Source organism: Sciurus carolinensis, chromosome 8 (genome assembly GCF_902686445.1).
Source record: "Sciurus carolinensis chromosome 8, mSciCar1.2, whole genome shotgun sequence".
Lineage (NCBI taxonomy): Eukaryota > Metazoa > Chordata > Mammalia > Rodentia > Sciuridae > Sciurus > Sciurus carolinensis.
Genome location: NC_062220.1, coordinates 101,118,330 through 101,654,060, shown reverse-complemented (window position 1 = coordinate 101,654,060; position 535,731 = coordinate 101,118,330). Strand labels below are relative to the sequence as shown.

General features: G+C 38.2%; 2 protein-coding genes and 1 pseudogene across 5 annotated transcripts; 1 reads left to right on the top strand and 2 right to left on the bottom strand.

Annotated features, from left to right (window-relative positions):
* Window positions 1-4,959: 4,959 nt before the first annotated feature.
* On the bottom strand, window positions 4,960-38,468 carry Stk17a (serine/threonine kinase 17a). Its single transcript, XM_047562042.1, has 7 exons — window positions 38,108-38,468; window positions 24,004-24,216; window positions 19,583-19,727; window positions 9,395-9,521; window positions 8,668-8,716; window positions 8,397-8,576; window positions 4,960-7,525 (listed from the first exon to the last, which is right to left on the bottom strand). The coding sequence occupies exons 1-7, from the start codon at window positions 38,308-38,310 to the stop codon at window positions 7,204-7,206; spliced, it is 1,239 nt and encodes a 412-aa protein (XP_047417998.1). The 5' UTR covers window positions 38,311-38,468; the 3' UTR covers window positions 4,960-7,203.
* Window positions 38,469-62,511: 24,043 nt separating this feature from the next.
* Hecw1 (HECT, C2 and WW domain containing E3 ubiquitin protein ligase 1) lies at window positions 62,512-490,882 on the bottom strand. 4 transcript variants are annotated; one of them, XM_047562304.1, is made up of 29 exons: window positions 490,528-490,882; window positions 371,135-371,192; window positions 312,387-312,711; window positions 300,707-300,814; window positions 273,207-273,301; window positions 229,583-229,658; window positions 227,589-227,758; window positions 195,013-195,155; window positions 190,888-190,988; window positions 187,947-189,311; window positions 183,744-183,845; window positions 179,345-179,495; window positions 171,274-171,413; window positions 168,960-169,081; window positions 166,862-167,047; window positions 148,619-148,753; window positions 128,594-128,699; window positions 127,618-127,714; window positions 122,367-122,450; window positions 121,867-121,976; window positions 115,263-115,383; window positions 114,070-114,183; window positions 113,109-113,261; window positions 80,726-80,824; window positions 80,024-80,153; window positions 76,953-77,099; window positions 75,298-75,412; window positions 72,768-72,966; window positions 62,512-65,693 (listed from the first exon to the last, which is right to left on the bottom strand). In XM_047562304.1, exons 2-29 carry the CDS (start codon window positions 371,159-371,161, stop codon window positions 65,582-65,584), a joined length of 4,833 nt encoding a protein of 1,610 aa, XP_047418260.1. In that variant the 5' UTR covers window positions 371,162-371,192; window positions 490,528-490,882; the 3' UTR covers window positions 62,512-65,581. The 4 variants fall into 4 exon arrangements, with proteins under 4 accessions (XP_047418260.1, XP_047418259.1, XP_047418262.1 ...); XM_047562303.1 differs by lacking the exon at window positions 490,528-490,882 and adding an exon at window positions 489,108-489,303; XM_047562306.1 differs by lacking the exons at window positions 183,744-183,845; window positions 490,528-490,882 and adding an exon at window positions 489,108-489,303.
* On the top strand, window positions 118,974-119,539 carry LOC124991615 (prostaglandin E synthase 3-like; annotated as a pseudogene).
* Window positions 490,883-535,731: the final 44,849 nt, after the last annotated feature.

The following is a 535,731-nucleotide window of genomic DNA, read 5'->3' as shown; positions in this document are numbered from 1 at the left end:
CACCGAGTTTCCTGAGTTGTGTTTGTCTATTTCCCTGAATGAGTGCTAGCAACTCAGGAATGCCAAAAGGAACAGTCAATAAAAGCCAAGAAAAGCCATTTTTCTGTATCCAAAGGACCAGGAAAAGGGCAACCTAGAACTGAGAGTAACCAAACACTATGGAAAAAAATAAGGCCCTAGCCACACACATCAGCAAAGGCCAAGTGGGGCCCTAGCCTAATTCCTTACCTGGCTATAAAGGGGCCTTCTCAACCCCTGCTGGAACGGTGTCCTAGAAGGCCCAAAGGGCCTTCTACATGCTGTAGTGAGCAGCAGCAAGGAAACACACCTTGAGCTGAGAGATTGAGTAGTGAGTTCAAACTTTTCCTGTCAAGCAGTAGTGAGGTGGTACCACAGCCCGCTTTGTCCACTGATGTGGTATTAGAGGGCATCTGCTAAAACATGAGTTCAATAAGATTCAATCTTCAAAACAAATACCTCACTGTGCAGCAGTAGGAAGAAAGCCCCCCAGATCTGGGCAACTACAGCACCCTGTGCCTGCATCCACCATTGCTCTTATTATACCATATGAATTGCAGATGCCACTTGCTGGACGTCTATTCCACTAGTCCCTTTGCTCCTTAGGCCTCATGTCACCTGTGCTGCATATAGATGCTTCCTCTACAGATGTTAACTGAACATTCTGGGGTGATATGCCAACATCTGGCGCTCAGCAGAAGCAAAATTAACAAAATCCCAGAGTGCAAAAGGGTGGGTCTCATTTGCTTTTTAGTCCTCCAACATTAAGGAAATTAAAAGCAATTTTAGGCTGGGTGGGATGGTGCATGCCTGTAATCCCAGTGGCTCCAGAGGCTGAGGCAGGAGGATCATGAATTCAAAGCCAGCCGCAGCAATGGTGAGGTGCTAAGCAACTCGGTGAGACCCTGTCTCTAAATAAAATATGAAATAGGGCTGGGGATGTGGCTAAGTGGTTGAGGGCCCCTGAGTTCAACCACTGGTACCAAAAAACAAAAACAAAAACAAAAACAACCCCACACACAAAAAATAAAACAACTTTACTTGACTAGAGAAGAAAAGCAGGATCATTTCATTATTAACTGTGTAGTATTCACATTAAGAGGATAATGCCAACCTATAGCTATAATTTATAGTGAACAAAATAAGTCATACAGTGGCAAAAAAAAAAAATCCAAATGCTCAGTATAATAGAAAGTCATATTTTCATACCAAGAACAAGACAAATCTCAACTCGAGTAGGAAAAGACAATAAAGGCCAACCCCAAGATGACACATAGATGACAAGGTGTTTAGAGCAGTCTTTAAAAAAAAAAAAAGAGTCTCAGTGAGCAATTATGATCATTCTTGAAACAAATGAAAAATTAGGAAGTCTCAAACAAATGAAAAAAACAGAGTAAAATGAAATAATTCTGCTGTTTAGGAGAGGAGAGAATAAAAGAAACAGATGAAATAGAAATGACCCAATCTGGCTGGGGGTGTGGCCCAGTGGTAGAGCACATGCTTAACATGTGAGAGGTGTATTCAAGCCCTAGCATCAAACAACAAAAAAACAGCCCCCCAAAGGGGGTTGATAACTACGATAGACTTTCCTTCTCCAGTTTCCTAAACTTTGGTGGAAGCAAAATATATTAACGTTGCTTTATGCAGATCTCACTGCACATAGAGGATATATTTAATATAATTAGATTACAAATGGGGAACAGACAGGGGACATAAGTTCTACATTTAACTCAAAGTGGCAAAATGTTGACATTGACTGATCTTCAGAGCAATGACAGTTCTCTATCTTGGTTGTGCTGGTGGTTACAGAAAGCTATGTGTGATAAAATGCCATCCATCCACATTGCACTAATGTGTTTCCTGGTTGTGATATCGTATGGTAGTTGTGTGAGATGCATCTGTACTATCTTTCCAACTCTGTAATTATTTCAAAATTGAAATAGGACAAGTGTAGGGAAAGAATGTGGTTTTAAAAAGGGTAAGGATGAGGTGACAGTCTCCTCATCCTGAATAATTTCCAGTTCTCTGAAGATTAAACATGCCTCTTTCCAAATATCTTGGTTTATGACACTCCCCTCCAAATTGGGGATTGAATCCAGGGGCACATTACTACTGATCTTCATTCCCAGTCCTTTTTTATTTAGAAAATGTTTTTAAATTTTGAGATGGGATCTTGCTAAATTGCCCAGGCTGGTCATGGACTTGTGATTCTCTGCCTCAGCCTCCCAAATCACTTGGATTACAGGGGTGCACCACTGCGCCCAGATTGATTTGCTTCTCTCACAATATAGTAGGAAGAGTGTTTATGTGAAAAGCTGCAATACTACTGTTAACATATTTGGTAAAATTAGCTTTTAATACTTCTGCTAAGAATGTAATCAAAGTCATAAGAATATCCTGACATGTAAAATAAGCTGTGCCTCAAATAACTGTGTTTATATTAGTTTTATTTTTTATTTTTATTTTTCTTCAGTACTGGGGATTGAACCCAGGAGCACTTTACCACTAAATTACATCCTCAGTCCCTCTCCCCCTTTTTTTGAGACAGAGTCTTGCTACATTGCTCAGGCTGGTCTTGAATTTATAATCCCAAATTGCTAGGATTACAGGTGCACACCATTCTATCTAGCCCATGTTGATTTTAAATAGAAAATGTCTCCTAATGCAAATATGTTTAGATTATAAAAGGCTTAGTGTTGTCAGGGTTTTTTCTGTAAAGGGCCATATGGTAAAACATTTAGGCTTCATGGGGCATAAGATCTCTGTCAGCAACTACTCAATCCTACAGTTTTAGTGTGCAAGTAGCTAGAGACAAATGTAAATGAACAGGTGTGGCTGTGTTCCCATAAAATCTCATTTACCAACGAGGCAACAGGGGCCATAGTTGCACTAGCCTAATCTTAGGTTACGTATCCTCTACTTATTAAACAAAAAAGTTAAATTACATAAAAACAAATTTTAACAAATATTGTGTTTTGGACATTAAAATGGCACCAAAGGAAGACTTCAAAGAGGGTAACACCCTTGGTTAGCAGTCAAGGGTTTGAAACCTTCAAGGATTCTGTCTTTTGTTCTGCCAGTCACTAGCTGTAAAATCTTGGGCAGATCACACGTTCTCTGAGAGTCCATTATATCATATGGAATTTAAAAATTAGAGGGAGATAGTCTTTTCAGTTTTAAAATAAATTTCAATTCAGCTGACTTATTCCCACTGTTACCAACAAAAGTTTCAAAAGAAAACTCATTTCTCCCTAAACAATTATAATACAATTTATAATAGTCCTGGGTTAAGTTCAATGAACTAAACAGGCATTGGAAGATTTGGAATATTACAAGTAAACAAACCAAAAAAAAAAAAAAAAAAAAGGAAAAAAAGAGAGGAGGAAAATGAAGAGTATATGAAGCATCAGAAAACAAAGGATCTAAAATAAACAAAACAATCTTGAGAAAGGAATGGGAAAGCCTATTTTACCTGACACTAAGATTTTGTTTTGACAAAAAGATGAACAAACAAATTAATGGGACAGAAAAGTAAATCCACAGATATTTGGTCAAATGGTTTATTTAGGATACCAAAACAATTTAACAGGGAAGGAAAATTTGAAAAATGGTGCTGAAACTGAACATTCATATAGAAGGGTACTTGATCCCTACTTCCTCTGGGTCAAAAAAAAATCAATTCAAGGTGGATCATGAATCTAAACATAAAAGCTAAAATAATATAGCTCCTAAAAATATTATCTTCATGACTTTGGGGAAGGTGAGAAAATATTAAATTGAAAATTTTGTTACATTGAAATTTTATTTCAACAAAATTAAAACCTCCTTCACAACAAAAGTCACTACTAAGAAAATAAGTTAGAGTGGGGAAAAAATAATATTTGTAACAGGCTGGTGTGTAGCTTGGTGTAGAGTGCTTGCCTATATTGTAAGTCCCTGGGTTTGATCCCTAGCACTGAAAAAAAGGACTTATGCCCAGAATGTGTAAAGGATTCCTACTGACCAATTAAAAAGGAGGGGAAAAAAAGACAAAAGAATTATTTATAAGGACATGAAAAAAATGCTCATTAGTCATCAGGGAAATGCAAATTATACCACCATGAGATATACCAGGAGAGTGGGTGGGATGAAAAAGATGGATATCACCAAACATCAGCAATTCTTTGTGTCACTCATACATTGTGTTGGTGGGAACAGGAAATAGTACAACCCTTTTAGAAAACTGTTGGGCAGTCTCTTAAAAAAAATTAAATATGTATTCATCCTAAAACTAATTATTCAATTCCTATTTTTTAATCTAAAGGTAACAAAATCATGTTCATAAAAGTCTCATAAAAATATTTAGAGCAGCTTATTCATAATAGCTCAAAACTAAAACAGCTTAAGGATCCATGAACAGAAATACAGATGTATATATAGTGGTATATTCAAATAGTACTACACACCAATAAAAAGGAACAAACCATCAATGTAGATGAATCTCACAGAGAGGCTGAGAAAAAGCAGAAGCGAAAGTCAAATAATTAAAAATTTAACTTTATTAGTCTAAATTTCTTCAAATGTGAACTTAAAATGTATTTGTTGATACTCGGGCTCATCTTTCCCCACATAAAACTGTCTATATTGGTGATCATGTAAGGATATATATTACTTCTAACTAGCTGAGGCCTCTATGCCCTGAGCCACACAGCACCCCACACATTACTGAGGACTGTAATTCACTTCTTGTCTAACATTCGCTAAGTGATCTTTAGAAAGGCATTTTCTCCCACTTTCCATGGGAAAACAACAAAACACAAGAATAATTTAAATATATCCACTCTGAATGTATCACATAGTTTCGAGAACTCCAAATGATTCTGGCTTTACAACTTCACAGATCCATCAGGTACAAACAAATGTCACTCACCAGCAATTTTTTTTTTTTTTTTTTTTTTTTCAGGGGGGTCACATATTCCCTATTTCTATGAAAGACATTTAAACATATTTGCCTCCAACTATGTTTTACTTCTCCCAAGACTTACATGAGTCTTAACTTTGTAACCATGGGTTTTCACTAAGCTTGTTTGGAGATGTACATGGTCGTTCACACTTGTAATCCCATAGACCCAAGGAGGCTGAGGCAGGGGGTATTAAATTCAAAGTTAGCTTGGCGAACTTAGTGACACCCTTTCTCAAAATAAAAAATAAAAAAGGCTGGGGACGTAGCTCAGTGGTAGAGCATCCCTGGGTTCAATTATCAGTACTGGAAGGTAAAAAGCTACTTTCCAAGAAATTATAAATTTAAGTGAATTAAGTGAGAAAAACAGTGCAACTGTTTGAACTACCCAATCACTTTCATTCCAATGATGTGTACACAATACCAGGTGCTCTGGCAGGTTTGCCCAGCCGAGCTGGATGAGATTATTGACAGTGTATAACTGTCTAGCATAGTACACTGCACATTATTTTAAAATTGGAGCTTAGGTGCTGCCATTGTCATGACATTTGAGAAGGGCTAGGCAGAGAGCTTTGTGTGACACCCTAATCAGACTATAAAGGGATTCATCTGAGTTGTTCCTAGTGTGGCACACAGATGTGGGCTTGGTGTTCATGGTATACAGATGACAGACAAGTTGTATTAATGAGAATTAATATATTTAACACTCAGCCTAAGAAAACATAAAAAAGGACTCAGACTTTTTTGTGTGAGGATATTCAGTTACTTTATGTAATACAGCATATACTTCTACATTTCCATTTTTTATTCATTTTTATTACTTATTTTGAGATGAGGTCTTGCTCTGTTACCCAGACTGGTCTCAAACTTGTGGGCTTACATGATCTTTTTGTCTCAGTTTTTGAGAAGATGGAGTTATGGGCATGTGCCACCATGCCCGAGGTACATTTCCATTTTTTGAACAGGAAATTACTGTTCACGCTGGGGTTTAGATACCATTGAAATGTCTAATCGATTGTGTTTTGTGTATGTATTCATACATACATATATACATACCCATATGGATTTTTCCCCCTTTTTGGTCTTGAGGATTGAACCCAGAACCTCACATGTACTCTTACCACTGAGCTACATCCCCAAGCTAAGTTAAGTCCTTTGGGACAAGGTGTATCCAATGTCATTTTTTTTTTTTAAATGGACAAAAGCAAATGTTTATAGATATTTTGACATTTTATAATATTTCCTGGTATAGTTTGAGGGCTGATAAGCTCAACAGGTGTAGAGGCTCAGTGACCAGTCTGACCATGCTTTATATCTTTCCTTCCTCTATTCTAGGAAATTTCATTAACTTTGGGATCAAAATAATACAATATTATCTTTTTGCTGACCAAAGCAAGCAAAGTGCTGATCAAATCACATTGATACCTGTGAGTGCCCTAAATTAAGTGATGAGTACAAGAGAGGGGCAAGGAGGTGGCAGGGGCACAGCCTGCGAGAGAGGGAAGAAGAGAATGGTGTGAAAACAAAGGGAATGGCTGAAGAGATGACACTTAACATTCGTGGCTTACCGAGCCAGACCTTGGAAACCAGAATAATCTCAGAGGTAAAAAAAAAAAAAAAAATCTCTGCTCTTATTAGTGATGTTGAAGAGAGAGAGAAAGAAGAAAATAGCCCCTGATAGGTTACAAACATTAGGATAAAACAGAGAAGCCAAATCAGGTCAATATAAAGTAATAAAATATAAAAATAAGACAAAACACCATAATGATGGTATTCTATGTCTCAACAATTTAGAAGATGTCTATTTAAATTCAAATCTTGTCCCTCCATCCCAATTGAAAAAGTATTTTAGTAGAGTCATGAACATACATATATACAGATACAGAAACACATGAATAATGTAATTTTGGCACTTTTACTTGGATTTTTAAAGAAAAGTGAATACAAACATTTTTGTACACAAATTCTCATTGTAGAGCAACAGGATGTAGAATTAAAAGGTGCAAACATCTCCCTTCTTAAAAATAACATTGAAACAGAGAACTTTACCTGTTAACATCCACGTTGGCAACTTCTATAAATCTGGCTTGATTGATCTAACTTCACAAGTTTAACAAAATTATTTTTGTTTTTATCAGTGATATTTTGATATCCACTTCTAGTACATGTACCATTTGGCCAGAGGTCCATAAATAATATTAATGTTTTCAATGTGGAAATCTTAAAGTTTTAAAGGGAAATGCTGCTCAGTAAATAAATTCTCCTGGAATTTCTTGTAGCAAAGGTTCTTCAAATTTGAATCGTTTGGAAATGGCCTTTTGCTCCATTTTCTCTTTTTCAGACTGTCTGCATTGTCCTAAAGTATACGAAGCAACTACAATTAACTCCTCTGTCACAAGCGATTCCTCAGTTTCTGGTTTCTCAGTATCGGCATTAATTTCAGGCACAGAATCACCTTCTTGGAGGGCGTTTGCTTCTTCTAATGACCCTTTCATCCAAGAAGGATCCTGAATACTGCTCTGTGTCAACCATGGGTGTTTTAGACATTCTTCAGCAGTGGCTCGATCTCTGTATGAAGACACACATTTCATACTTAAAACAACATAAAAACTTCAACTGAAATTTAGAGCACACGGTTTATAAAACCAGATGTTTTGGAAATTTGCAATCCTACATGATGTTGAAAAATAGTATTTTAAGTAAAATAGTATTTTCTCTGAAAAGCTCTCGAGAGATCAGAACCAGACAGAAAGTATCTATAAGGATTAGCTGTCCTTTCATTGTCAATTTCTACTAATGAATTGTGACACATATAATATAATCTACAATAATATAATTTTGCTAATATTTAAATCCTATTATAATGAGGTGTGCAGGTCAATAGATAATTCACTTTTGCCAGTTTTCCTTTCAATATTAGGTCAAAGGTCCCATCTAGTTTCTTTTTTCCTGCTTGTTTTAGAGTACTAGGGATTAAACTTAGTGGCACTCTATCACTGAGCTAAATTCTCAGCCTTATTTATTTAGGTACTGGGGATTGAATCTAGGGGCATGTTACCACTGAGCTACATATACCCCTAGTCCTTTTTATTTTTCATTTTGGGACAGGGTTCGACTAAATTGCCAAGACAAATTTACAATCCTCTTGCTTCAACCTTCCAAATCCCTGGGATTACTGGTTTGTGCCACTGTGTCTGGCTAATCTAGCTTTAGTCTATATTTTTGTGTCTTCATTTTGGGATTTCAGTTGTTAGACTACTTTTGTTCAGAGAAGACCACTCAAAAATTGACAAAGATCAGGCTGGAGGTATAATTTGTTAGTAGAATTTGTTAGTTATAATTTGTTAGTATGCTTATTAACATGCACAGCCATGGGTTCATTCCTCAGCTTCCCCTCCCTCCTGCCAAAAAGAGGATAAAGATAAATATCAATACTTACTCAGGTTTCTTAACTAAAAGTCTCTTGATGAAATCAATAGCGGATTCAGACACAATATCAAATTCTTCCTCAGAATAACTTAAATTCATCTGTGAGATGTTCAAGAATGTTTCCTGTTTATTATCACCCAAGAAAGGTGATATTCCTGTAAGCATGACATATGTTAACACGCCAATGCTCCTAAATCAGAAAGAAAAGAAAACTTAGGTAAGTATCATATTCATTTCTTAAAACCAATTTTATCAATTTTTCTTCTGTAAATAACTCTTACCACATATCTGTTGCCATGCTGATAGGATCATAACTAAGGATTTCAGGAGCTAGCATCAAAAACAGAAGAAAATATTCAGTTTTGTGGAAAAAATGCCTAATTTGCTCCTACAAGTAAAAAATTAAAGTAAGCCTTAGAAACTATAAGGCACTATTATCAAGATTTGGGTTAAACGAAATAAATTAATACCATAAAGTCAAATCAACAAGAATTATTATGAAGTCTTAACTAGATGTTTACAATTAACTTTTCATATTTCTACTCTCATGGTTGAGTCCTAGTATTTAAAAATACTTGAATGCCTAAATACTGCAATTTATACTGACAATTTTTTTGACACCTTTCTCTTTTCACACCATCTAATTGAGCATCATATCTACCATACAAAAGCCTTTAAATCGAGCACCCACACATCTTCTGTCCCACTCCAGTCCATAACACTTTCACCTCTCATAGCTTGGTGGTAGAACATATGCTTAGCATGCATGAGACCACCAAAAAATAAAATTAAGAAAAGCAAACTTTTTTTAGCCTTGTAGGAAAAGCACCACCAATTTGGTATTTGACTCTTGAAAGTGTTCCACGTTAAAATTGAATCCAAAGGAATGAATCTTTGATGGAAGAATTTGAATACAGCAGATGGCTGGCCCCCTATGAATGTGAGTTCCCTAATGAAGGTGATGCCTGACGCCAAACACAAAACCATCTCAGTCTTACAAATACTTACCCACATATTCAGGAGTACCCATAATTTCTCGGAGTTCTTCACTGTTCTTCATTATTCTTGAAAGGCCAAAATCAACTATCTTAATGTCACCCAATGGAGATTCATTTGTCAGCAGAATATTCTGAGGCTGAAAAATACCCCCCCCAAATATTAATAAAACCATGATTACACAAAACACACAGCCCACAGAATACAAATTTTACCTGTGAAATTGAAGACAGGAATTTAACAGTAAGCAGTCAAATAAATACTTTTATAATATCTTCCTATATGTAAGGCAGCAGCTTGGTACTCCTATTTTTGGTCTCCTCCCCACTACTGGTTTTTACTCAGTATATAAATATGCTTGTTAAATATAAAACAAAACCACTTATAATCACTATCCCTGATGACCCTGAACTTCTTTCTGGTCAGCATACTCTCTCTGCTATTCCCTCAAAGCTCAGCTTCTTGAAAGAATGGTCAAGTGCACTTGGGGTCACTCTTTTTTTGTAGTGCTGGGGATTGAGCTGGTGCTAGGCAATCGCTCTACCACTGAGCTACACCCTTGGCCTTACCACTTTTCATTCCAGCTAAATGTGTTTTGTGCCTTCTACTAAATCTGTCCTCATAAGAGGTCACAACAACTTTAATAACCAAAGACCCACCAAATTCCATGGATGTCTTTCAGGCACTATTTGCATAAATTGACTGCTGCACTTGGCACTGTTGATCATTCTGGTATTCCTGAAACTCCCCCTTTGTTTTCTCCCTGTTGGATCACTTCTCCCTCTATAGATCTTTCATTATTTTCTCAAAATTTTTCATCTTGCCCTCCTTTTCAATGTTGGTATTTCACAAGATCTTTTAAAAAATGTTTTTTAGTTATAGATGGACACGATAGCTTTATTTTATTTATTTATCTTTACATGGTGCTGAGGATCGAATCCAGGGTCTCACACGTACTAGGCAAGTTCTCTACCACTAAGCCACAAACGCAGCGCTGCAAGATCTTTTGATGCCTGGCCCTCTTCTTGCAAAGCTCAGCATTCTACTTTTGAGCCATTTCATCTATTCCCAAAGCTTCAGCTGCCACTAACAAGCTCTTTCAAGACTCACAGATCCAATTAAAATCAGATCTCAGTATGTGGCTGAATGTACCACACCCTCAACTCCTTGCAAGCCTTCCATTGGGTAAACACTTTAGAAACAAAGCCCAAGCCCTAGCTCCACCAGATTTCTCTCTTCTGTACTGCCAATTTCAATGCCCAAGTAAAACACTGGGAAAATCACCCAGAAGTTCTCCCTCATTTTCCACATCTTGTGAGGCCACCCACCAGTTGTGCCAATTCTATTTCCTAAATCTCAATACTCCCATTGCTTAAAATTTTAGTGCTCATTATTTCCCATTTAGACCACTAAGATAGCCTCCTGTCTTGGTTTTCTCCACCTTCAACCCATCCCCCATTATGCAATATGTACAGTTGTCCCTCAGTCTGTGGGGAATTGGTTCCAGGACTGTGTGTGAATACTTAAATCACTGAAATCTGTGAATGCTCAAGTACCTTATGTAAAAGGCTCTAGGGTTTGCATATGACCAACACATATTCTACCATATACTTGACTTATAATACCTAATACGATGTGAATGCTACATAGATATACTTGTTACATTGTATTGTTTAGAGAATGATTAGAAAAAATCTGCGTATGTGTTATGGTTTGGATAGTAGGTGTCCTCTGTCAGGCACTGCAATAATGTTCAGAGGTGAAATCATTAGAATATGAGAGCTATAATCTCAGTGAATTAATCCATTAATAATTGGAATGGATATAACTAGGTTGGTGGGGTATCGCTAAAGGAATATGTCACTGGGGACATGCTCTTGGGGATTATATTTTATCCATGACTTCTCTCTGCTTCCTGGCTATCATGAGCTGAGTATATTTCCTCTGCTACGCCATTCTACCACCTCAGGTCCAGAGCAATGGAATAGGGTGACCATGGACTGAGACCTCAGAAACTGTATGTCTCAAATAAACTTTTCATCCTCCAAGTTGTTCTTGTTGGTTATTTGGTAATAGAGAAAGATGAAAACCCAGCTAACACAACATGTTCAGTGCAGATGTAAGTTTTTCCCCAAATATTTTCAATCTGTGGTTGGCTAAAGTCATGAATAAGAAACCCATAGATACAGAGAATAGACTGTACTCTTCCCATAAGTCTGGTTATGATGGCTGTAAGGTTGCTGCTATCACTAACAGAAACTCTCGAACGAGGTTCCGGTTAGGATGTATATAATGGCCAAGGTGGTTCATATCCTTGGACTCTTTTTTTTTTTTTTTTGGATGCTGGGGATCGAACCCAGGGCCTTGTGCTTACAAGGCAAGCACTCTACTGACTGAGCTATCTCCCCAGCCCCTCTTGGACTCATTTTTACCCAAGGGAAAACTAAAATAATTTCACATAAAATATAAGCAAATGTATTATGGACTGGAATGTAAAAATCATTTTAAAAGTTTTGAAAAACTTTTGTGTTCACTTCAGAAAGTCTGCACTTCCTGTCTTCTGACATTAAGGACAATTTCGTAGGTGAACTGAGAAGCATGGGTACTGACAAATTATAGAAAACTTGTTCAGCAATCACTGTTTATGATCTGGCTCCTGCATCACATCCAGGATTAATCTTGTCACTTCCCAAAGGGACTCTGTGTTCCAAGTCAAACAGGCTATAATCCTGAATAAAATACATGCTCTCACACCTCATGCCTTCTCTCCTCTTCTTTAGCAAATTCATTTTCATCACTTATCTGTGCACAGTGGGTCTCCATAAAGCACTGATTCCTCCATAAAGCCCTCCCACTTCTCTGCCCTCTTCTCCCTCCTTCCAGGAGTAGTCAAGGGATGCCCCCTCTCATGCATGGCAAACTCATTCCATTGTTTTCTTAAATGTTAATTTTTCTGTCTCCTCCATTGTAATGTGGTTCTCTAGATGTATAAAATGAATGTTCACAATCTCTCTCCTTCCACTCACATCTAACTGTTCCATTTGACTTCTGTCCTCTCATTCCAAGTCACAAAATCCACGGATATTTTTCAGTGTTTTTTCTGGACCACTCTGAGCAGTGTTTGACACTGTGGCCCATTCCTTCCATGTTTACAAGATTCTTTTCCTCTTTGATTCCATGGCAAAATTAAAAAAAAACCCAAAAAAACCAGCACCTGGTTTTCTTCCTCTCTCTCTGGCTGCTTTTTCTGTTATCTGCCATTATCTGGTTCACTGAAAGATAGGTTTCTCATGGCTTGATCTTGAGATTCCTTTCTCTTCTCATTTCAAACTCTCACCTTGCAAGGACTATCTCCAACCAAGGCTTAAATACCACCTATACTTTATGACTCACAAATTTTTATCTCTTTCAGACTTCTTAACTACCTGTTTACCTAATCTCTCCTCTCTGCTATCTCAAAGGCATCTCAAATTCAGCATGACCAAGACCAGACTCATCTACCAAACCTCCATCTTACTGTTTTATACTATGAAAACTCTTATGGATTTATCAAAGTCTGAATTCAGAAACCAAGAAAGGGAAGAATCTACAGCTTCATGGGGACAGAAGCTGTAATACTGATCACTGTATCAGCACCTATTACACACTGATATTTGCTGGGTGAATGAATAGGAGAAACATAAATATAAAAAAATGAAGCTAGCCTCTTTTGTCTTAAGAATATTGGTAGTAGAGATAATAGTAAAAAGAAATTCCCACTGTCAAAAAGTTCATAATCGGAAGAGAAAAAGAAGGACCTACCAGGCTCAACTCAATCTCCTATGTGGTGGGCTCTGATAGCAATATACCAAGTGCTCAGGCAACAAATACAGAAAAGGGATTAATTCCACCTTGGAAAATTACAGAGGAGGTATGTAAGCAGACTTCTTCATTTATTCAACAAATTTTTATTGACTGCTTTACTAAGCTAGGCCTTGGGGAAAAAACAAGACATGAGTCCCTACTTGGAGTCTTACTTTTTTTTTTTTTTGGTGGTACAGTAGGGGGTCCTGGGGATTGAACCTAGGGTCTCAAGCATGCTAAGCTTGTGCTTTACTACTGAGGTATATCCGCTGCCTGGAGTCTTCCATTCTAATGAGGTCAAATAAATAGAAATACATACTATAAATTCAAGTAGTTTGAAGTGCAATGGGGACCTCAAAAATAGGATGATTGGTGAAAGGGGGCATTAGGGGTGTGTACATTTCAGGATATCTTTTGGGGAGTCAGAAAAGGAGGCAGTCATGGCAGTTATCTTCAGGGTGGGGTCAGTAGGGGATATTCAAGGCAGAGGGAGGAGCAGGTACAAGACCCTGAGGCAAGGACAAGCTACTAGTGGAGGATCTCAACAAGTCCTGTATAATGGAGAACAGCACAAGGTGAAAGGAGCAGCAGTGGTGGTAGGCATGAGAATGGAAACGGGAACAGGAATCACAAGGTTTCATAGGCCATTCTGGGTTAAATGACACAAGGTATGCTACATGTGCTGATTTGGATATGGTTTGAATATGTCCCTTAAGGATTCATGTGCTGAAATTCTGTTCTTCACTATGGTAATGTGAAAGGGATGGGACCTTTAAAAAAGTAGTGGGGCCCAGTGGAAAATAATTAGTTCATTAGGGGCACTTGCCCTAAGAGGGATGAAAGCAGTCCTCTGTGAGACCCTTGATTTTCTTGTGAGAACCTGTTATGAAGAGCAAGCTTAATGCTTGAAACACTCTGGTTTCCTGTTTTACCATGCTGATCGCTCTTACATGTGCTCCTACTGTTGTGACACCATCCAACATGAAGTACTCATCAGTCACTCCAGTGCTGATGCCAAGCCTTTGAACCTCCAGAACTTTATGCTAAGTAAACCTCTTCTCTTTGTAAAGCACTCAGTCTCAGGTATTTTGTTATAGTAGTAGAAAACAGACTAATACACTATTTCTTCAGGGAAAAAAAAAATCTATGCAGCAACATGATTATGAGTCCCCAGAGTTTTCAAGGTAATTTTCGTTTTAGTATGTTAATAAGATATTATAGTACAATAAAATGTCAATTTTTCAGACAGCTGGTTGGGAGGAGTTTGACTTAAGAAAACAAAGTCATTGTTGGACATGTTTTGACCTTTCCAGTACAAACAGAATGTCAAGTGAAATACTGCTATGGGGAAATCTTGAGATTCACTTGTGATTTATAAACATGCACATTCTGTGAATATTCCTAAATACAGTTTTTCCTTAATAGTTGGATTTTTGTTGTTGGTTTTCTTTTTTGTTTTTATATTTTACAGTGCTGGGGCTGGAACTCAGGGTATCACATATGCTACGCTAGCATTCTACCTTTAAGCTATACATTCAGCCCCCTTAAATAGTTTAAGTGTTTTCCCCTTACATTTTGTTTATATTTTATATTCCTTGAGAAGTGCATTCTTTAATTATTGTGAAAAAGCTAACTGGTTTGATGGTAATGTCAGAAATCCTAAATTAGTAGGATCAATTATTAAAACTTTATTGTACTAGAAATTCAGAACCAGTCACATACATTTATAAAAAACCAAAGTGAGAGACTTTTTGAAAACAAAACAAAAAAGCTGAAAGGGAAGTTGTGAGGAAAATAATGCCATATTTCTTATAAAATCAAAGCTATTTCAAAGAATTTCACAGTTAATGTTTATGATAAATCCTCTACCAATTGTGCCCTGTTTTGATCACAAATATTTTTAAAAATACTTTACTCTTCTAAATAAAATGTAAGTATAATTACAAGACTATAATTTCTGTCAGTTCTTTGATGGTGAAATATAACTACTTAAAATAAGCTGAAGTATAAGTGCTGGAAACAAAGACAAGTACTTCTGAATTTACGATTTAGTTAAACCTCCTTTTTAAGGAAATTTAGTTTACGATGCTGTGGCACACAATACTTAATTCTATTTAAAAATGTATGACTTCTGAGTGGTAAGGGAGAGGAAGAAGCAAGGCAATCAATGGAGACAAAATGAAAATAGAATAAAGTGGAAATATACAGATAGTCCTCAGATAGACACTGACTGCAGGGAGGTCTTTCTAAAGTCTATTTCCCTGCTTCATGGGGAATCTTTTCTTTATCTTTGTATCTTTACCTCTGTACATAATCCATTTAACATTTACTGCACAATCACCACTGATTTGGTGGCTAAGATGATCATTGTATAAAGTTGAGATTAACATGCTCAATAAAGCTTCAAGTATCATGGACAAGGCGGTAGGAAATTTTTATCAGACAATGGAAGTTCTAGTAAATTAACTTTTTAACTATTAAAACCCAGGTTAGTAATCCTGTCTAAATTAATTTGGGGGACTGTATTGAAATATTTTTGTTACTCCTGCTTTCAACTAATATACTGATGCTTAAGCCATCAGCGATTCAACTTAAATCTGAAATGGGAAAGTCCCCGTATCTTAGTCCACTTTTAACTATGCACACAACAGGTGGACAAGTTAATAACCAACACTGCTAAAAGACCAGACCAATAGTAGACAAAGAACACCAGATTTTAAAACTGGATTTCTTGTTCTATTTTTGGCCAGTCCTCCCCTGCCCTGCGGATTTACTAAAAGCAGGCCACTATGCTGAATGACTAATTCACCAAATTACTGAGACTATTTTGGGATGGTAGTTAGCTTTGTTTTGACTTTGCTGGAGTTACTGCTTCTCAGATATGTCAGTCCTGCAACATGTTCTATGTTAAATAAATGGCTTTCCCTTAATCATAGTTTTTCTTTTCCATTTCCATGGACTTATGAATTTATATTTTCATGAACTCCTAAATCTGTACTCAAAGAATTCCCCAAGCTCATTTTAAGGTATTTGGTTAAGTCTTCAGTAAATCAGGGTTTTGAAAAATTGATCATTTTGAAGTCTGCACTGAAGCCAAATAGTGTCAATTCCCTCTTTTAAAGGGTTCTTTTAACTTTTGTCTCTGGAACAGAAATTTTCCATTTTAACTACAATGGAGACTAAACTGTAACTCAAAGTTACAGTATATATTGGGATTATCAATTTTCACAGTAAAAACATAATACATTTAGCTTTGAAACAGTGTGGGAAAATAATTAAAAAAAAAAAAAAAAAAACAGTAGTCTTTCAAGCTCTTCCAGAGATGGGCAGTCAACATTATAAGCACAAATTCTCATTAGACAGATAGATAGCTGAAAGGTACAGGACAACAGACTCTCTTTGTTCAGACTCAGAGAAGTTAATTGGAAATGACTTTTTCGCACAAAACACTCTTGCCTGCACCACTGCAACACCAACTCCATCTCAGACATTCTCTTAGAGATGTGTCTCCTTTAGCAGTTTACCTAGAGACATGTTTAACTCAACACATGAGAAGTGTGAGGGTGGAAGAAATGCTGAGAGCTTCAGACCACCTTGTCTTCTAGTTCCTCTGGGTGTAGGAGACAAAGACAGTCTAGTTCCCAACATCAAAGGGCCATCATAAAGGCCTCTATTAAATTTGGAAAAGATTTCTACACTGAACTGCATGGGAGAGAAAGGAATATGATTTATATTGAAGGTATTGGAGAGAAAGGGATATAATTTCCTTGTGTAAATACACAGTGGAACCTGGTATTCAAGAACTTAATATTCACCTTGACTGCTTTCAAGTGACATCAAAGATCCATGACACATGGTGTTGGTAGCCTGTCTGACTTGCTACTTAATTAGTTCCTGAATAATGATCACAGGTTGAACTATCTTAAGTTGAAAGCTCATTTCCTATAGGTGCAATGCTATTTAAATTGTGGTTCTGTTCCTAGACGACCTTTTTACATTATAAAGTTGGTAAAACACCATAAAAATAAAATATGATTTTACAACATTAAGAGTACAGGAGCAAAGGAGAAAAGCAAAACCCTAGCTCTACTCCTAATGCTAGGAAAGGTTTTAACTAGGGAATCTTTAGCACTGACATCCAGGGACTACATGTGAGTACACAAATATCCATACTAGCCTTCAAAATAAGGTCACTGTTAATATTATGTGGCTACTGTGTTGTGACTGTTCATGTCTGCTGCAGTACAAAAATGATTTAAGTTGACATCTTTCAGAAAAAGAATAAGAAAGTTTCCCAACTGTTTTGTTTACTTTGTGCTTTTCTGTAGGAAACCAGTATATACATGGATATCTAGGCCTGGGGATATAGCTCAGTTGGTAGAGTGCTTGCCTCACAAGTACAAGGCCCTGAGTTCAATCCCCAGCACTGCAAAAAAAAAAAAAAAAAAAAAAAAGGATATCTGGTACCCTTCCACTTGATTTCAAATGATGCATTATCAAGGCTGCTTTTGAAATCAACCTCCAGATTAGATACACTGTGCTCTTCCTTCAGAGTGTTCCTTTATGCACTGTTATTTACACACTATGAGGTATATATAATGTGTTGCCAAGTGTGTGCTACAGTAGTTCTCAGAGTGATCCCTGGACCTGAATTATCAGTATCACCTGGCCCGACCTGGTGAGTAATAGGTTCTTCCAGCCTTTCTGATGCACAACAGAGTTGGAGAACCACTGCCATAAATAAAGCATCTACCTTTTGCCAAAAGAGAGACCATAGCAGAGGTAAAGGTGGATCAACTGATGATGTGGAGAGAGATGAGGTTGCCATTCAGAGGTCTAGGGGTTTCAGCCTTATCAGACTGCTTTCCTTCCTAACCCAATTCCTCTGGCTGTCAGGTTATATTTTTAAGTGGAATAAACACTAAGAACCAGAGTCACTATGGCATGTTCTGCTTGAAAATGGCTTCATTTTTCCACAGTCACACCTGGAATTGATATGAAAGTAACCATAAAAGGATCAATAGGGATCTTAAATTTTTCTACCATGGTCACCTGAAGGAATATACTAGGAATACTCATATTAGCTACTTACTGTTTGCCTCATTAGCACCCATTTTCTATTCTTTCAGAAACAGGACCAGTCTGAGAGCAAAGTTGATGAGAAGGCCTTTATTTCCCTAGCATGCTTACTAGCTCCAGGTTGCTGGAATCTGGTCTAATTAGCATGAGTCTCAGGATTTCTGAAAGAGCTGTGAACAGAGACTAGCCCCTTCCTGCTGAATCTTTGGGGCAGTTATGAGGCTCAAAAGGCAGTATCTACATCATTCCATTTTATTGCCATTCTGAGAAAGGTGAGCTGAATGCAGGAGAAATTCAAGTACTTCTAACAGTTTGAGTCCTGAACTGAAGCTAGAATTATTGCCAATAAAATTCCCTTTTTTGCTTACCCAGTTTCAGATGACATTTTGATCACATGAAAGAGTCAGAACTGATATACAGTTCTTTGTTTTTCTTTCCTTTCTTCTCCATTTACTTCTTTCTTTGATTATTTATTTGTTTACTTATTGGTACTGTGGATTGAACCCAGAGGTGCTTAATCATTGAGCTACATCCCCAGTCCCTTAAATTTTTTTTTATTTTTTATTTTTATTTTAAGTTGCTCAGGGCCTCACTAAGCTGCTGAGGCTGGCTTTGAACTTGGAATCCTCCTGCCTCAGTCTCCAGAGCCACTGGTATTATAGACACCACCATACCCAGCTCTTTGACAATCTAAAATGAGACACCTACCTGCCTCCACTTTCTTGAATTTTCCCCACTTATTTACTCCTTCCTGCCTAACTTTATAAAACACTGCTTTTCAAACATTCCTGCTCAAAAGTCATCTCTCTCTTTTTAACATTAGAAACTCTTGGAATCTGGCCTTTTCTTAACTTTAATACCTTCTAGTTGACCTCTCAATTCCAGTGCAGCTATTCATTTTTTCCCTAAACGTAAGAATTCTGAACTTTTATGAGGTAAATTTCTCTTATTCTTCTCTAATGACCAAAATCCTAAATTAAAAAAAAAAAAAATGCTTAACTCAAGTTCTGTCTGCACAGGAAGTCTTTACCCACTCTGGCAATATTCTGAGTTCCATTTTTTGAGACCTGTATATATTTTTTTAAATATATACATGTGCATTATTGCTCTCACAAAACTATCCAGCTAGAGGATAAGAGTTAAGACTCAATTCGAATATCTTTGTAACTTAATAAAACCCACAGACTTGATACATATTTTAATAAATTCCTGCTAGATACCTTACACATGGAATGTCAGTCTTGATCAATCTCAAATTGTAAATAATTCAGACCTTACCTTCAAATCGAGATGAACTACATCATGAGTGTGTAAAAAGTGGACACCTTCTAAAATCTGTCTCATGAGTCTTTGAACATCTTTTTCTTTAAAAGCTTCTTCTCTGTCTGCAACACACTGGTCAAAGATTTCACCTCCAGCAGCACTACAGAAGGACAAAATTCAAGTAAAATATGAACTGTAAGAAAGGATATGGTAAACATGTACAACAAAACTAGAGTAAATTAATCAAAGCCTGGCAGTACTGTACACTATTAATATGGATTTGATGACCAAAAGCAAAATACAGCATGAACAGAGTCAACTCACTCTCAAATATCTAGAGATGCACCATAATGCAATATGTTATCCACACAGCCCTCTGCACATAAAGGCCACAATTTGCCAGTAACACACAGAACTACACTCTTCAGTTACATTTTGTCTGAAAAAAGTTTCCAAACACAGTTTATTCTCATGAGTCCCTCAGCTCATTACTACCACTCACAATAACATTCACTAGAGATCAATTTACATAAATATATATTTTAAATTACACATATATTTACATAAAATACACAAATTAACAAACGAATTTACAAAAATATAAACATAAATTTAAGATAAAATTTATTATTAGTTCTTCCCAGTATGGTGTTTATCTATCCTGTTTTTTTTTTTTGTTTTTGGTACTAGAGATTGAACTCCAGGGAGTGTTCTATCACTGAGCTATAACCGTAGACTTTTTGTTTTTTTATTTTGAGACAGGGTCACACTAAGTTGCAGAGGCTGGCCTCAAACTTGTGATCCTCCTGCCTAAGCTTCCCTAGTTGCTGGAATCACAGCTGTGTGCCATCATGCCTGGCTTCATTCTCTTTCAGCAAAGGATTTTCTCTCTGATTTCTCAACAACTTAAGTAGTTCACTTGAGTATAAAATTAATATTGCTAGCTACATTTTTCTGAAAAATTTCAACCATATACTTCAAATGTAGGCTACTATAAAAGCTTTAAAAGCTGGCCTTAGTTTTCAATGAAACTACACTCCTTCCAGTACAACGTGCAATCATGTAACTTCTGAACCTACTTAGAAGGGAAACAAGGTGAGCCCTCTTAGTTCCTTGGTTTCCTACCTGGAGGCAATTTATAGACCGTGGTACAGGGTGGGTGAGGAACCCAAGGAAAATATGGCAACCTTGCTAAATTGAGAAGACAGACTGGGAGTTTGACAAGGAAGTTGGAACTTGCAACTTGCAGATAGAGTACCAAACAGGAGGGAGCTACACAGAGAAAGAGCTCCAGAATCTGCTTTGTAGTATTTTGGAGTCTTAGGCAAACTACTTACATACATATGCAAAGAATGTAATGCTGCAAGGTTAGGCAAGAACTGGGAAATTATGAACTGAATGATTCCCAGTGTTCACAGAGGACAAGGTCAGGTATCTGAATTTTGTCCATCTGAAGTAGAAAAACCACTCTAAGTGCTTATTAGGACCATCAACAGGCCTTTGCAGGAGGGTCATCTGTAGTATTAAGGCTAAACTTATAAGGTATAAGTTATAAGGTATAAGGTATAAGGCTAGCCTTATACCTGCCCTAACCAAGCTGCCTCACAAGTAAATTAATTGCCTGTCAAAAACAAACTTTTCACCATTCTTTGATGGAATGAAATCTACTCCATACTGTTAATATTCTACATGAAAAATATCCTACCCCAAATTTCTAGACATCTGAAAATGCCACAAATACGACCCATAACCAATAGGAGAAACAATAAAAACAGACCCAGAAATGACAAAGATGATGGAAGTGGCAGATAAGAATAGGTATTACAAAGGTATTGTAAAGATGTTCAAGGATTAAAGTAAAATATAAACATACAAAGAAGTAATGGAGAACATGAAAAGAAACAAATGGAATTTCTAGAGATAAATACAGTAACTAAAATGAAAAATTCTCTCATCTTTATAGATTAGACACTGCAGAAGAACCAGCGAATTTTAAGAGAAAACAGTAGAAATACCCAATGTGAATTAAAGAATACAAATATTCAAGTAGCTCAATGAACTCCAAGCAGGATAAATACAAATGAACAAGGCATATGATGCTTAAATTCCTGAAAACCAGAGATGAAGAAAAAAAAATCTCTAAAAAGGCATTCATAGGTGAAACAAGGTAGGAATATCACAGACGTCATAAACAAAAGAAAAAGACAATGGAATTATACCTTTAAAGTCCTGGTTGGGGGTGATGGCCATGGATGTGGAATGTGCCTAGAATGCAGGGTATAAAGTTAGAGAAAGACTGAAAGAAGATGAGGGAAATAAGAGAAGAGCAAGGAATGAGGGCAAAATAATCGGAAAAATCCTGATAGGGCACTGATAGCTGATAGGTAACTGCTAAATGTCGCCTTCCCCAGGAAGCACCTCCTAACTGCCCAGAGAGTAAAGCAGCATGGCACACAGCTAAGAGCAGAGCAAAGACTTTGTAACACACAGTCCTGGACCAAATTTTGGTTTGCTATTTGTGTGACCACAGGTTGATGATTTCTCTGAGCTTTTTCTCATAAAAAATGTGTACAATACATTGTGGCTACTATATTTTGTCTGTATTCACATGACATCTAATCATTTCTGGTAAAACACTAATATTGCTGTGTCATTTATATCTATCATCTTTGCTAGACTTTTAGCACCTGATGGAAAGGAGGTTATGTTATTTTCACTGTTATATAATTAGCACATGTTAGTACCTAGTATATAGCAGTGGTTTTGGAATGAATAAACAATACAGTGATCATAATCTGCCTGTTTCCATGGTATCGATCCATAGATATGGCTGAGAATTTTGATATTTCAGTATTTAGACTTTATTTCTAAGACTTCCTCTTTAAACTAAAAGTAGAATACAATAATTTGGGGCCAAATTATACCAACTTTAGTTCTAAAAACCTAATCATTGAAACAACAGAAGCCACTAAAGCTTCTAAGTAAATGAATAAGCACTTCTCTTATCTAACAGTGGTAGGAGGATGACCCTAGAATGGAGGAAGCCAGAGTGATCAGCTCAGAGGCTGCTGGAGAGACTTGAGTGGGAGACTTGGTAATTCATTATACATGTTAAAGGAGATAAAGGATAGTTTCAAGGTTTCTAGCATGAGCAATGAAATAAATGGAGATACCAATAGAAATAGAGAACAAAAGAAAAACAGGAATAAAAGCAATGCAAGAGTACCTATACTGAATTAACAATGATCCATGGTTAGATACATACATATGCAGTAGGCAGCTGAAGCTTAGAAATGAGGCTGAGGTTGGAAAGATTTGGAAATAATCAGTGTATAAATAATAGCTGAAGCCATGTAAAATACTACCACCCAGAATAAATATACAGAACATAATTTTATAACAAAAGTTAACACTGATGGAATTCTGGGGAACTCTTACATTTATATAGAATAGGGTATAAAGCTCTGAGAGGAGAAAATTAAAAACAAAACAAAATGGAGCTACTGAAAACCAAGAAGAATGTAATTTCAAGAAAGAATGAATAACATCCATGTTTAAAGAGAGTAAGAAGTAGAATGAAGATGAAAATGAGGAAATTGATTTTATCAAACAGAAATGGTGACCTCATTAAAGTTTTAGAAGAGCAGACAGCATTAGAGTGAAAGTGGACAGAGTACTGGCACAAGAACAGAAGAATGGATTAATGAAGTAGAATGTAACTGATGGGAAGATGAGGAAAACTGTAAATTCAAACTATTCTTTTAAGAAGTGTGGCAGTAAAGAGAAAGGCAGCACAATAGTTTAAGCTGAAGAGGAAGAATTTTAGAAGAGACTGAAATAATGGAAGACAGAGGGAAAAGAACTACCAAAGGAGAAGGGACAGAAACTCTGAAAGAGGTTATATAACTAATTAAAAAACCAAAACACAGGTCCCAGAAGAGAAAGGATGAGAATTAAAGAACACAGACCGGGGGGAGGGGGGGGTTAGCTTTAGCATTAAGTAGCTGAATCTCCTTCTTCAAACAGATGGGAAAGGGTCGTCTGAGACAGTAAAAACAGTGATACTCTGGAGGCAAGGATGCTCAGGGGAATGTGTATCTAATGGCCTTATTTCCTACATCAAGAGGAGGAAAGGACAGGGATCTCATAAAGGTTGAGAAGCAGGTGCCACGGTAAGCATGGTAAAGGTATTTATTAAGAACATCAGGGCTGGGGATATAGCTCAGTTGGCAGAGTGCTGGCCTTGTAAGCATAAGGCCTTGGGTTCAATCTCCAGCACCGCAAAAAAAAAAAAAAAAAAAAAAAAAAGTATATCAATGAAGATGAACTGGAAAATCCTTTCCAGAGAACCAGACCCTGCATTTTATCACAGAGGAGCGGCATCCTGTAAACGAAGTGCAGACCATCAAATTCAACTGAAGGAAGACAATACTTACTATTCCAGAACCAAGATCATTTCTGATGGAGTTTCATAAACTTCGTGTAAGTTAATAACCCAAGGATTGTCTTGTGCTAGTTCAAGTACAGCAATCTCATGAATTATTTCCATCCGACAGTCTTGGCCTTTTCTTCTTTTTCTCATGAACTTGGCTGCAAATTCTTTTCCAGAATCTTTCTTTATACATTTCCTCACCACTGCAAACTTACCCCTGGAATTAAATACAAACATTCACTGTTAAAACCAATAACTTTCCAGAGGTGGCATATATTAATAAAAATTTCTAAATTCCCATTATTGGATATTCAAATTTAGCTCATTCAATCACAAAAGCAGCAAAATCACTTGGGAGTTTATATAGGTTACACATCTATTGATTTATAGATTTATCAAATAAAACAATCTATAAATCTGCAAAAATCAACTACTATCATTTGAATGTGTCCCTCTAGGTTCTGTGTTGGAAACTTACTCCCCCTGCAATACAATTCAGAGGTGGAGATCTTTGAGGTGATTAGTACATTGATGCCACTATCATGAGTGGGTTCCTGATAAAGGCATGAGTGTGGCACCCTTTCTATTCTCTTGAATTAGTGATCTTGCCTCTTCACCATGTAATAACAAAGCAAGAAGACCCTTGCTAGATGTAGCCCTTCAATCTTAGAATTCCCAGTTTCCAGAACTATGAGCCAGGAGTTATGGAGCACTCCTATGATTCTAACTACTCAAGAGGCTGAGACAGCAGTTTCACAAGTTTGAGGCCAGCCTGGGCAACTTGGCAAAACCCTTTCTCAAAATAAAAAACAAAGAAGGGCTGGGGATGTACCTGTGTGTGAGACCCTGGGTTCAATTCCAAGTACAATATTAAAACAAAACAAAACAAAACCATGAGCCAAATATATTTCTGTGGTATTCTGTTATAATAGCATACAATGGGCATAGATCATAATCAAATATTAAAGTCAAGAATTTTTGCACAGTTATACATAACTCAATTTTTGTATATTTATGCATAAAATGATTTAATGTAAAAATACATTATACATTTTAATAGAAATTGGTCACAAGATTCCCTAATATGAATGTCTTTGTCACCTAATTAAATGTGAATAACAGTATCACCTTCCAAATGAAATCATTCATGATATAATTCTAAATATAGTACCAGCAGGAAACATCTCATTGTAGACATTATGGCTCTACAGTTTATCCTTAAATTAATAAGCAAGCCAACTAGGGGAATCAGGATAGCATATTGATGAACGTCATAATATCTAGAATGAGACAGATGAGGGCTTGCATCCCACAAATGGCACTTGACACATAAACTTAGGCAATTTATTTACTCTCTTAAGCTCTCTTTTTTCTTATCTGTACAAGGGATACAAAATCTGCTTTAGAGTTACAAGAATTAAAGAAGTCAGACCTTGATAATTCATGCAAGACCAGGTCCAAGACCCCCTGCAGATACCAAAAGCCAAGGATGTGGGGCTGGGGAGATAGTTCAGTCGGTAGAGTGCTTGCCTTGCAAGCACAAGGCCCTGGGTTCGATCCCCAGCACCCAAAAAAAAAAAAAAAAACCAAGGATGCCTTATATAAAATGGTGTACTTTTTGCATACAACCTATGTACATCCTCTTGGATAACTGAATCATCTCTAGATTGCTTATAATACCTAATACATAGTGATTCTAGTTTTAGGGATAATAACAAGAAAAAGTCTATACATGTTCAGTACAGATTTTTTTTTTTTTTTTTTTTGGTACCAGGGATTGAACCCAGGGGTGCTTAACCACTGAGCCACTTTTTATTTTTTATTTTGAGATGGAGTCTTGCTAAGTTACTTAGGGCCTCGCTAAGTTGCTGAGGCTGGTTTTGAACTTGCAATCCTCCTTCCTCAGCCTCTCAAGCTGCTGGGATTACAGGCATGAGCCACTGTGCCCAGCAGATGCATTTTTTTCTTATTTTCAATCCATAGTTGGTTGAATCCGTGGATGTGGAATGTTTACATAAAATACATGTCAATTGTTTAGTGTAATACTTACCACAGGGTAAATTCTAATCACCTATAAATATCCATTGAATCCTTGGTAACTTGGAAATCATACAGTTTTTACCTAAGGCTACTGTCTTCTTCCAAACTATGAGGTAAGCTCTCTTGCCATTGGCACATATTATTTTAATAAGGTTTTCATAACAAGCGTTAACCATGACTTCAACCGAAGGGTTGGAGTCTGAGTCCTCCACAGAGCAGTAAGGAATAGACCACTCTTACCCATTTGACAATCTATCAGATATTATGTATCTAGGAGAAAGAGGACTGTGGGGTTGAAAAGTCTACATGTGTTCAAGTTTACCTGATTCTGCTAGTTTTATGCTGGCTGGTTCTGCCAGTAGTATGCTCACTAAACTTGATCTATTTATTCTTTTACCCATATAATATTGTCTGAATTAGTGTCTTGATATCTAGTAGTAAAAATAATCTTTATTATTACTCTTTGGAATTATATTTGCTATTTATTCTTCTGCATTTCCATAAAAATTTTTGAATCAACCTGCAATCTCCACAAAAATATTTGTTGGAATTTTAAATGAAACTGTATAGATTCTATAGATTATTTTGGGGAAGAATTTACATTTTATAACATACAGATTTCTAAATCCATGAACATGGAATATCTGAGTAATTTATGTAAATTTTTTAGTTTTCTTGAATATATTTCACTGGATTTACTTCTAAAAGTTTAGTATTTTTAAAGCAGCTGTAAATGATATCACTTAAGCATTAATTTTCTAATTGTTTCTCAATATTTGGAAGTACAGTTGATTTTCGCATACTATCTCATCCAATGACTTTGCATATTAATTTTAATAGTTAATATAGATTTTCTTTGGATTTTTCCATGCACACATTATGTAATCAGTAACAAATGACAGTTTTATTATTCCTCTCTGGTTCTTTTGTCTCTCTTTCTTGCTTTCCTCCTGAGGTGGAATCTCTAGCTCAGTGTTGGTAGGATGGTAGCAGCACATACTTGCATCCAATCTTGTGGAGAAAGGTTTCAAAATCTCACCATCAAATATGATATTTGGTACAAGTGACTTGTAGATCAGATTAATGTAAATTGCCTTACATGAATAGTTTGCTAAAAGTTTTTTTTCTTTTTCACATGAATGGATGTTTAATTTTATACACTAACTTTGCAGTATCCACCGAGATGATCATATGATTTTTATTTGCACAATCTGTTAATGTGGTAAATTACATACGTAGGTTTTTTTTTTTTTTTCAGTGCTGGGGATTGAACCCAGGGCCTTGTGCTTGCAAGGCAAGCACTCTACCAACTGAGCTACATTCCCAGCTCTATAAGTAGATTTTTGAATGCTAAATTAATCTTGCTTTTCTGGAATTAATCCACTTGATCATGAGAAACTGTTCTTCAGTATTGTTTTGTATTTTGATAATTTATTACATACACTGTTAAGTATAATTTCTAATATTTTTGTAGGAATTATAGACTTTTGTTCCTTTGTTGTCTTGGTAAAATTTTTGTGTCAAGGTTATACTTGCCTCATATACTGAGTTGGGAAGTATTCTCTATTTTCACTTTCTCTGGAAGAGTTTAGTGTATTGTTTTTCTATTTGATGCCTGGTAAAGCATCTAGCCTTGTGTGTCTTTGTTAAAAGGGCACCCAAGTGGGAGGGACTCAGAACCTGTAGTGGGACCAAGGACTGAAGATAAAGAGCTAAAGAGACATTGAAGGCCACAGGCAGATTGGTGGGCCTTGAAACTACTTGGTTCTTCTCTGCATGAGCAAGGCTCAAGGTCTGAAGCTGGAGAATTTCCTCACCCTGTACCCATGTGTGGCTTATTCACTTCCTGTAGGAACCAGCACCAACTGTCAAGACTGTATAAACCTCTTCACGTGTCTGTTCTATTTCCTTTATTGTTAACAGTCACATAAAGAGTTTAAATAAAGTCACTTTGAACTGAAAAAATTATTTTTCCATAGCTACATTTCAGAATTTTTCAAAAGAAGAGAAAACTGAATTTGTAATAAAAACCCAAATGAAGCCCACATATCATTAACAGCAATCATGTTCCTGGCAAATTAGAAATGATTTAGTCAATGGTCCTGAAAGTACTCCCAACATCAAATACACAAATGTTTGTTATTGCCATACCTAAAATTCAAAGCTGATTTTGTGCAGTAAATAAAATACTACTTATTAAGGCGCCTCTTCCCTCTAAGTGCTGCCATGCTCCTCACCCTTTCCCCCCTCCTTTGGGGATGGAACCCAGGGTCTCATGCATGCTAGGCTAGTGCTCTAACCCTGAGCTACATTCCCAGCTCTTTTAATTTTGAAACAAGGTCTTGCTAAGTGGACCAGATTGGACTCTAACTTGTGGTCCTCCCGCCTCAGCGCCCCTGTAACTGAGATTACATACTTGTGACACCTCATGTGTCTCTCCCCCTCCACTCCCCTCTCCTCTTCTCTTCTCTTCTCCTCTCTTTGTACCAGGGATTGAACCTAGGGGCACTCTACCACTGAGCCATATCCTCAGCCCTTTTTTTTTTTTTGGTAATTTTTATTTAGAAACAGGGTCTTGCTGAGTTGCTTAGGCCCTCGCTAAGTTGTTGAGGCTGGCTTTGAACCTACATTGCTCCTGCCTCAGCCTCCCAAACTGCTGGGATTATAGGCATGCACCACTGTGCCCAGTTGTTCTCACCCATTTCTTTAGATATCAGAATATAGTGCCACTGTTCTCCTTCCACACAAATGACTACTCTGACACCACCTTTGTTTCTGTGCTTCCTTTTAGGTTTATTCCTTTCTTTCCATTATATCATGTACTATGTATTAGGGATCAGCAAACTTTTCTATAAGTGAGGATAGCAAATATTTTTGGTTCTTTGGGTAAGATGGTCTTTCTGGCAACTACAAGTTCACTATTATAGAGCAAAAACAATCACTGATGAGAGGTAAATGAATAGGTGTGGCTGGGTACAATAAAATATTATGGGCAATGCAATTTGAATATCATACAATGCTCACGGCATTAAATATAGTTCTTTTTTTAATTATTAAAAATTGTAAAAATCTTGCAGGAAAGTGGATAGAACTAGAGACTATCATGTTAAGTGAAATAAGTCAAACTCAGAAGGTTAAGGGTTCTATGTTTTCTCTCATATGTGAAAGAAAGAGGAAAAAGGAAAACAATAGTGGGAGTGGATCTCCCAAAAATCTAGGGGAGAGCAGAAGAAAGGGAGCAAAGGATGGAAAATAGGGATGGAGGCGGGAAATGCTGGGGTGATTCTGGTCAAATTATATTGTTATATTGTGTACATGTATGAATATGAAACAACAAATCCCATCAATATGTACAACTATAATGCACCAATAAAAAAAGTAAAAAAGAAGAATATGAAGCAGTTATGAAGTCCAAAAATTTAGAAAAACTAAGAAATGTGAGAAAGAAATTTTGGAAACCTTGAACATCCTTTTCCTCTACACCCAACATTGTCCCTAGGTAATAAACAATTGATCACCTTTTTATTTTGGGAAAAAATGGCAAAAATCACTATTAGTCCATGAGCTGTACAAAGGCAAATGGCTGTTAGATGGTCAACCCCAACACAACCCCATGCTGAAGAAAACTCTTCTATTTTTCTGATACTGCATACCACTGAAATGGACAGTCAGACAGCTGATAACATGTGTTGCCTTCATCTCTAAATGACCGGTGTAATGGGAGAGGGAACCTTAAAACCATTCAAGGAATAGAAAGAAGGAGACAAAGAGATTTCTGGAAGTTGTTCTTTCCATAGAACTACACTGTACAAGGAAACATAGGATTCCACATTCAAGGTACAGAGTCCAAGTAAACATTCTCAGAACTACATCATCACAGAGTTCTCCTAAAATACCTGGCCCTAAAGGGTTCCAATAGGCATACCCTACCATGGCTCTACGGTAAAAATTGTGGCTGAATTTCGACCCTTAACTTTAGGTTATGGAGGCCTCTACAAACATTTTTTAAACATAATGTTTCTCAAACATTGTGGCCACAGTTACATACAGAGACTTGGGGTCGATAAGATCCAAAGAGTAAAATATGTTTACTGCATATGAATTTTCCTTGTTGACTTAAAAGTCAAATGTACTTCTGTAATACACAGTTGGTATAATTTCAGGAACTATTCACTCATTTCATAAACATCTATAGTTCACTATTATGCCCAAGACTGAGAATTCAGGTTTTCATTAAACATTTGGAGTAAATTAATCAATGATTTCATAATCCAGAGTGGAAGGAAAGGCAAGATATATCGACACCTATAACAAGAGTTGAATCCACCAGTCCAAAGTCTCTAAGAATAAGAATCAAGTCTTATTCATCTTGGCATGACCAGTGCCTAACACAGTGTAGAGGAAGGTATGGTGAAAATCTTCAGGTAAGTATGTCTTGCTAAGGAGTATGGGTCTTACCAGATTTAAAATGGGCATCTATTTGAATTCTTAAAATAACTGTTTAAAGTTCATTCTCATTGTGTTGTGAAAAATAGATTGCCAAGTGATAACTGCAAATGGGAAAGTCAAGAAAATAATTCAAGGTAGTGGGCCTGAACTTTAGAAGCAGCGGTGGAGACTGAGAAGACAGAATACATTTGAAAGACATTCATGATCAAGATTCATTAGCACTCCATGACAGATTAAGTTGCAGGTAGAGATGAGGATAGAAGGGAAAGGTGGAAGTTCAGAAAGACTTTTAGATTTTTAATATGGGTACTGTGTAAATGTGCACCATCAACAGAAATAAAGATTGTAAAAACAGTAACTGATTATTTTGGGGAAAGATAATGTGAAAGGTTTTGGACAGAAGTCTGAGGTGCCTTTCTTGGTAAAGACAATTCTACTTACTGGATGGGTTCCAAATGTAAGTTCAAGTGTGGGTTACAGACAAAGATATATAGATAACAGAATATACAAGGTTCAGGCAAAGACCAGAAAAATGTAAATGCTAATTTAAGTAGTATACAGAGGAAGCTAAATAAAGTGAAGTCCAAGATTCCGTTATACTCTAGATTACAATAAAGTGCTTTATTTTTATATCAATCTGAAATAATTTGTTGTACTATGACTGTCTCCCCAGATAGACCATGCATTACAGGGATCTCACTTTATATTCATCTTTACACGTCCATAGTACCCTGCACATGGCAGATACACAGATATATCAGCACACTAAAATAGACATACTCTTAATAGTTTGTTAAATAAATAAAAAGTTTTATGGCAATTTAACCTTATAACATTTAAACATGGGACTATTTGCCATTCTCTCTTCACTGCATTTTCCTACCACTGTGCCATGTTTGTATGACTGTCAATGCTAACATATCTTACATTACCACAACCAAAATCCCATCTATTTTTTTAATTATAGGTGGACACAATACCTTTATTTTCATGTGGTGCTGAGAATTGAACCCAGGGCCTCATGAATGCTAGGCAAGTATTCTATCACTGGGCCACAACCCCAGCCACCATCCATCCTTTATGGCTCCATGCAAATGTTATTTCCTCTATAAGGTCTTCCTATGGAGACATGCCATCTTGCCTATAAAGAGGACAGTGCTTGATTTGTTACATTAAGGAATAACTTTCAGAGCTCAGAGTAGTACATTATGTACTTAATATATAAGTATAATTCAATCATGCATCACTTAAGAGAATATATTTTAAGAAATGTGTTATCAGGCAATTTCATTATTGTTTGAACATTTTAGAGTATACAAAATTATATGGTTTTGAGCATAATACAGAGTAGGCTACATGGTAAAACCTACCATAACTCCTGAGTTACAAAACTGTATAGCATGTTACTATACTGAATATTGTAGGCAACTGTAACATAATGGTAAGCATTTACATATTTAGACATACCTATATACAGAAAAGATACAGTTAAAACATAGTATTTTTTTAAAAAGTACATTGTTCAGGGCATTTACCAAGAATGGACCTTGCAGGACTAGAAGTTTCCTTGGGAGAGTCATGAGTGAGTGGTAAGTAAATGTTAATGTCTGGATATCACTAGAGTTTATAAGTGATAAAATTCAGAGGCTATATGTACTGTATACTTAGATTATACTAAATTTATATAAAAAATCTTCAATAATAAATTAACTTTAGTTTTCTATAACTCTTTTACTTTATAAACTTTTAAATAATTTTAAATTTTTGGAATCTTCTAAAATTACACTTAGCTTAGAACACAAACACTGTAGGTGACAAGAATTTTTCAGCTCCATAATAACTTTATGGGACCACTGTTATGCATGCAATCCAATATTGTTATGTGGCACATAACTGCATTTGCTTAATTTCATTGAGATGATGTCTTAAATGTAAAGACGTTCCATTCAAGAAAGACTTAGAATAGATTCTTTTCCTTATTTCTGAAAGGATGGAGGAAAAACAACAAAATGCACAAAGTATCTTTTGACTCCAAGTGTAAAATCGGTGAATACATTCAACTTAATATCAATATGAATGTTGAAAAATGGTAAGGGCTTTAAAAGTCAAACTTGGGCCTCGTGTGGTGGTACATGCCTGCACTCACAGCTACTTGGGAGGCTGAGGCAAGAACATGTCTTAAGCACACAAGTTTAAGACAAGCCTGGGCAATGCAGAGAGACACACCATCTCAAAAAAGAATAATGAAAGTCAAACTTGGTTTTAAATTCTGGTTAGTAACTATATAATCTTGCTGAGCCTTGAAAGCCTCACTTATAAAATGATGGTGATGTCACCTACCTTACAGACCAGTAAAGGCTAAGGACAATGTCATTTCTAAACTACACAACATTCATCAAATTACTAGTAATTAGTAGCTATTTTTATTGTTCTGGGCTCTAATTTCTGATCTATGATATAACTGAAGAAAATAATTTATACCGAAAAAAAAAAAAAAAATCAGGGAACTGAGGACTTTTGGAGGTGATGTAACGTCTCCCAGTCCCAGTGCTGGGAATGTAACCCAGAGCCTCAACATACTAGGAAAGTACTTTACCAATGAGCTACATCCCACCCCCAGTCCTCAGAGGTGATTTAATTTGAACTCCACATGTGTAAATTCCCTGAATAAATTTATTTCCTTCATATGTACCTTTATTGAAAAAATTTTTTGGTACTGAGGATTTAATCCAGGGGCAATTTACCACTGAGTTACATCCCCAGCTCTTTTCACTTTTTATTTTGAGACTGGGTCTCACTAAATTGCTGAGGCTGGCTAAGAACTTGTGATTCTCTGGTCTCACTCTCTCAAGTGCTGGAATTACAGGTGTGCACCACCATGCCCTGCTCTTAGGTACCTTTAGAGGTATATCAACGACTACAGCTATTTAAGTTTTCTAATGCATTTGGTTCAAAATCAGAGTTCATACAATTCTGTTATTTACAGCTTTACAAAGAAACTGGAATTAAGTTTTAAATTCATGTATTTAAATTAAAATGTAATTCTTAAGGTAACTGATGTTGCACAAACATATCCAATTTTCTTTTATCTGTCTAGAAAATCAGATTACTCCAAATTACTTATAAATTGTTCAAATAAATGAGTAGCTGCCAAGAAACCCTATATAACTTTTGTCCTAAACAAGGAACTTTTTATGTGGATATTATTTAACAAGTGTCTTTACTTCTAAACAAATTATAACTTAATATTTATGGCACATACTTAAGTAATTGAAAGGTTTAAACCTGTAGCTGTTACTAACAGACATCAATCTAAGTAAAGGACACACAGTTCTGGAAATAAACTAACCCCAAATTGACTTTCAGCTTAAACATTCTCTTATTCTCTGATAACAATCCTATCTTGTCCTATTACTCCTAACTGCACTAAGGAGAATGACATACAACAGGACTATCTTATCTACTATAACGCCCCAGTGAGGAGGGAATGATACATTTTTTTTTGTTTTCTTTTTTAAAATTTGTTTTAATTAGTTATACATGACAGTAGAATGGATTTTGACACATTGTATACAAATGGAGCACAACTTCTCATTTCTCTGGCTGTACATGGTACAGAGTCACACCATCATGTAAATATACATGTATACAGGGCAATAAGGCCCATCTCATTCCACCAGCCTTCTCACCCTGACACCCCCCTCCCTTCCCTTCACTCCCTTCTGCCCTATCCAAAGTTCCTCCATTCTTCCCTGCCCACCCTCCTCCATTATGGATCAGCATCTGCTTATCAAAGAAAACATTCAGCCTTCAATTTTTGGGTTTGGTTTATTTCACTTGGCATATTATCATCCAGCCCCATCCATTTACCTGCTAATGCCATAATTTCATTCTTCCTTAAGGCTGAGTAATATTCCATTGTGCATATGTACCACATTTTCTTTATACATTCACTGTTGAAGGGCATCTAGGATGGTTCTATAGTTTAGCTATTATGAATTGAGCTGCTATAAACACGGATGTGGCTGCATTACTGTAGTATACTCATTTTAAGTCCTTTTGGTATAAAACAAGGAGTGGGATAGTTGGGTCATGGTGGTTCCATGAATGATTCTGACACTGAAACCTGTTAGGGTTTATTCCTATTTGGCTCTCATTAAATCTAAGGAAAACTGCTTTAGTTACAGGATGGAGTATATTTTTTCAAAAATTTTTTTTAGTTGTAGATGATCACAATACCTTTATTTTATTTATTTATTTTTATGTGGTGCTGAGGATCAAACCCAGTGTCTCACATGTGCTAGGCAAGTGCCTTACAACTGAGCTACGATCCCAGTCCTATAGATTATTCTTTGAAAAACATCTGTGTGCAATGGAAACGATTTCAAAGTAAGGAATCCACAGGGGCTCCAAGGTCTTTCAGAAGACCCCATCTCTGACTTGGTTTTCTCATCTGACAAACAGGGCTTTCCAAATAAGCCTGTGGTGAGAATCAATGAGAAAATGCATGTAAAAGCACTTGAAAAACTGTAAAACCTATCCATTTATGAAGGACCTGTTTAGCAGGGAACTTAAATTATGAATATATTAAAGAGTGTTAAATTGAGGACTATATAATAAAAATACGTACAAGGCAAATCATCCAATGTGAAATTAGTATATTAAATTTATAAAAACATCTTTCTGTTCTTGTATTATCAATAAACTCAAGGGAAGTCAATATGAAAAGAAGTCTCAGAACTCAAGGTCATAAGTACTGTGCCTCAGTAATGAAATCATTAATGTGGTTTACACTGGCACACATCCCAACTCAAAGAAAGAGGTATAGGAATAACAAGTCAAACTTGAAGCAATAAAAAAAAGTTTTACATCATATATTTACACATATTTATGTTGCTATGAATTCTGTTAGAGACATGAAAGAACGTGACATTTCTTAAAATGATCAATATAACATCCTCTGGAGTCAATATTGGCCATTTAAAAATTTTTCTTTGAAAGGTCATTCTACTGAAAGCTCTATATCTCTTATAAAATAATCGCAATACTTAAAAGGAATTTATTTCTCTCAAACACTGAACCCTTTCCATTTTACTAAATGAAAGTCCATAATATAAAGTGGATAAACTTCTGTTTTTCCTCTATGTCATTAAAATACAACCAGGTTGATTTTTAAAGTTATATTATCAGGATGAGATCAATTAGTTATATTAGAAATGCAACCAGAGTTAACAGCTGGAAAAATAGGCAAGTTTTCTATCCTATCAGAAAAAAAAAAAAGTCAAGCATAAACACATTCAACCATATTAAAACCACAATCTACTGACAAAATTTATGAACCTTAAAAAAGAACTGCTTATAACACAAAGCAGAACTTTTACCTCCAGAGACTTATAAACAATTCCTGTGCCCTTTGTAGCAAGACTTCATTACTTTTGCCAGAGACAGGGGCATATTTTGCAGTTGTGCAGGTTTTCTTATTTTTGCTTGTTGGTTACATTTAGAATAGTAACGTTTATTGAGTTACACAATGAATTACATTTATTGAGTGTTTCCACTAAGCCAAGCACAGCCTTAAGGCTATAGATGTGTTTTATTTAATTCTCAACGACTCTATGAGGCAATCAATGATTAGGTAATATACTCAAGTCCACCTAACTAATAAAAGCCAAGATGCAATCCCAGACTGACTGACTCCAAAGCCCATGTTCTTAACTGCTATATTAAACTCCATGATGAAAAAGGGAACCAAAAAGAAAAAAAATAGATTAATTGTATTTTTCAGTTTTAGGCTCTGTGTCAAATATGTAACTGCACAGTTCTGATGCTTCAGGATTTATTCCTTTTATAAAGAAATACATACATACATACATAAGCAAAAGTAAGCAGAAATCATGACAACCTAAAACAAACAAAAAACCCTTAGAGGCAATCTGATTTTATAACAGGGTTTAAAGAAAAGTTGAAAGAAACATTCTTGGAGGAATTAGTTCCATGACACCTGATATGGTGCAAATCAGTTTTTCAGATTAAATTGTTATTAAATGTACAAGACATTGCTTGACATCTGAAGACATTTTCAGTTTTGTTAAGCTAGACAACTCATCCAAATAGTGGAAAATTTAATTTTCTTTTTTCATGTTATTGAGGTTACTTCAGGCTGTATGGAATTTCAATGGATTAAAAATACCTCCTAGCTCAGCCAGGAGCTGTTCTCTTAAGTGTCATAATTATTATACTGAACCAGTCAATTAGTGTCTAGCCCAGTGAAAGAAAATTTGTTCCTGAAAGGTATTTTCCTTCTGTTAACACTGGGAATTTGTAAGATGTTAAGGCCCCCTCCCCAAGAAAAAAATATTTTGTAAAGTTACCTTAATATTTGTAAAGCTGTGTCTTTTTATCATTTGTGAACAATTCCTTTTCCAAGACTCCAGCTGAAGGCTGTCCTAACTGTAAAGCCCTTTCCCATTACAACATGGAGGTATTTTGCAACCATTCATAGGCTTGCCATAAAGGTGAACATGAATGCTATGTGCAAGGCCTAGTGGTGTGCACTTTTTTAAGGCACTGCATCTTCACAACATCTCCATGAGCTAAGTACTGCCGTCATCCTGGTTTATTGATGAGAAAAGTGAGGCTGAAGAGTCTTAAGTCATCCACCCAAAGGCGAACTCATCAGGAAGGGCAAGAATATGAACTCAGGTCTGACCCACCAACGACTTCTCTAAACTGTTCTAAAAAGAAGAGTCTCAAAAACCCCATAGAAATCGCTATATCACCTCTCTTCAACACACAAAATGCAAAGCAAACAGGCTTCGCTGTAACAATTAAAAAAAAAAAGAAAAGAAAAAAGGAAAAAGAGAAGTTGTAAGCTTTCACTAACTCTCACAGAGTGGGGCGGGCAAGAACCGGTTTACAGAAGAGTAGAAAGATTGAGAAAAGGGCCAAGAGCCTATAGATGAAATTTATGTGAATTATCGAAATATTTTAGAACTAAAAAAAAGGCACAAAACTAACCACGAAAAGGAAACGATGAAGGCAGCAGAAGGCGGCTGAAGTTAACACAGCAACCGGTGCAAAGGAGGCTGTTCACGACTGATGGTACATTTTATGAAAGCCACACAAGGCGGCGGAGAAACCCGGAAAAGTCTAAGGGCAAAACCAAAGCTGACTTCATAAGCCTCTAGTTTTATTTCAGACTCGCAGCGTGGTTCACACACTAATCTCGCTAAATTACCATTTGAAACATCACAGACGGTGAAAAGGCGTGAGCAGAGGAAGGCGTGAGCAGAGGAAGACGTCAAGGTTCGCCGTAACCGGATGCAATGAACCCTTGCTCTTCCCTACTCTACTCAGATGGCTAGCTAGTCAAAAAGACTCCCTCGTGGAGCCCACGCCGGCTCTGCGGAGGGCGACTCTGCCGCCCTAGTCGCTGCCAGCAGCTAAGTTTGTGCCAAGTCACCAAGCGCGTTATCGGCGCCTGCAACGCCACCTCCAGCCCCGGTCCTTATCGACCTGCCGCGGTATTTATCGGCGAGAGTCGGGAGGCTCTGCGCCTGGCCGAGGTCGTCCCGCTCCCCGCTCCCCGCTCCCCGCTCCCCGCCCCCGCCAGTCCTCACCTGCCCAGCTCCCGGCCAGGGCTCAAGGTGTAGCCGTCCTGGAAGGGCTCGGTACGCACCGCAGCGCGAATCTCAGTCAGCAGCCCGCGGGTCTGGGGCGGCGGCAGCCGGCGCGGCGCGCTCTGACTCCGACTCGCCGGGCCGGAGCCTGAGGCGGCAGCCAAGGAGGAGCCGCCGCTGCCCGGCTTCTCCAGAGGGATCATGGTGTTCGGGCGTTCTTCCTCTCCTGCCGCTCAGCTCGCTGCCCGTAGCCGGCGGGTAACGGGCCCGCCTCCGGCTGCCTCGTGGCGGTCGGCAGAGTCTCCAAACACCCGCTTCCCCCGGTGCGGAGCTCCGACTGCGGCCAGCCTGCTCTCAGCAGCTCCGCCCCGCACCCGACCCTGCCCCTCTCGCAGGCCTCGCCCACCGCACAGGCCCCGCCCCTCGACGATCTCCTGTGGGGGTTCTGAGCGCCCGGTGCCTCACGCGCGCCCTCTGCAGCCCAGAAAAAGAAGGTGTAGCCTGACGGGCTGTCTGGGCGGCATGAAGGCACAGCGCCGCCCTTTGGTCTGGAGGACCCACTGTGTCAGTTGTGTGGCGCGCCTGTTGAGCATCTCAGAGTTCCAAAGCTGACTCTGGGTTAGGGAAAAGAAAAGTGCAAGAAATGAAATCATAGAGATATCTAAAGGAATAAGGAAGAATACAAAAGGTCGATATGTGGCTAGACATAAATAAATATAAAACATATAAAATGACAATGTCATGTGGGGTTAAATATAGAGAGAACTAAAATATACACAATAATAGCACAAAATGTGGAAAAGAGTAATTGGAATTAAAATGTTCTAGCATTGTCTAGGAATTTATCAAAATACTTTTAATAATCAAGAATGAAAATTAGGGGATGGGAATGTAGCTCAGGGGTAGAGCACTTACCTAGCTTGTGCAAGGTCCTCAGTTCAATCACCGGCACTGTAAAAAGCAAAAGAACAAAATAAGATAAATCAGTCATCAGTCATTGAAAAAAGAAAAGAAAATTATAATCTCTAGAGTAAGAGTTAATAGAAAAGTTAATAACGAATAGGATGAGCAAATGGAATAATGAAATATTTAATCCGAAGCAGTAAGAAATAAACATAAAGAATTGACTAACAGAAGCAGATGGCAAATTTAAAGTTTTTAAAATTACAGTGACATTAAATATAAATGGAATCTTTGTACCTCCCGATTAAAAGTCAAAGTTTGTACATAGCATTAAAAAATAATCTCAACTATAATGTTGCTTCTGAGACACATTTAAAGATAACAGAAAGGTTGAAATAAAAAGGATGCAAAGAACTATATCACGTAAGTGGTACCTAATTGAAAGCGGGTATAACTATATAAATACTAGACAAAGTGAATTTTAAGGCAAGAAGTATTATTAAAGGTAAAAATTTTTTTAAAAGGTAAAAATTCTTAGTGATCAATCCAAAACGTTTTAACAATTATAAATTTGTGTAGTCTTAAAAATGTAGCACTGAAATACAAAAACCAAAATACAGGACTAAAAGAAAAAATATACAAATCCACACTCCAAACCTAGATTTGTTTTTTATTTTTGGTACTGGTAACTAACACACTCTGTAAATGATAGAACAAGAAGACAAAAATAGGAAGGATATACAAGTTCTGAAAGATGCAATCAACAAAACTGACATACTTGACATGCATACATATACATATGTACATGTATATGTATATACATAACATTACAGAATAAATTTTCTGTTGATGTGAAGAGAATATTTATTGATCATATACTGGTTCATAAAGCATATCTCAATAATTTTAAAGGATTGAAATTCTACAGAGTCTATCCTATAATTATAGTGGAATTAATCAAGACACCAAATGTTGCCTGTCATTTTGATATATAACCACAGTCAGAAACCCTATAAAATCACAAATGCTTCTCATCTGTGATGATAAAAATATTGGGAAAATATTGTATGTATGATTCCCATTCATGATTAAAAAAATTAACAACCTAGAAAGAGAAAAGTATTTCCCAAACTTAGTAAGATCTCTCTCTCAAAACCTACAGAAGCATTACTCTTGGAATCTGGGCATGGCAAAGACATCAGCTCTTACCTCCTCTCTTTAGTGTTCAGCAGAGAACATGAACAGTGCAATAAGACTAAAATGGCATTGATATTGGAAAAGAAGAGTTTAAATGGTCAGAAAGGAACAGAATGTTAAATGTCCGCAATTCAAGTACATGACTAGAAAATCCAAAAGGGTCAGCTGAAAAGTATGAAAATTAATAAATTTTACAAAGGCAATTAGATTTAAAATAAATCAACAACATTCTTATGCAAAACTACATAAGGTCTGAAAGATAATGGGGAGATTATTCCATTTGTAATTGAAAGGAAAAATTCAATTGAATGAAGTATGCAGTAACAACCCTGACAAAAATGCATGAAGCCTATATTTTATATTTTAGTATTAAATTTTATATTTTATTATATAAATATTCTAAGAGACATAAGAAAAGAGTTCAATAAATGGAGGTACCTGACATATTCTTGGATGAAAAAATTAGGTTCTGTAATTCTTTGGAAATCAATCAATAAATTTAGCAATTCTAATAAACCCCCAAAAGAATTTCTGGAGTTATTTTTTTCTAATTAATAATTTTAATTAATTAATTAGTTCTTTTTAGATATACATGACTGTAGAGTGCATTTTGGCATATTATATATACATAGAATAAGTGTAACTTGCTCCAGTTAGCATCCCATTATTGTGATTGTATGTGATGTTGAGTTACATTGTTTGGTATTCATATATAAAGAGAGGAAAGATACATCCAATTCATTCTACTGTCTTTCTATTCCTATTTCCTCTGCCTTCTCTTCATCCCCCTTTGTCTAGTCTAATAAACTTTTAATCTTCCCCTCCCTTGTTGTGGGTTAACATCCACATATCAGAGAGAACATTCTGACTTTGGGTTTTATTTGGGACTGCCATAATTTCATTCTGCTTTATGGCTGAGTAATATTCATTGTGTATATGTATATATCACATTTTCTTCATCTGTTGACAGTCACCTAGGCTGATTCTATAGCTTGGTTATTGTGAATTGAGATGCTATAAACATTGAAGTGACTGTGTCACTGTAGTATGCTGATTTTAAGTCCTTTGTATTGGAGTTCTTGTTAAAATTATACCAGAGTTTATCATGAAGAATATTCAAATGAGAATAGGTAGGAAAATTTTGGAAAAGAAAGTTTGAAAGGAGAGAATTAATAGATACTAAAATATATTTTGAAATAAGAAAGTTCAACATAGCAAAGTGGTTTCGAAATACAGTTGAAATATATAAGAAACCAAAAACAGATCTCAAAGCTTATAAATTATTAAATATAAAAATAGGGATATAAAATCTGGAAAGAAACACCATATAACAATTAGCTGATTTCTAAAATGTAAAAGTAGTAATTTCTAAAAAATAAAGCAGTGGAAAAAAACTCCAAGAGACATATTTGATTATCTAACAATATAAAATTGTTACACATCAAAAAATGTTGTGTGTTATGTGTCAAATTAAAAGTTACACAAACTGGAAAAATATTTGCAAAATGTAATTTTGCATTATAAACAAAAATCATATCCTAAATAAAGAACATAAAATCAGAGGTATACCAAAACTGTATTAGAAAGTGTTCAAAGAAATTACAAGACAATTTTAAAAGAGACCAATATAATAAATCCACATAAAATACTGAAATTGACCAACAATAAGGAAATATAAATTAATCAGAGGTATTTCATTTTTGCCAATAAAATCAGCAAAGATTTTTAGGGGAATTCAATGTCTAATGTGAGAGATAATGGAAGGAAATACTGGAAGAATTAGAATACAAGGGTTTTTTATTTCCTTCTTTTGTTTTGATCTATATTTTTTGACACTTTTCTGAAAACTTAGATACCACTTTCTGTCTTTTTTTTTTTTTTATTTGGAGGGGAATTGAACTCAGGGGCACTTGATCACTGAGCCACATCCCCAGCCCTATTTTGTATTTTATTTAGAGACAGGATCGCACTGAGTTGCCTAGCACCTGGATTTGGCTGAGGCTGGCTTTGAACTTGAGATCCTCCTGCCTCAGCGTCCCAAGTCACTGGGATTACATTTGTGCACCACCGTGCCCAGTGAGATATCACTTCTTAAGGACACTACCTGGTTCTGGCAGTTTGCCTGGCCTACCTGCTTCTTTATCAACCTCTGTTTATCAAATTGCATTTTAAGTGTATACTTTCTACTCTTCCTAATAAGATAGGACAGGAACCATTTATTTCTGTATTATCCATGTGTATAAGTGACACTTCATAAATATTGATTTATAAATGTGATTAAATATGCAACTCTTAACTGTCTCCCAGGTTAGATGAATTATGAATTTTTTTACCTGATAGAATATTATGCAACCATTTTACAGGCATTTAAGAACACTGGCCTATAGAATATTTGTTCTGCAATGATAACTATAAAAAAGAACTATTTGAAATTATTTCTACTCTGTATTATAATTTAAAAAGTGCACTTAGAAGAGATGACAAGAAGTTATATCATTCAGTGATTCTCTTTAAGTGACCTGACTTTTAAAAGATTTTAGTTGTAGATGGACGCAGTACCTTTCAACTTTATTTATTTATTTATTTATTTTTTGTGGTGCTGAGGATGGAACCCAGTGCCTCACATGTGCTAGGCAAGTGCTCTGCCACTGAGCTACAACCGCAGCCTGTGACCTGACTTTCGTTGGGCAATCTTTTATTTTTTTTTGTACTTTCCAAATGTCCTTAAATGATTATATTTTAGTTTTATAATTGAACCAAAAAATTTAAAAAGTTTTTTTCCATACAAACATTGTATTTATTTATATAGAAACACAGCCAGGCATGGAGTATGATTATTTTAAACACAACTCACACCCAATCTAACTACTCCCTGTTTCTCCATTTACTGATCAGGGCTTAAGTCATACCCTGTTTGCCCCACATCATTTCAAGTTGAAGCTTGCCTTATGTCTAAACCTCTGTTGTTTTAAAATATCAGAGCACTCTCCTGGGAAATTATGTGCAAGGTACAGATCTCAGCCCTTCAAGGATAGGCAAGACTTTGAGGTCAGCAGTTCAATTAAACAACATTATTTCTTTTAACATCTGCTGTCAGAGAAAAAAAAGTTGATTTTTACTTTACATTCCCATGCCAAATTTAGCATTTACGTCAAATATAGGACTGGACTCTTATCTTTCGGTGACTGTTTTTTAGTATTTAGCTTAGAAAGGAGCAGCTCACTGTGGTCATCTCTTCTCTATTTCCCCTGTCATTGCCTTTCTAAAGAAAGATGACATTTGAAAGAATGACAATTCTTTTATCAGAGCTATATGCAATAACTGATACTAAAATGAAATAAAAATTTCCAAACATTTGAGTGTCAGGATTTGAAGTCATAGTGATCTGAGAGAATAATAAGCCAAAGCAGCTATGCCACGTCAAACCACAGCTCTTTGGTCAGTGTCCTGGGATCCAAGGAAATTATAAGCCAACATGCTTTGAAAAGATTGATGGATGTGTGACTCAGTTCCTGGATTAAAACCTTCCACATAGTGAGATGCTTATTGATTAAAAAATCTTAATATATTGTATCAGTCCCTGTTCTCCAGAGAAGCAGAACCAATGGCATAAATATAATTATGAGAGGGATTTTTAATCTTGGTTCACATGATCAGGGACTGAATACTCCCACCATACCTGGCTGCAGTCTGGAGAGCTGGGGAAATTTGTTGATGTTTAGTTCAAGATGCCAGAAGCCTCAGAACAAGAAGGGCAAATCACGCACCCCAATCTTAGGTTAAAAGCCTGAAGGCCCCTTGGAAAGCCACTAGTGCAAGTTTTCATTCAATAGCTGAAGTACCTGGAGTCTCATGTCCATAGATGACAGCAGCAGCAAAACAAAACAAAACAAAACAAAAACCAATAAACAAAACAGAACAAAAACTAAAACAAACAAACAAAAACTCAAGAAGGACTGAGCATGCCTATGGACAAACTTCCCCCTTCTCTGATATTTCATTCCATCCAGGTCCCCAGCCTATTGAATATTGGAGAGGGTCTTCCACCCTTGGTTCACTGACCCACGTGCCAGTCTTTTCTGGAAACATCTTCACAGATACCTCCAGAAGTGTGCTTTACTAATTTTCCAGGTGTTCCTCAATCTAGTCAAGTTGACAACAAAAATTAACCATCACATACATGAAAGGTATAAGAAATATTTTCATGAATTGAATAAAAACTTCTGCAATTTTTGTTGTACAATGAAAATGCTTAAAGAAGAGCAATGGAAGAAAATGTGGATGACTTTGGATTGGTTGAAAATATAAAATTATTGCTATCTCACTGTCACTAATGTTTGAAGTATTGATTTATTGTCATGCCGAATCTTTGCATAAAAAGGCAACAGCATCATGAAAAGAGTCTAAACATCTAATGAAGTACCAGCAGCATAGAATTCCTCTCCTAACTTTTTTAAATAGTTGAGAAAAAGATGCTTTTGGAAATACCCATAAACTCTGCAAAATAAGAAGAAAAAAAAAAAAAAATCAACCATACAGTGGACTTCAGGGCTGGTTTCTACCATTTACAGTTCTGAAGTTTGTCCACTAGATTAGAAAACAAGATTCATGGGTATGCTTGGGAAATTGTTTCTGATTATCTCCCCTTGGGAAATGAGAGGAGACTGAAGGAGCAGTCTTTTTACATTGGACAAAGACTATGGAGACAGGATTAGTAATGGTCTTGCACTGGATTTTACTGGTTTAACACAAGAATGTTTTAATTCCTAAATTCTGTTCCCTATGTAAGAAATAACAGTCAGACACAACAAAGGGCACTTATTAAATCTCTAATGTGTTCTAGGCATTTTTAAAAATACTTATCTGTATTTTCTTGAGACTTCAAAATAACACTATGTCAATCTATAGATTCAAAACAATCCCATCAAAATTTCAGCGATTTATTTTGTAGATATCTAAAGTGTATGAGAAGAGGTAAAAGACCCAGAACTGCCAATACAATATTGAGGGAGAACAAATTTGAAGGATTGTCACTTCAAAACTTACTATAGAGCTATAGGGATCAAAATAGTGGTGGTATTGCTGACAAAATAGACATATAAAACTACGGAACAGAGAGTCCAGAAATAGAACACCATAAACATGGGTAAATGATCTTTGATAAAGAAGCAAAGGCAATACAATGAAGAAAAGACAGTGTTTTCAACAAATAGTGCTGGAACAACTGGACATCCACAGGATAAAACTGAACCTAGATACAGACCTACAACCTTCACAAAAATTAACTGAGAAGGGCCACTGAAAACGAGACACTCCTTGAAAATAACATAGGAGAAAAAAGGTGACTTTGGGTTTGGTGATGACTTTTTAGACATAACACCAAAGATATAATCCATGAAGGAAATAATTAATAAATTGGATATTTCAAAGAGATGGAAGGTTTATGGGAACTCATAGTAATTTCTGCTTAGTTTTGCTATGACCCTAAAACTGCTCTGAAAAATAAAGTCTAGTAAAAACAAACAAGCAAAAAACCCTTAGGTAAGTATTACCCTATATTGATCTCCCCTTTTTCAGATGGGAGAAATTGAGGCCCACTGTTGGGCAGTGGCTCTGTGGTGGAGCCAGGCAGAACATGAAGCTCACCCACCTGGGGCCACTCCCATGGTACCCATTACACTAAGCAGGTCTTAGGCTCAACATGTGAACAGACCCCATTCTAATGGCACAACCTCTTGGGGCAAGGCCAAGGGAGAGCAACCTCAGGTTTTTCAAGAAGCTAAATTCAAAAGTTGAAGAAAACCCCATTGAAACCGCTTAACTCAAAAACAGGTCAGAGGAATCATCTGAAAATATTATACATAATCTTCCTCTTTTGCCTGTGTTGGAAAGTAAACCAGGCTCATTTAAAATTATAAATAAGCCACAGAGATTATGATGAAAAAGAATTTCACTTTCTCTTAGATTATTTGAACAACACATATAAGAGGAGGGAATTTTATATAACCCCTTTTGAGATTTGCAAGAAGAAATTTTAAAAATGAGGATACAGAGATGAGGAGACATGGCATGAGACCCAAATCACACCTGCCAAGTGAACGTCTGCATTTGAGTCATGTTAGACCTAATAAAGAAAATTCAATCAGCAGTTTGGAAGGAGACAATGAAAAGCTCTTCTAAGCAAACCAAGGACTGAACTGGAGAGTGAGGCTGTAAATGAGAGGTCTTCCTGAAGAATGGAATATAGCTCATTAAATAGGAAAACAAACCTCATGTATAATCCAGACCATCATCCAGATTATAAAGAAAGACAAACAACCACAATAAAACTCCACATTTTACAATAACAGTGTGTATTATGTTCTGTGTAAGTAGACTTCAGTTTGAGAAATTTAAAGATCTTAGAAGTTTACAAGTTCAAATTTATTTTGACTAAAAAGATGGGATGGGAGTGAGAGTTTAAAAAGATAATTTATTACATGCTGATCAGCGAAGCAAGAAAGATGCAGGATGGAATGGTATGCTACCTTTTGTGTAAGACATGTAGGAATTAAGAAAATAAGAAGAGGGTTGGGGGTGTAGTTCAGTAGTGGAACATTTGCCTGTCACCTACAAGGCCCCGGGTTCAATCCTCAGCCCTAGATGCTATATCAATAGAAACCAACGACAGCATGGCAGAAGAAATGACAAAAAGTGAGTTCAGAATGTACATAATTAAAATGATCTGAGAAGCAAACGATGAGATAAGAGAGCAAATGCAAGCAATGAATGATCGCACCAATTAACAGTTAAAAGAGCAAAGGCAGGAGACAAAAGATCATTTCAATAAAGAAATAGAGATTATGAAAAAAAAACCCCAAAAATCCATGAAATGAAGAAAACAATAAACCAAATTAAAAACTCAATGGAAAGCATAACCAACAGGCTAGATCACTTGGAAGACAGAACCTCAGACAATGAAGACAAAATAGTTAATCTTTAAAACAAAGTTGACCAAACAGATAAGATGGTAAGAAATCACAAACAACCTACAAGAAATATGGTATATTTTGAAAAGACCAAATTTAAGAATTATTGAGCTTGAGGAAGGCACAGAGATACAAACCAAAGGAATGTATAATCTATTCAATAAAATTATATCAGAAATTTTCCAAAATCTGAAGAATGAAATGGAAAATTGAATACAAGAGGCTTACAGAACACCAAATGTATAAAATTACAACAGATCCACACCAAGACACATTATAATGAAAATACCTAACGTACAAAATAAAGATAGGATTTTAAAGGCTGTGAAAGAAAAGCATCAGATTACATACAAGGGGGAAACCAATATGGATATCAGCAGATTTCTCAGACACTAAAAGCTAGAAGGGCCTGGAACAACATATTTAAAGCTCTGAAAATAGATGCCAACCAAGAATCTTATACCCAGAAAAACTTACCTTCAGATGTGACAAAATAAAATCCTTCCATGATAAACAAAAACTAAAAGAATTTACAAATAGAAAACCTGAACTATAGAACAATCTCAGCAAAACATTCCATGAGGAAGAAATGAAAAATAGCAGTGTAAGTAAGCAAAAGGAAGAACTACCCTAAAGGAATAGCCAATTAAAGGAGAAACCAAGTCAAGTTAAAAACCAAAAAGAAGCCAATATGACCAGGAATACAAGTCATATCTCAATAATAACCCTGAATGTTAATGGCCTAAAATCATCAATCAAAATACATAGACTGGCAGATTGGATTAAAAAGAAAGACCCAACAATATGCTGCCTTCAAGAGACTCATCTCATCAAAAACTAAAGGTGAAAGGATGTTGAAAAACATATCATGCACATGAACTCAGTAAAAAAGCAGGGTTTCCATCCTTATATCAGATAAAGCAAACTTCAAGTCAAAGTTAGAAGGGATAAAGAAGGACATTTCATACTGCTTAAAGGAAGCATAAGTCAGCAAGACATAACAATCATAAATATTTGTGCCCCAAATAATGACACACTCATGTACATCAAACAAATCTTTCTCAATTCCAGGAATCAAATAGACTACAACACAATAATACTAGGTGACGTTAACACACCTCTCTCACCATTGGACAGATCTTCCAAACAAAAATTGAACAAAGAAACCATAGAACTCAATAACACAGTCAATAACTTAGACTTAACAGACATATATAGAATATTCCATCCATCTATGAGTGAATACACTTTCTTCTCAGCAGCACATGGTTCCTTCTCTAAAATAGACCATATGTTATGCCACAAAGCAGCCCTTAGTAAATGCAAAAAAATAGAGATACTGCCTTGTGTTCTATCAGATCATAATGGAATGAAATTAGAAATCAATGACAAAATAAAAAACAGAAACTACTCCAACATCCGGAGACTAAATAATATGCTATTGAATGAAGCATGAATAACAGAAAACCTCAGGGAGGAGATAAAAAAATTCTTAGAGGTCAATGAGAACAATGATACAACATATCAAAATCTCTGGGACACTGTGAAAGCAGTACTAAGAGGAAAATTCTTTTCATTGAGTGAATTCAATAAAAGAAGAAAAAGTCAACAAATAAACGACCTAATATTATAGCTCAAAGCCCTAGAAAAAGAAGAACAAATCAACACCAAAGATGATAAAAGATAGGAAAAAATTAAAATCAGAGCTGAAATCAATGAAATTGAAGAAAAGTAACAATTCCAAAAAATTGACAAAATAAAAAGTTGGTTCTTTGAAAAAATAAACAAAATTGATAAATCCTTAGCCACACTAATGAAGAGAAAGAGAGAGAGAACTCAAATTACTAGAATTTGTGATGAAAAAGGAAATATCATGACAGGCACTATTGAAATACAATACATAATTAGAAGCTATTTTGAAAATCTATACTCCAACAAAATAGAAAATCTTGAAGATATCAACAGGTTTCTAGAGACATATGATCCACCCAAACTGAATCTGGAGGACATACACAACTTAAAAGGATCAATTTCAAGCAATGAAATAGAAGAAGTTATCAAAAGCCTACCAACCAAGAAAAGTCTGGAACCAGATGGATTCTCAGCCGAGTTCTACAAGATCTTCAAAGAAGAACTCATTTCAATAATCCTCAAAGTATTCCATGAAAAAGAAGAGGAGGGAACTTCCAAACTCATTCTATGAAACTAATATCATCCTGATACCAAAACCGGACAAAGACAAATCGAGGAAAGAAAACTTCAGACCAATATCTCTAATGAACATAGATACAAAAAATTATTAACAAAATTTTAGCAAATCACATACAAAAACATTTTAAGAAGATAGTGCACCATGATCAGATCAAGTGGGTTTCATCCCAGGTATGCAAGGTTTGTTCAACATCTGGAAATCAATAAACATAATTCACTACATCAACAAACTTAAAGAATCATATGATTATTTCAATCAATGCAGAAAAAAATTTGATAAAATTGAGCACCACTTCATGCTCAAAACACTAGAAAAAATAGGGATAGTAGGAATATACCTCAACATTAAAAAGGCTATCTATGCTAGGCTCACAGTCAACATCATTCTAAATGGAGAAAAACTGAAAGCATTCCCCCTACAAATTGGAACAAGGCAGGGATGCCCTTTCACCACTTCTATTCAACATTGTCCTTGAAACTCCAGCCAGAGCAATTAGACAGACCAAAGAAATTAAAGGGATAGGAATAGGAAAAGAAGAACTCAAACTATCTCTATTTGCTGATGACAAGATTCTATATTTAGAGGAGCCAAAAAATTCCACCAGAAAATTTCTAGAACTCATAAATGAATTCAGTAAAGTAGCAGGATATAAAATCAATGCTCATAAATCTAATGCATTTTTATTCATAAGTGATGAATCCTCTGAAAGAGAAATTAGAAAAACTACCCCATTCGCAATAGCCTAAAAAAAAAAAAAAGTGGGAATCAATGTAACAAAAGAGGTGAAAGACCTCTACAAGGAGAACTACAGAAACTAAAGAAAGAAATTAGAGAAAACCTTAGAAGATGGAAAGATCTCCCATGTTCTTGGATAAGCAGAATTAACATTGTCAAAATGTCCATACTACCAAAAGTGCTATATAAATTCAATGCAATTTCAATTAAAATCCCAAAGATGTACCTCATAGAAAAAGAGCACGAAATCTTGAAATTCATTTGGAAGAATAAGAGACCCAGAATAGCTAAAGCAATCTTTAGCAGGAAGAGCAAAGCAGGTGATATCACAATACCAGAACTTCAACTATACTACAGAGCAGTAGTAACAAAAATGGCATGGTATTGGCACCAAAATAGACAGGTAGACCAATGGTACAGAATAGAGGACACAGAGACAAAACCACAGAAATACAGTCACCTCATACTAGACAAAGGTGCCAAAAACATACAATGGAGAAAAGATAGCCTGTTCAACAAATGGTGCTGGCAAAACTGGAAATCCATATACAGCAAAATGAAACTAAACTCTTATCTCTCACCCTGCACAAAACTCAACTCAAAATGGATCAAGAACCTAGGAATTATACCAGAGACCCTTCACCTAATAGAAGAACATGTAGATCTAAATCTTCAACATGTCGACTTAGAACCAGACTTCCTTGACATGACTCCCAAAGTGCAAGAAATAAAAGCAGGAATCAATAAATGGGATAGATTCAAGCTAAAAAAGCTTTTTCTCAGCAAAGGAAACAATCAACAATGTGAAGAGAAAGCCTACAGAGTGGGAGAAAATCTTTGCCACACACAGTTCAGATAGAGCACTAATCTCCAGAATCTATAAAGAACCCAAAAAAACTTTATACCAAGAATACAGATAACCCAATCAATAAATGGGCTAAGGAACTGAGAAGACACTTCACAGAAGAAGATATACAAGCAATCAACAGATATATGAAAAATGTTCAACATCTCTAGTAACAAGAGAAATGCAAATAAAAACTACTCTAAGGTTTCATCTCACTCCAATTAGAATGTCTGTTATCAAGAATACAAGCAACAATAGGTGTTGGTGAGAATGTGGGGAAAAAGGTACACTCATACATTGCTGGTGGGATTCCAAATTGGTGCAGCCACTCTGAAAGCAGTATGGAGATTCCTTAGAAAACCTGGAATGGACCCACCATTTGACCCAGCTATCCCACTCCTTAGCCTATACCTAAAGGACTTAAAATCAGCATACTACAGTAATGCAACTACATCAATGTTTATAGCAGCTCAATTCACAATAGCTAGATTGTGGAACCAACCTAGATGCCCTTCAATAGATGAATGGATATTTTTATCCATTTATATCCACTGGGGTATATATACACAATGGAATATTATTCAGCCATAAAGAAGAATAAAATCAAGGCATTTTCAGGTAAATGGACAGAGTTGGAGAATATCATGCTATGTGAGATAAACCAATTCCAAAAGACCAAAGGCCAAATGATTTCTCTAATAAGTGGATGATGATACATAATGGGGGGCTGGAGGGAGGCAAGAATGGAGGAAGGATGGATTGTATAGAGGAAAATGAGGAGTGGGAAGGTGGAGGAGGAAAGGAAAAATAATAGAATAAGACAAACATCATTACCTTATGTACATGTATGATTACACAAATGGTGGGACTCTACTTCATGTACAACCAGAGAAACAATAGTTGTACCCCATTTGTGTGCAATGAATCAAAAAAGAAAAGAAAAAAAAAAGAAAGAAAAAGAAAAATGAGCTTTCAAAAGCCAGAGAGAGAAATAGCATGGAAAGGATCTGTTTCGATTAAATACAAATGGAAACAAATGTCTTATCTGCATATGAAGAGGGCAATATAACCTTGTAACTATAACTATATAACTATGTAATTGTAACCTAACTGCATATGAAGAAGACAAAATACACAGAAAAAACAATTATAAAATTAAAAAATTTCAAGTAAAATTTTGAACACAGTTCATACCTAGAGGGTTTTGTTTTGTTTCATTTTATTTTATTGGTACTGGAGATTTAACTCAGTGGTGCTTTACTACTGAACTACATCCCAGTTGCCCCCCTTTTTTAAAATATATTTTTTAGATGTTGATAGACCTTTATTCATTTATTTATATGTGGTGCTGAGACTCAAACCCAGTGCCTCACACATGTGCTCTACCACTGAGCCATAATCCCAGTCCCCAAGTCCCCTTTTCAAAAAAAAAATATTTTGAAACAGGTTCTCACTAAGTTACTTAGCGCCTTGTTAAATTGCTTAGGCTGGTCTTGAACTTTCAAGCCTCCTCTCTCAGCCTCCCTAGACGCTGGGAATGCACCATGGAGCCTGCCCCAAGGTTTTTTTTTTTTTAAGGTAAAGTATAGAAAAGGAAATTTGGAATTTCCTTAGTAATTTTATTTTTAACAGTATTTAATTAGAATTGGTAGTCTGAAGGTATTTCATGTATAGTTTAAGAAAAACAAATAAATATATATATGGTGTGAATCAATATTTTTAGTGGAAGATAGAGATGAAAATTAATAAAGTATTAAAAAAAACTCTGGGTTTTTGGGCTGGGGTTGTGGCTCAGTGGTAGAGCACTTGTCTGGCATGTGTGAGGCACTGGGTTCGACTCTCAGTACCACATATAAATAAATAAAATAAAGGTCCAATGACAACTAAAAAATTAAAAAAAAAACCTCTGCGTTTTTATTGTATTGGCTAAGACCTTGAATAAAAAGTTGAATAGAAGTGATGATAGTAGGCATCCTTGTCTTGTTCCAAATTTCAGAGAGAAGTATTTAAATGTTTCACTGCTATGTATTACATTTGTGGTTCCTTTCTTGTATATACTTTTGTTTTTTAATCAGATGAAGGAAGTTCCTATCTTTGAAAAATTATAAATACATGTTAAATTTTACTAAATGATTATTTCTATTTATCCAAAATGATCACACAATTATTCTTGTTTATATATATTATTACCATGAATATTTTAGTCAGTGTTGCATCACTGTGTCAAAATACCTGCATAAACAACTCAAAAGAAGGAAAGAACTGGGCATGGTGGTGCACGCCTGTGATCCCAGATACTCAGGAGTCGAAGGCAGGAGGATCATAAGTTTGAGGTCAGCCTGGGTAACTTAGTGAGACCCTGTTTCAAAATGTAAAAAAAAAAAAAAAAAAAAAACCAAAAAAAAAAAAACATTAAAAACATTTATTGATTGGGTTCTTTGTATCTTTGGGTGCAAAGTTTTGTAAGTTCTTTATACATATTGGAGATAAGTGCTTTATCTGAAGTGCATGTGGAAAAGCTTTTCTCCCACTCTGTAGGTTTTCTCTTCATATTCTTGATTGTATCCTTTGCTGAGAAAAAGCTTTTTAGTTTGAATCCATCCCATTTATTGGTTCTTGCTTTGATTTCTTGTGCTTTGGGAGTCTTGTTGAGGAAGTCTGATCCTAAGCCGACATGATGAAGATTCGGACCTACTTTGTCTTCTATTAAGTGCAGGGTCTCTGGTCTAATTCCTATGTCTCTGATCCATTTTGAGTTGAGTTTTGTGCAGGGTGAGAGATAGAGGTTTAATTTCATTTTACTGCATATGGATTTCCAGTTTTGCCAGCACCATTTGATGAACAGGCTATCTTTTCTCCATTGTATGTTTTTGGCTCCTTTGTCTAGTATGAGGTGACTGTATTTCTGTGGTTTTGTCTCTGTGTTCTCTATTCTGTACCATTGGTCTGCCTGTCTATTTTGGTGCCAATACCATGCTGTTTTTGTTACTATTGCTCTGTAGTATAGTTTAATGTGTGGTATTGTGATACCTCCTGTTTCACTTTTTCTATTCAGAATTGTTTTGATTATTCGAGGTCTCTTGTTCTTCCAGATGAAGTTCATGATTGCTTTCTCTATTTCTATGAGGAATGTCATTGGAATTTTAATTGGAATTGCATTGAATCCAATCAATAAATGGGCAAAGTAACTGGACAGACACTTTACAGAAGAAGACACATGGGCAATTAATAAATATATAAAAAAGTGTTCAACATATCTAATAATTAGAGAAATGCAAATTAAAACAACTCTAAGATTTCATCTTACTCCAATTAGAATGGTTTTTATCAAGAACACAAACAATAATAGATGTTGGTGTGGATATGGGGAAAAAGGTACACAATTACATTGCTGGTGGAGTTGCAAATTGGTACAGCTACTCTGGAAAGCAGTATGGAGAATCCTAAGAAAACTTGGAATGGACCCACCTTTTGACCCAGCTATCCCACTCCTCAGTTTATACCCAAAGGACCTAAAATCAGCAAACTACAGTAACACAGACACATCAATGTTTATAGCAGCTCAGTTCACAATAGCTAGATTGTGGAACCAACCTAGATGCCCTTCAACAGATGAATGGATAAACAAACTCTGGTATATATACACAATGGAATACTATTCAGCCATAAAGAAGAATAATTATGGCATTTGCAAATAAATGGATGGAATTGGAGAATATCATGCTAAGTGAAATAAGCCAATCCCAAAAAACCAAAGGCCAAATATTTTCCCTGGTAAGTGGAAAATGATATATAATGGAGATGGGGGGAGGGAGGGAGAGAAGAATGGGGAAACTTTAGATTATGCAGAAGGAAATGAGAGGGAGGGGGGTATGAAAAATGGTGGAATGAGACAGACATCATCACCCTATGTACATGTATGATTACACACATGGTATGCATCTACATCTTGTATAGCCATAGAAACAAAATGATGTACCCCATTTGTGTACAAAGAACCAAAATGCAGTCTGTAAAAAATTAAAAGCTAAATAAAAAAAAATAATAAAAAAACATTAAAAACAAAGGCTGAGCAGGGGCTGGCTGTGTAGCTCAGTGATATGAGAAATTGCCTAGTATGCACAGGCCCTGGGTTCAATCACCACCACCAGCACCCAGGGGAAAAAAAAAAAAAAAAAAAAAAAAAAAAAGGAAAGGCACTTTGGCTCATGGTTTCATGGTTTCAGAGTTTCGTGATTGCCTGACTCTTGCTTTGAACCCATTGGGATGTAGTATGTCATGATTGGAGTGAGAGGTGGAGGAGGACTGTGCACTTCATGACAGTCTGGAAGCAAAAAGAGAGAAGAAGGGGCTGAGGTCCCAAGATCCCCTTCAAGTGAACACCCTTCAGTGACCTAATTTCCTTTCACTAAGCTCCATCTTTTAAAGGTTCCACCACCTCTCATTAGCACCATAGCTGGGGACCAATCCTTTGACACATGGACCTTTGGGAGAAATTTCAGACACAAACTATAGCAGTGAATTACATTGACTGATTTTAGTACATAGAACCAACATTCTGGGTATCAACCTATTCCTGATGCTGTGTTTATGTGCATGGAGGTGTGTGCATGTATGTGCATGTATCACTTTTGCTTGGTTTGCTAATATTTCATTTGGAAATTTTAAAACTGTGGTTATGAAAAAGGTTGGGATGTTTTCGTCTTGTTTTGTTTTGAGGCAGGGTCTCAGTAAGTTACCCTGGCTAAACTCCTGGGCTCAAGCCATCCTCTTGCCTCACCTCCCGAGTAGCTGGGACTATCGGTGGGCCCCACCACCCCTGGCTATCAGCCCATTTACTGTTTTTTCAGGTTTTGGTGTCGGGATTATGCTGTCCTCATAAAATTCACTGGACAGTGTTTCTTCTTTCTAACTCTCTGAAAGCACTTCCTAGTAAAGCTACCCAGAACTGACATTTTCTTTGTTGATATTTAATAATCGAATCAAATTGTTTTCATAAATATTAGACAATTGGATTTTCTATTTCATAGTATTTCAGTTTTGGAAATTGCATGAGTCTAGGAATTGTTCGTTTTACCTAAATTATCAAATTTATTGTTATGAAGTCTCTTTTATAGCCTTTTTATTGTATCTTTAGTTTCTTGATATTGGTCATTTTGTCTTTATCACTTATAAATTTTACTAATCTTTTCAAAAACTAATTTTTGGTTTAAGATATTTATTTTATATTTAACTTCTGCTTTTATTTTTATGATGAACTTCATCTAAACTTCTAAAACTTACTGTTTCTTTTCTTACTTTTTGAGACACATGCTTAAGTCATTAATTTTTAGTCTTTCATAATTTGCATGTCTGTCTATTTGAATGTCTTTATGAATGGCTTTTGCTATGTGCCACAAGTTTTTACATGTTCAATGTAGGATCTTGTACATGCTAGGTAAGTACTTTACCACTGAGCTCCATCTCTAGTTTCTCTTTTCATTATTTTGATAATTTTAGCCCCATATTGAGTCTTGAAGTCAAATACATTCAATCTTCCATCTTTGTTGTTCTTTTTCAAGATTTTTAAGACTTTTTTAGACTCTTTGAATTTCTATGTCAATTTTAGAATCAGCTTGTCAATTTCTACAAAAATCCTCCTTGAACTTAGACTGGGATTGCATTAAATCAATTTAATTTCACATTATTTTTTTAAAAATTAAATTTGACCCATATTTTTCTTAGGCCTACCTTCTCCAGTTTTGATATCATAGTTATGCTGCTTCATAAAATGTGTTAGTTAGATTCTCACTTATTTATTTTTTTATACTCTGTATAAAATTAATCCATTTATTTATTCAGGAAATATTCAGTGAATATCAACTCTTAGCCAGAAGTTATTTTAGACTTTGGCATTGTAATGATAAAAACAAATAATAGCTCTGCCATCCCGGAGTTTACATTCTTATGGAGGAGATATGTAACAAACAGTCATATATATGTGTGTGTGTGTGTGTGTGTGTGTGTGTGTGTGTGTATGATATATGATATATATATATATATCATATATATCATATATATATGATATCAACTAGAGATAGATAACATGAGAGAGCAGGAAACCAAGAAAAGAAAATAGGGAGGGACCAGAGGATATATTAAAGAGGAAAAGTTCCTCTAAAAGGTGAAACATAGGGAGAGTCCTAAATGAAGTGAGGAAGAAAACCAAATAGATATAGTGGAAAAGAGCACTCCAAGCAGAGAAAACATGATTGGATAGACTCTCATGTGAAAATGTGCTTGGTGTGTGGTTGGGAGAAAGAGATAAGGGATAAGAGAAGTAGTCATGTGCAGATCATGTAGGGATTTGTGAGCTGATGGGAAAACACTGGAGGGGTTGAATGGGAGAGTGACATGATTTAACACGTTTGTAAGGATTGCTTTGGTTGTAGCATGAAGGGTCATACTGAGGGAGGCAAAACTAGATGCAGGAAGACCATATAGGAGACCATGACATTAATATAAGTGAGAAATTATTGTGATTTGGATTAGGAAAGTAACAATGATGAAAAGCAATGGAAAATTTTTTTTTAAGGTCAGGCCAACAGAAATTGCTGGTAGATTAGATGAGTCTGAGAGAAGAATCTGGGTAGTTTCTCTGAGTCTGAGTAAGGTGTGTGTGTGTGTCGCTCCAAGAAAAGTCAACTTTTTCAGCAGGTCACCCACATTTTTGAGATTGGAGGCAGTGAGAAACAGTGGCTTCTAGATTGCTCTCAAGGGTTTCAATTTATCCCAGTGAGATTCATTTGTCCTAGTTTTTTTTCCTGCTTTATATTTCACTTCTATTCCTGAATCAGGCCAACCATCAGAGGCAAAAATTTCCATGTTTATTCACACAATGGTGTAAGGCTTATCCCTAGAATTAATTCTTATTCCATATCATTCAGAATGGTTCTACTTTTCTGATCAAAACCCTAGCTAATGGAAGTTTGATATATCTATTAGCCTACTGATTAGGCATGCATGTTGGATAGTTGAATATGTAATTCTTAGGGATGCTTTAGTTGTTTTCATGAATTATGAACACCTATTTTTTGCTATTGTTTTATGGTAAATAATTTTTATCTTCTTCTAGTTTCAGAGATTGTGGGATATTTTTTATTTGGCATTTATTGTATCTTGAGTGTAGTAATTAAAAAAAATTTCATGTGCTTAGGAAGAATGTATATTCTTTGTTTATGGGGTATAAAGTTTTATGGACATCTACATAATAGGTGGAGTGTGTACCCTTAATAACCCTCAATAACCAAGGAAATAGAATTTTAGATGTCATTGGGACTTGAGAAGGCCATTATAATAATCATGTCTGTAATCCCAGTGACTTGGGAGGCTGAGGCAGGATGATGGTGAGTTCAAAGCTAGCCTCAACAACTTAGTGGGGCCCTAAGCAACTTAGTGAAACTTTTTCTCAAAATAAGAAATAAAAAGGGCTGGGGATGTAGCTCAGTGGTTAAGTGACCCTGGATTTGATCCCTGGTACCAAACAAAGAAAGAAGGCCATTACATATTCGTAAAAGAAACAAGTCACTAAGAAGACCTAACCATCATTAACTTATATGCACATACCACAGACTCAAAATATACAGAACTTACTGAATTATAATTCAAAGATTTAAAATTCAAGGAGGGGCGAAGAATTAATCCAATTTATGTGATCTACCACAGTCATTTAATTTTTCCTACTGAAAGAATAAGGTTGAAAGAGAAGAAATTCTTTCTATAAACAAACATTAAAATCTGACCAAGATAGAAGGTCATGACCAATTTTTATTACTTTTAAAAGTATTAGGAGCAGGGCATCTTGTTGATTCCAGCTACTCAGGAGGTGGAGGCAGGAGGATTGCAAGAATTCAATAAATGTTTAATTGAATGAAGGTAGTTGTGTGGTAGTTAGTGATTGAATGCTGGGTCTTGGAACTGCTACTTGTACTCAAATCTTGACTATTGCATTTACTAGATATGTGACTCTGGGCAAGTTAATTAACTTCTTTATGATTTTTCTCCCAGTTTAAAGTGCGAATTATTTATTTATTTATCTATTTATTTATTTGCAGTACTGGGGATTGAACCCACTGGTGCTCTACCTCTGACCTTCATCCCCAGCACTTTTTATTTTATTTTGAGACAGGGTTTCACTAAATTGCCAAGGATGGCCTCGAACTTGCAATCCTCCTGCCCCAGAATGGTTCTACTGGGATTACAGATGTGTGCTACTGTGCCTGGCTAAAATGGAGATCTTAAAGTAAACATTTCGTGGAATGATACATGTAAAGTTTTTGTTATTATTAACTACTCATTTTGGAAGCTCTTAAGGTGGTAGGAGGATTGAATTGTGTCCCCCCAAAGAAGATAAATTGGAGTCCTAACTCTTAGTACCTCTGAATGTAACCTTATTTGGAGTCATAATCTTGGTTTTCTTTTCTTTCTTTCTTTCTTTCTTTCTTTCTTTCTTTCTTTCTTCCTTCCTTCCTTCCTTCCTTCCTTCCTTCCTTCCTTCCTTCCTTCCTTCCTTCCTTCCTTCCTTCCTTTCCTTTCCTTTTCTCTCTTTCTCTCTTTCTCTTTCTCTCTTTCCCTCCCTTCCTTCCTTCCTTCCTTCCTTCCTTCCTTCCTTCCTTCCTTCCTTCCTTCCTTCCTTCCTTTCTTCCTTCCTTCCTTCCTTCCTTCCTTCCTTCCTTCCTTCCTTCCTTCCTTCCTTCCTTCCTTCCTCCCTCTCAGGGATTGAACCCAGCAATGCTTAACTACTGAGCCACATCCCCAGCCCTTTTTATATTTCATTTTGAGACAAAGTCTCTCTAAGTTGTTCAGGGGATCCCTAAATTGCTGAGACTGGCTTTGAACTAGTGATTCTTCTGCCTCAGCATTCTAAGTCACTGGGATTAAAGGTGTGAACCACTGAACGTGGCTGGAGTTATAATCTTTACAGGGTTAATCAAGTTATAGGTCATTGGAATGGGTCCTAATCCTCCATGACTGGTGTTCTTATAAAAAGGGGAGATTTGGACACACACACACACACACACACACACACACACACACACAATCATATGAAAATGAAGGCTGAGATCTTCAAGTCAAAGAACACCAAAGATGGTCAGCAATCCATTACCAGAAGCTAGGACACAGGCATAAAGAGAGAACTCACCTTCTGATGACTTTGATCTGTAAGTGCTAGACTTGTTTAAACTACCCATTTTGAGTTACTTTGTGACCACAATCCTAGTATCCAGATGGGCTCTGGGAGCAAGCAGCCCACTTTCTTCTTTGGTGACTATACACCTGCTATGGATTCCTGGTATCCAGATGGCACTTTCTCGACTTCCATCTCTTCTTCACACCTCTCCTTTCTGGAAAATTTCCTAATGGTGATGTCAGGTCCAGGAACCCAGGACCCCACGTGGTATTTTGTGACAGAGCATCCTGTCACAGAAGGCCTTAGTGGCCTGGAGCAAGTTAGCTCTTGTCTCAAATTCCTCATTTCCAAGATAAGCCAGTTAGGCAAAAGTACCTCAGCTGATTTCCAGGTACAAAAGTGATAACTACTGAGCTGTAAATAAAGGTCTGCTCTTCCCTCACTCCATTTATCCTGTTAGAGAGTCATCCTCTGTAAACATATTTAAACTACATTTTGAAAATAATCTGTGTGTGTCACCTTTTTCCTTTACAGCATATAATTAGTGAGCATCAGTCATAGAGATCAGGAACTTAGAAGTCTAATCTTGATTTCAGAATAATGATCAGATTAAAACAAAATGATATAACCTACTCCTTTTGGTAAATTATGGTCTAGGCTAATTGTTCTCTTCTACCTGAAGAGAAAAATTCATTTCAGTTAGAGAAAAAAATCTAAAGTCAACTGAGCATGTGTGTAAAAAATGTAATATCAAGGTAATCAGTCCCTCAGGTTTTCCCTTCTCCATTCTAACTCACACTTTTTTCTAATAAAAAAATATTTTTCCCCCTCACAGAATAAATCAGCTTCTGACCACTCACTGAGAAACATATGGTTGGTCTTTTGAATGACCGGTGGTCGATGATACCAATTCCAGACTGGGAATTTGTGATAGGTATTGTAAGACCACATGTTTGCCCATGGAAACCCTTGTCCCAACACCACACTGAGTGTCAGACCTGAAGTCTACGTAGGTGCATCTCAAGTGGGTAGGATTTCACAGAAGTCAGTGCTCTCCTGGGTTAGCCTAAAGAACTGTCACAAATGAAGCCTGTGTGGTTTGTGTGTAGCTCTACTGGGCACACACAAGGAATCTGTTACAAAAGTCATTCCTTTATTCATGGATTTGTGAGCATATACTATGTTCATTTGATAAGTGATTTTTTTTTCCCCCTTGAAGATTGTTTACAAAACAGCTGTTAGCCTTCTGTTTTGTTTTATTACTTGCATCCAGTCAGTATCCAGTCAGGATACAAATTGTTATGCCTTTCCCTAGACTTCCCTTTACAATAAAGCGCATACACTGTGCCATACCAAAGTGAGTTTATTGACATTCCTTGAAGGTTGTATGATGGAAGAGAAAGCGCGGCCTGAGTATCACGTGACATTTCTCTTGTCGATGTAAGCAAAATCAGCCCAGTAAGGTGGACTGCTCCTGCTATTGACTAGAACAAAGACTTTTTAACAAAATTGTTAATAGACATTTCCTTAGATAAATTGGAAGCTGCAGGAAGTAGGCTAATGGAACAATATTTACTCTATATTCTACCTCTAGGCACCTTTTTTCTACTAGAACAAAGGGACTACATGTCACTAACAGGAAAATAACACTTTCTCTTTTGGACTTTGTGATGGCTGGAACATCCATCCCAGATTTTTATGATATAGTATTGCAGTAGTTTTAATAATGGACACTGAAATACATAATAATAATAATAATAATAATAATAATAATAAAGCACCACATTTGTTATGTAAAGTTCTAACTACTTTCATCTGAAAGTGTTTCATCTTGACTGGGAAAACATTTGTGGCAATTGAGAAATTTTCTGAATCCAAATTTCAGACATATGGTTTACCCAGGGACTGGTGATTTAATTGATACAGAGCTGGTCTGGAAAACTCAGCTCATTGTCTTGCCACACAAATATTCTTACCGTTAAAGGACATATGGTCATGCATTAAAAGGAAGAAGACTGAAATCTTTCATGTTTATAGTTTGCCAGAAAATCATCTCTCTCTTCCTTAATTTTCTCACTACCCTCCCAGCAATTTTAGTGCTACAATAGCTATGGTAGTAAAAACTTCACAACCTCACCAATTTACGTATATAGGAAGTCACAAAGAATTCAGTACATCTAGACTTCTTCAGATCCTGTAGAGTCAGCTTCTACTTTGGGTATAATCATCTTTATATTATAGAATAAAACATTCATGGGCTGGGGTTATAGCTCAGTGGTTAGCACTTGTCTAGCACGTGTGAGGCACTGGGTTCTATCCTCATAGCCACATAGAAATAAATAAATAAAATAAAGATATTGTGTTCATCTACAACTAAAAAAAAAAAGAAATTGTCATTTTAAAAATTTGTAGTATCCATGAAATTATTATTATAATCTCTTAAATAATTTAAAAGTATTTTTCAAAATTGTAACATAAATTTTCTCTGATTTATTGTTCTTGTTTCTCTCCCAATAAAATGTATTATACCCTTACTAAAACTAGATCTAAAATGTCTTGTTTTAGGAGGCTTCTGACTTGTAAGCAACCAATTCTGCAATTTGCTTCCATGGAGAAAACTCATGCTTTAAAGCTAGAAAAAACAATTACATGTGGTAAAAAACAGATCTGCCCTACCCATTGAATTATATAATTCAAGGTGGTTCACATCTCTACCTGGTGAAATTAATAGCAAAATTCAGTTCTGTAGGTATTTGTGGTGAAATTAGACATAATTGCTAAATCAGCATCGTGCATGAGCTAGAAAAAATCTTTCCATGACTGGTTTCTGAGTTCATCTTTACTCTGATGTCCTTCCTCTACACAAGGCTGTAATGGAATGCTAGGGCCCCATTAGGCAACTTTACATTTTCTCAGGTGACACTGACATCACTATCTCTTTATGGCATTTTGTACATTTATGAAATATTGTTTCTGTTAGGCTTGGTGGAATACATCTAGAGCCAAGGCATTGGCAGCAGAGGTGGCAGATAAGAATGTTAATTAAAGAACCATCTACACCAGGTTACCCATCTGTATATAATTTCTAAGATAACTTTTTCCTTCTACATATGGGTAGAATAAATATTAATGAATCTAATTAATAGATTAAGAAGATAATGTAGGTGAAATGTAGAACTCTCTAAGAGCAGGCTTCATCTTTTTCTTTCAACTTTCTTTCCAACAAATAATATAGTACTAAAAAACCAGAGTTGAATGCTTGAATTAATAAATATTTACATATGTATAACACCAAATTTTGAAGATGAAAGCTGCCCCTGTATTATAGTTGCTTTTCAAACTGTTAGACTAAAATATTTGTATAATGATTTGTATAATCATTATAGGTTTTTTTTTGGTACCAGTGATTGAACCCAGGGGCAATTAACCACTAAACCATATCCCCAGCCCTTTTTTATATTTTATTGGAGACAGGGTCTTGCTGAGTTGCTTAGGGCCTTGCTAAGTTGCTGAGGCTGGCTTTGAACTTGTGATCCTCCTGCCTCGACCTTCTGAGTTGCTGGGATTATAGACACGAGCATCTGGCAATTCTTATGTTTTGATTTCATAAATAAGTAACAGCTCCACTGGAATCCATTACTTTTCAGATACTGAAATACAAACTGAGTTTTACATATCTTTCAAATTCTATATCATATAACTTACACATTCCAACTCATCTTGGAAAATATTCTTTTTAGACCATAAGGAAGGATAAATTTATATAATATACTACTGATTGACAATAGATACACAGCAGGAAGGGGTGCTGGACATTGTAAATAATTTCTACTAAGAAAATGTTTTATTTTAGAATGCAGGGAACACAAATAATGAACTTCCCAGACACAGTATAATGAGCCATAAGGCAGAGCTTGATTTGAAATCACCTTTGTCTTACATTTCTCCCTTGTTTTAATACACTGAAAACAATGTGACATTTAAATAGTTGGGTCTCTTTAGCTCTTCTTTTCCCAGTGAAGAAAAACACTTTCATTTATGATATATTTCAGACAACATGGATAACAAGGTTACAAAAATAGCAAATGACCATTATGATTGGGTTTATCTCAAATGTAATCAAGAGGTTAGGCTGTCTTTGGAGCCTGCAACTGCTTTTCTGAAAACACAAAATTTTCTGAGATATCTTTTTATTGAAGGCTAAAAGAAACTGGATATTTATTTTGACACAAATCAACGTGCCTTCGGAGGATTGCTATGGATGAAGGAGAAGTACATATTGCCCTTGATCCCTAACAAGCACCATCACTCTCTGCAGCTTCTTATTTCTTGTTGTCCCTGGGGACAATCAGATGTGAAGGAACTTGATCACAATAATTTAAAAAAGAGAAGAAAAAAGTATGAAAAAAAATCAATACCAAAGTTAAAAAAAAAAAAAGTAAGTTAACCTGGCTTTAACAAAAGTCACAAGATTCTGTATACATTTTTTTCTTTTGTGAAGGAGAATGGTGGCTAGACTGAAAAAAACAGTGCAGAACTCATATTCAATTCCTTTCCTTTCTTCTGCTTGCTTTACCACATTCAAAGCAACACAATAGGGGTTGAGCCTCCTCCTTCAGGCTACATCAATCAAAATTTCCTTCTTAGACATGTGCACAGGTTTATGCTTCTTATGTGGCAAGTGTTCACCAAGGGTGCTCCCCCTCCTAGACTTCTCTGAACCCAAGTTGGGCCCACAATCCCCACAACCCTTGGGATGCACCGCATCTCATCAGCAGGAGACGCTTTCCTCACTGTGGTTAATTGTTGGAAGTGACGTATTTGCACCATATGGCTAGGCTAGTTCCAGCTGATGGGACTGATGCCACCTATAAATCATGAATGTATAAAAATTTCAATTTTGCCACTGCTGTCCTTTGAATAGATAGTATGCACAGAGGAAAGTAGAATGGGAGGAAAACAAAGAATCGATCAACTCCTAAGTCTGGAGTTGGTTGTTAGAAATGATAAAAAAAATGGTGGTTCTGCTTAGAAGACATGGGCGTATAAAAGCTTGGAATGCTTAATGCTCAAATTTTCTCTCAAATGATAGAAATGGAAGTAAACATTTATTACCATTTGGTCAAGTGTAGCGTAACTTGCATTTGTATTTCATTGTTAGTAATGGAGGTATGTGGAGATATACACAGACCTTGAGACAGCTGTTTTTAATATTGCATACAGGCTAGCAGTTCATTGAAAACAGAGGAGATAAGCCTGAAGGTTAGATCTTAGAAGAAGGCAGTTCTTCATGCACAGCTTTTGTCAATCCTGATTTGGTTTGAAAATAAAAATCATGGAATACCAAAATCAAAGGAGAGTTGATCAAGGGAAACGGAAAGGGGGTCATCCCAGAATGGGTGATGTCACTGGCCAGGAAAATGTCAGGCGAGGTTCCATTTCCTCACTCAAGTCCAAAGGTGCTGGTTTCTTCCACTGCTGTTAAAAGCTTTTCGTACAACATAGAGTATGAGGGATATGGTGGAAGATCCAATCGGTTGAAGCACGTGTGTGCCCTGAATGGAGGAGAACAGATTGGTGAGAGTGTCTCAATGATAGAAATGTTTCTGGACCACAAAATGGAATAAAAAATGAGCAGGACCATAAAACATTGCAAACTACAAACCATAGTCTTCTAGACATAAATAGAGCAGTAGAAGGAGTGGAACAACGAGAAATGAATGTTTGGCATTTGTAAATGAACTACACTACACTAGGACTACACAAGCAAACCATTTATCAGCTCTATGATATCACTCTGATTTTGCAATTGAGGTATGAACTGCAGTGAAGGAGCCTGAAATAAAATTTCCATTAAAGGATCATATTCTCAAGTATTCTTGACCAGTCCTGATTTCTGGGCCTCTATAAATCATGTGTATCAACATGAAGGAGTCCACTGTGCTCTGAATTCTGAGATCCAATTCTTCATTCAAGTCAGGTGAGCCCTGGAGACAAGTCTGATTCCTCTACCCCAGTAGAACCTAAAGCTGAAGTGCTGCATTTTTGAGAAAAGCTGAACTTGTGAGCCTGCCCTCTCTCAATGCCTGGGACATCCTCATACCGCTGCCCCAGGTTCTGCCATCGTCATCATATGCATCATCCTGCAGACTTGTGCTTGCCAGCATCTGCCCTAGACCAGGAATATCTTCCCTGCCACCTTGCTAACTCATGGACCAGGAAACATTCATATGGGTCTGCAGTCGTGAGTACAGAGGCGTGCACACAGATCCTCTGGAGGAGTCTCAGATCATCTGACTAGCTGCTTCCTGTCCAAGTTACTTATCTACAGAAGCATCTGTTGATCTTGAGTCTTGTACCAAAATAGGGAGAAAGGTGAATGGTGCAGCCGAAAATTAATTTGAAACCTTTTCCTCCCCAGATGGAGTGGTGTGTTGAATTGGTGTTTTGTGACGTCAACCAGCGAAGCAAAGAATACTCAAAATAAAACAAACAAAATAGAACCATAAAACAAACATACACACAAACAAGCAAAACTGAACTTCTTCCATTAGAACTTTGTTTGGCATGTTAAAAATGATAAGATCCCTTTGGGCAATTGCCTATTATTTATTCCTTCATTTTGAAATGTATAAATGAGAGTGTCAGATCATTGTGCAGGCTGATACAGCACTCAGGTTATGGGGAGATCATTTGAGGAGTGAGGAAGGAGGAAAGAGGGTAAGGTGAGTTTTCCTGCACAGGGAGAATCTGACGATGCTGGTATTTTTGTTGTTGTTGTTTTGTTGTTTATTTTTGCCCTCCCAGCATTCATTCCTCCTTCTGGTAATGGCTCCTTTGTTGCCCTTGGGGAATTGACCTTCACCTGCATCCTCCTTTCTACTCCCCGACATCCCCTCCTAACTCCAAGGATGGGCACGAGACAATAGAGTATCTGCCCTCAGGCCTTTAAGGAATTAACTGGAAACAAACCAAAACAAACAATGACCAGGGTTCATTGGTCATTACCTAAGATTCACACAGGCTTAGTTCCTTCATAATTGAAATATTTTCCTAAAAGAGAGTATTTGAGTATTTGAAAGTGAAAGGGAAGTCAGTAAACCAAGTAGGACGATGATTGCAGTGCTTCTTATTTACGTTCAGAAAGACTGAAACTAGAACATGCCCTGGGCTAACCAAGTCAAGTGGGGCAGAAAAATCCCAAGTGTGCTTTTGAAACTAGATGAATTAGCCAGGAGTGTGATTTGAACAGGCAGACAACTTCTTGGTTTTCTTCCTCTGGTCATTTTAATGGCATTTGGGGGTAGCAATGCCACAGGAAAAAGAATCTCATATTTACAAATTATTTGGAACCAAATTAATCATGCACAAGATAATTTGGGTGATGAAGCAGAATGCATTAGCAAACAGAATTTAGTCTGAATGTTTATATACTTTTTTAACTATTTGTTGGTAGCTTTGGTTAGCTCCCTTAAATAAATTCTAGTTTGTCATCTATAATGAATGAATGCAATCCAGTCAAAATTCAATTCAGCATTCCCACATGCTTGGGACTCTCCAGGTGTCGTTCAGACAACACAGAGAAACTCATGTACCTCATTCCCTGTGCACTGGACCAAGTGCTGCCAGGTAGGTGTGGGGAAGTGGACTAAAAAAATCTCTATTCTGATCCCAGTCTAGCCACTAACCAGCTTTATGACTTGGAATATTCAGTTAATTCTTCTGAGCTTTAGTTTTCTTACTTGTAAAAGGGGATAATAATATGTGCTGTGTCTACTTCAGAGGGTTATGTGGAGAATTGATGATAGAACACAGATAAATGCCTTTTGTAACCCGTGAATCATTATTTAAACTTAAGACTCTCTTAATAATGCAACCGTGTTTGTGATAATGGTTTTAGGAACTGTGTCACACCGGTGGTGATTTAAGATCCTGGCTTTTTACCCATGACCTACTGCAAATGAGGTTACCCTCATCTCATAATTGATGCTTTGAAACTTCACAAGAATTTTTTCAATCATGCCATATTAAATTCTACTATGTTGATGCCAACCTAGGGTCCCAAAACTTTGGGATTAATTTTGGATTTGGATGGTGCTGTGCTCAGTGCATTGTTTATACTCTTCTAATTTGTGTCATCTGTATAGTTGATCTCTTTGTCTCCTCTAATGTTTCCAGTGTTAACATGTTGATGGATAAATTTGGGCAGTGTCAAAGAAAGTCTTGTTCCCACCCAGTAGAGACCTTAAAGTTGGTCAAAAACAAACAAAACACTTGACTGTCAAGCCACTACTCTTTGCTGCTTGTTCCTTAGCCAATTGTGAGGCCAGTTGTGTAAGTGGTGTCTTTTCTTCATGCCAGTTCTCTTCCCTGCCTAACTACAGACTCATTCATTCAGATGGGCCTTGTCCTCATCCTGCTAAACCCTCTTTTTCAAGTTTGTCAATAACCTCTCAATCTCCATATCCAGAAAGTCCATACTCTGCTCCCACCTGCTCCTTAAAAGCATCTGGCAGCTCTTCCTCTTGATTACCTCTCTCCCTTAGCTTCTCTTTGGTTTCCTAAAGGCTGCCATTTTTTCTCCTGGATTCCTTGATGGCCTCCTCAGGACTCCTTTGTCAGTTCTCTTCTAGCCTTTGCAGAACCCAGAGGAGGATTTCTCACCTAGGCACTATTAGCATTTTATTTATTTATTTATTTATTTATTTTTGGGGTGCTGGGCATCGAACCCAGGGCCTTGTGCTTGCAAGGCAAGCACTCAACCAACTGAGCTATCTCCCCAGCCCCAGCATTTTAAACTTGATCATTCTTTGGCATGGAGGCTGTCCTGTGCATTTTAAGATGTTCTTATAACCGAAAGTCTTCAGACATTGTCAAATGTTCCATGGAGTATGCAAAATCACCTTCATCCCTACCTTTTGAACCAATTGTTGCAGTGTAAGCCAACTACAAACTTAAACAATTCTGGACCTGGGTTCAGTTTACATCCACAGTAAAGTATATGAGAATTTTCTTTTCAACTTTAAGGTCAGTTGGTCCACTCATGACTCATGGCTCTGTTATCCTTGGCCTCTGACCCAAATGTAAATTCCTGTGGTTGTCACCTCACCTCTGTGCCATTTCCACACTTCCCTGGGCTATGTCTGATCTAACCTATTTTCTGTTTCTTTTTCTTCCCAGACTTTTCTTCTGTCCCGCCTCGAGCCCTTGATCAAAGGAAGGAAATTCTCCAAGCTCCTTAAAGTCTTCCAGGGTCCCTTCTCCAGTCCTCATGAGGAGATACTGTCCAGTGTTCCATATTCTGTAATGTAGATGAGCATTCTCACTCCTCACTGTTAATTCCAGATTATTTCTTGCAATCCTTGATCAGAAATTTCTGTGTCTTTGAAACTCATGCCCTTTAGATTTTTTTTTTTAAACTGCAGATTCTGTCTTACACATTAATTTAGTAAAATAGGGCTGAGTAGAAAGTAGTATGTACTGCAGGTAATAAACGTAAAATCTTGCTTTAAGGAACTTTCAGACACATACACACATACATGCAAACCAGCACATATAAACATACTGGGTTGTGATATAGAGGGTAATTTTTTTTCTTGTAGGCTATGTCTAAAAAGCTTGACAGTCAGTGACCTAGATATACCTTCTACTCCTTCTGACCTTCTGAATTTCTAGGTATTGCATTTATTAAAATCTCTGGTGCTTATCTTAAATCTTTGTTTCCATGTCAAGTTCTTCCACCAGACTGTGTAGCAGGTAAGTCCATATGATGACCAGTTAGGCACCCCAGCCTCCTAGTTCCCTGACCTCAACGCCAGTGCCAATTCTACCTCTCCTAGACTTCAGCTGTGGTGATGTACAGTTTTTCCACTGGGAGGAATACCAAAATTTCTTCCTAGAAACCACTACCTTCAAAGTCATTTTTCCTCATCCCCATACACTTTTTAGAAGGCAAGGACTTGGACCCATATAAAGGTTTTATTTAGGCTGGGTTACCACTGGGGTTTTGCTTTGACAATATTTGGCACTTTCACCTGGGAAGCCAGCTGCCTTTTCTTTCTGTAGAGAAAAAAATATCTGAGGAAATAATAGCCCCAGGCCCCCTCTCCTGGGTGTGGGCCAACCCTGCTGAGGCTCACAGCCCGTGGGAAGCCTTACGGCACCTTGAGTCTGCTTTGCGGTTCTGTGGGCCTCAGGGCTTCCTACTGCTTGCCACGTGGCCTGGCTAGTACTTCCTGAACCAGTTCTGGGAAGCTAGAGGTTTTGTTTGTCTCTCTACACCCAGGTGACACTTTTAAAGTTCGTGGATATTCAGAAACTGTTCAGAACAGCCTGGTCAAAGGACCTTGTTCAGTGGGTTATTTTCACTGTCCTCACAGGCATTTGCTTCTTGGAGTCCTGTCCCAGAGTAAAGTTCCCATTTCCCCCCAGAAACCCTCTCCAGAGCTCACACAGCAGCAGCTTTTTCAGTGTGCCTTGGTCCAGATGTGAAGAATCTAGCCCAATGTCTTCCTTAAAGCCCTTTATGTGGGTTAACAGTATTTAATGCATATTTCAAAGCTTCCAAAGCTTTGAGTATAATGGTGACAAAGGTAATGACTCACTTTATGAAGAATGAGGCAGAGACTTCTCAGATGAGTCTCGTCCTGGTGGCCCATCAGACTATCTCAACCCCATACCTGTGATATCTCCTGGGACATCTCATCTACTGTGCTGGCCATTGCTCACCCCAGGCCTTGTTCATTCTACTCCCTCAGCCTGAAATTCCCTCTCTCCCTAATCCCTGCCTCCTAATGTCTACCTAAGTGCTAGTTTCTTTGGTGCCTCTTCTGCAGGCAACTCAATAGATTCAGTCTCTGTTTCACTTTCTCAAATTGCTTTAACCCCCTTGCATACCTCTGATTCTGTCATCAGGTTGTTTCCCCCAGACTGTAAGCTCCTATGGGCAGGTACCCTGTTGTGTCTCCTTCCTTCCACACTATAGGGGTAAGCAATCATCAGTGATGACTCAAACTGCATTTCTCTAAAATAAAGGCAGAATGTTTCCAAAATGGTTTTATTCTTAAAACCTATCATTAAACTAGATGAATAGGAATTCTGATTTTTTTTGGTCTTATTTTCTTGCTAGACTTAATTCAGGAGGTTCAGTTCTTGGTGGAAGCATGCTGATGAGATCCTCTGAGCTGAGGCTTTGCTACTGACCTGAGTGAATGAAGGCAGGACTATAATTGCAGCAGGAACTTCAACTGTTGTTAACTATCTGGGCATACCCACGGATGCTCACCAACATCAGGTGCATTGCCCTCAGGACACCAGGAAGTCTGGGAAAGTTGAGAACTACAGTCTAGTAAACCCTTCCACGATAGGTATTTAACAATGGTACTTGGGTGGTGCTATGGTTTGGAACTGGGATGTCCCCCAAAGGCCCGTGTGTTAAAGGCTTGGTCCTCAGAGTGGTGTGACTGGAAGGTGATAGAACCTTTAAGGTGTAGAGTCTGCTGGAGGAAGTTAGGTCATTGGGGACACGTCCTTGAAGGAAATATGGGAACTCTACACTGTTTTCTTTCTATATATCTTATTTTTTATTTTTTTGCATCTGGTCATGAGATGAATGGGTCTCCTCTTGCCATGTGCTCCTTTCAGGATGTACTGTTGCCACCATGGGCCCAAAGCAACATGGTTAATTGGTCATGAACTGAAAGCTCCAAAACTGTGAGTCAAAACCAATCTTTTTTCTTTTCAAGTTGATTTATCCCAGGTATTTGTTACAGTAATGGAAAATTGACTAACTTAGTTACCATGTAGAAATATATCTTAATTAAATGCAAATCTCCTTCTATAATTAGAAAATATCAGAAGAATAAAATAGCGCTCAATGTTTTCTTCTGTTTGTTGAAGCAGTTTATGACTGTGATACCTATAGAGAAGTATCTCTTAGTGTTCTTTATTTCACTGATAAGGACTATACTGCTTGAAGAGACATAGAAAGGATCCAGGAAGTACTGAGATTGAAACTCATGGCATAGGGAATTTATTCCATAAAATTGCCTGGAACCCCAGTTCCTACTTTTCTGCATTTATCTTACAAAACTTTTTCAATAGTGTAGTATATGGAAGTTACTGTAAAGACACAGGATGCCCATGGCCTCATCCTCACATATATTAAAATTCAGGAGGAAAAATATGAAACATATGTGAATATGTAACTATTCTACATAGTGTCAAGTAACATACTTGATGTAGAAGTATGATACGGTGCTGGTGGGGTTCCTCCAAGCATCATTTGCTATCTTCACGCTAATTCCCTTGCTTTACTTTCCTCCTCCCACATGTTATACATTACTCTTCCAATTAAGTTGGGCTATGCATTGATTGGAAAGTTTCCCACGATTTACACACGGGCCAAGGCAGTGAACTCAAAACACCATTGATCATCAAAACCTTGCTAAGAGTATAGTCTCAATTCAAGTCTCACAGATACCTCACCTACACCTTTCACTAGTAACTCAAACCATACTCTGGGTGATAAGCAAGAATCCCATCTTTAAGGGTGATTACCCAGACCCAAATAACAAAGTACACTATGCCCTCTACAGCAAGTGTCCTGAAGGCTGACTGGAGCTATGTACCTGGGAAGAGAAGTAATTTTCCCCCATTTCTCTATGCAGAAACGCCGAAGCCCATTGCTTCCTCGAAGGGCCGCGAAGCCTTCGTAGGGCACGCTTGATGTTCCCGTGACAAACTGAAGTAATCTTAATCTCTGCTCATTATTGAAGCGCTCCACTGCGGCCCAGAACCAGCGGATCACAAGATGCCCATCATGGTAACCTGATTGGAGCAAAGGGAAGGAGATAGAGGTTGAGGAAAAAGGAGGAAGGGGGCAGAGGGGAGAGAATGAAACACGCATCAGGTGTGCTAACTGAACAGTGGTTTTGGATCTGCGGAGTTTTCTAACAATGACCTTTTGAAAGATAGGTCTAAAGTAATTTGTGTAACTAGGTCGAGTTTTAAAACAAAAGCAGGTTTAGAAAATAGCTATTTTATGAAATGACCTTATGTTCTGAGAGATGTCCTTAGAGGCATTTACTTTCTATTTAAACAATTGGGACATCATTTGAAATGTTCCTGTGTTATATAACGGTAGACAAGGAATGGAAAAGTGGGTAAACACAGAACCTTCATAATACAGTATTTCATCGTACTTTCTTTGTCCTGAAGTTTTAGATCTTGGCAATATATACCACAGGAGGGTTGAGGAATTGAGAAAGACTGAATGTAAATAGCAAACTTGGTGAAAGGAATATTCCAGGCTCCTAGCTGCCATTTTTGCCCCCAAAAGAAGGCCTGTACCCATAAAGCAGTTCTCCAGCTTCAAATCAGCTGGGTGTTTTGGCACATGGTTCTAATCCCAGCTACTCTGGAGGCTGAGATAGAAGGGTTGTACATTCAAAGGCAGTCTGGGAAACTTAGTGAGATCCTGTCTCAAAAAAAAAAAAAAAAAAAAAAATGACCGGGCTGGGGTGTAGCTCAGTAGTAAGGTGCCTTGGGTTCAATCCCCAGTACCACCAAAACACAAACAACAACAAAACAGAGTTTCATAAAGCAAGAGGGGTGGGAGTTAACCATACAAAGAGTTTGTGTAAGGAGAGTAAAAGGGGAAGTCATTTCTAGCAGGGGAAGTAAACAGTAGAGAGAATGAGGAAGGCATGCAGGAAACAGTAAGCCACCCTGCGTGGGGTAATCAGAGGAGGACAGGAAGGGAAGTTGCTGGGGGCATTAGAGGCCCTAACAGGTGGGTAGAGACTCTGACTTGACACCTTGGGCATGTAGTTTTCATGCCAGGCCAACCTAGAGGTCTCAGAGGGCTCTCATGACCAAGCGTACTGTGGGGAAACGGAGGCTGACCTGATGCCCCTAGTTTTCTCCCTGTTATATTGATTGGGGTTTCTCTGAATACGTTACATAAAGGAAGGGTTTTGGGCCTTAAAAAAAATCTTCGAAAAACTTCTGTAAGTAATAAGAAGCTTGTTTTGTGGGTAGGGAAGTGGCCTGATGAGAACGATGTTTTAGGAAGGCTTTCTTGGTAGAGTGTAAGATGAATAGTTAGGAAGGGTTAGACATTAGATTTGGGGAGACCACAGAACTGTGTTGCAGCAAAGCAGGACTGAGGCAAAGAGGGATCCAATTCCAAAGGACGTGAGAGATGCTTCACTGATAGCACACAAACCACTCAGGAGCTGCCCGTGGCTGGAGTGTTTTCCTTTATACAGGGTTAGGCCAGGGGTTACTGTCACCTGAAGGAAGGTTCAGGTGGGAAGCTGGACAAGCACCTGCTCTGTACTGAAGTCAGGTCAAGTTTGTAGTCTTCAGACGGTGATGAATCGGCTGGGGCTGTAGCTCAGTGGAAGATGGTTTGCCTAACAAGTGCAAGGTCCTGGATTCCATCCCCAGCACCGCAAGCAAAAACAAGAATGAAGGATTACATATATATGTGATGGACTATTAACTCAGCCATAGAAAGGAATGAGGTACTGGGACATGCCATGACATGATAAATCTCAAAACAGTATGCTAGTCAAAGAAACCAGACACAAAAGACTCTGTTTTCTATGATTCTATTTTCATGACATGTCCAGAATAGGTAAGTCCATAGGAACAAAATGCAGACAGATGGTTGCTGGGGGTGGGGAAGAGAAGAGATTTGGGGAGGAGAACTGATTAATGGGTATAGGATTTCTTTTTGGGGTGATGAAAATATTTTAAAACTAGCTATGGATCATGTTTTACAACATTGCAAATGCACTAAATGACACTGGATTGTTCATTTTATTTATTTATTTGGTACCAGGGATTGAACTCAGGGGCACTTAACCACTGAGCAACATCCACAGCCCTTTTTATTTTTTATTTTGAGTCAGGGTCTAGTTAATTTGCTTAGGGCCTTGCTAAATTGCTGAGGCTGGCTTTGAACTCACAATCCTCCTGCCTCAGCCTCCCGAGCTTCTGGGATGATGGGCATGTGCCACTGCACCTGGCTGGATTGTTCATTTTAAAATGGTCAGTTTTATGTCATGTCACTTTTACCCCAACAACTTTTCTCTAAGAAGTGAAGAATTCTATTTGTGACAGTCAGTATAGTCACAAGTACTGCTAGCTCACCTCCCCGATACTCAGTGTTATTGCGCCAATCATTCAGGTCGATCTCTGCAGTACCAGCTATCACCAGCTCCAGCTCCCTGGCATCAAACACGGAGACGAGCCTTGAGTCTACAACCTGAAATACAGACTAGCTTCAGCACCCAGGCCCAGACACATAGAAAGGTCATACTCATGATTATTATTGCCAGGGGTTAAACTGCGAAAGCAATCATGACTGCAGCAACAGGCAATCATTTTTTAAATTCAAAATCATTGCTTTGGTCTGAATGGTGGTGCCCTACCTCTCCATTCATTTTGTGAAATCTTCCCTTCCAAGTTGAAGGTATTAGGAATAGGGGTCTTTGGGAGGCAATTAGGTCATGGGGTAGAACCCTCAGTAATGGGGCTAGTACCCTTCTTAAAGAGAGATCCTTCCTTCCTTCCATAAAGTGAGGACAGTTGTGAGAAGCTGCCATCTGTGAACAAGGAAGTGGGCCTTTGTCAGACACTGAATTGGCTAGTGCCTCAATCATGGACTTTCCAGCCTGCCAAACTGCAAGAAATAGATTTCTGTAGCTTATAAGCTACCCAGTGTATTGTGTTTTGTTATAGTATCTTGGATGGACTAAGATAGTCATTGAGTTAGATATTTAGAATACAATCCTTCATGGACTAGGGACAGGGGAAAAAAAAATGAGTCCACGGTTCTCAGTATTTCAGACACTCCCTGAGAGTGATGTCACAAATAAACCTGACTCAACTTTCTGGAGTCACATTTAAGTTTCCAAGTAGCATTTCATTTTAAAGGCAAAAAATACAAAACACTTAAATTATTACCATATCACTTAAAACATACTTATCCTTTCACATAAAATTAGGATCATTTCCTAGTATTGGGTCTTATATATTAAAATGACTGTATTTCAATACAGTCCACACTTCCTTGGTCCCTTTTATAAAGATCTGGAAGGACCTGTTTGTTAGCTCTCCCTGCTCTGGCTTTACATCTCATGCCAAATGTGCCAGGCTCAACTGGACGCCTGTGTTGGTATCCCCTTTAATCAAACTAGTGGTGGTTGGAAAAGTGGCTGATACTTTTATTTACTCTGGCAGGGAAAGACAACCTTTCAAGACTTCAGCAAACCTTCATAGCCTCTTATTTCTAAACTGGAAAAATGTAAGGATCATTTTTTGTGCCCAGGAAGTCTAGCAACTGTCACTGCTATTTACCACTCAGCATGGATTATGTGGCACAAAGCGATTGTAACAAAATTAAAATTGAACAGGAGTGGACAACATCCCCCAATGCCTTCACTTCCATTTTTTTTTTTTTTGTTTGTTTCATTGAACCTAAAAAAATTCTCCCTACACATATTTTGATAGGAGAGGCTGGATGTTTTCACATCTGGCACACTGGGGCCACACCAACACCAGTTTTTAAAGAGCACTTTTCACTTCTGACAAGAGTTGGGATTCCCAGAGAATTGTGACCCCTCAGCCTTGCACCCTTGTGAGGTCCTCTTGGCACACTGGTGAGGAGAGCTGGGTCTTTGCCCACCTTGCTTCTTCCTCTCCATTGTCCTCGCTGACTGAGGTACTGGTCCCACAAGGAGCCTCAAGGGGCAGAGGCTCTATGACAAAGCAGCCTGCCTTCCTCAGGCCCGCTGGGCCCTTACCTCATAGAAGCCCCGCACCAGCGCCTCAGTCTGCTGCACCACGCCGCGCTCCACCCTCCACTTCACCATCCTCTCGATGTACTCCTTCTTGTTCTTCTCAGTCACCTGGGTGTTGGCTCCTCCAGACTTCAACTCTCTTTCTGTTACCTTGTAGGAAATAGGAAATTCAGATGCTTGTCAATTCAACTGATCTCCCAGGGAGACATTGGGATTTTAGAATGACTACACATAAAATCTTCTGTACACTTCAGCATTAGTGTCTCTTTAGTTCTTTTTCCTTTTGTGGAAGTCATGCAGAAGACTTTGGTTGTTCAAAGCAGATGCTTAAGCACTTCAGAAGAGCTACAATGTTTGTGTCATAAAAGGAAAGACGTTTCTTTAACTCATGAGGCATAACAGAAACAAAAGGAAAATGCCCCAGGTTGTCTGTCATGATGGAGCTGAATGTCCCAACACTAAAGTCAGATCCTTAGTGCTCCCAATTAGAGCAAATTAACAGATGCTGTCTTTTCCTTTTACAGTTGACAAGAACCAAATACAAATAGCAGAGGATGGGAAGATTTTTTTTTTTTTTTTTTTTTTTTTTTTTTTTTTAGGGTACACATGACAGTACAGTAGAATGAATTGGGAAGATGGTTTTTACAGCTGGGAAAAATGGTGGCTGAAGAACCACAGCCTGACCTTGAGAAGAGAAACAGCAATACACAGAAGCACAGAGAATGGCACTGCCACTTAGTACAGTAAGTCACCCAGCAAAGTTAGGATCCGTGTGCTGTCTTTCCAAAGGTAAGAAGGCAGGCAACGTGTCAGGTATTTTTATCAAAACTTGTTGGTGTTGGAAGGGGATGATCTTTAGTCATCTTAAATTCACCTAAGAGTTCACCTCCCTGCTCAATGCTGCAAGACAAACCAAGTGTCACTGATTGTTGACTGACCATTTCTTTTTGATCTATGGGATCTCTTCCAATATTGGAGGAAATAGCTTTTGGGTTGTGTGTTAACTAATGTGCCACTTTCACGTTATTTATGGTACATTTTGCCATGCAGAATTATAAAAATAATTTTATTTGACTATGGCAATTTATATGACTTTGAGAGTTTCTGCTATATCTAGAGCAGTATTCCTTGCTGTAATATTAAAAATAAAAATTCTCTCATTTCTTCTTTCAGGTTTCTGATTTAGTTGGAATTCATTTCTATGTTAGGAGATAGGTTAGGGAATATAACTCAAAAAATTTAAGATGGCTATCTGGTTGACTGAATACAATTTGTATATTTTATTATTCTGTCTTCTGCTATCGGGAATGTGTGAAGGATGGGCTAAAAGTGGTCAGGTACAGGGGGACAGCATATTTTACCTCTTCGTTTACTACAGGACAATTTAGTGGCAGGACAAATCAATGAATAGTATATTCTCAAACTTATTTACATGTACATCTGTTATAGGAAGAAATGCTTTTTCTCAATTATGTGTGAGGACATTCTTCAGAGGCATGTTTATACAAAAGAAATACAACAGAATTTTAACATTTTCCAGGACCTATCCAAGATCCTTGACTGAGATATGGGTGCTGGGTGGTCTGCAGTAATCAGTATGCAATCCTCACCCCTAGATCCAGCACACTATCCACATCCATGTAAGGTGCTTATAAAGCATTCTAACTTAAATTTCACAACAACCCTATTACAAATTAGCACATCATGGGCTTTGGGAGTCTCTTGCAAATGATGTTCTCAAAACTTTGATTATTAAATCTTCTTAAGCTATGGTTATTTTCTGATAAGACTGTAATCCATTTGATCAAAAGATTTAATGTTATATAAATAAACACTAGTAGAAAACACATGAGAGTTTTATCTTGTTAAATAATATTGTGATATATGCATTTTGGAGGACTAAGTGGATGGAAATTAAAGGAATTATTTTTTGTAGTTGTACAGATAACAAAAAAAATCTTACATGTGTATGGTATACTTTACAAAAATGCTTTTTGACCCATTATCACATTTGATTTTCAAAAACTGCCTTAAGTAGATCCATGTCATAACGAAAAAAAGAGGACATGGGCAGATTTATTAAAGGAAGTAGTCACCAAAGAATTATAACTTGAAAGAATGATATTCCTTGTTCTCAAGTTTAAAAACAAATTTCCATCATAATATTATCTAGTAATCCCATTTCTGGGTATATATATCCATCCATATGAATTGAAAGCAGAAATTCAAACATACAGTCATTTTAATTGCCAAGAGGTGGAAGAAACCCAGGTGTTTTATCAATAGATGAATAGATAGACAAAATCGGGTAAATGGAATATTATTCATCCTTAAAAAGGAATTACCAAATGGATGAAACCTGACGATATTATACTAAATGAACTAAGTCACAAAAAGATCAGTGTGTATGTTTCCACTTATATGAAGTATCTCGAGTGGTCAAATTTATAGAAACAAAAATGGAATGGTAGTTATCAGGAGCTGGGGGAAGGGAGAAATGAAGAGTTGTTTAATGGGTAGTGTTTCAGTTTTGCAAGATGAAAAAAATTCTTAAGATTAGATGCCTAACAATTTGAATGCTCTTAAGATTACTCAAGGCGCCGGGTGGGATGGTGCACACCTGTAATCCCAGCGGCTCAGGAGAATGAGATAGGAGGATCTCAAGTTCAAAGCCAGCCTTAGCAAAAGTGAGGCACTAAACAACTCAGTGAGACCTTGTCTCTAAATAAAATATAAAATAGAACTGGGGATGTGGCTCAGTGGTCCAACGCCCTGAATTCAATCCTCAGTACCCAAAAAAGAAAAAAAAAAAATCATTCAAGTACGTACTTAAAAATCATTAAGAGGATAAATTTTAGGGCTGGAGTTGTGGCTTACTGGTAGAGCGCTGGCCTAGCATGTGTGAGGCACTGGGTTCAATCTTAAGCACCATATAAAAATAAATAAATAAATAAATAAAGGTATGTGTCCATACAACTAAATTTTTTTTTTAAAAAAGAGGGTAAATTTTATGTTTCGTACGTTTTCTACAATAAAATACAAAAATCCCTTGTCCAAGCCCACATCCCACAAACCTGTCCAAAAACCTCTTCGTTAACAGTGAAAGTGAGGTCGAGGATATCTGTGATGTTGTTGTCCTTCATCCACTGCAAACTCTGGTGGAATTCCTCATCCAAATATTCCAGGTCACTCAAATCACAGGGTCTGCGTGAATCCAGAGAACAAGGCAAACAGAATTACTGAACAAACAGTGGCACAGACTTTATTCCAAACTGTGGTTATGTCAGTTCTGGATAAAACATCCCCAGGCCAGTCTAACAATTTGACACTTTTGAACCAGCATATTCAATAATTTTATTCATTCAATAATTCTGAAAAGGAATTAATAAAATATTCACAATAGACATGAAATAAGTACTGATTCATGGACTTCCATTTCAAACAACTAAGCTATAAACAAATCAATTCCATTTAATAGTTTAATGCAATGTTCGTAATATTATAGTTTTTATATAAGCTGATTCATATCTGTTCTGCAATATGATATTTGACTAACAAAGTCTTCCCTTATGCCTAGGTAAAATCTCCAAATGCATTTTTGCTGCATTAAAAGGTATGTATGTGTGCAATGCGTAAACATCCAAAACAGGAAACTGCCAGATACCTAACAGGAATGGTTGGGGCAAAGCAGTGAAAAAAGGCCAGAGGCACCAGAAGACCGGTGCTACTGTCCTGCAGACAGGAATGGGTGGAACCCTGGTCTACAATACACTTACAGCCTCAGGAGTGCCTTATAGAATGGCCTCGTGAAGAAAGCATCCAGAAGGTACTGATGGATCAGAGCCAGGCCTAGGATTCGACCACTAAACCTGAACCTGGAACACAGACAAGGTGGAGAAGTTGAAGGGTCAGTGAGAATTTATACTGTTAAATATTTTTATTTGTATTTTTAAAATGTATCTCTGAGTGATAGTTATATTAAGCTGCTTAAGGAATTTGCATGTTGATGTTACAAGGAGGCACATTTTCCTTCTGTACCATAAATAGTGCTTGTGTGCTTGGTATATACTAAAGGAAAGCTCCTTTCCCTTACCTACCAGGTTAATTTCCCCCAGAATCTCTTTGAAGACCTGGGAGTATGAGGACTCAGGAAGAGAAGAGCACCCAGGAAGGGGAATGGAGGAATCAGAAAAACAGCTCACACGGAACACAAGGAGGACCAGAACCCAAGGACACAGAATGCTTTTTAAAATAGTGTGTCCTTACCTATTCAAGTTTTTTATAGTTTCACCTGAAGGTTCATGCTGAAAGGCTGAGGACTTGGATATGAATCACAAATGGCAGTCATACTGGCAGACAGTGGGAAAGAGTTCCGTGCATTCACAATGAGATTAGCTAGTGAGCAATACTAATTAGCATTGCCAGCCACACACACAGAAAAAACAAGGTCTCTGCTGGGAAGAACTGTTCATGAAGACCTGGCCACCTCCAGACATAAGGGCCCTTACTGATGTAAATCCTTGTTGGGGCAATTAGCTATCTGGAATTTTTGCTGGTGGCCTGTTTTACAAAATGCTGAGGCTTCCTGGAGCTTGTTCACATCCTTGCCTTGCTTCCAAACCAGCTTCCCTTCTGCTTGGTCTATACCCTGTGCTTCCCCACCATATGGGCCATGCCCACCTCTGCACCTACCTCCATAACTAAGGGGTTCTCTGTTCTATCTAACTAGGTATTCATGTAATGGTTGACTTACTGGTGCCATTTCTCAGAACTTCCCAGCTGGAATTTCTAACTAACTCATCTCCACTGCCTTTGATGAGGCTCTTTTTAGACTCAAAATATTCTCTGTAACTGCTGTAAAAAAGTTAAAATGAACAGATTATCTGATTCCATAAAATAAGCATAATTATAAACAACAACATTTCAAATTGGCATGTTTGAAGTAGTCTATTCTTTTTGCATGAAATAACATGTCAATATTATTGGTTCTGAAGAGATTAGAGCCAAACAGAACCTCAGTGAAAGTACTTGGGGGCACTGTGCAACACACACACACACACACACACACACACACACACACACACAGCTTTTGAGTGCCTACCAGAGCTTCATCCCTCAGTTTTCTTTCCTGACACCCAATAACTGACTTGTCCTCAACATGGCAAACTCAGTTTTGTGTATTAAAACACCATTCACTTTTAGGCCAATAATGGCTAACCTATATTTTCCAGTCTCTAAAGCATTGAAAATGGATCTTCTAACATGATGGTGGGGGTGTGGTTATTCAGGTGAAGATGACTGAGGTGATCCAAATCAGGAACAGAACGAACACCAATCAATGCAGCCTGGTTAAGTGCCCTCCTTACTTCGAGGTGGACCCCAATGGCCCAGGGAAGAGAAATGGCAATCATAGTAGGTAGTAAGTATATGCAGATATGGAATCCATGAAAACACTAAGAGAATACCATTTTCATCTTAATGTTAAAAAATTGAATATCTCAGTGAATTATTTTCTTTCTTCCTTCCTTTCTTTTTTGTACCAAGGACTGAATCCAGAGCCTTGCACATCCTAGACAAATGCTCTACCACTGAGTTACACCTCCAGTCCTTCTTATTTTTAAGGCATGATTTTGCTAAGTTGCCCAGGCTGACCTTGAACTTGTGATTCTCCTGCCTCAGGCTCCAGAATAGGTGGGATTACAGGTATGCACCACTATACCCAGGACATTTTCTAGCAAAATAAAAATTATTCAAACTTATTCAAGAAGAAATAAAAAAAACCTAAATAGACCAATAATCATAGTGTAAACCAGTAAACTTTGAGGAAAAATGACTATCTCCAAAACTGATGTGGGAACTGAAAAAAAAAAAAATATATATACATATATATATATATATATATATATATATATATATACACACAAATATATAAAAGACTGGAGATATGTATATTTTTAATATATATACATAAATTAATATATATGTTTATATTTAAAAGACACATAATATATATGTTTTATATTTAAAAGCACATTCTTCTGAACCCTTAAGGAATGGAAAAATCCTTCTGTTATTAAAATAGTTCCAGAAATCAGGAAAGGGTGGAAAACTTAATTCATCACTATGAGGTACCATAACTGTAACTCATAATCTGAAAAAGATAACAACAAGAAAGAAATCTAAAGACATTATACTCTTACATACAAAAATTCTAAATAAAACACAATAGACTTGAACCTACCAATTCATTCCTAGAACAATGCAAAATGATTAAAGATGTTTAATTTTAGGAAACAAAGGATATTTAATATTAGGAATTCTATTATTAAAATTAATCAGAAGTTCAGAAGACAAAAATCACATGACTTTTTTTTGTTATTGTTAGAAGATGAAAAGTTACTTGATAATATCCACCACCAATTTCTGGAGGGAAAAATCCTTGTGGTAAATTAGAAATAGAAGAATACTTCCCTTAATTTAATAAATAACATCTATCTCAGCACTACACAATTCTCAGTGTCCTTTGTATCCAGGGATTCTATCAACTGTATACCAAAAATATTTAGGAAAATTTCAACTGTAGTGAACATGTACCTTTTTTTTCTAATCATTTCTCCCTAAACAATACAGTAGGATAAATATTTGTATCACAGGTATTTTAAGTAATCTAGAAATGATTTAAAATATACAGGAGGATGTATGTAGGTTATATGAAAATTCTGTGTCATTTCATACAAGACCCTTGGACATCTGTGGATTTTGGTATTCATGGGGACTTCCTGGAACAATCTCCTGTGGATACCAAGGGACAACTTATTTAGCAATAAAATCAAAGAAGGATTCTAGTTATCACCACTCTTCATAATGTTCTATCAGTTCTACCCTTAACAGTTAATTATACATGAAAACATAGAGATAGATTAAAAATAATTTTTATAGAATATTTATTCATTGACCCTTGCCATGACTCTATTTTATGGTTCTGGCTATCTCCATTTCACAGATTAAGATACCAAGGATCAATAATTAGCTCCAGGCAAGTGGTGCAGGAAGGAAACTGACCCATATCAGCTTGTCACCAGATCAGGCCTTTTCCATTGTGTCCATTTTGAGAAACAAAAAGTGGGGAGGTTAGTACTCTGCTTTCTGGGGCCAGGCTGCCTGGTACAAAGGCTTAACCTCCTGGATCTCAGTTTCCTCTTTTGGAAAACTTCACTCTTTAAACATTGCCCATTAATGCTGTTGTATTTTATGTTGCTACCAACACCTCCTGTGCCCATTAGAAATATCTTGGTTTAAGTCACCTCAACTAGTTTAAGCCCAAAGGGGATTTCATTATAAGGTTATGGTGTGGTCCCAAAGAATACATGTCAAGAATGTAGCTGGACCTCAGGAGGGACACGAGGGACTTTATCCTCCTCATTCAGTTTCTCCCCTTTGCTCCTCTCTGCTCCTTCTCTCTCACTGCTAAGGCCTTCCCTTATTTACATTCTGGTTTCAGGCACCCACAGAAACCAACTTGACTCTTTCAGACCTAGGTCCAAATTTATAGCACAGTTCACAGATTGTTTTGGCTCAATTTGGATGCCTACCTGGGTCAATCTTGAGTGACAAGAGAGGAAATCATTCTGGTGTCTTGCCCTGAACTTTGAAGCTAGGGCCACTGATGCTTTTGCTCTCAACCAGGGGGTGGCAGCAAATTGAGTACAGGAGATGGGATCTTTCCTTGCACAGGGAACTACAGTGTAGACCACCAGTAGAAAATTGTTTATTTTCTTTGAATGGGATAGACCATAGGTGGAATTTCTAGGGACAAAATTACACTGGGTTCAGAGGCTGATGTGGGCAATAAGTAGGTTCTAGTTTTTCATAACCTTGCCATCAAACTATGTTAATGTGGTCTGGCTTCAAATAAACATGGACTGGGCTCTTAGCCAGTCCAGGATATATAGTAACATACTCCAGGAGAATGAACTATGATCTGGGATGTGTTTGTTTGAAGCACAACACATGACTGTATAATTCAAATCCTAAACAATAGCTTTACAAGCATAGATTGGAATGTAAGGCCTTTACCGGTTGATAAATTGCTATGGTGTACTTCCACGAAAGAGAAACACCTTCTAGAAATTGTGCACTTTCAGTATTTATCTCCTTTATTTATCTCACCTAGACTGAACAAGTGCTTGTCAGAAAATTGATTATATTTGTTGTCAACAGAGATTGCAATTACATAGGATGCATGAGATGAAAAGAAATGCTGTTCTTCAGTTTCTGGATCTATGATAATATGTCCACATACATGGTACAAAAAGCTGAAAAAATGATCTGGATAATTTAATCAAAAGCATTTATGTTTTGATCTGGGTTGCTTGGCACACACACAAAAATAGAGTTCTAAAGGATTAAATAAAATGAGACCCTAGGCAAGTAGCAGAGCCCTCTACCACCCCTGGAGTGTGTATATGTTACTTTAATATCCAGTCCCAGGCCCCACTTCCAGGGTCCCTGTGTGTGATTTGCAGGTCTCAGTCTCTCCTTCCTCTCTGGGTCCCAGGGTCTCTTCTGATATCACAGGCCAGTTCTACTCCCGAGGTGTGCAGCTATTCCTCTTTTCTTTCTGAGCTGCCATTCTTGAGGCTATGCTTGAACATGGCTCCTTATTGTCTCAGTCCTTGAGACCCTGCACATCGCTTGGGTGGTCCCTGTGCCACATGTTCAAACTCCATGGTGGCCCACTCCATGCTACCTGTGTGGCCTGTGCTCATTTTTAATTTGCCCCTCTATGGCAATGTTGCCTTTGTGACAACCTACTCTGTTACAAGGGTCTGAGGGTGAGTTGCCTGGGCCTCAGAGTTTACTGGGTCTGCTTTTGGTATTTGCACTGTCCTTCAATCCCTAGAGTGGTGAGGTCATGGTAGGTTTAGGAAACAGCGACCGCCACTCTCTCATTTACACCTAGCCCTCAGGTTCTTTTAGTCACTCAGCCTTACCATGCTATTTTTTGCTTCTCTTGGGCTGGAGTGTATTGAAGGGTCCCCAGATTCCCTTCTCATAATTCATTTTCTTTTTTTCTCCCAGGGTTGAGGATCAAACCCTTGTGAGTGCTAGGCAAGTGCTCTATCACTGAGCTAAGTTCCCAGTCCCATAATTTGCTTTCTGTTGACTTGTCATCACAAGTACATCCATCAGACATGCCTGCATGTGTCTGGATTCCAATGTTGGGATCCATTTCACTTCTTTACATAAGAGGGGCCTCAGTCCCCAGATACAAATGCATATAACATGCAGGTGGCTGAGGATGAGAGGAGATAAGGCACATCACCCCACTGGGACAACAGATGGTGGGTGTCCACCTTTTCCCCATTCCAGCCATTTGGTGGATATGACACCAAAATAGGACATAAATGTGACCTTTCCAGGCAGTGTATGTGTTGGGGTGGGGGACTTTTCTTCTGGCTCTGTCTTGGGTGTAATTTGAAATGTCCCAGGATATTCTGACATGCCATCACCATTAGACATATTCCTGATTGATAAAATATTTTCACATTTATTTACCATTCAGAGATATGTTTCCATAGAAACCCATTTGTAGCTAAGACATGGCAGAAAGATGAGCAATAAAACAAAATACCAAGAACACACAATAAATAGTAAAAAATTCATTCTATTGAGAGTCTGTCAAGTACAGGTCTAGTTGGCAAGATGGCACAGACTGTTCTCCTTTAGAGGAAGAACACGGAGAGTTCACGGATTTCTTAACCCTAACCCACTGACCATGTGATCAGTGGGAACATCCCTTGGACAATATGTTATTTTCATATCTTTGGTTTCAGTATGTTGTAAGTTCTTGTTTTTGATACCATGAACCCCTTCCTTCCTGCCAAAGAAAAATAACAGAATTGAGTATTTTTTAGCAAAAAGGAAAATAAAAGTAATATAGAAATTATCAAATAAAAAGTAAGTTGACTCTGTCACCTGAGGCAACATACAGAACCCTGAGCAAATTCTCATCTTGAGCCTCAGTTGGAGAGAGTATGGGATATTCATGTAGATGGTACTGCCAGCATGTTCTCATCCCAGCATGGCACAGACACCCACACATATCTGCAAATACAGGTTTCCATCATTCCTCTGATGAACTGCACAGTATTTCATTTTATGAATGCTTTACATTTGGTTTAGCCCTTCCTGCTCTGAGAGGGACCTAAGTGTCTTTATCTTTATCCACCCGCTCATGTGTACCGATGGAAGGCCTGGATCAAGCCTACTCGGTCCATATGTAACCAGTTAACTCTGGGACCATTGGATAACTTTGAGAACAGGCAGATGCCACTCTTTAAGTATCCACATCAACATCTCACCAGAAGCCTGGGAGATAAACTTGATTTACCTCTGAAGGAAACAGCTACAGCCACTCTGACCTTTCATAAAGATGTGGAGGGTGATTATGGCAGGAGATCTGAAAGGAATCAGTGTTATTAGCAAGGATTTATCACCCAGTTCTATCTGGGTTTTGTACATATTAGTGAGAGTTCAAAAGGTAATGGGATTTCACACATTTCCAGCCAACTTTCCAAGTAATTTAAAGGCCCAACAAAGACTTGAACAGGCCCTTGAGTGCATTAATGTTTGTTGTCTCAATTACCCCTTGGGTTGTTTTCCAATAATTCAAGAAAGGCAGTGAGAAATGGAGGATGACATTGCAAGGTCTGATGTTGGTCTGCCTTGGTTTGAATCTGACCTGTGTGACTTTGGAAAATGATTTAGCAACCATGGGTTTCAGTTTACTTGCAAAACAGGGATCACAATGGTACCCAGTATATAGGGCAATTGCCAAGATGCCAAAAGACTCTCAGTAGAGACTAGTGGAGGTCAGTCTACCTGGGGGTTTAATAAATACTATCCGCAGGCTGGCACACTTGGTCTCTTATGCCAGGCTCAGTACCTTAGGGATAAACACGCAGATTGAAGGGTGAAAAATTGCACTGAACCTGCAGTGGCTAGTCTAGAGTTCCCTGCTATTGCAAACTGTAAAAATCTGCTCTGTTAATAAATAGCATTTCTATATCAACAGTGCTTGATCAAGATTTGTTGAATTTAATTAAACTGAAAATTATCATCTGATCTCATTCCATTAGAGAACAATCATATACACCTGAAAATATCTGAAATATCATGTACCATTTGAACTCTGTGTTAGTTTTTCTGCTGTGATCAAAATATCTGATAAGAGCAACTTAGAGAAGGAAAGATTTATTTGGGCTCATGGTTTCAGTCCATTGTTGATTGACTCTATTGCTTTGGACCTGAGGTGAGACAGAATATCATGGTGGAAGGGTGTGGTGGAGGAAAGCTACTCAATTCATGGCAGCTGGGGGTGAAGGACAGAGAAAGAGAGAGAGGGAAGAAGAGGCCAGAGACCAGAAATACCCTTCCAGGGCATATCCCCAGTAATCTACTTCCTACCACCATATTCTACCTGCACAGTTTCCACCACCTCCCAGCAGTCCATTCAGCAATCAGTGGACTAATCCACTGATGAGGTCAGAGCCCTCGTGATCCAATCATTTCCCCAAAGTCCTACCTCTGAACATTGCTGCCTGGGGTCCAAACTTTCAACATATAAGCCTTTGGAGGACATTGAAAATCTGAACCATAACAGATCTTATTTGGCTAGGTTAATTGCTCAAATTTCCAATATTTACAGTAGATCTCTGATCAGAAAGATGGATAGAAATATCAAGTTGCGTGAGTCAAAGTATGGAAAGATGTGATTAATGTTTCATACTTGCAATGGCTAAAAATAACAGGTCTCTCCTTCCTTTCCTTTCTCCCTCTTCAATCTCCACAATGGAACTTTGCATGGGAACGTGCTTTAGCAGGAATTACATTGTTATTAATCTCAGTATATTTTTCAACTGATTGTTTGAATGAGAGCAGTTGTCATAATGGGGAAAAAAGTATGCAGTTGGAAAATTTGGAAGAGGCATCTCTCATTCACAGGACAGGATTTATGGAAGGGGAGACAGGATGGTTTGCCAAACAAAAAACAGACATAATATGATACCTTGGAATGACATTTCAAACAGTGAAACAAAAGACTTTTACAGGCTTCTAGTTAATCCTTTTATATGAAAGTGATAAAAAATGGAATAAAACCCTCACTGCAGTGCCCAGGCATTATTCCAAGTCTGGAAGAACTCCTCTGGTGGTGTTTCTGGCAGTTTGATTTTCTGGCATTAAACTCAGGAGCCTAAGAAATGTCTCAAGGCATTTCCTAGTTTTGATGACCTTCATAGTCTCTTCATCTTGACCTATTACATTAGCAAGTCAAACTGTCAGTTTCTCTCTGTTTGATTTTTGGCTTCTGCATCTTTTGATGCATCACAGATCAGCATGAGAGAACTGCCTGCACCAGAGTCAGACATGGGAGCCCCAAAGTTGGCTCCATCTGCTGCCTTTCCTGCCTGGAAAGGGGATCAGATGATATACTGGAGTGCTATAAAGAGACTGGATATTTGGTGATATGTGCTTGACTCTTGCTGCCTGTGGTAAGGGACTGAGGGGCTGAGGCAGATGCAGGAACACCTAGAAAGACACCAGGTCTCCTCAAAACCATGCACACAGTGTTCAGACTTAGAAAGCCTCTTCCAAACACTATGGCATCTTCTGGAGCACAAACATCTGTCAAGACCAGTTCTGTGGTGACAAATACTAGGTGCTCAAAAACATTTGCTGGGTCAATGGCTGGAGGGCTGCTATAACTACACTTACGCCTGGATGCTCCCCAACCATAGTGATTACAACCACCTATGTACGCATTGCCTATCTCCTGCAAACTGACAGTCTGGTAGTGACAGCTACATTCTAGAAGATTCTTTTTGCAGCAGTCATGTTTTTCCAACCCTGATACTTTCTGGATCTTGCCAAGCCTCCATTTGCCTACTGAAGGACCAGGACTGGGAGGGGCTAAAGTCCTTTATGGGATCCTTTGAGGTTCTCAAAAGAATAGAGCACATTCCTCAACCTTGGCACTATTGTTATTTGCTGCCCCATGCATTGTAGGTTGTTTAACAGTATCCCTTGCCTCCACTCATGAGATGATGGTAGCACGGACTCCCCAGTTGTGACGACCCAAGAGCATAGAGCGTGGGGAAAGAGACCCACGGGCATGATTTACCTAGCTTAAAAACTCAAGGAAGTATATTTGGGCACTCTAAGCACTGTTTCACTGTGCTCTCTGAGCAGTTTTGCATCATTCCCTAACCTCTAAGGATAGCAGCCTATTCCAACAAATGTCATTTTAAACTTGCACCAAGAATTTGGAATCTTGGAGAAAAGATGTGAGGGGAGAATGATTTCTCCTGAATGCACCAATATTTCTGAGGGGATCATATCTGATCTGAATCTAAGGGGTTTGACTTTCAAGTAGAAGTTCATATCTACTAAAGAAAACCGTCCTGGTTCACTGGATTTGTCAGTTAGATGGTCTTATCTGCTCTTTGCTGAAATAGATTTTAGCAGGTGAAGATGTGAAAGGAGCCAGAAGTGGGGAAGAATGTGAAGTGTAAGACGGGTGAGGAAGGGATACCTGCTGGGGCAGGCCAGGGGGAGATATAACAGGTGGATCCAGAGCCTGAGCAGGTGACTCTAGGTTGAATAGGGGGAGAGGGCTGCAGGAAAGTTGCTGAGGTTGGGTAAGTATTTGTATTGGGGTTCAGAAACTGGGGTGGTCACTTCAGTGTTTCTATTCCAGTAGTATCTGAAGTCATCTCAAAATGGAAGAGACTGCTTGGTGGGGGCTTTCAGGACAGTGAAATGGAAGACATACCAGTAAGAGAACTGGTAAGCATTGCTGTAGAACCTGCTGAGGTCAAACAGCAGGACTTAGAATTGTGCCATCTCTCAGGATTACTTCCTCTTTAGTGCTAGAGATATAGGAAATAGCTCTGAATAAGGAAGAGAGAATTATGGTATTGATCCACAGTAACATTTTGCTCATCAGATTGCAGGCAGCATGGGGTAGGGAGAGAACTGCTGTGTGCAGGGAAAGGAGTTAGGAAGTGAAAGCTGCCATGCCAGGCGGGTATGAGGTGTGAATGAACTTGGTGAGCAGCTGCAGCTGTGGTGGGGGTGGAGGTGGGAACAGCAGCTGTAGAATGATTGACGGTGGGGTTTTCGAGTTTTTAGCTCCTGATGTGGCACAGTTCTGGGTGATAATGAGGTCAGGAGGGACACAGCAGGAGCAGGTGGCAAGAGTGACATATAGATCAAGGCCACTGAGGTTAGGTAGCTTCAGCCTCTTCTCTTTCATCCATCTTTATTTAGATAATGTTTTGGGGGTTGTTTAAAAAATCCCCTCCTCCATGTCCTGCAAATGTTTAAATGTTGCACATGCAAAACAAGATTTATATTTGGTTTTCATGGCTTTCCTGCCTGTGGAAATAGTTTTGCAAATTAGCTGAGAAAACTTGAAGTTTTCTTCATTTGCCGTAAAAGAGACTGCCAACACAAGATAATGACAGGATATTATCTTCTGATTGCTAATTAGCAAATGAAATGAATGTGTAGCTCTGCTACTGCCAGTTCCCCTCTATTAAGATCTACCTTGCAGGGGTAGTGAGAACAGGGCTGATTTTCTCAACATAAGGGGTCAGGATGGGTTTTCTCTTTTTTAGAGAAAGCTTCCTCTGGAAGTTTGATGCTGCCTCTGACACACTCTGACTGTACATTGCAAATTGATGAAATGTTGATTTCATTCTAAAAATTTAAATGGCAAGATAGTTATGGTAAAGTTGATCATTTCAAGGTGTGGATAGGGGATGTTGTTTTGACCTATTATTCTGGTTAGCTTGGGTTAACAGCAAATATGTCAATCATAATTTGACAGATTATTATTAGCTCAGGCTAATGTGGAAAACAGAGAATAGAGGTCTAAGGAAATAAACATTCTCACAAACAGAATCCTACTTCCATTTTTAAAAAATTTCTGCTGTGTTTTGATGGTGTTCAGGCATGTTATCACTTTGACCCAGGTCAGAAAATAATTTCTAAAAAGACTTGGAGAGAATATAATAACAAATCTCCCTATTATGTACAATAATAATGCACTGATAGAAATATATAAATAAACTGGGCATGGTTATGCATGCCTGTAGTCCCAGTGATTTTGGGATGCTGAGGCAGGAGGATCACAAGGCCAGCCTGGGTAAATTAAACCCTGACTCAAAAAAAATAAATTAATTAAAAAGGGTTGGGGATGAGGCTCATTGATAAAGCAACCCTGGGTTCTATACCCAGTATTGCCAAAAAAAAAAAAAAAAAAAAAAAAAAAAAGAAGAAGAAGAAGAAGAAGGAAGAGGAGGAGGAGCAGAAGGAGGCAGTGGTGAATAGAAGGAAGAGGGAGAAAATATATAAATTAAAGGAAAATCCAAACACTCAGAGGCCACGGTTATGGCTCAGTGGTAGAACACTTGCCTAGCATGTGTGAGGCACTGGGTTCAATCCTCAGCACCACATAAAAATAAGTAAATAAAATAAAATAAAAGGTATTATGTTCCTCTACAACAACAACAACAAAAAAATTAAAATGCTCAGAGATGTTTTCATTGACTTTTCTGATGACTGTTACATTAGCCTTAACCTCCAACTATTCTTTATTGGGAGAGTCTAAATATTTCCTTCTGCAATATCATGAATGCTCATGACAGATTATGTCTATAAAGCACTAAAATGATGTGCCTATTAATTAATTAAGTCAAACAACTGGACAACTTAGTGGTCAAGATCAATCAAAGCAGTTAATTGGTGGACAAAATAGCCCAGATTTCATTTCAACTTTTTAGCTGTTTAACTTTCTAGCTATTTTACTATTGTTTAAGCCTCAATCATTAGTTCTCACATTGGCTCCTTTGTGGGTTTTCCCTGTGAACTCTGGTTTGAAACTTTGAAATTTTCTTCACCTCAGTTTCCCTGTTTACCTCAGGGGATGCTACTGATTTCTTATTCACTTCTGGGAGTCTTGGGGGAGACTTGTGACTTCTTTGTCAAAATGGGATGGATTCTTCAGATAGACACTCCAGAGGGTCAGAGGGAAATGTAAAACCTCATTATTAAGAGTGGAGGTTTTTAGGATGGAGGGTGTGTGAATGGGTATCTGTAGAGGGGTCAATGTTTGCCCCCCCAAAAGCTTCTAAACCCTGGAAACTGGGAATGTGACCCTGTTTTGGAGAAGGGATCTTTGAAGATATAATTATGTAAAGCATTCCAAGATGAAATGATCTTGGATAATCCAGGGGGGCCCTAAATCCAATGACAATTGTTATAAGAGGGAGGAAACATGGAAACATATGAGAGTCATGTGAAGGCAGAGGCAGGGATTGGAGTGATGCTTTCACAATCCAAGGAGAACCATGAACCACCAGAAACTGACAGAGGTGAGGAAGGATTCTCACTTAGAACCCTCAGAAGGAGCATGGCCTTGCTGACACCTCGAGTTTGGACTTGGCCTCCAGAACTGAGAATACCCAGTAGGTGCTGATTTGCTACAGCAGCCCTAGTCACATAGCTCCCAGTTAAAGGATATCTCTTCTCTCTGCTTGCCTGAAACACTTCTCATTAAGCATACTACTGTGTAGTTGTAAATTGTTCCACTAAATTCAGATATTTAATTTTATGCAATAGAATTTATCTAGTTTTGGAATAAGACACGACAACTGGTTCCATTTCCTGAATTACATAAACAATGTGACCAAATAAGGCCACTTACCTGAATAACTAAAATGCTCTGAAATCTGCTCTATCCTTATCCAACTGGGTAACTGAGGCAGGTGAAGGTTTAGGAAGTCTTAATTATCTGAGCCTCACAGACCATGGTATTATCAATATGCTCCTGGCAGAACCCACAATGCCTTCCTCTAAATGTTGTGTCCCTCTCTTGCGTGTGACTCATTAACCAAATCATTAGATTTATAAATCTAAGTCAATTAAAAAATCAAGTTGCTGTAACCCCAGCAACTTTTAGGATTTCCATTTGTTCGTTCATTCCTTCATCCTTTCCATCTGTAAATTATATTAAGGTACCTACCATATGAGAGACACTTTGATAGTTGCTGAGGTATTTAGAGAAATCAACAGATAAGGCCCCAAGCTCCCATGGAACACACAATCTAGTGACATTACCTGTCAGGAAAATATTAGAATTATTTAAATACTACCTAAGTCTAAGATGAAATGGCATCCTGTAATTCTTACATGACTGGCACAATAATAATGGTTCTGACAACATCAAGTTCCCATGCTACACAAAGGTATATGTACTGATAAAATCAGGATACCAGAAATACTTGAAGCTATTTAAGTAATTGGTTCTGAATTAATTGCACTAATAGAGGGGAAATATGACATGCATAAGCCAAACAGAATAACAAACCAACATGATGTTGAAGTTTGTGACTATGATCTGCACAGCTTTATTATCTGTAGAGATTTATCTATATTATGGATTTTGTCACATACTTCCTTAGAAATCTAGAGAATTTCTATTTATTTTTCACAATGATATTCCTGATCATTAAATTTGTGTATCTCCGTCAATCATCCCCTTTCTCAGATTCTGAGATCATTTGGATACCTTGATTCTATTCTCAACTTCATTAGGGTTGGACTTCTGGGTTCACCTCTGCCAATGACATTTTCAACTTTTGTTTTTTTTTTTTTTTTTTTTTTTGGAACCCATCCTACACTGTGTATATTGGCTGCATCTCTCCAGTCATTCCAGTTTCCGTTGCTGTCAGACTCTTCACCTTTCCTACTTCCTTGAATACCCACTTACTCTCATGAAATTGGTTGGGTGTTCTCTGAATAGTCATTTCCTCTCATTGAAATTACTTCCATGAAACTTTTATATTTCCATGTAATTCACTCAATAGACAAAAAGTCTTTTGAAGGCGAGATGTTGATGCTATTAATTCTATTTGTCAATCAGAAAATGAACAGTTTCATGGAAAGTGTGTATCTCAATAACTTAAACAATAATTCCACCTTTGTCAATATTTGGGATGGAACTTTGTCAGTATTTGGAATGGAACCCAGGGCCTCATTCATGCTAGGCAAGTGCTCATACCACTGAGCTACATTCCTATCTATTTTGAGACAGGGTCTCATTAAGTTGCCAAGCTGGTCTCCAACTTGCAATCCTCCTGCCTCAGCCTCCCAAGTAGCTTGGATTAGAGCTGTGAACCTCTATGCCCTGCTATTAATTTTTATACTTAAAAAGAGGCAAGCCTAAGGATATCCCATCCATGATATTAACCACATATTCTGATTTATTCTTTGAGTCTGATATTGCTACTAGAGAGCTTTCCTTTGTCCTCAAAGCAAATTTTTAAGATAGGCAACATCAATTTTCATTAATATAATCAAGTCATACTGTATTCAAAAAAAGAATTTGAGTCAACTAATCAAAGCATAATTTTAGCCCCTATTTATTTTTTTTAATAACCTATAGTATTTTTTTTTTTGGTTCATTATATGAATCCCTATCTTATGTGTTAGGAAGTTGCAGTAAGGTAAATTTTCTGCCCATTAATTGACTCAAATTCTTTGGAAGTCCTTCCTCACTTCCCAATGCACCAGGGAAATCTGGAGACTTAAAGATGGCATCCTCCATGTCTGCAGGACACAAACTCCTTCCATCCTCCACTAATGGCTGCTTACACACATTTGGTGGTAAATTCTTTTCCAACATAGCAGGTAGATAGGAGAGCTGCAAGTGAAACTGTAGCCTAAAAATGGGATCTCCACAGAGTTCACAGTAAGAATTTAAAAAAAATTATCCTTTCAATTCTAGGTCTGCATGGGCATGTCACAGCCTCTCCAATCCTCTCTTCCCATCTACAAATAAGGGATAATAATGTTAATATTTGCTTACCTACCTCTCAGGAGAATTAAAAAGAAGAGTAATTTAATGTTAATAGGTTCTTTGAAGATGAAAAGCACTTCATAATTGCTAACTTCTATTATATTTTTAAAAAACCCATCTCAAAGATACTCTTCTTTCCTTATCCTAATAACTTTGATTAATTAAAAATAATTATCCATCCTCAAACTCATTATTTACGTACATAAAACCTTCGTGATATTCCCACACAGAGTATGTTTCCACACTTTACCAATGTTATTGTCTTCCTTTTTTGCACTTTTCGTGTTTTCTAATTTCTCATGTATTGGAAAATCTAGTTTCTGCCTGGGGTGGATTTGCTTTTTGGGTGTGAAAATTGCATGGACCGCTAGCTTTCTTCTCACACTCTTTGAAGAACTCTTGAAGCTGTCAGTGTCTAAGGCAATATTTCTCAAAGTATTTTTCCATTGGCTTCTGAATCCCTGGGGTGCTTGTTAGATGCAAGTGCTGTAAAACAGACTCTAGAGGGTGGCTTAAGAGAATCCATGTTTAAATAAATTCTGTAGTTCTTCACTAACATTTGAGAACCACTGACTCCAAGTCCTTCATTCCTTTTTTCAAGATAGGAACAATAGTCCGAAAGGCAGAAGTGAAGTTTTTTGCCTTAGACATTGCCTATTGCATTTTCTCATTGATACTGGGAGAAGGAGTGGAGCAGAAAGATTTCTTCTCCTGTAAAAGTAGGGAGTTTTTGGTGCTTTATTTGGCATCTTTTCATCCCATTCACCTGCACCACAGGCATCCTTATCTCCTTGCATCCAATAAGAGAGGAGAAGGCTTCTTTTTGTCTAATTCCCTTTAGGTACTACCAACCTACTCCTCCCTCTGCTTCTTTGCTTTCTGCACCTCATTCATTAATAAGTTCAGTCTATTTGTTATCTACATTTATTTCTCTCTGTATCAAGGAGGGAAACTTTTTCCAAGTTAATCTTATGACTTGGGCTACAGATCCTCTTCCCCTGGGCTCTCGTTGCATCAACTTTTGCCCCTCATTATTATTCCAGACTTCCCCTCTCTTCTGACATTGTCTTCTCAAAAGCCTTGCATCCTTTGAACTGCCCTCTACAGCTGTTTTCAGGGCTATTTTATTGCTAATATTAAAGATTACAAGCAGATTTACCTTTGAAAAGTAAACACAGTTCAGACAGTAAGGGGCAAAGACCAACAATGATAATGTCCCTGCAATGGAACTGGTTTTTTTGAATAAACAGAGAAGTGGAGTTCCCATTCTTGGCAGCTCCTTGGCTTTGTGGAATCACATTCCCTACCCCTTGCTTCAGCACCATGCTCAGGATTGTTTTCATTCCCTCTGCTCAATGCACATTCTTGTGGGCTGAGGTCAGGATTTGGCCCTCGGCTAGTCTCCTATCTTACAGCTAATAGTGGGTTTAGCGTGGTCCCTGGCATCCCTACCAGTGGTTTGCTCTGTAATTGTTCCCTCTTGGTCTGTGGGAGGACTGAGGCGTGGTGTCCAATGTCCCTGAACAGCTGCAGACGTGCTCAGATGGCCAGGTGACTTGCTTCTGGACAGATCTGAGCATACCAGGGCCACAGCTAACCCCCACCCTCATGGAAACATCACAGAAATTCTGTGGAAATTTTTCTAACATCCCGATTTTCTGAAGAGCGTGGCCTCTGTATGAGCTTTGCATTCTGACTCCAGGAGTTGTCAAGGAAAAAAAAATCAAAAGGGAGTAGTATTAATTGGGGGCAGCTAAAATGGAGTTGAGAGGCCACTGTTAATCCAATCCAGTCCTATCTTTGAACTGGGTTGCCTGTTGATGCGTATTGACCTTTGACCTATACCAAACTACAGTTCACTAGCTTTTGTTAAACATTTGTGAAGCCTCTCTGCTTCCCCTAAATTACTCATAGTCTGAAAAGACACCAAATCCCTTTCTTACAACAAGAACTCTTAGTTCCAATCACAATTTCTGACAAGTAAATGATGTAACCACTCCCCACCTGCAGTTTTAGACTTTAAATACTGTCACCATTTTCTAAAACCTTGCAGCACATTTTGAGGATTGCTTGAATCTGTGTTTTTCTGGATTTCAATTTCAATTAGCCCCAAATAAATATAATTTTCTTCGTTCTCAATCAATAATCTTGATTTTATTCTCAGTTGACAGAGGCAACTGCCATGGGAAGCAAATGATTAAAGCAAGTGAGAGATTCTCTACTGAACAGTCTAGAAGGAAATCAGAACATGAACTGACTGCACTCAGGATCTTGCCTGGTCATTCAGAAGCTTGGTTATGCTTTTCCAGTAACCAGAGATGTCTAATATATGACTGCATTAGTCTATTTATGCTACTATAATATTTCAAACTGGGTAATTTATAGATAATAGACATTCCTTTCTCACAGTTCTGGAGGTTAATGAATGGAAGATCAAGGCACTAGCAGATTCAGTGTCTGAGATAAGGGTTTCTTCTCTGCTTCCAAAGTGGTATGTTCTTCTTGTGTCCTCATATAGCAGAAGGAGTAGAGCAAAAGGGAATAGAAGCTTCCTTTAACCTTTTATAAGGACACTAATCCTATTAATAAGGGTGGAGTGCTCCCAAGATAATTACTTCCCAAAAGGCCTCACTGCTTTATACCAATACTCTAAGGGTTAAGTTCTAATGTAAGAATTTTGGAAGGACACACATATTCAAACCTTAGCAATGACTTAGTCAAAAATCATATTAAAAAATTCAAACTATAGGTCCACAGAAATATTCTTTATCTTGCAAAACTTTGCTGGGCCTTTTTCTGACTTCTTACCATATGGGTATGTGAAAACAATGGCTCCCAACAGATGTTTGCCTCCTAGGAGATATTTGGCAATGTCTGGAAACATATTTGGTTGTCACAACTGTGGTGGTGCCACTACAGGTGGGCAGGGGCCTTGGATGCTGCTAGACATCTTTCCATTTATGGGACAATTCCCTGTAGCAAAGACTTACCTGGCTCTGATGGACAATAATGCCGAGGTTGAGAAATCCTTGGTTGGAAGAACCAATCTAGCTTTTTCTAACACCTTCAGATGTCCCTAAAAAGTGTATGTATACACTGAAGGGAATAATGGTAACATCTACCACTTGTTAAATGCCTACTGAGTGCCATTCTTTTCTTTCCTGAATCCTTATACGTACCATGCAGAATAGATGCTGTAATGGCCTGAACTGAATCCCCTCCAAATTCATAAGTTAATCCTTAGTACCTAAAAATGTGACTTTTTGGAGATAGGATCTTTAAAGAGGTAACTAAGTAAACAGGGGTCATATGAGTGGGCTGTAATCCAAACTAACTAGTGTCCTTATAAGAAGAGAAAATTAAGACACATACTTATATGTATATGCATACAGAGGGAAGGCCACATGAAGACACAGGAGAAACAAAGCCCTCTGCAAGACAAGGAGAGGACCAGAAGAAGAAGAAACTAACTCTGACAATACCTAGATCTCCAACTTTCAGCTTTTGAAATAGAACACTTCTTTTGTTTAAGCTACCCAGTCTGAGGTACTTTGCTATGGTGACACTGGGAAACCTGTACACACAACCACACACTGGATAAATCACATACAATAGAATATTATTTCTCACAGTTCTGGAAGCTGGGAAGTCCAAGCTCCAAGACCTCAGCAGGTTGTGTGTCTATTGAGGGCCTTCTTACTGTGCCCTCACATGGTGAAAGGGACAGAGGACAAAGAAAAGGAAGAAGAGCAGAAGAGAGTGAACCAAATTCCTCAGTTCTTTTGTAAGGGCCCTGATACCATCCATGAGTCTCTGTCCTATCTCCTAATACTAGCACTTGTTAAGTTTCAATATGTGCATTTTGGGGGACATATCATTCAAACTAGCAGGCACTGTTATCTACTTCTGATGGATGAAGAGACTGACACACAGGTTAAGAAACTTGTCCAGGGTCACACAGCAATTGAGAATTGGAATAGGAATTTAAACCTGTTTTGCTGTGTGTCACCTTGCCTCAGGATCTGAAAGGTGACACCTTTATGCCAGAAACCACACTGGCTGTAGAGGGCAAAGACAATAAATTGCTGCCCTGATCCAGTTTCAAAGTCAACATGAACTCTTACAATGCAAAGTAGCCAGGAGAGATGGAATGAGAGATACAGACAGCAGACCACAGCAGAGTTTTTCAAACTGTTTTGCACAGAAGCATAGAAATGGCAAGGAGGAAGAAGAATTTGAATGATCTGACCCCTCTTCCTTGGAGGTGACCAGCTCCACTTTCATCTGTTCTAGGTATTGGCATTAAATACAAATTTCACTGAGCACAAGGTTCCAGCTGAATGTGTGTGTTAACCTCTGTTGCCTAGAAGAACTTGAGAGAGATGAAAATATCTTGAGAAGACTCAGGGAAGAAGTCTTGAAGGAACTGCACCGTATATAGAGTGGGCTTTAAGGGTGGGTGAAATTTGGGTCCTTGCAAATGAGAGAAGAGGAACAGAAGAAACAAATGGGCACATATGAGAAGTAGAGGCAAACGCTAAAGAAAGGGAAGGGACAAAGGAGGATCCAGCATGGGAGAGGCAGGTGGTGTTTGAGGGTAGGCGATCTCTATGCTTGGACTGTCCTGAGCATCTGGGGAATTGGGAGCGAACTGGGGAATATTGAAGACTTTTTAGGAGAGTGAAGGGAGGAACGGCAAAATGGGATGAAGAAGGAAGAGACTGGAGGTAGGATGAGCACAGTAGTGCCATGTACATGTGGCATTCATTAACAGGCTTGAGACTTGTGTGCAGAACAGTTGGTAGAACCCAGTTTCAGGTCCTTAGGAATATAATAGTGCATGGATGAATTTATATCTAAGACTTTTGCTTCCCTCTAATAATTTGGCTAGGACATTTGTACTAAATGGCATTTTAGTGGTTATGGATTTACTTCTTTTTAACATACACATATAATTTTTATATGAATTCATAAATATTATTGGGCAGACATTTTTATTATCATTGGTTTTGGCTTCTCCTGGCTTGGCTGACTCCTCTCACCTCACCCCATCCCCTGTGGCCCATATTGAGAAACTAACGTGTACCCTCCCATGTCATCTGACTCATATAATCACATACTAATATACTCTGCATCAGCATCTATACACATGTGGGTTTGGAGCCATTATTTTTCATGCTTTTCTGTTTTTTCTTGTCTTAACAATATCTTGAGGAAATTCCTCTCCTTTATCTGGTAAGATTCTTTTTATGCCTCATGCAGTGTGGGTTTGCACTACAGAATTTTATCATCATCATAAATATATTTATGATGATGATAAATATATTTTTTCTAGGTTTATTTCTTTACAAATGATACTGAAGTGAACACCCTTGTCTGTTTTGTTAGGCAATCTAGCACAGATTTTATGTGTCCTGCAATCAGACTATGGATTTGATCCTTTGTGCTGCTACTTACTAGATGTTAAAACTTGGACATGTTTTAAATCTCTATGAAAATTAGTTTTCTCATTTAAAAAATGGGGGGGGTCATAATAAGATGTGTAATTCACTTAGGGTCTTTGAAAATATACCTAGCTCATAATAAGGGCTCAATAAATATTGTCTAGTATTATGAAAGTCCTCAATAGTAGTACTTTTGTTTCTATAAAATAGATTCATGGGCCAAAGCACCCATGGACTTTAAAAATCTTAGTATATATTATTGATTGTGTTGAACATAAAAAGGCTATGAATAGTCAAGTGTCTGCTGGAAATGCATGAGAGTATCCTTTCACCTATGTCTTTTCTAAAAATAGGTAATATAATAATTTTTTGCCAGTTTGATGAATATAAAATGATAGATCATTTAATCTGCATTTCTCTGATCATGGATAAAGTTGAAATTTTCTTTATGTTCTTTTGTTGATTGTTTATTCTTTGAACAGCCTTGCCTTTTTTTTCTCTGGTTGTATTATGGTTTGAACTATTTTTTAAGTATTAGGGATTGAACCCAGGGTCTCATGCATGTGTAGGCATCCACTTTACTACTGAGCTATATCCCTAGCCCTATGGTTTGGATTTTAAATGTTTCCCAAAGGCCCATATGCTAAAGGCTTGGTTGCCAGCCGGTGGTGCTATTGGGAGCTGGTGAAGACTTTAGGAAGGAAGTTAGGTGACTGGGGATGAGCCCTTGAAGGATATTAGAACTCTGACCTCTTCCTCTCTTTCTTTTGCTTCCTAGCTGCCATGAACTGAACAATCTGCCAGGCACTCACAACATACTGTGCCATTACACGTCCAAAAGGAAGGGGTCAAATGACCATGGACTGAAACTGAGCCAAAATAAAATTTTCCTCCTTATATGTTGATTAACTAGGTATTTTGTCACAGTGATGGAAAGCTGGCTCATGTAGATCATTTCCTTTCTTTTTTTTTTCAGGTTGTAAGATCTCTCTGAAGTCTGTATTATATACTTTAAATTTCTGATTTTCCTGAGTTGTAAAGATTATTTTTCAAAACCAAAACTTGTCTTGTTACTTGTTCATGGTGCTTTTGCCATGAAAGTTATTTTAATTTTTATATATCCAAATGTATCTTTCTTTTCTTATAGAGTCTAGGATACCAATCTTGATTAAAAAATTCTCCACCACTCAAGGTTTCTTGAGTGTTTTATATTCTCAATTATATTTATGTTTTAGAATATGCGTAAAATCACTTAGATTTTTCTTGAATAAATTTTATTGTTACTTTTTTGCATGTGTTTTTACATTAAAGAGGAATAAAATATGATTTTCTTTTGGTGGCATAGCCGGTTGCACTGACATCATTAACTAAATTAGTTCATTCTTTGCCAACTGGAAGTCTCCCACACACTGAAGAAAACTGGGTTAGGAAAGGGGCAGTGGGGACCCAGTCACCACTGATCACGCACATTGTATGATGGCTTCTCACCTAACTTTTGTCCCACAGATTTATCAGAGAATTTCTAGGAAAGTTATTCTGATTCAGTCAGATGGGACCAGAAAAGCCGTAATAGGTATGTAGGAAAGAACCCAGAACTGTTGTTGGGGTCAGATGGGGCTGGGGGGAGCTCATCTGAGCTCAAAACAAAAGTGCACAATGAGCTCTTCTGTCAGGAGGGCCCTTGCGAGTTGAACGGCTAAGAGACATCCAACAGCTCTCATAATATTGTGGTTTCTTTCTGCTAATTCAAGACTCTGCAGATATAGCAAGGCATATTTAAAGTGTGTTATCCAGGACTTTTTAAGTTCCATAAAACTCTACAATTACACTTAATACCCACTTGACCAAACTCTAAACATGCTCAAAGGAGCTTCTTTCCTCTGCCCAGCTCTTCTTGCTAAAGACCTGAAAACAGAAGATTTTTACCACCCAAGTAGTATCTGCTTAGAAAGGAGGAGAGGTCAGGGCTGGGGCAGAAGGGGGTCATGTACTGATTTTTCAGTTGTTAAAGGGCCCTGGACCCCTTTGAGACAGTTCATTTGAGATGTCTGAAAATGTCTGATTGTGACACTGATAGGGTTTGCTTTGTCACCACCACGACCACAAAATGAGCACAGAAAACTTCTGGTGGCTGCTCAGAAACTGAGGGAAAAGTCAGCATCAGATTTGAAACCTGGCTTCTGAAAATAATTCTCACACTGACAATTATGTCAAGAGTGAGTCATATCATAGTAACTTCTTAAAATGATACATGTTAATACCTAAAACAAACAGAGCATGTATGACACTCTGGCACAGTTCCTAGAAATAGAGAAGAAACTCAACTATTTCAATTGTTTAGGCTTCTGGGCATCTTAGATTTTTTTCTAGAAAAAGAAGAATTTGGAATGACTGAGACAAGCAGAATTTTCGGCGGTGATTTCAGAGTTGAAAATTGGTAGGAACCTAAATGACACTTAACAATAAGTTCTGCTTTTCTGAATTTCAAACATTCTGAACTAAAATTGAAATGAGATGGAAACCCTCATAACCAAAAAGTTGTAATTGAGTATCTTGTCTGTCTGTCCATCCATCCATCCGTCTATCCATCCTCCCTTCCTTCTTTCTTTCCTTCCTTCTGCATGTATTTCCTAGTGACAAGTTTGTGGTTAAGAAAGGTGCAAGCAAGACTGGTTCCATACGACTTTCCTTACAGGGGGAGAAAAAACAAAAATGAATTATAAGTATATAATAGAAATATATAAATATATTTTATTTAGATAGTGATAAATACTGTTAATATAATAAAGTAGGAGGTAAAGTTGGAAAGTTATAAATAGATGGGTTAATTTAAATTGAGTGTTCAGGGAAGGTTGTTAGAGAAGGGGATGTTTGAACTGAAATATGAAACTTTCCTAAGCATAATAATTTGAAAATATAAGGACTTTGCACCATTCATGAATTGTATTAGATATAAAATAAATCTGGAGAATTTCATATTTCATGTATAGGTTTTTAATTGTTTATGGCTTCATTTGAAACATATGAGATATATGAATATATATATATATATATATATATATATATATAAATTTTTTTTGCCAGATGTTTTCTTACATGTAATTTTGTAGCAAGTGGAAAATTTCAATGGCACAAAGTTTTAGTAAATATTAATGTCAATGTAGTAAATCTCATAGCATCTGGGCCTGTGGCCACTGTAATATGACTCATTTAGGTTATACAGAAATGTCACTTAAAATAGAGGGTACTATGCTGAGCTTGGTGGCACTTGGGAGGCTGAGGCAGGAGAATCATATGTTTGAGACCAGACTCAGCAACTTAGTGAGACCCTGTCTCAAAAAATAAAAAAATAAAAAAATAAAAAAGGGCTGAGGATATAACCCCCCTGGGTTTAATCAATCCCCATTACTGCCAAAAAAAAAAAAAAAAAAAAAGGAAGAAAGAAAGAATATTATAAAAAGAAGGAATGGTAGATTGATTTTTTAAAAATTTTTTTTATTTTTTAAAAGTCTAAATTTATTTTATTGATTTTTTTTTCTTTTTTTTATTATTGTATACAAATGGGATACATGTTGTTTCTCTATTTGTACATGGAGTCAAGGGGTAGATTGATTTTTTTTAAAAAAAGTTTTCTTTGCACTGATAAGTATGTTGGCAGAATTTCAGGTGATTACCACTATCATTTAAATCTTTTAATTTTTTCATATACTCAATCTCCCACCGTTTATAATCTATAATCATTTATAATTCATTCTCCTTTCAAAGTATCTTTCTGTTCCCACTGCTTCTGTACTATTTGGATTCTTTATTATCTCTTCCAAAAATTATTTCATTAGTCTCTTAAATGATACCCCCATTGTCCATTCCAATTAATTTTCTGCCTTTAAACAGACTTTCTGATTTTAAATACAGATTCAGACCTTCCTCTACTTTAAAAACACGTTTTGCTCCCTACCACTGTCATCTTCATGATAAAACTGAAACTCCATCTTATTGGTAATGTTGGTCCTCTATCTGGAAATCACTTCTGTTCTCAGACAACTGTTCTCACTCATTTTCCAAAGGTCCTTGTATCAAAAAAAGGTAGTACAATACACTACAATAATTGCTATAAGAGATGTCTGTATAGCATTTGCCACATTGTATTGTAATTTGTCCAATTACGTCCTTGACTTTGCCTTTGTAGAGGGGTTAGAGCTTGCTGCTGGAGCCCAGGTGCCTGGGCTCATGGTTATCTCTGTGCCTTTGATTTTGCTTGCGCCTCACTTTTCTTATCTGTAAAGTAGGGTAATTCAGTATTTGGATTTTAGTTTTATTAGATAAAACTGTATAGAACAGTGCCTGGTATATTTAGTAAACTCTTAATGAATGGTTTATTATTTAGTTTTATCACTAACTTCTGTTTCCCCAGAGCAATGGGCTGAATGTGTCCCTCAAAAGTTTATGCTTAGGGGCTGGGGTTGTGGCTCAGTGATAGAGCGCTTGGCTAGCGTGTGAGGTATTGGGTTTGATCCTCAGCACCACATAAAAATAAATAAATAAAATAAAGAAACTGTGTCCATCTACAACTAAAAAACAAAACAAAACAAAAAATTGAAAAAAAAGGGAAAAGTTCATGTTTAGCCCGGTGCGGTAGTGCACGCCTGTAGTCCCAGTAGCTTGGGAGGCTGAGGCAGGAGGATCATAAATTCAAAGCTAGCATCAGCAACAGCAAGGTGCTAAGAAACAGAGTAAGACCCTGTCTCTAAATAAATTATAACAAAAGGGCTGGGGATGTGACTCAGTGGTTGAGTGCCCCTGAGTTCAATTCCCAGTATTCACCCCCTGCCAAACAAAACAAAACAAAACAAAACAAAACAAAACAAAACAAAACAAAACAAAACAAAATGAAAAAACTTCATGCTTGTGGAGGTGGGACCTTTGGAAGATGATTGGGCCATGAAGGCTGTGCCCTTATGAATTAACACATGCATGAATTAATGGATTATCCTGGAAATGGCTTTGTTTTAAAAGTGAGCTCTCTCTGGCTTGATCTGTCTCATCACATGACGCCCTTGCCATGCTATGATGCAGCGAGAAGGTCCTCACCAGAGGTCAAGCAGATACTGGTGCCATGCTCTTGGACTCCGTAGCCTTCAGAATCATAAGCTGAATCAACCTCTATACATTACCCACTCTGTAGTATTCAGTTATAGAAATGGAAATGGAATGACGTGCAGGGATATAAAATCAACATACAGTAGGATTCAAAGAATAAAAAGAGTGGCACTTAGGTGCCTCATCAATATGCAAATGACATCATCATAATCAAAGAATGGATAATATTTCAAGATGCCTGTCCTCAAAGACACATACAATAGACACATATAGCTTAGCACTTGGTGAGGCTTCTAGTAGTTGGACTGAATGTCCTGAATTGTCTGGGCTGTGGTGGTTAATTTCAATTCTCCTCTCCTCTGCCCACCACTAGTTTCCCACTTTTTCTGTCCTGCTCTGTGACCTTGTGGACTGGGCCCTTTGGAACACAGTATCTGGAGATTCTTTGCTCTCTGATTTGTGGCTGGATTGGCTGACAGGACTGGAGGAGGGGAGAAGAGTGCTAAGGGCGTTGTTTTCTGGCGTCTCCCTGCATTGGTCAGGTCTGGCTGGGGCAGTGTCTACTGGGACCCTACCTCGTGTGGGAAGACCCTGTCAGGGTCTAGCTCCTGCTGAGCTTTCCTTATTCTGTCTCCTCTCTCTTAGTTGACCTGTGTGTTTCCACTGCTGACTTTGACAGGATCCCTATCAGCTTGGAACATCAGTGATATAAGTAGGTAATGAAACAGCAATCGCAGGAAGTCCCTTTAGGATAAAGGGGAAAATGGATTTTTTTCAGTTTACTTAAGGTGTATAACCCAGAATTTTCACTGTATTTATGCATATTGGTGTTTCTCAACCCTTGACTGGAAGAAAGGAAAATAGGTGGAACTGCTGTATCCCATTGTTGGGGGCTTTTGATTCAGCTAGCTCTATTCCAATGAATATGAAGCCCACACACAGTAATTTAAGTCCCTGCAGTCACTGGGAAACTTTCAGGGGAAGGACGCAGGGACTGAGCCTTCTCCATTGATTTCTTTGGGTGGTGCCCAGTCTGGAGCCAGCTATTATAGAAACTTATGCCGTGGGAGGTGGAGGAGAAGGTTTCCCCTCAGTAACAGCACAAGCCATCCTGCAGAGTGGGTCCCAAGAGTGAAAAGCCCCTAAGGGACATACACACTTGTCTCTGATGTTTCAAGGAACTTAGAACCACAGATGATAACAAAAAAGTGTGAATTTTGAGCAGTTAACTGCACAAGGGAGGGAGGAACATTGTTTATTTTAATATACCTGGTACTAAAGAGACTGCTGTAATTTGTGGAAAAACACTCATTCATGTACCCAATAGTCAACGAAATGTTATTTGGAACACCAGGCATTGTGTTTGAGTAAACTAAGACTAAACTGTCTTTGGTCCCATAGACCTTCTTTCTCAGAGGGGAGTCAGACAAAACCAACAAGAGCATGGGACACAGAAGGTCAGTGAAGGATATTGAACCAGAATAACAAAAACAGATAAAATAGACAAGTGCAGGGTGCTTCTTCCTGCCACACCTGTGAGTAATACTTCAATCCTGAGTGATGTTTAATCCTCTGAAGTTTACCCATCTTTGCTATGTTTATTTCTGGTCTGTGGTTATCTTTCTTTTTCCAGAATGACAAGGAGGTGGGCAGGTTATGGGCACCCATTTCCCTCCTCTGCCCAGGGTGCATCCTGCCCTGACTTGTCCTGCCTCAAAGACAATCTTCAGCTTTGCAAAGTGAGGACAGTGCCCTGATAAGCCCTGTAATCTTTGGTGTCTCTGTTTTTATAAGGAGCGATATGCAGGTTATGATGATTGTCATCTTCCTGAGTCCCGTGTGAATCTCGTGAGGGAGGATGGAGGGCAGACACACCTACTTTGCTGGAGGTTAAGAGGCATCTAATGGCAGCAAGTCACAGGTGATCAGATTTGGGAACTCAGGATTCTGGTTTCCTCAGCGTCATGGATGTTCTGGTTGCTAAAGTGACAGCAATGTGTCTTTAGGCAGGGACTGCTGCACCCACTTGCTGCTAACAGCTTGTGCAAGATCCAGAACAACTTCATCTAGATCTCAGCTATCCTAGTCACCTGCCCTTTGCTTAAACCCTGGACAAAGAGTTTGCCAGTGCTTAGGGAACAGGAAGTGCAAAACCCATGAGTTTTCTCTTAATCCATTTGGCACAAGTCACAAGAATGACTTTCAGTAGGCAAGTAAAGGGAGTAATTTCAATCATGGTTTTGTTAAGATTCCCTAAAGCTCAACATGGACTTCTTATTCAAAGCCAAAGAAAACTCTACACAAATGGCTCAATTCGTTCAGCTGTGGCTGTGATTGTGAAAGGAAAACCCATTTCCTCCCAGCCATTCTGAGGTTCCCATAAGAGAACAGCCCAGTTCCATGTGGAAGTTCATGATGTACTCGGATGCCTTCCCCATGGAGGTACATGACCTTGCTCTGCATTCCAATCTCCTTCACCAGCTGAGGACTCCAGGGACTGATGTGTTCCAATTTGGAGCCTTGAATGAGAATGGAGGTCCCCTTAGCACTTTGTAACAATTCACCATCCAATGTGCAGGGTTGAAAAGAAACTCCCAACTTACCGGAGCTTGATTTAGATTGCTAGTTGGTTCAGAAAGCCACATGCAATTTTTTTTTCAGGACACCCAGCAAATATTCTCAACATAAGTGAGAATGTCAGTGGATTCAAGTGAGTATGCTGATGTGTGAGGCTATGTCCTCCAGCAAAGGAGACAGAGGTTAGCTGGCCCTTGAGGGCAGGCGCTTCTGGGCCTTCCCTCCAGAGAACTTGGCTAGTTCTTACAACATCACTGGATCACACAATTTCTTTCCTCAAGTCAATAAAGCATCATTGACATATCTACAGAACCTGTTTGGTCTCTTAATGCATAGATGAGTGAAAGGTTTCAAAGTCAGGTTGACAGTGGGGGAATGGATAGCCTGGCAAGACACCTTCTCAATGGAAAGTACTGAGGCCTCTCTCAAATAGGTGACACATCAAATGTGCACGTCAAGACCAGTGTGTCTTCTGTGCTTTCCCATTAGGCTTTTGCATTTGGCCTTATTTTGGGGCCACACTGAAACATTCCTGACTCCACAGTTCGTTCAGAATGTTGAGTCCCATTCATCTCACCTTGGTGCTCGTCCCACTACCCTCTGCCACCAACAAAAATGCAACATTCTTGATCACCTGCCCTCTTAAACACTCTTATTCCCTGGCTGTCCTAAGTGACATCCTCCCAATCCTCTCCATGGATCCTCGAAGCCCCTGTTCTGTTGCTCACACCCCCACTTCTGCCTCCATCTTTTCAGACTGCCTTCTCTCCTCACCACAACTGGCTGCCTCCTGTCCCCCTCTTGCCCCTCCAGGACCCCATTCATCCTCTATCACAGCCTTTCAGGCTCCAAGCTCTCTGGCCACCTCCTCATAGTATACCTCATGGATTCCTTCACTCTGCTCACCCCAACACATCAGTGCTGCTCACACTCATTGTGGGCCTCAGCTCTGCATGCTGTCTGCCAAGGTCTGGATGGTCCCATTTCCCACAGCTGAGCCAAATTTCAGCTGGTGTCTCCCAAATTTCGATTCCCAGCCCAGCTGCTCTCCCAATAACTGGGACCATCCTAATTATGACCGATATATCATATTTATCAGAGAAACTTTAAACTCTGCATGTCGAAGAGTGAATTCATCTTTCCTTCAAATATTTTCTACTTCATAGAATTCTTATCATAGTTAGTACTATCAATCAACCCAGTGGTGTAACCAAAAACCTTCGACTTAGTTCATATTCCTCTTTCTCTCTCATCTCAATAGTCAGTGAACCGGCTAGCTCAATCTCTTCTCCATCTGAGATGCCCCTAAAGTCAGTCTCCTGCTCTCTTTGACACCTTTTCTGCTTCAGTTTCGAGCCTTTATATCACCCCATGGCTTATTCACAGTTTCAGTGTTACTCTACTAGAAGTTTCCAGTCTTATCTCCTCAAAAATTTCCTCTACACTATGGCAAGGTTTACTGTTTAAAAGCAAAAATCTGATTTTAACATTCTTGTAGGGGATTAGACCATCTGATTCCCATCTCTGTCTCCATCTTCACTTGTGATTGAATACAATTCAATGCATAGGGATGTTCTCCAACTTATGATGGTTTGACTTAATGATTTTTTTTCTACTTTATGATGGTACAAAACCAAAATGCATTCAGTGGAAATTGTACTCTGAATTTTGAATTTGGATCTTTTCTTTGGCTTCTGATATGTGATAGGAACCTTTCTCTCATGCTGGGCAGAAGCAGCGAGTGCAGTTCCCAGTCAGCCACCCATGCTCACAAGGGTAAACACGCAATCCCCTACAGCATGTTGTGTAGCTAAGCAGAGATGCTCCACAAGTTAGATGTAGTAAATTAATTTTTGACCTACAACATGATCAATTTATGATAGAAATTTATTGGGATTTAACCCCATTCTAAGTTGAGGAGCATCTGTATATGTATCATATATGTATCTCAAGCTAATACATGAATGTATACATGCGTGTATAACTTAGCATTTAAGATTATTATACTATAATTGTTGGTTTACTCGTGTTCCTCCCACTGTTGGGTTTTGAGGGAAGAAACCTTATTTCAACTTTATATCCTCCCAACACATTGCATTTGCTTTATTTATAATTGTTAAATTAGTAAAGACATTCCCCACAACACCTGGTGTGGTCCCCTGTGGCATGATATTTGGTGAAAATATTTCTTTCTTGATTGCTGATTTGAACTTATGACCTCTAAGACACTATCTTAAATTTCCATGCTCACAAACTGGTAAGAGAGAATTGAGGGGTTATGTCACATGTAATACATGTAGATACATGTAATATGTATTTTCTTGCATGTCATGGGTTATGATGCTCTCTACTGTTGGAATGGAACCTCCTGAATGGGACCTAAGTGAGCGCTGGCATTCCATTTTCAGGGCCATGCATCCCTTCCTGTGGCTTGCCTGCTCTGTCTGCCCTCTGCCTGTGTGTTTCTGCCTCACAGCCTACAACCTTCAACGTCCAATTACTGACAAAGAAAAGGAGAGAGAGGAAAAGAAGAGGCAAATGGCAAGTTTTGTTTTATCTCATGCCAAACTTGTTCTCTGAACACACTCCACCGCAGTTCAAGAACTTCAGAGTGGAGTGTGTGTTGCAAAAGAGGTAGGCATGTCCCAATATCTGGAAGCCCTATGTGGGTTATACTGATGCTATGTAACAACACTATAGAGACTTGGATTCTAAAGCCAGCCATAAAGAAGAATGACTTTATGACATTTACTGGAATGGATGGATCTGGAGACTATCATGCCAAGTGAAATAAGCCAGTCCCCCACAACCAAAGTTCAAATGTTTTCTCTTATATGTAGAAACTAAACCACAATAAGGGGTGGGGGGAATATGAGAAGTTCAGTGGAGTAGACAAAGGAGAATGAGGGAAAAGGAGCGGGGATGGGAATAGAAAAGACAGTGGAATGAATCTGGTATAAATTTCCTATGTACATATGTGAATTACCACAGCGAATATCACCATCATGTGCATCCATAAGAAATTAATTAAAAAATGACTGGGTAGGGGCTGGGGAGATAGCTCAGTTGGTAGAGTGCTTGCCTTGCAAGCACAAGGCCCTGGGTTCGATCCCCAGCACCCACCCAAAAAAAAAAAATGACTGAGTAAATGGCAGCAAGATCGATAGAGGGAAGGGAGCAGGGGGTGAGGAGAGGGAAAGGGAAGGTACTGGGGTCTGAATTAGACAAGATATATTCCATACTTGTATAATTATGTCAAGATGGATTCTGCTGTCATATATAACTAAAAAGAGTCAATTAAAAAAAATACAAGGTCAGCAGGCCAGATAACACCCTAATAACTCCCTTAAATATCAGCATAAATAAGCTGTCAGAGTCCATGTTAGCTATCTCCAGTCCACATTAGCTGTCTTTCACTTTTCTCTTGATAAAATCATCCCTGCATGAGATCTGGGATGATTTTCAGTTAGGTATGGTGGCGATATAGCAGGAGAGTGCACAAATCCCAGATGTCCCATGAAGTTTTCTGGAGTCTTCTAATACCTGCATCTGAGGTCTCTATCCCACAAAGCTGTACAGAATTGACTGATACTTATTTTCTTACACATATCAGTAATTGGTAATAAGATGAATCAACAGAAAATGATCAGAGATACTGGGTGTTTAATTCAGAAGTATGCTCAGAGACCACTTGACCCATCAGACTTATTTTACAGTAAGATGCAGAAGTCAATGCTAAAGTCATTGGTCCAAGGTCAAAGAATTTCAAACCCATGAAACCTTCAAGAAGCTTCCACAGGGGACTCTTAGGATTTTAGTAAAATTTTCAACATTCGTGACCTATATCCTCTTGTTTAGTGTATTCTCAAGCGATTATTCTATCTTGCATCAGTTTGCAGTTGTTATATTATCAATGTCTTCAGGGATTTATCATATCATCTGGATAAAAACTAATAGATTCTTGCACCCAGGGCTCGGTATCCACCTACTCTCCTTACCCCTCCTAAAATCTGGCCCACTGCTCTAAATGCAGTGACCTCAGAGAAATGCTGCTGACTTCTGACTAAGAAAGATAAGAATGTTCAAACACAATGAAGTGAAAATTATAGACCTTACCATTCAAGGTGGTTTTCTACAAACGCAGACATGGGGCTGATCTGCACCGTGTAAGTATCATTTGCAGAGTACTCAAAGAGTCCGTAGTAAGGGTTGAAGAGCTCCTGAGACAAAAGGAAGAAGAACTCTCGAGAAGGACCACTGTAGTCCAGCCTGCAAAGGAAGCACAGGTCCAGGAAGCTCATTTTGTGTCTGGAAGTGGAGGGACAGTCTCTTATCCCAGATTCTAGTAGGTTCTTTTGGAGCAAGGCTGGGGAAAGCAGAGACCAGTCTCTGCTCTTTACAGTGGAAGTATTAATTAATGGTAGTTAAGGAGGATGCACTAATTGGTTTGGGGGTACTTCCGAACCAGATATTCATGAGTTAACTCTTATGGCAATGGTCCTTAACTGTATTTCTAATCGTGTAATACCTAAAGGATAAAACACACAGCTGACCCATTATAAAAAAGGCTTTTGTGGTGGGAGGTCTGAAAGAATTTTGTGTAACAGTGTGTGTGTGTGTGTGTGCATAGATGAATGAATGAGAAAAACTTCAAAGTGAATTCTGATGTGCCCTCTGAGGTGGGCTTACCCTCCACTCTTCAGTGATTTCCACAAAAATACATGAAAAGTCTGCTGTGTAGTTACGTATGCACACTCCAGAAGGGTTTTTTGATTAGATACTCAGAAGAGTACACCACTTACAAAGTAAAGACCCAGTGGTTTGGGAATATATTTATGGATTATACCTTGCCCATGTGAGCTCAGACTCTAGGCCATGTCAATAATCTTAGTTTTTGAGGCACATGAAGCCTGAAGCTTGGCAACATCTGAAGAAAGTCCTCCTGGGGGTGCATGACCTGAATCACCTCAGAGGATAGGCTTAGAGCCATCCTGCTCTTTCTTGAGGGAAATCACCCTGATCCTGGGGCTCTGGCTGCCCATATCGAGGTGTCTGCATGAAACTCCTGGTTCCTCACCCCTCCTCTCCAACAAAGGTGACATAGAGCTTGTTTCTCTGGAGCTCCTTCCGGGAATAGGCCATCACTTGATTGAAGGTTCCCTCCAACAAGTGGTCCCGACGAATAATGAGCCTGAGAAGGAGAAGTGGTTGTGTGAGGGATGGCTCTGAAGTTGGGATGCCAGATGTGTTGTCTGTGAGTTGTAAGATCAGGTTTACGGTCTCACCCCTGTGCCTCTCCAATGAGAAGGGAAAGGGCAGGAACTGTTCATTAATGAACCTGAGGCTTCTCAAAACAGGCAGACAAAGAAAACATGTACACTTACTATTGGGTGTGGAAAATGGAACCACTTTATCTTTCTGGACTAGGGATATGGCTTAGTGGTAGGGCACTTACCTAGCATGTGTGAGGTCCTGGGCTCAATCCCCAGCCCAGGGGATAAGAGATTCTTTTTTAAAACATAATTCATAATTCCTAGGATGTCTTTTTTTTTTTTTTTTTTGGTACAGGGATTGAACTCAGGGGCACTTGGCCACTGAGCCACAGCCTCAACCCTAGTTTGTATTTTATATAGAGATAGATCTTATTGAGTTGCTTAGGGTCTCACTTTTGCTGAGGCTGGCTTTGACCTTGTGATCCTCCTGCCTCAGCCTCCATGCCTGGCTAGTACTAGGATGTCTCTTAAACTAAGAGATCTCTTAAATTGGGTTCTTAAGTGTGGGCTTAGTTTTTCAAGATGAAAATAGTAAACCCAAAAGGAAGGAAAAAAAATCATTTTACTTAGACTTCAATTGCAAAGTTATGAAGAGTCCATGAATTTGACTAATGAGTTAAATTTTGCTCCAAGACTAAGTAAGAGGGAAATAATTTTTTTTTTTTTAAATTTAGCTCAAGATTCTTTGCTTTCTGATAAGGTCTATTATTGATGTCACATATGCCTTTGTCTGAAAACTACTGTTCTTTTTCTTTCTCCTACTCTTTTTCTTCTCCTTCTCTTTCCTCTTCCCCTTCCTATCTCCCTTCTGATTTCTTAAATTTCTTTCTTCTTTCCTTCCAACTTTTTAACTTCCTTCCTCCTCCCTTCAGACCATAATTGCTATGGCACCAGGGTATCCTATCTTAAAAAAAAAAAAAAAATTGCCAAGATCTAAGGGATAAAGGGTTAGAAAAGCCTGCCATTGGAATTCAGTGCCAAGCACTGGAGTACTCACTTAATCTTCCCTGGACCCTGACCAAATCCTTTGGCTTCTAGTTTCCGGTAGAAATTGCGGAGCTTGGCCTCAAAGTCTCTCCGGTACGGTGAAGGGGCTCTTGCACTGGCTCTCTGTAAACCTGCAGAGAGATGCACACAGGCCGTGGGTCAGACTGTCTATCTAACAACAAGCATGCAGAGCGATGGCAGAGAAGAACCCATCAGAGACACAGCCCTGTGACCTCACGGCCTCCTCTCTAAGGAGTTCCCTTCATTTCCAACAGTCTCTCAGCTACTTTCATAATAAACAAAAATGGTAAAGAGAAAAATGACTTCTGCAGAATACATACTTGTGTCTTTCACTTCAATTATTTCAAGTTGTACCCTGATGAACATTATCCTGGCTGAACTGTACATAGATAATCTGAAACGATTAACATAAATCGAATTAAAGTAAAATTTAAGTTGCTATCTTCAAGAAATGATTGAAACTAGAACTTGGCGATAGGACTTTAATGTGTGTGTTTGTCATGCTTCTACACTGATATTGATATTAAAAGAAACATACCTATACCTTAGGGCCCAGAGCATTTAGGAATTTATATTAGTTACTCTGCATCACAAGAACAAAAAAACAATAACAACAAGGATGATTCACTGATTCTATATAGATGAGTTTTTAAAATATTTTTTTGCAGTGCTGGGGATTGAACCCAGGGCTCTGTACTTGTGAGGCAAGCACTCTACCGACTGAGCTATATCCCCAGCCCTAGATGTGTTTTTGCATCATTAAAAAGCTTTCTTACCATTATGCACCTTTTAATGACAAGGGAAATGGCAAAAGTAACATTCTTATTCCAAGTTTTACAGATGACCAAAATCATGGTTCACCCATTTAACAACTATTTATTAGTTATTTTCTATATTCCGGGTACTAAGCTTATAATCTAGAGAAGGCTTATATCAGTAAACTCACAGGAATGAGTATGTAATTACAGTTTAAGATGATTACTATCCATGAAGGAAAGGAACACTGTTCTTTGAGAACACAGAACATACTGGCCAAGTCCAGAAAGAGTTCCCTGGGAAAGAACTTAAGAATAAGTAGGCCTGAATTAGATTGAATGAGTCAGAAAAGTCTCCCTTTGACTAAGAAAATAAATGAGTTGGGAGAACAGTGCAGGAAGAGGATTAGCATATGCAAAGCTCCTGTGGCCGAATGGAAAGTGGGGCTCTGGCTTATTGCAAAGGGTTTGAGAACCAATCTGATGCAGAAACAAGGCTTGAGAGGTGGGAGGGAGCCACATCATACTAGATAGGTACACTTTTTAAACAGTTTTGTTTTATGCTAAATGTAACACAAAGGCATTACAGGGGAGCTGGTATGATGTGATTTGAGTTATGAAAACATCAATCTTCCTGCTGTAGAGAGAAAAAACTGGAGAGAACCAGGTGGACTTACAGAGCGCACATTGAATTGGGTCAGTGCAGTGGAGATGTTGAGATGTTGAGAGGTGGACTGGTTGGAGATGTATTTATGAGACAAAGAATTGGATGTGAGTAGTGAGGTGGATCTCATGAGCTGTAATGGAATGAACTTTGGTGACATTCACTAAGATGGCAAACAGTGGAGAAAGAACAAATTTGTGGGGAAAGATCATGAGTTCGGTCTCTGAAGCTACCTGAGGAGGCAACTTAGGGGAAGAGTGGTTAATAATAGTAATAACTGCTCAAAGATCAGGGAGGAGGCTGAGACTTACACATTGGCTTGGGTGACCAGAGGTCCTGGTGACCTCAGCAAAGACACCTCCTCTCATGTATAGGCATGAAGAAGGATAAGATGTGTGTAGGTTTAGGAGACATGTAAGTTTGCTAGCAGGCATTTGTGGACATTTCTGTTGGACGGCTTTTATTTTTCAGTGGAGTAAACTGGAAGGATAAAGGGGTTGGTGGGTTGAAGATTTGAGGGGAGTAGAAATGTCTGAAATAGTAACAGAGAAGCCCAAAGAAAGAAGCTAGGGTTTTCAAGGTCCATGTGAGGTGAGAGGTGATTAGCTATTTGCTCTGTCAGGTTAACTGTTCAAGAGTGCCTGACGCAGGCGTGCATAGGGAGACAGGAAGGCTTATCTAGAGGTGGAGCTCTGCCAGAGGATGCAGATAAAATGGAGAGGGCCAGTGGAGTTCAGAGCATTGGCAAGGATGTTACTAAAACAAGAAACCACAGAATCTATGCTGGATGGAAAGGAGAGAATCCCATGAACTGGTGATCCTGGTGAAGCCAATGTATGGCAACAGGAGAGAAGCTGAATAGACATGTTGGAAGGAAGAGGGTGCTTGGATTGGCAACTTCAGGGATAACAAGGTCAGGAGCATGGCTGTGGGAACAAATGGCTGAGGTGGAGGAAGAGTAGGTCACTGCAGTCAAGGAAGGTCAGACTGCAAAACACCTTGGGTGTGAGGAAACCAACAACCACCATTTAACCAGAAAAGGTAGGCTTGGTGAAATGTCAGTCTTCATGATAGAGAGCACCAGATCACAAGTCTACAAGTGCAAGTATAATTTTTGTCCAGCAGATTATAGTATATTTTATAGCATGACTTTTTACTATTCTCGGTACTGCCACTGTCCGTGATCACTTCTACTCATTGTTCTAAAGATGTATGCTTCGCAAAGTACTTTGACATAAACTTCTATAGTTCTCTATTTCTTCAACAACTCAGGTAAATTTCAAAAAGGGTTAGATAATGGAAATTTCAAAATTTAATACAAAAATATTTGGGTTGCATAATCTAGGACCATGTGGTCAAGGCTGGAGAACAAAAAAATTAAGTAGTTTGAGAAAAAGAATTGAACGATTACTTGAATTCATGGCATCAGTAATGTCTTTATCAGCAAAGTTGATACCTTTTTAAAACCTCAAAGTAATTCTCATTTAGCAAATAACTCTTTATTCTCTTATTTTTCTTTTTGCAATATGGTCTCTCCTGTAATAATGTTAAAATCCTGCTATGTGGCCAAAGGTTTTTAGACCAAAGTGTAGATATGTCAGATCATCATGCAGATTAACAGCTCCCCCAAATGGAAGACTGTTCCCCTCAAATAGGTCACCCTGGCACACTGGAAATGTTTGTCCTGATGTTGACTCTAACAAAGCTCCTGGACCTCTTTTTCCCCAGGCAAAGGGATCTCAGTTATGTGGTATGTCAGAGGGAGCAAGCCTGGGCATTTCATAAGGCAGTCAATGGTGCACTTGTTTGGTGGCAGTGACAACAAGGAGCTACTGTCTTCAAAATAGATTTTAGCAACAGGCAAAACTACTTTGAGAGATAGTTCTGAATGGCACAACTTGGAAAAGCCATTCCGGCTTTGGAGACTTCCTTCCAAATGAGAGAACACACTGCTAAATTTTATTTGCTTTTGCATTTTCCCACTGTCTTCAAAAAACGAATTTGGACCCTGACTCCTGGGGTGGTGCGATAGACAGTTCCTATGGTTTTAAAGTTAGTAAAGCAGAGTCTCGGTCTTCCAGCGGCACCTTTTCCTATGCTTCCCTCTCCTTCCCAGGTGGAGGAGTTGCTCACTCCGAGGGTGCATTTTGGGGATCTAGCCGCTGCCGCCTTCGCCTAAGGGGAGCGACAGGAGGCCAGGATTGGGGAGGAACCGACTCCCCAGCAGTAGCCACCTTGGAGGCCCGCCCACCTCTTCGCCGGTCCCCCTGCCCCGTTCACAATGCAGCCTGCTTCTACAAAGTGGTACCGTCCAAGGGACTATGTCTTCATTGAATTTTGTATTGAAGACAGTAAAGATGTTAATGCCAATTTTGAAAAAATCCGAACTTACTTTCAGATGTCTTGGAGGAAGGGATAATTTTAAACATTTAAATGAAATCGATCTTTTTCACTGTATTGATCCAAATGATTCCAAGCATGAAAGAACAGACAGATCAATTTTATGTTGTTGACAAAAAGAAGAGTCTGGCCAATCATGGCCTAGGTTAACAGAAGAAAGGGCAAAGTTTCATTGGCTTAGTGTGGGCTTTGATAATTGGAAAGACTGGGAAGATGATTCAGATGAAGACATGTCTAATTTTGGTCATTTCTCTGACATGATGAACAACATGGGTGGTGATGAGGATGTAGATTTACCAGAAGTAGATGGTGCAGATGATGATTCACAAGACAGTGATGATGAAAAAATGCCAGATCTGGAGTAAGGAATATTGTCGTCGCCTGGATTTTGAGAAAGACAATTACTTCTCCACAAGATTTCATAGCTGAGAAAATTCCTGAACTGATAGTTCTAAAGGAAGATGCTGTATTTGCCTCCTTTAACCCATTTTTCAATCTTTTTTTTTTTTTTTTTTTTTTTAAGGTTTCACTAAGGGTTGACAATGTACCATTGTATAGGGCAAATTTAAGTCACTTAAGACATTATCCTTATGCATGGACATTTCCCCGACTTCTATGAAGCTGCTGAGGCCCTAGGCAATTGATGCAGTGGTTGTGATAAGTAAAAAACATTTCACCTAAGTCTCTTTTACTTCATACTATAATCACTGACATGATAGGAAGCTCTTAGCTTAGGGAAAGAAAACTTAGGTTTACATGGACTCGAAGTGACTGAAACAAATTGGTTGACATCTTAAACAAATTGGTTACCTTTCCTCTGGTGTTCCCTGCAGGATTTTGTTTAAAGTTTATTTTTCAAAATATTTACTGCATAGTATTGTATGTAAGTGATTGTTAGTGTTCCAGATGTACCTTAGTTAAAACTAGTGAATGCCCTTAACTTAGATGGTTTTTGAAGTCAATACATTTGGTATTGTTTGGCCCTTAAGCTTTTACATCTCTCGGCATGGAGGACAAAGAAAGCTGTACATTGTTGCTTGAGTCTGTACATTTAGACCAGATTCGTATTTGCACTGTCAGCATGGCAAATGAATGAAAAAAATGTTAATACAATATTGGATTTATTTATTTATTTAGATTCAGCTTATATCTGGCTGAAAAACCTCAATTTATATTCACAACAGTGGGGATTTTAAAAAATGTCTACATTCTTTTTAATAAACTGTTGGAAGACTTAAAAAAAAAAGTTACAAAAGGAAATTTGGGGTTACCATAGAAACCTACAACAATGTGATAATGCAAATCAAATTCAAAGGGGGTGTTCCAGTTTGGATATGAGGTGTCCCCCCAAAACTCCTGTGTTAATGTAGGAATGTTCAGAGGTAAAGCTGTAACTTAATCAGTTCATTCTCGTTTGAATGACTGGGTGGTAATTAGAGCAGGTGAGTTATGACTGGAGGAGGTGGGTCACTGAGTTGTGCCCTGGAAGGATTTTCCCTTCTCTGCCTCCCTGCTTTCTTGCTGCCAGGAGCTGAGCAGCTTCCCTCTGCTGTGGCCTTTCCCCACTATGTGCTGCCTCACCTTGGGTCCAGAGCAATGGTGCTAACTGTCTGTGAACTGAAACCCTGATACTGTAAGCCAAAAAAACCTTTTCCATCTCCAAGTTGTTTTTGTCAGGTATTTGGGTCACAGCAATGCAAAAACTGACTAAAACGGGGAAATGTCCAATAGTGGATCTGATCTGGAGGTATGGATTTGACCTCTGCCTATTGTCTTGATGGCTCCAGGTAATGTCTTTTTAAATTTTCCCCCCACTAAACAGTTCAACATTTATTCCCCCATTTGGGATAGAAAACATCTACAAATATTTTTTGTGTTATGAGTAGGTTCATTCTTATACACAAAGAATACACAGGGGGGAACTATTATAAACATGGTGTAAGAAAATCCTTTGGAATCTTTGTAGAGACATAACAATGGTCCCCAGAAAATATGTTACCATAATTGGTATCAAATAGAATTCTAAATCATAAGGGGACTGTTTCAGAAAGGGCCTTCCCTTTGAAATTTTTGGAGACTGCCTTTGGAATGCAACAGCAATTTAGAGGAGGAAAACAAAGTTGTTCTGTAAGTGGCCAGATAGTAAATATTTTAGGCTCTGCAGACCGCAGGACTTCTGTTACTATTACTCATCTCTGCGGCTGTAGTGTGAAAGCTGCCATAGAAAATACATAAATTACAAGCATGGCTGGGTTCCAATAAAACTTTATTTATAGGTACTGAAATTTGAATTTCTTATTGTCCTCATATACTGTCCTCATGTCCTGAAATACTGTGTTTAATTTTTTTTCAACCATTTAAAAATATAAACCACAATCTTGGTTGGGGGCATTATAAAAACAGGTAGCAGTTTGCCAATACCTAATTTAGAGAATGTATTGTTTTTGGTGGTACTGGGGATTGAACCCAGGGGCATTTAATCACTGAGCCACATCCCCAGCCCTTTTCAATATTTTATTTAGAGACAGAGTCTCATTAAATTGCTTGGGGGCTTGCTAAGTTGCTGAGGCTGGCTTTGAACTCAGGATCCTCCTGCCTCAGCCTCCCAAGCTGCTGGGATTATGCACCTGACCCAGAGAGTGCATTTTTTGATCTGGAAATTAAGAAAGCCCAAAAGAGGAAAGACATGCATACAGTTGCCCATCAATTCTTTTCAGCTTGTGGAAACACACAGGAACGCTCATAGTTGATACTGGGCCTGATACCCAAGTTACCTGGAGAGTTCTGAGGTGAGGAACAGGGTGAACAGCGGGGAGAAAAGCTATACCCGGGGTGGAAGGCAGCCTGCAGGGGGACATAGGACATAATCTCTTCTTCAAAGAGGCTGCAAAGTTAAAAAAAAAAGTTAGTTCTTCGTTCCCTGAGAAAATGAATTAATTGGGTAACAATAGTTAAAGTTCTCAAAAAGCAACAAAAGCAATTAGATTTAGATGTAATGTAAAAAAGATAGGCACACTTTACTGGCAAATTCTCTTGTGTTTTTTTTAAAGCCCTAACTAATCTCATAATGAAGTCTCCATCAAGAACTTTTTGTAGTTCTTGGTGCCCCAGTTGTAAACTGGACAGCAATTACAAGTGTGAAAACCCTACTTCGGTCCCAGGCACTAGACGCTTCTAGAACAAAGGGCAGATGTTTCATTCTGGCCCTTTTCTGCTGTGGTGCAGAACTGCTCAGTGCTACTTTTCTAGAATTCTTGCAGATACAGACTCTTACCTCAGCAAAATAACTAGATCTGCATCACAGGACAACTTCTCAAGCCCATGATTACCCTCGGTCCGAATATAATGGATTTTCTCCCTAGAGTAATGAGGACAATAGAATGAGAATTACATACCAACACCTAAGCTAAGTTTTTTTCCCTTTCTTTTTTTGTACCATGCAATGTGGCTGAATAGCCAGGGCCTAATATTCAGTGCATTTTGTGGTACTAGGAGCTCATCTTGCAGGTTCATGGGATGCTCTATAAGGGGTAGCTTTTCCTCAGACTCACACTGGCAGAGTCTGAGGAATACAGCAAAGTCAGGACCCCAGAGAGCAAAGATGGGTGGGAACTGGACCAGGAAGCACCACTGAAGTACTACTCTGGGCTTATGGCAAATTTGAAGCCATGGGAAGATAAGGAATGGGAATTGCTTGGGAAATCTTGTAGATGATGGAAAATTTGTAACACCACACTGGGCACAGAGGGTTCAGGCCTCTAGAACAGATGAGAGTCTCCCTGGTCAGTCAATGTCCAGGAATCAATTCATCTGTTTAGTTATAACTCATCTATTGTGACCTTTTTCACAATCTCCAACTTCAACCTGGCAAATAATTTCAAATAAATGTATGGATAAGTAACACTTATTTTGATCAAATTAACTTTGTAATTTGCTTCCCTGATATTACTCAGATCCAGGCCTAAGACTCATTTCATTGTATGTGTGCTTCAAAAGAGTGGAACATTTTGCTTTTCTTGAAGGGATACAGCAGAAACCTGGGGAAACTTAAGGACTGATTTTTAAAAAAATTATTTAGTCTTATTTCTTTTTGTTTTAATTTTTATTTTGAGGTAATTTGAAGTTCATGTACAATTGTAAGAAATAATCAAAGGCATCTCATATATCCTTCACTCAGTTTTTTCCAATGGTAACACAGAAATGATTTTTACAAAAATCTATTTTCAAAAATACTAGAGATAGAATTTATACCTCTGTCAGATTGTGTCATTGTGAATCCAAATCTTTACCATAACTTGTATATTTTCAGGTGAAAATATAATCAACTTGACACTTTGTGTGGGGATTTTTTAAAAAGGGAAGCGTAACTTGTTGACCTCTACAAAGACACTGTGCTCATGAGTTCCTATTATTGTTGCTTCCACAATATGGCCCAAGCTGCTCCTTCCTCTCTGTCTATGTTTTCCATTGTCCACATGACCATCATATCTTACATATGTTGTCTCTGACATAACTTCCTGCTCTATCTTATGCCTCTTGTCCAGTCTAGCTATTCTCCATAGAGCAGTCCAAGTGGTCATTAAAAATACAATCATATTTCTGTCCTGCTGAAAACTTTGCTTCTCAAATAAAATTGCACTTCAAATCAAAATCCCACCTCCTTCCAGTTACTGCCAAGATCTCCCTGTCCAAAAGTCACCGTGGTCTTTTTACCCTACCCAATCTACCCCTGAGCCCAAAATCCTTTCTTTCATTTCTCACTGACATCAAGCTTTTCCTGCAGTAGGGCCTTTGTGCACTGTGTCCCAACCTTGCATCTCAGGAACAACTCCTTCTCATCATTTAGGTTTCAGCTTAAGAATCACCTATTTGGAAAAGTCTTCCCTGTTCTATGTAGGTTGTAAGTCCTCTTCTTCTGCACCCTTTCACTGAATTTTGATCATAACCTTCATGGCATTTAAAACATTATTTGTAATACTTGGCTTTAAAAAAAAAAAAAAAAACATCCAAATCTTGTCCATCATCTGCCTGTCTGAATAATTTGTAGATTCTATGAGAATATGTCTGGTTTGCTTGTTATTGCTTATATAAACCCTAGCACAATACCAATTCAGGATAGTTGCACAATAAAAGCACTGGTTGCAGGAAAGAATGAATAAATTAGGACTGCTATGCATTTCTCAAACATAAAAGATGTCATCAACCTCTGTGTTTTCTGGTTCCATCTCCCCCCTCCACGTGTAGCTTTTTAAATTCACTTATGTCTGCTGAACACAGTTTTCTGAGAACACATCCTTCACCCCCGCTAACCTAGCAACTGGTTTTGTGGACCTAAGACATAGACTCATGGCTCTCTCAGAAATGGCGGAACAGGGGTCATGATCCCCATTTGAGAACCGGAGGAAGTTTCTTCAATATCCTGGGGAGAGGAGGTTTTCTTTTCAATTTTTGGAACTTTGTGCCTGGCTTCCTGGGTCCTGTGAACTCAACTTCCTGAAGAGCAAGTTCTTGTGACCTTTGGAATCCCATGGCCTCATGGTCTGTTTCTCAAAGTCACTGTGGGCCTGCTGTTTCTGTTGAGATACTAGGGTTCTCAAACTAGGGTCTACAGTTTCTGTAGGTCCATTAATTGCTTGAAATTATATGCACAGATTTACATGGGAAAATGGCTTTCATCAGATTCTCAAAGGATTTTATGAACTTAAAAATGTTATTAGTTTCCATACTAGGTAATTTCCAAAGTTCTTCCAATTCCAACAAGCCCTGATTTTAAGTCCACTCAGCTATGAAGAATCATAATTGTATAACTCCACACTGCTTCAAAACCTTTAAAGGTTCTTGAAATTTGTTAAAATGTGATATTATAGAAAGGCTATTTTTTTTGCCTTCAGTGGTATTTTAATTTTAATTTTTAATAGGCCTCACATTTTTATTGACAAACATTAATATATTTTTGTTACTGTTATGTATGAAATCTTTTCTTCTATTAAATATTCCAAAAGTTTGTTTGAATATATGTAAACTACTGATTTTTGTATGTTGAATTTGTACTTGGTAATCTAATGGAGTTATTTTACTGTTTGCAGTAGCTGCTAATAAAATATCTTGAATCTTCAAAAAAAAAAAGTGACATTATACAGGAATGTTAATAACAGTTCCCTTTCCTTTGGAAATATATTCCACTCTTTTACACGGGGGACTAATATATTTAAAAACTTTCCTGAAGATTAAAATGGTACTCTAATGCCTTTGGTGAATTCAAATTCCTCTGAAAAGTACCTTGTAAACTCATTGTTTGGTGGTAGAATCAGTAATAACAACAACAAAATGTTCAAGAGCATCACAGCAAAGTATTAGAACCTCTTCAGGTAGTACAAACCCCTTGGAATCCCTTGAGGATTCCCTTAAATTGTTATGAGTCAAAGAACGGTCCCTGAAAAAAAGGCCCAAATGACCAAGTAAAGCAGGTTATTATTAAGAGTTGAACAGGGACTGGGGACATAGCTCAGTGGTTGCTCCCTACCTGAGTGTGTGTGAGGACCTAGGTTTGATTCCCAGCACAGACAAACAGAAAAAAAAAAGAGTAGTGTTTCCTATCTTCAAGTAGAAAATCAGGTTCTGAGGGGACAGAACAGATAAAAAGATAAGGAAGACGAAGCCCTGCTCCAAAGGACTGACAGTATGTAGGGAGACAAATAAAAGACAGAATCCAAGAGATCTAAAAATATCTGAGAGGTGCAAAAAGGATGCTATTAAAACTAGACAAGAAAAATATTAAAGTCTGCCAGGATCACTGAAATTTTGCATTTGATCTGAGTCTTTGAAAGGGGATGAGATGGCCAGGCATGGTTTTGTACACCTGTAACCCCAGAAGCTCAGGAAGCTGAGGCAGGAGGGTTGTAAGTTCAAAGCCAGCCTCAGCAACTTAGCAAGACCCTAAGCAACTTGTGAGACCCTGTCTCAAAATAAAAAATAAAAAGGACTGGGGATGTGACTCAGTGGTTAAGTGCCCCTGAGTCCAATCCCTGGTACCAAAAAAAAAAAAAAAAAAAAAGGGTAGGGGGATGTATGATGAGATGCCCTTAATGGAACAGTTATTCCAGGAAAGACAAAGGCAGTGGCCTGTTTGGTGCAGGTGGAGACCCTTGGAAGATAAAACAGTGTGAATGGAGAGTAAGGTGAGGGCCAGACTTTGAGAACTATGGACACTGTGCTTAGAAATTGTGACTTCATTTCATCCACAGGGGGAGCTCTCTAAGCTGTTTTGGAGGGCAGAAGGAACATGATTTGATCTGTGCTATCAGAAGGTAACTCTGGTTGTCTTGGGGTGATAGGGGACATCTTATAAGAAACCCTTGTGTAGTCTAGGGGAGAAATGATGAGGACCCAAACTTGGGTCCTAGCAGGGAGAAGAGAAAAGGACTGGAAGAGAGAATGCATGGAGGTTAATATTCACATGTGGAGGTGGAAGGAGGGGGAGGAGTTGAGGTGAGGGGCAGCAGAGAGGATTGGGGTTCTGATTTATAGAGCAAACTGCAGGGAAAAGAGGTGTTAATGAGGGGGCAGTGGAGGGGAAAGAATAGTCAGCAAGCCATCTGGAGGAGTTGGCAAGAATTTGAATGGTTATTCCGAGGTGTTAGTGATTCACTGAGGAACTCAAAGTAGAATATTATAGGTACCAGCCAGATTCAAAAGGCCACCAAATGGGAAGGGAAGAATTAGAGGCAGTCATGAACTGAGTTCCCACGTCCCTTGTCTAATTCTTTTCGCATATCCTCACTGAGGCATCTGCACAGGGCCCACGTTGTGACTTCATGGCAGTGATGAGACTGGGAGCAGAGGATTGAATAACATGCCTCTATTAGGGACCCTGAGTTGGAGTAAGGATTCAAACTCCAAATGACCATATCCTTAACCCCCATGCATCTCTGGTTTTTGAAATGTTAAACAGTGAACTGAAGAAGAGAGATTTTGAATTTTTTGGTGAGAAAGCAGGATTATGTTCAGGGAATATTTTCTCTTTTTATCACTCGAGGTGGCTATTCTTTCCAAATGAAGTAATTCAGTTTCAGAGACACCTGCTCAGAAATGTCTGTAATGGATGCTAGGATTGAAGGTGTTAGGACACATATGTTTGTTTGTTTGTTTTTATATATAGTGACTCAAAATTTTGTTCACTACTAAACAAATTATTTTAAAACTAAAAATAATTCATATGGTGCTTCACATAAGTAGTCTTTAATGAAAACTATTTGGTTCCCTTTCTGTGTTTGTCTCCAAGTCAATGGAAATCACTTTGGCATCATCTAAATAGGTAACTTGACAATATGACTATCTGCTTCTGCTACTTCCCAGAACACTAGACCTTTCATTTTGAGAATTCAGGTTATAATTTAAATGCAAGAATAAAATGCATCACAAGCTTCTGCTCTCTTCCTCTCTCTCCATGGAGGTGTTTTCCCATCTTAAAAAAAAAAAAAAAGTCTAGAAAGACCTGGAGTTCTAGGGATAGGGATGAGCCCTACCTGAGTGAGTGATTTCTTGCCAAGCTTGGCTGACGCTCTTGTAGCATTTCAAAAATGTTTGGCTGGCGAAGAAATGCCACAATCTTGTCATTATATGCTGAAACAGACAAAAAAGCAAAGTTGTGGTTGAGTCTGAAGCCCAGGGATAATTTCTCTGATGACAGGAAAATGCATGCTTGATACCAGGATTAAGGTAGGAATTTGAAGCACTCATAAAAAAAAAGTAAGCTCTTGCATTTAAAAAATATGACATAATAGCATTATTATTATTTTTAAAAGATCAAACTAAAAGTGAACCAGATCTAAGTAAGCATTCATAATATGTCAGGTGCTTTCTGGGTGTTAACTCATCTCTGCTTAAACAGGTGAAGAGAATAAAACTGCTCTCCCATGAGAGGAGTTCTCTCTTCCTTCTAACTTTTCTTGGTCCTTTTGCCACAGTTATTATGGCAAAAGTTTCTTTAGGAGTTCAAAGAAATGCTTTTCTGAGTACATGATACTTAAGCCCCTGGTCACGTGTTGATTTCCCAGTAGTGATGATGGAAATACTCAGTATCTAGACTCTCATCTCATCTCCCTTGATACAAGTGGCACATGTTTTGGAAAGAGGTAGTGAGGTTGCTAATGAAGACTGCAAACTTTCCCCCTTACATACATGGAAAGAGAGCTATAAATTAAAAGCTGCATCTAGCAACAATAAACTCTACCACCTCAATTAAACTATGTTTTTCTGTACAGAGTTGACAAATAATTGAATGGAATAAAGAAAAGGGGAGTGAGGGTCTGGAAGAGAGTAGAGAGAGGCAGGGGATGAGAGGACAAGTGAAAAGGGGCAAGGGGGATGGGAGTGAAAGTTGAGTGAGTGTCATAAAAGAGCAGAAAGAAAAGATAGAATCTTGGATAGTGAAAGATTCATAATGACAAAAACAAGGCTAAGTATTGGATAGCCAGGGGTTCAAAGAAGCGTTATACATACCCAGTGGCAATGACTCATGTTGGTGTTGGCTTCGAATAGCAGCAACTAGACTGTGTCCTGGCCTGGCCAGTAAGGAGGCGCCTCTGTTTCTGGAGACTTCTGAGGCCTAGTTTTAAAATAAAAGCACAAGATTGAATATCTGTCATCATTTTCAGATGGTCTTTTGAAATCAATTTTTCAACATGAGGGGTAAAAGATACTGACACCACCTAAGTTAAAAAAATAATAAGGTTCCAATCTTCCAAGTGATGGAAAAATAAGCAAGTTTCTAAAAATGACTAAGTAGAGTAGTTAATACACTGTATTATGTTTTTAAGAAAGTGGTTGTGTCAAGTGTCATGGATATTAATCGAACTAATGTACTGAATAGACTAAGAAACATTCTCATCAAAAATAAGCTAAAGAGATAAATTCTAGATAAATATTATCAGTAATATATGTTTACAACCCTTCTTTCTCAAGGTGAGCACTGGATTTTAATATAGGATGTGGAAAGGACTTGCTCTTTAAACAGTGTTGACTATACTCAAAGCACCTTCTTTCTTGAGTGCCTACTATGCATTTAGTGTACTGGCTTCTCTTGGTATAGTATCTTGTATCCTCACAAATTCTGATCTATTCTCTTCAGAGCAGACACCACCAAACGAAACCCCTGAGGCCTGATTAGTCCTAAGTCCTACTTGCTGAAACTCCCTTCATAGAACTCTGCTGCAGCCCCACCCCGGCCACAACAGTACTCCCCATTCCATCCTACTTTATATAGGTGAGAAGGGAAGCTGAGAGTTATTTTAACCAGCTTCAGTCTTAGGTCACTATTTGGCACCTTGGTGAGCAACCCTGAAAGAGGAAGGAGTTAACAACTCCCAGTCCTTGTTCTTTCTCTCTTTCTCAGTACCTTAGACCAAAAAGAAATGAAAAGAAGGACAGTTGGGCATAGGCAGTGACCATCCATTCTTGTCAACTCTTTTGACCACCTCAGTGTTAACAATTTCTTCATTTTTCATTAGGAATCTATTTTTCCATTGTGTGTTTGTGGGTATGTGTTCTTGCTATGCTAATTGGTTCATGGATATATATATATATAGGTCTACATATTTGTTTCTTTTTTTTCTTCTCATTTTTAGTATTTTAAAAATGTGGTTATTTTTCCTTGCCTTGTCTTTTGAGGGTAAAGGTTTTTGGTTTGTTTAGTGTTTGTTTCTCTCTCTCTCTCTCTCTCTTTTTTTTTTTTTTTTGCGGTGCTGGGGATTGAACCCAGGGTCTTGCGCTTGCAAGGCAAGCACTCTACCGACTGAGCTATCTCCCCAGCCCCATCTCTTTCTTTTCTTTTCCCCCTAACGAGCAAATTTCCTTTTTTTCCTCTTTCTCTCTCCCTTTAATTGTTTTTTCTATATTTGCTCCGCTTTCCTCAAAATATCACTTGCTATATCTATTATGGTTTAGATATGAGGTGTTTCCCAAAAGCTCATGTGTGAGACAATGCAAGAAAGTTTAGAGGTGAAATGATTGGTTTATGAGAGCCTTAACTTAATCAATGCATTAATCCCCTAATAGGGATTAACTGGGGGCGGGTAAATGCAGGCAGGTAGGGTGTGTCTGGAGGAAGAGGGTCATTAGGGGTATGTATTTTGCTCTTGTTGATCAGTCTCTGCTTCTGGGTGCAATGTCCCCATCTGCTTTTCATTGCTACACTTTTCTTCCATAATGTTCTGCTTCATCTTGGGCTCCCAAGAATGAATTCAGTCACTTATGAACTAAGACCTCTAAAACCATGAGCTCCAAAAGCAATGTTTCCTCCTCTAATTGTTCTTGTCAGGTCTTTTTGTCACAGCAATGAAAAGCTGACTAAAACATAAATTGATACCAAGAAGTGGGGTTGTGGCTATAACTAACATGACCTTGTGGTTGGAAACTTTTGGAGTTTTTTGGAGTTTGTGGGAGGGATTTTGGAAAGTTTAACAATGCAAACTAGAAAAGCTTTAGAATATTGTAGGTGGACCTTGATGGCAGTTTCAGTTGGAGTTGAGAAGACTAGAATTTTGATAGGACTGTGGACAGTAAAAACTGGACTCATGAGGTTTCAGAGGAAAAGGAGGACTCTATAGGAAATTGGACTGGAGGTCATCTATGTCATGTTCAGGCTAAGAAGTTGTCTGCATTTTCTCCATGTCCTGAGACTTTCTGTGAGGCTGAATTAAGTTTTTCGTTTTCCTTATTTTTTAATTGATTATAGTTGTATATAATGATGGGATTTAGTGTTACATATTTGTACATGCACACAATATCACAATATAATTTGACCAATATCACTCCCCCGCATGTCCCCCCTCCCTTTCCACCTCCCACCCCTTGGTCCCTTTTCTCTACTGATCTCCCTTTGAGTTTTAGGAGATCCCCCCGCCCCCATCTTTGTTTTCCTTTTTCCTCTCTAGCTTCCACATGTAAGGGAAAACATGCAACCCTTGACCTTCTGAGTTTGACTTATTTCGCTTAACATGATGGTCTCTAATTCCATCCATTTTCCTTAAAATAACATAATTTCATTTTTATAATGGCTGAATAAAACTCCATTGTGTATATACACTGCTTTCTTTATCCATTCATCCATTGGTAGTTTGGCTATTGTGAATTGTGCTGCTATAAACCTGGGTATCATTCATTATAGTTGGATGTCTTTCATTCTTCAGGGTAAGTACTGAGAAGTGGTATAGCTGGGTCATATGGTGGTTCCATGCCTAGTCTTTCGAGGAGCTTGTAAGGCTGAATTTAAAGGTGATTGAACTTCTTAATCTGGCAGAAGAAATTTCTAGGCAGCATAGTGTTCAGGCAGTGTCATGAATATTGCTGGCAGTTTTTAGTTAAGTTTAGTGTGATAATCAGGAGCAGAAAGCAAAGCAGAAAGATTTGCAAAGTTTGCTGTTTGACCAGAAAACTGAGCAAAACTGAGGTTAAGAAAGGTGTGGTTGTTAAAGATATTACAGCCACTAAAGGAACTAACTACTTTACCCAGAAACAATAGGAAAGATGTCTTGAGGGCATCTCAGGAATTGGTAAGACCACACCCATCTCAGCCTCAAGGGTGTAAAAGTAAAAATTCTTTTGAGAAGAGACCAGGGGGGCACCCTGCTTGCACAGAGGGTCATATGAAGTTGTTTTACTATACTCAGTCACACAAGCACTCAGAGACTACTGCAACCATTGTCCCTAGAGACTTGGCTACTGCTCAAGATGGTGGAAGACCTTGGTGACAACCATGTGCTGGATAAGGGGTCATGCTTGGGGCTTCCACCAAGATTTCAAGGGAAGGCCTGGGTGGCTGGCAAAGTGCAGCAGGTTCAGAGTCCCTGTGGGCAGTCTCTGAAAGGATGATATATGGAGATGTGAGGAGGAAGCTGAAGCTGCAGTGGAGACCCCCAGGATTAAGAAATGCCAGTGCTGTGGATCGTCTAATGAGAAAAGTTGCAGGAACTGATCACAGAGAAGCCAAGAAAGAGGTTACGTGGCCACCAACAAAAACCAATGCCACAGGGGTGGAGGTACTCAAGTCCTTTGGAGAGAACATCACAATCTATAGAATATCTCATCCAGCAATAGCTGAATGTACTTTCTTCTCAGTGACTCATGGAACATTCTCCAAAATAGACCATATTTTAAACCAACTCTTAAAGAACACAAAAAATTGATATATTTTTTATATCTTTATAGCATTTTATAACAACGGAATGAAATTAGAAATCAAAATGACAAACCCTACAAAGCTATGTAAACACGTGGAGATTATGATGAATAAATGATAGAAGAAATCAAGGAAGAAATTTAAAAAATTCTTAGACTCAAATGAGAATAGTGATACAACATACCAGAACCTCTGTGACACTGTGAAGGAAGTTTTAAGAGGAATGTTTATAGTTATGAGTACCTACATAACAAAATCAGAAAGTTCCCAGTAACTTAATGATGCATCTCAAAGCCCTTGAAAAGGAACAGACCAATTACAAAGCCAGCAGAAAGAAGAAAATACTTAAGGTCAGAGCTGAAATCAGTGAACTTGAGAATAAAAACAATATGGAGGAGCAATGAAACTAAGAATTGGTTCTTTGAAAAGATAAACAAAATGATAAGCCTTTAGTCAAACTAACAAAAAGAAAGAGAAAGAAAACCCAAATTTATAAAATTAGAGGGGGAAAAGTCAAAATCATCACAGACATCTCAGAAATCCAGCAGGTCATTAGGGACTATTTTGAAAACTTATACTCCAACAAATTGGAAAACCTAGAAGAAACAGATACATTTCTAGACAAATAGAATCTGCCAAATCTGAATCAACAGGGCATAGAGATCTTAAACAAGCCAATAACTTGTAATGAGATAGAAGCAGTAAAAAAAAGACTTCCAACAAAGAAAATTCCAGAATAAGATGGATTCTGAGCTGAATGCTAACAGAGCATTATAGAAGGGATAATGTCAATACTCCTAAAATTATTACATGAAATAGAAAGGGATGGGACACTTCCAAATTCATTCTATGAAACCAGTATCACACTCATACCAAAACCAGATAAGGACACATCAAGGAAAGAAAACTATAAACCAATATCTCTGGTGAACATAGATACAAAAATACTTAATAAAATATTAGCAAGTCATGTTTAACAACATATTAAGAAGACTATACCCCACTACCAAGTTGGTTTTATCCCAGAGATGCAAGGATGGCTTAACATACACAAATAATAAATATAATTAAGAACAAAAATCTCACAGTCATCTCAATAGATGCAGAGAAGGTGTTTGAAAACACCGAAGATACTCGGAGTAGAAGGAGCCTACCTCAACATGATAAAGGCTATATATGAAAAGCCCAAAGTCAATCTCATGGTAAATGGGGAAAAACTGAAAGCATTTCCTTTAAATTCCAGGACAAGACAAGGATGTCTACTCTCATCACTCCTATTTAATCTAGTGCTAGAAATTATAGCCAGAGCAATTAGACAAGAGAAGGAAATAGAAGGGATAAAATTAGGAAAGGAAGAAGTCAAATTATCAATGCTGATAAGATCTTTTACTTAGAAGTTCCAAAAAAGCTTCACCAAAAGACTGCTAGAGCTAATAAACCAATTCAGTTAAATAGCAGGTTATAAAATTAATACAAAAATTAATAGTTTTCCCATATACCAACAATGAATCTGCTGAGAAAGAAATCAGGAAGACAATTCCATTCACAATAGCCTCAACAAACAAACAAACAGATAGATCTAGGAATAAATTTAGCCAAGGAGGTAAAAGACCTCTATCATGAAAACTAGAGAACACTGAAGAAGATACAAGTAGATGGAAAGACCTCCCATGTCCATGGATAGACTGAATTAGTATTGTTAAAATGGTGATGCTACCAAAAGTAATATACCGATTCAATACAATCCCCATCAAAATACCAATGACATTCTTCACAGAACTAGAAAAAAAGGTCCTAAAATTCATTTGGAAGAATAAAAGACCCAGAATAGCCAACAAAATTCTAAGCCAAAAAAGCAATGGTGGAGGCATCACAATTCCTGATTTCAGATTTTACTATAGAATTACAGTAACAAAACCCACATGGTACTGGCATAAAACAGATAATCCAAAGGTACAGAATGGAAAACAAAGACAACCCACACATCTATAGTCATCTGACCCTTCACAAAGGTACCAAAATCCTAAATTGGAGAAAAAATAGCCATTTTAACAAATGGTGCTGGGAAAGCTGATTATCCACATGTAGAAGAATGAAATTAGACCCTAATCTCTCACCTTGCACAAAAATCAACTCAAAGTGGATCAAAGACCTAGGAATTAGACCAGAAACTATGCAACTCCTAGAAGAAAATGTAGGGTCAACACTCCAGCTTATAGGCACAGGTAACAACTTTCTCAACAGGATCCCTAAAGCTCAGAAAATAATGCCAAGTGTTAATAAATGAGATAGCCTCAAATTAAAAAGCTTCTGCACAGCAAGGAAAACAATTAGGAATGTGAAGAGAGAAATCATAGAATGGGTGAAAAAAATCTTTGCTCTCTACTCTTCTGACAAAGGATTAATATCTAGAATATATAAAGAGATAAAAAACTTTATATCAAAAAGTAAATAAGCCAATCAAAGAATGGGCAAATGAATTAAACAGACACTTCTCAAAAGAAGAAATATAAATGGCCAACAAGTAGATGAAAAATATTCAAAATCATTAGTGATTAGGGATATACCAATCAAAACTACACTGAAAAAAATAAACTACACTGAGATTTTATCTCACACTAGTCAAAATGGCAGTCATCAAGCATACAAATCATAAAAAATGCTGGAAAGGATGTGGAGAGAAAGGAACACTTTTTATTATTGGTGGGATTGTAAATTCGTACAACCACTATGGAAATCAGTATGGAGGTTTCTCAAAAGACTAGGCATAGAACCACCATATGGCTCAGCTATACCTCTCCTCAGTATTCATCCTGAAGAATTAATTATACATACATACCCATGTTTATAGCAGTACAATTTACAATAGCCAAATTATGGAACCAGCCTAGGTATACGTCAATAAAGGAGGGTAAAGAAAATGTGGTATATATAAACAAGTGGATTTTTATTCAGTCTTAAAAACAAAATTATATCATTTGCAGGAAAATGAATGGAACTAGAGATCATTAAGTTAAGCAAAATAAGACAAACTCAGAAGGTCAAGGGTTGTATTTTTTTTTCCTCTCATGTGTGTAAGCTAGAAAGAAAAAAGTAAAAGAAGTTGGGGGTGGGGTGGGGGGGAATCTCATGGAGACAGAGGGAGATCAGTAGAAGAAAGGAACCAGCGGGTGGGAAATGTGGAGGGAGGGGGTGAGTGCTGGGGAGTGATAGTGGACAAATTATATTGGCCAATATATTGTGTGCATGTACAAATATGAAACAGCAATCCCATCATTATGTACAAATATAATGCACCAATTAAAAATGTGGAAAGGAAAACAAAATCACTCACGGTTAATTTAGGAGAGATGATGAGATCCTAGTCTACCAAGGTCAGGTCAATTCCAAATGGTCACTCAGGACTGACCAATTTTAATGCAGGACAAATTACTTAGCAATTCCAAATTAAAGACATGGTAATTGCTATTTTTTTTTTTTTTTTTTTTTTTAGGTTCTACTTCCACAATCCACACTGACAAAAAGGAAACATCCTTTGTTAGCAGATCTGAACTATCAGCCTTTTCTTCTCTTCTTAAAGTAGTAGGAATGCAGATTTATCCTTTTCTCTGATTGCCTTGTGGCTTGAGGAACAAGGAAATAGATTCCAGCCACTTTGGTGAACTTCTCACCTTCATGCCATTAGCACTCAGCTCGGTTCAGCTAGTGTAGCTAGAAACCAAGATCTGGAAGCTGATACTTCTGAAGCAGCACTTTATAGTTTCGATTAAATGGTTACAACACAAAGTGGTAAAAGAAAATTTTGCTGATTAATAAAGTATCCTTTTTTTTCTGTAAATGTTTCCTGGAACTGAAATGATATGTTTCTTTTGCTTGGAGGGAATTATAACAGTTCATCTTAATGTGTTTAAAATATTTCTGATGTTGTAAAGACAGAATTTTCAAAGACCACTGAACTGCAGATGATCTAAGTAATGATCTATAGAGACAAATTGGGGAAACAGATAAATCTATCAAGCCTTGAGAACTCAGAATCTCCCTGCTGTTCCACTCCAAGTGAAGATGCATAATTGTCAGTGAGTCACCCTAGAAAGAATTGGGATTGTGTGTATGTGTGTGCCTGTGTGTATGTCTGTGTTTTTGGGAACTGAAACTAAGGCTTTGTGCATTCCAGGCAAACACTCCATCACTGAGCCACATCCCCAGCCCATGAAATGGGTTTTGAAACAGGAAGGGCTCCTTCTATTCCTGGCTTTCACAGGAGATTTGTGTGTTGTTGGGTTTCATTATGTTGGTGCTGAGGATTTAACCCAGGGGTGTTCTATCACTGAGCTATGCCCCAGATCATTTCAATTTTTATTTTGAGACATGGTCGCACTAAGTTGCTTAGGCTGACCTCAAACTCAAACTCGGCAATCCTCCTGCCTCAGCCTCCCGATTTGCTCAGATTTTATGAGAAAAATGGCACCTACTTCTGAGGTTACCTGTTAACTGGAAAAACTAAACCAGATTGGAAAATTCAGAATCCAGATAAAATCCAGCTACCCTAAAGGCAGATGGCTAACTGGCAAATATGCATCAAGTCAACTATGAGAGAGCTAGAGGAAACAACACAGGGGTCAGATAGAACTTGTGGGCTCCCTGAGCCATAGAATCATCTGCCAAGGGTTGGTATTGGATAACTCAGACTAGAGTCAGAAGATGAGATGATTAGACAGAAACATTCTTCTCCAACCAGAGGCCGAGGAACTGACAGGGTGGAAGACAGTTTCAGGCAGGGATGGAGGAAATTCTGAGGTTCTAAGATTGAGGTAGAAATTAGAATTAGGATCCTTACAGTCCTGAAGTGCTAATAAACGATCCATCCTGAATGACTGATTTGGATCTCACTGTAAACTTGATGCCAATATTGCTTTTTTTTTTTTTTTTTAAACTCCTGCAGACAGAACCAGCTCCAAGTCTTGGAGCCAGCACGGCGAGCTCCGGCCTGCAGGCAGCTTCAGGGACCAGGACAGGGCAGCTAGGGGCTTCCCCAAGCAGCCCGGCTCCCTCCAGCGGGAGGCACCTTTCAAGGACAGCTTCTCAGAGCAGACCGCCCAGTGAGAGCCTTTCTACACAGAGACAGCCACAGGTCCCCGAGCCAACAGAGAACTCTGACCCGCAGGCAGCCTCTGGGACCAGGGAAGGGCAGCCAGAGACTTCTCCAGGTGGTCCTGCCCCCTCCGGCTGCAGGCTTTTTCCACGGGACGATCCAAGATGGCGGACTAGAGGGTGACTGCATCTCCAGTCATTCCAGAACCCAGGATTCAAGAAGGGGAGGCATTGACAGACTCGGACTAAAATAGAGCCACAGGGTGAGTCTCCCCCACTGGGTGAAGCTCGACCTGGGCGGCAGGCACGGATAGGGGCGGCTTATCAGAGCAGGGCAGGGCAGCTAGAGTCCTCCCCAGGTAGCCCTGCTCACTCCAGTGGTGGGCTTCTCCCACAGGGCCAGCTTCTTGGAGCAGGCCCCCCCATTGAGAGCCTTTCTGCACAGAGCCAGCTCCAAGCCCTGGAACCAGTAGCGGGCTAGGGGCAGCTTTGTTCGGAAGCACTGCATTTTCAAGTTCCTCCAAGACTTCTGGCTACTGAAGGCTGGGAGGTGATACACTGGAAATCTACAGGGACACTATAAGCCAATAGAGGAAATCTGCAATATCTCAGAGTTCCATTGACATCTGACCAATATGAGAAAACAAGGGAAGAAAATGTCCCAAACAAACCTAGATACTATATCAATAAAACCCAATGACAGCACATCAGAAGAATTGTCAGAAAGGGAGTTCAGAATGTACATAATTAAAACAATCAGGGAAGCAAATGAGGAGATGAAAGAGCAAATGCAGGCATTGAAGGAGGAGATGAAAGAGCAAATGCAGGCATTAAATGATTGCATCAATCAACAGTTAAAAGAGCAAATACGGGAAGCAAGAGATCATTTCAATAAAGAGTTAGAGATACTGAAAAAACAAACAAACAGAAATCCTTTAAATGAAGGAAACAATAAACCAAGTTAAAAACTCCATAGAAAGCATAACCAATAGGATAGAACACCTGGAAGACAGAACCTCAGACATTGAAGACAAATATTTAATCTTGAAAACAAAGTTGACCAAACAGAGGAGATGGTAAAAAATCATGAACAGACTCTACAAGAATTATGGGATATCATGAAAAGGCCAAATTTAAGAATTATTGGGATTGAGGAAGGCTTAGAGAAACAAACCAAAGGAATGAACAATCTATTCAATGAAATAATATCAGAAAATTTCCCAAATCTGAAGAATGAAATGGAAAACCAAGTACAAGAGGCTTATAGGACTCCAAATATACAAAATTACAACAGACCCACACCAAGGCACATTATTATGAAAATACCTAACATACAAAATAAAGACAGAATTTTAAAGGCCACGAGAGAAAAGAATCAAATTACATTCAGGGGGAAACCAATAAGAATATCAGCAGATTTTTCAATCCAGACCCTAAAAGCTAGAAGGGCCTGGAACAACATTTACCAATCCCTGAAAGAAAACGTATGCCAACCAAGATCTTATACCCAGCAAAACTTACTTTCAGATTTGACGACAAAATAAGATCCTTCCATGATAAACAAAAGCTAAAGGAATTTACAAAAAGAAAGCCGGCATTACAGAACATTCTCAGCAAAATATTCCATGAAGAAGAGATGAAAAACAACGATGCAAATCAGCAATGGGAGGAACTAGCCTAAAGGAATAGCCAAATAAAGGAGAAACCAAATCATGTCAAAAAACAAAAATGAGTCAAATGACTGGGAATACAAATCATATCACAATAATAACCCTGAATGTTAATGGCCTGAACTCATCAATCAAAAGACATAGACTGGCAGATTGGATTAAAAAGAAAAATCCAACAATATGCTGCCTGCAAGAGACTCATCTCATAGAAAGAGATACCCATAGACTAAAGGTGAAAGGATGGGAAAAAACATACCATGCACACGGACACAGCAAAAAAGCTGGAGTATCCATCCTCATTTCAGAAAATGTGGACACAAGCCAAAATTAGTCAGAAGGGATAAAGAAGGACATTACATACTGCTTAAGGGAAGCATAAATCAAATCAACAAGACATAACAATCATAAATATCTATGCCCTGAACAGTGGCTCATCCACGTACGTCAAACAAATCCTTCTCAATTCCAGAAATCAAATAGACCACAACACAATAATACTAGGTGATTTTAACACAACTCTCTCACCACTGGATAGATCTTCCAAACAAAAATTGAATAAAGAAACCATAGATCTCAATAACACAATCAACAATTTAGACTTAACGGACATATATAGAATATACCATCCAACAAAGAACAAATACACTTTCTTCTCAGCAGCACATGGATCCTTCTCTAAAATAGACCATATTTTATGCCACAAAGCTACTGTTAGCAAATACAAGAAGATAGAGATACTACCTTGTATTCTATCAGATCATAATGGATTAAAATCAGAAATAAATTACAGAATAAAAAACAGAAACTTCTCCAATACCTGGAGATTAAATAATACACTATTATATAATGAATGGATAACAGAAGACATCAGGAGGGAAATTAAAAAATTCTTAGAAGTAAACGAAAACAAAGACACATCATATCAAAATCTCTGGGACACTATGAAAGCAGTACTTAGAGGAAGATTTATTTCATGGGGCGCATTCAACAAAAGAAGTAGAAATCAACAAATAAACTATTTAACACTACAGCTCAAAGCCCTAGAAAAAGAAGAGCAGACCAACACCAAAAGTAGTAGAAAACAGGAAATAGTTAAAATCAGAGTGGAAATCAACAAAATTGAAACAAAAGAAACAATTGGAAAAATTAACAAAATAAATAGTTGGTTCTTTGAAAAAATAAACAAAATTGATAAGCCCTTAGCCACACTAACAAAGAGAAAGAGGGAGAAAACTCAAATTACTAAAATTCGGAATGAACAAGGAAATATCACAACAGACACGAGTGAAATACAAAGCATAATTAGAAGCTATTTTGAAAATCTATACTCCAACAAAACAGAAAACCTTGAAGACATCAACAAATTTCTAGAGACTTATGAGTTAGCTAAACTGAACCAGGAGGACATACACAACTTAAATAAATCAATTTCAAGCAATGAAATAGAAGAGGACATCAAAAGCCTACCAACAAAGAAAAGTCCAGGACCAGATGGGTTCTCAGCCGAGTTCTACAAAACCTTTAAAGAAGAGCTCATTTCAATACTCCTCAAAGTATTCCATGAAATAGAAGAGGAGGGAACCCTCCCAAACTCATTCTATGAAGCCAATATCACCCTGATACCTAAACCAGACAGAGACACATCGAGGAAAGAATATTTCAGACCAATAACCTTAATGAACATTGACGCAAAAATTCTCAACAAAATTTTAGCAAATCACATCCAAAAATATATTAAAAAGATAGTGCACCACGATCAAGTGGGTTTTATCCCAGAGATGCAAGGTTGGTTCAACATCTGGAAATCAATAAATGTCATTCACCATATCAACAGACTTAAAGTTAAGAATCACATGATTATTTCGATAGATGCAGAAAAAGCATTCGATAAAATACAGCATCCCTTCATGCTCAAAACACTAGAAAAAATAGGGATAGTGGGAACATTCCTTAACATTGTAAAGACCATCTATGCTAAGCCCATGATCAATATCATTCTAAATGGTGAAAAACTGAAAGCATTCCCCCTAAAAACTGGAACAAGGCAGGGATGCCCTCTTTCACCACTTCTATTCAACATCGTCCTTGAGACTCTAGCCAGAGCAATTAGACAAACCAAAGAAATTAAAGGAATACGAATTGGAAAAGAAGAACTCAAACTATCCCTGTTCACTGATGACATGATTATATATTTAGAGGAACCTGGAAATTCCACCAGAAAACTTTTAGAACTCATAAGTGAATTCAGTAAAGTAGCAGGTTACAAGATCAATACTCATAAATCCAATGCAATTTTATACATAAGTGATGAATCTTCAGAAAGAGAAATTAGGAAAACTACCCCATTCACAATAGCATCGAAAAAAATAAAATACTTGGGAATCAATCTCACAAAAGAGGTGAAAGACCTCTACAATGAGAACTACAGAACACTAAAGAAAGAAATTAAAGAAAACCTTAGAAGATGGAAAGATCTCCCATGTTCTTGGATAGGCAGAATTAATATTGTCAAAATGGCCATACTACCTAAAGTGCTATACAGATTCAATGCAATTCCAATTAAAATCCCAATGATGTACCTTACAGAAATAGAGCAAGCAATTATGAAATTCATCTGGAAGAATAAAAAATCCAGAATAGCTAAAGCAATCCTCAGTAGAAAGAGCAAAGCAGGGGGTATCGCAATACCAGATCTTCAACTCTGTTACAAAGCAATAGTAACCAAAACGGCATGGAGCTGGGGAGATAGCTCAGTCGGTAGAGTGCTTGCCTTGTAAGCACAAGGCCCTGGGTTCGATCCTCAGCACCAAAAAACAAACAAACAAACAAACAAAAAATGGCATGGTATTGGTACCAAAATAGACAGGTAGATCAATGGTACAGAATAGAGGACATGAACACGAATGATCTGGCTGAGAAGCGGATGCCAACATATAATGGGGGGTGGGAGGGGTTAGCGTTAGGATTAGGGTTAGGTTTAGGGTTAGGGTTAAGGAGGGTGGTAAGAATGGAGGAAGGAAAGACTGTATAGAGGGAAAAGAGGGGTGGGAGGGGTGGGAGGGGTGGGAGGGGTGGGGGGGAAGGGAAAAAATAGCAGTATGAATCAAACAGCATTACCCTGTGTAAATTTATGATTACACAAATGGTATGCCTTTATGCCATGTACAGAGAAACAACATGTATCCCATTTGTTTACAATAATAAGAAAAAAAAAAAAAGAAAAAAAGAAAATAGAAGACCTCACACCAGCAACAACATTCTTGCTATTGTCACATCCTAGACAGTCATTGTATGGAAGTTATGATAACGGTGCTCGGAACTGGTTTCTGCAGGGAAGCTGACCTTACTTCATCGCCCCCAGCCCATGGATAAGCTGAGAGCCTTCACAGATCATCCTTTGAGAACCGCCAGTCTGATGGCATCAAGGCTGACCTTGATGTCAAGGGACTCACATTCTTGTTATTGCTCTGTCTATGGCTAACCATATGTCCCAGGGAAAGTCATTTAGTGTCTGCTTTGGTTTCCTGTCTCAATACCTGACCCTTCCTGCTTTATGGGGATGTTGCAAAATGAACTAAGCGAAGGTATGAGAGAATGCTTTGTATTCTCATAAGAAAGGTGCTCCGTAATTCAACAGGATTATTATTAATTCATCCAGAATAAAGACCATAAACTAAGATGAACAAAACAAAAACAAAAACAAAACAACAACAACAAAAAACTCCTGCAAATGATGGAAGACTGGACTTTCCATTTTAAACCAAAATTTCATGATTCGAATTTCCTGGCATTTCAACCTTTTGGTCTGGGATTCTAAGGGATGTGAATGTGTGTGTGTGGGGGGGAGGGAGAGAGAGGGAAAAGGAGAGAGAGAGAGAGAGAGAGAGAGAGAGAGAGAGAGGGAGGGAGAGAAAGGGAGAGAGGGGAGAGAGCGAGAGGGAGGAAAGAGGAAGAAGAAGAAGAAGAAGAAGAAGAAGAAGAAGAAGAAGAAGAAGAAGAAGAAGAAGAAGAGGAGGAGGAGGAGGAGGAGGAGAAAGAAGGGAGAAGGCAGAAGAAGGGGGAATGGGGAAGGGAAAAAGAGAAAGGGGAACAAGAGGAAGAAGAACAGAAAGGAGGAGGAAGAGGGGGAGGGGGAGGAGGAGGAGGAGGAGGAGGAGGAGGGGGAGGAGGAGGAGGGGGAGGAGGAGGAGGGGGAGGAGGAGAAGGAGGAGGAGGAGGAGGAGGAGGAGGAGGAGGAGGAGGAGGAGGAGGAAGTAGTACAGGAGAGAACGGCCCCTGGTGCCCTGGTAATCTGCCTTTCCTCAGACATGTTATGATTGATTATTCTATGACTAATGAAAACTTAGTGCAATAGGTACTACTTTAAGAATTTCTTTTTCTTTTGATATTGATAGCTTTATTCATGGTTGTAAATGTGAAAACTTCAAACCTTTAACTCCCCTGACAAAACAGAATATATATCCTTAGAAAATAGTTTTCAGTGGCTGGTAAAGAGCATTTTCAGCATTGCAATTTGCAAGTGTATATTGGTGTTTTTTAAAAGCTATGATTGAAAATTGCAGGATTTAGACTAATTTAGTTAATAATCAGTTAATGTTCCTCTGAGAATCCTGGAGACCTAATGCTAAAAAAAAAAAAACAAACAAACAAACAAAAAAAAAAATCAGCAAGTTCAGAAGAAAGGTCAAAATAACAAATAAGCATCATCTGCAGTTGTTGTTGTTGTTTGTGTTTTAACAAAGTTTTCAGAATTAAGGAAACTAAAAAGAGATTTATGTTTGAGTTGTTCAGTATTTTTATAGTCAAAATGCCAAGAAACAATGTACAAAGTCTTGAGTTAAATGATAGTAGAACCACATGATAAAATAATAGAAGAATTTTAATGACATGGAAATCATCCACAAGGTATTCTGTAAAGGTTAAGTAGGATACAGAACCATAGACAACATGATCCAAGTTTTTACTTCTATGTGTACCAAGGAGTGTTTCCAGATAGGGAGTAATGCTCTCACTTTTTAAGTTCTTCCACATCTGTCTGTTTTCTGCACCCCTTACATACTGTTTATAATTAAAAAGTTTATATTCAAGGGAGTCTGAATTTTATAAATTTCCAACAAAACCTCTAATAAGTTTAGGTTATATAGGATTATGAGGACATTTACTAATTTTAGGAAGTAATATAGAACTTATTTTCCCTACAGGCAGTCTCCTTGAATGACAGCCCCTCTGTATCAGCAGAGCCAATGAAATGACTTTTACTGTCAAAGAAGCTCATAGCAAAGAATGACTAAAGATGACTTCTGCTTCACAGTGAAAGGTTCTTCTTCCCGCTAGATCCTCTAATTTCCCTTAAGCAGTCTTTGTTGAGTATTTCTGTGTATTCTTCCAGAAATTTTCTGACTAGTGATTTTATAATTTGACCAAGATAAGGCAGTAAAAAGTGAAAATGGTGTGTTCTGCTTATCCTTCTTTATTGTTAACTGATGTTGCTAATTGTTGTAAAAACAAGTCAAATTTGTTAACCATCAGTGATTTTGTTACCAATAGGTTGATGAGACCTGATATTCATAGCTCTTTATACTCTTTCCATTAATCTATGTCCAATTCCATTTGGATGTTATTAGGAGAGATAAAGCCTGCTTTATTGGTCCACCGTCCAATACTCCCTGCCAGGAGCACTTAACCACTGAGCCACATCCCTAGCCCCCCCCTTTTTTATTTTGGAACAGGATCTCCTTAAGTTGCTTAGGGCCTTGCTAAGTTGTGGAGTCTGGCCTCAAACTTGTAAACCTTTTGCCTCAGCCTCCTGAGCTGTTCAGATTATAGGCGAGCACCACTGAGACCAGCTGTTGATTCTTTAATATAATTGCAGGAAGGTATGTCACTGCATTAAAACGCAAGTCAGAGTACTTAATAATGACCGTTTTATGCACAGTTCCTATATTCCTGATAAGTCTGTTCAGGAATATGACTGAAAAATTTCCAGGTGAGGTAAAGAATAATCCAAAAGATGTTTAGCCTTCAGATTTATACTGAGCTATATTTTTATTTTCTTGTTTTTTTTTTCCTGTTTAGATAGCATTTCATGGGAATTCTCAGTTCATAATTGCATTAACCAATTAACATAATAAATCACCTCTCATCCATCTGTCAGTACGTCTATCTATCTATTCATTCATCACCCATCCATCTCTTTTATCATTTCTGTTTCTTTGAGGAACCCTGACTAATATAGGGTTTTTTGTTTTGCTTTCATTTTTGTCTTGTTTTCACTGTCATAATGATTGGTGAGGAGGGGGCCCTCCTGACATTTAATGGATGGGAGTTGAGCTTCAAGGTCTGGCAAGGTTATGGGACAATTCTACACATCAAAGAACTGTCCTGCCTCACAATGTCAATATTTCTCTCTCTGTCTGTTGAGAAACAATAGTGAAATGATCTCTAAAGTTCATTTTTATACAAAAATCATAACGTTACTTTCCTTGAATTGATTCAATGTACTCTTTAAAAAATCCCAACTCTTCAATAGGACATTCAAAACTTTCCAAAAACCAAGACCTAGCTATTTGGAACTTGCTATTCTGGTCACACTGAACTTTTCTCAGTCTTATCTCTGCATCTTTACTTAGGCTGTGCTCTGTGAGGTTGCTCTTTTTCCTCCTTTGTACCTAGCTAGATTTTACCAATTTCCAAGTTTTAGGTCAGTATTTATTTTAAAAGATACCTATCCTTGGCCTCTTTTGAACTTCTGTGACATTTGTTCCAACATCTCTTGGCACTCAATCATATTCTGATTTCTCCCATTACTTAACTCTCTATGTATTTTTGGCCTGACTTCAAAAATAGAATACAAACTTTTCCAGGGGAGGGACTATCTCATACTTCTTTGTATTCCACAGTGATCATAGCAAACCATACACTAAATCAATATTTGTTGAGCAAAACCACATTGCAGCAAACACAGTCAACATCTCCCATTATACCCCTCCTCTGTATTTATACCAGAGTCCTTCTTGTCTCCTCATCCTCTAGGCTTTTACAGTAAGAGGAAACAGATATTTGCTTCCCTGGAGACTAGATCTTTGTTTTTGGGTTCAGATATCCTCTGTCTCCCATCTTGTTATGTTTGGATCTGAAGTGTCCCCAAAAGCCCACGTGGGAGACAATGCAAGAAGGTACAGAGGAGAAATGATTGGGTTGTGAGAGTCTTAGCCCAATCAGTGAATTAATTCCCTGATAAGGATTAACTGAGTGGGTAGGGTGTGGTTGGAGGTCGTGGGCATTGGGGGAGTGGCTTTGAGTGTATATTTTGTATCTGGTGAGTGGAGTCTCTCTGCTTCCTGATCATCATGTGAGCTGCTACCCTCCACCATACTCTTCCGTTATGATGTTCTGTCTCACTTCAAGCCCCAAGGAATGGAGCCAGCTGTTTATGAACTGAGACCTCTGAAACTGATCCCTCAAACAAACTTTTCCTCTCTTGAAATTGTTCTGGTCAGATCTTTTAGTTATAGCAGTGAAAAAGTTGACTAAAACACAACTTCTCTGTTTTTTTTTTTTTTTTTTTTTTTTTTTTTTTAAGTTTCCTGTGTGTCAATCTAAGAAAGAAAGGGAATGGGCAGAGGGGAGGGTGAGGTTTGAAAGTTGGAGGTAGAGTCAGTACATCCAATTTTGGGAGTGGGTGCATTAGGAAGTAGAAAGATGGCTGATGCAAATTAATTCTCTTTCCTTGTCATATGTTAGTCTTTCAGCTAGTTTTCAGCTGATGCAGATAGCACTTTGCTATGAATTTTGACATTAGATAAACTGTATTTGGGTTATTAAATCATGTGAGATAAATGTTTCAGAACAGGTAATGCAAGCTGTACCCATGCTCTCAATCTTGTTATTTTCAAGAGAAAAATTTTTAATGTTTATATTTTCAGGTGAATTTCTTATAATTGGAAGAGATCAGGGATTCATCTTGTATTGGGTAATTGAAGTTTTTGTTTTATTAGCAATAAATATGTCTCCAGTGCTCAGCTTCCTTATCACATACAGTTATCCTATATTAATATTGAAATTTACTCAATAGTACTAAAGAGCTTGGACATTTTAAATAAAGTAAAATAGCATATTTCAAGTTGATGCAGAATTCTGAACTTATCCTCTATAATTTCAAAACAATAAACTACTACTTTTTGAAGTGTTATAAAAGTGCCAGCAGGGTGGGGGACTCTGCATGATGCGTTGGGACACTGGGGCATTGGTTTCGATAATCTAGGAACACATCTGCACCTAGAAGGGCCTGGTACTCATGTAATGCTCAGGGATGCATAATACTCCTCTCTGCGTGGCCATACACACACACTTTATGTATATATAGAAAGAAAGATTTAACATGCTTCCACAGTATTTTAAAACAATAACACTTAAGATGATCCCATGAAAGAAAAATTCATTTTGTCACCCATTTTGGCATTAAGTCATAAGGGCCTTCACATGGACACTGTTATGTCTTTTAGACTATATAGAGCACTACTCCTGAGAAAGTAGTATATAATCAGTTCCAATACATCAGAAACAGGCTTCTTCCTTGAGACTTATGCTTGCTGGAGGGGATGGCTATCAGGCAGACTGCAATCTTCTCAGTTTTTCCCAAGACAGTCACTGTGACTTTCTCTGGAATTACTGTCTGTTGGGGATAAATATATATTCCTTTCCACCCTACACCACTTTTTCCCACTTCATTGTAATCCAATTCTACATGCTATTTTATGGGAAATGGCTCTCAGTGCCCCCATCTCCTGAGATCCTGGTGGTTTCTGTGAAAAGAGGGCCCAGATTTTTGGGAAATGTCAGTCAGGACATAAAATGTGATTCGCTCATAATACTGTCAGGAACTGATTAGAAGTAGAAAAGAGCTGTGTTTTGAGTTTTTGGCTTAAAAAGGGAGAAAAGGAAAAGATATGGGATATATAGAGACTAATTCAGAAAGGCAATGAAAGTGACAGAGAGATGACAGTCCTTCATGGTTCATCAGAAGGTAACCATAGCTAGTGACAGAAGATATGAAACCAGGGAACAGCCACCGTAGGATGGGAAGAGAATTCATGGGGGCTGGTAAATTTTCCACAATTTTAGTCAATGGATACATTACTGAAGTCTTCTCCAGGATCTTAAAGGGAGGTAGAAGTCTAAAGTCAGTCATATACTGCATAGCAATTCCATAGTCTCCTCAGTAGTCACAGGTGACCCGTGGGCCTCAAGTTGTGGGGGTCGGGCACCTCCAGGCAGAAGTGTGGGGATCTCCTGACTCTGCATTTTTAGTTTCCTTTAAACTACATCAATTTTTAGTAGTGGTGATTTGGACAAATAGGAAGGCAGAAGGAAGGCAATCTGAAGATACACGTAGGGCAATAAATGGGTACACCACAGTGGTCATTCTTCCGGAGCACAGTATACACATGACTTCATCTCTATGGAGCCAGCAACCATAGCTCCTGGCCACTAAGAAATAGTTCTGAGACCCTCCCTCCCCAGAAGGGTGGAGACTGTGCACTGGTGTGCAGTAGGGCTGGGTGGTGGTGGTGGTATGGGGATCATTACCTCTCCAGCGCTGTAACTTCGGAGCCTCTGGAGGTGCTGTCGATGAGTCAGATGATTGGGAAGACGACCGTTCTGAAGAGGGATTCGGGGGTCAATGAAAGTGGTAGCTCGACTGTTGTGGTCCACAAAAAAAGACTGCAGGCAGACAGGTGAAGCAAAGCATACCGTGAGAACGGGCCAGGATGGAGTTGGGAAGATAAGGGAAGGTTACGGGGCTCATGAGTCGAATGAAGAAGATAACCTAAATATCCCAAATGTCACAACCTAAATATAATCACCAAATTATTTTAGTGATTTCCCCCCAGTCTTTTCCCATGCACATATACAAATCTCTATATATTTTCTCCACAATTGAGCCTACAATTTTGCTATAAGAATTTTCCAATTATTATTTCATGATCATTTCCCTAAGTTATTAAATATTCTTCTAACACAGTTTTAGCGAGTTTATGGTAGTATGATGGATGTATAATAATTAGTAATTAATTTCAGTACCTTTCATTGGTGGATGTTTGATGTTTTAGAAAAACTGTTTTAAAATCATGCTTCAGTGAACACTCTTGTATATTAATCCTTGTGGTATATATGATTACTACATATGCTCTTATTTATGGTAAAAGTTGGTCTTTAAAAAATATCTGTCATAAAAGAGAAAGTTATTACTTTTTTTTTTTAAAAGGCATCTTTTTTTTTTGCAGTGCTGGGGATTGAACCCAGGACCTTGTGCTTACAAAGCAAGCACCCTACCAACTGAACTATATCTCCAGCCCTTAAAAGGCATCTTTTGAGGAAGTCTGATCCTAAGTCAACATGATGAAGATTTGGGCCTACTTTGTCTTCTTTTAGGTGCAGGGTCTCTGGTCTAATTTAATTTTGAGTTGAGTTTTGTGCAGGGTGAGAGGTAGAGGTTTAATTTTATCTTACTGCATATGGATTTCCAGTTTTGCCAACACCATTTGTTGAACAGGCTATCTTTTCTCCATTGTATGTTTTTGGCTCCTTTGTCTACTATGAGGTGACTGTATTTATGTTGTTTTGTCTCTGTGTCTTCTATTCTGTACCATTGGTATGCCTGTCTATTTTGGTGCCAATACCATGCTGTTTTTGTTACGATTGCTCAGTAGTATAGTTTAATGTCTGGTATTGTGATACCTCCTGTTTTACTTTTTCTACTCAGGAGTTTTCTGGCCATTTTAGGTCTCTTGTTCTTCCAGATGTTCACGATTGCTTTCTCTATTTCTATGAGGAATGTCATTGGGATTTTAATTGGAATTGCATTGAATCTGTACAGTGCTTTTGGTAGAATGGCCATTTTGACAATGTTAATTCTGCCTATCCAAGAACATGGGAGATCTTTCCATCTTCTAAGGTTTTCTTCAATTTCTTTCTTTAATGTTCTGTAGTTAGATTAATTCCCAAGTATTTTATTTTTTTTTGATGCTACTGTGAATGGAGTGGTTTTCCTAATTTCTCTTTCAGAGGATTCATCACTTATAAATAGAAATGCATTAGACTTATGCATATTGATTTTATATCCTACTACTTTGCTGAATTCATTTATTAGTTCTAGAAGTTTTCTAGTGGAGTTTTTGGATCTTCTAAAAATAGGATCATGTCATCAGCAAATAGTGACAACTTGAGTTCTTCTTTTCCTATTTGTATCCCTTTAATTTCTTTGGTCTGTCTAATTGCTCTGGCAAGTGTTTCAAGGATGATGTTGAATAGAAGTGGTGAAAGAGGGCATCCCTGTTTTGTTCCAGTTTTTAGAGGAAATGCTTTCAGTTTTTCTCCATCAAGAATGATGTTGGCTGTGGGCTTAGCATAGATAGCCTTTACAATGTTGAGGTATGTTCCTAGTATTCCTATTTTTTCTAGTGTTTTAAGCATGAAGGGGTTAAAAGGGTTTAAGGGGTGCTGTATTTTATCAAATGCTTTCTCAGCATCAATTGAAATAATCATGAGATTCTTTAAGTCTATTGATGTGGTGAATTACATTTATTGATTTCTGGATGTTGAACCAACCTTGCATCCCTAGGATAAACCTCACTTGATCATGGTGCACTATGTTTTTAATATATTTTTATATGCAACTTGCCAGTATTTTGTTAAGGATTTTTGCATCTATGTTCATCAGGGATATTGGTCTAAAGTTTTCTTTCTTTGATGAGAGGGAGGGGGTATGAAAAATGGTGGAATGAGACAGACATCATTGCCCTATGTACATGTATGATTACACGAATGGTATGAATCTGCATTGTGTACAACCATAGAAATGAAATTATGTACCCCATTTGTGTACAATTAATCAAAATGCAGTCTGTAAAAAATTAAAAGCTAAATAAAAATTAAAAAAGGCATCTTTTGTACTATAGGTCAATCTCTCAATTACTCTCTTTTAAACAAAATATAATGTTTGGTGAAGACATGTGAGCATTAACTGACCTCAATCAGTGTTAATTTTAGATATTTTTGGATGTCACCTAACAAAAGTAGGCAAACAAAATTCTATACAGCTTTAGAAAATACTCACGGCAAGTATGAACTTGTCATATCAAGTATCAGATGTCATTGTAAACAAGTCTTTAAAAGAGTTCCATAAAAAGTTATCCAGGAAATTGTTTTGTTATGAAGATAAAAAATATTCTCCACCCCTAGGACAAAGGTAAATAACAACTCTTCTTATATAGAAATCAATATTTGTAATTTGCAATAAAATTTGCCAAGATAACATCTCATGCAGATTTGGAGACGGCTACATGTCCAAATGGGATGGAAGGTGATATGCTTCAAAAAATGTTAGACTAAAAAAGACTGGGAATAATATTGGCCAAATTGTACTGTTATATTATGCATATGTATGAATATGTAACAACAAATCTCACCATTATGTACAACTATAATGTACAAATGAAAATATGGGAAAAAATTAATGCTAAATAAAAGATGCCCAGCAAACTGCACCAGTTAACCGGTTTGATAAACTGTCATATTAACAATTATGATGCCTGCAACATTTTATAAAGTAACTAATTTCATAAAATTACTATGTGGGAATTAAAAAAAAAAAGTGATGGTAGCGATGTCAAAAATACAAGTAAAAAATCTGAAAAAGACAAAAATGTGACTTGAAAAAACCCCAAATATCAACGTGTTTAGATAACATGAAATTTTAAACATACAAGTATAAGCTAAATTAATAAATATTAAAAGTAGACTTTTATTATTCAAATAAAGACCTAAAAGTATATAAATTAGATAGGTTCTTCGTATTTGTGCATATATGGTAATTTTTTAGTATAAATTACTAAATATTAAATTAATTATTGAGCTAAAAGTTAGAAAAAAAATTTAAGGTTCTTGATCCATATTAAGAAACTACCTTTGTGAAAGTTGTGCAGATATACCATCTTACCATAAGTACATTTATAATGCTTTTATAATGTTCTCACAAATGCTGAGTAATTTTGAAAAAATCTTAGGAAAGTTAAATGTAAATAATCATGCATTAGAATTTATCATGAAATTGACAAAAGAAAATATTTCACACATATATTTTGGTCATCTTCATTATAGAGAATTGTCTGCTATGTCTGTTCCTTTTTTGCTCTTGGTAGTGGGATGTTAAAGTTTTCTTATTTATTTAAATGTGTTCTTAGTTACACTTAGCTTTCACATTTGCTTTTGCTTTGTTTTCTAATACACAAAACAAAAATTTCTATGAAATTAAAATTAAAAATTAAAAACTAGCATCTCAATTCACAATAGCTAGATTGTGGGACCAACCTAGATGCCCTTCAATAGATGAACAGATAAAGAAACTGTGGTATAGATACACAATGGAATATTATTCAGCCATAAGGAAGAATGAAATTATGGCATTTGTAGGTAAATGGATACAGTTGGAGAATATCATGCTAAGTGAAATAAGCCATTTCCAAAATTCCAAAGGTCGAATGTTTTCTCTGATAAGTAGATGATGATACATAATGGAGGTGGAGTGGGTAGGAGAAGAATGGAGAAACTTTGGATTGTGTAGAGGGAAGTGGGGAATGGGAAGGGGGAAGGGGTCGGAAAGATAGTGGAATGAGACAGACATCATTACTGTATGTACATGTATGATTACACAAATGATGTAATCATGTACAACCATAGAAACAAAAAGTTGTACCCCATTTGTGTACAATGAATCAAAATGCAGTCTGTAAAAATAAAAAAAATCCTATGAATTAAAATATGTCAATCATTGCTCTCTGGAGGAAAGTTCAATGTTTAAATGTATTCTAGCTTTTTAAAAATTTGGGTTAATTTTTAATATAAAACCTTCCATCTTTCTTAAACTTATTTGGTATTATGTGAGATTTTAATTTAATATTTTTCTCAAAGACCCCATTTTTCCAAATCATCCATTCCCCATTATTTTACTACATATAGGTTTTTTTTTTTTTTAATAAATATTACAGTCTGTTTCAGGAGTATTTTTTTCTTTACCAATGGTTTATGAATTTTTCACGGGTGTCACATTATTCCAACTGATGTCTGTAGGGCAAGCTTCTCTTCCTCTTTTCCAAGACTTTTTAGGTATTCCTATCTAATTATTTAAAATTTTCCAGATGAACTGATATTAATTTTATTAAGTTCCAAAATAGTTCAATTGAGATTTTGTTTAGAATCACCTTAAGATTACAAATATTTTGGGAGAAAATTCATCCTTTATATAGCAAATGTGAGTGTAACAATTTTGCATTTCTGAACATGTCTGTGAAAGATATTTTTCCCTTAGTAAAGTTTTATACTGTCTTCCTGAAAGCACATATTTCTGATTAGGATAATTTATAGGTATTTAATATTGTCTTTTGCTATTCTGAGTGCTTCTTTTCCTATAATCTTTAATAACTCATAATTGCTGATCTCTAAGAAAGCTATAATTTGTATATTTATCTTTGTTCATAATATTAAATGCTTCTATCAAATAAGCTACTCTTTTAAGTATATTGCCTTTGATTTTTACTTATAAATAATGATTTTAACTTTTTTACAAGGGTTTTTAAATTTTTATCTTCTTTCTTGTAATACTGGTGAGAACTTCTAAAACAATGTTAAGTAAGAGGTGGGAAAACAAATAAGGTCCAAATGCAAAATATGATGATGCTCATTGTTTTAAGAAAGTCTTTACTGGACTCTGAAATCATATAGCATATAGCATAGCATTCTGTTATACTTTGAATCTTTAAATGTTCCCTAGAGGCCCATGTGTTGAAGGCTTGGTTCCCTGTTGATGGTGCTGTTGGTGTGGTGGAGCCTTTAGGAGGTAGAAATTAATGGAAGGAAGTTAGGTCATTGGGGAGATGACCTTGAAGGGAATATTGGGACCTCAGCCTCTTCCGGTCTCTCTTGTTTTTTGGCCACCATGAGGTCACCAGGCCTCCTCCATGCACTCCTGTTATGATGTGCTGCCACTGGCCCAAAGCAACAGGGTCAAGGGACCATGGGTGATACTTCTGAAACTGTGAGTCAAAATAAGTCTTTTCCACTTATAAATTGATCATTTCAGGCATTTCATCACAGTAATACAAAGCTAACTAACATACATTTGTAGTGGAATCACTTTATTACTAAGCCTCATAAATTGCCACATCCCATATTTTAAGTCTGATCTCTTTTATTTTCACTTGAAAATGATAATTTTGTCTCCTTCATGAGAACTTTTAAATTTTTACCTTTTTTCTTGCAATATTGGTGAGAACATCTCATATTTTGGAATTGCCTTTTTATTAGAACACTTTTTTGTTTTTAAAATATAAATGTGGGGCTGGGGAGATAGCTTAGTTGGTAGAGTGCTTGCCTTGCAAGCATGAGGCCCTGGGTTTGATCCCCAGTACCGCGAAAAAAAAAAATGTGTATTTGATTTTTATTCAGTACTGTTTGAACATTTCTTAAAACAATCAACTAAAATTCCTCAACAGTTTATAAATTATTGGTTAAGATACTAATGATCACAGGTTTACTAATAGTAAATTACCCTTTCATCTTTGGGAGAAAATCTATTTAATTGTGGTGGGTCATTTTTTAATTACATGTCTAATTTAACATTTCTTTTTTTAATGCTAGAGATCAAATCCAGGGCCTCACACATGCTAAACATACATTCTACCACTGAGCACCTCCCCAATTCCAAACATTTAATTTTTAAGTAAGTGTTTTTTGGAACTCAATGAGTTTTGCCTATAGTTTTTTATTTTTAAATTCCCAAATTCCCTACTTTTATGTGCAATTGTGTGTATTTAGTTCTATTCAATTTTATCACCTGTGCAGATTCATGTATGCACTTTCACATTTGAGATACAGAAAAGTTTTTTTAATACAAGGATCCTTCATATTTTCCTTTTGTAATTATATTCACCTCCTTCTTACTCCTGACCCAACCAACCACTAATCTGTTCTCCATTTCTATGATTTTGTCATCTCAAGAATATTATATAAATGGAATAATATAATATGTAATCCTCTGAGATTGGCTTTTTTCACTCCAGCACAATTCCTTAAGATTCCTTAAGATTTATCCAAGTTGTTGCATTCAGTCTCTCTCTCTCTCTTTTAAATTGGTAAGATCCATGGGAGGGATGTATCTGAGGTTGTGCCAACAGCTGTTGCTTTTTGTTTGGTTTTATTAGCAAAATTATGATTGCTTCATAAGATGAACTGTATAGCTTACATTTTTTCCTGTCTGGAGTAGATCATGAAGATATCTGAACTGGGTAAGTAATTTGTTGAGTTTTGTTACTTATTTCATCACTACAGGTTTATTCAATTTTTGACATTTCCCAAGGTAGTTTTTTAAAACATTTGCATATTATATCTTTGCAAAGTTATCCATTTCTTCCAGGTTTTCTAACATTGATCTCAAACATTTATATAACTATATGTACATTTCTTTTCTTTTAAAAAAATTATCCTGAATCTGTTACATTTTACTTCTCATTTCTTGGTTTTATTTAACTTTTTCCTTAGACTGATTTTTCTTTTACGAACATTATTTCTTATATTATTTTCTAATTCATACTGGATTTTAATTCATTATTTTCAAATAACTTTTGAAATAATTTTCTACCTTAATTACTTTTCTTGTCACTTCTTTAAGTTCTTGTTTTAGAAGCTTATATTTATTTTCTTATCTGATACTAAAACCAAAAACTTTGAATAGAGCCATTCTGAATCTTATGTTTTATTAAGTATTATTCACATTTATCTTCAGTAATTTCTCAAAAATTTTTTTCTTTGCACTACTGGGGATTGAACTTGGGCCCTTGTGTATGCTAGGCAGGTGCTTTACCACTGAGCCAAATTCTGGTCCTCTCAATAGCTTTTAAGTCTTAATTTTATCTTAAACCCAATAGTTAACTAGAGCATTGTTTTGAATAGTCAGTAGACAAGGTTATGTGTTTGTGGTGATGTTTAAATTTGTAATTTAAAATTTAGCTTTATTGCTTTGGTGCTATGGAATGACCCCTTTTATTTTCTTTTTGGTATACAATGTTATTTCTTAAAAATAAATGTTCCATAGCATCTTGAAAAGAAATTGCCAGCTCAACTTATTTTTTACTGTTTTTATTGTGGAGATCATATATCTATGAATTTTATACATATATAATGTGTACATATGTACATATATACAGTTCAGTGGTGTTATGTAAATTATCTAGTTATGCAACCATCACCAACATCCATTTCTAGAACTTTTTTATCTTCCCAAACTGAAACATGTACTAAACAATAATTTCTCATTCTCTCCTCTAACCCTCTGGTAACCTCTGTTTTTTACTTTCTATCTTGTTGAATTTGACTATTCTAGGTACCTGAAATGAGTGGAATTGTATAATAGTTATTCTTGTGTGTCTGGCTTATTTCACTTAGCATAGTGTTTTCAAGCCTCATCCATGTTGTAGCACATGTCGGAATTTCATTTCTTCTGAAGGCTGACACTATTCCAATGTAAGTACATAATGTTTTGTTTAGACATTCATGTAAGATCTATTTTTAACAAAAGATGTATGTTTCATTAAAACAGAAATGTAAAACACATTTTCCTATGTGTTTCTTTCATTTCTTTTTATATTTCTCTTTATTTAATAATAATATGGTAGTGGAAACCAATTCAGATCTCAACCCAGACCCTCAAAGCTAGGAGATCCTGGAAAAACTTGTACCAAACTCTGGAAGAAAATGGATGCTAACCAAGAATCCTATATTCAGCAAAATTAAGCTTCAGATTTGAAGTTGAAATAAAAACCTTCCACAATAAACAAAATTTAAATGAATTTACAACTAGAAAACCTGCACTACAGGATATTCTCAACAAAATATTCCATAAAGATGGAAAAAAAAAGTGAAAACCAGAGAAGAGAAGAACTACACTAAAGGAATAATCAATTAAAGGAGAAACTATTTCAAATTAAAAACTAGAAATAAACCAAAATGACTGGGAATACAAATAATATCTCAAAAATAACCTTGAGCTCGGCATGGTGGCACTCACTACTGAATAGATCTTCCAAATAAAAACTAAATGAAGAAACTGTAGAACTAAATAATACAATCAATAATTTAGACTTAACAGACATATAGAATATTTCATGCATCAATGAGAGAATACACTTTCTTCTCAGCATCACATGAATCCTTCTCTAAAGTAGACCATATCTTATACCACGAAGTAATTCTTAGCAAATACAAAAAATAAAGATAATACCCTGCATTCTACCAGATCATAATGGAATAAAATTAGAAGTCAAAGACAGAATATAGCAGAAGCTACTGCAGCACATGGAGACAACAATATGCTATTGAATGACGAATGGACAGCAGAAGAAATCAGGGATGAAATAAAAAGTGGGAGATAAATAAGAATCATGATACAACATATCAAATCTCTGGGACACTACACTAAGAGGAAAATTCATTGCATTGAGCTCATTCATTAGAAGAGTAGAAAGTCAAAAGTCAATGAATAAATGATCTATCATTACATCTCAAAGAAAAAGAACAAATCAACACCAAAAGCAGGAGAAGAGAGGAAATAATTAAAATCAGAGCTGAAATCAATGAAATTGAAACAAAAGATTCAAAACAAATCTTTGAAAACAAAGATTGAAACAAATAATTCAAAAAATTGACAAACAGAAAAGTTGGTTCTTTGAAAAAATATAATTAATAAACACCTGGTCACACTAACGAAGAGAGAAACAATCAAATTTCTAAAATTGGTGATGAAAAAGGAAATATCACAATAGACATTACTGAAATCCAATATTCAGAAACTAATTTGAAAATTTATACTCCAATAAAATAGAAAATCTTGAAGACATCGACAAATGTCTAGAATTTCTATGACCTACCCAAACTGAGTGAGGAGGACATACAATGTTTAAACAGATCAATTTCAGGAAATGAAATAGAAGATGCCATCAAAAGCCTACCAACTAAGAAAAGCCCAGGACCAGGCAGATTCACAACTGAGTTCTAAAAGACCTTCAAAGAAGAATTAACACCAATACTTGTCAAATGATTCCATGATATAGAAAAGGAAGAAACCCTTCCAAACTCATTCTATAAAGCTAGTATCATCCTGATACCAAAACCAAACAAAGACACATCACGGAAGGAAAACTTCAGACCAATACCCCTGATAAACACAGTTGCAAAGCTTCTCAATAAGATTCTGGCAAATCACATACAAAAACATATTAAAAAGATAGTGCACCACAATCAAGGGTTGCGAGGGATGCGAGGTTGATTCCATATCAATGAACATAATTCATCACATCAATAGACTTAAACACAATAATCATATTATCATCTCAACAGATGCAGAGAAAGCAAAATACAGCATCCCTTCATGTTCGAAACACTAGAAAAACTAGGGATAAAAGGAACATACCTCAACATTGTAAAAGCTATTTATGCTGAACCCAAGGCCAACATCATTCTTAATGAAGAAAAATTGAAAGCATTGCCTCTAAAAACTGGAAAAGACAAAAATGCCCTCTTTCACCACTTTTATTCATATCGTCCTTGAAAATCTAGCCAGAGCAATTAGAAGAAAGAAATTAAAGGAATACCAATAGGAAAAGAAAAACTCAAACTATCACTATTTGCTGATGACACGATTCTATTTTTAGGAGATCCAAAAAATTCCACCAGAAAACTTCTAGAACTAATGAATGAATTCAGTAAAGTAGCAGGATATAAAATTAACAATCAAATAATAAACAAATATATAATAAATCAAATGCATCCCTATACATCTGTAATGAATTCACCAAAAGAGAAATTAGGAAAACTACCCCATTTGCAATAGCCTCAAAAAAAAAAGGGGGGGGGATCAATCTAACAAAAGAGGTGAAAGACCTATACAAAGAAAAATACAGAACACTAAAGAAATAAATTGAAGAAGACCTTTGAAGATGGAAAGATCTCCCATACTTCCATCCATAATTCTGGATAGGCAGAATTAATATTGTAAAAATGGCCATGCTACCAAAAGCATTATACAGATTTAAGGAAATTCCTATTTAAATCCCAATGACATTCTTCATAGAAATTGAAAAAGCAATCATGAAATTCATTTGGAAAAATAAAAGGCCCAGAATAACCAAAGCAATCCTTAGCAAGAAAAGTGAAGCAAGAGGCATCACACAGACCTTAAATTATATGATAGAACCATAGTAATGAAAACAGCATGGTTTGGCACCAAAACAGATACATAGACCAATGGTACAGAATAGAAGACACAGAGACAAACCCACATACATACAGTTATCTCATACTAGACAAAGGTGCTAAAAACATACATTGGAGAAAAGATAGCCTCTTCAACAAATGGTGCTGGGAAAACTGGATATCCATAAGTAGCAAACTGAAATTAAACCCCTATATCTCACTCTGCACAAAAATCAGCTCAAAGTGGATCAAGGACTTAGGCACTAGAACAGAGACCCTGTGCCTACTGAAAAAAAGTAAGCCCAAATCTCCAGCAGGTCAGTTTAGGACCTGATTTCCTTAACAAGACTACTAAAGCACAAGAAATCAAATCAAGAATCAATAAATGGGATTCAATCAAACTAAAACTTCTTCACAGTAAAGGAAACAATAATGTGAAGAGAGAGCCTACAGAATGAGAGAAAATTCCACATGCACCTCAGATAGAGCATTAATCTCTAGGATATATAAAGAACTCAAAAAACAACAACACACACATGCAAAATATCTCAATCAGTAAATGGGCTAAGGAACTGAACAGAAATATCACAGAAGAAGAAATACAATTGATCAACAAATATGTGAAAAAATGCTCAACATCTGTAGCAATTGGAGAAGTGCAAATAAACTACACTGAGATTCCATCTCACTCCAGTCAGAATGGCTATTGTCAAGAATACAAGCAAAAATGAATGTTGGCGAGGATGTGGGGGAAAAGGTACACTTATACGTTGCTGGTGGGACTGCAGATTGATGCAATCACTGTGGAAAGCAATATGGAGACTCCTCAGAAAACTTGAAATGGAACCACATTTGACCCAGCTATCCCACTCCTTGGTTTATAGCAAAGCAATCCTTAGCAGGAAGAATGAAGAAGGAGGTATTACAATATCAGACCTTAAACTATACTAAAGAGCAACAGTAACAAAAACGGCATGGTATTGGCACCAAAATAGACAGATTCACCAATGGTACAGAATAGAGAACACAGAGACAAACCCACATAAATAGTTATCTCATACTAGACAAAGGTGCCAAAAACATACAATGGAGAAAAAATAGCCTCCTTAACAAATGGTTCTGGCAAAACTGGAAATCCATATGCAGCAAAATGAAATTAAACCCTTATTTATCTCTCACCCTGCACAAAACTCAACTCAAAATGGATCAAGGATCTGGGAATTAGACCAAAGACCCTGCACTAACAGAAGAAAAAGTAGGCCCAAATCTTCATCCTGTCGGCTTAGAACTATACTTCCTTGACATGATTCCCAAAGTATAAGAAATAAAAGCAGGAATCAATAAATGGGATGGATTCAAACTAAAAAGCTTTCTCTCAGCAAAGGAAACAAGCAACAATGTGAGGAGAGAGCCTACAGAATGGGAGAAAATATTTACCACACGCATTTCAGATAGAGTACTAATCTCCAGAATTTATAAGGAACTCAAAAATCTTTACACCAAAAATACAAATAACCCAATCAATAAATGGGCTAAGGAACTGAGCAGATACTTCACAGAAGAAGATATACAAACGATCAACAGATATATGACAAAATGTTCAACACCTCTAATAACAAGAGAAATGCAAATCAAAACTACCCTAAGATTTCATCTCACCCTAATTAGAATGGCTATTATCAAGAATACAAGCAACAATATGTGTTGATGAGGATGTTTTGAGAAAGGTACACTCATACATTGCTGGTGGGATTGCAAATTGGTGCAGCCACTCTGGAAAGCAGTATGGAGATTCCTCAGAAAACTTGGGATGAATCCACCATTTAACCCAGCTATCCCACTCCTTGGTCTATACCCAAAGGACTTAAAATCAGCATACTGCAGTGATGCAGCCACATTAGTGTTTATAGCAGCTCAATTCACAACAGCTAGATTGTGGAACCAACCTAGATGCCCTTCAATAGATAAATGGATAAAGAAACAGTGGTATATTTATACAACGGAATATTAACCTTAAAGAAGAATGAAATTATGGCATTTGCAGGTAAATGGATGGAGTTGGAGAATATTATGCTAAGTGAAATAAGTCAATCCCAAAAAGCCAATGGCTGAATGTTTTTTCTGATAAGTGGATGATGATACATAACAGGAGGTGTGGAGGGGGTAAGGGAATGGAGGAACATTGGATTGTGTAGAGGGAAATGGGAAATGGGGAGGGATCAGGGGGAAGGAAAGATAATGGAATGAGAGAAACATCATTACCCTATGTACATGTATGATTACACAAATGATGTGACTTTACATCATGTACAGAGAAATGAAAAGTTGCACCCTGTTTGTGTACAATGAATCAAAAATAATTAAAAAACAAAAAACACTAAAAGATTCAAAATCAGCACACTACAGTGATGCAGCCACGTCAATGTTTATAGCAGTTCAATTCATAGTAGCTAAACTATGGTTTGTTACCCATCTAGATGCCCTTCGATGGATGAATGGATAAAAAAACTGTGGTATGTATATATATACACAAAGGAATGTTACTCAGCCATAAAGGAGAATGAAATTATGACATTTGCCAGTAAATGGACTGAACTGAAGAATATTATGTTAAGCAAAATGAGCCAATCCCAAAGAACCAAAGGTCGAAAATTTTCTCTGATATGCAGATGCTAATTCATAATGCAGTGGGGGGAGAAGAGAGGTACTTTGGATTAGACAGAGGGGAATAAAGGAGGGGAGGGGTCTGGAGTAGGAAGGATAGTAGAATGAGTTAGACATTATTACCCTATGTGCATATATGACTACATGACTAGTGTAATTCTACATCAAGTACAACCAGAAGAAAGAGAAGTTATAACCCATTTATGTATGATGTGTCCAGGCGCATTCTACTGTCATGTGTAACTAATCAGAACAAATAAAAATAATAATGATATGGTGGTGTTTGACTTATAAAGTATATGATCATCGTCTCTTTATTTTAACAATGTCATTGATTAATATAAAATCTTTTGCTGATTGCATTTAATGATTATAGATTTGAACTCTCCTTAATATAGTAAGATACCACCAATGATTCTTCTGTTATTGTTTTCATTCCATATTAATATTTATTCTTTTATTTTTAAACTTCCTGAATCATTACTTAGGTGTGTTTTTTATAAACTAAATCTGTTAGTTACCAAATCTGAAAGCATTTTCCTGTTCCTACCTATTGGCATAACTGCTATGTTTGACTTTTGTTATTTTATTTTTATCATTTCCATCCTCTTTGTGGACTCTTCTTTGTGTTTTGCTACACAGACTATATTTTGTTTGATTTTATCTCTTGTAGGAATTTGGAAGAGAAAGAGCTTATTTTACATGCTACCAATAGTTGACTGTTAAGTTTGTCACATAACTGGATTTAGCCTTTGTTTTGTAAATCACCCAATTTGACCTTGCTCCAGCTTGGAGTTTAGCACAGCTTTCTCTCCTTACGATCACCCTCTTGTCACTTCCTCATCGTTTTTATTACAGTCTAGGAATATCAATCCAGGTAGTTATTATACTCTCTTCCACTTTGATTATGCATCTTTTTCCATATTTCACTCAGGTTTTCTGGTATATTTTAAAGCTTTGTAACAGCACTTATTTATGTTTCTGTACTCCATTAATTTGAATGCTCACCACTAGTTCTTTTTCTATTAAGATTTTCCCATTTTTGATTTCTTGTTTTGCTTCATAGGTGATCTATCTGGAGAATGGCTTTGGCATTTGATCAGGATAGGTGAGAGAATAGGTAGCTCTGATACTGCACATGAGATTGGTTTTCTGTTGTCTTCATACATAAAAGACCAAATAATAGGACTACTGGGCTACAACCTTTCTTTATGAATGCCTTGCAGTTGCTGCTCTGTGGATTTCTACACTAGTTTTTGGATGGGAAACTTGAAATTGAGTTTTACTCTTTTCTAGGTAACTTTTATATTATGATGATTATGTATTGATAAGATTTTTAGGAAACCTCTTTTAAAGACATTCCAGAACATATACAGATATTTAATTTATTTTATTTGTTTTGTTTGAAAAATTTTTTATTGACTGATAGTAATTGTACACATATGTGCAGTATATTTAATTATTTTTACTGTAAATTCATGAATTAATCTGCCCACTTGAATAATTTATTTTAGACCAGGAAAGTTTCATTTAAGATATTTAATTAATATTTACATATTTAATTTAATTAATGTTAATATTTGCTATTTAGTTATTGCTGCTGTACTTATATTCTGGTCTCTTCTTCAGGAACCTCTGTAAGTCATTCATTAACTGAGTGCCAAATAAGTGGCTCTTGGGGTTTCATCAATGAGCAAAACTGATTCCTGCCTTTGAGGAGCTTAAAATTCAGTCAGGAGAAATAGACACTGAAACAGAGAGTGTAAATTCTATAGTGGAATGCATGGGTTAAGGACGACAGGAAGGTGGGGTTCCCTCTGCTTTGGGTGCTGCTTCCATGTTCACAGGCTCTGTCAAGTGACTTGATTTCCTGTAGCATCAGTTCTGCTCTATTTTACCCCTAAGTTGTTAGCTTTTGTGTTTATTTTTTAGCCCACCTTTTTGTTCTGCTGCTTCTCAGCTTGTTTTCTGCTTTTCGTTTCCTTCATGTGGTAGCACCTCTTCACAGGCTTCTTCTCGTCCCATTATTTATTCCTTAGTGGAGGCCACCTCAGGACCATGCCTGCCACAAGGCAGTCCCCATGGGGTCTGAAGTCCCACAACCTCCCTCAAGGGTAACTGTCCCCCTCTGCTTAGACCTGGGACCAGCTGTGAGGTCCACAGGCAGTCTCCATTGAACTTTGGTGGGAGGCTGTGTCCTCCTTTCTCAGACCTTCCCAATGACAAATGAGATGCCATTTTGTTCAATCCTTCTGAAGTGTCACAGCTCTGAGCTCTTTCTCTCTCCCTTTGGGGGATGCCTGTGCATTCAAACACACCCAACAGCTCTCCCCAGTCCTTTTGTTTCTTGCCAGGGTGCATAATAAAAGTGAAGGTTGTCATCTTCGAATATGTAGATAAGGCAAAAAGCAGACTGGTCAGGGTAGGGGCAGGAAGATGATTTTGGTCCTGTGGACCCTGGTTTGGCCAGCGGTGAAGATGGTTCTTTTTACAATGAGCTGTATCACTCCATTTTTCATTGAATTGTGTTCCTAACTCCTAGCTTCCTATGCAACACATTCATTCCGAATCAGCAGGTTGATCTTGCAGAATGTGGTCCAAAAAAGATTTTTCCTCAATTAATTTCTGTAATTAATGGACTTTGGAAATGAGGGGGGGTCTCTTTCTTCTGTGATTTTTTTTTTTTTTTTTTTTTTTTTTTGGTGGACATTTGCTATAGCATTGAGAGGAAGAATGGCAGATGCTGCTAACCTGCCATGGTATTGTTATGAATTCCCACATTAACTTATTCTTTACCTTTGTTTATATAATCACGGAGGCCAGAGAGGCATTATCATTGCTATTTATGATAAGCAAAATGAGACTTGGGAAAGTGGAGTGACTTGCCTAGGGAGATTTGTTTGGGATGAGTTGGGCCAGTCCTCTTTCACAGGCCCTTCTACGCCCATTTCCCCCACTATCCTCCACTGTTCTCTGACCACCATAAATGAACTGTGACAGTACATTTCATATATAAGACTAAAAGTCCAGCAATTCAGTACATGGTATGCCTTGGAAATTCTTTCTGCCACTTATGAGTGTGTTTTCAATTAATAAGCAATGGGTGAGAACGTGTGTGTGTGTGTGTGTGTGTGTGTGTGTGTGTGTGTAATCATACAGTGTTTGTATTGAAGTGAAAGTAAAACTCAAGTCTTCTCATTTCAAATTCAGATTTTTTTTCTTTTTTACACATGATATCATTGCACTAAAATGAATTTTAGGAGGAATCTCTTTTGCTAGAGGCTCCTTAATATGCATTCCAAAATGAACTAAAACTTTTGGTGTGTATCTCAGCCATTGTGCTCTCTGTTGGTATGATGATCCGAAGGTGACCGAATCATCTGCTGTAAGATGGAGAAACAGAGACTTATTGCATTTGGAGCCCTCCCTGTCCCTGTGCAAAAACTGCAGCCATTGAAATCCAAGGATGAGCAAGTTGTTTAGGTTACTGTGTGCTTTTGCATAATACACACTGCCTTTTGGTCCACCTGTTTACAGTGGTGTCTTCTTGGCATTTTGGTCAAGCAATACGTGTAAACATGGCTACTGAAGACTACTGAGCACTAGTGGACCTGGCACTGATAAGATGCTCCTTTACTTTCTGTTCTGGCTCAGGCTTTATTTCCCACCCTAATGCATATCTGCAAGCCCTTATAGTACAAATTCTTGTCATGTTCCCAATGGAGGCCACAGTCACTAAATTAAAAGGTGCCAGGCAGTGCATTCTGGTCATAGAGGCTTTTCTACTATATAAGGCATATCCCTACCCACTTCTGCAACTCAGCCCCAGCTTCAGAGGGGCCCAGAGATGCTGCTAAACATCCCATAATGCACAGGATGTGACTTGCATTAGTGGCATATTCTTTGCCCACATGCTCTACAGAGTCCTGGTTTTCAGGCATGCTTAGGGGTTTGTAGGAGAGATCTGTGGCTCTTAGGGGACAGAGATGCCCTATGAGTTCCCTTTGGGGAACTATGGCTTTGCAGGTACACAAGGAGATAAGGAACTGTCCAGTGTAGCTTCCCACTCAGAGACCATTTAAAAAAGGGAAGGATTTTATTTAGCAAAGTTCATAAAAGGTTATGCAGGGACAGGTCTTTAGTAAGTTGTTTGCCCTGTCCTATAAATACGTTGAGATGATTCGTGATGATTAAGAGAGAACGTTCTTACTCTCGAGACTTAACTAGACTTCCAAAGCAGTGCCAGGAAAGACTATTTGGGTTAAGACCACATAGAAACAAAATGCAGGCCAGAAATCTGGTACAGACCCAGTTCACTCCATTCCTGTTTGGTAGGTGGTTTTAAGGAGAATTGAACACAATTCAGTTTTAATAGGGATATCACAAGTAATGTAATGTCACCCCCCATTTAAACAATAATGTTATCTGTTGAGAGTTAACTGTCTAAGAAGGCAACCCAATAATCTGCCACTGGACAGAATCTGGTTTCCCATTCCCCAAATGCAAATTTATAAAGATGTAGATAGTAGTTCTTAACCAAGCATGATCCCCACTGCCCAGGGGGCACACAGCAACGTCATAACTTGGGGGTGTTCCATTGGCATCTAGTGGGCAGAGGCTAGAGATGATGCTAAACATCTCATTATGCACAGGACATTGCCTCTGCCCAGCTACCCTCCAAAATTATGTTGAACTTGACAAACCCTGATGAGGATAGTTGTCACCCCCTTTCCTCCTGAAGGCCAGTGTATCTGAGACACTCACACCTTCTTCCCCATAATCCTCCTCCTCATTTTCTCACCAGTCCTTTCCTTGTGAATCAGAGCATTTGATGAAAGCCTCACACATTCATCACACACTCACCTTCCCCTGCTGGTCTGTTTTGATCTCCCAGCCCCGGGGCAGTTCCAGCCGAGTGTCTGCGAACATGTTGATGAAATTCACCAAGTCCCGGTTGTGCTGGTAGCGTTCAAAATTGCGAGCGTCTCGTCGGACTTTCAGAATCATGTGCTTTAAGCAGGTGCTACTGGTGAAGACTCGGTAGGCACTCTGAGAGAGGTTCAGGATGGATTAGGGTCAAGAGTGGGAAAAACAGACTAAGTATACTTTGAGCACTTAAACATGATGTAATGTGATTGCTACACAGCAATTTATTGTGAGCCTGAGACAGAGGCCTCAGGAGCAGAGATCTTGCCCAAGAAGTAATTGTGCAGGGATGGTTAACACTTATATATCATTCCAATTTTACCTGATGTTTGGCAGCCTCAGACTCTCATGCTTAGCTCCCTCACACCTCCTTCTACCTCTCTGAGCATCACTCCTCTTCTCTTAGATTCCTTCTCTGACTGTAGAGTTCTGCCTTTGGTCTTCTTATCTGCCTAACACAGGGTAGTAATTTAGGATCTGTGGGGATTTCAGGCTGGACTACAGAAGTATCTCAATCCTTTGAATCCTGTGTAAAACCTTGTGTGTGTAGAGATCAGGAGATGAGAGGAAACAAACGTTTTAAGAGGTTTCTAAATATACCAAATGACAATTTTATGGTACATAGGGTTGGTGTGTGTGTGTGAAACCAGAGAGGTTGACCCAGTGGATTCCAGGGTCCACCTTGTGCTCAGTGCTGAGTGTTGGCACATCAGTATCTGCCATATTTGTTTCCCATTTGTGACTCCTCACTGCAGCACTGAGAATCTGCTCTGTATACTAACCAGTGGTCCCTCTTTTCCCCAGCCAGAGCCTCCATGGCCTCATCAAATTACTGCCCTTGCCATATGGAATCACCATCACCTAATTCAGGTGCCCAAAGTAGAAACACTCTTTCTGTAACTGTTCAGTCTTTCTTGATTCCTCATCTTCTACACATCCATAACCACAGGGGACCCAAACTCAAATGATTCTCTGAGAAATCTCTCTGAAGGCAGCCATTCCTTGCCATGGTCCCAGCCCCTTCCTTAGCTTGGGCCTCCGTCATCTCTCACTTGAGCAGTCAAATTGGCCTCAAGTCTTGGCCCCTCAGTTTTTCCCCACACTCTGCTGCCAGAGAGAATGTTTCGTTAAACCATGTGGCTATGCAAGCCCATTGCCTAAGACAACTGTGGGTTCTTGTTGCTCATTGAACTAGATCCAGGATCCTTTGCATGGCCTACCAGGAGTCTGCTGATGAATCTCCACCTGAGCCACTCTGAAACCATAGCTGTTTCTAACATACTAACACCAAACACATTTGTCCCTCTGCCGGGACTTCTTCCTACCCACTTCCCACTTCTCATACTCAATGTGGCTGACCTCTTCTGCTCCTTGGAGTTCCAAGGGAACTTTGGTTTCTTTCAGTTTGGGCCCTGCTCTGCCTGATCTTTTTGCACAACATCATCCCACAGAATAGACACCTACTTCTTAGGTGTCACCTTAATCTGTCTTTGTGATTCCAGCACCTAAATTGTGCCTGAGCTGCAGAAAATGTTTATTAAATGGGAAATTAACAAATATAGTGATATTGCTTTCTTGAAAATGCCTCTTAAAAGTGCAATGAAAAAGTACATAGTAAAATCAAATCCAGTTCAATAGTAGCATGATATTTGAAAACTGCATCAAAAAGATGTCAAGGAAAAATCTATTTTAAAATGTGTTTAGTGAAAATGATTGTATTAAATGGCTCATAATGAAGGAAATCTGTCCACTTCATGCTCTTTTAAAATTTTAACAATAATAAAAATGAGTATTTGTTTCCAAAGCACTTTCAATGACATGAACCTAACAAAAGACTAAAGAAGCAACAACATTTCCAAATTCAGTCTTTTTACTTACTGGGAGACTTACAGACAGTGAAAAGATTAGACTGGATTTTTTTTTCCCTTGTGTGGGGCAAAATTCTAGCCTTTTTAATCTGTCAAATGACTTTACAAAGCTTGTTTTGGGTCTTGATGGAGCCAGGCCAGGCCTCCTCTGCTCTTGGAACACTCACATAATTGGCATGCAGCACGGTGAAGAATTCTGGGTTGGTGATGAACTTGACCGCTGGGGACTGCAGCAGCAAGGTGATTTTTTGTGAGTTAACTGGAGAAAGTGACCCGTCTCTCCTCAGATCTGTGAGTCAAAGCAACAGAATACATTGAGAAAAAAGTGGTTTCAAACCTGGTTCTTATTTTCCCACAGCGGCAGCACACAGATCTCCACCTTCACAGCAGACTTTTGTTTTTAATAGCAACATGACCAGGTATCATACCTGTAAGGTATGAGCTGTGAGGGTACAGCATCCTTAGGGAAATGCTTGGGATCAGAAAGAAGTGTTTCAGAAATTTTTTTTTCAGATTCTGAATATTTGCATATCCTTAATGAGCTACCTTGGGGATGGGACCCAAGTCTATACATGAAATTCCTTTATGTTTCACATACACTATACATGGAGACTGAAGGTAATTTTATACAATATTTTTAATAATTTTGTGCATGAATATATGTTTCATGGTATGGAATTTTCCATTTGTGGCATCATGTTGGTGCTCAAATAGCTTTAGTTTTTGGAGCATATAAGATTTTGGATTTGGGGATTAGGGATGCTCAACCTGTATCACTTTCTGGAAGCCAGTTAAGAATCATTATTTGCTAGTAGCATTCCTGCATCATTTCAGGTAAGCACAAGTCCTCTAACATCTCCTCCCATTTATCCTGATGACTTTTTTTTCTTATTTTTATTACAAGTTGATAACCATAGTTATGATAGATTGTTTGCAAAAAGGGTCACAATTTTTCCCCTCCTTGTATCCATACCACTCTGCAATGGGACTTTGCAGCAATTTCCCTTATAGAATTGGGGTTGGCCTTGTGCCTTGCTTCAATTAGTAGAATGTGGCAGAAGAGACATGTCAGTTCTGAGTCAGAGATTCAGAAAGCCTGTGTCTTTCTTATACCTGCTACCACTAAGAGAACAACTTGGGCTAGCCTGCTGAGAGATAAGTGATGGGGAGTAGAGAAAAGTCACCCATCTGAGGCCATCTTACATCAGCCAGCCCACAGTCCAGTCAATAAAACATCTGACCCAAGACATTTGCATGAGCTCAGCAGCATACTGAGGAACCACCCAGCTGAGCTTGGCTCACATTACTAACCCATGGAACTGCCAGATGAATGTGTGGTTGTAAGAGTAAGCCACTAAGTCCTGGGATGGTTGGGTACACAGTAAATGCCAAGTGATCCAAGGTCAAACCCAGAAATCAATGTCCTCTTTCTTTCTTCTTTATGTTTCTAATTACTGGACCAATGTACCATGTCCCTCTCACAAAGTCAAACAATGAAATTCATAACAGAAAAACTCAAACTAGTCAGTTTGGTAAGTATGTCTAGAGAAATGAATAGAATGAAAGCAATTAAAATCGTTAGTGAAACTGTATGTGCATTTAAGAGATCACATGAAAATGTTCAACATCCACATTGCTGTAGATGGTGGAGAGCTGGCAGGATGGGAATCACAATGTCTGTTTGGTGTGACTCTCTCTGAGTCTTCTTTTGGTAAAGAAATCTGCCATCATTTAATCCATTTCAAAGAGAAAGTGGATTACCAAGATGCCATTGTGGTAATCTTATATTGTTATGGGTATAAAAAGTGGAAGTCAGTCTCATGCTTTTTGAATATCTTGTCTGAGTTCTACTCAGACCCATTCAAAGAAATAAAAATCAGGAAAACTGAGTGAATGTGTGCTGTAGTAGATAAAAATTCCTCTTGGACATTGTACATAACCAGAAGCCTGCTGGGAAACCTCTTTCTGCCCAAGTCCCTCCCTGGGGAGAACTGAATTTTATTCTAAATGCAAAGTAATTGTTCCTAGTGTTGTCACATGGCTCCTTTGAAATTGATTGTGAATTTTTATTGCATGTTTTATTTATAGAGGAAAACCCTTTGGACACCAACAAATATATTTATTTAGCAACGAAGGATTAAGCCACCATAAAAGCTGCCTTGATGCACAAGTACTGTGGCAAACTCAGCTCCATTCCCAGAATCCACCTTTACTGTTTCCAGATCCCCAGCCATGGTGGTGGCATTCTCTTCATTGTGGATCCACATCTCCTAAGTTTCCTGGTGGGAAGCTCTGTTGTCTGCTTTACCCTGTTTGCGCCATGCCTCTTTCTCCTCTACTTTGGTCTTTTGCCCACTCTGTTGCTCTCTTTACCCCAGGATGCATGTCTAACCTATGAGGTAGAGTGAAGGACTTGCACAGATCCATCACACAGCTGTTGGATGTCACCACTGGTATCTAGGGACCCCTCCTTTCCAATACCTAAGCTTGACTGGGAAGATTCAGCCTCTGAGTCGCTCCCTCCACCTCCACCTCCTCCAGTTGGGACTTGCTCACAGCTTTGGCTGCCAGAATCTTCTTCAGGTCTTTCTGTTGCAATGGTTCGCTGAATGTTTTGATACCTTTGCATTAGAAAATGGAAAAGATGGAGTTAACTTTTGTTTTTTTGCTTGTTGGGCTCTGAATCAGATAATTGCAAGAATCTCTAAAGAATTATCTTGAAAGTCAGGAAAAAAAAGGCTTAAAACTCCCAAAAGATAGCCAAAACAATTAGCAAGAAAAGTATCTCTAGATTATTTAACTTCTTTTTTGTTTTGAAAGCTGGGATGAATTTCAAATATGGTGACTTTTAATAATCAACAGAAATAATAACTAATCATGCAAAATAGCCTGTGAACTGCATTAAACAAAATCAGGATCAGACTAAAATGAGGGTGTGGGAAGCAAATTAAAATGCTACAACTAAGGTCTGAAATTACCACTACATTATTTAGTAGGCCTACAAAAAGGAATAATTGTTCTACTCACTTATTTTTTGTTTGACAACTACTTGATATGATTGGGTAGAGGTCATCGAAATATTATGCTTTTTAAAAGCATGCCGGCAGACAAATAATTATTTGCTGCTTATTTGAAAGCTCATTTTTTTCTTCCTAAATTGGGGATTGAGTCAGTTGACTGACTAGTCAGTCACTTTCTCAGGTACTAAATATTTACTAGCCCTTCCACCATGCACAGGTTATGTGCTGAGCTTTCAGATCAAAGAGAGGATTAGAATATGACATTGTCCTTGGAACATACAGTTGAGATGGAGGAAAGTGGGGGAATGGCATGTAAACCACAACTCTAGCAATGTGACAGGTGGTCCAGGTCATGTAAGAGACATATGGGAACACACAAGGAGATCCTAAGGTATATAAAACCTGGAGTATGAACTTATAAGCAAAAACATTTTCAGAAGGGAAAGCAAAATATGTGAAAGTAGGGTGCCCTGGGAGAGCTCTGGGAAGTTTAGGGGTGGCATCAGGATGCATGGGTACCAGGTGGTGAGAGAAGACCAGCAGAGAGGAAGGCAGGGAACATCTGAAGGATGTCCCGGCAGCAGTTTGGCTCATAGGCCTCCCAACCTGGAGTAACACCAGAGTACCTTGTAGGACTTTGTTAAAACACAGATTTCCAGGCCTCATCTCCAGAGTCTCCTATTTGGTAGATCTGGGGTAGGGCCTAAGAATTTGCATTTTGTCTAGAGTCCAGGGGTTAGCTTTGAGAACTATTGTTTTTGATGATAAGTGGTGACTGAAAAAGAGAGACGGCCAGATGTATACTTAGGAAGATCGGCCAACGTTGGTGTAGAGAATGGGTGCAGAGGGAAGCCTGGAGTCAGGCAGAGTACTCTGAGAGCTACTGCAACAGTCTTAGATACAGATGCCAAAGGCCACCTCAGGCAGGGATGGTGGGTCATGCTGCTGGGGTGAGGGGGACACACCCACATACTTCAGGGATCCTAAGATCAGTTGTATCTGCCAGCAGAACACTCAGAAATTTTCTATGCATCCCTGCCCTTGATAACCTGCTCTGTCTGCTTCATGTTATCTCCTAGGCAGATGCCCAGTTATTTATTTCCTGTCTGTTCCACTCTAAGTGCCTTATCCTAAGTAGCCTCCTTCCTCTCTCCATACTACTTCTGTTTTGCTTAATGCCTCTCAGTCAGTTAAAGTAATATGATCAGGACCCATATTTACTTCTCCTCAAGGGAGGGATGTAAGAAGAGGGCATTTCAAGGCATATTTAGCAGTAGAATTTGTAAAAGTTTTGCAGGCAGTCTCAACAGGATTTGGGGCCTCACTGGATATAGGGGTTGAAGAGGAGGAAGGAGTCAGTTGTGACCAGGTAGTTGGAGGCGGCAATGCTAAAAGACAATGTTGGAAGGATGGACAGATGTTAGAAGGATGGAGATATTTGTTGGATTTGAACATGCTGCTTTGGAAGTCCTTAAGGTCATGCAAGTCACAATATCCAAAGGAATGTTGTTTATATGGGTCTTATGCTTAGGAAAATGAGGAGTAGGTAGAGAGAGAGGGGGGCAAAGAGGAGGAAGAAGGGGAGAGTATGGAACAGGGAATAACCAGGTCTCCAAGTGCAATCCAAGAGCAAGCACGGAAGGTACCCAGCATTGCATGGATGTGGTCCTATTGTGACAAGCTCTGAAGCCCACTGCTTCATTCTTTCCTTGAGCTTATAGAGGAAGCTTTCGTCAGCATGGTCTCTAGACTACTTGTAAGAGAATCATCTGGGTGATTGTCAAAATTATAGAAGCTGAAACAAAATTGAAATCTGAGCTTCTAAGGTGTTCTTCAATTACTATTATGTTCACCTAGATTTGGAACCACTGATCTAAGGGATTTCTTTACATTTTATTTTATCTAGAGAGATTCTACCACTCACTCTGACACCTGGCAGGAAATATATTTGCCTGTTGCAGTTACTGAGAGACATTTTCTGAGAAGACCTTTTATGATAAAGTGGAAGGGGGAGGAATGAGCAGAATGATCATGGAATTATAGAGAGAAATATTTGGGTTTGTATACCACCTCAACATGTCTGTGGCAGGGAGGTTGTGGAGAAGAAGGATGGCCTTCTATAATCTCCCTTCTGGAACTCAGGAAATGCACCCATGCAGGAGGGCAGAGTGGGCCAATGAGAAGCTGCTGGAGCCTAAAGCCTTCATTCTGGGGGGCAGGGCCTCTCAAAGATTAAGACAGCTTCTAATGGAATAATGCCCCAAAAGCATTATGGCAGATTGCATTCTCCCAAAATGGCTTAACATTTTTTTTTTTTTTAGTCCTATATGCTATCACAGAACCTCTCTAAGAGATATATTTGATATTGCCACCCCCTGGGTCTGGGAAGGTCTTGTGACTACTTTGTCTAACATATAAGGTGACAGTTTGTGATGGAACCCATGTTGTGAGGAAGCTCAGGCTACCTGGGAAATCTCTCTGTAGGTGTCCCAGTGAACATTCCCAGCCAACAGCCAGCATCAATCAAAAATGCGAGTCTCCAGCTGTAGCCACCCTAACCACAGAGCCAAGAGATACTCCAGTGACAACTGCCTTGCTGGGCCCACTCAGACCAAAACATGAGAAACAATGACCACAATAGTAATGAATGATTGTAGGCTATCACTTAGCAATGTAGGCAATTACATCTGGCATGGGGCTTAGACAAATATCAAGTTGTAGTCTCTCTTTTCCTTCTCAAAATGCAATGACCACAGTAGAGAATTTTTAAGAGGATATGATCTTATTTGATGATGAAAATGTCAGCAATGTCACAACCTACTTTCACATATCCTCAGTTGGATCTTGTGAAGGACACACACACACACACATACACACACAACCAAATAAGAAAAAAAGAAAACTTTCCCAAAACCAACCAACCAACCAACCAACCAACCAAACAGAAACTTCCTAAATCCCAAGAACAGACAGTTCACGTGGGAGTGACTATGATTTTTAAAGAAAAGATTATGGAAAAAAGCTGATCCTCCAAGACATAAAATATAAGTGGTTCTGAAATAAAAGGAGCACCAAAAGATCAAATGGAAGTGAAGGTATTACTGGCACGGTGAACTCATAAAGCCACATTAGAAGGCAGTTAGGCACTGATATCAAATACTAAAACCATGTTCATCTCCCTGGACCTGCTCTTTTGTGAATAGAACCTCAAGGGAATACTTTATTTAGAGATGATCTTAACATTTAACAGGACTTTGGTGGTAAATCAAAAATTGTGATAAAAGCAACAAACAAAGCATTCAGCAATGTAATAAATTAAATTAACTAAAGTATAGTCACTTGATGGAATAGTATATGAGCATTTAAATGTTAATCTGAAGATTATGCAGCAATAGGAAATGCTTATAGTGTGGAAAGTGGGAAAAATGAATATAAAACTAATTCCGTATTACCTTATAATTATTTGAGAATTATATGTAATTGAAGATGGATACTTTTTTTTTTAAAGCCTAATTCTTGAAGTAATAGGATTGTAGATGTATTTTTTTTCTACTTAAAATTTCTATCTCCCATACCATGCTAAGTGACATAAGTCAAATCCAAAAAAATCAAAGGCCCAATGTTTTCTCTGATAAGCGGATGCTGATCCATAATGGGGGGTGGGGGATGAAGGGACTTTGGATTGTGCAGAGGGGAGTGAGAGGAGGGGAAGAGGTGTGGGGATGAGAAGGATGGTGGAATGAGATGGACATTATTACCCTATATACATGTATGATTATACTACTGGTATGACTCTTCACCACATTCAGTCAGAAGAAGAAGTTGTGCTCCATTTGTGTACAATGTGTGAAAATGCATTCCACTGTCATGTATAACTAATTAGAGCAAATTTTAAAAAATAAACTCATAAGAATTTCTCTCTCCCTTTATAATATTATACAAATAATTAAAAATCAGACTTTAGTTGCTTATTTAAAATGAGAATTAATTCTTATATTTCCTGCTTGCTCAATACCTATAGGTGAAAGTAGAGTTAAATAAGTCTGGATATTCCAAAGGTATAGGAATTAACTCTGGAAATAATCTTGTATTGAGTTGTGTTAAATTTTTTGGCACCTCACTAGGTGGGGGAAGAGTTGCAAAGAAAACCAAGACAAGAAGATAAGAACAGCAATAGGGGCACACGTATTCGAGAGACTATAGAGGAAGAAGTCACTGGCTCTGTTCTGGGTGGAGGACTCTTGGAAGATGTCACAGGGCACATGATTTTTGAGCGAGGTCCGTAGGATGAGGAGATGTAGTCCAGGTTGGAGGTAGGTGTGGTCCCTGTAGTGGGAGCATGTGTCACACCATAAAGGCCTAGAAGAGTGTGCTGTCCTTATGGAATGACTGAGGTTGAACACAGTCACATTGCCATTGGGTATTCTGTACTCGATGTACATTTCCTTGCACAAACACATCTGTTCTTCACAATCATTGGGTGTGGAGTTAGGAGAAACTCCTTGTACAACTTGGAAATGTTCCTATTTTGTGGTGAGACGGTGAATCCTGTAAATTTCTCCCAATAACTTCAGGTTATCAGAAAATGACCCCTCAGTGTGATCACATGTGAGATAGATAAAGACTGGTAGTATACTTTGCACGGCTACCCTTATCACACCAAATCACAGAAAACTTTAAGTACTTGAAAGCAATAAGCTAAGATAAGTATTTAAAAGCCTGGATACTTATCTGAAGGTTATCTGACCTTCCCTAAGTAGGATTTTTCACAAGAAATAAGCACTTTCTCAAATCTCTGAATTCCTTTTCTCTATCTGCCCAGATGAACTGCAAATGCAACTTCCTATTCAGCAAAGTCTGGCTGCCTCTTCCAGTGTGATCCTCTCCACAGAGGGCATGGGAATTGACACATGAAAGGTGCAGACCTTCTCTAAAGGCTGGGTTCCAGATGGATTTGGCCTTATTTTGATATCCTACAATCTGAACTTTCAAGGATTTTTGTGCCATAGGTCAAGGTATTTCTTTTTGCTTCGAATACACTGTATTATTTAATTATTTGATGCATTGTTGATTTGATTATTGCCTTGTGTTCAAATAGCACCTCTTATAGATAATAGCCTGATGATACCTTTTCAGTCTGTTGAACATTCTCAGTCCCTCCATTCTGGTAAGACAGGTCTAAAGGTTAGTTTCTGCCTACAGAATGGCAATAGGGTCCCTGCATAAAATGAGCTCTCTGTGTCCCCTGCATTTTGTCACAGCAGTTCTGTTGGAATCACCATGACAGGACCATCTCATGAATTTTTGGTGCATTCATGTCTAATAAAACTAGCTTATCACAAGTTCTTCCTTGTAATATGCTTTGTTTCTGTGGGAATGACTGTGGAGAAATGTGCTGCCAATGAAAATCCTTCATGGTTCTCATTAACAATTTAAGCAGTCAGCTACTGAAGAGGAAAAATGGAAAGCAAATGTCTTCCATAATGCTCAAGCAATAGCAGAACGTTCTGGTGTTGACTCTCACCTCAAGCATGTTACTCTGTGTACAATAGGAAAAAGAAGTTTAATATTCTTTGCCTCTTTTTTTTTTTTTTTTTTTAAACTTGGGATTGAACCCAGGGATGCTTAACCACTGAGCCACATCCCTAGCCCTTTTTTGTATTCTATTTAGAGACAGAGTCTCGCTGAGTTGCTTAGTGCCTTGCGAAATTGCTGAGGCTGACATCAATGTTCACTGCTGCTCAATTCACCATAGCCAGATTGTGGAACCAACCTAGATGCCCTTCAGTGGATGAATGGATAAAGAAACTGTGGCATATATATACAATGGAATATTACTCCACCATAAAGAATGATAAAATTATGGCATTTGCAGGCAAATGGATGAAATTGGAGACTATCATGCCAAGTGAGCTAAGCCAATCTCAAAAAACCAAAGGACGAATGATCTCGCTGATAAGCGGATGATGACATATAATGGGGGGTGGGAGGGGTTAGTGTTAGGGTTAGGTTTAGGGTTAGGGTTAAGGAGGGTGACAAGAATGGAGGAAGGAAGGACTGTATAGAGGGAAAAGAGGGGTGGGAGGGGTGGGAGGGAAGGAAAAAATAACAGAAAGAATCAAACAACATTACCCTATGTAAATTTATGATTACACAAATGGTATGCCTTGACTCCATGTACAAACAGAGAAACGACATGTATCCCATTTGTTTACAAAAAAAAAGAAAAAAAAAAAAAAAGAAATTGCTGAGGCTGACTTTGAACTCAGGATCCTCCTGAACCTGGGATTACAGGTGTGTGCCACCATGCCCAGCACTAAACAGTCCACTTTCTCCTCTGGCTGATACAGTTGAGTGTTAAACTCATTTGATATCAATAGGCGCTACCCTCCAACCTTTTTAAAATTTTTTTTTTCCAATCCCCCTCAATCTGTTCTTTACCTTCATACTTAACATGTAAACACAATGGCATATGGATGTCATTTACAACTGAAGTTAGCCTGCAGCTTACATCCCTGGCAACTAACGGAATCCTGAAGCTACCAGCCTGGCCTCAAAGAGCAAGAGGCTAGAGATGGTGCTCTATACTCATTTAGGCATGGTAATACATGGTCTAGGGTTTCATTTGTACATCAAAACCAGAATGACATCAATAGTGAGGGTCTAGTTTTAAAACAAACAATTCAAAATTCTTTTTTTTTTAAGACAGTTTCTCACTATGTTGCTCAGACTGACCTCAAACTCACGTTCCTCCTGCCTCAGTCTCTGGAGTAGCTGGGATTATAGGATTATAGGAGCACACCATCATGTCTGACTTCAAAACATGTTTTTAAATATTTCTTTGTCTAAGATGAAGGCTTTTGAAGAATTATTGTTTATGGTTGGGCAATTATAACAGCAGGGTAGAAACACAGACAGTGATTTATGGGACAGTTTTTCTTGCAGGCAGCTTTTAGTATTTTTATGGAACCTATCCTTGGAATGTTCTAGACCATTTTGAGTTCTGCCAAATATATTGGAAGAGTATTATGATAGATATGGATCAGTATGCCAGAAAAATGTGCATTCATGTATAATTTTGCATACAATTTCTGGAGGGTTCATGAAATACTAATATCCTTGGTGAATACACTGAAGAGAGAGTACCCTTGGTTAAGTACTTCTGTTTTAGGGGCTGGGGGTGTAACTCAGCCGTAGAGCACTTGCCTAGCATGCATGAGAAACTAAAGTTCAATCCCAGTACTACAAAAACAGAAAAACACAAAACAAATAATAATGACAAAACCTGTTTTCCAGTCTGGGTCAGTAAGCAGTTTAAGGAATTCCCATTTTTAAAGGACACTGGAGTTTAACTTGTCTCTGCCACCAAATTCTAAATCTAGCCTGCCAAGTATCTGTTATGAATGGGTTCTTTAAGATACTTAATTACTTTCCAGTCTCCTCATACTGAGCAAAGTGTTAGAGGAGTTTGTTTGGCTGCTATTCTGCTTTCACTGAGGTTTATAGGAGCTCATTTCATACTGATCACCAACCGCCTGTTGAGCTGCTCCATCTGCTGGATGGACCCCGATCTCCGCATCCCGTCTGGGGTGGCTGCTGCCGTTGGACGCTGCCAGGTGGTTGTGCGGTTCACATGGTCCACATAAAAGACCCGCCCATGGCTGTCAATTCGAGCTTCCCAGTCTAGTGTTTAATAAAAAGGCAAAAAGAAAAATCAAGGACAGACTACTGATCCATGTGAAGAGATAACTACTTCCAGGTCTTCTGAGGTAGAACTCACCGTTGCTTAGTTGCTGAAGGCCAGACACTGCCCACAGCATCTGCTATGACTCATGGGGCAGTGGCATAGAATCAGGCATTCCAGAAAAGAACTTAACACACTCAGTTTATCTGCTGGACCAGTTTAAACAGTAATTGTGTTTCCTTGAATATGACCTATGCTAAAATTCTAATAATTTCTAAAGAAGAAAGCCTGTTTAATTAATTTATTTCTTAAAAAAAATCTTGTGGTTACTACCCAAGTGACAACTGAGGAAGATTGGACATGTCCTGCACTGAGAGCTGATACTATAACACTGGAGAATCCTTTCCTTGCTAAAGCTAACATAGAAGGACTAGGTCCAGTGACAAGTGACAGTGACCCTGGTTTTAACTTTAGTTCTTAATTTACTGTACTGCAACTTCAAATAACCTCTTCTAATACTTAACAAGTCTAACTGCTATCTCTCTTGAGAGGGTGAATGGGAGGATTTGATACTAGGATCTCAAAACATCCTTTTGATAAGTTGTTAATTCACAGTGTATGTTCAACCTACCTGTGGCTACCAAATGTGTTTTACCAAAACTAAACCAGTAACTACTACTAACATGGAACCTCAAAAGCCTTTCTGACCAGTAGAGGGAGCCCAAGAGAAAGATAAATTATTTTGCTTCCCAAATAAAACATAGGAAACCCTAAAATTGGAAGGCAGAAGCATCATGGTACCCTACATAATACATGTAGGGGCTGGGGTTGGGTGAGGTGCATGAAAATCCCCTAAAAGGGAAAGGGATGGAAATAGCGTATTTATGTCTGAGCTCGACGTACAGGAGCAATGCACAGAAATGGGCGAAGTTTTTTGAGTTCACACATAAAGATGTGGTGGAAATAGCAGCAACATGATACATTATGCTGAAAATGTATTAGCTAAAGAAAGAAAAAGCAAAAGGTGACTGCAAAGGGAGGGAAACCATTTAGCCTCTTAAGTGAGAAAATCACAGCTTTTGGGAGTAGGTCAGATATTATCAATATTCTTTAAAACTTATTCAGGCAATGACATAGCAACTCTTAATATTTTAAAATGTAAAAATAGGTTTGGCATATTTGTGGTTTTATGTGTACATATCATATGTGTTAGGAAATATTATTGCATATGTCTGACCTGAGGCATTGCCAAATAATGCCTAATGAAAACTGAAATATGAGAAAACACCCAATTTAACTTATAAGGCAAATTGAAGAGAAAAATATAGATTGTATAAAAATGTTCTAGGAGGCTTTGACTAAAATTGGTGATTAGTTAATCTAGTTTTCAACTGATGTAAATGATCATTAGCTCTTTAACTTGATGGAATTGTGTATGTGTGTAATTGTGTTACTTGATAAGTAATCTCCATCCAAACATTTTGAAAGTTTAATGGTTCCCAACCTAATATTAAAAAAGCTACCGGACAGTTCTTTTTCTTAACCCCAACTTGTCATCTAACAAAGGATAAACATTAATTTAAAAACACATGGCACTATTTAATTCACCCGATCTAACTCCTTTTAGCACTGACTAGGAATCAGGAACTATGCCAGATCCTAGGACACAGAGCAGAATAACACAGGTCCCTGCCCTCCAGGAGCCCACAGTAAAGAAAGGACCACCACAGACAAAGCTTCAGTCTTACAAATTCTCTAAGGAAAAAAATCTAGGGAACGAATGGCACTTTCTCACTGCTCGTCTCAGTATTTCCAAATCACTGGTGAAAAAGGATGGAAAGTCATGCTCTTTTGTCAATAGACTGAATACCTGAAATGCATAGTACCAGTTATATATTCTTACAAATATTCAGAAAACAATTAAGTGTAACCAGAAGTTATGAGTGTGTTTTCTGTGTTGCTTTGTGAAGAATTTACTTTCACACATTTTATGACGACAACAAAAAATCCAATGCCACATTAGGCTTCAGCACTGAAGAACCCAGTGCTGTGATGTCATGAGTTTGCTTAAACAGACATCTGAAAACTATTTCATTGTACAGGTATTCCTTTGCAATACTGGGGCAAGTTATACTAATGCAGGTCAGGTCAATTCATTTGTGACTGAAGGACCGGCTGAATACTAAACTATGTTTTCCATGAAGTCAAAGAACAAGGTAGAGCTTGATCATGAATTACTTTTAGTCATGCTAACAAAACATGTTGAATTCTGCATTTAAAAGTTTTTTTAACAATTGAAATACTATGTGTATTGTCCAGACCTTTCTCTTGAACCTCAGCGTTACATATTCAATTGCCTTCTTGACAACACTACCTGAATCACACCTCAAATATGATCAAAAGCAAGCTTTGAAACTTTTCTACCCAAATCTGCTTTGCCTGTGGCCTTCCTTTATCATCTCAGTTATAGAAAACTCCATCCTTCCAGTTAAGGATGACTTTCTTAAGTCATTCTTGATTCTCATCTTTCTGTCATTTTCATATTTAATTTGTCATCCAGTTTCCTTACCTAAAATGGTAGCTAGCACAGAGTAAGTATTCAACAAATATTTATTCTATGAATGTAATAGTAATGAAGTAATTCTAAGAAAATTTAGTTGGTAGGATTCACTAACAAATTTTCTATTACTTTTCAATGTTACATGCATAAAAAATTGAAACTCATCTGGAAAAATTTGTTTTAATTATTTAAAGTGACTTATATTAAGAACTTCTAAAATTAATTTGTAGCTAATTCTTTATAATATCTGCACATAACTACTTATTAATTGCTCTATCATTGCAAAGGAATACCTTTATGATGGAATTGTTTTCAGATGTGCATTTCCACTATTCATTGGTAGATTATTTGATGGGGAAAGTTTCTCTTTCTTGGAGAGAGAGCAGGTTATAGATATTTTTCAGATAATTTCTAAGGAGGAGGTATTTGTAGTAATGCTGAATTTTTACTATTCATTTAGGGAATAGTCATATATCAGTTCATAAGTAAAGGAAGATATCAGGCATCAAAAGTTAAAGGAGATAGCATTTGATTTGACCTTGGGAAACAAATAAGGTACTCCTTTAAGTTAGTGCACATATCAAAGATGTTCATTGTTTTCTCACTGATAAAATACAATTGTCTGGGGTAAAAGTAGTGTTTGTGAAAAATACATCACATTATCAAGAACAGATGAATGAAGAAATAGGTATTTCTTCTTTTGAAATGGTAATTGCTTCATGTAAGCACAGGCAAGAGAACACAAAGAAACAAAGGTTCCTTGCATCTGCATCCTGGAGAGATTTTGCAGTTGTAAAATATATCAAATCTTAAAGATTATCTTTGCATGAGAAAAAAATTCTAAACCAAAATAGATATGTTCTAGAATTCATGAATGTATGTAATAAGTGAATTTATAATGTCTGGGGTGTCAGTTCCTTCTCATAAATTTATTAAATGGAATGTGATAAGGTTAAAACTGGAATGATATCTAGAGACGACCTCATCCAAACTTAGCATGTAGCAGAGGAGGACATTAAAGCTTTATTTTACAAATGAAAACCTGAGTATTAGAGAAATTAAATGAATTTCCTAAATTTAGATGATTAGTTTGATATTTATCAGTTACACACTAGGGTTACTAGGATGAAATGATATTCAAATCTATCCTAAAGATGATATTTTGACTGGCAACCCCTAAAAGCTACAGAAGAAGTTGGGAGCTATTATCTATTGATGAAAGTTATAGAAAGGAAAATTCAAGTTTATGGCCCCTACAGTTTTTGTTTTTAATTGTATGGAGATACTTGTGGATAACAGATCCTATGGATAACAGTAGAACTATTCTATTTGGAATTGCAAATATAAAATAGTAAATTTGGGATTTAAGGTTTATGAATAATTTGCAAAGTCTAGTTGGGTCTTATAAAGAAATGCTCTTCATTTCAGAAACTGAGGGACACGGAAAACATTTGATTATGTCTTCAAGATCATGTGCTGAAACAACTAGTAAAAAACAACAACAACAACAACAACAAAAATCCCCCCAAATTCAACCAGTTTTTATAGTAGGTGCCATATTGTTTTTTGATGACAGTGTAAGGTATGGAGTTGGGAAAGAGTTCGAATGTTTACATACAAATTCATACTGACCTGTTCAAACTTGATAGGAAGAGTTAAGGCATAGATTTTAAAAACTAGAGCTTACTTGGCGGAAGAGGCTCATCGATTGTTGGGTAGTGATGATGTTCAGGCCTCAAGGAAGGAAGCTGGTTTACTGGCTGAGAATTATGTAGTATAGGACATTCACCTATGGACAAGATAGTCAAGACATTCAGATTCATTCGTTGCTATGGCAATGTCATAAAAAATGACTGTAAAACAAATTACGAGAAACAACAAATAGAGTGGGCAATCTATTTTTTGTCAGTTTGATACATTCACAGTCATTTATGATAAAGGGAATTATTAAAAGAAGAAGAAGAAGAAGAAGAAAAAGAAGAAGAAGAAGAAGAAGAAGAAGAAGAAGAAGAAGAAGAAGAAGAAGAAATCCAAATACCTCATGATAATGATCTATAGACCAATATGTAGGATTGGAATCTGATTTGTAACTACTTGAATTTCCTTGATGGGAAGGTGGCATTAGAAAAGAACACAAGAGAAAATTATCAGAGCCTGATTTTAACCCAGTATAGGAAACAGGCTTGTTTGAGGGAAGCAGAGCATTTATAAAGTTCCATAAAAACTTGGTGGACTTGTGCAAAATTATACCTTATCGTATGGATAAATTTCATCAGAGGGCTGCTGAGAGGCCATTTTTAAGATTTTGGGAGTCAGGGTGAAACTCTGAGATGGTGTCTTTCCAAGATGGGTCAAGTAACTGATGTGTCAAGAAAGTCAGTAATAGGGAAAATAGGGGATAAAGTGGAGAGCCCAAGTAACCATGGGAACTCTTGACTATTCCAGATGATTTGGAGGAGGACTCATAAGCTATGGTGCTCTGGAAAGAGGAAAAGATAAGAGACAAAGGAAATAGATAAAAAACGGGAAGACTGAAACAGGAAAGTCTGAAACACAGAAGTGGGATAGAAAGAAGAGGAAAGAGAAATTTTAGAAATAAACACATCCACAGAATGCATGCCACAGATTTTTATAGACATAGCTTATACTTTTGTCAGTTCACACTTAATGAACTGAACAATGTATAAGAACAGTGGTGTTCCTGTTTTATGATGTCCTCAGGTGTGTGGAGTGGCCATGTGGATGGAGGTCCATGGTACCAGCTGAATGCTCTTGATCACTGGAGAGCCAGAAGAACCCAGGACACTAGCCAACCTCCATCAAACTTCACTGGTTTCCTCCTGCCTCACACCACGCTCACACTGTATTGGCTAGAGGACAAAGTTCAGACCTTTTCCTTCCTTTGCCCTCCATATTCGATGCAAATAGCAAGTGTTCTAATATCACTTGGATCCAAAGGGAGAGAAACTGAAAAATGATTGTCGAGAGAGATCTTTGTGAGATCTCAAATGCTGAATGTTTCTCAGAATGTCCATACATGGAAAGATGATTATTTCTTCTCGCTCTAATTCTATAGACCCGATTAAAAATAAAAATAAAAATAAATTAATTAAGTTAGTGTTATTCCTAGGGTAACTGGAAAACAAAAATAAAGGTGTATTCAGGAACAAAAGACCCTTCTAAATGTTAAAAACTATAATATTATTCCTAGTGCAAACTCTAGTATATTATTCAAATCCTCTGGTTCCTTGAAAATTCTAAAGGAAGTCAAAGAAGGTGCCCCTTGTACCAGCACACAGCTCATTATTTCAAGCAGGGGTTCTGCGTTTAAGTGGATACTACACTCATGTTTGTTTTTGTATGTTTTTAGTGTCAGAAATTAAGAAAAAAACAACAATGGTACAGTTGTTATGTCATCAGCTGCTGTATTTTTCATTTAGTTTCTCTTAAAAAAAAAACAACAAACTTACCTCATTGTAATCAATTCAACCAAACAGGTTAATTACTCCTCCAAGCTAGTGGAAATACAATATTGTCACTTGCCTGAGGTTAATGGAGCTGACCCCACCTGCTTGTGAACCCCAAGCAAATGCAATGATGTGACTGACATAAGTCAGCAGGTTGAATAGATGGAGTGCACAGAAGCAGCAAGCAAATCTGTTCTGTACCAGGACCCAGTACCACATAATCACCCTTGCCTCAAATACAAAGCAAGTGTTCAGACTAGGTAAAAAAGCAGAAGAGGAAACCTATTTCTCAGCTGAAAATAAGTGAGGTCTTTTAAAATAACCTTCTCTTGGTAAATAATGACTAAATATTTGGGGGGCTTCCCCACCGAATATTATTTGAAACAAAGTGATTTCCACCAAATAATGTGAAGATTTTCATTGAAACACAAGGTTGCAAGAAATATAAATGCAAAGGATTGTTTTGGATGCCTTATTATATGAGTTTAAAAGTTAGCCTCGCTGCTTATCTGCCCAGAAGAACTCTTGCTTAATGAGAGGCAGAGCCTTTTATAGTATTGCCTCATTTTATTCTTCAAATAAACTTTGAGGTTGATTCTACAAGTATCCCTGTTTGACGCACCAGGAAACTGAGAGAGAGAGAGAGAGAGAGAGAGAGAGAGAGAGAGAGAGAAAGGGGGAGGGGGAAGGGGAGGAGAGAGTGCAGTTGGGTCACTTGGTCAGGAAGTGAGTGGTGAGACTGAATATAAATCCAAGAGGCCCACCTCCAGGGCTTGAGCTCACAACCACAATGTTATCTTGCTTCTTATATTCACCTGCTGATGGCTTTTCAAAATTATTTAAAATTGAGCCTTAAGAAAAGGTATTTATAGAGGAAAAAGAGCCAAAAATAGATAAATAATACTATTTTGTATAGGTATCACTTTGGACTCATATTGAACTGAGCTGCGTTCTAAATTGGTGTCCCTCTTTGATTTGCCACCAACTCACTGATGTGGGTGTGTATTCTCTAAGTTTACCTTGCTAGCCTAACGTACATTCTATAGTGTCTCAGCAGTCTTAGAAGTCATGGGGACAATAATGTTTCTTATGGAAGCCCTTTTTTTGAGCTCTGTGAAACCCGGGGGTGAGTGAGGATGAACCCCCCAAAGAAAGGAAATTTCCATCCCATTTTCACTCCTCATGGGGACCTTTCCATATTGTGAGTTCCTAGGGCTTCTTCTGCCTCCCTATATTTTTTTCCCCTCTAATGTTTTTCTTGTGTTTCTGCTTACCAATATGTGCCACTTTCCCTCACTCCCTTCTCTAAAATGTAGAGTTGGGCACTAATGAATACTTAAGATTATTTTTACATTCATTTTAGTTCCCTTTCAAAAAATTTGTAGGCACCAGGCATTGTTTAGATAATGAGATTTAAACATAAAGAAGACATAATTCTGGCCCTTGAAGAGCTTACAATCTAGAGTGAATACCACCATCTTGTTTGGAGGCTAATTTAAACAACATAACAACAAAATAGTAAAATCTATATTTGACTTGTAAAATAACTGAATTATTTCATATTATTATGTGACTTCTCAATCTTCCCCGCCCCATGCCACTGTCACTTGACTGGAAGATGGTTCACAATCCTGGATAAGGAAATGCAAATTAATATCTGATGCCACAGGCATGGAACATCTTTGGTTAAAACATAGAATACATTTTTAAAACTAAAAGTGGCAACTCCTGTGTTAGAATCTTATTTGAAACAAAGAGATTTACACATTCACATTATTTTCTCCTTTGATTAACCAAAATAGCCAACAATGACAACGACAAAACAAAACCAACAATTATGACAAGAATTGAGCAGACAGAAATAATGACAAACATATATAGGCTGTCCATATACATGGGACTAGTTAAATTCTAAAACAGAGGTAAAATCTGTATTCTTCAACTAAAAGTAACATTTATTGCTAATCTTCAGTGTGTTTTGGGAAGCCATCAGATACTTAAGACAATATCCACCTAATGCTGATGATAGACTGTCTTTCACTTACGTCATCTGTTACAAGTCTTGGCACTTTGGGTTGATGTCAAGACTAGAAGATAACTTACACCAATCAGTTCTGGTAATTAGTTAAAACAGAAGCACACATACAAGTGCACGCTCACATTCACCTAGTTGTATTTCTTGGTGTATATCTGAGACATGGTGGACGGTCAGCTATTCGTAGTTACCTATGCTCACAAACCAGGACACATGCACACATACAAATACAAGACAGGCATACATTGCCCCAGCAACCCCAATTGGGACTGGTGCCTCCTTTTTTTTTTTTTTTTTTTTTTTTCTCTTTTTTCTTTTTTTAAACCATGTTGCTGAGACCTGTGCCCTGATGGTCCTATTCTTACTCTGATCAGGTTTGAGGTCTAACCTTCTCTCCGATTGCTTGGACCTGCCATGGGGGACTCCAGACCTTCAGCGGTTCTTGTCACGTTCCCACCAGGGGCGGCCAGTTCGTCCTGCCAAGGCCCAGCACCATTCGTCGACTCCGGATCCAGCTCTGGGCTCTGTACAGAGTCAGGCACTGACTCGAACGCGCTGTTCTCCTCTTCCTCGTCGTCTTGAGACGAGAAGACTGTGCTCTCGGAGATCTTGGCGCTGTCCACCGAGGAGAAGCGCGTGTGGCTGGCGAACCGGTTGTTGCCGTTGTAGCAGGAGGGGCTGTAGCAGGAGGCGCTGTAGCAGGAGCTGCTGTAGCAGGAGGTGCTGTAGCACGAGGAGCTGTAGCAGGAGGGGCTGCAGCACGACGCGTCACAGCCCTCGCAACTGTGGTCCCCACCTTGCCTGGGGCTAGAGTCGCTCTCACTCCCAGTGCTGGGGTGCGTGTCGCCATCTGGACCCGCGCCGTTGGTCAAACTGCGGAAGTGGCCCCCGAGGTGGCCAGGGGGCGCCATGCCTGGAGTGGCACCCTCGAACTCTTCACCATCCTCTTCCAGAGCCGGTGGATCGGCCGCTACCGTGTCCACCTCGCTGAACCCATCCTTCTCCGAGGAATCCTTGAGGGTTGACTCCTCCTCGGCGCCATCCTCCTCCTCTGCTGCGTTCCCGCTCTGGGCCGACGGCATGCTGTGTAGCAGGGTATGGATGCGAATGTAGTGTGTCCGCGGGGTCTCGGGGTCCCCGCAGGCCGACGCGATCACCGTCTCCAGCTCTGAAACAGGCAGGGAGCATGGCCTGCTTTTTCTCTTCACTGAGGCTCGCAGCTGCAGTCTGCTCTCTCCCTGCTCCAGGGTAGGCACACCCCCCTCCTCATCCTCTTCACCCTGGCCTTTCTCTTCCTCCTCCCCTCTGACCCTGCTCTCTGTCGTTGCCTCCTCCTCCACGGATTCATTCTTGCTGGCTGAAGCTTCACCATCTTCCAGAAGCAGCGATGATGGTGCCACTTCATCCAGGTCGAGTCTCTCTGCCAGTTCTTCTGCACTCAGGGCAGGCTGGGTGCCCTGTTGTCCCGGGGTCAGAAGATCCCCAACTCCTTCAGGTCCCTCGGAGATCCTGCCATCAACTCCTGCCTCAGTGGCGCCTGCCCCTTCCTCAAGCGGCCTGTCATGCTCCAGACTCTGGTGTCCTGAACTATCTACTGCAGTGCCCTCGTTGGTTGACTCTGGTCTCAAGTTCTCGCAGGGTTCTGGAGCATCATTTGGAGGCTCTGCGCAGCCGCTTTCGACCAGGTTGTTCATGAGGCTGTCTTGAATTTCTGCTGACTCAGGCTCAGTACTCATGGAAATCTCCTCATCATCTGCAGCAAGAAGAAAAATGTCATTCTTTCCAGAAGAGAGCATTGTGGTGTTAGTATATTGTGCAGCATATGTAAGTCATCTCTAAGGAATTTCTACATTAGGATATTGAATGTAGGGGTTGGTGAGGGTTTCTTAATGGCCAAAGCTCTGCTGAAAAATTCTGTTAAGAAGGTGTTCTAATTATGTTAAGACATTTTGCAGTTGTGGATATATTTTAGAATTCTATTTCAGGGAATTTAATTAACAAATTAATTGATTTTTGATTAAAATGCCTAACACTATCCCAGTTCTGGGCACATAGTAGGTGCTCAAAAATGTTTGCTACTTGGAGTGATTTCTAGAAGTGGGGATAGTGGTGTTTGTAGTTCCTTGATGATCCCCGGCAAACTTAATTGTACTAGCTCATTAAAGTTTCCTATGGATGGATCCTATAGGGTGCCAGAATGATAAGCTAAGTTCTTAGGCAACTAGAGAGAACAGGGCTGGATGACAGATGGGAGCAATCACAGTCATTTGGGTTTTACTGCAATAGACAAATAAACAAGATCTCCATACCAAGCAACCATTCCAAGAGTAGCAACTACTGTTTAACTACCTTTCCCAGTTGCTCCATTGGGTCCCTAAAAGATGTGAATATTTCTACTTCAAATGCACTAATGCAATTCACTAGTTGAAAGAAAACACTCTTTCTGTTGAGCTATAAAACTATCCTTACAGCTTCACTAAAGGAAGAGTCAGTTTTATTCTCAAAGTAGCAAAAGGATGAATTTGACAGGATTAAACAGTCAAGGTGTTTTATTACAATCTGAGTTATATATTGGGCATAGAAAAGTACAACTCAAAAAATTATAGAGCAACTTGAGTTTAGTGAATGGATAGTGACAAACTCCAGATTCAAGCTTTATTAGCTTCCATAGCAACTCATAAATGTGGCCTAAGAGAACCTAACAATTCTCAGTGTGATCTTTGTACTGGGGGAAAGAGCAAAAATGAAATTCTGAGGCATCTCATTATTCTTATTTAGAAATATGTTTTTGGAATTAAAATAATTGAACACTTGATTCTAAATTCTTCTGTTTAATTTATATTTTTTAAATTTCCACTGTGATATTATAAAAGTCAGTTATCTCATATAGTTATTCAACAATATTGCATTCTTCAGCTACTGGTCAGTCAATATGTAGTTAGTAGGTGGAAAGAGATGTTTCACCTTCATTCATCCATTCACTCGTGTATGCAATTTCTAAACATCTCTTGAGCACCTCCTATATGGGTGCTGGCAGTCAAATAACAAATAAGACATGGCTCCATATTCATGTTGGCCACATTCAACCCCCATTCCATTGTGTAACCCTCTACCTTTGGGTCACCAGAATGAAGAGGAGCCTCTCAATCAAAGGGACAGCAACCTGGCTTCCAGAAGAGATCACTGGGTTCTAGGCCTCAAGTGGAGAGGATAGAGAACCACAAAATCTAGGACATGTCTGGAAAGAACCATGGTTATTATGTTTTAGAGAAAGGAACCACTCTAGGACACGAGCCTAGGACAAGACATGAAGTTCATGCTGAAAATACCTGGGTGGATGGAGGAAGTGATCTCAAATCGGAATTGCAGCTGTCCACTCACATGATCTGTTGGAAGCCTGCGGCCAAGTGTGTAGCTGACCACTCTATCCCTAGAAGGAAATAAGCACCATCACAGAGCTGGTCAATACTCTCTTCTGAAAGACCATATAGTGTGCTTTCTCTGCCAGTGAGACGACAAGCCTACAGAAGCCCTGATAAGAGGTGATGATCTGTCTAGGTACATAGGAGATGATCCTAAAGTAAAACATGTGCTCAACTGTAAGGAAATTCTGCTCAAATATTCTAAAGCGAAAGTTAGCAAATTATAGTCTATGATTTGGTCCACCTACTGTTTTTGTATGTTTTGTACTGAGCTTTTAATATTAATATTGGGGGAAAAAACTAAAGAAAAGTATTTTGTGGCATGTGAAAATGATATGAAATGCAAATTTCAGTGTCTATAAATAAAGTTAGTGTTTTTATTTCTTTTTTTTTTTTTTTCTTTTGTACCAGGGATTGAACCCAGGGATGCTTAACTATTGGCCACATCCCCAGTCCTTTTACGTTTTATTTTAAGACAAGATGTGGTTAAATTGCTTAGGCCTCCCTGAGTTGCTGAGACTGGCTTGAACTTGCAACCCTCCTGCCTCGGCCTCCGGAATCACTGGGATTACAGGAATGTGCTGCCTGTAAAACCATAAATAAACTTTTATTGGAACAGAGCCATGCTTATTAGCTTACATATTGTCTGTGACTACTTTCATGTTAAAGAGTAAGAGTTAAGCAGTTTAAACAGACCAGGTGGCTTTCAAACTTAAAAAATATTTACTAACGGGCTCTTTACAGAAAAAGTTTTCCAACTTGTGTTCTAGAGTAGAAAAGAGAGGGAAAAAAACAAAAAGACATGCGTGTCCTTTGCTTGCTTTTCCTGTGCAGATTGGCGTTTTTCAAATAAACTTTTAATAATGGTCAGTACCAGAACATGTGTGTCTTGGAGTTATATGTATTAAATAAGAAAGGATGTCATCATGGTTATGGAATAGCCTGTGGTAAGTCACTTGCTACCAGATGGAGCAGAACAAGACTTGTGAGCTGGGTTCACTATCTTATGACTTCCAGTTACACTAATTGTAGGGCCCTTACATATAAAGACTTGAGGCTCCAGCCTGGACTCAGTTCCTTTCCCATCTACTCACTCAAAGCAATTTCTTAATTGCTAAAATGAAGGCTATCCAGGGGGACGAAACTGAAGTTTTGTGGTTATGTTTTCATCAACAGTATTTCTTTAGCAGAGTAAATTGCCCCCTATCTTGAGGAAATAGGAAGAATGACTAGTTTTCATTATTCCAGGAATTAATAAATACAGTTTACCCAATGATAACAAAGGCATATTCCAAAACCAATTGTTGTTCTATATTCATTCTGTTTATTATTTGTGATATTCAAATAAAAAAAATAAGTCAAGAACTGGTAGTGTTTTAATGTTTCCTTCTAAAAAACACTGACATTATGTAACAAACAACACACGGTTCAATGATCCACTGACTTAATATTTTTCTTTCATAAGCTATGGTTTAATGTTTCGTGTCAGAAATCCATTTAAATAAAGCATCATATGTAAGAAAAATAGGATGAGCCACAAAATTTTGTCTATTTAGAGAGAGCCTTGGTCAATATTATGAAGTAGGCTATGACCATGAGAAATTTTAAACCCAAAACTTAATTAAAATCAGAGGAGACCTAAAGATAATTACAGAAATTATTTTCTAAGTTTTTTCCCCTTTACGTTCTAACACTTAATCAACAAATATTTTTTGAGTCCCTGTTGTGTAAAAAGTGCTGCAGTTGACACAAAGAATGTACTAGATAGTCTGTTTTAAAATAGCATATATCCAGTGTCGGGGGAGGCATAAAGTAGGACCATTAAATAATGGCTCAAGGTGATGCTTCCAAAATGAAGAGGAGATGGTCAAGACTAGAGTTCAAGAGCCAGCTGAAGGCTAGCATGTTGCAGATAAAGGAAAAAGGAGGATGGGGAATGAGTGTGTGTGTGTGTGTGTGTGTGTGTGTGTGTGTGTTTGTGTTGCATGCTCATGCCTGAAAAGGAAAGGCTCAAATAGAGCTGTGAATGTGGAGACAAAGTTTTCCAAAGCAATGGACTCAGGAGGCTTTTTGAGCTGAGGGCAGAGGGTAGCTGTGGTGGGAGGCTTTTGTTCTGAGTGTGCTCTGGGGTTTTGCCATGGTCCAGGCCAAATGACTACTGCTTTCATGGCCATCACTCCAATGCCCAGTTCCTGCCCACATTGGGACATCTCCAGCATGGGCTACACTGCAGAGGTGACCTCAAAGAAAAGTGGGAAGTGGCAGGTCTTGAAGGAAGAGCAACTTCCCCTGGCCACAAGTGGGGTGGTGTGTTATCCCATCAGAGTTGTGGGAAGAGGGCACCTCCATGGCTTGCTTCCTCTTAGAGAGAGGAATTAAGCTCAGTTACACTCATTTGTGCTTCTCTTTTTCCCTAGATGACAAGGAGACTAGGAATATGGAACTAACCTTGCTCAGGTCTGGGGAGACCCTTTTCTTGTTTTCACCACCTAGGACCTTTCCATAGTAGAAGGCTGGGAGGGGGACAACAACAGGAAGAAACAAGCCATGCCTTTGGCTTATGAAAAGTACTCAACATGGAAGAGCAGATGGGTTCTCTCTGTGTCTGTAGTGATGGATTCAATTCAATAGGCACTAACAGAATGTCTAATACATGGTAGGCATCTGTGTGCGCAGTGCCCAGGTTTAAAGACTCTTTACCAGCTCCTTTTTTTGTACTTCAGCCTACCCCTGGCAGAGTGTTAGCAGGGTGAGAGCAGATAGTAGGACAGAGAAGGAAATAAATAAAAAGTGTGACCAATGATAAACTAGAGAATCAGTCCCGGGAACCCTGCGAGGAGCCTCTTGTGAGTGGGGAACACACTTGGTCTTTGGAGAGAGGCAGGTGTGTGTTTGACCTTGCCTGCATCTCTCCACTCACAAGCCATATGCTTAGGTAATTAGTTATCTATTCTAAGCCTCATTTCTTCCTGTTGGAGGAAGAGTGATAAGGTCATGAAAGTGTTCTAAGGATTAAATGAAATAGTGAAGAGCACAAGGAATACCATTCCCTTTTGAGTTCCTACTATGTGCCAGTGACTGTGTTAGGTTCTTTACATAGATTTTTTGTTTGCTTAATCCTCACAACCATGAAGTGCAAACACTGTTGGGCAGATGGCTATGGCTCTGTGAAGTCAAATCCCTTTGGTTTGAGAGGCAGTGGCATGTCTATGTGCACACAGCTGCACATGTGCTATAAGGTTTCAATTAAATATCCTTATGGTAATTATCAGTGATGCCAAAGTCTTTCTGAAAATCAAAAGAACTGTAAATTAAGACATGTGAACATTTGCATAATTTTTCCCATTCCTTTGATACTTTGATAAACATATGTTTATAGCCAGAGTTATACTTAGTTGCTGTTACCTAAGGAAATACATTTTACACATACAGTTTATTTGGCCATAGTTCACTTCAATAAGAACCATGAGTGGACATGAGTGCAAAAAGTCAGAAACTCAGAAACATTCTTATATACAATTTGATTTTGCAAACGACATAATTGCTGGTATTCCATGAGAATGCATGCTTTCAAAATTTCAACTATTTTATACAGCATTTTCTGTAAACACTAGTTATCACTTGAGAAACTCTACCCAAGTATAGCATTTCACCTTGCTATGGAAAAGTCACATATGATTAAATCCTACATACAAGATAGTGAATAAGTGAAATAATATTCTTAATAGTAAAGCAAACTTCAATTTCTACCTTTGCAGAAAAGTGCTTCATTGATGGTTTCTTTTAATTATTATCTTAGACTTTTGTACTGTCTTGTACATATAACCAGTCATACACTAATAAAGGAAAGGGAAGGATTTGTTTAATTGAATGTTGTGGCCCAGGCAGTAAAATTAATGGGAGAGGCCAAGGAAACATAATACCATTATAATTTGACTTTCCATAAGACTCTATTATTGCAGCTTATAGGCATCTTGGGGCATGGCCTACTGGCTAAAGCCTAGTGATATGAGATCCCAGTCACAGGTTTACCCTATGGCGTGTCTCTCCAGGAGTCTCTGGACAGGCATCGACAACTTTCCTAAGAAGCGCTTGATGATGGGGCGGCTCTTGGCGAACTTATCTTTCACCTCGATTTCCAGCACGTCAGTGGGCAAGGACACAAAACTGAATTGCTGCAATGAAAGAATATGTCACATCAATTAACTGCGAGGTTGAAGGGCTGGCCAGTTCCCAGTCCATCTGCCTCGAGGACGTCATTGTAAAAATCCCCAGCTGCAATATTTATATCAAGGTCTTAGAAATGCTGTGAGCTCTGCTTATTCAGTAAATGAGGGGTGACAATGAGATGCTCCCTCAAGGCTTAAAAATGGGGTTATTCTTTGAGATCCAAATAATACAATCAGCACAAATTAAAGAGAAAGAATTCTACCCAGGTCTCACCCTACTTGACCAAAGGCATTATTATACTTGAAGAAAGAACCAGCACAAACCCACCTGTAATTAAGGACATGGGCTTTAAATCAACAAAGTCATATTGTATTTCATGATTATAATGTCAGAGAATTTTTTCAACAAATTTCATGACACCACGTTTTCTTGAGAGAGGGAAAAGACAAGAACTTTCATTCTATGTTGGCAGAAATGTAAATTGATTTGACCTTTGGAAAGGGAATTACAGATATTTATTGGCTTTCTTAAACTACAAATCCCCTCAACCCATAATTCAAATTCTGGGAATTTCTTTCTGGATTAACTCACACAACTATGCAAAAAAGATGTATTTTATAAGGATATTCATTGGAACATTACTAACAATAGCAAAAGACTAGAAAAGCAAAACCAAAATGAAATAACAACAAAATTCCAAAACTGTGTATCATTAGGAAGCTGGGTAAATGAAGGATGGTAAATATTTGAAACAGAACTCTACTGTCATTAAAAAGAAATGGGTAGATCCACATGCACAGACTAAATGAAAAAGCAAAGCACAGAGGAATATGAAGAGTGGAATTCCATTTGTATTTAGAACCACAGAGGAAATGCTTGGAGGTTACCCTCCAAACTGTGAACTCTTGGGAGGACACTGGTAGGGAGGAGAGGAAACTGGTCTTCTACATTTTATTTCATTCAATTCTAAATTGTTCATTTGTTAAGTAGCATATGGTGTGACTTAAAATGAAAGCATCAAAGAAAGACCGTGACCATCAGAAATTGGTTTGGTCATCAATAAAGGTGCAGAAAGGAGACTCAGGAAGGTGAACATTGACATTACCCAGCCTGGACTATCTAGGAGGAGGAAGTCATAATTCACCTTAAACCATACTGTACCCTTAATCAAGGTCTGTGAAACAGTTGAAAAATTGAATTATTTTCTTTTATCCTGATTAATTCCTTATAGCAAATATTTTAACTTTAGTTAATTTCTCTTTACAGAGATAAAATATGTTGGGCATACTAGTGTTAATATCTCCTCTGTTGCAGTCAGGATGAGCTGGCATGGTATAGTAACAACCAAATTCCAAATCTTAGTGACTTAAGATGATAACATTGGATTCCTTGTTCTCATGCTCATTGTGGGTTGTTGGAGCAGCCACCCTCTCAAGCATTACCAGTCACTGAGAGGTGAAGAGAACTCAAGAGGATTTTCTCTTGCAAATAAATATTCACTTCCAAACACAATTCCTCATCAGAACTGGATACATGCCCCATTCAACCTCAGGAAGCAGGAAGAAAGATTCTACAGTGTATCTGGAAGGCTTAAAAAGGGCAGAAATACTTGACAAATAGTACTAATAACTTCCACACTCTCCATGTGGTACTTCTAATTTCATTATAGCTATATCTTTATATACATATATGCATATAAAGATATATATATATAATTATACATATTTACAGGGTACAAAATTATGTTTCACTAAATGTATACATTTCACAATGTTCAAATAAGGGCTAAGTATATAGTCTAAATATTAGAATATTTATCATTTCTTTGTTGTGAAAACACACAGTACCTTTTCTCCTAGTTTTTTTGAAATATACGTTATCATCATCTATAGTTACCCGACTGTGCAACACCAGAGTTTATTTCTCCTATTTTACTGCAATTTAATACCCATTTATCAACATTTCTCCATCTTTCCCTCCCCTATTCTTCTCAGTGTCTGGTAACCCTCTTCTCTCAAACCTTTAAAAACTTTTTAAAGATTTCATAAGATCATAAGGTATTTGTCTTTTTTGCCTGATTATGGTCTTCTAATTTGCATTATAAGTTAGTTTCAGTTAATTAATACATAATTTCTAAGAATTGATCATTCCTTGTGCTGAAAAAACTGAATTTGGGGATACCAAGTATGAGGTTCAAGTTTAGAAACAGGTACTATTCTAAGAAGGTCTGTGTGAGATTTCAGTTGTCCTGACTGTCTCAAGTCCTTAAAAATTCTGTAGTTCAGTTATTCCATTCTGGAGTGCATTATAATAGATCATCTGAACTAAATGCCCAACAAAAAGGTTAGATACACTATAGTGTATGCATATGCTAGAACTGTTTATCATTTTCTAGTTAGTATAATTTAAATTATAATTTCTATATAATTATGTATAATTACAATATAATTAAGACATATTAAATGCTAATAAGATAGGAAATGCTTGTTTTACAATATTATGTGACAAAAGCAGGACAAATAATTACATATAATTCATGATCATAATATCATAATGTTTATAATGTAAATAGAAAAATGACTGGAAATAGTTACAATAAATTTTAACAGTAGTTGTTTATATCAAATAAGAACGTGTTTCCCCCATTTCCTTTTTATATTTTCTGTACATTCTGTAGTGAGTATCTATTAATGAAAAACTTAATGACCTTTATTGAAATGAGATTATTTCCACCTATGGTATCCCGCATGGGACACTGAAGTGAGCTTATCACAATGTACTCTGGAACTCTGTGGCAACTCCTGGGTTCTTTCCTCCTACCACAAAACTTCTTTTCTAACCCCTGTTCCCTTGTCCATTCTTCATCCCAGACATCAACCTCTCCTCACCAGGCCCTTATCTCCATGCCTTGGTCATTGGAATTCACATACTCTCAATCCCTAGGTTAGGCTCTGCTAAGAACTAGGGAGGAGTGCTGAAAATGTTAAAGTCTGTCTATTCGTGGACAAGGTACTTGAGTCTAGGGCCAGAGAATAAATTTTGCCTGGATGCATCAGCTGACCCAGCTTTTATTTAAAGTTTTTGAAGAACCTTCAGAGTGAGGTAAATGTGACTTTTACTCCTAGATCTGCACATAAAAGTTCTTGACTCTATCAATCATAACCTCTCCAAACCTCAGCATCCTCACCTATAGAATGGGAAAATAAGGCCCATGCCATGTTAAATAAAAGGGTATTTCCCTTTCCATTCCTTTCTATTCAGACTCTACCTGTCCCATTCTCTGCCATTTCCTCCTTTTGAGTCTCCAATTATTGGACTTCCTTCAAATTTGCTAACTCATTTCAGTTGTCTCTTATTGACCAATGATTCTATACAGGTGTCTGTAGTAATCCATAGGCCTGTTTCAAATGTTTAATGTTCAGACAAAAGCTAGTTTTCCAACTTCTAAACCCACTCTTATCTTTGTATCCAGGGAATAGCCTGCTTATTGGTCAAAAGAGAAATTTGTGAACTATATCTGCAAAATATTTTTTTTTAAATTTTGCTAGTGAATTTTTTTTTTCTTTTTTTTTTTTTGGTATTGGGGATTGAACCCAGGAGCACTCAACCATGAGCCATATCCCCAGCCTGGGGCTTGCACCTCCAAGTCCTTTGCTGTTTTGGGAATTTTAACTCCTTGTATCTTAATGAACTCCTTGTACCTGTAAAAGAAACCAGTATGAAAATGAAAGAGCAAATCTTGGACAAATTTAAGGGTCTGAGACCTGACCATTTTCCATCTTCATTCTCTCTTGCTCATGAGATTTCAGAGCAACTCTAACACACGCTTGGGCCAACCAAATGAATAAATGTCCTATCTCCTCCTAAGTCCTAAAATTGCCCTAAATAAAGGACTTTTGGCACTTAGGGATGAGAGCACATAGTTTCATAGACCACCTCTCCATCAGAACGTTGGATTCTGAACTCTCTGAGTTTCACTTTAGTAACTGCCAGACCTTTTAAAACTGGGCAGCAATGACAGAAAGAAGGCTAACATGAGAGCCATCGTTGGGGCCATATGAGTTGGAATGGCGGCTACAATGTTCCTAAGATGCAAAGCATCCTTCCGGTTAAAAGTGAACTTTCTTTTGTTTAGGCACAAGTTGTTTGGATTTTTACATTTGCTTTGGCCCACCAGTTCTTAGCCTTGGCTCTCATTAGAATCATCTGGGGAACTTTCACAAAAGTAGACCTTCCTGGACCCCATTCCTGACTAATTAAGTTAGACTACCTTGAAGATGAAGTTGGCACTCACTGGTAGTGTGTCAAGCCTCCCAGGTGAATTTGCTGTGTAACCAGGGTAGAAAGCACAGTTTTCCCATTTTAATATCAAATATCATGATCAGGAAACTTCCTTACAATGAATCTAAATTTTCTTCTGTGGCCTAAATATCCAATATCTGATGATCTGTAACATTTTTTTCAGATCCCTGTTTAATAGTTTATTTCTAAAAACATATAATAAGTTGTAAATTCATAAATATGTGTATATTAAACCCCAAAATTAGACAATCCAGATCACTTTAGTAATCCATAAGCATGAAGAATGAGAATCTATTTGCACAGATGTAAATAGCATAGTCATTGCATATATATACACACATATATGTACAAACACACATATATATATATATACACAATGTATATCATTTGTAATCATATGACCAATTCTCCTCAGAAAGAACAGATTCTACTTAGTTCTAGTCAGAATACTATAAATTCCAAATTAAGGAAGGCTAACTGTATTTGAGGCCTGCCAAAGCTTAAGGATTAATCTCTTCAGCCATTTGTTTCCTACTTAGATTTGTATGCATGGATAAATTGTGTGTTGTGTGGCTTTTGCTAGTGAAATTTTTTTTTTTTTTTTTGGTACTGGGGATTGAACCCAGGGGCACTCAACCACTAGGCACATCCCTAGCCCTTTTTATATTTTACTTAGAGACAGGGTCTTGCTAAGTTACTTAGAGCCTCACTAAATTGCTCAGGCTGACTTTGAACTCACCATCCTCCTACCTTAGCCTCCTGAGCCACTAGGATTACAAGTATGCTCCACTATGCCCAACTTTGCTTGTGAAATTTAAACCAACAATATACTGCTAGTAACTGGCTCACAGAGTTGTTGTACAAAATCATTCTTTGGTTCTATTCTAAACTTACAGTCCAGAAGATTTAACTATCCTCACCTAAGTATGTACAACTGTTATATCCAGGAGAAAAATACTAGGACCTTAAATCAAGGTGGCTCTATTTTCATTATTCTGCTGGAAATTCACATTTAAATACAAGAATTTAATCTACGCAGTGGGAGAAAATATTTTGGAATCCCATATTCAGACCCAGTCATTCTTGAAGAAAAGAGGTACATAATTTCTGGATAATTTAGTAGGAAGTTACAATCTTCCCAGCAAATTTTCCAAAATTTCAAGCAGTTCATCAAATTTTTGAATTAATCATTCTGAATTCACTGTTTTCAAAAACTGGTCTTAAGCAAAGGTCTGAAATCTAGGTAACTACCGTGGGTTCCTACCATGCAACCCAGCCCAAGAAGGTACTTCAAAATGTCTTAGAGTTGTTTTCAACTTAGGGGAAAAAGAAGATTCCACTAAATTCTAAAATCGTATGTTGACAAGGGTCTGGTTTACCAGGTTGGACTCCCAAAGAAATTCCACATTTTACTAGGATAGGAGAGTTCAAGATGATTTCCCTGTGGGTAAATGTTAGCTATTCTCTACTGACATTATCATTACCACCTTTCCTAAATACATGAAAAGTTTGGAGAATAAGTATATTTTTACTTAGCACCAAATATAACTGCTGACTTATTTTTTAATTTTGAAAGAGTATTTTAAGAGACTCTGTAAAAGCATGGAAACTAAGAATTGGAGTTTTTCTTTGGTATTGGGGATTTAACTCAGAGGTACTCAACCACTGAGCCACATCCCCAGCCCTATTTTTGTATTTGATTTAGAGACAGGGTCTCACTGAATTGTTTAGCACCTTGCTGTTGCTGAGGCTGGTGTTGAACTCACAATCCTCCTGCCTCAGCCTCCTGAGCTGCTGGGATTTCAGGCATGTGCCACCACGCCTGGCAAGAATTGGAGATTTTAAGAGAATCTAAATTTTAAAAATGAAATCTTTCACACATACTTTTTCTTCTTACACAAAACTTCCTAAACAAGTTATATTTAAATATCCTGCTTAAATTTTTTTAAAATCAAACACTTTTCATTTAAAAGAAGTGGGAAATTATCTAAGATATGATGGGGGTAAATGATGAGTTATATATATCCAATTCAAATTACTTTAAAACCCAAATATCTAATATAAAGCAAAATCTTTCTTAAAAAAGAAGATAGTCACTTTCCCCTTCCCAAAGTTAGTCACATTAAACAGAAGAAATACACATGAACTGAGACATTATCTTCCTTTGATATATGCATAAATTCCATGTTTTCCAAGTTTTTAGAGTTATATAATGAAAAAATATATATTTCTATTTTTGTAGACAGGTCAACTAGTTGAATTAAATGAACACAATCATTTATATTGGTTGTTACATACTGGGCAGGGCTTATGCTTTTTTTTTTTTTTTTTTTTTTTTTTTTTTTAGTATCTTTGCACATGAAGTATAAATATCTTGTTTTGCCATAGACAAGTGCAAACTATTTTTTTAGGTCAACTTTTCCAAATCACAAAAGGTTCAAAGCTATAAAGGGGAAAACTGGATTCTATACTTTCTTCTTTGTCTTGTGCTTTTTCCCTCTCAAACTCTGACATTTTCTTGGCTGCAATAAATAATGCTGTTAGAAGTTGATGACTGAGGGAAGATTCAAGGTAGATTAGAGGAAGGTGGATTAGAGGAAGGCTGCATTCCTAGTTGCTCTGTGACTCAAAATTCAAGCAGTGGGAGTAGTGCTTCTCAGTGAGATGGATGTGTGAAAAAGGGATTTCACACACAAGAGTGGAAAAGAAATACCTTCCAACAGATGCATAAAACCCAACAAAAGAATACAAGAAATATGAAAAAACTAGCTGCCATAAGACCTCCTAAAGCCCATAATTCACAAGTAACTGACCCCCAAAATATTGAAGTGGTGAAATATCAGATAAAGAATTCAAAAGAATAATTATAAAAATGATCAATGAATTCTAAAAAACACAGAAAATGAACTGAATGAATTAAGAATATCAGTACAGGATATGAATGAGAAATTAAATAAGGAGACAGAGATATTGAAAAAGAACCAAACATAAATCTTGGAAATGAAAGATACAATCAATCAAATAAAATTGAGAGGCTCTCTAATAGAGTATACCATGTTGAAGACAGAATCTCAGAGCTAGAAGACAAAGTGACTAGCATTGAACATTCAGACAGTTTTAAAGAAATAAGTAACCATAATCAGAACATACAAGAACTCTGAGACAACATTAAGAGACCAAATTTAAGAATCATTGGGATTGAGGAATGTTGTGAGATACAGGCTAATGGAATGGATAAACTCTTCAGGGAAACAGTAACAGGCAGTGTTTCACATCTTGAGAATGAGATAGACATCCAAATATAGGAGGTGTTCAGAATTCCAAATAGACAAGATCAAAAAAGAACCTCTCCATGACATATTATAATTAAAATGCCTAACATACAGAACAAGACAAGAATTTTAAAAGCCTCAAGAGAAAAATGTCATGTACAACTAATTAGAAAAAAATAAAATAAATTTTTTTAAAAGAAAAATGTCAAGTCACATTTAGAGGCAAGCCTATCAGAATCTGATTTCTTAGCATAAATTCTAAAAGCCAAAAGGGCTTGGAATGATGTGCCCCAAGTCCTGAAAGAAAATGACCGCCAGTCAGCATTGCTATATCCAGCAAAACTATCCTTCAAAACCTAATCAGAAATTAAAACCTTCCAACATAAGCAGAAACTAAAAGATGACACTAAGATTCTATAGTGTCAAACTGGCACTACAGAATTTATTTGAAGAAATATTCCACACAGAAGAAATAAAACAAAACAAATACCAGAGCTCACAAATGAGCAAATCTCATTTGAAGAGTATCTAAACAAATGAGAAACAGGACCACATTAAACATGATAAATAAATAAAAATGTCAGACTACTTCTCTATAATAACTTTAAATGTAAATAGTTTCAACTCTACAATTAAAAGAAATGGGCTGGCAGAATGGATTAACAAATAAGGTCTTTGCTTAAAAGCAAAGAAAGCCACAGGTTGAAACTGAAAGGATAGAAATTGACATATCATGCAAATGGAGCCTGAAAACAAGCAGAAGTAGCTAATCACATATCTGACAAAGCAGATTTCAAACCAAAATTAATCAGAAGAGACAAAGAAACTTACTTCATACTAGTAGAGGGAACAGTCAAACAAGAAGATAGAACAATAATATTTATGTCCCAAATGTGGTTGCAACTAATTACATATAAAAGGACACTACTCAAAGTGACACCTCAGATAAACCCCGGTACAATAATACTGGGTGATTTCAACAGATCTTCCTTACCATTACATAGGTGATTAAGACAAACTTGATAAAGACTCTGTGGACTTGAAAAATATTACAAATCAAATGGACTTAACAGAGATTTATAGAATATTTAATTCAACAACAGGATACCAGAGTTAGGGGGTCATGGAGGCTTCCACCATAATTTCTAAGGAAGGTCTGGGAGGCCAGGAAAAGTCTAGCAGTTTCGGAATTCCTGCAGACTGCTCCCAAAAGGATGATACATGGAGATGTGAGAAAGAAGCTGAAGCTCCAGTGGAGACCCCCAGGATTAAGAAAAGCCAGTACTATGAAACATCTACTAAGGAAAGTTGCAGGAACTGAGCACAGAAAAGCCAAAAGAGAGACCATGTGGTCACCAAGAAAGAACAATACCACAGGGGAGGAGCTACACAAGCCCTTTGGAGAGAACATCACAATCTATAGAATATTTCATTCACCAATAGCTGAATATACTTTCTTTTTTGTGACTTATGTAAACTTCTACAAAATAGACTATATTTTAGTCCATAAAGCAACTCTTCAAGAACACAAAAAATTGATATATTTCCTTGCATCTTATCATATTATGATGGAATAAAATTAGAAACAAAAAGGCAAAACCCTACAAACTACACAAACACATGGAGATTGAACAATATACTTTTGAATGATGAATGAGTGATAGAAGGAATCAGGGGAGAAATTTAAAACATTCTTTGACTCAGGCGAGAACAGTGATACAATATACCAGAACCTCTGGGACACTATGAAGACAGTTCTAAGAGGAAAGTTTATAGCTATGAGTAGCTACATAACAAAATCAAAATGATCTCAACTAAATCACCTAATGATACATCTCAAAGTCCTTGAAAAAGAAGAACAAACCAATTCCAGAACCAGGAGAAGGAAGGAAATAATTAAGGTTAGAACTGAAATCGATGAACTTGAGAATAAAAAGAAAAAAAAAATACAAAGGACCCATGAAACTGAGTTGGTTCTTTGAAACAATAAATAAGAATGATAAGCCCTTAGCCAAGCTAACCAAAAGAAAAAGAGAGAAAACCCAAATTAGCAAAATAGAAATGAAAAGGTTGAAATCACCAGAGACATTTCAGAAATCCAGCAGATCATTAGGGACTATTTTGAAAGCTTATTCTTCAATAAATCAGAAAACCTAGAAGAAATGGATACATTTCTAGACAAATAAAACTGCCCAAACTGAATCAGGAGGATGTAGAAATTCTAAACAGACCAATAACTTGTATTGAAATAAAAGCAGTAAAAAAAGCCTTCCAAGAAAGAAAAACGAAGGACCAGATGGATTCTCAGCAGAATTCTACCAAATCTTTAAAGAAGAACTAATGCCATTACTCTTCAAATTATTACTTGAAATAGAAAGGGATGGAACAACTTAAAATTTATTCTATGAAGTCAGTATTACACTCATACCAAAACAAGATAAGGACACATCAAGGAAAGAAGTCTACAGACCAATATCCCTGATGAACTTAGATGCAAAAATCCTTACTGAAATATTAGCAAGTTGTATTCAACAATATAGTAAGAAGACTGCACCCCATGACTAAGTAGGTTTTGTTCAACAGATGCAAGAATAGTTTAACATTCACAAATCAATAAATGTAATTGATCATATAAATAGAATTAAGGACAAAAGTCACTTAGTCATCTTGATAGATGCAGAGAAGGCCTTTCCAAAATTCAGCATCCATTCATGATAAAAACACTGCAGACCCTAGGGATAGAAGGAACCTCCATTGACAACATAAAGGCTATATGTAAAAAACCCAAAGCCAACCTCATAGTAAGTGGGGAAAATTGAAAGCATTTCCTTTAAAATCTAGGACAAGACAAGTATGTCCATTCTCACAATTCTTATTTAATATAGTGCTAGATATTCTAGCCAGAGCAATTAGGAAAGATAAGGAAATAAAAGGGATTAAAAAGTAGAAAGGAAAAAGTCAAATAATCATTGTTTGCTGATGATAAGATCTTTTACCTAGAAGTTCCAAAAAATTTCACCAAAAGACTGCTAGAGCTAATAGACCAATTTGGCAAAGTAGCAGGTTGTAAAATCAACATACAAAAATCAATAGCTTTCCTATATACCAATAATGAATCTGCTGAGAAAGAAATTGGGAAAACAATTCCATTCATAATAGCCTCAAAGAAAAATAAAATACCTGGGGATAAATATAATCAAGGAGGGGAAAGAATTCTATAATGAAAACTATAGAACATAAAAGAAAGAAATTGAAGAACTCAGAGGATGGAAAGATCTTCCATGTTGATAGATAGGTTGAATTAATATTGTTAAAATGGCCATATTACCAAAAGCAATATAGAGATTCAATGCAATCCCCATCAAAATACCAATGACGTTCTTCACAGAACTAGAAAAAACAGTCCTAAAATTATTTAGAGTAATAAAAGATGCAGAATAGCCAAAGCAAAAAAAAAAGCCAAAAAAAAAAAAAAAAAAAAAAGAAATTTTGGAGGCATCACAATACCTGACTTCAAATTATACTACAGAGCTACAGTGACAAGAATTGCATGGGAATGGCATAAAAAGGGATACAGAGAACAATGGCACTGAATAAAGGACACAGAAACAAACGTGCACAGATATAGTTATTTGACACAAAGGTGTCAAAAACATACATTGGTGAAAAGATGCTTTTATAACAAATGGTGCTAGAAAAACTGGTTATCCATATGCAGAAGAATAAAACTAGATCCATATCTCTTACCTTGCACAATAATCAACTCAAAATGGATGAAGAACCTAGGAATACGACCCAAAACTATGCAACTCCTAGAGAAAAATGTATGGTTAACATTTCAGCTTATAGGCACAGGCAGCAACTTTCTTAATAGGACCCCTAAAGCTTAGAAAATAATGCCAAGAATTAATAAATGGGATTGCATCAAATTAAAAACCTTCTGCATAAAAAAGGAAGCAATTAAGAATGTGAAGAGAGAACCTACAGATTGGGAGAAAATATTTGCTCTATACTCTTCTGACAGAATTAATATCTAGAATACATAAAAATCTCAAAACATTTTACACCAAAAAATCAAATAACCCAAAAATAAATCAGCAAATGAATTAGACATTTCTTAAAAGAAGAAATGCAAATGACCAACAAATATATGAAAAATGTTCAACATCATTAGCAATTCAGGCAATGAAAATCAAAACTACACTGACAGTTCATCTCATACCAGTTAGAATGGCAGTTGTCAGAAAAGAAATAATAACAAATGCTGGAGAGGATGTTGGGAAAAAGGAACACTTTGATACTCTTTGTGGGATTGTAAATTAGTACAACTACTATGCAAATCAATATGGAGGTTTCTTAACAGACTAGGCATGAAACCACCATATGATCCAGCTATACCACTCCTTAGTATTTATCCTAAAGAATTAATGATACATACATACCCATATTTATATGACAGCACAATTCACAATACTAATCTATGCATCAGCCTACACACCCATCAATGAATGGATAGATAAAGAAAATGTGAATGGAGATTAAAAAAACACAATGGAGTTTTATTCAGCCATAAAGAAAAATAAAAGTGTCATTTGTAGGAAAATGGATGGAACCAAAGAATATCATGTTAAGTAAAAAAAGTCAAATTCCAAAGGTCGAGGGTTGTATGTTTTCTCTCATATGTGGAAGCTGGAGAGGAAAAACGAAAAGAACAGTGGGGGCAGATTAAATGAAAATCAATGGACTAAGGGATTGGAGGCAGGGAGGGAGTAGGGACAGGCTGGGGAGTGATATTGATCAAATTATATTGTTACATTGTGTGCATGTATGAATGTATAACAACAAATTCCATCATTATGTACAACTATAATGCACCAATAAAAACAATGGGGGAACAAAGAAAGAAGTGATGGCTGAGAATAGCCCTCACTTTTTTGTTGGAAATTTTGTTGACATACTGCTACTACTTCTTTCACAGTATCCTTCACTCAGAACCAGGCCTTCATCAAAAGAAAGGGAAATACTATCAGGTTTGTAGTGTTTCCTTTGTCCTCCAGTTAATTCATCTAATTCTTTTTCTAATTGTTCTCATGGTAGATGAGGTAGATGGTCTAGAAATCAAATTTAAAGATTTTTTTTTTTCTGATAGCTCTTGCATGGGTATTTTTTGATCACTCCCACCTTCAAGGTAATACTTGAAGGTAATTCCTGCCTGAATCTGATGGCTCTTACTGATTGACTGTTATCAAGTTGATGCAGATCACCTTAAATTCCTCTTTACTCTCACAGATAAGGTTGGCTTTCCAAAGGAGTCTTTTATAAGATCATTTGAACAATACACAATATATTGTTGTTTCTCCTCATGGAATTGTATAGTCATAATATACTGACCAAGATATTATATAACCTCTTTCAGAGTGTATCCTTTTGTGTACCAACTTGTTGCACAGGGCTGTAACTCTGGAGGCTAACCTGAACCTCAGCCACCTTCCAGGGAAAAGGTCTCAGACCACACATGGAGATCTGAGAAGAGCTTTATTCTGGAGAGATGGAGCATTTGTCACAGAGGAAGCTGCTTCTGTCTTTCCCGCATATAACACTGTATTTTGTATTCTTGCTGTTAAGCTAGCCATACATCTTAAAGGTCAAGTCTTGCATAAGCAGTTACTAGCCTATTCGGCAGATCACAGCTTGATAACAGAAAGTAAAAAGCAACTGTGTGAACACAGAAGGTGACAGTTTCTTAGGCAGCAGAAGAACTGTCTTACAGACCACAGGAGAACATCCTGTTCACAGAGCACAGGAAAGGGGGATGGAGCCCCAGTCCCCTAGTGGCCTGAAAGACACATGCCTTGTTGGCCTCCTCCAGGGGAAAGGACAGAGCCTTAGTCCCTCAGTGACTTGTTTGACACATCTGTTTCCTGAAAGAATGCCACACAGGCCTCCCTCCAGGATGAGGGGTCCACATCAACTGACTTTAATAGCTTCAAAGGCAATGGCTTTGGTCTAACCAATGTCTTTTGTTCTGAAGTTAGAATCTGTGAGGTAACTACAGATCATCAGGAGACAAACCCATTGGTAATGTACATTTCCCTGTTCCTTATCAAGTGGGAATTTTTGCTGTTGGAAAATGTCCCTCAATGGTTTCCAGTTCCCTTCATGAGGCGTATGAAAGCTGATGATGATTCCACTCACTGGGATCAGGCCCCTGGGAACTCCAACACACCAAGTCTGTGGAAGAAGGAGGCTCCTGAAGCAGAAAGAGCAGGACCTCAGTCACAGGGGACAGGATGGCGCTTCAGGATTGGTTTCTTGCTCTATCTTCCTCCCGATCACATACAGACACGACAGAGTCGAACGCTGAAGTCTAGAAGGGAGCACTACCTTCTGGAAGTAGCCTGAGCATTAGGGGCATTTGGTGCATGCAGGCCATGGTTTGTTGCTTTGCCTTCTTTCTTTCTTCTCTCTCTCTCTCTCTTTTTATTTTTGTGGTACTGGGGTTGAACCTGGGGTCTGTCACATGCTAGGTAAGCAGTCATCTACCACTGAAGTACATCCCAGCCCCATTTGTTGCATTGTTCTTAATGGCAGTGGATGGAAGTGGGTCTCTACTCATTAGAGTTCTTAACACCTCTCTAGATGTGACAACCAAGAACGTTTCCAGACATTGCTTAATGTCTTCCTGGGGACAAAACACCTTACTGAGAAATACTAATGTGCATGGACTATCTTTAGTTTTCCCAGAGAGGTATTAGGACTGGTGTTCCAAGATATGGGGTATTAATTTTGTTTATGCTATTAATAAGCCATTTGTAGGACTAAGATGCTTTATTTTATTCCATCTTGCTTTAAAAAGGATCTAAGGAAGATCTTACAGAACTTCCAGAAATTGAATTTAGTGAAATAAACATCATTACCCTATGTATGGGTATGATTACACAAATGGTGTGATGTGACTTCTTGTACAACCAGGGATATGAAAGTTGTACCTCATTTGTGTACAATGAATCAAAAAATAATAACAAAAAAACAGGGTAACTAACTGAAGGACCTAGTTAGAGAGAAGAGAGATGGTACTGGTGGAGGGGAGGAGTCTGATGAACAGGTGGACAACTTTCAAGAAGATGGGATTCCTTAACTAAACCTTAACAGACGAGTAAGCACCTGTGGGGTGAAAAAGGGGTGTGGGAAGCATTCCAGGTAGAGAAGTGCCATTAATAAAGGGCAGAAGTTTATAGTGCATGGGGCCCTTTGGGGACTATGTGAGGTTTAATTTTGAGATGAAACTGAATAGATATGTAGAATCCAAATCATGAAGAGCCTCCTGGTCACAGCTCTGACTTACACCAAAGGCATCTGGGAGCAATTCAAGAATCTTAATCATGCAAGCAACACACTCAGGTTTGCATTTTGGAGACGTCACTCTGTGTGTGTGCTGAGGAGGTGGCTCATAGATGGGTCCAGGTCTGGAGGAGGTGGATCAGGTAAGACAAGTGAGAAATGAGGAGTAAGCCTGGTAGGCAAGGAGAAAAGGGTGACAGATTAGTAGACTAAGGTTAAACATCAGTGAGAGTTGTGTGGGAGAGGGAGAGACCATGGATTTATAAGACTGAATTCCTAAGGGTGAGGTATGTTGGAAGACTTGATAGCAAAGGATGAAGATAAGATTGAATGGTGAATGCCCTAAAGCAAGCAAGGAACAGAGTGATGGAAATCAGGGCTTAGGTGTGGCAGAATAGATTATAGGGAAAGAACTGGGAAGCTGGTGATATTTTGGAAAGATCTAGGGTATAAATACTGAAATGGACAGATGTTGGTGAATGGAAGTGAAGGTCAGCGAGATTGAGGAGGTAAAGGAAACTATCAGTCATAAAAGTGGACCTTGATAATCTGAGAGAACTGTAGGTTCTGACTTTTGGTAAAGAAAAAAAGAGACCACAGTTTAGATATGCCCAAAGGTCAATGGCTCATAACCATAAAACTAGGACTTAGATCATTCTGAGTTCTCTGAAATGCTGTCTCTGATAATAAACACAAAATAAAAGCTTTATATCCTTGTCAGCATGATTCAGAGAAATAAACCAATTGGCTCTAGACAAATCATCTTAAAAATCTGTTTGCCCTGGAAATTGAAAATATATATCTGTAATCATGAAAAAAAGTCAAAGTATTTTCTCCTTTATTGCTTTATAAAAGGTGCTTTTACCGCAGTAAGTGTGCTTCTTAACTTGGTTTGAAGCTCCTGCATTGCAATCTGTACTTTTTGTATGACGGTATACTTTAAAAAATTTTCTAATTTGATCTGATTCTGTTTGATGGGATATAATGAAGATAGTGCCATAGGTAGAAAGGTCTTTACTGGATGTTGCAGAGTTAAAAGTGGGATCCAACGTTGTCTCAATGTAGCTATGACAATAGGGACATTATTGTGAAGATGATACCATAATCAAAAAGAAGACAGTTGTGGGGAATGTCAAAGACATGTTAAACATGATTTGGAAAATATTCTCTTAGGCACTCAGGTAGGGGTATAAGAAAAGATGACTTCAGTCTCACAGTGTAGAAGCATAGCAATACATTTATGTTCACTAATAAGTTATGGAAGTCAGGAAAGGGAAAGATGAAAAAAATGATAGGAATAGTTGATTTAGTTTGGGTCACGTTGAGATTGAAGAAGTAGAGTGTATTCAGGCTGAAGACACTAATACTAATTAGAACCTGAGATTAAATGCCTCATAATGTGGAGTAAAAGTGGTTCCAATGGTTAAATAAAAATTACAAGAGGCCACTATTTTAGACTAAGCTCCTTCACTGAACCCCAACAAACCAGACTAAAATTAGAAATGGAGTCACCTCATACTTGAAGTCAAACTGAAACTAAGTTATTTGACCTTTCAAAAAAATCAGGAGAGAAAGAGATAACAGTCAAAATTCCCAAACAGGCCAGTTTCAATTTACATGATAAATTCCTTCTGCTTTAAATCTTTACAAAAAAAGTAACCTGAAATAACTGGATGCTAATCAGCCATTTTTTTTAGTTTTCTGTCTCCCTGTCCCCATTTTACATGGAATGCAACTTCTAAGTGACCAATTTACTTTTTGTTCTTTGTTTCTGTCCTTTTCAGCCTTTCTCTGTCTATAAAGTCAACTTCTTTTGCTCAACTCATTGGAACACTTATTCAGTTTGATGGAATGAAGTGTTACTCAATTCTAGAATTGAAAATAAAGTCAATTAAGATCTTTAAATTCTTGTAATTTGTGTATCTTGACATTGTTATGTGACACAGGTCCTGAAATGTAGTTTGAGTGGCATCTAATTTTGCCTCTCTCAAAGCCAGATATAAGAGGGGAAAATAAAACATCATCTCTGCTCACAAGAGGCTGCCTGGTACCATTCAGCCAACACCATTATTTGCTACTAATGAAAGTTAAATTAACTGACCTTGGAGCTTCCTGTGTAAGTGTTCTCTAAGGAGCAGAAAGAGCAGGAAAGAAGCAAATGGAGCATGCAAACTGCAACTACCCTTCCTTAGAAACTTACAATCTGTATGACTTCAATTCAGGTGGCACTATTCATTGAACTTAAAAATGATTCTCAAAAAATAGTGCTGCTGAAAGTCAAGGATAACAATAAACAGACAACTCCATTAGTAGAGTAGTAATTGAATCAGGAGAATTTTTTTTTTCTCTCAATGGCAACATAACAGGGTTTTACAGTAAGAAGCTGTTGGACTGTAGGAGAAGACCTGTCCCTCTAAGTAGTGTGTAGTTTCACTCCGTCCTGGGAAGAAAGTGCCAGAAACCATTGTTCTGAGAGGAGGGCCTTGTAACTTCAGGGAATCTTACTGCTTTCCACAGTAGACTGCTCTTCCAAATTTGTAATACATGGAAAGTTTGTTTCCGTTTCTTCTTGTGCATAAAAGCAAATGAAATGCTGTGATTAGGTCACCACTGTCTCAGAATCCTCCTAACTTGTCCTGTCTTCAGCCTTTTTCTTACAGTTGCCAATAAAATTCTGTGAAATACAAATTTGATCATTGTGTTCTCTGATATTATAACTTCCTCTGATTTCTTCTTACTTATAGAATAAAATCTGAATTTCCTAATGACATGTCTGGTTCCTGCCTGCCTTTAGGTTTTATTTATTTCAGTGATTTTCTGAAGACCTCATTTTCTCCACACTTTTATTTCTTTGTTGGGGGCTATGTGGTGTGGAAGGCGCCGGGATGGCGCTTGGCAGCCAGCCAGAGGTTGCTTTGATCACAGCAGCGGTGAGGAGGTTGATTGGCATAAGCACACCCAGGTGATTTGTCATTGGCCGTATCCAATTAAGTCCACCCACACAACGTGTGCACAAGTGCTCCTGCTCGTGCCTGCTGTTTTGACCTTTGCCATAATTGGGCAGCTAGCTCTCGCCTAATCTTTGCATGATTGGCGTCAGCCCTACCCTTCGCCTCCTGGAGGGGATATAAGCCGGCTCTCCTTGAGCCCCAAGAGGGAAGGAGAAGAGAGAAGGTTTTTTTCTAGAGGTTCGAGGTTCCAGTTCCCGGTTTCCCGATTCATCAATAAACTGTTCCGAATTCAGGAGCCTCGGTACTCTTTCCTCCCCCGCGCCAAATTGACTCCGCTGGACGGCGTCACTTCTTATTTAAATACTTCCCATTTACCTAGATGTTGTTCTCCACTTCTTTGCCTTTCTGAACTCCCAACTCATTCTTCAAAAAACCACTCAAATAAAACTTTCTCTGTGGAGCCCTTTCTGACAGAAACAGCAGTTCTTTCTGCTGTTTCAGGATCCCCTGCATAGTTCTCATTATAATGATTTTCCTGGGATCATGAAGATGCACATGTGGTATTTGTATTTAGTAAGCTCTTTGTGTACAGAAAATTGCATGTATATTTTGCATGCTGATAAATGAAGGAATAAAGGAATGGCTCCTTGCTGAGGTAGCTCCATATCAGTACTGCTGCTGTAGGAGTGGCACACAGTCCAAGGTTGTGGTGAGCTAAAATCTACTCCTCTGTGCTTTCTAGACTGTACACTCAGTGCCCAGGTCACACCAGGTATTATTCGGGCAGAAATAGCTAAGGATTATAGTAGAGATGGACTGCTCTAAAATAAAGCAAAGAAAAGCTCTTCATTTGGGTGTGGGTGTGGCCACCTACACAGGTTGGCACCGAAGGATAATAAATGCAATAGAATTTGGAGAAAGCCCTCAAGATTCCTGCCCCTTGTGTACATACTTTGTATAATCCCCTCTTGTTGAGTGTAGGCAGGGCCTGTGAATGTGTTGAATGCTACACCATAATTAGGTTACTGAGCAATCTGAAGGAAGATTATCTGGGTGGGCCTGACTTAATTAGATAAGCCCTTTTATAAAAAGACTGGGCCCTTCTGAAGTTAGAGAGAGTGTGAAAGGAAGTCAGTGCAAGGGAGATTTTTCCATGGTTGTGCTGGCTTTGATGTTATAGAGGGCCAAGTGGTAAAGATCAGAGAAGAGCCTCAGGCCAAAAACCAGAAAGACTCTCAAATCTGCCAGCAACCTGAATGATCTTGGAAACAATCTCTTCATTGGACAAGGCCCTGGAGGAAAACGCTGGTTGGCTGATCCCTTGATTTCAGCCCTGAGATACTCTGTAGAGAACTCAGACTCTGATCTACAGCACTGTGAGACAATAAATGACTGCCAATGCTAAATTTGCAGTAATTTGTTATGTAGTGATAGAAACCTAACACAGTAGTCCAAATTAGGGTAAATAGCAAAATGAAGATACCTTTAGAACAAACATGCAGTTATTTGTTGACAGTATTTAAATCAGCGTATTGTAGCATCTCCAAAGCTGGTGGCTATGTAATGTTGAAAATTTTAAGAGAAGAGTTTTGATAAGTGCTAAGTAAAATAAAGTGAAACAGATTTCTTTACTGTTAGGTGACTAAAGGTTTAATTATGCAAATGTGCATAATGAATTTGAAAGATATTATGCAGTGTTTCCGTATTTGACAGATGACACTTGCCTTTGTGTGTGTGTGTGTGTGTGTATCATGGTTGACTAATGTTATATAGATCACAGTTTGGGAAACTGATATTTTACTACCGTTAGTTATAAACTTCAGCATGTCCACTCAGTTTATGCCCACTACACTCTCATTCAAGAGTAAATTAAAATTATAGATATTTTCAAGTATACAAAAGTGTGGAGAGTTTGCTGTCCACAAACTTTCAAGGCCTTTTTTCAGAATTATGATTTATATATTGTAATCATAAACCAAAGCCCCAGATTAAACAAAAGAGATATATCATAAATATCAACAACAAGGTTGTTGGTATATATTTGGAAATATAGTTCCCATATTTTGCATATATTTTGGGTATATTATTATAAAAAATTGAAAATATATAGAAAACATATTTTCTGGAAAATAATTTTAAATTGATTCAAGATGAGATAGAAAACCTGAATAAATAGATAATCATTAAATAATTGAATTGATAATCAAATATCTCATCCTCAGATCACCTTACAAGTAAATTTTACCAAAACTTTTTGGGACAGATCAATTGTCCAATAAAAATTTAGAGAAGAGACAGCTACCCCAATAATTTTCTGATGGTAAGATATTTTTAATACCAACTAGACAAAGATATCAGAAGAAAAGAAATTATCATTAAAACAGATAATGGAAAAACTACTAAATAAAATTAGCTACAAATCAAAAACAGTGTTCATATGAAAAATACCAAAGTATATCTTGCTGGATGGGTACTATCTCTATGAATTCTCCTCTGAAGTCAGGAGACTCTCCTTGATCTTTCCTAAGTTCTTCTATTGGGTATGCAAGACCTTTCACATTCATTTTAGGTAAAAACTTTACTTCATCTTACTTTTTTACTAAAATATTTTTGCCAGATTTCATGCTTTTCACCTATATTTAAACACATTTTATCTCACTGTAATGTATGTATTTCATGTTTTCAAGTTCAAGAAGGGATGTAAATACTTGAAAGTGTATCTGTACATGAATATGGATGTAACAGGATGCTCTGAGGCCTCAGATTTGACACTTGTATGCCCATAGGAAACCTCAGGTCATGAAAGTGCCCCATATCTAAAGAGAGGTCAGTAATTAGGGCACCTACTGTTTTCTGCATCATAAAGCGTATTAAGTGAGAAAATCTCAGACTCACTTTTTCTCTGTCCCAGATCCAACAACAGTTAATTATCAACTGTTGTTAATAACAACAGTTATTATTTTTCCAGAGAAAAAGTGAAGGGGATTCTCCCTGTCCCCTAATGACCCCACCTCTCTCAAAGGTATTAAAGTAGGGGAAAGGAGAAAAACAAGACCCTTAAATCAAGATCCTGGTCTGGATGAGGGGTGTTATGGTTTGAATCTGGAATGTTCCCCAAAGTCTCATGTGTCCCCAGTACAACAATGTTCACTAATGAGGTTTTTGGAAAGTGATTGGACCAGGAGGGCTCTGACTTCATCAGCGAATTAATTCATTTATGACTGAATGGACTACTGGAAGGAAGTACCTAGCTGGAAAAGTGGGTCACTTGGGACAGAGAATTTATCTTCTCCTCCGCCTCTTTCTCTCTGTTTCCTGGCTGCCATGACCTGAGCTGCTTTCCTCTGTCATGCCCTTCTACCATGATGTTTCTGTCTCAGACCCAGTTGACCATGAATGAACTTCTGAAACACAAAGACAAAATTAACTTTTCTTTCTCTAAATTACTTTTGTCAGGCACTTTGGTGAGGAAAGCTAATTTCAGAGGGAAAAGAGATTTACATTGAATATAAAATTAGAGTTGATTGGATTATTTATAACTAAAAACTGACCAGAAGGTGATAGTGTGTGCCTAAGACATCATTTAGAAACATTTGAGCATGGCTAAATGTAGTGATTGGAAAAAGTTAAAACGGATTATGGTATTATCCTATAGAATTGAGGCTGCACAATTAAGCAGATTATCTATCTATCTATCTATCTATCTATCTATCTATCTATCACCTGTGTTAGTCAACTTTTTTTGTTGCTGTGATCAAAAGACCTGGCAAGAAGGAAAAGTTTATTTTAGCTCAGAGTTTCAGAAGTTGACTCCATGATTAGCTTTAGATGAGGCAGAACTTCATGGCGGAAGTGCATGGTGGAAGAAAGCAACTCAAGATGTGACAACCAGGAAGCAGAGAGAGCTCCACTCACAAGGGACAAAGCTTAAACCCCAAACAACCAAAGTAACACCCCAACAACCTACTTCCTCCAGCCACACCTATAGCTGCCTATAGTTACCACTCAATTCATTCATATCAATGGATTAATCCACAAATTAGGTTACAAGTCTCATAATCTAATCATCCATCTCTGAACATTATTACTTCATCACAGACATGAGTTTTTGAGGATACTTCATGTCTAATCCATAACTCACTCACTCACTCTATCTATCTTTCTATCTATTTTCTGCCTATCTGCCTACCTCTCTGCACATGCACATGCCTCTGTGTGTGTGTGTGTGTGTGTGTGTGTGTGTTGGAAAATAAATAAATAAATAAAACATTCCTTTCTCACATATTCTCTTGGTTATATTAGTTAGATTTGAAAGCTTACTGTTAACTCCATCACTATGAATTTGCCATCTGTTCTTCCATGTTATCTGTGGGTCACATAATATTTCCTTTTAATCATTGTACTACTTATACTGTATTACTTCTGTTATTTCTCACTTACAAATACACTGGTATACCTATTAATGCATCCTTTAAAAATAATATTCTTTTAGTCAAGGATGGATGCAGTTAATGGCCTAAATGTTTGCCAAAACTTTTACAGGATAAATAATAACTCCTTATGCCCTCACTCTGTGTATTAAATTTTTTAAAATTCTAAATTCTCTAAAATGTGAGAGATTAGCTAATTAATCATGGTATTACTATAGTGATAATTTTGTAATACATGAACTCAATAACCTAAACATACTAATTCAGTTTTTACAAAATTGCAATTTAAAATAATTTATAGTATGACAAGAACTCTATTGATTTTTCATAATATTTTTTAATTTTGAAGGGACTGCTATTTCCATTTACTTTTATTAATATTTTATTAAATTTTTTCCAGGCTTATAACACATAGCAATGAAAAATAGGAGAAAGTGAAATAGAGTAAAGTCTGACATGACTTGAGATATGCCACTGTGACGTAGTCATTTACCTCTTGGAAAACAAGTCTGATGGAGACAGAGATAGGGACTTGTTACTAGGGCCCCCAAAAGATGGAATAGCAGTCGGAGATGAACCCAATTGAAATGGAATTTCTACTGAATGAGTAAGGAATGAGAATCCACAGGATTTGACTGCTTCTGTGATTTAGTCCCCATTTGCTCTTTCTATTTCAATTTCTAAAATAAATGTGGACATTTTGTGTAGATACATTAAAAACAATGACATACTATTTCTGAAAACTGTTGGTTTCTCTCCCTCTCCACTGCACCACCATTCCTGATTCTTTCTTTCTTTCCTGGTTCCTAAGTACTCCTTTGGCTCTATTTGTATCTGGTTCTCTTTGTCTTCATGCTTGGAAATCTGCATAGTTCTGCTCTCCCCTGATCCTGGTCCCACCTTTGATTTTTGGTATCATCCCCACAGGACATCACCTCTAGTACTGGTCTTTAATTTAACTCACTTCAATTAATAAACAAGACACTCAGTTCCAGCTCTGATGTGTAGTTTTGGCAATTTTCTTGGTGTAAATACTCCCACCATACTGATTTCAGTAAATATGGTGTTGGGAAGAGGTGTGCAGGTCTGGCTCTGCTCAGCCCACATAAGCTGGCTGCTGCCCATCACTGACCTTATGGATGGATGAGTCAAGACAGCACCTCATCCAGTTCACTCTATTCCTCCACCCAAAATTGGGAATGGTCCTCAAAGGTTCTTTGACTAGACACTGGGTTTTACTGCTGCTCTCAAAATCTCTACTTCTATCTTCCTTGGATATTGAAACATGATGCTAACAGGCAAGTAAAAGGAATCCTTTAGCCAGTGAACATCATGTTCACTGGGTTCAGTGCATGAACCTCAGGACAAGAGGCATATAATTTGAGTCTCCCACTCCATGTAAAATGGATTTATGTCCTTAGTTATATTGGTATTCCATTCATGAGTGCTTTTTATGGAAGAGGTCAACAGCTGGTTTTATCAATAAAAGAACTGATTTTGTACTTAGGTGATGGTTGCTTATTGTTATGGTTTAGATGTTAGTTGTCTTCCAAATGCTCACATGTGAGAGGGTGCAAGAAAGCTTAGAGGTGAAATGATTGGGTTATGAGAGTCTTAACCTAATTAGTGCATTAATTCCCTGATGGGGATTAACTGGGTGGTAACTGTAGTTGAGTAGGGTATAGCTGGAGGAGGTGAGTCATTAGGGGCATGCTTTCGGGATATATAGTTTGTATCTGAAGAGTGGAGCTCTTTCTCTTTACTTCTAGTGCTGTGTACTACCTTCTTTCCTCCACCACATTCTTCCACCATAATGTTCTGCCTCACCTCAAGTGTCAAGGAATGGAGCCAAATGTCTATGGACTGAGACTTCTGAGACTGTGAGTCCCCCAGAAAAACTTTTCCTCCTTAAAATTATTCATGTCAGATATTTTGGTTGCAACAGTGAAAAAGCTGACTAAAACATCTGTGTTGGGGAACTTAAATCTATTTTTTAAAAACTACTGTTTTAGAAAAATAGTAGTGCTTTTGGTTAGGGCTTCTTACACACTCACTGCCAATACTAGTTGTGCACTTCGGAGAATATTTTTCTTCCATAAACATTATTTTTGTGTTTATTAGTGTCATAAATATAAACTATGTTTATTTTGTCAAGGGTCAAAAGTGCAATCTAATTTCTGATCAAATTATGTTCTAATGTCTATCCATCAGGACTGACGTTAACAATCGACTTTAAATAAATCATTGTTTGGTTAAAAGTCTTTAGGGCTGGTTGATTATAACAATCATTTAGCAATTGTCCTAACATCCTGGGGATCAAGACCCTTGACCAGGAAATTTTATTTGTCTCTGGGGGATGGGACATTTAGCCTAAACTGACCTGCTTGTTTTTGCCTTGTAAATAAAAATTTGGCAATGTCCCTGATTTACTCATGATGTTGTTGGGGTGATTAAATGTGATAACTCTGGCAAGGAATCTACTGGTATATAAGTCTGGTAGACAGCTTGGCCTCTAGAAGTATGCTCTAAAGATTCTGGGTCAAGTCTGATCCTTATGAGGTTATGCCCATATTTGACCTTTCAGGTTGTCAGGGCAGTGGTTTGGTAACTGCAGGTAAATGTTTTGGTTTTTGGTGTCTAATATCATCTCACAGCAAGCAACAGCATCAGAGTCAGCCCTGAGCTACGTACTCAGCGTGAAGTTCCTCTTACACGCTAGAGCCTTATTTTAAGTGCACTGTAGGGAGATAAGTTGGGAGTCAAAAGTGAGGTACCAGGACTAATAATATGTGCATCTACAAGTTTCCATATTTTCTGGTCCAAGATTCATGGTCTCCCACCTAATGTCCTCTCTTTTTCCTTCCTTCTGGTTCGCTGAAGCTTATGTGCTTCACACTTCACATTTCAGCCATTTTGGTGGGTGTGCTTTGGGTAACTCCAGGCACTTTTAATGATCACTGAGCCCTTTTCATATGTTCATTGGCATTTGGACATGCTCCTTTGTGAGGGCCTGTTCAAGACTTGGGACTGTTTTTCTGTTGGTTTCTGTCCTTTTCTTTTTGATCATTTGGGGTGATATGTGTGTTCTAGATATCAGTTCTTTGCCCCCTATTTTTATCTCAATATCTTCATCTACTTTGGAGTCTGCTCTTAATTTAGATGAACAAAAGTTCATAATTTTATTGTCATCTAATTAATCATATTTTATGTTTAATGCTTTCTATGTTCTACTTAAGAATTTTTTGGTTTCCTTAGGATCATGAAGGCATTCCCATAGGTTGTCTTATTAATTATACTTTCATATCTGGATTTACAATTGATTTGAAATAGATTTTTTTTCTTTTGCATCTTGTGAGACAGCATTCAAGGTTTGTTTTCTATATAGGCAGTAAATTGGCCCATAAAGTATGGGCCAATTAGTATTGAACATAATTGTTCATAATTGAATATCATTGTTATAAAACAATGATGAGATGTGTGTGCATTTATTTCTGAATTCTACTTCACTTAATCAGCAATTTATTCTGTGCCAATGACACACTATCTTAATTCCTGTAAATTTATGATTATTTGTTGTAAATTGTTCTGCTTTTCCTCTTTTTAAAGACTTTCCTACCTATTCTTTGCCTTTAGTATATCTATATAAATTTTAATGTAGTTTTTTAAGTTACAGTAAAGATACCTCCTAAGGGCTGGGAAAATGTAGATCAGTGGTAGAATACTTGCCTGGCATGATGAGACCCTGGGTTCAATACCCAGAACTATAAAATTTGATTTGAATTTTGCTGAATCTGCAGATCAGTTTGGGGAAGAAATAACGATTAAATAACATTGAGTTTTCTAAGACTTGAGCATGTATCTTTTTGTTTATGCTGTTTTAAATTTCTCTTAGCAAATGTGCTAGTGCTCAGTAGATCTTCCCCATTTTTTGTTAGATTCATTACTCCACAATTCACATGTTGGAACGTAAACTCCGAGGTAATGGTACCAAGAAGTGGGACTTTTTAGGCAGTGATTAAGTCATGATGGCAACGGATTAATGTCCTTTTAAAAGAGACTTTGGACTGCATTCAACGTTGTTTGCCCTTCAACCTTCTACCATCTGAGAACATGGCAACAAGTCACCCTCTTGGAAACAGAGAGAACAGCTCTCACTGGACACCAAATGGCCAGTGCCTTGATCTGGAACTTTCCAGCCTCCATGATCCTGAGCAATACATTTTTGTTGTTTATCAAGTACCCAGTGACAGGTACACTGGTGCCAGAGGGAGATTGCTACGTGGGTTGACATTTTTAATGTTAATCTTCCATTCCTAGGATAAATACAATTTGGTGAAATATTAGCTATTTTTATGTTGCTGAATTCAATTAGTTAATATCTTATTTAGAATATCTGCATAGATTTTCATGAAAGATTTTGGGCCCCAATTTGCTATTCTTGATGTTTTCAGATTTTGTTATCAAAGTTTTGTTGGTCTCAAAAACAAGTTTCTTTTCCCTGAAGACATTTACATAAGATTATTTTTATTTCCTCATTAAATGTTTGAGAAATTCAACAGTGATAATAATTGGGCTTAGGAATTTCTTTGTGGAAAGATTTTAAATTACATATTCAATTTCCTTTATGACACAGAACTATTCAACATTTCTATTTTTATGTCACCTTAGCAAGATGTGTTTTTCTGGGGTCTTTCCATTTCATTTGAATTTTCAAATTTATTAGCATAAATGTGTTCATAATATTATCTTATTATTTTTTGCTATATGTAAGATCTTTATTTTTTTAGCTTTGTCAATACTATTATGAATTTGTTTTTAATTCACTGATTTTTCTGTATTTATCTTTACTATGGCAATAGTCTTCCCTCTGCTTTCTTCATGTTTGATTTTCTGTTAATTTTGTAACTTATTCATCTGCAAACTCAGGTCACTGATTTTAAGACTTTCTTCTTTTTTAATTTAGCTGCATCCCACAAATTTAGATATGTCATGTGTCATTTTGTTCAAAATATTTTCTAGTTTTGTCATGATTTCTTTTTTGACCCATAGATTTTTAAGAGTTTTCTTTTCCTTAGTTTTTAAGGGAGTTGGGAATTTTAAAATTATCTTTAAATTTTTTATGTTTAACTTCTTATGATTAAAAATATATAAAAACCATATTTAAAATCTAACTCTGATCACTCCAGTAATAAGCTGTGCACAGGTCTATCTCTGTTGTCACTGGGATCAGATCATTTTAATCAGTCAGGTCCTGACTTTGGTGTCTATGTTGTCTAGAAGTTTTTTATGATGGGTTTGCTCTGATCTTACACTGTAGTCAGCCAAGGGGTCTGTAGGGGTCCAGTTGAGAACCTGGAACTTTGCTGGGTACGTCTCCCTTGGAGAATCCAGAACTTCCAGTTTTGTCTCTGCAGTATTGTGAGACTACAGAAAACTTCTCTTCAATTGTCAGCATCTTTCTGCCAACCTTCTGCCAACCTTCTTAACCTCTCAAAAGGAACAGTGGCAGAGGACTCACTTGAAATTCCTTTCCTTCCAGGACTCTGATGTCATTAGAAATTTAGAAATGCTTTCGCTTTTTTTTTTTTTTTTGGTCATTCTAGCCAGCTTTTCCGGTTGATTTTGAGTTTGTGTACCATGTGCTGCTTCCTCAGAGGCACAAGCACAAATCAACTGCTTTCCAATGTTTTTTTTTTTTTTTTTTTTTAATAATGCATCTCACACAGAGCAGTGGGAGGAATTTTATAAAATTTTAATTAGACTATGATGTTTCCCTACTAAAAACACTGCAATGGCTTCTCAATGGCTTCTTAGAATGAAATCCCAAGCCCTTTCCATGGCGTACAGTGTGTCGACTCCTGCCTTTCTCCAACTTCATTTTGTTCCCCACTGCCAGTCCCTATTTTCTAGCCACAACGAAATTTCTGCTTGTTTAAACATGCCAAGCTCATAACCCTCAGACCTTCACACCAGCTGTGTCCTCTGTTCAAAATGCAGAACTAACCAGGTCTTTCTGAGTCTGGCTTCTCAGTTCGTGTGACAGCAACTCAGAAATGCCTCACGGGACCACTGCTATCTAAGGAAGCCTCTCTCATTCATGTAAATCTCATTTAACAGTGTGATATTTCCTTCATAGTCCTTATCTACCACTGAAGTTCTCTTGTTCAGGTTTTTTTGGTCTGTTTTCTTTCTTTTTTCATATTATGATTAAAAATATGTAAAACCATATTTAAAATCTATCTCCAATCACTCCAGTAATAACCTGTGCAAAGGTCTGTCTGTGTTGTCACCGTCACCATGAGCAAGGCCTTATCCATCTCATCTTATTTTGTGGACAGATTGGCACAGGCTGACAGTGCATGCATGAGGCTTAATGTACCTGGTTTTGGAAGACAGAGGTCAAGGGAGGTTCACAAGCACCGTGACCCCAGGCTACAGTTTAATATTGACTCAGTTCACTAGATATTTCTCAAAATCCATGTTTAGGAGGTCCTTGTTTTATTTAGATGTCTAAATACATTCTCTATAGGAATATTCCTAATATAGAAGCCAAGTCTCTTTAGTTGCTGCTGTTTCTGTTTAACTTCTCTGTGTAACTATAATCTTATAAGTGCTCATTATATCCATCCAGGAAAGTAAACAGACCTGAAAAATCAAGAAGAGTGTTCTCTGGGTGAAAATAGTTTCTAATTACAGTAATAATAAAGAAGAGGAGATGGATCAATCAATGTGGAAGTCTCTTATTTATTTATTTATTTTAGTTTGCATTACATTTAACATGTATTTCTCTTCATTTTTCTCTTCTTATTTAAAAATTCTGATAGTAACTTGAAATTTTGTCAGACTGAACACGTTTTAATCCGCAAAAAAGTGTTTCAAACTTGAACTTACAGACATTTGAAAAAGTCATGTGTAAGACTTTGATGCAACATTAACTGGTGAAATAAATTTAGCACTCAAACAACACATTAAGGGATATTTTTACAACTTCAGTGATTTCTCACTGAATATCCTTTGTAGATTAGTCAGTAAACACAGAAAGTGGGACAGTTTGGTTCTCACTTACCTTCTTGCATAGAAATCTATAGACTTGTGGAGTTCTGTAAGAACAAGGAATCATTTCATTCACTAAGTTGTAGTGTAAAAGCCAGGAGCCAACATTAGCTTCTATGTGTAAGGAGTGGCGGATCCACGCTGGCTGTGTGTGACTGTTGTAAGCCCAGTCTAGCTGCTATCACCTGTTCATGCACACCATGAGCTCAAGTCACACAGTTTTAAATAGTACCCTAAGTGTTTGTGGGATGCCTCAGTACCCTTGTGTATGCTGTTCCTTCTGCCTGGAACTCCCTTTTCTACCCTGAAAAGCATCTCATCCTCTGTCAAGACCAAGTCTATCAGTACATCCTCTGTGACATCTTCTCTCAGTCTCTTGGCAATCTTCCCTTTGTATTCTGTAGCATTTTGTTCATTCCTTGATTAAAACATTTATTTCATTATAACATCTTCTTCCACTAATCTGAAAGGTTGTATCAATCCTATTTGTGTCCTTATAGTGGCTTCTATTTCTACTACACAGTATTCAACAAACTTTTTTTAAATGAAAGTATGTGTGTGTGGTGACTGCTTTGAGTATTCTGATTAAAGTGATGGACATTTTTCCAGAATTTATTCACAATCACCTGCAAACAAAACTGGTCAACATCAGGCTCTGAAGGCAAACCACCTGGTTTGATTTCAGAACACCTCTTGGCGTGTAAGTCCTATATAACCTATTATGAGTAGGTTCCAGGAACTAGAAATACCAAGAGGAATTAGATATGATCTTCTTTCCTGAGGAGTTTAAAATCTTGTGAAGAAGATGCAAGACAATCTGGCAATGTGATGGGAAAATCTGGACAAGGAAGCCTTGTCCTCCTGAGACCTGGGATGGGAAAGTCAAGGAATGCCCCATATAGGAAGTGGGCTGAGACTTGCTGACTGCATGAAAGTTGGTAGGTGAGTTAATTAAGGATATAAGATTAGAAAAACATAATAGAAGTAAAAGAACATCCAAAGACTGTGTGAAAGCATGAGGGACATTTGGGGACAGCAGCCACAGAGAGTGGCCTTGATATAGTGTCTGAAGTGAAAGGCAGTGTGTGTGTGTGGTGAAGCTGAAGAATATCACAGACACTCTGGACTGGTTTATTCAACACCTGTGTCTAACCACTTTTCTCCTGCCTTCTCTATCAGAGTCAGGAGAGTGGAACGTAAGGTTTTCCATCCTGCTGAGGTCATGAGGTCATGTGGCAATTGGGTGTCTGCTGGAAAGAGATTTTCTTCTAGAATAAAAATGCAGAACTGAGGATAAGGGAGTGATTGTCAGTATACTTCCAGAGCAAAACCAAAGATTCAGACATAATTCCAGAAATTCAAATGGATTCTAGTTAACATTTTTTTTTTCAGCCAAAAACTATTCTGATGGTGTGGATTTCACAAATATTGTCTGAGACTTATAACACCTTTATGATCAAGTGGCTTAAATAAACTGCTCAAGGTTCTTTTTTTATATACTTTAAATTCCTGTAACATCTTGTATTATCCCTAGGAATGCGGTGAAGAGTCCAGAAATAATTGGTGAGAATAACCAGGACTAAAGAAAAAAATGATTTAAGATTCATTATTCCATGCTGGGGATACTGTCAGTGTTTAGAATCTGTTGATAAGTAAAGCTAGTAGGAAGTTTAAGTACAGCTCTATTTCCCTTATGCCCACTTCAGAGCTCTAATAGAGCTCTTCTGTGAAGCCCAGGAGAGGGGTCATTAAGCTGAGGAAGGAGGTGGTATAATTTAAGAGACAATGAAACAGGTCTGCTCCCAAATATCTAATTACATTTTCTCGTCAAGGATGCTTGAAAGTTCTACCTCAGAGGTGGTCTGTTCTGTATAATAAAGGAAGTAATCTTGTCTGAAACAAGTGCCATGGGTAGGAGTACATATCCATCAGTCACAGGCAGATGAGAAGAATCCAAGGCTCCAATTGGGGATAACAGGTCTCTGACATCTATAAAACTTAACTGGCTAAGTTGGGATTTGAACCTAGATCTGTGTGATTGGAAAGCTGTACTTTTTGTTTGTTTTTTTCTATGGGGATTGAACCCAGGGGCACTTGACCACTGAGCCACATTCCCAGTCCTTTTTATTTTTTATTTTGATAAAGGGCCTTGCCAAGTTGCTTAGGTCCTTGCGAAGTTGCTGAGGCTGGCTTTGAACTTGTGATTCTCCTGAGCCACTAGGATTATAGGCATGCACCACTGCACTTGGCAAAAAGCTGTATTTTGACCCCTGCCTTATACTGCATTCACTATCTTGCCTGGAGCCTCCCTGCTTTTTCACCTACATAGTTTGCCGGTTGTATCTGCAAGCTAAAGACTGAGAGCTAGGTAGCCAAATGGGTTATGACAACTTTCTGCATGTTCTTTAGGAGAAGACTTAGTCACTATACAGTCAAGTCTCTCTGTGTGACTTTGCTGAGGAATCCCCTAATTCCTGGCAGGAAGAGGAGACACATTCAGAAGTAAGGTGCCTTTACAGACAAATCAGACTGTTCACTACTCTAACAAGCTGCCGGAAACTATAGACCACCAAGATGGATAGTGATGAGGCTTCATATCTGTTTAAATCAAGCAATATGATATGTAAAACAATCAGGAATACTCTAAGACTTATTGCTTTACCCATCTCAGGAACCGGATAATTTTAGGATCTGTGGAACTGGTTTAGAGAGCTACATTTGCAGTTGGACATTCTTGCTTGAAGACTACGTACACAGGAAGAGTTGTGAGAAACTGCAAGTCTCAGTCGAACACAGTTTTTTCCTTCTCCCACATAAAGGCAGAGAGAAAGGCTGTCTGCATGCAGGCACAGGTTCTGAATCAGAAAAGAAGCTACTGAGAGTAGCTGCAATGAGCAGCCTTGATTAGATCCTCAAGAGCAACAATCTACAGAGAACACAACTCCCTCCCGGGACCAAGTCTCAGAGCCAGGGGGCTAGCACCGGAGTCTGGGGCCTCATAAAAAGGAGAGAAACTCACATAAGTTTTAAGATTAGGGTCATGCACCTGGTTTTGTTCCTTAGACCTCCTTCAGGGGCTCGGCACTCACCTCGGCCTGCCAGATAGGGTTCACTGTATTGCCTATGATCTTGGATCTCCTCTCCTGTCCATGGTGAGGGAGGGCAGGGAAGATGCTGTGCTTCCCAGGCTGAATAGAAATCTTCAGATAAGGATCTGGGTTGAAAAACATCCCTTTCTTCAACCCCATAGCCTGGAAATCTATAAAATAAAGCAATATTTTAATTTAAGTATGTTTTAATGAGATTAAATAGCACATGAGGCATTATAAAAAAAGTCTATTAAAAACAGAAAAATCTTTTCAGATTTTAGAATATTTTCTACCTTATTACAAATGTGGATGAATGTGTCTATCTGGAAACACATCTATCTATTTTTGGAAAATTTACTAGCATATGTTATGGGATATTTGATTCCATATATATGGAACATTAACTAATATATACTAAATTGCTTTTTGGTGAGAAATCCTTGTAATAAATGAATCCAACTACTCAGAGATGACCAGCATCTAGTCATTTTTGAAGCTTCACAGACTGCTTAGTTATAGATTAGCTGATCTTTCTACCTTGTCTTTGAATCATGGAATTTACTTTGATACTTCCAGCAGCATTTATTTATTTTTTCCTACACAAACAGCGAATTAAACACACAGATACATATCCACCTACTGAGTGTTAGAACTTCATTACCATTCCAGGCTTGCTCTTTTAGCTATCAACTTTATAACACTAGTTACATTTCATTGCTGGGAACTGTTTTGGATTAAGTATAAGAAAAATAGTATATGGGGCACTGTTGGAGATGAGCCACATTGATATCTTATCAAGTCTGAATCATGTTGAGGTGGAAGGGTTTTCTTTCCTCTGGTAGGTCTGTGAGCCCAGGTCTGCAAGTCAGAAGCAAAATAGGGACAAAGGAATAGAGACTTTGTCCCTTCCCTATTCCTGCTCTGCTGCCCTGCATGGCATCCCTCTTGGGCTATAGAACCTCACTGGAGCTTTAAAGGTTAGTGAAAATTCCTCTTGGTTTCTTGCACACAATTGTGTATTATTCCTCTTTCCTACTATTTTGGAGATTGATATTAATAAATGTTGTTTCTCAAGCATTTCAACAACAACATGAGACTGAAAAGTCAGAAGTTGTTTGACTTGACCTAGTGATACAAAATTTTTGAGTTCTCTTCTTCTCTCACTTTTTTCAACCTAGACAGACACATGCTAATATTGTCAATGGATCTTTAGACACTTATTTGCTCTCCTGGACTCACTTTGACTTGAAAAGTCCCAGATAACTGTCCATCTCCCAAGGAGGCTCATGCACTGTATGTCTGTGACCTCTGATCTCTGACATTCATGACCTGGAACGTTTTTTGGTTTGACATGTTAAGGTTATAGTTTTCAAATTGTGCTCAATGGAGTCCTTGGGCTTCATGGCATTTAGTCCTCTTAAAGATCGCTTGGGTGGAATGGAGTGTGTGAAGTCCTCGGTTTCATATATCATTTTAACCAAAGTTTCTCAGTACTTCTTTTAAACTTTTAATTATTAACTAAAATACTATTAACTAAATTAGCAGAATTTATTTGGATTCCACTTCTTTTTCCATGAATTTGCTTTTTGAAATGGTTTTTATCTGTTTTACCAATTGGGCTCCGCTGGAAGTTTTATTTAGACAAAGGAAGGGTTAGTTGCTTCTTCTCCCCTGGTTCTCTCCAACTTTCCCTTTGTAAACTCTCAATTATTGCTACTTGGTCTTTGAGGAAAACTAGAAGAGCATCTTCCATTCCCATCACCTCAAAGTACTTTTACATTTATTACTTACTGAATTTTCCATTATCTTTATTAGGTCAAGGGGAATTGAGTAGAATACTTTTTTTGTTTGCTTTACAGATGGGGAAGTCGAGAAACAGAGAGGCTGAGTAACTTGTAATTTGTAGGTTAGAGTGGAATCGAAAGGGCCTCCTCTTGATTGACATTCTCATTCTCTTATTCTCTTCGCAAGGCCTCTAGGTGAACAACACATACCCGAGAGAGAAAAGCTGATCAGCCTCCGACTTCCTTGCCCTTGGACGGTCTCATCAGAGCCAATGCTTTTAAAAATCTGTAAGAAGAAGGAAAATGGGAGACAAGCAAAACAAGCATTGAAATGGATACTCACACTCCAGCACAAACAGGCTAACTCACTGTTATTTCTCCAACTACAGACCAGGAAGAGAGCAGTGTTGTGATTTCACTGGACGACTATTGATTAAAATAAGCTGGCAACCTAATCTTCCCCGGTAATGGAGGATCTGCGAATGGGAGTGAGGGTTACTTTTCAGAGAAATCAACAAACATAATTACTGTAATATTATAGGTCCTTTGTAACTATTTATGCAAACAATGTCTTTTCGGATTCAAATTTGGTAAAAGTATTTATTAAGGCAGTGCCTAAGGCAGTAGAATGATAGGTCAATGAATGTTCACTATTGTAATTATAATGTGTTTTCATTTAGCAAAGTGCAGCATTAAACTGCTGTATCTCCACTTATTATTTAGGGATTTCTAGGAAACTGTTCATTAGGGAGGAACTCGAACATGGCATTAAGAAGCTACTCTGAAGTCTGTTATTTAATTAATTGCCTTCTTGGGAAATTTCAGAACATAATTGTTACATGGATTAGCTACAGTCTAGCAGGTATTTGGAAACCAGGTTGCTAAAATGTTTTATTTTCTGTCATTGCTCAATATATGTTGATTGGTTAACCAAAACTGCTGGAATCCTTGTTTCCATTCTCTTCTAGGAAAAATTTTTTTTTCAGAAAGGATTTTGAGTATTTATTCCAAAGCAGAATGAACTCTTCCTAGTTACCTTTGAATATGTTATGTTTATAGAAAACAAGTTTTAAAAATCTGAGTATCAAGTCAATCTGCACAGTATCCATCTTTAAGAAGATAATCTGTATTGAAGAAGGGGAAAAATGGAAAATTCAATAATCTCTTGTTCAAAGTTCCTTTGTTGGATTCCTAGATCCAGCCAAAGAGACCACATAAACATTAAGGGGGTTTATTCTCTATCTTTTTTCTCTCAGTATTCTTGATGGTGTAAGAATTGTGATTGAGTGTTCCCATCAACCTCCTGGGATTAATGACTGTATATTGCTAGGGCTCACAGCTTTAGCTCAAGAGAATAAGAAGGGGTTTTTAGAATACTTCCTTCTGTTGAAGTAGGCATCCCTGGTGAATCTGTGAGCTTGGCCACAGCTTGCAGGCAAATCTTGCTAGGCTCAGGTGTGAGGTGCATCTCAGTGATGCTGGGCTGCTCGGCAGAGGGAACCAATGGGGCTTGGCATTAAGAGAGGTAGGAGCTTGTCAAACTCTTTAACAGATTTCTGTCTCTTAGATTCTCATTTGATAATAAAGAACCAGAGTAAGACAGGGCTGGGATTGGTGAGTTTGGAAACTATCCCCCTCCCCAGCTGTGCTTCCAGGCTGCATGAACTGAGCAACTTTCCTCTGCCATGACCTTCTGCCATGATGTTTCTGCCTTAAAGCTGACGGACCATAGACTCCTCTGAAACCACGAGCCAAAATAAGTTCTTTTCTCCTTTAAGTTGTTCTTGTCAGGTATTCTGGTCACAGAGACGCAGAGCTGACTAACCATTCCTTTCTAATTTGTGTTTCTTCTTCCTATTGATTGCCTGACACAGAGAAATGACCAACAAATAAAGGAGATTACATCCTCAGACTAGACCAATCTTTTAACTTGTATATGACCAGTGCTCCAGGGCTTCAAAATCCCATACTATTATGGAATTTTCTTCTTTTTCAACTCTGCCTGAGCAAAGGCAGTGGGTGGCCTGGGCAGGATGAACTCCCTTACAGTACTATACGTGCCTAACCAAGACAGTCAGGATGAATTGTTAAAGTCTTTCTTCCTCATTCTAGCTTAAAAACTTGTATACTTACCTTGCCTCCTTAGAATACAAGTTCTTTGAGGAAAGAACAAAAACCATCATTTTAGCAGAGCCTTATAGAAATACAAGTTTAGAGTGAATGGATTCCAATTTTTATATTTTTTAAAAGGTGTGGATATCTTGCCAGGCTAAAATTAACTTAAACACACATGATAACAAAGGACAATGTGTTTATTCCTTCCTTTTAAAAGCATGCATATTTTTGTTCTTTGTATTTAAATATTCCTTTGCTGGCTATTCAGGGTATGCACAAAGAAGGCTTTTTTTTTTTTTTTTTTTTTATCTTTATTGCATCAAAATGGAGAGAGGGAGTTTTGGGGAAAGTTTGCTCAATAGGCACTAAGTTACAGTTAGAAATAAGTTCTGGTGTGCTATTGTTCAGTAGATTGAGTACAGATAATGGTAATGTACTGTATATTTCAAAAAACTAGAAAAAATGATTTTATGTGTTCTCACTATAAATGATTCATGTTTGAGGAGATATATATGTTCACCCTGATTTAAGCATTAGACAGCACATACATGCATTGAAACATCACAGGGTACTCCATAAATATGCTCTGTTTTTATTTATCAGTTAAAAGTTAACTTAAAGAATTAAAAAAACCATCAGGTCTATCAACAGAAAAATAAGTACTGAAGTCTTTAGATGCTCGGAGGGGAAGCCCATATTATTTAAGACTCCATAAAATTCTACCCAAAGTTGGCTTTTCATTAACATTATTTACAAAGTCATCTGAGGCCCAGCCTGATGATATAAAATGGAAGCAATAGTAGTCGTGACAAATATTTTCCAGGAAGTAAAAATGTCTGCCCCGTCTTGGGAAGGCTGGACGCCCTGACTTCTTGTTGGAGATGAGCTGCAGAGGCGCGTTGGAGGTTGAGAAATCTGCTGCACTCAGACAGACTCTACTCCACTTCGTTGACTGTGAGAATGACACAAAGACTCACTCAAAATAGCTTCACCCTGAAATGACCTGAGGCAGAGAGGTGGGGACATCAGGGATGTGGGCATTTACTTGTCTGCTCAGGTCTGACACATTCCCTTTGGTCTGTGTCCAAGGTCTGATTGTTATTCCAATCACTTGGAGCTGGGTCGGGCTGCCCCTGCATCTCTGATGCAGCTCTGGCAGCTCCTCATAAATGTTTCCACAACAAAGCCTACTTGGCAAATGGCTTAGCAGATTCCTAACCAAGCCTGTTGGTGGTGTGCAGATGATTCCGTAGGGTATTGGCAAGGCTCTTGGAGTTGAATTAAGGGCTTTGGGGTTAATTCGGATGCATCTCTCCTGCTTCCATTCTTATGCTGTCTTTTAAAAGTTTTAAGTATGAATTTGCATGGCTTTGGGACACGCCTCAAAATGCAGTTCAGCAAAGCAGAGTTGCTAGCAGCTCTTTTCACTCTAGTAGGGGGATTCTGTTTCAACAGTAGGAAGACTTGTAGCTGTTGACAAGAGGCCTTTGCTTTCTAACCACATTATTCAGATTCTACCTTGCCTTTACACAGTATCACTGCATGAAAGATGAGACTGTTTCTAAAAATACTCAACTGTGTCTAATCACTCAGTCATATATGCACCATGGCCTACTTCTTCCACCTTCCAGCCTCCCAGGACTTCTCAGATGGGCACTGTCATTTCTTAGAGGTAGGCAGATGTGCCCAGGGGAAGGGTGTCTTCCTTTAAGCATTAATTTTACTAAAAATTTTAAGTACAGTTTTTTATTAAAAAAAATAGACATAACAACATAAAGTCAAATGTAAAATGTGTATGCATTTTGTAGCTAAAGAAGGAGATTTGAAAGAACTCTCTGAACTGTGTCCCAGAATCATTCAGCTCTGGGTTTACCTCCTTTGGGTTAAAGCTGGAGACTCTCCTTGTGGTATACATGGCACCTCCTATAGGACCCTTGCCTGGTTATCCTCCATTTTGATGTGGCAACTTCATTTACATACCCATGATTATTCTCAAATAATTACAGAATTCTTTCTCCTAAAAGGGTCTAGTTACAGAAAACCAAATTGAAAATGATGCCAGAAATTGAAGTTCCTGGCTTCACTAAGCCTTTATCTATTCATCTGGTCTGGATAACTCAGATCTAAAAATGAAAAGTACAAGTATTCATGACTTGCAATGGAATCTAAAAGTCAGGTGCAAGGTAGTATTACATTAGGAATAAAAAAAAATATCCAAGTTGTTTCATATCAGCAGTCCAAAGCAGGGAATTAGGAGTTCCATTTTGATTAAAGATTCCCTTAAAATTCAATATATTTTGCCTTCAAGGTAAAGTCTATAAGATAATCTGATATACCTCTAAACCACCTTAAAAAACAAAATCTGACTGATGAATGAGTGAATAAAGAAAATGTGGTATATACACCCTGTAGGTATAAGAGAGATTACCTCTATACCCCTTAATGTTTATGTGGTCTCTTTGACTGGATCTAGGACTTCAATTAATAGAAAAGCTGATTAACAAGAGAAGAGCAAAAAAGTTTTATTAAATTTACATGTACCTGGGGATCTTCACAAAAGAGTGAAGTCTGAAGAAATGACCAAAGTAGGATGCTTTTATACTTTTTAGACAAAGAACAATAAATTTGTGAAGGAATGACAGGGCAAATGGATCTCTGGCTAGGGCAATAAATGCTAAGGTTATCACTTAAAGATAAAAGGGGGTTGGGGGAATGCAGAAGCTGGTGGAAGATAAGGGTAACTTCAGAGTTTGTTTATTCAGGTTCATTGCAGCCCCACTACCAGTCTCTGGTGATAAAGGCTATTTTCCAGCCTCTGCATGGGAAGGACAGCCCTCCCAAAAGAATACTTTTCTTGTTGCAGGAAGGGAAAGACAGGTCAAATGGACCTTTCCAAAGTTACTGTCGCTCAAGTGATTTCAGCGTGAAAAAAATCAACATACCAATTTGGTAAATTTTAAGATAGTACATCCTTAGCTCCTTCAATGCAATATTAGTCATAAAAAAAGAATGAAATCCTGTCATTTGTAGTAACATGGATGAAAATGAAAGACAATGTAAAATATGTGAAGTAAGTCAGGCACATAAAGAGAAACACCATGTTCTCACTTAGCTGTGGAAGTTACAATTTGATCTCATAGAAGAGAAGAGCGGAATAGTGATTGTCTGAGCCTAGGAAGGGTGCGGGGAGGGAGGTATGGAGACAGGATGGCATTAGGGACAGAGGTGCAGTTGGATAGGAGTCATAACTTCTGTGTTCTGTAGCATAGCAGAATAATTAGGGTTGTCAACAATTAATATTTCAAAATAGCTAGTAGAGAGAATTTTGAATGTTCCCATCACTAAGAAATGATGAACACCTAAGGTCATAGATGTGGTAACTTCATTTACATACCCATGATTATTCTCAAATAATTACAGAAGTCTTTCTCCTAAAAAAGTCTAGGTACAGAAAACCAAATTGAAAATGATGCCAGAAATTGAAGTTTCTGGCCAATTACCCCCATCTGGTGATTACACATTATATACATGTAAGGAAATGTCACACTTTACCTCACACATATGTACAATTAGTCCACGTCAATTTAAAATATGTTTAACACAAAATCACACCAATCATCCAGGGTCTCCAAGCACATTAGGCAAATGCTTTACTATTGAGCTACACTCCCAGCCCCCTCATCAGTTTTTATAAGTTTATAAATTAAAATTCTATTTGCCTGTAATATTTTCTGTTTAAGATTTAAAATGTTTGGATATCGATGTTGACTTTGTTTGCACAAATTGTTACTAAATGTTAACTTGATGGAATACTTCATTTTCCACTCCAGATATATAAGATTACAATTAGAGCTCACTGACCCCCAAACCAAGGTCGGATGCCATTGTGCGGAACTAGCCAGGTTGCCAACCCCCCCGCTGAGGTAGGACGCCATTGCTGAGCCTGCCTGCCTGCCCCGCTACTGCTGAGTGACACTGCACTTGCCTCTGTGTTGACTCAGTGCACCCTCGTTGAGAGGGTTCCCCAGCTTCTTTGGAGGCTGGTGCAGGCACTTTGAATTATTCCTGAGGGCGTGGCCATCATCATCTGAAGGGCGGCTCCCTTCCTGAGACACCTACAAGAGACTGGAGGCCCGTTGACAGGACTCAGAATTCAAGAAGAGGAGGTACTGAGAGACTCGGGACCAACTCAGAGCCGCCAGGTGAGTCTCTCCCACTGGGGAGGCTCCCTGGATGGGTTAGTAGTCCCGGAATGCAGGGAACTTAGTGGAGTAGAGTTGCCCAGTGAGACTCCCCTGCTGGAGCCGTGAACCCAGACAACCGGGAGCATTGTAGAGGAGGACCACCCAGCAAGAGGCTTCAGCACAGAGTGAGGGTACTAGGCCTGGACGGTAGGTCCAGTCCCCAGGGAACATGGTAGAGGAGGGCTGCTCAGAGAGGTAGTCCCTCGCAGGGCCAGGCCCCCCAGCCCAGGTGGTAGTTTCGGGCCCCAGGGAACGTCGCAGAGGAGGGCTGCCCAGCCCAGGTGGTAGTTCTGGACCGAAGGGAACTTCTCAGAGGAGAGCTGCCCGGCGAGACATCCCCACGGGGTGAGTTTTCCCCATCGGGCAAGGCTTTCCCTCCAGCGTGGTAGAACTAGAGACACAGGCCCAGACCAACCATGCCCCAGCTGCTATCTAGTCCCCCTTTTGACTGACCATTGGTCAACAAGTGGAGGCACCTCTGCCCACCAGCAGGAAATATACCACACCTGAAGGCCACCACCCCTAGAGGGGCAGCTTCGTTGTGTATCACTGCATTATCAAGTTCCTCCAAGACTTCAGGCTACTGAAGGCTAGGAGATGAGTTATTGGAAATCTACAGGGACACTATAAGTCAATAGAGGAAATCTGCAATATCTCAGAGTTTCACTACTAGAGGGGTAGATACCTGAGCAATATGAGAAAACAAGGGAAGAAAATGTCCCAAACAAACCTAGATGGTACAGCAATAAAATCCAATGACAGCATGGCAGAAGAAATGTCAGAAAGGGAGTTCAGAATGTACATATTTAAAATGATCAGAGAAGCAAACGATGAGATAAAAGAGCAAATGCAGGTTTTGAATGATCGCACCACTCAAAAGTTAAAAGAGCAAATGCGGGAAGCAAAAGATCATTTCAATAAAGAGTCAGAGATAACAAACAAAAGTCAGACAGAAATCCTTGAAATGAAGGAAACAATAAACCAAAATAAAAACTCCATAGAAAGCATAAGCAATAGGATAGAACACCTGGAAGACAAAACCTCAGACATTGAAGACAAAATGTTTAATCTTGAAAACAAAGTTGACCAAACAGAGAAGATTGTAAGAAATCATGAACAGACTCTACAAGAATTATGGGATATCATGAAAAGGTCAAATTTAAGAATTATTGGGATTGAGGAAGGCTTAGAGAAACAAACCAAAGGAATGAACAATCTATTCAATGAAATAATATCAGAAAATTTCCCAAATCTGAAGAATGAAATGGAAAATCAAGTACAAGAGGCTTATAGGACTCCAAATATACAAAATTACAACAGACCCACACCAAGGCACATTATAATGAAAATACCTAACATACAAAATAAAGACAGAATTTTAAAGACTGTGAGAGAAAAGAATCAAATTACATTCAGGGGGAAACCAATATGGATATCAACAGATTTTTTCAACCCAGACCCTAAAAGTTAGAAGGGCCTGGAACAACATTTTCAAGCTCTGAAAGAAAACGTATGCCAACCAAGAATCTTATACCCAGCAAAACTTACCTTCAGATTTGATGATGAAATAAAATCCTTCCATGATAAACAAAAACTAAAAGAATTTACAAAAAGAAAGCTGGCACTACAGAACATTCTGAACAAACTATTCCATGAGGAAGAGATGAAATACAACAATGTAAATCAGCAAAGGGAGAAACTACTCTAAAAGAATAGCCAAATAAAGGAGAAATCAAGTCGTGTCAAAAAACAACAACAACAACAACAAAACAACCAAAAAAACAAAAAAACAAATATGAGCCAAATGATCGGGAATACAAATCATATCTCAATAATAACCCTGAATGTTAATGGCCTGAACTCATCTATCAAAAGACGTAGACTGGCAGATTGGATAAAAAAGAAAGATCCAACAATATGCTGCCTGCAAGAGACTCGTCTCCTAGAAAGAGATACCCACAGACTAAAGGTGAAAGGGTGGGAAAAAACATACCATGCACATGGACTCAGCAAAAAAGCTGGAGTATCCATCCTCATATCAGATAATGTGGACTTCAAGCCAAAGTCAGTCAGAAGGGATAAAGAAGAACATTTCATACTGCTTAAGGGAAGCATAAATCAGCAAGACATAACAGTCATAAATATCTATGTCCCAAACAGTAGCTCATCCATGTACGTCAAACAAATCCTTCTCAATTCCAGAAATCAAATAGATCACAACACAATAATACTAGGTGATTTTAACACACCTCTCTCACCACTGGACAGATCTTCCAAACAAAAATTTAACAAAGAAACCATAGATCTCAATAACAGAATCAATAATTTAGACTTAACGGACATATATAGAATATACCATTCAACAAACAGTGAATATATTTTCTTCTCAGCAGCGCATGGATCCTTCTCTAAAATAGACCATATATTATGCCATAAAGCTACTGTTAGCAAATACAAGAAGATAGAGATATTACCTTATATTCTATCAGATCATAATGGATTGAAATTAGAAATAAATGACAGAATAAAAAACAGAAAATACTCCAACACCTGGATATTAAATAATAGGCTATTGTATGATGAACGGATAACAGAAGACATCAGGAGGGAAATAAAAAAATTCTTAGAAGTAAACGAGAACAAAGATACATCATATCAAAATCTCTGGGACACTATGAAAGCAGTTCTTAGAGGAAAATTTATTTCATGGATTGCATTCAATAAAAGAAGAAAAAATCAACAAATAAACGACCTACCACTACAGCTCAAAGCCCTAGAAAAAGAAGAACAGAGCAAGGCCAAAAGTAGTAGAAGATAGGAAATAGTTAAAATCAGAGCTGAAATCAACGAAATTGAAACAAAAGAAACAATTGGAAAAATTAACAAAATAAACAGTTGGTTCTTCGAAAAAATAAACAAAATCGATAAACCCTTAGCCACGCTAACAAAGAGAAGGAGAGAGAAAACTCAAATTACTAAAATTCAGAATGAACAAGGAAATATCACAACAGACACGAGTGAAATACAAAACATAATTAGAAGCTATTTTGAAAATCTATACTCCAACAAAATAGAAAACCTCGAAGACATCAACAGGTTTCTAGAGACATATAAATTACCTAAACTGAACCAGGAGGACATACACAATTTAAATAGATCAATTTCAAGTAATAAAATAGAAGGAGTCATCAAATGCCTACTAACAAAGAGAAATCTGGGACCAGATGGGTTCTCAGCCAAGTTCTACAAAACCTTTAAAGAAGAGCTCATTCCAATACTCCTCAAAGTATTCCATGAAATAGAAGAGGAGGGAACCCTCCCAAACTCATTCTATGAAGCCAATATCACCCTGATACCTAAACCAGACAGAGGCACATGGAGGAAAGAAAATTTCAGACCAATATCCTTAATGAACATTGATGCAAAAATTCTCAACAAAATCTTAGCAAATCACATACAAAAATCTATTAAAAAGATAGTGCACCACAATCAAGTGGGTTTTATCCCAGGGATGCAAGGTTGGTTCAACATCCAGAAATCAATAAATGTTATTCACCATATCAACAGACTTAAAGTCAAGAATCACATGATTATTTCTATAGATGCAGAAAAAGCATTTGATAAAATACAGTATCCCTTCATGCTCAAAACACTAGAAAAAATAGGGATAGTGGGAATATTCCTTAACATTGTAAAAGCCATCTATGTAAGCCCATGGCCAATATCATTCTAAGTGGTTAAAAACTGAAAGCATTCCCCTAAAAACTGGAATAAGGCAAGGATGCTCTCTTTTACCACTTCTATTCAACATTGTCCTTGAAACTCTAGCAAGAGAAATTAAAGGGATACGAATAGGAAAAGAAGAACTCAAACTATCCCTATTTGCTGATGACATTATTATATATTTAGAGGAGCCAAAAAATTCCACCAGAAGACTTTTAGAACTCATAAGTGAATTCAGTAAAGTAGCAGGATATAAGATCTATGCTCATAAATCTACTGCATTTTTATACATAAGTGATGGATCTTCAGAAAGAGAAATTAGGAAAACTACCCCATTCACAATAGCCTCAAAAAAAATACTTGGGAATCAATCTAACAAAAGAGGTGAAAGACCTGTACAATGAGAACTACAGAACACTAAAGAAAGAAATTCAAGAAAACCTTAGAAGATGGAAAGATCTCCCATGTTCCTGGATAGGTGGAATTAATATTGTCAAAATGGCCATACTACCTAAAGTGCTATACAGATTCAATGCAATTCCAATTAAAATCCCAATGACGCACCTCACAGAAATAGAGCAAGCAATCATGAAATTCATCTGGAAGAATAAGAAACCCAGAATAGCTAAAGCAATCCTTAGCAGGAAGAATGAAACAGGGGGTATCGCAATACCAGAACTTCAACTATACTACAAAGCAATAGTAACAAAAACGGCATGGTATTGGCACCAAAATAGACAGGTAGATCAATGGTACAGAATAGAGGACATGGACACAAACCCAAATAAATACAATTTTCTCATACTAGACAAAGGTTCCAAAAATATGCAATGGAGAAAAGATAGCCTCTTCAACAAATGGTGCTGGGAAAAGTGGAAATCCATATGCAACAGAATGAAACTAAACCCCTATCTCTCACCCTGCACAAAAATCAACTCAAAATGGATCAAGGACCTTGAAATCAGACCAGAGACCCTGCATCTTATAGAAGAAAAATTAGGTCTAAATCTTCAACTTGTTGGCTTAGATCAGACTTCCTTAACAGGACTCCCATAGCACAAGAAATAAAAGCAAGAATCAATAACTGGGATAGATTCAAACTAAATAGCTTTCTCTCAGCAAAGGAAACTATCAGCAACGTGAAGAGAGAGCCTACAGAGTGGGAGAATATCTTTGTCACTCATACTTCAGATAGAGCACTAATTTCCAGAATAGAAAAAGAACTCACAAAACTCTACACGAAGAATACAAGTAACCCAATCAACAAATGGGCTAAGGATATGAACAGACACTTCACAGAAGAGGATCTACAAGCAATCAACAAACATATGAAAAAATGTTCACCATCTTTAGTAATAAGAGAAATGCAAATCAAAACTACACTAAGATTCCATCTCACCCCATTTAGAATGGTGATTATCAAGAATACAAGCAACAATAGGTGTTGGAGAGGATGTGGGGAGAAAGGTACACTTATACATTGCTGGTGGGTTTGCAAATTAGTGCAGCCACTCTGGAAGGCAGTATGGAGATTCCTCAGAAAGCTTGGAATGGAACCACCATTTGACCCAGCTATCCCACTCCTTGGCCTATACCCAAAGGACTTAAAATCAGCATACTATAGAGATACAGTCACATCAATGTTCATAGCTGCTCAATTCACAATAGCCACTGTGGAACCAGCCTAGATGTCCTTCAATTGATGAATGGATAAAGAAACTGTGGAATATATATACAATGGAATATTACTCAGCTATGAAGAATAATAAAATTATGGCATTTGCAGACAAATGGATGAAATTGGAGAATATCATGCTAAGTGAGATAAGCCAATCTCAAAAATCCAAAAGATGAATGATCTCACTGATAAGTGGATGATGACACATAATGGGGGGTAGGAGGGGGGCAAGAATGGAGGAAGGAGGGACTGTATAGAGGGAAAAGAGGGGTGGGAGGGGTGGGGTGGAAGAAAAAAATAACAGAATGAATCAAACCTCATTACCCTATGTGAATGTATGATTACGCAAATGGTATGCTGTTACTCCATGTACAAACAGAAATAGCATGTATCCCATTTGTTTACAATAAAAATAAGTTAAAAAACAAAATCCTAGTATAGGTGAAAAAAAATCACATTGGAGCTCATAGATATGTACAATTATTATATTCAAAAAATAAAATTGATTAAGGTTTAAAAAAAGTTTCAATTATTATCTTCTTAAGATTATGATAAATAGTTTAAGTAAATAGAACTCTGTGATAAAAAAAATCAAACCAATCCAGTGCTCAGGTTCTGCTTATAATTCCAAATATTTCTGAAATGTTCAAATGAGCAAATTATAAACATATACATTACAAATATTTATAGAGCACATTTGAGTACATTTCCCTTGTTAGAGCCTCATAATATGACTGTTATGCAGTAAAGCCTCTTGTTTCAAGTTATACAACAGAAAGGTCAGTAAATGAAAGGACCAAGTTACCTTTAGGGACTAAAAAAAATGAATCATAAAACTCTCTAAGTCAGCTGCATCCAAGGCATCTACTCCCCTGAGTAGAAAGACTTGAATAGTCCATCAAAGGGGCAAGAATAAAGGTAAACAGGGATGAGTACTAATTATGTGCCAAGTACAGAGCCAATTCTTCTCTGCACACTACTTTAATTGTAGAGACTTAGGTATTCTTTACCCTCTGTCCTCACTTCCCCATTTACAAATGTGAAGGTAGAGCTCAGAACAATTCAGTGACTTCCCAAAATCCACTGGGGATGACTCAATGTCTGGTTTAAATATTACAATTGTCGTAGGACTCTCTTCCACTCCATAGGCCCCAAGGTCACTTCTTCACACCCAGGCTGACAGCTCTTCTCTCCTTTGCTCATATTTTGCTTATGTCTTGTTCATATTCTCTCTGCTTCCTTTTGCTTTCTGAAGATGCTATTCCTAAGCCAAATCCCAGAGTCTTCCCAGCTCCTGCTTTCTTTATTGCTTTGCGGGCAAGGTGCAGACTTCCCAACTACAGGGCTCCTTGGGGAGAAGAGAGGAACTGGGAAAAAATGAGATATTTCTCCTACAGTTTTCATGGTGAGTTGGAAATAATGTGTTAATTTATTAGGAATGATTTTCTTTACTCTGACTGGTTTTGACCACATAGGATTGCAAGATTTTAGCACCAAGAGTAAATCTGCTTTGGGCAAAGTGGTCTTGTGTTTGAAATGCTTATCATTTGACTGACTGAAAAGAAGGTATGAGAATGTGTGCGAAGCAGCCTGCTAATGAGAATGTTATCTAAATTAATCAACTGGATGTTCCCCAATGATTCTTAGTATCCTCCCTCCCCATACTGAAGATTGAAACTCAGGGCCTCATGCATGCTACGCAAGTACTCTATACAAAGCTACATCCCCAGCCCACTAAAAAATGGTTTAATAACTATATTTACCTTAGTGCAGAGGGTCTCCAAATTAAACATGTATCAGAATCACCTGCAGGACTTCATAAACCACAGATCACAAGACCTACCCCAGAATGACTGATTTTTTAAGTCTGGGAAGGAAACCTGAGTCAGCATTTTTAAGAAGTTCCCAGCTGATGCTGGTGTCTTGAGAAGCACTTAAGGGTAATGGAAAGACAGATATTTTAGAGATGTCTCTAACCAACCTTCAAAACTGTTTCCACCCTGCTGGCAATCCTTTCATCATGGAGCTTGGGACTGCATCATCCTTCAGGGACAAATGATCTTCTTTGCATCCCCATCACTGCATCTTAGTCTAGCTCATCTTACTTTATTGTCTGGATGACTATTACCCAGTTGTCCCCCATTCTCTGTGGGTCAATCATTCTCACCAGGCTTAATGCATTAAGAGGGACCCACTGGGTACAGGTAAGGTTGCAGGCTGTCTGCTCCACTGACACTTTTGCTTTGGCCCATGGAGTATTTGAAGTTTTTGAAAAAAATCAGTTCCAAGAATAGTTTTTTTTAAAACAGGAAATTTTAACTAAAATGTGGATTTTTCAGACTTCTTTAAAAAAACCAGAATTTCCAGCACCAAGCAGCTGAAGCTGAGAAATAGCAGTCCTCATTAGAAGCACTACACCTTACCAGGCCCCTGTGACTGTGTTTTATCAATTCTAAAACATCCATTATTTTTCATTTGAAGACCTCTGAAGTCAGGGTTTGACTGACCACCGGTGCATCTTGATATTTTAATTTCAGAGGTTTTTCTAGCTTAGTGGTAAGAAAATCAATGATTGGTCTTACAATTCATGATACCTCAGATTTGATGAAGTCTGACCTGACTCCCTCGAAGCTCTTGAATCTGCAATCCTTACAATAGCAGTTCACTGATATATTTTATATTGGTCATTGGCTTTAAGTAGATTGCATACAGCATACTAACCAAGTAATGTTTTATATTATTTCTTTACAAAGAAATTGAAAATTTAGGCATGAATGTTGAATTTCCCAGATCAGGAGTAGACAAATGTTTTGGGGGTTATTAATGGAAGTGGTCATAGGCAGGTGTACAATATGGTATTGAGAGGCAGGTGAGCTGGAGCCGTGCTGCCATTTCTCTGCCAGCTACTCAGACTGTGTGGCTTAGGGCAGGGCAATCCATTTCTCTAATGCTCAGTTTATTTTTGTTGCTGTTTTGCTTTTCTGTCAAATGGAAGTCATAATAGAATCTATCTCACTGAGTTCTCCAGAGAATTGAATGAGATAATGTGCATAAAACTCTAAGCACAAAGCCTGGCTCCTAATAAATGCCCTAAATTAGATCAAGGTCGATTGTTGTGTATTTATATTGTTATCTAACCTCTGATCTTTTAAATTAACAGTAATCATATCCATCCAGTATTAATAAGGGCCTTGTGAAATAAAAAATTTTAAAAAATTTAAAAAATTACCCAAGCAGATTGCCTCATAGTCGATTTTTTTCTTTGTAGATGAGAAACAGGAAGCATAAACAGGCCAATAAAAGAACTGCCTGAGGTCACCTCGCTGGTTGTACCAGACAAACAGGGGCCAAAGCCCAGAACTTGAACCCTCAATTCACTGTGGAGGGGAAATTCATTTCCTTTTATTGGATAATTTGGTACACCTCAGAAGAGTTCTAAATCTGCCATACACTTAAAACCAACAAAAAGCATTGATCTGTGTCTAAACCTTTGAGTTATTAACATAATGTATTTGTATCCTTTAAAAAAACTTTCCTACTTAAGTATCTTTCTACTTTAACATTTTATCCATGTCTAAACATCTTTAAAAGATCTAAAGAGGACCCTGTGAGTTCATCAGCTTTCTGTTACTGTAATAAATACTAGACATACCAGCTTACAAAGAGAAAAGGTTATATTGGTTCACAGTTTGGAGATTTCAGCCCATAATCAGTTGACCCTGTTGCTTTTATATCTGTAGTGAGGTGGTACATCAGGGTGGGGAGCATGTGATGGAGCAAAGTTGATTACCTCATGGTAGGAAAGTGAGAGAGAGGAAGAGGGAGGAGATGAGGTCCCATTATCTCCATCAAGGACATATCCCCAATAACCAGAAAATCTCCCATTAGGCCCTTAAAGATTTAAAGATTTATCACCTCCTAAAATGGGCAAACTGGGGACCAAGCAGTTAACCTATGTTTCTCAGAGGAGAAACATTTAAGATAAAAACTATAGTAACCTGTTATTCTAGTTGATTGTGGAATGAATATATAAGCAGAAACAATAGGGAAAGTTTCCTTTGTGAAAGTACTTAAAATCTTTCTTGCATGCCTGTGTTGGTGCACACCTGTAATTCTAGCAGCTCAGGAGGCTGAGGTAGGAGGATCTTGTGTTCAAAGCCAGCCTCAGCAAAAGTGAGGTGCTAAGCAACTCAGTGCGACCCTGTCTCTAAATAAAATACAAAATAGGGCTGGGGATGTGGCTCAGTGTTCTAGTGTCCCTGAGTTCAATTCCTGGTACCCCACCCCACCAAAAAAACAAAAAACAAAAAACTACTTTCTCTTTAAAATTGAGGAACCTCAGACTAAACAGATAATCACTAACACTGTGGATGTTTTGATGAGTAAAGACCATAAAGAAAGACTTCTGGAACTGCCTCTGCCTTTCATATAACCAAATTCTTTTCCCGCTCTATTATATACACACACTTCAGGAAGACAAATGTCCTGTCTGGCATGCCACTTTTATCTGGATTAATTTAATATGCTGGTAGACTTGTTCACGTTTTTCTATCCCTAGCTTTTCAAGGAATCCATGTCAAGCTGCTATTTTATTTATAAACAAAACCTGTCTTCAGAGAAATTAAAAAAAATAAAAAAGCAGCTATGCAGTAAGCTTATGCTAGCCTCTGTACCCACCTGTCCACACAGATAAGAGTGGACAAGTCACTTCCTCAATAGGGGTTGATCATTGACCTCATAGACTTGGGATGAAGGATCACAGTTTGAGATTAGGGTTAGTGGGACTGAAAAGTGTGGGGAAGTGAGGGTAGGCATAACTTCTGGAAGGGTTTCATTAGATGATAGGAGAGCTAGGTGCAGTGGCACATGCCTGTATTTCCAGTGACTCAGGAGGCTGAGGCAGGAGGATGGCAAGTTGAGGACGGTCTCAGCATCTTAGCAAAGTTCTTAGCAACTGGGTGAGACCCAGTCTCAAAACAGGGCTGGGGATGTTGTTCAGTGGTAAAGAGTCCCTGGGTTAAATTCCCAGTAACTGTCCACCACCTCCACGAAAGAGGAGAAACATGAGGGAGTTAGGGACATTTACCTGATTACTTTGGAAGCTGGATGGACTTGGCAGCTCATAGGAGAAGTGGGTTAGACTTGAGGTGGAGACAGGGTGGAGTTATACAACTCTTGGCCAGTTTTTCCTGGGCTTGTGCATTGCCCACATGTTACTTTTGCTAACAAGGGTATAGGTCAAGGGCATGAGCTGAGTCACTTAAAGTTGCAACTATTCATGGGCACTTTCTGCATTTCAGTGGTTCTTGAGTGCTTCCTTTGAGACTTAGTATCTCTCCCTTTATTTCCAAATTCCTAACCTAGGAGACTGGGGGAAACTTTTGAGCCATCTAAGATGAAATCCTCATCTAAGATGAGCCTCAAGATTTCCTACCTCTGTGGTGTGCATGTCCTGTATAGACCTAGGCTCTGCCAGTTCCCCTGGGATTAGGTTGCCTTGTATGTCACAACTGACTTTAAAAAAAGGAGACAGCTCAGCACTGTGGCGCATGTCTGTAATCCCGTGATTCGAGAAGCTGAGACAGGAGGATCTCAAGTTCGAAATCAGCTTCAGCACCTTAGTGAGACTCTAAGCAACTTAGACCCTATTTCAAAATTAAAAATCTAAAAAGGGCTGGAGTTGTGGCTCAGCGGAATGCCCTGGTTTCAATCCGTGGTATCCCAAAAAAAAAAAAAAAAGGAACAAAAGTGGATCTAACCTGTACCCTTTCCATCTAGGGCCCAAAGGTGGGAGGCTAGGTGGTTCTAGAGAGAGCAAATCAGAGATTCAAAGTGAGAAGGACTGACTGCTGAATGTACTATTGCTGCCTTGAAGATGGAGGGGGCCATGTGGCAGGAATTGCAGGCAACCCCTTATTGCTGGGAGTGGACCCTGGCTAAGCCAGCAAGGAATCAGGCCCCCTCAGTCCTACAACTTTGGAGCTGAATTCTGCCAACAAAAATGAGTTTGAAACAATCTTTTCCCTTGAATTTTCAGATGAGATCTCAGTCTGGTTGATGTGTTATTTCAGGTATCTACCATGCATTAGACTAAGCGAGTAGAAAATGTAGCCATACTATGCTGGGTTGTTGATTGGAAGAACTGTGATAAATTGTTATGCAACAATAGGCAACTAACACAGCGTTCTTCAGTCTATTTCTTTGCCATCCAGAGAGATTTTTCAACATATTCTTTTACCTTGGGATAAATATCTTCCTGGTTGGAGGACCAATGATGGTTGCATTTTTCCTGAGTAACTCTGGCCAGTTTTCATCCCCTGGAAACTGTGCACTGTGTAACTGGTCTCACTTCTCTTTTGGCAAAAACTACTTGAACACCTGGAGCTCAATCCTCCCCTGCAGCCCCAGTGCTACTGTGCCCACCATGGTCATGGGACATGGCATCGGATCCTAGAGCCACACTATTTTTTTTTAAATTTTAATAATGCATTTATTTAACCTAATATAGCTGAAATATTATCAATTTCAATCATCAATATAAAAATATTGTGATGTTTTATACCTCTTTTTCATAGTAAATGCTATGGTTGACTGTGTCACCCCCACATTAGAAACTTAATCCCAAAGCAACAGTGTTAAAGGTGGGACCTTTGAGAGTGGACTAAGCAGTGAGGGCTCTGTCTTCATGAGTGAATAACAACAGTTATTACAGGATTTGAGGCTTCAAGTTCCACCTCTTGCACTGTCCCTTGGGGACTCCCTCTTGCCCTTCTACCTTCTTGGAGCCGCACTATTGGCTGTTAAGTATGCACTCATCTATTCTGTAAGAATTCTGACATCCTTTTTGGAGCAAGCAGGGATCACACGTACACAAACACACAATTTCTACTGTGTTTCTAGACTTTTCAGATACTTTGTAGAACAAGAAATTAGAAGTTCATGATTAAACATTGGATTCACTGCTTTAATTTTAAAACATCTGTAAAGGTGCTTTGATGGTAAAGAAAAATATGTTGACTATGTTTTCTGACAAAGTAGCTGTCTTAAATTTGTCCTGTGTTTCCCAAGGTTATAAAATGTGTGTGTGAAATAACTTATGTTAATATATATGTATAAAACTTATCCCTCCAGTCTCCTTGAAGGTTAATCGCCTTCTCAGGAGACAATCTTTTTATGTCCCCACGTTCTTTTCATAACGGCAACCATTTGGTGGCTTATGCATTGGCACCTTTACTAATGTCAGACCACGCTTGAATGTACTTTAAAAGCCAAGGGGGGAGAGAAGCTGGGGGACAGTGTGACAAAAGTGCATGAGGGGAAGGAGAGCAGGTGGACGGGGCCATGGGGAGGTTTTGAACATCTCAGAAGGTGCTTGTCACTGTCATCTCTCCTGAGGCCCAGGGAATGCAGCATCTTCCCTGAAGGAACTGATGGTTAACGGGCAGGGCAACCAATGCCTCACGTGGTATAGGTGAGGTCTAACCAGGGTTTGCCTGGGAGGCTGCAGAAGTCTGTTGGCAGTGTGTGTGGGGGGATTCAGTTCAGTATAAGGGGGAGAAGGACTGGAAGGATGAGGGGCATATTAATAAAGGTTTTCCAGAGAAAGAGGATTAGTATGCTCTATATAGGCAAACAGAAATTTATTAAGAAGAAATTTCTCATGTGATTATGGAGGCAGATAAGTCCCACAATCTGCTGTCTTAAATCTGGGGGCCCACAAAGGTCATTGTGTGGTTCTAGTCCAAGCCCAAAGACACAAGAACTAGGAAAGCCAATGGCATAAGTCCTTGTCTGAAGGCCAGTCTCCAAAGGCAGGAGAAGATGGATGTCCCTGCTCAAATAGACAGAGCATGTTCACCCTTCCTTTTAGTTCCATTCAACCCCTCAGCAGATTGGCAGATGCTCACCTGCATCAGTGAGGTAGTCTTCACTGTCTACAGCTTCCAATGGTAATCTTTTCCAGAAACACCCTCACAGACACATCCAGAAATAAATGTTTTAGCAGCTCTCAGGACGTTCCTTAGCCCTGCCATGTTAACACATAAAGTTAACCATCATACAGGGGAGGGTGGGACTGGCAGAAGTTGGCAGTGAGCATATGAGGCTACTAGAGGGATGAGATTCCTGAACTGGATATCTCTGGGTGACAAGTAGTGAGCCAGGTGAGGAAGTGGAAGAAGGATGCTCAGGCCAGGGGCATCTCTGCAGAAAGGGCAGAGAAATGCAACCCAGTTTGGTGTTCAGGAACCACAGGTGCTGCTAAATCCTGGGTTGGCATATATGGTGAGAATGTGTGGGCAGGTTGTGCGGAAGACAGGAAATGGGACTTGTTTTGCCATGATCAGGACATGTCAATTAATTTGTGTTTTGTTTTTTATTTATTTATTTTTATTGTCATGTATGTTGAGAAATTTGAACTTTACCTCATAGGCAAAAGAGAATCATTAAAGGTTTGCTTTGTTTTTTGCTTCTTGGTAAATATTGCTTTTATTTAAATTTTAAAATTTACTTTAAGAAGTAAACTCATTGTGGACAATTGAGATGCTTTGGGCAGGGGAGTGAAATGCTTAGATTTATGTTCAAGGACTGTTCTGCTGCAGTGTGAGGGCTGCTACAGGCCTCACCCAGACTCTGTGAGTCAGATCCTCCCTGGGAGGATCTGGGCATCTGTCCCTTCTAAAGTTCCAAGATGAATACAGTTATTATGGTTTAGATATAAGGTGTCCCCCAAAAGCTCATGTGTGAGACAAGGAAAGAAAGTTTAGAGGTGAAATGATTGGGTTCTGAGAGCCTTAACCTAATAAGTGCATTAATCCAATGATAGGGATTAATTGGGTGGTAACTGTAGGTAGGAGGGTGTGGCTGGAGGAGCTGGGTCATTCGGGCTGTGCCTTTGGGGCATATATTTTGTTCCTGGTGAGGGAAGTTCTCACTCTGCTTCTGGATTGCCATTTCCTAAGCTGCTTTCCTCCATCATGCCCTTCTGTCCTGATGTGCTGCCTCACCTCGGGTCCAGCCAGGATTATGAAGTTGGCCTTCTATGGACTGACATGACATGACAAATTTCCTGCTTCTCTTGTTGGGTTTTTGGTCACAGTGGCAAAAAAGCTGACTAAAACAACAATGTACATCAAACATGTAGAAAGGAATAGACAGGCACAGAGACTCATCTGGAGATAGCTGCTGTGAATGATGAGGCTCTGGCAGATGGTAGGAGAGGGAAGGAGATCTCAGTACTGTTCAGTGGTAACAGGGGTAACTTGTGACTAATTGGAAGAGGGTTTGAGGGACAGAGAGCAGTCACTTTGACTGAATTCTTTTCTTTGCATTCTTTTTGGATTCAGAATCTTTCTTACCTATGATGAAATTCCTCAAAATTATTGTCCTTCTAGAACTGGTTCTATGCATTTCCACCAAGCCTGGTTGAGGATGCAGGAGCGACAAAAGTTAGCTCTTTGCATCTAAGCACATGAGATTGGAGAGAAAAAAAAAACTGCCTTAATTCTACTTTTAAAAGCAGTTATTAATTTATTGCAACACCTTTGGGTAAATAAAATCATGCAAAGTATACCAGTGGTGGTTCCATCTGGGTCAAACAATGGTTAAAAAAAAAAAAAAAAGGACTGCTTTGTGCTCAGAACTCTTTTTGGCCACCCACTCCTTTTCTATGAACAGATGAGCGATTTCCAGGGATAATCCAAAGAAGGATGTTCCGGGTTCATCCATTTGAGTGTAATGGTGAAACTGTGATGATGTTTATTCCTCACTAAATGAAAAGATGTTTCTAAAAACATGCCTATGAAATGATTTTGTTGCACACTAACCTTTTCCCCCTTACTGACTTGCTTTAAAATTTCCAAGTTGTATTCCCATGTAAATATGTAAAAATGTATTTAAATTTTAAGCAGACATATTGGTTTTCTTGCTAATGCAATGTCTTTTGTCTTGTGACATGCACAGGATACACCACTGTGACATGTAATACAGGGATACTCATCTCCTGAGAGAAGCTAGGAAAAACTGACAAAGATTCAAAAACAGGCTTGGGGTTGCCACCTCATGCAGTGGCTGGTACAGTCCCTCTATATGTTGTCAGTGTTGTGCCCACAGCATGAGTGAATGGGCACTCCCCCTCCTTTCACTTATGGCAGGAAAGTTCTTAATTTTTCATTAAATACTAATCAGAATCCAAGAACCTCATTCTCACCCCTTGCATATTTCCAGAGGCTAGAGGAGAGTTGATTCCCACTCTCTGGTTATCTAAGTTCAAACAGCGTTTCTAAATAATAAGACTCACTTATACTCTAGAAGTAATTGATAGTAATTGTATCAAGTTATATTCCTAGAAATATTCATAATATAAAATTACAGTTCACTTGTTATTTTGAACTATTCCTCATCCATCTATTTCCCTATCTATCCATCTGTCCATCCATCCATTTATCCCTACATCACACAGATACTATTCTAGGGTCAGTGAATTCCTTTAAAGAAAACATCTTGAACATAGGGATTAAGCTCTTATTTAGAGACAGGAATTCATCATTTTTGGAGCTTTCTGGAGATTGCCCAATTATGCATTTGGCTTCTCTATAATATACTGATGTTGAAATCTATTTTGCAACCAGAAATCTTGAGTAGTTCCACAGAGAAACAGCTATGAAATCAGCTCCCATAACCCCTAATACTAAATAACTTTTATTGCATGGTTACTACATGGTGACAAAGAGTTGAAAGCATTGCAGGCATTATTTCATCTCATTGGATAACCTTGCAAGAGTCCTGTGAAGTAGGTCCTATATTTTAAATAGCCTATTTATGTTATCATAGATTTAGAAATTGAGGTAAAAAAATTAAATGACTTGTCTAAGGCTTCCAGGATCTGAAGTGACTGATCCAGGGCTTGAGCCCTTGCTCAATGAATACAAACATTTTATGGAACACTTGCCATATGCCAGGTACTGCTCTAGTAGATGCTGGGAAACAGCCTTGAATAGGACAGATAGGTACATTCCTGAACCTAGAGACTGTGATTATCAGGGGTAGCAAACATAAATTACAGCACAAGTATCAGGTTTGAAAATAAAGAGAGCCTGGAAATATGCAGAGAATGCTTTAGATTCAGTGGTCATGAAACACTTTTCTGAGGAGGTGACATTTGAAAGAAAGATCTCCATGGAGGAAGAAAGTGAATAATTTAAATTTCTTGGAGAAAGTTTCCAAGCAGAGAAATAGGAAGTGCAAAGGTCCTGCAGGAAGAACCAGCTCGTTGTATTAAAGGATTAGAAAGAGGACAAGAAAGGTTAGAAATAAGTAGAAAAGAAGGAGGAAATAGTAGGTGGGGGTAGACTCTCACAAATATGAAGCCTGTGGAAGATTGATGAATGAAGAAAAGACAATAGAAAGTTTCCTGTCGGGTCATTATGTGGTGGAATGAAATGGTCAAATGGAGACTAGAACTGACAATGAAAAAGAGAGAGGAGCTTATTTCAGGATTGAACTTTCTTAGATGGGATACGATCCTGTGCACAAAAAGAGATGCTGGTCTCTCACAGGAGGAGAGGTACATTATGTGAGTCCATAGGCAGCAGGCCAGTGGTGGTGGAGCACAAGTTGGTTATGTTTGGATTGCCCCAATTTGTTCAGTAAGAAAGGTAGGTCATCAACTGAGGCAGAGAGGGAGTGGGTGCTGTAAGTTTGAGGAATAAAGAAGAAAGTATGAAACAGTCTAGTCTAAGTGTGGGAAAGGTACGGACTTTTAGGAGTGAGTTCTTAAGGGCCCTTGAGATGTGTGGTCCTAAGATCCAAGTACAACTTTCCTGCTGCCTGGGAGCAAGTAAAGAGTAGACAAAGAATTGGGTTTAACCAGTACTGCATTTTGCCTGGTGTTATAGTTTGGATTTGGATTGTTTCTCAAATGCTCCTGTATTGAAAGCTTGGTCTCCAGCTGGTGGCATTACAGGAAGGTGGTGGGAACTTCAGGAGGTGGGCCTCCTTGGAAGAGGTAGGTCACTGGGGTCATGCCTGGAAGAGTATATTTTATCTTGGATCCCTTCTTCTTTCTACTGTCTGGTTGTCATGAGGTGGGCAGCTCTATTCTACCAGGTATTCCCTGCCATGATATTTTGTCTCACCGCAAACCTACAGCAATGAAGCCAAGGGACTATGAGGTAGTGGGGTGTATTCTTTAATATCTGTCAGTAAATACTAAATAAATGAGGAAAGCATTATCCAACTTTAAACAACCTAAGTAAGAAAAGCTGACAAATGGTTTATCACTTTCTTTATTCCAGTTTCCCCTTTATTATTCCAGAAAGAACAAAGTGTATGAAAGGATAAGGCAAAATTTTTTTATATAACTGTTGTTATCATGGATCCAGTTAACTTGAAAGCTTGCCCTTTACTATCTTCAAATACACATAGCCAGAAAGGAGGACAGCAGGGATTTGAGTCCAGTTGTGTATGACTTCATTCTGCTCTTACCTGCTATTAGTCCAGTAGAGTGCTTGTGCATGTGAAGGTGCTTGTGTGCATACAAACACACACACACACACACACACACACACACACACACACTCCATAAGCAACAGCTATCCTCATGTTCTACATCAGAATGTAGGCTGTCCATATTCTCTTTTTTGTTCAAAGTATAAAGAGTTTCAACTACTCTGATTTGGGGTTGTAAGGAACAATGTGTAAACATCCTAAGGCAGGTTATCTGAGAAAGTCCCTCCACAAACCCTGTGATTTTCCAGGTTATAAGCAGCTCTTCAAAAAGTTAGATTCTCTTGCTTTTGAATGAACCCACTCCTGACAAGACTCCTTTTCTTCTCACCCAGTAGTCACTATGTACATCATGAAGTAAAATACCTCCATCCTGGCTCTTTGAAGTCCTTAATGCAAAGCAAATCTAAGAAACTTAGAAATTTTTAGAAATCAAGGGTTTAGGGAAAAAAAAAAAGAATAGTGATGCCGAATCTTTGGTCAATGTTGACAATTTTAAACAGGCAATATTTTTAAAAATGAAAATGTAACACATATATACATATTGTATATGTGACTAATAAAATTAAATAGACTCCAGTTAAACTCAAATAATACATTATAACAGTGACTACTGGTGACTATGTGTAAAGGTATAACATTGGATATATAAATACATTGTATCTGTAAACTGAACATCGATGCTAAGATTCTACTAAATTCCTCTGAAATGTACTAATCTTTAACTTCTGACAGAGCAGCTGTCATAAAAGATAGTTGCAGTCAGGAATGTGGGCTGGGAAATTATCTCTAGCCCTGGGGGAGATATAAGAAAATCCCCAGGATCAGACTTCCCTTTGATCCTAGGGCTGATTGATAATTCTGACTTCCCTTTGGCTGAGCACAGAAAGAGGCCTTTACACTTCTGGCCACATACTGGAGGACTTCATTAATTTAAGGGCTTCTACCATCTTAGTTAAAAGTAATGTTGAAAAAAAAAAAAACCCAAAGGAAGAAAAAATAATGTTATCTTCATGCATTAAAATGCAAGGATTTGATTCTAATTTTTTTGGACTCTTTCATGAAATAATACCAGAGAAGACTCTTGATCTAAAAGTGCCAGTCCTGTCTCCCTGGTCAGCTGTACCTCCTTTAAATCCTGGGATAGCTTCATGATCCAGTTCAGGAAGAAAGTGGAATCTAATGATATACCAGAACCTGAGATTAATTATTATGAGGGGCTGGGTTTGGTTCTAGATGAACAACAAACTTTTGAGTAAGTACATTTCTAGGGCTTTGCTCTTTGGGTCAGTCTTGTTGTGTGTTTTAAGGCAAAGATATAATTAACAGGTCAGAGATTAATCCACTTGCTCATCAACCTGAATTTCACTTTCCTCACTGCATGAAGGTAAAAAGCCCCAGCTGCAGTCTGCAATATTTTCAGAACTGTTAATTAGGTTTGAAAGTGCAGTTGGAATGGGGAAGGGGTCCTCTTGGGTGTGGGAAGTCAAGCTGTCTTCCTTTCTGGCCCATGTGTGGGCTAGAGTTTGTTGTTATTGTTATTATTATTACCTCAGGTTGGAGGAATCAAGTTCCAGGTATCTTTGACCTACCAGAATGAGCTGCTGGTTTCTTTTATTTTCTTTTTCCCACCCTGCTTAATTTGCTTATGTTATAGCTCTGCAAGGCCCTTGGGAAGTAAGAATTTATGTTCTTTCCAGACATTTCCTCTAAAGCATTTTTTTTTCCCAGAGAGGGACCACTGTGTTGAACACTGGTGCTGAAACTTGCAAGTCTAGAATTGGTAACTTTTTATTTGAATTTTTTTATCCTTTAGTAAGATGCTTATTAAAAGAGTTTTTATGGAGGGTCTATTTAGAACTTAAAACCCAGAATGTTTTCAGCTGGGTTTTTGCCAACTTGATGACTGTATTTTAGGCACTGTGCCAGATGCATGATGAAGATGGCTTGGTGGCTCCTCTTTTGGGGGACTTGTTAAACTTATTCCAATGCTGACTCTAGGGCCAGAGATAATAAAGGCCCTTTATTTTTGCAAGTACCTGGAGCCTCTTTCAGGTAGTGGGATTATGAATATTTTTATTTTTGTCCATATGTATTCCCAAGGAGCACATAATTACTTACGTAATTTTAAATGTTAAAGTGACATCTGTATACATATTTTGGTCCTAATTTCAAAAACTTCTAGTGTTCCATGGTTGAGTACTATAATGGATGAGTATATATTTGGTTTATTGGATTGTGTGAAAATGATTAAGCTCATATAAATAAAACTCAACTAAAAAAATATGTGTGTGTGTGTGTGTGTGTAAGAGAGAGAGAGAGAGAGAGAGAGAGAGAGAGAGAGACAGAGAGAAAGAGAGAGAGAGAGAGAGAGAGAGAGAGAGAGAGAGAGAGAGAGAGAGAGAGAGAGAGAGAGAGAGATACTGAGACTTCCTGGGACACAGAGACTGTGCAGAAGACAGCTGTAATAGACTTTGTGATGTCAGCCCAAGGAGACAGGAGGTTTCTGTTATAGACTGAACTGTATCCCTCCAAAATTCATATGTTGAAGTTATAATCCCCAATGTGACTGTGTTTGGAGATCTGGCCTTTAAGGATTCATTCAGGTTAAATGAGATCATATGGGTAGGGTCCTCATCCAATGTGACTAGTAGCCATATTATAAGAAGAGGAAGGGACACCAAAGGATGCACATACACAGAAGTAAGGTCAGATGAGGACACAGCAAGAAGGCAGCCATCTGCAAGCCAAGGAGAGAGGCCTCAGGAGAAAACAATTTGTAGACACCTTGATTTTGGACTTCTAGTCTCCAGAATTGTGAGAAAATAAAAGCTTGTTGTTGAAGCTATGCAGTTTGTGGTATTTTATTGTGGTAGCTCAAGCCCACTAAACAGTCAGCATGGAGTTCATCCTCTTAGACATAAAATACAAGTGAAGCTTATACATAATAGGATACATTAAAATTTTTTAATGAATTTTTAAGAATGCCTCTTTGATTACTAAAACTATTTTGTTTGACTGGTGTAATGAGCTATACAATACAGATTTAGATGGTACAAACTAATGCACCCTTGCAATTATTTCACCTTATCTCTTTATAACTAACTAGTTTCCTTATTCTCTCTTCGTCTCTTTCATTCACAATTTCCTCAAACTTGAAATTGTATCTTTGATGTGTGGATAATTTCTGTATTTTTACATGCTTGAGAATATATTATCTTGCCTTCACTCATCGCTGACAACTAGTACAGTAGAGAACAAATTTTTGTCTTTTAAATAGTCATCTAACTTACACATCTTAGTGCTGTGGAGAGGATGTTTACTTCCTTGGCTTCTTCTATTGTTCAGGCATCCTGATAGTTTATCCTGCTTATTTATAGGAGTCTTTGTTTGAAAATTCTTCCAGAAATACCTAACTGTGTAGTTCCAAAGACTTGCTGTAGGTTGGATTACTGTTATTTCTTCTTATCCATCTACCTACTAAAATCCATGTCATGAATGTATAGCTGTGTTTTCTCATATAAATTCCAGATCTCTGAAATATAAGGATTTTCAATTTTAAATCTGAACTGTATTTATTTGTTTGTGTGTGTGTGTGTGTGTGTGTATATATATATATATATATTTATATATGGTTTATATGTATATATATATTTTCATCTTTTATTTCAGTGGTTATCATTTTTCTCTATATATTTTCTTATTTATTTATTTTTATTTTAACAGACTGCATTTTGATTCATTGTACACAAATAGGGTACAACTTTTTGTTTCTATGGTTGTGCACAATGTAGATTCACACCATTCATGAAATCATACATGTACATAGGGTAATGATGTCTGTCTCATTCCACCATCTTTCATACCCTCCCCCTCCCCCTCATTTCTCTCTACATAATCTAAAGTTCCTCCATTCTTCTGTCACCCTCACCCCCATTATGTGTCATCATCTATTCATCAGGGAGAACACTGGGTCTTTGGTTTTTTGGGATTGGCTTATTTCATTTAGCATGATATTCTCTTAATTCCATCCATTTATTGGCAAATGCCATAATATTATTCTTTATGGCTGAATAATATTCCATTGTGTATATATACCACAATTTCTTTATCCAGTCATCCATTGAAGGGCAGCTGGGTTGGTTCCACAATCTAGCTATTGTGAATTGAGCTGCTATAAACATTGATGTGGCTGTGTCGCTGTAGTATGCTAACTTTAAGTCCTTTGGGTATAAACAAAGGAGTGGGATAACTGGGTCAAAGTGTGGGTCCATTCCAAGTTTTCTGAGGAATCTCCATACTACTTTCCAGAGTGGCTGCACCAATTTGCAAATCCACCAGCAATGTAAAAATGTGTCTTTTCCCCCACATCCATGTCAGCATCTATTATATTTTCTATTTTGGAAACATCCATTGCCCATAGATTGAATCTCTGTGTTTTAAAAAAGAATGCTCTGCATTTTCTACTCCTATTTTAGTTAAGTCTGGGGTAAATTTTTAGAGTTTATCTTCTAAGTCACTAATTCCTTTTCCTATGGTCTTTAAGTCATCCAGCTATGACTGTTGGTTAAAAGGGACCCCATTGACTCCTCCCTGTCTTTCTTACCATTCCTCACTGTGATGAGGTTAAAAATACAGGTGTTTTCTTGAATCATGTTGAGAACATGTGGAATTTTTAGAATTTCCTTTTGTTTGCTGCAATAAATTTATTTCAGAAGGAGTCAACTTCTATGAAATTTCAAAATTTCTCTCCACTTGAATCACAGAATATTCTTTATAGATAATGAGTGATGATAATTACCTTGAATGCAAAGAATGCAACAACATATCATTTTCAGCCCAAATTACCAATGGAGTCTCCCCCTAAGAAATGCTTATACCAAGCAACCCATGTGTCCATCATTGGATGAATGGATAAACAATATGTAGTACATTTATTACAACTGATGACCTACATATTATCATCACCTAAGTTCATAGTTTATATTAGGGTTCACTCTTGGTGTTTCACAAACATATAATGACATGTATTCACCATTATAGTATCATTCAGAAGAGTTTCACCATCCTAAATATCTCCTGTGCCTATTCTATATATCTACTTCACCCCTAACCTTGGAAACCACTTTTTATTATGTCCATGGTTGTACATTTTCCAGAATGACATATGATGGGAATTTAACAGTATGTGGCCATTTGTGGTTTGCTTCTCTTACTTACAGTGCATTTAAGATTCCTCTTTGTCTTTTCATAGCTTGACAGTTCATCTGTTCTTAGTGCTGAATAATATTCCATTATCTGGATGAACCATGGATTATTCATTCACTTCCCTGCTAAAGGACATTTTGTTGCTTCCAAATTTTGGTAATTTTAAATAAAGCTGCTATCAACATCCTAGTGCAGAATAAAACATTTTTGAGTGGACATAGATTTTTGATTCCTTTGTGCAAATACCAAGGGATGTGATAACTGGATCCTTGGGCAGAATATGTTTAGTTGTTTTTTTTTTTTACTTTTTTCCCAAGGTAGGTGTACCATTCTGTCCTTCCACCAGCAGTGTGAGAGAGCTCTGGTTGCTTTACTTCCTCACCAGAATTTTGTCAGCATTTTGGATTTTGATCATTCTAATAGGTGTATAGTGGTATCTCATTGTTTAAATGTTCAATTTCCTAAAAACATATAACATTGAGCATCTTTTCATATGTTTACTTGATATCTGCATATCTTCTTTAGTGAAGAATCTGTTCAGATTGTTGTATACTTTTTTCCTGTTTGGTTTATGTTTATTTATTTATTTTAAATTTAAAAAAAATTAATTTTGTTCTTAGTTGTACATGACAGTAGAAAACATTTATGTACTTTGATGATCATACATAAAGGGAGTGTAATCTCATTTTTCTGATTGTACATATTGTAGGATCACATTGGTTATGCAGTCATACATGTACATGAGGTCATAATGTCTGTTTCACTCTACTATCCTTCTTGCCCCCATGCCCCTTCCCCTCCCTTCACTCCCTCTACCTAATACAAAGTAACTATTCTTCCCTATCCACACCCGCTTCTTGTGAATTAGCATCCGCATATTAGAGAAAACATTCTGCCTTTGGTGTTTTGGGTTTGGCTTATTTCACTTAGCATGATATTCTCTAACTCCATCCATTTACCAGCAAATGCCAGAATTTCATTCTTCTTTAAAGTTGAGTAAAATTCCAACGTGTGTGTGTGTGTGTGTGTGTGTGTGTGTCTGTGTGTGTGTGTGTATGCCATATTTTCTTTATTCATTCATCTGTTGAAGGGCACCTATGTTGGTTCCATAGTTTAGCTATTGTGATTGGAGGAGCAATAAACGTTGATGTGACTGGGTCACTGTAGTATGCTACTTTTAAGTCCTTTGGGTATAAACTGAAAAGTGGGATAACTGGGTCAAATGGTGGTTCCATTCCAAGTTTTCTGAGGAATCTCCACATTGCTTTCCATAATGGTTGCACCATTTTGCATTCCCACCAGCAATGTATGAGTGTACCTTTTTCCCTGCATCCTGGTCAACATTTATTTTTGCTTGTATTCTTGATAATTGCCATTCTGACTGGAGTGAGATGAAATTTTAGAGTAGTTTTGATTTGCATTTCTCTAATTGCTAGAGATGTTGAACGTTTTTTCATATATTTGTTGATTGATTGTATTTCTTCTCCTGTGAAGTGTCTGTTCAGTTCCTTAGCCCATTTAGTGATTCGGTTATTTGTTTTTTTTGGTGTTAAGTTTTTTGAGTTCTTTATATATCCTAGAGATTAATGCTTTATCTGAGGTGCATGTGGTAAAGATTTCCTCCTAATCTGTAGGCTCTCTCTTCACATTATTGATTGTTTCTTTTTAATTGGGTTTGTTATTTATTTTCTTGTTTTTTAATTGTTTGTTATTTACTCTTGTTATTATTGTTGAGTTTTTACAAATTATTCGTATACTTAAGATAACAGTCCTTTATTAGAAATGTCATTTGCAAGTATTTTTTTCCTAGTCTGTAATTCCTCTTCTTATTTTTTTGATAGAGTATGTTGTTATGTGTTTACTGGACATTGCATTTTTTCCCTCAAATGGATTGTAGATTCTTTGCCCACTTCTCAAATGGCTTATCTTTATTGGTATAAGTGAGTTCCAGTTAAATTAAGTAAGTTTGCCTTTGCCTGAGTGTTTTTCATCATTAGTTTTCTGTCTTTTTTTAAATTTCAATTTTTTAATTTTCAGGATTTTTTCCCCTTTACAAGTTCTTATGTAATGGAATTTATTGGTTCTTTCCCTTTTTGTCTTTGTATTCTGCTTAGAAAGGACTATTCACCTCCATATTTCAACTGCAGTGTCTTGAATTTGATTAATTTAGGGGAGAGTTTATATAATTTAAATCCTGAGCTTCTGAGACAGGGTCATGGTTCATTTTTACAATACTTTTAAGTACTTCATTATATTGATCCTGTATATTTCTTTCTTTTTTAAATTTCTAATAAGGGCATTTTATTATTTTTTTAATTATTTATTTATTTTTTAAATTTTTTACAGACTGCATTTTGATTCACTGTACTCAAATGGGGTAAATCATTTCATTTCTATGGTTGTGCACGATGTAGATTCATAACATTCATGTAATCATACATGTACATAGGATAATGATGTCTGTCTCATCCCACTATTTTTCTTTTTTTTTTTTTCCAACTTCATATTTTTTTATTTATTATTTTTACATTTACATAGGGTAATGATGTTTATTTTATTTTTCCCCTCCCCCCACCCCTCCCACCCCTCTTTTCCCTCTACACAGTCCTTCTTTCCTTCATTCTTGCCGCTGTCCTTAGCCTAACTCTAAACCTAACCCTAAACCTAATGCTAGCCCCTCCCACCCCCCATTATATGTCCTCATCCGCTTATCAGCGAGATCATTCGACCTTTAGTTTTTTGAGATTGGCTTATCTCACTTAGCATGATATTCTCCAATTTCGACCATTTGCCTACAAATGCCATAATTTTATCATTCTTCATTGTGGAGTAATATTCCATTGTATAAATATGCCACAGTTTCTTTATCCATTCATCAACTGAAGGGCATCTAGGTTGGTTCCACAATCTGGCTATGGTGAATTGAGCAGTAATGAACATTGATGTGGCTATATCTCTGTAGTATGCTGATTTTAAGTCCTTTGGGTATAGGCCAAGGAGTGGGGTAGCTGGGTCAAATGGTGTTTCCATTCCAAGCTTTCTGAGGAATCTCCACACTGCTTTCCAGAGTGGCTGCACTAATTTGCAACCCCACCAGCAATGTATGAGTGTTCCTTTTTCACCACATCCTCTCCAACACCTATTGTTGCTTGTATTCTTGATAATCGCCATTCTAATTGGGGTGAGATGAAATCTTAGGGTAGTTTTGATTTGCATTTCCCTTATTACTAGGGATGTTGAACATTTTTTCATATATCTGTTGATTACTTGTACATCTTCTTCTGTGAAGTGTCTGTTCATTTCCTTAGCCCATTTGTTGATTGGATTATTTGTATTCTTCGTGTAGAGTTTTTTGAGTTCTTTATAGATTCTGGAAATTAGTGCTCTATCTGAGGTATGGTTGGCAAAGATATTCTCCCACTCTGTAGGCTCTCTCTTCACATTTCTGATAGTTTCCTTTGCTGAGAGAAAGCTTTTAAGTTTGAATCTATCCCAGTTGTTGATTCTTGCTTTTATTTCTTGTGCTATGGGAGTCCTGTTAAGGAAATCTGATCCTGAGCCAACAAGTTGAAGATTTGGACCTACTTTTTCTTCTATAAGATGCAGGGTCTCTGGTCTGATTCCGAGGTCCTTGATCCATTTTGAGTTGAGTTTTGTGTAGGGTGAGAGATAGGGGTTTAATTTCATTCTATTGCATATGGTTTTCCAGTTTTCCCAGCACCATTTGTTGAAGAGGCTATCTTTTCTCCATTGCATATTGTTGGAAACTTTGTCTAGTATGAGAAAATTGTATTTATTTGGGTTTGTGTCCATGTCCTCTATTCTGTACCATTGATCTACCTGTCTATTTTGGTACCAATACCATGCCGTTTTTGTTACTATTGCTTTGTAGTAGAGTTGAAGATCTGGTATTGCAATACCCCCTGCTTCGCTCTTGCTACTGAGGATTGCTTTAGCTATTCTAGGTTTTTTATTCTTCCAGATGAATTTCATAATTGCTTGCTCTATTTCTGCGAGGTACATCATTGGGATTTTAATTGGAATTGCATTGAATCTGTATAGAACTTTAGGTAGTATAGCCATTTTGACGATATTAATTCTGCCTATCCAGGAACATGGGAGATCTTTCCATCTTCTAAGGTTTTCCTGAATTTCTTTCTTTAGTGTTCTGTAGTTCTCATTGTAGAGGTCTTTCACCTCTTTTGTGAGATTGATTCCCAAGTATTTTATTTTTTTCGATGCTATTGTGAATGGGGTAGTTTTCCTAATTTCTCTTTCTGAAGATTCATCACTTATGTATAAAAATGCATTGGATTTATGAGCATTGATCTTGTAACCTGCTACTTTACTGAATTCACTTATGAGTTCTAAAAGTTTTCTGGTGGAATTTCCAGGTTCCTCTAAATATATAATCATGTCCTCAGCGAACAGGGATAGTTTGAGTTCTTCTTTTCCTATTCGTATCCCTTTAATTTCTTTGGTTTGTCTGATTGCTCTGGCTAGAGACTCAAGGACGATGTTGAATAGAAGTGGTGAAAGAGAGCATCCCTGCCTTGTTCCAGTTTTTAGGGGGAACGCTTTCAGTTTTTCACCATTTAGAATGATATTAGCCATGGGCTTAGCGTAGATTGCCTTTATAATGTTTAGGAATGTTCCCACTACCCCAATTTTTTCTAGTGTTTTGAGCATGAAGGGATGCTGTATTTTATCAAATGCTTTCTCTGCATCTATTGAAATAATCATGTGATTCTTAACTTTAAGTCTGTTGATATGGTGAATAAAGAAACTATAGATCTCAACAACACAATCAGCAATTTAGACTTAACGGACATATATAGAATATACCATCCAACAAAGAACGAATACACTTTCTTCTCAGCAGCACATGGATCCTTCTCTAAAATAGACCATATTTTATGCCACAAAGCTACTGTTAGCAAATACAAGAAGATAGAGATACTACCTTGTACTCTATCAGATCATAATGGATTGAAATTAGAAATAAATGACAGAATAAAAAACAGAAACTTCTCCAATACCTGGAGACTAAATAATACACTATTATATGATGAATGGATAACAGAAGACTTCAGGAGGGAAATAAAAAAATTCTTAGAAGTAAACGAGAACAAAGACACATCATATCAAAATCTCTGGGACACTATGAAAGCAGTACTTAGAGGAAGATTTATTTCATGGGGCGCATTCAACAAAAGAAGTAGAAATCAACAAATAAACTATTTAACACTACAGCTCAAAGCCCTAGAAAAAGAAGAGCAGACCAATACCAAAAGTAGTAGAAGACAGGAAATAGTTAAAATCAGAGCCGAAATCAACGAAATCGAAACAAAAGAAACAATTGGAAAAATTAACAAAATAAATAGTTGGTTCTTTGAAAAAATAAATAAAATTGATAAACCCTTAGCCACACTAACAAAGAGAAAGAGGGAGAAAACTCAAATTACTAAAATTCGGAATGAACAAGGAAACATCACAACAGACACGAGTGAAATACAAAACATAATTAGAAGCTATTTCGAAAATCTATACTCCAACAAAACAGAAAGCCTCGAAGACATCAACAAATTTCTAGAGACATATGAACTACCTAAACTGAACGAGGAGGACATACACAACTTAAATAAACCAATTTCAAGCAATGAAATAGAAGAGGTCATCAAAAGCCTACCAACAAAGAAAAGTCCAGGACCAGATGGGTTTTCAGCCGAGTTCTACAAAACCTTTAAAGAAGAGCTCATTTCAATACTTCTCAAACTATTCCATGAAATAGAAGAGGAGGGAACCCTCCCAAACTCGTTCTATGAAGCCAATATCACCCTGATACCTAAACCAGACAGAGACACATCGAGGAAAGAAAATTTCAGACCAATATCCTTAATGAATATCGATGCAAAAATTCTCAACAAAATTTTAGCAAATCGCATACAAATATATATTAAAAAGATAGTGCACCACGATCAAGTGGGTTTTATCCCAGGGATGCAAGGTTGGTTCAACATTCGGAAATCAATAAATGTCATTCACCACTATTTTTCTTAAGATCTTTTATATTTCTTGATTAATAATAAAGTTGAGAGCTTTTTTCCATTATAATTTCTAATTGTTTTTTATTTGTTTATAGTAGAGTTATTTATTCTTACATATCAGAGATAATTTACTGTTTCTAATAGTTTAAATCAATGATTCTGGGCTTAATGAATATATAATCCGGTTATTTATTAGTGATGATAATTTCATCATCTTCTTTCCAATACTGAATTTTCATTTCTATCTCTTACTTAATGCTTGGCTTATACTTGGAAAACAATGTTAACTAATAGCGGTGTAGTGAATTCTTTGTCTTGTCCCTAACTTTAATGAAACTGTTTCTAGTGCCTCAATAGAAAATGATACTAGTAGTTGGCTTGAGGTATACATCAATATATAAATCAGGTGAGGAGAGTTACTCACATTTAAGTGTAGCATGAACTTGTACTTGTCAGATGCCTTTTTTTGTGTTTATAGAGGATCATATTGTTTTCTCTTAATATAGTTTAATTATATTAACAGCTTTATGAATATTGAATCAACCTTACAATCTGGGTAAAAACTAATATAATAAAATGATTTTAATGCACTTTTGCAATCTATCTGCTGGTATTTAACTTATGATTTTATTTTTTCATTTATCAATAAGATGGCCTATAATTTCTATTTTAATGTTATTTTTTGCAGTTCTGGTTTCAGTGTTAGGGGTCTCAGGAAATTATTTTGGAAATTTTTCTTCTTAATTTTTCTTTAGAAAGTTTAAATTGCATCAGATTATCTATACTTCAATTATTTGAAAAACCTCCCTTACCAGTTTATCCATTTTGCTTTGTTTTAGGGAAAAATATATATTTGTCTACTTTGTGCCAGCTCCTTGCCTCTAATCCACAAGAAGTCAACATGAATTCCACTGCAGAAAAACAAGTGACTTTTGTTTAAGAGAACTTTAGTTTGGCATGGTGGTGCATGCTTGTAATCTCAGCTACTCAGGAGACTGAAGCAGGAGGATTGAAGGTGCAAAGCCAGTCTGGGCAATGCAGCAAGACCGTATCTCAAAAAAGATTGGGGAATGTAGCTCAGTGGTAGAGCACCCCTGGGTTCAATCCCTAGTACCACAGATAAAATGAAAATAAATTAAAATAAAATAACTCCATTTAATTTTCATATCCTTCTGTATCTTGCTCATTGTCTATATTCATGTCAAAAATCATGGTGATTCATCAGGTGAATATATTCATCTTTGGATAGTCACGATTTCTAGTCTTGGGTCTCTTACCTAGGTATTTATTACCTATCTCCTTTCATTAATAACACTCATGGCTTTCATAGTGTTGCCAAAGCCTAGGGTGTTTCCTGCAATAAAGCCAAAGATGTCTACCATTTAACAAGGTCTTCTGACAGGTGCAAAGTCTATCAAATTGACTATGTCAGCAAAGAGTGACATTTGATGTTTCCTATGACAGTGTTCCATAACCTTTTTGGTACTATGAATTTTGCTCAGCATTTGATAAATGCCTTGGATACCTTCCCTAGGAATATGCATATACATATCCACATAACATCAGGGCTTCACAGGGCTTTGAGAACTTGACTCTTTAAAATTTCTACTTTCCAAGAGTGATTTATGTCTAATTTTTTTTCTAGTGTGGTTTCACTAGAAAAATGCAACCTGAAGAGAAGATTTGGAACTATTGATGATCACCAAATATTAAGTGGCATTTGTTTTCTAGATCTCAGAAAGGAAGAATGTGAACCACTCTTAACGCTATGGCAGCTGAACCAGGGCTGATGGGGAAAGCATTTCAGAAAATAACATCTCTAGACTCAAGGCCCCAAATGCCTCTTCAAAGTTAACTCTGAAAGTCTTCCTCAAATGCCTCTTCAAAGTTAACTCTGAACCTCTTCCTCTGAAACTAAACAAATTCCTTAATGTTGAACCAGGATGAAATTCACACTTCCAAGTGCCTCTTAGGGAGGTTAGAGACTATGGATAGGTCTGGGGATGTTCTCTTCAGAGAGGATGCCTGACGTGACTCTGACTTTCCTCCCCTTTTTCTTCTAGTACAAGTCCATCAGATGCATTTACCAAATGTCTGCCTGCTTTAATCTGGTCAAAATCTAGAGACTTGTGCTGAAGATACACACATAAATAACATGTCCCCATGTTTTTGGTTCAATTACTGTGTAATCAAGAAAGATCCTGGTCAGGGTTGTGGTGTGCACATATTTCAACTTACTCCATCTGGAAAACCTTCCATCAGGCTCTGGACCTGCCTACCCCTGGTCCTCCCAAAGTGCCTATTTCATCCCTACCAGATGCTTAGGGTAGTGAGTTGTTATTGCCTCTTTTCTTGTCTGTCTCCCTTTACCACTTACCCCATCCCAGAGAGTAGCTTCATGAGGATGAAGATTTGTCTTTTTCAGTTTATATGCCTTGTGGCTAGCCCAGTGGAGCTTACTGATAAATGCATAAATGAACTATTAAAACTATGTGCTGTAGAAAGATGCACAGAATAACTCAGTTCTAAGAAGTCTTCCAAAGTTGAGGGATAAGGGATCAGAGTAATCCATGTATTGGTGGGTGAGAGTGGGAGATCTTAGGAGGTGGGAGTTGGTTCTGGGAAAAAAGCATTAGAGGCAAGAGGCAGTGAGCATCATAAAATAATTTACCAGATTCGGAGGAGACAAAATGTGACTGTGGAGTCTCAGCTAGCAGAAAGTGTATGTTATGTCAATATCTAACCATCAACTTCTCCCTATCACCCTTAGAAACTGTTTCCCATTCCACCCTTGACTTTGTGCAATGGAGATGGAATTTAAAATTAAAATAGTAGAAGATCTTGTAGAGGTTCCCTTAGAAAATCATTCTGAAATCCTCCAGTGAATGTCTGGGCAACACTGATCCTTTGCATGTAAATAAACTATCTGTACCATTTTGGCTCAAGCACTCAAGTTTACCTTTATTAGGTTTTATCTCTGGTATTTGATTTACATCTGCAAATCAAAATGCTTTCTAAAATTTTCCTTTAAGGAAAGACTAGCAGAAATATGTATGATGGAAAGAAATGAAAAATTAGAATATTATATTGTGAAATTACTTCAGGCTTCTTGCTTTGCTATCAAAATTAAGATTACTTCATTTAGAAACTGATTTTCAGAATATTAAGGACTAACTCTTAAAATTTTGCCCCATCATAGTCTTGTTGATGACACTTCTTTTTAGGACCTGGTAGATAAGTACTAGTGATATGCTGCAAAAATAAATTATGGATGTGTTAGGGAGGCAACAGGAAAATGATTAATTCATAAAAGGCTCCTATGGTGCTACAGTTCAGATCTTGAATGTTCCCCAGAGGTCCTTGTGTTAAAGGCTTGGTTCCTACTTGTGGTGCTATTGGGAAGTGGTGGAACCTTTAGAAGGATGGATCTACTAGAGAGAAGATTGAAGCTGATTTTAGGACCTCGATTCCTTTATGCTTTTCTCTTTTTTGTTTCCCAGCTGCCATGAGATGAACAACTTCCTCCACCATATGCTTTAGCTATGGTCACAAACCCAAAAGTAATGGGGCCCTACTGATGACAGATTGAAACCTCCAAAACAAACCTTTCTTCTTTATAAGTTGTTTATTTTGATATTTAGTCACAGTAATGGAAAACTGACTAACACACATGACTACTGTTAAAAATTCAAGTAGAAAAATAAAATTCTTGTTACCTTCCCCTCCCAGAATTCATGAAACCAAGTTTCCAGAATCAAGACTGAACCTGAGGGCAAGACTAAAAACATGGTTGTAGTGGCAAAACTGTTAAGAGAATGAGAGCTGGAATTCCAACTAAATTGATTTGAGAAATGTAACTCTGAACGTTTTCCAAGTCCTTTTACTGAGCCAATTCTTTATATAGCCAACTAGTGAAAAACTACCATTAACAAAAAATAGTGTCTTGGGAAACAAGACACTGTTCTGACATCTGGCTAAACCTCTTGCTGGTGGGATTATGGAAAGATATTTCGAAAGGATTCTGATATGTTCTCTTCCAATTTCTCATTGAAAAATCCATGAGATACAGGCTGAAAAAATAGACAATAGTCATCTAAAATAAGGATAAGAATAAGCCAGCATAAAAAAATCAGAATGGAATTTCTGCAAAATTTAATATCGAAGACAATATAAGAAATACATTCTTGGAGTATACATAGTCCAGCCTCTGAATCTGGAGGTCCCCTCTACTGCAGGGTAGATGATCCCAAAGAAGGTAGGAACAGAAAGTCTTCTGCCTGCCCCTCTTTCTTGTGGTCTTTTCACCCCTGTTTGGCACTGCCTCCTGAGTCTGCCAGAGTTATGTCTCAAACAGCTACCTGTTTTCTGTATCCAGAAGCTGTGGTCCCTAAGCCATACTGTGGGGATGCAGCCACACTATCAGGCGTATGCTCCTCAGGGAGAGTCTGGTAAACAGGCATGGGGAGCAAGGTGCTCAGGACGTTAAAAGGTCTTATCTATATAGCATTACATCGAGGACAGCTATAGGTTGTACCTGAATCTCCAGTACTGCAGGGAATCAGCAGAAGAAGGGCTCTCATTCCAGTTCAGCAAACCTTGCAGATGATACTCACTAGGTTCCAGAGAATGGGAAGGAGTGACTGTGAAAATGTATTATCAGAACATAGACCCAATGATGGACCCTGGGTGGTCTGAAGACAGTTTAATCAACTCTATCTTTAGCAAATTGTAGGTATGGATAGATTTCCTTCTTTTGATGCATAACAAAGGAGGGAAAATATATTATAGGATTCTCAAGAGAGGCTGTAAGGAGCATGGAAAAGGTAGCAAAGGTAATTATATTGAGAGGAGAAGCTTACCTATAAAATGATTTTTCTACAGGAAATAAAAGAAAATATAAAACATGTGATAGATACTCTCAATAAGATACAAAACATGAAAAAGGAAGTGCAGAGGGATAGGTGGAGAAAATGAGTCACCTGTTCTTTAGACTTAGCACGACATAGATCTCCTTCCCCAGCAGGCCTGTGCTATTTCATGTCCCTGTGCCTTCACACATGTAGTTCCTTCACCAACCTTGTCTTGCTTCCCTTTCAGGTTTGGCAAAGTCCCATTCATGCTGCCTGCCTCAGCCCACATACCCTCTCCTTCCAAAGCCAGTACAGCTGCCACAGGCACCTGGACAAAGATCCACATGCCAGCACGGGGGATTTCACACACCAGTACAGCAGACTTCATGTAGCATTAAAATTTATGACAGAGTAACTACAGGTTCTCAAAGACAGGGCTTACATTTCATTTATCTCTGTAACTGTCACCCATCATAGTTTCTGATCTACAATTAAGACTACCAGGTAAACAAGAGCTCCTGAACCATAAGAGTAAATGACAACCTCTTTTTATAACAAGGACCTCAACAGTTGCCATTAGGATGAAGACAAAGATAAGAAAGAAAGAGAAAATGAGAAAAGAACTAATGCATATCAAGAACCTACTATGCTCAGAAAATTAAAGTACTGATTATACCAGAGGACCATTTGACATCTTTTTCTGCCTTTTCAAAAAAGTACAGGTTTAGTGTATTATCACAAATGAACTCAAGGACCTTTGGGACATGATATGATGACACTAAACAGCCTCTCTTAATAAGAGATTCATGTAGGAGAAACAATACTCAACTTGAAAGTGAACACTCAACATTTTTAACCAACTGATTTTGGAAAACTTAATAGCATTTCTCTTTAGAAACAGCGTGCTTAAGTTTCCAGACAGGATTGCAAAGGTTATTTAACCCAGAAGGTTGCTAGATTTTTCTAATAAGTGAACCGGGGTGCAAAGTATAAGCTAGGTTTGGTTCCATCCCCTCACTGTATAGCCAAGTGATCACTTAACCAAATATTCTTCCAATCTGCCTTAGATGTGCTGAGGGTCAACAAGAGTGATGTAAATAATAAAGGCAATGATAGCTTGACTATTAAAAACCTTTGCACATCAAAATACAGTTTTTCAGTAAAGTGCATGCTCCCTTCTGCCATAAAACTCCATGTGCTCAGTTTCAGTGTAGCAGCTGGAACTCAGGATTACTCTCACATGGGCTTTAGGACAGGACTCTCGCATGCTTGGGGATTAAAATGAGAAACAAAATTGCCAGTGGAATGAACATTAGAGTGTCAATAAACATCAAAGTGTCTATGTATTTATATGAGAAAATCATTACAGAAATGATAATGACAGCAGCAGTATGACAAAATATTTCGAAGTCTCAGTGTTAAGTACAAACAAGAGTAGCATACATCGAGTGACAAGGATGAAGTCAGGATGAAACAGAATCAATGCAGTCTCCTGAACTTTTATGTCAAATGATATGATCAAAGCACCTCATTTTCACTTCTCAGAGGGAAATCCCTGTTTCTGGTGAAGGCAGCTCCTAGAAAGCATGTGCTTTTGATATTTTAATCCCACTTTGGAAGTCTCTTTTATATTTCAAGGCTATTTTATGGGTAGTTAGGTCTTGCTTCATTTTAGGCATATGTCGCATGTTCCTGTGATGATGTGTGTCACACTTTGCATTGGTCTGAGAGACAGCTAAACATCTGGAGTGTTCAGTCTGCTGAGTTCAGAGAAGTCAAGTACTCTAGGGAGCTGCCTTTAAATTAAAGGTCAATTCTGGGGCTGCCCAACACTATCCCAGAATATGACTCCTGAGCAGGCAAGGGTGGAGAACTGTCCTCTCCTGTTTTAGTCTAGAGTCAATGGGCAAGTCCCATCAATGGGCAAGGCCCACACTGCTGAGGGACCAAAGTGTCTGGCAAGAAACTGCTTCCCAAGTGACTTGGTATGTAATGGCAAAGGCCAGACATGTATGAGGAAGACTTTTTCTAAATTAGCTTTATTTTACTTCCTACCCTCTTTCTTCTCTAATTATTCAATACCTTCCTCTTCCATCCACCCAGGCTCTGATTTGATTGATTTTGCTTCCTTTTATTATTTATTTTTTGCCTTTATGTATTTGGCCTTCTAACTCAAAGGTTGGCTAAAATGTATCAGGACCTGCTTGGCCTTTCCAGGTACTCCTTTTGAGAGTTGCTTGTACATAGGGGAGAGAAGAAGAGGCCTGGAACTTTGAGGATACGTCTCCAGATTCCACACTAAAATTCCTGTGCCACTCAGTAAAGTAACGGACATCATGTTCTAATTTGCAAAGTTAGTAGGGAAGAGTGGTAACCATTAAGTATGCATGGCCTTTCCTTCTCCCTGTCTCTCCTGCCTCTCTCATGGTCAACCCAGCCCAGGGTATAGTCCTGCTGGACTCCTCAGGATAGCGTTAGACAAGAGTCAGGTCTGAAGTCCTCTTATCTTTCTGCCTATTACCAAGTCCTCAATTAGGACACTCAGGACACTGCCAGACTGATTTGTGAAATGGCAAAGTGGCAGTTTTTAGAATCAATGTCCTTTCTGAATCATTCTATTTCACTTCAAATTCTCTATTTTTTAAAATAGGAATAAAAGTCTCTTTTGCTTCCACTTGCATGACAAAGTTCTCACTGTTTTCTGTTCAGCCTCCCCAGTTAGTCATTTTAAATTTATGTTGAAAGGAAAAGGAATGCCATTTCCAGGTAGATTTCAGTCTAATCAGATTTATTGAGATCTAAGTAAGAAGAATCACAAAGATGTAGACTGTATTTTAGGAAAAAAAATGGCATATTACCACAGATTTGAGCAGAGTCACAAAGTAGGGAACAGAAGATGTGATTTAATTACTGGACCTGCAACTGATTAACTATGTGACTTGGGGTCACTGGGCACTGTGTCCTCATTTCTATAAAGAAAAGGATGAGATTTTAGTCTTGTTGAGGTCTATCATTTCATACTTCTGTGACAAAGATGAATCAGAGCCAATATACTCTATTCCATTAATTTATTTACAAGCCTAAAAAGAAATTAAGCCATGGGAAAATATAAATATTTAAAGCCAAGAAATTTAAAAAATGTGTTCCAAAAAAAAAAAAAAAGACTTACCACTCACTGCCATTAAGTATATTTTAAGTGGAAACATTGACTCTCTAGGGAAAATACCAAAATTTGACTTTTATCTAACAAACAAGTGGCACGCACTTTAACAAATTTGGTTTTGGCCTCATTCTCCTATTTTGAGATGTGTCTGTCTATTCTCAGTCTCTCTATCAATATATCACTGTGTGTGTGTATGCATACACACATGAACACACATAAATGGGTGCACACATACAAAAACAGCAAGAAAGTGAAGAAGCCCCAGAGTTAGGTCTGAACAAAGAGGTAGAGCCAAGACTTACAGGAGCTGCTGAGTTTTTGACCGTGACACTGGGGGTGGTGGCTCTCAGGGCTCCACTCACTCCGTGGTAGTATTTGAAACAGATCTTGGTTTCAGCTGAAAGACAAAAATAAAATGGTACTCAGAAGTAGGAAATAACCCAGGAAGAGATAGCTATGGCCAGAGAGGACATCTCTAGGAACTGCAACCTAATTCCCCCACCAGACAGCCAGGCCACACCTGACAATGAAGGCCTACATATGGCCTCATGGACAAGTCTGACTTCTTTGTAGACATGTATCATGAAAAATTGTTTTGCCCTTAACACCTTTGGATTTAACTCAAGTTAAATCCATTATTTAGACTTCTCAGCATTCATCCTATCCCATTAAAAATTATTGCTTTTAAACCCTTAGTTCAAAGGTTTTAGGTAGTTTAATGACTACAACCAGTCTGTTTCTTCTGTAATTTCCTATTATCTAATTCATCGAAATGAATATCTGGGTCATTTTCAGGAAGATTTTGAGAAGTTATTCAACTACAACATGGATGGGAGGTCTGTTTTCTATCTTGTGCATATCAACAATAACTTCTTCACATCACAATTTGTTTTTCTTCAAAGTTCTACAGAAGGTAAACAAAAAATATGGCTTTGGGGGAATCACGTTGTCTTGACTTAGAATTTCAGTGGCACTATCGACAATCTGTGAGACAATGAACGTCACTTAGCTTCTCTGAACCCCATGATCCTTATGTGGAAAACAAAACGAACAACAATGTGTATCTCCTAAGATGATGATTAGGCAAATAAAAATGCTTAGAGTTCCAGTAAGTGCTCAGTAAATGTTAGTGATGAAGATGATGTGATGAATTAACAATGATGCGGCTCCACTGCCTTCTGGCATTTAGTTATGCAGAGGAAAACATTTGCAGGCAACCTGAATATAGTTCATTTGAGGGTGACCTGCTTTTCCCAATTGACTGTTTGTAGGATGATTTTCTTAAAATTTGAAAAATTTACCAGGCTATGTCCTGGTCCTTTATATTAATTTTGTTTGAAACAATATGAGAAATCTCCAATTCGAGGATCTATTTCTCTAATCTGGGAATTCATCTTTAATTATGTTTTAAAATAATATCTACAATTTTATTGGCATGGATTTAAGATATACTCATTATAGAAAATACGGTTAATGAATAAAAGCCTAAATAAAATTTAAAAATTCTATGAAATTTGCATACTTGAAAGCATAAACTTTAAACAATGATGCATTTTGTTCTTAAATAATCATACTCAACTATTATTTAAAACTTTGTGGATAACATTTCTTGTTCTGTGGAACAATGGAATAGATTTGTAATTTTTAAGTATTCTCCTATTTTTGGAAATTTAGACTTTTCCCTAAAAAGGAATGACTTTCTGCAAATTATTTTTTAAATTCAAATTTGTTCCCTTAGATAATGGGACAAAAATTGCTATCTACCTACCCAACATCCACTCTCCTTTTCCTTCTTAATAATAGAATCTCAATTTTATTTTGGATGATAATCTCCAACTAAGCACTATGTTTTGTAGCCTCTCTTGTGGATCACATCTGTGTTGTTTCCCACAATTATTTTGGGATTTCTCTCATATGTAGCTAAACCTAAACATAATTGACACAGAAAGGTTCCTTGATGTAGAAAACATGAACATCGTAATATTCTTCCTTGGGTTAGAAAATATATTTTAAGGATTCTCCAAATTGCTTCTTGTGTCCAAATTGCTTTCCAAACAGCACTTTAGACTTTCACCAGAAAATGTGATATCAGATTCTGACCATCTTGTGACAACTATTGGTAAGGTAGCATTGAATATTATCAATTAAAAATAAGCTTAAAATAGAATCTCATTATCATTTTCATTTCCTTTATTTGATTACTAGTGAGATTAAATATTTTTTCATCAAATTTTAATTAGCTATTTGAGTTTTTTTAATCCACTGAATTATAGTTACTAAAACTTTCCATTGCCTGAATGATGCCTGGGAACTTACAGTCTTGCTTTAGGTGGATGTGTTCTTCAGAAAAGTCAATACTTTGTTTCCTTCAAACATCATTCTTTCCCTGTAGTTATTTTGCATATCTGTTGATTGCTTCTTCAAGCTGTTGGCTGAATAATCTAACAACCTGGTTCCGTATGTATTTTCCAAGATATTTCCCATTGTCTTCATATTAGGTCTACACACCCAACTCTAATACACTCTCAGCACAAGATGCAGGGTTCCTATAGGTTGGGGATCATGGAGGGCCTGTGACTAAAACTGTGAGCATATAGCTAGCTAATCACAATGAATCAGTGCTGTTTAGTGTATGAGCTACTCTGCCTGTAGATCCCTGGGAGACCAGCATGGAGGGGCCAAATAGCTTTACTGCGAGTTCTGCTGGGTGGAAGGAATTTTGAGATAACGGGCATCCTGAACAGGCACTACTAGTTTCTCATTCAAAGCAGAAAATTGTTTCAATGCCTTTGAGCAAAAAAAGTTCAGGGAAATTATATACAATCATGTATTAAATCCTATTGCTAGGTAAACAGATTACTTCCCATTTTGAGTCAAGATTTCATGGCAACCTTCAGAGTGTAGTACTCTCCTTTTGAGCATTAATTGGCAAAGCTTTTTTTTTCTTTTTCTTTTAAACTTGTATTTGATAGCATGTTCCAGTACTTAGCAACTGGATTATTAATGAATGTTCCTTTTATTTAATGTAAATGTCCCCTGTAGTTTAAAATGATTTTCCATTGCAATTTGAAAGAGATTAAATTAATTAAGATTTCTTCTTTTTTGGGTGTGTGATTTGAAAGGAAGCCACCCATCAATATTAAAACAATATAAAATGCAAATCATTTATTTTATGATTTTTAAAAAGTCACTTCATCCCACAGAATTTCATGCTACTTCATGCTTATGCTGGTGACAGTTACATTAAATTGTTCAACTTGACATTGAGTTTTTCCAGGAAGAGACTGGGTGCTATTTATTCTATATCTCCAGTGTTATGTAATATAGGAATCTTTCATTTTACAGGAAAATTTCAGGAATTTTTCAATACCTGTTGAAAAATTATTCAAGAGCTACAGTCATGCATGCACAGTGATGTTTAGGTCAAGGATGGTGGAATATATCATGGTGATCCTGAAAGACCATATGGCCTTGTTATGTTATAGCCATCTTTGTTTACATTAAGTATAATCTATGAAATTTTTCATGACAAAATCACCTAATGACGCATTTCTCAGAACAGATCCCAGTCATTAAGTGATACCTAACTCTATTGGTTTAATTTTATTGACTCCACTGCCTTATTAATCCAAGAGAATGTAGAGTGTCTTGGTGGGTCCTAGTTCTTAAAAGAGAACACACACTTTCTTTTTTTGTGTGTGTGGGAGTACCGGGCATTGAACTTTAGGGGCCCTCAACCACTGAGCCACATCCCCAGCCCTATTTTGTATTTTATTTAGAGACAGGTTCTCACTGAGTTACTGAGTTGCTTAGCGCCTCGCTTTTGCTGAGACTGGCTTTGAACTCACGATCCTCCTGTCTCAACTTCCTAAGCTGCTGGGATTACAGCATATGCCACCATGCCCAGCGAGAACGCACACTTTCTAAAGTTCAGTATTATATGACTTTGCAAATTGTTTAAGAGATTAAAAAATTTCCCATGGGTAATAATACTGCTCTCTGAGAAAAGTATCAAGGTCCAAAGGCCAATAAATATTAAAGGGTCATTGGTTACTATTTCAGATACTTTGTTTAAGGTGACTTACGGTGGCTGTGCCTTTCTCTACTTTTCTGGGTAAAAGAATAATAATTAAAAAAACTTTTCAAATCACAAGACATCTGAGCACAAGGAATCTCTGCTACAATAGTCTCATTGTTTATTTGTAGTATTTACATTATAGTTACAGAGGTTTAGGAAGGCAAAGTGATCTAGGAAAGAGGAGTGATGGGAGATGGAATAGGTGTGAGTTCAATTCTTGACTTAGCTGTCATTGTTGGTGTGATTTTCATGGCTCTCTGAGCCTTAGTCTTAATATAGAATGGCAAGATTATGTGCACTTCAAAGATATTGTTTCATGTACCACTGTCATGCAGAACAAGTGGAATTATTTGAAAAGCAGTACTCATAAAGCCATCAACACTTTTGTTGCCTTCTGGATGATCAACAGGGCTGACTTGGAGAGTTGTTCAGGGTTGTCCTGCATGAAGGTATCCAGCCCATGATCCATGCTTAAAGGGTGTAGTTTTAGATCTTCCAGAACAAAAGATGCCATATTAACCCTATAGAGGTTCATGGTAGCTTTGAAATAGATTTCCTAATAATATTTTGGGTTTTTCTTTTTTCTTTTTTTTTTTTTTTTTTGGCTTAACTCGAGTTATTTCAAATTTGAGCAAGGGGTGATGAGCTTCTTCATAAAGTAGAGCAAAACCAAAGTTTCTACCTCTATAAACATATTTTGGGGCATGTATTCTGAAAGTAAAGGTTGATTCACTTTTGTTATAATGTCACTTAAACAAGAATATTGCTTTTCCCCCCTTGCTATGCTCTTGAGAAATTAGCAGACCTGCTGTAGCATTTAAAATCATAGTATGCAATGATGGTGGTAGACCTGGAGTAAGCAAAATATTCAATTAAGTTTACAAGTTATGATTAAATTGGTCTTAATTAGCACTTAACATGTAGCAGACCATTCATACTATTTTCTAATTTGATCCTCACTAGAATCCTAGAAAGTATAGGCTATTATTGTTAACCTTTCTTTTTTGCGTTTAGCACAGTGCTTGGCAAATAATCAGACTTTGAGAAATGTATGTCACCTATTAATCCTGTTTTACATCTAAGGAAAATGAAACCAAAATGTAAGGGGCACTTATTCAAGGTCACACATATGGTTCAAGGCAGAGTAAGGATTTCAGCAAGTATGTTAACTCGTCATATGATGATTTGTATCTCAAAAATATTTTAGTAAGTCAAGATGCACCAGGTAATTCAGAGAACATTTAGTAAAGTTGTAAAATGCAAAAAAAATCTGCCTGAAGGAGGCTTGCCAGATAAAATATAGAACACTGTTAAAACTGAGTTTCAGATAAACAGACAATAAACTTTTAGTGTAAGCATGTCACAAGTATTACATGCGATATACTTACATTAAAAAATTATTCATTGTTTATCTTAAATTCAAATTTAAGTAAGTATGCTGTATTTCCTCCCCTAAGTCTGAAAACTCTAGCCTGAAGGCATCCGGGATATAGCAAGTCGGTGGAAAATAAAATAATGAGGTCAAGATCCAGAAGATAAAACTCAGAGATGAGCCCAGGGTTTGCAGTTGCTGTTTCCCTAAGGGGTGCCTGTGTTGATTCTAAAAAAAAGCCTCTGGGAGACTGGGAAGCTGAAAAGAAATTTTGACAGAGTTGCAGGGTAAATGGCGTAAAACTTGACTCCAGGGCCTTCCAAAGGAGGACTCTAGAAAATTCCTTATGATTCAAGTTGGGACCATAAATAATTGAATAGATTAACAAATACACTAGTCCAAGCCCTTCAAATCATTTCAAGTGTTGAGATTCAATTCAGGTTATTTTGGAAAGCTAGACATAGGTGAGAAAGAAATTTAAATCATCTCAGGAGGAAAATGACATCATTCTAAACTTCAAATTATTTATGCAAGTTTTCATTTATGATGTGTAGTTCTCAATTAAAATTGACCAAGTACATGCAAAGACAGAAGCAATATAAAAACAAAGAAAGAAACAACCTCTAAACTAAAAGCAAAAATAGGCAATATAAGCAGATTCATAGGGTTTCTAGATATTTGAATTATAGATGTAGGCTTTACAAGCATACATGCACAACATTTAAGAAAATAAAAGATGGAACGCATTAGCACAGAATGAAGTTTATAAAAAGAATTGACACATTCAGAACCTGAAAAACTCTGAAAACACTATATTCTTGAAATTGTGAACTTAATGGATTGGTTTAACATAAGACTAAACAAAACAGAGAAGAAAATTTAGAGAAGTGGAAAAAAAAAAGTCAGAAAAAAAAATCCAGAATAGAGTATGTTGAGAAAAAAAAAAAAAAAAAAAGGAAAATATAGAAGAGAGAATAAGAAACACATAGAACATGGGCAGGTGATCTAAAATGTATAAATGGAACCTAAAAGGAGCAGAGAGGGCCATGGTGCCAAATCTAAAAATCCTCTGAAAGTAATGAAAGACATCAAGCTATAGATTAAAAAATCTCTGTGCATCTCAAAGAACAAAGTAACCAAACATCACAATAAAAATATGAAAAAGAAGAAAAAGAATCATCAGTTAATGAAGAAAAAAGCTAGATCACCTTCAAAGGAACAAATAAACTGACAGATGACTTTATAACGTGAGCAGAAACCATGGAAGACAAAGGACTGAGAGCTTCAAAGGGTTGAAAGAAGATAGCTGTCAGCTTGGAATTCTATAACCAGCAAAAATAATCTTTAAGAATAAAACCATTGTCTCCTATTGCTGCCTGAACACAGCAGGTTGCCAGCCCCAAGAATATCTGAACTTCCTGGTAAGTTTTTAGCTGCACATATTATAATATCTGCAATGCATAGGTACCCAGATCTTATGGACCACAGTGTGCTGAGAATTGATGAATCAGACAGACCACGGATGAGCACAGTGGAGAGATGTCTTCCATTGTGAAGTCACCTATTTATGCAGAAAAAACCAAATTATCAGCACAATAACATTCTACTTAATTCTATTAATATTTCATTTGGAAAACAGATGTGAGACAAATATAAAACATGTTCTCAACATCCAAGAAAAGCAATCTTAACTCAAGAAGCTATAATCCCTGCAAAAGAGGCATTCTCAATAGTTATCTAGAAGGAGTAATGGAAAGGATAATAACTTCAAATGCTCAAAAAGATCAAGAAGCAACGAAAGAATAAGATATAAATTAAATTGAACCCGAAGGATATTTGGTTTCAGTAAGAGGAAGTAATAAGAACAGCACTTTTGAGGAAATATTAATGATATGAAACCTTAAGTCTTTCCAGTCTATTCCTATGTGCACTATGTTCATTTGTATTTTTAACAAAATAAATATAAGTTAAATGGATTTTAAGAAATAAGCAGCTTAGAGAACAGCTGCGACTTTTGATCCAAATAAAAGGAAGAGTGAAGGACTTCCAAATAAATGCAGATAAATGGAATTAGTGTCCACTGACAAGGCATGTGTTATAGTTTGGAACTAAAATGTTGCCAAAGGCCCATGAGTTAAAGGCCTGGTCCCCAGCTTGGTGCGGTGGAAACTTTAAGAGATTGGGCCTTGTGGGAGAAAATTAGGCCATTGGATGTGTGACCTCCATGGGGATATTGTGACTCTGGTTTCTTCCTCTTCCTTTCCCTTGGGCCATTATGAGATGATCAGGCAGCAGAACAACCTGGCCCCACTATGATGTGCTGGCTCACCATAGGTCTCAAAGTAATGGGGCCAAGTATTCATGGACTCAAACTTCTGGTATCATGAGCCAAAATGAATCTTTCCTTCTTATAAGATGATTATCCTAGGTTATTTGCTACAGTAATAGAACATTGACTCACACAGCATCTAACAGTGAAGATTTCACTATGAACATAAAGATTTAACATTGAAAAATTTATTTTAATTGAAAACTGAAATGGCCTGTTGGGTCATCATAAGGTAGAATTCTAAAGTTTCTCATGCCTCAGGCTCTGGTTTGGGGCACAACAGAAATAAGCAGAGTTATCTTTTATACCATATTTAATTTTTTGCAGGTTGTATTGAATAACTCATTTAAAAGAAAAAAATGTAATTTTTAAAAGCCATCTTAATTTGTACCAAAATAACAACAAAACCAAAACGAAACAAAAAAATCTTATTCTACTATCATCATCCCTGAAAAATCATGGCAGTTCTGTTACTGAAATGACATTTTTTGTAGTAAAATGATTTTAAAATCAATATCTGGGTCTTACTGTATTGTAAGATATGTTGATTTGTCAAAATTTAAAAATTGTTAAAAATTCATCTTACTTGAATTTGCACTTCTAAAACTTTTGTGATTTAGAATGTTAAGGGCTGGCTATCTTAATTTCAATTTAAATTACAATGGGAAATAACTGAAAAAAATAAGTCATAAATTTTGAATCAACAGAGATTTTGCATCTTTTTGTATTTCACATTTGCCTAACTCACAAATATATGCATATGATAGTTGTGTTTCTCTAATAGCTACATTATGAGCTATCTGATAATTTGAATGAATATGCTTAATTACAATTTATTTTTGAGGCAATTGTGATAATTGACTTTTTTTTAGCATGAAGAACTGTGGATTATTTGACTAATTTCCTATTTAGAATAGAAGAATAAATCCCACGCTAATGATTTTAATATGGCAAAAGTGTTCAAAATAAACCATTGTGTGAAATGACACTGGAACTTTAATTTATAGTAAATACTTGTTTCAGGTGCCATGGGGCCAATTCCAAACTTAAAAACAATCTAATGAATGTATTGTGTTTACAAGTTAAGTGTTGATTACTGTCACCCCTCTACACCCCTCAGACAGAATTTCTGATCTGGGGTCATTGCATGTGGAGTTAAAAGGTAATTAGAGACTTTCTCTTCCTGCTAGGATAGAGTAGTTGTAGCATATTAATGTTTCAACTGCTAAGTAGATAAGCTAATTTTAATACGAGATGTTTAAAAGCACTCTAAAGCAATGGGAGTGACCACTTCTAAAAATTCTGGAGCGGGGATCACAGGTGAGATGGGCCGATAACCTGAAACCTCTTTTCCCTGGTAGCTGTCACGTGAGGCCAGAGTTTTCCTAGTTTTTCTCAGCTAGCTTTCCATAAGACATTTGCCAAATCCTGATGCCTTGAGGGCAAAATATTAATGATCTAATCATGAAAAAAATCTGTGGAAAAAAGAAGTGGAGGCAAAATTTCCCATCTGCTGATACTGAGATCTGCCAGGGAAGGGCCCCTGGTGACACCCTCAGCTCTCTATGAAAACCCTGGAGAGGAGTCCCTAGGGTCAGGGTGGGCCAGGGGGAGACTAAAGCTTACTAAAAACTGGACAGCTCTCCATTTGGCTCACTTTCTACTTTTTTTTAAATTAATTTTATTTGTTCTAATTAGTTGTATATGACAGTAGAATGCATTTATACATTTTGATAATATTGAGCTAAGGCAATTAGTACCTGACTGCTTAGCTGGAGAAATGGTAAATCTTCTGCTCTGGTTTGGATGTGCTTTGAGCGTGTTCCCCAAAGTCTCATGTGTTGGAGGCTTGATCCCAGGATGGTGATATTGGGAGACATTGTGAAACCTTGAAGAGGTGGAGCCTAGTGGGGGTTCTCTAGTCAATTAAAGACCCACACTGGGAACAGATTGTCAGATTCCAGTTTCTCTCTGTCTTCCTGTTTTGAGATGTGTCTCTCACTCCCACATGCATTCCCACCATGGTGCTGTCAGGCACTAATGGGATTTTATGATCTTGGATTTTCAGTCTCTAAAACTATGAGCTAAATAGAACTCTTTTCTTTATAAAGTTAGCCTGCCTCAAGTATCTTGCTATGAAAAACTGACTAATATGCCCTCTCTGGAGGAAGATGTCATCACATAAAGTAATTATAATATTTCACAACCAATGTATGGCAACTGAAAGAAAATAACCAAATATAGCAATAAACAGAAGCAAAAACCAAAAACAAGGGGAAAATATGGAAACAGGATCTTGATAAGGTCATCAGGCAAAGACTGAAGAAGCTGTGATTTATATATGCATAGAATGGATAAATAAATATAAACTTTGCCAGAAAATTAAAACCAATAGAAAAGAAACAAACTAAAAATGGAGTAGCTGAAATTCAGAACTCAATATACATGTTTAGCAGCAGATCAAATAGAGCAGAAAGTTAGTCAATGGAGGATGAGTCAACAGAAAATATCCAGACCGAAAGAAGTGAGGGGGGAAAAGGGTGGAAAGTATAGAGGAGAGAAAAGGGGACACAGGGAACATGGTGGAATGACCTCTGTGACTGGAATTCCAGAAAACAGGGTAAAGGAAATAACAGATTATCAATCAGGTTAAAGACCAAAACCACTTCTAAGCACATCATGGTTAAACTTCTGAAATTCAAAGACAGAAAAGTCCTAAAAGCAGCAGAGGAGAAAAACACATTATCTTCAAAAGAATGACAAAGAGACTCCTACTGACTTTTCAGAAGACAGAGAAATGACATTCCTAACGGCTTGAAGAATAAACAGCTGACCTAGAATTAATTCTACATAGCTCATGAAATCATTCTTCAAAAATAAAAGTGAAGTAGTGATCTTTCCAGGCAAATAGAAACCAAGGGGATTTGTCACTGGTAGGCTTGCACGGAAAAATATTAAAACAACACTAAAGGGAGCCCTTTCTTCTTAAAAGGAAAATGATCCCAGATAGAACGCAGATGTGTGAGAAGGCTGAAGAGAAACAGAATGGGTTAAAATTGGAGTAAAGCTCTGCTTCTTGATTTGGGTGCTATTTACATGGAAGAATTCCCTTTCTGAAAATTCATAAGCTCTGCATTTAAATTTGTGTATTTTTCTGTGTGTGTTGTGCTTCTATGACTCCCACCAAAATAAAGCAAAATAAAAACTGCTTAGAGGAAAATTTATAGTCTTATTGCATACATAGAGAAGAAGAATGGTGAAAAACCAATGAGCTAAGCAGCAATCTGAAGAAATTAGAAAAAGAACAACAAATTAAAAGAACAACCAAGGAATGCAGAAAGAAGAAAATAATCAAAAATAAAAATAAGAGCAGAAAGGAATTACACAGAAACAAACATATTAAAGATCAAGAAAACTAAGAGTTGGGTTTGAAAAGACAAATAAAATTAAAAAAAAAATTCCTGGAGAGGAATATAAAGGACGTAAGTAGTGAGTATGAGAAACGAAAAATGAACATCACGTAACTGCGACACTGCCATCCCCTATCCTGGACCTGGCCAGCTGAGTCACCTTTAAGCCTCCCCTTGGCTTTCAGTCTGGAGGTAAGGATTCCAAAGTTTCCCCAAGGCCAAGGACAGGAGTGGCAGTAATACCATCATGAAGTCTAATGCCACAAAAATCACTAATCCTGGAATACTGGAGTAGATCACTGCATGTCAATCCAAGTAGATGGAAGGGTCTTGGATGGACAGATGGTAGAGGACTGAGTTTACTGGAATTGAGACCAGAAACATAAACTAGAATGCTTTAGGGCTGACCAACTATCATATTAAAGGGCTCCAGAAAGTAAAAAGAACCACTATTGGCATGAAGGGAGAAGGGCCATATGAAAATCCTTCCCTACATCCTAAACTGAATACAAATGTTTTCAGTTAGCTCTTGACCTGCTGGAGGGTGGTCCAGAGGTCTTTCTGGGAAAGCATAGACATTGCTTAGATGTTAACCAACATTTTTTTCTGGATTAGTGCTCCCTAGAGGTTCAAGAAATCATTGGGACAAAGGTATACATACATTATGGGCAGTGTTTTTTATTTTTTATTTGTGTGTTTGTGTGTGTGTGTGTGTGTGTGTGTGTGTGAGAGAGAGAGAGAGAGAGAGAGAGAGAGAGAGAGAGAGAGAGAGTGTAGGAGAGAAGAAATCTCAATGTGACCTTTCAAATGAAGGGCTTATTGCTTATTATCAAGGAGAGGGCTTTGAGTATTGCTTTCTAAAACTATATCGGAGGGAGAACTGTGAATGAAAGTGAGGTTGCTGCTTCAGAAGATACATTGATAAAGAGGGGCCATGAAGAAAGGCAGAGCTCAAGTCCATGACCATTCAGGAGCTCAAGGGGGTTACAACAATCTGTCAGGTGATCTGATTATGTCACCCGGTGGTCTTCCAGGTGATAGTTCAAGGTAGGGAGTCATTTCTGAATTGTGATCACCAGTATTCTTGTGACCTTATTTAACAGGGCTGATGTGTTAACAGTTTTAGGGTTCCTGTTCATACAGAAGTGTGTGGGAATGGCTTTCCTGAAGGTGTGTATGGAGAACTATGCTTTAATGCTGTGAATAGGCTACTTGAACTGCCCACCAGGATGCAGGACAGGTGCAATATGCAGGGGTGGCCTTCTCTGGTGAGGAGCAACAGGAATAAAGAGGCTTCTCCATTCCCCAGTTCATCTCAGGGTGCCTCTCCTCTGCCCCTGATCATTTTTTCCTTGAACTCTAAGAGACACCATTAAACTTTACTATTTGATGCTCAGTCAAGACTAATTTGGTCAGCTGCAGGTGAGGCTGAATAGTTACTTAGGAAAACAATCTTGCTGGTAAGAAACATTTATCCCTGCTGTTACAGCCTCAGGAAAGCCCGCCCACCAGTTTTGGCTCCCTTGTACTTAGGGATTGGTAAGTTGAAACATGTATAAAAATGCCAAGCAATGTGGCATGCTGCTTATTGAATTGGCAGCTGCATCCCCCAGTTGCAGTTGATTCAGAGCTAGGATACAGTAACTGGATGCTGGAGGTGGGGGAACTCTGACATGGAACAGGCAGCCATTGCAACAAGTGTTTTCCAAAAAGGATCATTGGGTTCTGTTATGGCTTGAATATGAGATGGTCCCTCAATAAGCTCATGTGAGAGAGTGAAGGAATGTTCAGAGGTGAAATGATTAGGTATGAGAGCTGTAACCTAATTATTGGATTAATCCATTTGAAGGATTAATAATTTGAATGGATTAACTGGGTTGTAATGGTAGGCACGTGGGGATAGAGAAAGTAGGTCACTGGGGTATATCTTGTCCTCCTGGCTCCTCTCTCTCTCTCTCTGCTTTTTGGCTACCATTCGGTGAGCAGCTTTCCTCCACCATGCCCTACCATGTTGCTCAGCCTTATCTTGGACTGACCATGGACTGAAACTGTAAGGCCAAATAAACTTTTCCACCTCTGTTGTTCTTTTCAGGTGTTTTGGTCACCACAATGAAAAGTTGACTAACACAGGTTCCATTGGTGTGGGATTTCATAAAAAATTATTTGTAGGTTTGGAATTTGCTGGGATTGTTGCCCCTTAGGAAAAGCATTTCTGAATTCAAGGTATCAGTCTTCACTATTAGGCTGTATTGAAGAGGTCATCCAGGAAAAGTCTGTTGACACAGATGCTATGAAGCACAGATTAGTGACAGGCTTTGAGAATAAGAAGTGAGTAATGAGGTACACAAACCATCTGTACAACCTGGGAAATAGCATGTGCCTTTCCCTGGCATACTGTCCATCATGTGCAGGCCCCTTGACTTACTTGGAGATTTCACCTTGGTTTTCTCAAACACATATTTTTTTTCTGGCTTGATGATGAGTGTATCGGATGACCCAGAACTGTCCGGGTGGAAGTGCAGAGGTGGGAGAGGTGACAAGTACTTGCTTGTGTGGGAGGTTTTTTAGTTCCAGGAAGGAGAGATCATTAGAGAACAGTTTTAAGCAGACACAAATATCCCCAAATTATCTATTTTCCTACTCCTATACTTCCTGTAGGTAGCAGGAATCATAGGCTTTGTGAGATCCTTCTATCACTGATGTGACTTAGTTTGTTGCCCAGTTATCAGTTTGGAACTACCTGTAAGATTTGCATTATCCTCCCACCTGTCTATTTAGATCAGCAGACAAGTGTTTCTCAGAGCACCTTTCCTGGTCCTTTAGACATGTTTTGGATTCCTTGGCTTCTTCTTCCACCCTTAGTGACAGCAGCACAGGTAATCACTTTCTTCTTTTTATTCTTCCAGCAGATCTTAGCGCACTGCCCACAAATATCATCCAGTGCAGATACAGGAAGCTATAGGGACTGAACTGATGGAAATCCTACCAGATGGTTAAAGAAAAGCTGAGCTGGGATTGGAGGAAGCTTGGGGAAGAGTGCTGGATCTTTTCTCAAGAGTGCAAATTTTCTAAGAATTTGCTTTTTGGGTGCCTAAATCAGTTTGGTCTGCTATAAAAAATTGCCAGATTGAATGGCTTAAGCAGCAAACATTTATTTACCAGTTCTGGAGGCTGGGAAATGTAAGATCAAGATGCTGATATATGTAGTTTCAGTGAGGGCTCTGTTTCTGGTTTGGTCTGTTTCTGGTGTCCTCACGTGGCACATCATGTGTTATTTCCTCTTTTCATAAAGGCATTAATACCATTATGAGGGCCCACCCTCCTGATCTTAACCCAGCCCTGATTATCTCCCAATCACGTCCAAATTCCATTACTTTGGGGGCGAGGGCTTTGTTTTGGTTTAGACCTGGAATATCCCCCAAAAGCTCATGTGTTGAAAGCATGGTCCACAATGCAGCAAAGCTCAGAGGTGGGGCTTTTAGGCAATGATTGGATTATGAGGATTTTGGCCTCATCAGTGGATGAATCCTTCTGATGGATTAATGCATTGATAGGTGGAGAGACTACTGGGAGAGAGAATACCTAGCTGGAGAAAACCTAGCTGGAGAAAGTAGGTCACTGGGAGTATACCCTGGAAGAGTTGATCTTCTCCTGGGCCCCTTCCTCTCTCTCTATTTCTGCTTCATGGATGCCATGAGATGAGCAGCATTTTTCCGCAACACCCTTCTGCCATGATGGTCTGTCTCACCTCAGGCACAGAGCAATGGAGTTGGATGACCATGGATTGTGATCTTTGAAACTGTGACCCAAAATAAACCTTTTCTCTTTTCAATTGTTCTTGTCAGGTATTTTGTTCACAGTGACACAAAGTTGACTAACATAGGTTTCAACATTTGAATTGGTGGGGGGAGGGGCACAAGCATTCAGTGAGGTCGTAAGGTCATTGTGGTCACTTCATCAGTGTCACATACCTAAGCCTTCCATTTAGCTGGTTCTGATATGTCTGTTTATTTTAAACATTGAATTTCTAAATAAAATGTTTTTCTTTTTTTCTTTCCAATTTGGGAGCTATCTGTGGTTAGACTAGTAGAAAAGTTCAATCACAGATTATTTTGACTACTATTTTTACCACTTTTTCATACTTCTTGGCTTTTTCCTTCTATTATTGATTGCTTATAAAGGATTGATGTAATCTACTTGTCTCTGAACAATATTTCATATTCTTTTAATATTTATCTTTTCTACAGGCAAAATATTAGCCAGGACTTAAGGGTTTAATTTTCAGTAGAAATTCCTGTTCTTTGTAGTAGAAACTTACAATGTGGAATAAGTCCCTTTTCTTGGGGTTATAAACTAATGGAGAGTGAAATTGGGGATTAGAGATATATAAGAGGGGAATACTCAGAAAAGACTGAGTCTATAGGTTTGAGTTTCTAAACTTTGTATAAAAATAGGAATGTTTCATATGCCCTTCTCTGGTAGAGGGTGCAGCATCCATGACTGTATTTCCACCCAGGGGTTTAGGTGGTATAATGACACAATTCTCCACTTACAAGGTGAGTTCCCTGATTTGAATGTTAAGCTTGTAGGCCTTGAGTAACCTGAAAGGGACCAGTGCTCGTGCTGGAAAGATACTTTCCTCCCTTTTAACTTCTGCTTTTTGTCTGACTTTTTCCCTCAGGTAACATAGCTGGTAATAGCAATGCAGGTCTACAAGGCTCTGCAAACTGGTTTTGCTGGAAAAGAGGAAAACAATGAATGAGGTATTTGTGTCCAGATTTCGGAAAGTGGTAGTTAGTGGATTTTGCACTGTTCTTTGTACCATACTGCTGTATTTCAGATCTTAAATGTCCCCCAAAGGTCTAGGTATTGGAGGGTTGGTCCCCGAGAGGCACTGTTGGGAGATGGTGGAACTCTAAAGAGATGGGGCCTTGGGAGGGCTTTGGGTCATTGGGATGTGCCCTCAAGGTGAATAGTGGGACCCCAGCCTTTTCCTGTTCCTCTCTCTTTGCTTCCTAGTCATGAGGTGAGAGGTTTTGCTCTGTAGTGTACTTCCCCTGTGATACGCTGCTTTTGTCCAAAGCAGTAGGAGCTGACTGATTCTGGACTGGAACCTCTAAACCTGTGAGCTAAAGTAGACCTTCCCTTTTTAAATGGTGATTTTCTTAGGCATTTATTATAATAATGGAAAGTAGACTAATGTACATATCAACTCTGGAATTCTGGGAAAATGAGATATATCAGGCTGTAAAGTAGGGATTAATAAGATTTTAGGAGGACTTTTTGAATTTTTACATTATTCAGACTCTGAACTCTTACTTAATTTTCCAAAGCTGGTGTGGACAATGCAGCTGTATCATTTGACAATGGTCTTGCAGCTGACTAGATACCTGTCTAGGCTGATATCAAAAAGTTCTAGGAATAACCTCTGAGTTGTCCCACAGTAGATAAGATGCACAGGAGCAGTGACAAGTGCCTGGGAAGGCAGCTGTGGTGTGTGAGCAGGACTTTCTGATGTTCTGTGTAGTATCTCTGTCCTCACCAAGAACAGCTGCAATGTACTTAAGCATTGACCCGGCTGAGAGGTATAGTAGGTCAAAAGAAACAAGCGTAAGTAGGGAATGGTGTGGAATACTCTGCTCTTTAAGCATCTATTTCCTGGCTCAAGTAGAAGAAGGAGGAGTTAGTAAACTGGTTGGTTGCTAAACTGAATGGATTGGGCCATGAGAGTAGAAACCTCTGCTTTCAAAGATGGTATCTCTGCCACCTCCTTATACAAGAAATTAGGACATTCAACTGACTCCATTCTTTCTCATGATATTCTTTTGTCATGGGTCTGACCCAGAGACCACCTGGTCCCCTCCCTCCACCGTATTTATTCTTCTAGCATGGACATTCAACATTTTAGTTTCAATAACCATCTGTGGGAAAGATTAGACTTAATGGCTGTTGTTTTTAAGTCTCAGTATCATGCTTCCTACACTGGAATATTGAGCACTAGCTTAATTAATTCTTTAATTGAATAAATATTTATTAATTCCCATTAAGGAAAGATGCTAGCAATAAAAAAGTCTTTGAAAATGGTATCTCAGTGTTGGAATCTTGGATGAGTTTTTACTTTGATCCTCTCCTCAAAATTTCCATAGGGAATAGTAATAATTTTATAAATGTATATGCAAACAGAATTCATACATAACAACTACACCAAAGTGAAGGAGATTCTGGATTTAGGTGTGAGAAAGTGATGGAAATCCCAGGTAGTCTGTCTTTTAATGTGACTTGCTCTATAGCTTTTTATGGTGGGCACTCTGATCTCCCCACCCAGAATAATCTGATTGGGAAGAAGGCTGTGCTTTAAATATCTCAACTCTTCCAGATCTCCTTTCTGGTAGAGTTGGGTATTAAATATATCTTTACCATTGCTATGGTTTGGATAAATGTCTCCCAAAGGCCCATATTAAAGGCTTCAACCTAAGCCTGAGGCAGTATCAGGAGATGGTGGAAGCTTTAAGAGCTGGGGGTCTAAGGTTGAGTTTGTAGCTCAGTGGAGAGTGCTTTCCTAGCATCGCATAAAAATAAATAAATAAAATAAAGGTATTGTGTCTCTCTACAAAAAACAAATAAACAAACAAACAAAAAACTGGGGTCTAGTGGGAAATCTTCTGGTTACCGGGGTGTGCCCCTTCAAGGAGACTGTCTCTTTCACACCTGGCCATGAGGTGACAAGCCTTCCTCCCAACACACTCCCACCAAGCTCTGCCACCACAGACCCAAAGCAATGGGGCTAATCCTTCATGGACAGAAACCTCCAAAATTATGAGCCAAAATACATCTTTCCTACTTATAAGTTGATTAACTCAGGGATTTGTTCCAGTAATGGAAAGCTGACTAACACAATGACCATATTCTCTGGTCATGGATTTGACAGCACAGTGAGGTCTGAGTTCCCAGTCTGATGTCCAAATAATATCCTTGCCAACCATACTAAGGAGGGAAAGTCCCAAGGAATAACTCCTACTTCAAAGTTCTCTGCAGTATATAAGACAGCACCCCAACTCTCCATGCAACTGGAGTTTTGCACCAAATCTCCATCCTAGCAGTGGGTACCCTTACTGGCCTGCTTTGGTCTTATTGGGTCATGATGGGGGTAATGATCAGGCTCTGAAGGCAAACTGCCTAGGTTCAAATCCTAGTCATACCAATTATGTGTTACTTGTGAATACTGGACCAGCTGTACTAACTTCCTGTGGTTCAGGTTCCTCATCCACAAATGTCAGCTATTTGGGATTTTCATAAAGATTAAATAAGGCAATATGTTTAAGGTTCTCAGAATGATGCCTAGGAAATCAGGAAAACGGAGATGTTTAGGTGCTGGTATTACTATTATCATTTTACTCAGGACAATAGTCTTAACCCGCACCATAGCTCTGGGTCAGATCTTGTGGCTTATGTACAGATTCCCAGGGATAAACACAGGTGACTCTACTGGAAGGACTGAGGACACCTTTGTTCCCATCTGCTACGTCTGTCTGTCTAATTGGACACTGTGGTGATCAGCTTGCCATGCCCTTCAGACACTGCCTTATCCACCTGGCTGCAGGTCCAGACACAGCATCTTAGGTAGGTCAGTGTCCTCTGTCTGCCCCACATACACACCTATCAAATTTGGCCTCTTGCTGCCCTCCCCTGCCACAGGCCTTCAGAGGAAGCTATCATGGGCACCTATCTTACAGAGATAAAAACGGGCATAATTATCCCTCTTAAATTGTAGAAACCTTCTATGAGTCAGATATAAGGAAGGCCTCAGCAACCCTGGCTAAATTTTGTACATAGGAGATTCATTTTGTGTATAGAGTACTTTGAGAGAGATGGAGAGAATTCCATTTTTTTATAGAGTTCTAAGTTTATTGTGTTTGATTAAAATCACTCATGTTTTTCCAATTTCTTATTATTTCCCTTCATGTTAAGAAAAGGGCATTGTAGAGTGGTCAGCAGAAACATTTCTTCCCATCTCTTCATCTGTATCCTACACCTATCACCTGCTTCACCCAAACTTCCAGGCACCCTGTCCATAGTTGCTCAAGTGCTTCCAGAAAAGGCCTGACTCCCAACTATTTTCTAGATCATGATCCTTTCTGACTCTTCATGGACCTCAACTCATCATGCTGTGCTTCTACATCTCTCATGGGTTCTTCCATTAACAAATAGTTAAACCCAAGCTAAGTTCCACTCTACCATCTTCCAGCTCTGTACCTCAGGCAAGCTACCATGCCTCTTTCAGAGACTCAGTCTTCTCACTAGATATGATAGTGATGTCGCCCACCTCATGGTGTTCTTGGCAGCTTAAACTAAAAAGATATAACATCCTTGCCAAGAAATCAAACACCTGTAAGTGCTAAATAAGTGAGTTTTTATTTCTGTGGCTCATTTCACTTTGTCTATAAACATTTTCAAGCCACCTAATCTTTAGAAGACCTCCCTGGGGTCCTATTTCTCAGGTTGCTATCTCCTCAGAGTCATTCTTAGCCAACCTTCCTTGAAAAGGTTATTCACTCTGTCTCTTCTATATCAGAGGTTCATCAGTCACTCCAATGTGCTCAGACCTGAGTGGTTGCCTGAGGTCCAGGACTTTTGGTGACCAAAGTTGGAGAATTCCAACCAACCAGAATGCACTGGTCATCCTAACCTTCAGCCTGCAGCCCTTCTTATCAACTCACTGGATTACTTTGTCAAAGACCACAGTATCCACATGGCTTCCATCCACAGATACTTGACTATATCTAGACACTATCTTCCATGATTCCTTTGTGGCTTTCAATTTGTTGTGTCAATGACGCATTCTTGATGGTTTTTCTTCCCTTCACTTCCAGGGCCCAGCTTTTTTGATTTCCCTGATATTCCCATTACTATGGCTATATAACCACCAAATGGTTTAAAACAGCTAAGTTCTGTGAGGTGTGGGCTCAGCTGGGAGACTCTCTTAGGATCTTGCACACTGTCGTGATTGACAGCAGCTGAGGCTGGACCTCTGATGTGGCCTTTTGCCTCAGCAGGGGTGTTTGGAACAGCTGGGCTAGGCAAGCTGCTCACCTATTCATCCTCTCACCAGGCGAGCATGGACTTTTCATACCATAGCTTCCTCAGGGGGGCCAGCAGTGAGTTTTTCAAGAGGTAGGAAGTGGAAACTTCCACTCCAGAAGCCTGGACTTGAAAGTTGGTGCAGCACTACTTCACCACTGACAAGGGGTCACAGAGCCTACCCTGGGCTCCTGGGGAGGGGATGTGGACCCTATTTCACAATGGGAGGAATTTTCATGAAAAAACTTTATTAAACTTTATTAAAAATAAAGTTTCTTGCCTATAGTATCTGCACTTCCAATATCCACCTGGGTGAATCTCCTCAATTTTCAGTAGGCCACATTTGAGAAACACTACTTTATGATCTCCCTAAACAAAGTCCTTCACTTCAAACATCACTTACTTGTTCCTTTCCCATCTCTTTCTAAGCCAGGTCCTTCTCATGAGCACCTACTGTCCATTTACCGGACTACTGCACTCTTCCCCAGAGACACTTTAACCTCAACTTGGCATCTTAATTTTCCAAATTAGCCCCGTTTCTGTCTTTTTAGGCTGGGATCATGAGATACGTAAGCAGACCAATGTTTGTAGTACTACTCTCCTCTTCTCTCACATACATATCCAGCTTCTCAACAAACCATTTTAATATTGAGCCTCTGTCTAATTCATCTTCTTCCATTTTTCTCATTTAATGGGCTACTTATTTCTCATATAACTTTGTGCCAGTGTTTTGTGTTGGTCTCAGGCCTCCAGTGTTAGAATACTATAGTCCACTTTCCACATGGCTGCCAAGATAAAATGTCTAGAATGCAAGTCTAATCAGGATGTTTATTCACAGAGAGCATTTCAGGAACTTTCTGTGCTTTGTAGGCCCACATCTACACTACTTAGAACCTCTGGACCACAGGATCCTTCCCCCAGAATTCTTTTTTAATTTTGTCTCACCTACCTCAGATTCACTGCCCAGCTACTCTCCACCTTAGTACCTTTCCAGTGCTTTCCCTTGCCACCCAGCCCCTGCAAGCTAGTCCTTCCTTTCCACTGAGCAAATTCACCCAGCAGTTTCTCTAATTCATGGATGGCGACCAAATCCTGGCACCAACGCCAGGTTATGTCTCCTCTTCATAGAATTTCACTTGAGGTACAGGAAGAAGTTGTGCTTGTCTTTCCTTTGACTTTTGAGTGTCCTCACAGGAGGATATGTTAAAGGCTTGCTCCCCAAGGTGGCATTATTGGGAGTCTCTATAGCTTTTTAAGAGGAGGTGCCTGTGGGAGGTCCTGGGGTCACTGAGAGTAGGTACTTGAAGAGGGACTTGGCCCCTTCCTTTCTTCCCTTTTGCTTCCTAGCTCATGACACAAGCAGTTTTGCTCCACCACATGCTCCCCACCATTGCCATCCTGCCATGATGTGCTGCCTTACCACAGGCCCAAAACAATGGGGCCATTTGATCATGGACTGGAACCTCCAAAACTGTTAGTCAACTTTTCTCTTATCTCTACCTTACTTATTTCAGATATTTCTTTGTAGTAATGGAAAGCTGGTTAGCACATCCCTAGTGTGATTCAAGAGCCTTGGTTAGCAGGGATGAAACTCTCATTTCTGAAACCCTATAAGATTAAGAGACATGGCAACTCAAGGTTAATCTAGAAAAGTCTGGGTTAATAGGATCTTGACCACTTATTTGTGTTAAGAGTTTTCATCTTGGGAGAATCAGACATATTTTGATAAGAAGCCAGAATTATCTTTTGTATTGTTGTGAATCTTAATTGAATGATTTGGTTTTATCTTTCTGTTTTTTTTTTTTTTCTGTAATAATGCTCAGTTACTCTTTGTTATTTAATCTAAGAGACTGAGACTCACATGGACAGAAGGTTGATTTTGATGCTCCTGGATATAATGAAATACTTGACATGATAATAAAGGATTATCTACAACATCTTGGCTTCTCACATTGAGTGGTCTTGGGATGAATTTGCCATGTCCCCTTACTCCTATGTTCTGTCTTCCCACCTGGATCTCTGCCCTCCATTGCCACAGTCCTACTGTCTCACTGACCTTGTTCAGTTAGAAACACTGTGCCCTTAGTTTTGCCTCTAGCAGTTCAGTGCAGCCAAAGGGTGACTAGCCAGTAACCAGAGCCCCTCTCAGTCCTCTTCCTGCCCTTCTCTCACAAGCTGCAAGCTATAGCTGTGATTACTGTGGTTAGTTAAGGCAGATAAGTTTTCTTTACGTTATGTGGAACAAATATTCCCCAAACCCATTTTTATCACATTATTCTAAAGCTAAAAAACAAAACAAAAACAAAGTAATGAATGGTTTCCTATGCTACATTAAATCTAAGCACCTTGAACTTTCACATAATTCTCAACTGAATGCCAGCTAGTCATAGCTCCCTGCATCCTTCACACAGTTTGGAAGTGTCCTCCCTGACCAGCTCTGCTTTTGTCTCTGCCCATCAGTGCCATGCCCTTCAATCTTACTCTTTTATTAAGACCTAGTCCAAAGAGCCATCTGGAAACAGCTCTATCTAATTTTAATCACTTTTATATTCTTTGTACATTCCATTAGCACACAATATGTATAATATAAAATATGATATCACATGATATGTAATAACGTTAAAGGGACAAAATTATTAGTACATGAATATTTCTAGGCCTTTCACTCTGGTCTGCTAACGAGTGAATGATTATAGATTTGATGGCTTGGATTCCTTCCTCTATCACCCCAGGAGGCTTTTCCCTAGCAAGATTATTTCTTTTATGTCTTCTAAAGCAAAATTTGAAGGAAATAAGAAGAAAGGCCAACATTAAGTGTAGCTATGATCACAAGTAGGCTTATGGAGAAGATTAGGTGGGAAGGACACCAGGGAAATCATGTGGTGAAAGGGCACAGATCAAAGATGAAAAAGAACTTTAAGAGTATTAGTGTGAACCATGAATTCTTTTCTTAAAATTTAAGAAACACGAGCAAGAACATTAGCAATGCTGGAATTCCTTTATAATTGTATTGCAATGCAACTTTAACCATGATTTCACTTTAGCATTGTTTTCATGGAGTCATAGAATCAAAAGTAAGATATATACATGCCTGTTGTCTTGCAAATATTTATATGGAGTCATGCTTGTTCCTAATAGAAAACTTGTGAAGCAGTATAACTGTCACAGTTTTACCTTGCACAGGTCAATGTTCAGTAGACTTAACCTTCTGAATGGTATAGAGTCTTGGACCAAATGATTATTGTACCACAAATGGACACATCTCACTGAAAATAGTAAAATACAATTGAAAATAGAAGCCCATAGTGCAATCCTTGGTCATATTGACTCAAAAGGTAGAATAGTCCTGGTGAAAACCTACCTAAATTCAAATAAAAGGTTCTAGGAACATGTCCATCTGGATTGTGGTCTGACAAAGTCCCTGTATCTCATGCAGAGCTGGCTGCCTCTGGCTCCCGCAGTGTTGGTCTTTCTGCCTTTCCATGCAGGAGAAAGTATGTGTCAGAAATGTTAATGAAAAGAAGTCAGCGAGTTCTTCTGGAGCCTTGGTTTTCCTTCAGGGTCCTTCAGTCTCCGAATTTGGCTGCAAAGGATTTCCCCACAGAAAACTCTCAGCATACAGTCATATAAGTCACAGTTGTCACTGAGACATTAAGATGTCCATTTCTAGAGCAGAAATCAAAGCTGAATGTACATTCCTGCCCTGAACGCTATTGGAACAACACCCACAATCCCCAGTACAAAGCCTTCTAGTGACAGCAGTCCACTTGGTGTTTACTGAGTGTTGACTGTCCCAGATGCATGTCTAGACAATCACCCATGCTTTTTCAGGTAGTTCTCATGGAATCACCTTGTGGGGGATGTATGTTATATTCACTTTATAGAAGAAGACACTAGAAGCTTAGAGTCTCAGTGGCCATGAGCCACTGTGGTGATCATACCACCTCTCGCTCCAAAGCCATCTGCTGAAGCTCAGGGTGATGAGGCAAATTCTGACAGGCGCACATATGTAACTCTTGCCTTCCTATGTTCAGAGAAGTGTCATTAAAATCTTATAGTAGGATCAATGGTTTAGAGTTTCTGTTATGTATAATTAGGGACCACTGTTTTTTTTTTTTTTTTTTTTTTAATTTGAAATGATCCTACGGTCTGGATGTATTCCCCCGAATTCCCAAAACTAAACTTAATTGCCAGTATGAAAGTATTAAGAGGTCAGGCCTTTGGGAGATGATGACAAATGAGATTAATCCCCTTATAAAAGGGATTGAAGGAAGTTCCCTAGCCCCCTTGGCCTCTTCTTTGACACAGCAAGAAGGTGTCATCTTTGAAGCCAAGAATTAGTCCTCACCAGACACTAAATCTGCTGGTATCTTGATCCAGAACTTCCCAGTCTACACAAATAAATTTCCATTACTGATAACTTAGCCAGTCTAAGGTATTTTGTGACAGTAGCCTGAATGGACTAAGACAACAACGTGATGAAAAAGGATTTGGAAATGATGTGCTGAAAAGGTGTTTGAGGGATGTTTTTCCGATAAATGCAGAGAATCTGGGTGTGAATCTAGAGCACACGTCCACACTGGAAAGCAAGGGTAGAGATGGGGAAGCAGCTGAATCTGAAAACCTCTTGGCTTCATCTCAGCTGACTTGGGAATTGAGACAGGGGAAAGTTGGTACCGACCAGGGGCAGCACAGGAAGACAAGGCAAAGCAGTCACACGATTCCAGTTTCTTGTTTACACCTGGACAGAGGTGAGAAGATGGGATCGGAATAGTGATGAGAACACAAGAGTGTGTGGAGAAAGGGCATCTCTGACTGTGGTCTCTTTTGGTTGTAGTGAGCAGTTGTTCTAGTCACACTACTTGGTTCTTCCCACTACAATTTGATGAGCAACAGATTTGGGCCAGAGATACAGACTCCTGGTAGGAGTATGTATTTGACAAGGCCTATTATAACTCCTTCTGAAAGTTCAAGAGTGGTCAGTTGAACCCAACTGCACATAGTAAAAAATGAACACTGAATTACTACAACACCATTATAAGATTTTATCAGGATGGGTAGAGTTAAAATTTCACCAGTTCCTTCTTTTGTCATGTTAAACATCGCATCTCTACAGTCCTCCTATTATGCCATTATTACTGTAGACAAATCCCAGGGGCCAACTAAGGAAAAATCATGCCAGAGAATAGGAAATGATTCTTTTGTATTTTATCATGTCCCTAACTCCTTGGAGAGCACAGAAAATATTATTTTTAGAATACTTCTAATTTGGTGGTACTTTCAAAATCTGATTTAGTCAGACCATTTAAAAAACTGTATAAATCAATAGCAATTACGTGCTTCTAAATTGAATTATAACCCCAAAAGAAATATGCTATTAAAACATTATAGACTCTAGATCATTTGCAATATACTTCCACTCTCATTAAAACAAATAACAAAAGGAAAAAATAAAGAGAAAAATGAAGAATAAAAATAAAAGGAAAATATCATTTTGTTTTATTATTTTAATTTAATCTCCATGTAGAAACAGTGACCTTTTGTTATACTTCAGTATATAAAATCTGGCCAATGTTCAATGTGAGCAAAATTATTCTTCATTTTAAGAGCATATAATTTATCAATTAGGTTAATGTGTTTATTGCCATCAGGAGGCTGCAAAGAATCTTATTTTTGGATCATAACAAACACTTCTGTAACCTTCTAGAAAATGGTCTGGATTTTACTATAGCAAGAGAACCTTTAATGCCTTGATGTGTTAATGAAGAATAGCCATATCAGAACATTTTGAAATTCAATCTCTCCCTACTTGTTAATTTAGCCCATTTTCAATCATACGTTTTTGAAAATTAAAATTATTTTACACCAAAACATAAATATATGTAGCTTATGATATATGTTTTTAATCCATTCAGACTCCTTAAACCATAATTCATTGTAACTGTTCTTTTTTTTTGGTGCTGGTAATTGAACCCAGGGGCATTTAACCACTGAGCCACATCCCAGCTCTTTTTCATATTTTAGTTAGAGGCAGTGTCTTGCTGAGTTACTAAGGGCCTCACTAAGTTGCTGAGGCTGGCTTTGAACTCGAGATCCTCCTGCCTCAGCCTCCTGAGCCCCTGGGATGACAGGCATGTGCCACCATGCCCGCCTCATTGTAACTTTTTAATTTACTTGATTTGTATGTATTCCCCTGAGTTAATGTTGTAATCATTTTCAAACTCAGTTAAACTTTGTCTTGATAAATTTTTGCTTTTGACAAACTATATTTGTCAATTTTTGTAATTTGACAAATTTTATTAGTATAGAACCATAGCTTCTTAATATATTGATCACTCATTTGATACAAAATGTAAGTATCTACCTTTCATTTCACTTTCATTCATTTTCTCAAAACAATGAGATGCTGCTAATGTGACAGGTGTACTGAGGACTAGAATCTTCTCAAGTGTGCATAAGAACATTTAAAAATGTCATTTTTCTAAAGTGTTCAGTTATTTTGAACATGCTCTTTCTAAGTCATTTGCTTTTTTAAAAAATAGAATGCTGTTCCTTAACCTAGTTTGAATATGCTTTCACTCAATTATTTTATTTTGAAGAGATAATTTTATTATAACTTCTTAGCACAGATTATAGACCCTTTTTATATTCCTATCATTATTTTTTGTTCTTTTTAGTTATTCATAACAGTAGAGTATATTAACTTAACATGGAGTACATCTAATTCTAATTAGGATCCCATTCTGTGGTTGTACATGATGTGGTGTATACATATATATACATAGGGAAGTTGTGTCAGATTCATTCCACTGTCTTTCCTATTGCTGTCCCCCTCCCTTCCCTTCATTCCCCTTTGTCTAATCCACTGGATTTCTTCTATTCTTCCTGCCCCCTTCCTTTGTTTTGTGTTAGCATCCAGACAGAACATGTGACCTTTGCTTTTTGGGGATTGGCTTATTTCACTTAGCACAATATCTTGATAATATAAATAATACCAGTGCATACACCCAGAAATGTCAGTATACCGGGAGTCAAAGAAATTGGCTGGCATTATTAACATGTCATCCCCATTCTGTGGAGTAGCAAGAGCCAAAGGTATGACAAAGTGTGGAATATTATCAACATATTGGAGTCATGAGCAAGGAGCCTTATAGCACTGGATCAAGAAAAGGCAAAACTGAAACAGGGTACATATTGAGAAGATGTGGTCTTAATCATAGCAAAGTTGGAGAAGTCTGAAGTGAAAGTCAAGGGATATGAGTCAAAGGGTCCTGAGTCCAGAGGCTGATGAACATTAACCATAGTTTTCTTTGGTATTAGAGTGGCCCTCTGGCCTGGTTTAGATGGCTGTAACTCAGTTGTTCTAGAACTCACTACTCACCACTGAAAAAATTTTTAAGGATCTCATTTAATCTACCTCTCTGTTTTACATGGCACATTTCTATGGGGAAGTGAAATCACAGGACAAAGAACAAAGCAATTGAATTCTTCTTCAGCCATGTGTGCTGAGCAACAAGAATGGTAAAAGTACTCACGTTCCACAAAGTAAGAGCTGGCATCAATCTTCCAGATGATCTGGCCACGATGAGAGCCATTGACTCCACGGTTCTTATAGTCCAGAAAATTTTCAGACAAGACTTCATCTATATTCACAGAAAAAAAAAGGAGAGCAGATAAACATACCATCAATGGCATATCTTGGGGGTGGGAAATCAAAAGAAAAAAGAGCAAAGGGTGTGAATGTCATTCACAGCTTATAGAAGAAAAAGCACCTGGAATCATAGAATCAGACAGCTTGAAGCATCCTAAGACATCATCAGGACCAACCCCCTGTTAGTGCAGGAATCTTCTCCCCACCCAATGTTCCTGGAAGTGATTACATAGATGGTTCTTGAATTTCTCTGGGAACAGAAATAATCACAGCAGTGGTAGTTCATTGCACTTTCAATGGCTCTTATAACTGTGAAATCTCATATGAAAGTCTTCCTCCAAAAGATTCTACGAGCTGAGACTTATTTGAGATTGAGGATAAGACATAAAGAAAATGTCTAATCATGCTTTCCATCTAGAGGCCAGTTCTCATTGACCACATCATCTCTTCTCTGATCTGGGCATCATAATCATCTGGTACATGAGTCTCATCCGTGAACTTATTCACCTATGCCTTCTTGACCTCATGCATTCATTTTATCATTCAACAGTTAAGATTCAGCCATCCACTAGATGCTGAAGAAGGTGCAGGGACCACAGAATAGACAAAACCAATATGATTATGAATAGAAGCATACAAACATTAAGAAAACACTTTTAAACAAAAAACAAAGAAATAAATGTATTCTTGTAACCTGCAATAAGAGATGGAGGAAGAGAACAGGGTGCTTAGACACAGTGACAAGGAAGAAGTCCAACAGGGTGGTCAAAGAATGCTGAAGGATGAGAAGAGCTGCATGGGTGGGAATGAAGCTGGGTGTGTGGAGGGACAAGGTAGGGGAGAACTTACTGTTTGGAGGTACTGGGAGCAGCTATTAAGTGACTGTGTTTTCATTTACTGCTGTTTCTTTTCTCATTACATTGCAACACACTGATATCTTAAAAGCCCATTGCCCAGAGAGGAATGCCAGATTCTTGGAGCAGACAGATCCTAGAAGACCACGTTGAGGTCACCTCCTTGGTTTCAGACTCCACATTCCCAGTGCACATGAAGCTAGGGATATGAATTTTACCTCTACTCTCTGGGGCCCATGTAGTTTTCACTTCACCAGAAAGTAATCATCTGAGCTAGCTGGATCTGAGGATCTGGGAAAAAACATGTTTTGAGAGTCCAAATCTGGGACTGAAGGCAGTCCCAGAATCAAGGCTCTGCAAAGAAGGAAATAGGGAACCCAGGATACTCTGAGGTTCTCATCCTGCATCTGGCTGGACTGAGAAAACAGGCAATGATAAAGTTCGAAAAGGGCTGAGCTTGAAGCCAAAAGAACAACTCTTTAGGCTTTTTGTGCCATTTACCAATATTGTCTTATCTATAGCCTCAGGTTTCTTACTGGCAAAGTGAGAGGTAGGTAGTAAAAATTTCTGCCTTTCAGGAAGGAGTAAATGAGATAACTGGTAGATGGTACCTATAACCTGCTATGTTGTTTGCACATTTTTAGCTGCCCCTTCTTTGCAAAGATGACTGGTCAAGGAGCACCATCTCTGCTTTGTTAACAGCAAGAACTGTTTGTATCCTTTGGAAAATCACTTGTTTGCAAAATTTGCCTGTCTTTAAATTCACAGTGTGTGCTTACAGCCCTGTTTGGGTTACTAAGATGATTGCATAATATGTCTTTTACAGTAATTGCCTCATTTCTGCAAAAAAGCATAATATTTTCCTAGCTCCCTGGGTCTTCAGTACAGATATAATGAGTTTCACACCCAGGTAGAAATTTGCCTCATTATGGCAATTCTCCAAGAGGTGGTATATACCTAAATTTATCCACTCTGATTATCTGAATATTCAGTTTAGTAGATATGGTCAGGTATTCATAAACAGCAACATCTAGAAGAATGATGTTCATTCATGTATTAGACAATATGTACTGCATACTTTTCTCCATTCTAAGCATTGTGCTAAAAACCCTGGTGATGTACAGGTGAACGAGACATGATCTTTGTACTCAGGAGTTTCTAATATATTTGACGATTTGTTCAGGAAAACAGGTAATTTCACTAGAATTTAGAAAGTTTTGGGTTAAGTATCAAGGAATCCACAGGAGCACAAATGAGAAAAGGGAGGGGAATTGGGAAGAATCACAAAAAACTGATAAAATAACACATTTTAAAGAGAAGAAGATATATTTTTCTATACACATTTATGCACAACACATTTTAAGGGATTGACACTTTGTCCTGATGAATATCTGTTTTCCTAACACAAATAACAACACTTAGTAACAAGTATCACAAGAAAACAAAATGGTCCTCTTACTACCTTAGAAAAGTTCCTAGTCTTTGCTTAGGAATCCAAATGTGTTGGCAAGGACCATATTCTGTGCTAGAGAAATGCATTGGAGGAGAGAAGAGTACTGGAATAGTTGCTAAGGGCCAAATCATGCTCGCCACCACAGTGAGGAATGTGGCTCCTAGGCTGTCTGCCTGGAGGCTCTTTGTTCTGTATTCTTCATTGGGGCAAAAATCTGTCTGTGGGAGCAATATTTACAGCCACCCTTGAGGCAGGAAGGTTACAGCTACCATTTCTATGTGATCTTACTTAGCTTCTGTGTCTCAGCTCCTTCACTACAAAATGGGTATAACATTAGCACCTACCTTAATATTTTTGCTGTGAGTATTAAATGAACTATTATAGGCAGAAGTCTCAGAATAGTGTAGGCCATCTAATAAGCAGCTATTTCTGTCTAGAGACTAAGCTAAAAATAGGGCATCCTATTTTAAAGCCCCATGATACTTAATGAGCAAAGCCATTAATAATAGCTTATGCCAATACTATTTAAAATTTAGTCATTATGCGCTTTGAACAGGACACAAAAAGATATATTAAGTTCCTCAAAATAAGAATATGTTTGGGGACGATGTTTATTTCTTCTGGTATGTAACATCCTACCTCCTGCTCCCAGTATATAACAGAGAAAATATTTTTGCAGGTTATTAAAATTTTAACCAGAAAGTTCTAGTGAAGTTTACCTTAGAAATGAGAACTGTATTTTCTCTTGATGTGTCTTAATAGTGAAAACTGTAGCTATGCTTTCCACATCCTAATCTATAATAGAAGAGTGGACAACAAAATACTACTGCTGTTAAAAGCAGAATGGGCAAGTGAGCCCATAATCAATTATGAAGGAGACTCAATTCACCACCCAGGTCTCTTAAGCCCATCAGAAGAAGCACAAAAAGGCTTTGGTTACTCAGAGTAACTCATGCCTCTGTTAACAAAATCTTGGAAAAATCTCTAAGGATTCTCCCACTATGACTTTACTAAAATAGTAAGGTCTGATGGGGAGAATCTATTACCCTTTTACATTTCTAAATCCATGATGTAGAAGTGCTATTCTCATGTACTAGGAAGGAACTCTAAAGGTAAAGTGGCAGGGCAGGTCCTATGGACCATCGTCCAATTCTCTTTTTATGTGTCTTTTCCTTTATATTGTTTCTTTAGGCACAAGTATTCACTTTCTTTCTTGACTAAGAAATACTTCAGATCAATGGTACAGAATAGAGGACACGGACAAACCCAAATAAATATAATTTTCTCATACTAGACAAAGGTGCCAAAAATATGCAATGGAGAAAAGATAGCCTCTTCAACAAATGGTGCTGGGAAAATTGAAATCCATATGCAACAGAATGAAACTAAACCCATATCTCTCACCGTGCATGAAACTAAACTCAAAATGGATTAAGGACCTCAGAATCAGACCAGAGACCCTGCATCTTATAGAAGAAAAAGTAGGTCCAGATCTTCAACATGTCGGCTTAGGACCAGACTTCCTCAACAGGACTCCCATAGCACAAGAAATAAAAGCAAGAATCAACAACTGGGATAGATTCAAACTAAAAAGCTTTCTCTCAGCAAAGGAAACTATCAGCAATGCAAAGAAAGAGCCTACAGAGTGGGAGAAAAATCTTTGCCAATCATACTTCAGATAGAGCACTAATCTCCAGAATCTATAAAGAACTCAAAAAACTCAACACCAAGACTACAAATAACCCAATTGACAAATGGTCTAAGGAAATGAACAGACACTTCACAGAAGAAGACCTACAAAAAATCAACAAACATATGGAAAAATGTTCAACATCTCTAGTAATAAGAGAAATACAAATCAAAACCACCCTAAGATTCCATCTCACCCCAATTAGAATGGCGATTATCAAGAATACAAGCAACAACAGGTGTTGGCGAGGATGTGGGGAGAAAGGTACACTCATACATTGCTGGTGGGGTTGCAAATTAGTGCAGCCACTCTGGAAAGCAGTGTGGAGATTCCTTAGAAAACTTGGAATGGAACTACCATTTGACCCAGCTATCCCACTCCTTGGCCTATACCCAAAGGACTTACAATCAGCATACTACAGAGATACAGCCACATCAATGTTCATTGCTGCTCAATTAACCATAGCCAGATTGTGGAACCAACCTAGATGCCCTTCAGTTGATGAATGGATAAAGAAACTGTGGCATATATATATACAATGGAATATTACTCGGCCATAAAGAATGATAAAATTATGGCATTTGCAGGCAAATGGATGAAATTGGAGAATATCATGCTAAGTGAGATAAGCCAATCTCAAAAAACCAAAGAAAGAATGATCTCGCTGATAAGTGGATGATGATACGTAATGGGGCGTGGGAGGGGTTAGTTTTAGGGTTAGAGTTAGGGTTGGGGGGGCAAGAATGGGGGAAGGAAGAACTGTATAGAGGGAAAAGAGGGGTGGGAGTGGTGGGGGGAAGGGCAAAAATAACAGAATGAATCAACCAACATTACCCTATGTAAATTTATGATTACACAAATGGTATGCCTTTACTCTATGTACAAACAGAGAAACAACATGTATCCCATTTGTTTACAATAAAAAAAAAAAGAAATACATCTTCACCCCTCCTATATCCTAAATTTTAAGACCCTGAACATTAAATGTTTCTTATGGACTGAATTTCTGTGTTTATAATTTCTCATAAATCCTAGTGTATGGTTTCCCAAACTGGAACAAATTGAGAAATAAAAGTGGTTTTTGCTCAAGAAAGTTCAGATAATACTGTATTGAACAAAATACAATGAGTTGCTCCTCTCCGTGCTTCTCAAACCTTTAATATACATTATGAATCTCTAAAAGTGAGGTAAGGAGGGCAGAGACGTCCATCTTTATTTAACCATGGAACTGTTCCCCATGGAGTGCTGACCCAAACAGTCCATGAGTACTACTCATGTGTCCATTGCTGCTCCTGTTCCATTCTACTGGTATGAATTCTAGTGAAAATAGATTAGCAAGTTAAATCTAATCTAGAAAACTTTTCAGCAGATCACAAGACCAAAAGACAAAATGTACAGCAAAAGATAAGGAATATAGAGAATAAAGGAAAGTGTCCATATCTGAAAAAATGAAAGTCCTGAAGACCAAGGGACTATGGAACCATGCTGGCAGAACAACTAGTCTGTTGGAAGAAGAGATATTGCTAAGAAATCAATAGAGGCAAACAAATATGAGCCTAGCCTAGGGTTTCTCAACCTGGGCACTCTTGCTATCTTTGGGTGGATAACTATTTGCTATTATGAGGCTATTCTGTGCTATGTACCATGTTTAGTGGCATCCCTGGGCTCCACTCAGTTAATGCCAGTAGCACCTCCAACAGTAACCCAAAATATCTTCGGACATTACCTAGTGTTTCCTGAGGGGCAAAATCACCTCAACTGAAAACCATTGTTGATAATTAAATATGGTCACTGTAAGAAGAGTAAAAGAGGCATAACTTATAAATCAACAGACCATTCCAGTTAAAGGTAGGAAACATACACACACACACACACACACACACACACGAAACCAAAAGGAAAATACATTAAAGAATATGAAGAAAGGTGGCAACAAGAAGTTCTAATATAATAGCAAGTACAATAAATATAAATATACTACCATAGCCAATTAAAAGAGACTCAGATCAGAATAAAAATACATACACAAAGAGTCACGCTTAAAAAAGACAGAAAGATTATAAATATAGAAAGAAAAATAACAAGCAGGTATGAAGTAGAAGAAAACTGAGATACTAGCAATTGTAGCAGTTAAAAAAATAAAGTTCAAGGCAAAGTATAGTATAAGGGACCCCAGTGAATCTGAAATAACAAGCCGTAATAAATCATTAGAGTAAAAGGGTATGAATATCATGAACATTCATAGCCCTAAAAATCAGCATCAACATCTACAAAATACACAGTTTGTAGATGTGAAGGTAGAGGCTATGGTTTAAATATGGTTAGTCTCCTTCAGAACTTATGTTGGAGTTCAATCTGCATTGTGAAATATCGAGAACTGGACGTTTAATCTGACTGTGGTGTTGTCTAGAGGTGGGATCTTTTGGAGGTGATTAGAACTAGTAAAGGTCATGAGGGTGGAACCCCCATGAGAAATACTGGTGGCTTTACAAGAAGAGAGAGAGAGAGACTGGAGAATACACATTGCAAAAGTTTGGATCTTAAATATCCCCCAACGAACCATGTGATAAAGGCTTAGTCCCCAGTTTGGCACTGCTGGAAGATTGTGGAAACTGTAAGAGGTGGAGCCTAGCTGGAGATCGTCCACTCACTGGAGGGGTGCCCTTGAAGGGGAAAGTGGGACCATAGTCCCTTCCTCTTCTCTCTTTTTCACTCTCTGGCTCTGAAGAAGCTTTGTTCTACTAAAGGCTCCCCACCATGATGCTCTGTCTCGCCAAAGGCCCAAAGCAATAGAGTCAACCAACAAAGAACTGAAACCATGAGCCCAAATAAATTTCTCTTTATAAGTTGGTTATCTCAGGTGTTTTGTTACAGCAATGGAAAGTTGACTCGCATACACAAGCATGCACCTGTCTGTGTGCAAACAAGTATACCCTGTCTCTTGCCATGTGATGCCCTATGCTGCCTCAGGACTCCACTAGATTGGGTCCTTTGATCTTGGATCAAAACTGTGAGCCAAAAGAAATCTTCTTTTCTTTATAACTCACCCAGTCTCTGTTACTGTGTTACTAGCAACAGAAAAGAGTCTAATATAGTAGACAAAGGTTTAAAATTTTTGCTATATTCTAACACACTTCATTAAAAAGTGAAAGAATAAGGAGACAAAAATGTATAAGACCCTGGGTTCCATCCCCAGCCCCAAAAACTAATAAAAGAAGATTGAATTTTACATATATATATATCCATAAATTATACACAGACAACATAGACACACATAAATGTTGTTATAAATGTATATATGCATTTATATAATACATATATGTGTGTGTGTGTATATATATGTATATATATATGTATGTATAGAGAGAGAGAGAGAGAGAGAGAGAGAGAGAGAGACAGAACTTGAGAAGGAGAGAGGCGATCCTTACTTTGCACAGTGCCCTGTTAACTGAAACCTGTGTACATCACTCAGAGTTATGTCTTCCCTTTGCTGGTTCTTTGGTAACTCTTACCCCTGTTACCTCAGTTCATGGAACTGTGCCAACTAGGGGCACAGTTTCAGTATGCATAAGGTTAACACAAAGTTATAAACATACACAAGTGTACACACACACACACAGACACACATCAAGCAGGTACGGGTCACAAGCAGTCTCAAAAAATTCTGAAGAATCAATTTGAAACTGACTATAGTCTCTAATCTCACACAGGTGGAGAAATCCAGAAGATATGAAAGGCAATATACATTTCCAGGCACCAGTCTATCAGCATACTCAATGATGCAATTTTGGAAAAATTTTAATTTTAATTTTTACTATCTCTTAATAGGTGGAATTTTGAATGCATAAATGTATTCTACTTTCATTGTGTTTTAAATTACTAGGAAAATTCTAGCATGGCATTAGGATAGTCTGGTATAATAATGAATGCGATTTGTCAAAAGTGTGATTAATAAAAGAGATGTTTTTGCAGATTATGAGCATATTATGCCTACTTTCCCTATTCAATTACATTTTTGTTGCATACTTATTTCATATTTAAGTAGTCTTATAGGGACTACTTCCAGTGGAGTAAAAGGAATGGATCTTTTTAAAAATTTATATTCTTAAGAAGTTTTATGATGCTAGATTTTTAAAATAAAGAGGTAAAAATATTTGTGTAGATACTTTCTCATTAATATAGCATTCTAATGATTAGAAATATATATTGTATCCATCAAATTATGTCCCCTAAACCAATTATACTACCTTATTCCCTTAGGGTGAGTTAGTCATGTGTATTGCTGAATCTTTAGCCCTAAATATAGGACTAATGAATAATTAGGTTTTATTTGTGAGAGTCAAGTAGGCACTACTGAATGAATAATTTCACTATTTACTGGAGATGATGATTTCTAACATATCTGCCACGTGTTTTTGACCAAATGATAAGCTTTTACAATTACTAATCCCTAAAACATCATTCTCCAGGACCCTAATGATTTGGTCAGAAGCTTTTGTTTATAACGAACAACTAAAACAATGCTCATCTAGGGGCCAAGTCTAGGCTGAATGAAGCCTGGAAATTAGGGGTCTTTTATATAGTGCATTCAGAGAAAAAAGCTACTTGACAAGACAAACCAAGAATGATATACTGATTGCCAAAAAATAAATGCTCATTATCTCATTGATCGTGAGAAGAAAATTCCATCTTTTTTTTCTCTATTTTGGAGATAAGAAACCTATTATAATTTGGATTTGAAATGTCCCCCCCCCTAAAAATTCATGTTTGAAAGCATGATCCCTAATGCAGCAAGGTTCAGAAGTAGGGTTTTAGGGCAATGATTCGATCATAAGGACTTTGACCTCATCAGTGGATTAATGCATTTGAGTAATTAATGCATGGAGAGCTGAGTGAACTACTGGGAGGTGGGACCTAATCAGAGAAAGTAGGTCACTGGGGGCATGCCCTAGAATGGTTATCTTTTCCCTGGTCCACCTCCCCACCCCCACCCCACTCCTGGCTGCCATAAGCTGGGCAGTTTTCCTCTGCCACACCCTTCTGCCATGATGTTTCTGCCTTAGAGCCAGATGACCATGGACTGAACCTCTGAAATCATGTGCCAAAATAACCATGAGTCTTTCCTCCTCTAAGTTGTTCTTGTCAGGTGTTTGGTTACAGCAATGAAAAACTGACAAACAGAATCTGTGACTTAGATTACAGTATCCGACTGAGGTCATATTTCAGGCCAGAGGCAGAATTTGATCCTAAATCAGATTGATCTGTGACTGATATCACAAGACCTTTCTCCATTCTATGCCACTAAGAGAGAATCACGTATTGTTCCCATTTAACTCATCATGGACCACTCTGCAAATGAATTCTATTTCACTTTATAATCATGGTAATGCTAATATTACCATACAATTTCTGGGTTCCTATGGTCTTGGTTAAGGACAGCACTGGTGATTTTGTGACAGTGTGATTGAATAGGACCACCCATTATCCTCTACATCCAGATATCTTTGTCTTCTTATGACAGAAGAAAATCATGTTTGCCTGGAGAGTGCTAGAGGTCACCCAATGTTGAAGGCATTACTTGGCCTTACTTGGACATTCTGATGACCCACTGATGTGGAATGGCCCATATCTGATGTTGCACCAGAATGTCAACATGTTCCCATTGTTAGCATAAGTTCTGCTGCTAGGGGAGGCAGCTGGGTGATGATGGGAGCCATTCAATTGGCATCTCCTCATTTGAAAATGAGAGATTAAATTAAATTACCATCCCTAAATTTCTGGGTCTCTACCCATGACTTGAGCTTTGGCAAGGCACTGCAAATCTGGAAGAAAAGTTGCTAAAGACTCACAAATTATAAACTTTTAAGATTCACAGATAATTTGGATGGGAAAATCATTTTTGAAGTGTTATGCTACTGAAAGTGTTGGCATTCTGCATTAAATAACTTCACAGTTATGTATGTGTAGCTACTATGAGAATAACAAACTGTCAGAGTAAGATTCCAAGACGATGAGTTGTGGTTACTTTTGGCTCAGTCAAAATGTCATGTTAACACCAGATCCTATTCATTCACAGAGTTTCGTGATACTTGATGTGGCTGACAGCCCCTTCCTTCTTCCAACATCCTCATAGGACAAGAGCCTGTGTGGTGTGAGTTTCTAGTTGTCCTTCCTTTTCACCACCTCTCCCATATTCTTTTTGAGTTTCTCCTCTGCCTCTCCCTACCCCCATCTCTATGACAGGGGCTTTCTGATGCTTTTTCCACACACCATCGACAGAGAACCTTATCGACTACCAGGGCTCCAGTCATCCCTAATATATAGCCATAGCCTGAATCTATGGTTGAGCCGTAGACCCATTCTTTTGTTTACTGTGGATGACTGTATCTCTTTTGTCCCACAATCAGTAAATTCCACACTGAGCTCATTAACCTTCTCCTCAGTTGTTCCCTAATTTGAGGAATGGCATCCACACTCACCAGTTGTAGGAAGGTAGCTCTATAAAGAGACAGACATCATTACCCTATTTACATGTATGATTACATGAATGGTATGAATCTACAACATGCGGAACCATAGAAATGAAAAGTTGTACCCCATTTGTGTACAGCGAATCAAAATGCATAAATGCATAAATGGTACACTGTGCCAACTGAGGGCAGAGGGCCTGACCTCTATTGACCTGGTGATAGATCAGTTGACTCTTATGTCCCCCACCTCAAAAATTTACACACTGACTGTGTATAATCATATCCATTTTTCATGTAATTTATTTTCATAATTTCAAATTTGTAAGATTTTATTTCAAAACTAATGAGAATGGTGAAATTTATAAAGTAGTTGCTTCAACGTCCAATTTATTTGTATAATGTGGTTTGTTTGTACAGACTTGAGAAAATTCACATAAAAAAACTTTTCTAATGAACTTGCAATTTTGGAACTTTGGCAATTTTGAGTATAAAACTTTATGTAAGGTAAATCAAGTCAACTTTCTCCAGCACCATGACTGTACGTACAGTTCCCCAATATCTTCTGAATACAAAGCAGTTGGAATTTTGAAGGACATGATGAAATGATTGTGTTGGAAAGAAAAGTGAAATCGCCTGCACTTCGACACGTGCACATTGGTTGGGTAATGGTATTACTGTGGTCTTATAAACACATGATTTTAAAACAGGCTTTTGATATTCATTTATTCACAACTTGAGGAGTTTCTGTAGTTTCAAGCGCAAGGATGTTTGTTTTTAACCATGACACATCCTGCTATGTCATGATTTTCTTTCATTAAATAGAGACAGCAATAGCGCCTTATCATGTGGTCTGCAGAAAAACAAGGTAATACACTGGTGGTCTCCAGTGCGTTGTAGTACACACTCTGGTGTATAATGGTTGTGTGTCTAAATTATATTGTACAGTTTTAAAAATATTGAAGTTTGTGTAAAAGTGAATTATGAATAATACTTGTTGAACACTTCAGTAGACCATTATTTCCGTAGCACATTGTTAGTAGGCCTGGTTAAGTCAATATTTCCCTCAAGCGAGGGGCTGAAGGTGATAATCTACTCACCGATGAGGTACATGCCAATCCAGTCTCCAGCATCTACTTCCTCCTTAATGTCCCAGTGGATTACCAGGTCCTGTGAGTGCCCAATGGAGTAGTAGGAGCTGCTGACCATGAGTGTGGAACGGCTGTCTGAGGTGACCAGGTCAGTGTCACTGGTGGAGCGGGGGATGGTCACACCATCGTGGGGGCCATTCCTGATATCCATGTTGTGGAACTGGTCAGGGTTGTAGCTGTAGCGGAGTGGTTCCTTGCACCGGCGTCGGCTCTGGGAGTTTCGAGATGGAGACGCCATGGCAGCCAGGCCTAAAAACCTGTTCTGGTACAGATTCTGTGGAGACAAAGGGACAGTGAGCAGGGTCAGAATGTGTCAGCAACTAGGTCACTGTCTTCACAGGAAATGAAGATGCATTGAGGGAAATGAACTGTGAGGGAGCTGCCCTCCTGGAGATTTGAAACACGACATATAGCATTTTCCTTGTGACAAAGCCTGCAGCTTTGGGTTCACACAGGGACAAGAACAGAGATACAAAAGAACCAACGTGCTGTTTCCAGGCTGTGCTGGAGTCTGTGCTTCACCCAGCTCTCTTTAGTTCACCTGATACTAGAAAAACTGGAATGCGTGTAGAATAGCCTTGAGGATGTGACTGCCCCCAGAAGTAGTGTCACTACTCGAGTTCTCTAACACCTATTCAATTGGATCCAATTTTATCCTTGTCCAGGGTAAATGATGATTATCATTATTGATTGTGTCAGTGATCCCTGCAGCATTCAAGACTCTACACACAGCTCAGAATTAGAGGTGGTCCCTGCTGGGCCAGGTGGCCATCCTCCTCCATTTACTACCCTCTCACTCTACAGAATGTTTCTAGGCTGTCTGACATTTCTATTAAGGATTTCAGACATCCTAGTACTCTTTGAACACCACAATTTTCAATAAAATTCAACCTCCGAGGACTGTTTCCCTTGGAGGCAAAGGTATTGTAGAACACATTGCAGTTGATGAAGAGTGCATTTTTGTTTCTTTTTACATGTTTGTAACATTGAGTACTTAAAATGAGCTGAGCTGATAAAGCATAATAACCTAGAAAACAGGTAAGGAAGGGCATCACACAGAACTTAAGGGATTCGTTTTTGAAACGAGCAAGGATGATTCTGACTTCATCAAACAATACTAAAATTGAGTTTAAAATGTACATTTTGGGAATTTCTGGCTATAAGAATGCATGTGAAAAGTTGCACCCCATTTGTGTGCAATGAATGAACATGCAGTCTGTAAAAATGAAATTAAAAAAATGAATACATGCTATTGTACAAATAACAACATTTTTGTTGTCAAGAAGAGAAAATTAAGGCCTAGAAGTATTGAATCATGCTACTTAGATTACAGGGATTATAACTTACTATGCACATCAATCAAATGGAAATTATTGACTTTTTGTTTATCAGCCATGAGGACAAGACCCCAGTACCAGATTATACTTCAAATTATTTAAAGATATTAAATAATAATTCAGGCCTGTACTCTATCTTCCAGGTCCATGAACCTAATTAAGCACAGGGTTGGCATTCTGAATATTGGTCCTTGATGACCAGGTAGAGAGCCTTTTTTAAAATTATTTATGTCTCTTGTTAGGAATACCTCTGGCCGTACTGGTGATAACCAGAGATTTACAATAGGCAGAAAAACCAGACCTCAGAAAATATCTCATCATGCTATCAGGGTCATATCCTCTATTTTTTAAAAAAATGCTTGTCTCGTCTCTATAACTAGCTCTTCTGTCAGTAAGACAGGCAAAGCCCAGGGAAGCATGAGCCAGTTACCCACCCACTCATCTCAAACCTATTCTGGGTAGTTCAGGAAGGAATTCAGTAAATTGACAATCCTCCAGGGGCCTTGATAAAATCTCCTAAACAGAAAGGCTGCTGCTATAATGTAAAATTTCTCCAGTTTACACATAATTTAAGTGGACTAATAATATCTTACAATATTTTGGAGATTGAATACTGCTTGAAATTAAATAAAATTGTCAAGTATATAATTAAGAGTTAGACCAAACCATGATCACAACTGGTGTGGCACCTACCAGCTCCGGCTCTGTATCCGTGGACAATTAAATCTTTCTGAACCTCAGCCTTTTACCCATAAAATGGTCATTGTCAGAATTTAAAAGTCCATGCAAGTCAAGTTCCTATCACAGTAAGAGTTCAATAAATAAAAATCTTCTAGTATCACTGGTATTATAACAAGGACTTAAGAGACTGGTTTTGCTAAAAGTATTGACTTTGGGGCCTGCAAAGGTAACTTTGGGCCCAGTGGGTAACTAAAAGCAGGAAAAAATCTTGGCATTGCTGCCTTCATTTTGTATTTGTCTCCTTTACTACCTTAAACTTCGGCTCAGATTCCTACACAACTTTGCATGCAGACATGTTAATTATTTAATGAGTATCTGTCTAAAAACTGGTGACACAAGGGTGATTAGCCCTAAATTTACCTAGCCCCTTTCATCCCCTTTCAAGGCTGAAGGCACTCTGGTATTTTCAAGATTTGCAGGGACATCATAATCAACAGATTCTCAACTTCCCATTTTTATGACATCCTATTCCAGATTCCCAGAGCTACACCTAGATGTCTCTAGTCATTGTCCTAAACCTGACCAGAATAATAAGTCTTACAGGCAGATCACCCCATGACAATATTGTCCTCACTTAATGGAAAGAATTACCCCACGGTGGGATCCAAGGCTGGCCCCTGGTACCATATCCTTAGCTGCTTTCTTACCATCATGGCAGAAGAGTGTGGTGGAAGAAAGCAGCTCAAGACATGGTACCAGGAAGCAGAGAGACACTTTTCCTTTCACTAAGGACAAAATGTATGCGCCAAAGGCCAACTCCAATGACCCACTTCCTCCAGCCACACCCAACCTGCCTACAGATACCCAGTTAATCCTTATCAGCATATTAATACACTGACCAGATTAAAACTCTCATAATTCAATCGTTTTACCTCTAAACTTTCTTGCATTATCTCACACATGAGATTTTGGGGGGCACATAATATCTAAACCATAACAACCTGATATATTGGCACTCCCTGAAGTCAACTCCTTCTGGCCTAGGACTCTGGCAATGGGATTACTTTAGGAAGGAAGTCCAACTGAAACACAGGGTATGGAAAGTCAGCCAGGCTAAGCCCCTGGCCAAATGTCCCTTCACATGGCCACAGAGTCCTCACACTTACATTCATTCTGTACAGACCCTGAAGGTCACTCCTGTTCATGGCACTCCAGGTTTCCTTGCAAAATTGAAATTATAGGTGTGTATGGTAAATGAGCTCTATCTACCAACTTCCAGAGGAAGGCTCCCTTTATCTGTAATGTTTGTAATTGAGTAGGATATTTTTTGCATTAGAGGAGGCTGAAATCATTTTTAACAACATGATTTCAATCAGAGCTTCAAAAAGATGATAAGAGTGTTTCTCTTTTGTTAAAGACATGATCACTGTCCACATGGTGAGAACAAAAGTATAGAAGGAAACATGAGTGAATGAGGGTGTTCATCTGTGATTACTGGGTTGGAATAACTGTGTTTTCCTGGAATAAGAAGGGCAGCCTCAAGGTTGCTCCTGGAAGGTCATGCTCTTCTCCTGACCCTGGCAGAATACATCTGGCTACTTTAGTTTTATAAACACATGGATATAAAAAACTGACTTTAATATGCATTTATGCATACTTGCAGGCAGAATGTGTACATCAGCTTCAAGACTATGCCCCAGAACCAACTCTGTTATAGCTTCTCCTTGTATCCTCTCTTATTCCCAAGGGAACAGGACTTCTGCTCCATGACCCACAGCATTCCCATTTCCCTGAAAGGACACTTACTGTCTTACTGCTAGTTGGTCTCTCCATATTCATTCCTATACCATGAAGTTTTGTCCTGTTTATATCCTTTGTGCCTGGCATAACTTCTGGTTTTAAAAAAGTCCTTCAAATTTCAATTAAGATATTTTATTTTATTCAGTTATATCATATTTTTTGTACTTAAAGTGACTTATAAAAATACTTAAAATACAGAAAAACATGGTAATTTAGTAGTAAGTGGTAGAGAGAGAGAGAAGAAGATAGGGACAAAAAGTTATGTAGGAAGAAGTCTAACATAAAACTACATTCAATCATGTCCCAGACAGATGTTTTTGTTAAAGTCTCACAACAGGTGCTTCCTTTTATTTTTAATTTTCTATCTTTATTGATGTATAGTTGACAAATAAAATACTATGATTATAAGGTAAACAACATGATGATTTGATAAACATCTCTTTCATGAAATGATTTCTACAATCAAGTTAGTTAGCACATCCTGTATCTTAGTCTTTTAAATTTTATTTTATTTTGTTTTGTGATGAGAATATTTAAGCAAATTTCAGTAGTTCTTTTTGAATGCAGCAGGTGGATAGCGTTGATGACCAAAAATGAATTTCTTTGTGGTCACAGTTTTCCCAGACATTCACAAATGTTCCCAGCACATACTGTAGACTCATGGAACTGGAAAAAGCAATTTAACCATTTTCCCTTTACATCTGAACCAATGGGAGATAGATGAAGTTCTGTTTCTGATTTTAAATAGCCTTGGATAAAGACCACTGTCTTTCTAGACAGTGATCCCAGTGTTTTACACCCTGCAATTCTTCCTAATCTTGAAGGCGGCTCTACCCTGATAGAAGACCTCCTTCCTCTTTCCTGAGAAAGGAGGGGTGGATCTCCTTGTTCTCTGTGGGAAGAGGAATCGATGGGTATCGCTAATCATTAAGGCTCCCAGGTTTTTCTCCTTCCCATCAAATAATTCAAGTGTCTTTTATCATCTCTTACTTTTGGTGATAGGCAATGTGATGCTGATAAAAGGACTACAAGAGGTCATCAATTGTTTCTATAACATTATAATTTTCCAATGATTGGTTGTAATTAAGGGTCCCCGGTTATGGGCTATGTTAAGGACAGATTTTAATTGACCCTGAAAAGATGGATACAATGAAAACAATCTAAAAAAATTGTACAAAGAGCCCTACTTTATAAGGAGTAAAATTCCATCTATTTTTTTTTTTTTTCAATTTATAGCAGGGGATCCAACTATTATTGGAGGAGGGTTCTTGGCCTCTGGAACAAAAACTGAGCGAGACACACAGGAGAAGCAAACAGGGTAGCTTTATTGAAAGTGGAAGTACATTCATAAAGCAGAACAGGCTGAAAGGGAGAGAAAGGCCTAAGGCCCCCAAACCAGGAACCTACTGGCTTATATCTACCTTCACTAGGGGATTTCCAGAAGGGGTGCTACTTAGCCTCACCCCACTTCACTTGGTCCTATGGATGATCAAGCGGGGAGGTCCCATGACAATGTGGGTGGTTCTATGCTGGCAACATGGGGGCTGGCAAGTAGATATGTGGTCCTATGACCCACAAGCATCTTGGTATATTCAGCCATTTTGCCATTCCTAACCTCATGTCTCATAACGTTTTGTTTACTTGTTTTGCTCTCAAACTTAAATAACATTATAATCATTGAAATGCTTTGAATTAAGTGGTATGTTCTTGGTTTATTGTTGGTTTTAATCTTGGAACAGGCCTCGAGTGTTTAATGTGGTTTAGGATACTTGTCTGCAGTAGAGCACATTAGCAAAAACAAAACCTTCTATAAGAAGATAGGATTTTGAAAGCAGAAAATCATCACTTGGAGGTCAAGAGCATGTCATTATTTTTGGAATTTTTTTTTAAAGAATGCAGGGAGACAAAAGGTTCCATACTGTCAGTTTCTGTCTGACAAAGTCATTACCAGTTTTCCTGTTTAGGAATATCTCACACAAAAAGAAAGCACACCAATGCATAACTAAAACAGAGAAAATAATTCTTAAAAATTGCTCTACACTAGGAAATAAAAAAAAAAATCAAAAGAGAAAAACAGGCCCTGAAGGAAACTTTACTGAAGAATATACAAGATGCAGTTATAGAAGCTGGAGTTATTTACTTGGAAGAAAGAGCATAATAGTTTTGAATCCAAGAGCAGATTTTATTTTGATCAAGTAGATGCCTGGAGCGTTTTATTTTATCCTGTTCTCAGCTCTATGCCGTCATAGGGGTAATGGAACTGAAAAAAAAAATTGTCTCTCTTCACAAAGAACTTGAGAAAATTTACAACAAAAGAAATGTACAATAAAAGGGGGAAATATAAAATGTACAGAAGTAAAGAAGTAACAATAAGAAAGAGGATAATAATGATCATGAGCATTTACTCTATGCAGGGGACTTTGCAGATTGTCTCATTAAAATCCTATCAAGTGTCACTAGTGCCAGGTACTGGTAGGGAAACCAGCTCAGAAGAGTTAATTAAAATTCCCAAGGTCCTATATTCTGTAGCAGGAAAAGGAGTTATGCACCTATGTACGTGGGCACATTTATCATTCTTAAACTCTTTCTCGAAATTATAACATGGACAGATATACTTCTTTGAGCCTCTTGGTAGCCAAAAAGATAAAAAGAGAGTTTATACTCAGTCTTAAACATGAATGAAATTATGGTATTTGTAGGTAGATGAATGGAGTTGGAGAATATCATGCTAAGTGAAATAAACCAAACCCAAAAATCAAAGGCCAAATGTTTTCTCTGTTGTGTGGATGCTAATTTACAATAAGGAGGGGAGGGAGGCTAAGGAAAAATAGAGGTACTTTGGATTAGGCATAGGGGCATGAAGGGAGGGGAGTTAAGGGAGAGGAGTGGGTATGGGGGTAGGAAGGATAGTAAAATGAATCAGACATTATTACCCTATGTACCTATATGATTACACAACCTGTGTGATTCTACAAAATGTACAACCAGAAGAAGGAGAAGTTATACTCCATTTATGTATGATGTGTCAAAATGCATTCTACTGTCATGTATAATTAATTAGAACAAATAAAACCTCAGTAAGAAAATTATAGGTATTCAATAAAAAAAAGAGAGAGTTTATTTAGTTCCTACGATCAGCATGCTGGAATATTTTTTTTCTCTTTCCAAGTCCTTCATAAAATACTTCATCTTGGATTTTCTGTAGGGAACAACACACATGTGCTGAATAATATCTCAAGAGAACTTTATTTAAAAAATCACAAACATAGTGGCAGATTCTTGCACAAGTCTTTGACAAAAACTGAGGTCATAGAATGAGTTTATTCTGGGTGGATGAGTGTGTTTGGCTGTGCTGTCTTTTGACCATATCCAAATGTCTAGTTGTCTTATTCCATATCTTAAGCCCCCAAACTCCTGCTCTCAACTCAGGGCCTGTCTTTAATCCCACATTTTCCTCCTTTCTGTCTTTGATGAACAAGGAGAACCTGAATAACATTTTCTGTCTAAAATTATCTTCCTTGTTGACTTTTTTTTCTGTCAGTGTCATAGAAGGGAGACACCAAGAGAGCGGGGTCCTTGCCTAAATCCTTTATGTCTGCATTTCCAGTTGCTGGCAAGAATGTGAACATTTCGTTGAATGAATGAATGAGTATATGTGTGGGTGATGTGTGGGCTGGGGTGCATGTGTCTCCCAAGTCTCAGAGCCATGACATATAGCTAAGAGTTTATTTGATGTTAAGAACAAGGCTTGGTGCCCAGAATCCCTGAGTCCCTGTTTCCTAAATTACGTTGGTAGGAATCAGGTGTCCAGATGGCAGGACCAGCAGAAGTCCCAGCAGAAACCAAAGAGGCAGTACAGGGGAAGAGGAGATGGCTCACTCTGCATGGTACAGACACAGGCCAAGACAGTTTATCCAAATCTCCACTCACTGTCAGGCCTGCTGGTCTTGACAGGCTAAAATGAGAAACCTCCCACCCAACCTGATGGCCTGTCCTTCCAGCCAGAATTGCAAGAGAATACAAAAATCATGTTGCCCACACATTTCCTCTTAGTCACCACTGTGAAGAAAACAATTTGTTAAAGCTAAAAAGAAAGAAGTTCACCTTTTTGGGAGTTGTCCTTTACCTGTCAATTAAGAATGGAATTTTAGGGATGGAACATTGCCCCGAGTCCCCTCTCTGTCTCATTTCCTAAGATTTGAGTTGTCCATTTTGTGTTGCTATAATAAAATATCTGAGAATGGGTACTTTAAAAGGAAAGAGATTTGTTTGGCTCACAATTTTGGTGGCTGGTCAAAACAGCATGGTTTGTGCATCTCAGTGATGGGCCCCCTTGGCTGATTCATAAGATGGCAGAGACGTGGAAAGGTGAGTGACTGGGTATATGGAAGAGAGCAAGCATGTGTAATGGCTTCACGTTATAACAAACATCTATCTTGAGATTCCCACACTGCAAAACTGGCATTAATCTGACATGAGAGTTGAGCCACCATGACCTAATTACTTTCCATAAAGCTCCACCTCTTAAAGTTTCCACCACCTCTGCACTTCTGAGGACCTAGCTTCTAGCACATGAACCTTTGGGGACAAACCACATTCAAATCATAGCATGAGTCCTGCCTATACATTTGTTCCTCTGCTTGGAAATTGCTATATAAGTGAGGTAGTAGACAGAGGTAGGTATAGTGGGCTGTGAGGGCATCCTGAGTCCTGTCAGATGCTGGAACTCTTCTGAGGAAGAAAGTGGTAGATCACTGCCGTACCGTCACCATCTTTATCTAACTCTTCAGCTCCCAGATACCTGTTCCTGAAACTTGGGCCTCTAGCCTCTAAGCCATGTGCTGAAAAAGCTTTCTTTTGTGCTGGTCATTGTAGAACCATATCACAGAATTACATAAACTAAATTGTGTGGGCTCCTTTTCTTTGAAAAAGAAATAAAATCCCACACATTACTGGCTACATGGGAACATTAGGTGGAGAAAATTTTAATAAGCAAATCAGAGAATATCTAAGTCACAGAATATTCACATAGGAAGTCATGACTTAAAAGCAAGGGACTTGTTGAAATGATAGTCAGATATATTATTTTAGGAAAACATTAAGCCTTATCATCCATCAAAAAAAAAAAAAGAAAAAAAAACAAAAAAACAAAAAACAAAAACAACAACAGCAATAGGTTTAAGAGAATTGAACAACCCCTGTCTGTCCTGTTGATGGTGGCAGAAAGGAAGTCTTTGCTCCTTCTATCTCATGAGCTCTTCTCACTCATGTGTGAAAGAAGCAAGCAGGAGTCTCAACTGGGTCTCACTGGGCATGTTGTATGTATTTTTTGCTGCTTTGGTCAAGTCTGGTAATATTTTGGTGCAACTCTGGGCCATTCAGATGCTTGAAAGTGTTTAACTGTGAAGTTTTTGAAATCTAGGCAGTTTGCATGTCCAGAGCAATGAGCAGGGGGCAGTGGATACATGAAAGGGAGGAAAGACAGAGGCAGGGGCCTCCCCATGTTATTTGGGGGAGATTTTCTGTTACCTTGCACCTCCACTTATCTACACAGAAAGGAAAGATGATGAAAAGCGGTATTCCTTTGCATGTGTGTGTGTGTAAGAGACAGAGACAGAGAATGACCAGGTGTGTACAGATGTGAAGAGGGAACTGCTTTTCCCTTCTCAGTATCTGGACCATTTCTTCCTCAGGAGGGCATGGATCTGATGGAAGTTAGAAAAGCTCTTTACCTATTGACACATGCAGGAGAAAAGGGTACACTCTCATCTCCCAGAACCATTGTGATACTCTAGCAGCTCCAGGTGCTGAGTTCCAGGGACCCTGCTGACAGCACAAGAGCCTCCTGGCAAGAGACAAGCAGGGAACTGGCTTCCAGTAGGTCACATCATCCTACCAGAACATCCAATACAGGGCAGTTGTAAGGTGCCCCATGACTCTTGAGCCTCACTGGTGTGGGTTACATCAGAGGGGGTGACTTGTGTCTCTTCCCATACTCAGGGGACCACTACCTGCTTGCCCATAGTTCCATCTCCAAAAACCAACTGTGAATCACAGAATCCTAGAGTGAGAGTTGTGGGAGGATCCTGGTCCAGCCCTGTTCTTCTTATTCATTAGGAATTAAGGCCCTGAGAAGGGGCAATTGTCTGCCCTGATCACACAGCAGATGAGTGACAGGACCACAACTGGACCTTGAGCCTCCTTGGGGCTTGTTAATTGTATCACCCATTGTCAGAGCTTCTGCTCATGGGATGTAGCATCATTTTTTTTGAGAATGTGAGCCAAAGTGTTTCTCTCTGCCATTCATGATTGTGTTCAGATGAGACTGCTAATGAGCAATGTGGCCAGGCAATGGATAGATCTAAGAATTGCACTTTAATAAGATTGCCAATGAGGTTCTGTGTTTGCATATATATGAAGTTAATACTGGAAAATGTGTTATTATTTATTGTGGAGGCTCAAGCTGCTGTATAAATTCTCTCTTAAATTTTTATATCTCCTGGGAGATTGGACACAGTATAGTCAGGTAGATTTTTAAGTAAATCCTGTTTTTAGTTTTCTTTTCCTTCCGTTGGCTTATTCATTTAGCAAATGTTTATGAATTTTTTAGTATGTACTGGATGCAGTGCTAAGTATTGAGCATGGATACAGAAATGATTTAAACAAAGCTCTTGCCCTCAAATAGTTTAGTGCAGGGAGTAGGCACTAAAGGAATCAGTAATGACACAGTAACAAGGGCAGTGATAAGAGTGATCAGCATGATGTCTTGTGGGAGGGAAATAAATGCTGGGAACACCTTCCGGGGTTCGGGAACATTAAAGCTGTACTTGGAGGAAGGAAGAGGAAGGTCACTGCTGGGCAAGGGCAGAGGGTAATGCAAGCTAAGCAGAAGGAACTCCAGGCCCAGTGTTATAAAAATTATGGTTTTGAATGTGAGGTGTCCCCCAAAATTTCACATGTGAGACAATGGAAGAAGGTTCAGAGGAGAAATGATTGAGTTGTAAGAGTCTTAACACAATCAGTGAATTAATCCCCTGATAGTGATTAACTGAGTAGTAACTGAGGTGGTAGGGTGTGGGTGGAGGAGGTGGGAATTGGGGTGTGGCTTTGGGGTACATATTTATATCCAGCAAGTGGAGTCTCTCTCTCTCTGTTTCCTGATCCCCAGGATGTGAGCTGCTTCCCTCTGCCACACTCTTCTGCCATGATGTTCAGCCTCACCTTGAGCCCCAAGGAATGGAGCCGACCTTCTATGGACTGAGACTTCTGAAACTGTGAAGGAAAGGAATAAACCTTTCCTTCCCTAAAATTGTTCTTGTCAGATCCTTTAGTCACAATAATGAAATAGCTGATTAAAACACATGACAAAAGCATGTGGGCTCCCACTTTTAGCAGAGCTTCTCTAAGTCACCTGCCAGAGAGTGTCAGGTGCAGCTGGAAGTATGGGAAGAGGGTGTCCCATGCCACACCAAGAAATAGAACCTCATCCATTGGAGATGAGGGATATTTTTAATCTGGGAAGTGATGTAATATGTCCATTCTAGAAACATCACACTGTGGTAATGAGGAGGACAGCAAGAAGCATGGAGCCTGTTATGTTGGAGATTACCTTCTCCTGAAGGACCACACGCACAGGGGAGCTTCATGAAGCAGGTGGTCCCTAAGTCTAGACCCACAGTGTCATCTTCAACCCTGTTGTGAAGTATTACTGTGAAAGAAGGAGAGTGAGCAATGAGGTCTGACCTGAGTCCTTGAAAGACTGTGTGAACAAAGGGACAATCCAAAAGCACAATCACAGAGCATCACAGATGGCACCACACACAGCCTGTTTTTCTGGATTCTCATGGTTGTTGCATTTACTCATAACATGCCAGTGAGTTGTGTACCATGCAGTGCTTCCAAGTCAGGTGGGACTGTGTCTGATTTTATTATTAGGGGACTTTGAATCACTTAAGAGTGGAACCACAGAATACTTTGCTCATCAGAACTAATCAGGAAAAGTAAAATTCAGAATTTTTACAACCTTCCTTTACAAAGCTTGACTCACAACAGTATGGACTGAAATGGACTAACTTTCCAGGAAATACTATATCAGTAATCTTTTCTTGCCATGGAATGTGGTACAAAGTCCATTCTTCATGGTTATATAGGAAAGTAATTTTGCCAACAGTGTACTAGAGTAAATTAATATAGATTAAACACACATGAGCACATGCCACATGATCTGTATCATGCTAAGTGATGATATGATGGGTTGGATACTATCTACTAGGTGAAAATAATATATAAGTGAATCATTTTAATACAGAATAACAAATGAGTTGAGAGGGACCTAGAAGTTGGAGAGATATTCACTGACTTTGTCTGATGGAGAAAGAAAGAAGACTTGGAGAAAGAAATAAGACTTGGAGAAAAGTCAAGAAGGTTTATTTTAGGCAGAAAGAACATACAAAGGCAGAGAGTTATAAAGACTGCTCTGTCATATTGAGAGAACAGGAAGACCAGTGTGTCCACAAAAGAGGGCGAGTGGGTCAGGAGCAGTGGGGAAGGATGAGGTTGGAGCAGAAACAGGACCAAGTCTGAAGGTCACCTGTGCCACCATAAAGAGAGGGGCACTTCTTTTGAAGATAGGGGAAGATCTAGCAGGGGCTTCACCTTTATTGTGCTTTCACAATTGATTGTGGATGTACATCTTCCTTTAGGAGCATCTTGGTGGAAGTTTCTACTGAAGCACCACAGGAAGCTACTGGGCAGGCAGGTGGTTATTGCTAGCTCTCACTTCAGCAGTATGGGAGGGCATCTACACTTGCATTGTCAGATCATCTATCAGGCCAGAGAAAGGCCTCATCTTGGACCACAGTAGTAATAGGTGTGGCAGGTCTTAGGCACATGAGCTATCACTCCTGAAGCAGCAGCAGCAGCAGCAGCAGCATTGTCCTTTGTGATTAAAATGCCCCACATAAATACAGACATTTCTGATATAAATTCAGTGTTAATATGTGAGACCATTTTTGGAAAGTCACTTAGAGCAATGATGAAGAGAAAAATATGAATGGCCATATAAGGGCTTCTGGTTCCCCTCTCCTTCTGTTTCATACTCATCCCTTCTCCCTTCTCTGAGGAGTGACAGAGCAGTTCCTTTCCTAGAAGGGGTCACAGGTAACACGTTCCCTCCCAAGTTCCTTCCTTCTCTCCACTGTGCCCACTCCTGTGATATTTCTAGCCACCACTCCTCTGAGCCATGCAGTACCAACTCAGCACTGAAGCTATAATAGGAGAGCCAGCAGAGATGGTTTAAATTGAGAGATTTCTGTTGGAAGAAGAAAGAAATAAAAAGAACTGGTGATTTTTTTTTAAATAGACCTATCTTTAGTGATTTGGGATAAAATGGGAGAGTTGAAAGGATAAAAATCAATGCACTAGCATCTCCATCAAGCTCTTAACATCAACAGAAGAGAGAAATGACAAAAAGCAAAGACAAAGAATTGCTTAAGTGAGTCAAAGCTAAATGGACAGTGTCTATAACAATGTGAGAGTTCTTTGTGGAAAATTTCAACAGCCTCAAGATATCCCCATGGTCAAAACAAGAAAATCAGCTGACCTAGATGGGTGTCATGTTACTTGATTATCAATTATTCATGGAAATGGTAAAAGGAAGGAACAATTCTATTTTGAAAACGAAAAATGGGATTTGTTATTCAGCTCTGACAGCATTGGAGAAATTCACTACAATTATGATGAATGTGGGTGGGAGTATCCCAATCACTCAGTCCAAAGTTTTGCCTGGTTCTAGAGAACATTGAAGGAAAAGAAACACCCAGTTGTTACCTCTTATGCATACCTTATGCATTGATGAAATTCTTTAGCATATTTAATAGAAAGTCCCTTCTGATATTTTTCATACACACTAACCTTTTTTTGACTTTTTTCAAAGTTAACAAAAGGGAATAATCAATTGAGCCATTTGGAAACTTTGAACTTGGGGTCAAAGCTTGGGGTCTGATATGGGATTTTAGACAATATTTTTAGTTTAATGAACTAGAGAAAAGGAGCAGATTCATGTAATTCATCTTTATTGTTTGAATACCTGGGACCACCACCTGAGCTTGTCTATTATACACAAAAGATGGAGCTGCCACAGGGAATGTGTAAGTCCCAGTACTTCTTAGATTAATTCTCAGCTAAGGGGATCCTTGCTCAATAGTATGGTATAGGTTTTCATTAAATTCAATGAGCATGTGGTGTAATTGGTGCTATCTTCCTGACTTTCCGTGGCAATCACCAGAAGGCAAATGATGATTATTATCTCACGAAGACATTTTTCACTTGTCAGCTGATGCCTAGATATGGCAAGTCTCAATGATATGATAATGTATTCAAGAACACTCACTGCCATTTCAGTTAGTTACAAGACAGGTTGCCTACATCCAGACAAATAGAAACTCAAAGTCTCAATGATCTGGATATTTGAAAAAAAATTTTTTTTCATTTGAGACTTAATTATTCAGATAACATCTCTAATTTTCTACTTTACCATTTATGCAGAAAACAGCAGGCATTAAAGTCTCTGTACTTCCAGAGACTAATTGCAGGAGGAGTCAAGAGATGTATGAGACAGGGTTTTCACCTCTTGGGGAGTGGTAGCAACAGAGACTTTCTCATTACTTTGAGGGACTTGGGTTGCCATTCAAAGTGCTCATTAGGCTTTTTTGCAAAGCCCCAAGAGATAGAGAAAAATGAGAAAACGAAAGTAATTTGGGTTTTTAAAGGTTGTTGAAAAGGAAACATTAGTTCTAAGGAAACTAGAGCCACAGGTAAATGCTAATGAGTCTTAAGTGCCCGCATATTCCAAGACATCAGCTTGGCTTTGTTCTTTGCAAAGGAGGAGCCTCATCCCCATTAGTCATTCAGAAGACAAAGTGCATGTCAGCGCCTCACTTATAATCCACGTTTGGAGGCTGGCATCTTATTACTGCTTTATTAAAATTGCTCAAAGGTAGTTAGAACCACATGTCAGCATGGCTTTAAACTGCTAGGGGTATGTTTCCCAGCCAGTGTGCATGTATTTATTCACTCAGTCAACAAATGCACATGCCAGACATTGGAAATTGAGCCGGAATATAAACTATGGCATCTGCTAGAGTGTCAGGACATGCTCCAGTGAAAAATTAATAACAGCCCACGACTTTCTATGGAGTTTTATATACCCAGTTGCCAAGGTAAGCTTATTAGAAGAAAACAAATGCAGAGAGAGAGAAAGAACTGGGTGGATTTTCCTGATGGAGATTGGTACACTACCAGTCAAAACATGTATGTCCCAGGACCCACAGTCTAAATCCTGGTGCCAATCATGATCCCAAAAGACAATTCCAAATGCCATGCCCCCAATGATCAAAATGCTTAGTCTAAAATCCTTAAAATTACAATTCCTAATGATTAAAATCCTAAATATTAAAATCATGAAAGCCAAAATCTCTGAAATCATAATTTTCATTTAAAAAAAAAACATAAGAGGGATAGAAAGAGGAATTATGGGGATTGGATTAGCATATTTTTTGGTTGTATGATGGATAATTGTATTATATTAGGTGGAACTAAGAATGAGAAATCTGTTGAAGCATACTTTTTTGGTGTCTGTGAGGGTGTTTTTAGAGATTAGCATGTGAGTCTGAGTGGACCAGGTGGAGAAGATCCACCCCACTGCAAGCAGATACCTTCCAATTGGTTGGGACCTTGAAACCTGGGAAAAGACTTGTAAGAGTCCAATTGGCCTATCTCTTAGAGCTGGGACAGTTTTCTTTTGCTGCCTTAAACATCAGAACTTTAGGCTTGCATGCATTTGGACTCCAGGATTTACACCAACGATGTTTCCACCTTCCTTCATCCCAAGTTCTCAGACTTTCAGTCTCAGAACAGTTTAATCAGGAGGTATAAATTGTGTAAAGATTTTTAGGGAGTTCTAATTTTTTTTTGTATATTTTTAACTTCATGTGTGTTACCACAATGGTAACTTTTTGTGTAAGCAGGATGTATACATAAAAACATGTTGAAACTTCCTCAATAAATGAAATGTGTCCTTTTTGTATATCTGCATTTCATGAAAGGTGAAATTTCTGCCAATCTTAGCTCTTTGAGTGAATGTATATGCAGTGGTGACCCATCTCAGTTTTTGACCAATCTTGTCAAAAGACTTAAGTTTTCTGTCATGATATTTTACAAGACTGCAGTTATAAAGCTGGGTGTGCATAATTACTACCCGTAGTGATATGCATTTGTACATTCTGCTTTTGGACTTGTTTCTTTATAAATATAGTTCATCTGCTTATAACTGGTTACATTAGTGCAACTGTTGCTGGTATACCTGAGAATATATACTTGCAAAAGTATGTATGTTATTATTGACTATTTTATTGTGAGAAGTGGCATATCAGGTGTTTTGTCAATTTTTGTATGCCTCTCAAGTAAATACCCTTTAAAATTGTAAACAAATGGCTTTTAAAGAATTTTTGAAATTATTTTCCAGAATGATACTTTCTTGATTTTGATTTTCCAAGATTTTAGACTTTAGGGATTTTAGTATTTAGGAATTTTGATCTTTAAGGATTTTAACATTTGGGTTTATGGAATTTATGATAGTATTTTTCAGAATTATGGATCAAACCCTTAGATCATACCCAATTTAGGTTTTTTTAGAAAATTACTACATTGTTTTCTAATGATTTAATTGTATGTGTATTTATAAGGAGGTAGTAAAATATGCTGAGGAAGGATTCTTAGATATAAACCTGACTCAGCTATCTCATATAACAGGAAAAAATTCTCAGTCTTAGAATGTTCATCAATATCTGGGTAGCAATTTTCATTCCAACCATAAGGGAAGAGAAGGCATGATGGATCCTTGGATGATGGATCCTTGGTGTGGCTAGTGACTGGAAATCCTGGCAAGCCATCTTGGAGAATGGCTTCTTCTGAGGGTGTCTAAACTATCTCTCTTCTTGGGTATTACACTGAGCACAATCCCTAGAGAATAATGGCCACACCACATCCAAGGGAGACATGTTTTGCATAGTCCTTGCATTACAGGATGCAAAAGAAAAATCCAAAAGATGATAAAAAGCAATGTCCATGATAAACAATTTTCCATCTACTCATTAGGTAGGTCACAGGGGGCATGGCTTTGGGGTTTACATTTTGTCCCTGGTGAGCAGAGCTCTCTCTGTTTCCTGATTGCCATGTCCTGAACTACTTTCCTGTGCTATGCCCTTCTGCCATGATGTTCTGCTTCACCCCTGGCCCAGAGTAACAGAGTCAGCCGTCTATGGACTGAGACCTCAGAAACGATGAGCACCAAATAAACTTTTCCTCCTCTAAAAAAAAAAAAAAAAAAAAAAAAAAGTGTTAGAAATAAACAGACAAAATAAAGGTGGCATCTCCCAAGGACTCCAACTGAAGGACTGAAATGTGCCCTTGCTCTAATGATAGATAATTCAATTCAATTGAACAAATATCTATTGAAAATATCCTTTTTGCAAAGTTCTGGTCTAGCCATTCAGGATACATTTTCTCTTCTCAAATCAATACAACAGAGGAAGAAGACTATCCTTCTGGGAAATTCTAATTCATAAGACTGGAATAGGGGCTGGACAGCTGTCTTTTAACAAACATCAGCTAAGTCTTATGCTGACCAGCAAGTGAGATGCAGAGATGAGCTATCACTGTCTCTAATTGGTGGTTATCATAAAATGCTGCCAAGAGGAGGTATGGTCACCTTGAAATATTTCAACAACAATTGCATGTTAAGTGCATTGAAAGCATGGGTCAGAATTGGGCAAGTGTAAGACAGAGAAAGGGGTGCTCCCAGCAAAAAACAGAAACTGCAAGGAAGACCATGAGTGACTAGTTCTCTTGAGAGATGCCAGAAAGAACTGTGGAACAGTTCATTTCTAAATGGATTCATCAGCTTTATTTTTTTCCCCATCAGTTCACATTTACCTCATTTTCCAATCTGAAATGGTGCACAGGGGCCATAAACCTGAACTGAAACAAACAAAAGTAACATGTAGGGAAGTTCAAACTTTCTCTCTACAGGTTTAGTAATTGAGTCTGGTGAAATAAACCAGAGACAGATTAACAGGAAAAAAGTTTACATATTTCTTAATCAGCATATGTCACACAAAAGAAGTCACACAAAAGAAGAAAAATCAAAGTGCCAGATAGTTGAAGCATAAATACTCTGTTCATAAGGGAGAAGGCACTGGGAGAGCTTTAGGTGATTTTAGAGGGGTAGCAAATAATTTTTAGGGGAAATGAATGAACTCAAAGAATAGATAATGTGTGGGATAGAGTTCCTCTGGGCCCGAGGTATGGGTTTGATTATTTTCAGTCTCTTCTTTGGTAGTTAATCTTTCCTGGTCAATGAGATTTTATAACATTTGCATTCCTTTTGGGAAGGGAATTTCCCTTAGCCAGAGAAAGAACTTCATAGAAAGCCCTTCCTTGTGCTTTGAGAGAGAAAGAAGATCAAAGATGACAGAGAGACAGAGGGTAGGGAAGGTCAGAGAAGCCTTAGTTCTAAGATAGTTTCTCCAGCTCAGTATGTCAAAGCACCACACTTTGGGATATCTGTTTCTGAGCCCCAACACATGAATAAATCTGCATTAGCCATTGCCATTGGAGCACCAAGGATGAGAGAAGAAAGACAAGGATGTGGCTCTCAGCTCTGACAGTCCCAGAAGTATCTGCCCTACTAACTTCAGAGTTGGAAATGCAAAAATGTGGGCTTTGATGTGAACCAGGGCCCTCACTGCTCTCACTATTGAGAGGATGTGCCATGGCCTTTCTGGGCATTAAGAAAAGGTGAACCAAACTGTGCTAAGACCCAACACCTGGAAGAAGTCTGGAATTAAGACTTTTGAGTAAAAATAATAGATTCTGAAAAATTGAAAAATATGCACACAAATAAACAAAAATACAAATACCCACCTACCCCTGAAACAAGTCTCCAAAACTATGCCACTTGGAGACTACCAGGATAGTTATTTGAAAATACTTCCTTCCCTTATTTTCATGTATTTTGTTAGACAGTTGAGAACATACATTTTTGTGTACTGCTTTTTATGCTCAATTGCTATACAATAAGAATGTTCATCATATTATTAAAATATATCAAAAATAACCAAAATATTTTAATACATGGATATTTATAACAATTATCACAGTAATTCTAATTTTGAAAACTTAACTGTTCTAAGATTTCTCCATTACAAGCAATACTAATCAAGCTGGCATGAACACATGACAGTAAAAACATCAAAGTCAAAAGGAGTATTTATTTATAGATTTGAGTACTCAAAAATAATTAAGAGCATAATGCAGATGCCACAGATGCCAGTGAAATTGTAAAAACATTTATTGCATCTCTTTCTGTTTGTCTGGTATGAATACAATTACTGTTTTCTCTTTAACCAAAGTGACATAGAAATTATTGGGTATAGCTATGAGACTGAGAAATAATTTGATAGACAAAAATTTCTTTGAAAGTCTTTAAAGGGGCCAAAAAATACGTATGTAAAGTAGATGTCTTCTTTAGCTGCTGTCAGCCTCCTCCTGTACCAATATTGCCCCTCTGTTTTAGCTAGCTTTTTCACTGCTATGACTAAAAGACCCAATCAGAACAATTATAGAAGAGGAAAAGTTTATTTGGGGGTTCATGGCTTCAGAGGTCTCAATCTATAGATAGCAGGCTCCATTCCTTGGGGTTTAAGGTGAGATAGGACATCATGGCAGAAGAGTGTGGCAGAGGGAAGCAGCTCACATGATGATCAGAAAGCAGAGAGAGAGAAACTCCACTCTCCAGATACAAACTATATGCCCCATAGCCACTCCCTCAATGAACCACTTCCTCCAGTCACACCCACCTGCCTGCAGTCACTCACTGATTAGGATTAACCCACTGATTAGGTTAAGGCTATAACCCAATAATTTCTCCTCCAAACACTCTTGCATTGTCTCGCATGTGAGTTTTTGGGGGACACCTCACATCCAAACTATAACACTTTCCCTGCAGAGGTCTTGGCCTCATTTTAGGGAAAGCATCTCTCTGTGAATAAAGCATTCAGGTCCCAGGACTGTTTTCAGTCTTCAAACCTGCCACCAGCATTGAGAATGGCAGAACAACAAAACATCTTTTCCTGGAACACAAGGCTAGGGTAAGGAGAAAAACGCCTTTGAAAACAGACTGACTTGAACTTAGCACTCTTCCACCTGCTGTGTGATCCTGACCAATGACTGACCTCTGCAAACTTCAGCTGATTCAATAAGACCTGACCTCCTCTGAGAATGGTTGCTATCACCATGGAGTTGGAACTGGAATAGGGATTGAGGAGCCAAATTACCAGCAAGGTGAATAATTGCCTTTTCTTGGACTTACATAAGTTTTTTTTTGGGGGGGGGAATCTGGTTTTCCTCAAGGCTTCTGTGAGGGTGTCAGAGTCTGAGTTGATTCACTTCTTTCTGCCAAGAAACTACTACTTAGAAGCAGCCTCTTTTCAACCTTCTCTCCACTCCCCATGGGAACAGCTGGTTGTAGGAGTTGTCATTGTCTTGAAGGTGTTTTCTGTGGTGGGCACCTGTGAGGTGCACATGTGACCCTTAAAGAGAGTTAAATGGACACATTGAAGGTACCAGACCAGCTGAGGTCTGGAGAGATGCAGCATCATTTTTCCATTAGGAAGTGAGCAGCAGCTTGCAGTGAGCTTCTGCCAGTGGCACTGAGAGATTTCCACTTTAATGTACATTAGACTTTCCCCCTATGGGCTTAAAGGTTATATAATGCACTAAAATAAAGTTGCTTCTAATGTACAGAAACAAAACCCCACCATCATACCAGAGGACTCTCTTAAGATCTGGAGCACACACTAAAGCTTGAGAATTGGATTTAGGGAGAATGCATAAAGGAGAAATGAAGCATTATTTGATATGAACATCCAGATTTTTCCTTGCACTATTATAGGAGCCATGCTGAGCACAAAGCCCTCACAACCCCCTAGGAAACTTTACCTCATGCACCTAATAATGTTAGAGAAGAGCCCAGGGTGTCTTCTCTGAGTGCAGGATGGACGAAGAACATCATCAAGAGCCACCCACCTAGCTGTACCCCCGCGCCCCTCCATTTTCATCATACCTTGCCACTTAGCTGTACCCTGAGCTCCCTGTCAGGTTCTGGGTTACACCTATACTGAGTCCTTAGTGGGGAATTTCTGGTGCTGTTAGCATGTAATTGGCTTTTACCCTGTTCTGACTTGGTGATCCTGGTTGTTAACTGGCCTTCAGTTGTTCTTATAACTATACCTCCACTTTGGCCACGTGCTTTGTGGTTAGTTCTTTGAGACCTCAACCTACAGAGGAGGTAGTGCTTGCTCTGGACCTGGCACTCCTGTACACAAGGACTGGTTGGAGACTTTACTCACAATGTGTTCTTATGAAAACTTTTCCAAGCCTCAATTTCTCCAGGTAAATAACCATCCTGAATCGTTGTGATGGGGCTCAGGACATGTCAACCCAAGATAGTACTATAGAAGGTCAGAATGTGCCAGGTATGTCTCTTTAGCAGAAAGATTATTTTGAGCTGTTTAATTGAGAATCTTTAAATACAGGACAAGTTCCAAAACACTACTCTTTTATAAGATAAATTTACATCTTCAACAGAAATCTCCACTTGTAAGAGTACCTCCCTCTCTGTACCTGGAAGATAGGGAGGACTAAATCACTGGAGACTCAATTAATGGAAAAGGCATGGACTTAAATCTGGATTAGAGACCTTACCTCTTTTTTTGGTACTCTTCCTAGTTATCTTATCTTACCCAGGTCTTCCTTTGTTTCAGAGAAGATGGTTTTTAAACCTGTCATACAGTCAACTCTTTGAAGTTTACTCTAAACATTTGCTCATTTCTCTGAATTTCTCCCATATATAATATTATTAATAATATTATTAAACTCTTTGGTTTTTTTCTTGTTAATCTGTCTTTTGTTAGAGGAAGTTTCAGCTAAGGACTCATGAAGTGTGGAGAAGAAAATTATTTAAAAGTGTAGCAGAGAAAAAGTAATTAAGACTGTTGAGGAGAGGCACCTGATCCATGGAGGCTCTTGGCAGTGGTTCATGCTGTTGTTATGAATATGGTCTTGATGGAAACATCATCCCTGCTCCTCTGAGATGGGCACTCTGTCTTTTCTCCCCATTCTTTCCAGACTAAAAACAGTCCCTGAAACTTAGTCCCACCATCAGCTATCAGATCTCCACTGCTATAGTTTGGATCTTGAATATTTCCCAAAGACCCATGTGTTACATAGTTTTGGTTTGCAGATCTTGGTGCTACTGGGAGATGATGGAAACTTTAGGAGGTGGAGCCTAGTGGAAGGAAAGTGAGAAATCAGGAGCATGCCCTTAAAGGGAACCCAACCTCCAACCCCTTCCAGACATCACGAGGTGAGTAGCTTTCCTCCAACATGTATTCCCTGCCATGTAAAACTGTGCTGCCACAGACCCAAAAGCAATGGGCCAAGCAACCGTGGACTGAAACCTCTGAAACTGTCAGCCTCCTTATAAGCTATCTACGGTATTTTTTCATAATGACAGAATCTAACACATTCATCACAACAATGGTCAGCCTGGATCTTAAAGCTGTGTTTCCCTGAGTTCCTCTGTTGGGATGCACACTGCGTATTCATTGTTGGGTTTCATGCATATTCTCTGACTGCGTGGACTATTACCTGCTACTTGTCATTTGAGCTCCGGATATTTTGACCTTCCTGCCAGCCTTTTAGGGGCTAATTTTGGGCCAGGTTGACTCTGCTCATACTAGATCCCCCAACAATGGTTTAATAACTGCCCCCAGATCCTTGTTTCTCCACTTTTACTCTAGCCCATGATCTCCTTAACTCTAAGTTGTCATTCTGACAAGTGAGAATATCATGGAAGTGGCAATTCTGAAAAGGGTACCTAAGCTGCCATTGCCCATAGGAACAGCATTAGAAAGGACTGAAAGAGTGCTCTCCCTTCACCGAACAGACATCTGTTGAATGCCTGCCACCAACTAGCACTGGTATAGACAATGGAACTAATCAGTGAATTAAAGAGACAAAAGGCCCTCTCATTTTGAAGCTCACATTTGACTGTATATAATATACCTGGGTATTGACCTCACTAGAATGCAATGATAAGGCTGTGTAGGGAAACTCAGTCATGTTTGGAGAGTGCCGAATGTCAGGCAGAGAAATTTGTCTTTGAGATTAATTATCTCCCACAGGTAAGAACAAACCATCATGCACTAGTCAGGAGGGCTGGCAAGCAACAGGATGAAACTGGGCTTTTAGAACAAGATTGAATAAAGAGTTACAGTTACCACCAAGTTAATCCATATCTGTGGGTTAATGAACTCCCCTACCCAGCTCCCAGATTCTGATAGCACCATCTTAATGCATCTTCTTTGGAAGAGCTCACATAACTCTGCTACCATCAGCTTTCACCATGGTGGTCCAGCGAATCTGCATCCCTTCCTCAGTGAAACAGCTCAGCCCTGGTGGTTTAGACTGTATGTTCAACTGCAGAAGACTGAAATCTCTCTCTCTCTCTCTCTCTCTCTCTCTCTCTATCTATCTATCTATCTTATGGTTTAGATATAAGGTGTCCCCCAAAAGCTCATGTGTAAGATAATGCAAGACACTTCAGAGGTGAAATGATTGGGCTAGGAGAGCTTTAACCTAATCAGCTCATTAATCCACAGATATGGATTAACTTGGTGGTAACTGTAGGCAGGTGGGAGTGGTTGAAGGAGGTGGGTTCCTGGGGGTATGCCTTTGGGGTTTACATTTTGTCCCTGGTGTGGGGAACTGCTTCCCAACTGCCATGTTCTGCGATTCTTTCCTCCTCCACATCCTTCTGCCGTAATGTTCTGCTTCACATGGGATCCAGAGCAATGAAACTGGTCATCTATGAACTGACACCTCTGAAGCCACGAGTGCCAAATAAGATTTTCCTCATGTAAAATTGTTCTTGTTAAGTCTTTTGGACACAGTAGTGAAAAAGCTGACTAAAACAGAAATTGATACCAAGAAGTGAGGTCATTGCTGTGACTAACCTGACCAGGTGGTTCAAAATCTTTGGAGTTTGTGGAAGGATTTTTGAGATATTTAGAAATGCAACCTGAAAAATCTTGAGAATGTTGTAAGCAGAGCTTAATGGGCAATTCTGGTGGGAGTTCAGAAGATCATAATGCTGATAGGACTGTGGTCAGTAAAGACTGGGTTCATGAGGTTTGAGAGGACTCATCTTGGAAGTTGGACTGAAGTCTTTCACGTAATATGTTGGCAAAGAAGTTGTCCACATTTTCCCCATGACCTGAGACTTTCTGTGAGGTTAAATTTAAAGGTATTGGATTAATTAATCTGGTAGAGGCAGCACAGCATTAAGGCAGTAGAATGGATATTTCTGGCATCTTTTAGTCAAGTTTACTGTGATAAGCAGGAGCAGAAAGCAGAGCACAAAGATTTGAAAAACTTGCAGTTTGGCCAGAAAAGTGTGAGCAAAACTGGGGCTAAGGAAGGTGTGGTTGACAAATGAGATTACAGTCACTGCTGGTTTTGCAGATGCAGGATGCTGGAATGAGGAGGTCATGGGGGCTTCCCTGAGCTTTCAAAGGAAGGCCTAGGAGGCCAGGAAAAATTCATCAGGTCAGAGTCCCTGTGGGCTGCCTGTGAAAGGGTGATAAATGAAGAAATGAGAAAAAAAGAGCCTAAGTTGTAGTGAAGTTCCCCAAGATTGAGAGATGCTACTACTGTGGAATGTCTGCCAAGGAAAATTGCAAGAATCAAGAAGAAAGAGGCCAAGAAAAGGTCATGTGGGCTGCAATCAGCAAGGTTATAGGGGCAGAGGTACACAAGCTCTTTGGAGAGAACATCATGATGCCATGTGTCCCAGATGCTGGACATGGAGCTACAGAAATTATTTGTCCAGCTGGATTTGGGTCTTGCTTTGGCCATATCGCTTCTTAATATATCCCTATTCCTCTCTTGTGGAATGGGAACATTTACTCTGTGCCATGATATATTGGATATATGTAACTTCCTTTTGATTTTTATAGGGGCTCATGCTGAGAGTTTGCCTTGAGTCTCAGAGATGACTTTGGATTTGGACTTGAACTTTTGAGCAATGTTAGAACTGTTAACACTATGGGAACTGTTGAAAATGGATGAAATATTTTGCATTATGAGATGGGCATGAGCTTGGGGACCAAGTGTGAAAATTATGATTTAGATATGATGTGACCCCAAAAGACAATGCAAGAAAATTTAGAGGTGAAAAGTTTGGGTTATGAGAACTTTAACCTAATCAGTGCATTAATCTACTGATATGGATTATCTAATTAGATAATATCCCCTTCTGCTAAATTCTCCATAACTTGCTGCTCAGGCAATATAAATCCAAGGCCTTTCCATCAGCTGCCACATCCCTGGGGTCTATCTTCTGTCTCCCATGTCCCTAGTCTAAGCTCCCACCATTTGCATCCTTCTCCCTTGGCCCCAGCAACCCTGACTCCCTACTTATTCCTCCATCCCAACAATCATAATCATACCCCGGGCCTTTGTACTCACAGTTCCCTCTGTCAGAAAGTCTCTTCCTCTAGGTGTCTACAGACCTGGTTCCTTCCCTTTCTTCAGGCCATGACTTTGAAAGTCTATGTAGCTTGGGGACTATGACTTTTCAGGAGTTACAAGGAGTGATTCTGAGGAATGCCTCAGTTGGTGATGTCTCTTCTCCTAAGCACTCTTAAGAGGTGGCAGTTTTGACTTTTATTGAATATGCACACATATGCACACATACACACTCACAAAACAATTTTAAAAGTGATAAATAGAAATAAAAAAATTTAAAGTGGTAAACAGAAACTTTGTGCATTTGCCAATAGAAATAGCAAAGAAAAAATTCTAGCTACCATTTTTGAGAGACTACTATTTACTGGCACTTTTGCTGAATATTCCTTTAAATACTTCTACAACAAAATTGATGTGGTTTACTATTTTTAGGGTATAAACTGAGCACTGATAAATTGAACAATAATAAAAAAGAAAGAGGGAGCAAAAATGCAGTAGCCAGCCTTCCTCCTTGTGTGGTGGCTCTGAAATCTGGAGGACACAACATAGTCTCAAAAGAAAGGAAAGGTGTCACAGAATTCCCTCAAGCCTTCAGTATTGGTTAGTTTTTGTGGAAAGCTCTATGCCTTGTGCTCCCAAAAGTTGGATCTTTGAGGCCTGATGCTGTCTTTCTTCTTCATAGGAAACTTGCCTGTTGGGACTGTGATGATTTCTCAACCCCTCTCTCCTCCTATCTCTGTCTGCCCTCCCAGTCACTCTACTCCTCAGGGTACCGACTTCTTCTGATGCAACCAAGGACGATGATGTGCTTGTCTTTGAGCCTGTCTTCTCCCTCTTGGACATGATTCCAATGTCTCTGCTGTCTAGCTCTGTGGTCTCTCATTTACTTGGAGGGCTTAAGTACAGATTTACAGATCACAGACCAAGAGATCATGGCTGGTTCCTGTGTTTAGATCACTGGCCTTTGCCCAGATTTGGTTTCTTGGTGCTTTCAGTATAACTTGTTCCTGCATGACTAAGCGTTTTTATGGGATTAAAAATATTAAAGATTGCTCTCTGGTTATTTTTTTTCTTTCCCTTCCTTCTTTTTCTTTCCTTCATTTTCCTCTTCCTTTCTTCCTGCCTGCCTTTCTGCCTTCCTTTTTTGACTACTCTGGTTCTACATTTTTTACAACTCTGGGCAAGTTTACTCTTGATTGTATTCCTAATAAGTAATTAGAGTCCAAGTGGCTTATGCCTCATGAACTTCAGATATACTCATTGACCTTTGCAAGCTTCTTTTCTGATTTCCCAATCCAGTGGTTATTAACTTGTGGTACACATCAGAATAGCTTTAGTTGTTTTAACAAATGCAGATGCCTGGTCTTACCTCCCAGGAATTCTGACTTAATTAGCCAGTGGTGTGATTTGGCTTCAGTACTGGGGTTTTTAAAGCTCCACAGGTAAGACCCTGATTCAGATTGTCTATCTGGTTAGTCACAGGAAACTCCCACAGCAACCTGTTCCATTTCCCCACACTCTGCTTTGTCTTGAGCTGTTTTTCATACTGAAAGCTTGAAGGATTACACTAGGTCTATAAATATTCTCCCAGCAAATCCTAGTTATTTGTAAAACCTGCTCGTTAAAAATGTTGACCTGGTTGGGCATGGTAGCACACACCTGCAATCCCATCAACTTGGGAAGCTGAGGCAGGAGGATTGCAAGTTGAGGCCAGCCTCAACAACTTAGTAGGACCCTGTCTCAAAATTAAAAAATAAAAAGGGCTAGAGATGTGGCTGGTGGTAAAGTGTCCCTAGGTCCATCCCCAGTCCAAAAAAAAAAAAAAAAAAACAAAAGCCAGCTGATTTGATTTACAGTTTTACAAAGGTATACTCAGTTATTAATTTAATAAATTTAAGTATAAATTAGAATCTTAAAATAAGAATAAAGTCCATACATAAAGAACACAAATGTAAATGAAGCACAAAGCAAGTAGAATTGGAATGCTTTAAGATTTTAAATGATAAGATCTGAGGAAGTCCTGGTTCTGACTCTTGCCAGATCTATAATTGTGGGCATCTGTGGAACTTTTCTCCCTGAATTTCCTCATTAGTAATATCAAAATACAAACACTACGACTTCCCAGGTTTGTTGTAGAAAGAAAATGAAATAGAGTTTATGAATATACTTCACAATGTTATTATTTTATTAAGAATAGAATGAAAAATTTTTAGAGGAGGGGCTGGAAGAGATGTCGCTTGGAGAATTCCAAATTTCCATTAGATAGGAAGAATAAGCTCAAGAGATCTATTGTACAACACAGTGACTATAGTTAATAACAATATATTATATTTTTGAAAATTGTTAACAGTAGATATTAGAAGTTCTCACCACAAATATATGATCTGTGAAGTAGTGGCTAGGCTAATAAGTTCTATTTAACCACTTCATAATGGATACACCTTTCAAAACATTCATACACAATAAATGTATTCAATTTATATTTGTCAACTAAAAAAAAATGTTGAAAAATATTATTTCAGATCTGGGAAAGATAGTCCTCTCATTTCTTATACGATGACCTGTTACTATGAAAATTCAGACAGGTGTGAAGGGTTGTGGGTCTGGGGCTGGTTTTACAGTTACCTGTCTCTCATTAACCCCACCCAGGTTCCTAGACGCACTTCCTCCTCTCTACTCCCCATGTCCTGAGATAAGAGCAGCAGTGTCCCCGTGCCTAGAAGGAGTGTGAATGTCCTACTGCTGATCCTCAAGGCAGCCTTGGCTTTGGAGAAGACATAAGCAGCCAAGCACTCAGCTAAGGTGTGTGTTCTGTTTCTCTATCTTTTTCTCTGCTTCCTGGCTGTCATGAACTGAGCAACTTTCCTCTGCCTTGCCCTTCTAACATCGATGCCATCATGTTGTGCCTCACCTCAGGCCCAAAGAAATGGAACTGGCTGACCATGGACTCCAACCTCTGAAACTGTGAGCCAAAATGAATCTTTTTCCTTTCTGATTGTTTAGGTCAGATATTTTAGTCATAGTGACACAACGCTGAGTAACAGAGACTGGGAGCAGAGAGGAACAAATAAAGCTCAGAGAGGGGGTGTTATATATATTGGGTCTTGAAGAATGGACAGAGGTTGTGGGGGAGACAGCAGGACTTTGAGTCACTGACCATGCAGGATGTGACAAGAATCTAATTCTGGAGGCAGAGCCAGAAGAGGCTCAGCCATCAGTCTGGTTAGCTGGGATGCATTTGAACGAGAGTGGACAGAGAGAATGAAGAGGTGAGGTGGGAAAGGGGACAGTGAACTTGAAAGAGCTTATATTTGGAGTCCGATCTGGGTTTAAATCCAAGCTCTCCACTTACTATTCCTATGATATTGCACCATCTCTGAATAGCAGGTTGTCATCTGAAAATGGAGGATAATCATATTTCCCTGGTAAGGCTGTTTGGAAATTGGGGCTGATGTATGGGTAGATCTTGGCACACACAGCAGGAGCCCAGTCAATGTTAGCTATTGTTGGACACAGGCTATGGAGAGTCTTGAGTAACAAGCTAAGGAGAGGGCTCTGTCTACAGGAAGGAACCATGGGAGGTGGAAAGCAGATGACACCATTGGAGCTGAGCCTGAGATGGTGATGCCATGACACAAGTTATTCAGGTTGAAGCTTGATGCAGCAGAAGGGTCAAAGGCTTGTAAAGAGGATCTTAGTCTCACTCCTTGCTACATGTCTTGGCAGGTAGGTGTCAAGTTTGGGCTGGGGGATGAAGAACTGCTGCACCAAAAAAGCAGTCAAATATCTTCCAGGTGAATGAAGAGAGTTAGAAAACAACTTTCCTCCATTCCCTCAGTCTAGGATCCCAGAATACTAAACCATCAATAATTTTAAGTGCCAATTTTCAGGAGACAAACAGCCTCAAATAAAATGGGGAAAGGGAACCCTGCATTGGCAATGGGTGAAAGCCTCAGCAGTTGGCTTGAATTTCTAGTCTTCCCATAATGGACTTCTCTTAACTGCCTTTTTCCTGTTTTTCAAGCCCATTGACTCCTAGTGACCAAGAATATTATTTTCCTCACTGGAAAAGCAGGTGGCTGAGGTTATTTCTTCAAGATTTTAGCAAGGTCTTGAGGCCTTTGTGTGTTCATTGTTTTTCTGACAATAAAGTTGCAAAAGGAATGAAATGAGACCTCACCTGATGGAATGAAATGATGACCCATGTCAGATGCTGGTGGGATGGGGTGGGGGACATGGTGCTGGCTTTCTCATTCCACTGGATTTATTGTGATAATTCATCCTCTCTTAAGTGTGCCATTGTACTACTTGTTTAAATTTGTGAAACTTGTCCCCTTGTATTTCTGCTCACCAGAGACCATAATTCTTCAAATAAAATTTTGATGGCAATCAAAAAGCTAAGTCTTGAGGTGACTTAGCTTCTATTTTTTATTCTGCAGTTAACTATTTGACATGGGAATCATCCTCTTGGATTTCTCTTTTCCTAAATTGAGTTTGGACTAAACTCACAGGGTTCTGTTCATCCCTGTCACTGGATCTATAAGTTTACACATGTTTGGTGGTGGAGCTGGGACTGTGCCTCTGGACTCTGTAATTTTTTGTGATGTCATTTCCACAGGGACCCTGGATTGGCCCCAAAGTAAAGAAGGACTCTGACACCTAGAGAAGGCATCTTATACTTTGAGTATCTGTCATCTCTGATAAGAGGTGAGAATTTGTACTCCTGACCCAGCGTGTGGAACAGAGTCAGCATAGGATCCAGAGTGCTTACATCACCACCCACTACCTGTGTTCTGTCTATCCCAATCCCACTCTGATCTTCCCTTCTGCATTCTATATGAGCTGTTCAGACCCCAGTGAAAGGAACTCTTGGTGATCTTTGTGACCTTTGGTCCAAGGAAATCAGTTGATGAGCATCTACTGTGAAAGTCAAGGAGCTTCTGGGTTTGCATGCTACACAAAACAAACATGGTCTCTGTGGTCAGAGAGTCAAGAAAACTGGAACACACACCCCCACAGACAGACAGACAGGACACACACACACACACACACACTTATAGACTACAATCAGTTCTGAAGGAAAAAAATCAGGAACTACAAGAGAATCAAGACAGGATGTACTCTGAAGAAGGCGGCAGAGGAGGCTTCCTTTGGGGCAACATATCTGCTGAGACCTTAGAGCAAATGAACTGGAAGAATGAGGGATGCACTTTTCTAGCACCGCGTATACAGAAATGTGGAGATGGGAATTTTGACTGTTCAAGGAACTATTGAGGCTGCAGTGTAGGGAAGAAAGAAGAGGCAGATGGTGGGGACAGAGGTGGAGCCTTACAGATCATTAGAGGCAGTGTAGTTTGGCCTAAATGCAGTAGGAAATCTTTGAGGGTGTCTGACATGATCTGATGGGCTTTAGTTGTTGAAAACATAACATCCTACTTAAAATGCTTCTTTTCACTTAACCGAAGCTATGAGATAATCCCTCCCACATCCTAAAAAAGGATATAGAGAGAGCATTTTGTTTTAAGGTCATCCTTTGTTTGCTCTTATTCAAAATGAGTTCCTGAAAATAAAACTTAGATCATTATCACAGAATCCCACAGCTGGAAAGGAAATGTCTATACATACAACACAAATATATATCTCTACCTTGGGCCCATTCTACATGTTGCCTCTGAGATAAATAAGTAGAAAATATAACCTAGAGCCAATTCTGAGGAATAAAAATATGTACCCAAACCTGAGTTTTCATTCTTAATTACTGAAAGTAACTGGATTCATTCATTCATACAATGCATATTTTGTTTCATGCCTACTTTATGCCATTTACTCTGCTGAGAATTCTAGATGCAACAGCAAAAAAAGACAGGAAATCTGTCTTTACAGAGCTTACATCTCAATGTGGGAGAAAACATAAACAAGACAATTAAGTAGATTATAAACTATATTGGAAATGGATAAGGGCTCTGGAGAAAAGTGAGGCAGTATGTTAGTCAGCTTTTTGTCACTCTGACAACACACACACACACACACACACACACACACCACACACACACACACACCAAAAATAACTTAGAAAAGATTCATTTTGGCTCATGGTTTCAGAGTTTCAGCCCATGGTCATCTGACTCCATTGCCTTGGACCTGAGCTGAAGCAGAATAATGTGGTGGAAGGCCTTGACAAAAGAAGGCTATCAGCTCATGGCAGCCAGAAGTGGACAAGGGGAGAAAGGAGGCTAGGAACATGAAATACCCTTCCAGTGACCTACTTCCTCCAACCATGCCCCACTGCCTACAGTTTTAACTAACGCTCAGTAGTTCATTCAAATATTGACAAATTAATCCTCTGATGAGGTCAGTGCTCTCATGATTCAATCAATTCCCCAAAGCCCCATCTCTGGACCTTGCTGTATTGGGGGCCAAGACTTCAACACATGGACCTTTCAGGGATATTTCAGATTCAAACCATAACAGGTAAGAAGGGGATTGAGGGAGTAAGGGTAGTACAATTTTTAATAAGGTGGTTGGGGAAGATTTATTGTATGTGATACAGGGGGACAAGAGAAGGTGACAACCAAGACATCAACGGAAACAGTATTGGGAGCAGAAGGAAGAACGAGTAGGAGGTTCCCAAGCAGGTGTGCATGGTATGCCTGAGGAGCAGCAAGGAGGTCCATGTAGCTGAAGCAGAGAGAGTATGAAGGGGTTGGGGGAAGGACAAAAGGACTGGGGAATCAAATGGGGACCAGATCACATAGGGCCTTGTAGACCAATAAATGAGCCTTGGGAGCCATCAGAGGCTCTGAACAGAGAAGGCATTTGTTCTGGAACAGGTGTGAAAAGGCTGGTGGTGGGTGTGCTAACAGGCTGCATATGTGGAGCCAAGAAGAGCATGTGGGAAGCTGCTCTAGTAATCAGGGAGCTGCTGATGGCCAGGGCCATGCTGATAGTTGTGGGTATATTGAGAAACAATTGGATTCTGGATCTATTTTTGAGAATATGAGTTTAGACATGAAGTGCAGAGAAAGGATGAGTCAAGGATGACACCCTAGGGTTTGGTCTTGGAAATAGGAAGGGAGGAACTTCTATTGAGAGTGGAGGAGGCTGGCAAGCAGATAAGCATGCCAGCTTGGACACTCGAGTTTGAGGTCTTTATTGGACGTCCAGCTGAAAAATCTCAGGAAAGAGCTGAAAATTCAATTTCTGGGTTCAGGGGAAAGGTCTGCAATGGGCATATAAAATTGGGAGCCACCAGCCTCTAGATATTATTTAAAGTCATTAGCATGGGTCGGATGACCAGAGAGAGGGTATAGATGAAAAGGAGAGTTAAGTGAGCTCTTGGGGCAGTCCATAGTTAACGGTTTGGGGAAGTTAGAGAAAGAACAGCCAGTAAATTAGGGACATCAATAGGAAAGAATATTTTCCTGGAAGCAGAGAGAGCTGTGTTTCATGGAAGGTTCTGTCAACTATGCCAAGTGTGGTAAAGTAAGAGCTGAAATGGACCAGTGACTTTTCCAAAGTGGAGGCCATCTGACAAAAAGAGCTATAGAGAACAAGGAGATTGCTCGATCAGAGAACAAGAGGGAAGCACTGGAGGTAATCCAGAGGCCTCTTGAAAGAAGTTCTTTCAAAAGGCAGAGAAAGAAATGGGGTAGATGGAGAGAGCAGTGGGCAATGCGAGGAACTGGGAGAAATGGCTGACTTATGCTTACAAGGAAGGTCTACCAAAGGGCAAGAGGCTGCTAGAGAAATGTCCCCAGGTGGTGGCAGAGTAACGATTTAGAGGGGAGCATGGGTAGTTCATCTGTCATGAAAGGCAGAATAATGGTGGTATGTGGTTATTTGAGTTTGTGGATTCTCTTTTCAGATTCCTGCAATTGTCTCCAAGTATGAGGTAGGGTCATCTACCACCTGAGGAGGAGAATGAGAAGATGATTCAGTTTTATTCATCATGACATGTTTATTAATTCATGGGCTGATTTCTCTTTTACATGCATTATAAAATCTGTTCTTTATATGGAGAAAATAGAAGAGAAGAATTAGAAGAAGCAGGAGGAGAAAGAGCCCCTAGCATTCTGAAAACTGAACGAAAACCCCATGTGAAGTTTCTGATCAACAATGAGAAAATCCAGTGAAGACTTTCTAAGTATAAATATAATCTGGCAAAATCGGTAAGAAATGTTTGCATTTCAGCTGAATGTTCTTTCTACTTCATAACCAAAAGAGGGTTACAGCATATTCTGTGTGATAGTTGACTTCACTTTAGGAAAGGCAAAACTAAGAAAATAGAAAAGTAAGCATGTGCCGAATAGAGAAACTGCTCCTCAGAAAACAGCAAAGCTGAGCTAATTTTGTGCATACTATACAACATCAATCGGCTTCAGTCTAAGTTCTATTTTCAAACACAGAATATGCAAGTGGACAGGGAAGACTGCCTTTAGCTGAAGGCATTTAGCCATGCAAAAATAAACAGTATCATCAAAGAAATGAAACACATACATCTTATCAGGATTAGTAATAATTTATAATGGCATAAAGGTGAGGGAATTGCACATAATATAGGAGAGGGAAGGAATACCACAGTTTTTAAAAAGTAATCATTGTGTCAATTTTTGGACATAAACTAGAAAGTAAAACTACATTTTATTTTGGCTAGTACCTTATAATTTTTTAAAAAAAAATTCAATCTTTATTTAAGTCCTACAAACCACTGTGTGAGGCACTTTTTTTTTTTTTTTTTTTTTTTTTTTTTTTAAATCAATGACAAACTGGGAACCGCATCACTGGAGGTCTCTAGTCACTTACTGGAATAGAAGACAGATTCTCAGGGGAGCCTCCCAGGAGGGGAGTTTATGAGTCCTGACGTGGAAATCAATGTCGCCGGCCTTTTGATGACTCTAAAGAACAAGTTAGGCTGGAAGTCGATTTCTTAGATTGATCCAAAACAATTGTCCCTTGCATGGTTTTTAGGTAATGTGATTTCCTACCATTGCTGGAATCTCTTATACAGATGAGAAAATAAATAAGAGTCACTACTTTCTGCTATGCCTCCAACATCAGGAACTAGATGGTCTCTTTGACAAGGAGCCTTCTGCACAGTCAATGCTTTTAAGCCTGTGACTTCCTCACCACCTCTGCCTTCTTCTAACACTAGTATTGAATGTCATCCTCTATAATAGATCTCAGTTTATGAAACAATTGTAACAACAAAAATCTAGTAAGGAAATTCAACAAGAGCTGACACCATAAAATGCCACAAACCACTGGAGGAAATTGCCTGTGGATCAATTAACAGGATATTGTCAAAAACTCTATAAAGCATATGACTGAATAAACCTACAGCCACCTATCTAATAAGTGAATAGAGACTGACTATGTTGCAGGAGTGTGTAGGGTTTTCTGGGTGTGTGTGTGTATGTGTGCACATAAGAACAAACTACGTAGTGAGGAAGCAGTGGAGGGGGATTGTGTGGATGAACTGATGACAGGTTGCAAGGTAGTTCCAGACTGGGGCAGATGATTCCTGCATCTGTTATTCCCTCTCTATTTGTCTGATATTAGATTTCTTCCATAGTCATAGTTTCTATGATAAAAGCAATGGTTTCTCTAGGTAAGGACAGATTATAAAATACAAAATCATCAAGAGAAAAAAATTCACCTCAAAAACCATCACCCCAAGATAAGCACTATTAATATATCATATATATTTCCTTCCAATCTATTTTCAGCGTATGCATATATATTTTTCAGCCAAAAAATACCACGCTGCATCTACATTAATCTTTGTGCTTTACTTATATAACACTGTATTATGAACAATTATATTTATTAAATATTCTTAGGAGATTCATTTTATACAGGCTATACATTATTATATATTGTGGTGTTTTTTTCTCTGAAATAGTATTTTAAGTAATGTTTTTGTTGGATTCTGTAAGATATTTCTAATTTTTCACCACTGTGAATATAATTTTGCATATTACATTTTAACTTATTCCTTGTACCAATTTCTGAGTATTTTGTTTTTTTATTCTCTGAGAATTCTGAGGACTCACTGTTAGATATAATGTGTCCCATAAAAACTCATATAGGAAACAATATAAGAAAGTTTAGGGGTGAAATTATTGAATTATGAGAGACTTAACCCAATCAGTGAATTAATCCTCTGATAGGGATTAACTGGTGACTGTTAAGCAGGTGACTGTGGTTGGAGGAAGTGCGTCATTGGGTGGCATGTCTGAGGGGGTATATTTGTGAGCTAAGCTAAGCTTTGCTTCTTGGTAATGTCTTAAGTTGCTTTCCTCCACCACAGCTTTCCACCATAATATTCTGCTCACCTCATACCCTGAGAAATGGAGTAGGACATTTATGGACTCGGACCTCTGAAGTCATAAATCCCCAAATAAACCTTTCCTCCACTATGTTGTTCTTGTCAGATCTTTTGGTCACAACAGTGAAAAATCTGAAGGAAATAGAAATTGATACTGATAAGGGGGTTGTTGCTATGACTAACCTGACCATGTGGTTTAGAAGATTTTGGAGATTTTTTGGAATTTTGGAAAGTTTAGTGATGTAAATGGGAAAGTTTTACATTGTTGAAGGTGGAGTTTAAAGGGTGATTCTGGTGAGTGCAGAAGAACCAGAATGCCAATAGGACTGTGCACAGTAAAAACTGGGCTTGTGAGGTTTCAGAGAAAAAGGAAGACTCTTGGAAATTGAACTACAGGCTATTAGTGTTATTAGCTAAGAAATTGTTTGCATTATGTGTGTCCTAAGACTTTCTGTGAGGCTGAATGAACTTAATCTGGTGGAGAAAATTTCTAGGCAGCATAGCATTCAGGCTGTGGCATGGATATTACTGGCAGATCTTAGCCAAGTTTATTGTGATATTCAGGAGCAGAAAACAGAACAGAAAGATTTGGAGAAGTTGTAGTTTATCCAGAAAATGACCAGTAAAACTGAGGCTAAGGAAGTTGTGGTTGTTAAAAACAATACAGTCCCTAAAGAAACACTGCTAAATACTTTGCCCAGAGACAATAAGGAAGATGGCTTGAGGTCATCTCAGGAATTGGCAAGACTGCACCCATCTTAGCTTCAAGGGTGAAATAGGAAAAGTTCCCTTAAAAAGAGACCATGGGGGCATCCTGCTTGCACAGGGCAGCCTAGAAAGTTGTTTCGTCATGCCCAGTCACCCAGGCACTCATGCTGCTGTGGCCATTGTCCCTGGAGGCTTGGCTACTGCTTGAAATGATGGTAGACATGGGCAGCAACCATGTGGTGCTGGTTCTGCTGGAATTCAGGATGGTGTAGTTAGGGGTCACGGAGACTTCCACTGAGATTTCAAAGGAAGGTCTGGGAGGCCAGGCAAGGTGCAGTAGTGTCTGGGTCCCTGTGGGCAGCTCTGATAGGGTGATTCTTGGAGATGTAATGAGGAAGCAGAAACTGCAGTGGAGACCCCCAAGATGTAGAAATGCCAATTATATAGAATGTCTGCTGAGGAAAGCTGCAGGAATTGAGCAGAGATAAGCCAAAAGAGAGGCCACATGGGCTGTAAGCAGCAAAGTCACAGGAATGGAGCTGCACAAGCCCTTTGGAGAGAACATCACAAAGCCACATGCCCCAAGTTCTAGATGTGGAGCTACAGGACTTGTTTGCCCAGCTGGATTTCAGTCTTATTTTGGTCCCAATCCTTTTTCGTACGTTGCTAGCTCTCCCTTGTGGAAGGAAACATTTACTCTGTGCCATGATACAAATGGATGTATGTAACTTGCTTTTGATATTTACAGGGGCTTATGCTGAAAGTTTGCCTTATGTCTCAAAGGAGACTTTGGACTTGGACTTTGGGGCAATCTTGGAACTGTTGAGACTGTGGAGACTCTTGAAAATGGATGAAATGTATTTGCATTATCAGATAGCATGAATTTTGTGGGGGCTAGGGATGGTATAGAAATGGCTTTGCTGCCGAGTTGTGCAGCCAGCCCATTGGTCTGTTCTGGAAAGTGGTGGTGGGGCAGCAAAGCAGTAAACCTGCAGAGCAATGACTTGGGTGGGCTGGAGTGCAGGCAGTGAGCATGGGCCTGAGGAGCTGCAGGCCTGATGCAGAGAAGGCCTGTTCTGCAGGCAAGTCAAGGTGCACCTACCTATCAACCCACAACAGTTTGGCCTGGCTCAGTGCAGACACCTGCTGCATGTAATGCTGCAGCTCCAGATCCCCCCTCCCTACACCAGTATGTGCAATTCACTGAATTCAACCTCCCGCTTCCTGAGAAACAGGGAGAAAATGGAAGTAAGACAAACCTGAATGGAGTTCAGAGCTACCAATAGCATTGGCACTTTTCCAAAATCTAATTAGCATAATTATGGACCAATAGTGTTGACCCAAGTGCTATACAAACCCCTAGCCTAGCAAACCCTCTTGGATCCCCTCTCCAGGAGTTCTGTTTCTATGCATGCAAGAATAAATCCTACTCGTAACACTCACTCATCCTGGTCTCTGAATTTCCTTCTTTGAATTTGCTAGATAGTGAGCTGATAGGGTCTGCTGCAACAATGGAGGGCATGGCCCACCATTAAGAGCTGCAAACAATTCTCAGCTGCAGAGGCTTCAGCTTGGGCAGACCCCACCTGCCAGCAGAAGCAGGGAATCAAGTTTCATCTTAAAACACCAGTTTCAGAATGTTACAGTTTGAATATGAGGCATCCCCAAAAAACTCATGTGTGAGACAATGTAAGAAAGTCTAGAGGTGAATGATTGGGTTATGAGCACCTTAACCCAGTCTGTGAATTAATCTCCTGATAAGGATTAGCTGAATGTTGACTGCAGGCAGGTAGGATATGGCTGGAGGAAATGGGTCATTGGGGAGCATGTCTTTGGTATATATTTTGTGAGTTGAGCTTAGTCTTTCTCTCTGCTTCCTGGTAATGTCCTGAACTGCTTTCCTCCACCACACCTTTCTGCTATGATGTTCTGCCACACCTCAGGCCCTGAGGAATGGAGTTGGTATCTATGAACTGAGACCTCTGAAATGGTGAGCCCCAAAATAAACTTTTCCTCCTCTATGTTGTTCTTGTCAGGTCTTCTGGTCCCAATGGTTGAAAAGCTAAGACTGGGTAGATATGGCTCAGTGATAGAATGCTTGCCTGGCATGCACAAAGCCCCAGGTTCAACCCTAGTATGAAAATATATGCACATACACAACAGGGAAAAGCTGACTAAAACATTGAGTAATACTGTTGAAGCTTAGTGTCAAACCACTTTCCAAAACACATGTTTGAGATGCATGTGTACCTCCCTCTGCTGTTTCAGAGTGGCTTTCTCAGTGCAACTTCAACAGCATTGAGTATTATAGTTCAAAAATTTTAATATGATAGGCAAGTAGCAGAGCAGTTTTCATTAATCTGCATTTTGTTTTCTGGTATAAGGAAATACCTTCGTATTGATTTAATAATCTTTGACATATCCTCCTGTGTGATTCACTTCTAGCACGTGGCTGGCACAGTGTAATGCTCAAACAAATGTGTCAAGTGAATAATAAATGAAGAGATGGCTCATGGCTTTTCTGTTTTTTAATAGGGTTTACTGTTCTTCTTAGTATCATAAAATTATATTTAGCAATTTCTCATAAATTAAGGGTATCTACTCTTTCCTGTAAAGATTTAAAAATTTCCCAGTATTTGATTACCTTTGTATTTTGTTTATGGTACTTTCTTAACTTAAAGAAAGTTCAATATTTTATATTGTCAAATACCAGGATTACTTTTCCATGATTATCATTCAGTTATTTTATGCTTACAATTTTTTTCACCAACTCAAAGTAAAATTCGTCCATACTTTCTTTTGACTTTTTATAATTTCACATTTTATATTTTACTCAAGCCTATGAGGAAGTGAGATAGGGCTAAAGGGATTATATCTTAAGTTTCTTCAATGTAGTTCACAAATTGTCTCAGTAACATGTATTGTATAATATATTCTTTACTTAAATATTAATCAAAAATTTATCTCAGGACGAATTCTGTTCTATTTATATTTCTGAATTAATCTTTCATTACATTGCTGCACTAATACTACACCATTTCAATTATAATATTATAGCAATCTTAAAATTTGTTTCAAGTTTGAGCTTCATGAGTGTCTTCCCGGCATTCTCCAACAGTGTTTTGCCATGTTAGGGAAGGCCCATGGGGAAGCAGTGGGATGGCCCCCTCTTACCTCACAGCAAGCCTCCTGGAGGGGATGACCACCACACTGAGACCTGCCTGAGCTCAGCAGGTGAGGTGAGCGTCCAGGAAGGGAGCAGTGCCCAGTTGAAACAGTTGCAGGTAAAGAGAATATTCAAGGGCGCTGTGGTCTACAGAAGCAGGACACATTCCAGCTACACTATATTCAGTACAAGTAAAATGTAGAATGTTGCTGGTGTGCTCCTTACAGGAGCGGGAAATGGACCTGGACTCCAGGACAACTGGAGGAGCAAGTAGAGTAGAGCAGTAGTTGGATTCAAGAGAGATTTAAAAGGTAAATTGTCAGAATTTTATTAAAGATAGTGTTTCTATGGGGAGGGAAAGAATGAATCAAGGATGGAGCTCTGAGTTCTGATGTGAGCAGAAGTGGGTGAATGGAGGTGCTATTTATTTTTTTAGATGAACACAGGAGGGGGCCGGGTTTCAGGAGGAGATGTCACGTTTTGAATTTGAAGTGCCTGTGGGTGTCAAGAGGAAAGGTGTGGTGACAGAAGTGTGGCTGTGACGCTCAGCAGCCCCACTAGAGAAAGAGATCTGGGATTCATCGTCATAGAGACCTGTCATTCCTGACATTCTGGGCCAGATCATGATCTGGGTGGGTACCGTTCTGAGCACCAGAGGACGTGCAGCAACAGCCCTGGCCTCCACCCACTAGATGCTAACAGCAGCCTCCCAAACTGAAGGCCAAAATGTTTCCAGACTTTGTCTGGAAATGCCTCTGAGGTGCTGGAATCGCTCCTTGTTGAGACCACTGGGTCTTCAACCTAGATAATTTCAAGAGCTGGTCACCATAGGAACCATTGTATAACTTCAGGGCTGGATCGTTCAGTCCACCTCTGGCCTTGGGGGTGTGAGAATGGGTAGAGATTGAGTCAATCATCAATGGAAAATGATTGAATTGATGCCTGCAGAATGAATCCTCCATAACCCCACCTAGGGAACAGGGTTCAGGTGAGCTGGGGAATAGATCCAGATGCCAAGAGGGTGATGCAACACAAATCCGTGTTCAAGCTATTAAGATTTGGGGGTTGTTAGCATAATACAACCTTGTATATTCTGAGCCACTCTCTGTCCACTGTGTTTTCACCTTCTTGACTATACAAACAATATGCTTTTGTTCCATGTGCTCAAGATTTGATGGTAAATCATAAGAAACAGAAAAACAAATTTAAAGTACCAAGTCTTTTTAGGTTAATTATTTTTATATATTATGGAAGAAAAGCAGGCTGTAGATATATTCATTTCTTGACAATAGTGATTACTTCTTCCAGAACACAAATGCTCTACTTAAAAAAAATAAACGAGCCTAAGAGCAAAATTTGGAGATTTGTGGATCAATAAAATATGGTCTACATATACACAATGGAATATTATTCAGTCTTTAAGAAAGTTCTGTCATTGAAGAGAACATTGATAAGCCTGAAGAACACTATGCCATAAGCCAGGCACAGAAAGACAAATCCTACAAGATCTCACTTGCATGTAGAGTATAAAAAACTGAAAATCATTGGCATAGATAGAAAGATGATTGCCAGGGGCTGAGGGAGGGGAGGATGCAAAGATGTTGGCCAAAGTTTCAGTTAGGAGAAATATGTTTTAGAGATCTGTTGCAAAGCATGGTGATGATGGTTAATAATAAGGTGTTGTGTATTTTAAAATGGCTAAAATGTCTCACCAGAACAAAAATATGGATGTGAGGTGATGGATATTTTCTTTATCTTCCTTTAATCACTCCATAATGCACACCTAGATAAAAGTGCTAAATTTTATCCCATAAATGTTTACAACTAGTGTTTCAATTAAAAAAATTTAGGAATTTATGCATTTTTTTATTTCTTTATGATTTGTGAAGGGTAAATAATGAAAATGAAAAAGTAAACAATAAAGAAATATGAGTTTTAAATTTTTAAAAATAATAGTGCTAAAAAGGACAGAACAAATCTTGGAACCTCTTTCCTTCCTCTTTCTTTGACCTTTCCTCTCTCCTTTCTCCATTTTTCTCTGTTGCTTAGTTTTTCTTCATATGGTTTCATTGTTATTACTATCATTATTATTACTAACAGAGCTCAGAGTATTTTAGCAACTGGTGCTATGGTTTGAATGTATCCCCCAAAAGTTCATTTATTGGGAACTTAATCCCAAATTCATATGTGAATGGTATTTGGAAGTGGAACCTTAGGGAGATAATCAGGATTAGATGGGGTCATGAGGGTGGGGCTCCCATGGTGACATTTGTGACTGTGTAAGCGGAGGAAGAGTCTTGAGCTAGCATACTTGGCTGTGTCTCGCTATTTGATGCCCTTTGCCATGTTATGATACAGCAGGAGGGCCCTCACCAGACACTGGTTCCATGCTCTGGAACTTCCCAAGCTCCATAACCATGAGATAAATACACCTCTATTCTTTATAACATACCCTGTCTGTGACATCCCATAATAGCAACAGAAAATGGACTAAGAGAGATGGCTTGCTCTGTGGCACGTATTCATAATTTTCTATCATTCTATGTTTACCAGTAAATTAATGAAAGTCCTTACTTATATGTTTAGAAGAGGTCAAGTCATGTTTGAAGTGTTTAGAAGCTTCAATAAAAGTTGTATTTCTTCTTTGAGGAAAATAACCAATTTCCCCCTCTTTAGGACATGAAAATTTATTTGCATTCTTTTCTTTTTTATTGCATGGGAAAATAATATCAGGACATATAGATGAGAAAAGATTACTCAGAATTCTATATAACCACGCTTGTAATTTCAAGATCTATTCTCTTAATGCAGTTTTTACATACAGACATGTAACCTGCTCTTTCAACAAACATAGTGTAACTACAAATAAACAGGTGGAGGTGACTCCCCTTTACTCACGTTGAACCACATACGTGTTGTATAAGGCACATAATTCTGTGGAAGTGATTGTGTGGCTGGGGAGTGGGAAGTGGGAAGGTGGGAATATGAATGAACAAGGTTAATGGTCCAGGGCTGGTATTATTTTTCTATACAGTATTTCTGTTCTATTTATAGTAGTCATTCAGAGGAATCAAAGGAAGAAATGGCATTTTGAACTGAACAATTTATCATTTGTAATAGTTTATTTCTCCCTAAGAATGCATGTTAACCTTATTACTGCTCTGAGGATTCTTTAGAGGGTAAAACTAATTTTATAACTTAGCTCTTGTAAGATAACTGTTAAGTAAGTAACCACAGATTAATCTGAAGACATTATAATATAGGAGAGAGAACATAATTTTTGGAATCAAGAGAACTAGGTATGAATCTTGCCTTCATCTCAATAGTTAAAGGATACTGGGAAGGCCCCACCTGAGCTTTACTCTCTTCATGTACAAAATAATAATATCATCAAAACTTTCTACCTCGCTATGAATGTGAACTCAGATAGAATATATAAAATGGCTGATATATAGATAGTCTTCAATGAATAATATCTATTGTTTTTCTTTCAGGTTCTCTTGTATTTATCAATTTCTTGGGTTTGCAATTTTCACTGAACTAATTGGGCCAGGCAAGGAATATAAAAATTTACCAGTTACTCATTTATTATACCACCGATGCTTTCTCTAGTGCAGGGCCCCTTGCTCTTGCAAGGGTATAACTAAAATTCAGGCAACCCTTAAAATCTGAATGTTAATTCTGTCAATAGCCACTTGCTAAGAAATATATCACTGGCCCAAAACATTTTCTGGCTTGTCTCCCTGGTGTGAATATTCCTCATATCCAGGTAAAAATTACAGTGGAATCTGTGCCATGTTTCAGGAGCCTAGAACTGCCTGGTCCTAAATTCCTTTTGGGTGTGGGCATGTCACTCCAGATCAAATACATTTAACTTGCAAGTTTAAACTGTGCTGCACGTGAGGCAGAACTTCCAACAACCACAAGAAGACAGCAAACAGTTTGGGAAAGACAAATGGAAGAGAATAAATCTGACAACAAAAAGTCATTCAAGTGATGTTCCTTACGGAAAAAGTTCTTCCTCATCCAAAGAATATGTTGGGATGCTATGCAGAACATAGCAACAGAGATAATACTCTAGATGTGAGGCTCTTTTTAAAGGAAAAGAAGGCAATTTTATCTACATCAAGAAAATTGATCTTTCCTATGCTAATAGCTTTCAAATCCCTAGCCCTGACATCTCTTCTCATTCCGAGTTCCTATAGCCACTTGAATAGTCTCCTGCAACTCACTGTCATACTTCTTCATAGGCAACTCAGTGTAGCAGTCAAGAAATTGCTCCCTAGAGTCAGACTCCTGGTTTCCAAACCTACCTCAACATTTACCAATTATGACGTTGGGTAAGTTACTTAGATTCTCAATTTCTTGGTCTGTAAATACTGGGATAAAAATAGTACCAGTTTCTCACTTTTGTTATAGGGGCGTATAAATTTTCTTAGAATAGTGTTTGACACATAATAGGTTTCATATAAGAGCTTGTGAAGTAAAAATAAATAACTTCTGTTCCTCTCCTGAGTTTCCTTCACCTGTAAATGGCACCTTTCAACCACCCAGATAGATGAAAATCTGAAAGTTGTTCTTGATATTTGTCTCTCTCATTTCCCATATCCAATCAAACATTAAGCCTTCCTATCACTTGTATCTACTAGGTCAATAGCAAATCTGTCCATCTCTTTCCATCTTCACTGATACCACTGAAGTTCAAGTCACCATCATTTCTCACCTGAATCACACCTATAGCCTCCTGGTCTCCCTTTAGCTACTCTGATCTCTCTTTACTCTACCTTGTACTTTAGGAGTTTTTTAAAACACAAATCTTATGTAGCAACAAATCCCATGATTATGTACAACTGTAATGAACTTAATAAAAGATGTGAAAAAATAAATAAAATAAAATTAAATGATAAAAACATGTAAATCTGGTTAATTTATGCAGCTTAACTCTCACTTTTTTTTAGAATAAAAACAAAAATGCACACTGTGAACTATAATACTAGTCTGGCTCCTATCATTGATCCCTGTGTTCCACCAACATTGATATCTTTCAATTTTTCCATCATAACATGTTTTCTCTTGCCACAGGAGCTTTGCATACATGTGGAGCATCTTCCAAAGTGCCTGCTTAACATCTAAACCTTCAAATCTTAGCTCATCTGGTATTTTCTTACAGAAGCTTTCCTTGACTCCTTGACTGGGCCATACTCACTCTTACATGTCTTCAGAATATGGTGCATTATTTCTCCACAGACTATTTCTTAATAAAGCATGCCTTTCTATTGCCTTTTAACTTTATGTTCTGATAAAAGGTTGGTATTTTTTTTTTTTTTTTGCCATTGTTCCCCGTGTTATTTTCAGAGGTTTGTCTGTGATGTACTTAGGTATGATGCTATTTGTATATCTACTATTTGGAACTCACCAAGATTCCTGGATCTAGAGATTAATGTTTTCTAGTCCTATCTTTAAAATTAGCTATTATTTTTTCAGATATATTTTTGGTACATTCTGACTCTTTTCATTCTGGGATTATAATAACTCATTTTAGACCACTTGAATGTCACTGATAGTCCATAAAGTTTTCTTTCAATATTTTTCTTTCTGTGCTTTAGTTAGAGCAATTTTTATGAACTAATCTTCAAGTTCAGTGAACCTTTCTTTTAGTTTCTATTCTGTAGTTAAGCTCATCCAATTCATTACTTCAAATCATTTATTTTATTTATTTACTTATTTTGGGGTACTGGGGATTGAACTCAGGGGCACTCAGCCACTGAGCCACATCCCCAGCCCTACTATATATTTTATTTAGAGACAGGGTCTCACTGAGTTGCTTAGTGCCTCGCTTTTGCTGAGGCTGGCTTTGAACTCACCATCCTCCTTCTTCAGCCTCCCAAGCTACTGGGATTACAGGCATGTGCCTCTGTACCTGGCTACATTCTTTATTTTTATACTTGAATTTCTACTTGGTTCTTTTTATGGTTTCAATTTCTCTTCTGAGATTCTTCATCTATTTATTCATTCTGGTTATCTTATTTTTTGAGAGTCCTTGAACATATTTCCAATAGATGTTTAAAAATTCTTCTCTACTAGTTCCGACACCTGATTCATTTTAGGGACTTCCTGCACTGATAGTATTTTTTACTGATTTTTCCAATTTTCTTGCTTCCTTGCACATTTTATAATTTTAAAAAGTGTACATTAGACATTGTTTACAGAAGGATAATGTAGACTAAAGTATATTGTCTCCATTCCCATGGAGTGCTAACTTTTTCCTATATCTGGAGGCTAAAGTGAACAAGTGGTCATTCATATTTCACTAAGAGCTGAGTTAGTCTTAACTAGGAATTCATCTCTCATTGACAGATGTAGGGAAGTCCTATCTTACCTTTCACCCTACAGAAACCATTCTTCACTTCAGCAATTTAACCATTATCTAGTTCACATAAATTTCTTCTGCTAACTCCAACACATAAAACTATACCCATTTCTGCTAATCACTTATGCTAAGGTCTACAACAACTCTATGAGCACAGAAGGATTAACAAGTAAATGTGCCATTTTCAATATTACTTAACTCCTGTTAGATCAAGTGGGATGTTTCTAGTTTTCCTGTGCCAATACATCAAAAAAGCCCGAGTCTTTCTTCATTGTATAAGCACCCATTCAACTACTCTAGCTAAGTTCACTTTTGATACATTCCTGATCAAGATCTACCCGTAAATGCAGTCTATAATTAGTCTCATTTACTGGTATCTATATACCCCTGAATTTTATTGTTGTGGTACTTGAAAAAAAAAAAAAACATGGGTTTTGAAGTTGAACCAATCTGGGTTTGAATTCTATTTCCACTACTTTTTATGTGTGTGACTGTGGCATCTTATCGTACTTCTTGAGTTTTGGTTTTGTTTTCTGGAAAACAGAGAAGACAAGATCTGCTTCATAAGATGGGGAGGATTAATGAACATTTAATAACTGATGAGCACTTAATGAAAATGTGCTATGTGCCAAGAATGTAATAAGAGCTTCACCCACATTATCTCATTCAATCCTCAGAATATTCTTTGCAGTGAGTACTACTGCTACTGTTATTATTACTTACATTTACATATGAATGAATTGAGGCTTAGAGAGGTAAAAGTAACTTGTCTCAGGTCATATAAGTCAGTAATGGTAAAATATGTACATAAATCTAAAACAATCTAAAGTGAGAACCTATGGTCTTTATCCACTATGCTAAAATTCCTGGTAGTTATTGACCCTCAGCACAGTGCTTTTATTACTAATAATTAATATTATCACAATTAATAATGCAAATAAATTCGATTCCCATCAAGTTTTCTTAGTCTAGAAGACTGGTTCATTTGAATTGTTCACCTTCTCTCAACTACAGATTTGCTGCAACTTCACCATCAGTGTCAGTATCTGACCTGAATCTCATACTTCTTCCTATGGATCCTAATTGTCTTGCTGATTATCATCCTTCTTAACTTAAAGAAAGAATCCAGTTCTACCTCTTAAGTTGGTGATTCCCAGAAAATGCTGCAACTATAAATCTCCTTCTTGATACATATTTTTTTTGAAAAAAAAAAAAAAAGAAATGAGATCAGGTTTGTTTAGCCAAGTGTTTCTTAAACTGACTTGACCACAGAACCTTTTGTGAACAATTTCCAGTATCTCAACTTGGAACACGAACACTTATGCTGCATTTGTGTGAATTTTTGTGTCTCGTTCATGTGGGTGGCCTCACTTAATATAGTGATCAGGTAAGCCTCAAAGAACGAATGGATGGTGGAAATGGTGAGTGAATGTCTAATGATAATCATTGTAACACTAACTGTTCATTCTGGAACAGGACAAGAGAAGGCATTCTTTTTGTTTACTGATTTTCACATCAATTTTTCTAAAATGTTTAGACCTTATGTTGAAATTGAGTAGTCTTTATTCTCTTCCTTGAAGACATTCAAAATATTTAGCCTGAATTTCCATAAATTGAATAAAATAAATGATTATCAATACATTATCTATATACATTTTTCTTTTATTTTTGGGGGAGGGTTGGACTGGTGAAGGGAAGCCATTGGTAGAGAAGGGGATAAAGAAAAGAAGTTTCTGTTCTAGGAAATGTTTCTTTTATTGAAGTAGCTTTTACTCAACAGAATACTCCCTTGGTGTGCACTATGCTAATGTACTACTTATTAATTATTCTAGTATTTCACCATGATATTATTAATCAGGAGAAATTACTTTGGCTTTCATTTTTATTTCTGTTTTCACATGACTCGAACTGTAATTCTTCCTTTTCATACTGCCCAGTAAGATTTCTTATGCCAAATGTAGCTTTCTGACTCACATAGTAACTTTTTACATTTACTATTCAGGGTAGTATGATAAAGCAAATAGCAGTCTTTATTCTTTTCCTTGAAGATATTCAAAATATTTAGGAGGAGTTACTGTGGAATGTGCTATAACTTGAAGAGCAATTGACCACAGAAAAAAATCCTATCTAATTGAAGGTTACAGTGTGCAAAATAATGAACAGGATACTTTAAAGATTAAAAAGACCATTTTAGAAATGACAAACATTAATTTGTTTAATTATTATACCTTCTATACCTTCTCATATTAAATAATAAGGTCAGATTTTCTCAGATGACATCACTTTTATAATAAGGAAAATAAATCCTTCTTTCTTACCTATAACTATAAAATTGCATTTCAGTTCCCAAGTTACACATCTGCTTCTCTGGGACCAATTACCCATATTGGCTATAGTTTGAGGGACTCTTCTCCTTCACTAGACTGGAAGCCTGAACAGTCAGGGCATACTTGGTTCATCAAGTCATTCCTACACTTGCACAATGTGAATATCCACTCCACAAATATTTATGAGTGGGGAATATATGTGGAATAATACATATTTGTTGAATAAATCTTGCTTTATGCAATGGTAACTAAAGTTATCAAAATAAGGTAATGTAGTAACTGAAAACATGACTTGACTCCTCATTTGTTTTTATGTCAAAATTCCTTTGCTTAGAAGTAGGATTTCCAAATGAGGAATCAACATATACAGGCTAATTCCTTGGATCACATTTTGCACACCTGTTGAGCTTTTAGATGCTCTCAGTCTTAACTAGTAGAGAGTTGGGGTTTTAACTTCTGATTTATTGTTTTGATTAATTAGGTCAATATGTTTCCTCTTCTAAACTTGTGATTGTACTTTTTCATACTTCAATGCAGTAAAGAAATGAAAAGTGAGTTACTGAACTGAGCGTATAGAGAGGCTACTGTGCATTCCAGTGAGGAATGACCAAGTGAATGTTTGTCAGTAATAGGAAACATGATACCAAGGAGTGAGCCAAGATGGTGGCCTCTAGAGAAAGTAATTAAATACCTCTTTCCAGTGACACCAAAGGGCTACTGGTGTATCAGTGAGTCCCATGTGGAGACAAGTTTAGATAGGTAACAGTTACAAAAAGGTCCATGATTTTCAAAAAAGTAGAGTGGTCATCTCTTTGGGCAATAAGATCAGTGATGGAAATGAGGAGAGAAGAGATGATAATTCATCTAAGGTGGAGCTGAGAGCAAACTCTTCACTCCTCACGTACTTTCATATATCATGGTTCTAGGGGAGCTGGAGAGTGGCTCCCCTGTTGAGAGAAAACAATGGTGGGGAGGTAAGAAGGGTTTTGTTGATATTCCTGTGAGTATGGTGTCAATACATTGTATATTGACTTAATGATGGTTATGTGTACTTTCTAGTACATTCTGCTAAATCCCTTGATATTACTTTCCAATAAGAGTGCCTGTTTCTTATGTCAGATATTTCCAGGAGGGTTGGGAAAGTGGAAACATGCCACCTGGCAATAGTCCATAAAACTAATTACCTAAGGGAATTTATGAAAAATTGCAGATGCAAGTTCTACTATACAGGGTTAGTGGACCATGTCATATTTTATCTTAACAATTACTTAAATTATGCTTTTTTTTCCTAAGCAGTCCTTCATTATTTTGCCCTCAGTGGTCATTGATTCTCCACTGAAAGAAGGACCCTCTGTATTTGCTCTCCTCAGATTTGAAAAGAGATTAGACTAACTTGGAGCCAGACTCAGGAACAAAGTTGTTTCCCAGACCACTGTTAATCTAATCTTGGGAGATTCGATAGCAGTCAATCAAGGATATTTACCTGGGAAATTCCTCTTAACACAAACTTTTGGTAGAAAAAGCAGCAGTTGGTACAGATCAGAGTCCAAAATCTGAACCTCACTCCAGGTTATTCGGTGGACAGCTTTAACCAAGTACCTCACTTTTCTAAGTCTGTTTCCTCAACTACAAAATGAAGTTAAGTTCATGGGATAGCTGAGTGCTTCTTAAGAAGGAATGGAGGGAATGTCAAGGTGAATGACGTTTACTAAAGCACTTACAAAACTGAAAGCACTGAACAAACATAAGACAGTATTATTAAAATGTCAGAGTCATGCCTGGTATAGAGCTACTGGCAGCCACAATAAAATAATCTGATTTACTCTGACAATTTATGTTTGTGGGCTTCCAAATAGACTCATATATAAAGCAAGGCTCATATTTCAGAAAAAAAATCCTTTTGTAGACTTGAGCTTGTCCAGTTGTTGTATAAATGGAGCATGCATCATCACCACCACCATCATCATCTACATCATCATCACCAACAATAATAATAGAGCAGTGTCTGTGTCAGGCATGAGGCAGGATCTTTCCCTTCATGCCATCATTTTTCATTAAAAAATTCAAGAGGTTGCTCTGTTACCATCAACATCCAAGAAAAAGGGAATTAAGAGCTTCATGAAGTCATCAATGGTTCAGTGGTTCCCAAACTTACCTGTGCTTCAGATAAGTATACCTGTACACACACACAAATGTAAATGCCTCAACAGAAAGTTACTGAACCAGGGTTTCCATCCATAAATTCCAGCAGTTGAAAATTGATTTCCAAACTCTGTAGATGATTTTTCTGGGCAGGTAGCATTATGAAAGACTGAACTCGCTAGTTTCCCAAAGATCACACAGTTAGAAGCAAAGCTGAACTCCAACCCAGGTTGACTGTTGGACTTCTGTGCCAACTCTTCACTACTGTTCTGTCTCATCTGACTGATGATTCACAGTCTATTTAACAATAACTTATTTTATTGACTGTTTAGTTTTTCCACATCCTCTTCTGTTAAACTACACAGTGAAATAGTTTCTCCTCCCAAAGACCACTTAGGTGTTTATGAATAACTCTGCTGCCAAGGATATTTTATACCCTGGTCAGCTGCTAATGACAGTAGCATTTACCTATATAGCTCAACAATCTAACCACTAAAGATAAAGATTACAAAATGTGTGGGTATATTTTGATTGTGATCATAACCAATGATCAAAGGCCACTGATACATTGGTGAAGGAAGTTTTACATGAGAAACTGAGATCTAAGCAAGGGAGTGGGCCCAGGTTGGGCAGTGGTATAAGATAATGCTTTTCCAACTCCAATGTCAACATGCATTTCCTGGAAATCTTATTTAAATGATGATACTGATTGAGCACTTCTAGAATGGGCTCAAGAGTCTACATTTCCAAGATTCCAGGTGATGGTAAAGCTGTCAAAATTGAGAATAGACAACTATATCCCAAAGTCAGCTATTAAAAAACAACAAAACAAAACAAAACAAAACAAAACAAAAAAACCAGGTCCACTTTCAGAAGAATATGCCCAACCCTGGGGAGTGAGGGTCTGAAGACCTCCCACTAACAGGGATACTGATTAGGAAAAAAGCTGTGGAGGATACTCAGGTGCACTTCTGTAATAAAGACATGCAACAAAAAGAAGGTATTGCACAGCAAAGAATCTCCTATCTATTACAGAATAGTGAAGGGTGATTAGTTTAAGTAAAATGTATACTTAAGCAAGGATCAGGAGATTTGCGAAGATATGATTATGACAGTGATGGACCTTTGGAAATCTTTGGAAGTTAATTCTGAGCCAACATTGTTTGACCCAGCTGAGACAGCAGGAGAATAGTGCTGGATGCAGGCATTCTTGTGGAGTGAAGCAAGGATCCACAGAGAATGTCCCCCCTGGAGCACCAGCCTAGTTCGGATGACACTGTGCAGGTGATTGCTAAGGTAATACCCCTACTTGTCAGGAAATGGCATTATATAATTCATATAATTTAAATAAATAGTAGTTGTAGCACAATAAACCTATTCTTTGGCTAACTCTGTTTAGGGAAGGGAGTATCTGAGAAGAATTTTGTAGGTGGAATTGGATCAGGAAGAAAAGATGAAGTGATCAGAGAATGGGTTTGAGTTTTAATCAGAAAGGAGTGTAATGAACCTGTATCTCCAAGAGCATCTTTGCTGTTTAGATCTGTGACTGTGACGAGTGAAAATAAACTAGATTTTGTGGATCCACATCGAGTCACAGATCCCACAATGGGATGTGAAAGCACTATGGGACTGAAAAAAGGACAGTGCTCATTTTAGACCAGATGGCTTCTGTGATTTAGCTTTGACTGGGATAATTTGGCACCTTAACAGCTCCTTGCAACCCTCAAGGAAAGTTGAACCTCTCTAAAATGATTAGGAGAGGAAGCCTGAGGATAAAGTATTTACAGGCCCTATCTAATGAGGAGGAACCCTGCACTGGAGATACCACTATCCTGGGAGATGAAATGAATGATTATAGAGATGGAGTCAAAATAGGCTAAAACAAGTGTTGCCCTAGAAGCCAGCAGGGCGTGCGTCAAGCAGGAACTATGACACCCTAAAGGTAATATGTCCCTCTGACTTAATAGGGCCCTCCTCACTCAGCTCCCACCAACTGTGGCCAATCAACTATAGCTCAGAGTTGCAAGAACTTTTGATGTTTTTTTCCCAAGAGAAATAAAGATTAAAAACTTTTATATGTAATTATCTGTTTTTTTAAGTAAAGTCATTGACAAAATCAAATTTGAAAAAAAATTCCCACTGGGAACCAAATAAAATTATCTCCACGGGGAGCACAGAGTTGGTGACCTCTAAACTTTATTTTTATGCAAGTTCAGAGATGGGGTTACAAGGCAGAGCAGGTGAATACAGGCTGACCCTGCATTCTCTTGTCTCCTCTTGCTTTTAACTCTGTTTTCTCTTTCTTCTTAGCACTTCCCAGTTTGTAAAGTCATTCTACACTGATTTGTGTTTTTCATCTTCTGACATCCTTCCCCCTCAACTAGAAGGAAATCTCCCTGAAAACAGAGACCAGTTTGTTCTGAGCTGTGCCCCCAACATCTCAACTATGTCTGGCACATAGTAAATACTCAACAAATATTTGCTGAGTTGAGTAATGAATTAGTCCATGTCTCCATCTAAAAATGCAAACCAGGCTGAGCAGAGACACAGGCCCTGATTCCAGGGTAGGACATCTAATTCCTAGTAGTTCAAGAAGCAGCTTTGGACCAGAGTCCCAGGATAATTTGCCCCCCCAAAAAAATTTTAAGGAGAATAAAATACTCCTGAATTGATTTTACTTTGTACTTCTTTGTACTTTATTATTAAAAAAAAACAATCTGCAAGAGGAAAAGGAAAATATATACATATCCATCCATGGTATATATATTCAGCTCTGATCATGAAAATATTGGCTTACTGCTTGAAATCTTGTAAAGCAAGAAACTGCATTAAGAAAGCAGAGCTGAGCAAACAGACTCAGAACTGTATCTGCTGACATCCAGTGCTATACTGAGACTGCAGCAGAACACTAGCAATGCTGTGTTCTCTAAGAATTCTGCACAATGCAAATGGGCATGAGGAGAAAAACAAAAATAAAAGGAAAAGAAAAAGAAAAAGAAAAATAACCCAATGCAGAGGAACTTTTAGTTCTTGCTGAAAAAGAAAAATGTGAGCTCAAAATCCAGCAATATAAGGGGAGAGGCATCTGTGACTGCATATAAAACTAAAACTCCTTTGCTTGAACAAAATCACTCATTCTACAGTATTGAAAATAAACAAAGCTTAAGACACTTAGCTACACACAAATGTTTTCTGCCACATGCTTCCTGAACAAAATAGCTATGTAATGCAATGCCCCAGTTTAAAGCAAGCCTTGAATTCCACACAAAGTCTCCTCTTCTACCTTTCTCTGTTTCTACACAGAAATACATTTCCCTTTAAGTGAGAAAAAGTATGTATGTTTAAAAGGACAGTCCAGGCCCTTTATAAAAGCACTTACTTTGAAAGAACAGGACAGATCATGTATTCAAAACAAGAGCACCTTCTTAAAGAGCTGGTTCAGAAGTTGTTCAATGGCCATGGCCTTGATTTGTGCTCGCGGCTCTGGTCCTGCTGGGCCTGGTTAACAGAAAGGCTGGCAGCCTGCATGGCATGGTCCTCCAGGGGTGCTGCGTCAGGATGACGCTCTGGAACTGTTACTGGGACAGGCTGTGAGCAAGTCAGCAGGACAGTTTTATTTCTGTGCTGAGATTGCTGCTTCCTGATGGGAAAATATTGGTGGCAGAATTATCCTAGGAATCAGGCAGAGGATCTCCAGATGATCTGAGTCTGGGGAAGGTGAAGAGGGGGCAGCACCAGGCAGAGGGCAAGCAGCCCCCAAAGGAAACTCACCTAAAGTTACTGGTCTCCTTGTGGTGGTTCCTTGACCCTGCCAAGGGCATGACTCAGCTTGCCCATGGCAGTGCTGGACTACACTATTTATCTCCCCTAGTCCAGGAAAGCTGAGTTCCAAGCAGGGAATGGAGAAGAGTAGAGGGGATCCCTACCTCTGTGGGGTCTAGAGTTGTGGCTTCCCATGATGGGACATTTATCACCTATTTTCAGTAGTTATTGCAATACAGGGGCCCAGAAACCTGGAACATTAAACAATGATGATGAGGAGAGAAGTGGGAGGAGGAGGCAGGGGTAAAAGTCAGTCTTTCAAATGATGTCCCTGATCAATAAGTGTAGAGATCTAATAAGGTGCCGATTTTCTATTGGTGTCAATGACAAGTGGTGGGATTGGACTAAGGGTTTCTGATGACTTGGTCATTTATGCTTAGATGACATTATAGTTTAAAAGCAAGAAAGAGATATAATGGATGTTTAGGGAAGTGGCAGTGGGCTCCAGATGCCGGAGGATCCATACTGTTGCCTACGAATACCTTCTAGATGGAGGTCATATCTAAACTGAAGACATGGTGGGGTGGGGTAAAAGGTAGGAAACCCTAGGATTCTTTTCAGTTAGGAAGATTTTAAAAAGAACACAAAAGTCATGTAACCAGAGACTTCCTGTATTGTGTGGTTTGGGTTCAGGGAAAATTAATTGACAAGGAATATCCCACATCAGGAGAGGGAGCATGTGACCACAGCAAACATCAAGTGGAGTAGAGCCTGGGGCCCTACCTGAGCCCCACTGCCTCTGGGTAATCTTGTATGATGCAAATCTTTCTGGGCATTACTTTCTACATGAGAAATTTTTACCATCCCTCGAATTTTTTTTTGGTACCAGGCATTGAACTCAGGGGCACTCGACCAATGAGTCATATCCCCAGCCCTATTTTGTATTTTATTTAGAGACAGGGTCTCACTGAGTTACTTAGAGCCTTGTTTTTGCTGAGGCTGGTTTTGAACTCATGATCTTTCTGCTTCAGCCTCCCGGGCCACTGGAATTACAGGCACACAACACCTCTCCTGGCTCCACAAATCTTAATGCCCCCCTTTTGCCAAGTCTTGCATCTATCATATTACCTAATATAGAAAGAAATGAAATGAGTCATCTTTTCTCTCTATTGTTTCCATTCCTGTTGCTTCATCCCTCTACTTGGGCAACAAATTCCAAAAAAGGACTATATCTTGGTGTTAACCTCCATACTCCAGCTACTCTAGCCAAATTCTGAAAAGTCCAGAAGAACTGATTTTCTCAAGTATTTGGAGAGTAGGGCAGGCAAGGAGATGAGTTGCTCAGACCCCCTTTAGGAAAAGACTGATTGCCCAGTCTCTAGGAGACTGTCAGCTGAGAGCTGCCAATTCCTTCAGGTCTACCTCAGTGTTTCTGAACAGTCAGTCTTTACTCCTGAGGGTCCATGAGGCTGCAGCCCTCTGCACAAGCCTCCCTCCCCACTTTCTCTTTCACAGACATTACTTTTATCTTGCAAAACCAGCATCTATTTCCCAGAGGATCCAACACAGAGATGCTAGTCATTGTAATGCAAGAGACCCAATGCTTTGTTTTGTTTTCCTGAAAAGGACCTTTGACAGGCTTCAGAAAACCATCACTGAGCAATGAAATCCTTTTCTTTGTAGCACAAAAAATCTACAGCACAAATTTCTTCTTTATTCCCTTATTCACAGATACACAGAAGCTTCATTACCATCATTTTTAGGCAGTAACTCTCAACTGAATTCATTAAAGGCTCCAAAGTTATAGTTTGCATGTACCTCTGGTTGACAGCCAGTGGTAGTAGCATGAAATTAGCCCTTGTTTAGACCTCTTTCAGTGATGAGCATTCATTCTACTGAGGATCATTCCAGAGGTTGATAAGTGTGAATACATTAACTGACCAATTGAATAACCCCTAGATCATTTCTAGATATTTTTATCAGTTCAGTAGTAATGTTGCAAACCAACAGAGTGTGATGAATCTTTTTAGAAAATATTAGAAAGGTATAGAAAACCTTGGGATCATTTTCAGTTTTGAAGATATAAGCTAAAACACAAAAATTGTGGGGCCATAGATTTCCATTATCGTGTAGGGCTTGGGGCAAAGAGTTGGTGTTGACCTTTCTAGAAACTAGAACTTAGGTTGCTATATCTTAATGTTTTAGGTTCCTAGGGGGCTATGGTTATGTTTGTGTTTCACAGATTAAGTCCTCACAAGGACTTAGTTTGGAGGCACCAGTTGAGATTGTTCTTCGGTCTCTTGTTACTTGGTGAGAGTTCACATCAAAGGCAAGGGAATGTATTCAGTCACTGTGTTTTCTGGATTGTTGAATAAAGTTGCCTGTGTAAACCTTTATGTACACTTAGTTTTGCTGTTGGGTTCAAAGAGTTTCATTTCAAGGAGACGTTTATATATGAAGAGGTACCTGGGGTAAGATTCTCTAGGACTGAGAAGCCCTAACTTCCTTAGGACTGTAGTCCTGGAAAGAAAACAGGGAGGCACCTCTGAAAGAGCTACTTGGTATTTAAAAAAAATATTTCTTACTGGATCTTTACAGTGCAAGAAAAAAAAAAGTAGAACTCCATGGGGGAATGCAAAGAGATTAAAGTGCTATGCACTGGGGGAGACTGAGAAAATCAAATGGGGAAGATGGGGATGCAGGGAGCTGAGTAAGCTGATCACAACAGAGCCTCTGCTGAGCTCCGACATGTGACAATGCCACAGAGGAGGTGGCTCCTGGGAGCACCACAAATGGGGTTAAGAGGGATTTAAAGTTACTGTGCTAAGCCTATCCCTGGACATTTGGCAGCACAGGTCTAGGTACTAATTTAATGCTTCCCGAATCTGACACATACAATGCTGACTCCCTAGGTGCACTAGTCAGAACTTACTGATGAAAAATGTTGCCCTCTGTGTGAGTTGGCAGCTGTGCCCTGTGGCAGAGAAGTGGTCTATGTGAGTGTGGCCTGTCAGCTGCCCAGTACCAAGACACTCATGAGCTTCCTATTTTTTTTTCTGTGGGGTTGTTGCAAGGATTAGCTGGATATGCATGTGAATATGCTTAGTAAATTTGGAAAGTGCTATGCACATGTGGGCTTTTATTTTTTCTTAAATACAACTATCTACACTTTATTGTATATTTAAAGATGTTCATAGTCTGTAGCCCCTCCTCTAAGCCTTCTTTAACATTCTCTTAAACTCATTTATACTTCTTTCCACTTCACACCACTTCTCCCCCAATCCTCACCCCTGCCTCTCTCTCTCATTAACTCATTAAATCTTTCCGGGTGGGTCTACTTTCTTTTTTTAAAAAATGATTTATTTATTTCTTAAATCTTTTACAGACTGCACCTTGATTCACCATGCACAAATGGGGTACATCATTTCGTTTCTGTGGTTATACACAATGCAAATTCATACCATTCATGCAATCATACATGTACATAGGGCAATGATGTCGGTCTCATTCCATCATCTTTCATACCCTGCTCCCTCTCATTTCCTTCTACACTTTCTTAAAAACAAAAATCTCACTTAAGGATTGGCTGAGGGAATACAACCAGAGCAGTACAAGGGCCCAGTGGGTGGGGATTCTAGCTCAGACCCATGAACCACAGTTGAATCCCTGCTCTTCACTTACCAATTGGGAAACTTTGGAGCAGCGACTCCAGCCTCGGCAGCCCAGCTCTCTCAAACTTCAAATGGGAAAAATCATTATACCTACCTCTCAGGAGAGCAGCTCGCAGGGACAGCATGCAGCACAAACCGTGATGCACAGCACAGGGTAAATGTGAGTTGAGATTCTTGTAAACCAGGGCTGTCACCACAAGTAAGACTGAGACACAGGAAGGAGAGGACTTGCAGGAAAGTTTGAGGGGGAACTGAGGGAAAGCATTTTTCAGGGAAAGACAGAAAATTTAAAAAAAAGGAGGCGATGGACCCATTCTACTGACCCAGCAACCTCCTGAGGGATCTGACTCTGAGTTAGGAGGATAAATTGCTGCTTTAGTCTCAAGGTGCATTTCTGTGTGTCCATATTAACTGTAAGGTAATTACCCATATCCCAGGGGAGCTCTCAGCTGTAATTTTGGAAGGATCATCATCAAGCATTAGTACAAATTCACTTGTGACAACAGTACGTTCACATCACACAAGAGGGACTTGACATGCAAAGAACATCATCTCAGAATGTACCACGGTCAAATTCTGGGGGATGCAGGTGGCAGGAAGGGTGGGTGATGGATTTCAAATGTCTGGGTTGCACTTGAGGTAATTCTGGGTTGGGCCACCCCAATAGGCTCTGGTCTGAGGCACATTCCATTATGAGTGGAGTGGGTTTATAATGGAATGACATGGATGGTTTCTTATAATCAGAAAAGCACACTGACCTTCACACTACACAGGTGCAGCAGCATAATGACCCACCACGTGTACGCGCATCAATTCCTGGGGAAGAGTTCAACGAGGTTAACTTAGCGTGTATCCCAAGCAAAGAAAATCAGTGACATTACCCACACAAAGAACATTGCTCCCCCCGCCCCCACCAAGACACTAGACTTGGGCAATACAGGCATACAAAAGGAAAAGGTCAACCAAGAATCATACTCATTTTGATAAAACGTAGCAAACAATATTAATCTATGCCATAAATAGTTTGTTTGGGATTTAAAATTTTAACTTTAGGAGTAAGAATCATGGGCATAGAAAAAATTTGTTTCCCTTTTCAGTGAACAAGGAGGGGATGGGGGATTGTGGGGGAGGGGAAGTTCTGTTCTTCCACACTGTCTGAGAAAACTACATAAGAGCATCCTCAGATATGCTCCACTCATAAGACCCCCTCACCGCAAAGGAACCAAATCTCAAATTAAACTGCCGAAAATAACATTAACTTTATCTCAGCAGCTTTATTCACTCAGGGACTTACTCAGACATGAAAGACTTAAGAGGGAGTACCATTCCCATACATAAATTGTCCAGTAGAACCCTGACTATCCCCAAAGTCAATCAGCTTGGCATCATGATCACACCATGAGCACTTTAGCAACCATTAGCCAAAAATTAGCGTAAAGGACTTGAACAGAGATGCCAGGCAGGCACAGGAACATGGCTAATGATATCGCTGAGGGTCCTCTTGGTCTATGTGTCATTTTGGATCACAAGTGTTTATTCTTATGTCATAACTTCATCTTCCTCTGAAGACAAAGTTTCCATGAATGTAGTCAATATGGTCTTATTCCAGAAAATGCAGTGTATGATGTCAGCAATCCAAAACTCCCGTGAAACCTGAAGCCTTGCTGACAGATGAGTTTGTGTAAGAAACTAGTAGCAAGCTTGCATTCTGGGTGCAGAGTTTATGTTCTCAACTCCTGATCTGAGCAGACTTGAGTAGGGGAAAGAGAGAGAGAATTCAGTGCCCATGTAAAAGCTCTGTGCTCAATACCATGGTGGGCTCTTCTGGGTATCTTGGCAGTGATGGATGCCATACAACTTTTCTTCCTCCACTCTCCTGCCCAATCATGGCAACTGCTTCTTAGGTGATCTCAGGCCTGCTCCATTTGGAGCCTCCTTCTCGCTCAACATTTCCACATTGGAGGCCCTCAGATTCTCAAATATTCACACTGGAGACCTGTATTCCTGCCATGGCCTCCATTACCATCTGAACACAGGCAACTCCCAAATGTCTGTGGCAGCTCAGAGTGCTCATCTGAAGTCCAGACCCAACACCCACCCACTGGACATCTCACAGACACCCCAAACTAACTCAGGATCTTTATCTTCACACCAGATCTTCTCCTAAAGGATGTAGTAAGAGTTCTTCCGCCCGCTCAGAATTCCCTGTCAGGAACAAGGAAAGCCACTGCAACTCCTCTTTCTCCCAAAGACCATCCTTTTTGTTCAACTAAACACTGAGTTCACCTGCCACTACCTCTCAATCATTCTACAATTCATCTGCTTCTCACCATTTGTGCCTTCTCCACCATGATCCAAGCCTCTGCCTCATATTTAATTCCAATCAATTCTAACTGGTTCCTCCATCTTCATTTTTGCCCTAGATACATTCTTTACAATGACATAAAACTTAAAAAAAAAGAAAAGAAAAAGAAACCTGATTGTGACACTTCCTTGCTTTAGTGGCTTCTTACTTCCTTTACATTGAAGTTCCACCAAATGCAGAATTGAGACTGTTTTATACAAATATGCAAAATGGATCTCCTCTCCAGGCTCACGGTTGCTTCCCTCCTTCCCAATCATGATACTCAGTCTTTGCTGGAAATCTTACAGTGCTTCTCCCTCCACGTGACAGCAGCTCCTCTCAATCCTTCTCTGCCATAATCTCCAGTCCTCAGCCTCAGCTGGACCCTCCATCCCATGACAGAGTACAGGAATAGTAGCCTATAGTACTTGGACAGTTTTAAAACTAATTCTAATGAACTATTTATATAACTATTTGTTTAATGTCTGTCTTATGAAGTGGATTCAGCATTCTCTGGGATGGGAGCTATCATCCTCAGCACTTAGCACAGAGCCTGGTACAAGGGCGTGCTCACTAGGTCCATGAGAATGTGATGAGCAATGAATGACCCGTCTAACCTTGAGGAAGTCATAGTCTAGATTTTAGAATATATAAAATAAGACTTCAGTTGAATTTGTCCTAAGCCTAGTTCTCTCCACTTCCCACATACACCCACACACTGGGAAAGTAGTAGAAGAGGTGTGTGTGTGGGGAAAGACCATTCATTGTGTATACATACCACAGTATCTTTATCCATTCATCTACTGAAGAGCATCTAGATTTGTTGCACAATCTAGCTATTGTGAATTGAGATGCTATAAACATTGATATGGCTGAGTCACTGTAGTATGCTGATTTAAAGTCCTTTGAGTATAGGTCGAGGAGTGGGATAACTGGGTCAAATGGTGAAGAAGAATAAAGTTATGGCATTTGCAGGTAAATGGATGGCGTTGGAGAAAATTATGCTAATGTAAAATTATGCTAAGTAAGCCAATCCCCCAAAACCAAAGGCCAAATGTTTTCTATGATAAGTGGATGCTGATACATAATGGGAGGTGGGAAGTAAGGGAAGAAGGGAGGAACTTTGGATTGTGTAGATGGAAATGAGGGGAAGGGGGTGTAGGGGGAAGGAAAGATGGTGAAATGAGACAAACATCATTACCCTATGTACATGTATGATTACACGAATGGTGTGACTATATTGTTGTGTACAACCAGAGAAATGAAAAGTTGTACTCCATTTGTGTACAATGAATCAAAATACATTCTGCTGTCATGTATAACTAAATAGAACAAACAAAAAAAGACCATTCAAATTAGATCTTATCTATTCAGGATTTAGCACTGGGGATACTTGTGTATCTTGTATATTTTGCTTTACAGTTTTTTTTTTTTAAACAGTTTACTAATTGTTTAGCTGCAAAACCTGACTCTGGAAAAAAAGAATAAGAGGCACAAGTGGAGACTTTATAAAGTGAATAGTGATTAAAAAAAAGGGTCGAGTTCTAAAATCTGAAATCTTACACCACCCTACCAAGCAAGACCCAGGTGGGACCTTCTTCCAGCAGAAATAGAGCCCAAGGTAATTAGGAATCAGATGGGGATCAAGCAGTCCGTCTCTGTGAAAGCAACCATGTGAGTGCTTCTACTCCCTGCCTTCAGTCCATCTTCGGTTTCACAGATTTGCATAGCTCTTCAATTCTGCCACGTGGGAGCCAGCCTGACTGCAGTGAATGAGAGCAAAGATTTGGAAACCCCAAGAAATGACAAGTGACAGTATTAGGGATCAACAAAGCTTTACTTTGTAAACAAATTAAGAGCAGACAATTATTTTGATTCCACAAGTGGAAACTTTGTTTGGTTTCTCTTCTAGACTAAGTGGTTCTGACCCTTGGGGAAACCCTCTTGGAGCCACTGCACAGAGCAGCAGCAAAGTCAAGTGGAAGGGATAGCTTTAAAGACACTTGCAGAGTAGTGACAGGAGAGTTGGGTCAGCCTCTCAAGACTCAGTCCTTCACAAAGACACTCCTCGATAGGTCCTGGCTGCCACATCCCTGCTTCAGACCTGGGAGTTCCTGGCATCCTTTCTAGTCATTAGTGGTCAGTGTTGACAGGTAGCAATATTACCTCTGTGGCCTGGTGCTCTGCCACCACTGCTAGGTCACCTGAGCAGAAGTGTGATTTTTAAAAAATTGAATAAAGCAGATATTCCTCCTAGGCTACTATTGATCTGCCCATACCCAAATGAACTAAAGTTAGAAACCAAATAACAAAAAGCATTAAAAAATTAGCTTTATCTTGCAAATTATACATTTTGCTGATTAGCTTCCCTCGTTTTTTATTCAACCTTCCATTTGATAAGTGGTGGACTTTTGAGGAAGACATCAACATCATTCATGGAATAGGAAATATATAAAAGATGACACATTTTTAAAGAAACTTTTTCTGAATCATGGTAACTTCCTTTTTTTTATGATGCAAGGACCCTGGCCCAGTGGTCTCCATCTGATAAATCTTGGCTGATGGACTAACCAACCTGGTACATGGAAGAAGGAATAACCTGCACATTCATGTACACATGTGGGTAATTCCAAATGTACTGCACAAGACCTCCTTGGAAGGACAAATTAAGCTTAGTTGCATGAGTTTTGAATAGGAATTAAACTTTTTTCTTCTTAGAGATAGGAAAATTACATTTGCTAATTTAATAAAAGTATTCTTGTGAAATTCCAAGAACTCTTTACATTTATGAGTCTGTTTCGCTAGGTCTTCCCCTGGGTATTGGTGCCACAGCTAGTATTCATCAGGTGATAACCAGCATAGACAGCATGCTGGAAAAATGCTAGTCTGGTTTCTCATTGGATGTTCTCATTCTCCTGTTTTCAACTTTGTGACAGAGAATCCACCAGCACTCTTGGGGATATGACTGGTTTGGTTTTGTCTATTTTCTTCCAGTCCCTCATCTTGATCTCATTTAAATTTTTCAAAGATGTCAAAATTTATTATCATTTGACCTTATGGTATTATTGTCATTGAGTTTTTTTTTTTTTTTGTAATCTCTTCATGATCCAATAGGATGCTATTAGTATAGAATCCTTTTGTGTCAGTAATGACTTACAATGCCTCCCAAATTCTCTCTCAGACCCCTTCGCTTTTGTAGATCATCTCACTTAAATTTAAAGAAAAGAATGGCTTTGACAAACTGGTCATACTTTATTTGAAGAGAACTGACTTAGCAGCATAGCTAGTGGGTTATTCTTTTAAAACTATTTATTTTATTCATGAATTTTATTTTGAATTTTCATTTATGTATCTATTTCTCCATCATGTCTGATTAAACAGCACACAGCTAGAAAATAAAGATGACTTGACCTTAAACTTCAAAGTTCCCTAAACTTCCCATTTGATATTTTCTTCTCATCTTGAGGAACCTATCCTTACTCTGGAATGATTGGTTCTGAAGATGACCAGTTTTTCTTTGAGGGACAGTTCCAATTCCATGACCAGGCAACATAAATATGACTGCCTGTGCCTGCAACTTTCTCCTCCCCAGCATCTTAGTCCTCAGACTCCAATTATATATATATAATAATACCTTTATTTTATTTTTATGTGGTGCTGAGGATGGAACCCAGTACCTCATGCAATCTAGGTGAGCACTCTACCACTGAGCCCCAGCCCCAACCCCCTCAGACTCCAATTTTGAACAGCAGAGGGACAATGTCAGAATGAAGAGTGAAACTGAGCCAAGGTGGAGAGGCCTTGGTTGGACAGTTCCCAGGCAGCCCTCATCCCGGGACCAGTGCTGTAGCCAAGAGCGAAGGCCCCTCCTCTCTACTTCCATCCCTTCCAAGGCTGTGATTTATTGCTGCTCAGCCCAGGGCTGTTTGCTTTTTTCTGTAACCTTCATGTTCCATCCAAAGTACATCTGTGATGGGGAAACACTCATAATAGAGCTCCATACTTGAATAACTCCACAACAAAGCTGTCTTCTAAGAATAATAGCTGATCCTAGGGTGTTTTCATTAAAAACAGATTTCTGTGACAGACTATCAAAACATTTTCCTTGTACAATAAGCAATATGATGAGGCAGAATTATGCAAAACATATGGGCTTAACTGTGCCCTCAGCGAATGGGGGCTTGTTTCTACTGGTTTCAGTACCTCGTTTACCTTTCCCGTCATGGGTATGACAACAAACAGGTCCTATCCAGCTGTCTTTCATGCTTCAAGTGGTGTGTGTGTGTGGGGGGGGAAGACTGCTGAACTGCATTTCTGCCTCGACTTCCAAAATCTGTCACCAGTTATCTTTGAGATGGAGTTTGCTTGTAGTCTTAGGGAGGCAAGGGGTTATTATTTAGCTAAGCAGGTTCAGAGTCATCCAATATTTACTGACAATCTCCCACATGCCTGGCATCACTTTGGGCAGTAGAAACACAGTGGTGAAAACTAATATCCATTATTTATGTAGTGCTTTACTTACACACACCCACCCTTAACTCATAATAATCTCACAAGGCAGTTGCTATTACTGTCTACAACTTACAGATGGAGAAATTGAGGCATCTTACAGATGTTGTGAAAGGGACAAGAAAACATGTACCCACATTTTCTTTTTCTTTCCAAAGAATTTAAAATGTTTTCTGAAATTATGGGTTTGGGTCAAAAAATGCCTTTCTTATCTGCATTTTAGAAAAATAATAGTCCCCTATTCCCTTCTCCTGTCTTCCAGAATCTTTTTATCTGTCTCATATTCATCCCCTGGTATTGTCCTTAAACAGGGTTTCTGGTCTGGGGTTCAGACAGGGAGGCAGGGTCTTACCTGCACCCCCTCTAGGGGGAGCCATATTCCCTTTGCCTGTAGCCACACCACTGAATCAAGGAGGGCTCTGGAAAGTGCACCCCAGGTAAGGAGCCCATGGAATGATCCCACCTCTTCCTGCAGGATCCCCGGGGTGGAGTTCTGGATTCCCTTGCAGGTGACTTTACCAGTTTCAGGTGAGGACTCTTCTGGCCCTGGATTGACAGCCCTGGGTTTCTCACTGCAGGCAGACTGTGGCCAGGTCTGGAAGGGCCTACAGACATCCTGACTTAAAATGATTTGACTGACCATTTTCAGTTGTAAGATAGTGTGAAAGTAAACATTCAGTATAAACCATATTTTGAATTTTCAACTTTGATCTTTTCCTGGGCTCTGAATAGGCAGTCTGATACTCTGGTGATGGTGGGCAGTGAACCACAGCTCCCAGTCAGCCACTCAGTCACAAGGGCATACAACTAATGCCTCATGGTACACTGTGCTGCTGAGCTGTGATGCTTGGAAGGTTAGGTGTAGTAGATGCATTTTCTAACTTAACCATATTTTCAACTTAGGATGGGTTTATTGGGATGTAACCTTGGAGTAAGTGAGAAGTATCTGTAACATAGCCAAAACTTGGCTCTGGACCATTGATTAGGCCCAATTTATTGGGTATCACCTAATTCCAGTCAACAATATCAGATGTAGGGAGCCTACACAGGGACCCATAAAGTGAGACCTACCCTAATTTTTTCTTTATTAGGTGGGGGCCTCACATGGAGGGAGCTTTTATTTCATTTGTACATTCAACAAGTGTTTGTTGAGGACCAGGCACACACTAGGCACATGGATGAGGCAACATGTTAGTGAACAACACAGACTACCATCCCTGGCTGCAGAGCTCAACTCATATTTGAGAGTAGGGAGCAACAGAAAACACAATTAATCTGTAAATGCACATGTCAGAGAGTGGGAAAGTTTAAGAAGAAACAACAAATGAGAAATGAATGTTCAGGTGTGAACAGGAGATGAAAATTTCACTGAGTCTACAGGAAGAGCATCGAAGATAAGGAGACTGAGTGGAGACCTGAATGAAGAAAAGGAGGTAGCCACGAATGTCCAAGGAAAGAGCATTCTGGGAACAGGAAGAGCAAGGACAAAGGTGTGAGATGAGAGAGTACTTCCTGTAAAGATACCAGTGTGGCCAGAGTGAAGGGAATGTGGAGAAAACAGCCAGGAACAAAGTTGGAACTGAAATGGGGGCCAGTTCATTGGTAAGATTCTAGTGTTCACAGATAGCCAGGTATGAAGTCGCTGGAGAGCTCTGAGCAGGCAGTAGTATTATCTGACTGGCATTGAACAGCTAGGGTCTGGATGCTGGTTTGAGAACAAACCAAAGGGAAGGCAAGGAAGGAAGCTGGGAGACTTTGCAAGAATCCAGGTCAGACACAAATGTGCTATGAACATAATGGGAGAAATGTGGACACGAGAATTTGGTCAGAAATGCAGATAGAAGATAGGTGCCACTGGCAGGGCTGTATTGGATGTAATTTGTAAAATCTCTGGCTAATATTTGCTTGTTTGATGATTCCTTAATATCTGTGCAACTCTTGGCAGATTGAGGAGTATTTGCTGCTTCTTACCTGCTCATCTGACTACCTGCTTATTTATGGATGATATGAAGCAGTTTATCTTTCCCATATCAGAAATTATAATGTGTTTCCACATCTCTCTCTGAATTTGCTTTTTTCTGTTGTGAGCATCACAGCTTCTATTATGCCCATGTATATCTATACCCATTTCTAGCTTTTTTGCACCTCTGGGACTTGGAGATACCAATGAAAACAGGAAGAGGAGAGCAAATAGAAGGTTGGAATCTGGTTGGTGAAGGCCCGGAACTATCAAGGGCAAATGAAATATGCATGCAGGCAGAGGAACTATTTGATCTTCAGGGACACAATCACACTTTTATCCTGGAAATCAATTCTGGAGTCAAATATGCCAATCCCTATTTGTAGGTTCCAGAACAGTATAATTATGCATCATGTTGGAAGTTTGCATAATGTTGTTTTCAAGGAAATTGTTTTGTGGGGAGGGAAAGGAGTCCAGTAAAATCTATTACTGTTAACTGGCCAGTCTTGTGACTGGTCATCACAGACATCTTTTCCAATGACACATTTTCTATTGAATAGTATTTTTTAAAAAAATGTTTTGTTTTAGTTGTAGGTGGACATAATACCATTATTTTACTTTTATGTGGTGCTGGGGATTGAACCCGGGTCTTATGCATGCTAGGCAAGCACTCAATCACTGAGCCACAACCCCAGCCCCATTGGATAGCATTTTAAGACTCCATAGACAGGTGGAAAAGTTTCACAGACATTGAAAAAACAAATGATAGCTCATTTTCTTTGAAGAAATAATCTATTGAAGATATTAAAATATGAAGTTATGCAGTAACCCAGATATACATGATTGTGTGTGGTCAACTCTTGTCTGAAATTTCTATCATAATGTCTAAAACGTCTTAGGGACTAAATAAATTATGTTAATAATAAATTATTCAGGGTGTATGAGGGAAGAGAAGTTATAACATCCAAATTGTGGTTTCTTTAGTAACTCTATTGTTTCCACATGGAAGGTACATGAAAACATAAAGAGTTTCCAGATGTAATACCAAACACCACAATGGAGGTTCTGGGAAATAATGTCAACCAGCTGGAGAGAGAGAAACAAGTGTTAGATTTTGATCTAGTCTTAATATCCCAACCAAAGAAGAATACGAACCTTCCAAGAACTGTGAGCCAGGGGGCAGTCATTTCCACAAATGAAAACATGGGTCTCTAAAACTATACAACTAATAGAACACTAAGAAAGCACAGGTGTTTCGTGGAGCACAATGCTCCATGAACATTTCATGTTTCTTGGCACGAGAGATTTCTGAACCCAGGTACCTTGGTTAAAGAATGATTGATAGTCATTCTAAAGACAGAGACTTCTGGAAGGATATACAGTCTTATCTTCTCTGGAGATGTTTGTCAACCTCAGGGGTGCTTTTAGGGTTTCTTTCCTCCTCTCCTCAGAGAGGATTATTTTGTATCCCAGAGGGGAGGTGGGCCAGATGTGCCAGCAGTTTCTATATGAGCTCTGAGAGCCATAATTTCAGGGTTTCTTTCTGTAGCACAAACCACAGGGAACATCTGGCTCTCTTCACTTCACCCTGTGGGGAATTGGGCACAGGGAAATGATGATAAGATTGTCGCAGTAATTAATCTGTTCTCTGATCCAGAAACCTCCTGTGTTCTGTTAGAACAAATAAATAAAAGTAGATGTAAAAACTTAATAAAAGGTAAGTTAGCTATGATGCCATGCCATTTAAGATCATGAAGCAGACTGTGATGTCCTGACCAGCAGGCCTTCTCCTCCTGAAGAGACCACACATTTGTGCCCATTACCTTGGGGCTCACTCCTGCTTGCGGAGACAGAAGATATCTACCTCATACTTTACATTCTGCTGTGTAATATATGATATGCTTTAGCCAATTAAATGTGATGCTCACTTCTGAGCAAAAGTTTTGAGAGGTATCAGAAGTTTTCACCATCCCTCTTGCTCCAGGCTCCTTTCCCAAGAAAACAGGTGTGCTAGTTCTAGGCTGGGCTGCATCATCAGCTGGAGATGCATGTATGCAGCACACCTGAGCCAGGAAGAGCAGGAGAGCTGCAGCAGACCCTCAACCTAACTGTGATGTGAGTAAGAAGAAGACTTTTGTTGTAGAAGTCATTGAGATTGTGTGGATTGTGTGGAGATCGCATAACCTGCAAACCAAGCTGATAGCTCAGGACAAGGTGTCATATCCTGATTCTTTTATGCCAGCTTGCACTTGGCATTTCCCTAAACCATTTACTTTGAAGGAGAGGTCTCATATTCCATGAGTGGGGGAGAGGTTTGGGCACAAATATTGACTTGCAAAGCAGCACCCAGAGGCATCTTTCTTCTCTTCCATGTCCTATTAAAACTATCTCCATCAACCAAGGCCTCCAGGTTTTTTTTTTTTTTTTTTTTTCAGTTGCTGGTCTCCTTCTTTCACTGAGATTTTTATGCACAATTTTCCTTAGTTACTGTGAACTCTCGGAATCCCTCCCAGAAGTTGTCACGTCAGGAGCATTTTGTGTGCACTTCTCGATGTTTCCTACATGGACTTGATACCCTGCTGACAAAGGAGAAGGTTGAATTCCACGCTGCAACTGCAGAACTCTGTTGCTGGCAAGGGTTCACAGTTACGTTTTTCAGTCTTCACTAGGTTTTCATCTGAAAGCATAGAAACCAGGGGCATAAGACTCCAGCACCATCTAAGGGCAATATCTTCTTGAATCTTCTATCTTGGGCCCTCTTCAGTCTCTTCAGTTGGCAAATGGTGAATCCCCATTAAAGCACTAACACAAGTTTGGTGTTGGAGATTAATGGACTTAAACTGGGTCCTCCTGGAGACATTTACATTTTAGAGTAAAAGTTGTTTCACATCACAGCAGCTGGGGAGGGAACGAGAGGCAGACCTGCCAAGGGAGGTTATCATCTTATCCCTTTTGCTGTTTTTATCATGACAAAATGAAATCAGGAGGATGTTAGAGGTTGCTCATATGAAGCCAAAGAGCTTAACGGAGATCAAATTTACAAACTTAATGAAATAGGTCACTACTTCATTTTCCCTAACTAGAATCCAATAGTTTGAGGGATTTTAGGGCAGAAGAACATGATTTTAATGGTGGCCCATTGAACCAAGTGAGATAACATGCTGGTGCAAATCAATCTGGTGAATCTGTGTCATGTGAAAGGACTACAGGGATGCTTTTAGGTTTATAAATACCCGGAAAAAAAAAAAAAAAAAAAAAACAGTTACATTCAAAGGCCACGATGGAAGAGACAGATGATTCCTACTGTGGAATAGGCAGAAAAGTACAGGGAGGTAGAGAAACCTGAGTTCAAGTCTCACTTTGTCACTTTTAGACTCTGGAATTTTAAGCAAGCTATTTCTTACTTATAACGGAGGATTATAATCACACGTACTCCATAGAGCTTTCAGCAGATTCAACTGGGAACATAAATGAAAAAAATCTTAGGAACAGCACCAGATACATGGCATCTATTGCCTACAGGCAGAGAAAGAGGTCAAGAAAGGTGTGTCAAGTTCAGGACATGAGTGCTTCTTATGATACACTCATACTTGATGGACTGAAACCACCTGGTCTTTTTATGCTTTAAATTTTTTAATTTGCATACTTTAAGACTTACAGAAAAGTTGCAAGAATACTGTAAACGAACTCCCTAATACAGATTCTCCAAATGCGAATATTTTATTTTGTGTATTTTTTCTTTGTCTCTGTGTGAGAAAGACATATAGTTTATATATTTATGCATATTTATATATACATATGTGTGGATAATTTTTTTCTGAACCATTCAAGAGTAACCTGTAGACAGGGCATCCTTTTACTCATTGATATTTTGATGTGTATTTCCTAAAAACAATAAATTCTCTCACATGACTATAGTACAATTATAAAAATTAGGAAATGATTAACATCAATAAAGCACTATCATCAAGGCTACAAATCTTACTCAGATTTTGCCAATTTTCTTAATAATATTCTTTTGGGCAAAGGAAAATCCAAGATCCAAGACCCCATGCTACTTTCAGTTCAATTGTCTTTCTTGGTATTTTATATCTCTGAAGACTGTTGAGAGGACAGACCAGTTATTTTGTGCAATGTTTCTCCCTTTGGGTTTGTCTGATGTTTTCTGGTGATCAGATTCAGGGCATGCACTTTGCGGGGAATGCCACCAGGGCTGTCCTGGGTTCTCAGTGTCCCATCTCAGGAGCCACATGCTGTCACTGGTGATGTTAACCTTAAGTACTTGGCTAAGGTGGATCTACCAGGTTTCTCTACTATAGTTTGTTTGATCCTTTCTAATTGGTAAGTATCTTGTGGATAGACCCTTGGGGATTATGAAAATATATTGTTATTTGTTAAACTTTCACATGATCTCTTTAGCATCCATTAACTATTTTTGCCTGAAACAGTTATTATTTTGATGGTCTTAGTCTCCTGAGACTCCTAACAAAAGTTCTCCTAAGTCTCCTAACAAAAGTTCTGAATTCTATCTTTTGAAGAATATTTTACATGGCAATGGATTTAATGAGACTCACTAATATCATTATGTTGTAAGGTATCTTTCCAAAGAGCTTCTACTTAATATCAGCAGGTTGCAGAGACTTTATTGTAGGGACAGTGGAGGACAATGAATGTTGGAGGCATATCTTATTTATAAGAAATTGAATAAAAATTAAAGTTTCTTGACTTTACGTTACTGAAGTCATTTCACATCTGGTTCAACACAGCTTGGATAGTTTTTTCTTTTTTTTTCTAATTACAAAAGTAACTCATTTTACCATGGAAAATCTGAAAACAATAAAAAGCAGAAAATAGAGAAAAGATACTGATAATCCAGAATCTACCACAGTTAACCAGTTTGTTAGATTCCTTGAAGTAATATTTTCCGCTTTTCTTTTGTCTTATTATATATACAATTTTGTATTCCAATTTTTCAAAAACAAAGACATTTTCAATGTAAGAATTTTTGCTAAGTATATTTTTTTTTATTTTAATTTATTTATTATATTTTTTCCCCTCCCCCCCACCCCTCCCACCCCTCCCACCCCTCTTTTCCCTCTACACAGTCCTTCTTTCCTTCATTCTTACTGCTCTCCTTAGCCTAACTCTAAACCTAACCCTAAACCTAATGCTAGCCCGTCCCACCCCCCATTATATGTCCTCATCCGCTTATCAGCGAGATCATTCGTCCTTTAGTTTTTTGAGATTGGCTCATCTCACTTAGCATAATATTCTCCAATTTCGACCATTTGCCTACAAATGCCATAATTTTATCATTCTTCATTGCGGAGTAATATTCCATTGTATAAATATGCCACAGTTTCTTTATCCATTCATCAACTGAAGGGCATCTAGGTTGGTTCCACAATCTGGCTATGGTGAATTGAGCAGCAATGAACATTGATGAGGCTGTATCTCTGTAGTATGCTGATTTTAAGTCCTTTGGGTATAGGCCAAGGAGTGGGATAGCTGGGTCAAATGGTGTTTCCATTCCAAGCTTTCTGAGGAATCTCCACACTGCTTTCCAGAGTGGTTGCACTAATTTGCAACCCCACCAGCAATGTATGAGTGTTCCTTTTTCACCACATCCTCGCCAACACCTATTGTTGCTTGTATTCTTGATAATCGCCATTCTAATTGGGGTGAGATGAAATCTTAGGGTAGTTTTGATTTGCATTTCCCTTATTACTAGGGATGTTGAACATTTTTTCATATATCTGGTGATTACTTGTACATCTTCTTCTGTGAAGTGTCTGTTCATTTCCTTAGCCCATTTGTTGATTGGATTATTTGTATTCTTCGTGTAGAGTTTTTTGAGTTCTTTATAGATTCTGGAAATTAGCGCTCTATCTGAGGTATGGTTGGCGAAGATATTCTCCCACTCTGTAGGCTCTCTCTTCACATTTCTGATAGTTTCCTTTGCTGAGAGAAAGCTTTTTAGTTTGAATCTATCCCAGTTGTTTATTCTTGCTTTTATTTCTTGTGCTATGGGAGTCCTGTTAAGGAAATCTGATCCTGAGCCAACAAGTTGAAGATTTGGACCTACTTTTTCTTCTATAAGATGCAGGGTCTCTGGTCTGATTCCGAGGTCCTTGATCCATTTTGAGTTGAGTTTTGTGTAGGGTGAGAGATAGGGGTTTAGTTTCATTCTATTGCATATAGTTTTCCAGTTTTCCCAGCACCATTTGTTGAAGAGGCTATCTTTTCTCCATTGCATATTGTTGGAACCTTTGTCTAGTATGAGAAAATTGTATTTATTTGGGTTTGTGTCCATGTCCTCTATTCTGTACCATTGATCTACCTGTCTATTTTGGTACCAATACCATGCCGTTTTTGTTACTATTGCTTTGTAGTAGAGTTGAAGATCTGGTATTGCAATACCCCCTGCTTCGCTCTTGCTACTGAGGATTGCTTTAGCTATTCTAGGTTTTTTATTCTTCCAGATGAATTTCATAATTGCTTGCTCTATTTCTGCGAGGTACATCATTGGGATTTTAATTGGAATTGCATTGAATCTGTATAGAACTTTAGGTAGTATAGCCATTTTGACGATATTAATTCTGCCTATCCAGGAACATGGGAGATCTTTCCATCTTCTAAGGTTTTCTTGAATTTCTTTCTTTAGTGTTCTGTAGTTCTCATTGTAGAGGTCTTTCACCTCTTTTGTGAGATTGATTCCCAAGTATTTTATTTTTTTCGATGCTATTGTGAATGGGGTAGTTTTCCTAATTTCTCTTTCTGAAGATTCATCACTTATGTATAAAAATGCATTGGATTTATGAGCATTGATCTTGTAACCTGCTACTTTACTGAATTCACTTATGAGTTCTAAAAGTTTTCTGGTGGAATTTCCAGGTTCCTCTAAATATATAATCATGTCATCAGCGAACAGGGATAGTTTGAGTTCTTCTTTTCCTATTCGTATCCCTTTAATTTCTTTGGTTTGTCTGATTGCTCTGGCTAGAGTCTCAAGGACGATGTTGAATAGAAGCGGTGAAAGAGGGCATCCCTGCCTTGTTCCAGTTTTTAGGGGGAAGGCTTTCAGTTTTTCACCATTTAGAATGATATTAGCCATGGGCTTAGCGTAGATGGCCTTTATAATGTTTAGGAATGTTCCCATTACCCCAATTTTTTCTAGTGTTTTGAGCATGAAGGGATGCTGTATTTTATCAAATGCTTTTTCTGCATCTATTGAAATAATCATGTGATTCTTAACTTTAAGTCTGTTGATATGGTGAATGACATTTATTGATTTCCGAATGTTGAACCAACCTTGCATCCCTGGGATAAAACCCACTTGATCGTGGTGCACTATCCTTTTAATATATATTTGTATGCGATTTGCTAAAATTTTGTTGAGAATTTTTGCATCGATGTTCATTAAGGATATTGGTCTGAAATTTTCTTTCCTTGATGTGTCTCTGTCTGGTTTAGGTATCAGGGTGATATTGGCTTCATAGAACGAGTTTGGTAGGGTTCCCTCCTCTTCTATTTCATGGAATAGTTTGAGGAGTATTGGAATGAGCTCTTCTTTAAAGGTTTTGTAGAACTCGGCTGAGAACCCATCTGGTCCTGGACTTTTCTTTGTTGGTAGGCTTTTGATGACCTCTTCTATTTCATTGCTTGAAATTGGTTTATTTAAGTTGTGTATGTCCTCCTCGTTCAGTTTAGGTAGTTCATATGTCTCTAGAAATTTGTTGATGTCTTCAAGGTTTTCTGTTTTGTTGGAGTATAGATTTTCGAAATAGCTTCTAATTATGTTTTGTATTTCACTCGTGTCTGTTGTGATGTTTCCTTGTTCATTCCGAATTTTAGTAATTTGAGTTTTCTCCCTCTTTCTCTTTGTTAGTGTGGCTAAGGGTTTATCAATTTTATTTATTTTTTCAAAGAACCAACTATTTATTTTATTAATTTTTCCGATTGTTTCTTTTGTTTCGATTTCGTTGATTTCGGCTCTGATTTTAACTATTTCCTGTCTTCTACTACTTTTGGTATTGGTCTGCTCTTCTTTTTCTAGTGCTTTGAGCTGTAGTGTTAACTCGTTTATTTGTTGATTTCTACTTCTTTTTTTGAATGCACCCCATGAAATAAATCTTCCTCTAAGTACTGCTTTCATAGTGTCCCAGAGATTTTGATATGATGTGTCTTTGTTCTCGTTTACTTCTAAGAATTTTTTTATTTCCCTCCTGATGTCTTCTGTTATCCATTCATCATATAATAGTGTATTATTTAGTCTCCAGGTATTGGAGAAGTTTCTGTTTTTTATTCTGTCATTTATTTCTAGTTTCAATCCATTATGATCTGATAGAGTACAAGGTAGTATCTCTATCTTCTTGTATTTACTAACAGTAGCTTTGTGGCATAAAATATGGACTATTTTAGAGAAGGATCCATGTGCTGCTGAGAAGAAAGTGTATTCATTCTTTGTTGGATGGTATATTCTATATATGTCCGTTAAGTCTAAATTGCTGATTGTGTTGTTGAGATCTATAGTTTCTTCATTCAATTTTTGTTTGGACGATCTATCCAGTGGTGAGAGAGGTGTGTTAAAATCGCCTAGTATTATTGTGTTGTGGTCTATTTGATTTCTGGAATTGAGAAGGATTTGTTTGACGTACGTGGATGAGCCAATGTTCGGGGCATAGATATTTATGATTGTTATGTCTTGCTGATTTATGCTTCCCTTAAGCAGCATGTAATGTCCTTCTTTATCCCTTCTGACTAGTTTTGGTTTGAAGTCCACATTATCTGAGATGAGGATGGATACTCCAGCTTTTTTGCTGTGTCCGTGTGCATGGTATGTTTGTCCCCATCCTTTCACCTTTAGTCTATGGGTGTCTCTTTCTATGAGATGAGTCTCTTGCAGGCAGCATATTGTTGGATTTTTCTTTTTAATCCAATCTGCCAGTCTGTGTCTTTTGATTGATGAATTCAGGCCATTAACATTCAGGGTTATTATTGTGATATGATTTGTATTCCCAGTCAATTGACTCATATTTGTTTTTGACATGATTTGGTTTCTCCTTTATTTGGCTATTCCTTTAGGCTAGCGCCTCCTGTTGCTGATTTGCATCGTTGTTTTTCATCTCTTCCTCATGGAATATTTTGCTGAGAATGTTCTGTAATGCTGGTTTTCTTTTTGTAAATTCCTTTAGCTTTTGTTTATCATGGAAGGATCTTATTTCATCGTCAAATTTGAAGGTAAGTTTTGCTGGGTATAAGATTCTTGGTTGGCATCCATTTTCTTTCAGGGCTTGGTATATGTTGTTCCAGGCCCTTCTAGCTTTTAGGGTCTGGATTGAAAAATCTGCTGATATTCTTATTGGTTTCCCTCTGAATGTAATTTGATTCTTTTCTCTCACGGCCTTTAAAATTCTGTCTTTATTTTGTATGTTAGGTATTTTCATAATAATGTGCCTTGGTGTGGGTCTGTTGTAATTTTGTATGTTTGGAGTTCTATAAGCCTCTTGTACTTGGTTTTCCATTTCGTTCTTCAGATTTGGGAAATTTTCTGTTATTATTTCATTGAATAGATTGTTCATTCCTTTGGATTGTTTCTCTAAGCCTTCCTCAATCCCAATAATTCTCAAATTTGGCCTTTTCATGATATCCCATAGTTCTTGGAGATTCTGTTCATGATTTCTTACCATCTTCTCTGTTTGTTCAACTTTGTTTTCAAGGTTAAATATTTTGTCTTCAATGTCTGAGGTTCTGTCTTCCAGGTGTTCTATCCTATTGGTTATGCTTTCTATGGAGTTTTTAACTTGGTTTATTGTTTCCTTCATTTCAAGGATTTCAGTTTGGTTTTTTTTCAGTATCTCTAACTCTTTATTGAAATGATCTCTTGCTTCCCGTATTTGGTCTTTTAACTGTTGATTGGTGCGATCATTTAATGCCTGCATTTGCTCTTTCATCTCCTCCTTCAATGCCTGCATTTGCTCTTTCATCTCCTCATTAGCTTCCCTGATCGTTTTAATTACGTACATTCTGAACTCCCTTTCTGACATTTCTTCTGCTGTGCTGTCATTGGGTTTTATTGATGTAGTATCTAGGTTTGTTTGGGACATTTTCTTCCCTTGTTTTCTCATAATGGTCAGTTGTCAGTGGGACCCTGAGATATTGCAGTTTTCCACTATTGGCTTATAGTGTCCCAGTAGATTTCCAGTGTATCACCTCCCAGTCTTCAGTAGCCTGATGTCTTGGAGGAATCTGATAAAGCAGCTCATTCGAAGAATACTGCCCCTAGCCCCCTACTGGTTCCACGTTTTGGAACTGGCACTGTGCGGAAATGCTCTCACTGTGGGCCTGCACCGTGCAGCTGGCCGTGTGGGAAGAGCCCACTGCCGGAGTGTGGAAGACTACCTTGGGAAGACTCAAGCTGCCCTGCCTGGCTCTGCTAAGCCACCTCTATCTGGGCCTGCCACCCGGGCTGAGCTTTACCCAGTGGGCAGACTCACCCGTGGCTCCACTTCAGTCCGAGTCTCTCAATGCCTCCCCTTCTTAACTCCTGGGTTGTGGAGCGACTGGAAGTGCAGTCTCCCTCTAGGCCGCCATCTTGGATTGCCCCGTGAAGAGAGCCCGCAGCCGGAGTGGGCAGAGCCGCCTGAAGAGGTCTCCGGCTGCCCTGCCCTTATCCCTGAGGCTGATTGCAGATCGAGGCACTCCGCTGGTTCTTTGCAGGAGTACACTGCACTGCAGCGGCTCCGGGACTCGGAGCCTGCTCTGTTCAGACAGGCTCTCACTAGCGGGCCAGTTCCGTTCCGAGAACCTGGAGAAGCTGGCTGTGTGGGCGGGGCCCACCGCCGGAGTGCGCAGGACTGCCTGTGGATGACTCTAGCTGCCCTGCCCGGCTCCGATAAGCCACCTCTATCTGGGCCTGCCACCCGGGCCGAGCTTTACCCAGTGGGCAGACTCACCCATGGCTCCACTTCAGTCCGAGTCTCTCAGTGCCTCCCCTTCTTAACTCCTGGGTTCTGGAGCGACTGGGGGTGCAGTCTCCCTCTAGGCCGCCATCTTGCTGCTAAGTATATTTTAATGGATGCATTTTTACAAATATACTACAATGTAGTTCATTGTTCTTATTTTGGACACTTACATCATTTATATTTCTGTTATTTAATAATGATGGGGAAAATATATTTGCACACACAAAAAAATTACTTCATGCATTTTGCTTTGTTTCTATAGGGAATATTATGGCCTGCAGGAATGTACTTATAATGAGTTCATTAGAGTTCTTGCAGCAAAACACTGGCTGAATGAAAGGCTGTCGATACATATTGCCAAATAGTCTTACCAAAAGGTCTCACCAATTTATTTTCCAAGGAGCAATTCTCGTGTTTCCTTTCCACCCAAACTCAAACAGCATTCAGTGTTTCTACAGTTCTTTGTATCTCTTGATTTTTTTTTTCCAACCTTCTCTTAGTCATATATATTGCCCTTTTGTTAACTGTCTGATCTGTTTTCCTGAGTGCTTATCTGCTTGAGCTTGGTATTACTTTTAACTTAAGTACATGAGCTCTGTGTACAGTCAAATATCAAACTTTTGTATAACATACTTGTTGCAAATAATTCCCCAGTGTATTTGCCTTTTAATTTTGTGTGTTTGGCAATTAATGGCAGCTTTCCAATTTGTTGTAGTCAAAACTCATCTTTCTGATTCTAACACTTCAATCTTAGAAAACCCTACTCACTTCTCTGCCTCAGATAAACATTATTTTTGTACTTGTGTAGCACAGTAAAGCACTATTTTGAAAAAATAACTTGTAATACATTTGTAGTTTATTTGGGTGCATGTGAATCATGCTGATACCTACTTACACCTTATTATCATATGTCACATTTTTCAATGTGCTAAAATGCACTCTTAGTTTTGCAGTTTTGTGTATCTACTTTTTTTTTCTGAATTCAGGACTACATTTTGTTCATTATTGTTTCAGAATCTGATAGTGTCAATCCAGGTGTAGTGGTGCATACCTGTAGTTCCAGTTACTGGGGAGACTGAGGCAGAAGGATTACCTGACCCCAGGGGATGGAGGCCAGCCTGGCAATGTAGAGACTTCATTCTCAAAATAAATAAATGTACATATATGTTCACACAGTCACATGTACACACACACCCACACATATGATAGTGCTAATTTTATTTAATTCTTCTTTTGCGGTCTCAAAATGTGCCTCTTCTGGACTATTCATTTGTTTCAGAATATTTTAAAATAAATTTCATTAATTTCAACTAATGAAAAAATTTCAATTGATGGAAAATTGCTGACATTTAATTTATAACTATAAATGACATATTATTGGTTATATGTGAATTAACATAAAACATAACAACTTTATCATTTTCAGTTTTCTCATCAAAGAATGTGGAATGCCTATAGAATCATTTAAATTATGTTTCTTAGTAAAGCTTCATTGTTTTATTTATTTCTGCACTTAATGATTAAAGTTTGGCTATTTTATGTTTTCACTACCATTGTGAATCTCATTCTATTTAAATGACTTTTAAATTTTATATGTGATATGGTTAACTTTGTAGACTACTTTATTATTCCATGTGATTAGCTATTTCACTTACTTTTTACAGGTGTACCCTTAATGAAAATGTCCCTTTGTTCTCAACTTTACAATAGCTATCCCATAGATTTTGCTTTATCTTCTATTTCACTAGCCAGAACTTCAAGATTGATGTTAAATAATGATTTAAAATGATGGCCAATTTTACATAATTTCTGATAATGACAGGAATGTATTTGACATAAAGCAGAATACAGGCTATTAAATAGTAAAACAGATAATAATGAAACATTAATGATGAAATAGACATGAATTTCCATGTTATATTATCTACAGTAAGTTATTTCGCTAAAACTAATGACAGCCTTGGTTATCAAATATACATTATGATAGGTAGTTTTCATGACATAGTGGCGACCATGAAAATGAAAATTAAGGTTTCCAACTGCTAGAAGATGACCCCAGTATTGTCCCTGGAACCCATGACAAGTAGGGTATTCCTCTACAGGTGGCTTTTACCAGTGACGGGTATGGGTTGAGGAGTGGGAGGGTAGCTCAGTGGTGACCCAGCATGCATGAGGCCACCCTGGGTTCAAACCCAAGCACCTCCAAACAAACAAACAAACAAAAAAACAATCCAATGACTGGGTTGCAGGGTGCCAAGATAGGCTCACATGGGGAGGTGTACTACTTTACTAAAAGGCAGAATTTTAGAGCCACACTGTGGCCTAAGGGGCTTCCATCAACCATCCTTCCTACCTCTCTCCTTCACCAGGGTCACTTGCACTGCTTTCCAGCCCTCGGCCCCTTGCCGGTTTCTCCTTACAGAGTTTCTTCTCTGTTAATCCCTGGCATGCTGAAATCCATCACAGCACCTGCTTCTCAGAGGACCTGCAATAACCCAGACCCTGAATGGTTTGGTCTGCGAAGAGTCAGACTATCCTATTGTCCTTTCAGGGCTGTCAAATGAGTGACAAGATATTTTGAAATGATGAGATGAAAAACTTACAGCATTTGGATAGTGAATGAATAGCAATGAGTCCTGGGGTGTACTCCCACCTTACAAAACCCCTTTGGAGCTACTGTGTCCTTTGATCCTCACAATCACATGGCCAGGGAGCAGGGCAGGTATCCTGACCCCATTTAAAAACAAATAATAAACAACATAAATATTATAGAGTTTAAGTGATATGAGCAAGATTACAGAAATATGAAGGGCAGACCCAGTGCTTTGAGCTCATTATATCTTTTGAATTTTTATTCAAAAATTTTTTCCCTTTGACCCCAACATTCCCTTAATTCACATAACACATATGATAACTATTTGTTTTACAAAATGAACTGTGGTATTTAGTGGCATTTTATGCTCATAGGTTCTAACTAATCTTTTTGGTAGCATGAATGATTTCATATTATTCTAAATAAAGTTCCTCAAAAATTTAGGAACAAAATTTTATATTTGGAATATTTATCTACATTGGTGCATGCAGCTTTAGTTTTCTGGTTTAATCATTCTATAATATTTCATTGATGCATATAACAAGTATGATTTATTTATTCTTCTATAGATGAGCAAATTTGTTATGAATTTTTCCTTTGCTATTATAAACTCTGCTATTTTCTTACCTCCATCCATTATATACATGTGTGAGAAGTTCTGAGGATATGCACAAGCATGTTTGCTGATACAGTAAACAACTTATCCTCCATTTGCCAGATAGAACCATAATGATTGCCACAGGGAAGGAAACAGGGTATTCCTCTACTATCAGTGCAACTTCCATGTTTCAACACCTTTGCCTGTACTTGGAACTACCAAATCATTGTTTTTAACTTTGTTATGCTTTGGATATTAGGTGTCCCTCAAAAGCTCATGTGTGAAACAATGCAAGGTTTAGAGGTGAAATGATTGGGTTATGAGCGCCTTAAACCAATCGGTATATTAATCAGGGATTAACTGAGTGGTGACTGCAGGCAGGTAGGGTGTGACTGGAGGAGGTGGGTCATTGGGGGTGTGCCTTTGGGGTATGTATTTTGTGGGCTGAGCTTGGTTTTTCTCTGCTTCCTGGTGCCATGTTCCTAGCTGCTTTCCTCCACCACATGCTTCTGCCCATGATATTCTGCCTCACCTCAGATCTGGAGGAATGAAGTTGGCCATTTATGGACTGAGAGCTCTAAAACTGTCAGCCCCCAAATAGACTTTTCCTCCTTTAATTGTTCTTGTCAGGTCTTTTGGTCACAGCAGTGAAAAAGCTCAAACAACAGCCTACCAATAAAATGTCCTTGAATGTAAATGCTGCCCACCACCAGGCTTGCCATGCCCTGAACACTGAGTTGTACTGTGGTCTCAGGCACACAGCAGCTGGGTTTATTCCTTTATCCCCATCATACCATATTCTAGCTTCTTTTCCTTCTCTAACAAAACATGTTATCAAGTCTCCATTGCTTCTAGGATAAGGCTATCTATTCAAGAGGTGATATACTGAATCCACTTTCAGATCTGTGAAACGTCTGGACCTCTTGTTTGGAAAAAACACTCTGAACTTCAGAGAAGTAAAGATTAGCAGGATTTTCAAGGTGACACAGTGCTGCTGCATGGGAAAGAAGTGAGGTCTCCTGAATCCTCTCTTTGTTCTACAGATCAAGTTTCTGCTTGGGAACAATTCAACTCATGATCTAAATATACCTTACATTGAATGGTCTGACACTGTGATATTGACTTTTTAAGTTAAAAATACAGGACAAAAACTATCAGACTTCACCCACAAAATTCTGTTTCTACAGCTTCACAATCCTTTTTTACACAGACTTTATGTGCCATTTATATAGGTTTCCATCCAAGGGGAATACAAAACTCTTCCTGAAGGAGTACTCTGTCCCGCATCCCCAGCCCCCACTGTGTACCACACAAGCTTCACTGTCTGTCTTACCAGCTCAGAATTGTCTCTTCTAGGAAATTCTTCACTCTGCAGCCCCATAAGAAGCAGGTGTTGATGGCCATGTTTATACTAGATGACAACACTCTAAGGTCAAAGCTGACCACCAGCGATGATGACATGGCACCTCAGTGGAGGCAATTATGACCAAAAAGAAATTCTTTCCTAATGCTTCTAAAAGGTGTGAGTGGAGGGTGTTAGTTCTGTGTAGTCACCCAAATCTCAGGACAAGAGCCAATGCAAGGATGTGAACAAACAGTGGAACACAATTCAAAAAGAGAAGACAGAAGCCTACGTCCTTGTAATTTTACGAGTGGATCTGTTGTATGGTGTTACAGCACTGCTTCTTCTGTACTTCTTCCTTTTTTTTTTTTTTAAATTTCAATCAGCTCAAGTAGGTTTCTATTCCTTAAAACCAGTAATTCTGCAGAGAGTAAGACACACCTTCCTTTCTAGGATACCTGATTCATCTACAAATGGGAAAAAAGCCTTAAGAGCTCTCATTAATTTGATATAGACATTCAACTATCATCCAACGTTTACCCTATTAAACAGAACTCATGCATTTTAAGTAGAGAGAAACATGTTCCTTATTTCTTATCTGCATTCCCACGAAAAGACTTCATTAAATGAAACCAAAAGTATATTTTTATAGCTAACTGAAACTCATTATAATTTCTGTAGTGGGTTCAGGATCAGAATATAAGCATAACGTGTCTATGAAACAAAATATAGAGAGATGAGAAAGGTGAGTCTCTAAAATCCTTGTAGCCCATTTTAATGTCTTTTCATTAGATAAGGGGCCAAGTTGATAGTGTAATTGATGCTAAATTGCTGTCATTAAAATATGTGCCTGATCTAGGGGTGGGACACAAACAGGAGAGTGTGATCAGAGAATGAGCTATCAAGATGATACCACAAAGGACTCTGCTAGGTCTTGGATCTTGAGTGCCCCCAAAAGTCCATGTGTTTAAGGCTTGTTTTCTGGCTTGGTGATATTAGGAGGTGATGAAAACTTTAAGAGGCAGGGCCTTGTGGGATATTTTTAGGTCATTGGGGATGTGTCCTTAGAGGGGTTTTGGGACTCTGGTCTGTTCTTCTTTTTCTCTTTTGTTTCCCAGCCATGAGGTGAGTGGTTTTGCTCCATCATTTATACTCATCTGATCCTTAACAAAGGTGCCAAGAAATATGCATTGGAGAAAAACAGACTTTTTAACAAATTGTGCTGGGAAAACTGGTTATCCATATGTAGAAGAATGAAATTGGGCATGGTGGCACAGGCCTAGCAGGAGGATCACAAATTCAATGCCAGACTCAGCAACTTAACAAGACCCTAAGCAACTTAGTCAGATCCTGTCTTATAATAAATAAATAAATAAATAAATAAATAAATAAATAAATAGTATTGACTCAGCAGTTAAGTGCCCCTGGGTTCAATTCTTGGTGCCCTCCCCCCACCCCGGACAAAAAAAGAAACTAGACCCTTATCTATCACCCTGCATGAAAATTAACTCAAAATGGATCAAAGGCCTAGGAATTACAGCAGAAACTATGCAACTCTCAGAAAAAACTTAGGGTCAACACTTTAGCATATAGACTTTCTTAATAGGCAATGACTTTCTTAATAGGACTTCTTAAAGTTCAGGCAATAAGGTCAAGAGTTAATGAATGGGTTGGCATCAAATTAAAAAGTTTCTGCACAACAAAGGAAACAACTAGAATGTGAAGAAAGAACACACAGAATGGGAGAAAATCTTTGCTAGGTATTCTTCTGACAGAGGATTAATAGCTAGAATACATAAAGAACTCAAAAACACTTTACACCAAAAAATCAAATAACCCAATTAATAAATGGGCAACTGAATTAAACAGATACTTCTCAAAAGAAGAAATATAAATGGCCAACAAACATAGGAAAATATTTTCAACATTATTAGTAATTAGGGAAATACAAGTCAAAACTACACTGAAATTTCGTCTCACACCAGTTAGAATGGCAGTCATCAAGAATACAAATAATAAATGCTGGTGAGGATGTCAAGAAAAAGAAATGCTTTTACATTGTTGGTGGTACTATAAATTAGTACAACCACCATGGTTATCAGTATGAAGGTTTCTCAAAAGAATAGGCATGGAAATACCATGAGACCCAGCTATACCTCTTCTCATATTTTTCCTAGAGTATTTACATTATCATACTATAGTGATACATGCATAGCCATGTTTATAGCAGCACAGTTCATAACAGCCAATGGAACTAGCACATTTTCTTTATGACTGAATAAAACTCATATATTTATTTGGCCATAAAGAAAGATGAAATTATGTCAGTTGCAGGAAAATGGATGGAACTAGAGACCATCATGCTAAGCAAAATAAGTCAAACTCGAAATATAAAGGGTTGTATGTTTTCTCTCATATGTGGAAGCTAGAGAGGGAAAAGGAAAACAAAGGTTGGAGTGGATCTCTTAAAAATCAGAGGAAATCATTAGAGGAAAGAAACCAGGGAGTGGAAGGTGGGGAGGGAAGGGGAAGTGCTGGGGAGTGATATTGGTCAAATTATATTGTTATATTATATGCATGTATGAATATATGACAAAAAATCCCATCATTAGGTACAATTATAATGCATCACTAAAAATGTAAAAAAATGGCCATGGATATAGCTCAATGGTATAGCGTTCTTGGGTTCAATCCCTAGTAGTAATTAAGAAATTAATTAAAATAAATAAAATAAACAGAGATTAGAACAGAGATTAAAAAAAAGAAAGAAAGAGGTGGGGTCTTGTGGCATGTCTTTAGGTTACTTGTAGTGTAACCCTCAGAGGGAATTTTTATCTCTTCCTCCTTCTGTTTTGCTTCTCACCACGAGGTGAGTGGTTTCACTCCACCATGCATTTCTGCCATAATGTGTCACAACAACCCAAAGTTATAGGGTCAATCAACCATGAACTGAAACTTCTAAAACTGTGAACCCAAATAAACGTTTTGTCTTTACAAGTTGATTATTTCAGGTATTCATCATGGTAATAGATGACTAAGACTCTAATTCACTTATGACTGGACTCTGAACCCACTCTCCTTGAGATCTAGAGAAGGGTGCTTAAGGTTGCTCTCTTTAGCACCTGCTTAGAAGGGCATGTGTTAGTGGAAGGAGACCTTTGCCCCTTGGCTGGCACATCTTCAGAAGAGCAGCATAGTGAAACACCTTCAGCTTCTATGGTCTGAAAAAAATGGAAAAAAACTCAACATTGCTGGTGACTAAAGTGAATAGTCTGCACATATAGCAGGGACCCAAAAGGCCTTCAAATCCTGCTTCATCTCACTGGACTCAGTTTTCAGATTATAAAACAAAAGAGTCAGATCTCCATATGACTTCCTGTTCCATCTTCTCCCTGACTCAGAGGATCAGCATCTCTGTCCATAAAGAAACTGGATAGCATCTATCCTTTAAAGAAACTACTATGGTCTCATCTGCTCCACTCCTCTACCTGAGTCTCCAGACACCATCCTTATATGTCCTTGGAGAGATAGCAAAGACCAGAACAAAATTATCAAGAGAAATGCCAAGGATGTTTAAAAATCCTTCAGTATGTGACAGATCAGGTTGATAAAAGCTGACAGCATACCCAGAATTTGAGTAAAACAAAGTCAGTTTAGTAAATGCCTTTCAAGGTCTTTATAATCAAGGAATAAGCTTTGCTTTCTAATATTTATGGACTACTTACGAGAACTGATTATACAAGGGTCACCAAGAAAACACTGACAAATTACAAAGAGCATAAAGAGTATAGGTAACATTTTCTGACTACAGAGCAACTAGGATAGATATTAATAATACAAGTTGAAAGCTTAAAAGTACTTTAACTAATTTAAAACTATGAATCCAAGTAGATTTTTGCTTGAAAAGGAATTATAAATTGAAATTAAAGACTATTTAGAAATTAATGACATTGAGAATGCTATAAAAGGAATACAAACAGGACTATATGCCAGAGGAGAACCTGTACCATTAAATAGAATTGCCATCTAGTCAGAACATTCTGGTTCAACAACCCTGCCTGTTTAAACGTGGAAATGCTTTTGTATGGATTGGAAAATAGAATCATTCTGATTCTCTCTTGGGAACCTCATCCCTCCTGAGATGGAGCAACTGATGGCACAGCAAGGGCTCTCCAGAAGCCCCAAGAGCAGTGTCCACTCTAGTCAGTACCCCAGCAGTTACTGGTGATTAAATATTCAATAGCTTAACTGCTGTCATTAGTAACATGAAAATTGTAAACAAAGTAACTGAAAATTAAATTCTTATATTTCTTAAATTTTAGGAAAATAAGAGTAAAGCAAACCAAAGAGAGAAGGAAAACTAATAAATAAATACACCAAATATTCAGGGTAACTGTCACCAGACTCTTCTGCCCTGCCTACCTCCTTCTGTTCTGGATCCCAGGAGGCTGACTTGCTGGAGCAATATTGGTCTCCCTCTCCCACTGTCTTAAAGTTGGGTTCAGCCAATGGTGAGCACAGCCGAAGACTGGAGGGAAGCAGATGGTGAGGTTAGACTCTTTCCTCCCACCCATCCCTCACTGTGGGCTGTGAGCTGGCCCTCTCCATGGGGCTCTGAATTCACCAGGGCTCCTTCTGCAAGGCTAGCTCCTTACCCCACCTGGCAATTGTGTGGTCTCCTACACATTGCCCAAGCCTCTATTATACTCTCCTCAAATTGCTTACCTTGAGTTTATGGACACTTTAACAATGATCACCACCACAACATCTGAATGATGAAAAGGAAAACATGGGCAAGGGGAATTCAGACTGTAATCTGAACTAAAGGGTCATACATACACACATACATAGGAAGCTCTCCAGGTTTTCATATATATTACTCAGAAAAATTTACTTGAATATATTTAAATATATTATTTACTAAATAAGTTATTTGTTTTTGATAGCTATTACTCCAATGTTTAGATGACTTTATTTTATTCTTTAAAAGCTATTTGCCCCATCAGTGATAGTTATAATCCCCTTTCATATCTAATCTTGGTTGTTTGCTTTATTCCCTTTAATCTTACATATATATGTACACAAATATGTGAAAATTAAAACCAAAATATATTTGAAAAATTAAAAAGAACTAGAAAAAGAAGGGAAATATATCTTAAAAACTTAAAGGCTAAGAAATGTGTTTCTGTGCATATGTATATATACACACACAGAAAAGCTAGAGATAAAAACAAGTAAGCAAGGTTAGTAATATAAAAGGAGATTATAACAACCCTTAGCAGAGAAAGCAGCTTTTAAAGAATTAAACGAAAGCTATCCAGAAGTCTAATTTAATAAATTCTGAAATCCTAATGAAAGCTTGATTTTCTGAAAAAGATATATATGATTGGATGTGCACAACATACAGATGATTTCTACTCTCTGTTTTTCACATTGCATTCATATTGCCATTCCAGTTCCCAACACAATTTCATCCTAATGCTTGCCATATTTATGATGTAACTTGTTTATTAATTATATCATATTTTTCTGTGACATAAATATGACTATTTAGATTTAAATTTATCTTTTAGTATTTTTCATCTGATCACAAGTTCTAAGTGTGAAACAATTTCTTCCAGATTGGGTAATCAGTTATCATTATTGTTAACATTATTATCAGTAGTATACAGCTAATCCAAGCAGATGTCATTTATCATGAAATCATTTAAAATTATTTACAACTCAAAAAGTCAATTAAGTTCTACTTTGATGAAAGGAATTAGAAAACACCTGATCAGGGACAAGGCTGGTTGCCCATTGCCAGAGTGCTTCAGTCTCTGGGAAGAACACAGTGTACAGTATCAGCCACGACATCTGCCACTTTTTCACTGAGGGGCACTTGACTACCTTGTGCAAAGGGGAAATTGGTATTACTGTTTTCATTCACCTTTACCAGTACAACATTATGATAAACTGATTTTATATTAACTCATGCTTTAAATGTATTTTATTATAATCTTGGAACTACAGATTTAATCATTCTTTCAATGTAAAGTTTGTACCATCTAGCATAAATGGCAAAGTCATTTTATCAAACCAATTAACCAAATCAGATGTTTTTGTTAGAAAAAGTCTGACCTGAGCTTCAAATCTAGAAAAGTATGTTAATGCACATTTCAAAGAATATTACAAATAGGACTAGAAATAAAGTAAAAGGTGCAATTTGTAAGTTAAATTACTAAAAATATTCCTGTGAGATTAAAATGATGGAGATCATTTTAGTAAGTTATATAAACAAGATAACAAGTCAGTCTCCTTAGTTAATATGGTATAGTGTAATTTGCAGCTAAAATTACCAGTCACTTAAGGAGAGGAAGGCATGACAATAGCCTTGGTGTTCCTTCTGTAATTGTGTGCATATGATATGGTTTTGAGGGACAATTAAATGAGTCTTGTACATAAAACCAGAAATGACTCCAATAACTTTGACACAATTATGAAAACTTTAATAAATGTTAAAAAGTGAGAATAACATATTGCTAAGAATAAACAGTCAAGCAGCTAGCATATAATTTTGCTTTGTATTAACAGTAGGGAGAAAATATTAAATGTTTTATGAGGTGATAAATGACTATAAAAAAGAGCTTATTATTTGATTTTATAAATTAGATTTTGACTACCTTAATAACACAGTCCTAATCCAAGAAAATCAGGTAAAAGTTTCATTTGTGCATTTTGTTTAATAACCTTGAAAATGCTGATAGCTCTGGGAAACATGATGATCACATTTATAAGAATCGATAGCAAAAAAAGAAGGAAAAAACTATATGACTTTGTTTCTTTGGAAGAACTATTCTCTAAGCCAGCAACACATCTAAGGGATGAGCATGGAGGACAGAGGTAAAGAACAAACTACTAACGTATGTATTGGGGAGGGGCTTTCCAGTGATCAGTGTTTCTTACTGATGCTCTCTCTGCTTTGCTCTAGGAAGTCTCCCTGAAAAAGTCCTTTCATAGCAGACAGAGAATGGAAGAGGCGAAGTCCCTAAAATGAAACCTGTCATTATGCCACAGAATTCAGAACACCATAGACACACAGGGCAAAGCATCCCTTCTCCAACACCACACTTCATCTTAACAGAAACATGTGAGACAGGAACAGAGTGGAAGTTCTCAGGGTTTATGATGTCTTGATTTATTATTATTTTTAAAAATATTTTTAGTTGTAGATGGACACAATACCTTTATTTTATTTATTTTTATGTGGTGCTGAGGATCAAACCCAGTACCTCACATGTGCTAGGCAAGCACTCTACCACTGAGCTACAACCCCAGCCCTATTATTTTATTTTAAAGATTATCTCTTTGTTGGATACCTAAGGAAGGTGAGAGTATACCTCCCTTTTATGAAGTTATTATAAACACAGGTTTACTCTAGCAGGTCAATTTTAGAAAAGAATAGCTAGAGGTTGGTTTGAGAAGAGCATTCCATCAAATCTCCATGCTTGAGTACCTCCTAAAAAGTCTTTTTCTCCGGTGGCAATGCCTCCCCAGTGGGAAGACCTCTGTTCCATGATGCCCCAAATAATCTAAACTAGCCCTGAATCCCCAGCCTCTGCCCTGGTGCCTACCATGAAATCACCAAAATTTACAGAATTAGTCCATTCATTCACAGAAGAATATGGTGGCATTTCAGATTAAAAGATGGATACTGTTTGAGTAAAGACTGGAATTTTTATCTTGATTTTTAGTCAGTCCACCTCCCCTGATTCCACCTTCTACTTAACCCTTCTTGAGTCCTCCATTATCCTTCCAAAGCATCCTCAAATTCTATATCCTGGATGACCTGACTCTCTTTATATATAATATTCTACCAGAGCCACCCAGGGCATCATTTCCTGAAAGTTTTCCTACTCTTACCCCATCACAATCCACCTTTTCAATGACTATCTTCATGAGTTCTTTTTGAGCAGTGACAACAGACATATCAGCTTCTATGAAACTCCTTCAGTTAAAAGGTTCATTGACACCAAGGGCTCCCAATCCAGACAGTATGTCAGGTTGCAAGGATCTTTTGGGGAAGAAGATCCTGCACGCAGACCCTATAGGTGACTAATTCCAGGCAGGCCAGGAGGTGGCTGGTCCCATAAAGTGAAACATTAAGAAGCAGTTGGTTTCAAATCTCTCTAAACTCTGTTCACCCTTTTGGAGCAGAACTCAAAGTTTAGAGCCATGGTTCTATTCCTTAAGATTCTCCTTCTGACACAGTGAGTGCATCCCATTTAATAGAGACATTGCAGGATTGTGTACAGCAGAAAATCTAGTGTAGGAAACCATTGGTTGGCCCTTCTCCATCACTCCACTCCATTAATTATCCCTCCACTGGGACTCCCAGCCTCCACTTTTATTTCAACATGTTCACTCCTCTCCCACATCCTTTTCACTCACGTAACCTATTTATCTTCTACCCTTCTCAGCAGACTGTAGAAAGACACTTATATTCCTGGCTTCCCTCCTCGACATCTCCTTCAAATTTTATCCAGTTGTATCCTGGCTACAAATTCACCCATCAACTCACATTTTTTCAAAGAGGAAAAAAATGGGAGGAAGGGTGGAGGAGTATCCTTCTTGCTAATTTCAATCTGTTGGGGTGGGGGGTGGAGAGGGACGATCCCTGAGTGTTCTACAGAGGAGGCAGGAGCCCTGAGACATCTCTGAGAATGAAAAACATCATCAGCCTGAAAAAGACAGAACCAGAATCCAGATGAGTCGCTCAGGAAGCAAGTGATGCGTCTCATGCCTGGAGAATGTCACAGGCCCCTAGGCCCTGAGTGAGGACACCTACATGGGACAACTCATTTGATTCTGAGCCAGCAGCAGTGACAGGAAAGCATCGGTCTTCAGTGGGCCAGTGTGCTTAGTGCTCTTGAAGCCATCCATCTCACAGTGTCATAGGCAAGATGATTAGACAGTCTCAGTAGATTTGATGTCACTGTTATACTGGCTTCATGAAACAATCTGGGGCCTCAAACAATGACAGGGAGCAAGCTGACCTAACATGAAATGCCCCCTGCTGCCCATGCTCAATGCCACCTTACCTGATTCAAACACATAAAAAATGTTAAATAAGAGACAATACTTTATGCACATGTCCAAGTTCAAGATTCAAAGAGATGCAAAGAAAGAAAAAATAATAAAATAATAAAATAAAACTGGAGCAACTTGGCTAAAGTTGAAACCAAGGGCAAGCACAGGTGTTTCAGAGTTGGACATAGCATTCATCTCTGGGAGTGTGGTGATATTCTTGCAGGGAGATGAATCCAGACTCCAGGTCCCTGCTGGAAGCCAGAAGCCTTAGAAGGCTCACTTGTCAATTTAGAGGGAAAGAGACATGCTGGACACTAGTCCAAAGAAACAGCGGCTACAAAGAGGCCAAGAATGATAGAAATTATCTAAGAGAAATGTGACCTAGACTCAAACTTCCAACAGAAACAGCCAGAACTCATACTCCACAGGGAGTGAAGACACATATGTACACACACAGAGTAAAATATTTATATCAAAATTTGCTCTGAATTAGTGAATCCCAAGAAGCCCAGCAGCAGTAAAAGTGAACTATCCTTTTGGAATCCTATGATGGCCCAGACCAGGGGACTTGCAGTGAGGAAAAACCACCATGTAGGTTTAAAAAAAAAGGTGAGGAATGGGGGATACTGAACCCCAAGAACTAAAAGCAACCTGGAAGAATATTTAAAATAAGAACATTACTTTAAAGTGTTCAAAGAAACAAAGAAAGAACTAGGAATTGAAAGTCAGTAATAGGACTATATGGAAAAAGAATAAGTTAATTTGTAAAAGCAAAGGAATTCAACATATGAAACATGTGGTCAATGAAATAGAAATTCATGGATGGGTTGAAAGAGTAGACATCAGAGAATGAGTCCTGTGGAAGAAAGACAGGAGAAGATTACCTAGTGTAGCACTCACAGGTAAAGATCTGGAAAACGTGAGTTTGAATGATATGGGAGATGAATGAAAAGAAGGGGAAGGAGAAGGAGGAGGAGGAGGAGGAGGAGGAGAGGAGGAAGAGAAGTCTCAACCAGAACAAGTTAAACAAATCTACACATAAATAACAGCATAGTGGATCTGCAGAACGTAAAAAGACAACTCCTTTAAAAATTACCAAAAGGAAAAGAAAGATTATCTAAAAAGTAATGGCAATTAGACAAAAGTACATTTTTACAAAGCAGCTAAACACTTCAGAAGACAATGTAATAACATATTCAAAGTGCCAAGAGAAAATATCACAGCTAACCTAGAATTATATATTTAGCAAGTGTATAATTTTAAGAGTAAGGGTTAATTCGGATATAACAAAGACAAAGATTTCTCACTCTAAATGTCTTAAAGATTATTTCAGTACCAGGAATATTGAATAGAGAAACAAGTTGGATTTAAGAAGCTATATAAAGCAAAGAAATTGGCCAACATTTTTATTCATTTAAATATGAACTGACTAAAAGTAATGATAAATGACCAGACTTGGAAGTTTATAGAAAGTTTATAGAAGTAAAAGTGGTCTCAGATGTGGGAGGTGGAGGAGGGAAGCTGGGCATTGCAAGGCTCCCATTTTGTGAAAGAAAAATACAGAGATTAATGAGCTTCGATGTGTGTAAAGTTAACTATGCCTCTTGAACATTTAAAGTTATCCATTACAAGAATTGAAATAGAACACATTGCATCCAGATCAGTAGGGGACTAAGGTGATGGGGGAACTATAAAGAAAATGTGGTTGATTCAATAAGAAACAGAAGAGGGAGGTAAAAAGACCCAAGAAAAATCTGATGGGCCTCCTCCCTGGCCCCCCAAAACTCCCTTCTGCACTTCCTCTTCTCTTACCTAACCCCTTGATTTATGGAAATGTCAATGCCTCCTGGAAGATTTCCTTGACTCCACTGCAGATGAGCTCTCTCTTCCCAGAGATCCCTATGCTAAATCATCAGAACCCTTAAAAAGTACCATTACTATAAGTGCTCATGGCAGAGTCTTAGCAAGAAATGTTAGTTCATTTCTTTCCCATGTTCTTTAATTTGCTCTATGGTTCCAAAAGATGGGTTTTCCTTCCTGAGTCTTCTGCTAAAAGAAACAAAGACTGGAAAGAATCATAGTCTTGGGCTCCAGGTAATGTCTGCTTATAGAGTTTTTAGTCTCTAGGGAAAAGATGGGGCAGGAGGAGTGAGAACATCCTGGATGGGAAGACTAAGCAAAGACCTTCTCCCTAGTGCACCAGAGAACTGGATGGAAGGAAGTTGGGACTGAGCTGTGAGCAGTGTAGGGACCTCCATCCCTTGCAGTATGGACCACATACAGTCCAGTCCAAGCACTGGGAATTTATAACCTCCCCACCCCAATGAGAGTGAGGATGTTTTACATCTTGTTAAACAGTAGGACAGAAGGGATCTCATTCACTGACCAAGATAGAACGGGGAGAAACAACTGGAAATTTTTCTGTCAGTTGGAGCAACTGTGGTCATGGAACTTCTGTATGTGGCCATGCCAACTGTGCACTACACAAGTCAGGAGCAGTCATTCACATAGACAATAAAGTAAATGGTACCCCTCAACTGTTCTGTGGACCACAGAATTCCAAGCATTTACATGATGAGCCTTGTTTTAATTGCCTGTGTCCCAAGTTAAAAAACGAAACAAAACAAAAAACCCCAACTCTCTTCTTGACTAAACTAGTTAGATGATTCTAGCCCTTTTCTGGACTAAACCTTGACTTCAGTATAAAAGAACTGCAGCTTTCAGTATTACGGGAACTTAGAGGCTGCTTTGCTAAAAGCACAAACTCTTCACTTGGGCCTTTACTTGGGTCTTCAGATGCCCAATAGGTAAATAAAAATAGGATTAAACTGTACCTTCATTCTGTATCTGTTTCCTTTATTACCTTAAACTTTGGGTTGGATTCTTGCTCAACTCTGAACACAGGCATGATTGGTCATCTAAAGCTGGTAATCCATTCCCTTCGATGCTGGAGGCATCAAGATAAGAGTAAGCAAGATATTTTTCAGGTTTATAGGGACATCAGAATCAATGTATTGTCACTACCAGCTTTTACAATGCCCTGTTCCAGACCCCCAGGAGCAGTGCCTAGAGAGTAGCACTAAGATCACCAGCTTCACTGGCTATGCAACCCTCTCAGCTATGCAAGCCACTGACCTTTGCCTTTGTTCCCCTTCTCTGTAAAACCTCAAAGTTCTTCTCATCCTTAGACCTTTATTTGTTCTTCTCAGTATAGCCATACTGATTAAAACTCATTAAAACTACCTTTATCACTGCTCAATTGGCAGTTTGGGATTGGTGGTCAAACCTAGCCCATTGAAACCCCCACAGTCAGAACCTTTGGCCTAAAACTGGTAATTTACCTTCCCAGTTACACTAAAATACTGAACAAACACTAATCACAGTTTCTGTCAGCTCAAAAACTGTGTTCCTAGGATAAAGACTTGACTCCTGCTTAAAATGCCTGGCTGAGAGAACTCAAGCTTGCCAAAAGAATTTGTTTGTTCCAGCCAATTCCTGGACCAACAGCTATGAAAAGAGCATTTACTTTAGCAAGTTTGTTATTATAAATACTTTCCCTGCCACTTTGAGATGCAAATCTTCAAATCTTCTACCACCAGACCTGAGAGCTGCCTCTTCAATATGTATAACATCCAGAAAGATAGCTATTTTCTCCTTTCTTCCAGAATCTTCAGGAAGGTAAGAACCTAATATAGTGGACACACACACACACACACACACACACACACACACACATATATATTTTAAGGTACCTCCAATCTTGTTTCAGAGCAGGTGAACTCATCTTACATTGAGGTCTCCTACCTATTGCAGTAGTACTGGATAGAATTTGTCTTACTGCCCTTGACAAGTATTCACAGTTTTGTTTTTCTTTGGCAGTCCCCAACTAAGCCAAAAGTTCCATGAGGGTGGAGACATGCCTGTCTTGTATAATTGGTCATCATCAGAGTGAAGGTGCTCAGTAAATATCTGAATAACAAATAAATAAGATTGTTTCACTTTATTTGCTCTCCATTAATGAGTTACTTCCTTTAAAACTACCATCTTGTAAAACATAGAATGCTGGATGAATTAACCCACAAAGACTTAGAATCTCTTGAACAAAATCTACTGCCAATTAAAAATGGAGTGGTTTCACTGCCTTCAATTTCTTCTGTTTTTTCATCAAACTACACGAGTCATGCAAAATGGTCTTCAGTTCCAAGTCTCCTCTGAGCTTCCTCAAGACGAGAATTAACTTATACAATGATGGAGGAACAGAACTGGCTACTTTGATACCTACTGCTGAAGAAAGTAAAAATATTTTTTTTGGTGCAGGGGTTAAAAAAAAAATTCGAATCACTATCTGCCAAGAACTACTGGAATTATTCCTACCCTGAACTAAATAACCACAATCAGTGTTCTTAATAAACAGAATTTCATTTGTTATTCCAACTTCAAAATAAATCCTTTGGGTAAGACAAAGAGAATTCATTTAAAACTCAATTGGTACTTTTTAAACAATATACATCTAAATATAACGAATAAAAAAATCTGCAGAATATCCAGAATTGTTAACTATTAAATACATATAACTTAAGAAAGAAAAGGTACAACTGAAGAACTATTTTAACATTAAAATATAACAATACTTGTGATCATGGAGGAATGAATAGAACATTACATTACTGATGACTACAAACATCCACCCATTTAAAAAGTAATGTGGCTTTATTTTTTCAAGAAACAAAAATGCTCATGTATTTTGTCCAGTGATCTCACTCTTGGATTTATCCTTAAGAAATAACCCAGAAGAAGAAAAAGCAATAGTGCACAGAATGTTCATTGCCATGTTAATTGCAATATCACACACAAAAAGGAACCCAGGGGAAGACTGTCTCAACAAATCATGCAACATCAACCTATTGAAACATTTTACAACTATCACAATCAATTATAATGAAGATAATGTAGCATAACAAAAAACATTTGAAATATGGTAAGTATAAAAAGCAGGGAGAAAATCTTTTTATTAATACCATGATTGTAGTCAAATCTTTTTATTGATACTGTGAAGTAATCTTATAATAATAATTATGTATGCATATGATACAGACCTGGAAAGGAATATGGAAAGTAAACTTCTTTTTAGGTCTGTGATTATTATCACAGTGTTTTTAATGCCTCCAAATCCCCAAAATATTCATGTAAAACTTTTTAAATGAGAAAGAGGTCCTGTGGGGTGCAGATCTTGACCTTAAACTGCAAGAGAAGTATGCATAGGACAAGTTCTAGCTTCAATACCAACTAGCTGGGTATCCTTTGACAAGTTATTCTACCTCCATGGGTCTTTGTTTCCTTGTCTGTAAAATGGGGATCTGACAGTACCTGCTTTTATTTCATAGGATCACTATGAGAATCAAAAGACTAAGCACTCAAAAAATATCTGGAGTAACGTGAATAGTTTAATGTTGACCAAGTATTAGTTTTATTATTCTCAAATAATCTTACCCAGAAGGCTCCTTATTTCAAACATATTTAAAACTTCTGCAAATAAATGAACTTTACTTCTAACTTGGGGTCATAAGTCATACTTATTTCATAAGCACCATACTTTAGTCCTTTCAATATATTTGGACATTTAGGCATTTTCTTTTTTCTATTTATATTTTAATTTTAATGGAATCTTCATGCATATAATTTTTTCATTTAGTTGTAAGAGTTCAGTATATATCCCACTTTCCTCATAAGACCATTCTCAGGACACATCTTACAGATAAGTTCTCTAAGATTCTCTAGCCTAGGGTCTAGGGGAGTTGTTGAATTTCTGTGGTAACTGTGTAGAGGAAAAAGACTTGGAAAGTGTGTTTGCAAAGAAATTAGTAACTTTAACCACTGGCATACCTTGAGTCACATATATACTATGGGAAATGTAAAGATGAATTAATGCTGATTATTATTTTTCTAATAATAATTATTCTAAGAACAGTTTAGGCTTACAGAAGGGTCCTAGAAGGGCATCACAGAGAGTGTGGCTTCTCAGCTCAGCTTCCAGGTGACCTTCCTCCCTGGTGCTAATACATCAGGCCTTACTGTAGATACTCACAGGGCCCCTTCCTGCATGCCCTCCCTTTATTCACTTGGGGACTTCCATGACCTCACCTATCACCTCCAGGACAAAGAATCAGAAGTATGCATTTCTAGCTGCCAAGCTCCCTTACACTGGAGTCCTGTGACTGGGACTGTCTCTTCCATTTGGCTTGTCCTTTGTCTCATACCCATCTGGTAGGTGGGACTTGGGCAGGCCACACAAGGAGAGTTTGATGAAAGGGACCACTAAGGGCCAGTGCGTGATGGACTTGAGTCCAGTCACAGTAGAGCTGTTACTTTCTGTCCCTAGTCTTCAAACTGTATATGTATAAATCTTTTCTTTCACAGTTGCTGTCCTTAGTGTTTAAAACAAAACAAAGCAAAAACAAGCAAATAAAACACGCATGCATGCGCGCGCACGCACACTCTCACACAGGCGCTCACGCACACACGCACACAGGTGGATCTCTTCCCAACCCTGAGTCTTACACTGACTCGGGGTATAAAAATCTTCTGGAAAACAAAGAAAGGCCAATGTAATCAGGTCTTTTGTGAGCCTTCCTTCCACTACAATGCTTTAGAAGGTTTCCTGTGTTCTGTTTTATAACTATTTTCCATTAAGGGCAAAGCATAGAAGCACAGTCCGAGATGAGCATTTTGGCCCATGTTGCTGCCCCACAACAAGACATATTATTGAATGGGGAGACAAAAGTGGTAATCATTTTTAAATCCTGGCCTCTTCTATCTCCTGACTGATGCCAAATAATGCATGGGTCCTGAGGGAGATGCCCATGAGAGCAGAGCAAAGAGCCTTGTATAAAATATTGGTGGCAGAAGAACTTTATGTCATCAGACAAGAAAGCATGGCAAAGTTCCTTGTCTTATCTATGTAATTAGCATGGGAGAATTCAGAAGTAAAATGGCTAGCTCAGAAACTATTCACATACAATTTTTGAATCTAAGGCATAAGAAGATAGGATTTTCTCTTAAGTTTTTGACAAAAACATTTAATAATATTTTGACTTTACTTTTTTCCTAACCATATTGATTGAGTTATGGAAGGTGCCTCTAAGAAAAGAGTAACAGTTATTATTATTAGCAATCTGGGAAATCTTTTTTGCTAGACATTCCAAAAACTGGGAAAATAAATGACTCTAATTTGGGCTAATCAAGTTCTTTTGAAAGTCTAATACTTTAAAAAATAAATAAGGAGAACCTAATTAAATTGTAAAATGATAGAACCTTAAAATACTTTTTTGTGATTTTTGGCATGAGCTCTAGAAAGAATTTTTGAAAACTGAATGATGTTGATTTCTTTCATTTTCATCTACTTATTCACAGATTAATACTATAACCATGTCCACAATTATGAGCAATTAAAGCTGAAAATTGTCCTCACTAATTATAGCAGTGAAAGTAAAAGAAAAACGCCTGACATGTATATACAGATGGATGCTGAAAACTATTTCATTCTAGCAGTAGCATTTATACATGGAAACAGGAACACTAGAAAAGTAAAAGCCCCTTCCTTCCCAATAAAAAATCTATTTCTAATGAAATTGTATATTTTTCCTGATAAAAATTATAATACATTTATGTTACAATCAGTTGTGTACTAATTGTAAGTGTAATAATGAACCAATCCAGATATCTCTGACACACAGAAAAAGCTCTGTTAGCAAAGAATTTAAAAAGTTTGATTCCCACTTATGTGCATATTTTTGTTGCAGAAGAGTATGAGACATAGTGATCACCAAGATTTCCTGGCATAAAAATACATTGTTAGGATGAAATTCAGTGAGGTGAGTGAAATGGAAATATGAGTTTCAGGGGAAAAGACTAATGCAAATGTTCAACTGTCAAAGAAAAACTTGACATGTTTTACAAAGTGATGATGATGACTATCAAATTCTGCAATATTTAGTTCCACTGGGTAGCTATTTTTAAACAGATAAGAATTTTATCGTTAAATGTCAATACTTAAGTAAATAAGAACAATATGCTTTGAAGCTATTTAAACATATGAAGAAGTTTTTTTTTAAGTAAGAAAATAACACAGCTTTAATTTTTTAAATACATATAGCTCTGTTTTTTGGATAAGTGGAAAAGTTGTATATAGTTCTCGTGAGTAAACAAGATTTACCTGCTTTGAACTACATATCATAATGCCAAAGAAGTGACATGAAAGGGGTTAAGGGGGAATGCTTTTATCTTCACAGCAATAAAATGCTAAACCTTAAATGAGTAAAAATATTTTTTGAAATTAAAAAAATTAAGAAATTCTTTTAGGGATCTCCTCTGAAAGTGTGGAGATCACTGTTGTAGAGGATTCTAGAGTGTGGTCTATAGACACTGGTGAACCAAAGGGATAGAGGAGACCAGGAGGTGAGCCCTAATTATGACAGGACCTTTTGTGAGTCAGAAGGACATGGTGTCCTTCCCTGATGACTGGTCATTTAGCTTGCCTAGAGAAGACAGTGGACAGAGGGAGCATGACATGAACTTCTGAATCAACTCTGAGTGTTAAAGTGGGATGTCTGGACTATGTTATGTAGGAACTGCGGGACTATTCAAGGCTTTGGAATTGGGAAGGAAAATAATTTAGAATTATTGAGCAAATATAAATTTCTAAGCATAGTTAGAGCCTTTGGAGAGAGAATATCCAGTTGGTGCCTGATGACAAGAATGCTAGATAAGTGTAGTTGCCATCTAATCTGTCCTCTCAGGGAGAACAAAGTGGTCAACAGCCCAAGGAGATCTTGGGAGGACAGTGAACATATGTATGTGAGCGTGTGTGTGTGTGTGTGTGTGTGTGTGTGTGTGTTGTGTGTGTGTGTGTGTATGTGTGTGTGTGTGTGTGTGTGTTGTGTGTGTGTTTGTTGAGGGTTGGGATGGCCTAGGGGCAGAATCAGGGAAGACAAGATGTGGATTGTCACTGCTTGGACTAAACTGGTTGGTGACAGCTGAAAGGAGTAAAAGCTCAGAGGAGGCTTTGTGAGGATGTGACCCAGCGCCTGCACTTAGAACCCCGCGCTTAGTTTAATGCTCTGCTGTCACCATCTCGAAATCCTTAATAATCTTTGCATGAGATGTTGTCAGGGAAGAAAATCAAAGTGGAGTAGTATCGGTTTGGGGCACTTCAAATGGAACCAGGAGGCCTCGTTAAACGAAGTGTCAGACTCATCCACAGCTGAACTTTGCACTCAGCTGTCTGCACATGCCCACCCCATACATGCTGACCTTGTGAACTGCGCTGAAAGGTCACTCACTAAACTAAATTCACCAGCCTTTACTAACAGTCTGTAAAACCATCCCCCTTGCTTCCTGAGACTGTGCCCAAACCCTTTCTTAGGAGAGACTTCTGCTGCACAACTCTTGACAAATAGGGGACGCAATTAACAACTCCCCTTGCAATTTAAGCTATAAAACAGCCACCATCTTGTAAAACCTCAGAGCACATTTTCAAGGCTTGTTGAATTTTGTGTCTCCCAGATTGCAATCGTAATAAGCTGCAGATACATCCTTGTTCTCTTCTAGGTTGATTTTATCTGGGATGGAACAGTGCCTCACATTTTCCTTTTTTCACTGGGCCCCACAAATTATGTAGCTGGTCTTGGTCTTGAAAGGGGTTTCCTAGGGTGAGAGCATCCCACCTGGCCTGCCTGCTTAGACTGTGTTGTCCTCACCCCATCACCTCCCAATGGTCACCAAGTCCTGTTGATTATTATCTCATAGTGTGTCACACCTGCTTTTCATTATGCAGCAGTACATTATATGGATGTAGCAGCTCAGAAAAGGAGGACTTGCTCAGGGGCCCAGGAGCTAGAGAAGGTTGTTGAGCAGAGGCAGCAACTGCTCTGTTCGAGACCCTCTTGACTTGACTTCGAAGGCTAGTGCTCTGAGCTGTGGTGGGTGACTGTGCAAATGGAATGTCATTGCTTTGCAGGGGGCTTATCACTGCCTCTACACAGATACCGGAAGGATTTCTGGGGAAAAGGAGCCTTCCCCTTATTTGCATAAAGGCATTATGTAGAAAGACTGGAGGGGTTGTTTCTGCTCCCTATTACACTAAATGATTATCTACCACAGTAAAGCAGTGAACCCTGCAGTTTGTTCCCTGAAATAACTTTTTATTTTTCTCCGTGGCCCTAATTTTCTTGAATGTCCACAGAACAAATAGTTTTTCTAAAAGTTCTCCTTTTCATCACATCACCTTAGAGAATGGTGCTTGAGACCAGGGATGTGGTGCTTTTTGTGGTTCAATTAAAAAAATCTTTTTTTTTTTCCTTTAAGAATTTAATTTACTGGATGATACAAATGAATTTGAGAGATGTGAATGTGTCTTCTAAATAACTCACTGATCTTTTCCACAAGCAATACTTTTTTGAAAGAGGCACATAAACACAAAAATACCTACTCAAGTGGAAAGGGAGAGTACAATTCTTTCAAGCGTAGTTTAATTTCTCCTACTCTCTGATGTACATGAATGTAAAATGCTACAAATTATTCTTATGAGTTTTTAAACTGCAACAGTAAAATTTAATAAATAAGAGTATGCAATCTAATTCAAAAATTTAAATATAAACTTGATGACTTTGTACTCTTCTAAAAAAGAAAGTATGTACTGTGAAAGGAACCACCAACACACAGTGGAGCCTCTCACCCTAGTCTGCCCATCTCCCTTCCGCTCAGGTGCTTACCCGGAAGCAGCCAAAGAGAGGGCCCCTTGCAGTCTCTGAGAGTGTTAACTCAATGAAGCAGGAGATTCCATGCACTTGGAATTACCCCGAGAGTCACAGCCAAATGATGGGACCTGTGCAAGCCCCTTCCCTGGATGCAAGTGCTGATTAGGTTATTACGGAAGTTCTGGGTGTTAGTGTTCACGGCATGCAAAGCAACACAGCTGAGAGTGATAAATCCTATCCAGACCCTAGGGAGCAAATAAAATATTTCTTAAAAAAATTAGACACATTTAGGTTAAGATAGAATCAGGTAAAGATAGAGACCCTGTGTATTTCTAGAATCAAAATACCTATAAAAGAGCAAACTTTAAAAAATACCAAAAAATTTGAAATTCTGTGAAACATCAACATTAAGAAACAAACAAAAATAAATAGCTCCTAAGTGTGTTGGAGAAGGAAAACAGCTCGCCCTTTGTGATCAGGAGGAATTTCCACCAACTAAGGTACTGAAAATGTTGGCCAGAGAGAGGTGATGGCCTTCATAGGCTCTGCCTCCAAAGCCATAATGCATGAAATGGAAAAAGGATGGGAGAAGAGGTGCTTCTCTGCCCAGGACCCTGCCCAAACTTTGAAGCCCGTGGGCCTTCAGATCCCCAAGCAGGTCAGCTCAGTGACATGTAGAAGCTTCCTGAGACAGCCAGTCTTACCCAGAACCCCCAGGAGGCCGCTTTCTCTGTGAATGGGAGGTGAGAGCTCCTTCAGAAAGTGTGGCCTCTGGTGGCACAGCATGTGGTGGGACACAGCATGACACACAGACACATCGTCTGTGTAGAGAATTTATATCCCCTGGATAAGCCTGAGGCACCAGTAATAGTCACCGCGCCACTAACGATTCTTTCTTCTTAAAAATATATGGTGATACTATAATATGTATAATCAGAAAAAAGGAGAGATTGCACTCCATTTATGCATGATCTATCAAAATGTATAAATGCTTTCTACTGCCATGTTCAACTAATTAGAACAAATAAAAAATTAATAAAAACTAAATAAATGAAATTAGGAAATGCGAGTTATCTTGTTCTTCAGTTAAGCTTAGGATCTGGGAGTCCCTCTAATCTGGAATGCAAGTTACACCTGTTGTAGCAGGTAAGGGAACACAGTGACTGCCAAACTCTGGTGAAAGATCTCCCCTTCATTAAAAAGGAGGCTCGCTTGCTTTTTTAATGTCTCCTTCAGAGAAAACTTCCACACTGGATCTTCCTCAAACAAGGTGGCAGGGTGTCAAATGCTGGTTGCCATAGCCCACTGTTCTGGCTCAAGGAAGTTGATAAATTTGAGAATATTCTCTCCCCTCCAGTTGAAGAATTTATCTGATTGTATTCACCCAGCTTGCCCATCATAAGAAATTTAAGCAAGTGGGGGGGGCGGTGAGGGACGGGGATTGCAATGCCCCAGTCAAGAGAAGAAGGTGGTTGCCTCTGATTTGGGGAAGGTTTTGTAGAAACAAGGAGAGGCTGGGTAACACACACACACACACACACACACACACAATGGGGTTATTAGTTTTTAATTATTATGCTTTGGATCTTAAATGTCCCCCCAAAGTCTATGGTGCTATTGGGAAGTGGTGGAATATTCATGAAGTGAGACCTAGTGGAAGAAAGTTAGGTCATTGGAGGCATGCGCTTAAAGGAGATACTGGGACCCCAACCCCTTTCTCTCTTTCTCTCTCTTGCGCTTTCCAGTCATCATAAGGTAAACAGGCCTCCTCTATCATGTACTCCTACTTGATGTACTGTGCTACCACAGACCCAAAGCAACAGGGCCAAGTGAGTACGGACTGAAACTTCTGAAACTGTTAGCCAAAATAAACCTATTCCTTTATTAAGTTGGTTTTCTCAGTTATTTTGTTACAGTGGTCAAAAGCTGATTCACACATTTATGTATTACATCCGGTCAGAGAAGAATGATAAGTATTCCAGGGTCAGAAGGACAAAGAAAATCTTACTTTAGATCTGCATTTATCTCTAAAACTAAGATGAAATGATTAAATGTCTAATAAGTACAGAAATTAGCCTACATTCCCAATCTACCTTTCTATTTTTAGGTATTATTACATGGGCATGTGTATTGTATAAACCCCATTGAAAAGTAATTTGATAACATATATCTCAAGAGCCTTAAAAATTCTGGTCCTTTTAACCATCGATCCCACAATTATCTTATGTAAATAATATGAAAAAGAAAAAAAAGTTATATGCATCAATCCACTCAGTGTTAAATAAATTATGGAAAACTAAAAGCAGCCAATATATTGGCAAAGAGGGACATGGTTTGTTGAATTACAAATGATAAAAAAGATATTTGTGCCACTAAATGGATATTTATTATGGGTAAAGATATTATTGTAAGTAAGATAGGAAGAAGTACATGTTATAATACTTAAAGAAAAGGTCAGGATATAGAAAGGTTCAGTCTTAAAAATGGTAGAAAGATGTCTACTAAAATAAGATTTTAAAAATAAAATATACCAAAATGTTGCTGGCATTAGGAATAATTTTTTCTTCTTCCCCTTTATACTTTTCTGTATTTTCCATTTCCCTAAAAAGAGATATAAATTACAATTAGGAGAACTAATCAAAAAAAATCTGTAAAAGAATCTTCAATAATGCACCACTTTTTAAAGTAGCAGCACTTATTGGTTAAGTCATCTCCAAATCTAGAAACATTATGTTTTCCATTGGTTCTTCTATGCTATTGTATCATGTAAATTTGCTGCATTCTTTAACATTGCTAAGACAAGGAAAGCAAATTAAATGGATGCAATGATAAACAATGTAAAGCATAGTGAGTTAGTGAGTGGTTTGTGAACCACAGGAGAAACTCATAGTACATGCTAAGTCCAGATAATGAACAACCAGATGGTTGGCAAGGAAGTCACAGCATGTGCTAAATACTAACAGTAAATTAGAAAGCTGAGATGCTGAAAATACATTGAAAATGGAATCTATGATGGTACAAATATAAGCATTATTTAGAGCTAGAAAGGAATGGACAGATGAAGTCATGAGCCTGCAACCTGAGCTGACAGCTTGGTCACGCCTAGCGTTGACAATCCCTTGGTCATATGCAGTCTGACCTATTCTGGTTCCACATTTATTTTGCCAAAGAAGTGCTATTAGAAGTCATGGATATTTAGCAGCCAACTGGCATGATATAGCTACAGGTTAGCCATGAGGCTGTAGATAGAACAAGGGTGTGTCAACATTCCCAGGCACCTTCAGTCTGTGGTCCCCCTTACTCAGACCAGCTCTGGTCAGTCACATCAGAAAGACAGAACATATGACATTCACTAGCCTGCAAGTCAAGTAGTGTGGGCCTTTTTTCTGCTTATCACATAAGATTAACACAAATATGTTTATCTACCCCATCATTTTCCATTATTTGTATTTTAATATATTTAGTAAACTGAAGATGTTATGGTTTAGATTTTAATTGTTCCCCAAAGACCCTCATGCTCAAGGTTTGATCATCAGCCTATGACACTATTGGGAGACAGTACAGCTTTTAGGAGGTGGGGCCTTAGTGGAAGGAAGTTAGGTCACTGGAGGCATGCCCCTGAAGGGGATATTGGGACTCGCAGCTCCTTTCTCTATCTTGGCTTTCTGGCTGCAGTGAGGTAAGCACCACCATATACTCCCTGCCATGGTGCTCTGTCTCTCCAGAAGCCCCTAAACAACAGAGTCAACCAGTTATGGACTGAAATCTCTGAAACTGTGAGTCAAAATATACCTTTTCTTCTCATAAGTTATCTCAGGTATTTTGTCACAGCAATGGAAAACTGACACAGTGAGATTTAAGCATCTTAATTTTGTCTGTGAGTCTTTCTGTTTTGTGAATTCTTAGATATCTTTCTTAGTAGGTCCTTGCACTAGGGTTCTTCCCTATACAGTCTGTGGGAGTAGAGAATGTTCTTGTCTTTCTCAGAATGATCCTTAACACAGATTAGGATTTTTTTTTTCAGTCTAAGGATCAAATCCAGAGCCTCCTATATACCAGGCTCTACCACTGAGCTACCCTCTCAGACCAAACAGGCTGGAATTTAATATACGGACTCACAGTGAACCAATGGCAGTCCAAAATCAAGACTGAACCTAAATTTAAAAACAAAATAAATATTTTGTGCAGAATAATCCTTTATAAACATAACGGACTTGAATAAAGTAGGAGAGGAGTTTGGAACCCAGAGGGTAGAGCATTGAGGGAAGAGATTTTATCTGCAGATGGATTTGCTGGGAAACCTTCTGGGATGGCTGTAAAGCGGTCATTTCTCAGCTCATCCTATAGCAGTATGCTCTTTGGTCCTTGAACAGGATCTAAAAGGTTGAAGACTGAAATTATTCAGTAAACACATCACTGAGCACCTGAATATTTTATGAGAAATAATTCTGGATTCATGACTCCCCCATTCCATGCATTTCATTGTCATTATTCTTTTTAAAATCCTTCAAGCTTATCAGGATTTAGTAGTACAAAGAAGAAATGCATCATCCTTCCTTCTTCCTACTGTAACTATAAAACACACATCCTTGGCCATGACCATGGGTACATGAAGAGAATGTCAAAACTGAAGAGTATTTATGTGCTTCGAACCCACTCAGCAGGTCTTCCCCTGTCCAGGTGGATTCTGTTGAAAATACACCACAGTTAATAAACTTCCCTGTATTAGAAAACAATACACAAAAAGCCCCAAAGTTTGAAATATGTTGCAAGTCTGCTACTGAATTGGGCAGTGAGGAAACCCTGACTGATTTTCTTGCCCAACGAATCTGTTTATGGTTTGGTTAATTGCCAAGAGAGTCTTAGTGATTTCCATTGGTGATCGTGCATTTTGTATAATATGGTAGAAGACTTCTTCTCAAATATGATTGGTAAATTAATGGAAAAGGTTTTTAAAGTCTCTGAAAAACAATAAAACATCTGATACTTTTATTTTTACCTCCATTTATGTTTCATAATAAGGGATTTCTGTTCTTTGAAAAGTTATGTTTTTTTTCTGGTACCAGGGATTAAACCCAGGGGTGCTTAACCACTGAGTCACATCCCCAGCCCTTTTGAAAATTCTTTTATTTTGAGATAGGTTCTCATTAATTTGCTTAGGGCCCTGCTAAGTTGCTGAGGCTGCTTTGAACTTGTGATCTTTCTGTCTCAGTCTCCCAAGCCTCTGGGATTACAGGACTGTGTCACTGTCCCTGGTCCTTTGAAAGTATTTCTGATGACTAGAGTTCACGTTGTTTTTATGAGAGAAGTCAGTTCTTGAATGCAGCTTCCATGATATCTAGTTCTAGCTTTTAAGAGTGGAATGAAACAAGTTCTTTGAGAACATGAGGCACTAATAAAACAATCTACAGCGATATCTTTAGATTTTAATGATATTCCAGTAGGTTTTTGTACTTTTCAGATTATGTTATTTACATTATACATGGACTAGAAGCTTCTCTATCACTTGGAAGCTAATTAGAAATGCAGGATCCAGCCCCCACCCAAACCTAAGGAATTTACCGTAAAAAACTTTCTGGGTGGTCTCTGTGCACATTAAAATTTGAGCAGCACTGATCTGGCCTATTCAGTACCTGTTCCTGTAACATTTTTGAAAGGGGTCCATCCTTTTTTTCTCCCTTTATGTTCTATGCATTTGCATAAAACCTAACTAAGTAATGTAATATAAAAGTGTAACTTGCACAAACAAGTTTGGCATAATACCCAACTGCCTCTAAGCATTCAACTCATGAGAACAGGAGCAAATGCATCTAGGATTAACTGTAGAGTAGGATGTAATGTAAGATTAATGTAGGGTAGGATGTTCACATGTGGGCACCACTATGGATGTCTTACAGCAGAATAAGATAGTATTTACAAATTCAAGGAATAGCTTAGTATAGGTTGTTTAAAAGAGCTGGTCCTATGATAGTAATTAATATTCACTGATGACTTCTTATGAATTGTATTTAACCCTAATGACACATTGCAGGAGGGCATTTGAGATAAGCATTGCTCTATTAACCAAGTATCTCCAGTTTTTCTACATTTCAGATACTCGGTGGGATTGCCCCTTTTAGTGTGCTTGTGGCCTGAAGGCATGTGTCAGCCTCTGTTGCTGTATCAAAATACCTGAGAAGTTCACTTAAAAAGAGAAAAGGTTAATTTGGCTCATAGTTTTGGAGATTTCAGACCATGATCAATTGACCCTATGGCTTTTGGAAGCACATGATGGTGGGAGTATGTGGCAGAGCAAACTGCTCACCTCATCACAGTTGGGAATGAAAATAGAGAGAGGAAGTGGCCAGCATCACACAGTCACCTTCAAGGGCATACTTCCAGTGACCTAAGAGCTCACATTAGGTTGCACCTCTTAAAACATCCACAACCTCCAAAAAGCACCAAGCTGAGGATCAAGTCTTTAGCACATGGGCCTTTGGAAGACATTCCATATTCAAACTATAGCAGGCAGGAGGTTCATCTGGTCAACAATTTGTAAGCAGAAATAACATGTCACTTAGAGTCAGATAATTTTATTTATTTATTTATTTACTTATTTATTTATTTGGTACTGGAATTGAACCCTGAGTAGCTGGAATTATAGGCATGTGTCATCACTCCCAGCTGAACTTTTAGTATGAGACTCTTCCCTTTGGCCCAAACACCAGCAACATCAGAGATGCCAGCTACTTAGCCAGCAAGGAAACAACTCTGAGATCTTAAGTGACCAAGCCTATGGGGTTTACTGCAGCAGAACCTATCCATACTGACTCAGACAGTATTATTACCTTGAGTATATAGTTTACTGCAGTTTTGGTTACATTTGGTTACATTACATTTATGTGGTAAACAATGTGAAACATAGCAAACAATAAATCTTCAATGATCCAAATGAGTGTTCTATAAAAAGAGAATCTTTATTAGCCTACAAAAATTTTAACTTGTAATTCTCCATGGATAAATTAGGTGGAGTTTGGTGGGGATGGGACAATCTATGTTTCAGGAAACATTAGATTTATTGAAGAGATTCTGAGGGCAGCTATAGAGTGAATGTAAAGGAAGGAGTCTTTCAATTTCTGCTGTTTCTAGTGTGATCTTTGCACTTACATGGTTATTGCCTGTGACTACAAAAACAATCTCAAAGTAAAATAAAACAAAATGTGGGACTTTAAACCTTCTATCAAGTAAATGTGAAAATTCAAAACATGGCATGCTTATCATCCCAGCAACTCAGGAGGCTGAGGAAGGAAGATTGCAAGTTTGAGGCCTGCCTCAGCAACTTAGAGAGACCCTGTCACACAATTTAAAAAAATCTCTCTCTCAAGTAGAGCTGTCCATCACTGCTGCAAAGACATCTAAGGACTCTTAAACATACAGTCTGACCCATATCCCAACTCAGCTTGCTGGAGCTGGCTCACACTAGCTTGTGAGAGAACACTGTTAAATTTTTAGAAATTTTTCATGCTGATTGGTTGTTAAATAAAACCATAAATTTGCTATTAAAAATTTAATTACATATGCAAGTTTAAATCAAAGTTTAAAAGACAATAAATTCTAAAAATGCACAATATTCTAATTTTTAATTACCTTTCACAATCATCTGTGCTTTTGAGGTTATGTGTAGCAAATCTATATGATGGAAATACAACTATTAAATATAGGAAAGAACCAAGTTAAAGTGTTTTATCCTTTCCTTATACAGCAATTCACCCAGAATTGTTCTATAAATCCTGATCACCAAAATGTGTGGTGATATTCCCCTACTGAACACTTCTTAATGGACTCTCCAGTGGAAGCCATTGTCCCCTGATTCAATTCAGTTTTGACCCTGTCTGCTCTATCTACCCAAGGATAGCACAGAAGACTCAGTCCCATAAGACTGTCCCCACTTGAGATGCCAGTTGCAAGCAGTAGATTGTCACTTATATTTCTGATAAACTGCTATAAATCAGGCTTACCTCCCTCAGATTCACTTAATTTACTAAAGCCGTCAACTGAACTTAGGAAAACACTTAGATTTCTCATTTATCATAAGAGACATTACAAAAGATACAGATGAACAGCAAGAGGGAAAAGATTCACAGGGCAAGGCATTAGAGAAGGGACTCCCAAGTTTCTATGACGTGTCCAGAATGTCACTTTCCAGGCAGCTCCACGTGTTTTGATATCTGGATGCCCCCGATGTTGTCTCAAATCCTTTCGGATTTTTATGAAACCTTCAGTAAGTAGACACAAATGGTTTGACCACTGACCATTGGTGGTCAACTTAACCTTCAGCCTTTCTTCCCTTCCCATATTCTGGGGTACGGATGAAAGTCTCAGTTCTCTCAAGTTCATTCTGGTGACCAGCCTTCTGGAGCTGCTGAGGTGTCCCCAGCCACCTGTCATCTCATTAGCATACAAAACTACTCATCATTCTAAAGCTTCTGAGGGTTTTAGGAGCTTATCTCTGGAAACCCAGATGATCAAATAGGTTTTCCACAGTATCACTACTACAAAAAGGTCTGCTTCTTTTCCCAAATCCATGTTTAGTGGCAACATACTGGTAGCTTAAAATCAACTATGGTGAGGGTACTTACCCCATGGGACTCGGTAAATGCTATAAGTGGGGTCTTATTTTTTAAAATGATGACAGAGAAAATGGTGACAACACAGATGAAGCTTAAAAATGTGTTATTTTTATACTTGTTACATTGTGAATAGCACAAAACATTCAGGAAATAATTTCCAATATTCAGAACCTTATCTAATTCGGCAAAATAGTTATTCACATTATAGAACAATAAATAAAGCTCCAATGTATGTCTTCATCTTTTGTCTTACTGGATAAGGTAAATAAAAGTTTCAAACAACATTAAATCTGAATTATGTTCCTTTGTTAGTTGCAACCAAAAGTTTACTATGGATGCATGGATACACAGATTGGCAAAAATCATGAAAATTAGCTGAGTTTATGAAATTTACAATAAAGAAAATTGTGTATTTTATTATTTGTAAACCATGTGCTACATGTCCTCTGTATCAGTGATTTTTAAAGTAAATGTATATATGTATATTTATATATATCCTTCATTTTTCAAAAATGACTATTATTTTAAATGTAATAAAAATAATTCCTTAATATTATCAAATACCTTATTAGTATTCAAATTCTTGAATATAGCTCATGTATTGATTTTTTATTGGTCATACTTTGATCATACTTTAGTCCCTTTTCTTGTCCTCCCCACCTTGTTCACCTGATTTCCTTTTTCTAACCTACTGTTCTATTTTTTTTCATAAAATGCTTTTTTTCTTTTTTCTTTCTAGTTTCCACATATGAAAAAAAATGACCTTTGACTTTCTGTGTTTGACTTATTTCTTTAATGTGATGCTCTCCAGTTTTATCCATTTTCTTGCAAATGATATAATGATGTTCTTTTTTATAACTGAATAAAACTTCATTGTGTATATATGCCAATTTTTTTTATCCCTTCATCTGTTGAAAGACAGGTTCTATACCTTGGCTATTGTGGATTTCTCTCACATAAACATTGGTATGCATGTATCACTCTAGTGCACAAACTTTGGTTCTTTTTGGGTAAATACCAAGGAGTGGAATTATCTCTGTCATATGGTGATTCCATTCCTAGTCTTTTGAGGAATCCTCCCATGCTGATTTCCATAGTGGATGTACTAATTTGCACTCCCATCAACAGTGTATAAGAGTTCATCCCTTGCACCACCAGTATTATTATTTGTATTCTTCATAGCTGCCATTTTCACTGGAATGAGATAAAATCTCAGTGTGGTTATGATTTGCATTTTCCTCATGGTTAGAGATGTTGAACATTTTTTCATATAATTGTTGACCATTTGTCTGTTTAGTTTCTTTGCTCATTTATTAAATGTCTTTCTTTCTTTCTTTCTTTCTTTCTTTCTTTCTTTCTTTCTTTCTTTCTTTCTTTCTTTCTATTTTGGTGCTGAGTTTTTTGAATTCTCTATTCTAGATATTAATCCTTTGTTGGAAGTGTAACTGCCAAAGATATTTCTACACACTGTTGTTTCTTTTGCTATGCAGAAGGATTTTTTAAAAATTTAAAAATTTTATTTGTTCTAACTAGTTGTACATGACAGTAGAGTGCATTTATACATTTTGATAGATCATACATAAATGGAGTGTAATCTCTCATTTTTCTAATTATACATATTGTAGGATAACATTGGTCATGCAGCCTTATATGTACAAGAGGTCATAATGTTTGTTTCACTCTACTATCATTCCTACCCCCATGCCCCTTTCCCTTCACTCCCCTCTACCTAATATAAAGTAACTCTGTTCTTTCCTATCCCCACCTTATTGTGAATTAGCATCTGCATATCACAGAAAACATTGGCCTTTAATTTTTTGGGATTGACTTATTTCACTTAGCGTGATATTTTCTAACTCCATTCATGTATCAGCAAATGCCAGAATTTCATTCTTTTTTAAAGATTAGTCATATTCCATTGTGTATGTATATCTATATCTATATCTATCTATCTATCTATCTATCCCTCTATCTATCTATCTATCTATCTATCTATCTATCTATCTATCACATTTTCTTTATCCATTCATCTGTTGAAGGGCATCTAGGTTGGTTCCATAGTTTAGCTATTGTGAATTGAGCTGCTATAAACGTTGATGTGGCTGTGTCACTGTAGTATGTTGATTTTAAGTCCTTTGGGTATAAATCGAGAAGTGGGAAAACTGAGTCGAATGGTGGTTTCATTCCAAGTTTTCTGAGGAATCTCCACACTGCTTTCCATAATGGTTGCACCAATTTGCAGTCCCACCAGCAATGTATCAGTGTACCTTTTTCCCCACATCCTCACCAACATTTATTGTTGCTTGTATTCTTGATAATTGCCACTCTGATTGGAGTGAGATGAAACTTTTTGTTTTTATTTACATTTCTCTAATTGCTAGAGATGTTGAATGTTTTTTCATATATTTGTTGACTGATTATATATCTTCTTCTGTAAAGTGTCTGTTCAGTTCCTTAGCTCATTTATTGATTGGGTTATTTGGTTTTTATGGTGTTAAGTTTTTTTAGTTATTTATATATCCTAGAGGTCAATGCTTTATCTGAGGTGCATGTGGTAAAGATTTTCTCCAAATCTGTAGGCTCTCTCTTCACATTATTGGTTGTTTCTTTTGAGCTTTTTAGTTTGAGTCCTTCCCATTTATTGATTCTTAATTTAACTTCTTGCCCTTTAGGGGTTTTGTAAAGGAAGTCAGATCCTAGGTCGACATGGTGAAGATTTGGACCTACTTTTTCTTCTAGTTATTGCAGGGGCCCTGTTCTATTGCCTAAGCCTTTGATCCACAGTGAGTTGAGTTTTATGCAGGGTGAGAGGGATTTATTTCATTTTATGATATATGGATTTCCAGTTTTCATTTGTTGAAGAGGCTATCTTTTCTCCAGTGAATGTTTTTGGCACCTTTGTCTAGTATGAGATACCTGTATTTATGTGAGTTTGCCTGTGTCTCCCATTCTGTACCATTGGTCTACATGTCTGTTTTGGTGCCAATACCATGCCATTTTTATTACTATAGCTCTGTGGTACAGTTTGAGGCATAGTATTGTGATGCTTCCTGCTTCACTTCTCTTGCTAAGGATTGCTTTGGTTATTTGGGGTCTCTTGTTTTTCTAAATGAATTTCATGATTGCTTTTCCTAGTTCTTTGGAAAATGTCATTGGGGTTTTAATAGGAGTTGCATTAAATTTGTATAACGTTTTTGGTAGTATGGCCATTTTGACAATGTTAATTCTGCCTATCCAGGAGTATGGGAGGTCTTTTCATCTTCTAAGTTCTTCTTCAATTTCTTTCTTAGTGTTCTGTACTTTTCATTGTAGAGGTCTATCCCCTCTTTTGTTAGATTGATTCCCAAGCATTTTTTTTAAGGTGATTGTGAATGGGGTAGTGTTCTTTATTTATCTTTCAGTGGATTCATTACTGAGGTATAGGAATGCATTTGATTTATGTGTATTGGTTTTATATCCTGCTTCTTTGCTGAATTCATTTATTAGTTCTAGAAGTTTTTTGGTGGAAATTTTGGATCTTCCAAATATAGAATCATATCATCAGCAAATAGTGAGAGTTCAAGTTCTTCTTTACCTATTTGTATACCTTTAATTTCTTTCTTCTGTCTAATTGCTCTGGCTAGAGTTTCAAAGACAATGTTGAATAGAAGTGGTGAAAGAGGGCATTGTTGTCTTGTTCCAGTTTTTAGAGGGAATGCTTTCAATTTTTCTCCATTTAGAATTGTTGGCCTTGAGTTTAGCATATATGGCTTTTATGATGTTGAGGTCTGTTCCTACTATCCCTAGTTTTTCTAGTGTTTTGAATATGACGGGGTGCTGTATTTTGTCAAAGGCTTTTTGTGCAGAATATTTTTAGTTTGATGTCACCCCACTTATTGATTATTGGTACTATTTCCTTAGCTATAAGAGTCCTATTGAGGAAGTCACTGAAAAATGGCCCTGTTTTAAACATTTACCAGCATACCATTGAGGTCAGGAGGAAAAGATAAGGCTAGGCAGGTAGGAAAATGGGCCTCTGGGCAACTCCTTTGGTAGTAGATCACAGACGTTGCAGGTTTTTGCTGAGGAAATTTACTAAAAGGTTATTTTAAAATCTGAACCTCTGTGACCTGGATTCCATAGGAATTCAGAACATATGTGACCTGGAATCCATGGCCTAGACTCCAGAAGGAAAATGCCTGATGAATAATTTGATTGGGCTAAAGGCTGCATGAATGGCTCGTGGACACTGAGAGCCTGTGACCCACGATTGGACCAGAGACTGACGTTTTTAAGTCTCTGGATCCATACAAACACAGACAACCTTCTCAGGTCCCCACCCAGTCATGGGAACTTTGCTTCACTCTGCTTTAACAAATTCTTAGACTTTGCTTTAAACTGCTTCAGTCCATGAATCTAATTCTTTGAATTTACAAGACAAAGAACCCACTCAACTCCACACTCAGGCTGAGTATGGTAGGTAAATTACTTTCCTTAATAAAGAGCCAACGTTGTGTATATCAGGGAGGGGCAGGAATGTTTGGAGCATCTTTACTTGAGGGCAGTATCATGAAAGCTACAAGAAGGCAGGAGAACCAGGGATCTATTCTCCACCTTGCCCTACCTACTAGATCTGTGGATCAGGGCAAGCAGGAAGAGCTGTCTGGACAAAGGAAAGGTTTATGGGATTAATGTTAGTGTAACCTCAATTGTAACCTAAGTGGTGAGATCAAGTGCAAATGGCAGGTGAGCACCTACAGAAAAGCCATAATTTACGCATCTCTGCTCCTATAGTCCTGCACCTACCTTCACAGGACCCCTAGTCTAGGAGATGCTCAATAAATATCAGATGAAAGCCTGCATTAAAATAAAGATACAGTGAGAGCTGCTGTCTCAGTCCATGAGGCTTTTATACATAACTGCTGAAATGGCAGAGGAGGTACCTTCGGAAGGCATGTGGGCTAGGGGATTCTACATGACCTTTTATATAAATCCTTATGGTTTAATTTGCACTTAAATAATTGAATATATTCAAAAAGAAGAATATACTTGATGTAAAGCAGCCTAAGTCAATCTGAACATTCAGAATCATCAGGTTCTTCATATCACTTCCAACCATACAGGAGTGGGAACTAGAGAAGGGACTCCTGCACAAGCAGGTCCTGGGAGCCACTGTGCAGTGGTACAGTGAAAGTGATCCCAAGCAAACATTCATGCCCTGCAGGCTCAAACACAGTCACACAATGTCCCCAACTTTTGTCCTTTTAGGCACCATAGGAGTGTCTTTTGCCAAAGTTAATGCTAACTTAACAACCCTGGATAGAAGGTTTAGGAAAATTGGTCACTGCAACTGTAAGACTCCTCTACCAATTGGAGACCCTCAGGAGTGTCAGATCTAAAGCTGCTGGATAAGTTATCTAATGTTGAGGGATAAAATGGCCCTCTATGCACAAAAATCTGCAAAACTGGCCAAAATTCACCTCTCCCCATTTCATCTATGAGTAATTATTTCTAGCATCCTGTGCTAATTAATATACTTTTCAGGGCTGATTTACATGGTGATAGGTAAAACTCAGTCAAGCTCTGCATAATGTCAGGTTCTTTCATACACGCCTCAAGTATGGACTTCTGATTGGTAAAATTTGGATGTTATATAACTTCTGCTAAGTATAAATTAAGGTAGTCTTAGTCTATATTGTAGTGTTTATTTCAGATAACATGCAACACAGATATATTTTTAAATACTTCTTTAGATTCATTTGTTTCTAGAAATGGAAGTATAATTTTCCCATTCCCATCCCTCAGCAAAAATATTACAACATATATAAAATTCCTCCAGTAACTGCTGGTCTTTCTTTTAATGGGTGAAGATAACCACATAAAGTCTTCAATTTAATAGCACACCTAGCTCTTACACACAAGGAACCTCTATTGAAGCACAGTCTACCTCACGCGAAGGCTGGCGTTATAACACTTGCAGTTCTGACTTAGGAGTAAGAATGTTCTATTACCTTCTCCTTTATTCTCAGTGAGGTAAGTTTCAGATTCACCTTTGATGCTGCATGAATAATACAGCTCCATTCAAACTGGAGCCTTTGGCTACAGCTGTCAACCATTCTCTCTAGCATCCTAGTATAGCTGGTTTTCCATTTATAATTTCTTGTGGAAAGCAAGAATCTGTCTTTTTTGAGTATCAAGAACTCTGATGATTTCTCACTGCCTGAAAAAAAAAAAAAAGAGATGACTAATTCTGGAGAAAATACTTTGTTTTTTCCTTGGTGATATTAGCAAAGAACCTGGTACTTCCAAGAAAGAGGTTGATACTCTCTAAGACTTTACCCTCTTGACAATATTATTTTCAGGGTTTTGAAAGTTTGAATCAGGTTATTATCCCCCAGAAGAAAATATTGTCAGAAAGAATTCTGAAAATGTTACTTTTACAATCAAGTTTCCCATTCACCAAGCCATCCCTAAATTCACGACGACTGGACAATGGAAGGACTTGGTAAGACCTGGAAGTCAGATGGGCCAGGGCAGGGGAGCACCTGGCACAGGAATTCAAAGCATAAATTCCTCTTGGCTGTATAACCTCTAACTGCGGCAGCTTGGACACGTGTCTTTACCTCTTGAGCCTCTGCTTTCTCCCCTTTAAAGTGCAAGAGAATCCAAGTCAAAGGGCTAGTTTGGAGACTAAATGAGACAGAACCTCACAAGGTGACTGGTGTAAATCTCGACTAGCTCAACAAATGTAAGCTGGCATTTATAGCAAAAGCTGTGTGGAAGTCAATCATTTCATACTTTCTCTCATGTTCCATAGCACTTTGTTTATTAATACAGCAAATTCCTGAGCAACTTGAAAGGCATCTTACACACTGAATTCCTCCCTACCAAGATTAGTTTTGTTTTTGTTTTTTGTTTTTTTTTTTGTTTTTTTTTTTTTTGGTATTGGAGATTGAACACAGTTGCACTTAGCCACATCTCCAGCCCTTTTTATGTTTTTATTTTGAGACAGGACCTCGCTAAGTTGCTGAGGCTGGCTTTGGATTTGCAGTCCTCTTACCTCAACCTCCCAAAATGCTGGGGTTACAGGCATGTGCCACCACACCTGGCATGAATAGCTTTAAATGACGTTCCAGTTAAGCACCATTTATGTGCAAGAAACCTTTCAGCTGCACCCACGGGGAATCAAACCAGAACCCTGCCCGTGGGAGCAGGGGAGAGAAAACAGGTGCCTAAAAGATTTGTAAAGTAGGGAGCTATTAAATACTTTAAAAAAAAAAGTAAGAATAAAATAACATCAGTATTCGGAAGAGGAAGAGAGTGCTCCCCCTGCAGGGGAGTAGAGGGAGAGCTGAGATTATCAGGAAGAGAACCACAGATTTTGGACTTTAAGAGAAGGGGAGAAGTCCAAGAGACAGGAAGGTGGTGCCTTTCAACATCTGGGAACTCTTCAGTGTGTGCCAGAGTTCACTAAACTTCATGTTCATGTGGATTCATTTAATCCCCATGAAACCTCTCTGAAGCAGGGGTTATTAGACTTACATTATAAAGAATGAAAGTAGGACTCAGAGTGATTCTGTCACTGAACTAGAGACACACAGCCCTGGCAGGGTCAGGGCTGGAGCTCAGGTTTACAACCTTTTACCAAACCACGTTACATGGAGGATAAACTAATATGTGATCACCCTGGCTGGAAGATGGAGTACAGGAAAGATGATCATGAGGGATACACTGAAAAACTTGATGGGAGACCAACCCTGCCCAGATTGCTCCTGGCATCAGGCTAAGATCTCAAGGTTTTGGTCACTGGGAGGTGGGGAGTACATGAAGGTTTTGAATGAAGGATGTCATGATCATAATGATTAAATAGTACAATGACTGTAGAAGCCCCCACCACAGAGGACTGGAGACAGTGCCAGGGTTTAGTTCTACAGTTTTCCTAGTTATGAAGCCTCTCCAGCTGTCATTTCCCTCAGATCCGAGTCATTTAATTTCAGATGTGTGAGAGAGTAGTATTAATTCCTCCAGGGCTTCTATTTTCTGGAGTAATAGTTACCATCATGGAAAAAAAATGTTCTTACATGAATCATAAAAATGTTTGCCTACCATTTCAGGAAATTTCCAACTCTGAAACTCTAGAGAAGTGTTTAAACTTTAATGCATATAAAATAAAAGCAGGAAAGTTTGTTAAAATTTAAATACTAGAACCCTAGTATCCCAAATAGTAATTCAGGAGGTTGAAGAATGGGCCCAGGAATCAGTTTCTGAACAGGTGCTGACTAATGTTTCTAATGCAAGCAGTCTCTAGCCAAACATCAGAAACTCTGACTTTGAGGAAGAACCCTTATTCTAGAACATTATGGGTACATAATAAAAATGGACCCCAAATACAATATTAGGATGTTTTATGGTCCCTTACCATAGTTTCATTGTATAATTCTATTGACTGTAGCCTACGTATTTCTGTTTTCTGAAAAAGTATGGCCTCTTTTGAGTCCACCCACGAAGCACTTTGCACACAGTAATGAACTCCAGAATTGAATCCAGGGGTCCAAAAGGTCTACCATCATTTACCAATAATCACCCATATTTGCCATTCTTTCTCTGCAAATGTCATCTACTTCATTAGGTAATCCATTTTTCTTCCCCAAGTAGTACTTACAAAATAGGTAAACATTATGCTGAGAAAATACCATGTGGCTCACGAAGAAGAATTATTGAAAAGGTTACTTAAATGTGAGCAGGCCATTAGCCACTGTGAACATTAAGAGAAAATGTGCTTTGGTGGGCAAGGGAAAAATAAAACCTGAGGCATAATCAGATATTGAGGAGGTAGTAGAACTGAGACAGTGTTAAAATAGGGTGTGCCTCTGAGAAGAAAAAGATGTGTCAAATATCAAAAAACAGCCATGAAAACCTGCATTGACCCAAGGGAGTGGTTTATAGGAAGGAAGAGAGCTAAATGTAATCTCAGAGCCCTCATGATTTCTTTGTTACATAAAGACTTCATGCTTTTCCCCAAATGTTTTATCTCAGGTCCATGGACAGCATCTAGCAAAGATTAAACTTACCCTGTTTGCCTTCGAAATTACTTGCATTTTTGACAGTTATCTGTGGTGTTTACAAAGGACCTTTCATTTAAAAATTCACAACCTGCATAGTGAAAGAAACTCGTCACTTCCTTCATGGATAAGAATCTACCAGTATTGATGTTCCAGAAACTCAGTCTTCACAAATTCCAAAAGACTGCTTTTACTTTAAAAATGATGTTCCCAGTAAAATTCACTGAACTCTCTGCATGTTCAAAAATTTTCACAAGAAGGAATTGGTCAGATTAGGTCAAAGGATAGAAAATATCAATAAGAAGACATAAGTTCACATGACCTATTGTACCACATGGTAAATACAGTTAATAACAATATATCGAATGTTTGAAAATTGTTAACAGGGTAGGTTTGGAAATTTCTCATGGCAAGAATATTGTAAGTTTGTGAGGAAACTGATGTGCTAACTAGTTCAAGTTAGCCTTCCCACAATGTATGCATATATAAAAGCATCATATTGTGCACCAAAAAGACCCTAAAAAAAACAAAAAATTTGTATCTTGACTAGGTAGAAAAATTTCTCAATAAAATATTGGAAAAAATGATATCAGGAAAACCAGTGGGGTTGAATTGGGGGGCACAAAGTTGTCTTTAACTGTTCTGATTCTTCAGTTGGGACATGGGTTTGTTTCGGTTATTTATTTATTTATTTGGGGCTGGGGATTAAACTGAGGGCCTTGTGCCCATTTGGCATGTATCTATCACTGAGCTACATCCCAGGCCCTGGGTTTCTTATTAATATGCCTTATCACTTACATATACCTCTATCATCTACTCTTTTTTTATCAAATATTATATAATAAAAATTTTAAATAGAACAAAAATGAGATGATCACAAGGCAATTAAGTGTATTCCATTTGAATTGCTTTGAGGTGATGGCAAAATGTCAGTTATTTTAAATCTTTTTTTTTTTTTTTTTTTTGCTTATTACCCATAGATAGCTAGGAAAGAAACATGATAATGTTCTCCAATGTGCCAATGAATTGGTTGAAATAAAACCTTTGTGCTTACTGCAAAAAGGAAATAAAATTTCCTAGAGGTATTTTTGTTCTTTTGATTGGACAATCTTTTTCATGAACAAAAAATAAAACTTATCAAGATGAAGTGTGAAGGAGAGAACTAGTGACTTGGGAGGGTGTGATGTGGTGGTGGAGGCATGTTTCTCTGAGTTCATTCTAGCTCCCAAGAAGCAAGGATCTTGGTCCAAGATGGGGCTGGAGAGTTATTTCTTGGTCCTGGATGACACTGGGAGAAGACTAAGGAAGCAGAAAAGGAATCAGGGTCATCTCTGAGTCACATCAGTCGGAAGCAGAACAAAGACACAAGTTTGGGTCAAGCAGTGCAATAGTTGCAGAAAATAAGAAAGAAACGACATTTAGAGAGTTGACTCGGGGAGGGAAATGATTCTAAGACCTTTATGCAAGACCCAGTGTTATGGTTTGGATGTGAGGTGTCCCCTGAAAGCTCACTTGTGAGACAATGCAAGAAGGTTTGGAGGAGAAATGATTGGCTGTAACCTTAAACTAATCAGTGAATTAATCCCTGATGGGATTAACTGAGTGGTAACTGGAGACAGGTGGGGTGTGGCTGGAGGAAGTGGTTCATTGGGGGCGTGGCTATGTGTATATATATTGTATCTGACGAGTGGAGCCCTCTCTCTCTGCTTTCTGATCACCGTGTGAGCTGCTTTCCTCTGCCACACTCTTCTGCCATGATGTCCTGCCTCACCTGGAGCCTCGAAGAATGGAGCCTGCTGTTTATGGATTGAGACATCTGAAACTGTGACCCCCTAAATTAACCTTTCCTCCTCTGCAGCTGCGGCTATTCTCATGGGGTCTTTCAGTTGCAGAAGCGAAAAAGCTGACCAAGACACCCAGGGAACCAGGCTGATCCAGGTCCAGCCTTCCTCATAAGAGATCTCCATGGATCTCTGTAGCAATAGGGAAGCTGTGATGCTTCAGAAAAGGGGGTTTTCTTAGGCACTAAGGGACAAACTCCTACCCCATGTAGTAGGATCTTCATGACATCTTCCCAGTACTGCCCATCAAGATTCATTTAAAATAGTGGATGGTGGCAGTCACACTGTGAGTTATTGGCCACCTAGACAACTGTATTAATCCATTGGTTAATACATGATTAGAGATGGACATCTATTGGAAGCAACAAATGGTCAGTGAATCCTCAGGTGAGAAACAACCCAGGGCCTTGTAATACCATGCCTGCATTCTACCACTGAGCTACACCCTCATTCCCCAAACAACACATTTTGAGACCTTTCATTTGACTGGCCCTAAATTGACCAATGTTTTCTTTCCAGAAACCAGATAGCAAAACCTTTCTGACTTGCTCAGCCATGCAAAGTGGCCCTTTAGTTTTCCTCTGCTTCCCTGTTAGTCTTTCCTTCATGCAGGGAAAATCTAGAAGAGAATGTATTTTTGTAATCCTAGAACCTAAGGACTTGCTCTGCTCTGCCCACTCCACCCATCCCCAGGGAATGAGTCCCTTGGGACTTCTTGAGTCCCAAGTCTACTGTTTTCTTCACGAAACAAGATGCCTCCTCTCAATGCCTCACTTGCCATGGACCATGAAGCCATTCCCAGGTGTCCCTGGAATGACTGGAATGTTCTTCTTCTGGGCACTCACATCTGAAAGTTGGGGTTTACTGTCTTATTTCTTCTCAGAGAGTGCTAGTCTCAGACAAAATTTTACATAGAACCAGAAATATATAAAATAGAGAATCAGAGTTCCTCTAGTTGTGAGGGGTGGGATGTCTAAACTCTGAGACTTCTGTGATTGCAGTGTGAAACCTCTGCTTTGGAGAGAATGAAGCCTGGGAGCATAATCAGGGGGTTCTTAAAGGCCCTGTCAAGGATTTGACAAGGGCAAACTCAATGACCCAGGTAGAGGTGAAATGGTCTATTTGGTTTTGTCCTTCCAGCTGCTCATTTGTTTATCTGTGTTAAAATCACCCCTTTTCCTGCACTCAGGAGCCTCATCATGCTGTGTCTAAGGATTGCTTACAATGCTATTTCGAAAATAAGAGTATTTCCCAACACCGGGTATTCCTGTGAGCCTCTCATAATTAGGGCAGACTTCTAATTGTCACATTTGTTCCCTATAGGGATCTGTGCCAATTAAGAGGATTCTGAGTTCGGGGAAGGGAGATAGGGCAGAAAGGGATGAACCCTAATCATCTTGTGTCTTTTTTGCTTGTTTATTTTCTTTTAACTTAAATCATGTTTATAAAAGTGGCATTAAATATTAAATAACATGTTAAATTTGACTGCATACAGTAATAACTTAATTAGTAAACATAAGTGTAATTTAACACTGTATGTATATCTATATCTATATGCCTGTAAGAGCTTATCTCTATGTTGGATGGACAATTCAAGCATATATGAGAAAAAACTGTGGAGGTCTTTAAAGCCCAATGGTGAACATACTGAGTTGTAGCTTTTTATTTATAATGGACATTGATAGTACTTAGCACTTGTAAAAATCTTGCATCAGTTTGAAGATTCACCTCATCAGAACCTAAAGCTCACAGCACACAAGTAACATTAAACTAATCTCAAAAGCTGTCAGATGAAATACCCCCAAAGCATTTTCCTTTCTTATCTACAAGTGCCATCTTACTGAAAAAAAGTCTCTGCAATGCAGCTGACAACAGAGGGATAAGAATACTCAACCCTTTGAGGAAGATTCTGTATTAACTGCTTTCAAGCCTGATAGTTTATCATTCATGGATAATTCCTCAAAATTTCAGGCTTGCAGGTATTTCTAGGATACGAGCTAAAATCTCCTTCTTCCTTCCACTGTATCCCATACATCTTTTGTAGCCCTTTGTATCAATTATATATAATACTAATTTTAAATTACAACTAATAATAAAATATCAATATTCCCTAATAAGAATTAATGACTACTATTAATTATTATATATTAATAATATTATTAGTTTGGTGCTGGGGGTCAAACCCAGGGCCTTGCACATGCTAAGCACACACTTTACTACTGAGTTACACCCCCACACCTCCTATTGCATTATTTTTACAAAACTGTTTTTTCCTACTAGATTGCCCACGTGGAGCTCATGAAAGGTTCTGAGCATGTGACCTGGGTAGCACACAGTAGGCTTCCTGGAAGTGTGATGTCTACACTTTAAAACATTCAGTCAAACTTTAAGCAAGGCCTAAAGAAATATCAGATTTATGGATGGGAAATACACAAGATTTTACAAAAACAACACGCCAGAACTTAAACATCTAAGCACGTGGGTGTTTGACTAGTGACTTTGAGTGGCTCAACATTTGGTGTAATGACATTTTCCATCACTCAGAATAGTTTTGGAACCACTCCTTGGTTGTACAGTTGCAACCTTCATTCCATATAAGAACATCAAGCATTTTAATTTTATAAACTCACACTTATTTGTTTTTATTTTAAAATTAAATTTTGAGAAAAGGAAGAATTAGATACAAAATATGGGTTTTCCATGCTTGTGCACTCGTCTTCAGCCATCCACACTGTGCCCCCATGGATCTTTTGTGAGAAACTATAAAAGCCACCCAACCACAATGGTATCGCTTTCTCTGAGTTCAAGGGTACAGGTTTCACTGCTGTTCACCTAGGTGCCTTTTCCTCACTGTGTACAAAAGGACACCTGCATGTCAGTATGCTGCTCTATCCCACTTTCTGCTGACCTGACTGTCTCATTTCCTGGAGTCTGTGTACTTGCCCTGTCCCCACTGTCACATGAACAGCTGGGCCACCTTCACCTCTCACTGCCTGCTGGCATCCACTTAATAGGTCTTTCCTAAACCCACTCTTACTCCCCCACCTCATCCTCCAGGCCTGGATGATCTATGGCTTTACTACCTTCACTTCTGCAATAGATAAGCTATGTGCATTTTCTAACACCACTGACAAGATGTTTTATTTTAAATTATTTTTAATTGACACATAATCATATATGCTTTATGGGGTACCATGTGATATAGCTTTTAAAATTTTTAAATTTTGTTCTTTCTAATTAGTTGCACATGACAGTAGAATGCATGTACACTTTTTGATAAATCATAACTAAATAGTGTAATCTCTCATTTTTCTGATTATACATATTGCAGGATCACATCAGTCATGCAGTTACACGTGTACATGAGGTAATAATGTCTGTTTCACTCTACTATCATTCCTTCCCCCATGACCCTCCCCCTCCCTTCACTCCCCTCTACCTTATATAAAGTAACTCTATTCTTCCCTATCTGCATCCACCTCCCATTATTGTGAATTAGCTTCCACGTATCAGAGAAAACATTTGGCCTTTAGTTTTTTTGGGTTTGACTTATTTCACTTAGCATGATATTCTCTAATTCCATCCATTTACCAGCAAATGCTAGAATTTTATTCTTCTTTAAAGCTTAGTAAAATTCTATTATATATATATAATAGAATATATATATATATATCACATTTTCTTTATCCATTCATCTGTTGAAGGGTGTCTAGGTTAGTTCCATAGTTTAGCTATTGTGAATTGAGTTGCTATAAACATTGATGTGGCTGTGTCTCTGTAGTATGTTGATTTTAAGTCCTTGGGGTATAAATCGAGGAGTGGGATAACTGGGTCAAATGATCATCTCAATAGATGCAGAAAAAGCATTTGACAAAATATAGCACCCCTTCATATTCAAAACACTAGAAAATCTAGGGATAGTAGGAACAGAACTCAACATCATAAAAGCCATAAACCCAAGGCCACCATAATTCTAAATGGAGAAAAATTGAAAGTATTCCCTCTAAAAACTGGAACAAGACAAGGATGACCTCTTTCACCACTTTTATTCAACATTGTCCTTGAAACTCTAGCCAGAGCAATTAGACAGAAGAAAGAAATTAAAGGTATACAAATAGGTAAAGAAGAACTCGAACTCTCACTATTTGCTGATGATATGATTCTATATTTGGAAGATCCAAAATTTCCACCAAAAAACTTCTAGAACTAATAAATGAATTCAGCAAAGTAGCAGGATATAAAATCAATACCCATAAATCAAATGCATTCCTACACATCAGTAATGAATCCACTGAAAGAGAAATAAAGAACACTACCCCATTCACAATCGCTCAAAAAAAAAAAATAAAAATAAAATACTTGGGAATCAATCTAATAAAAGAGGTGAAAGATCTCTACTATGAAAACTACAGAACACTAAAGAAAGAAATTGAAGAAGACCTTAGAAGATGGAAAGACCTCCCATACTCCTGGATAGGCAGAATTAATATTATCAAAATTGCCACATGATATTTTGATACATATATACACTGTGTTCTGGTGTTCTATTGCACCAGCTGACAATAATGTATTGTATATTTAAAAAAGAAAAGCTAGAAGAGGACTTTGAATGTTCTCTCCATGAAGGAATGATGAATATTTGAAAAGGTCCTCAAAAATGCAGGCCTGCTAGCCCAGTGCACTTTGCTTTCCAGGTAATCTGACATCCACTGTGTGTATTCTCCAGGCAGGGACTAGTCACAGGTCCCTCTTTTATCTTAAGTTAGCTTATGTGGGTCTCTGTTGCAACCAACTGTCCTAACCCTTATGTGACCAGAAGTCAAATGGAGTAATCTTTTGGTAAAGACAATAGTCTCCAAACAAAACATGAGAGAAAAAAAAATCTACAAACAAAACAACCCAAAAAGCACCTTCTTTCTCTACTCCCATGGCTCTGAGCTACCCTCCAGGGTCAAAACTGGATGCAGCCTTGACAGGTAGGAAGTTGCCCCTAGCTGGGGTTGGGAGTAGGTGTCATGATAAGGAAGATAAGGGTACACAAAGACACAAAGATCAAAAGCAGCAAAGTGTGATGTTGTCCAGGAAAGTAATGCAGTGGTCATTTTAGACCAGAGTGAATTAGTGGCATGTAATAATTGAGCCCATTATTTTTGCCCTCATTGGAATGGAACTGGCTGAGTTGGAAAGCTGAAGTTCTTTTTCTGAGCTTTCCCTAGACCAGCGGTTTTCAGTGGAGGGTGGGTGTATCTCCCCAGGAACCTGGAAATGTCTGGAGGCATTTTGGGTTGTTACAACCTGGGAGGGGGTTGCCACTGGCATCAGATGGGTTGAGGCTGGGGGTGCTGCTGGGCAGCCTACAGTGCACAGAGCAGCCCCCACAACAAAGAAACATCCAGTGCCTAGTGACTGTGCTGCTCCTGAGAAACACTACTTTAGGCTCCAGCTCCATATTTTACCTTCAAACTAGTATTTCCTTTACTTCCAGATCCCATCTCACTAATCATCAAACCGTGGGGGAAAGATGACAGAACTGGTAATTGAAGTTCTCTTTCTCAGCTGGGAGAGTGACAATGAGTTTTTCGTAACTCCTTGTAATTACCCAGTAATGTAAAACAGGAGCATATGATTTCTTTCTTTATTAATATTAAAGACAAAGAATATTAATTCTCAGACAAGTAATGCATGAGCACATTCTCCTGGTAAAACAATTTGAACATCACAGATAAAAGTAAATTCCTCCTAGCAACCACCCCTCAGCTCTCACGAGTAATCATTTTGGTTTATTGTCATTTTGGTGTGTATCTTTCTGTAGTGAACAAAGATAAATTCCCTACCCTCTTAAACATCTTGTTTCACCAATCTGGTGGGAGTAGAATTAGAACTTGTTGTTTTAACTAGCCTATTGCTAATTATGGCAAAATTGAGTATCCTTTCATATATTTATTGGCTATGTTATTTTCTCTGTCAATTGCCTATTTGCTATGTTTGCTTGTTGGTATTAGCATATAGATGTGTCCCTTACCTCTATTCATCAGTACATAAATATTTCGACAATTACATGCATAGGCCTTACAAATAGCTCCCCCATGTTCTCCTCCTCATTTGCATTTTATTTATACATTGTCCTTTCCCACGGTTTTCAGTACAGAGGAAGTCAAGTTTGCCAAGTGTTTCCCTTAAAGGTATTGCTTTTGTTGCTTAGTTGAGTATTCCTAACTGATTTCTATGTCCCCCACCTCCCACAACTCTAAAGTCTATTCGTCCATTCTCTCAGAATGGAGTCTTTAGTTCCTACAATGCATGGGGCTCAGAAGGGAAGGGCCAGGATGCCAAATCTCACTATCCCATAGACATCTATACCAGAGTCCCAAACTCAGTCCCCATCTGGAAGTTGCTCCCCTGAGGTATACATTTTAGGAGTCACCTTTGACTCCACCCTAACCCTATGCCCACAGCCATCCTTAAGTGCTTTCCATACCACCTTCTAATAATAGCCACCACTTCTCTCCCCTCTGCACCTGGCTGTCACCCCTGCCTTCCCAGGGCTGACATTTTTTCCTCTCAGATACACAGTTGCCTCTCCACTCACCACCTCTTCCATGATGCTACTAGGGGAAACTTCTAGAATCTGAGTTGGATTCTTTTATTCTCCAATTCTTTAAAGTCTTTCAGTTATTTCTTCTGGATGAAGATCAACTCCTCAGCACAATAGGAAAGATTCCGATGGCTTTGCTGCTGCCCAAGCTTATCTCTGGTCACCTGTCTTTTCTCCAGCTATGCTGAACCATGTTCAAGGCTCCCAACAGACCCCAGTGTGTGCCTGAACCATTCCCCTGTCCATCTGGACCCATGACCTCAGGTGCAGTTCAGGCCCCACACCCAGAAACCTGCCCTTCTCTGAACCCCCGCACACACCCCAGGCCCCAACCTGAGCTAAGTGCCCATCTTGAATGTATCCCCAAGGTCCCTGTGTGCTCACTTCTGCCCCTGTACACAACAGCTGTATGTTTCCTGTTCTACCTCTTGCACAGACTGGAAACATAATCGTGCTCTGAATTAATGATATCATTCCTCTATTCACAGAACACTTGTGAGCATGATTTCTGCTCAGTGTAATGTGCAAAATTTTGAAGGCATCATGAAAAAGTGAAAGAGGACCCAAGCCTCTTCTCAAGACATGTATGCAAATCGACTTATAAAAATAAAGTAGTTAGAAAAAGATAAATAAAGTAGTTAGAAATTGACAAAGAGAAGACTACATGCTATGACAGTTCAAAGAACTGAAGAGTAATTTTTCTGGTGTGTGTGGAGGGGTGGAGCATGTGATGTGTAAGGCTGGCTTTGAGTGTGATTGTCTGGTTCAAATCCTGGCTCCCACACTTATTTAGTAGTAAGTCACCTGCCCTCTCTAAGTCTCAGCTATTGCATTTTAAAATAGGGTAAATGCTCATGTGCAGTTGCAATAGTGGTTGTCTCAGAAGAATGACGGAGTAGTGGATAAGGAAAAGTTGGTGTATACAGTGGAAGAGTATTGAACCATATAAAAGAATGAAATCCTGTCATCTGAGACAATAGGGAGGAACCTTGAGAACAGTATGTTAAATGAAAAAAGCCAGTCACAGAAAAACAAATACTATTTGATTCTCATTCGTATGTACAATTTAAAGAAACTTATCTCACAGGAGTAAAGGGTAGAAGAGCGGTTACCAGAGGCTAGAGTGGATGGGGAAGGGTAGGGAGAGTTGTTACTCCATGAATATGAAGTTATAGTCAAAAGAAATAATTCTGGCGTTCTATGGTACATTAGGATGCTAGAGTTCACAATATAGAAATGAATATTTCAAAATATTTGGAAGAGATGATTCTGAATGTTCTCATCACAGAGCAATGATAAATACAAGAAGTGATGGGTACACTAAACACCTTGATTTTATTATTACACGATATATCCATGTATCGAAACATCATATTGTCCCCCATAAATGTGTATAATTATTGTGTCAATTAAAACAAAATAAATTTTTAAAAGAGAAATGTTTTCACAAGAACAAAAAAAGAATTAAGGTAACCTAAGCAATATCTTTGTTAGCTATTACAAGAGAGTGGGTAGCATTTGAACTTAAACTTAAACAATGGAAAACTCCTAGATATGCAAAATGCAAGCTTCATGAAGGGAAGGCTTTTGTTCCACAATCCCTCATGCTTCTTTTTACCCCTGCCTCCCTCATGCTCCCTAAACACACATTTCCTGAAACTTGCCTTATCACTCTACCCTATGTGCTCACTCTCCCTCCCTGTAAACTCCTCTGCGGGGTGTTCACCCAGATCCTTCTAGACTTCATCCTCTGAACCTTTCTCAACATCTCCCCATCTATTAGGGGTTGAATAGTGTACCCCTAGGTTTATATCCATCCAGAACCTCAGAACAGGGCCTGGAAACGGGGCCTTTGTAGATGATGATGAAAATTACTTTTCCTTGCTTTGAACCCTGTAACATGTAGTCGTCTCTTTATCAATTTCTAACTGCTTTATTCATATAAATAGATTCACATACATGTCTTGAGATGTGATCATCCCAGATTTAGGGTAGGCTCTATGTTCAACTGGTATTCCTAAAAAAGAGGAGAGGACATGGAGACCCAGGGAAAGAAGGCCATGTAAAAATAGAGGCACAAAGTAGAACTGTGCTACCACAAACCAAAAAGTGTCAGTCAAGAGCCACCAGGACCTGGATGAAGATCAGGAAGGATTCTCCCCTTAGAGCCTGTATGGGGAGCATGGCCTTGTCCACAGCTTCACATGAGATTCCTAGCCTCCAGATCTTTGTGAGAATAAATCCCTTTTGTTTTAGACTATCAAGTGGCAACGTGTTTCAGAGGCTCAGGGAAATGAATCTACCAGTCCATCAGAAAGTAACACGCAAAGGATCTTTTCCAAACACCCCACCCACTCTGCTCATGGTCTTACCTACCCAGCATCCTTCTGTGGCTGCAAGACCTTTGGCAGCAAGGGCCGACCACTGGGTCCTGGCCAACAGCACTCTCCAGGTATACTTGTCCCCACTCTGGGTGGGCCACACCTCTGCACCTACATCACTTTTTCTGGTTCCCCTCCTAGGCCTGTGCTGGGAACTTCCGCACATCTTTAATATCAATAATTCAAATGAATCCTACCCATTTCATGAACAGAACAGCCGCCACAGTCATTCACTTTAATTTCTTATTGTCTTCTAACTGCAAAGATCCCCTTTATACTTTCCCATAAGAAATCATCTCTAATAATCTATAAAATATAATCTGAAGTGTAATATGTGATAGATAAATAAAGCTTTTTTTGTAAAGGGAAATGTATTTGTTTTGTTACTATAAAAAAAACCTGAGACTGGACACTTTATAAAGAAAAAAGGTTTATTTAGCTTACAGTTCTGGAGATTTAAGGGCATAGTGCTAACTTTGACTTGGCTTTGATGATGACTTCATGGTGGATGGCATCTTGGTAAGAGAGTGTGTGAAAGGAAGAGATCACAGGCTGAGACAGGAAGATGGGGTGGGGGGTGAAAGGACAATGTTGCTTTTTATAACACCCATCACTTGAGATCTAACTAAGGTCCAAGAAGAGTAACCATAGTCTCTTCTGAGGTTGATGGCCAGTATGCGCTGACTGCCTTGCACTAGGCTCACTTTCAAAGGTTCCATCATTTCCAATTTCACCACACTGGGGACCTAGCTTCCGACATATGAACCTTTGGAGGGTCACATGCAAACCATATTCAAACCCTAGCAGAAAGCTTTTGTTTTTAATGTAACTAAATCTCATCTTTCCAAAAATATATCAATAATATAGAGTTGTCTCAGGAGTCAGCCTTCCCTCACCCATCACCCTGCAGTTAGATTGGTGCTTCTTCTGTATACTGGATCCTATTATTTCCTGGGAAGTCTTCTACTTTACCATTCTCCATATTAAACCCATCTCATCCCTTGTCAGTCCCCTTCATCAGTCTGTAAGGGTTTTTCTCATGTCCTGTTTATTTTTGTGACCCCAGACACACTAACTAGCTTAAACTATGTGGGTGCTTATACACACACATTGGTTGAATGATCAAATGATGGACTGAACGAATGGGCAAGGAGTTAGAAGGAAAGCTCCCTTTTAAATCTGACTAGGGACTCAGAATCTCAACACATGTGAATGACTCCCAGCATGGTTTCATATCTCTGTCATGATTGATTGACATGAGAAATAGAGAGGAAGTTATTTCCGCTGGAGACATGGCCTCTTAACTTTATTTGCCTGAATATAAAGCTTCTAGCATGTTTTCTTAACTTTTGACATGATTGATTTGTAGGAAAGTTCTTACCAAAAAAATTAAATAGAGTGAATTCATAACACTTGTCTATGGAAAAAAATCCTCAAAAATTAGAAAAAACCCCCTCTATCTAGGATAGCTGTATCTTTTTTAAATGCACAAAGAGCAAAGATAAAACACTGTAATGTTCTCAAAGTATTCTAAACTTCACAGAATAAGTATCTTACACCTTCACATGGAATTTATTAAGTTGTTACTAATAATTTTTGATGTTGTTAGAATGTGAGTTTAGTCAGTGACACCTACCCCCCAAAAGTCTATTTTCCTTTACATTATTTTCTAGTTTTCTATCCTTATAATATATATGCACACACACATATACACATACATACACCTACATACATATGCACATGGTTGATACAGAGTGTGCTAAAATTAGAAATTTCAAGCTGGTGGCTAACAATGTGTTTTGAAAATCTCCAACAGTGGACACATGATTCTCTGAACACATACGAAAAGAAAGAAATTTACACATAAACATCACATTTTATCAATGCACTGTTGAAATAGATACCAGTGGAAAAAAATTAAAATACCTTTTCTTTTCATGATTTAGGGACTGGGAAACCCTCTCCATTGAAACTGAATGTCAAGCCAGAGTAAATTCTGGGATTTCTCCAAAAGGGCAAAGTTCTGAGCAAGCAGTTACCAATAAAGACAAGGGCACATTCTTCCAGTGGAGGAAAAGATCTATTCCTTTTGTCTGCAACCATGTGTCTTCACTCTTAAGACACCCCCTGACAGATGAGTTGGTGTTGTCAGGACCTGCAGAGTGTAGGACAAACACTGAGTCATGCATCATGTGAGTCGGGCTCCACGATCGATGGTGTTGCCTTTCTAATTCTGGAAGGAAGAGCCTGCGCTCAAGCCTTGTTTGGTTCAGTCCTGACTGTGCACCTGCTACATGCCAGAGCCTGCACCAGGGCTGCTGGCCCCTGACAAGAGAAGGAAGCAGCAGTAAGGCCACCTTTGCTGGCCAGTTCTTGGGGCAGGCAGTGTAGGAACACAGGGCTGACCCTTCCACAGCCTGCTCCACTTGCAGTGGACACTCAGTGCCTTCTTGATTTCCAGGTGCCTCCAGATCCGCATTGGCACTTTCAATTCAACTTGTCCAAATCAGAAATGTGCATCAATGATTAGAGAGGTGCTTCAATGTTTTATTGTTCATGTATTTTTAAAATTAGCTCTTTCAATTTTTTTAAGTAATTAAGTCATAAATAAATCATAAAAACAAATACTAAATAATGAGAGGAAGTGGCCAAGCCCCTTTTCCTCTTGCTTCCCAACACCTACTGTCTCCTAACCAGGGAGATGAGATGCCAACTCTGACTTCTCTCTGTACATTCCTCAACCCGAGTCTGTCCTTAACCTCCATTTCTGTTTCCCTGTTTTATTGTATCTTTTTCATTCCTACCACCTCTCCTTGAGCCTGGGCCTCCAACTGTTCTCTTTACTGCCTGCACTGCTTCTTTTTGTGTAAAATCTGCCAGCCAGGGCCTACCTATCCCTTCTGGTCCCAAAAATAGCCTGCCACCCACGGTGTTCAACTGTTTGTTTCACCTGCAATGTCCTCGACTCTCTGCCCATCCAAATCCTTCCCCAAATCCAGTTGAGACTGCAATATGATCTATTTCTTAATTGTCTATTTCTTATTGTCCCAAGATAAGATGGCTCCTAGTGGTAACTCTAAGCAGGCTTGAAGGGAATGGATAAGGTTGGTAAGAATCAAACAGAAGCCATGTGGGGGATTCAGAGCTGGAGGAACTGTTTCCCAGTGGTCATTACTGGGGCACTGATCCTGGGTTCTGGCAGGTGGAAAGAAGTGCAGGAGCCTGTGGATATAGGCCCCTAACCTGTGGTAAATTACCTGGATAACTGGCCCATAGTTTGGAAATTGGTCTGGACCTTCAAATGAAAGGTCAGGGAGCTAGGCCATGGTGGTTGAGGAATGCAGACAGAAGCAGAGCCTGCCTCCAATCCCATTTCTCATAGGACCACCCTCTAGATAGAACAAGGGCAGCAGTTGGCAACAAGCACTTTATCAATACCCACAATGAGTATGCGTGTGTACACATGCCTGTGTGCACAATCATGCACACTAATCAACCACAATCTATTGCTATCCCCAAACTAGTAATAGATCTGAGGAAGTTCATATTCTTTTCTTCCAGTAGTTTGGCAGTGGAGGAAGTCGTTCTGAAAATCCAGTCAATTTTTGTTTTTTCTTTTCTTTTGACTGGGAGTGACATTGGAACTGTTCTACAGCTCCTTTGTGTCTTGTGCTTCTGGTCAACACCCTGGCCTTTGTCAGAATATGCTGGTATTTCTGCTACAGAGCTTAACAGTCATGTTAACTAGTATAGGCTTTAGAGTCAACAGTTATTAGTGACTCTTCTGCCTGCTGCTCATGTGACCTTAGGCAAGTTCCTTAACTTCTCATTTTTTCATCTATTAAACAACAATAATAACAGGAGCCTCTTTGTAGAACCATTGAATTAGCTAAGATGATGCTTGTCAAGTTAGCTAAATAGTGCTTGACATACAACAAGCATTCCATAAATCACAGCTGCTATTTTTAGAATATTATTATGGTAATATGGAAGCTTTGTTTACAAGGACAACTCAGTATAAAATGGCATTCCCAGGACCTGCAAGCGAGATCTTTCTCAGTTTTCTTTTTTCCCTATGAAATCTCCTGGCTAACTGTCTATAGTGGGATGAATGGTGGCTTCCCATATCCATGTCTTAATTCCTGGAAACTGAATGTGACCATATTTGGAAAAAAGGATGCATATGTAATTAAGCCAAGGCTCTTGAGATGTGAAGGTCATCCTGAATTACCTAGGTGAGCCCTAAATTCAATGATAAGCCTTCTTAGAGGAGACACACAGAGGGGAAACAACGGGAGAAGAGGAGGGGACAATGTGACCATGGGTTCAGAGAGTGTACTGATGTAGCTACCAGCCAGGGAATGCCTGAAGTCATCAGAAGCTAGAAGACACAAAGAACTGATTATCCCCCCCAGTTTGCTTGGAGCAAGCAAAGTCTTATCTTTTCTGCTTCTGGGTCTCCAGAACTTTGAAAGAATAAATTTCTGTCATCTTAATCCACCGAGTTTGTGATAATTTATGACATCCCTGGGAAACTAATATAACAACAAATAAGTTTTTAAAAATACCTTGTGTTTCTTTTTAAATTCTTTACAGGGCAAGATGAAAGAAATGAAGCAGTAAAGAATCATTAGAGAGTCAGGTGGTAAGCATACTAATGGATAAATCTTCATGTTCATTGAAATGGACATCCAGTTGTTGATGGTGTTTAGTAATGTGAGATCATTCTTTTTCTTTCCATCAGTTATGAGCAAAGAGATCACAGAGCAAGTGACAGATGCTGCCATCACATTTGCATGTTCAATAATGACAAATGGGTGGCAAAAGGAGCAAGCAGATGAAGAACATGGGCATTTCCCAGGGAGTGAACAGAAAATGGGGTATACAGCAACCTTGATTCATAGATCACAAATGCATGCAAAAAGTACTTAAAAAAACATACTTTGTACAGAGATGAATAAAGAGAATATTTAGAAGGAGAAAAGTGAAAAGGAAAAAATTTAAATGTAAGTTTGATTAGCCAGGAATAACAGAATCACTGAATCTTGGCAACACAGGGACCTTAGAAGTCATTTTGTTTGCCCTCCAAGATAATGGAACCAGTAATTATCTCCAAACATCCACTGATATTACCAGTCTAAGTTTGAATACTTCCAAGAATGGTGAATTCACTACCTAACAAGCCTGTATTACCTAAAAGCTTTGTTTGAAATATCTTTCTTTTCTTTTTCTTTTTCTTTTGGTGGTGCTGGGGATTGAACCCAGGGTCTTGTGCATGCTAGGCAAGCACTATACCAACTGAGCTATATCCCCAGCCCTGAAATATCTTTCTCCAAGCAAATGAAAATATATGTCTTTGTATTAGAGAGCCACTGGTTGTAGGTTCTGTTTTAAGAACAGTGCACAATTCTTGCATTTATTCATTTCATAGACATCAAGTAAGCCTGTGCTCTGAGCCTAGCATTGTACTAAACTTGGAGCCTAGAGATTCAGGAGCCAGTCAGCAATGAGGACCAGGCCCAGTCTAGAGGGTGAGGCAGATGACTGATCTTACCGGTTACTATTGGATAGCTGAGGAGTGGAAACAGGTGTGGAGGAATGGATTGACATAGATAGCTATAAGCAGTAACCCATTAACTGAGTCCTGAAATCTGATGATAGCACACTGATGGGTGTGTGCATGAGTTTATGTGTGTAAAGAGGATGTGTGGTATTTCCAGCAGGGAGGATATCCATATTTTCATTCATTTAATCAAATATTTTTGAGACTACTTAAAATGTGCCAGAGTTTATTACAGTTTCTGAGGATACTGATGGAAGGAATTAAATAAAACAACCAAACCTCATGCAGCTTCCACTCTGGTGGGAGAAACAGACAACAAATAAAATAAGTAGTGGAAAATATGGCCAATAAATAAAACCAAAGAGTAAATACAAAGTACATCAGGAGATGACAAGTGAAACAGAATATAAGTCAGGAAGTAGGGAGGGGTTGAAAACTCTGGCATCTAGGTTGACTGAAATAGGATCTGGATGAGGAAAGAGTGAACCAGAGGAAAGCCCAGGGAGCAGCAGGTGCTACTTCTCCTGTCTCTGCCCTTGCTGCACCTCAGTACACCCGAGTGTGTCTATCCAAGCTTGGCTCCCAGCTTCTCTCATTCTCGAGCTAATCTGAAACATTACTAATAAGAGCACCATTAAAGAGAATACTGAAAAAAATAATTATGCCAATAGCACTTAAAAATCCAAATTAATCTCAAAAACACATTATAGAAACCAATCAGCAACTTCCAAAAAGGAACCTTTGGAAAAAGTGATACTAATTCAAAATTTTTTTGTCACCCTTCATTCCTCAAATCAATCACTACACAAAGCTACACCCTTGTTGGCAAGATATGCCCTTGATCTGGACCCTCAACTTTCAAAAGTCCAAAGGTCCTCTGCGGCCAGCCCTGTGTCACCCCACAGAGCCCCTAGGACATACACATCTGGAGGCCACAGTCCCAAACAAAGATGGCAATTTAGAAAGAAACAAACTATCAGAAATGAGGAGAGAAGTTGTACAAACTAAATAAGGGAAATAAATTGAATGAGATAAATGAGATTAGTGGTAAAAGGGACAGAACTATGAGGCAGAATTGACCACGCACTAAAACTCACACAAAAAAGAGCTTTTCCTGGAGGTAAGATTTAACACAACTTAATTGGCTTTTCTGAGGAAGCTATGTGAAATAACATTTTACTTGGAAGTAGCAAGTTCTTGTAATTGCCAAAGAAATCTTGGGGAATAAAAAAGAAAATTGAGGTGCATTAAAAGTATTTTAAGTAATGATAATGAACAGTGTGATTTTAGGGGTTGACAGATCAATGGAACTAACTTTTCAAAATAAATACAGACCCATTTAAAACTTCAATAAAAGTGGCTTTTCCAAACCAATAGGAACTGATGAATTACTCAGCAAGTGATTCTAGGACATCTATGGAAGGAAAACATACTAAAGTCATCCCTCAGTATTCAAAGGGGGATTGGTTCCAGGACCCCCACTGATTCCAAAGTCCTCCAATGCTCAAGTTCCTTATATAAAATGACATAGCATTTGCATATAACTTCAGCACATCCTCCCATATACTTTAAATCATCACTATATTATTTATAATACCTGATATAATGTAAATGCTCTGTAAATAGTACTGTTTAGAGAATAATGATAAGGAAAAAGGCTGTAAACACCAGTACAGATGAAATATTTTTCTGAACATTTTCAGTCATTGAATGTGGAGTCTGTGGATATAGAGGGCCAACTGCATCTCTAGATCCTCAAAATGAAATCTAAACACTAAAATGTAAAAAGAAAACCATAAAAACGGTAGCAGAGAATCAAGGGGTATGGTTACACCCCGATGGGAGTAAGGATAACTTTTGTATTTTCTAAGCAAAAGACTAAAACCTGACTTCCCAAAATGAAGGACCAAGAGCTGTGACTACAGAATGAGAAATTTAAAAAGAAAATTTTGTGAAAAATTTTTTATTGGAAACAAAATCCAGAAACAAATAACAAATCATAGTGAAGAACTGAGTATACATATAAAAGGCAAAAGTTGATATCCTTTACAAATAAAGGGTCTCAAATTGTAAAGCAAAGGACAAGCAGACCCATAGAGAAATGGTCAACAATCACCAACATGCCACCTGCCAATCAGTATGTGCAGAAGGATAAAAGTACAAGCCAAACAGTTTAATTGCACTAGGTCCCAGAATAATTCGAAGAGAACAATAGTAGATTTAGTCATTTGTCAATGGCAAGGATTTAAACAAACAATAAAATGCTATATGGTATTTGCAAAGATTTAAGGAAACACTTTCATATATGTAAGTAGAACTCTAAATTCATACAAACTTTCTGACAGGCAATTTGGCAATGAAGATCAAAAACCTTAAAGATTCACATACACTCGTTCTACTTTTAGGAATTTTTTTGAAGGAAATGAACATGTCTGTATGTAAAGATTTAACTAAAAAGATATAAATGTCACAGTTATTTGTATGAGGGAGAGATGGTCGGTTACATAAACTGTCAGATTCAGGCGGTGGAATGAATGCTTAGTGCAATGGTTCTCAAAGTCTGGTCCCTGTAACGGGAGCTCCAGTACCATCTGGGAACTGTTAAAATGCAAATTCTCTGGTTCTTCTCAGACCTACCAAATCAAAAACTCTGGAAGGCAAGGACCAGCAATCTATATTTTAATAAATTTTCCAGGTGATTCTGATGTCCACCCCAGTCTGAGAACCTCCAATTAGTGTATAAATTGGGATCACAGAAAGAGCTAGATGGGACTCAAATTGGATAGTTTGAGAAATTTCAGAAAGAACTATTTACCAAAATAATTAAACTACAATGGATAATTCAGGATCCTGTGGCTAGCAATAGTGGGGGCCACATTACTCTCCCTTGGGAATGGTAACTGGAACCCCGAGTAAGGCATCTGGATGGGAATTGCTGCCTGATGGAGTTGTGGGCTCAGGGGGCTACTCAGCAAACCCCAACAACTCCACAGGGAGGCAGTCACGAAATAAACACCTGTGTCTCACTTTCCTTCCCCACTCTGAACTTCTTCTGGTGCTCCCAGTGGGATGGACCTGGAGGATAAGGGAGCTCACACACGCAGTCCACACCAACGGCTTGGCGCAGGTGCAGTGAAAGGGGAGAGGATGGCTTTGGAGCGACAAATGGAAAATAGGTAGCTACTGAGAAGAATCGTGTAGAAGAATATTCATCTGGAAGGTGTTTATGAAATATCAAATTTGCATAAATGATACATGATCCTCTTTCCATTTAAAAATATATACTGTACATATTTTGTATACACTCACATATGCATGAAAAAGTGCTCACAGGAGATCCCAGAATATTAATAGCAGTTACATGTAGATCTTGAAACAATGGGTAAATACTTGTTACTTGATTCTTTTTGCTTATTTATATTTTCCAAATGTTCTACAAAAATCACATTAGAAAAATTAAAGGCATTTGCTTAAACAAAATTGCAAATATGAGAATCTTAATATTAAGAAAACAGTATGTTTTCCCAATACCTTAATTTTTATTATTTATGAATTTAAATCACCCATTTTGGTCAACATTTATTACGTTTTTATCTTAAATGTTTGGAAACAATGTGTCTACAGGAAGAGAAAAATGTAATGAATAATAATTAGTATGGCTTAGAAAATACTTTAGAGGGACTGCTATAAATAAAGCACTGTACACAAAAGATTTCCTGACTTAGTCAGTGTTCACAAGAACCTTTAAAGATAGACATTTTATTACTTCCACTGCACAGATAAGGAAATTGAAGCTAAAATACGTGAAGTTGGGGCTGGGGAGATAGCTCAGCCGGTAGAGTGCTTGCCTTGTAAGCACAAGGCCCTGGGTTCGATCCCCAGCACCCCCCCAAAAAAATACGTGAAGTTATTGGGCTGCAACATTAATTCTTGTCAATGGGGAACAAGGATGCAGACCAGAATTGTCTAAGGCTGAAATCTGCGCTCTACATTTCAGTGACTGTGAGGGAATGTGATTTTGAAAAAGGATATATCAACTCTATGCTTAAGAAAACCCTGGAAAGCCTAATTCACTGCATAATTTCATACAGAAATGTATTACCCTAAAAATAGAGTGATGGATTTCATATTAGTAACTTAATGTCACACTCGAAATTACTATTTTAATAGTCTACTCAGAGAAAATTTAATATATCATATATGAAAGCATTTTGTTTTTTTCTTACTATGGTCTTAATATAACCAGAGGAATGAATCTGCTGATAACATTTTTTTTTGAGTGTTTAATAAAAGCTACTGAGGAAAATTCATTTTCAAGTATGAAATCTCTGGAGTTTACTAAAGATTTTAATTCAAGTCATCATACCTGAAGCAGTACTTCTCACAACTTTTAATCTATCCTGCATTTGATTTATCATACTTACATTTTTTGAACATCTGTATTTCCTATTGAATGCAAAGTCCTTTGAAATAAAGATTTTTAGTGTATTAGTATTGGTTTCCCCTATGCCTGGCACAATGACCAGGTTGATGAGTACATGTGTATCAGTCAGGATAGGCTAAAGTATACTGTGGTAACAAATAACCCCTCAAATCTTATTGGCTTAATTCAATAATTTTTTTCTCTCAGTCATACCACATATTTAATCTGAGTTGGTAAAGGCTGCTTATCAGGAACAGAAGTGGATAGAAACTTGAGCTGGATACATATTTTCCTGATCACCTTGTTGTGGGAACAGAATATGGTGAATGACTTCATAAACCTCAACCTAGAAGTAACACACATCACTTCCCTTATATTCCATTGGCCAATTTAAGTCATATGATTACACTAATTTCAGGCTTAGTGAGGGGAAATGCTACTATATACCTGGAAGATGGCCAGTCACATATATTTGATAACTGCCACAAAAACTTTTAGGGAATAATCATGAGGTTGTTAATTAGCTTTCATGAATAAATACACTGGTTGGCGATGTCTACTATGTCAGTTTACATTTTTTTAAGACTAATTGACCCCAATATAAAAAATAGACAGCCTTATATATTTATGAAGTTATCAGTAGGTTACTGTTGACATATCTATTAATTTTATTTCATTATGCAGGGTGAAATTCATATTAATTCCACTTATTCATTTTTCTGTATGTATCAGATAAGAGAAAGAATCATTGGTTTATAATGACCAATAAGAAATCTAACAAGACTAGCTCGAGATTCACCCACAGTTCACAGTTTAGTGAATAGCCACTGAGGGCTGGCTTTGTTCCAGGTCCCCAATGGATAAGGGGCGTTTGAAGATGACCAACCAGTGTGCTCCAAAATGCTAAGACTGTTGGAAGGAAGAATTTTTTTCTTTGTGTTGTAATCTTTCATGTATTAGATTTTCACCTGGTGTTTATTTGTTAAATTAAAAATCATTTTTAAAAAAGGTCTTTCCCATGATCAGTCTATCTTTTTCATCCAGAGTTTAGATTGGTACAATTTATTTTCCCCAATTAAATGTTCTTAAGTATTTAACTGCAGCTGCTAATTTTCTTCCTGCATGACTGTCACAGGATTCAATCTGGATTTACAGTTAACACTTGAACAGAAAGAAACAAAGGAAATGTAGTTTGCTGCCAGTTCAAGTGGCTTCACCCATGAAGAAAAACTTTCTGAGCATATGTCTTTTGTACTCATTCATAATTCACTAACTGCTACACCTCGGAGGCTGTGCTGGGCACAGGAGGTTGGCAGGGCCCGTCTGAGCCCAGCAAGACTATGAGCACAAGGGTCTCTGCCTTGTCAACTTCATAAAATAGGTGTCTATCATATTCCATAGCAAATGCCAATCAGCTTCTATTATGGTGAAGTCAATGTACATTATTATAGAGAAAAAATGATACTTTCTCACTGAATACAGGAATACATATTTGATAAATTTATCAAATAGAATGTTTTAAATTGATCTTCAAGGCATTTAAATTATGTATATATATACACACACACACACAATATGTACACACACATATATTTTTAATTCTTTTGCTCAAGCAAAATGCAAATGTTCACAAACACTGGATTGTAATTTTATTTAATAAACTCAGATTTCTTATATTGCAGATTTGTTTTCCTCTGTTCACTGATTCTTTTTTGTGCTTTATCCAAAATATGACTTTGAAGAGTTCCAAACCTTTTTTGGTCCCATAGTTTCCTTTTCCTTCCACTTCTGGTTGCCAAGGGTCCTAGTCCCCTTGGTATATTCTCTGCTTACTGTTTATTTAAACAATTTTATTTCCTTGAGGTCATCTTAAAAAGTCATTTAATTTGATAGCAGTATGCCTACAAGGACATTTACATTTTTTGCATGATTTTGTAATTTCTAGGAACTTTCCTGAATGTTGTCCCATTTGGTAGAGCAAAAAATTTAAGGTTTGTTATTTTTGAAGTTTGTGCTTTAAGTTAACTGGTTACTCAACGTCTGCTTTTCAAGGGGTGCATGAATTTTGCTATATGTTTGAAAGCAAAAGGAGCCCCACTAAGTCCTGAGATTCACAGTGTCATAGTTCCATGGGTACCCTTATTGAACATCCTGCCAAATACAATTCAGCGCAGGGAAGAGGAACCAAGAAGACTCAGCAGGGTTAAAAATGTTCTAGTTTTGAGGTTACAGACCTTCTCTGTATACAGATGCTACTCAACTTAATGATGTGTAGATAAACACATCATAACTTTAAAATATTATAACTAAAATATACATTTAATATACCTAACCTACTGCTATGGTTTGAACAAGTGTCCTCCAAAGCCTAGGCGCTAAAGGCATGGGCTCAGCTTGTGGTACCATTGGGAGGTGGGGACTAGTGGGAGGAAGTCGGGTCATTGGGGGCATTCCCTTAAAGGGGCTATTGGAACCCTTTCTCTTTCTCTCTCTTTCTCTCTCACTCCACTTCCTGGCTGACATAGTAAGCAGTTTCCTCTACTGTCATACATTCCCACAGTGATATATTCCCTCACCACAGGCCCAAAAGTAACAGGTCAACTAACCATGGAGTGAAATCTCAAAAATGTGAGACAAAACAATCCTTTTCTCTTCTTAAGTTGTTTATCTCGGGTATTTTGTTACAGTAACAAAAAGCTGACTAACACACAAACCAACATCATGGCTTAGCCTACTCTACCTTAAAAAGACTCAGAATATTTACATTAATCTATGGTTGGGCAAAAGCATCTAACACAGAGACATTTTATGATAAAGTATGGAAAGTCTTGTGCAATATATTGATTACTGAAAGAGGAAAAACAGAATGGTTGTTTGGGAATGATTTCGTACCATCATAAAGTTGAAAAATGGTAAGTCGAACCATTGAATGTTGGGGACCCTCTGTATAGGAAATGTTATATAATTTTTAAAAGAGATAAAATGATAACCCCTAACATTTCCACAGAACATTATTCTTATTTTTCGATGTAAGAAATACTACTCTGTAAAAATGCATCTTAGAACCTAGTGATGTTGGAGCTTTGAGTAATGAGAGTGCTCCATCAGGACTCTCTGAGCCCTTTCAGTCTTGACTAAGACACCACAGCATAGCTTAAACATTCCTGCTTCCTACACTGAAATTCAGGCCTTTCATGGAAATTTCTCTTAAATACTGGGGGTAAAAAATTTATTTCAAATGCATACAACACTTCCTGACATACACTATTCACCTCTTCTAACAAATGTGTTTAAGATGTAAAGAAGAACAACATGAAATGCTTGTGAAAACTCTGAGTATTACAGTGAGAAAATAATTCACTGGAGAACGAGAAGAGCTTCCACTGACTTGGAAACACAAAGGTGAAAGAATAGAAACCAAACTGGGGAGATTTTACTGAAATTCACTCTGTCTTTAATAGAAAAAGGCTAATGAATGAGTGAATGAATGAAATGTTTGATATTTAATTCATAAGGATAAGTTAAAAGTTACATATTAAACTTTTAACCAATAAACAGGAAGTACATCTTCTTTGTAGATGAAATATGCTCAATATCCATATAGTTGCTGAATCACATCACTGGACCATAGTGCAAAAAATATTAGAAATTATTAATAAAATTTTTGACATACACAAACAACTACCTGCAAAGATATTTAATTATCTTAAACAAGTATTTTACTATGGAGGCTATCAAACAGCATTTGTAGACCCTTTAGAAAATAAAGAGGTAATTCACTATTTGCTAACACAATAATTGACTTAAAAGATACTAGGGCTTGCTTTTGATGTGCATAGAATCCAATACTGTGGCATCAAGTTTTTGCAAAAAGAAAAAGCTTTAATGCATGCTGACTGGTTAAGAAGTCATAAACTAAAAGCTCAAACTGCCTCCCCAGTCAGCTGGTAGTGGATGAATTTATAGGAAGGGAGAGGGGGAAAGCTGTTTATTGGTTAGATGACAAGAGGGGACAGGTGGAGTTATGTTCTGCCTGGGGAATATCATAAACAAGTGGGCTGGCTTCTTCTGCTAATGTCCATTCTTGAAAATTCAGTTCTAAACCATAAGAATCATTAGTGAAAAGCCTAGAGGTTTTTCCTAGAAAGCAAATTAAGAAAATTATGTCTAGGTAGGTCCAAACTTTAGCTAATTTTACTATTAGATTTGATGTGGAAATTGAGCAGCATATCAGAAATTCATATATATGTATCTCTAAAGGAAAACTGATTTTCTAAAAACTATCCAAAAAATAAGACATTGCAAATAAACTTTCCATTTACTTCAACAGCAAAATGAAACACAGGCATTTCTATGGTTTGAATGTTCCCTCAAAATCTCCTGCTGAAATTTAATTGGGAGGTGAGACCTTTGAAAGGTGAATGGATCATGGGGACTTTACCCTCAGGAATGTTATGAAGGCATTTCTCCTGGAAGCAGATTAGTTATTGTGGGAGGGGGTTTGCAAGCTCTCTTAGGTGTCTACTCTCTTGCTCCTGCCCCCTCTCCATTACATGCATTCTAGATGTGTGATGCCATCTGCCATGTTAGAATGCAGCAAGAAAACCCTCACCAGATATTGCCTTGAATTATTCTGCCTCCAGAACTGTGAGCAATAAATGTCTTTTCTTTCTTTCTTTTTTTTTTTTATTAATAACCTGGTCAGGTGTGGTGGCCCAGATGTGTAATCACAGCAACTTGGGAGGCTGACACAGAAGGATTGCAAGTTTGAGACCAGCCTGGGCAACATAGCAAGACTCAGCAAGGGAGACCCTGTCTCAAAAAAAGGAAATAAGTAAAATTGATTGGGGAAGTAAGTACCTCAGTGGAAAAACACCCCCAGGGTTCAATTTCTGGTACCAAGAATAAACAAATAAATAAGCAAACATCACCCAGTCTGTGATATCTGTTATATAGCAGAAAATGGATTGATAAGCATGTACCTTAGAAGTAATCTTATACTAAGAAAATATTAAATAAGAACTATAATTTTTATCCAAATTTTGTATGCTTCAAATGAACTCTTTCTAGTACTCCCATGTCCACAAGTGATGTATTAGATCTGGAGAAAATGAGAACAGAATAACTGAGTAAATTGTCAGAGGCAAGGTGGGAGCCTTTGTCTTTCTTCAAAGCCTCTTCAAAGTCCTTCCACTTCCCCTACTTCTTGATCAGTAGCACTACATACAAAGAAATTTTGAAGATGCTGCAGAGAACTTGAACTGCATGTAGTCATCTGTGTTACCAGATGGGAAAATGTAAAGATAATCAAAATCTCAATGTGACTTTTTTTTGAGGAGGGGTACTTTTTAATGGAAATGTTAACTTCCAGGATCACTGATGTGTATAAATGGAGAATGAATACATGTACTTATCTCTGCTTCCCTCTTCTAATGCTGATGACATGGCAGTAGAAGATTTGAAAAACCATAAATCCACAAGGACAAGAAAATACAAGAGGTAATAATAATAAGTGAAAGACAGCCCTAATTTTTTAATGTTAGACCATACAGATAAATAGTTTCTTTTGTTTATTTTGTTTAAAAGCAGAGACCAAGAACTACCCTCATGTACCACCCCCCAAGGGGAAGTTGGCAGGAAACAAGCCAATTTACATCACATAATCATAGAAAGTTCCAGAACTGGAGAGGAGAGGAACCAAAATAGGAGAAGGTATACATATTGAAAGTTGGCTTTCAATATCCTCTTCTTCACCCCAGCAATAAATAGAAAGTCTATTCTCAGAGGAAGTTTTTTTACAAGAAGCTCCAGACTAAGAGGCACCAGGCACAGGAGGGGTGAGGTGCATTACTGAATTGAATCATGCTGACTCCAGCCCTCCCCAGTTCTCAGAACTCTGGCAGTGAAGCTCACATCCACAGAAAGAAGTCTAGAAGCTTTTCCCTGGGGAAAATGAACTACTGAAGGGGAAACACCTACATCAACCAGGACTGGAGGGTTCTCCAAAGAAGAGACATCCATTTACATAATCTCACTCTTTCCTATGGCCAGAAAGCAAGAAGCACCAGGTATTTGAAGAAAGTATCTAAAGGAAATGTAGAGACTAAAATAAGCAAACAGGCAGGTAAAAATAACTTGGAACAGAGACAGCAAGGGGCAGAGGAAAATGAGCAATGACAAAAGTAATCTTATGACCTTATATGAGAGAGCTCACCCATGAGTCAAGAACAGCAGTGTGACAGTTACTCCTGGTTGTCAACTTGACTGGATTGAGAGATGCCCAGAAAACTAGTAAGGCATACTTCTGGGTATATCTGTAGAGTATTTCTAAGATGATTGGCATTGAGTCAGAAAACTGAGGGGGAAAAGAGGAGAAGACCCACCCCAACTGTGGGCAGAACTCCTAATGGGCTGTGGGCCTGGATGAAACAAAAAGTGGAACAAAGCTTAGGAGGCAGGAAGATAGTAAGTTCAAAGTCAGCCTTGGCAACTTAGCAAGGCTTTAAGTGACTTAGCGAGACCCTGCCTCAAAATAAAAAAGAATAAAAAGGGCTGGGGATGTGGCTGTGTGGCCCAGTGGTTAAGCATCCCTGGGTTCAATCCCTGGTACCAAAAGAAAAACAAAAAGTGAAAGAAAGAAGAAGCTCCTGTGCACGTGTTTAACTCTTCTTGAATGGGTGTATTTTTTTCTCTCTCCATCAACTGTTTACATCAGAATCCAGATTTGAATGAGGACTTGCACCAGTGAAGTTTCCAGGCCTTCAGTCTCAGGCTGGGGTGATTATTGGTCCCTCTTGTTCTGAGACTCCCAGCTCTTTGGACTGAAGAGCTACCAGTTTCCTTGGCTCAGCAGTCTATAGATGGCCCTTGATTGAGTAACATAATCTAATAAATCTTTCTTTGTGTGTGTGTGTGTGTGTGTGTGTATTCTATTGGTTCTGTTCCTCTGAAGAACCTTGACTAATACAAGGAATCTAAAAAAAAAAAATTAAATAATTTCTTCCATCCACCATACAATTTTTAAACCAGTTGAAACTTTAGTTCCAGATTGTTAGTATGTTAATTTATGTCTCTTATTTTAGCACTCTTTTGTTCAAAATTGTTAAAATTCCAAAAATATATATTTCTAAAATATATTTTGGATTATATCTGAGATGACTAGTTTCAATGGTTATAAATGTCTAGAGTATGTACTGTCTTTTTTGTTGTTGGTTCTACATTTTGGTGGATTTTAATGAGAGGTATAATTGCTTGAACGTTTTTTTGCTAGAAGATGATAGACTATTTCTTACGTATTAGCATGTCTTAACATATATTTCTTCTGTGACTGTACAAATGCTTGGTGGTCTACACAAGTTCACCATTCTGGAGAACCTTGGTCCTTTCTCATCAGGCAATTAGTGTGACAACTGAGGTATTTGATCACACTGTTTGTCTCTTCTGCATTTTTTTCTTTAGAGAGTGATAGAATTTTTCTCTTAACCTACAAAATTAAAACATATTATGCGTGTGTTTTAATATCTTACATAGACTTGGGAAAATCTTTTCACCAGCAATTTCAAATCTTTCTTTAGCTCAAGTAAATTTTCTTTTACATAGCTTTAAATATTATCCCTTCTCCATCTGCTCCAATTAGAGTGGATGAGAAGATTAGACATATGTTGGATACACTAACTCTATCCTCTCAGTTACTTATCTTTTATAATTCCTATTTATTTATATTTTCCCTCTACGTGAAAAATTCCTCAAGTTAGTTTCTAAACCCTTCATTCAATGTTTAGCAGTGTTTAATTGGTATTTGGTGCCAATATTGATGAGGATCATTTAGCAATCAAATTTCTAATTTCCTTTTGTGTAACAGCCTACATTTTTGGCAAAATATGCCCTCTCAACTCTCCTTGAGATTGCTAATGGGGGTGTATTTCAATATTTCTTCTATTTTAAATTCTATTTATGTATTTTCCCCAATGCTCCACTCCTGCACCCATGTGACTTGCTATTTCTCCTCAAATTTCTTCAGTTAAGATTCTTCATTGTTTGCCCATATTTATAAAATGAAAGTGTAAATCAGTCATTTTTATAAGAACTGTGCCCCAGGCACAGCAATAAATACTGTAAAGTTTAAGTCGCATAAACTCCCCAATAATCCTATGAGTTAAATGTTATTATTCTTCATAGGCATCACCTGAGGGTGAAAGGTGTAACTAGCTGCCTAGGGATTCTGTCCAAATGTCAGAGATCTTTCAGTCTCTTGACTCCAATTGCTCCTTCAGCCTGTCTTGAGACTATGGGCCCATCTGAGCAAGAGTTGCAGGTGCCAATAGAAGTCAGAAAAGGGCACATGAACCAAATTTTATTGTCATTTGTTTTTCTTTCTTTTTGATTTTTTTCCGGTATTTGTCGTGTGATCCAGGAGTTAGCTTGAGGCCTGCCCAGGTAGTAGCCAAGTATGATCCACTTTACTTAGCAAGCCATCTGTGCAAGTGAAGCCTGGGGGCTAGGATGCAGCTATTGTTCTGTGTGGAGAGTGCTGGGGATGCTGGAGTCCCTCATCACCCTCAGCCCTTCCCTAGACTATATCCCTTCCCATTTCCAGCTTCTCTGAGAAGATTTGACAGAGATCAGCCAGGTATTCCCATCTTCTTTGGATGCTCTGCTTTGTCTGTGTTGGGTTGAGGATCATAAAGCACTGACCAGTTTCTCTGTCATTATGACTTTAATCTTTAAAATGTTGGTTCAATGATGGTATCCTTCCATGTTAAAAAAAAAAGTGGGGGAAAATCTATCTGAAATCCAGTGTTAGTATTATTAAGCTTCATTACAGACAGTATTACTAAAAGCTTTGTCAGGAAGTTAGGTATCCTTGGTTGAAATTTAGACTGCACAAATTACTATGTGAACTTGAGAAAGCTATTTTATGTCTCTAAATATTTCTTTATATGTAAGTTAGTGCTAATAACATGGTTATTGGGCAAAATAATGAGGTAAGGCATTTAAAGCATTCAGCATAGTGCTTGATTTGCAGTCAATGCAATAAAAGTTCGTTACCATTATTTTAAAGTGTAAAATCTCTAGAGTCAGCAGTACTATACAATGTCTAAGGCCATTACTGTGGTTCAGAAGTGTTTAAGTTTTAGATTTTGGGGGAATAGTTATAAATAGAAAAAAAATGAAAATCAAAATCATTATTTGCAAATCACATGATATATAAAGTCTAAATAACTATTAATGAACACATTTATATTTAAAAATATATCTGAAAAAAAGCTTTGAAGAATATCCCACAGATTTTTTTTTCATTTTCTATTTTCCTTTTGATTTTTAAATAACTTTAGACTTACAGAAAAATTGCAAAGCAGAACAGAGCTGCCTTTTATCTTCCAACTGTCCCTTTATGTTAACATTTGATCTTACATCACCATGATACATTTGTGTTATGTCTCAGATGTGAGCTGTCTCCCAAAAGTTCATGTGTGAGACAATGCAAGAACATTCTGAGATGAAATGATAGGATTATGAGAGCTGTAACTTAATCAGTGGTTACCTCCAGGTAAGGTGGAAGAAATAGGTCATTGGGGGTGAACCTTTGGGGTTTAATATTTTGTCCTTGGTGAGAGGAATGGTCTCCTCTCTCCTCTCCCCTCCCCACTCTCTCCTCTCACCTCTCTCTCTCTGTCCCCTTCGTGGCTGCCTTGTCCTGAGCAGCATACCTCTGCCACACCCTTCTGCCATGCTGTTCTGCCTTACCATGGACCCAGAGCTATGAAGTGAACCTCTGAAACTGTGAGCCAAAAGAAACTTTCTCTCCTCTGATGGTTCTTGTCAGGTCTTTTGGTCACAGTGAGAAAAAGCAGACTAAAAAAATTTGTCAAAACTACATCCTAGTACAACACTATGATCTATATAGATTTTATTTGCACAGTTTACTAATGTCTCTTTTCTGTTCCAGGATCCAACCCAGGATCCCCTATTCTATTTGTTATGACTCCTTGGTCTTCTTCTACAGATGACACTTCCTCAGTCTATCCTTGTCTTCCACATCTTTAACACACTTTTCAAAGAATCCTGGGCAATTATTTTGTAGAATGTTCCTCCATTTGGGTTTGTGTATTATGATCTCATGGTTAGATTGCGGTTGCGTGTTTTGGACAAGGATGACAGAAGTGGCGTGTCCCTCTTAGTGCATCTTATCAGGAGGTGCATGCTATCAGTATGTCTTATTACTGGTGACATTGACTTTGGCCACTTTATTAAGGTGGCCTTTGCTCTCATTATTTTTCCATTTGTAATTAATCAATTTTGGGAGGGGGAGATACTTTGATACTAAGCAAATATTGTATTTCTCCTCAAATTTTCATCTTCTAACTTCAGCATCCATCCACAGATCTTACAACAACATCCACAGATCTTGCAACAATTATTACCAGCATGTTTTAATGGTGATTTCCCATCTCCTTAATTATATATGTGTGTGTGTGTGTGTGTGTGTGTGTGTGTGTGTATGTATGTATGTGTGTGTAATATATATATGTGCTGTTGAGAAGAGTTGTCCTTTAGAAAACCACAGACATTCAGAGCTGGAGTTGTCTGAGATTCCAGATGCCAGCAGCAGAGGCACCACTTGAGAGTCAGTTATAAATGAAGACTATCAGGCCCTCCCCAGACCCTCTGAGTCAGGATCTATATCTGGACAAGAACCCGGAAAATATTTTGTGCATCAAAGTTCATTTAGTTCCATGTTTATTTTTAAGGGGCTTGACCAATTAAGGTCACACTTGAAGTTAGTGACAAACCAGAGCATACCTCAGTCTTCTGACTTCCAATTCATTCTGCTATTCTTACTTGGTTGGTCTGTACCGCAATTCAAGAAATTCAAGGCACATGGGCTTTAGACTCAGAATTGAATCTAAATAGTTAACATTGTTTACCTGAAAAATCACTGAACATCTCCAAACCTCAGCTTCTGCATATGTAAATGAGAGAAATGCTAACTAACTTTAAGAATCACAGTAAGACAAGGGCTAGTTGGTGGAAAACACCTGGTGGAATAGCTTCTGTGCGAGGACACTGAGATCTGCAGGCGGAATTTCCCTTCCAGGAGGGACTGTGGCTGGGCTGCTGGGAGGGCGGTGGGGTTAGTCTTGGAGCAAAGAGCTGCCCCACACGAGGTCATGCTCTTCCAAAGGTCACCTGCATCTGAAGACAGAGATATAGAGGCCCAGTCATTCTGGCCCAGCTGGGAACAGCACTGAGGACTGTTTCAGCTCCACAGTGCCATGGGATCTCCTGATCATCTCCTGGTCAGATTTGTGTGGCAGTTCCCTTTGTCCCTCTGTTAAGTCCCATGTCTGCTCTCTTTTATCACAGGTGTTGAACTCAAGGGCAGTCCCTACACCTAGCTCCATCTCAGAGTTCATTTGGAACTCTGAATTGAATTGGGGACAATTGTTATGAATACAATTGTTATGCTTTGGATTAGCTTCACACATTGTTCACTATCCCTACATACAAATTGACCCAAATATGTATTAAGTACCTATTAGGCACCTGGCACATCCTCCTCTTAGGGATGTGGAGTTTAGCAAAGCAATGCTTGCTATGTAGCAGGCAAAACTGCAAATAAACACCATTATGCAGGTAACTGAAACACCATTTCAGCAAGATCCCATGGCCAGTGGCTAGTCCCTTCTCACCTCAAACTCTCCTGAGAGTCTCTCTTGACATAGCTCCATTAAGGACCATTTCTGGAGAATCTTTTATGGGAGGTGGATCACCATCCATTTTTTAGCAACAAAAAACACTTGACCTGATTTTAAACTAAAGAAATTTGTTGTTTCCTTGCATTGTTTTTACACCCTTGATTAGAAAAAAACTCCACAGACAGATATAAGAATGTTCTGACTTCCAAGTCATCAAGTTGGATGAGTTTGATAGCACTGCTTTGAAAAGTACTTCTTATGTGTTTTCCTATGCTTTCATTTTGGCTATTCTGCAATACAAAAGAAAAACTATCTTGTGCTTCTGTTGCAAAGGAATGTGCCCAGAAAGCCAAGTGAAATCCTGTTTCTTCAAGCAAAGGGCAAAAACACACTCTGTGCTGCTTTCTCAAAAGGTTGAAATAATACAAAGCTCAATACACAATTATTTACTCTGATGAAAGGTCTCTTAGCCTGGAGTGTTGTTAAAATGCACCCATATGAGTGAGTGCACATGCAAGCACACACACACACACACACACACACACACACACACATATTTAGCATGATTAAATTATACCCATATTAGCATTAGAAAACCTAAAACAGTTATATTAAATGTTTGCGTGGGTAGTACATATTGTTCTTTACCTCTGGCTTTGAAAGCCTACTAAAGGTTTCCTTGGATGATAGACAACTTTAATGGACTTTTGCAAAAGAATTTTAAAGTACGCAATTTCCATTACCCATGACTGGCAAGTTCCTCAAGGCGTTTTGCACTAGCACATAATGCAGTCTAATAATAGTCTTCAGAATCAATATGTTTCCCTGCCCAAAGTGCCAAATAACTTAGCTCTTGTGTTCCAATTTGAAGATCTTCATGACCTTTTCATGTTCTCTGTCTTCATTTCCACATGTCCACCTATTCTGGATTACACACTATACACTAATGGACAGCAGAAGCCACTGGCCATGAACTGTGTATATACCTGGGGCTTGACCACTGCCTACCTACCACTGGCAGTTGATGTGTCCAGTTCACATGTGAGCTGTAAGTATGTGAACTGGGCATGCCATTAACCATCCTCTGTTTTGACTCTTCAAAAACTTCTCTCTTTAAAATTATGGCAACTTCTATGGTTAGATTCTACTCCAGAACTACTAGATGAGAAGACTAGCAGTGGGTCAGAGCTGCTACAATGGCACCTTGGCAATATATTAATGCTCTATTTTCTAGGTTCAAATATGCATGCTCTACTCTTCCCTTTTTTTGCCATGTGAGTCTTATTCATTACATTATTCATTAATTTAAAAATATATACATTGTCTTGTAACAATAAATATATTAATGATGGCACACATGCATATAATCAACCAGAGGTAATTTTTCTTCCCAGGGACATGTGGAAATGTCTACTGACATTTTTGGGTATTGAAACTGAGGGTAGGAGATGCTACTAGTGAACAGAAGCAGGGATGCTGCTAAACATCCTGCAAAGCACAAGGCAGCCCCCTACAAGAATTACCTAGCTCTGAATATCAACAGTGCTGAGGTGTAGTGCTTTAATTTGAATCTGGAATGTCCCCCAGAGGTTATTGGGGTAAAGGCTTGGTGCCCAGCATGGAACAATTGAGAGGTAGTGGGACTTGTAAGAGTTGAAGCCTAGTGGGAATTTTGGGGTCCTTTTGGGTGCACTCTTGAAGGAATTATGGAATTCCAGTCTCTTCCTTATTTTCACTTCTTAGCTACCATGGGGTGAGCAATCTTGATCTTCCACATACTCTATGATGTGCCACCATAGGCCCACAGTAATGGGGCCAATTAAATCGTGGACTGACCCTTCAAAATTAAAGCCAAAATAACCCTTTTCTCTTTATAAGATGATTATTTTGGTTATTTGTTATAGTGATAAAAAGCTGATCAAAACATGGAGAAACTCTAGATCCAAACCAAAAGCATTCAATGGGAAATGAAATTAAGACAAAGCACAAATGAAAAGAATAGCAGTCAGGGGCATGTTTGGCTGAATGTGGACCGTGGATTTGACTCTGATCTTCCTATCAGTCAAACCAAAGAGGGAAACACCATGTTAGAGAACACACGATCATCATAAGATAAATGTTTTAAATGTTAAATGTAATAAGATAAATGGTAAAACATTATCATAAGATAACCACCAACCATCCTGATGAAGTTTTTTTGGATTCACTATTCTAATAAAAACTCTTCCTAGGGTCAGCATAAAGGAGATACAGGATGTTAGAGAGACATCATAACATCCATCATAAAGAACCCCAATAATAAACGTAAGTGTAATTTCAGTGTGACTGCTTCCTATAGCATCCCACAGTGCAAGGAAGGGGCAAAAAATCAATGAAATTTAGCAATAGTCATTCTACAAAGAACCCAAATGGCTAGACCCAAGTCAACTTCTACTTTGTTCTCTTTGGTTCTATTGTACCCTGGTGATAACATAGAAGATGTGAATCTTTCAGAAAATGTCTCACATGCTCTGTTTTGACAACCACATGCTGGATAACACTTGGGTGACAGAGAGTTTGAAGTTAATTCCTCTGGCAATAAATTAGAGCAGATAGATTTTTCAATTAAGGACAGAAACACATTTTCTAGACTGCTACAGCAGGAAGACAATGCCACTTCTAGAAATGGTTCGTTAAGTTAAAAGAAATAAGGAAAGAGCAAACAATTCCGATTTTACCAGTAACATACACACTGTCAACTGAATTAAGGGGCCAAGGAGATTAGATTAAGTTCACACCATCTAACCCATAATCCAATCAATCCATATCTCAAGGTTAAAAGGCTAAGTAAAAGTTATTTCAAAAGTGTAAAATGAACATTTTTGAGAGAACTAGCAATTTATTTTGAAAAAAAAGTAAAACATCTATACCATGCATGAAATGTATAGCTCATATAGTAAAATATGCAAATGTTAAAAAATAAAACTAAGAAATAATTAAAAGGACAAATGTGCAAATTATATATGTCAAAATTCATACAGTCATCCATCATTCTGGCCTGAGAAAGGAAAAGATGCTTTAAGGGTATGTAAAAAGCAAGAAGATAAAGCAAGTAAAAGACTGATTGATCGATTTTACTACATAATATTTAATTGCATTAATTCTGGAACATCAAAAATCCTAGCATCTAGAACTTGCTGTCTAATTTCTCCAATAAAAGAAAGAAAGGCTTCTTGAAGAAAGAGCTGATTCTAGGACTGAAGTAGGACATATACAAGGTGAACCAGGGTTATTTTGTAGTGGCAGGAAGTTTAGAAGTGTTCAAAAAACAAAAAACCCTACAGTAGAAAATGGTACACTCGTACATTGCTGGAGGGACTGCAAATTGGTGCAACCACTATGGAATGCAGTATGGAGATTCCTCAGAAAACTTGGAATGGAACCACCATTTAACTCAGATGTCGGTTTATGCCCAAAAGATTTAAAATCAGCACATTACAGTGATGTAGCCACATCAATGTTTATACGCAGCTCAATTCACAATAGTTAAACTATAGAACCAATCTAGATGCCCTTCGACAGATGAATGAATAACGAAACTGTGGTATATATACACAATGGAATATTACTCAGTCTTAAAGGAGAATGAAATTATGTCATTTGCCAGTAAATGGATGGAACTGGAGAATATTATGCTAAGCGAAATGAGCCAATCCCAAAGAACCACAGACCGAAAGTTTTCTCTTATATACGAATGCTAATTCACACAATATGGTGGGGGGAGAATAGAGGTACTTTGGATTAGACAGAGGGGAGTAAAGCAGGGGAGAGGGTATGGGGGTAAGAATGATAGTAGAAGGAATCAGACATTGTTACCCTATGTGCATATATGACTACATGATTGGTGTAATTCTATATCAAGTACAACCAGAAGAATGAGAAGTTATACACCATTTATGTATGATGTGTCAAGGTGCATTCTACTGTCATGTGTAACTAACTAGAACAAATAAAAATAATAATATGGTGGTGTTTGACTTATAAGGTATATTATTATTGTCTCTTTATTTTAACTGTGTCATTGATTAATATAAAACCGTGAAACCAACCTAGATGCCCTTCAACATATGAATGGATAAAGAAAATGTGAAAATGTTGATACATACACACTGGAATACTACTCAGCCTTAAAGAAGAATGAAATTATGGCATTTGCTGATAAATGGATGTAGTTGGAGAATATCATGCTAAGTGAAATAAGCCAATCCCCCCAAACCAAAGGCCTAATGTTTTCTCGGATAAGTGGATGCTGATCCATGAATGGGGGGAGTAGGGAAGTATGAAGGAACTTTGGATTGTGCAGATGGGAGTGAGGGGAGGGGTGGGATGGTAGAGATGGGAAGATCAGTAGAATGAGAGACATTATTACTCTATATACATGTATGATTACACTACTGGTGTGACTCAGCACCATGTACAGCTACAGGAATGGGAAGTTATGCTCCATTTGTGTACAATGTGTCAAAATACATTCTTCTGTCATGTACAACCAAGTAGAACAAATAAAAAATTAATTAACAAAAACCCACAGTAATGGGACATGTCAAAAAACACAGGAGTCAATGGAAAGATCTCCCAGTGGCCAGAGTTGGACAAGTTGAGTAATAAAATACAGTAAGTATTACTGGGTTATAACTCAAAGTATAAAATAAATACAAGTCCAAATTGACATGGAAGAATGATGAAATGAATAAAAGGGGAAGAAAAGGCAAAACTTCCACAGAGAAGAATTTCAAATAAATTATGTAGGTATCTGTCCTTAAGGAGGCAGAACCTATTCCCTACTCCTTAAGAGCATGCTGTGCGTACTGGCTCCACTCCTAAGAGCATTGCATGGGAAGAGAAATTTTACAGTCGAGAAATGGAGCAAACACTATCTCAGTCAAGTGATTAAGGTCACCATCAACACTGACAAATCATACCCTTAATGTAACGGGTTGAAAATGGCACTTTACTTTCGTCATCTTCCTCTTCAAAGTATATAACCCCTATGCAATTGTGAGAAAAATGTTCCCCAAAGAGGGACATTATACAGAACACCTAACCAGTACTTCTCAAAATTATCAAGGCCGTCAAAACTAGTAAAATCTGAAAAGCTGTCACAGCCAACAGGAACCTAAGAAGACATAATGGCTAAATGCAATTCCATACCCTAGGTGGGATCCTGTAAACCACCAGGGTGGCTGCAGACCATGCATACAGCAGTATCATCACCTTGGTGGAAGTAATGCAAGTGAGGAGCTGATGTGAACTTAGCAGGTTAAATCTTGAGCCGGAAGATCACAAGCTATGCTGTGGAGTATGCAAAACAGAACCAGACACCCCAAAAACAAACTAAACAGACAAAATCTACCAGGCCCTCTAATCTTCTGAGCCACAAAAATTCATAAGTCAATCAATATCTTACCTACCCTAAAGTAGCAATCAAATAAATCAATTAACAGTCTCCCCAGTGAGTGTACCTGCAATGGCAATGTGCTTTTTGCAGACTGAACAAACAGTTGGTAGCCAGGAAGAGTTTCCTCAAAGTTTGCCAGGCAGTAGAAGCAGCAACTGCACAGGGGCACTGGAGCTGAACTTGAAAAACACATACAGCTTCAAGCTAGGGAATAAGAGCAGGCATCTAAACACAACCTTTAACTCTCCAGTCTGAAGTGTCACATGGACAAGCTCAGGCATAGCTTATGTAGCATCCATCACCTGAGTAGTCCTTAAGCTTCAGGACCTTACTGCTCATACATATTGTACTTCATTCTGCTTGCATCCTTGACAGACAGGAGTGGGTTAAAGACAAGTCAGGACGCCTTATTTCTGAGCACGGAGCACAGGAAGGTAACTAGTGGATGCTGAAATTGGAGCCCTGAAAGAATCAAGGTTTAAGTATGGTACATCATTCAAAAACTATGCTGTCAAATTTCAGGGGTAAGATAAAAAATGGAGCAACATGCGATGCTTAGAGAGTTTGGGTCAGTAGACAAAGGGATGTGAAAGAATGAAGAGCCTGGTGTCACTCTGAGTTGGCTTTGTAAGAGGAGTGAGCTGAACCAAAGTGAGGCAGGGTAGGCTCATGGGAACCATGGCTGACACTGAGCACAAGAAGGAGCTAAGTCTACAAGGCTGGTCTCTGTCTTTATCATTTAGTGTGCTAGATTCTGTGGGTGAATACACTTGGAGAAATTCTGTATTGGATGACAAAATTGCCCTAGAGGAACACTGAAGGGTGCATAATAATTACCTCTGGAATTTGTTTAAAAGTGCAGATTTTAGGCAATACCCACAGTGTCATCCAAATACCCAGGAATAAGATCTGGGAGCTTAGAATCTACATATTAAATTGGCATTCATCAAATGATTTGAATGCAGGTATCCAGGCCAGAAGCTAAGAAACAAAAGTAGTCATCCTACACTTCAATCAGATCTCAATTCCAGTTGATACAAGTTTCCAGGTCCTCAGAAGGATTTTTCTCCATCATAGAACATGTGAAATACAGGGAAATAATAAATAAATTCAGACTTCAGGCAAGCATATCGTGTTCAGGGTATCAGGGGGAATAAAACATCAAGGTCAATTGCATCTAAATTGTTAGCAGCTAAGTTTGGACCAGAGGGAAGAATCCTGGAGTATGATTTAGGGAGTGGAATATAGTCCCTTTGGGGCTGCTATGATCCGCGTGGTCAGTACACCCTACTGTTATGAAGATTTTTACTTCTTTGGTTTCTTTCAAACTAAGAAATTAGTTTTCAAAATCCAGCTCTCTCACTAAATGTGATATTAAAACCCAAGAGGAATGTCAATGCTCTTGACCACACTCCAAGAATGGCACATCTCTGAGGAAACCCCTGACTCCAAGGGCAAGCTCGGCCCTCAAGAGCAATGGTGCTGGGAGTTAAGCAGTCTGACTCATCAGTGGGCCAAGGTGCTATGTCCAGGCAGTTCCTGGACAGGAGGCGTCTGTGAGCTTCCTGGACCATGTGGCTGGGCTTTCTGGTAAGTCAGCTGAATAAAAGTCTCCTGATGACCCCATTCCCTGGATTCAGACAAAGAATGGCAGAACCAGACGGTGCAAGCTTTCAATCAGGAGTGGTTAGTAAAAAGTGTCATCTCCCAGTGCTGGAAGGCCATGTGATTGTTCAGCTTTCTCCAAACCAAAAAGGAGTGTTATGGACCAAATGTTTATAAGGTTTGGTCTCCTTAAAATTCATAGGTTTTTAAAGCTGAGGTTGTGGCTCAGTGGCAGAGTGCTAGTCTAGAATGTGTGAGGCATTGGGTTCTATCCTTAGCATCACATAGAAACAAACAAAATAAAGTCATTCTGTCCATCTACAACTACACATTTAAAAAAAAATTCACAGGTTGAAGTTCTATATTAGAACATGAGGCTTTAAAGAAGTAATTAGGGGTAAATGAGATCATATGGGTGGGACTCTGACCTGATGGTGTTAGTGTCCTTATAAGAAGGGACCTCAGAAATCTCTTAAAATGTCAATTTACACTATAAGCAACTTATCAGACAATTCTTTTTTTTTTTTTGGCAGGATACTGGGGATTGAACTCAGGGGCACTCAATCCTGAGCCACATCCCCAGCCCTATTTTGTGTTTTTTTTAAGAGACAGGGTCTTAGTGCCTTGCTATTGCTGAGGCTGGCTTTGAACTCGAGATCTTCCTGTCTAGACTCCCAAGCTGCTGGGATTACAGGTGTGTGCCACGGCATCCAGCACACACTTCCTAAATAGGCGCTGGGCTAAGAGCTTTACGTGCATTTTCTCATTTAAGTCTCAACAACTCATCACCAATTCCATTTTACAGGTTGGAAAACAGTCTTAGAGGATAAAAAAAACCTTCCTAAGATACCCAGGAGGGAACTGGTGAAAGAGCCATTAAAAACACATGATCTGACCTCAAAGTTGGCTCTCTTAGACACCATGCTATACTTCTTCTAAAGAAAAAAGCCTCAAAATTAATAACAAAATAAAGCAATTAAGAGAAAATGCAATCAAACTCAAATTAAGAAAGTAAATTAAAATATTAAAAAGCTAAGAATAACCACATAAAATTGTGTGAAATTTTTGAATAAAGGGAAGGAAACTATAAAAAGGAGGGAAAATCATGGCTAAGAAAGATATTATAATAAAATAGAGAAGGTGGCAAAATTAAAGTGGCGTGATGTGAAAATACTTTCTTAAAACAATGTTCTAGTACTACATGTTATAGAAGAGAAAAGGGGACATTAATAAAATAGGAAAACAGGAGTCTACATAGGAAATGGATTCCCACAGCGCAAATAACTCATTCAATACTTTGAAAGGGGTCTTTTGAGCACATCTGAGCCAAAGCGATAGCATTTCAGTGGCCAAAACCTAGCAAACTCCAATTTTACCCTGATTATAGAATTTGCAACAACCCACATGGAGGTTTGATGTGATGTTTCCCAGGAAACACTGTTCTTGAAGAGTCTTCTTTGAAGAAAACTAACTTCACACTCAATGCTTCTAGAGATGCTGTGGTGGCCCTTCTGAGTTTCTGCTTAAAAGAAAATCAACCTGGAATCCACCCTTCATGGAGGCACTGTTTTGCATGAGAGCCGCTCATGCGAGCAGCATCCGCACAGCTTCCAGCGTCAACCCTGTCCTGGTGAAATTCTACCACGCACAGCGGCATGTCAAAGGCCCTGTGAAGTTCTTCAGTAAAGAAACCTGTTTCCTTTTGTTCAAGTCATCTTATCTGGCCCAGGAAATCTCTACCCTACCCTCATTCTTTTTTATTTTTTCAACCTAAATAAGCTCTGTTTTTATCCTAAAGCAGTTTTATGAAAAACACTGGAAAACTCTGTCCTGAAAATATTGCTTGAGGTTTGAGGACACTTGGTCTAAGTCAGAGAATCTTTTACAGATCACTGTCCTCATTGTTCACTTTATTTAAAAGCAAATATTGCACACATAGATGAAGATGATGGTTCCCTCTGGGTGATAAATATACCTAAGAGAGGCCACCCCACCATTCCCAAAATTATTGAGCATGAAGCTATATTTCTACATATCCAGATTAAAAAAAACTTAGGACCTTTATAATAGTGCCACAGATACAAGAAATGCAGAAAAGAGAACATGATGAATGCCCTCTTCCAAAGCGACCCTCAACTTCTGTCTCCCAGAAGAAAAGCACCCAGTGCTTCACGATTCATTCACTGGGAGTGCAGGAGCAATCTGTGCTTTAGGAACTAAAAGGAACAACTGAAAAAAAGAAAAATAGAAACAAAACAAAACCCCCAAAACTCATGTTTTTCAATAAGGACATATTTACTCATCAGCACCAATTAAACCATTGACCCCTTATGCCAAGAAAGGATAAAGCATGAAATGAGGTTTTCACCCAGCATTCCAACAGTGCCCGTGCACCTGGGTTATGCCACCCTAAACAGCAGCAATTTCAACTAAGAGAAGAACAACATCTTCTTACATTAGTGCTCAGAGTTGGAGGATTATTATTCTGACTTTTATAGCTAGGGAAAAAAGCGGATCTATTTATTGTACTCTTCAGAGGAACGGCACAAGTAAGACACTTAAATGAGAGCGATGTAAAAGAAGTTGCAAACAAATCCTTTGAAATAATCTCCAAATGTGTATGTCTGTTATCCAGTTTAAAATGACTAGAACCTTTAAACAAAATGTGTCAGTAAGAACAGTATGCAACTGGATTTGAGCTTGGTTTTTGGAAGGGGGTAATATGTACATTGATGATAAAAAATACAGATAGCATTACAGGCAGAAAACATTATAAATGGAATCCAAGTGCTGAGGATAAGTGCAAGTGGAATGGGTGGGATCCACTAGTGAGCCCAGCATGCATTTTTGAGAGGGATGAGAAGTGACACTGAATGATGGGTAAGTGTGGAATATGCCTGTGGAAGACCAGGAAGGTTCTGTCAAGGTCTCTGAATCTCCTATCATAGGCCATAGGGAAGAGACAGCAGTTTCTCAGCTAAGTGGAGCAGGACTAAGTTTCTGCTTAAAAGAAAATCAACCTGGAATCCAAATGCCTGTTGAGGGGGAGGGAGAAGAGACATGAAGAACAAGAGCAGCAATGCTGCTTCGGAGATTCAGACCTGGAGTGACTGAATCCTGAAAAAGAGTGGTAAAGATGAGAATGGAGAGGGTGGAAAGTGGAATCCTGGGACAGACTCAAGGGTATTTAGGGATGTTCCTGTGTCTGGTTGCTTAACTCCAACAGGTGGACCTGGACTTAGGTCTAGCTGATTATCCACAGGTTTTAATGCCTAGGAGGATTAAAATACTGCTATCAGGAGAAGTCATAAGTTTGACTTTGGACACATCAAAGAAGATGATAAAGAATTTCTCAGATGAAATGGCTTGAAATCTCAATTAGATTAGAGTTAGGTCAGAATATCCTGAGCTATTGGTTGTCCACAAATTGCAATTGTCCCCAAAGCACAGCACTGTAATTAGTAATGTTGATCAGTATTTTGCAGATCCCTGGGAGAAAGTTCTTTTAGCTGCAGTGTGAATGGATTGGATAGGAAATGATGATGTGTTGAGGTGGTAGTATGGAAGAATACAGGGTGGAAGCTTCCACCTGGAGCATACACACCGGTTAACTTTAGTAAGACTCCCAAATTCAACGTTCATAAGATTCAGTGTTTACAAATATTGCCTATGCATACCCTATCAGAAATAAAACAAAATTTCCTTATTTTTTAAAAAGCTAAAATAAATAGTCTATATCATTTAATAGTGAAAACCCGAATCTAGTTTAATTCAAGACAAGAGAAGATAGAAGACCTCCTTTTACCACTATTAGTTAATATTGCATTTAACATTTGAGTCAATGTTGTAAGCACTTCTCACTGCCAACCAAAGAAAAAGAAAGGAAGGGAGGGACAGAAGGAAAGTGAGCAGAAGGAGGAAAGCAGGGTAGAAAATTAAAAAGATGTGTAAGCACTCGATTTCTTATGTTAGAGATAATATAAAAGGCTCCTGTTGGCCTAAGTTGGGTTAATTTGAGCATCAAAAAGAATATTGATTGTAATTGATTATATCACACTGAGTTAATAAATATCTATAAGAACACAGTGATTCCCCTCCCCTGAAAAGGGTGGGGGGGGGAGGGAGAGAGAAAAGGAGGGGGGAGGGCGGTGGGTTCTTTTTCACAGAATGACAGCTAATAAATGTGGAAGGAATTATATAACTGGAAAGTTCCATTTGGCAACCCCTGGTGTAATAACAGATTCAGGGAAGGATCCACTGGATGAGAAAACAATTAAGTGAAAGTCTGGTAGGGAATAGGCAAGAGTGAAGATAAATTATGCCTTGCAATAGGGACATCTAAGAGCACCTCAATCAATAAGGCACCATAAATAAAATCAAAAGACATGTTTCAACCACACCAAAGATGACCAAGAGTTAGTATTTATGACATAGTATATACAAACTACTTCCAAATTGGTAAGAGAAATACCAGGACCTTGCTCGAGTGGGTGGGAGATGGAGATACCACTATAGAGAATTTGCAGAGGCCAAGAAGCAAAGGTTCTTTGACTGGCAGGTGGAGAAAGCAGCAGTGGTGAGGGTTGCATCTGCCTTCCTATCAGAACTTGGCAACTGAGATTTCACTAAATCAGGTATTTCCCCCACTCAACGCCCCCAGGCCACCTTCTCTCCACTTTCCATCTTGGGCATGCAGCTTTCAGTCCTGGGTCAGAAGACAGCAGGAAGAAGTAGAGGACAAGGGGAGCCTGTCCTTTCTTATGAGGAAAACAATTTTGCCAGAAGCCCTCTCAGAGGAGCCTCCGGAGCACAATTGCGGGAGTTCCCTCCTCCCTTGACAAAAGAGAGAAAAAAATCAGCAAGGTGGAGCCTGGCATCCTCACACATAGTTAGAATCTGACAGATGTTGCTAAGACTTTCCTGAAAATGGACTTTTCGTTGTAACTGAGGAAACCTCAATGTACCTCCTGATTTGTTAGTTCTACTTTTGAGAATCATTTCTGTGGAAATAATAAAAAGTGTTGTCAATGATTTTTGTACATTGGATTCATCAATTCAATATTTCTTATATTCACAACCCATCCCCAAGACAAAAGGAAATTTAACCTCAGTACCCACTAATAGGTGAACAGCTGAAAATGTAGGGTTGTTGGTCAGAGAGTCTAGCTGGGTTAGCTGGTCAAGCCACAGAAATCCTTCAGGCCATCTGTTAATAGAGTTAATAATATTTACAACATGAGCGTAGAAGAATTAAATAAAATCTTATATATGAAATAGCAAAATGCTACAACACAGAATCAGTGTATAACTGGGAGCAGCAGCACAGGCCTATAATCCCAGTGGCTTAGGAGGCTGAGGCAGGAGGATTGCAAGTTTAAGGCCTCAGTCTCAACTAGGCTTAGCTAGAACCTAAGCAATTTAGTGGGACCTGATCTCAAAAATAAAAAGTAAAAAGGGCTGGGGTTTTGGTTTAGTGGTAAAGCACTCTGGGTTCAATCCACGGTACCAATAAAAAACCAGAATCAATGCATGATTATATAAATTAATATAGAGTCAAATAAAATAATATATAAAATGTCAAAAACTGTATGAGAAGAAAACATATCTGATAAACTGCTAAATGAACACAATTTGTATTTATGCAGGGACTTCAATATTACAATGTATATATGCTTAGTGAAAATATAATCTTTCATCTATCTGATCATTGCACATGTGGTTATTGTCTGTTTTAAACATTGCTTTGTTTTTAAATTATGTACTTAATATAATTATTTTCATATAAATCAGAGGTCAGTCAGTCAACATTTTCCTAAAGGGTGGGGTAATCAACATTCCTGGTTTGAGGTCTTTGATTTCCATTTTTATAACTCAACTGTGCCAGGGTAATTTAAAGCAGTCACAGACACTATGGAAATGACTGGCATAATTGTGTTCCATTTGCAAAAAAAAAAAAAAAGACTAGGGAACTCTAGTTTGATATATACATGCTGTTTTTTTTAAATAAAATTTATAGTGGTATAATGAAAATCAAACAAGAGAGGAATTTTCCTAGTGACTGGTCAGAAATACAGAAGGTGGAGAAGGCTTGGGTTGTGCTTTATGGACAAGGAAAATTAGAACAATTTTAGGGTAGAAGGCCAGGAGGCAAAGCCTCAAGGTGTAAGGAAGAGACTCCCTTGAGAAAGTTGATGCAAAGCCACGTTAGAAAGAAGGCGTCCTGGAGCTTAGACCCTGGAGGGCATAGGTTCACCTTTCCAGGGCTGGGGGAATCAACACCCCCAGCTTCCCACAGTGTCCCTGGTGAAAGGTCAACTGCCCTCCGTTCAATGGCACACTAGCATGGCAATGCCTCATGCTTCTTGAATAACTCCGAGGAATAGAAAATATTTCATATTACTGAGTCAAAATCTTCTACCCACTAGTGTTTATTCTGGGCTCTGAACAAATTAAGTGGTACTGAGCACCTCTGCCACATTTCAGATTTTAGTTATTCGAAGTCATCATCATGGCCCCTTGTTTCTCCATAGAAAGTCTCTATTATGAACTGAATATTTGTATGCCCCCCTCGCTCCCACCAAATTCCTATGTTGAATTTATCATACCCCAGAGTGATGGTATTTGGGGGGGGGCATGTGGTCTTTAAGAGGTAATTAGGTCATTAGGGCCAAGTCCTCATGAATAGCATTTGTGCCCTTATAAAAGAGACCCCAGAGAGCTCTCCAGCCCTCTTCCCACCATGTGAAGATACGAGGAGGACCCCAAGGTCTCCAACATGGAGGAAAGTCCTCACCAGAACCTGACCTCCTAATCTTGGACTTCCAGGCTCCAGAAGTGAAAGAATTAAATTTCTGTTGTCTACAATCCACCTGGCCAATGCACTTTATGGAGACTTCCAATTAGACCTGGTTTGTCTCACTAAGTATTGTACAATCATCAAATTGAATGAGCAAAAAAAAATCTTAAAATCATAACTTTCCTTCTAAAAATCCAGTCTTTTGTTTTCCTTAGGGAGGAAAAATCTGAAACACTAGTGACACTGGGTCACATTCCCAAATGTCAACAATTGGCTTTAAGCTAAGTAGCAGTCAATGCGAACTCAGGCTTTCCATTCTCCCCACTGCCAGCACTGAAATTCTTCACACCTTGCTCAGTTACACCTCTCTTCCAGGGACCCTGAGGACATCTCAGTGTCCAGTCTTACCCTAAACTGAGACAGCAAAGGGTGCTACAGAGAGTTCAGCCACAGGCCCAGAGACAGGTTCATGTCCTAGGTTTAACATATGCAAGTTCTGTGACCCTGGGAGACAGCTGCTTTCTATGTGTACCATCATTCGGAAAATGAGGGGGTTAAATGGGACGAAGCTTAGGTTCCTTATGAAGGCAACATTCTATGAATCTATAAATGGTTTAGCTAATTTTCAAATCTCACTGAGCTCATTGCCTGAAAAATGCCTGAAGTCATGAGTTCCACCTGCTAATAGCACTTGGAAAAAAATAGATTTGAAAAACAAAATATCTGGATCCTTCAAAAACCATTTGCAAATAAATTCATACCAATATGTGCTAAACGTAAAAACAAAACCATTCACTCTCTTATGCCTCCAAAATGGAATTTCCAAGCCAAGAGTTCTAACAATTAAGAGAAAATTCCTACCACTAAGTTTAATGTTCCCATAAGAATAGTGCATCAATTACACTGTTCAGTAGAGACAAATGAACACTTGATAAAGGGAGGGGTCAGGACCACAGAATGAAAGTTCCTAGCTTTTCTCCCAATTCCCACCCACCTCTGTCACTCCTACACCTACAGACACAATTTGGGTTTTAATTTGTTTTATTTCTCTTGCCAGAACCCCTTACTTTCTCTATTAAGTTGAAATGGCTCATTCAATGCTTTCTCCAATAAACTAAAAATATACTAGATTAAGGTGACAAATGGTATTTAGCCTAGAGTAGGACATGCGGCTGTGGAGAGGAGGGCCTGTCCTTCTTGTCTCCCATCCCAGTGCAAAGCCCACCACATTTGAAGGGCTGCCATACCCCTAGTCCACAGCATCAGATAGGCAAGCAGGCTGGAGTTCAGTGTGCAGCGTCTGGAAACCTGGCTACCTCTGGTCTTGTCTATCTGCTAATGTTGTTCACACAATCAGACCCTCACATTTCTGTAGGTTCTAAGCAGACAGAAACCACAGAAAGGTGAATTTTTCAGACAAGTTTGAATTGCAGCATGTCCCTGGACACAGCTGTTCAAGTCCCTAGGGAATATTTAGATTAAAAGCTCTCCCTGCTTCTGAGGATCCTTGGGGTCAGTGAGAAAAAGGAAATTTGTGGTAGAGTTTCAAGTCATGAGGGAGCATGTTCCCACAATAATGGGCTCTCAGGCAATGTACCCAGTGCCTTGGTCCAAAGTTTCTAAGGTCAATAACAGGAAAAATCAGTCTTGGTAAAATTAAGTTTAATCAAAGAATGATAAATGATTTCTCAGCCCTTGACAAGGCAATGTTCTGTTTAATGACTGAACTGTAAATAGCTCCTCAGGAAGCAATATTGTAAATTCGAAGATCTCATTCAGCTCTGTGGAGACAAGAAATGTGGCTGAATGTTCATTCTTCATGGCAACAGTTCTCAGTCCATGATAGATGCTCCACAAATAGTGTGGAAAACAAAATAATCTCCCTTAAAGGCCACCAAGTTTTCAATTTGCCTTCTTAAATTCAAAGTTTCTCTTTTGCAGAGATTTAATTTTGCTTTATCTTTGAACATTTTCAATTTAAACTCTAAGCAGATTTTTATCTAGGTGGAAGAAATCCCCTCCCACAAAATTAAATGTTTATTACATAATAGATGCTCAGGAAATGTTTTCTGAATGAATAAGTAGTGGTAAATGACTTGAAAATAATTAACCAGAAATTTTTAAAATATATGCATGTGTTTATGTCTCATATATAATATGATAAATTGTATTTGTGAAGAGATGCATGTGTGTGTATTTACATATAATGCATTCTTATTTTGGTTTGTGAGTCCTTGGTCAAATTTCTCTTTAGAAGATTGAATCCTCATATACAATATTTTATATATACATATATATGTTTGTATATGTGTATATATATACATATGTAAATATGTATATATAAAACAATATATTAACATATTATGCATATACCTTAACATTATATATAAAACATATATATGCACTTACATACATACATACACACACACACAAATATATGTGTGTGTGTGTTGTGTGTGTGTGTGTGTGTGTGTGTATATATATATATATATATATATTAAGTGATTTTTTTTCCTTTCTCTGGGGAAAAAGATGAATATAATTTGAATTTCACTATTTTTCCAAAGAATGTCACACCATGATCAGAATATATGTTTCTAAGAAAGATAAATTTTACTTTATTGCAATAAAACAATGAAAAATACTTGTAAAGTCCCTATGAGAGACAGTGCATCAAAAATTGTGCTATCTTGCTATTGAAAGTTATTAAATGAGAAGACAACATTGCCAATAAAATCTCCTGCTGAAATTACAATCGGATGACTTCAATGTCAACTGATTCTGCCATTGGAAGTTCTAAGAGGTGTTGTTGACCTCACCCTTCCACATAGACACAGATTTAAGCAAACCCCATAAGCATCAGCTCTTGAAGCCAAGAGGCTCAGATCTGCTCAGGAGCAGACAAAATCAATAAGCCACATGAGCAGAAGGAGCCACCAGGGTGGGTACGTGAGACTTGTCTCTGATTTCTGGGCATCTGAATCCTGAAAGATTCTGAAATTTTTACTCTGTTGTTTCTTTTCAGAAGATATAAAAGTCAGGCCTGCCTTAAAAAGGGAAGTTCTTCAGCTACTGCAAAATGGGAGCACATCATCTTGGAGAAATCACCAAGTAATCCTAGCTCAGGTCTGATGATGCTCATGGCAGGGCTGGAGAGCAGGGAGAAGACAGGACTCATTCTACAGAAAAATGCAGTTCCATCTCTTTGTGGGCTTGGGGAAGCTCTCCAGTTCCTGGCTTTGCTCATTTATGTAAGTGTATTGGACATTTACCATGCCAGCCATATCCTTCATTCAGTCTCTAAGTAGTTATTGAGTGCAGAGCACTATTCTTGACAGGAGAATCTTCAAAGAGAATGTCCTGTGCTTGCAGATCTTACTTCTTCTGACTTTCTAGTTAACATTATGGCATGCATTTTCTGGATGCATACATTGCAGATAACATTCTGGAAGCAACATAATGCACAACTTCTCAACTCTTGAGTTATTCCCTGGATCGCTCATTCATTTGACACTCAGATGAGGTCCTGCTGTGGTAGATGCTGGGACAAGTATTTTCAGGAATACTAAGATAAATGCCACATAGGCCTAATCTTGAGGTGCTCAGCATTCAGTAGGGAGACTGCAAGACAGGGGAGTTAATAGCGAGTGTTTAATGATATCTGTCATCAGGGAGTTAAGGGGAGGGGAGAGAAATCATGTCCTATTGGGAAACTGAATGATGGTTTCTCCTAGAAGGTGAGATTTAAGGTGGATCCTAAAAACAGGTAAATTTACAGAGGGGTGCAGGGTCTAAGAATAGAAAACAGTATACAAAACATATTATATAATTATATAAAACACAAAGACGTTTTCAGAAATGGGGGTACCCATGTTAAAAAATAAAGATCCACATGGCCTTAGATGGGGACAGGAGGGACAAACGAGGGTGTGGACAGGTCACACGCTGCAGGCCTCCAATGCTAGCCTAGGGAGTTGGCTCTTAATTGTGTAGGTTGGCCACTCCCCAGGATTTTAAAAGCAGGAATGACATGCTTACATTCAAGATGACAAAGTCACTGTGGACCAGATGTCCAGAAACCTGAGGGCAAAGAGCAGCTTTTATTAAGTCCTAGCAGCAAGAATAACAAGTAAGAGGTTCAATTCAACAACAATTGAGAGACTGACTACTGCTTGCTGGGTGCTGAGAAGGCAAAGACAAGATAGTTGAATTAATGCTTCTCTTTACCTGGTAGAGAATGCCAAAAACACAGAGATTCAGAACCTACAAAGTGTCTAGGTATTAGTAAGGAAGACCCCCAACCACCACCTTGTGGTAGCTTATAGAAAGGAAAACAGTATCAGAGGATCCAGAGACCTGAAAATATCACTCAGACTCTATTCCAGAAGATGTTAATGGAATTTTATTTTGTATAAAATGTAGAGTACATTATGAGGTTGAACTTTGGGTAAGGAGAGCACCATTACACCTGTCAGTCAGCAAATAACTAGCAAGGCATCTGCCGTGTTCCATGTACTGATCCAGGCGTGGGGTAGATCAACAGGTTCCTGCTCTAGGAGTTTACAAGTTAGGAGAGAAGGGCAAAAAGCACAGAAGTAAGAAAATATATACTAAACATGTGGTGCTAAGTGGTGTGAAGGAAAAGAAAGCAGATCGGTAGATGAAAGAGTGTTGTAAATGATAGGTAAGGGGAAGTCTCTCTGAAGGAGTGATAACCTCCTTAGAGAGGAAACCAGGAGGTAGGAAGTTGGGGAACAATCTTTCCAGGTCAAGGGAAGAGCCCAAGTGAGAGTGTACCTGCAAATTCTAAGAAGAGCCAGGACACTGGGGACTGGACTCTAGGAAATAGGGGAGAGTGTTAAGGCAGGAGCTTGGGCCCAGTTATGCAGAACCCTGTAGACCCAGTAAGCAAACTAGGCTTCATCCAGAATGGAAAGGAACCATTGGTGGGTTGTGGACAAAGAAGTGATACAATTGCAGGCTCCAAGAGGACAGGGGTTTGTGACCGTTTTGGGTTGCATTCCTTCCACCCCATTGCACCCAAACCCATGCCTGGCCCACAACAGATGTTTAGTCAGTGTTTGTTGAATGAATGATTGAATGAGAGATATGACTTACATTTGGGGGTTGCTGTATAGAGACTGCAGATGGGTAAAGAAGGCAGATAATCAGGGGAGGACATGATAGCTTAGACAGGCAGAATCATGCTGAAAAGGAGCAGGTGAGAGGTAGTTGACAGATTTGCTATGTGAGAAGGTTCTCAGGAGGGTATTCAGAAACTTGGCCTGAGCATCTGGAAGGGCAGAGTTGCCCCTTCCACAGATAGAGAGCTCTGTAGGAGAAGTAGGTTTGGGGCGTGAAAATTGGGGACTGTATTTTGTACATGCTAGTTTTAAGATTATGCGGCATTCAGGGAAGATGCTGGGTTGTTGCTTATGGAAGCTCTGGGAATGAGTCTGGACTGAGGAAGAAAACTTGGGATTAACAGCAAGAAGACCATGTTCAGACCAAGGGAAGGGACATAGAAGAGAAGAGGCCTAAGAGCCAAGCCCTGGGGGAATCCCATCATTTAGAGGTCAGAATCCAGTAGAGGTTAGTGGGAATAAAAATTGAGGGGCTTTCCAAAGGGCCTGAAAAAGAGGATCCAGGAAGGCAAAACCAGGGGAATCTGTGTCCTAAAGAAGCCAGGGGCTCCAGAAAGAGAGAGTGGTCCACGAAGTGAAAGGCCACTTACATTGGCAAGGTTGGAATAGAGAATTATCCCTCACAAGAACAGTGGGGGCAGGGAGAAGTGGCTGAAGTCTAAGAGCCTGATGGTGGTCTCAAGAAAGGAGGAAGGAGCAATGAGGCAGGAATGCAAAGGTAGTTTTGAGGGAGCTGGTGATGTTCTCATCTCAGGCTACAGTGAGGGTACTTGTTTTATTTAGTTTCACAATTTACATATATGTTAAATGCATGATTTGTATAAGCCAAATATTGCACCATAAAAGGTGTCTTTAGAGGCTGAGATGGAGGGAGCAAAGAAAGCTAGTGAGACAACTTTTTTTGAGGCATATTCTATAAAAGGGAACAGAAAATCCACTGTGAGGTATGTGGAGCTAGGGAACAAATTTGTAAAATGTAATATATTTTAGTTCATTGGTATTCCAATAATTTTCTTAATATCATCCCCTTTAAAGCAGGTCCTGTGCCAAGTTGACATTTACAGAGGAGACAATAAGGACAGTGCTGAGGAGATGGGGGAGGGAAGATAATGCTGGTAAAACTCTCAAAACAAATTTTTTTCCCTCAATTTTAAAAAGCTCATTTCTACAAAAATAACTTGTGGTCAAAGTAAAGGAAATAAATTTAATTAATTAGTCTTAAGTTTTGATGGCTAAAAGGAATTACGGATGAAGGTAAAGAAAAAAGGAAGTCCTTAAAAGGATAAACATCTATTGATTGTGTCCTGTCATCTTTTAAGTTAGTCTGTGTGTTACAGGAAGGAAATTGCTGAGGGGTTTCGGATGGGGTCCATCAGCTCTGGTAGGACGGTGCCAGAGTAAGGTCTTATGTGTTTAATTCTAGTTTCCCCATTCTCCCCCCTCCCCTTATTCTGAATCTTTGACTTTTAATAAAGTATAAGACTGGTAATTCAAATAGAATCCCCCTTTTCAAAAAAAAAAAAAAAAAAAAAAGCAGGGGGCATTCATGTAGGTTAAATAGGTGTCAATTTAAGGACAAAGTGATTGAATTACAATCCCTGGCCATGGATGTGAATTTTGATCTTTTTTCCCCCCTTTCTTTCACACACATGATATTTCCCTGACATCTGTGCAATACAAATATATCTAGAAAGTGTGAAATGAAAAATCTGCTCCACTAAATATATAAAAGGGACTCCGAATGAAGTCTCCATGATAGCATCCGTCATCATGGGCACAGATGGCGAACTTTTCCAGCTCTCCCCTACTCCCCCAATAATGGCTTAAGTTTCATTCTCTGAATACTCCCAAAAATATCACATGCACTAAGCCTGGTAACAGAAGAGCTCGTCTGTATACATCCTTATTTTTCAATCTTCCATGTGCATCAAGCTTTGGACCAATAAATCAGAAAAGATAAACAGATAATGCACGTAATAATTTTTTAAAATCACTTGTATCTATGGACATCCAGAGTCTAGTGGTTTTTGTGAAATTTTGCCAATAATAGTGAGTGGCATTATTGCTATCCTACATGGACAACTTGCCATGTTTCCTATAGTGTTCACATCTTGGAACACAACAGCTATTTACCAATACCCCCACATCCACACTTTATGGTATGGAATATATAAAATCATCAATAAGTTATTTTATTTCAGAAAGCATTTAAAAGACTTTAAGACACAAATGCATGATATTTAGGTTTCAAATGGTGGTCTGAAAGTGTGTGAGAATAGATGTATACTCCATAGTCCCCAGAAGACTCAGTCTGTCTCTATCTCATACTTAATTTGGAACAGTAATGCTAACAAATAAACCTCAGAAAGTAGAAATGGTTGTGACAAGTAGGAAGTTTGTAACTTTCAAGGCTCTGACCCTTGCCCTGGGTGGAACAGGGTGAGGTGGGTGGCAGTGTAATCCTGGAGTGTTTTATGAATGTAGGGGATGTGGCAGAAGGTTGGAGGGAACTAAAGAAGTTGGGGAGGGCAAAGAGAAACCAAAGAGAAGTTGAAAAGAAAAATTATTGGATGTATCGCAGGGAACCCTTGCTGCAAGAGTCACGCATCAGGGAAATACACTCAATGGTGAGACTAAAAGTGATTTACTATAGGACTTGAAACCTTGATTATCAAAACCTAAAATTCTAAACATTGTGCACATTTTTGGAAATTGTACACTTTTTCACCAGTGCACTCTTCACTGAAAATGTGAAATATCAAAATTCTCTTCTCTTTGATATAGTAAATTTAGTTTTACAAATAAGAATTACTATAGATGTCTATAGAGAATAATGTTAACAGAAGGCTCCAAGTGGTCATTAGCGCACAGATGAACACACATGGCCTCGAGAATTTTGATATGTATTACAGAGTACATAAATTGCAAACTTAAATTATCACTAGTATTTTCACCCTCTAATTGTCTCAATGGACTAACGCAGCAAAAATAATCACAGAATCATGGTGTTAGAAGTGACCCTTGGAATTGCCTGGTTCAACTTCTTCCTACTTTTAAGGAAGAAACTAAATCTCCTAAAGAAAAAGTGACTTGAAGGAAGAAGTCCACATATAAAAGTACATGATGTGTTTTTTCTTTTTCCCTGAAAGTCCATGAATATCAGATATGCCCAGGGCTATTTTACAGCAATAGGTAGGTATTGAATTTCCTGGTTTCCTAACAGTAACCTGTCTTATTTTTTAGGGTGAAAAAGGAAGCAGAGGGAAAGAAGTCAACGTCTGTAAATCACACCTGTTTTAGAAATCTGCCTGTCTGGATCCCCAGTCAAGTTGGGCTGACCAAGGATTGATGGCTGTCTCTGTTCTAACTGCTGGGTCATTTCAGAAGCACAATGTATGGTAGCTAAATGTGAACAAATATGGGTCAGCTAGTGACCTTTCCTACACTTGTCTCTCATCTTAGCAAGTTCTGGGTGGTAGAATCGAGACTTGGGTGCTCAGTCCTCCTGTTTCAGTGCGGGTTAGAGGAGAGAGGACTCAGGTCAAACAAGTTTCCTTTCAAGGAAAGACAGAACAGAACAGAACAGTGATGAGATAAATTTTGTCAAAATGGACAAACCAGATCATTCAAGTGGAAATAAATTACTCAAACATACATTTAAATTATTCTCTATATGGTTTTGATTGTTTGCTTGTTTTAATTACTGAGGAGGTGGAGCCTTTCACAGACACAGTCTGATAGAAGAACTGGATTTGAGTCCTGGCTCACCGTTTCCCTTAAGCATCTTACATAACCTCTCTGATTCCCCCAGCTGACTCACGAAGCAGAGGATTCCCACCTACCTCCTGCCTATACAATTAGGGAGCATTTTTATGACCTGAAATCCATGGAATAAACATTTCTGAGAATATACCATGTACCAGGCAAAGTGCTAGGTGCTGAAAAGATGAGAGATGAATATAACAACATCCATGTCCTGAAGAAGCTTAGACCCCGTTAAAACAAGGAGGCTGTGGCACATTTACAACTCTGGTAACTGCAATGTAATTAGTGTTACCTTAGCTGTGTGAATGAATAGGTTATGTGAAAACCGGAAAGGAAGTGGTTAATTATGCCTGGCAGGAGCTATTATTCCAAGATGTTATTTCGATTGTAACTTTTTAAAAAATAAGTGCACAACTGTGGAAAATTGTGTGCTAAGCATGAATCAATGACCAAATACCTCAACCATCCCTAAATTGTAATAATTACTATGAGCACATCAAGACACTTTGACTGTTTAGAACAATCATTGCCTCACTCATTTTTATAACAAGCAACAGTGCTAGCAAGTTTTATGAGCAACACCAAATTATATCAGGGAAAGTCTGATGCTATTGCTAATTACTGCCTAGGATGAAACGGCTATCTAGAGTCTTTCATTAGCAACAAACAAACAAAAATCAATCATTGGAAATAAGCTAATTCTTGATTATCCAAGACAAGGCTGTAGTGAATAACTAAATCCACAAATGAGAAAACCTGTTATCCAATTAATTCAACATTGTTTGCTCCCCAGCCCCCCACCAAATCTTTGTGATAGTAGACAAAGAAATGACCTGTTTGAGTTGTTGGATAATTTCATTTATAGGAAAAATGCAGATACAGGGATTTTTAAAATTCTGAGGCGTACAAATAAAGCACACATTCTACAATAAATCCTTGGTTTGCTTATATTGTTTGGACTATGATTGTTTACCTTTCCTGAATTGGGTAACTTTTCTTACCCCCTATCAGTTATCACAGAATGACAGAACTAGAAGGAACCGAGAATCAGATAGTTCAACTTACTTTATAGATAACAAATGAGACAGAGGTTGGTCTCCTCATGATCACATCTGACCTTTTAATATTTGCTTTATTAATAGTCATCTCTGATGCACAGAAGTTAAACCTTAATATTTTGACATGTCTATCTTTAAAAGCCAGAAGTTTAAAAGGAATCAAGTCAAATGACATTATGTTCACAAATAATAACAGCTGCAGTCTCTCTATACTAATGCGCTGATAGGCTGTTCCAGCCCAGGATGTGGCCTCCCTACCAAGTCAATAATGTCACAATCTGAACAAACTTAGGCAATTTGCCTTCATGAAAAACTACCCCATACAAAAAGAGAACTGTCATCCTACAAAGCAGTCAACTGCATTAGACTGAGATCCTAGTGTGAATTTAGTCGGAATATAGTTTAGCAAATGACATACTATATATAAAGCTCAATTTGCCTCTAGATATAGGAATTAAAATAATGCTACATTCCAGAGGAGGTAGCAAACAGAGGGAACAGGCAACAGGGAATCTGGCCACAATGTATTCCTCTACCAAACAGGCACACACATTCATACTAGGGCAGGCATGTGGACTCTAATCCCTTCTTAGTAGAAAACACACATTTTCAAAATGAATCCCCGATCTAGAATGAATTACCGTAATAGCCACAGCCGGAGCGAGTCCGCTGATGAGAAACGACGATCTGGCCACCTGCTTTGAGACGCCTTGGACCACAACACTGCTGGGGTCTTTAAAGGATGGCCTTTTCAGGTAGGGCATCTACCCTCCTATATCGCGCTTAAATCCCAGGAAAAGAGAAAAGATGCCTCCCTTAATCTTTGAACTATGCTGTTCTTTCTGTATCCATTTCTGCTGAACACAGCATTGTTATCTTTTCAAAGAAAGAAGAAAAACAACAAGGGGAGAATTGCACCACTGCAGATCCCAAGAGAAGTAAGCACAAAACTACAGCAACGTCAAATAATATCCGGCAACTAGGAAAATCCCCACATGCTATCTGGTGTCAGCCCAATGCAGACTGAGGCGCGCTGTGCCCGGAATCACAGGAAGTCAGGCATCTCTGCAGCCTGTGTCCCTGCCAGCTACCCCCACGCGCTGAAATTCGGCAAGGAAGAAGTTATGGTGCCCAGCCTCTGTGCAAGACAGACAGAACACGCATCCACACTCCAAAAATCAGCCAAGTGACCGGGACATCAGAACAACAGAGCAATCAGAAAGCCCTGGAGCGGAGAATGGAGGGGCCACTTTGTTGGAGCCTTCAAATTTTGCTGCATTGTCACGGCCGGGGAATGTATGGGTAGGAAGCGCAACTCCAGCCAAAAAGGACAGGACGCGTTTCCCGGTACCTCCCTCCCCGCATGTGTGCTGGTCGCAATACGGTAGGCGACATGACTGGCAGCTCCCGCTCAAACTCAGGTGGCAGGCCCAGCTGAGAGGCACAGCAGGCTGGGAACCAGGAGGCGCTGGAGAAGCATCCTCTCCGCCTGCCACCACCCAGGGGAGCAAGGGCTGAACCTGGCCACGCTGCCCCTGAGCAGAGCACAGATGAGCTTGTGCCGAGACTGTGGGCGCTCGCTGGGCTAACCACGGACATTGCATGGGACACAATTATCCAAAAGCGAATCTAAAGCGAAGCGCAAATCCAGAGCTTTGGTTCACAAGGGGTGGGTGTGGGCTGGGAAGGGGGATTACGTAGGTCTCTCCGCCCCCTCCCCTGACACCTCCTCGCTACTGGGAGGGCGCCGAGGGGCGGGGGAGGCGCTGCGAACCCGCTTGGGGGCTTCTTTGTTTCTTTCCGTGCCCCTCAGGAGGGCCCGGTGCGCCTGCTGTAACCAAGTCGGGGTCGACACCCGGGCATCCCAGCCGGGCCCGGGCAGCTGCGCGCCCCACGCTGACAATTGAACCTCGCGGGAGAAGCGAGAGGGTGGGAAGGAGGGTGGATCCCAGCCCTAGGGAGGGAGGGCGCTGCTAGGGCCTCGCGAGCGGTTAGGAAGACGCCCAGAGAAGGGCGGGGGGCAGGGGCGGCAGGCTGAGTCCCCGCAAGGCGCTCGCTTACCTTGGCAGTCCCGGACTGGGCACAGATCATGCTCCCGTCAGGGTGCAGGTTAGAGCGGGGGGGCGCACGTGCCCTGCATAGGCGCCAAACACCAGGGACCTGCTTTGGGGGATCCGGGCGACCGCTAGCTATCGCCGCGCTCTGGCTGCTGGCTGCTCAGAAAGAGCGGCTGTCACCGCCACCGCCAACGCGGAGCGACGCGCGCGACTCGGTGAGTGTGTGCAAGAGGAGAGGGCCGTCTCGGTCAGAGGCGCACGGTGTAGCAGTTCCAACAACAGCGCCTGATGCGCGGCAACGCAGCACACTTCATCGCTTTATCCTCCCGCCTGCATCCCCTCCCTCCCTGCCTGCTCCTCTGTGGGTACCAGACTCCCGAACCAACCACAAGCCGGGCTCGCTCTCATTAGCGCTGCCCCGCCCTGCAGCCTCCGCGTACCCCCCCTCCCCGCCCCCGCCGTAAATATATATTGATTCTTGTTACCGCCAGCCCCATCCTTCCAACACCCAGTTCGCGTTCTGGCCATATCCAGGACCCACCACGGCTCATCAGCCCTTTTGTGTATGTGCAGTGTGTTCTGAAAGGATGCGGTACAGACACCCTAGGCAGGTACCTTGTGACAGGTGTTCTCGGCCTCTGTTTTACACACTTTCCTCACCCACCTTATACAGTTGTGAACACTCATAGACACATTTCAGGGAAGCCTCTTGTATTTGCACATCAAGTACACAAAATAAACACTGTTATTACAAATGCAAAGGATGAAAATTACCCCCAGAATATCTATTGTTGGCAAACCTAGCTTTCAAAACAGGTTTTATATTAAACTCCACAGTGTCCGAATGCTAGAACTGAAAGAAAACAAAGTCTAAGCCCCTGTTTTTACAGTCAACCCGGATGCAAAGAGAAATGAAATGCTGGTTACAGTTGGTTGCTGGCTGCTTCATGTATGTAAATCTGCGTGCATTTGGTTACTATTTTGGCGTGTATGTGTTCAAATAAAATTCAGAGGTTTTGAGCATGTAATCTCCATAGTCTGTGATTCTAATTGCATTCTTCACAATAACTTATTTCTTTCTTCCCATTCTCCTTCCCAGAATCACCTAGGTAAGCCATTTTTCACATCCTGAATAGTTATCTTCTTTCCCATACCCCAAACCCAGACCTCCTCTAGAATGAACAAAGGGTGACCACTGACTCCCAGACTCCTTACTGAAGACATGAACACAGACCTCTCCAAACCAACTCTCACTCCAGCTGCCACCAACCTGATAGGTGGCTTCTCAATGTATCTCCTTCCACCACCCACCTTTTGGCCTTGATGTCACTCTCACAACTGGAACTTTCCAATCTCAGAACCTTGGACTTGGCGAGGGCAACCACCCTAGCTGTGCCCCTTTCCCCTTCCAGAACTCCACTGGAAGGGCTCAGTTCTTTCTGGACAGATCCTTCCCTTTGTCTGACAACAATCAGATCTTCCGGTCAGATGAGCTCAAAGCTGATCACTTTTCAAACATGAGTTAAGGATCTACACAGAATGCTGGGCACACATTTCTTTAGGAGATTTTACACTTGAATTAATATCCATTTCTACATGAAGAAGCCCCTCTGAAAATAGACTTGGTTAGGTTGCAGCAGTAAACACAAGCATCAACCAACTGTGTAATGTTTTTAACCAGACATTTGAAAGAAAAAAAATCTTGCATAAACTAGCATTCATAGTTTCTAAACTAGCATGATGGCACCAAACCAAAATAAAGGAAAATTCTTTACTTCAATTAATTGCCAGGATGTTGTTCACTGCATTGTTTTCAGTGATGCAGCATCAACTTGGCTCAGAGAGATTCTCTGTGTTCTATCTATCATGGAGATGACTTGACAAGTCAACAGCTCTCATAAAAGTTATTGATGTAACAATCCTGAGGTGGGCTTTATTTCCCCTGGGGAGTTTTCTTTCCTTCTTTTTTTTTCCTACTGAAGACAAAAGATATTAAACTAGAAGTACACAAAGTTTTGCATAGGTAACTCCTTGTAAATCACTTTCTACATGCCTGGTGCATTGGCAACATATGGGTTCACATATATATATATATATTATTCATAACAGTCCCAGTTCACTCAGAGGAAAATAACAAAGGGTTCTGTAATTTTGTTAAGGTCTGACTTGTGAGAAGGTCTCAGATGTGGAGGTAACTGATGTCAGCTGCTCTATCTTAAAGAGAAAAGTTTTGGTGAAAAAAGGAAAAAACTTCCCTTGAATTTTAAAGTCATCCGTTTAGTAGTCATATGTATAAAGCTTCTAATATACTCAAAACACTGCTATGAATACAATGAGTCACAATTTCGATGCCTCCAATACTACTAATCTTAAATAATGCCATAGTTGGTGAAGACATTACAAGAAGCATATATGAACACCTGTATTATCATGATGCTGTGTAACCTGTGTGTCTACCTTTTGTAATTCAGGACCCAGGCAGGGGCTAGCCTGCCTGCTCTACCCAGACCACATGCAGTTAAAAATGAGCAGAGCCCCATCTGCAAGTGACTCCCTACATTGTTTAGAAAACTATGACTTGAACAGATCAGAGGCTTCATCTTCAGGAGCAGAACTTCACCATAATGTCAGAAATGAAAGCCTTTTAACCAAGGGAGGAAAAGGGTGGAGCCGTTGAAGCTGTGTTCATGGTATAATGTCTGACAAGATCTCTTCCTGTAGGACCAATTAAAACTGGTTGTACAAGACTGTCCTTTAGATATCTTAGGTGCAGTGGTTTAGAATAACCCGTCAGAGGCTAGGGTATCCAACTTTGGTCAGCTGAGCAGGTGACATAGAGAAAAAAGTTCTTCCTGTAACTACAGAGAGAGGATTTTTAATTTGAGTGTGAGTAAACCTGCATATGGCTACTGAGCGGCAGTGGCTCTCTTGGTAGCCATTAAAACCTTAGGGTAATTTTGGGCTGGGGGGCCTAGCAGAGGCGTTTCTTATATAAGTTATTCATTTCTTCAACAAATCTTAAATGTGCTAATTTCTGGGAACATAACCCTGAAAAACAGTTTCTGATTTCATGGAGATTAGAGTTGAGGGTATATAAAACTCTAGTTAAATAAACATGCCCTGTATATTGATAGAGGCAGTGATAGGTAAAATGGAGAACATAATATCACACAGTACAGAGGCTACAACCCAGACCCAAGTTGGGAGCATGAGGGTGGGAGTCCAAGAGGAGACCTTCTGGTACCTGAATCAAGCTGTAAGGGTTAGCAGGAGTTGGCAGGTGAAAGGAGCATAAGAAGAATATCCAGATTAATGTGGCAAGATGAGAAGAGAATCAGAGAAGTCTGTAGTACAGACAAATTTTCTACAAAATTTCAGTATGATTCAAATGTAAACAGTTGCATAGGTATGTGGTGGTAGCTCATTATGGTTTTAGTTTCCACTTTCCTAATGACTAATGATAGTGAGCATCTACTTCTGTGCTTATTTTACACCTGTATTATCATTTTTAATGACAGTTCTGTTCAAAACTTTTGTGTATCTTTAAAGGAGATTTTTACTTTCATATTATTCTTCTAAGGGAGTCCTTTGTATGTTCTAGATATAAAATCTTTGTCATACATGTGATTTCTGAATATTTTCTCCCTGTCTGTGGCTTATCTTTATTATTTCAGTTGTTTCATTCACCAAGCAAATGTTTCTAAGTTTGATGGAATTCAGATTATCAATTTTTTCTTTTATGGATTACACTTTTATTATCTACGAACTCTTAACTAACAAAGATTACACAGAGTTTTGCTTATGTTTTGTCTTACAAGTTTTATAGTTTCACATTTTACACTGGTCCATTTTGAATTATTATCATTTTTTAGGTCTGATGTATGGACCATGCTTTTTTATATGTGTTTTAGTGTTTGTTTTTGCATATGGATATCCAGTTATTCTAGTACTATTATTGAAAGGTATCCTTTTGTGAATGAATTGTTTTCTTGGCTTTTCAAAAATCAATTGGCCGCATTTGTGGGGTTTTCTTTCTGAATTCTTTAATTTGAACCACTGAATAATGTGTTCTTTTTTTTTTTTTTTTTTTTTTGGCCAGTACTACACTGTATTGATAGTGTAGATTTATACCGTCCTGAAATCAGGTCTTGTGAGTCCTCCAACTCTATTCTTTCTCAGAATCATTTTGGCTATTTTCATCTCTTCACATTTTCATTTAAATTTTAGAATAAGCTTGTCAATATCTACAAAAAATTCTACTGGGATATTTTTTGAGATTATATTAAATTTATAAATCAATTTTGGAAAACTTGACATTTTAACAATCTTCCAATTTCTTAAAATTTTCTAATCCATAAACATAATATATCTCTGCATTTATTTAAATTTTCTTTTATTTTATGAGTAGTTAAACTTTTCAGCATATAAATTTGACACGTTGTTAGATGTACACCTAAGAATTTCATTTTGGGGACCCTGCTATAAAATATATTGATATTATTTTTGAAGTTCATATCATATTAAAATGTATCTGGAATTTTCTCCCCAGTACTGGGAATTGAACTCAGAGGTACTCTCTCACTCTATCAGCTCTTTTTATTTTTTATTTTGAGACAGGGTCTTGATAAGTTGCCCAGGCTGACCTCAAACTTATGTTCCTTCTATCTCACTCTCCTGAGCAGTTGGCATTACAAGTGTCAGCCACAGTGTCTAGTTTGGAACTTGTTTTAATCTGGTACGATCATACAGACACACAGACACAGAAATGACTGTCATAAAAATAATTTCATACTCCTAGATCCCTAGAAACAGGGGCCATGGCATGCCACACAGGGCCACATGAAGAAGCAGCCAGGCCCATCAGGATACAGAAGGGACCAGGGGAGAGCATGACCTGAAGTCTTTATTTTGTTTCCTGTGGGAAGAAATTGATGAAGTTTAGGATTTGACAGTTTGAATAATTTCAGTGACTCTGGATCATAGAATGTCCTCTAGTTGTTCTATACTTGATCCTGGTTCAGCTTAGGTAGGAGAAACACTGGATTGGTATGTAAGCCTTAGATAAAGGAGGTGACTTCAGGTCTGACTAGGAATTGTTTTGGTTTGCATGTAAAGGGAAGGCTCATAGACAAGTTGTTTATTATCTCTAGTAATTACCTAGGCCTAGGAGGAGTAGTGTCTCTCCACAGCTAGTAAGGACCCCAAATGTCAAAGCATCATAAAAAATATGGGAAAGAAGAAATAAGATTAATACACTTGTTAATGTGCTAGAAAAAATGATATATGTGTGCATTTATATCTTGTATCCTGTGCTTTGCTTAACTCACTTCAATATACAAAATTACATTCTGAATGGAGAATCTTTACTTCTTGCTTTTTAATCTGTATGTCTTTTGTTTCTTTATCTAACCTCATCTCACTGACTGTCCTTTCATTGCCTGCATGTATTTTTATTTTGTTTATTAATTAAATAATTTATTATTGAGTTTCTAATTCGTGATAGGCAGTGTCACTGTGATTAACATTTATTCTTAAATAGCATATAAGCTTGTGGTCAAATAAATGTAATTACAATACCTCGTAGGTGCTTTGAGTTCGAGGTGTGTTGTCCATGGAATGGGAACAACCATGTTAACTGTGGGAAAGCTAGAGAAGCTGCCACTGATGAGTCTTTGAAAAAAAATTTTATGAATGGCCAAAAGACATCCTAAGAAGATAAAGAATAGCAGACATGAAAAGCAGAACACTGAAGGATTAGAATGTACTTGGAAAATGGCGAAGAGTTCAATTTGAATGGAGTAAAGTTAGTGAGGTCAGAGATGTGCTTGGATGGAGAGCTTTGAGATGCATAGTGATGAGCCAGATACTCCCTGCTCCAGCTTTTAAAGTTATGTCTAAATTATGGAGAACCATAAAGAGTTTTAAAGCCAGTAATTACAGCAAGATTTATTACTTAAATATAGAGCAAAGCAAAATATATGGTGTGATTTCAAATTTGTAATTACTTTAGATTATTAGATATGTTGATAAAAGAAGAGTCAGATTAGGATGGCAGCCCTCATTCACCTTCCCATCAAAATACTGATGAAAGAATGTAAGACAAAGAAAAGTGGCAGACAGTTATGAACTATGAATGTTTATCAATAATCTATTACACACCAGAAGGATTCTTACAACTCTAATCAAAGTATAATTTAGGCATTGAAACACAGTGAAACAAAATTTGTAAGTATTGAGAAAAAATAGATTTTGAAAAGATATAGAGATTTCACCAAGAAAATTTAAAAAAAATTTGCACAAGAGTAAAGTGGGCAAAGGATACTAAAAATTTTCATGGATGTTTTAAAAGTCACAATGATTGTTTGAAAAACTCTTAAATAGCCTTGTGAATTGATTAAGCACAAATTAAACTTAGAACATTTTCTCTTTAATCACCTTCTGTTATGGTTCAGGTCTGGTTTGCATGTGTCCCCCAAAGTTGATCTGAAATGCAGTTGTTCACATATTTTAAGTATCTTTAAATAGCTCTTGTGATTAAATGTTATGTATCAGTTAGTTATTGCTGTATAACAAACCACTCGAAACTTAGCTGACAAAAATAATAGCCATGTATTTTTTCCTCATGAGTCTATAAATTGGCTATAAATTGCTGACCTAGGCCAGATTTAGCTGGATTCATTTGTGTAAATAGTTGGCAGGTTTCCTGGGAGCTGGCTGATCTAGGACAACTTCATCTGGGACAACTTGGCTCTGTTCCATGTGGTCACTCATCCTCTAGCAAGCTAGTTTAAACTTTTTTTTATGGCAGTGGGTTGGGCTCAAAAGAAATAGAAAGAGCAAAAATATACAAGACTTTGGAGTTCTGTCACACCACCACTTTCACTATTTTGGCCAAAGCTCGTGAAGAACTAGCCTCAATTCAAGGAATGGTATAAGAAATTCAACAGACATAACTGCAAGTTTACAGTGTAAAAGGTATGGATAAAGAGATGGTTGGAGAATTGGGGATGAAAATTGACAATAATGTCAAAAACAAAAAGAGCAAAGAAGACTACACTGGCCAACATCTGGACAAGTTTGTAACAAGTACACTTTTGATATGAATATCTGAGAAGTACATTCTTTGATTACATATCACATGCTCCAAATTCTAGAATCTGGCATAGATCATATGACCTCAAATAAGGTAGAACAAAACTTTAAGCCCTTCCCTTGCCCCAGATCTGTGACTGACTCAGAGGCATTAACCTAAACATACCAGAGGTCATCCTTCCCCTGTGTAAAAAGTCTATCTTCTGAGCTAAGGAAAGTTTTGCAATGTTGCTCTATTCATTTTTTGTTTGTTTGTTTTTAGTTTTTGTTTTTTCTGTGCATTCACTCAGATCAATAACTTAGAAAACAGACATGACAGAGAACAGAAGGACCAGGCAGAGATGTGCTGCTCTCTGGAGTGCTTAGTCATCCATGCTGAAAGCTTTATGAACTAAAGTGGGGCCAGGAGGAGCAGTGAATACTGGATAGAGTAGGAGTGCAGAGTGAAATGATGGATACTGTTCAGAAACACTGCAAACTGAGGCTCTAACATAGTTAAATAACCTAAACTGTCCAAGGATATATGCACCCAACCACAATCTTAAGACTCACCTTACCTATAAGGCACTGAGAAGTAAAGGAGTTTGCACGCCTGGCTTTCAGGTTTATAGCAGAGTGGGAATTCGCTCAAGTCCACACAATGCTCCACTCACCTGATTGCCCCTGAACCTGAATAACCCTGATCATCTGAGGTTTTACAAAACCAATAATCCAAAAATGAAAACAGGAGCTCTGAATGTACACTTCATGAAAGAGAACTTTGTTCTGAGAAATTAAAGAAGATATCATATCTATGAAATAACTTTCTACAGACAAAATATTTTTAAAATTTAGAAAGTATTTTCTAGGTAAGTTAATGAAGTTGACAAAATAAAGAGAAGGGGAAAAAATAGTAAGGCAGAAATGCAAAAAGAAGATAGAAACAAGAAAAAGTAGGAAAATGCCAAATGCAAATACAAATTGAAAATCAAAATTGGAGACTGAAAGGGGGAAAAGACACTATGGAAAATAACATAAAGGACAACCCTGAGAAACTATGAAACTCTAAAAGAAAACAACTATGAGTTGGATGAGACAGTAAATGCAAACTTTTTATAGTGCAGATAAAGGACTTTCACAACCTTGAAACTGTTATCCTTAGAACAAGGGGAGGGAGAGAACCAAAAAGGGAACAAAACAAAAACAAAAAGCTTTGTAGAAGCAAACTTACCCAAGATGATGTAATCTTTAAATATACAAATCTAGAAGATTCTTAGTGCTCAAGAAAAAGGTAAATTTTATATTAATACCAACACTGAAAAAAGTTATATAAGTAACAGGCTAAAATACAGGTAAAAGCAAAGGAACAAAAGATTGACTGCACTAAGGTTCTATTCTGCAACATCAAATACTAAAACAGAATTTGGGAGGGCAAGGTATTCTGCAAATAAAAGTCCTCTATCCTATCAAGTTATTCACATGTAAAAGCACTAGAGCATATCTCAAGATAAGTAGGAATTCAGAAGCATACCACTCATGTACATTTCTAAATCACTCTTCTGGAATATATTCAAGACAGCAAGCTAGAAATAAAAATGAAAAACTATAGGACTACAACTGAACCTAGAAACCAGTTAAATATGTAGAGTTCACGATGACTTTAGTAAGTAGAGTGTTATGGTTTGAATCTTAAATGTCCTTCAAAGATTCATGTGTTAGAGGTTTGGTCCTCAGCCTGTGGCAGTATTGGGAGGTGGTAGAAACTTTAAGAGATGGGGAGCCTAGTGGAAGGAAGTCAGTTCATTGGGGTGTATCCTTGAAGGGGATGTTGGGACCTCAGCCTCTTTTTGTCTCTCTTTGCCTCCTGGATGGATTGAGGTGAGCAATATCCTCTGTCACACACTCTCTGCCATGATGTACTGCCTCACTACAAGTCCAAAGGCAATAGGGCTGAGTGACTATGGGACCGAATTCTCTGAAACCATGAGCCAGAGCAAATCTTTCCTTCTTACAAGTTGATTTTCTCAGGTATTTTGTAAGACAAGAAAAAGATAACTAACACATCAAATCAAATGCAAAAAAAAAAATTCTCTTAATAAAATAGAATAGATACTTGGAAAATCATGATAAATGAACAATTGTGTATTGATAAATCGGGCTGGTAAGGATAAGGAAATTTATGGTTGAATAGGAGACAACAATGCACAATACTTCCTCTTTTGATTTTGTTAATTTAAAACAGTAAGTATATAGTTGATTAATATTTTTTTGATAAATTTTAGTATAATTTAAGAGTTTCAACCACTTAATAGAATTTTAAACTTCTGGTCCTCAGTCCAGAAGATAGAAGTAAATAAATCACAGACCGTATTCTTCCAGATAGGGAAGCATAAAGCATGACAGAATTGAGATCAAACAGACAATTTGACCCAGATAAGTTACCCCATTTAAAATAGATGAGTTTAATTCCCTTACTAAAATCTCTTTGGCAGGTTTAAAAACACACCCATACATTATATAAGTATATATTAAAAAACTAAAAGAAAGTAATATAAAGTGATCGAAAGTTAAAAGCAGACAGAATATGCAAAGAATACTTTAAAATACTATTGTATGTGTAACCCTAATGGTTAGAATTTAAACCTTAAGTATACCAATGAAATGCATAATGAATACTTTAATATTGATGTTAATTATTTATGAAGAATGTTTAAAAGCCAATATATGTAGAATATCCTTGTATCAAAATTTTAATGAATGTTAAGTATAGAGAAATTTTTTCTATCCTTTTTAATTGACTTCCATATATCCCAACCAGTAAATATCAGATTGCAAAGAGATACTTAGAGTAAATAATTAGAACAACATCATTGAAAAACTCTATCGGTAGACATATCATGCTTTTAAAATAGAACAGAGGTGTTTTATTGAATCAGTCATGAAATATTATAAAAATGAACTATATACAAAATTACAAATTCAACCTCAAGACCTCTAAAGTAAAACATTTTATATTTCACATAAAATGCTCTATTAGATCAAAACATATTTGCATTCCCTCACATTTTCCTCTATAGGATGAATATTCATTGGTTTTTTCTTCCTAGATATTACCTGAAAAATCTTAGATCTTAATAGTACACATTAGCCAGGTCCTACAGTTCTTATAGTTCTTACAGTTTGAAATCCATTTTTTCTATCCTGGAAGACAGACAACCAGCACAAGCCCTTTTACCCAACACTAATTTGTCAGAATGGAGATGATGACAGAACATGGAGGCATATTTTACAGAAGATAGGCTTTACCTTGTAAAACTCTTGTCTCTTTTGAACCTCTGCAAGACCTCCAGGCAAGAAAAACTCTCCTTCAGCAAGGGAGAGCAATAGCTATTTCTGCTGTCCTGAGGCTTTCAGGGGAACCAACCAACTGTCCCATTCCTAGATCATATTCATTAACAGGGTACCATTCATTTCCTACCAGCAACCTCACTTTGGCAGTAGAGACCAGTCAAAGTTGGGCATTCATTCTACTTAAATATACCAATGAAATGCATAATGAATACTTTAATATTCATTGCCACTCTGTTACAATAGAATCCTTGGCCTGATTTTCAGCAGAGTCTACCTTGCAGCTCAAAGATATAAGAATTACCCAAAATTCTGCCATAGAGAATGTTTGGTTTTCATAGCATACTTGTAAGTAAATAGTTAGCTGACCAGTGCCTGTCATTTTCTTTGTTAAAGGATTACAAAGCAATTAAGAAAACCCAGACAGGATGTCAGTTTTGTGCATCTATAAAGATAGGGTTATAAATTGGTTTTGCATTACTGCCAAAAGCATACATTCAAAAAAGGCATCCTTTTCTAGTTCCAATTTTTCACCTAAAGGTTCATTGCTTTTGCAACCTAGATATCAGTTAGGACTCTTCTACACTGTCGTTCTTGATATCTTCACAATCGGCCCAAGCTCTTGAAATACACACCCTGTGGAAGTTCTAGGCCTGCCTGAGTGCTCCTCAAGCTTCTGGTGTGCTTATGTTCTCACACTCACTTCCGCTCATGGACAGCTTCTGCATATTTTCATACTGCACTGTGTTTACACAGATGTGATGTTGTTGAGTCCCCCAGTTATCCCTGCATTTCTTCTTTGTCTTGCTCTGTCACCTCGACTATTGCATGTTTTCCCAGCAGATTTGAACCCAAGCCAGGGCCATGCACATTCCCAGGAAATGAAAAAGTTGTTTAAGTTGTTGTTCAAACCATTGAAACATCAATCATGCAGCTAAAGGTATAGAAATTGGCTCTGGTTCTAAGCCAAATCCTTCCTTCCTTCCTTCCTTCCTTCCTTCCTTCCTTCCTTCCTTCCTTCCTTCCTTCCTTCCCTCCCTCCCTCCCTCCCTCCCTCCCTCCCTCCCTCCTTCCTTCCTTCCTTCCTTCCTTCCTTCCTTCCTTCCTTCCTTCCTTCCTTCCTTCCTTCCCTTTCTTTCTTTCATCAGGGATTGAACCCAGGGGCACTCAACCACTGAGCCACATCCCAGCCCTATTTTTGTGTTTTATTTAGAGACAGGGTCTCACTGAGTTGCTTAGTGCCTCACCGTTGCTGAGGCTGACATTGAACTCCATCCTCCTGCCTCAGCCTCATGAGGCGCTGCTGGGATTACAGGCGAGCGCCATGGCGCCCAGTTTAAGCCAAATTCTTTAATTCCTCATATAAGCTCTATCACTTCTCCTTCCCCAATTATGGACATACCTGGGTATGACCATACCAGAACACTACAGTCCTTTGTAAATAAGTTCCCTTTAATTATTTGGATTGATCACCTTGGAGTTTAGTGCTTCTCCTGTGAAATTCCAACCAGCCCCATCTTGGGATGGTTTGGGCAGTCCCTTGGAAAACTCACCTGTCACCTGTCACTGCTTTGGGGTTGAAAAGATACTCTCCTTTAGATACCCAAAAAGAAAAAGAAGACAAAAACTACTCACAGAGGAATTTCTGGGGGTAGGTTTTAGGGAGGAAGATGACATTGCAAACCTGCTCTGACCTAACATCTGACGATTGTTAGAATTCTTTTGATTACTCTGCCCCTGGAGCTTTGCTCCATCTCCCTGGTCCTTTTCTTTCCTCTGTTCTTACTTCCACCCACCAAGATTGCCTTGGAAACCAAAAGAGCTTTTCCTTCTCACCTTTATGGAGCATGAACTTTCCCCTAACTCCTACTCCCAAACTTTCTCACAGAAACCCTTTAGTCCAGCAACTCAAGTCACCTTTGTTTTAAGTTATTTTATTATTTATGTAAACATAAATAATAAAATTTGGTTTTCTTCTTGCACTTTTAAAATTTTACAATGCACTATTATACCCTTGTTGTCCCAGAGATGCCAACCCCATAGAATGCACTGCCAACTCTTTTAGAAAGATGCAGGAACACTCTTCTGAAGTCAAAGTTTATTTATCCCAAGGTGAAAATTTCTACTCAAGTTCTGCCATTCTTTATTGCCTTATGGAGTTCTACAGCCCAGTTCCTTTTACTTCTAATTATTCCCAGCAGGAATGACTCACATATAGTTGGATGTGCTTCATTTTCTTTTTCTTAGTTTCCCTCCTTTGAAAATGAGAATAATAATGTCATCTTCATAAGTTTATTATGAGGCTTTAATAAATACATGAAAACAGTGTCTGCCTAGCACAAATTGGATTTTGATCATTCTTTTCTCATTATGATTATCATATACTAGACCCAAGAGTCTCCTAGTTGCCAGAAAGTAGGAAGTAAGGTACATAATGTCACTGAACTTCAACAAAGGACGGGGCAGGGGCTATTTTAAAAATTGCATCACAGGTGGCAGGATTGAAATAGAACTCACCAGAGCACTTCCCTCCGAAGTCCTATTTTTTTTAATATATCAGACACTGTTGTATACTTAAATTTATTGCTTTTGCAGTTATAGGTTAGCACAGTAGACTGATCAGTTAAAAAGAAAAATACATAGTTTTGGTGATGGTACTTGTAAACTTACAGGCTAGCATAGAATGAGTTGGTTCAAATTTGTGGAAAACAAATTAACAATGCTTTAAAAATCTCATCCTAAGATTCAAAAAATTGCTCTTATTCATCCTAGAAAGGTACCTAAGTTATTTTTAGATATTTATCTCTGGCAATGATCATGGACTCATTTTGTAATTGAAAAATTTGTTAGTAACCCTCGAATCCAAAATAGTGGTTTGTTAAATGACATAGTACATATATTAAATGGAATATTATGCAAAAAGGGAAAATAATAATGTAGAAAGTTTATGTATGATATGGACAAGTATTTGAGGCACATTAAGGGAAAATGAAGGTTAGAAAACTCCCCAAATTTACTTGCTGTCTTTCTTAACACAATTCAAACATTCATCACTTCTCAAACTACTTAACCAACACCCTTTCTTCACACACAGATAGGCTTCCATCATGGCTTTTCTTAATTTCCTGACTCACACCAGGACTGCTTCCCTCTCTCTGTGACAATAGAAAAGGCACCCCTTCTTTCTCCAAGCTCACTCTGCCACCTGAGCTTTCAATAGCAATCTTCTCCCTATAATATATAAAAGGGAAGGGCAGGGTTCAATGAAGACCCCCAAAACTCTGTAAGTAAACACTTTTAAAGTTATAAATCAGAATAACTTCATGTAACATAAGGTTCATCCTCCTTCTGAACAAATATGTTTTCCTAAGGACTTGGAATTTCAATTCTTGGGATGACCCGAATCAGGATGGGATGGTTATCTAGAGGGTTGACCCTGGTTCCACCCTCAGGCTGCTTCCTTGACACCTCGGGCTCCATCTCATACTGAAGAGGGATGCAGATCCAAGTTCTGTGCAGGCCACCAATCAGCTACCTTTGACCTCTCTTCCTGCTGAGGGATGGCTTACACCTGCCATGTGCCCATTTGTGGGAGGAAGGATGTTGGGAAGAGGACCCTGGGGCTTCATAGGACCTTATAAGCAGGGAATGACCTTTGACTGGGTATGCACTAAGTAGATACATCTCCTTGGTCCTCAGACTTGTCCCCACCTTGAAGGGAGAAGAGGACGGGAGCAGCCTGGGACTTGATTCTTCTCTAATCACTATGACTGTGTGTGGGAGAATTTATCTACACGGCAAAGCTTACTTTTTGCTTTGAATCAATGTGAATAAGATTTTTGACAATGTTAAAAAACAAAAATGTGATGACTTTACAATTTAATGTGTCTTATTTCATGAATTTTGAACTGTTTCTATCATATTTATTACAGAGACCACCAATAGCCTCAGGAAATTTACTCTCTATAAAATTCTTCTCCCAATGGATTCACTGAATTTTCATTTACCTGCCTAAGTCTCTTATCTTAAAAAGAATCCTTCTTCAAACCAGTCATTCTCTTGAAGACAATTTGTTGTTTAGCATATTAATTTTTAAACTGTCTTATGTATTGTAAAATTTTTCCCAGTTTACTATTTGTATGCTTTGTTATTTAAAAAAATTTGCATATGTATCTAGAAAACTTTGTTTTTCAGTGTTGTGTAGAAAGAATCATGTCAAATCACCTTCAATCTCATACCCTCTTCTTTCCACTCTGCACCAAGAATTTATGTGTTCTCCTATATTTTTTTCACAGACTAAATTCTGCCATTTTTTTTACATTTAATTTATTGGAATTTATTTAAGTATATGGTATTAAACCTAATCTTTTTCTTCTGGAACTTAACCAGATTTTATAAATTAATTTGTTAGCAAATCACTGTCTTCCTCTTCCTTCTTCTACATTCTTTCTTTGTGGGGTTTTTGTTGTTGTTGTTGTTTTTAATTTATTTTAGTTGTAGATGGACACAATATCTTTATGTATTAATTCTTATGTGGTGCTGAGGATCAAACTCAGTGCCTTGCACGTGCAAGGCAAGTGCTCCACCACTGAACTACAGCCCCAGTCCTTATTGGTGTTTTCTGAGATGGAATCTTTCTATACTGCCAAGGCTGTCCCCATACATTTGACTCAAGGACCCTCCTGCTTCAGTCTCCCAAGTAGCTGGCACAACAGACATGAACCACAGTATCCAGCACTTCCATATTCTTTTTAATCAACATTTTCTGTTAAAGAATGACATACAGTGAAACTGTACATACATCATAAAGATTCAGTTCAGTGACTTATCGCAAAGTGGATACATTCATCAAAACACTATCTAGTTCAGGGAAGAGGTGTCATCAGTACTTGGAAACCCTGCACCAGGCCCTCCCTCAGCAAGGCTGCTTATGGCTTCCCAAAGGTGACTGCTGTATGCAAATGGACCTATTGGACATGCATTCTTTTGTGATGTGCCTTCTTTCATCTACAATTATGCTTGAGAGATTCATCTACACAGTTGGGGTTAACATCTGATTTTGTGATATAACATACCATTGTATGAACATACCACAATTTATTTGTCAAGTGTACATTGGTGGACATTTGGGTTTTTTTTTTTTTTTTTCCAACTTTGAGCTAGATTGCTGTTGTAAACATTCTTATATGTTTTTTAGTACATTACATATAAATTCTGTTTGGTGTGTGTGTGTGTGTGTGTGCGCGCTTGAGTGTGCAGTGTGTGGGAAAGGAATTGCTACATCCTGGAGTAGATGCTGACAAACAGTTTTCAAAGGAATTGTCCAATTCTCATTCCTACAAGCATGAGAATTCCAGGTGTTCAATATCCTCAATATCTGGTATTGTCAGTTCTTTTAATCTTAGCTCTTTACTCACCTAATTCCTGTAGTTTTACATATGTGTAGAATATTTTATAGTTTTAATTTTCAGATATCCTATGATTAATAAAGTCGAGGATATTTTTATAGATTTGTTGACCATTGGATATCATCTTTTGTGAAGTGTGTTTAGTTCTTTTGGCCACTTTTTCTATTGAATTCGTGTCTTTTCATATTGGTTTATAAGACATTTTATGTATTTTTGGAAAACAAACTATGTATGTCCATGTTACAAATATTTTAATGTAGTCTGTGATGGCTGTTTGACCTTTATATTATCTTCCTTTGACTTCACAAACCTGCTGACTTAAAACAACAGATATTTGTTGTTTCACAGTTCTGGAGGCTAGAAGTTCAAAATCAAGGTGTTGTTAGAGTAAGCTCCTTATGGAACTTCTGAGTAGGTATCTGTTCCACGTCTTTTACCTAGCTTCTGAGGGCTCTGGATGGTCCTTGGTATTCTACCACTTGTAGATATATAACTCCAACCTCTGACTCCATCTCCACATGGCCTGTGTAACTGTGTCTCTGTCTTCACATGGTACTCTCCTTTATGCATCTGTCTCTGCTTCTTTCCTTTTCTGTCTTACATAAGGACATTCTACTATTGGATCTGGAACCATCCCCAGGATTCCATTCAAAGAACTCAATTCAATCACATCTTTTGCCCTCTGATAACATGCACAGTTTCTAGGTGACACAAAATTGGAGGAACACCACTCAACACAACTACAGTCTTCTATGTTTGTAATGAAAATGTTCTCTATGTTATCTTCCACAGAAGTCACATAGTTAGAAATATTATCCATCAGAAGTTGAGAGTTATACATGATACAGGTGAAGGTCAAGTTTTACTTCCTTCTGAATGGATGTCCAGCTGACCAAGGAATATTTATTAAACACATATCCTTTTTTCATTTCTCTGCAGTGTCCTATATGATATAAACTAAATGCTCATAGATGTATGGGTCTATTTCTGGACTCTATTCTGTAAAATTTGTTCACTGGTTAATCCTTCAATCATTTCTCCACTATCTTAATTATTGTCAGTTTATAAGTCTTTATATAAGCAAAAAAAATAGGTCTATATTATTAGGTGTAGTGGTATATGTCTCTTTTTTAATTCCAGATTGTCATGACAATTAACGTTTCCTTCAGTTTCCACGTAAATTATGGAATTAGTTTATGGAATAATGTCTCCTCTTAAATAGTTTGAATTTTGATTGTGATTGCATTGAATCATATAATTTCAGTATACGTCTTGGACATACCATTCACTGGTAGGAGCTTTAAAATAACTTTGACAGGTTCTCAAAAATAAATCATTCCAATCATATTATGAGAAGAATTAAGAATATAGATTAGTTTTAAAAGAAGTGGCATATTTATATTACTAAGTTTTATATCCAGGAACATGGTATATATATCTTCATTTGTTCAATAATTCCTCAATAAGAAAATATCAGTAATTATCTATATTATTTCTCCATTCTAAATTAATATATTTATAGATTTAATATGGATCTTAATATTTTTAACATTATTTCTAGGAATTATTTTCTAGAAATTATTTCTAGGTATTATTTTTCCACTTCAGCATCAATTGGTTATTGCTGATGTATAGGAAAATATACTGATTCTTAAATATTTTCCTCTTAATAGGCTACCATATTTAACCATCTCTTTGACCTAATAAGTTGTTAGATATCTTGGTCTTCCAGGTAAAATTGTATCACTTTCCAATAATGATAGTTTTCTCTCTCTTGCCAATAATGAGAGTTTCTTCTCTCTTCCTCCACTATTCCCTCTCCAATTTTTAATCCTACTGGTCATCTCAAACACATTGAAAACTGCGGCCACAACAGGCATGGTCTTTGTCCAGGTTTTGGTAGAAATATTTTCAGTATTTTGTTACTAAGGTACAATTTAGGTGGTAGATGTTTTTTTCAATAAAGCAAACCACTTTTTCTTTTTGGTTTCTCATTTGTTTATTCTTAAAACCAGAAATGAATGTTTAATTTTATAAATTATTTCTACAGCTTCTCTGACTTCAGTTAAAAAAAACAGACTTTGACTGATTAATCAGAAAGAAGTCATTCCCAGACCATTCCCAGGGAAGATGGAGAACCAGGTTGGCAAAGTCCTCAGGAAGGTGAAACATTAGTCTCGATGTCAGCCAAATCATTTCATGAAACCTGCACAGCGAGATCACTTCTGAACACCAGATGACCCTGGATTCTTCCCCTGGCACAGATGCCCTGCCACTCCAGAGCCTGTACCCACTTCCTACCTCTTCCTACTTCATATCCACACTTCTTTGCTTACCTGTTGACTTGATTCATTTCTGGTGTCAATGTGTTTGACCAGTCCGGGGGATGAGCTCACAACCTGAATGTAGGAGAAGCTGAGAAAATAGATACTATTTTGTTTTCTATCTCATCCTAATATCTATAAAGTGCAAAATTTTCTAGACATAAGAAAATGGTTCTGAGGCTGGACAATCACTTGTACACAGTCAAAAAGTGGACTTCTCCACTTTATTTGAAATCACTGAGTGGATTTTGTCCTTTAATTTATTAATGTGAAACAAAATATACTCTTTGAGTTCCTAATGTTGCATACTTGGAAAGACAATTGTACTTGGTTAGAGTGCAATATTTTTTTCCTTTAGTCCTATTTCAACTTGTTCCTACCTACCTATATTTATGATCAAGGGTGGCCAGTGTTTTTTTTTTCTTTGTTAACTATGTTGGGGTTTTCAGAGCTATCCAAGATGTGTCGGGAAGATTTCCAAATTTATCTAAGCCCTTGAGCGGTTCACATAAACAGAAGAAGCATCAGCTGTTCTCAAAGGAATAGTTCCAAATGGCCAATGACACAGCCTGGTCTAGTACATTTTGAGACGGTAGTTCTTTTGATAGTATTCCTGTTTTTTCCATATTTACTGATCTATGCTGTTCGCATCTCTTTGGGAGTCTTAGAAAATGTCAAGGACTGAAGTCAGTATGTTAAAGTCCATATGATATCACAAAAAAATTAGGAATCAGAAAGGAATGTTTAATTTTATCAAATACTTTTACAGCTTCTATGACTCAAGTGAAAGAACTGACTCTGACTTTTTTAGAACTGGTTTCTTGTTTGCTACAGTGCCCCCAAACTCCCAGACCTGACTACACATCTATATTATCTCCCGAAGTCCTGAAGGCATTTAAATTCATTTTGCTTTATGGCATAATTTTAAAAATTATTTTTTATGCTTTGGAAATTACAAAATTAATTCATGCATGTTATAGAGTAAGTCAAACAGTACACTATACATAAGTGTAATGGCAAAGCTGATCTTCTTCCTGCCACTTCACCAATCCCCTTGTGATAACCAGTGTTAACACCATGATGTGGGCTGGGCCTCCTGGCCCTTATTCACACGTATCAAATAGATAAGCTTTCTTTGTATCTTTGTTTTTACTGAAATGGAATCACATTATACTCAGTCTACAATAGCTTCTCATCTCAGATTTTATTGTGAAATTTTTCTAACATATCCAGGAGAGGAAAGTGTAATGAACTCCTATGTCCCCACCCCAGAGTGTCAACAAGTACCAGCTGAAGGTAAATCCCATTTCAGAACTTCCCTCACCTGTTCACTACCACCATATCCTGGATCAATATTATTTCTTAAATATACAGTTTTCCTCCCTCCAACTTTTTAATTTTTAAAAATTTCAAACCTATTAACAATGCTGGAAGGCTAATATGATCTGTCTACCTATAGCTTAGATTTACTAGTTGTTTTTCATCATTGAGAATATTTTCCAAATCTCCCATATGGACTAAGATGACTGAGATGTGGTGTCCAAATAATTCATCCAAACAGGTTTGAACAACAACAAAAAAATCAATGCAAAGAATAAATAACCAAATAATAATAATAATAATAATAATAATAACCAAAAGGAGATTTACATGGAACAATGGTCGAGGCAGCTAATCTTTTATGATGCTTAGCTGGGGGAACTGCATGGCCAAGACTTGGAGCTGAGGACTGAGGCAGCTCACTCTGTGAAGTAGCCTCACTCCTTAGGGAATTGAAGCCTATGGGAGCCCTGGGTCCTGGCCTTGGACTTGGCAGACCTCTCCAATGGCCAATTCTCTAGGCAATGTTTCCTTTAATAAACTCTTGGAACAGTGAGTAATTCCAAGTTCAGATATTTTTAGATCCTTCCAATTGTTTTTTGAGTTGGGAAAAGTTTGTCATTAGTACTGTATTTTTTCTCAGTTCTTCTTGTGATTCTAATAGCTTGTGCTTTATAAACTTTTTCAAAGTATTATTTGACACATCAAAGTTCATGCCAGTGAACACTTCACTTTGAATTTTAATTTTCATAAAAGAAAAATGACTCAATTGGACCTTGATTAATAGTAAGTAGTACACATTGGCCTGGCCTTTTCCATACACATGCCCCTTCTTATCTCATTAGCAAGTTTTCTAGTTCTGAGGAAATTTGAATATCAACCTTTTTTCTCCATCTAAATATTTCTAGCTTGGCTTATGATGAATTATACTGTGGATATAACTTAGTTGTGGTTAAATCTTTACAGATTCAGATACAAAAGGAAGGTTAGGGTGCATAGTTAAAGACTTGAAATCTACAACCACTAATATTAACAACGTGTTCCCAAGGACAGTTTTGTTTGCATCTCCTTGATACGATATTAACCATTCTGATAGGCTTAACATATCATTTTGTTTGAGGTTTTAACTGTTTGTTATCATTGCCACATAACGAATTACTCAAAAAATGTAGGGACAAAAACAATAAACACTTATTATATTTTATAGTTTTAGTATGTCAGGAATTTAGGTTGGGTGGTTCTGGCTCAAGGTCTCTCATGAGGTTACAATTAAGATGTCTCCTTCAGCTGCAGACTCTTGTGAAGACAGGACCAAGGCTGGCAGATCCAAGATGGCACCTCTACATACTTGACAAGGCAATGCTGGTTACTGGCAGGATGCTTCAGTTGGTTCCTGGTATGTCCTCACACCATTGCCTCTGTCTTCCACTTAGCAAGGAGTAAGCCACAGTGCCTTTTATGCTCTTGTTTCAGGTGTTTCTCATTATCACTTCTGCCATATTCTATTAGAAGTCACTGAGTATTCTCCTAAAAGAGGGGAATAAGGTTTAGCTTTTTTGAGGGACAATAGGAATAATCTGTTGACAACTTTTAAATGATGATGAATTCTCATAAACAATAGTTGGAATTTGTTTGGAGACACAATCCAAAAATGGTTCTCATCTAAATGTAGAGTTTAAGCCATTCCCATGAATTGTTATCCAGTGATTTCTTTGATCTTCCATTTCTTTTTCTATTTGTTCTGATTTTATATCCTTTAGCTGTTTCCTTCATTTCTTGTAGTATTGTTCTACTGGTTATGAGTTCTTTTAGATTTTGTATGTCTGAAAAAGTATTTCACCTCTGTTTTTGAAAGATTTTTTTGGTAAGGTATAAAATTCTAGATTGACAAGGTTGTTTTATCTGTTGGTACCCTAAGGATATCATTCCATTACCTTCTGGTTTGTAAAGACTTGAATTGCTTCCAATAAGAACTTTGTTTCCCTCTTAATGTTTTTCCTTTGTACGTCCTTTTTCTTCTGAGTGCTTTCAAGATTTTTCTTTTTTTTGCTGCTTTTGAGCAATTTGATTATATGCTGTTCCTTGGTGACAAAGTCTTCACATTTCTTGTGCTTGAGTCCTTGAGATGTTTGAATCTGTGAGTTCATAGTTTCATTGAACTTCGAAAAATTAAGCCATTGTTTCTTTAAATAAAAGTCCTCAGTCCTTTGTGGGGCTTCAATACATACATATTAGGCAACTTGAAGATGTAGCATAGGTCACTGATTATTTTTTATAATCTTATTTCTCTTATATGGTTTCTATGTTCTAATTTCAATAATTTTTCCTCTGTAGTGTCTAATTTGCTGTCAATACCATCATATGGATTTTTCAGTTCAGATATTGATTTCTCCTTCAGAAACTTCAGTGTCTTTTTAAATACCCTCCCTATCTCTCCTTAGCATGCTCATTCTCTCTTCTGCCTACTTGAACATATGAAGCATAATTACTTCATTCTGGAGGATGAAATACAAACAATTTTTGACCCTGTATGAGGTTCCAAGATTGTTCCTTCCAATGCTTCTGGTAGTGTCAGGGAGTTTGCTCATACATGTGGCTGAAGATTTTTTTTTTTTTTTATTGTAAACAAATGGGATACATGTTGTTTCTCTGTTTGTACATGGAGTAAAGGCATACCATTTGTGTAATCATAAGTTTACATAGGGTAATGTTGTTTGTGGCTGAGGATTTGAGGGGAACCTGCTGCAGGTGTCCACAGCTCTCACTGGGTATTTTTTTCCTGTCTCTGTGGTTCCCTCCTCTGTTAATGCATGCTGTGAATCTAGCCTTTGTGACTACCAAGTTCTCAGCCTCTCTCCTCAATTCAGGGACAATTCCAGGTTTTGGGGGTTTCCTTCCCTGCACTGAGCCTGGAAACTGTCCCTCTGCAATAAGCTGGTACAATTGTTGGGCTCATCTTACTTATTTCTCTTCTTTCCAGAATTACTGTCCTATGCTGCCTGTTGTCTGATATTTGAAAAATCTTTGTCCCATGTATTTTGTCAGGCTTCATACATATGTAGGGTAGGAGAGTAAATCTGATCCCTATTATTCCATTGTACTTGACGACAGAAGATCCTTTAGAAACTGGCTTGGAACTCAAAATTTTACATAAATATTTGAATCAATTATCTATTGCTGAGCAATAAACCTCCCTCTAAATTGTGGTTTAATATGATAACCATTTATTTGTTTACAATTCTATGTGTTGGCAATTTGGGGTGGGCTCCCAATAGCATCAACTGTGATAACTCATGCATCTGAAGCCCATTGGCAGTGTGGCTGCTTGCTATCTAAAAAGACCTCACTCATCTGTCTGGATATTGTTGCTGCTTTCTGCAAGGATGTTTCCTCTTGAAGGCCCAACATTCTCCAATAGGATAAATTAAGCTTTTTTTTTTTAAACATGATTACAGAACATACCATTTTTTATATTCTATCTTTGATTATATGGACCATACTTTCTGCAGGTTAATATGTATTGATTATTGTGACACAGACAATAACTCCATTTTCCTTTCTGGACTCAAAGTTAAGCTACATTTTCCAGCAACTGTCCATTCTCCACCTTGTATTCAAGGGGTCTTGTGATTGTCCAATAAAATGTTCAGTACAGGTCAGGAAATAGCCAGCACAATCTTCCTCATGCACATTCTCTCTTCCTCTGTATGGCTGGAAATCAGGGTATCTAAGATGATGGAACCAAAAGTTGGAAAAAGTCTAAATTCTTGAGGAAAACCATCCAACCAGAAACTCTACATTGCACTTAAATTTTGCTGAACTAACCCATGGTGATTTTGCTATAGCAACTAGTTGCTTACTCATACTGACTGAATTAACCCATGGTGATTTTGCTCAGCAACTAGTTGCTTACTCATACTGATATAGTTCTCTTCAAATTTCAAATGTTTTATAGTCAAAGTTTCTCTAATGTCATAGTGAGGAGCAAAATTGTATTTTTTTAATCTGTCCTACTTAAGATGAAGCTTTTAAATTTCCTTCCTTTCCCTTTTCATCTAGTTCTCATATTTTATTTGCTAATGTGATATTATCATATAATATTATGATATGATATAATATTATTATATTATATCATATCATATTATTATATTATTATATAATATTATTATATCATTATCCTTAAAAATATGAGATTATAAATAATATGTAGGTTTACATCTTGCCATGGTTATTGTCAATGCACCAATATTTTTATGCATGCTTTTTTATGCATCATTTTTGATTTGGGCATTCAAGTTTAAAATGACCACAGTTATGCAGGGCTATGTTGGCATTTTTTTAGTGCTGTTTATCTCTAGGCCTGTTTTAGTCAGTTATTTCACTGTGTGACTACAAGATCTGTCCAGAACAATTTTAAAGGAGAAAAAGTTTATTTGAGGGCTCACAGTTTCAGAGGTGTTAGTCCATAGAAGGCTAGCTTCATTCCTCAGGGCTCAAGGTGAAACAGAACATCATGGCAGAAAAACGTGAAAGAGGGAAGCAGCTCACATCATCAGGAAGCAGAGACTCCACTCTCTAGATACAAAATATATACCCATAGCCACACTCCCCAATAAACCACTCCCTGCAGCCACACCCCACCTGCCTCCAGTTAATCCCATCAGGGATTAATTCACTGATTAGGTCAACATGCTCACAACCCAATCATTTCTCCTCTGAACCTTCTTGCATTGTCTCACACATGAGCTTTTGGGGGACACCTCATATCCAAGCCATAACAAGACCTTTTATATTTTTTTGGTACCAGGATTCAACCCAGGGGTGCTTAAACACTGAGTCACACCCAGCCTTTTTATGTTTTATTTCAAGACAGGGTCTGGCTAAGTTGCTTAGGGCCTTGGTAAATTGCTGAAACTGACTTTGAAATTGAGATCCTCCTGCCTCAGCTTCCCAAATCTTTGTGGGATTACAGGCATGTACCACATCTGGCCTCTCTAGGCCTTTTATAACAGTACTTTCTCTTTCTGGGTTCTTAATTCTGCTTCCTGTTTCCAATTCACTGTACATATCTTAGCATAAAATTTCCAAAATTGAACATTTTGTTCTTCTGTTACCTATGAGTATTTTTCTTTGTGATTCAGATTTTTTTGTTAGGGTGGGTCTAATATAAAACTCTTTTTGTTGATTTTTGCTTGGCACACTGTGGAGTCTTTCAATCTGTATAATGTGATGTTTTGTCAGCTAAGGGAACTTTTCCTTAAATGATGTTTTTAATTTTCATTGCTTGTTTCATTTGTCTTCATTTTCTGCTTACGAGAATCTGTAATTCCTTGGTTGAATCTCTCCTCAATTTATAGCATTTACAGATTCTGCAGTCTTTTGTAACTTTTATATTCTTGCCTTTTGTCCTGGAAGACTTCTGCATTTTGGAGATTTAATCAGGTTTGTTTCTCCTATCTTTTACTCTGTGGTTGTAGGTTTCAGTCTTCATTTTCTGTCACTTTCTTTAACACAACATTCTTCTGCTATATTTTGGAGTTCCTTATATGGCTTTTTTAAGTTAGCAAGTTCATTCAAATTTTTCTCAGACTGTTCTCTCCTATGGATTTATTTGAAAGGCCATGTTTTCAACTTGATTTGGGGATACAGTTTAACAAAAATGCTCTGGGTCTCAGTAAGTGGAAGTTTCAATTACATGTTCTCCTAGACTTTCTGATATTATTCTACCTCCCTGATTTGCATACTTTTTTCTCAACACCTTGTTTCTTGATTGCACTGGTTTTAATTCATCCTCAGGTAGAGGACAATTTTAGACTTGCTATGTGTTAACTTGCTTTCAGATTCTTCTTACTGTCCATAGGTGGTGTTGGCAGATTTTCAAATAAAAATAACAGATGAAATATTTAAGTGATCATGCAATATACCTTTGTGATTCACAACATTTTTATAATTTTTGGAGTATCCATGAACACTGAATTAAAACTATTTTCTATGGTTTAAATTTTGACCATTCTGCAAAAAACCCATATGCTGAAGGCTTGGTCCTCAGTCCATGGCATTGTTGGGAGGTGGTGGAACCTTTAAGACGTAGGGCCTAGAGGAACAAAGTTAAGTCATTGGTTGGAGGGTATGCCCTTAAGGGGATATTTGGAAGCTGGTCCCTCCCCACCTGTCTCTTTGCTTCCCAGCTGCCATGAGGCGATTAGTTTTTTCTACTATGCACTCCAAATATGATGTATTGCCTCCCCACAAGTCCACAAGCAATGGGACCAAGCAATCATGGTCTCAAATTATGAACCAAAATAAACCTTTTATCCTTCTAAGTAGATTATCTCAGGTATTTATTATAATTATAATTACAGAAACCCAGCACAATTTTCAATCATTGTTCCTAGGGAAACTACGGAGTTAGAGTCTGCAAATCTCTGATCACAGCATTTGTTTTGTCAACTGATCAATTCATAGCCTGTGTTTTGTGTGTTTTTGTTTAAAGACACTTTATTTAATGTATATTGTTGATTCATTAGCTGATAGTACTGTAACTCATACCTTGAATGAAACTTATATACACACATAATTTCTCTTGACAGCATATCACAACCCTCTTGGACTTAGGAACAGCAGACAGTTCTTAAGCAGTGCCTTCAGTGCCCACTGTAAACAATGAAATCACCAGGAAAAAGCACATGAAAAAATGTGGGCATCAAATAGACTGCACAAAGGACACTTATTTACAGTATGAGAATTTAAACAAGGCAGAGGGTTGCTTGACCTTAGTGGGAAATGTGTTGCATTGGTGACTCCATTTTTCACTGTTCTGCACATGTCCATGAATGATCTTGGAAGTGCTGCAAGTATTAACTTGAGTGGTATAAATGTTAGTAAGTAGACAAACTGGTAAGTGTGGAATCTGCAAACAATGAGACCTGACTGAATTTTGAAATATGTTCTGGAAATGTATTCCATTTCCATTATCTACTTCATCAAGTCTATCCACCCAATGAGTGATTCTAATGAAATATAGATGTAATCACTTCATTTTCCTATGTATTTACCACCAATTAAACTTTATTTCCTACAAACTATATCCAGCTAGTATATATCTAGTGCTAACCAAGGGTCAGACATGATGTCACACCATGGGGAAATATCAGATTCCTAAAACTGGAATTCTTAATGTACATTGACATATGTTGATTTCCCTCTCCCTAAGATGTCCAGCCAGAGCCTGAGCAATGGGCAACGCTGGAGAGGGGTTGAATTAAGGTATAATTTTCCCCAAACTCTCTTCCTTGTAAGCTTTAAACCCATTAAACAAAGATCTGATAGAAGGACTTTTTACATAAAACTATAATGTATCTAGCATGCAATCTACCTAAGCACATTTTCAATTTGTGGGACCTATGTCTACCTTGCGTACAACCTTCACTATTGCTATACTGTCAGCTGCGTTGTGGTATTGCTGATGGCTGTGATTTCTGAATGCTTATAGAGTTTGAAAAGTGTTTTCAGGTTGGAAGAGCTGAACATTGGAAAAGCATGATTGAAGAGAAGGAAGGTAATGACATTGAAGGATCTCTTGGAATATCTGGGAACTGGTTAGGGGAGCTGGCTCAGGCCTCAGAAAGGACTGGCATGTGGAGATCTGGGGAGACTACTTAGTGGACAACAAGGTGCCATGCTACCATCAAGACATGAAGTTTTGAGTATTAGCTCATCTCTGGTTACTGGTATGAATCAAAGACCACAGGAAATACTTTGGAACTATTTTAGATGACATAGTTCGCTTGGGATTTTTGTATGAGCATGGGTCAATCAGGGAGTCCAAGTAACATCAGAGCCTGAATCTTCTGCCAACACTGCAATTACCTTTGATTTGGAAAATAAGAAGGGATTATATAGCTTGCATCCTCTATAATGGTATAAAATTTGTAAGACTAAACTTGCTTTGAAACTTTGGGCAGATTACTTTGCCTTTTAAATTTTCAATTTCGTCATCTGTTACAGAGCGACAATAACCCTTACCTTGTAGGGTTGTTTGGAGATCAGTGATTCTGTGCCTAGGGCCTAAATGATAATGTCTCAGCACATTGTGATCACACAACTGAGCACAGTTTCTTTCCTTCCAGTGTGCTCTGAGTTCTCTGTTATTTAAAGGTCATCGGTGGCTGTCCAGTATTTTGTTCTGTGTTCTTTCAGGTGATGGTCAGTCAGCTGAAGCCATAAGAAAGGACATAAGAGAGGCACAAGAAAACAAATTTTTTATATTTCTAGGTCCTAGAGCAGGGATTACGGTGTGCCATGCAGGGCTAAGGGATAGTGTTTGGTTTTGGTTAAGTGACAGAGACAGGAGCAAGAGGACAGATGAGTCCAGAATCTTTATTTTTGTTTACACAGGAAAGACAAGGTAGGTCAGGGTAAATAGTATAGATTTGGCTAGTTTGAATAATTTCAGCAGATTTTAAGCTATAGGAATGGTACTTAGATGCCTGGTATCCAGCTCTAGAATGATCAGGGCGAATAATACTGCCCTTGGGGTATATGAGCTGATGGAGGAGGGTCTTGTTATGGTTTGGATCTAGAATATCCCCCAAAAATACATGTGTTGAAGCCTTAGTCCCCAATGCAGCAATGTCCAATGGTGGAGCTTTGGGGAAGTAATTGGATCCATGAGGACTCTGACCTCATCAGTGGATTAATTAATTGATAGTCCCTTCAGACTACTGGAAGGTGGTAAATACTGTAGACTGATAGGACGTAGTTGGCGGAAGCAGGTTGCTGGGATGTACCCTAGGAGTCTTGTTCCTATCCCCTTCCCCAACTGTTCTGCTTCCCAGCTGCTGTAGCTGAGCAGCTTTCCTCCACCATGTCCTTCCACCATGATCCTCTGACCTACCTCAGGCCCAAAGCAATGGAGCCAGTCAGCCAAGGACCTTTAAAATCACTGGCCAAAATAAACTTTTCTGCCTCCAAGTTGTCTTTCTCAGGTATCTGTCACAGCAACAAAAAGCTAACACAGTTCTACACTGGTTAGTTTTCATATCCAAAGTCGAGGGGAAAGAAACATTTCTGTCTGTCCTCTGAAGGTTCTCTAATTGAATCTATGAAATAAACCGACCATGGACAGATTAACAGAAGAAAAACCATTTTAATTACATACATACACAAGGGAGTTCCACAAAATAGGAGGCTCAGAAAAAGGCCAGATGAATGTAGCTTTTATAATAGTAAGGACTAGGGACTTGGGGCTTCAGGGTGGGGTAGCCGCAAATTATGGGAGGGTAAAGGAGGAAACGCACAGTGCACAAAGGCTGTACTTCTATGCAGATAAAAATCTCCTGGGAAGTAAAGGTTTTCTCAGAGCAGCCCTCAAAACAATGAGCCTGTGGCAAAGCCTGTCTGGGTGTCATGTCCACCTCCAGTCTCTTCTGTGAACCATTCTTGCCTAGTTCATGAGAATCCCAGGAAGGGGGCACACGACAAGTTCCTTTGGGGAGGATCTATTTTTAGGCAGAAAAGGAACTTAAGGAAACAACTTCCTTGGTTCTTCTTTAGTTCAAAGCACTCAACATGCTGAAGAGTCATACTTTGGGGTATTGTTTCATAAGCTTTCAATAAAGGCATGCTTCTGGCCAGCCCTTTGTTACTTCCAGGAATTGGCTAGCTCTGGGAGAGGTGGTTTCTCTCTAAATAGTTTTTTTAATAATCAAATCATAACACATAAAAGTAAAATATACAATATACATTTATAATCTACCATGTTTAATTTTGCAGACTCATGTATGCAGGTGCACCAGTACTTTCATCATTTTACACACTAGTCAGTCTTGGTTCCAAGGTTGGTTGTCTGCTCTGTTATCCTGTTCTCAACTCCACTTGGAATTCTCTCTCCATCTGTCCTTAGTTAAAAATGACTTTGCTCTTGATTACTTTTTGTTTTTGATTTTAAAAATATGTATTGGTATATGTTTGGGTATGTAATGTATTCTATCAATTATTTTATTTGTTCCTAATGTCCTCTTTAAAAATATACAACTATTTTTGGTGTTATGTTTTTTGAGTTCTTTATATATCCCAGAGATTAGTGCTCTATCTAAAGTGCATGTGGTAAAGATTTTCTCCCACTCTGTAGGCTCTCTCTTTGCATAATTGATTGACACTTCACAGAAGATATACAATCCATCAACAAATATATGAAAAAATGTTCAACATCTCTAGTAATTAGAGAAATGCAAATCAAAACTACCCTAAGATTTCATCTCACTCTAGTCAGAATGGCTATTATCAAGAATACAAGCAACTATAGGTGTTGACATGGATGTGGGGAAAAAGGTACACTCATACATTGCTGGTGGGATTGCAAATTGGTGCAGCCACTCTGGAAAGCAGTATGGAGATTCCTCAGAAAGCTTGGAATGGAACCACCATTTGACCCAGCTATCCCACTCCTTGGTTTGTACCCAAAGGACTTAAAATCAGCATACTACAGTGATGCAGCCACATCAATGTTCATAACAGCTCAATTCACAATAACTAGATTGTAGAACCAACCTAGATGCCCTTCAAGAGATGAATGGATAAAGAAACTGGTATACATACACAATGAAATATTACTCAGTCATAAAGAAGAATAAAATTATGGCATTTGCTGGTAAATGGATAGGGTTGGAGAATCTCATGCTAAGCAAAATAAGTCAGTCCCAAAAAATCCAAAGGCTGAATGTTTTCTCTGATAAGTGGATGTTGATACATAATGGAGGGGGTGAGATAAGGGAAGAAAGGAGAAATGTTGGATTGTGTAGAAGGAAATGAGGGAAGGGGAAGCGGTGAGGGGAAGGAAAGATGGTGGAATGAGACAAACATCATTACCCTAAGTACATGTATGATTACACAAACAGTGTGATTCTACATCATGTACAACCAAAGAAATGAAAAGCTGTACTCCATTTGTTTACAATGAATTAAAATGCATTCTTCTGTCATGTATAACTAAATAGAACAAACAATAAAAAGGATACAACTCAGTAGAACAAATAAACATTTTTAAATTCCGCCCCCCCAAAATGTTTAAAGATACAAAAATCAATGCAAAAGATAAAATTACATTAAAAGTAACCAGGTGGTGCACAATGGTGCATACCTGTAATCCCAGTGGCTCAGGAGGCTGAGGCAGAAGAATTGAGAGTTCAAAGCCAGCTTCAGCGTAAGTGAGGCACTAAGCAACTCAGTGAGGCCTGTCTCTAAATAAAATACAAAATAGGGCTGAAGCTCAGTGGTCGAATTCCCCTGAGTTCAATCCTCAGTACCAAAAAAAAGTAACCAGGTAAGGAAATGTGAGCAAAAGGAAAATAAGGCAGAAAACTGGGATGCCAGATGACTTCAATAAATATACTGAAAAAATGTGCTGAACATGTATAAAGTACATTAATAACAGTGTTAATTATAGTCTGTTTCATTGTATGCTAATTCATGGTTTTATTTTTCCTTTTGTTGCCCAAGAAGTAGGAGTATGTTTTCAAAACATCCTCAAAGATAATGCAGTTTTCACTTTCACACTTAATCTGTTCTATTCATTGATCCATAGCTTAATCGTGACACTAAAATGAATGTGTATGCTGGTATTTATCAGAGAAACTTAAAAAGAATATTTAACCAGGTTTTGACAGATTTGGGCCAACAGGTAAAACTTTATTGGAAAAAAATCTTATTTTAAGAAATGGAAAGTCAAGGGAAAATGGTAATTATGTCCCCAAAGCATCAATATTTTCAAAAATAGAATGTAGAGGAAGATTGTTTCCCAAAGTTTTAAGACAGAAAATTTAATACTCTATCTAAAAGAAGGTGCCTTCTCCATGAGTCCTCTGAAGGTCTCAGAGCACACTGCAATACAATTTCAAAAAGAAACCACTTCTACAGACTATTATCCACTGACAGTTTTAGAGGAGACTATTGACTATTTTAAAAAGAAATTAGTTTTTGTGCAATGCAAATTTAAATTTCTGAGTATTTAACCTTTCTTTCGAGTTATCTTAGAAACAAGAATTAGTAAATAATTTTTAAAGTTGGCATTTTTTAAAATAAAGCTTTTCAATCACTGACCTGGTTTATTCATGTAGTAGTAATAGTGTCTACGCATTTACTTGAGTAATAAGCATAGTAATAAAATGAACACCTGTGAATCCATTAGTCAGATTTCTAAGACCTCAGTGTTATTGGAGTAACGTATATGTGCTTCCATTATCTTCTTGGGCCTCCTTCGCCTGAAGTCGTCACAGCCTGGAAATCCTTAAACTTTTCCACATATGCATAGGTTTCTAAATGTTTTGATGTTCACCTTTACTTGTTTGTGAGTCTTAAATTGTTACATTACTTTATGTGGGCCTGGATAACTTGATTTTTTTATTTGCTTTTTAAAAAAATATTTTTTACGCTTTCTTCAGCAAAGGAAACTATCAGTAATGTGAAGAGAGAGCCTACAGAGTGGGAGAATATCTTTGCCACTCATACTTCAGATAGAGTGCTAATTTCCAGAATCTATAAAGAACTCAAAAAACTCTACACCAAGAATACAAATAATCCAATCAACAAATGGGCTAAGGAAATGAATAGACACTTCACAGAAGAAGATGTACAAGCAATCAACAGATATATGAAAAAATGTTCAACATCTCTAGTAATAAGAGAAATGCAAATCAAAACTACCCTAAGATTCCATCTCACCCCAATTAGAATGGCGATTATCAAGAACACAAGCAACAATAGGTGTTGACATGGATGTGGGGAAAAAGGTACACTCATACATTGCTGGTGGGACTGCAAATTAGTGCAGCCACTCTGGAAAGCAGTATGGAGATTCCTCAGAAAGCTTGGAATGGAACCACCATTTGACCCAGCTATCCCACTCCTTGGTTTATACCTAAAGGACTTAAAATCAGCATACTACAGAGATATAGCCACATCAATGTTCATTGCTGCTCAATTCACCATAGCCAGATTGTGGAACCAACCTAGATGCCCTTCAGTTGATGAATGGATAAAGAAACTGTGGCATATATATATACAATGGAATATTACTCCGCCATGAAGAATGATAAAATTATGGCATTTGTAGGCAAATGGATGAAATTGGAGAATATCATGCTAAGTGAGATAAGCCAATCTCAGAAAACTAAAGGACGAATGATCTCGCTGATAAGCAGATGAGGACATATAATGGGGGTGGGAGGGGTTAGCATTAGGGTTAAGGTTAGGTTTAGGGTTAGGGATAAGGAGGGTGGTAAGAGTGGAGGAAGGAAGGACTGTATAGAGGGAAAAGAGGGGTGGGAGGGGTGGGGGGAAGGGAAAAAATAACAGAATGAATCAAACAACATTGCCCTATGTAAATTTATGATTACACAAATGGTATGCCTTGACTCCATGTACAAATAGACAAACAACATGTATCCCATTTGTTTACAATAATTAAAAAAAAGAAAATATTTTTTACTATTTTTTTTTTGGTTGAGGATGAACCTTCATTTTTAACTTATTTATTTTTATGTGGTGCTGAGAATCAAACCCAGTGTCTCACAAGACATGCTAGGAAGTGCTCTACTACTGAGCCACAACTCCAGCTCAATTTATTTACTTTTTAAGCTGAATAATTATTTCTAAAATTTATCTATTTTTCTCCAATTAGATTCAAAATACTATCTTCACCACTGTTACAATTTCATGTGACTATTTGATAATAAATGTATTCATTCTCTTGTCCATGGATATCAGTTTTTCCCAATGTTTTGAAATATCAAAAAATGCAGCTCTGAACATTTTTGCACATGACATCTAGAACGCATGTTCATGGAAATATACCTGGGCATGGAATTGCTGGATTGCAAGACACTCAAGTGTTCAACTTTCAGAAGCCAGGCCAAGTTGACACTCAAATCAATGGTATGCATTTCCATTTCCTTGACATCCTAACACATGCATTGATAGAGATCTAATGAATTTATCCATTTAACAAGCTGTGTTCTTGCTTTGTGTTCCCCTGACTACTATATACACACCTTTCCTCCCCTAATCCTGCCATCTTCTCTATTTACCATCTCTCTCTCTCTCAACCACTTTTGTTTTCTTTCTGTAGAACGCCAGCTTTTGCTTTATCCATTTCACAGTGCATGATCTTTTTATAATAAAACCATATTTTTATATTTATGGAGGTTAATGCTTTATCAATAATATGTGCTATAAGTATTTTTGGGCAGACTGGTCCTTATCTTTTTATTTTCATTATGATAGCTTTTGAAGAACAGTAAATCTTAACTCTAATGTCTTTAATTATTAGTCTTTTATGTTAATGATTTTTTGGTTTTAAGAATGATTTCCCTATCTTAAGTTTGAATGATAGTGTCATATTTTCTTCTGAAAGTTTAAAAACTATGCCTTTTATGTCCCTTTTCTATTTGTCACTAATCCATTAAATTTTGTGTACGACATCAGAGAGAAATCCAATTGTATTTTTTCCATGTGGATAAGCCAATTATTTCTGCATCGTTTATTTAGAAATCTACTCTCTCCCATTGATGGGCAATTCCATCTCTGTCATATATCAAGTTTTCCCATATGCACTGGTCAGTGTGTGGGCTCTTATTTTGTTGTTTTGTTCAATATGTTTAATTCTGCCTTGAAAACTTGTTTTTAAAAGTACCATTTTGGAAAAGTCAAAACTATAGAGACAGAAGTCAGATCAGAGACTATAGGGAGCTGGAGGGGGGATGGGATTGGCTGTAAGTGGACACAAGATGTCTTGTGCATCTTGATCACATGATGATTATTTAGCTATGTACATTCCTCAAAACTCAGAACAACTCAAAAGGCTGAATTTCGCTGTTGAAAATTGACAACTCAAGTATTTGCAAACATTACCAAAATAATATTTTGATATCTTTTCCCTCAGAAGTGGCTTCACTCTTCTTGGCTTTTTGCCCCTCCATATGAATTTCAAGATCTGATTTTCACAAGTTACATCAGAACTAAATTTATTGGGATTTGATTGGACTTAAGTAGGATAGGTGGACTTTTGAGATGTGACATCTTATACAAGACTACAAGAAATTTCTCCATTTAGTTGTCTTCTTAAGGTCATTTAATAATTAAATATTTAAAATATTATCCATATAAAATACTTTGTATTCATAAGAGCTGGATTATTAAGCTCTTGGGTCTCATTTGGAGCCCACCCGTCTGTGCTCAGCTATGTGATATTGGGCTAAGTTCTGCAAGCTGTATGTCTCCTTTGCCAGATGGCTTCCTTCTAGCTTCTGCAATGAGACATACTGGAGGAAGAATGGAAGGCAAGGGGGGAGAAGAGTGTCAATCTCAGCTCCTATTGTCTTTGTCACTATCACTCTAACAATGAATCTTAACCATGGTAGAAGCATTTGGTTCCAGGGAAATGAGTCCGGTTTCCAGCTTGGTTTTTCACTTTCAGAACCGACTTATTTGTACCCTTTTAAATTCATAATCATCAGGTGAGTAGTACCCCCTTTTCAGAGACATAAGCCTATTCTATGGTCCCCTCTTCAAAACTTCTGAGGCACTGACACCAACCAAACTGTGCTCCCTCCAGCTGGTATACAAAATGCAATTGACTTAGGTCTCTGAGTCTTACATCCAGGTTCCTTGCCACACAGTTGGCCCTCTCTGTTCATAGATTCCACATCCATTGATTCAACCAAATAAGACTTGAAAATATGAAAATATTAGGGGAAAATTACATATGAATGGAATATGTATAGACTTCTTTTTCTTATCATTGTTCCCTAAACAATATAAGAATTATCTTCATAGCATTTGCACTGTCTTAGGTATTATAAGTAATGTAGAGACAATTTAAAGAATAAGGAAGATGTTGTGTGGGTCATATGCCAGTGCTCTGCCATTTTATAGAAGGGACTTGAGGATCTTTTGATTTTGGTATTGAGGTCCTAGAGCCAATCCTCTGCAGATACAGAGAGATAACTATACTCCCATATTGCTACCTCTGATACCTGGGGTCAGTATGCAAAGAAAGGCTAAGAAATTGCTTTGTCGATAGGCATAGGAACAAGAACTAAATGTTCATAAACCATGTTCTTGGGAAAACATGCATATGTTCTCAGTTAGAAATGGATTGTATTGGAAAAAGAGAAGATGTTGGAATTACTTTTTTGCATGATAAATGCATCTGTAAATGGCCCATCTGCAGATGAGCTCAAGGTGAATAAGGGTTTCAGATGACTATCTGTATCCAAGAATGGAAGAAAGAAATGAAACCCTGCTTAGGACTCACAGTATTGAACTCTCTCTGCAGAATAGACTAAGTATGCTGTTTACTAAGTCCCAAGAGAACCCCATGTGTCAATGAAATGCTAACCATTCCAACAGAGCCAATAACCTTCCAGGATTCTTCAGGGCACAACAGTCTGCATGGGGAACTTAAAGGTCAATATGGGTATGACTGTTACATTTCTTTCTCACAAAAACCAATAAAATAGGCAGATTCACCATGAGTCAGGCCTATGACTTAATGAGGAACTAGAAGTTCATTTTACTGGAGGGACTGGATGCTCTGAAAATTTTATTTGAAATGCTTTAACAGAGGCGTGGGTGAAGAAGGATGAGAGTGTTAGGGGCATAATACAACACTCAACTATCAAGGTTCTGATTTGTAGGAATTAAGGGACCATCAGTATATAGACTTTCTTGAGAGGCAGTGACTCCTTTCCGGTCCTACTGATTTCCTCACTTTAGAAATGGACAGAAATAGGATAGCTTACAGGCTCCTAGTCACATGATAGGAATACGTGTGTGCACACACAGACACATACACCTACACTGCATTCTTAACTTTTAGTCATGAAAGAGTGACTAAGGCCCCTCCGTTTAGATTCTTTCTTTCTTTCTATTAAGAACCTGAGTCCTGGGGTTGGGATTCTTATATAAAAATACTATCACAAAGACAAGAGAAGAAGTAGGGGGACATGGTGTTGCAGACACCAAGGGAATACAGAATTTTATAATTTACAAGAAGTTGTCCAAAACTCCAATGTAGCCAAATTCCTGCTAGATGTGACCTGAATAGGGTGCTAGATTTGGTGTGAGAATATGATTGGTAACTTCTGATATAGGAATACTAAGAGATTGAAGTAATGGTAATAGATTGAAGAGTGAAATAAATAGATCCACTTAATGTAGATTTCATTGAGTCCCAAACTGAGATTGACAAGAAGGAAGGGAATTCAACACATGAACAAAGGCATGGAGGCACAAGAGGGGCTTTTACATATTTTTTTTAAAGTGAAGGTTTAATATCATTTGCTGAGATGCATTTAATATTCTCCCTCTCTTGGGAACATTTTTTAAAACTGGATTTTATTTATTTCTTTATTTATAATGTTAAATACTTTTAGTGATATCAAAAAATATAATTTATTTACCTGACTCTTTTCCAAAATTTTAAATTGGTACATTATAATTGTACATATTTCTGGGTTTCATTGTTACATATTCATACATGCATACAATGTAACAATGTACTTTAGCCAATATCATTCCACACTGTTTTCTCTTTCCTCCATTTCTCCATTCCCCTGGTCCATTTCCTTTTAAACCTTGTCTTTAAGTGTGGAATGAAGGGTAGTAGGACAGGGAAAAAATCTTAGAGCTCCTGAAATTATCCTTTGTTGCTGGTCACTTATTTGCCTAACCCTGACCTCAGAGGCATTGTTACAAATTACTATAGCAGGGTAGAGTTTAAAAAAAATATTTTCAGTGGAGGAATGCTTGAATCATTAGCCTATTCTACATAGTTCCTTTTCTTCCACGGGTGTTGGGGTCGGGCTTTAATTGTGAGCTATGGATTAGCTTTGTCCAATCAACAATTCAGAGAGTAGAAAAAAAATGAGATGAAGTGTTAACTCTCTCCCCTGGTTACCTACTCATAACTCTTCTGGAGGTAGCATAGAACAAGGAGAGATATCAAAGTTGCAGGCTCACAAAATTGCTGTCAATGACAGTTTGCTGTTGCCACCTCTTCAGAAAAGGAGCTCCAGGGTCTTCCCAGTCTAGGCCTCCTCCATGCAACAGTAGCCACCAAGAGAAACCTGTGAACACGGTCAAGGCATACCCAGCAGTAATGGCTACCCCATCCAAGGCTCACTACATTGCTTTATTTGAAACTCTAAGGCCATCCCTCAAACCCTTTCCAAACTCTGTCCACACTATTTAGGGTCTTCTTATCTACATGTGTCTTTTCTAAGGAGACCAGAAACTATAACAAAGACAAATGTGAAGGAGACAGAATTTACACTCTGGAGACTTGCTACCATTGGATGCATTTGACCATATCCTTAACTACTTGCATGCTCATAGAGACCTATTTTTTCCCATTTCTGTCAGTTGCTCTTAAAGTTTTTCTAATTGTCTTCCTGACAAAAATGCTTAAAACTCTCCCAAGAATGCACGTGCGAGACTTCCCTACTGTTTATGAAGTTTCTTACTAAATGCAAGTGTAGCTTTTATGAGGACATATTTTAATACAAATTATTATTATTATTTTAGCTTTACCTAATAGATTTCCTTTTAAAAGATGCCCCATGTCTTCATTTTCTTAAAATCTTTTCTCATTTTTTAGACCCTGTACCTCCTCAAAATGTCTTTTTAAAATATTTGGCAGGAAAGTAGTAATGTTTGAGCCATATGAAACACCTCTGGATTGGATTTTAGTCCCTGTGATTCCAGAAGTAGGGAGCTAAGGTTTGACAATTAGTGATGCAATTCCCTAGAGACCATGGGTTTCCTTTGTCTCAAGGCTCTGCATCCTAATTAATATGCTGCAAACACCTTCTTACCTCAAACTGGGCTGGAGTCATTAGCAGAAGATGACTTTCAACTGCCTGCAGGGGCGGCCAAAGGCACCTGGGTCTTGCTTTCTGCAAATCTTGACATCATCTCTCAACTTCCAGAGCAGCATTCTGTTTTATCACATTCCTTGACATCTTTTTTAAAGTGCTTCACTTCAGGGAAACAAAACAAAACAAAAACAACACCAAATAGTGGTGCTCTCTTTTATCTTTTAGCCTCATGAAGGATTGGGAAGAAAGCCTGAAGACTTTGTATCTGAAAGAGTTAAAACAATTTACACAGCAGACTCTCAAATTTCACTGCTTTGCTCTGCCAAACAGGAAGAAAAGAAAGAAAGGGGTTTAAAAAATAAAAAGCAAGTGATAAGAAGAAAGAAAAAGGGACGCATGAACATATCACTGTAAGTTAATCAGTTGTTGGGCAATAATCCTCTTAAATCTATCCCTATAGGTGGGAATAGCCACTTATCATGGTTTTCAGGGAAATCTACAGCAAGGTCTGGCATCTCTCTCGTGGTAGTCCACATTTAGTTCTATTCATCTGGATTTCAGGATCATCCTATGGAAATGATCCACTAGTACAATTATAGGAGTACTTAGTAATTTTATCCCTTTACTCATTAATATTAATTAGTGCTTGGAGGGGAAGGAAGACAGGGAACAGCTTCTCATATCCCAGCTAATTAACTTTGTCTAGCTTGTATGAGAATGAGAAAGCACTTTATTAAAAGCCATAAGGTAAGCACTCCAGGGACTTTTATTTTCTGCTTAGGCTAAACTACAATAAGATTGGCTCTTGGTGAGCATCCTAGAGCTGCTAGAAAGGCTAAAGCCAGGAGGGTGAAGGCTCCAGCATGGCTTTTAAGAGCCGCTGAATTCATAGCAACATAGATGTGAGGCTTCGATGCTGTTCTGGAAAATGAAGGCTTGGTTGCAGGCCCCATGTTTAGGACATGACAGTACTACGAAGGATAGGAGGAGTAAGGTAATGAAAGTACTCGCTACTTCTTTTTCAGTAATATATACCATTTGTCTACACTGAAGTAGGGAGAGGTGGTTTGATCTGATGCCTAAAATGTATTCAGCTTCCAGTTGGTAATAAGAAATACATAACTATTTTTTTTTGCCAAATATTCCATTAGACACATTGCTTAGCCTCTATGAATAAAACACTACAAGATCAGAAATATGTAAAATTTAGTAGCAATTAAAAGTTCTACATTTTCCACATTTTTTCTATACTGTTCATTGATTCATTTGTTCTTTTGACAAATTTGGTTGCACACATACTGTGTAAAAAGAGTTGTGCTGAGCTCTAAAACTTCAGAAATAAACACAAAACGTAAGAAAGTTATCATAGTTTCTCCTCATGTTTAAGTTTTATGTTTGTCCACGTCCTTTGAGAGACAGACACTAAGATATGACTAAACCTGTGAGGTTTTTATTGAATGATAAAATAGGGAGACAATGGAGAGAGAGCTGGGGACAGCTGGGATAAGTTGGGAGAGCTGTAAGAATGCACTGGAGCCTTGGGTCTGAGTGAAGGAGAGAGGGGAGAAAAACCGACTGGGAAACATCCCAGGTCCTTATTCAGCAATAAAGAAGGTTCAGCGAGACTCCAGGGGGTCTTTGAGACACTTTGCTGTCAGAGCAGTCCCATGTCTCCCTAAAACAGGTCTAACCCAGCACCCCTGCTGCACTCAGTTGCTGTCAGGGAACAGCCCTGGGAAACATTGCTTGACACAAATGTGGCAGTGAATTTCAGAACAAGTCAACTGGACCCTTGCTCAGTCACACTGGGAAATGCATTTTCATGGTCACCTACCATTGTGTTCACTTTATTGAAACATTACCAATTTGAATTCATCTTCCTGATGGCTAGTAAAAATGGAATCTTATTTATGCCTAAATCATGAGTAAAATGTTGATTTTCTGTTTTGTAGAATTAGTTAGAAAACTTACTGTGTAATCCTTGAGATACCTAATTCTTTAGTTCAAAATTTAAGAACATTTGTAGTTTATATATTTGGTACTAGATTCTAACCTAAAGGCAATGAAATGTCTCAGAAAAATAAGAACAAAGCTTAAAATCTCTCACAACAAAACAGCATGCAAAATACAGACTATAGAGGAAAGCTTCAGTGATGTTCTAAAACAGTACCTTAATTTCTTCTAAGCAACTCAAGTTGGTATCTTTGAATTGATATCAAATTATGTGTTTCCACTGTTGAAATCAGGCTCATTGTGAATTCAAAGCATCTTTAAGCTTCTTTGGTATCTTTGATTTCATGATATCAGTCTAATTCAGGCCACTGATTTTTATTGGTCTTTTGCCACTTTGGTGCTTGATTCTTTTGTTGCTCTTTGCTTGCAAGAATTCTCTATTCCTAAATGGTCTTTCAGGTTTAAATATTTGTTTATATTTTAAGTACTTTTGAAATGGAAGTTTTGAAGACTGTATCATAGGGTGGAAAGGTCATGGGTCTTTGACATCAAGCAATGTATTGGGTTTGCACAGGTATTTATCACATGACTGTACACAAGCTGACAAGCTTTCTGGACTTGCTCACTCTCCTGTAGTTTTGGTATGACAGTTCCTGTCTTGTAGGTTACTGTGGGAAAGAGATGCAACACACACGAGTTGACCTTGAGTCTGCTTATCCAGACTATTGCTACTCAGTAATTTTATCTTCCTCTCACTTGAGGTCACTGGACCCTTGTGGACCCCAAGCTTGGCCAGGAGAATCCCTGGTTTTCTGAGATTGTTAAGAGCCAGGTCTAGGAAGCAAAATTTGTAAATAATATTTAAAGCAATATTTTAAAGATTCAATGAATACACAAAATCCATGATAAACAAGATATCAAAATTTTAAGAAAAGAAAAGATTAACAGTGGTGCTGTATTGAGCCACATTGAGGCTTGTGGCAAAAGGAAAACTCAATAATACTGATCCTGCCTTCATTTTTTTAAATTTGATTGATTATGGATTTTTGTATTCATTTGATTTTTCAAAAGACTGCATTAGAATATGATTTCTTATCCGTATGGGGTCTTTTAGCACCTTCTCAAACTTTTTACCCAAAGCTAGTGTCTCAAGTCACTGCCCCATAGTTCTGACTCAGTTGGGAGACACTGGACTTAAAATCATCAATTTTGCTTTCTTTAATTTTTTTTTTAATCTTCTACCTACTGGTAGAAGTTGGTTATAGCCCAAGGGCCATAAAGTTACCATGTGTCAGAAACTTTATTGATAGTTTTTAATGTTAATTTACTTGTGCTTTATTTTTAGTTTTATAAATCAATCTTTTTTTCTCTACCAGAAATCCTTCAGGAGGAAATCGAATAGTACAATAGTAAATTAATAATGAAAAAAATGATTTTGTAAAATAGAATTTCAAGCACTGTAAATCTTCAGGGTATTTTTAAATAATGGCCTTATTTTTTATTCCAACATATTTTTGGAGTAGAATGGTTCCTCATCTTGGTTATGACATTATTGCATAAAGTTATATCTGAGAGCATATTTCAAACTCTCACCATGGGGAGCTGCTGGCCAGTTTTATATTACTATAACAAAATAACTGAGATAATCAAGTGAATAAGGGAAAAAGTTCCTTTTGGCTCACGGTTTCAGAGGTTTTAGTCCATAGTTACTTGGACCTGTTGCTTCAGGCCTGTGGTGGCATGATATATCATAATGGTAGCATTTAGTGAAAGAGGCCTATTTGCCTCATGATTACTGGGATAAAAGAGAGATAGGAAAGGATCACCAAGGTCCCAATATCCCTTTCAAGGGTGCACTCCCAATGACCCAACTTCCTTCCACTAGGTCCCACCTCCTAAAGTTTTCAGTGTTGGGTAGGTTAGTTAACTATGAACAAGTGTGTAGAGGGAAAGGACAATGAAGGACAGACATTAGGCCTATGCACCAAGAAGAACTCAAGAGCCATAAAACTAAAACTGTGGGGAACTTCATCTGAACAGACAAACATTGGCAAATGAGATCTGGTATGCCTAACCTTCCCCAGGCTGCAGAGAACTATAAACTCCTGAGGGAATTATTACTTAAAATCCTGGAGCCCTAACTAAAATAGATAAGTATCAGAAAAGTCTGGTCTGGTACATCAAGACCCCCAGCTATAGCTAACTATAATTCCTCAAGGGACACTATGGTTTTCAGATAAGTGCCATCATTATCTCTTGCAGCTAACTTTGTCACAATTACCCTGTCAACCAGAGGAAGTTGCTGGGAGCAAAGGGTAATAAAACAATTTATGAGAGATAGAGAAATCAAGGCAGGAACAAAAGACTTAGTTTCCTTAAAAACTCCAGCCCTGTGCACACCACACCGTCTTCTTTTCAAAGTGGCCATGCAGGCCCTATACTGTACATAACCCTCTCCTTTCGATCTCACTATTAATCTTTTGCTTACTTCTCTGTGTTTTGCTGGAATTCTTTCTGGCTAAGTCACAAGGGCCAGCACCAGAGGACTATGGTAACTGCCCCAGCTCAACCTGGCAGGCCCCCAGCTCTGTAATACCAATGCCTCCCAATAGTGCCACAAGCTGGTGACCAAGACTTCAATACATGAGCCTTTGGGGGACATTCAAGATTCAAACTTTGACAGGAGCCATTATCAATCTGTGGCCTATGGGTGTGCTTCCCACTCCATCTCCTTCTTGGATCAGAAGGTAGGAAAGGCACAGGATTCAGGATTAGAAGACATTGATGATTCCCTCATTTGTAACATTTCCTGGGTAAGTATAGGGGTGCCAGCTAGATCAGGCACAGGTAAGGGCCGTGGAGTCAAGACCCCAGACTCCGGGATTCGGGTGGAAGCAGGCTTGTGGCGAGCAGCCTGCAAACTCGTTTATTGCAGGAACAGGTATACATTTTATACCAATCACAATGTGCCATGGGGGATCAGACCACCAGGTTCCTATACAGGTTCCCTTGGTAACACTAGGTCAACTTGGGGCAGTTGTTTACATTCCTAGGTGGTCAGAGCAGACTGCTCCTTTCTGCAGGTTTATGCACTTGAGACATTAACTGCTGCAAGCCAAGAACTAGGATTTCTCCCAACAGGTAAGCTTTAGCTTTTTGAAGTCTTCATTAACCTCATCCTTCCACTAGAAATAGATTCTTCCCAGGGTTGTTGGGAGAAAAACACCAAATCACAGGGGATAATGCTTCATAAACTGCCAAAGGGCTTTACAAATTAAGCAAGTTCTATCCTTGATCAATGTTCATCTACAGGGCTGGTATGGGTCTGCTAGATTGACTTCTCTGCTAAAAACGAGACAGTATCTGCCAGCTAGGTTGCACTGTCACTTGTAGTCTGGTGTTCTAAACCATACTAAATGTAAAGAGATGGTGCAAAGAAATCCTTAGAGATATTCATGAAAAAGACTTTGCTTACAAAGTACAAAGTAATCATAAAATATAGCCTCCAACAAAGCTTCCTGAGAAAGGTATATTGACTTCAAATGAACTCTAGCTAATTGCATGAGATTTTCATTGATGTGGCAGTGTCAAAATAATGAACAAAGAAGTGGAGTATACCCCACGGAGAAGATAATTGTTTCCTCAGGAAATGTAATAGTTGCACCAATTCTTAGAACATGAAGACTGAGGTGTCTTCAACTAATGGGACTCGCAATTTGTCCTCTCAACTTCAAAAATGTCCTGGCTTTTGGGGACTGAACTAGTCCCCTAATATGTTTAACTAGAACACCAAATAGATAAAATTATCCTTTCAGATTTTCATCTACTGCATATATAGACATAATCTTTAAAAAGTAATTGTCTTCAAAAATAAAGCTCAATTCACAGAACACCAGCTTCATTGATTTCACAGTCCTTATCTGGTCAGGGAGCAGGTGGCATATTAAAGTCTGATCTTTAGTGAAGTTCATGTCAATGCCTTGTGTCAGGGGAAAACTGTTTATTCTCTACTATCTGCACCATAGGATATGTAATATTTGAATTTGAAGTTGGAGATGGATCAACTCTTATCTGACCAGGTCCTGGACTGGTATTTGTTGAATCTTTGGAAAACCCCATAGCCCCAAAAGATCGATGACCATAAAGGTGAAAAGTAGTTAGGGTCTTAGTTCTCTGATGTACTCATCCCAGATCCCCAAAATGCCTTCCCTGAAGTGATGGGTTTGCTTGGTGTTACATGATGGTCATACCTCATAAAGCATTTGAAAATAGTATACTAAAATATCCTGCGGGGATGAGGTTATTTTTAGAGGCCATTGCACATCTGGCAGCACTTTAAAAACTTGAATATTGTATAGAACCCATTAAAGGCCATCCATTATTGATATAAATAATTTTTATTAAATTGTTACTTAAAATATGACAAACATTGTGATGCATGGAGCAGAGTTGTGGATCATGCATACTGGGCAGCCTGGGTGAGGAGAAAGGGACCATGGAATTGTCCTTCTCTGGATCAGCACCTCCCTTCTAACAGCAGAACTTGGGCTGCCCTTTCTAGACCACTCTGAAAATATCTGGCACCCACACCCTGACGGCTGGCACCTTGCCATCAAATTATCTCCCCATTAATAAGACTGCATTTGTATACACACCCTGTAAAGAGAAGACCTGCAAGCCCCACCATGTGTCTGTCCATCCAATTAGCCTGGCCCTGTCTTTCCTCTCATAGGGTGATGGGTACTAGGGAATCCCATGCCCTCTCTTGTATTAATCTAACCCTGTTGTTGTTCTCTTTCTTTGGTAAAACTTATTCCTATATTTTTCTTGTGAAATTTGTCCCAAACCCTGATAGATACCAAATGGAGATCATGTTAAAACTCAGTTTTTATGACAAACCTGAAGCCAA

Bases quoted from the DNA above. Each gene is read 5' to 3' on its own strand.
- Hecw1 (XM_047562304.1), bottom strand. From the start codon at position 371,161: ATGCTGCTGCACCTGTGTAGTGTGAAG. The intron at 227,759-229,582 runs GTATGTGTTGTT...TTTATTTTATAG, and splicing joins GATCAGCTTTTCTCTCTCGG to ATTTCCAGGCTATGGGGTTG. The intron at 128,700-148,618 runs GTAATGATCCCC...TTTTAAAACTAG, and splicing joins GAAGTTACAGCGCTGGAGAG to GCCTCAGAAGTCTCCAGAAA.
- Stk17a (XM_047562042.1), bottom strand. From the start codon at position 38,310: ATGATCCCTCTGGAGAAGCCGGGCAGCGGCGGCTCCTCCTTGGCTGCC. The intron at 24,217-38,107 runs GTGAGGACTGGC...ATTTAATTCCAG, and splicing joins CCTGGCCGGGAGCTGGGCAG to GGGTAAGTTTGCAGTGGTGA. The intron at 19,728-24,003 runs GTAAGTATTGTC...GTCCTTCTGTAG, and splicing joins ATGATCTTGGTTCTGGAATA to TGCTGCTGGAGGTGAAATCT.